This window comes from Copadichromis virginalis, linkage group LG7, assembly GCF_057382275.1.
Source record: "Copadichromis virginalis isolate Kocher_CV1m ecotype Utaka linkage group LG7, C_Virginalis_male_GT1.1, whole genome shotgun sequence".
NCBI lineage: Eukaryota > Metazoa > Chordata > Actinopteri > Cichliformes > Cichlidae > Copadichromis > Copadichromis virginalis.
Window position 1 is genome coordinate 12,633,056 of NC_140624.1, and position 471,084 is coordinate 13,104,139.

At 40.0% G+C, this 471,084-nt stretch overlaps 25 protein-coding genes and 1 non-coding gene across 47 annotated transcripts; 13 read left to right on the forward strand and 13 right to left on the reverse strand.

Moving 5' to 3' along the window:
- The first annotated feature begins 56,223 nt into the window (after positions 1 to 56,223).
- On the forward strand, positions 56,224 to 63,256 carry znf710a (zinc finger protein 710a). 2 transcript variants are annotated; one of them, XM_085461785.1, is made up of 5 exons: positions 56,224 to 56,268; positions 58,324 to 59,850; positions 60,603 to 60,794; positions 60,889 to 61,063; positions 61,466 to 63,256. In XM_085461785.1, the coding sequence occupies exons 1-5, from the start codon at positions 56,224 to 56,226 to the stop codon at positions 61,633 to 61,635; spliced, it is 2,109 nt and encodes a 702-aa protein (XP_085317911.1). In that variant the 3' UTR covers positions 61,636 to 63,256. The 2 variants fall into 2 exon arrangements, with proteins under 2 accessions (XP_085317911.1, XP_085317912.1); XM_085461786.1 differs by having other exon boundaries at positions 58,324 to 59,820.
- A 46-nt stretch (positions 63,257 to 63,302) lies between these two features.
- idh2 (isocitrate dehydrogenase (NADP(+)) 2) lies at positions 63,303 to 82,536 on the reverse strand. Its single transcript, XM_085461788.1, has 11 exons — positions 82,355 to 82,536; positions 76,101 to 76,192; positions 72,060 to 72,225; positions 68,820 to 68,980; positions 68,584 to 68,727; positions 66,245 to 66,381; positions 65,866 to 66,017; positions 65,638 to 65,750; positions 65,329 to 65,426; positions 65,150 to 65,242; positions 63,303 to 63,701 (listed from the first exon to the last, which is right to left on the reverse strand). The coding sequence occupies exons 1-11, from the start codon at positions 82,470 to 82,472 to the stop codon at positions 63,617 to 63,619; spliced, it is 1,359 nt and encodes a 452-aa protein (XP_085317914.1). The 5' UTR covers positions 82,473 to 82,536; the 3' UTR covers positions 63,303 to 63,616.
- Positions 82,537 to 82,658: 122 nt separating this feature from the next.
- On the forward strand, positions 82,659 to 92,440 carry LOC146704562 (retinol dehydrogenase 13-like). 3 transcript variants are annotated; one of them, XM_085461791.1, is made up of 8 exons: positions 82,659 to 82,719; positions 84,726 to 84,787; positions 86,911 to 87,051; positions 87,135 to 87,326; positions 87,673 to 87,834; positions 87,978 to 88,094; positions 88,198 to 88,402; positions 91,691 to 92,439. In XM_085461791.1, the coding sequence occupies exons 3-8, from the start codon at positions 86,940 to 86,942 to the stop codon at positions 91,785 to 91,787; spliced, it is 885 nt and encodes a 294-aa protein (XP_085317917.1). In that variant the 5' UTR covers positions 82,659 to 82,719; positions 84,726 to 84,787; positions 86,911 to 86,939; the 3' UTR covers positions 91,788 to 92,439. The 3 variants fall into 3 exon arrangements, with proteins under 3 accessions (XP_085317917.1, XP_085317916.1, XP_085317915.1); XM_085461790.1 differs by lacking the exon at positions 84,726 to 84,787; XM_085461789.1 differs by lacking the exons at positions 82,659 to 82,719; positions 84,726 to 84,787 and adding an exon at positions 85,428 to 85,667 and having other exon boundaries at positions 91,691 to 92,440.
- Positions 92,041 to 95,992, reverse strand: ankrd34c (ankyrin repeat domain 34C). Its single transcript, XM_085461787.1, has 2 exons — positions 95,553 to 95,992; positions 92,041 to 94,659 (listed from the first exon to the last, which is right to left on the reverse strand). Exon 2 carries the CDS (start codon positions 94,607 to 94,609, stop codon positions 93,020 to 93,022), a length of 1,590 nt encoding a protein of 529 aa, XP_085317913.1. The 5' UTR covers positions 94,610 to 94,659; positions 95,553 to 95,992; the 3' UTR covers positions 92,041 to 93,019.
- Positions 95,993 to 150,666: 54,674 nt separating this feature from the next.
- Positions 150,667 to 175,331, forward strand: LOC146704564 (ras-specific guanine nucleotide-releasing factor 1). Of its 2 annotated transcripts, none has more exons than XM_085461795.1 (27): positions 150,667 to 151,356; positions 155,812 to 155,918; positions 156,147 to 156,294; positions 158,487 to 158,579; positions 158,654 to 158,907; positions 160,545 to 160,624; positions 160,738 to 160,931; positions 162,525 to 162,634; positions 162,916 to 163,034; positions 163,483 to 163,643; positions 164,320 to 164,383; positions 164,654 to 164,796; positions 164,896 to 164,978; positions 165,067 to 165,315; positions 166,765 to 167,135; positions 167,241 to 167,360; positions 168,701 to 168,871; positions 168,954 to 169,060; positions 169,277 to 169,389; positions 169,494 to 169,563; positions 170,245 to 170,348; positions 170,432 to 170,516; positions 170,615 to 170,812; positions 170,899 to 170,978; positions 171,076 to 171,193; positions 171,274 to 171,342; positions 172,737 to 175,331. In XM_085461795.1, the coding sequence occupies exons 1-27, from the start codon at positions 151,081 to 151,083 to the stop codon at positions 172,827 to 172,829; spliced, it is 3,780 nt and encodes a 1,259-aa protein (XP_085317921.1). In that variant the 5' UTR covers positions 150,667 to 151,080; the 3' UTR covers positions 172,830 to 175,331. The 2 variants fall into 2 exon arrangements, with proteins under 2 accessions (XP_085317921.1, XP_085317922.1); XM_085461796.1 differs by having other exon boundaries at positions 169,494 to 169,554.
- Positions 175,332 to 176,239: 908 nt separating this feature from the next.
- On the forward strand, positions 176,240 to 179,214 carry LOC146704565 (pro-cathepsin H-like). Its single transcript, XM_085461800.1, has 12 exons — positions 176,240 to 176,374; positions 176,561 to 176,592; positions 176,752 to 176,857; positions 176,945 to 177,015; positions 177,097 to 177,201; positions 177,464 to 177,550; positions 177,643 to 177,698; positions 177,787 to 177,868; positions 177,978 to 178,046; positions 178,129 to 178,235; positions 178,659 to 178,784; positions 178,872 to 179,214. Exons 1-12 carry the CDS (start codon positions 176,311 to 176,313, stop codon positions 178,939 to 178,941), a joined length of 975 nt encoding a protein of 324 aa, XP_085317926.1. The 5' UTR covers positions 176,240 to 176,310; the 3' UTR covers positions 178,942 to 179,214.
- Positions 179,215 to 181,452: 2,238 nt separating this feature from the next.
- On the forward strand, positions 181,453 to 193,808 carry blm (BLM RecQ like helicase). 2 transcript variants are annotated; one of them, XM_085461794.1, is made up of 22 exons: positions 181,454 to 181,913; positions 182,145 to 182,205; positions 182,296 to 182,869; positions 182,961 to 183,096; positions 183,537 to 183,637; positions 183,743 to 183,857; positions 183,948 to 184,591; positions 184,851 to 185,027; positions 185,109 to 185,227; positions 186,262 to 186,375; positions 186,496 to 186,594; positions 186,692 to 186,840; positions 190,305 to 190,411; positions 190,702 to 190,862; positions 191,012 to 191,207; positions 191,295 to 191,485; positions 191,570 to 191,714; positions 191,834 to 192,033; positions 192,302 to 192,497; positions 192,584 to 192,706; positions 193,083 to 193,281; positions 193,413 to 193,808. In XM_085461794.1, exons 1-22 carry the CDS (start codon positions 181,819 to 181,821, stop codon positions 193,588 to 193,590), a joined length of 4,080 nt encoding a protein of 1,359 aa, XP_085317920.1. In that variant the 5' UTR covers positions 181,454 to 181,818; the 3' UTR covers positions 193,591 to 193,808. The 2 variants fall into 2 exon arrangements, with proteins under 2 accessions (XP_085317918.1, XP_085317920.1); XM_085461792.1 differs by having other exon boundaries at positions 181,453 to 181,913; positions 182,145 to 182,869.
- A 50-nt stretch (positions 193,809 to 193,858) lies between these two features.
- Positions 193,859 to 265,817, reverse strand: frmd5a (FERM domain containing 5a). Of its 3 annotated transcripts, none has more exons than XM_085461798.1 (14): positions 265,110 to 265,817; positions 216,915 to 217,019; positions 213,996 to 214,038; positions 213,114 to 213,192; positions 210,368 to 210,465; positions 209,618 to 209,741; positions 208,635 to 208,722; positions 208,393 to 208,481; positions 207,655 to 207,718; positions 207,451 to 207,533; positions 206,568 to 206,642; positions 204,492 to 204,560; positions 204,207 to 204,313; positions 193,859 to 199,158 (listed from the first exon to the last, which is right to left on the reverse strand). In XM_085461798.1, exons 1-14 carry the CDS (start codon positions 265,209 to 265,211, stop codon positions 198,572 to 198,574), a joined length of 1,713 nt encoding a protein of 570 aa, XP_085317924.1. In that variant the 5' UTR covers positions 265,212 to 265,817; the 3' UTR covers positions 193,859 to 198,571. The 3 variants fall into 3 exon arrangements, with proteins under 3 accessions (XP_085317924.1, XP_085317923.1, XP_085317925.1); XM_085461797.1 differs by having other exon boundaries at positions 207,451 to 207,542; XM_085461799.1 differs by lacking the exon at positions 204,492 to 204,560 and having other exon boundaries at positions 207,451 to 207,542.
- Positions 265,818 to 266,061: 244 nt separating this feature from the next.
- Positions 266,062 to 266,133, reverse strand: trnah-gug (transfer RNA histidin (anticodon GUG)). Its single transcript has one exon. It is a non-coding gene; the product is annotated as a tRNA-His (tRNA).
- An 857-nt stretch (positions 266,134 to 266,990) lies between these two features.
- Positions 266,991 to 275,548, reverse strand: malt3 (MALT paracaspase 3). 3 transcript variants are annotated; one of them, XM_085461804.1, is made up of 15 exons: positions 275,416 to 275,548; positions 275,144 to 275,205; positions 274,893 to 275,020; positions 274,655 to 274,793; positions 274,395 to 274,570; positions 274,168 to 274,264; positions 273,634 to 273,669; positions 273,309 to 273,512; positions 272,584 to 272,761; positions 272,391 to 272,465; positions 272,097 to 272,224; positions 270,667 to 270,816; positions 269,545 to 269,699; positions 268,812 to 268,928; positions 266,991 to 268,724 (listed from the first exon to the last, which is right to left on the reverse strand). In XM_085461804.1, exons 2-15 carry the CDS (start codon positions 275,178 to 275,180, stop codon positions 268,401 to 268,403), a joined length of 1,944 nt encoding a protein of 647 aa, XP_085317930.1. In that variant the 5' UTR covers positions 275,181 to 275,205; positions 275,416 to 275,548; the 3' UTR covers positions 266,991 to 268,400. The 3 variants fall into 3 exon arrangements, with proteins under 3 accessions (XP_085317930.1, XP_085317927.1, XP_085317929.1); XM_085461801.1 differs by having other exon boundaries at positions 273,634 to 273,681; positions 275,416 to 275,547; XM_085461803.1 differs by having other exon boundaries at positions 273,634 to 273,681; positions 275,144 to 275,223; positions 275,416 to 275,547.
- Positions 275,549 to 276,606: 1,058 nt separating this feature from the next.
- alpk3a (alpha-kinase 3a) lies at positions 276,607 to 290,339 on the forward strand. 4 transcript variants are annotated; one of them, XM_085461808.1, is made up of 16 exons: positions 276,607 to 276,968; positions 277,283 to 277,553; positions 277,981 to 278,013; positions 278,378 to 278,499; positions 278,904 to 279,021; positions 279,110 to 280,457; positions 283,790 to 286,145; positions 286,580 to 286,727; positions 287,277 to 287,404; positions 287,509 to 287,544; positions 287,636 to 287,910; positions 288,015 to 288,103; positions 288,213 to 288,430; positions 288,532 to 288,580; positions 288,672 to 289,010; positions 289,267 to 290,339. In XM_085461808.1, exons 2-16 carry the CDS (start codon positions 277,426 to 277,428, stop codon positions 289,298 to 289,300), a joined length of 5,421 nt encoding a protein of 1,806 aa, XP_085317934.1. In that variant the 5' UTR covers positions 276,607 to 276,968; positions 277,283 to 277,425; the 3' UTR covers positions 289,301 to 290,339. The 4 variants fall into 4 exon arrangements, with proteins under 4 accessions (XP_085317934.1, XP_085317931.1, XP_085317932.1 ...); XM_085461805.1 differs by lacking the exon at positions 277,981 to 278,013 and having other exon boundaries at positions 276,608 to 276,968; XM_085461806.1 differs by lacking the exons at positions 276,607 to 276,968; positions 277,981 to 278,013 and adding an exon at positions 277,001 to 277,191.
- Positions 290,340 to 294,684: 4,345 nt separating this feature from the next.
- slc28a1 (solute carrier family 28 member 1) lies at positions 294,685 to 303,505 on the reverse strand. The gene is made up of 18 exons (XM_085461810.1): positions 303,419 to 303,505; positions 303,064 to 303,143; positions 302,908 to 302,990; positions 302,017 to 302,108; positions 299,972 to 300,161; positions 299,734 to 299,875; positions 299,411 to 299,524; positions 298,883 to 298,957; positions 298,717 to 298,797; positions 298,538 to 298,618; positions 298,297 to 298,422; positions 297,212 to 297,342; positions 296,940 to 297,108; positions 296,193 to 296,390; positions 296,020 to 296,101; positions 295,821 to 295,919; positions 295,622 to 295,727; positions 294,685 to 295,479 (listed from the first exon to the last, which is right to left on the reverse strand). Exons 1-18 carry the CDS (start codon positions 303,420 to 303,422, stop codon positions 295,359 to 295,361), a joined length of 1,974 nt encoding a protein of 657 aa, XP_085317936.1. The 5' UTR covers positions 303,423 to 303,505; the 3' UTR covers positions 294,685 to 295,358.
- Positions 303,506 to 305,723: 2,218 nt separating this feature from the next.
- Positions 305,724 to 314,097, forward strand: znf592 (zinc finger protein 592). Its single transcript, XM_085461809.1, has 9 exons — positions 305,724 to 305,893; positions 306,305 to 308,556; positions 309,010 to 309,188; positions 309,283 to 309,456; positions 309,544 to 309,703; positions 310,219 to 310,482; positions 311,652 to 311,764; positions 311,849 to 311,990; positions 312,074 to 314,097. The coding sequence occupies exons 2-9, from the start codon at positions 306,325 to 306,327 to the stop codon at positions 312,572 to 312,574; spliced, it is 3,765 nt and encodes a 1,254-aa protein (XP_085317935.1). The 5' UTR covers positions 305,724 to 305,893; positions 306,305 to 306,324; the 3' UTR covers positions 312,575 to 314,097.
- Positions 314,098 to 315,224: 1,127 nt separating this feature from the next.
- Positions 315,225 to 321,727, forward strand: kti12 (KTI12 chromatin associated homolog). The gene is made up of 9 exons (XM_085461811.1): positions 315,225 to 315,460; positions 317,180 to 317,231; positions 317,341 to 317,393; positions 317,476 to 317,531; positions 317,717 to 317,796; positions 317,918 to 318,077; positions 318,855 to 318,917; positions 320,772 to 320,840; positions 321,491 to 321,727. Exons 1-9 carry the CDS (start codon positions 315,310 to 315,312, stop codon positions 321,632 to 321,634), a joined length of 828 nt encoding a protein of 275 aa, XP_085317937.1. The 5' UTR covers positions 315,225 to 315,309; the 3' UTR covers positions 321,635 to 321,727.
- A 4,468-nt stretch (positions 321,728 to 326,195) lies between these two features.
- Positions 326,196 to 327,062, reverse strand: ch25hl1.1 (cholesterol 25-hydroxylase like 1, tandem duplicate 1). The gene has a single exon (XM_085465129.1). The coding sequence runs from the start codon at positions 327,060 to 327,062 to the stop codon at positions 326,223 to 326,225; it is 840 nt and encodes a 279-aa protein (XP_085321255.1). The 3' UTR covers positions 326,196 to 326,222.
- A 2,475-nt stretch (positions 327,063 to 329,537) lies between these two features.
- Positions 329,538 to 336,333, reverse strand: LOC146704575 (uncharacterized). Of its 3 annotated transcripts, XM_085461813.1 has the most exons (13): positions 336,195 to 336,256; positions 335,155 to 335,198; positions 334,451 to 335,011; positions 333,854 to 333,913; positions 333,688 to 333,740; positions 333,459 to 333,603; positions 333,021 to 333,361; positions 332,696 to 332,924; positions 332,495 to 332,609; positions 332,210 to 332,321; positions 330,245 to 330,356; positions 329,871 to 329,983; positions 329,538 to 329,717 (listed from the first exon to the last, which is right to left on the reverse strand). In XM_085461813.1, the coding sequence occupies exons 3-13, from the start codon at positions 334,997 to 334,999 to the stop codon at positions 329,648 to 329,650; spliced, it is 1,899 nt and encodes a 632-aa protein (XP_085317939.1). In that variant the 5' UTR covers positions 335,000 to 335,011; positions 335,155 to 335,198; positions 336,195 to 336,256; the 3' UTR covers positions 329,538 to 329,647. The 3 variants fall into 3 exon arrangements, with proteins under 3 accessions (XP_085317939.1, XP_085317938.1, XP_085317940.1); XM_085461812.1 differs by lacking the exon at positions 335,155 to 335,198 and having other exon boundaries at positions 336,195 to 336,333; XM_085461814.1 differs by lacking the exons at positions 329,538 to 329,717; positions 329,871 to 329,983; positions 335,155 to 335,198 and having other exon boundaries at positions 330,251 to 330,356; positions 332,164 to 332,321; positions 336,195 to 336,333.
- Positions 336,334 to 336,422: 89 nt separating this feature from the next.
- ch25hl1.2 (cholesterol 25-hydroxylase like 1, tandem duplicate 2) lies at positions 336,423 to 338,702 on the forward strand. The gene is given in 1 exon segment (XM_085461816.1): positions 336,423 to 338,702. A coding segment is annotated over 1 exon segment (834 nt). The 5' UTR covers positions 336,423 to 337,257; the 3' UTR covers positions 338,092 to 338,702.
- Positions 338,703 to 340,755: 2,053 nt separating this feature from the next.
- Positions 340,756 to 344,542, forward strand: tspan3a (tetraspanin 3a). Its single transcript, XM_085461821.1, has 7 exons — positions 340,756 to 340,972; positions 341,882 to 342,073; positions 342,260 to 342,334; positions 342,550 to 342,651; positions 342,774 to 342,926; positions 343,060 to 343,143; positions 343,679 to 344,542. Exons 1-7 carry the CDS (start codon positions 340,910 to 340,912, stop codon positions 343,769 to 343,771), a joined length of 762 nt encoding a protein of 253 aa, XP_085317947.1. The 5' UTR covers positions 340,756 to 340,909; the 3' UTR covers positions 343,772 to 344,542.
- A 263-nt stretch (positions 344,543 to 344,805) lies between these two features.
- pstpip1a (proline-serine-threonine phosphatase interacting protein 1a) lies at positions 344,806 to 354,168 on the reverse strand. Its single transcript, XM_085461822.1, has 15 exons — positions 354,124 to 354,168; positions 353,047 to 353,147; positions 352,885 to 352,959; positions 352,722 to 352,756; positions 352,525 to 352,631; positions 352,342 to 352,404; positions 351,701 to 351,805; positions 350,218 to 350,263; positions 349,910 to 349,989; positions 349,258 to 349,356; positions 349,077 to 349,173; positions 348,813 to 348,897; positions 348,636 to 348,712; positions 347,833 to 347,930; positions 344,806 to 347,665 (listed from the first exon to the last, which is right to left on the reverse strand). Exons 1-15 carry the CDS (start codon positions 354,151 to 354,153, stop codon positions 347,534 to 347,536), a joined length of 1,230 nt encoding a protein of 409 aa, XP_085317948.1. The 5' UTR covers positions 354,154 to 354,168; the 3' UTR covers positions 344,806 to 347,533.
- rcn2 (reticulocalbin 2) lies at positions 353,734 to 358,388 on the reverse strand. Of its 4 annotated transcripts, XM_085461820.1 has the most exons (9): positions 358,310 to 358,339; positions 357,743 to 357,901; positions 357,547 to 357,649; positions 357,268 to 357,464; positions 357,071 to 357,184; positions 356,852 to 356,945; positions 356,612 to 356,751; positions 355,889 to 355,973; positions 354,870 to 354,933 (listed from the first exon to the last, which is right to left on the reverse strand). In XM_085461820.1, exons 1-8 carry the CDS (start codon positions 358,310 to 358,312, stop codon positions 355,926 to 355,928), a joined length of 858 nt encoding a protein of 285 aa, XP_085317946.1. In that variant the 5' UTR covers positions 358,313 to 358,339; the 3' UTR covers positions 354,870 to 354,933; positions 355,889 to 355,925. The 4 variants fall into 4 exon arrangements, with proteins under 4 accessions (XP_085317944.1, XP_085317945.1, XP_085317943.1 ...); XM_085461818.1 differs by lacking the exon at positions 355,889 to 355,973 and having other exon boundaries at positions 353,734 to 354,933; positions 357,743 to 357,883; positions 358,310 to 358,388; XM_085461819.1 differs by lacking the exon at positions 355,889 to 355,973 and having other exon boundaries at positions 353,734 to 354,933; positions 357,743 to 357,844; positions 358,310 to 358,359.
- An 849-nt stretch (positions 358,389 to 359,237) lies between these two features.
- Positions 359,238 to 417,522, forward strand: scaper (S-phase cyclin A-associated protein in the ER). Of its 3 annotated transcripts, none has more exons than XM_085461823.1 (31): positions 359,238 to 359,631; positions 366,412 to 366,529; positions 367,311 to 367,387; positions 368,687 to 368,884; positions 371,359 to 371,459; positions 372,560 to 372,673; positions 373,183 to 373,298; positions 373,397 to 373,683; positions 374,183 to 374,527; positions 375,743 to 375,910; positions 376,059 to 376,125; positions 376,211 to 376,328; positions 376,669 to 376,780; positions 377,204 to 377,344; positions 377,430 to 377,585; positions 377,676 to 377,818; positions 378,365 to 378,446; positions 378,541 to 378,693; positions 379,880 to 379,987; positions 383,691 to 383,827; positions 387,549 to 387,614; positions 388,046 to 388,172; positions 395,548 to 395,663; positions 402,146 to 402,269; positions 404,175 to 404,404; positions 405,961 to 406,116; positions 408,207 to 408,441; positions 409,837 to 409,986; positions 415,484 to 415,675; positions 416,509 to 416,557; positions 416,796 to 417,522. In XM_085461823.1, the coding sequence occupies exons 1-31, from the start codon at positions 359,461 to 359,463 to the stop codon at positions 416,891 to 416,893; spliced, it is 4,455 nt and encodes a 1,484-aa protein (XP_085317949.1). In that variant the 5' UTR covers positions 359,238 to 359,460; the 3' UTR covers positions 416,894 to 417,522. The 3 variants fall into 3 exon arrangements, with proteins under 3 accessions (XP_085317949.1, XP_085317951.1, XP_085317950.1); XM_085461824.1 differs by lacking the exon at positions 359,238 to 359,631 and adding an exon at positions 360,496 to 360,869; XM_085461825.1 differs by lacking the exon at positions 374,183 to 374,527 and having other exon boundaries at positions 359,240 to 359,631.
- A 1,345-nt stretch (positions 417,523 to 418,867) lies between these two features.
- On the reverse strand, positions 418,868 to 423,067 carry isl2a (ISL LIM homeobox 2a). Its single transcript, XM_085465130.1, has 6 exons — positions 422,875 to 423,067; positions 422,243 to 422,432; positions 421,628 to 421,887; positions 420,985 to 421,271; positions 420,035 to 420,202; positions 418,868 to 419,586 (listed from the first exon to the last, which is right to left on the reverse strand). Exons 1-6 carry the CDS (start codon positions 423,065 to 423,067, stop codon positions 419,470 to 419,472), a joined length of 1,215 nt encoding a protein of 404 aa, XP_085321256.1. The 3' UTR covers positions 418,868 to 419,469.
- Positions 423,068 to 425,139: 2,072 nt separating this feature from the next.
- Positions 425,140 to 433,107, forward strand: etfa (electron transfer flavoprotein subunit alpha). Its single transcript, XM_085461827.1, has 12 exons — positions 425,140 to 425,265; positions 427,274 to 427,423; positions 427,946 to 428,027; positions 428,378 to 428,460; positions 428,683 to 428,782; positions 428,934 to 429,044; positions 429,195 to 429,296; positions 429,427 to 429,495; positions 429,587 to 429,669; positions 430,673 to 430,738; positions 431,625 to 431,705; positions 432,842 to 433,107. Exons 1-12 carry the CDS (start codon positions 425,227 to 425,229, stop codon positions 432,875 to 432,877), a joined length of 1,002 nt encoding a protein of 333 aa, XP_085317953.1. The 5' UTR covers positions 425,140 to 425,226; the 3' UTR covers positions 432,878 to 433,107.
- On the reverse strand, positions 433,024 to 461,520 carry tmem266 (transmembrane protein 266). Its single transcript, XM_085461826.1, has 11 exons — positions 460,935 to 461,520; positions 459,405 to 459,504; positions 452,813 to 453,001; positions 440,396 to 440,550; positions 439,261 to 439,334; positions 438,313 to 438,369; positions 437,972 to 438,110; positions 437,292 to 437,407; positions 436,720 to 436,912; positions 434,990 to 435,052; positions 433,024 to 434,910 (listed from the first exon to the last, which is right to left on the reverse strand). Exons 2-11 carry the CDS (start codon positions 459,416 to 459,418, stop codon positions 434,273 to 434,275), a joined length of 1,638 nt encoding a protein of 545 aa, XP_085317952.1. The 5' UTR covers positions 459,419 to 459,504; positions 460,935 to 461,520; the 3' UTR covers positions 433,024 to 434,272.
- A 2,516-nt stretch (positions 461,521 to 464,036) lies between these two features.
- On the forward strand, positions 464,037 to 465,142 carry nrg4 (neuregulin 4). Its single transcript, XM_085461832.1, has 5 exons — positions 464,037 to 464,093; positions 464,281 to 464,320; positions 464,441 to 464,534; positions 464,673 to 464,825; positions 464,943 to 465,142. The coding sequence occupies exons 2-5, from the start codon at positions 464,311 to 464,313 to the stop codon at positions 465,013 to 465,015; spliced, it is 330 nt and encodes a 109-aa protein (XP_085317958.1). The 5' UTR covers positions 464,037 to 464,093; positions 464,281 to 464,310; the 3' UTR covers positions 465,016 to 465,142.
- Positions 465,143 to 466,133: 991 nt separating this feature from the next.
- On the reverse strand, positions 466,134 to 470,256 carry lactb (lactamase, beta). Of its 3 annotated transcripts, XM_085461830.1 has the most exons (7): positions 469,747 to 470,256; positions 469,574 to 469,640; positions 467,756 to 467,946; positions 467,364 to 467,661; positions 467,106 to 467,271; positions 466,436 to 466,975; positions 466,134 to 466,279 (listed from the first exon to the last, which is right to left on the reverse strand). In XM_085461830.1, the coding sequence occupies exons 1-6, from the start codon at positions 470,119 to 470,121 to the stop codon at positions 466,450 to 466,452; spliced, it is 1,623 nt and encodes a 540-aa protein (XP_085317956.1). In that variant the 5' UTR covers positions 470,122 to 470,256; the 3' UTR covers positions 466,134 to 466,279; positions 466,436 to 466,449. The 3 variants fall into 3 exon arrangements, with proteins under 3 accessions (XP_085317956.1, XP_085317955.1, XP_085317957.1); XM_085461829.1 differs by having other exon boundaries at positions 466,134 to 466,975; positions 469,747 to 470,255; XM_085461831.1 differs by having other exon boundaries at positions 466,134 to 466,975; positions 469,759 to 470,254.
- Between the last annotated feature and the right edge of the window lie 828 nt (positions 470,257 to 471,084).

Consider the following 471,084-nt stretch of genomic DNA (forward strand, 5'->3'; position numbering starts at 1 on the left):
ACGAGCCTCATCTTAATGAAAAATAAAGGATAAAACAACAGTTGTTGGTGCACTGTATCACAGTCAAGCAAACTCAGAGCACAGATGCACCATTGCAACTTGCAGATGTGACCTTCACTAGAACAGTAACATTATCTCAGTTACAATGCACCCAAACAGAGGAAGACTATAAAGGAGCAGTGTATGTGAGGCCTCGATAAGTGTGACAGTACACGAGGAAAAATCAATCCAACTGCTCTTTTGTCTGCCTCATTTTAAAATGGAGTGTACAGCATTCCTCGCATACCGAGTATTGTAGGTTGGCTGGAACACAGACTGTACTCGGACGAGGCCGTGTGATTTCCAGTGTGTGTGACACTATTCATGGATGGTGTCTGACAAAGGAGGGTGTCCCAGAATGTAAACAGCACTCCAGATGGGCCTGACCTTTGGTAACACGAATTGGCTGAACCCCTTGTGACCGGAGGGGACAACAGCATTGAAATATTATTGCCACTGCAGCCAATCATCCAGCTTTTCCAATGAAAAGCCTCTTTGGCAAAGCGAAGTCTGTTTCACAGTTACAAACAGATTCAAGCTCTTTTTTTGCAAAAGAGAAAATGAAAAAAAAAAACACAATGACAGCACAGAAAGACAAGGGAGTGACCTTGACATGAGCACATCCTGTTCTTTAGGAATACAAAGACCTTTTTCAGAGGTTCCAAGCATAAATTTTCAAAGATGAGCTCTCTAACAAAATCAAATGTGAAGTTTTTGGACAAACCCATTATAAGCATGGCATTAAAAGCCCAGATGTGAGAAGACTTTAATGTTCCTATTATGGCATCCTCATTGCGTCTGAAAAAAGTCCCTTTTTGAAGAGTAAAAGAACATGCACACTGCCACTTTGGACCATGTATAAATATTACAGTTATTACGAAGCCTATACAGCGATCCATTTTCATAATCCAATTTAAGAGAATATCCCCCGGAGGGTAATGTGTCAATGAATTATTCAAATTTCACACATGCAGGAAGAGATGGTCAACTGTGATACATGGTGTTGATTGATCTCACTTAGCAGCAGGAGCCTTATCCCCACCCCCTGCTCCTCAGGCTCCAGAGACCACTTCAGAATTAAAAAGGTCAAAGGTGACTGGCTGGTCTGCTACTGCTGAAGCAGCAGGAGTAATCAACCATCATGACCCGCACTCTCATATTTCCACTTTGTCACATGCGGAAGAGTACAGCAAGCTGACATGAGCATTAAAGTAATGGTAGTATTTGCACGCGCAAAGCCATCCGAGGTGAAAAAGTGCACGATGACATACCTCACTTTCTTTATGAGATTAGTAAGCGGGACGGTTTTAATACTAGGCGAGACAAGTCTAAGACACCCAAACTAAAAACTTAATGCTCTTATATAACACAGGTATATATTTTGTTCTACTGACAAACCTGTCTGGTATGTTTTACAGGACAAAAACACCAGAGCAAAAGAAAGGCAGCGACAATACCTTCATCTCTTTAAACAAGTGATTTCCGTCGCTATTTAACTCTGGCTTATTTCAAATAAAAACATAAACACATGCCCTACTGTATGTCAAGCTATATAGAGCATCAGCAGATAGTTTGAACATTGGTTTATACAAGTTTCACTCAGTGGCCTCTGTGAATAAACCACCTACTTTAACATAAACCTCATGTAGATCTTGTCATTTCTGACCACCTCCGTGTTCACGTTGCTTCGTGTCCCTGCTTACAACCATCACGCAATGTCCTTGAAAGTTTTACGAAGGGATGCCAAACACAGTGTTTAGGGCAATCAGAAGCAGATGCTGCCATCGGTAAAAAGATGAAGGGCGGCAGTTGCATCTTATTACTGCGTCTTAGAATAGTGACGTTAATCCCCAGCACTAGCTTTTACAGCTGAAAGATAACTGAGTCCCGCCCTTGGCACCTTCCTTCGGGGTCTCGGGGTTTCTTGCACAGCTGCTCAGATAAAGCTCTGGTACAATGTGGGACATGCACAGTACCAGCACTGGTATTTGGGTATGTGTTTGAGTAAAGCTAAGTAAAGGCACTGTGCCATTAACATGAATGTTTTGCTCTTCTAAACCTCCAAGAGAGCTGGATTTATAGTGATGGATGTGCTCACAAGTGTTCTTATTTCCTAATATGGCATGCTTTGGTCTGCGGACCAACTTGGAAGAGATATATTTCTGAAGGGTGAAGGGAGGAACAAAGCTTTTTTTATTATTATTTTCCATAATAATCATTCCCATCCAATCAACAGATGGAAAGCGTCCCTCTCATTTTCACAGTGATATGCTGAACATTTTCTCCACCTCCACATACATGAATTTCCAGCCTTAAATGGATGAAGTGCTATAAAAATAGCAATGACGCTTTTCTGGAAACATTGGCTATTAATGAAATGATACATGGATCTACTCCATTGTCTTGGCTGCTGATCTAAGAGGCTACAGGTGAGTACTCTGAGTTCTTATGTTACAGGGTACAGCAGTGCCTAACCAGTCACCGTGTTTACTGACTCGCACTGCAGTATCATGTTCCACGTTCCCTCGGCAACGCTGCCATTATGTTCACCTTTCCATTCATGCCCTACTCTCGTGCCCCCAAGAAACAAAAAGCAGGCATATCGCATTAGAAGGTTGATCTAAAGACAGGTCAGAGCCCTTCAGCAAGATGGAAAAGAGAATGTCTTTCAGTATCTTATCTGTCTATTCTTTTATCTATCAACAATCAACACCAAGGGGCTCACAGGGGGGTGCCAGATGTGAAAAAAATCCTTCAGAAGTCAAAAATACCACCAATGTAGTATCACTTCAGAGCCAGTTCTGTCTTTTGAGGTCTGAAAACCGAACCTTTCTGCTGGTGCTGGTCCAGGCCTTCTCCTCCAACATCAGACCTTACAAATGTGCGTCTGGAAGAAAGGTGAAAAAATTCCCATAAACACACTCCGTAACCTTCTCAGAAGAGTTGAAGCTGTTATAGCTGCAAATGGTGGGTGGATGTTAAACCCTACGTAATAAGAAAGCTCATATTTGTGTGAAGGCAGACGAAAAAGCTAACATTTGCACAAAAAAAGACATATGTCAATTCCCCCCAATTTATTGTGGTCATGTCAATAAACATGTTCAAACATTTTGGCCTTGTGGTGATCATCAGAGCACGAAAAAAAAAAATGTAATTGACTGCAATTCACTTCTTGGTTTCTTATGCTACTCTTTGAAAATATGGCTGAATGATTAAAAACTAGGTAGTATAAGTGTGACTGAGATTACCAGTTGTGTAATGAATGTTTCTGTGTTTCTACACTTTATTAAAAAGTTGTTCAGAGGGCGCATTTTAAACTAAACCTCATTAGGCCAAGCGTCATTGTGTTGAGCACTTAAAACTAATATTTCAGCAGAATATATTTAGCGGTTAGTCTTAGTGAAGGAACAACAGCATGTTGGTCCATAAACATATTAGAGTTGATCATGATCATCATCAAGAAGGTGGCAGTCACTATAAATACATCTGGATTATATGACAATGTATAACTTATACCTATAAATATTTAAGTACAGACAAATCAGACGCAGATGTTAGAAAGCAATAATGGTAACAACTGAAAAGATTAACTTATTATTTGATAATAATTTGTAAATTTAAAATTGCAACAACTGGAGCTCTATTTTAATTCTGTGTACTGAACAAGATGCCTGATTTGCACAGGACTGTTATTAGAAGAACTCTAGTTATTACAAATAACTGCAGAGGTCAATTGTGCAAAATTGCAATGTCTGAAGCTTGCAAAGTTAAAATTCCAACACATACTATGTACCATATTTCACTAAACAGAGTAGTCCTGTCATAACATTAGTCAGTTGCTAATCTGTGTTTTCTACACCTTTCATCTGCCTCGTTCCTCCACCTGAATTATAAAACTGCAGTAAACAAAATGAGAATAGCATTTTGGTGTCTTTAGGCTTTTTAGCTCATTTATGGCAGTATTTTGATTTGGATGATTTTTTAAAAGTTGTTAATGTTAGTTCTTTAACCGCAAACTACATAAAGATTTCTCGTGTGTGAATGGGCTGGACAAAACACACCGATGTGTATGTGCCCTAAATTACATGAGGTGCCCTGATAATAGTAAACCTGTGCAAACAGGGCTTTTGACATGCTTTAAGTCTGAAGTGTTTTGTCTGTACTTACAAAGTTGAAGGTTAACTGCACCGTGTGTACTGTATTATTATTGAAAAGCATCCTCCCTTTGGTTTTATATATAAATTAGTATATAGATATAATTAGTATTTTGTATTTCACCAACACAACAGTTCTGGCAGTTGAAAGCCGTTATATATCCTTAGTAGCACCCTGTTCTGTCCACTGACTGCCTCTTGCATTGATACAAAAGTACATCTAATCTCCAAGTAAAGCACTGCGTGACACTGTTTCAGTATGTAGCATTATCTTTTCCTTAGACTTCTCAGTGCCTGACACTTTCATGGCAAAACTACAGTTTTTCTGCCTCCATCTAAGATGAGCAAATTGGGCAATGGTAATTTAAAGGCTCTTCTTAAAAAGCAGGTAGGCCAGGAGCTCAGTAATATGCGGGCACGTAGGTAGTCAGTTAAACTGTTGCAAGCGTCTCTCTGTCGCTCTTCTAATGACAGGGTGGGATTCCAATGAAAAATCAGCTGTTTCAGTTTGAAGTTCAAGATCATAAGGAGCACACCTAAGAAGATTTAAGCCTTAAACTGAGCTTAAGTAACGCTGCAGGATTAAAAAAAAAAACTCTTTCATTTCTACTGCTCCTCTAAAACGGCTAGCAATTAACTATACAGTGTTTGCAGTTAGTAAACTCAGAACTATCCAAATATGTTCTGTGGGATCTTAGCTACTGGTGTGTCTACTAGGACAGTGAACAGTATACACTTGTACAACTGCTTGTTAGCACAATTAAGTAAATATTGTTTATTTATAAAAAAAAAAAAAAAAAAAACCTTTTACAGGAAGTGGTCACAAATATTCAGTCAATCACATGACAGCAACTATGTATTAAGGTATACATGAAAGCATGGATCCATCCTGACTGGTTTGGGCGATATTTACTTGGTACACTTTGGGCCCCTTCACTGTACCCAAATGGCCCCACAGTCACCGGATCTCAATCCATTACAGGACCTCTGGGATGTGGTGGAATGGAAGATTCACATCACAGACATGCAGCCAACTAATCTAAATTAACTTTGTGACACTATTATGTCTATATGGAGCAGAATGAAATGTTTCTAGCACCTTGTTGAATCTATGCCACGAAGAATTAAGGCAGATCTGAAACCAAAACAGACTCCAACCTAGTACTAGCAAGGGGTACTTAATAAAGTGGCCAGTGAGTGTATTTAAGGTAGTTTCACCAACACTTACTATGCACTTACACTTAGTACCCAAGTATTGGAACACAACAGATCAGCTATACATTCAACGTTCGTAAAGCAAATAATGAGAAAGTTCTGACTATCATAGAGCTAACAATTTAGCCACATTTATTTGCCCTGTTGTGGACCGAAATGTAGAACTGACCAGTTATTACAAAAATCTATCTACACATATAAGAAGCCCCTGTGATACATTTTAATGAAATTAGTTAAGGCGAGCAAGCGTTTATAGCTAGTCAGCTGACACGATGTTGAGGGCTTCAACAAGGTTTGGAGTGGCCTCAGCAGCAGTTTTTCATGAGTCACTTCATGAAATATTTAGAGCATAATACATGCTAACAGTGGTGCAGGCTGAAGTACATAATACAGTCACATTAGGAAGCTTAGGTGGGAGTTGCATTCAAGGACTCAGATGAAAGATAAAAAGCTGAGGTAAAAGGCTTCTAAATTAGGCAGCTGATTAGTACACAGTGTCTGAACAGATGCATTACATTAATAATTAAAAATCAAAAATTAGTTGCTGATATTATGCATTAGCAATATTTTATATGTGTTAATTTATTTGAAAGAAGTGGCTCAAGACACAACATAATTTGGAGATTTTTATTGTTTGAACAAAGACACGCTGTGGCCCAGTGCCCTCTATAGCCTATTAAGAAATAATAGCAGCAAAGATTTCAGTGACAAAATTCATACAAAATGATAGTTTCCTTAGCTATAATGACAATAGTTGATTTATTCTGTGTGCACTTGGCTTCTAGGTTACTTTTCTGTGTTAGATAATTAGTTTTTGTTGATTTCCTCTATAATTGAAACCATAAGTGTCATGAAGCAGGCAGGATAGGACCCAAATGCAGACTCACAGAGGCAAAAATGAGCTCAAAAACACGGTTTTATTGCTGGATGGCAGAAATACAAAACTAATTAAATTTGGATCACGGATCACATTAACTCGGTGCAGTTGAGACGCATTTTTTCTAAACACTGGGTCTCTGTGGCTTTTAAACCCCAAAACACGCTGCGCCAAAAACTGGTCCACCCCAAGGATTGGGTCCCCCGACACAAATAGAGTAACATAGTGTACGCTGTTAAGTGCCAGGAGGATTGCCAGGATTTATACATCGGGGAAACCAAACAACCTCTGGCGAAGCGGATGGCACAACACAGAAGAGCTACCTCGTCAGGCCAGGACTCTGCAGTCTATTTACACCTACAGGCCAGTGGACACTCTTTCAAGGATGAGGATGTACACATCTTGGACAGGGAGGAACGCTGGTTTGAGCGTGGAGTCAAGGAGGCCATTTATGTGAAAAGGGAAAGACCATCTCTGAATCAAGGAGGGGGCCTAAGGGTACATCTTTCGCCATCTTATAATGCTGTGATTGCAGCCATTCCCCAACTCTCTGTGAATGGTACTCATGGCCATTGATCAGTGGTCTTTGATCAGTGGGTTTTGGTCAGTGGTTGTCGATCAATGGTCATGAGAATTTGCATAATTAAGATTAAGGAACTGACCTCCCAGCCCATTGTTCCTTCAGTGGGCTGGTTTCAGTCATTATGCAAATGTACTCTTTATAAGATTGGGGAAACCTGCAGTCAGCTGAGACTGAAGAAGTCACTTGGATGAGTGACGAAACATTTCTCCCACAAAAACGCTACGTCCAGATGAACAGAATCAACTTTTTGGAGGACTACTAAAAATTGGCTTCTTCTCAGATCTCACATCCAAACCATCCTCCAAGTTGGGCTAGAACATTTGCAAATTTTAGTACCATGCCAGAAAGGAAAAATATAAAGACTGGAAAAGGGTGCAGACGATATAGCAGCAGTTGAGGGCTCCATCTGCCTCACCCAGAAATCCTCTCAGGTCCCTGTCCTCTCTGCAGGCCTCTAAACTTAGCTCAGCCCAGAAACAGACCAGATCAGAGAATGTTTAGCTGCAGCCAGGTCACATGGCAGTCGCTCAAAGGGTGCAAAGATATGTGATAACTGCTCAAATTCTCAGCAACACCATGGACAATACTGAACCAGAACAATACCGTGTGTGTGTGTGTGTGTGTGTGTGTGTGTGTGTGTGTGTGTGTGTGTGTGTGGGTGCGTGCGTGCGTGCGTGCGTGTGATCCTTTTTACTTAACCATGCCATTATTTGGTTTGTAAACATATAAGTAACTGTGTGTTCCACATTATTTTGAAAAATATTCAAAATAAATAAATATTAATCTATAGTGTATACTACTGTACTATAACTATACTATACTATATTATACTACACTATACTATACTATACTATACTGAATACTCTGAATATTCTGATTGTGCGCCATTGCATTGTTGCATCACGTATAAACACAAATAACTCCTGAACAAATTCATGTCAACATTGAATACCAATACCAATCTTCCCTCACCGCTCCCAGGCCAGATTGAACTCCTAAATCAATTATTTTCATGACAGTTTCAACTTTTCATGATACAATTATTGTTCCAAACTAACACGCTACTATAATCACTTGCATTTTTCAGTAACACACTTATGTAACATTACTGTACTAAATTCAGTAATTAAATTAAAAAGGCTCTTCAGTTATCTACACAAATGTGCTTTTTTTCTTCCTGCTCACTTGTACTACAATCAGCTGATTTCAGTTTGGAGTGATCTACAGATTTTGACGATTAGAGATGTGGATAGACACAATTGTTAGCACAACTTAAGTTCTTGTCAAGTGTTTGGACCCGCAGCATGCTATCACAAAGCTAGCTAGTATGTGGACTCCAGCCTAAAGAGCCAGAGCTTGAACTTTAACAGGTAGCAAAGGCACTGATGAGCTTGGTTGAAGTACTGTAGCCTCAATTTCCATCTGTACATGTTTTTACAGTAGAATCACTAAATAATCCCTCTGAAATCTCTTTGGGCTGGTTTTCATTTTTGATTTGTGTCACTTTACGGAGACGTGAAAGCAATGTTACTAGCAGGGTAACTAATTACTTTGTCCGGTAAGTAATTAAGTAACGTACTACGTTACTTTTCAGGAAAGTAAGGAGTAATGTGTAATACATAATAGTTCTTTTTAGCGTAATGACCCCTACTTGTTATGATCTGCATGCTCGTCTAGTTTAGATGTCATTTGGTCTCTAGACTGTTTAAAATGATCTGGTCTGGGCTGATGAACTGGAAACTAATAAACACGTAGCAGGAAGCATGTGCCTTATATCTTATATTGGCCACTGCAGCAGTAGGTTTAATGAAGTGTTGAGACTTGTGATTTTCTTTGTTTTTTGCTTTTTAGTAGCTGTGAGCCACTGTCACCTCAACTCAATTTTTTGCTGCTACCTGACTCTTTTTGCTTATGCTGGCACTCTTTTGTAGAGAGTTGTAACCTACCCAAAATAAATGAAAACTCAAAAAATTCAATATAGCAGTAAGCTACATGTGAGAAACACAGATATTTATTTAATGCTAAACAACAGACTGATAAAATCCTTGGATTTCATTCATTTCTTGAAGAAGGTGCAGCACACAGAAGCTCATATGTGTCGGATAATTCTGTAAAAATGCTCCACAAACACAATGATTTTAATTAGCGGAGGCAAGGCCTAACAGACAGCTTACTGTGTCAAGACACCTCTCAAAGTGGTCACACTTCCAAAATCCAATGTGTGTAATAGAGTAGCCGCCAACAAGGTTTTTTTTTTGCTACCCGCCTGTAAACATGTTATTATTAACTTTAACAGGGGTGTGTCAAGTGGCCATTAGAGGAAATTCAGTTTTTGGCACTCACTTCTTAGCTCTGGAGGTTGCCACTTGACTTTGATAATGGAAGAACTATTCATAATGTAAGTGCAAAGTATTTTTTAATGAGTTTCTGACCAAATGCAATATATAACTTGGATTCCACTAGCTGTTATTTATTAAAAGGCAGTGCTTGAATAACGATGGACTGCAGCCACAGTGTAATAGTGTGCTCTTAAAAACCACTATCACCAATTGTCTGAGGTCAGCTGGGCTTGTCACAGCACTAACCAGCAGATAAATGGGCTTATGCACGCTCACTGACTGGTGTTTGACATTGATCCAACAGTCCCAATTATTAAACAATCACGCAACCAGCTGCAGGGAATTTTAGTGGCTGGCTTCTGTAATGAAAAGAATTGATGGCTCCATGCTAAAGTGGACAAATCTTTTGGCACATGATACCTGGTGGGCAATCACGTGCACTGCAATAAACTAAGCACTAGAAAGAATATCGATGGTGACAATCCAGTGACCTGAATCACGTTGGTGCCCTACTCAACGATCAATCGAAGTGATTTTAAAAGAGAAATGGAACTTGCCTTAGATAGATATTTAGAAAGATCCTCATTTTAGTCAGTGCATTTCTCTATTTTGCATTGCATGAATGGGAGAAAGTGAGGGTAAGCTTTATTATAAGGAAATTCACATTTACCGTCAACACTGCTATGACAACAAGTACTACATACACACATGACTAAGATGGTTAAGTAACCCTAGATTAAAATTTCAGACATTTAACACAAGTGAAGCAATATTCAGTCTGCAGAAATAGAACACACCTGAAGTGTGGATTAAACATCAGATCTGCTCAAATATACTGGCGTGAAAGAAAACAAAGAAAACAGACTGGGTAGCTGCTGTACCTTTCCCTTTGCATTCTTACTGAGACTGAGCTGGAAGAAGTCTGACCGCTCAGGAGTTCTTAAAATAGATGCACTCACTGAAAGAAAAACATTTCCGACAAATGGGGTTGCTTATAGTCCTGGAAAGTTAAGAGGTTACGCAGAGGAAAATCAAGCTCATTAGCATCCGCTTCAACCATATGAGTCACATTATCATTTACAACCTTTCCGCTGAGAGAAAAGAAATTGATGAGCACTGACAGTTTAGGTTCAGGTTTGAGTGTTTGACATCCATAACAGGAAATACATAAAAAATGTATGACAAATAAATCAATAAATAATTTCAAACAATACTCTGCAGTACTTACTTATACACACACACACACACACACACACACACACACACACACACACACACACACATTCTTTAAGAGGTGCTATAACTCTCTTTATCACTAACTAGTAGCCATTACTGCTTACTTTCATTCTTGAATCTATTTTTTTTAATGCCAGCTTATTGAACACCACATCCATGGGTTTTGTCATGCATTATTTGCTTTAGTTCATGCTGTGACTTCTTCAGTTGAAAATCAAATGTTACACCGAGTTATTTATTTGTTATCCAATGCAGTATTTTACTTCTGTTTGATATGTCAGGCAGCTACCAGGATATCAGCAACAAAAAATACTGGTTATTTTTGTTATCTATTGGCCTATTTTTTAATAAACTTATCAAACATTTATAAATCTGTGAATTGAAAATAAAAGAAAAAGAAAAAATTTCCCAATTTCCAAATCCTATCATTGGGAAGTCTTTTCAAGCCAAAAGTCTGAAACCAAGATAAAAGCCTTTAACCTCCTAGGACCTGGCGTCCACATATGTGGACATCACATTTTGGGTTATTTTGCTCTACAAGGGCCTGATATCCACTTACGAGGACAATATACTGCTACTGTTCTATCGAAATTCTAAACGAATATCCTCATATGTGGCTGTCATTTTTCTTAGAAACAAAAATCAGGTAAAAAAAAAAAAAAAAAATCTGGTAATTCTTTGTTTTTACATTCATTGGGTCCCAATCAGTTCAAATATCAAAGAGAAATCAAAAATGCATGTCGTGGAAGAGTTCGGGTCTTAGGAGGTTAAAGTGCAAGATAGAATTGTACACCAACAGCAGATCTGCCATACATCTCTGACCTTACGTAGTATAGAAATTCACAGGAACTGAGTACACAACAAGAAGTTTGAGGGTGTCCTCATCTTCGATTATCAGGATGAGAGGATTCTGTAGGATGGACCTTCTATAGTATAGGCTTGATCCAATCTAACTCCAGGATGCTGACCGTTACTGGGATCTTGGTGTTCAGTGGCTTTATGTTTCTTGTGGTGTTTCTTCAGGCACTGCTGAACCCTTTTCCTGCAGTTGGAAGTTCACCCACTGACCTGAGGGAAAGAGGTCACTGCCACTGGGGAGAAGGTATGTGCTTCATACATTGTTTAGATGGATCAAAATAAAATCCACATGCATTATCCAAGTTGTCCCCACAAGAGAATCTGTTGGCAGATGATCTGTATTATTAAATTGGTTTTATTATTGTGGCTGAACTGTGTGAACTGTTTCACTGCTTTTATTTTCTTCTTAATCAAATATGACTTAATCAATAAATTTTACACCAGATGATAATATTTATTTATATTTTTTTTGCTAATCCACTAGCTGTGGATAAAAAAGAAAAAATTAAGACATAAATTCTTTTTTGCCCAGGTTTAATGTCGTCACATTAAAAGTCCTGTCAAGATTACAAGAACTCTTGGGTGCGAAAATAATTTAATAAGCTAGAAATAGCCCAGTTCTTTGGAGTTTGAAAATGCCTCATCAGATTTATGTTACGGTATTTGAAACAGAGACAAAGGAAGCCCTGAAATGGAGCATGCTGTGATCTCGCCTGGTCAGTCTAGTTTCTGACCATCTGTCACACAGGGCTCTTGTGATACTGGCACCTCCTGTGTGTATATTTCCTCCAGCGTTTACTGAAACCGCTTCATGTTGCTCCCTTTGAAAAAATATATTTTGACAACACAGGACTCAACCCGCAAGTATTACTTCTGATCACCCACAGGAGGAGTCTTCAGATATGATTCACAGGCCTATTTTTATATATATATATATATATATATATATATATATATATATATATATATATAATGCTGCTGCTATAGCTACTGCTTTATAACACATGTACAGATCTGCTTGTACTCTTTAAGCCACAAGCTTATTCTCATTTCTTAAGTATAAATATATATTTAACCCTATATCATGCTCACAGAAAACAAAAATAAATAAATAAACTGTATCTTACAGGTGTGCTAGTTTTAGGCTTGTCTTAGTGTTATTAAGACAATCTGTATATACCATAAACAAATAATGTACAGTTCTACTAATCGCTGAAAATATATTTAAAACACAAACAAAAACATCCAGCATATACGTAGACTCACGGTCATAAAGTTACATGAACTCATCATGGGGATGAATGTCATAGAACTTGTAGGTTTGGGGGTGGCAGTAGCTTAGTTCAGGATCATTCCAGCAGCTTAATGTTAGCCTGCTTTATTCATTCCAAAATCAGCTTGTATGTGTTTTTGGCATCATTGTCTTGCTAGAACACCCAATTGTGTCCTTATTATTCGATCCACTGGACCAGTACCACTGGAAGCAAACTAGCTCCAGAGCATGATGCTACAACTACTATGCTTGACAGCTGGTACAGTGTAGTTAGGTCTGAAGGTCTCACCTGTGTCTGTGGTCATTGTTGCCAAATATTTTAAACTTTCTCTTGTCTGACGAAAATTGTGCAGCTCGTTCACGTGGGCAGCTGCAAATTCATCAAAAAGGTGAAGATTTTGGAGCAGGGGCTTCCTTCTTGCTCAGCACCCTCTCATTCAAACAATATGAAACTGGCTTTACTGTGAACACTGGTGTTCCAGGAGTTTTCAGCTCATTGCAGGCTTGAACTTTGATGAGTTCCTGGGTTGTTCCTGAACATCCTAGCCAATTTCCTACTATCTGAGGGGTAATAGTTTAGGTCTTCTTCCAGACTCTGGCAAATTGGTAACACATCCTAATAACTTGTTTGAACTGATGAGCTGTCGTTGTTTAGAAATGGCTATAAGAGACCTTCCCAACTTGTGTAAACCTACAATTGTCCTTCTTAGAGCTTCACTAAGTTTCTTGAAGTTTCCTATTGTTTTCAGTATGGGTCAGTCCAATCAATGCTCCCAAACAAATCCTTTTGAATGCAGGCAAAGAGAAACTACCAGCTGTAGTCAATCATGATCACTAACTACAAGTTAATTGGCCTTAGACTTGTCAAGTTAAAAGACGCTCTCGAACCACTTGTTAAAAGATTTAACTTGGTGTAGGTATGTATACTTTTTAATTAAAAGTTTTTTAATTAGAGAAAATCGAAAATAAATTCAATTTTTTTCTTCCAGTTCCTGTTTTTAAAACCAATAAAGATGTATGCTCTGCTATTATTCCAACCTGGAAAAAGAACTGTTCAAAAAAATAATTAAAATACCCAAATTACCATGACATTCAATGCCCATGATGAGTCTATGTAAACTTACCTGACATCAATGGTATACATACTCTAAATGCCTGGATTCTGTCAGGCTGTTATTTCCCTAAAATGACTGCAGAGCCACTGCAAAGAGTGAAACTAATTCTATAATATACAGCATTTCAAATATAAACTCATAAAAGAGAAAACTGCATCACCTTCCCCACAGGCTGCTGCATCCGTTCCACCCAATATGTGTTCTTATGCCAGCTACAACTTGACAAATAGTTAGGTGAGAAGAGGGTGAAGTCTGTGTTACAGGCAAAGCTTTGATAGTACCGCATCAATCACTGAAGTAGCAGTCATGCCGACACCCTTCCACAGTGCTTAACTGTGCATTAACCGAACAACAAAGCCTATGGACGGATCCAGCTGCACGATATGATAGGGGTTAAAAATGAGAACTCGTGTTGCCTACAGAAGAAAAGCTGAGACAGTTATTAGACACACTTCACACTGAATACGGGCCCTTCTTTTTAAGTTCAGAAAGAAAAAACAGGTGTCCAAATATTTTCATTCCTGCGTGCAAGAGAGAGCCCAGAGGAATAATACAATTCTGATAAAAATCGAAGTAACTGCCTAAGTAAGCTCTTGACTGTATTTTACACTGTTAAACATATCTACTGTAAGGATCTTATAGGAGTCATTTTCCTAAGCTTAAAAAAAGGTCTATGAAATTTTACCTTTTAAAAAGTCATTTGACAAATGGGAAAATTATGTCTGTTGAATTAAACACTGAATTATATCACTCTAGGGTAACTTGAAGTTACGGCGCAATTAACAGAAAGCACTCTTACTATGAGACTCACAGGTAACAGGATTACTTTTACATCAATACAGGCTGACTCTCCACTTGGAGTCAGTGTGAATCTGTCATCCAATCTTGCTTCTCTTCAATTTGAATGCAGCAGAAATACTCTCCTATAGAATTTCTGTGGAGCTGGTTTTCTGTGTTTATGTCTGTATTTGTAACAGACACAGAAGAATGTACTCATGAACACATTCGTATGCATACAATACACAGTCCTAACAATAGAGCCACTAATCTAGTGGATAATTCTGCATTAAATTTGTGCTGTAGGCATGTAACTGCAAAACCTTCTGAAACTCTACACACAATTTGATGCACCTCCATATTACTGTAACTACATATTAATGCAACTTGACTCAGCCACACAGGTGCAGGCTAATAAGATTTAACATAAAAGTCGAAAATAAAACCTAACCAGCCATCTCACTGGTAAAATAACCAAAATGTTACCTTTGTAACTTAAATTTCTCAACCAAGAGAAACCATATAAATAACCAGATTTAACTTGATCACATTATGGATGAAGTACAAAGGCTATAAGGAGAGAGGGGGATTTTACCGATCATAAACACACACCAAAAACTGAAACTGATATATTCCAACAACGTAACAAAACCCCTTATCAAAGCTGAGAATTAAGCCTGGAGCGCAACATCACCCATTGCACACAGGCCTACTGACTACCACTAGCCTGAAGGGGTCTTGTGATGGAGTTTCTGTCAGAGCCAGAGTACAAAGCACCTCCAAAGAATAAAACACAGGGAGCTATTTGCCTTTAGTTTCTGGTTGTAGATTTTGGATCCAGCACATATCCACTTACAAGGCTGTATTCGGATTAAAACAAAACAGCTTCTGTTTGACCAGACTTCAGGCGCACTCCAGCTCGCCAAAGTAAAGTGACTGAAAATATGTCTTGACACAGGTTAAATACTTAACTTGTGCAACTGTTAAGCCCATAAAAGTTTAACTACATTTTAATGTTCCTAATAGCTGAGACATATTATGTAATATACACTGCCATAAATAAGAACATTTGCAAGCTGAAATGTGGTCCAGCATGGAAGAAATACTCAAAAGTCTCCCGTGTCTCCTTTTTAGTCTTTTCATTACCTGTTTCACAACTGGTAAAATTAAAACGATTAAAATAAGTTATCAAGAAAGTAGAAACTATTTCATGCTCAGTTTGAGCTTAACCAGGTTGTCTGGACTGTACTGTACATGCCTAAAAGCACTGAGGTGCTGCCATGTGATTAGTTGATTAGACATTTGCGTTAACAAGCAGTTGAATAGGTATTACTGCCTAAATGAACAGTAAGTGTAAGACATGAGACATAATAAATGGTATGACCTCCCCTGGATGTGATGCAAGCAGTCACCCATAAGCACATGAACTGCACAAGTGTCCAGATGTGTCATTGAGGAACTGATGACGCCAAACTTTCAGGTCATATGCTTTAAAATGTATTGAGTAACATCTTAATTAAACAAGGCCTTACGAGAAGCTACTAAAACACAAGTACCTTATGACCATGTGAGTCAGGCACTGATCACAGGTTGAAAACGAAGCAACGCTGCAACCAAACCTCCCTTTTATTCCGAGGGATATTAAACAATGCTTGTTAGCTTTAAATATGTGAGGCTCAGTATATTTTATTTACTTTCTTTTCAACAATTTCCTTGTGTTTTTATTCGTCACTAGCATGCAGTGCCTTCTGTAATAGTTTCAGAAAGCATACATCAAAATACTATTTATTATTAGTGTTATTTTCTTAATACTAGTTCTCGATTATTATTTTTAAAACACTGAATCTTCACACTGATTTTCAACACCGATTGAGCTATTAGTCATTATTTATTCACTTCAGGCCATGGACAGATTAACAAACAGGCTAGGCTTGTGTGATCTAGACTGGTGTCAGACAGACTGGTGTGATCTAGGTTGTATTATATGAATATATAGCATCTTAGGAAATAAATGTGGAAAATCCACAACTTGTGGCCACCCTTGGAGCACAGATTAGTGAGTGCATGCAAGAGATAGCATCAGATTTTGCATCCGTGTTAAGACACACACACACAGACACACACGCCTATATCAAAGAGCCTTTCTTGGTGCTTTGCATAGCAAACAGGTGCTAGATTTAATCAGAAGGCTAGAGACAAAAGCTCAGTGTCTTTAACTTGCCTTGTCATACTGAAGTCAAGTTAAAGCCTGAAAGGATAAACCTAGTCAAATGTTAAAAGCGAAGGGAATTAAAAGACAGATAGGACTGCCAAATGCAGACAAATAAATCAAATTAATTGTCTACACATCTGCCAAGAAACTCAGGTACTGTAATAAAGTGATTTAGCGAGCATCACCCAAACAGGAGTAAAAATATTTAGAAACAATTTTCTGCTTTAGATTAATGTGCGTTTAGAGTATTAGTAAGTATTCAAAGCAGAAGGAGAGTCTATGTGAGATTTAATCAAAATTAAACTACAGGGTCTGCCCGGGTTTATGATAATGTCTGTGTCATGGAGTGCAACTCTGTGTCTCAGTCTTGTGATTTTTTTTCTAATAGTCTTAAAAGAAAACAAATGGAAGTACTGGACTAATTTCTTTCTATTTTTTTTTTTAGTTTTTTTGGCAGTAAGATTAAATATCACAAGCTTCATCTTTCAAAAACTCTGAGAACTTATCTTCCCACCGCTGTCTCATGAATTACGAGGTCTTAAATGAACACCTTATTGTCTGCGAAAGTTATAACAGTCTCCTTATTGCAAAAAAGACAGCCCTGTATTTGTGAGTCTTTCTGTAATCTCCTAACAATACTCAAGAGAGAAAGGTTTAGTTGGAAAAATGCCAGGACACTTAAAATACAGCTGACATCAAACACAATAAAGAATCGCACCCTATCGATCAAATCTGATCAAGCTACAGATGCACAGAGTTTTAAAGTTTCAATATAGTGTGGGGTTTTTTTAATCACATACACAACTAAACCGTCTGGATTCAGCCAGAAGGGTTGAAGAAGAAAAGTCTTTATGACTTTGCATTATTTAAGCTTCTAGCTACTGTTGGTGAACATGAATGAGGCCTCCATTCGCCAGTGCTCCTAAATATAAAAGTAAGCAAAGAGCCAGCTGCCAATCAATCAATCAATCATTTCAACTCCATTTATAACACAATTTTCTGTAGAAAACAGACAAACTCACTTGCTTTTTCAGTTTAGCCTATCTACCTTTGTGTGTACCTGGAATAAAGTCCCATGACTACTGTACTGACTCTACTTTAAGGCACTGATGCTGCTTAGGACAAAAACCGTGAATCAACAGAAAGACAGGTCTGCACCTGTTCACCTGGTGATGCAGGTTATGACATCATGAGGAGTAATTCAATCCCCAGACATTACCATTGTGAGTAGTATCAGCCCAAAGGGGCATTGCTCAAGCGAGCAAGATCAAATTATATTGTCCCTTTTCAACAGAAAGAAAGAAAGAAAGAAAGAAAGAAAGAAAGAAAGAAAGAAAGACGTTATGTTTTTCATTTTTTCCTTCTTAGCAACATTTTCAAGCAGCAGCAGAAAATCTTGGCTGTTTCCACTGTGTCCAGTAGTTTGCTGTCAAGGTTATTGTCACACTTTCATGCAGAGCTGCATCTTGAGTGTAGCCAGACCAATGAATTTTCTACTTCTGCCTTCCCTCATCTGTTCAGTGTCAGTCTCAGCAGCATCTCATGTATACCAAAGCCTCCCTAAACACATCCATCACGAAAGCACACAAAATTTATCTGTGACTCCCTGCATTTGTAGAAGCAGCTAAAGAAAATCTGTATTCTTCGCCCTCCGCATCTGGATAAAATGATTAGGAGGTTTCACTTTGTCAGTGTAAGATGTGCTAAATATTTTATCCCCAGCGGGACAAGATTATGGATAAAATTATCAGAGATGAAACAATATTAACATTTGCAAAAATGTCCACAAAGGTCATATTCACTGCAGAGGGCTCACACCTGATTGTTTTGCATTGTACAAAGCTCACTTCTAATATGATCACCTCTGCAAGATATGGTTTTACCATCTTATGCTGCACCCACATCCCACAGCAGACTGCAGTGAATGATGTCATATGATGATGGATTGGGTTCCCCCTAGTGGCATCCTCAACACATCTATGACAACATCCTTGATTTTTTACCAGCTGTGATAGTGTAGCTGGTATTGTTTTTACCCTGTGAGTCTGTCTGCGTGTCCTACTGTATCACAAACAACCACAAAGGCAGTTTTCTTATATTTTGGCAGGTTTCTGTCTGCCTGCCTATTTTTGTCAAGATAATACCATTACATCTGCACTAGAACAAGTCACTAGGCTTTTTGATATCAAAATGAAGGTCACATTTAAAGATGGGTGTGGTCCAACTGGCAGTACTAACCAGTCAGTAAGCCTGACATGAGTCAGAACATCAGGATGACAGGCATACCGGCTGGTGTGATTCCACTGCAACATGATGTAAAGTATATTGTGGAAGGGATTTGATCGGGCATTGATCTGCACTGCAGCTCAGAAATGATAATATATGACATATATTTCTATGTGCCAATGTGACATTTTTAATCCTAAAAACATTTTCTAGCTATTTATAGGAATTGGCCCTTAATGAGACAAGGCTAATGGAAGTTGTGTGAAGTCATTAACAGCACCAGCAATGTATATGTTCTGTTTTGTTTGCTTGTTTCTGTTTTAGTGCAGAAAACCATGACTAACAGACCTAGAGTAAGATTTACTGCTGCAGCGGCCTTGAGGCAGATACTTAATGCTCGACGTGACAATGAAAACAGCTCAATTAACCAAGATGCGCTAGGTTACTCATTTTCCATTAACATTCAAAGTTTCAAGCCTCTCAACATTTCTTTGTATGAAAGTCATGTCCTTAACAAGTAGGACAAAATTCCAGCACAGACCTTAAACAGGACCTGAGAGATGCACCTGAACCATCAGTTGATCCAATTACTGCTCACTCATCAGAAATGGTCTCAGTGGAAGGATGACTGTAAGGATGGCATTCGTAATTAAATGAGCTGAAAATTAGTAGCAAAAGATCTTATGGAATGATTAATCCAAATTTGACTTTTATGGTTCAAATTGTCATCGGTATGCATGGAGGAGGTCAAGAGACAGTGTACAGAGTACAACAGTGAGTGTCTGCAGCTATCTGTAAAACACGGAGGAGTAAAAATCGATGGAATTATAAACACAGAAAAGTACCATCAGATTGTGACCATGTAGTAACATTTGGAAAGTGTCTGACTGGCTTCATTTTTCAGCATGACAATGATCCCAAAAACACTGCCGATGCAGTTAAAGTACACCAGGATAGACAAACACACAATGGAACATTATCAGTCATTGGTAAGCAACCTTAGAACCCAGACATCAACATTACTGGAGCAGTGTGGGATAATCAGGAAATGAACAAAAGAAGAGCTTTCAATGTCCTTCAAGAAGCCTGGAGAACTATTCCTTAAGAAATTACAGGAATGCTTGCCTAAGAGAGTTAAGGCTGTGATAAAAAATATTGACTTTCAAGGTTGTTAGAATGTACAAACTCTATTTTTGCCATATATAGTGTATTTCTATGTATGTTTGCCAATATTTCTATAATAGCTGCATCTATTTGCTGCAAATTATGAAGAAATGATGGATGCTTAAGACTTCTGGATAGTACTGCAGATAAATGAAACAGTACAGATATGGGAAAATAAGTATAAAATAAGTTGCTAATGAAGTTAAATAGTATTAATTGCTTAGGGTTAGACCTGTAATAATAAATATGATTGGTCTTAAATTTTTAGGATCAATCATACTTTCCTGCAACAATTTTGTGTCACTCTAACTGAATATGTTTCAGATGTTTAGACTTATGGGTCACTGATTAGACCATAAAAGTCACGTTTATATGGACTGTATTTCTAAACATTTAGGCAGAATGGTGAATCAACAAAGTATGTTTTTGGATTACCATAAATTTATTGTCAAATTTAAAATAATTAGTATATTGAGAATAATGAACATATGCCCCTTAGTAAATTTCTCTACATTAAATAAATTCTCAGTTGCTGAGTTATTAAAGGGACTATGAAGCCATTAAAGTTAATTACATACAAGATCTGATGTATTAGTTTTGTAGTAATAAGACCAACTGACTGCACCACTTACCATCCTTTAATTAGCCTATTAAGATAAAAGTGGGAGGGCATGCTGCTGAACTAACTATTACACACACAGGTCTGTGTATGTATATATATATATATATATATATATATATATATATATATATATATATATATATATATATATATATATATATATATATATATATATATACACACACATGTGTGTGTATATATCATAGCAATATTAAAAACAGTGTTGAGCCACTGGTGGTTTACTGGTCAGTATCTACATTTATTTACTGGTAATGATGTCAAATCCATGTGTGTGTGTGTGTGTGTGTGTGTGTGTGTGTGTGTGTGTGTGTGTGTAAGTCATAAAAGCCTTCAACACTGTGTTTCAGATAAGAGCAGTACTGCTATATTTCTTTCAATGTTAAAACTATTAGGGTGCTAGTCCTTTGATTAACTGACAAGAATTTAACAGGCATCTTTATTAAAATAGGCCCTAATACATATTCCTCAGTATAACATGTGAACTGAACAAATTTAAGTTTTGAACACAATTTTTTTTCTCCAGGCAATAAGAGAAACAGTTTGCAGCATTAGCTGAAGTCTGACACAACTACTTGATTAGTTTTAGTAGCGCCACATCAACAGATATGTACAAAGCACTTGCTCATCTCTACAAAGACCCTTGAAGCTTTTGGACACACAGTGTTCTTGGCACTGTATTAACTGATTTCAAGAAGCGTGTGCGATCTCCCACCTCTGTATGCACAGCATGCTTGAGTTACATGCCCCATTGCTGACCTCCTCAGTGGTGAGTGAAAAGAGGTCTCAGGTATATGTGAAGGAAGCAGGGTATGGCAGGTGTTTGCGCCTTCACGTTGACATCAATGCTAATTTAATAGACAGCGCAACTGCATGAAAGGCATGAATTGAGACGAAAACAGCGCACTCTTGGACTGAAAAGAGCTTTTTCAGTAAAGGCTTCAGACAAGTTGGAGTACTCAAATCTTGAATGTACCCATATTCGGGTAACAAGTTATTTCAGTGCTGAATGAAAGAAAAGCTGTGGTATGTGAGCAGAAAAGGAAGGCCAGCTCACTGAGAAAATACTAATTTAAAATCATTCAGTTTATCAAAAGTGACAAATAAACTTTTCTAGCAAAATTATATCAGAGAAAAGAGCTACAAGTGAAGAATAACCTCCCTGCCATGCAGTTTTTTGCACAACTCATGTCCTTGCACGGCTCATTCAATTAAAGGTTGCCCATTATTAAATCGACTTTTAAATTTAGCTAAATCATCACATGTAGCTGTTAAAATCAGTAGACTGTGTGGCTGTCTTCAGCCTGCAGTGAAGGGTTGAAAAGACCCATCTGACTGTTCTGGTAGTCTTGTTTGAGCAAACGTGTGATGACATTTTGAACATTGCACTTAAAGCAATTGAAAACAGGAAAAGAGCAATACCACCCCCCATAAATGTCATTTTTTCTATTTATCTATAGCCATTCTGTAGCACTTTGGACATGAGAATGAAAAAAAAAAAACTACACAAGAATCACTTCAGGAAAAAGACTACAGACTCAAATCAATCCAGAGCACTGCAATTGCTGCAAGTTAATACCAGTCTCAGGGTACTTTCAGTCAAACCACATCACATTTACTTTAATGGTTTTCAGCACACACTCACAAATACAGCAAAGACAAATCAGGTTTTTTTTTAAATTTACTGCAACAATTACACAAATGTTTATGATAATGTAATCATGTGAAAATGCAGCATTTGAGAAAGTCGTCCTTAGAATTGTGCAGCAACAGCTACACACTTACTTTTAAGTGCTGTACTGCAGGCTACAGATTGCTTAGGATGCAATAAAACGCACAATGTTATCAGGAAACATTCTGATTGTCACTGAATGTTGTAGCCATAACTACAAGCCCCAACTGTCAGTAGGTATTACAGTAAGTATATCTGCCCTAATATCTAGAGAACTTAAAAGAAAGCTACAAACAAAAGGTGAATAAAGGAAAAGCAACTGTAGGTTTTGTCAAAAGGGGAAATATTCACATGAGCATCAAGGGGGATGCTCTATTTTCCCCAGAGGGAATGAGCAGGCTGGAAAATTATATGGACACATCACCCCCAAGATAATGTCCGTATCTTTGGAGTGAGATTTTCATTACATCAGTGACGTATGGGTGTAATATTAGATGTTTTGGCTATATGTTTTGTTTTTTTCTCTATGCTGATATCTCGTATTACCAAAAAAATGCAATACACATTTTAATATAATGTGTTTGTCCATCATAGCAATATTAAAAACAGTGTTGAGCCACTGGTGGTTTACTGGTCAGTATCTACATTTATTTACTGTTAATGATGTCAAATCCATTCTATTGTCTATCATTAGTAGGAGTAGTAGTAGTAGTAGTAGTAATAGTGGAATTCTTGTAGTTCTTAAGGGTCATAATGAGTGACATTTTGTCCAACCAGACTCTCTAAGTTTTTAAAAAAGATTGAGAGATTCTCATTTTACATGGTTTGCATAAAAATCACAGAGAGAAACTATGCTGCAAACGTGGTTCTAATTCATGTAAGTATTAAACAGGAGAGTGACACTTTTTCAGTGACTAATGAATGTATTAGTATTGGTCAAAACACTTGCTTTTTTTTTTTAATTAACAGCCTAATTTTAAGTTTGGTGCAATGGCAATTAGCTGCGCTCAAGGTGCCAATGTTACACAGCTAAATGTTGCAAATTAGGCTAACAGTTAGCTATGTATTTTAAAACACAGATTTTAACAAATACTTAAATTTTTAAAGAATGCTGACACTTACCGAAGAACTTTGTGTTTAGCGCCATCTGAAAACCCCCTGTGCAGTTAGAAAGAAGCTTTTTCCTCAAATATATATATATATATTTTCATCTTTCTTATTAGCAAAGATGGCAGCCGGAAGTGGCCACTCTCAACCTTCAACAAAACATCAACTAACTTAAGTTTCAGTTTTCTTTTATGTTTCTACATGATCCTCAAATCAATGCCAGATTTTTGTTATTGGATTTATCCTGTTGATTGATTGTGAATTAATTCATTTATCTTCTCTTTATTTGTTGGTTTTCTGATTAACATCTTTGCATATGTGCTGCATATATATTCTTGTTCAGTTTGGCTTGGACAAAAAATGATGTTGACATCTGGAAATTTAGAGGAGCATTTCAAATGTGCTTCATCCACAAATAAACAGAGAGTTGTTGATGTTTTTAGCGGTGCTGCAGTCGCATATCTTACAGCAAACACTTAGTCAGTGGCACCTTTGTTTTGAACGGGGTACCAGTGCCACCTACTGGAATATTTTTGAAAACACAGGTTCACAAAGACATTAAAAGCTATGTCCAGTCATCTTGTCTGCTGCCTTCAGTAGCTTCAGTAAGCAGCACTGAAGAACAATGCTTCTTCCACCATTTTTGTTGATGCTATAACTCAATGGTATTGCAATGAAATGTTAACTGTATACCAGGTCCTAGTGTGAAGCTCCTGTATGATAACAAACCTACGTGACAGATTTATGAATTGTTTTCACAATTAAACATTATTCCAATCATTATAAATGAGAATTGTGTTAGGTAAATTATGAAAGCATTTAAATATTTTTTGGTATTGTTACAAATGTAACCAGTAGGAAAATGTAGCTCTAATTACTGCACACAGAACATACTGAAATAAAGCTTTAGGACAGATATTGTGCAAATTTTTTGAATGGCATGCGTGGATATTTTTTTCATTCTCAAAGCCATTTTGCTTTGATGAAAAACCCGAGAACAAGACCTGAGAAGGTAGTACAGTAATTTAAAAAAAAAAAAAAAAAAAAAGGGGGGGGGGGGGGGATGAACAGAGAGGTGTATTGAATTTCAAGGAGCTACTCTAAGATGTGCACGATTTAAGATCCACAGGATAAGCATTCTTCTAATGTCAAATCATATAGTAGTTATTTTAGCTTCTAAAAATTTCTCTCAGACCAAACATAACCAGGGAGCACAACAACCACACACAACAAATAATCATTCAGTGTGTGTGTGTGTGTGTGTGTGTGTGTGTGTGTTTTATCTTGTGGAAGAAGCATGTCTCCAGCCCTTCAAAGAGCTAATCTACCAGCTCTCTTCATCTTTACTTTACAAGGTATGACAACATCTACCTGGGAAATGGCTAAAGATGCACATTATGGAAACAGGAATAATGCGCACTGTACTAATATGTCGCCTTCAGAATCAAAAGCTTCTTTTTTCCCATTCTGTACTCCATTTTTTTATCACCAGTGAAATGAAATATTCTGAAATATAACACTGATCAATTTATTCATGACAAAATGTTGCTAATAAAAAAAAAGCAAAGTAGTATTAAGTGATTCTTTTATTAACTAAATTCATGTGGCATTATGGCTCATGTGGTAAGAGGGCAAATGTTTCAGCTGTGTTATTTGACGAAGCAAAACTATGTAGAGTACTTTCCTTCTCTGACAACACATACATTATTTATACAACTAAAACAGAGCACTGCATTGCTCCGTAGTTTGTGATCCTTAACGTGATCAAGAGGCATGAGTGAGGGATCGAAGCCATTTTGACGCATCTCATACTTTCATGCTCATCCAGCTGAAGAGTTTGTGTGAATCATATGGAATAAACATAATACATAAAAAAAAACACAATGAACAGCCAGAGCTAAAAGAGAAATTTAAAATAAATCTACAAAAAAGAGGTTTTATGGAAACCTTTACCCAAACATATGCTTTTTGAGAAGAATCTAGCTGTTTAATTTTTTAAAATCTTTTAAATGAAGATGATGAAAAAATTTGCTTTTCTGCTTCATCTTGCTGTCCTCACTACTAACACTGTTAGGAGAAGAACTGTGGAGAATGAGACATGGCTGCTTCAATACCCCTCGACCTCACATAGCCAGGGACTCTTCCTCATACACAAACCCCCGTAATATTAGATATTCAGGGCTCTCTTCAGATTTTATTGATTACCATACCATTAAAAACACATACATAAAAAGTAAATAATAATAATAATCATTAAGACCTACAATTTAAATGGATTATAGAAGAAAAGTTTTTTGTCAACCATGAATAAAACCGCTAAAGGTTTCTTACTGTTTCCGATAAAACCTGAAAGCAAATGCGGTTAATTTAATTTAACTCACATTTGTCCAAATTTGCATTTTATTGTATAATTTAAGAAAATTAGAATCAAATGCTTTCTTTTCTTTTTTCTTAATTTTGAGTCTGATTTAAATTCAGTTATGAACAAGATTAATTAATGAACTGGCAGTTTCCACTACAGTTTCTTTCAAATGGCCTTTAATCTGCTGTCTGTGAGATACTGTCTGTTACTATGTTTCACAATATGCTCAAAGTGGTCCTTAAGCTTTAAGTTAAAGCTCACTAATGCATTTTGTTCCCATAGTGACATACCAACCACATAACCACTAAAGCTTAATATATTATAGATTAATGAATTGTTGAGGATTATTAATGTAATTTTTGCCCATTTTTTTTTCTTTTTTCAAGGAACACACTGAACTAATAAAATGAACACATCAGTTTTTCAAATGCACTGGAAGAATTGCAGTAGCTGATGAAATGAAACAATCTCACTATAGCTTGTTTAATAACAAGCAGTCCTGGATTTATTTTTCTGGATATCTCAATCAAATGTATCACATCATGTCATTACAAAAGCATCATATGAGGAAACAGCATCAATATTAGTTTGTGTATGTTCAGTATTGCTTACTGAAGGACACCGCTTATCCTTAAAGCACAGCAGAGATGTGCTGAAAGCGTTCACAAAGCCTTGATCGCTTTACATTTACATGGCCTCACAGCCTCATCAGTCTCTATTTCTCTTTGCTCTCTTTTTGCTGTCTGAATAAACCATTTTATATAAGATGCTGGAATAAAAATTTTGGGAACACTATGGCCTGTAATGAATGGAAAGACTTTAAAGGGGACACAAATCATTTATGACTAAGCTGAATGTTTTCTACTCCCACTTTAGCAAAGTTATGTGCATTTATCTGTTAGTACAATGCAGTCCCTTAAAACGAAAAACGTGCTGCGACCCTAAATCCTGACACTGGATCTTGTAGGAGATACTCCATTTAACATAGGAAGGAATATAGACCTGAGGGGGGAAAGGTAGAGCTGCAAATTTGTATGAAATAAAGTGCAAGTGATTAACATTTGCCTGGTGCAATAATTGATAACAATGACACAATAATTCTGTGTTGAGAAACCAAATTGTCATGAATGCTAAATTGCCTGAAATGCACACCAGATTGAGGCAGTGATTTGTGCACAAACTTTACTTTTATTGTATTAAAGAATGCTGTACATCTGTCCAAATAATAACAAAAATAATAAACTAAAATTTCTAGACATCAACATAAGGCATGTGTTTTTCTTTGCAATTTAATTACGTTATAACATAGGAGTTCAATTAATTTTTTTAGGCTAACTGTGCACTTATATATTTCTCTTTATTGTGGGAAACCCACAGGGAGTCAGAGTAGAGGACAAACTGCAGAAGACAGCTCTAATAGGATTCAATCCTCTGCCAGCAAGGGGCTGTCATACCAAAAGCTGTCGGATCTTACTCTCTTTCCTCTTCTACTAGCAGTTCATCAGAGTAATTTCTGCTTTGTGCATATAAAACTCTTCCTCATTGCCATAAAGGGATAAAAAAGTGTGCACTAGAGTCCATCATGGAGTCATAACACCACCTGACCTTTACGTTTTTCTCTCCTGCTCCTTATCTCCCCTTTCTCTCTCCCCTCTGTAGGCATCATTGAAATCTATTTATGCTATCAGTTTTTGTACTGTATGCTGATGTCCTGCCACCTCCTTTTGAGTAAAAAGTGAGCAGATGACAGAAAAGGAGAGGGCAGAGAGATATGTAGCCATTAGCTGCTGTCAGCTAACATCAGGGTATGTCCGTGGATTTTACAAGTTGACATCTATTTACAAGTCTGGTTAAAGAGCACAGGACAAAGCCTTTTGTGGCTGTATGAAATCAAGTACCACTTGAGGCAAATCTGAGATTGGTCTTTCTGCATGCAGACATACTGCATGAGCCCTCCTGTTCCTTATGTCTGTTCTGTTTCCTGTTTCTAATACTTACATTCCACTGCTCTCCTCGCTCTCTGAGTATATGAAATTAAAAGAAATATAGGCTCCTCCTGGGCAAATTCCTTCCTCAGCAACCTGTGTACTTGGAGCCTTCAGGTCTCATATCTGTGCAGACAAACAGTTAGGGCTGATTCCAAATGGTCTAGTCTTTGTTCTTACGGGAAGCTTCAGAAGTTTCTTGATTTTGTCACTATAGCACCCTGGCTGGTCCATTTATATGTTGTTGTACCTCTAATTATCTTCCTATCATAAAAGGCTGACCAGTTATTCCAAAATCTCAAGGAGCATTTGATCTCAGTCTCTGTCTATCCACTGTGATCTAGCCAACAAATCTGGGGCAATATGTAAGTGACATCCCGTCTGTCTTGTTAGTGTCCAACCCAGAGCCCTCTGTGTGCTTCGTCTTCTATGAAGCTGGAGAGCCTTCTTACTTTGTTTCTATTAATTGACACTGGCTTCTGGAAACTGACAACAGAGAAAACATATGCTACCACCTATCAAGTCTACAAATGTATTTACACTCACCTGCCACCTCATTAGGTACACCGTGCTAATACCAGGTTGTCCTCCCTTTTGCCTTCAGAGCTGCGTTAATTCTTCATGAAATAGACTCAACAATGTGCTGGAAACATTCCTCGAAGATTTTGGTATCAGCTGTTCCACCACATTCCAAAGGTGCTCTACTATGTTGAGATCTGATGGTTTTGGAGGCCATTTGAGTACAGAGAACTCACGGTCATTTTCAGTCAACCAAATCGAGGTGATTTGAGCTTTGTGATATGTTGCGATCAGCCATCAGAAGATGGGTACACTGTCATCATAAAGGGATGGGCATGGTCAGCAGCAATACTCGCTAGTGTTTAACTGATGCTCAGTTGGTACTAAGGGGCCCAAACTGTTCCCAGCAAGTGTGAGATTACACAACCACCAGCCTGAATAGTTGATATAAGGCAGAATGAACCTGTCCTTTGACGCTGTTTACACCAAATTCTGACCTTACTATTTGAATTTTGCAAGAGAAATCCAGACCAGGCAACAGTTTTCTACTCCTGTGTTGGCCAATTTTGGTAAGCCCACGTGAACTGTAGTTGCAGTTTCCTGTTCTTTTTTATTTTTGGACCCATATGGTCCCCCACTACTGTGGGCAGCACTGTGCATTCAGAGATGCTCTTCTGTATACCTTGGTTTTAGCAAGGGATTATTTAAGCTTCAGCTTCCTTCCTTTTCTCTTACCTCTGGCATCAACTAGACATTTTCAAGCAGTTAAAACACAACTTACCTCCTCACATCATTTCTACATAGGCAGATGGGACTTATGGTTATTTTATGGTTTTATTAATACTTAGTTTGGGATTCATTTCTAATTCTCTGCAATAATTTAACCTAAGAGCTATGTCCATAAGGCATTAGTATCTTTGGGACTTGACCTTAAGAAGATGCTTATGATCTACAGTCCAAATACTGAAAGCAATCTAATTAGAATTTGTGTAAATTGCACTTTAAATGGTAAATGGTAAATGACCTGTATTTATATAGCGCCTTACTAGTTCCTAAGGACCCCAAAGCGCTTTACATATCCAGTCATCCACCCATTCACACACACATTCACACACTGGTGATGGCAAGCTACATTGTAGCCACAGCCACCCTGGGGCGCACTGACAGAGGCGAGGCTGCCGGACACTGGCGCCACCGGGCCCTCTGACCACCACCAGTAGGCAACGGGTGAAGTGTCTTGCCCAAGGACACAACGACCGAGACTGTCCAAGCCAGGGCTCGAACCGGCAACCTTCCGATTACAAGACGAACTCCCAACTCTTGAGCCACGATCACAAAACCTAAGAACCACTAGCACTGTGATTAAAGTACTCATCTGATACTTACTGGACTGCCAAAATGAGCAAAACCATCATCCCAGTCCTATTTCACTTTGTTTGGGTTCAATGGATAAGCAGAAGAGGATGGATGGATGGATGGAATCAGTCATGAAACCTCCGAGTTGGGCTATGCTCAGGGATCCATGTTAGAAGACGGATAGACAAGATGGATATTTTGTCCACTGATGAATTGGAGAACTTAGACTTTCAAATACTTAAATCATCTTAAAAAAGTCGTTTTTATGGACTGAAAGGGACATAAGAGAAAGCAGGAAATATTGTATTGTATCGGCCCCTGAATATGGTAATCTAGTCAAGATGAAACAGATGCTCCAATGGCTTGCCAGTGGCTGGATGGGATATGGCCAAGATGACATAAATTTTCTATTTAGTGTGCCAAGTATTTGGAAGGTGTGACATGACTTCATTAAGGTGGCTTCATCCTTCTGTGACTTTGCTAAAATGTACAAAGATTTAATCATCGTTCTGATTTCAAATGTATTGTCTACTCGTTCAGTTTTCTCAGTGTGAGTCATGTTGAATATAGCTACTGTGCTGTTTAAAAGTCTGGAACCACAATGAAAACTTGTCATAATGTCATATAAAACTGGAAATAATTTCTAAATTGTGAACTTTAAGGACCTGAAGACATTTAAAAGGTGCAAGAAGTGTCACATAAGCTGGATTTGCAGCATTGGTCATGGTAAGCCATTACATTTTCTTACAATTCCCATAGTTAGATTTGTAAGTTCTTGACACTAACATATTTTTGTAATTTTGCCCCAACACATCCCCACAATGGATCAGACAAGATGGGACTGAAGTGCAGACATTTAGCTTTAATTCAGAGAGTGTAAGTAGTGTGATGGCTGTTTAGGAATTCCAGCCATCTTTGTACACAGAACCACATTTTTAGAGAAAGTAATTTTAAAAATTGTAATTTTAATCTTAAAGATTGTTTTTAATGCTTAAATGAAAGTCATTTGTAGTCACTGCCTAAAGTCTAAATCCAAATACATCACCAAATGTTGTTCTCCCTCCCCTCTGCATTCAGCTTTGTATTTAATAACTGAAAAGCTTTCCTGTCGGGCTGAGATCAGGTAACGGACTTAGTCAATGAATTTCTTTGCCTTGAGAAACCCATATTTTGCTTTCGCAGTATGCTTCAGGTCATTATCCATTTGCACTGTGAAGAACCATTTGATCAGCTCTGCAATATTTAACTGAATCTGAGGAGAGAGTTCGGCCCTGCAGAATTCATCCTGGTTCCACTTGCAGTCATGCATGTCCATGCCGTAACACTGCTTCAATCATGTTTGACAGATGAAGTGGTGTGCTTCAGATCATGACCTGCTTCTCCCCTTCTTCATCTGTCTGTGAAAGTTCTCAGTCATTCAGGTCATCGGAGTCTAACGAGCTTTGAAGATGTTTCACCTTCATTCGAGAAGCTTCTTCAGTTCTAAGAGCAACTGGTGTAGCGTCCCAAGATTTCTCTTGGGATGCTACACTTTTGAGGAGATTTCTCCTCAAAGGTTGCCTATAGTGGACCTCATCACAGCCACAGAAACTGCCATAAGGATGAATAAATTACCACAAACAGAAGCAGAGCAAATCAGGATGAAGGTTTCCGCCACCCTCTCCAGTGCAAAACTTCCTCCGTCTAACCTCACAATACAAGAAAAGAAGGCCGTCACATACCTGAGCAAAAAAAATAGCATCACCATATCACCAGCCGACAAGGGGAGGACCACTGTTGTTTTAAACACAATGGATTATCACACAGCAAATTCTGGTCTTTGGAATAAACTCTCAGGGAGTTCAGATTAACTACATTTGAGTGTACATGCGTGACCATCGAATGAACTCTAGTGCAGAGTTAGAGTAACTCTTTTCCGGGAGTTGATTTTTCAACTCTTTATAGGAGTTAAAACTAAACTCTCAGAATCAGAATGGGTTTATTGCCAGATGTTGAGGTTTACAACATTAGGAAATTGCTGCGGTGCTTCAGTGCAGACAATAAGAATTAAAGTGCTATGTAGAAAGAAAGATATGTGCATGAGATATACATGAGATATATACATGAGAATAAGAATTATGAGTGCTACGTAGAAAGATATATACATGAGTGCAGGTGGTGATCAGTGCCAAACATGAAATGATGCAGTGACACAGCGTAGGGTCATGTGTTAGTGGCGGGGACAACCATGTGGTTATTGTTCATGTGTCCAACAGCAGAGGGGAAGAAACTGTTCTTGTGGCGAGAGGTTCTGGTGCGAATGGACCGGAGCCTCCTGCCTGAGGGGAGCAGGTCAAACAGACTGTGTCCAGGGTGAGAAGGGTCAGCTGAGATCCGGGCTGCACGCCGCAGTGTCCTGGAGGTGTACAGGTCCTGCAGAGATGGGAGTCTGCAGCCAATCACCTTCTCAGCAGAGCGCACAACACGCTGCAGTCTCTGTTTGTCCCTGATAGTGGCTCCAGCGTACCACACGGTGATGGAGGAGGTGAGGATGGACTCGATGATTGCAGTGTAGAACTGCATCATCGTCCGTGTTGGCAGGTTGAATTTCTTCAGCTGCCTCAGGAAGTACATCCTCTGCTGGGCTTTCTTGATGACGGAGGTGATGGTGGGCTCCCACTTCAGGTCCTGGGTGATGGTGGTACCCAGGAAGCGGAATGAGTCCACAGAGGTGATGGGGGTGTCAGTCAGGATGATGGGGGGGAGTGGGGCTGTGTGCTTCCTGAAGTCCACAATAATCTCCACTGTCTTCTGGGCATTCAGCACCAGGTTGTTGTGGCTGCACCAAGACACCAGACGTTCAACCTCCCTCCTGTAGGCAGACTCGTCCCCGTCCGAGATGAGCCCAATGACGGTGGTGTCATCTGCGAACTTGATTAGCTTGTCAGACTGGTGGGTGGAGGTGCAGCAGTTGGTGTACAGGGAGAAGAGCAGAGGAGAAAGAACACAGCCCTGAGGGGAGCCGGTGCTGATGGTCCGGGAGTCCGAGACATTCTTTCCCAGCCTCACGTGCTGCTTCCTGTCCGTCAGGAAGTCAGTGATCCACCGGCAGATGGGATCAGGCACATTCATCTGGGAAAGCTTGTCTCGGAGATGGTCTGGAAGGAGTGGTCTCACGGAGTGAAATTTCTACTACCATATAGAGTAAAATTTAACTCATAACTAGAGTTAAGTTTGATATTAACTCTTTTGTAGTGTTACTCATCAATTGAAAAAAGTTTTAGGTTTTTGGTGCAAATTACTACAAAAACACAATAGTGATTATTATGAATGTATGGATTTTATTTATCAAAAATAACATATTCAAATATGAATGCTGCATGGATTAACATACATTCTGTGTAACAGTACTGTAATAGCATAATATCCACCATTATTGGCAGCTAAACAGTTGAGGTCAGAAAGGCCTAACATTGGGCGAAAAGAAAAAAAAAACAGAATTAAAGGAAAAAAATGACTACAGAATAAGCACTTCTTGTAATGCAGTGTTAACGTGAGGAAGACTCTGTAAAGTCTCCATCAAGCCAACAAATTAAGTAATGCAACTCTCTCACAGAACATAAAATTGTGAATCACACCCATATGACATTTGGGCATCAAAACATTTGAAATGTCTTACTTTCTCCCTTTCTAGGACCAGTATCTTCTTAAAAATGGTTTCATTTACCTGAAAAGCAGGACACTGATCATGGAAACACGTTTCATGGTTAACATGCATAACAAAAACAGAGAGAGAGCGAGAGAGAGAGAGCAAGTCTTATTACACACTACAGTTGCAGAGCAAACTACATGAAATACTATATTAAATTATTTTTCTCTAATCTGTTTTATCTTCGTGTTTAAGCTTTTTCAAGTAATGGCAACTAAAGAGTCAAGTATAAGTCAATTAAGTACTGTATCTACATTTCTTTCATGTATGCTGTCCAATAGAGGCTGAACCATTTGAAGTCCGGCATCACTTGTGTCACTGCTCTGACTGCTGGTGGTTGAGACAGACAATGTATCTGTTAGACTTGGAGAGGAGGGCTCTTCCACATGTTGCTTCAGGACAGTCAAATCTGAGGGTGACAAATAAAAATATTAGAATACAAGGTATATACAATCAAAAACACAACACAACAAAGATACCATTTATGCACACAGGGCCAGTAAATTGCACGGTTTGATTAAATTATACTTTCTCCCAGGAGAACAGATGGTTATTTTGTATTTTATTATGGTAATATACAATTTACATACCACAAGGTGTGAGTGTCACATAGTGTGTTAGGTCTGAGCAGTCACGCAGCTTCTTGGATGATTGTGTTTCCAGGATGTCTGAAATGCATGTGATAAATCCAACTTACTGTTGAGCCATGAAAACAGCATTTTGTGATTGTTACCACAGGATATTAGACAAATTAAAAATGTTTATTTAAGAGTAACTGTACAAATCAAATCCTTCAAAATCTATCAGAGCATATATTTACTTACCTTCAGCTGTATAGATGACAAAACACACCTCTTTGACTGCTGCAAGTTCAGGAAAGATATCCTCATCCACCTCTATACCCTGCTCATCCGTGACTTTCAGTGCTGCATTTTCTGGTATGAGAAACTTCTGCTGCACTGAAGTAAAATCATCACTTAGTTAATAACAACATTATCATTTCTTCTTTAATGACTTAGTACAAACCATAACTTACCTGCTCTCACAAAATCTGTGAAGCTGACTTCTTCCAATTTTGCATATTTCTTTGTCTCTCTGTGTTTTACTTTTATCAACATCTTGGCCACCTACGGAAAAAAATACCTTTACTACTATGAAACACAACACAAGAAGAAGAGGTTGTTTATGGTAACTCTATGTAAACTGTGTATAACTTAATCAACGAACACTGTCTTACATTGAGTTAGCCTGTCCACACTAAATATTGCTTAAAATCTATTTAGCTAGGCTGGTTTAGCAGACAATGTGACTGCATGTTTGCTGTGTCCTTGTCTTTACAGTTCTGGAGACAGGGTTGTGTGCATGTCTCAGTGTGCAGCAGGACTAACTAACTGATGTTAATGGTACCTCAACATCTCATCAGTGCAGGCTGCACCTCTCTTTGGTTAAATACGGCCATTACCATGAGTCTAAACAGAATATTACTGTAGTTAGCTAACGTTAAATTAAACGTTGGTGTTAAAATTAAGAAATAGAAATAAACGTTTTCATTGACAACGTGAAATGTGTATCTTAAAATACCAGAGGTGTGGACTCGAGTCACATGACTTGGACTCGAGTCAGACTCGAGTCATTAATTTTATGACTTTACACTTGACTTGAAAAAATGTTGTAAGACTTGTGACTTGACTTGGACTTTTACACCAATGACTTGGGACTTGAATTGGACTTGAACCGGTTTACTTGAAAAGACTTGATATTTTACCCCAAATATAAAATTTAACATGCATATTATATAGAGATTGAAAATGTGACGTCATTCACGGGTAGAACCGCAAAGGATTCTGGGAACTCGTGGCAAGAGGTACTAGCGCACGCAGGCTTTCAATTAAAATCAGTCACACAGCGATAAAAAGAAACACAAAAATGTCAAGAAGCTGTTGTATTATTAACTGCAATAGCCGGTCGCATGACAGCCACGGGAAGCCGACGGGTAAAGAGATCGGTTGTTATCGGATTATGTCGTTGAAGAGAAATTGTTCGAGCCATGTTTCCGAAGTAACAAAGACGCGACGGGTGGCCTGGATTGCAGCCATTCAAAGATCAAATATAACGTCCCAGAACACTCCAGCTCACAGGTTAGTCTGCTCCAAGCATTTACACAAAGGTCAGTCTTCTGTTGTAGTTAATGCGTCATTTTCATAACATAATTGGTGATATAGGTTACAAGCAAGTCTGGCGCTGAACAGAAATTGTCGCGCTATGCTCCTTTATTTATTGTGTTTATTGTGCATAAATAGTGAATTGTCCTGACACAATATTGCGTTTCGCTTCTGTTATTATGGTACATTGACAAAAACATATACTTTTATTCACAGGATAAAACAGGTTTTTTGTATCACTAATTGCCCAGTACGATTACAGCATACAGTATTATTGTCACTGCTACATTTCTGTGATGCTACCAGAAATTATTTCCACTACTAATTAATTACCATTGAGCTCAAAGGTCCTATTAATAAACGGTTAAGGAATGTGTATTTATGACAACAATTTGTGAGACTGGTAAACTTATGATACGTACGATGGTCTTTCGTTCTACACGGTGCATTTCAAGGTCCTGCACCCATCCGTCGGTAAACTGTACCTGGGCTTGTTGCAGTGACCTGAAGTTACTAAACTTCATGAGTGTATGCACTCACTCCAAGAACCGTATGATTATAAATATGCATATAAATATGCTACGATGAGATAGCTGACTTCATCTAACTAGCAAATGTTTTCAAGGCTACGTTGGTGATGCAGTTTTTTTTTTTAAATGATATTTTTAAAAAAAATATCATTTATTTATGTATGATATTTTTGTCATGCGATTTCAAAGCCGGTCCTACAACCGCATCCAAGAATAACATGCAGCTTATCTCAGAACTGTCGGTGAAAATTATTCTTGGAGCTAGGTTTAATTGAGCTGCATTTTAAAGAGGTGCAATTTCACAATTTGTGTATATTTTCTAAGTTCACTATTTTGTCATGTGTTGAGAAAAACACAGATTAAAAAATTACATGGTCTAATATTTACATTTAGCATATAACTGCAACATGCTTTTTTTTTTTTTTTTTTTTTAAAGACTCGAAAGGACTTGAAATTCAAAGTTTCAGACTTGTGACTTGACTCGGACTTTTACACCAGTGACTTGAGACTCGACTCTGACTTGCCTGACATTACTTGAGACTTGACTTGAGACTTGAGGATAAAGACTTGAGACTTACTTGAGACTTGCAAAACAATGACTTGGTCCCACCTCTGTAAAATACAGTAAGATAAGTAAGTTAGCTAACTTTTGACTAGCATTAGCCTAGCTGCTATCTCCAAATCAGCATAACATACAGAAAACACATGTAGTGCTAGTTAGTTAACTTTATATTTTACTTGTGCATCCATGTAACTGAATATATATATATATATATATATATATAAATAACATCACTACACTCACAGAAAATTCCAAAGTAAATAAAGTATTTTTACCTCCTACATGTCGGAGTCCAAGAAAGAAACACAGATAGGCGCTGTAACGGTCGACAGACAAACAACACCAGCAATGTGTTGAATTAGACTCCTTAGCACCCAGTGAATGAACACCTAAATATTACACCGCTTTAGAGTACTCCCCAACACTGACTGTAGTATAAGGTGAAAAATAAACTCCCGGAATGTAACTCTTGCGCACTTTTATGCCTAACTCCAGAATATTTAACTCCAGTGATTTGCTGTGCACCCAAAAATTGCTACATTCGTCAGTGACAATAAGATCTATGAAGCCTTAAAATGAGACCCCACCCAGTAGGGCTTAAAAATCTGGGACTCTCCACCAGTTGCTCTTGGAACTGAAGAAGCTTCTCGAATGAGAGGTGAAATGTCTTCAAATGTAAAGAAGTCCACACCCCTTTCTTTCCAAGCTCCTTAGACCTCCTTCTTCATACTTTTCACTTCCCACCATTCCTGTACAAGCTCTTAAGTCTAATCTGGCCTTCTTGTTCTTGACCACAGCCAGTGGTTTGCACCTTTCCATTTATATTCATGAAATTATCTCTTGATTATAGACTTTGATAATGGCATGCCTACGTCTTTGAGAGTGTTCTTGACTTGGTCAGATGTTATGAAGAGGTTTTCTTAAGCAGGGAAAGAAGTATGCAATCATCTACTTTAGTTATGTTCTGTGGTCTTTCAGGCCTTTTAGTGCTGCGCAGATTGTCAGTCCATTCATCCTTTTTCAGAATGCACCGGATTGTTGATTTCACCATCCCCATAGTTTTTGCGGCTTTGCAAAAACTTTGCAACTCTTATACGTTTATTTTGGTTTTTCCACACATCAAATCCAAATGTTTTATCTGTTAAATTTGTCAGTAAATAGGGAAACAGTGAACTGGCTTCACCTGGCTTCACTCTTTAACAATCACTTGTCCAGTTACTTTTGAACCTCTCAAAATGGGGCACTAAAAGCAAAAACATAGCTGTACTTTCAAAACAGTCTGAAAGTTCATTGCTTGATTTAAAATCATTTGCGGTAAGGCAAAACAACGTGCCATGGACCTAACTGTAACTCCTGTCCAACTGTAACTCCTGTTCAGTGACAGCGATACAACTCAGATTTCCTTGAGCTGTATTCCTGTCACTGAAACAGAATTCAGAGGACACAAAGCTGGAGTATGTCTACTAATTAAAGCTTTTCAAGTTTTCAGGTTGGCCCACATTCTTCGCCTGTTATCCGCATAGCTGTACCTCAAGTTTCCAGAAGAACACGGCTTACTGAGTAGCATTTAGACAGTGGCAAACATGAAGTAATTGAAATTGGCAGGAGTCAAATAGTTATTGTAACAAAGTGGGGTTTTCACTGAATCACATCATGGCTAGATTGAGGGTTTCTAAGTGAGCAGTGAATGGAACTTTAAAACACTTTATGTGAACTGGACTCTCTTCTGCGAAACACATGTTTTGCGTTTCCAAACTACAGTCAGACAGATCAAAAGCGTCCACATCATGATAAGATCAGTATATGCAGCTTTGTTCAATGAGAGAAAAATAGTTTACCACAGACAGAGACATTCCTAAACAAAGAATCCAAGAGTCAAATCAGCAGAAGTATGGTGGAGCTGTGGTCTCAAGTAGCATCTCTAAACTAGTTCTCAGGAAGGGAAAAGTAACCAAAGGCTTCAGGCTTGGGCTAAGACATATCGACATTTCATAGTGAATGATGGGGAAAAGACCTTTTTACTATTCCGATTGATACTGCAGTTCATCAAACCCAGTAACAAAAGGTGATGGAAATATTAAATTCTAGGCCTGCTTTGCTTAACCTTGAGTTGGACACCTGCTCTAAAGTGACTCCACCCTAACAAGGCAGAAGTGGCACTCCAACCATCAGAGACATGCTACACCCTCAGATTTGTCTCTTTGTGGAGGAGGATTCATATTACAGCAGGTTAATGAGCCCAAACGCACCTCAAAGCTTGTTGAGAGCTACTTGAAGACCAAAGAAGACCAAGGACTCCTAATGTCATGGACTTCCCTCCACTTTCAGACACCACTAAACACTGCAGTCACTAGTGGGGGGTGAGAAAACCAAACATTCTCGATATCAATTGACCTTTTTTTTTTTTTAAAACATCAAATTTATGCAAACTAGAAGTCTATTCTCAGGCCTCAGTCTTTCAGACCCCTCTGTACCTGAGACAGCACTGTGGATAATTAAAAGGTGCCTCTAATGTTGAATTAACTGCTTTTAAGTGAAATGTGAAAGGGTCAGTATAATTGAAACAAAGTGCTTGTTAAATTGTTGAACTGTGTGAAAACCTCCTTCGAGCTCACCTTTCTAATCAGGGGAATCAGGAGAAGCTCTGTCCCCCAAATTTGTTTTTGAACAACTACGGTACTAAGTTATTAGACCACCTGTCATAAAAACAAGAGACGTTAGCATTTTAGAAATTTGCCAAGTAAAATCCAAGCAAAAATGTGCTATTTGTAATTATTACAATTAAACTGTAAAACTGTAATTATTAATGCAGTAATTTGGCATCTATATTTAAATATATATATATATATATATATATATATATATATATATATATATATATATATATATATATATATATATATATATATATATATATATATATATATATATATATAATGTGCTTTACTATTTTCTTTAGCTTTTTTGTAAAATAGGACATCTGAGAATTCAAGAGTACTAATGAAAATTATAGCTTGCAAAAATGATTTGGGTAATTACCAATACTGTTCAGAGCTACTGTTGCATAAATCTTACATTAAGTTATAGTCTAATAAGTTTGTTAAGCACACTACCTTTTTTTGTATGGTAACTTTTTCTATATGGTAACTTCATATAGAGAAAGGTCAGGTGTGTCACTGTGAGAAAAATGCAGTATTTATGTATTTTTTTTTGTTCTTCACAACTATTTAAGTCGCTTTTTATACTGAGTGCTACACTAAGAATGCCTCTGAGGAGAGACGCCCTTATTCCCATTTGTATAATTCATTCCATTAGGACTAGAAAGACCCTCTGCTCTTTTGAAGAGAGAGCACTGAGGCAGAGTGACAAAGCCAGGAGGACGCTGAAGTCTTTTGGTCAAAAAGTCACATATAGCTACTCTGAACTGGTGTAGATGCATTTCGCTGCAGAGGTCGTTAGCCGATTAGTTCTACCAAGTAAATTGATACCAGCTTAGAAAACAAGAAAAGAAAATAGATTAAACTTTTCATATGCTATACTTTCAGCTGCTCTCTTATTCACAAAGGGATACCACAGCAGGTAGCTCTGCATGTTTAATTAGGCAGATTTTTACACCCTTCCTGATACAACCCCAAAGGGATTTATATCTCCTCCTGGGATTAAACTAAGAATCGTTCACTTGTTAGGTGAATGTGTATGCAATGGAGACTATACTATGTATGCTATGATCTAGTTGAATTTGATCTAACAAGCTTGACAATGGACAGTTGGACAACCCATGGTCCTATCCAGTCTGGCCTATCCTAAGCTGTCCTATAGTCAGGCTGATTGACAGGCAGGTACAGTAGATTAGTTAGCACTGCTATAGCTACTCATCAACCAAGGGAATGGTATTGACCAGATTTATCCAGATGGGTATGCACACACATAAGTACTTAAGTAGTTCATTGCATTAGAAAATCTTTGAAAATCTCAAAGATTTGATTTGATAAAAGTTCTTAAATCATTCATAGAGAAAATACTATATTTTCAAGTCTTACTTTGGTGCACTGTGTGCCACAGGATACAGGGTACAGTTATATCATGGTCACTTAATTAGACCCTGAAGCAACCGTTTACCCTTGCCCTCATACAAAAGTGGCAGCTAGTACAGTTAGTGAATGTAAAGAAAACACAAAAGAATAATGAATTTTCCCAGGACATCTGGCATAACACCTGCACAGCATTTTATGAGAAGAACATCATACAAACAGTGAAACACAGCAGTGGTAGTGTGATGGTCTGGGCCTGCTTTGTTGCATCAAGATCTGGACGACTTGTTGTAATTTATGGAACAATGAATTCTGCTCTCTACCAGAAAATCCTGAAGGAGACTGTCCAACCATCAATTTATGCCCTGAAGCTCAAGTATACTTGTGTTATACAGCAGGACAATCATCCAGAAAACATCAGCAAGTCAACCTGTATATGGCTAAAAAAATAAATGAATATGAAGGTTTTAGAGGTACCCAGTCAAAGTCCGGACTTAAATATGATTGAGATGCTTTGGCATCACCTTAAACAGGCTATTCATACTCAACAACCCTCCAATGTGGCTTAATTAAAACAATTGTGCAAGGAACAGTGGGTCAGAAAAATTCCTCCACAGTGATGTGAAAAAATCATTGCCAGTTATCACAAATGCTTGATTGCAGTTTTTGCTGCCAAGGGTGGCACAACCAGTTCAACCAATTTTTCCCATACTAAATGAAATCATCATTTATAATTGCATTTTGGATTTACTCAGGTTATCTTTGTCTAACATTAAAACTTGTTTGATAATCTGAAACATGAAACAAAATCAGCAAAAAAATCTCTCTATATAATCTATATATATATTTATAATAAAATTAAATAATAAATAAAACTGTAGCTTTATTGGTCATTGGCTTGGTGACTATTATGAGGTAGATGATGAGTTATGTGTTAAGGAGTCGCATTCATCTATTTTCTTCCAGCTATACAATTTAGGATTGCAGGGGGGGCTGGAGAGTATCCCAGCCGCCACAGAGCGAGAGGCAGTCCACCCTGGACAATGCTAACAACCACGGCAATGAATACAGCCTAGGAATACAACCAGTAGTTCACAATGTTTAACTACTATTCAGGAATGTATGAGGTTTTGTAAAGTGGTGCAGTGTGTTGGGTGACCTACAGTTTTGAAGTTGTTAGTACATGGAACTGAATTCAGTCATTTAAACTGTCAAAAGCAGGGATGTCTAAATCATTGTGTGTCTGTGCTGGCCCGGTGAAACTGCATAAGAAATGTGTAAAATTACAGAAAAGGTTCTGATAGTTGTTAATTCACAGAAAATAACCCATCATATTTCCTAAAGTCTTTGCCTGGCCTATTCTTCGACACCCCTGGACTAACACACATATTTACACTGCAGAGTTACACAAATAGTAAATATATTAATAATTTGTTTCCTGTCATGCTAATCATTTGTTTATCTAAGGACCAGGGACTGTTAAATCTGAGTTTATGTAAGTGCAGGCCATTATAAGAGCTCTCCACATGCACCTTAGCATGTGGAGAGCTAAAATCTGCCCATTATGAAGCTGTTGCTTTCTGTAACACACTTTGTAGTGGATTTTAAAAATGCTCTGCAGAGAATCATTTTTAGCCATATTGAAATGATCAAAGAAAAGTTAATGTTGTATTGTGGCAGTTTGCCTTTGCAGTATTTCCAGCCTATAGGATCACTGGTAATTAGAGCTGGGCGATATGAGATTTTTTCATATCACGATATGTTTTTTTCATTTCAGGCGATAACGATATCTATCACGATATAAGCCAAATAACTATATTTGTAAGATTTAAATGTGCCGTTGCTCACAAGTAAAATGTGAAATAATCAGCAGCTTGTTTTTATTTAAATATTTATTTCCCATAATAAGTTCAACAGGGTAGATGTACTTAAGGAACATGAGACTTTTTCAGATAAATAAAGGCAAATATTGCAAACTACACAAAAGGCAACCGCTAAAGCGTTTAAGTTTCAAAATAGAACACACGAAACAGACTAAATTGTCAATTCCACTTAGAAACAAAATATTAATTCTAAAAATAAATCTTAGTTTGTTTTACAGAAGAACAGACAAAAATGACTAACTGTAACAATATCAAATAAACTGAGAACTAAAAGGAAATTCTCAATCTCTCCTTGTTGTATAGCTGAGCTTTTCAAACAGTTTTAACAGTTACTTTAGTCTGACAAAAGCCGAATGACGAATTAGCGCTTCCAGTCAGAGACTGAGACTACGTCCACACGTACACGGGTATTTTTGAAAACGGAGATTTTCCGTTTTCGTTTTAAAAAATAATCCCGTCCACACATAAAGGGAGAAATGAAGGAAAACGGTGCTATGAACATGCCAAAGCAGCAGGTGGCGCTAGATTCCTAACCGTGCAGAAATGTTGGCCAATCAGAAGTCTAGAAGCCTCGGTGGGAAAAAGTAAACAAAGCTGGGGCATAGAAGCAGAACCGAGTCGTATGTGTGGACGGACAGTAACTGTGTGTATATGTAAGCATTTAAACACTGCAGAGAGTAGAATTAACAGTATTGTAGAAATTCATTTCACCGAAACAATAACGTGGCGCACAGTGTGACGCATGCACCAGTTTATTGTATTTCCAGACTTGCTTTCGGCACAATTTACAGTGCACGCTACTGTTTTTTGTCAGACTTGAAATAGCCGAAATACCTTCACACTACGGAACTTCTGTGGCTCTTCCGTTCGACAATCTCTCCGGCATTGGAACCATCGTCTGTTTTCTCTTCGGTCACGCTCGGTTGATTTTTCTAGTCGGCACACTCATTTCCTCCATTACGCGCTGGCTCCATTACCCCGCTGGCTGCTTCCCAAACAAACACACGTGTGGCTTGGCACTTGTGCTGTACGTAACAAGTCACGCGACGTGACGCTGCGGCTGTGATTGGTTCGGCTCTGCGCTACTTAATTTGGATTGGCTGACCTTTTTTTTTTTTTTTAAGAGGACAAGAGCGGCGAGGTCTATCGCGGTAGCTTAATTTCTCTATCGAGTAAAAGTTATATCGCGATACATATCGTTATCGTTTTATCGCCCAGCTCTACTGGTAATTAATTTGACTTCAGTCACAGGTGATGAAATCCAATAAATGCAAGAGTTAGACAGGATCATCTCACCAGTGAATTCTCCTTCCTTCGACCTCGTGAAATTTTCCATCTAGATCAAGACGTGGTGATCAGAAAAAATAGGCCCTTTCTCCCAAATATTTTTCCAGCTATTCAGCCTCAGCACTGTACCAAACCATGCCCTGAAATTGTATTTATCTTAAATGAATTGTAGCTCATTTTTGTTTACCCTTTGTGTGTAATTTTGCTCTGCTAAACCCCTATATGCCTAATATGCCCCCTTTATTAGCCTACTTATTAAATTTTTTGTTTTTTGTTTTTCTTTGGGGGGGGGGGGGGGGGTGATTTGGGAGACCTTTTTGAGTTTGTAAAAAGACCTTTTTTGACAATGACTGTTTTCTCATTTATCAGTCGTGAGCATTCAGGTTACTGGACACCTCTAAGTGGCAGCTAGCTTGTGTTACTGTCTGTCACTTATTACTACAGATTTCAGCTGCCTCAATCATTAAACGCTAACAAAGAAAACAGAAAGATTCAAACATTAGCTCTTTATTAAAAGTCATACTACTTCCAGACATCCATTTTGCTTGCTTTTGCCTGCACTTCTGAACTTTTTAACACCAACTCAACTATGTCAGAGATTTCAGAAAAATGACACATCCCCAGTCATAATTACAAGTAAGTGGGAAACTGGTAATTATGGCAATTCTGCTATGACACAAACAGTACACCAGGGCAGGACTGGTAATTGTACTCTCGTTTTCAGCATTTACTATTTGCAAGAGTGGATTTTTAATCTTTTACTCGGCAAAACTAAAGGCAACAATTAGGCACAGTGGTGCTCTGTAAATGCAGTCCAAATACTTGGTGATTGTAAAGATAATTGCAGTCTAAATACAATTGTATGCATTTAGCAGGACTGTAGTCAGGGTAAATGTTGTCCCTGTGCCTTTGTGGGTTCTCTCCGGGTACTCCAACTTCCTCCCACTGTCTGAAGACATGCACATTAGGTTAATTGGGGATTCTGAACTGGCTGTAGGTATGAAAGTGTGAATGGTTCCATATGTGTTACCCCAGCAATAGACTGGCAACCTGTCCAGGGTGTACCCAGCCTCCCATTGGCAGATGGAATAGGCTACAGAGCTTGGAAATAACCATCTTCATAGAGGCTCGCAAGATTTTGAATATTTTAGGAGAGCTTTTGAAATACTGCCCACTGTGAACTGTTCATTAAAACCTTTCTGCATGATGTTAACAAATGTAATCAATTTCATGGTTTTGTTTAATAAGTATTTGCTGTTGAAGATATGTGAATATAATTTCTAAGAAGAAAAGCAGGATCGAGGCACCAGCTTCCATGTTTCTACAATTTTCACATGGTTTTTAGACATCACATCAAATCTCCCAAACAATGCCCATGCAGATGTCATCTTAGGACTATAAATATGTAGTTACATCTGAGACTTGACAGACTGATTTAAAATAACAGATAAGTCACTACTATGTAAATAGGTCATTACAAAAGGAGCTTTAGCTGGGAAACACATTCAACAATCACTCTTAGACTAGTGTGCATACACTATCACCAACATGCAGAAGCTCAGCAATGTATGTTATCATTCTCTTCTTTTACATATACTGCATTTAGCATTTTATTTATTTAGAAAAGGATTCTGCTTGTTGTATGACATTTTTTCTTATTAAAGACACAGAGCTTGGTAACTTGAGAATCTTTCAAATGATTCTTGGCATGTACAACTAATCTGGTTTCTTTCTGCATTGTACTTGATGCGCATGTGCCTCAAAGTGTAATTTGAGCAAAAGCAGCATGGCTATCATTGGTAAGGAAGCTAATCAATACACAATACTAAAACACACATCAAACAGCTTCTTGTGGTTTTGTTCTGAGGTTAATATTTGCTGCCTGCAGATGCCTTTTGAAAATTTGCAACATCTGCCTGATGGTCGAAAATAGTCATCGACCAATGTGAAAAATGAAGACTAAAATATCTCAATATTGCTTTGAGGTCTAATTAGGTCCAATAATAGCTATAAATCTAAAAAATAATAATAATAGGAGTACTGTTACTATACCCAGGCTCTACTGATGCTCTGCTAATGTTGCTCTAGAGAGCCACTGAGACATTATACAGTTTGTACTTGTAATTACTCGTGATAATTTGACTTGAAATGCTTGCCCACATAATCTGATAGCATTAGATAGACAACAGATTGTTAATTCAATAATATAAATAGATGGACCATAATGAAGCTGTCCCCGTACTGATTATTTTTACAGAGTCAATGTAAAAAATAAACTCACCAGCTCTGGCATTCTCACCACTCATGCATGTAGGGTGATGCTGAAATGAAATGTAAATCATACCCACACTGCGGTTCACGTAGCCGTCTTCCCTCATTAAATGGCCTTTCATATTGGCCCACACAGTTATTATTGTTTGTCACATGCATCTTTGCTAGAGCTGGAAGGTCAGTGTTTTCAATTACAGATTGTATTACTGATACCCGATATCAGATTCTTGACCAAGACATCAGTGGTGCTGGTGACCAGAGTTAACTCCTGCAGAAGGTAAAGGCTGAGAACTAAGCACTATTCCTATTTTAATCGCCCACTTACTGTTGATACGGGAATAAGTGAGATGTAGAACAATTTGTTAAAAGCACATTTCCCTTTTTCCTATGTAGACATTTTTTTAACTTATTTATTATTGTGAGAAAAGAAAAGAAAATATGACCCAGAGGGGAAAAAAAGTATGCTTTCTTTAAATTGAAAAATTTACATCAGGGCATCAAACAAATCACCTGGTCCTTGAGGACATCTTAAAATTAGGTAAATAACCTCAGATAAAGTACAAAACATGACATATTAAAAAAAATAAAGAGCGTAAGGAGTTACTAATCAAATGTACTTGATTAACTGATTATCATGAAGTATGAGCACCTCTACTAGAGCTGTAGTTTTGCAGGTTTGCTGGTATGGACCATTCATGTGTGTGTTAACACAATGGCAAGGAAGAACAACATCAGCAATGAGCTTTAGGAAGAAATTGTTGCTGCCTATCAGTCTGGGAAGGGTTATAAGGACATCTCCAAACAATTTTAAGTTTACTATTCAGTGAGAAAGATTATTCCTAAGTGGAAAACATTCAAGACAGCTGCCAGTCTGTCTTGAATGGATGTTGCAGCAAGTTCACCCCAAGGTCAGACAGTGCAATGTTCTGAGAAACTGAAAAAAATCTTAAGAACTACATTTCAGACTCTACAGGCCTTGCTTAGCATGTTAAAAATGTTAAAGTTCTTTAGTTACACTTTTTTTAAAGACTGAATGTGTATGGCTCGTTTGGAAGTCTTGCCAGGAAAAAACATTGTAGCATGGCTTATGTTTGCAATATTGTATCTGAATAAACTTGTGGAGCATTGGACAGATGGTACCAAAGTGGAAAGGTTTGGCCATAATGCACAGCAATCCTTTGGGTGAAACACAGCATATCAGCACAAACAATGGTTAAGCACAGTGGTGGAGCAGTGTTGATTTGGGCTTGTTTACAGGCATAGGACAAGGGCACCTAACAGCCACTGAGTACACCTTGAACTTTTTTTCACACACCTATTTTCACTCACTATGTGTTTATACCCTACTCTGCATTTAGTCATTGCTTGTTATTAATCTCTGGCGCTCTTCTGCAGTGTGATTTTTAAATTGTCTCCCTTCTCTCACCCCCAACCAGTCATGGCAGATGGCTGCCCCTCCCTAAGCCTGGTTCTGCCGGAGGTTTCTTCTTGTTAAAAGGGAGTTTTTCCTTCCCACTGTCACCAAGTGCTTGCTTATAGAGGGTCTTTTGATTGCTGTGGTTTTCTCTCTTAATGTAGGGTCCTTATCTTACAATATAAAGCACGCTGATGGTGACTACAGTTGTGATTTTATGCTATTATAAATAATTACATTGAATTGAACTGAACTGAAATTGAATTATAGTTTTGGCGCTCATGTGGTTTATCTACAAGTTGCATGATCTTATTAGATTTTCACTTCCCAGTTATCGTGAACAAAATAATTCAAAGCTATGTTATCATTGTGGTATCAATATAAAATGCAAAATCAATAATAATAATAATAATAATAATAATAATAATAATAATAATAATAATAATAATAATAATAATAATAATAATAATAATAATGATATCAATTAATCATGTTTTTTAACTTTTCTCTTCTGTGTTTTGTGTAATTTATTGAAAATTAATTAAACTCAAGAAAAAAGTGCAGGATGGGCAGAAGCTGAAACCATAACAGTATCTGTCGTAATTATATATGTATCCATAATATGATGTCAATATTTTATTGTGAACAGTTTCTATTGGTTTCAACCTGTTTTTCTTAAACATAAAGAAATGAGCTGTTTATGTCTTCAGCCCTCTTTGTGGCCCCAGTTCACACTGAACAGCCTGTACTACAGTCTGCAAAGCTCTGCATGGGATCTGCATACAACCAGTGCACAAACATGTGGGTTCCTTAGAAATCTGCTCCTAATGACTCAGCTGTTTACTCAAAAGTTGCGATCTTGTGGCATGAACTGGTATTATCCCAAAGTACAGCCTGCCCCCAGTTCAGCTTCAGTTGGTATTTCTTGAACACAATACAGATGTGTTGGACATACAGCCATGGCTACTGTACTTAGTTCTGTTGGAAGGTTTGAAACTGTATTTTATATAAACACAAATTCATATAAAATCAATACACAAGTTTTTCCCACATTTCCATTTTGTAGTATTTGTAAATTGGTGAGCTCACAGGTACAAGAAGATAATGCAAACCTGTATTTCCTATTGAACTCTTAGGAAAGAAAGCACATAAGCAAATCTTTTAAAAAAAAAGGGAAAAAAAAGGGGAAAAAAAGGGAACTATTAATGGAATCATAAAGGAAACCGTCCATTTTTTAATTTATTTCTTGCAGCAAACACATGGAAAACTCGTAAAGGAATTGTTTTGCCTATTTGTCATGCAGACTACACGCTGTGCAATCTAAGCTATACACAACGCAGTCACAACAGTACAAATGGCAGCATCATCGTACCGATCAAACGTTTGTTTGTGTCTCATCTACAGATTTTAAGAATGCAGTTAGAAACAACGCATTTACTGATTTGATGATTTCTGTATCATAAAGAGACGCTAACACATGCATGCCTGATTTCTGATGTAAACATGGCTTGCATTAACAGTGATTGTGATAACAGTGGTCTGACAGAAACACCGACTATGACTAATGCGAAGTAAGAGACGGGGAGGCCAGATTATAAATTCAATTTAAAAGGTTGAATCTTTTTTTTAATTCTCTGTTTCAAGTACTCAAAACATTTGTGAATGTTTCTGTCTGTTCTTTTGTTTTCTCTTATTATGACTGAGTAAAATGAAAAAAAGGGGATTCAGACAATGTAATTTAGCGTGAATGTTAATTTAACACAAATGAAAATAGCCCAGTCTTTAGCATTTGCACAATCTCTATTGTAATCATCAATTTTTCAAACCCATTTTGACCAATTCCAAATAGACCTTTTCCTTTCCAATATGCTGCTCCCCTCATCTTCTTCTTAGAATTTATTTCCACTGAAATGTTCCTGTCTTTCAGAGCTTTGTGTTTTTTTCCCTTTTTTTTTTTTTTTGCTATGCTTTTCTCTCCTTGCTTTATGCTCCTTTCGCTCTGTATCTTTTTCTGTCTCCCCTCCCTCTCCCTGTCTTTCTTCTTTCTCTCCTTCCTTTTTTCTTTGGCTGCTTTTCATTCTGTTTTCTTTCATTGTTTTTCTTTTCTTTCTCGCCTAGGGACCCCATTTTTTTTCTCTTCCTCTATTCAGGTTTTCTTTATTCTCTTTTCTGAATAGTTGTGGTACTTTAAGGGGAAGGGGAAGGCGAGGGAGAGGGGAGGGAGGTTAGTTTCAGTCAAAGCTGCAGAACAAAACTTCCTCCCACACCACATGCAGTGTCTCTTGGAATGAGTTTGTCACTGACTTGAAGACACACTCCCCCTCCTGTGTATACCACCATGTATGACAGCCTTACAGTGAATTGGTGTTAGGCCAGCAGACATAGCCATGTTCTATACTGACTATTGTCCTGTCTTAAATATCACTGGGGCATGTTGTCTCTGTTTGTGGTTAAGCAGTGCAGTATCACATGGTGACACATGATGTGGTGGTGGTGCGTTTAAACCAACCACAGCTGTGTGTGAATACGATTATCTCCCGACTGAGGTGCGTAGAGGGAGGCATTTGTGCTTCACAAGAACATCTTCATCACTGCAGAGAAATGACAGGCTACCTTACAGGAGACAGCCCCATGTCGAGGAGCACTACCTCCTCAACGGCTTCGGTCTCAGTGGGACTCCACACATATAAGCACAGACGCAGTCCAGCAGTAAATAAAAGATGAGAAAATCACATGTGCTGGTTTGTAAATTTATTGACACACAAAGCCGTTGATATGAAAATTAGGAAAATAGCACGGAGGGTGAAAAAAAAATCTATTACTGCACACCTGAAAGACAAAACCACAGCAACCAGTCTATCTCGACATATCATGACAGGAATCATTCCTCTTTCTTTATGGCAGTAAAAGACTACAGCCTCCTGCACCTATGCTTTCAGTCTCACAGCCATACACACACTCACAGTCTGCCCAAGACAATTTAATGCATGACTCAATGGCATTGAAAGTGGGTTGGATAAATTGGAAATGATTAAAAATGCAGAATTGACAGGGAAACCGATAAAACTTTCTCTCTATAAGTAAGAACCAAAAACCAGCATGATGGAATGGCAGGCTTGAAGGGGAGAGAAAGGTGAAAGACAGATGAAAGTGAAGAGAGATAAAAGCCGGAGTGAGGAGGGTGTGGGATAAAGCAGGAGGAAGGGAGGCAGAGATGAAAGCAAAATGAGAAAGATAAGAACAGAGTGAGAGAGACAGAGAGGGAAACGGAGGAAGAGATAGATAGTGTACAGAGCAGAGAGAGAGGTAACCATGGAAACAGGAGGAAGGTACAAAAGAAGAGATAGACAAAGGGTTTGATTTAAAAGAATGAAACTTGGACGAAAGAAAAGTAATTCCGACTGAAATTTGTTACCGGGAGCTGGAAGAATAATACAAAGAAAGTGACGGCCACAGAGGGACAGTGGCTGTGTCCCCACTGCCTGCTACAGCCAGTTTGAATGTGGTCGCCTCTAACCAGCATATAAGGCACTCCAGAGACCTCTAGTGTTAATAGGCTTCTGTGGTTCGTTGTGGGCCTCACCTTGAGTAAATCTGGGGCCATTTCACTATGTAGGACACTTGCAAGATGCCCAAACCCCCCTCAACACACACACACGTTTCCTTTTCTATACATGGAATAGGTAGCACGGTATGTTTTATAGGCATACTTTTCCGTGAATCATATAGGAGAAAGAGACTTCACAGCGACTAAAATAAGATAAAATACCTTGGTAAGATTCCTCTCCCACCTCACTACAATGAAAAACTGCATTCCTGATAAGAAGATATGAGTTCTCCATGGTCCTACATTTTGTTTGCTGACTTATTGAATGAACTTGAGGTGCATGTTGAATTCTGTACTGTTGCCCATCCACTCCCATTGAATAAATGCAATGCGCCCATATATTAGGATTCATATTTGTATATCTATATAGAGTTACAGACAGACAGAGGGTTTTTATTCTGTGGTTTTTGAGTCTCTTGTGGCTATCCCTCCTTTTCCCTTCCCCCTCTCTGTTTTTCTCTCCTCTCTGTCTTTCTCTTTCGTCCTCTGTCTCTGTTTCTCTCACTCGCTCCCCCTCCCTCCCTCCCTCTTTCTCTTGATCTCTCTCTCCTCCTCTCTCTCCTGCTCTCTCATGCCCCCCTCTTTTTCTCGCTCTCTTATGCTCTCTCTCTCTGCCTTCTCTTTCTCTCTTTCCTTCCATAGCTCTCTGTCTCACTCCCTCGCCCCCCTCTCTGTTCCTTTTATATCCTCCTTGCTGAATGCTCTTCTCCTCTCCTCCCTCAACTCTGTCTTTTCTCCTTTATATTCAGCCTTTTTTTTTTTTCAAGCTCTCCCCACACTCCTTTCTCCAATGTTGTCTCCAAGCAGAGCTATTTCATTGCTAATATTCTGTCTTTCCATTTAGTACCCCTGCTACAAAATGGGGAGAGTAATCTTTTATTTAGGGTTTTCTTTCTTTTTCTTTTTCTCTTTCTTTTTTTTTTTTTTGCTCTGGCCATCTCTGCATCCTGTCTTGCAGTTTGCATAAGAACATTTTTTTTTTTTTTGGGGGGGGGGGGGGTTCTCGATTTGTTTAAATTGTATAGTAGGAACGAGCCAAAGTGAGAAATGGATCATAAATGCAGAATATCCTGCAGATATCTTGTTTATTTGCGGTAAGATGCATTCCCCTATACTCTGCCTTGTGTGATCACATATACCACATTTAAAGTTGCTCTCCTTTGCGGCAGTGAGGGAGGCAATACTGATAAAGACTCCTTTTTTTCCCTCCTTTTTTTCAGTTTTTCTTCTCCTGTCTGCGTGTCCACTCCATTCTTACTAACCTTAATGGAAGAAGCTGGAGGCGTGCAACTAGGGTGTGGCTGCTTTTATACACTTTTGATATAGGTCTTCTCCATCTGCATTGCTTAGATTCAAGCTGTGTGATAGTCAGCTCTCTGCTCTTTCTTGTTCTCCTTTTTTTTTTTGTGAAAGCTTAATTACAGCTAATCATGCTTGAGACTTACTATTATATCAGCATGCCGTACAGAGGTGAGACTGATCCAGCGCTGGAAATAACAGAAGGTGTGTGGGCTTGCTGCCTTACACACGGGGGTCTGAGAGGAATGGCCAGCTAAAAAACATCAGTCCAATAACTCAAAGTTCAAAACACAGAGCAAACTGATTTCTCTCCTATCTTTCTGCTGCTTTCTGATCATAAGAAAATCCTCACCTGAACACTGGAGCTGTAACATCCCTACACACAAACCTACACAGCTCCCCGTTTGCCTGACAGTGAGAGGATGTTGAATTATAGCCATCACCCAGCACAGCGTCTCTCCCTCACACACACACACACAGTCAGAGCAAACTCTGGCTGTATGCAGCCTGTCACTGGGCTGGATGAAGAAACAACACTGACAATGTAAGGAGTGGGATATGCTTATATAGAGAGACTCACCTATGGCTGATACACAAATGCCTTCAGTATGCTGCCATTTGGATTCGCCAGACTCTGTTCTCATATTTGTTTTAACCCCACCGCCCCCTCACAAAAGAAAAACAAAAAAAAGAAAGAAGGAAAACAGGGAGTTGTCATCAATGAGTCCTCTGCAGTTGTATGATTCATTGAGATTTTCTCAGGGGTAAAACAGACAGCTGATATCTGAATCTGTTGCTCCCCACCACCAACACCAACACATCTTCCTCCTTTCCTCCAGTACAGAGCTTTCTGTCGCTCTGACTTGTTCTCTTTCTCTTGTTGGGAAAGAAAAAAAAAGTTCTAACTTTGACCCATATCACAGAGGATGTGACACTGCGCCGCATGCTCGTCATCCTATAGATAAACAGCGCCGAGCCAGGCCAGGTCTGGAAATGGACTAGCAGCTGCTGGTAGAAATACAGTAATCATACCCGTGTCAGAAGTGTGTTGTTTTAGGGCTGTGGAGGACTGTAAGCACGCTGGTGTCAGTGGTGTGTGTTTCTGTGTGTGTCGGTGTGCGCGCGTTTGTCCCTGATCTCAGACATCAGACAAATGCGCGCATGCAACCACGCACAAACACACATTTGAAATCCCAGTTGAGGGTTAGTACACTTGAGAGCAGGGCAATGGCTTACTTCCCTTTCTCTCTCCCTCTCTTTCTTTCTCTCTGCCTCGCAAACCTGTAGAAATCTAAGAAGTGAATGAAATTTTATGCTTATTATCACCACAGCCTTTTCCACTACTAGTTTTCCGTGGACTTATGCATGCAATCGTACCCTAAGTAAATGGACAAGCGAGCGAGGTTTTTTTTTTGTTTTTTTTTGCTGTTATGAAGATTTGGGCCTGGAAAGGAGCCAGTGTGTTTCTTCCACAAACTTTTGTTGTCTGTGTCTTTTTCATTTTCCCCATAGGCTAGTTCTGTGTTGTTTTATGTACGTGTCCCTTGTTGTTTCTTCCATGTGGTTTCTTTGTCTTTCAGCCTCTTATCTCTTTGTTTCTTCCCTTGCTCTCCTTCTATTTTCTCTCCCATTCTCTCCCTCGACTTCCTGCTATCTCTCCCCCCCTCACTCACACCCTCACTCAATCTCTTTCTCTCTCTCTTCCCCCCCCTTCCCCTCGCACTCACTCTCATTCCCTATCTTCCCCCCCACACCTCCTCCACTCCCCTTTCTCTCTATCTTTCTCATTCTCGCAGCACTCCCAGCTGCTGATGATTGATCAAGGTTTTCAAGGTTTGCCCTTTCCTGTTATTTAGTAGGAAATGTTTATGCACGGTCCTCAGTCTTACAGTCACAACTGGCATGTGTCCACGCAGTGTTTGTCGCACTCGCCCTCACCTACACACACGCACGCACATCTCAGATCCACTTTTTATTTATTTATTTTTCATTTGTCACACACACACGAACACACACACGCACTCACACACACACACACATGTGTTTACTAGTAACAAAAAGAAAAAAAAAAGGTAAGATAAGCACTGGAATAACAGAATACCTGTCTAATTATCAGGATCATCTTTAGTGAAGACTACTTAAGCACACAACCTGTACTCAGCCCGCAGGTACTCTGCCGCACTGTTTCTCAACACAGCCTGAAAGAAATCTGGAAGTTCAATAGTTAATGTCTTCCCTTGCTGTTTTTCCTTTTCCTCACTCTCTCCGTCTCTCTATCTCCTTTCCTCTCTCCATTCCCTTTGCTCTCACCCTCCCCTCCCCACCCCACCACCCACACCCTCCTCCACCTCCTCCTCTCCTCCTTCATTCTGTTCTGCACCCCCCCCCCAACACCCCCACCCACCCCTTCTCTTTTCTCTTGCTGATGGACTCTTCTTTTTTATTTTCACACTCCACCATCCCCCCTTTTTTTCTTCTCTCTTTTTCTCTCTCCTTTCCTCCAGCACACCCCCCCCCCCCCGCACTCTTTTCTTTCACTGCGTTTTCTTTCAACCCTCCCTCTATCTCTCTTCCCATCCCCACCCCCTCTCCACCACTCCCCCTCCCCTCTTTCTTTTTCTCTCTTTTATTCTTTCTCTTTCTTTTGCCACATCCTTTCTTATGCCCCTGCCTCCAACCCCCCACCACCCCCACCACCCCCAGTTCTCCTTTCCCTTCTTCCTCCTTTTTTTTGCTGCATTCTCTCCTTCCCTCCCCCACCCCAGCTCTCTTTCCTCTCTCCCTTTTTCTTTCTGTCTCTTTCACCCCCCCCCCCCCAACACCAACACCACCACCACCACTCCCTCCCTGTTCTTCCTCTCCCAGCTTCACTCCCCCTCCCTCTGCTTCTTTCTTCCTTATTCTTTCTCCCCCACGTCTGTCTCCCTCCCTCCCTCTCTCCTTAATGTTTTTTTCTCTCCTTTTCTTTCTCCTTCTCTTTTCTTTTGTCACTCTTTTTTTTTGTTTCTGAATTTCTCAGACAGTATACTTCAGGCTGTCTCAATAGTTAATTAGTTTGAATCTAGAAACAACGGCAGCAAACTACACATTCTCTGGAAAGTTGCAAATTTGAACATTTCTCAGACATTATCTGTCTGACTGTTTTGCCACTGACAGACACACCTCCACCCATAGTGTCTCTTGAGTGGTTTGTGTGTTGCTGTGAAAGTGTGCACATGCCTCTATCTGTGCACGCTTACACACGCGCGCATCTATAAACATGTCTCTGTGTGTGTTTTTCCACGTATATCTGTGTGCATGCACAGAGAGGAACTGCTGATTAGATTTTATAATTGTTTGTGCGCTTGAGCACATACTCATAAAAAAAAAAAAGAAAGAAGGAAATGCAAAGTATGAAGTGTGATCAAGAAACGATAGAGCCCGTGTCTCTGGGTGCCTTAAACAGAAATGTGTGTTGAAGGGTCATGCTGAATTGTACGTAGTGAGAAAGGGAGATAAGATGTGTGTGTGTGTTTGTAAGAGAAAAGAGGAGAGAAAGAGAAGTGAGATGGGAAGGAGAGGGTGGGAGGAAGAGAAAGAAATGGGGTGATGCTGTGTGTGTTGTGTGCATGTGTGTGTGGGGGGGGGGGGGGTGGAGGGCTGTTGGAAGTGAGGGGGGGCAGGCACAGTCAGTTCTGATAACAGCAACAGTAGGAGGAGGATGAGCCGTGGGACCGCCCCACTCTCCCACAGATATAAATAGGAGGTGGATTTTTTTACTCCACTCATTTCTCCTGAAGGATGAGATCCCTGAAACACCTTAAACATCACTCAAGGAACAATGTGGTGAGTTTGTAACCAAAAGATAGGGGAAGATTTTAGAGGGGAGAGGGGTGGCGGGGGGGAGGAGGAGGTGGCGATTACTTGTTTTGCAGTTTGTTAGTGAGCTGTTTGCACTCTTGTCTGTCTTTGTGTGTTTTGAGGGGAAGCAAGATTACTTTTCCCCCTCCACATTCACATGAGTGCTGCAGTAGGAACATCCTTCTTTTTTAAAAAAAAATATCATAATAATAGTTGTGTTTCTATCTCTGTGCTGCACGCTTCTGCTTCTGCTCTGTTTGTCCTTAGGTGTCTTTCAGTTGCAACTTTAAATGTGAAAGTACGGACTCTTGCAATTATTACCCTACCTTCTCTGTCTACTTGTCATTTGTCTTTTTCTCTTTCATTTTGTCAGCCTTTCATTTTGCTGTGCTTTTTCTTCTCTCTACAGCTCTCCCCCCCCCCCCCCCCCCCCCGCTCCTCCTCCTCCTTCCCCTCTTTCTCTCTCACTCACTCACTCTGTCTTTCTGTCTTTCTCCGGCTCCCCCCTCGCACACACCCCCTCCCTATCCTTTTCCTTTCTCTCTTCCCTCCTCTCACATGCTCACTCAATCTCTCGTTACCCTTCCCTCCCCTCCCTCCCCTCCCCTCTTTCTTTATCTTTCAGCCCCTCCATCTCATTTCTCTCTCTGTCTCCCTCCCTCCACTCCTCCCCCGCCCACAGCTCTTTCGCCTTCTCTTCAAACCTCCCTCCCTCTTTTCTCTCTCTCTTTCACACACACACACACACACACACACACACACACACACACACACACACACACACACACACACGCGCACGCTTTCAAATACACACCCAGTCTCTTTCCTTTTCTTTCTCACAAACACACAGTCTGTCTCTGTCTGACTACTTTAAAAGCAGTAATTATAAATGACGTGGTTATCAGGGCATCCAGGTCTACTCCCCTCTCCCAACACACACTCACTCACACATACACCTTTATTCCTGCTCTCTATCTCCTCTTCCTTTCTCCATCCACTCTTTTCTTTTCTCTCAGTATTGTGTCAGGAAAGGAAGCAGCTCTTATTTATATGGCAGTGTGAAGGCTAGAGTGCTGTCTGCAAAGAAACCAGGGGTCAGCTTCTCACTATACATTTTCCTACTCGTCGGAGCCATGCTGAGAAATAACCTGAAACTAGTGGCATGCAATACCCGCTTCTCTTTTACCACAGAGGGCCAATTCTGGTCATACCACAATTTCTTCCCCATAGTTTCACTGTTCTGCTTTTACAGGCGGCAGGATAAACATGCGCGTCTGGGTCTGAAACACATCCGAACCATACAATTAAGTTAGCGAATCTTATGCATTGGTCTGGAATACAGAATGAGCTCTAAGCTCAATCGAATGTCTGTTATGGATATGAGACTGCCTGCCGGCATATATCATCTTGTTAAAGAAGCCCAGTGTGGCAGGCATTATAAAGTTGGCTACGGCGGGATCTCTTGGTATAGAGTTGAGATACTTTTCACCTTTATGAATGGCAGAGATAGCTCCAGTGATGAGCTAACTTTGGTCAGCAAGGCTGTCCCAGGACCCCACAGGAAGTGCTGAGGCCAGTCCACGGAAGTCAACATCCTGGCTGGACCTGCATCCCTTGTTGTGTTCTTTGTTATTCTAAAGCCTGTCAAGGAAGGAAGCCGGGTGCTAACACAGATCTGTCTTATCTCCTCAATCTAATGTTCTCTGGATTCAGAGCAAAGACACAAGGCGTAGTCCGAACGCAGCTTTCACGGAGTAGCACTGAATCCTTCTCTTAATACTCTCCCCTAATTCCCAGCTAAGGAAGACTCTATAGCTGCTGGGGTCAGTCTGACATGCTGAACCTTAAAGGCTAAATTGTATGGTTGCGTTACCTTTGACCTGATAGATTGCAAATGAGGAAGCGAGAATATGCGAGGAGAAATTGTGCAACAGGTTTTGAAACAACGGAATAATAGAAAGCACACAGAGACACAGATGCAGTTTTGCCTCTAGTTCATTTTGACTTATGGTGTATGTCTGTGTGTGTGTTTTCTTCCAGGAGGAGGAGAGTGGCCGCTTGGTGCGGACATACCCAAAGATGACTGAGGGCCAAGTAGATGTGGGCACACAGACGGAGCCTGTGGTCGTGCTATCTCTGGCTCAGGCTGCCGTTCTTGGCCTCATCTCCCAGAATGAAATATTTGGGGCGACTATTGCTCCTAATGGCTTTTACACAGGGGAACCCAGAGAATGCCCCCCTCCACCACCAGAGTCAGTGGAGTATGAGTATGCTGACCAGCTGATAGGGGCCAATGGGGACTACCTGGCTGAGCCTGCTGGGGAGCTAGAGCCGCAGCCCCACTGCAGTGAGAGAAGACGGCCCGGGCCCCGTGGGAGAACCAAAAGGCCCAGGATTGATGGGGAATTAGAGGGTCATCCGCACAATGTACCCAGTCCACAGCCTCAGGTTAAAGGTGAAAGACTTGACTCTGATACCCCTCCTTCGTGTATTCACATGAACAGCAGGGGTAGTCCTGGCAAGTCAGATGATCCAGTCATCCAGCAAGGTACTCTGAAAGAGGAGCAAGCCTGTGGAAACTGTCCTTCATGTGTGAGAGACACATCCAGGCCACAAACAGATGGACAGCCAGAGGCTGAACAAGATGAAAGCTCTGGTAGGGAAAGAGTGAGGAAGGAAGAAGAGTTAGTAGTAGAGGAAGAAGAAGAAGAGGAGGAGGCACTGAACCTTAAGACCACCGGAGAAACAAGCAGTCCTGTGCAGAATCGTTATTATGATTCCAGTGAGGTGGCCTATGAGTCTCCAGATATGGCAATGCCAACAGAGTATGAGGAGAACAACCAAGCCATGCTGTGGTCAGACCCAGAGGGTCTCGCAAGACGAATGCAGATTGACCGACTGGACATCAACGTGCAGATCGATGAGTCTTACTGCGTAGACGTAGGCGAGGGCTTGAAGCGCTGGAAGTGCCGCATGTGCGAGAAGTCATACACATCCAAATACAACCTGGTAACACATATCTTGGGCCACAATGGAATTAAGCCTCATGAATGTATACACTGCGGAAAGCTTTTCAAGCAGCCAAGTCACCTCCAGACTCACCTGCTCACGCACCAGGGAACTCGACCGCACAAGTGTACCGTCTGTGAGAAGGCCTTCACGCAGACGAGCCACCTGAAGAGGCACATGCTGCAACATTCAGACGTGAAACCCTACAGCTGTCGTTTCTGTGGCCGTGGCTTTGCCTACCCCAGTGAACTGAGGACCCACGAGAACAAACACGAGAACGGCCAGTGCCATGTCTGCACTCAGTGCGGCCTCGAGTTTCCAACCTATGCGCACCTGAAGCGTCACCTGACCAGCCATCAGGGACCCACGACGTACCAGTGCACAGAGTGCAACAAGTCCTTCGCCTACCGCAGCCAGCTGCAGAACCACTTGATGAAGCACCAGAACGTGCGGCCTTACGTTTGCCCCGAGTGCGGCATGGAGTTCGTCCAGATCCACCACCTCCGACAGCACGCTCTCACTCACAAGGTACTGGCAGCGCACGCCCTCCCACTTAAGGTACTGAAACCCAATGATGTGCCTTTGTCTACCAGTTGATGTGTTCAAAATACACTCAGGAGTATGCTAGCTTCATGCAGCAACACATCACTATTTAAAAGCAGAAAAATGTGATTATCAACATGAGCACAAAAGAGATTTATGGGTTAAAAGGGAAGTATTTTGGACTCTTTCAATAAGAGTCTGCAGTATGAATTCTCATGGAAAAAAACAGGGTATATGGCATCACATCCTTTTCTCCAAAACCAGTTGCTTTGTAAACATAGCCTTCAAAGACCTTGAGTTTTTGTATGCGTCTCAACCCCCCACTAGCATGTGTTTTGTGTCGTGTGTCATTCGCAAAGCTACTTCCCTTTGTGTCAGATGAATCACTCTAGTCTTTCTCTCCATTTCATTGTATAGTCTACTTTAGACTAAATTTTTTTTAAAAAAAAGCCCTTCTATTCATAAAACACGCTTTGTTGAATATTAAAATAAAAGTCAAAAACATGGTAAAAAACTTTTAGTTTATTCTTCCCATTGCCAGGGTTTTTCATCTTTGTCACTCAACAAGTGGGGGTGGGGAGAAATATAATCTACACGAGTAGGATCAAAAAGCCAGAATACAAATGCTCGATTGCAGCAAACAGGCACACATGTGAGCGCCTTGTGATTTTTTTTTCCTCTCTGTGACTCATTATTTATTTTCCACCCGACCATATATTTAAGCCAAATTAATTAAAAGGACGCAAACACTTTTTTTGTGTCCCCAGGGCATGAAAGAATTCAAGTGTGATGTCTGTGCCAGAGAATTCACCCTGTCTGCCAACCTGAAGAGACACATGTTGATCCACGCCAGCGTGAGGCCCTTCCAGTGCCATGTCTGCTTCAAGACCTTTGTCCAGAAGCAGACCCTGAAAACGCATATGATTGTCCACCTGCCGGTGAAGCCTTTCAAATGCAAGGTGGGGGAAGCAAGTGGCACCTTTCGCAAAATCACCTGGATCTCGCTGGGATGAAGCACGGAGCGATACTCACTTTTGTACTCGTGTCTTTCAGGTATGCGGGAAGTCGTTTAACAGAATGTACAACCTCCTCGGCCACATGCATCTCCACGCTGGCAGCAAGCCCTTCAAGTGCCCTTACTGCACCAGCAAGTTCAACCTGAAGGGCAACCTGAGTCGACACATGAAAGTCAAACACGGCATCATGGACACCACGATAGATGGACACGGTGAGTGGCTTGGTGACTTTAATTAAACTCTGAATTAAAACAGATGCTATTTGAATTTGTTGATGGGTGATGTGTGGCAAATTTCCCAGTGGGACTGTTTGGGGTGAGCTTCATGTCGCATTATTGTCACTCAGTCTGTCCCTAATGCACTTTGACTCAGCATGTACTATAATCTATTATTCGAGCATTTTGATGTTTCTGTCACTCTCTCCTCGTGTGCTCAGTAAATATAGCAGTGCCTGGATTAGACATGCCTGTCTCTATCAGTAGAGACTGATACCGAGGAGGGGCAATCTACAGGCTGTCCTAAATGTGGCCATATGTCTTTAGGAAGAGCTCCGCGTGTGTGTGTATGTGGTGAAACTAGAATTATATTTGTATCCTCCTTTGTCCCTTCTTCAGAGCCCCCCCAAGAGACAGAAGGCCAGGAGGACTACGAAGAGGAGAGCTTTGAATTCAGTGAGCGAGAAAACCGGGCCAACAACACCAACACACCTGACATCTCTAAACTCTCTCAAATGGAGTATTACAGCACCTTCGGAAAGGGCGCCGGACGCTTCAACACTGCGTGAATTATTAAAAATGACCCAAATTTGAATATAGGTGTGACCTAATGAAAATAGGATTGCTTTTTGTTTTGTTTTGTTTTGTTTTTTTGCTGTTAAAGGCAAAGTGCTTGGGCTCCTCTTCAAGGACGTGAAGAAGCCTAGCAAAGCTGCACATCAGTATGCACTGGAATCTAAAAAAATATATACTTTTTTAATCTAATTACATATTTTTCATCTCTAAAACATTTAAAAATAATTACAGATAAATATATTTGAAGGAAATGGACAGCCTAAAATAGGAGCAAAGGATTTAAAAAATATATATATATCTACACACATTTGTATATGTTGTGAGTTGTTTAACAACAGTTAAACATCATCTGAGCCCAATTTGAAAAGCACAAGCTTAGCTACAGGCATAGGTGCATATGTTGATGTCTCACTGCACATCCTCATTCAGACAATCCCGGTCCCCCTCTCTGTGGTCAGCTCATGGGTTAAAGAAGGAAACAGGTGTTGCTGTTCATTTCACTTGCCAAAGCTAATAAAGTTGCAGAACTTAATGATTCACTTTGATTTAAACTGTGACAAACTGCAAAACAACTGAAAATGCCACTGGATTTGCAATCTGTGTTTTATTGTATATTATTGTACAGAATGTATCAGCCCTCTAGTACGCTGGCTGGTACTGCAATCAGTGCGTTGCACTGAGGACCACTGTGTCTACTTTTTACATTACTGCATTAACAAGCGTCACCCTGTATTGATCTCTAGTCTATGAATGTAACTGTTTATGTGGAATGTTTTAAGATGCTAATAAAAACGTGAAGAAAAACACTTTTTAAAAAAAATGGTTGGATCCCTTTTACCAAAGAATTAGATCAAAATCTCAGAGCTACTGGTGCCATTGGATTCCTTTCCTTGCTGCTGTGTTGAGCTGGGACATTGAATTTCTAGGGGTCCAATCACAGACCTCCAGAAATTACATTCAGGTTTCCCTCCCACCCATCTGTAGATCTTTTCAAAAGATTACCACAGGGAACAGACTGTGGTGCAGCATCTCTTTCAGCAAAACCTCACCTTTTTCCCTGATCCAAGCCTTCACAGGACTGCAGCATTTTTCAAAAGCAAGCCCCACATTTGTATTGCAGTTGTGTGGTTTTTTTTGTTTTTTGTTTTTTAAATGGATGAATCTCAACAAGAATTGTCCTCCCAAAAAACTCGGACAGAAATATTAAGTGCCCTAGTGTGTCTGCACGAGCATGCCATCCATCATGCTGTACACTGGTCTCGAGTGATGAACGACAACCTCCCAACATGTGACAGGGCCACGGACCTTGTGCAAAATGATTTGGAAATGCTCAATATATTCAGTTTCTCCAGTGTTTAGCTTTTCAAACTTGTAACCTGCGAATAAGGTATCCATTTGCAATGTTGATATAGTGCATTTAAAAGAAGAAGAAAGCTCATTTTTGAGTTTTTCAGCTGCTGTGTTCACTCCATCACTTTTTTTGTGATGACACAAGTAAGACGCTCATCTTAAATGGCTTTCTGTATTAGACATTAGTGTGGAGATAATGTTGATAGAGTTGTATGTACAATGTTGTGTACCAGGCAATACTGTAAGATAATAAATTTATTTACCTTTAAAGTGGCAGAGCTCTCGTTTGTACAGACGCAAAACACAAACAGTGGTTTAAAAGATTTATTGGCAAATGTGTGTGACACAGGCTTCAGTCTTGCCCAAGGCATTACATAGTACTGAATACTTCACATTACAAAAATAAAACCCTGCAAGTAATGGGACAGACAGTAAGGGAGGCATGAGGTTCAAAGGACAATTCTCAACGATTTAAAAACCTAAGAGAACTACGTAATCCTATAGACAGTACTTTCTTCTCCTTCTGATTAAATTGCGAGTGGATTTATTGACCTTTAAGTTAAAAATGAGGTACAAAAACAGAAGAGTGACATTGCCATCTTCGTGCATATTCTTTCAAGTCCTTCACTTTCCAAGGGCCTTATCCAGATTTGTCTTGATGGCGTCGAGGAAGTCTGTAGTATTGACGTAATGCTCGTTCAGCTTGACACTGAAAAGACAGGACGCGGCACATCAGAAAAGTCAACAGAAAAACAAAAGTGTAAAAACATGCAAGCAACACAAACAAGATAATGCTGTTGGTTAGTTACACAGGGATTATTAAAATAATACATTTTACATATCATGATTAAACAGACTACAACTGAGTACTACAAGGTTGTGCCCGTTTCATTTTGCATGTAGCTTTTAGACAACAGCGTATTATATGAAGCATTCATTCAGCGGCAGATGAGAAAACCGCAATGCCTTCAAGCAAACAAATGAGTCAATGCAACAAACAGATAAGTATATACACTAAATGTGCACGAAAGCGTGGAGGAACTAGATGACAAGGCTACAGAAGTCTTGAGTAAACATTTTACAAGCTCGACATAAATCATTCTTAAGCAGATGCATTTGGAAAATCCTGCGTTACATGTGAAGTTTATTTTGTTCATTACAAATCAGAAACGTTCACTTAATTAAAACACACTTAATACTCCCTTGATTGACTTTAAAAGCCATCCTAGAAAAAAGAAATAAATCTTGCTTTTTGTCAACCTTGAAAGTGAAATTTAAATTGTGTTTTTCTTTTTAAATAAGTTGCTGAAAAATATATAGTAATGAAAACCTCGCAAATATTCCGGAAGATGAGGACAAGTTTATATAAAGTGCAGGTCAGAATCAGGGCAAAGATTAAATGCTGTCTTGGGTTTAACTTGAGGTTAAATCCACACGATTATCAATAATTAAAGATTAAAGCCATAGCGTCAAACCTTATTCATTTTCTGGCTGCCATCATAGGCTTAATGTCCCAAAACATAAAGATGCACCAAGGCCTGAATGGCAGCATCCTTCAAAATCAATGCAGCAACTGATGACTTTTTGTATGACTGATGAATCTGCAAATTCTCCTGTGAAAATTTGTGTGTTTTATAAAAATCTCATCCAGCAGTGAAAAATGGATGCCACTAGTTCTCAAAGCTCAAGATGATATCTTCAAATTATTTGATGCAATAATAAAAATAACAAGCAGCAAGTCCTTAGATGCTGAAGATGATACACGTTTGGCATTTTTGATTTAACAAAATTAAAAATGGCTACAGATTACTTTTGTTGATCAACTATTTGTTAGGGTAATCAAGACTTCCTTCAATCCTATTCCGTTGTTACATAATAAATGTAAAGGTTAAGCAGTAAACCCTTAATGTCACATGGTTAAAGTAAAACTAGTTGATTAGATTGGTTGAGTTTAAAATGATTTATCAATTAAATGTGTTCTGCAGTGAACGTGGTAATGTTCATATATATTACTTAATATTTCCAGTGTTCTGAAGCAAAGCAGAACTCCAGCAGCAAAAACTATCTAACAAAATGATTATTGAGTATATATACTGTGATTTCAGTAAGTCTGCAACTACACTGCAAACTAAGGTGTCAGCAGGGAAATAAACTTACTTGGACAGGCCGTGGATGCAACCTGCCAGGTCCTTGGTCATAGTACCACTCTCTACAGTCGCGACACACACCTGCTCCAGTGTCTGGGCGAACCTGCAGAAAAATGCAGACATTTATTAAAAAAGGTCACATTTCACATTAGCATGAGTAAGTTTCCTGAAATATTAAACCTCTCTTACTTTATGAGGTCAGGGTTGCCGTCAAGTTTCCCTCTGTGCTCCAGGCCTCGGGTCCAGGCAAAGATGCTGGCAATGGGGTTAGTGCTGGTTGGCCTACCCTGAAAGCAGAGATGGAGACACTGTGTGCATTAAAAACTACTAAACATATCAACTGCAGCATCAAATATTTAATAGATCTGAGCGTCTGCAGACACTTGTCATTACATTCTTCACCACAAGATGGCAATGTAGCTCTACAGATGACACTGCCTATGCAAGCAGAAACTTAAGATTACTAACACAGACCCCACAGGGTTGGTGGTTACTAACCTTCTGGTGCTCACGATAGTGCCTGGTCACAGTGCCGTGGGCTGCCTCAGCCTCAATAGTCTTGCCATCAGGACAGACAAGAACTGATGTCATGAGTCCCAGAGAGCCAAAGCCTAAAACAGGAAACGCACCATCTTCTTTTAGTGCAACTACCCAAAAACTGGCACGCGCCTCATATGCTTGCAGGTTTCAGTGTTTTATGACAGTGATGTTTTCCGAATATCTCACCCTGCGCAAGGATGTCGGACTGAACGTCTCCGTCATAGTTCTTGCAAGCCCACACAAAGGCTCCGGAAGACTTCAGCACCTGGGCGACCATATCGTCGATAAGCCTGTGCTCATACCAGATCTTCAGTTTGTCAAACTCTGGCTTGTAATTCCTGCAGAAGACAACACAATAAGATAGTTTTTTTCTTTTTCTTAAAAAGAACATTAAAGTGATAAAATGGTTATAAATGTTGGACCAAATACTAATTAGATTAATACTAATTAATTTGAGCTTAAATTAAATGCATTTGTTGATTTAACAATAATTGTGCAAATGACACTGGACAAATGGATCATTGATAAATGTGCACACATAAGCAGAAAGCTAGAAGACACTCACTTTTCAAAGATATCCTGGAAGATGTCTTTAAATCTGCCGTCGTAGGCTTTAAGAATGGTGTTCTTTGTGCTCATGTACAGGGGCCACTTCTTGCCAATAGCGTACTGGAAGCAGCTGTGTGCAAAGCCTGTAATAGACTGATGAAGGGAATAAAGAAACAAACATGACTGCTGAAGGCTTTATCAGTTGAACAGGGGCTAACAACCTTCCCCTTATCAAGTTGAAAGTCATTTGCGATGACCTCTGATGTTGTAAAATCAAACAGACCCGTGCTGATGAAGGCAAACAAAACAGTAGCAAAGAGAGTTGAAACGACGATAGAGGACTGCAGAGACTGCGGTGTGCATTTTACAACTCAATAGCAGCTTATTTGAGAGTTCAGACAATATGAGGACAATAATACACACAACCCAGATGTTAAATAACTATGGCGTAGAATTAAGCAAATCTTTTAACACCATCTGGATGTTGCAATACCAAATTTTATACAAATTCTTCTATTTTTTAAGAAACCAATGAAAAAAAAATATTTGAAGCCTACACCAAAGAGCAAGCAAAGTTTAAAAACCAGACCTGTACTCTCATTTGCTTACACGCCACCCTAAATAGACCCGTGTTTTAAGATATCATCCACAATAATGCTGGTATAAATTTTTACATCCAATAAAAACGTCATGTTGCGATATTATTGTATAACCAGTCAAGCCCAGACAGGTCTAACACGCGAGAGCCACGTGTTAGCCTCCAGTAGCAATTGTGCACCTAAAAGGAGCTACTTTAACAAAGTACAGTACTTTGTTGAAATAGTAGCATTGCTACCTTTAGGGGGAACACTCTCTTGCATATTTTACAAACGTGTTCCACTACTTGAGGGGAAAAAAATCCCCAATATGATCAGTAAGGAGTAACTCGTTTCAACTCGATCAACTTATTGCAGTTGTTGTTTAACCGGTGCGTTAAGCAGGCATCTCACACTACTGCTTACATTTTTCAGGGAAAAACACTACTTCTGCTACTCGTGTGTTTATATTTGACTTGTTTCACTAACATGGTACTATAATGCTGCTTTTTTAAAGAGTCGCACTTCAAATTAGGTAGTGTGTCATCAATGACAATAGCTCATTGAAAATGCTGCTCATTTAAGCCTACAATGCTTAATTTCAAGAACCAATCAAATGTTGTTCTATATTTTTTCTCTGTAACATTAGAAAAATTACTATTGGACACTTTCTTAAAATCTAGTGACATTATTGAGGTTATATTGCCTCCAATTTGAAATACCATCAGCTGTTCTTTTCACTATATGAAAATGTCCATGTATTTACATTGTTTACCTTTTATATTATATTCTTAAAAATAATTAAAGGTTCTCATTTATATGTATATGTTTTATATGTTCCTTTTAGAACTTCTGGGCAAATGTTTAAGAATGTAAAAATATTAAAATGGTAAACATTTCAGTAATATAAAACACTTTACAGGCCAAACATATAATATTGCTTTATAACACCAAATGTAAACATTGTATTTTAAAGTTTATGGTATAGCAGTATTTCTAATATTTTGAACATTTGATGGTTCTACTCTTTCTTTGCATGTCCCCGTGGTTCTCACGTAGGTGTTAGAAGAAGTTTATGGTGTTTAAGCCCATTGTGGAGACCGATGCGCTGTATAATTTACAAAAATACAGTTTCCAGGTCCGTGGAAGAAGGTTCAAAACCACATTCATGTAACAGAGGCCTTTTTCTAGGAACAAGCTCTTTCCTTTGTCCTTCTTCAGTTTGGACCTTCCTAGTTCTGTCACAACTTCACTCGTCCTGCTGGTATTCACATTTCTGCCTGAACCCATGTGTAAGATTGCAATTGGTCGCCCAAAATATTCAAAAAAATGTTGCCATAAGCAGTACATTTTGCTAACTAAAAGAGCATAATATGACATTGTATTTTGCCACATAAATCTAATATTTTATAGCTCCAATTTAAATTTCCTGCTCAGTCAAACTCAGGGCACAACGTTTGGTAGCCCCTGGCCATCAACAGCAATGTTTCATTAACAGGCAGGAATTCATTAACACCAAGATCTTACTCGCATGAAGAAGCTTTTCTCTTTTGTTACTAGCTATGGACACTTGATCTGTTAAAGTTGTTTGTTGTTGTTGTTGATGATTATTTAGCCACACTGGCACGAGTCGGCTGGGTCATTTTTCAAGATAAATGCGGGAACTGTTGTTTATTGTGAATTTTTTAAACACACAACAGGGTACTACTACTGTAAATATTAGCCAGTGGAAAACTGGCTAATATCTGCATGTTTTCTTTAAGTAGAAGTATCTGCTAACCTCATCTGTGTTGTACATGCCCATTCCACAGCCACCTGCAGGGAAGTCAAAGACCTCCCATTCCTTGTTTGAACTGCCATCAGCAGGTGAGAAGATTATCTTGAATTTGCCGGGCTGGTCGACAACAAAGTCTGTTGCTCTGTACTGTAGAAGAAACACAGAAAGTTAGACAGAAAGATATTTAGTACTTCTGGCTCAAAATGTGGGAAAAACAAATAAACAAAATCAAGCCCCACCTGATCACCGAAGGCGTGTCTGCCAATGGTAATGGGCTGTGTCCAGCCAGGAACAAGCCGGGGAATGTTCTTGCAGATGATTGGCTCACGGAAGACTGTGCCGCCCAGGATGTTCCTGATGGTGCCGTTGGGACTCTTCCACATCTTCTTCAGGCTAAACTCTTTATATAAAAAACAAACAAAAATTATAGGCAAGTCAATCATTCACGCATGTGCAGTGTTGGTAAACACCTATTTAGCTTTGCAGTTTACAAGATCATAGCTGCATTCATATGGGGAAAACACCTGTTGCTACCTTTTTACAAAGGGTACTTGTGGAAAACATGCATTAATAAACAATTTAACTGAATTTGTAGCCATCCTGTAGGGGATGATTTTTCTTTTTAATTTTATTAATCCTCTAAAAAGGCATACAGGTATACAAAGTGAAACAAGAGATGCCTGACATCTTAGTCTGTGAAGGCTTTTTTTTTTTCAAAGCAATCTGCCTCCTGTCAAAGGAAGGTTTTATTAATCACTTAACGTGCCTTATTAAACAACGTGTGCCCATTCACACTGCTTTTAATCTATATCTACTAAGCCCAAAATTGCCACTTTAAAAAGTCGTCGATGCGGAATTGTATTGTCAATGCATTATACACTAATACCACGTAAATGTGTTTTTGTACACAGGAAGCTATGGGGGCAGTATCACCTATATCGTCTGCCAAGACTGCATTCACGGGGCGACCGTGGCTCAGGGGGTTGGGAATCGCATCTGTAACCGGAAGGTCGCCGGTTCGATCCCTGGGCTCTCTGTCCTGGTCGTTGTGTCCTTGGGCAAGACACTTTACCCTACTGGTGATGGCCAGAGGGGCCAATGGCACGATATGGCAGCCTCGCTTCTGTCAGTCTGCACCAGGGCAGCTGTGGCTACAACTGTAGCTTGCCTCCACCAGTGTATGAATGTGAGAGTGAATGAATAGTGGTATTGTAAAGCGCTTTGGGTGCCTTGAAAAGCGCTATATAAATCCAATCCATTATTATTATTCAATACTAACGAAGGAGAATGTAGTGGAACGGCAAAAAACAGGGACAAAAGAAAATGAAAATGGAGATTTTTTTATTTTTTTTTGAACGTAAAAGCATTTCACAGAAAACAAACAAAGTGCAAAGTTTAGCTTTCCTTCCACGACAGCACAACTGCAGTGCACGAGCATTTAGAGCACCAGCAACCTAGAGCTGTTACATTAACACTGAATGGATCAGTTTTAGGGTGTTAAGTGCGTTGGGTTGATACCTTATTTTAATGTTTGTTCAGTAATGCTTGTGTTAGCTTACCTGTCGGAAACTCCTCAGGATGATGCTTGCTAAGCAAACACCGTTTCAGTTTTGTTAGCTAATGAGTGAAATGAGTAAACCATTAAATAGGAGTATCTACACCGTCTTCTAGTCCCCCCCACCCGCGTTATATTAGGGTTTATTCCGAGTACTAAACCTCTTCAACTAATGTTAGATTTTTAATCCGTGGGTTGGAGCATATCAATAATTAATTATTTACTTAGTCATTTATTATTTAATTACTTAAACTTTTTGATTGTCATCGAACACGACACCATCTAAGAAACTATGATATAGAACCAAATTTGTGATTAGTAATTTTGCTTTGTTCGGTTTTACTAGTATTAAGGCATACAGATGAGTTTGTGCTGTAAAGACGCTCATGCGCCTCTCAAATGGCTGAAGTCATGACAGAGAGCATTTTTAGCATTGTTATGAACAGCTGATAACATATTCTCAAAGATAAGAGCAAGCTTCACTCCAGAGCATGTCCACTGCAATCATGAATTCATGAACTGAACCATCTGTAAACTTTTTTTTTTTTGACTGGAAAAAAAAAATCTTTTTGATTTCATTTGAAGCTTTATTTGAACTTAGACCTCAGCCAACTTTGCTTTTCTACTATCACATTGTTTTTTGTTTAAAATACTACTAGCACAAATACTACTATTTAATAATATTACTTGATATTTTTTTATTTTTTTCATTTTTATTTGACAGTCTTATTGAGTGATGTCAAAAACATATCTAATTACTAGGGGATTGAACCGTTCGATACAGTGCTTTTGGTTTGGTACGCATATGTATCGAACAATACAAAATTTTTAATTTACTTTATCAACTTTTCTTCTGAAGATGCTGTCTGTGTTGAGAGCTCAGTGGGTCTGCCTTCGACTACTCCGCCTAGGCTGCACTGTCGAGCGCAGATCCACTGAGCGCAGGGCAAGCTAGCGAGACAGAAGCTAAGCTCGTTGCAACACGGCAAATTGAACCTCCCCCACCCTCATTCAGATCTGGCCTTTGGAACTATTTTGGTCTTCATGTGAAGCATGACCCTGAAGGTAAGCGCGTCATGGACTAAAGTAAAACAGAATGTTGGATGAGCCACGCAATGCTCAATTACATCGGTGGGAACTACTGCGTTAGCGCAGTTTGCTCGTTAACGTGTTGACACCGTCCAGCCCCATGCTCGTTAACGGAGATTTGCCATGTTGTGGCGTTAATGTCATTTCAGGTTAACGCTGACAGCACTAGTGGGAACACAATGAATATGACTGCACATTTACACCGACATCATCCTAGTGCAAGTGGAAGCAGACAAAAACAACAAGCACGCATGCTACAAACTTTACCTGAGTCATTTAGACAGCCGTTAGCACATAATTCTCCTTATGGGGACCTGATATGTTTAATATGCTGCTGAGAATATAGCCCAGAAGAAGCGTATAGTATAGCTTTTATTTTGGAAAGAGCCATTTCTCTGTAATAAACTCTCTTTTCCAAAGATGAGTGATTTCTCGATAAGATAGATTTATTATTTTATCCCTTTGTTGTTTCAGCAACATTAAATTTAAAAACTTTTTAATTTGTCATTTTAATAAATGACAAATTAAAAAGAGCATGAACATTTTTTGTATCGAAAAAAATATCGAACCGTGACACCAAAGTATCGAACCAAACCGTGAATTTTGTGTATCGTTGCACCCCTACTAATTACTACAACAAACAATTGTTGACTAATCGAAGAAAAATTGGCAGATTAATCGACTACAAAAATAATCTTGGGTTGCAGCCCTACAGCGCTGTATTCAAAAATATGCAGAATTAATGTAGCAATCACTTTGAGAGAATGAAAACCTTAAGTCTAAAGTGCTCTGAAACTAGAAATTAATAATTGGCGATTAAAGATTTGGCAAAGACCTTCAACTCTGGCTTCGTCAGGTGTGATGGTGGCACACTTAACCGCTACGCTGTACTTCTTGGTAGCCAGGGCGGAGTCGATGGTGACCTGGTCATCAGTCTGGTCACGGTATGGCAGACCCAGGTCGAAGTACTTCAGCTCAACATCAACATTGGTCAGGATGAGCTAAACAATCAAAAATTAAAATTAATTAATTAAAAGGCACTACCCCCCCCCCCCCCCCAAAAAAAAGGCACCAACAATGCAAAACCAGGTACGGACAGAGTAATGTCTGAACAGAAATGCAGCCTTGCAAATGTGTCACAAAAGATCTTACCACCTGCTTGTAAACACTGATGCATAACAGATACTGTTATAACAATACTGCATTAGTGTACTGTACTGTAAAGTGATGCATTAGGTCAGGGGTCGGCAACCTGCGGCTCCGGAGACGCAGTATTTAGCTGAAGTGAGTTTTATTTATGTTAGTTCTTTTTTAAAAAAAAAAAAAAGAAACAAAAAAAAAAAAAACTTGTAGTTCTAAATTGGAAGATTGTGATGTTGAAATATAGAAATAAAATTATATTTTATTATTTTTTCATTGCTCAAAATAAGCGTCACACTCGTGGAAGCCAGTGTACCCGCCGAAACGCCGTGCATTTCAGGTAGGCCAAATATGGATCTTCAGATCCACATTATGTCAGCAGCTATTCTCCTTCGTGAACTATGTTAAAAAAAAAAAAACACCGCTCACGCCTCACAGATGACAGCTTACAGTCCTGCGTAAAGATGAAAGTGACTTCGTACAGCCCCGATTTGCAGACGCTGTGCTCATATGGGATATGTGCAGAGGTTCAGGAGCAGAAGTCCCATTGTAAACATATCACGGCAGACCCGACGAGGTTACCATGAACATGCTTTTCAGCATCTCTTTATTGACCACTTTTCACACACGGTTGCTGTAGCTCACAGCCCGACATATACCAACAGCAGCAGAGATAGCGCAGATGTTAAGGTGTCGAGGCGTGATTGCGGGTGCCGCTCAGGTGCTTCCGCCTCCCCTGCAGCGCCGCTGCAGACCACGCCCCGCTACACACGTTAACCTGGTAAAATACATATTTAGGCAGAATTTTGCAAATATCTACTTTTCATTTTTTAGCAACATAGTGCTTTTTTTCAATTATTTTTTAAAAGTCAGGTCAAGGCTCCAAAAGCCCAAAAGCGATATAAGGGTGGCAGCTCAAAACAGTTTTTGTTTGCTACATGGATCCTTTTAGTTCAGGTTGGTGTCTTTCCTTTTGTTATATTTCTTTAAGAGTTCAAAATGTGTTAATTACATAAATAAAATGTAATTTTCTTTGTAGCACTTCATGGATTTCATAAGCAACACACCTTAGTTGTTCACACAAAGCATAAAGGTAAAAAACAATATATACAGTGTTATCTTCATTTAAGATGTCAAAAAGTATTTGCGGCTCCCAGTTTTTTCTTTTGCGTGGAAACCAGGTCCAAATGGCTCTTTGGGTGTTAAATGTTGCTGACCCCTGGCATTAGGTGTTCAAGACTTCAAAATTTTCAGACCACTAAAAGCATATAGAAGTTAGAGGTGGGAATCACGAGGTACTCCACAATACGATATCACAATACTTCACTCACAATATGATAGTAATGTTTAACATTTTGCAATATGCAAAAATTGTGGAATGTTAAAAATCACAAAGTATTGCAACAACATATCAAAGTTAAACATTGTCAGTATCAGTTTTATCCAATAAGATTATATCAGTTATTTTTTTCCTGCAAAATGAGATCATCAAGCACACCAACACTGTCACTAAAACCTGCAAAATGCAAAATAAGAAAGAGTCAGTCTGCCATCAATCTATAACTGAATGGGGTCAAGTTTCTGATAATACAGCAGCTAATTGTAAATACACAGCTAATACTGTGAAAACTGCAATTAACTGTAAATAACTATTCACCAGTAAAATCACCAGGCAGCCACCAATTTATTTATTTTTTATAGAAGCAAGGAGTTTGCTCATGTGACTGAGCCATTGCACTGATTTAGAAGGTAGCTTTGTCAAGCAAAGCGTGCCCAGTGTTGGATGGGTTTTCAGTTGAGCCAATTTAATGCAAGTTTGGTCAGCTAACATTGTGTCAGGGTGGTGCTGCATGAGATGAGCCCGCTTGTTTTGTAGTCTTGCCAGAGTATTTTAATTTAGTCAATACAATATAAATCTTATCAGGTATGAAATATCAATTTGGTGCCCCTGTAGCAATACAATATTGTCTCAAAAAAAAAGCAATATCACGCTGTATCAATTCCCCAAGCCTAATTGAAATTATTATGTTCCAGGGTGTGTTTGTTTTCTCTAGATAGTGAAAACTGCTGTATAAACATAGCCCTGTTTGCTATATTAATAAAATGATCAGAATGAAATCAGCAAACTATCAGGCAGCCTTAAGAACATATTTAACGTGGAAATCATCCAGGTTACTTAACAGAAAAGATTCTTAGAATCTTAGAAAGAACCCATTAAAATTTTTTTTTAAAAAGATAGGCTTGGGAGCCAGTAAGTGGAAGCATCATCATATAACGGGCTCCTATCACAAAGTTTTACAGCCTCCTCCAGAGTAAATAGACGCAGACACCTGGCATATTGACAACCGACATAAACACCAGACTGCCAGGCTCCACTCCCTATAGTTAAAGTGTAGACAGACTTGTTTGTCCTACCATAGCTAGGATTATGCATTTGAATTGAAGAAGACAGAATTCAGATTTCTAGTGGCGATATTTCACTGAACCAACAACAGTTTTCTGTCATAGGATCGGATCCGGAGGGCAAAACACTGTTACAACACACCAGCCAATCGTGGACATGCCAGAGAACTAAAGCACAATCCTATAAAATTTCCATCAATTTCTAGCCATGGGTATTTAGAGCACCTTCCAAGAAAAAGAAATATATGCGGACAAACTGCAAGTTGTGGGAAACTGTAATCCATATTCAACACTCACTGCAGTGAGTCTTCTCACACTGCGCCTAGGATGACAGTGTACAGAGATGCATACAGTTAAATTCACTTTAAACCTGGACGGGTCGTTTGTGCTGCTGTGTTGGAGGTTAATGATATTGTCAGAGCAAAGGTGAGGGCAAATAAGCCAATGTTTGCTGACAAACATCAATCTGTGACATTCTGGTTAGCTAAGATAAACAATATTTAATGGCATTAATATATATCTCATAACTTGAATCAAATGGCAGGTAAACCTGTCCTGTAGCTAAGATCAACTACAATTAACAACCTGGGGTGCTGTTGATGAAGGTGGGTTTGGTGTGGCTGACTGCATGCATGTATGGCATGGTGAGACAAGGTTTGCTTGCAAGCATTGCCATTCACATGAGCAACTACCCATCAGTTTGGCTACACAAATGCAGTAAAACTGAGTCGCATTAACCCTGGTTTTGCAATCCAGACAGATATTTCTGCAAGTATGTGACATCTTTTAGAAACTATGAATAGAATTGGCTTTGATTGGACCAAACAGCCAATTAACTGTCATATTCAGCACCCCATCAAAATCTTAAAAGACAACTTGACAAGCAAGCGAGCGTTGTGTAAACAGCCAGAAATGTTCTGCCCCGAAGATATTTTTTCACCAGCATTTTAAAGATCCCCTAGCCTGTATCACAAAGACCTGAGTTTTAATTTGCATGACTTTAGGGAATAATTAAATGTACCATTTTCCTTTTGAGAGTACCTAAAAAACCGATAAAATGTACTTTGGGATCACTGATTGTTAACAAGACAAAACTGCTCATCAGCTGTCAAAAACATTCAATGATTGAACCTCATGCTATTCTGCGTTTTCTTCCTGAGCCAACAACATCTGCTCTCTCTGGAGAAAATCAGCCACTGAATTACCAAAGCCCCTCCCCAACACACATACATAATCCTCTACATAACACTTCCCACACAGCCACCTGCCAGCCTGCCAGTCAGGCTGCATGGGCTCAGTTTTCCCCCTTCAACCTTGGATGCCACTTTATCACCTTCTCTTTAATGAACTCCCAGATGATCCTGGTCATCTCGTCTCCGTCCATCTCCACCACTGGGTTCGCCACTTTGATGCGTTTGTCGGCATCTGTCAAAAATAAAACGTGAAGTACAAAAAACATGAGACTGCTGTGTGCCAATCATAGAATAAATGCATTAATCAAGGGTAGAGCTGGGCGATAAAACGATAACGATATGTATCGCGATATAACTTTTACTCGATAGAGAAATTAAGCTACCGCGATAGACCTCGCCGCTCTTGTCCTCTTAAAAAAAAAAAAAAAGGTCAGCCAATCCAAATTAAGTAGCGCAGAGCCGAACCAATCACAGCCGCAGCGTCACGTCGCGTGACTTGTTACGTACAGCACAAGTGCCAAGCCACACGTGTGTTTGTTTGGGAAGCAGCCAGCGGGGTAATGGAGCCAGCGCGTAATGGAGGAAATGAGTGTGCCGACTAGAAAAATCAACCGAGCGTGACCGAAGAGAAAACAGACGATGGTTCCAATGCCGGAGAGATTGTCGAACGGAAGAGCCACAGAAGTTCCGTAGTGTGAAGGTATTTCGGCTATTTCAAGTCTGACAAAAAACAGTAGCGTGCACTGTAAATTGTGCCGAAAGCAAGTCTGGAAATACAATAAACTGGTGCATGCGTCACACTGTGCGCCACGTTATTGTTTCGGTGAAATGAATTTCTACAATACTGTTAATTCTACTCTCTGCAGTGTTTAAATGCTTACATATACACACAGTTACTGTCCGTCCACACATACGACTCGGTTCTGCTTCTATGCCCCAGCTTTGTTTACTTTTTCCCACCGAGGCTTCTAGACTTCTGATTGGCCAACATTTCTGCACGGTTAGGAATCTAGCGCCACCTGCTGCTTTGGCATGTTCATAGCACCGTTTTCCTTCATTTCTCCCTTTATGTGTGGACGGGATTATTTTTTAAAACGAAAACGGAAAATCTCCGTTTTCAAAAATACCCGTGTACGTGTGGACGTAGTCTCAGTCTCTGACTGGAAGCGCTAATTCGTCATTCGGCTTTTGTCAGACTAAAGTAACTGTTAAAACTGTTTGAAAAGCTCAGCTATACAACAAGGAGAGATTGAGAATTTCCTTTTAGTTCTCAGTTTATTTGATATTGTTACAGTTAGTCATTTTTGTCTGTTCTTCTGTAAAACAAACTAAGATTTATTTTTAGAATTAATATTTTGTTTCTAAGTGGAATTGACAATTTAGTCTGTTTCGTGTGTTCTATTTTGAAACTTAAACGCTTTAGCGGTTGCCTTTTGTGTAGTTTGCAATATTTGCCTTTATTTATCTGAAAAAGTCTCATGTTCCTTAAGTACATCTACCCTGTTGAACTTATTATGGGAAATAAATATTTAAATAAAAACAAGCTGCTGATTATTTCACATTTTACTTGTGAGCAACGGCACATTTAAATCTTACAAATATAGTTATTTGGCTTATATCGTGATAGATATCGTTATCGCCTGAAATGAAAAAAACATATCGTGATATGAAAAAATCTCATATCGCCCAGCTCTAATCAAGGGGGAAAAAGAAAAGGAAATGAATTATGCTCAAGAGGATGAAAACCCGTCTGGTCAGACCAACATTTAAAAATTTAATGTTTAATCCTAAATGTGTTTAAAAGCTACGAAAAGCTGAAATCAATTTGGACCCAAGGCTATTTCTATTTTGCATCCACAAGAGCAGACTCCTCGCATCAACCACAGCTCAAATTTCCATCCAAAACATGCATGAAGAGAGTCCCTGGATCTGGAAGCATGACATCTCTCATTTGTGCTTATTTAGATTTGGTATGTTATGTTGAAGGTTATTTCTAAAAATCCATGGCTCCAGATTTATACTGACTCTAAATGCAACTCCCTTCTAAACTGGGCCAAGTGAACCACAAAAAGGAACTTTTTTTTTTTTTAAGTTAAAAATGTAACTGGCAATTTCTGGCAAGAAAACTTATAGAAAATCTTTGCATGTAACAGAGTGTGAATCTAAACTGTTTATTTTAAACTAGAGCATATGGTTCGGTGTATCTTTTGGATCGATGAGATTTTTTAGTTTAATGTTTAGTTTGCTATACAGATAATATATAAAGATTATATAGGAAGTCATCCAGGAGCCTGGTTCTGCTGGAGGTTTCTTCCTGTTAAAAGGGAGGTTTCCCTTCCCACTGTTGTCAAGTGCTTGCTCAAAGGGCGTCATTTGATTCTTGGAGTTTTCTCGCATTATTGTAGCATTGTTACCTTATGATATAAAGCGCCTTAGGGTGACTACTGTGATTTGGGGCTATGTAAATAAAACAAAATTACTGAAAAATTTGGACATTTTATTTTCTATGAGCTAATCACTACAGCTCCATTCAATACTTCTTGACACATCCTTGTTTGTAGTTAGCATGAATAGCCAACTGACCACACGGTAAATAGCCATTTTAGAGAAACACCACTTCAATAAAAGACCAAATATTATTGATTAGAGCAAGTTTTGGTTTACTCTAAAGCCATTCTTTATTTTGAGAAATGCATATGTTCTTACAGGTAAAAATAATAATTTATTTGTAGGTTTTCTTAAAACCATCAAACCTCATTAGAAAACAAAGTGCTTTATTTTTACACTGACTTTTTAAGACTGTCTCTTTACTTCTTTTCTGTCCACTAGGACTGATATGGATTAGTATGTTTAATCATATCTCCTCTCAGCCTACTCAGTGTGCGAGTGCTGCCAGCAGGAACATTTCAGTGAATAGGAAAGTACAGGGGGGAGGTGCAGAGGATCAAGTGACTCAAATTTCCCAAGCCAAGCTTATGCTCCCCCACTGCCCTAAAAGTAATTCAAGTAAACACAAGGTGTCCTATGGAAACAGGGTACAGCCAACATTTTTAAGAGTGGAAGATATTATATCCATTTAAAACTCAAGCATTAGTCTGAGACTGAAGACATCTGATGTAGCTGGGATTTTGAAGCCATGGTAGCACCTGTCAAAACAGCCTCTGCTCTTATCCTCCGCACCCTGCTGACTACAGAAACATGGCGACCGTGCACTGAAAATTACCTCTAAGGAAGAACAGTTGTGGCTTTGTGTTATGTTACAACTATGTTTATAGGATAGCATATTACACAGACAGAAACGAATGCAATGTCTGTAAAAGAATGGTGAAAAAGTGATTATGTTCTGCTAACTTGCTGTTGTTTTGGCTCTGACACACAACTGTATCACACAATCCTTAACCTATTGGAAATTGAAGAAGGAAATATGTTCAGTTTTGGCACATAACAAAGGAAACTAGGATGATGACTTGTCAGCAGTTTTATTTTAAAACAAATCCATCAATATGACTTCGGTTACTTCCCAACAATAAGCTGGCAGCGATGTTAAAACGAACAGAAAAGCTTTTTATGGATTTCCAAGTTCTGTTTGAAAATTGCATGCCTGAAATTACTTTTACGGCAATTTGAGCTGAAACAGTCTGCTGGCAAAATAAACAAGCTATTGCAATAAATCACTTAAGTGATTCTTTCAGAAAAATGGGGAAATCTATAGGCTGTATATGAGAAAGAGCTGCTTTCTTTCCAAGAGACAGAGGGCACAGTCAAGTAATCTGATGTCTTAATGGTTGGTTAGGAAATTGCAAATAATTTAACCATTTTCTCACATTTCATAAGCAAATCAAGATTTGATTTTTTTTAAAAATCAATTCCATAACAGACTTTGCCCTCCTCCATCTGCTTTTGGAAGAGTACAGACTCTTCCAGCATTGTTTCGTTAACACATTAACTACTGTCAGGCATAATTTCTGACTTGTTCAACCTAAAACTGCAATATCAAGACTTTACTCTCACAATGCGGAGGGAGGGGAGCCCAGGAGAGAGCTGAGCAGGTTATGTAACTTATGAGTGTATCAACAAACTGGAGGCTGAAGGGCGAGCTGAAGCACAGTCATGTGGGCCTGCATGCCACATCACTCGCGCATGCATCGGGGACAGATCTGCAGGATTTGTTCGACCACTTGTAGCTAAAGTCAAAGGCAGGTGTTTGGAGAAATATGCAACCAAGATAATCATTTGAAAACGTGCACAATGACTTGGCTCTTCTGTCGACTCAAAATAAGCACATAAGGCTTTTTTAATGCTAAAAATGCACTTGAGAAGGCTCAGAGTTTTTTTTTAATTATTTCTCTTTCTTGAAGGACAAAGAAATCAGTTGGAGAAGAATTTGTTTACAGGTGATAAAAGAAATCTTTAAACTGTGACTTTGAACCAGAAGACGTTCAATAGTGGAAAGGAGGGAAACAATAAGACTAATGACCTCACCTAGCCTGCAGTGTGGGACTGGAGTATTTAGAGCTTTTAAATACCCTTCATTTTTAGCACAGTGTACTAATTTTAAATTGAACTGTGAGGTGCCTTGTGGAAATTACGGTCAAGCAGTCAAGGACAATCCAAAATGATGTGTGTCTTAAGGAGATCAACAGAATAAGCATTGATTAGGTGTCCCGCCTGGTTAACTTTCAACACAGTAGGACAAGCCTTAGCCCACATCAAGTTTTAATCCAATACTTGGAAAAGGCATTTACGAGGCTCGGGTAATGAACTTTTCATTCACTATCACGATAGTAGAGTGGTCAATGCAAAAGCTTTGAAGCTTACAAATAAAGCAGCATTACACGGGATTGTGAAATTCAAATCAAGTTTAACGACATGTTGGGTCAGCTTTATAAGAGCTGTTAAAATTTTAAAAAGTGCATACCAGCAAAGAGGTGCTACTAAACCACAATGCAATTTGTGGCTGGAACAAAAGAAACCAATCAACACTGTCAATCTTCCACTTTTAGTGTGTCACGCAGGTTTTACACCTCGGAAAAACGAAACACGATTCTATCATACTGTGGAAGTGTTATCAAATCATGCGATCACTTTATAAGAATCCTCGTGATAAAGAGCGTTTGGAGGCGTTGCTGTAATAAACAGTCCTGGGGTATGATCCCTAACCACCATCAAAGAGGTACATGCCGGTGATTCAATCGGATCTGAGCCACAGCGTCCTTCAGCTGACCCACTATTTTATGAACGGTAGCTGGTCATGCTAGTGCGTTTTTGTTCTTTTATCTTATATATCTTATAATTTCAGCCGCATTTAATCTGGGATTGCTGCAGAGCGCACGTCATAAAACAGGATTCCTCTCCGAATCGCAAAAACACAAATCCATTCAGCCTGGTCTCCCTTTTTATTTATTTTTAGAGTCTTGTTTGTTAACATTTAGAGGGAACATAAAAGTAACAAGCCGCACAGTGTTTTACAGTCTAAATAGCAGGGTGAGATGTGGTCTTTATGAGCAGCAGCCTGGATGCAACCCAGATGAGAAGCGTAATGTAGGACAGAGAGCGCCATACGGCAGCAGCGGCGGCAGCCATTGCTCTCCATAGCGGAGACTCGTATGCGGTAACTGACCTTGGGAAAAGTTTCACCCAAGTAAATCACGCACTGACGATCTCACGGCTGACGGGCAGCTCATCCTTTTGGACAACAGAATTTAACCGGGTTCCTCTCGTGGTTATTTTATTATCCACCTCAGAGATTAGCAGCTTTGGAAAAAAATAAATAAATCCGCAAACACGGCTAAAAACGGAAGATTCGCTTAATTCATCAACTGCCAGCTTTTGCACTGCACCGCCACTTTTATTATGAATCTTATATTCTAGGTCAGAGTAGAAGGTATGTAAGCCTGCCAGGGTTTATCCGTTTTAATTCATTTGAGTCCGCATATCTTTACATTGTCCTCCACGGTTCCTCAAAGTTTGAATGGAGGAAGACAAAGACGGGTCGTCTCGCTGAGGCTGCACGCATCTTTTTTTCGACGTTTACATTTTTTATCATTAAACAGCCTCCGTTAACTCAAACATGTTAACGGCCATTTAACGGTCGTGGGCATTTAAAGTATCGGTGCCCTGCGCTCAGGAAACCATTAAAGGTATTAACCGCATCCTACTTGGCTAGCGGCACAGTCAGCTAGCACGGCTACGTTAGCTCCGTAAAAATAGCCGGCTAACCTGATATCGGCTTTTTCTATGTACGCTGACGTTGCATTAGCTCACCTAAATGCAACCAGAGCTACATGTTTTGTTTTGTTTTTTTAAGAGGCCACGTTAACACCAGGCCAGGTCAAGCTGCAGTTAACGGTCAACATAATGATGCTCGGGATGAACCGGCTATCTCTCCACTTACAGTTTCTTTGTTGCAAAGTCTGACAATTTGCAGCCGGCGCAAGCACCGCCGGGTTTCTGGAAAAAGCAGCTCCAGCAGATCTCGAAAGGGAGCTGAGGACTTTCAAGTATCCAGCCATGTCTTCCCGCGACCGAAAACACTTTGCGGTGAACGCTCGACGAAACAGAGCTAAAGAGGGGGGCAAACGCTCCGCGGCTCGCTGCAATATAGTCACCAGCAGCAGCACCGCCCTTCTCCCCTCCCCGGCGGGAGACGCTGAGTGCTACGTCAGAGTCACACATACCCAGAGGAGGGACCGCAACAAAACGGCGGTTAAACACCACAGAGGCTCGTTATAGAGACCGGATAACCCCGACTGAATCAAGGTGAACTACGGGGTAATCCACACAAAGGTCACAGCCTGCAAGCAAGATAAATATTGAGTATATGCGGGCTTTCTTTTCTGTACAAACCATAATAACCCAAACAAAGTCATCAGGCTCATTTACTCAAAGCTTAATGCGGAGTTTAAAAGTTTTTTACAGTTGTTACAAAATAGTTCCAATCTAATGGTCATTGTAGAAATATTACCTGTTTGTTTTCTAAATATATTAAATTAATTTCTGAAGCTCTACGCATTTACAGTCACCCAATATTCATTAAGATCTAGCTAATGTAGGCCTGTAATTTATTATGTAGAATACATGCTGGATCATATCTTCATATTAGAGGAAACCCACTGAAATAATCAGCAACAATGTAATGTCCTAATAACTAAATCAGAATAAATCTGCTTGGTTTTAAGGCAAAAGTACTACGTCATTAACACAAATCGCAATGACTGAGATATATAATGCTCTAAACAAACTCAATCATAACAGATTTATCTTTGATATTTTCTATTTGACAATTTTCATGACAAATCATTGGTAATTTAGCAGTCACGACATAAGGTAAAAACACAGTCATTATGAAAATTTATTAAGGTCCTGATTTGTCTCCAGGATGGGTACGGGAAAGATACATTCCACAATGTCTCAGCAGAGGGCCCTCTAATTTTAGCAGGGGAAGGTTACCATACTCGGAGATAGGTCTGCAGAGGAGTCACATGACGGGCTTAGTAGTGAGCCAGTAAAAGAGACAGCCAGGTCACCTCTAAAGTGCTCTTCAGATTATAGCAGGCCTCCGCTGGTTGAAAAAACCTCTAAAGCCTTAACAATAATGTATTTACCCAAGCAGCATGGCTTAAACTGTGTGTAATAACAATGTCGAGAAGGTCAGTGCAATAAGAATGTCATTCAGTTGTCCCTGAAATACAAAACTTTGACCTGCATATTCAATGAGAGGCTGCAATAAAGAGCATGGTCACTGCAGTCAGGTGGCTGTTAGCTAATCCTCTCACTTTATACAGCCACTTCAGAACACCTCTAGGTTTTCACATGTACTTTGTGGCCTGTGCTTCCCCGATTTACAGACACTCCGCAGCTCTCCACAGTGAAAACATTCACTCTCAGGTGTCACAAGAATTACAAGGTCAAATCTCTCTATATTGTCCCTGTCTAGACTCATTGTGTTATGCTTTAAAGTTCAGAGAAAGCACGCCTTATTGATCTGACACAGTAAAATTTTATTCCAGATTCAGTTGCTCCACTGCAGCTCTGATTAGGCTTTAATTGAGATCTGATAGTGTAGGCTGATGCTGTTATTACTGTCATCTCGGTGCTTCTGGTGGGTTTCCTCTTTTGTCTGCTCACTCAACAGCACAGACAGTTCTTAATGTGCTCGTAGGAGTTTGGGATATCATGTGATTCTTAGGTGTTTTATATAGCTTCAAAACACGTCTTGTTGTGCTTGACTGGCAACTGTGACTAAAACAGAAATGAAATATAGGCCTAGTTTAAGGGCTAATGTGATGTATGTGTCTCATCTTCTAGAATCACGTAAAAATACACCAAGACAGCGTTGATGAGCCTACAGCGACATCTGCTGTACAATTTATGAGTATTCCTTGTAGATGATAGATTTGTCTGTTTATTAAGCTTAAATCACGAGTGCTTTATTGCATACCAGCTGTGCTTCACTGCATAATAACTGCACATATTATATCTTGAGCCCAGCATACATTGACCTTGCATATTTTATGAGTTGATGATACCTAAATAAAGCTGAAATGGAAATGCAGCTTTAAGAGATGCAGTTGGCTTTATTTTAGAACAAAAATGTATTTTGTAAAAACAAAACAAAACAAAAAACAGCTGACATTCAGTGTAAAAAAAACATCTTATTTACACCTTATTTATTTTTATTTGATTATTAAATTTTATTACTGCCATAGAAAGATGTGGATCATCATGTCTGATTTACACCCTTTTTGATTTTTACACCCTTTCAGGAAAGAGACTCCATGGACTATGATATTCACAAATGACACTGAGAAAAAGAAATAAAGTTCAAGTAAGACATAATACATGCGTGTGAATGAGAGGGAGACCGGTGGAAAGGTAAAGATGCAAGGAGCAGAAGTAGTGAAAGTAGATGAGTTTAAATACCTGGTGTGGCAGTGGTCAGTGCACAAGAGAGGTGAAGAAGAGAGTGTGGGCAGGGTGGGTGTCGGTGGAGACAAGTGTCTGAGGGGATGTGAGAGAGAAAGATAGCCGCAAGATTGAAGAGGATGTTTAACAGCCTGTTATGATACAGATATGTAGAAGGTTGGTGTCAAAGGAGGATGCTAGCTGGGTGAGATGGAGGCAGATGATCCACTGTGGTGACCTCTAGAGGGAGCAGATGAAACGAGAAGATGGAAAGTTGTGAGATGATAATAGTTTCAGCAAAGATGTTTTTACTAAATCCTAAAGATACCACTACAGTTTGATTTGATTGCATTTTGTTATATTGGGGTTTGTTTGTTTTTAGTTTAATAGCATTGAACTTTTTCAGATTTGTTAAAAATCTAAAAAAAAAAAAAGTTCTAAAATAGCCAAAATGTACTTTACTAGCTGCTTTCTTTGGCAATAGCTTTTAAAAAATTGCTTAAAAATATTATTAACACTATTGACAAAAATGAACCAATAGGATTCCCGTGTAGGGCGGCGATGGGCGGTACTTCCTGGGCAAAGGCTCCGCTTGTTATGTAGCTGTTATTGACGCGGTTTACTTTGTAGCAGGCAGTAAGGTCTCGCTTGCAGGAAAGTTCGCCGGCGTTTCTCCAACCGGACTTTAAGAGAAGCAGATTCATAAACAGTAACAGGGTCAGCAGGGACAATGCGGACCTCCTCGGCTGCACGCTCATTTGTTTCCCAGTATCCTAAAACTACTGCATTGGTCACAGTAGCAGGTATGAAGTGACCCGACGCAGGCTCTTTTTCACAAAAGCAGGTGTTGTGTGTTAAAAGAAAAACAAAGTAACTCATATAATAGCTAATCACTGATTTACATTAATGGTCTGATCATACGTGTAGACTGTAAACAGCACACGGATGGCTGTCTTAGCTCGTGCTCTTTTACAGACTCTGTGACGTTTACTTGACGTTGCATAAGCATGTAGGCCTTTTGCGCACGGACCCACGTGCTCGTTAAAATGACAAGTGCCTTTGATTTTGCATCACGTTTATAAGAATATAGTTAAAGTGAATTTGTTAAGCTACAGCTTATTAACATCTTAACTAAATATTCACTAACACACTGTTCTAGGTGTGCCTGGTGCTTTACAGTGCAGTTTGAATGAGCTTTCACACGTTTGATGTGCCTATATTGTTTATATTTGTTTTTTAGGTGGTTGTGCTAGCTTGTTTTATTTATTACAAAAAAAGGTAGGGAACCTGATATTTTCACGGTCACGGTCTGCCATCATAGCTTTATAGTTACTAATTTGTTTTTATTTTTTATTTCGTTTTGACTTTTGCTTTTGCTTTTAATTCTGTTTAATTTCAGTTCGTTTCCAGTAGGTTTGCTCATTTCAGTTTATTTTGTAAATGCTTCAAATTAATAACATAGGTGCATCTACTAAATACCTCAGATGAGTTTAAATCTCAGTGAACTCAACCTAAAGGTTAGCGGAATAGTTTTCTGAAAATGTTATTAATTTGAGAAGGAAGTCACCTAGGATTCTCAAATTGATGCTATAGGTGTGTCTACTGGTTTGCCGGTATTTTTATTGTTTGAAAGTGTTGACTTTTATTTGAGTTTTTATTAGTTTAGATGTTAAAACACTTTTTTACACAATCACCATCCCAAAACCCAAACTTGTTCAATTTGTAGTTATGTAAAATAGAGAGACAATGTTTTAAAAAAAATATTTATGCACATTTGGACAAAGAAAAAAGCAGTTTTAATTATTTCTCAGATTATTTTAAGGCACTTTAAGGCTTTTTCTGTTAAACTCATTCAAGTGTATTATCTTCAGGGTGTGGAAGAAGGGGTCAGAAATTTATATTTGAGAAAATCTTGGTCCTAAAACATCTGTTGAATCTGTGCAGTTGTGTTTTGTTTTGGGTGGGTGGGGGTTTCCTTTTCTAGAAGGTGAAGATGGCTCTGATCAGTGGAGATTTAGAGCTGTCACTATGCGGACATTTTTACAGGAGTGGGACTTTTTGGTTTGAAGAAGTGGATGGCAGGTGGTGTGTGTCACAGCAAAGCCCGCTTAGATGGAAAGACAGTCCTGATCACTGGAGCCAACACTGGGATTGGCAAAGAAACTGCTGTTGACATGGCTAGAAGAGGTTGGTGATTTGCCAGGATTTATATATCCAATTTTATAATCTAATATCTGTTCAGGTGTAATGACTTTGCTCCCGCATTGCAGGCGCGAGGGTTATTCTGGCTTGTAGGGACATGGAAAGAGCTAATAAAGCTGCAGAAGAAGTGAAAAAGAGAAGCGGAAATGACAGCGTGATTGTCAGAAAGTTGGATTTGGCATCTCTACAGTCAATACGCCAACTTGCCAAAGATGTCCTAGCAAGTGAGGAGCGCCTGGATGTTCTCATCAATAATGCAGGTGGATGTATAAATCACATCAGACCCACTATGGTGTGATGTAGCATATTATGCCAGCTTTGTGACTGTGCATTCGTGTTTAACAGGCAGGGATAGCTCAGTAGGTAGAGTGGTGGCCCCATGATCGGAAGGTCGGGGGTTCGACTCCACTGAACGGCTACCCTGAGGTGCCCCTGAGCAAGGTACCGTCCCTACACACTGCTCCCCGGGCGCTGCACTGGTGGCTGCCCACTGCTTCACTGGGTGAATGGGTTAAATGCAGAGGAACTATTTCCCTATGGGGACTAACACGCACACTTTACTTTAACAGGCGGTAAATACATTTCCTTTGATATTCCTACCTTTAGGCATAATGAGCTGTCCAAAATGGAAGACTGAAGATGGCTTTGAAATGCAATTTGGTGTGAACCACCTGGGCCACTTCCTTTTAACGAACTGTCTGTTAGATCTCCTGAAGAAGTCAGCGCCGAGCCGCATTGTGAATGTCTCCAGCTTAGCGCATGAGAGAGGTGCAGTTTTTCCTCTTTTTTTCTAGTTCATATAAAGAGAATTAGTTGTTTTTTTTAAATCTCTCAGGAATGTCATCCTTTTATATTCATTTAATGTTAAATACCACATCTGTGAATAAGGATGAAGTGCTTTCTCTCAACAGGTCAAATCCATTTTGATGACATAAATCAGGACAAAGATTACCGGCCTTGGAGAAGCTACGCTCAAAGTAAACTAGCTAATGTCCTCTTTACAAAAGAGCTGGCCAACAGGCTGCAAGGTGCTGCGTCTGTTTTATATCTATATTTCTATGTGTCGTTACACATTGAATGGGATTTCATGTCCTTGTAATGACTTGTGTTCTGCATCTTGTCATTTTGCAGGTACTGGCGTAACAGCATATAGCCTCCACCCTGGAGTCATCCGCACCGAGCTTGGCCGACACTTCTGGCCCACAGTGCCCCTGTGGAAGAGGGTTTTGTATGTGCCCTTCGTGTTTTTCATCAAGAATCCGACAGAAGGAGCTCAGACCACCATCTACTGCGCTGTGGAGGAAAGCCTGCAAAATGAGAGTGGACTCTATTACAGGTCAGTCTGTGTAATTCAACAGATGGGCTCTTTATTGATAGACAGCCAAAAGGGATATTGCTCGGCTCGCCCATGTGGGGGAAATGGATCATATTGAGAACAACACTAACATACTCTACTGAGACTGGTATTGTGAATGTGTAATGAAGCATATTAGCAATGAAACAGCTGGACTCTTCTTTCTCAGTGCAGTCTAATGCAATATCTTCCCTCAGTGGATGTGCAGACACAGGAAATGAATCTGATACCAGTTCTTTATTTTCTTCAAAATTATACTCTGAATACGTCATTGCACGGGAGTCATTGGATTCATTTTGATGATAGGGAACGTGAGTTAGGGATTGCTTTTGCACTTTAAAAAACTACAAGTAGCTGATAGTAAAAGCAGAAAAAATTTTCTAATAACACTGATAAAGAAACTACTTAGTGCCAGTCAGTCATGTCTAGTAGGATTCTCCAACCTCTCAATGGGCCTTTTAAAGGTGACAACAGGGAACACAGTTGATCTGCGTACAGTAAAATAAATGTTCTTGTGATTTGTTGAATATAATTAAGTCCAGTTAACACAACTGTTTAAAAACCTAATGTGTTAACATGCTGTGGGTTTTTCCACAGCATGATAATTCCTCTATGCATGAAAAATGTTGTCCAAGTCCAGTAAATGATGTCAGCGTGAACACTGATTCAAATCCAGTGAATTAGACGGACACATCTAAAACATAACGAGCAGACACATTAACGTTCATTTGGGGTCGTGTACTTAACCTTTTCGTGAATGTTAAATAATTATTCACTCTCATTTTAACTCTGGTCTTACTCCTGGGGGACAATTCTGTGTTTTTAGCTGCTGAATCCTAAATTCTGAACACCATCTAATCTGGTCTATTAACTGTCATCTGTTTGTTTCTGGGCTGGTAGAGCAGTGTAGAGCAGGCTCATCGAGGCTTTTATGCAGGAAATAGCTGTGTGCTGCAGGTGAAAGCTTAGCTGATGAGACCAGAATTGTGGGTTGGAAAATCAGAGCAATTATCTAAGGAGACTTAAAGGCTTTGTAGAGGTGAGGGGTGTTTGGTGAGTGACTCATTTGCAACTACAAGCGACCCCTTTTACATTGTAAGCATACTACAGTAGCAATTTAGCACTAATATAAAAATGTGGATTAGCACAATATAAAATGAGATTTTGATACAAGGAATCTTTTTGAGACAGAAAGTCAAGATCATATGATAAATAAAGGAATCATCATGTCAGCAGGGTCTCTGCGTCAGTGTGCATGCCCAGAAAAAAAAATGCCTAGACAAAATCACAGTCAATATAAATGCCACAAACCAGCTGCAATACACTGACAGCTTTCCACCTTTTGCAGATTTCCAGTATTTCATTACTGCTGACATTATCTTATCAGGCATTTCAGCCATTTACCAGTGAATGACTGACATTTAAGTGGTGCTGCATGTGTTCAAGATTTTAAAAATGGCAAGAGCTGATTGCATGCTCACACACACACATATTTATATTTATAGATAGATAGACAGATAGATAGATATACCAGAGGCCTGGCGGCTTGAGGGTCCTGCGCAGTATCTTAGCTGTTCCTAGGACTGTGCTCTTCTGGACAGAGATCTCCGAAGTTGTTCCCGGGATCTGCTGGAGCCACTCGCCTAGCTTGGGAGTCGCTGCACCTAATACTCCGATTACCACTGGGACCACCGTTACCTTCACCCTCCACATCTTCTCGAGCTCTTCTCTCGAGAAGATGTGGAGGATATATATATATATATATATATATATGGAGGGTATATATAAATGCTGGCAGCACATTTTAAAGTATCTGAGGCCTGATGAGGATCATTTTCCATTAACTCTTCACATCACAATGACCAGATCATTCTATTCATTTATTGTATTTATTGTGTACCTAACACTGTACCTAACACACTGTGTAACAAACAGTTTAGCATTTATCTACTAAAGAGCCATGCTCACATCTAGAACTGTTTTGCTAAAATAAGCAGGGCTTTCCCTAAAAATAGATTGTCTTGATGTTTCTCCACAGTCTGTGTATTTATTAATTCTCCCCCTGAAGTGAGCGAGTCTGTAATCTGTTCTGTTTGTTTGTTTGTTTGTTTGTTTGTTTGTTTGTCTGTCTGTCTGTCTGTCTGTCTGTCTGTCTGTCTGTCTGTCTGTCTGTCTGTCTGTCTGTCTGTCTGTCTGTTTGTTAGCAGTCTACAACAGCTCGAGCTGATTTAATTTAGGTGAAAATCTAGTCAATGTCGTACCAAATGTGAAAGTCAGTAAAAACTTTATATTACCCCCAATGTTTTATGGATCAAGTTCAAACAATATACAAAGTCTTGGTGGGCATGAGTACCTGGGTTGGCTAAACATTTGACCTTGACCTTTATTGTTGGTGCCCAAGGTCAAAGTTGACCTTGGAAAAAAATACAATATAATAAGTATTATGTTCCATATGAAAGGGAACATGAAGAGTGCTCTACAACACACCTCTTTTTTTTCTCCCACTATGACACCCTATGATGTCAGAATGAACCCATAACAGGCTGAGATCAGGATGTTGTAATAAAATGATGATAATAATAATAATAATAATAATAATTAAAAAACATCAAAGTTTTAGTATAGCCTTTGCCCTTTAAAGGAAGTCCCGTTTTCTGAGTGTTCTTGTTTGAAATTAGAACATTTTAAGATTTTCCTTAATAGTTTTTTTTAGCAATTACAAAGCATATGATTTAATCTTAATTTAAACTGCTGATACTAGAACCTGACTGATATTGGACTTTTATGACCAATACCCATATTTGGAATGTTGCTTTGTTGTCACCACAAGTCATGGGTTACTCATTTACACTTCTCCTATCGATGCCAACAGGGAAGTTGCGGAGTGCCATCTGGTGGAATATCTGTGTAACATCAACATTTATAACATAATTGGAGGTTTTAGTTGTCAACCATACCGATATATCGCCACATAACAAATATCGGTTTGGCTCTACTTGATGTTATTTTTGTATATAAAGTGAAAACTGACTCTTTTGGTCTTTGTATGAAATTATATGGGTAATAACATAACTAATAAATATCTAAATTCCTATAATTATCTTTAAGAAAACAGTATAAAATATTAAGACATTGTTGCCTTGTAAATTATCCTTTGATTGCATATCTTGCCTTTTTTATCTGACTGATTAACTTGTTCTTGTGACTTAATCAACTCAGCATGAACAGATCAAGTTGTGTGTTTAACACTAAAGTCTGCACTGATTACAGCGACTGCGCCCCTAAAACAGCAGCCCCTCAGGGTCTGGATGATGAAGCTGCCAAGAAGCTGTGGGAGCTGAGTGCCTCTGTGGTCGGTCTGACATAGTCACAGCGACGATGATGATGATTTTGATGATGATTGTCATCATCGCGGTGCCACTGGACTGCCAGGTGGCCTGAGGAAAGAACTGGTACTCTTTCTAGTGAACATCTGCGCTGCTAGTAGCAGCTGAGCTCCTGCTTAAGGACAACAAATGAACAAAAGACAGAAATTCACAAGTGATAGACATTTATTTAGAATATACAACAAACTAATTGGAAAAATACTATGAATTAAATTAAGTTTTTTCTTAAACAGAAGCAATGCTTCACAGGTCAGTTACATGGAAGCTGTATGATCTTTAGCATTGATTGCCTTTAGCTTGAAATGACATTTTAATTGATGGGTTTCACCAATATCTGTGTGGACTAAGGGTTAAAATGTCATTTATTGTTGCTTGGGTTTATCATATAAGAATTATATATGAATGTGCTTTAGCTTTTTGTAACACTGCTAATAGTGGTATTCAGTTTCTTTCTCGTGGGCATTAAAGTGCTCTTATACATAGCCCATTGTTATACCTGTCTTTTAAGGCATACTGTTTATCCACATCCTATGTATTCATCACGAGTCTTCATTTTGATCCATGTGAGACCAGCAGTGCTGAGACAAAACACATGTTGGTTACATCATCATGAATTAAAGTTTTCTTTATACAAAATTTGTATCTGCTCATCACTTTTTTCGGTTTCTTTTTAAAGGCACTTTGTACAGAATTGCTACAAACAGTCCAATTTCATCTTATCCAAAGCTACATCTCAGACAAATGCATCACATTTTTTTTTCTTTTTCTTTTTTTCTTTTTTTTCGTGAGACAGAATGTCCATTATGGTGCTAATTACATATGCACAAAGTGCACCCTATCTGCCACCAGCTACAAATGTACCCTGTGTGTTCCTTTAATGTTACATGATCAGCTAGTTCAGAGGAAAAGTACCATATCTTGGCATTTACATTCAAAACTGTAAAACATATACAGCAGATGTTGTGAAGTCAAAAGATAGTTATCCTTAAGGTTGAGTGTGACACGGGGAGGAAATCTACCTATATTGCTCAGTTTTAATGTATCTATATATTCTATCTATATTTTTTAATTACACATAATTCAACAACTAGATGGCTCTGAGTCTACACAAATGACACAAATGACTTGTGTAGACTATGGATGTACTTCCTCACAATCTATGGTGTTAACATCTCTACTTCCACAATATTTGCTGCATAAACTTCATAACTAACTAATGCTCTTCAAAATCAGAAAGCTGTTTCATCTGTTCCACTTGCATAGAGTGCCTTCTCACAAGTTTCTTCTTCAACTTGAGGCCACCTCTCTTTGGTGTGTTTGGTGCTACTGGAGCTATAGATCTAATACCTGTGGCCAGAGGTGAGGAGGGCTTGTTGCTAGCCCCGATATCGGGAATGGGAGGGTTTGGGTTTATGTTAAGAGGGGGGAGGTGGCCAGGCCTGGTGTGGGAGATGTGATCCAGCAGAAGTGTGCCTGAGCCTCTTCTCTCCAGGAGACCAGGTGCACGCCTGCGTGCTGTGCTGGGAGAGGATGTGCTGGCATTGCTGTCTAGAGATTCTCTGGAGCTGGTTAACATCACAAGTGGAGAGGTGTTTAGTTTCCTGCGCTCCACCGGGACCTTAGGAGAATCTAACATGGCAGAGTCTGAATAGAGCTGTGAGTCTGAGTCATAGTGATCATTCCCCAGGTGTCTCCTATGCATTGTGTCTCTCAGACTGGCTAGTCCACTGCTGCAGCTGCTGCTCTCCTGCTCTGTAGGCACCGTGCTGCGCCGTGCCAGTGGCTGGTGTTGGCCTAGCGTTCTCTCATATGATGGTTTAGATGTTGGAGGAACTGATAATGAGGTGGTCATTTTGCAGGGCTGTTCTCCCACTAGTGGGAATAAGCTGTCCTTCCCGTCTACACTGTTCTGTCGAGATAAAGCCGACCTCTTACTCAGAGAGAGTCCGTTTACCCCTGCAACAACATCCTCATCAGAACTAGCTTTCTTACTCTCATCATGGGCGGCGGCGGCAGCAGCAGCCAGGACAGAGGGTGCAATCAACCCCCAAGGCTCTGATTGCAGCCGCTTCAGCTGAGGCAAACGTGCACGTTTGGGGTTTGCAGGCCGCCGCGTCGGCGACGTGGGCCCATTGGCAAGTTTCGAAGCTGAGCTGGAGGTTTTTAGCTTTGTCTGGAAACTGAAGACTGTGTTTTGTTGCTCTTGCTCAGGTGAGGGCGATGCTGTGGCGTTAATATCAGAGGGAGAAGTGCAGTACGCCGGGGAAGATCTCTCAACCAGCTCTGGTGATGGAGGGACATTTAGATACTGTTTGGTAGTCTTAGTGCCAGATGGTGACTTGTCTGTGGTGATTATGATCACCTCCTTGCCTTTAGCTTTGCATGCATCCAAGAGCAGTTTAAGTGTCTCCTTGTCATCTGCGTTTATGGCATAGACCAGCGCTGAGGCCCCGCTCCTGTCTTCCAGGCTGGGATCAGCACCGTTGCTAAGTAGGTGATCCACCACTTTGTGTCCAGCCTTGTGAATGCAGGCGTGCATTAAAGCTGTCCGACCTCCTTTGTCCTGTATGTTGGGGTCCGCTTGGTTGTCCAGCAGATATTTTACGAGCTTTGCCTTACTTACACTCTGCTGGTCGGTGTGTGTGGACATGCAGGCCACCATGAGAGGTGTTTCCCCACGTTCATTGCTCTCGTTGATGTAGGCACCTCCTTCCAACAAGAGCCTGGTGAGTCTCAAGCGTCTGAGCCACACTGCCTTCAGGAGTGAGTTTCCATCTGTCCGCAGTTCCAGAATATCTGCCATTACCCAGCCAATCACAGATCTTCTCAGTACTGAACTCACAGCTCGCAGCCCTTTGAACAAATTTGTGGAATTAGTTCAGCTTACATAGTAAAATGAGTGATTAATACCCACTTTGTTTGTCTGCTTTTCTATTTGTTATCACTGCCAGCAGGTGGCAGTCTGTTACAACCTAAAGAAAATAAAAATAAAACTTACTCTTATAGATCTGTGAAATATAGTGGATATATTGTTTGTTTAATTATTGAAATTGAATCAGTGTTGTACAAAAAATTGGCAGTTTTCCTAAAATGCTCATGCACGTCCTCAAAGATCACATATATCCATGCAGAAGTCAGCGTGGTAACACACCTGTTAGAGTCATAAACACTACTGATAGATGTGTCATGATGTCATAATCAAAGTTGATTTTTTTTTTCTAAACCTCTATCTAGACAGCAGTGCCCCCCACCCCCCACCCAACATACTGATACTGACACAAAAGCCTCCAGTATTCACTACAAGTAAGCATAAACATCATTTTTCCACCTTTCTGGGACGAATATACGAGAGACTGCGCGTAAATGCGATGTTTGTTATATAAATTTCAAATAGTGATCCAAACATCTGTTCAAGCTCTTTAACTGGCGACATTAAATAACGTCACGCTAAGCTCAAAGAGTCGCTGTCCGCGGTTCTCATTTTGGGTAACTTGGCTCGAAAGACGCGCTCCATTACACGTTGCGGTGTTCGTCGTCTTATTCTGCTTCAAATCCCAAATGTAAACATTTTATCTGCAGTTTGAATATTAATTTGCCAACATTAGACATACATTTGATTTCACATGCAACACAAGCTGTCGATCTAATTTAACAGCCTCCGCCTTCACCGATACAAGATAGCGAGGTAAAGTTGAATTAATTAACCTTCACGTGTAATATTGTTTGTGTGACAGTTGTTTCCTTACCTGGTCAAAGAGGAGATTTTCCATGTTCAAAGTAACCAGTGCTCTGCCATCTGCGAGGGCGAAATTAAAGATTCAAAACAGAAAGTTTGTTGAAGTTCTCCACAATAATCCTATTTTCTTTTTTGTTATGCAGCCGTGACTGTTCCCATCAATACGTCTTGGTTTAGGTTACAGTGTGCCGTGCCTCTCTGGCACCATAACGCATGAGCTGTGTGGCTTTTGTTATGGAGGCACACCACATCAGTCCAATGGGGAGTATTCCTTTCACTGCGCACTCAAGGATCACAACCTGGAGATGCTGCGGGTTATAAATAACTTACTTTCTTGCTGGTTGAATGAAACGTGTATTCTCTTGACGTCAGAGTCGACCAAAATAAATTGCGTCTGATGAAAAACCTCTGTCTCGGTCTTTATATCTGCTGGACACAAACAAAACGAGTGCTGCCTCCTAAAGACATGCAAATGATCTGCGCGCGCGTGTTATTTTAATTATGTCAAAAGAGCAGTATGAAAATGAAAACGGTGGGCACAGTTTGGCCTACACGTGATGAAGATGAGAAGGCTGCTTTTTCTCCTAGAGCCTAGTGCTTAGGCTGCTTTTTGAATTTTCTTCAGATAGTAAGTCTGCGCTATAAATACGATTTAATCTTTCTGCAGGGTGGAACAGGAATAAAGGCAGGTTGTCTGTCTGCCATGTATGAAAGGGCACAGAGAAAACAATTCAGTTGTAAAATGTGCCTGGACCACCATCACGCTGCTTCTTGCAGGGAATTCCAATAGGATATATTCACCAGCTATCTTTCTTTTCTTATTTTCATTTTTTTTAAAAAGCAGAAATCATATTTTTAAGCAGTGACACTTTGATACAAAGCATTAGTTAATATTTAATGTTTATGCATATCTGCAGCGCTTCTTTCTCTCATTGTCATGTACTCAACAAATTATGTGAGAGAGCAAAAATATTTTGCACCTATATATTTACAGTACAATTAAAGAAGCCAAAACTTGTAGCAGCCATCGCAGCTATACAGCCTAATAGGGACATTTCTATTTTTAGGTTGCTATGAGACAGCACAGAAGCAGTTTCTAATGAGAACAGTGATGTTCTCAGCCCTGCAAAGAACAGGTAAATCAGACACATTCCTCCACGGACAGACAGGATTATATGGCATTTTTTATGCAGTTATTTTTGGATCTATTTTCCACTCATGAGTAAGTCACCACCACCACAATCAATCATTAATCCTTTGACCCCTGCTCCTTTTTTTCTTTTCTTTTTTTCTGACTCTAAGACTAATCACTTTATTACCTATCCAAAGGCTTGACGTCTCAGGACTTCAGCTGTCAATGTTGCCAGTGATTTCTCACCTGTGATTGCCTTCTCAGTCCCAGAGGAAGTGTTGTTTACAAGGCACATGGAGAAGGCAGTTTCATAAAGCAGCTCATGCTGTAGTCACCACCTCAAAAGAGTATGCCCCTCCTGTTCAAGAGGCATTAACAGTCTGGCTAAATATTGTCATTTCTTCACCAGAAATGACTAAAAGAGTTGTGTAAAATATTGGTTTATATGTAGATGAGTAAAAACTGTTCTTCTAAGTGTCAAACTTGATTCTAAGAATAGGAAGTTCTAAGAAGTTTTTTTTTTTTTTGTCAAACACAAACTGAAATTGTTATTCAGATGCTATTATGTATATTTCACATTTTATACTGTTGAGTAAAAATTATATGGGTCTGTATTATAGACAGACTTCAGAGAATCATGATGATCCAAGGATCAAAGGCCAAAGCTGACTAGTTTAGACACATTCATTATCACTGGGAGCCAAAAGGACGTCAGTGGCCCTCACAGAGGGTGATCTTTGCCCCGATGATGCTGTCGTCTGCAGTATATAGAGGAAAAATAAATAATTAAAGTGAAGAGAATAAGCGCCATCACCCCTGGGAGCACTTTCCATTTTCAGATATCTTACACCACAGCTGCTGCTCTCCCTCCCCTCCGTTCTAAATATAACCTTTTCTTCTGTCTGAATTGTGACATTTTTTACTCATCAGACTACAGTAGCTCAAAAACTATTTATATATTCTGACAAAGGACACATAAAAGTTATCAGCAGTTTTCAAATTTAGAGTCTGATCACAATTTTTCCAGGAGACGGGAAGAACAGAGCACTTCATGTCTAACCTTAATTTCAAATAATGCCTCAGTTTTGAGAAAACAAGAAAGGAAATTGTTTTTGTAAACTGCAAATAGAAATATGCTCAGTTTTTTTTATCGCACTGAAAAAGAAAGTTGCTGTTGTCAAAGCCAGTAAAATTTGAAAGTAAGATACAGCCAAGTGCTACAGGAAAGTCTAAAAAATATATAGTGCAACATGTCAGCACATATTTATTCTTCGCTGTGATTACTGTTTAATTTTCATCCTCCTCTGAAATGTCAGGTGACAACTCATTGCAGAACACTAATTTAAATAATTGAGCAAATCTTGGTATTGTGGCAAAGATATGTAATTTTAACAAATAAATATTCTTAAGTGTTGTTAAAGTTACATTTATTCTGTTTAAAGTGTCTTTTATAATTTCATCACTTTCATGAGTTCAGCACATAGACTGTAAACAGGTTACAAATGTCTCATAACCATACACTGTATATAAAAGATGGCTGGAACTAGCCAACGCATTTAACCTGCACTTTCTCTGACTTCTAGCAGAGCTACTGAGCTGCCATATCTGTGACCTCGGTAAACAAATTCCTGATCTCAGTCACTGGTTTTCTTCTTGTACATAAATATGGTCACATTACATTAAAATAACAACAAGAACAACAAAGCCAAAACAAGGATAAAGCAGGGCATGCTTTACTGTGTTACTGACAAGCTGCTAGGCAAGAAATATGTGTTATCCTTTGATTTCTTGTAGGCTGAACATGGCTATCTGTTGGCAATCGACTGGCAGACCATAGGGTACAACCGTCAGCCCTTCTACCTGCAGAGAGCATCTGATGCTAGATGTAGGCAGTGTCCAAACCAAGACTTTTTTCTAGTCTTGCTTGTGTGCCAGCCCGAGAGAAGAGAGAAGTTCTAACATGTAAAGTGATGAACTGAAACAGAGTTTTAAAAACAGTGAAAAGTGTCCAGTGCTGCCACTCTCTGTACTTTTAATACTGTATCATTTCATTTCTGATGTTTTTTCCACGCTGCTCCTGTTCTTTTTAAGCTCCACTATCACAGCCAATCAGCATTTAGCATTCAACAGTTACATGCTGTTCGGTTTTTGGAATACTGTGCGTTTTTTGTAGGTTGAAAACCTCTCTCTGAAGGCTCTCCACAGGTGCATACCTATGCAAATGGCCAATCCCGTGGTACCATAAAACAAGCATCAATCAGAGCCTCCCCTGGCTTGTAGTGTAGGTTTATGAAATACCGACCTCTGCCAGTTTGAAGCTTCATAACTACATTAATCACAGTGTTTATATCCATCTTTTATATACAGGCTATGATTATGACAAAAGTGAACCCATATTGTTCAAGAGAATCTGATTGGACTGCTTTCAAGCACATCACGTGAAGAACATTATATCTTTTTATGTATACATAAGTAATCTTGAACACTAGCATTAGCCAACTAATGCCAACTATAACGTGAGTTAAATTTAAGGTTAGCATCAGGGTGTGAATTGTTTTGGATAATTGAGGAAATGGGGAAAGCACTTAAGGAGACCGGGATATTATGGCTGTTATGGGAGTCAAAGAAAATTCCTTGACCCCCGTAACAGCCTGTTAATTATGTAAATAAATAATTAACTGAACACAGTTTACCTGGCGCTCTCCAGTGGCAACAAAAGTCACATCTGAGAAGCTGCTAGTTTCTTTACAAATACCTAATTGTAAAAAAAAAAAAAAAAAAAAAAGCAAACTGCTGTTTTATTGGGAATACTTGGTTGGGAACAATAATCTCCCGGAGTCACCACTGGTTGCTGGGAAACTGCTCAGCCAAGAAATAGTCTGATACATAACACCCTCCAAAACTGTTGATTTGCTGTTTTCGCACTTTGATTTGTGTAGCTGTTTGATCCTGTTTTTAGTCTTTGTGGAAGACTAAGTTAGCCAGCTGCAGATGAACGCATCACATTTTGCATATGGACACATAAACAATAAACGAAATGACATAAAGGATACAGATACGATTGGAGAGCTGCCTCTACAGAAATTTCAATTAAGCCCAAAGTCACAACAATTCTGCCATAACAATTACGTCCACTGTCTGAACACAGGAATTCCGAATAACATTTGCCTTTTCTAAAATAAACCCATAAATCTTTTTTTTTTAAAAAAACATATATATATCTCACTTATCCATTCCTTCCTGATAACTCCATTTGCATTAAGACACCGAAGCCTGCATGTGTGTTTTTTTCTAGCACATATATCGCCTGTTGTTGTGCTGATGTTGTGCTTCTAGCTCTGTGGTGGTTGTCTCTTTAAAGACTGAGTTTGACATTCTCATGGCATTTGGTGTCTCAGCGATTGTATCAAGCGAATGTGTGGGCTGCGACAGCATTAACTCGCACGAACCCTGCTACAGCTTTGGACTGGACTGCTCCTTGTCTCCCTCCTACCGTGGCAGATTTAAGGAAATGCCTCCAGTGCAGCTTAAAAACCTGCCACCCCTCACATATGCTGCGAGTGATTTTTTTTTCTTTCCCCTCGTCCACTCATGATTATAGCCCGTGAAGTATAACACATTTTCAGACACTTTGATCTTTTCATATTGAAAAGTGCTACTTTCTCATAGTTGAAATCTTGAAATGGTTCCACTCCTCCTCTGCCTCCTTCTCCTTCACCAGTCCTTCTGTTCTTTCTCATCTCGCATTGCAAACCAACACCTGCCCTTCTGGCAAGCAGTAATTGAGTTGAGCATTATTCAAGAGCATTATACAGGCAACAATTTTGCTGGGTGATCATTGTGTACGTTGGCTGTATCCTAGGAGATTGGTGCATATCTAATAAGGAGTTTGTTACTCATTTTGCAGAGTGGGCACTTTGATGTCCGCCGTGTTGAATTTTCTATTTTAGCTCAACATCCTCCTAATGAAGCAGAGGGCTTGAAGCCTCAGAATTGGTTGCTTATCAACTCTACACTCCACTTATTAGTAGTTGTTGTGAAGCCTTTAATTGGATACTGGAACAGGAGGCACCTTAATGGTCTGTCAGTAAAAAGTGGTCATGATACATAGCTACGGATGACAGTTTTGTTAACATGGTTAAAAATGTGAAAGGCGAACGCTCGCAAAAAACTCTCACTTTCCCCTCGTGTTTCGTGGCTTTCTTTCCTTTCGCCCTCTAAATCAACAAGTGTTAGGAGAATTTCATTAGGTGCAGTTTCAGGTGGAGTTTCAAATTCTGTGTAGCTGCCTCAATAACTACAAAAGTAATTAGTGGCAAAATTGATGTTTTGGTAGGATCTGTCACACCTCTCTTAACACCACCAAATCAAAAGCTTAACAGTGTGTCTTGCCTCCCACTGGGTAGAGAGCAGAAACTCTTCCTGCCATAAGTTATCTAATGAAAGACAACAGAAAAATACAGCCATCAATAGAAGTCCAGGAATATGGCCTACCTACCATTACACTGAGGTAATCGTGTCTTAAATATCTTTTCTAATTTTTAGTATCATGTACAGTGTTTTACTTTTGTAGGAGTATCTTTATCCTTTTCAGAATAAGGTAAAAGCAAATATTGATATGGGGTTAAATGAATTTCTGTGAAAAACTGAGTTTTCCACTACGAATTCATCACAGACTGTTTCATAGCTGCATCTGTCAGAGGTTTGGGCTCGTCAGAGTATGTGGGTACATCAGTGTGGATGAGTGGATGTTCTGACAGTGAGTTAGAGAACTCTGCTCGCGGTTCACACCCCTGAGACTGTGACGTCTTTGACACCATGAGGCACTCTGACCAAAATACACCTCCTCTGCAGCACAAGGTGAAGAAAGAGCTTTTTCTGTCTATGTTGCTGGTAGTGACGTCAGATCACTCCTTTCTATCCTTGAGGGTGTCTGCAGATGAGCAGAATCAGACATGACAGGACCGAACAGGACCAGCCTGGCCTCAGTTAAAAAAAAAGAAAAGAAAGATAATTGTCAGGTCACAGATCTTAGAGTAGATTAAGAAGCCTTAGAAACATGGCGGAAACGCAGGACGACCGCCTCCTTTATTGAAGAGTCAATCCAGGGGTTCACCCATGACTAATGTGGATGAATTTGAAGACTATAAATCCAGAACAACATAGCAGGATAAAGGTGGTGGAAAGAGATGCACCATTTGTTTGACTGTTTGCTTCTCCGTTTACACAAAAAACTAAAGACCAGCTTCCTGAAACTTTTCCCAGACCTTTGTTGGAGCTGCAGATTCGTTTTTAGAAAAAAATCCAAAATAGTGTGTGAACCTTTCAAAGGATGCACTTTTCACAAAATCCTATACTGTGTAAAGAATTTGTGCTTAGCCTTAATCTTTGTCCAGCAATAAAAGGCTAATTGAGTTTCATTTTTAAATAGCTAACTGTCCTTTTAGTTCTGCTACAAGAATCTGGCAAGTCTAAGATGGCACAAGCTTGTTGCAGCTGGGTTTAATCAGCTGTGCTAGAAGGTGGGATGAGCTGGCAATATATGACCTGGCAGTATATGAGGACAAACACAAGTCAGTAATTATTGCTGGGTGCTGTGAAAAAAAAAGGAGCTGTAAGACAATGAAAACTGTCAGATGTAATACTTTAAAACTCCTTAGAAAGTTTGGCAAACAGATACTCTAATTTGAAAATGTCTGAGAAGGTGATGCCACGATTACAAAAAAATGTACAAATGAGAGAGGAAAGTTCTGCAGGTGATCTACTAACAATACTGTAATTTGGAAGAACAGATGCGACCAGTTGATTTCATTAATGACTAACGCAATCTACCAAGAGGAGCACAAATTAGCCTGTCGCAAACAAGCAGACATGATGAGGGAGCATGTTACCTACTAAAAAAAATAAACACTACATGCACAGGTTTTGCACATGAATGTCAGAATAGCCAGACAAGCATGCTGGCTTGTAAACTGCAAAGTGCTACTGGATGCAATAGGACATCATGGTGTTTTTGTCATACTCTACTTGATATAGCTGTTAATGGTGCACAATAAATCTTTATCTGGCAGGCTAGTCGACCGTTTAACAGACAACAGTGAAGTTTTTTTAAGCTAGGTGTTATTTTTCATGCGGATCATTTTCTATCATGATGCTACCAATCTATAATTCTATATAATATGATATATTCAATATTCTATACTCATTATTATCATTCATCCTATCATTTTACAGTTGTTGTTGTTTTTTAAATCATCTACCTAATGGGAAATCGACTTGTCAAGCTATGTTCTCAAGTTAAATACAAAATGTAGTTTTCTACTATTTTTAAGGGTGATTTTATCTAGATTTTTGTGATTGCTTAATTGGTATTGTTTCTAAAGTGTTGTGTCATTCTCTTGCATGTGTACCAGCTCAAAAGCATAAAGCATATAGATTTAGCTTTACTACGCTCACATTTTTCTGATTTGCCAGATCTCCATCTGATCTGGACCCACCCTGACTAACCAGATTTAGCTGAACACAGTCGTGTGAACTGTAGTTATTACATTCAGCTTAACTCCTTCTGTACCAAGAACAATGTATGGCGGTATCGTAAAGGTAAGTTCACCTTCATGATAGTTATATATATATATATATATAAATGACTACGTAACCCTGCAAACAAGAAGTCTTGTTAAAGTATTAGATCAGCATAACTGTGCTGAAAGCATAGTGCCACCTGTGCATCTCTCACTTTCTGAATCCGACTGATTTAGCTGACACACTTGGCTGAGCTGCCCGTGTTTGTGTCCTGCTGTTTACTCACACAGACTAGGCAGAACTTGTATCAGAGGAGGCACAGTGAGTGAGGCTCTCTCTGCTTGAATCACAACTGTGCAGGTAATAATCAGTTTTCCTGTCTGATTTCAATTCAAAACAGGCATGACTATAATACGCCACCAGGGTGATCTGGCTGCCAGCCTGCTTGTAAGAAAGACTGACGATACTCAATATAAATATAATGCTCGACTCTCTCTTAAAGGTAAGGAAAATTCATCTGCATTCTGGTTCCCACTGTGCTCGTGAGACCCATTGCTAGTGTTCCCCTGGGCCAGGAGCTCTCATACCTGACTGAGCAGATCGAGATAAGAACCAGTTATCTTTGCCTCACAGCACTCCACATCCCAGAGGGAGATCACCTCTCTAAGCAGACGCAGCAGCCTGGGATTCAGTGAAACCAGAATATCACCATTTACTGTGTCTTTCCAAATTCCACCTACAAGGACTTCAAAAGCATAAAATGCAATTAATAGTTAACCATTTTCAATGCTCCCTGCTTAAATCTTAAGTTGGCCTAAATCAATTGAATGTATGATCTGTAATGTTAAACTAAGTGAAGCACACTTGTCAATCGAGGGCTTTGACTCCTTTTTCAGAGGATCAGAAAGTGTACAATTATCGTGCAGCGATGCGATGTAAAGAAAGCATATTCAGATATCTTGAGCTCAGTTAGACCAGTGATTCACTGGTGCACAGGAAGATTTCTCTAGATTCTCTAAATCTTTAAATGATTTTATGTACTGGATGAGGAGATTTTCAAAGTCTTCCCAATTTTATGTTGAGGCTCCTTATTCTGAAATTGTTCCACAATTTGTACTCATCTCTACTCTGCCTCTCCTTTTCTATTCAATCATGCTACCGACCTGTTGCTAATTAACCTAACGAGTTGCAAAATGCTCCTCCAGCTGTTTCTATTTAGTACCACTTACTTTTCCAGCCTTTTGTTGCCCCCTTCCCAACTTTCATTTATTATGTGCACTGCTGCCATCAAATTCAAAATCATCAAAATGAGCTAAATGTTTTTCATGAAATAGTAAAGCTTCACCAATCACTGCTTTTTCCTTGTTCAGTGACAGTTCACCTGTCTGCATGTAAATAATATATGATGATATATAGTCATTTGTCTCACCCATAGCTTCTGTTTCATCCTTGTCACTCTATATTCTCTGTTTTGATGCCTGCCTCTTCATGTGCCTGGTTCTGCCAGAGGTTTCTTCCTGTTTACAAGGAGTTTTTTCTTCCCACTGTCACCACGTGCTGCCCATAGGGGATCAGGGTTTTCTCTAATATTGTAGGGTACGTAACTTACATTATGAATAAGTTGAAGTGACGGTTGTTGTCAGTTTGCACTGTGTTAATAAAACTAAACTGAGTGAACTCTATTTGATTCAATGTCAATAAAAATATTGATCTCTGTAGGTTTATATTTGTTTTAATGACTCAGTCTTTGAGCAGCTGGAGGATGAACCGGTGTAAGCCCTTTTTATTGCTCCAGGCGCTCACAGCCTTTGTGTAAAGTGGATTCAGTTTAGTTTGGCTGCGAACTCAAAGACGGCACTCCAGCTGGCACATTTTGAGAACAATATCTTGTGTGGTAGGATGACGGAATTGTATCTTGGTTTGGAAGGCTTTCAGAGGTGCAACTGTCCAGATAAAGACTTCCTGTGTGCTCAGTGTGGAGTACTGCCTCGGTCTGCAGGGTAAGACAGGGCAAGTGTTGGATCAGCCTCTTCTCTGCTTTGACATCAAAACTAGCGAAAGGAGAGAAGGAGAAATGTAAAATGAAGATATTCTTCTCAAATAAAGGTCTCGTCGATATCATACGCATCTCTGTCTGTTCTGCTTTTTTCACGTTATATCCTTTATGACTCATCAAATTCTAATTTTAAACATAACAAAGACGCACTTATTTTGGGGGATTCCCAATCTCCTTTTTCTTCTAAGCCACACTGCAAATGGCACACATCCCTTGGAGCTGGAGACGCCCAGGATGCTGCTGGGATGTTTTCCATGGCACGATTGTGTCAGTATCACAATGTAGTGAGTCATGTTTATCACCTTCTCGCCTGTTGTGCCTCCTCCTCGTGTGAGTTTTGAAGAACATGGCCAAAATCATGAGTGTACATGTCAATATCTTTGTCAGTGTTTGTGTTTATGTTAGAACTCTGTGTCTTTAATCAGTCCATTTTAATAAAAATTGAATGTCATGATCTTTTCACTGCTGGGAACACATTAGCTGTGTGCTGTCCTCTGACTAAGCCTGCGATGTTGTTCTCTATTCAGTAGGACTCGATGAACGCTAAATGGAGAGGGAACCTGATTTAATTAGTGCTGATCAGAGGTTTCATTTCATCGCATTTCATTGTGCGAGTGTGCCTTGACAAAATGGTCACAGAGCATAATCGGTAGCAGCTGTGATATCACAGCAACAGATCTGATCTGAGTGAGAGGACAATGAACTGTGTTTCCAAGGAAATGATGCAGCAGTTAAGACATTACTGAACACAGAAGATAATCTTAGTCATTTATTTAGCCTTGCATACACTCCTGTACATCCAAAATATCTCCACAAGCATGCATGCACAGGCATTTAAACTAAGCACAGTTCTGAGAGGTGTACATCTGGACAAAGCATCGGGGTTTTAGTAGATATAAGGGAGTACATTTGGGGGCAGTGACAACAAAACAGCTTCCAACCTGTGATTTATCACATCATAGGAGCTCCACTTTGGTGCTACTGCAGAATTAACTGGATTCACATCTGCTGTGATTTTGAGTGCTGCACTATGTACACCAGAAGGTTGGCAAAATTGGCAGAAAACCCCCCCATAAATGTTTTGATGCATCACTGGTTAAAAGCTGTTTTATGTGTCAGCTTAAAATCTGTATCATAAGTGTTGCTCCTTGACGGCAACGAGATACGTCTGTTCCTGTCACCGGTTTACAGTGTCCATGTTAATACAGGCACAGATGAAGGGGATGTGCCCTAAATAAATATGTAAGTAGCCATGCTGGGTTCCTGCTCCTCCTGCTGCTTCTGCTGATGCTATTGATCTAATTGCTCATTTAAGCCCAAATGCCTCAATTGAAATGTTCCTAGTGCAAACTAGTCAGCACAAAGAGGTTTCTGGTGCGAGCTGCGAACAGTTCATGTATTTCAATGCACAACTCTTCTCTCCAGCACGCAACTGTCCTCGCAGGCAAAGGAAGAAGCTGCTGAAACATGAAGTTAGAAAGAAAAGGGGGCTCATATTCATTCTTCACTTAAAATAAAAAATAAATACATAAAAATCAGGTCCGCAGAGTTGGGTGTATTTGTGCTGATTACAAAAATAACTTTTCACACCAGCAGAAGGAACACCAGCAAGAGTAATGTCTTTGTGTATTTTTAGGGATGATTAATGTGATTCCCAATCCAGGACAGCCGACTAGAGAACACAATCCTTAAGGGACTGTGGCTAGAACTGAATGGGGTCATCCAAAAGAAAAAATCGTGTGTTTGGTGTATGCGCCGCGGTGAATATGCGTTTATGTTTTTAGATTTTAAATGAATCAAATATGTTTGTCTTTTATTTTTTTCCTTATGTAAATTTTAAGGGTTACAGTTAAGGTTAGAGACTGTCACCGCTGGTAAGTCGTGAATTAATTATTTATTTTTGCTGTTGTTTTTCCTCTCCACTAGCTCCAAAGGGAAATATAAGGCACTTTAGCTACTCAGTGCTCCAATATGTTAACCCGTAGTGTCTGCGTCTGTCTTCTTTTTGGTGCTGAGCAGGCTGCTTAACAGCGTTAACTCAGAAAACAGCTGCCTGCTGACACCAAAAACTATGCTATAAATAAACTGAACAAGATGTATAAATAAACCAAGCTGAAACTTAGCTTACCTTGTTAGAGTTGCGCGATCACAGGTTTTCTGTGGAACAAACCATCTGGTGCATCAGATGTGAAGCTCTGTAATAAAGTTGCAGAATCAGTGGACAGCTGTGTCTAGGATTATAAGTATGGCCTGTGACTTTCACTTATCTACTGAAACTTCCATAATCCAAATTTTCACAAACAGTATTATGCATCTTGTTTCCATTTGAGCAGTCAGTGGTGTTTAGATGAGTAACTGCCTGTGTTTTGTTGCCTATCCCATCTGTCTCTGATCATTTTGTAGCTCTTTGATGTCACCAAACTTCACCTTTGCTGTTTTTTCTTCCCCCTCTGGCTCGGACAGTCAGACAGAAGCCTGCTGCGTGTTATTGTGCACTTCAGGAAACAATGGATGCAGCTAAAATAAAAGAATCACACCTTCCCCTTGGTTTTGGTTTTTACAACACGTTTTTACCTGGACCCATAATTTAGTGGAAGTTAAAGGAAATCCTGTAGCTTCCTTCCAGACGAGTTCTTCTAGAGCTGCGGGACAGTCTGGCTTTAGCCAAAAATGTGGCCTGGCATCTAACACTCAAGAAATGTGCCACTGACATTTTTAATAAACAGCTATTATTGACGTTTTGTGTGCAGACATATAAAAAAAAGAAATAAGACGCTGGATTTGAAGTGCTCGGTGTATGCTGCCGGTGCTGCTGTTGTTGTTTAGTGCTCGTTCTTATTAGAGGTTTGACTTGATCAATGTGATCAGCCATGCACAGCCAGGTGTGTGGTGAAGCTCAGTGAGGCACAGGGACAGGGTTTATAAATAAACCAAATAAAGAAACGGTTGTGTCAGTGACCCCTGAGATGTGGCTTTGGAAAGGCTGGAAAGGCAGACGTTTATCCTGAAGAAACTAATAAAGCACTGTCTGTCAACTGGGAGGTGAGTCAGCCCAGCATCATTAGAGAGAAGCATCGTTCTGATCATGTCTCTGAGGGGAGATGACCATGCAGCACCACGCATCCAGGCAAGACCACCAAGAAACACACAGAGCCAGCAGCCAAGCAAAACAATCTGTTTCTGCAAACAGAAACCCGGGCGTGTATGCAGGCTTTAAAATAGGAAAAAAAAAAAAAACACGTACTGTATTGTGTTACAGTCAATTGTCATGGTGACAATCTCAGGAAAAAAAGAGAAAAAAAACATCTATCAGCCATCTATTGTTGGTTAATGATGTGTTAGCTTGCCAAAGCTATCATTACCCCTCTCTCGCACAAATAGTCATCTAGAGCCATTTTACACAAGGATATTACAGCATCCACGATAACTGTTGGATCAGAAAACGCAACAAATCATTAGCTATTATTGATTTGGACAATGTGTGTGTTCATACATAATCACAACAGAATTTTCAAAATTGTAAATTGGGAAATTAAAAGAAACCGGTGTTTAATGTTTAATATGAAATACTTTGATATTTCTGTAATTTTGTTTTCATTGAGATTCCTGCCAAGCATCAGATTTGTAGATGCATACCTCTCTTATGTCTATATGGTAAGTTTCAAGCTCCCAGCAGTTAGTGTTCTTCATTTCAGCCTCTCGCAACTGGGAAAAGTCAATTGCGATTGCAAGTAGCTGCAGCATCCATTTGCGAAATCGTAGCCCAACTAGGCCTGTTGATTGGTGAAGGTCTGCAGATGATTTTTATGTAATTTAAAAAAATAGACAGACTGCCAACATGTTGCAATCAGTGTGAGTCAGTCTGCACTGATGTTATACATTGTGCTAGACATTTCGCAGTTAAATCCTGCAGCAACTACGTCGATATTTGTGGAGGAATTTCTGAAGTTCTGTTTCAAATTTATGAGGTTCTGGCTGGACTCTGACTGTAAGTAGTTTATGTGAATTTCTGTGTTTTTAAACAACAGATTTGCAGAAAAGAGCAACAAACTGCATGTCAAATACCAACATGAACTCATTCAGCCACACATTGACTGCAGACTGGTAGCAGACTGACTCTGTGTTGTTGCAGTTTTATCTCCATCTTTGCAGATGGAAGTTTTTTGAAAGGAGAAAATAACTGCACCACGTAGAGGGCATAAATGAGAGCAATTACAACTTAACATAATCATCCATCTATCCATTCTCCTCCACTTACCCAATTCAGGGTTGCAGGAGGCTGGAGTCTATCCCAGGTACCATAGGGTGAGAGGCAAGGTACACATAGCATACATACATAGCTATTTCCAAATGATTTTTTATCAATGATTTTACAAAAGAAAAACCTTCACAGAGGAAAACTGCTGTCTGTTTCTCTGCATATGTCAGCAATCTATCGGCTCCGATAGACAATACTCATTTTTCCAAAATGTAAAAAAAAAAATCCTTAAAAAGACAAGAGATTTTTTTTAGTTTTTTTCAATCATTGCTGTTTTTGCGTGCAAGTCTGCCATTTTTCCAAGTTTTTTTTATCCACAATCATTGAGTGTCGATATATTTTTCAGAGCTGATGATCATTTTTTTGTGCTACCGCAGGTATTGGGTAAGAAAAAAAAGTAAAAACAGGAGCATTAAGAATGCAGGGCTGTAGATCTAAGATCCAGAAAGGATTATTAACAGCAGGAGTTTAAATGCTGCAAAAATTGAACACATGCTACTTTATTGATGAGATGCATTAGTCAGTATTGACTAAAAGAAATGAGAGTCTTTTAGACCTGATGGTAAATTATGGAGAATCTATATTTATAGGCTAGTTAATGTTGAGAAGCGAGAGAGGTGGCAGCCCTGTGTTGTGCTGACACTGATCCCTCAGAGATGCTTCACACCCAGCTGTGACATCAAGCACTTTCGTTACTGGAACTGCCGCTGATTTCCTCCTAATCAGCTCATTTTTGGTTAAATTAAACACAAAGTCGTTGTGCTCTTTTATTGTTGGTGTAAAACAGACTATATAGACAATAACACAGGACACCAAGCTGTAGCAAGCTAAGGATATGAATGGAATTTAATATGAGTTTGGGTGCTTTGGTAATATACTGTAGTCATAAACTGTCATGGTCCTGGGTCGTGCGACCCAGTGTTTTGTGTTTAGTCTATTTTGATGTTTATTGATTGTTTAGGTTCTTTAAGGTAGTCCAGTCCTTTGGTAGTTATGTTACCCTTGTATCAAGCCTCCCTTGCCCTTCGTGTGTTTATGTCTGTGTGTCTTGTATTGTCAAGTTCATGCTGTCGCGTCTGTCACCTCCCCCTGTACTACGTCTCCCCGGTTCATGTCCCATGTTTCCTGTTTTACTTTGAAGGCCTGCATTCACTGTCAGTGTATTCAGTTTCACTCCTCCTGTCCTGTCGTTAAGTTCATGTATATCAGCTGCGTTCCCATGTGTGGCCACTTCCCCTGATCATCCCTCATGTGTATTTAGTCTCTGTGTTTCTTACAGTCTGTGTCGCGTCGTCTGTGTTCCCACCCTCCATGTTTCCATGCCCGGTCTGTTGTATTCTAAGTCATAGCCTTACCTTAGTTCATTCCCAGTTTAGGTTTCTGTTTAGTTATTGCTTTTGTGCTGCCCTTATTCTTGTTTGTTTCTCTTGCGTTACCAGCCACAATAAAAGGCTCGCTTTTGTTTAAAGTTTACTCCCGTGTCACTCGTGTCTGCACCTGAGTCCTCCACGCACTCTCGACACGGTCTGTCACAGCGGACCGTGACAATAAACATCCAGTTGTACACTTCTGATGCAGTTTTAGTGCTTTTCACTATTCTCGTGCTTTTTTTTTTTTTAACGAAACATCTATATTTAATATCTTAGACATGTTTTTGGCTGATAGGAATGCATCCTATAAAAAGCAAAGAACCTGTTTTAAATAAAACAACTGGAGTAGTATTATACCGCTGGCCTCCTCCTGCTGCAATTACTGTGCTTCTTCACTGTGTCATAACAGCAACCTTAAAACTTGAACTCCAACAATCTGACCAGAGGACCCAAGTGACCAAAAAAGAAAAAACAACAACAACAACGATACAAATGTAGTGAAAATTCCCATGAATCCCAACTGAGCGTCTAACAGTGATGCCTTCACTATGAAGACTTGGTCTCTGGGTCATAGCCATAGGTTCAACTCTTATCATCAGTCATAAAGATTTGGTCACCTCAGAGATGTTGACTGACATTCTAACAAACACTTCTGTTCTTTAATGCAAATTACACCAAGTCCTGTATAACGTACACTTAGGTTGGGATGGGACTCAAGAAACCAGTTCATGCAGAGGTCATTAGCCTGGTTGCCTATCAGTCGGTTCCACTTGCGCATGTGCTACAATCAGCTGATGTACAATCAGCTGTGGAGGAAAATGGTGGTGCAGTCTACATTGTAAATATTGACATTACTTTTATTTTTATTGCACAAATGGATAAGAGAATGATGGTAAAGTGCAAACTGCATCCAAGACAGAGACAACTATTCTTATACTGCTAACACAACTTCAGCTTTTTGCAAGCACCTGCGCAGAAAGCATGCTAATGCTAAGCTAGCCAAGAACCCAGGGTGATGCTGATCCCAGGCCAGCAGCCAGACCCTGAACGTCAACAGGTGAGAAACAGATGATTAGTCAGGTGTCTCTGTTTCTACCTGTTCATGTTTCTAAAGCACTGTGCTGATCATTTTGTCTTTTTTTTTTTAATGGTTTTTATTTATGCTTTGTGTTTATACCTAAATACTAAGAGAAAGATTGTAAAGGTGACCTTATTAGGATGAGGGTTTGTGTGGGTGTGTGGCAGAGGTGGGAATAATGAAGTACAAGTACTCTGTTACTGTATTTTTTGGTATCTGTACTTAAGCATTTATTTTTCTGACAACTTTTACTTTTACTCCCTACGTTTTAAAACAAATATCTGTACTTTCTACTCCACAACAGTGTCATCTGTAGCATTTATACCCGGGGGTTAAAATTGGCCAGAATGAGTGCAGAAGAGGAATGAGTATAACAGGAGTAAGAGTTTGTGTACAGTTTGTGGCACAGTGTGTTGCTAGCTAAAGGTCCAGCTGCTGTATTTCACAGGGAGAGAAAAGAAAGAGGGAAAGTAAGATGGAATCTTACTTTCAGTTGCATTCTTTTGAGTGTGAATAGAAGTCGATTGAAAACACTTAGGTGTCGAGAGAGTGCTTGTATGAATGGGTCAATGAGGCAAGTTGAGTAGAAAAATGCTATAGAAGAATTTATTTAACCTGTTTTCATTATTCATTTATTCATTGTTGCCAGTTGTTATCAGTAAATGTCATCAGCAAACTGCCTTTTTAAACAGCTAGTAGGTTCAGTGTGCTGTTATCACCTCATCTAGTCATGATCAGTTCTGCGTTACTAAAAATAATAATTCAGAAGTCTTTCTACATCCAGACCTATCAAAGATCTCTATGAGGACTGAAGCCTCCAACCTTCACCCAGGAGACTTAAGACATCTCAACTCTTACTTTTTTGGTTTTAAGTTTAGGCATATGTAGCCGGGTGGAAGTTCGATATTATGGGACATGCCACTGGATGGCACTGTTTTTCTTTTGGGGTACCTCTGAGAGCGGAAGGGATCATGGGGATCTACGGAGACATGCACGAGTGCTAGCTTGCATTGGTGTTATGTGGGTGTGCATTGCCTTTTTTCGCTGCGTGATCTGTTTTGAACGCAAAGTGTGCAACAGTTAAGGCACCAGGAGTAGCTGCCACCAACTTCGCCGTTCGTCTCAGAGGGATCCATATTCCGTTTTCTGCTGGATTAATGCACTGTATGTATTTGAGTTCACACTTGTATTATACTATCTCTGTGGGTAAGAGGGAAATGTACCGTGTTAACTGTTTAATCTTGGCTCTGTATCTATGCAGGAGAAGCCACTACAGTTATTTTTGCACTGCTAAGTTTTGTTTTATTTATGTTTGGGTTTATATCAGACACGAAATGACGCTAGATGTCCTTGAGTTCCAGATGCTGATAAAGTTGGGGAAATAACCTGCAGTAGCAGTGGGTTACCAGAGCACAAAGCTGTTACTGGATAGGAGCTGTCTGTAACAATTTTATTTCTTTATTTTTACAACCTTGTTATTTTCTTCTGAGCACTTACTTTATCATTCAGATTAAAAGAACCCCAAAGATAATCTGTGTTCTGGGCTGGTTAATTTAGCCAGGCTACACAATTTGGTACCAGGAGTGGGGTATCTGCAAAAGTGGCAGCTCAGCGATTTTGTTTTTTATGGGTTTCCGTTTAAGTAGGTTATTTTACGGTGCAAGAAATAACTGTAGTGGTGGTCACCTGCGACGCGAGGGATTGGAAAGGATCGGACGATTGAGGCCATACCAGAGGTGTGCAGAGGAGCAGTGGCCAGTCTTTCCAGAAGAGGGTGATTTCGATCGAGGGAAGGATTCTTTCCAGAGGAGAAGAGGACATCAGTGGCACCTAGCTGAATAGACTGCTAAGGCAATTTCTGCATCCTGACCAAAGACTAATCTGGACACAGACATTTCATTATGTCAGACACAAACAGTGACGATGACCAGGGTTTGGCGGGGGCCACCGCAAGGGACCCTGTCACTGAGCTTCAGGCAAAATTGTCAGAACTGAGTAACAAACATGACCAGGCTATGGCCAGGATAACTGCTTTGAGTGACGGGGCAAGTAGGTCATATGTATATCTGCCGCGAGAGCGACCTATTCAACCCTTTAGTGGGGATGCAACCGTAGATGGACGTTCTGTAGAGGAGTTTATTGATGAAGTACAGAGGGGTATCAGAACTAGAGGCTTGGGTAATGATGATCAGGTTGACTTCATTTTTTCCCTCCTCAGGGGTTCTGCACTTGAAGAGATCAAGTTATGTACTGGGGGAGAGCAAATTGAACCCGAAGAAATATTTTGTTTTCTCAGAGAAGCTTATGGTGAGAGGCGCAGTGTAGCACAGTTACTGCAAACCTTTTTTAGCCGTTTCCAGCTAGAAGGTGAAGATTTCTTTGAGTACTCACACGCTCTGTCCCAGATCCTCCGCTTAGCCCTTAAACAAAGGCCTGATGCAGTACGAGACACAAAGATGGCAGTTAGAGACCAGTTTGTGGAGGGAGTAAGAGACTCCACTCTGCGAAGGGAGCTTCGCAAGATGGTGAGGGAAAAGCCAGAGTCTACGCTTTTTGATGTACGTCAGGAAGCAATTGCTTGGTCGATGGAAGAAAAACCTAGTGGCACCAGAGTTGCCAAGAGCAGGCCCATATTAAGTGACAGTGCGGTTGCAAGGGATCAGAGTACCCGTGAAGCTCCAGATAGGTCATCTGCAACTCTAGATGAAATCCTTAAGGTGGTTTCTGAGCAGGGCAAGGCTATTGGGGAGTTACTCAGTGTGGTTAGGGAGAGTGTTACATCCGGAGAAAGGGCCCCTAAACGTGGGATTCCCAGATCAAAGTTCCAGTTCACTGATGATGGGAAGCCCATCTGTTTCAAGTGTAAGGGAGTTGGACACATTGCTAGGGAGTGCAAAACCCTTAAGCAAGGAGCTTCTCCAGTTTCTGTTCCTGCACCTGGTCAGGGAAACTAGCCACCTCGGTTGCCAAGAGCCGGGCAATTCGAGGGGAGACTACTGGCTCAAAGACCCTAACTCGTGAGAGATTTTTTGACAGAGCAGTTGGTAAATGTCCTGAAGTTGAAATTGAGGTGGGAGGGATTAAGGCTAGAACCCTTTTGGATACAGGGAGCCAGGTTAGCACCATCTCAGAGGCATTTTTCCGACAACACCTAATGGGTGAAGATGATGATGTAACCCCTACAGCTAAATGGCTTAAATTGACTGCAGCTAACTCATTGCCAATTCCTTATATAGGTTACATTGAGCTGGATGTGCAGGTCATGGGGTTAACAGCGCAGGAGTGTGGGTTTTTGGTAGTCAGGGACCCCGCCCCAGAACCAGGAGGGCCACAGGACCAAGAGCTAATGTCAGCTAAAGTTAAGGTGCAGGAAAATGATGTGGAACAGCAGGTGGGAAAAGGTGCCAGCAGACTAGAGGGATCCCCCCCTGTTCTTGTTGGAATGAACATAATAAAGAGATGTAAGGAGCTAGCCATTGCTAGTTTTGATTCAACTCTCGGAGGAGAGTTAAATGCTGCTTGGGGAGAAGCTTTTCAGAGGGTGCAAGCCTGCGAAGTATTAGAGAGGTCATCCATCGCCCGGTTAGCTGGTAAAAATACTGTACACGTGCCAGCATCATCCGTGGCCACAGTATTTGCTAGAGGGCTTGGGAAAGTTTCAGATGACCAGACCTTAATGTTACTTGAGCCAACCAACACGCTCGTTCCCAGTGGTTTGGTTGTTGTTCCTACTCTTGTTGAAACTGACAGGCACGTGTTTCCAGTTCAAGTTGTGAACTTCTCTCAGGAAGATGTGTGGTTGGCTCCCCGGATCAGACTTGGTATGCTTACTGTAGTGGAGTGTGTTGAAAATGCAGCTGAGGTGCAGTTTAATCGTATCTCTGCTGACCACGAGGAAGTGTCACTGAATAAGGAAGGGGCTAAAGAATCTGATGGTGAACTGAAATTACTGATAGAGCAGCTGAGCATTAGTGGCTCCCAAGAGGAACAGACCAAATTAGCTGCACTTTTGGCTCAGTATGCAGATGTTTTTGCTTTCAAGGATGAAGATCTAGGTTATACAGAGAAGATCAGTCATGAGATACACCTAGTCGATGATGTCCCGGTCACTCAGGCCTACCGACGGATACCTCCAACACAGTACAAAGAGGTGCGAGAACACATAACCCAGCTTCTGAAAAAGGGTGTGATCAAAGAAAGCACTAGTGCCTATGCATCGCCCATTGTGCTGGTGAGGAAGACAGACAACAGCTTGAGGTTATGTGTCGATTACAGGCGGCTAAATGCCAAGACCAGACGTGATGCCTTTCCTTTGCCCCGTATAGATGAATCCTTTGATGCATTACATGGTGCAAGGTTTTTCTCGACTATCGACCTGGCAAGTGGCTATCATCAAGTGGCAGTTCACGAAAGAGACAGGCACAAGACTGCTTTTACAACCCCATTTGGGTTGTTTGAATATACCAGATTGCCCTTTGGTGTGTGTAACGGTCCAGCCACTTTCCAAAGACTCATGCAGGCCACTATGAGTGACTTAATCCTTCAGATCATGCTCGTGTACCTAGATGACATATTAGTCTACTCATCAACTTTTGAAGACCATTTGACACGTCTTCAGACAGTGTTGCAGAGACTCAGGGAAACTGGGCTGAAGGTTAAGGTGGAGAAATGTCATTTTCTCCAATCTAGTGTACGCTTTTTGGGTCACCAGATCTCAGCTGAAGGGATAGGTACGGACCCAGACAAGATAGCTGCAGTGAGGCAGTGGCCAGTACCCACCACAGTTAAAGAGCTGAGATCCTTCCTGGGTTTTTGCAGTTATTACAGGAGATTTCTCCATGGATTTTCGCAGCTGGCAGGTCCTTTGCATGATCTGATTAATGCATGGGGCAAGGAGGACAGTCCAGCTAAATATAAAAACTTGCTGGAAAGTGTGTGGACGCCATCTTGTCAAGAGTCATTTGAACAGCTGAAAGAGAAGCTCACGAGTGCCCCCCTACTTGCTTATGCTGATTTCTCACTGCCATTTGTTGTTGAGACGGATGCCAGCAGTTTAGGACTGGGAGCAGTTCTTTATCAGGTGCAGGGTGGCAGGAAACGTGTTATAGCATACGCCAGCCGAAGGTTGAGAAATGCAGAGAGAAATGACAGAAACTATAGCAGCATGAAATTAGAGCTCCTCGCCCTTAAATGGGCTGTGTCTGAGAAGTTTAGGGGGTATCTCTTAGGCTCCAAATTCACAGTTGTGACAGATAACAACCCCCTCTGCCACCTGAACTCAGCAAAGCTGGGAGCCATTGAACAGCGCTGGGTTGCCCAGTTAGCGCCATTTGACTTTGAGGTGCAGTATCGTCCTGGTCGGTGTAACACAGCAGCCGATACCCTCTCTAGACAGCCATTAGCAGGGGAGCCCCAGCCTGCAGGAGATGAGGAGGAGTTTGATGGATGCATATCCATCTGTAACCTTGTCAGCAGAGGGACAACGCTAGGCCTGGACTTAGTAAGTGCAGGTGTAAAATGTTGTCAGGTGAGGCAGGCCCGGGTCACAGCAGTTGAGCAAGACACCCATTTTACTGATTCCCAAGGGAATACACCCACTCTGCCAGGGTATTCTAAGGAAGAGTTGCGACAGTTTCAGTGCTCTGACCCTACTATCAAGTCCTTTAGGCAGTTTTGGGACAAAAAGAAGAAACCCACACACCAGCAGAGGAGAGGTTTGGCTAAGTCTGTGATTTCTCTGCTCCGGCAGTGGTCACGTATCATGGAGTTGGAGGGATTGTTGTATCGGGTCATTGAGGATGGACATTTGGGGAGGTGTCAGCAGCTCCTTTTGCCAGCTTGTTTAAAGGAAGCTGTACTGGGGAGTGTGCATGATCAGATGGGGCATCAGGGGGTGGAGCGGACCCAGAATCTGTTAAGACAGAGATGTTTTTGGGTTGGTATGTATGAAGAAGTGGACCAGTGGATTAAGAAATGCTACAGATGTGTGCTTACTAAGTTGCCACAGCCCAAGATTCATGCCCCTGTCAAGCCTTTTTTGGCCACTAGACCTCTTGAAGTGGTTGCAGTAGATTTTAGCATGTTGGAGCCAGCCTCAGATGGACGGGAAAATGTGTTGGTGGTTACAGATGTTTTCACCAAGTTCACACAAGCTTTCCCCACACGCGACCAGAAAGCTGATACAACTGCTAAGATTTTGCTTAGAGAGTGGTTCATGAGGTATGGCGTACCAGAGAGGTTACATTCTGATCAGGGCAGAAATTTTGAAAGTGATGTGATTCAGGAACTGTGCAAGTTATATGGGGTTAAAAAAAGCCGTACTACACCACATCATCCCCAAGGTAATGCACAATGTGAACGTTTCAATAGGACACTTCATGACCTATTGCGTACCCTCCCACCTGACAAGAAACGCCGTTGGCCTGAGTATTTGCCAGAATTGGTCTATGCGTACAATGTGACTCCCCATGCCACCACAGGGCACTCGCCGTATTACCTCATGTTTGGAGTGCACCCCCACCTTCCTGTAGATGCTTTACTGGGGCAGGAGCAGGTGCTTGATAAGAGACATGACTGGCTGGTTGTGCATCAGCAGCGCTTAAATGAAGCACATAACAGAGCAAGGCAGTACACGGAGCAGAAAGCAGCGGAAAGGCTTGAGCTGGACAAAACCCGAGTCTATTGCCCCCCTGTTGAAGTAGGTCAGTTAGTTTATCTGCGACACTGGCCCCAAGGCAGGAACAAAATTCAGGACGCCTGGAGCCCTGTGGTTTATAGGGTTGTCGAAGTCCAGGGCAGCACACATGCAGTGGAGCCGGTGGAGGGTGGGCCAGTAAAACGGGTTCACAGAGCTAACCTTAGACCTTGTATTGGCCCAATTCCTGCACCCAGGAAAAAGAAAAATAATGAATCCCCTGTGGTAGTGAGTCCTAGGACAGAAGAGAAAACAGGCTGTTCAGATCCAGATCCTGAGTATGTGTTGTTCGGAGAAACCTCATACCCAAGTGCAGAGCAGGGGTCTGATGAAGCAGTTCAAAGCAGTGACATTTCTGAGTCTGTAAACACTGATGATGCTCGTGTTACTGTACCATCTGACTCTGAGCAGGTGTCCACACCAGAGACAGTTGCTACTGAAACTAACAGGGATATTGGGGTCATTCCACCAACACCAGTGCCCCGTCGGAGTAAAAGAGCTAATCCCTGTATCAGCATGTCATGCCATCACCTTGAGCCCTGAGGTACTGTCTCAGTTGTTGACTAATTTGGGTACTGCTCTCTTTAAGGAAGCAGTGCATGAGTTGAGATATACCAATTGAGTCACCGGGGACGTTGACTCTTAAGCAGGGGAGTATGTAGCCGGGTGGAAGTTCGATATTATGGGACATGCCACTGGATGGCACTGTTTTTCTTTTGGGGTACCTCTGAGAGCGGAAGGGATCATGGGGATCTACGGAGACATGCACGAGTGCTAGCTTGCATTGGTGTTATGTGGGTGTGCATTGCCTTTTTTCGCTGCGTGATCTGTTTTGAACGCAAAGTGTGCAACAGTTAAGGCACCAGGAGTAGCTGCCACCAACTTCGCCGTTCGTCTCAGAGGGATCCATATTCCGTTTTCTGCTGGATTAATGCACTGTATGTATTTGAGTTCACACTTGTATTATACTATCTCTGTGGGTAAGAGGGAAATGTACCGTGTTAACTGTTTAATCTTGGCTCTGTATCTATGCAGGAGAAGCCACTACAGTTATTTTTGCACTGCTAAGTTTTGTTTTATTTATGTTTGGGTTTATATCAGACACGAAATGACGCTAGATGTCCTTGAGTTCCAGATGCTGATAAAGTTGGGGAAATAACCTGCAGTAGCAGTGGGTTACCAGAGCACAAAGCTGTTACTGGATAGGAGCTGTCTGTAACAATTTTATTTCTTTATTTTTACAACCTTGTTATTTTCTTCTGAGCACTTACTTTATCATTCAGATTAAAAGAACCCCAAAGATAATCTGTGTTCTGGGCTGGTTAATTTAGCCAGGCTACACATAAAACTAAAAACTAGTTAGACGAGAAAAAGATCTTAGCCTCGATTCACATAAATACTTTCATATTCACCACATTTTAGAAACGACGTTATATTTTTCTGGCTACCAGAGGTCGTTGCAGATTTTCCATGAACTTATTTACACTACTGTAAGATGTGTGGAGTGAATATCTATGAGAGTGACTTCACTGATAACAGATACTAAAGGGGGGGTAACATTCAAAGCAAGTGCACAGCATGAAGCATGGTCATCATTTTTACACAGCTGGGTTTGAAATGCCATTCATTAAATAACTTTATGGTTTGGAGCGAGTGTGCACGTGACAGCCATGTTCCTACACGTTAAGTGTTTATAACAACTGCGTCCTTTTAGTGACCATGAGGCTGCCTGTTTTTTTGATGTCTGTAAAAGAGGTTGTGACTCATGTCCTCTTATGAATCTCTAATTAACTCTAACGAACAGTAAATGGTCTGCTCTTATGTGGCACCTTTTAACCCTAGCTAGGTTCAGGAAAGTGCTTTGCAAAAAAATTTTCATTCACACGCATGCATTTACACACCAGAGCAGCTTAGGGTTCAGTGTCTTTGTCAATCACGTAGAGGGACCGTGGAGCTTGCACCACCAACCCAGTGGACAGCCTGCCTTAGAGTGCAGTTTGCCAGTTCGAATCATTATAACTAATTAAACTAAGACTATGCGCTGAAACTGTTTCCTCTTCCAGATATAAGGTTAGCAAAGCATGTTCGCTGACATCAGGGGCAGACTGCTTTGTAATGTGTGACAACTTTACTACTCTGCTTCACTCTCAAATGATGTTACAGCATTTCTCATTATCTGTGGCAGGCGTGAAAGGAAAGCCTGAATTCTGTTTACCTAAATTCAGTTTGCTAATTACAGCAAACACACACCTCTGTAGCATTACAGAAATGGTATATTTCACATTTTTTGTGTTGTGTTACACTGTGAGAATTTTGCCAGTTTGCAGACTTACAGAACTTCACCTGTGCCGTGTATGTCATATGGAGCTGTGGTTTTAGAAAGGTCATGAAGATAAATAGCAAATGCCCTGCATCCTGGTTTGTTTCCTTAACTAGTGGGAATCAGAGAGAACTGCCGTTTCAGTAGGGCCTTTGTGCTGGCTCATCATTGGGTGTGAATTTGTTTTCATTGCCTTATCACAGCTCATGGGCTTGTGGCAAACAGCAATATATAATAAGAACATCATTTGGCACCGTTTGTACAGCATCATATGTGGTGATACACTCATGGTATGTCATAAACCACCTTTTTACATCTTGTCAGCAGAGTCACGAGCCAACAGGGGACCACTGCGTGCATCCAGAAGAAACTGGAACAAATCACAGAAATGAATATGGAGCTACACGGGCCTCCAATTGTATTTAAAGTGAATAAAGTCATTCTAGTCTGGTGTTTATTCTACTCTCAGTTTGATTGCTCTGCAGATTCGTCTTCATATTCATAGATCACCATCAGGAGCTCACGGCAATTAGTGTCGCCAGTCGCTTTGCTCCATGTCAAGCCGTAGTAACTGCTGAGCTCCTTATCAAGCACATGGAAACAAACTAGTCCTAACATGCAGTGTGGCACGCCAAGACAAAGCTGCCGGGCTCCTTCACCCAGGTGTCCTGAACCCATTTTGTTTCAAGGAGGCCCGTCAGTCAGCCGGTCCCCCGTGGTTTGCCGGTGTACAGATGGTGCAGGTCTGAGAAGCATCTGAGGTGCTGGATGCCTTGGTAAACAGTTGCCACATGGCAACAGATGGTGGCGTGGAGGTCCAAACAGGTCAGCTGTTAGTTTGGGCTGTGCGTTTCTCACTTCACTCGCTTAAAGGTGTGCTTCATCTCTCTACTGCTCTCTCTCTCTCCTCTTTTTCTCCACATGAAAATTGTGAGCAGGCTATTTTTCAGCTCTTCTATATCCCAGACATAATCATATCTCATTAGCTGTTTTACATCTTCACTAAGGGAGAACAGTCATCTATTCAAACGGACGTCGAGTGTCACGCTGAGCCCACAGACGGTTTCACGTCTAAAATACATTAGCAGCAAATCTAAAAAAATGAAGCCGAGTTTGAAAAGAAAAATATATAGCCTGATGTATGGCAATATGCAGTGCCCTTTCTGCTTCTTAGAGACCAACCCGTCTTCATTCGCCTCTATCTCTTCATTGTGTCGTCATGGTGATGGGTTTTCGTCTTTGTGTCTAATTAAAGAGAGAGCTTTAGATGTATTGACTATTTCAGATCACAGAACACCTCTCTCCCAATAACTTTCCCCATGTCGTCAAACGGTTAATCTTTAATTAGAAGCAAGCATGCAGCTACAACATACTGAGAGCATGCAGATGGAATAGAAGAGCATCAGAAACAGGGGCGATCACATGCTGGCATTTATTCAAACTACTCTTGATTTGTTGCTTTCAGGGAAGATTCTTTGTCTTGTGATAAACTCTTTCATAGAGAAACTCTGCGTGACCCTTGCTGGCACATGCTGGCGTCAGTAAACAGTTTATTTATTTATTTTTAGCAATATAAATCTTTTTGGAAGTGTTAAAAAATTCAAGGTTTTCCCAGATCATGTCAGCATAAGTGTTCACAGCTAGCAGGAAAATTGGAAATTGTATGGGAGTACTTCCCAGCCTTTCATGATTTCAATGAGTTCTATTTCATTTTCATGACATAGCACCTTTTTATTTTTTATTTGAGCCTACGCTTTTATTAGTTTTTAATACAATACAACAATTTGGAGAAACTTCACAATCCAAACTTGAGCTATAATTATGCAACTATAAACACAGTCCAAAAATAAAGTGTATAAAATATAATATTTCATAACGTAAGCAGAGACGTCATCTTTGTTTCTCCCATTAGAAGGGGTCTCACACTTTAATTATCGCTCTGCGGAGCTCACAGAGATTACATGAAAACACCCAAAAGCCGTGTCTTGACCATCGAGAATGACTGTTCCTTTAAAGATTTGTCAAACCAATCGGGTTGAACAGGCAACACAAAAGCAGAAGGGTCCTTTACGCGACAGGTGAGGATGCTTGAAACACAGGTTAATAATCTGTATATCTAAAGTCTGCACAGCTCCACAGATCAGCTTCAGGCAGCATTTGCTGACCTTCACATTTGACGTGCTCGATAGTCATTTTGTTAGGTTTGGCTAATCTCATGCTGATTGCTTTCTCTCTTCTCAGGGATGTCATTAAATGTAGAGGTGTGGGTGTATCATCGGTGTGTCCTGCGTGTAGAAGATTCCCTCCACAGATATGTGACAACTGCAGCTGCTCAGCAAAAGTAGAGCAAGAATACCCTCTTGTGTTGGCTCATGCAGTCGCACTCTTTGTAATCTACACTGCAACACAAGTGCGATCGTGTTGTTTAAAATCAAAAGTTTCACACAGACTCACAACTCACTGAACGTGATGTTAGAGGTGATATTTGTTCTGTCTTATTTGTGTATCCCATCTTATCCCAGTATTTCAGTTCCTGAGAGTAACGTATGCCTGAAATACGTTAATAATAATGATAATATTTACATATGTTACACATTGTTATGACACAGTTGTTTTTGAATTCAAAGAAAAGTTTGGGGAATAAAATCAAAATTTCTTATTTGGCTTCTCTTTTTAGGGATCCTCCTTTCCGTAGCATCTTCCATGAAAACTGAACTCAGTTTTTGAAAACAAAACAAAGAATTTTAAAAAAGTAAAGGCCTCAGAGAGTGATTTTGAACATATGAGGCCACACAGGGGATTTATGTATTGCTTTTCTAGTCTTTTCAGCCCTTCAGAGTGCTTTATGTTGCATTCACACCTTTTTTTTAATCACACAAATACATGAAACACCAGAGGAAAATTTGGGTTTCGGTATCTAGACAAAGAGAAAAACGTTCACTTTTTTTAAAACAAGCAACTATTTCAGCCTTTTTTCCCTTCAATCTGTTAAAATTATTACACTTTCTTATTATTATATCTACAACATTTGTGCTCTGCTTGACAAACCTGCCAAGCCTGATAGACAATATGCCTCCACAAAATTAAACATTTTTTTGTAAATCCTCACAGTTTGGAAAAGAAAACTGCATTTGCACATTTTTCTTGAGAGAAAAAATTAATCCAGTAGAAAAATTTTAAAAAAAGAAGAAAAAGCATAAAATTAATATCATAGCACTGGTTAGAAATAGTGAAATATTAAAGAAATCATAAAAAATAATGCAAGACAGCCATAAAGATGTGGTCAAAATACATTTTTGATTATTAAAGCATATTTTGGCTGAAGGTTAAAATCTGCGAGGAACTTTTTGGCCCCAGTGGCAGCATATTGCTTCCACTTATCAGTGATGGAAAGTGTCAGACTCATACCCTTATCAGTTCTCCGTCCAACAAACATTTAATAGATAGCTGGGCTGGAAAAGTGATAAGGATATGTGCTTGACAATGTTAAAGCCTTTTTTGTAATAAAACAACACGATCGCATGAAAAAGTAAAGCAAAAGCAACTTAAACCTCAAGAAGGACTTACAAATGAAAAGAAGTGTGAAAGCAACAAAAAGGTCTCACATTGTTCCCTTATTGCCACGTAACTGTAATCCAGAGCTGTTATGAATTTTTTTTTGTCCACAGTTTAACGCAGAAAATCACAAACGTCTCCAGGGGGGAAAGCTGAGAGCTGCGTCACTGCATCAGAACCAAACCAGCAGTCCAACTTCAACTACTCCTGTTACCACTCTGTCCGTTTAGCATTCATCTGCATCCAACCGCTGAAGTAACTTTGAGAACATCGCTCATCAGCAGTTTTAAGGCCCGTCTGGCTCCACCTCATCCCTGGTGCTGTCCTGTTAAAAGTGAATACCCAGATTATCTTTGTAATCCCTAATGTTGTGCCTTCTCAGTCATTATCAGCTAGTGTTGTGGAAGGGGACTGGCCTCAGGTTCACGCAAAAAAAGATCACAACTAATGTACAACTGAGTGTAGAGGTGCAGTAGTTATTCATCACTCTGTAATCTGAGGTTCAGGATGTCGGACTTTTGGGTAATTTAATGCCATCTATGTTTAACTGATTTTTTCCTAATACTTACACAGAAATGTGATCAGTTGTCGATATATTTCATACATGAAAGTTTTAACTCCATAACTTTAAGTGTGTTGAGATCATGTATAGCAGTGCACTGCTGGCAGTTCATCTGTGTTTATCAAAACTTTATCCAGTTGCTGTCAGTGTAATCGCTGCATGGCACAAGTAGTCAGAAACAACCCTAAAGCCACATTTGGGGAAAACTAAAGAGGAAATGTGTGTGTTAACAAATGAATTTTGTGAATAAATATCAAAAATGACTTCCACATTTTGTACATAGATTATTTAAAATGAGCTGACAGTAGGTCATCGCGGCTCAGTCTTTTAAATCGGGATCAGTCGGGGTGAGTGAGCCAATATGTGACACGCTTTGACCCTTTTGGCTGTTATCTATAGTCACTCCTGGGGCATGCAGTTGGCAGGGGAAGGGGAGCAGACATCTCTGTATGCTTTGGTGCTGGTTATCTCTGCCTAGTTCCTCTCTTCAGCGTGAAAGTCCCGCGCAAATTAAACACGGCTGACTCACTTTCTGATCCAGTTCCGGATTTCTTCTCCACACCAGCCGCCAACAGCAGTCACACGGATGAGGGGAGATCTGCCAAGCATCTCCTCTGCAGTGCTCTGTTCTCCTCTGGGATTAGCTGCGCTGCATTCCCAGTGTCAGCAGCACCAGGGCCATCATGCGCACGCGCACACACACACACAAAGACACACACATACACATTCATTGCAGGCAGCAGTAGTGTTGTCTGCACAAACAAACACATAAATTCCTTTGTTTTTCCTCTTTGTCTTTCTGTCTCTCGCAGACTCAAGCCAGTCTGGTTTTACCTTTACTGTTTCTCACTAGGTCCCAAGCTTTATCTCTTTTACTCAAAAGCCTGTACACACTTAGGCCCAGAATCAGCTTACAGCAGCATCCACTGGTTCACTGCGATGCATATGGTGTTGCCTCAAAGAGACAGTGCGATTCTGTAGGACAACAAAACTTTTCAAAAGTTGCTACATTGTTGCAATGACAGGACAGAGGTATTGGTGGCACTGAAGTCAGCACACATGATACAAGAACGTAGCTTATGTTGAACAAATAAAGTGCAAAAAAAAAAAATACCATTAATCTTTGTAAAAATGTTCTTAAAGGTCCCACTGTAAGTTTTTAATCCTATTCTAATTGATGAAGTTGATCCTTTTGAAAAGATTTCTATCACGTATGGTGAAATAAATTAGGCTTCCCTCCTTTATTCTACCATGATCAGCCAACTATCACTATTTATCTGAGCAAAGAAGTGGACAAATCCCAGTGGTTGTCTTGTACCTCCTCTCTCATTAAAAACCAAAAACCAAAAAAAAAGAACCCCAGAGGATTAGCTTAAATAAAACAAGCAGGCTTGATTGGGCTTTTTCTTGGAACACCAGGTAATTCCTACAACCTTGAACCCTGAGAGGAAGTAGGGACAAGACAGTAGGACGATAAAGTCATGCAGGAGAGAAAACAGGCTATGGTGAGCAAACTGGCTTTCAGCATTGTCAGAAGACGGCAACAGTAGATCAGTGCTGCAGTAAAATTAGAGTTGCCAGCTCAATCAGCAAAGTCTTGTTTACATGGAAGAGTGAACAGTCACTGCGAAGAGCCCCGCAGCACTGCCTGATGCTCCAAAATAGAGTACAGTTCACATCAGCAGCTTGAATTAATCTCCAGCAGAGGGCACCATGGATGCTTTCTATTTTTAGTAGTTGACTAAGATTTCTAAAGGGGATTAGAGGCTTCCTGAGGATGCCTTGCTCTGTTTTCAGGGAAAATAAGCTATTTTCTATGACTGAGAACTAGCAGGAGATTTTACAATAGGCACGTATTCATTCCATATTATTGATCAGCAGCACTGATTGCAAAATTATCACCATTAAGAGCTTTAATCTGATTTTTCTGTTGGCTGTAGAATAGGTGCTTTTGAGTCTGGTCATTTTAAAACATAGCACGTGTTTGCTTTGTTTACTTGTAGCTCGCTGTAGCATGCAAGGTGCAGTCTGATGCACATATCTCACATCTCTGAGAAGATTTTTTTGCCTAAACCATTTTTGGCAGCACTAAACTTGACTCAGTTGCCATGGACACAGATGATGTTTTCCTTTTCGGGGTTTTTTTTTTTTCAACCTTTTTTTTCCTGTCTGTGTCCATGACAACAAAATGGCTTTTACAGGAAATGGTATGCATTTTCAGATGCCGGGAAAAGAGGAAGGTTAATGACTTCATTAATTACACTATGTCAAGCCACCACTGGGAATGCATTTTGATATTAAAACAATTATTTAGATATCTGAGGGAAACTTCTAATCGTTTTATCCAAAAATGTCATATTATGTAAGATATTTGCTATGTCTCAAGATTCTGACAAGATCCCTTTTTAAGTGCTTTTATTTTGCTGTCAATTCAAATTGTAGAGAAAAAAACATCACAGTTATATTTCCTGTGACAGCTTTCTTTTGAAATCAGAGATTTTCTCCAGTGTTTTTTTTTTTTTTTTACAGATGATGGCTAAATATAGATGCATTTAACACAGGTGTGCATGCACTGACCTGTCACTGACTATCTTGATCTCTAGAAACCTAAGCTCAGGATGAAGGTGGACAGAAGAGTGGAATATCTATTTAAAGTGATTTAAGGTGTTGTGTCAAATGAAATAATCACCTTTTGTAAAACTGAATAAAAATCATTCTCTCTGTTCTCTCTGTGTCCAACTAAGAAAACATAATATAGCTGCAAACACCATTATCACTAAGAACATAAAGAGAGTGTAGCAAATATAATTTTTATTCATGCATTTGTCAAGACTTGTGTTTTTTTCCAAAACATTAAAACGGGTGCGTGCAACATAAAATGCAATCATATTACAGTTTATATTTTCATTGAATGTGAACACAGACAATTTTTAATGTATCCAGCTCTATTTTGTGCAGCTGTTCTAAAGATTAGAAGTAATATAGTACATTTAAAAAAAAAAATCTGCACAGTTGTACACTCAATCAACGCCAACAGTGCAATATGGATAGCCCCATGCTTTTGAGTTAGTGTTTTTGCAGAAAATGTTAATGTCAAAATGAATTTAATCCCTTTAGAGATCATGTTTTCGTTCTGTTTTATTTTATTTATTTTTTACTTACAGGCAAAGCCATGTTTAGCAGGTCACAGAAACCTTTGACCTTTAGGAACCAGATTCTAATCAATGCATTCTTCACTCCATTTGGATGGTGGCACCAGATATAACGTCCTTGTGAGAATGATTCAAACATAAAAACTGAACACTCCTTTTGATCATTTATAGATATAAATATGTAATATATGTAACACATGCAAGAATATGTTTATGGTGCTTGTTTGCATTTATAACGGTACGGAGCCCCGCAGGGGACATGGGAGAAAAAAAAATTAAGACGGACTTTTGCAAGATCTCGCAAAACTATCTCGGGATCTCGCAAAAGTTTTAGCCGCATTCTCCCGTTAGCTTCGAGCTAACGGGAGGTCGAGACCTACTACAGCCGGGAGGAACACCGCTTTCCCGGCACATCGTGCCTCGACCTCCCGGTCGGCTTCGAGCCGGCGTCCGAAGAATGTGGCTAAAGGTTTTGCGAGATCTCGCAAAAGTTTTGCGAGATCCCGAGTTTGTTCTGCAAGATCTCGATCCCGAGTTAGTTTTGCGAGATCTCGCAAAAGTCCGTCTTAATTTTTTTTTCTCCCATGTCCCCTGCGGGGCTCCGTAATAACGTGTTCATAAAGACTGAATATTTAATACCAAATATTTGATTCATTTTGTATTAAATTAATTTTATTGTCTATTAATACACATTTGAAAGTTCTTCACAAAGCCAGTTATAAATGCATTCAACACTCCTAAAAGTACAACATTATAAAATATAATTTAGTGTGAATTCATAACTGTTTGTGGTTGAGTTGTAGCTGCCAACACACACTGAGGAAATCTCTTTTGTCATTTAGATGTAACATGACTGAGTAAAAAAAAAAGGGAATTAAAAAAAAGTTACCAATGATGAATCCTTTAAATGAAAAAGTAATAATTAATTAATTAATTAAAAGCTCCTTTTGCACAACCACTAGATGGCAGTGTCAAGTTAACCATTACCTGATTGGGACTGTGTGGCCACCAGGCTCATTATTAGCACATGATGAGGCTGCACTTCTTCAGGGAAGCAAATGTAGGTTACTACATGAATATTTAAGAGGAATAAAAGAAACAAACTGAGAAGCAACAAATTCAAAAGAAGTGGACATCCAAGGTCACTGTGAAATAAGACAGCCACCCCTGAGGCTCTCAGCTCAGCAGCTTTTGTATTCCTTTCAAATAAATTATAGATGGTTTCAAGGTGTGAATATGGTTTGTGTTTTGAGTGTTGTTCATTTTAACAGTGTCACATTTCTTGTGCAAAGATCTTGTCAGTGTATTTTCAGTTATCTCTTTGGTCTTTGAGCTGATTACACTTGAAATCACACAGGTTTTGCACATGACTACAAAGGAGGAAAGACCAGCTACAGACGTATCCAGCAACTAATCATTAACTACTAAATGAGACTCATGAAATAAACTTTTTTCAATGACATAAAGCATTTTGAAATCTATTTGAAATGATGAGTAGCAAATATATAAAAGAGGGAAAATGAAATAGAAAATATTAATTATACTTGCTCTATTGACTGGTCATCTCAGTACTCAAGGTTGGAATCAGCAAGGTTTAACTTATTGCAAACTATATTACACTATATTAAATCATATCATTTAACCAGCACATCATGCTAATTTAATCTACACATCCCTGTATGTTAAACAGTCAAACAGCTTCATCTGAGGCAATTGTTCCATTTTAATGACCCTTTATCCATGATAGGTTAATGACAGCAGCAAATCAGCATAGGGCTAATTCTTATGCATCAAGAACGAAGGCGGTGGGAACAAAAACACAGGGACAAATGCATTTCTACAACATACTGCATTAACAAAAAAGAAGGGGGGAAAAGGAGATAAAGGGGGTATTAAAGATCACAACCTCAAATATCAACTCTGCACAGTGTTGCCAAGTCTTGTTGCTATGGAGATTGCATCCTACTGCAGGTGTGAGTAACGACAGAGGAAGTCAACTGTGCTTCCTTCTCTGTGTTGCTTTCTGCTCCTCTGTATCTTACATGGTCCCCACCGCTTGTGTCAATGCATGTTAGCGTGTGTCTGCCTTTCACACATGCTAAAAAACAGCCTTAATGATTAACCCTGAGCTGCGTGTAAATACTCTTACACAGTGTGCACTTTTTAAAAAAACTTTCTATGCATATGTGCATCGGCAGCAGCACATCAAAACAAGCCTGATTGTTCTCAGTTCTCACCACATTATTTTCTAATGCCATTGTGTCAGAGGAGTCTTTCAAAGGGCGACAATAGAAGACCTCAGAATTGTGTGAGTGTAATTAGCCCTGGGGCACGGTGTGCATGGTGCAAACCCATTAAATACATGCATGCATCCAAATACTGCAAGGAGATATTCAGTGAACCGAGATGGCATTGCTGTGCATCAGAGCCATTGGACGAAATCCAGTTTGAAAAGCTGAAAAGATCTGACCTGGCAAGATGTGATGTGACTACTTCCAAAAATGCAGGTTTGTTTTTCCAGTATATTCAAGAAGCACTTGGTTTTGGTAGGTGCATCATGCAAAAAGAAAGATCTAATATAATTACTTAATTTATAACCTTAAAAAAAAACAGTGTTTACAGTATGTGGCTGCAGTATTGATTTTTGTGTTTAGATGCTCAGTACCACATTCACTGACCACAGCCTTGGGGGTTTTACAAGCACACATACTCAGTATTTTCAATGCATGTTACAAAGATTATGAAATGAATTTGCCTACAAAAGATTAATTGTTTAATATTTAAAAGCTCTGTTCTGATTTCAGTTGCTAATTCTGCTTTCCAGTTCTAAGCTTTGTGCTATGAAATGCTAAACCTAATTTCTGTGGTTGGGATTGATAGTATAATTAATCACGAGGTGCATTTTCAGCTTTTTTTAATTTCTTTTTTTAAAGCTTTGATTCCATCATTCAGTCATTATTTGTAACTGTGCAAAACTACCCATTTTTTTCTGCCACAGTGCATGAACATGTAAATGGAAGCAGATTTTTTTTACACCCTCACACTGACTTGTCCATTTCTATCAGATTTGGAGCCGTTGTTATGCACTGCAGGCGGCTGCTGCTCAGCTTGCTTGTGGCTTTGTGGCTTTGAGTCTAACTGAGGCAGACCGAGAGAGGCTTATTAATCCCAGGGCTGCAGCTTCAATCTGAAAAAAAAAATGCACTCACTCTGCGAAATAAATAGACATCTAATGTTGGCCATCTAACTATACAATATGAAGTGCAGACATTATGATCTACATGCTTGAACCAGTATTGTTATTAATAGGGCCTGACATTTTCACGGTTCGTGGCTCAATCACTCTTTGCAAGCCTTGGTGAGCTTGCACATTTGCATTAGGATACATAAAAGCTCTGTCAAGTGTCCAAATTTGTTCATAACTGTGTTTCAAAGTCAAGAAGAAGCTAAAGATAACCAGCCATCTGAGGTGAAAGCAAACAGCAAGGTTTCTACTTCCACAATTACCGCTGCTGGGATCAGTCAGAGAGGGAAGATATCAAAACAGAAGAATGAGAAAAAGAAGAAGAATTAATCACATCAAAGTCACTGTGGTAAAAAGCTACACTAACTGGCGACTTTGTTAGTTACACCTGCTCAACTGCTTGTTAAAGCAAATATCTAATCAGCCAATAACATGGTAGTGCATTTAGCCATGTAGGCATGGTCAAGATGACCTGCTGAAGGAAGCATCAAAATGGGGAAGAAAGATGATTTAAGTGACTCTGAACATTACATGGTTATTGGTGCCAGGCAGGCTGGTCTAAATATTTCATATTTAATTTCATTTACTGCAGGGTGACAGGTGAATTTGGCAGTGTGAGCCCAATGAATGACTGTTGAACAGGCAGGAGTTGGTACATAGTGTGATTTGGTGGGCTGTTACTTGGGTCTGGCTGATTCTGAAGGGCCTAGTGGAACCCACAGAACCCACATTGCAGGTGGCTGGTAGGATAGTTGCAGGCAAGAAAAAGACAAAAGGTTGCAGCTTACCTTGGGTCCATGAATGTTGAGAGAGTACGGCCCCCAACTCCAGAATCAGAGGCATCTACTTCTACAGTGAATGGTTTCGTGGTATCATGCAGAAGTCAATAGCTGTTTTAACTCAACGGCTTCTGGGGACCAGATAAATGGAATCTTAGTTGAGTTCAGGTGAGTGAAAGGTGCAACTACCTCGCTGGTGCAGCTATCTGAATAAAACATTGGTAGAAGTTGGCAAAAACAAGGAATCTTTGAAGGTGTTTCCATGACGTGGAGTGGGCCATTCGCTCATGGCTCAGATCTTTGCTGGGTTGGTCTTGACCTGCCCTCCTGCCAGAATATAACCAAGAAAGGTGACTGAAAAAGAATGGAACTCACATTTTTCTGCCTTGACATATGACTGATTCTTATAGAGAGAAGTTGCAATACAGAGTGGACTCGGTGCTGCTCCAGCATCCTGGAGAAAATCAGGATGTCAACTAGGTACGCAAACCTATGTGCAATATCTCAGTCTTTCCATGTTCTGTGCAATATTTTTGGCTCATGTGCAATTATTTTGGTCCCAGTCTTTTTCAATGTTTCCTACACATACACCATGTATATAGTTCCACTCACATATGTATACATATACACTGTTTTTTATTTTATTCTATTTATTTAATTATTTATTTATTTTCCGCCTTCGTTGTATATTGGTTTCTCTTCTTCTTACTTTAGCACCTTTGTGGTTCAGCTACCCAATTTCGCTGTGCAAGAAACTGCACAATGACAATAAAAAGCTTTAAGTCTCTAAGTCTAAACACAAAGATGTTCAGGAAGTCCCTCAGAACATCATTTACAGTGCCAGAAAAGCTGCTGACGTGTTAGTGAGGCCAAATGGCATAACTAAATATTTAAAGTGTCTTAGGGGTGTTTTGAATGTGGTCTTCCATTCATCAGATCAGATGGTAAGCATTGCGTAGATCGAGGTTGGTGAATATTGTGGCCCCGTGAATTGGTTTACAGGTGGAGTTGATCAGGGACAGTCAATAGTCAATACAGGGATTAGGTTCTGAGCATGGTGCGCTATTACTGGGAGGTAGATGGTTTCTGAATTTGGGGCATCACTTACAGGTGGAGAGCGTGAGGCTGTAACGTTCAGCTTAAGGTATAAATTATTTTTAAAAAATAATTTCAGGACTTCCGGTTTGGCGGGTCGTGTGATGGCTGTGTAGGACAGTTGCTCCCGACATTTTTTCTACCCCAATTTACCTAACTCGAAACATAAAAAGTTTGGATTTATTTTTGTGGGGTATTATACCAAGGAATAGAAATGCCCAGAAAATTCAAGAAAAAGGATATAGGAGAACGTACTGAAGCGGAAGAAGATGCTTCGTCGCAAGCTAGCAGCAATATGGAAGAAGACCAGCAACCCGATGCTAACGCCACAGCGAAGGACCACTCAGCTACGATGGACATGATATTAAAAGAATTACGTGCTTTTAGAAAAGACACAAATGATCAGTTTAATGCCATAAGGGAGAAGGTCGTCGGCATTGGTATAAGACTCGACGAAGCAGAGGGACGCATAGACGTAATGGAGACTCGAATCCAGGCCTCGGAGGAGCTGCTAATTGAAATGGCAAATTTTCAGTTGCAATGCGAATCTAAGCTACTGGATTTAGAGGGACGGTCACGTCGCAAGAATCTTAGAATATATGGCGTGAGGGAAGGGGAAGAGGACAAATTTCCATCCGTTGTCAATTTCGTAGAGGTTCTATTTGAAAAGACAATGAGTCTCTCCCGCCCCACGGTGTTGGGAATTGAAAGAGCACATCGAGCCGGTGGCAAAAAACCCCCGGAAGGAGCCCCTCCACGCTCAATTGTAGTTAAACTCGCAAGTTATCGTAACAAAGAAGACATCATTAAGAAGGCCTGGCAGGTTAAGGGCTTCAACTTTAAGGATTCTAGGATATATGTGGACAATGACTACGCCCCGGAGATACAAAGAAGAAGAAAGGAATATGCGACAGCGAAGAAGGTGCTTAAAGAGAACAATATTCGCTTCCAGAGCAGGGATAGCTCAGTAGGTAGAGTGGTGGCCCCATGATCGGAAGGTCGGGGGTTCGATTCCCTTGAACAGCTACCCTGAGGTACCCCTGAGCAAGGTACCGTCCCTACACACTGCTCCCCGGGCGCCCAGTGGCTACCCACTGCTTCACTGAGTGAATGGGTTAAATGCAGAAAGGGATTTTCCCCACGGGGACCAATAAAGTACACTTTCTTTCTTTCCCGGCCAAGCTAAGGGTGTTCTACAGAGAGGGAATTGTGACATACAACACGGCGCACGAAGCGACTACCGATATGGTGAAGAGGGGATTATCGGTAGAAGTTGTGAAAGTCAGAGACTCATTCTTGGATCAAATAAAACAGCAGACTTGGCAAACAAGTACGAAGAAGAAAGGTGGAAACTCGACCCCAAAGTTGGGTTTCAAGGAACGCCTTCAGATATTTAGGCACCAAGATGATAGTGGACAAACAGCAAGTGTGTGACGGAGCACTATACTAGAGGTAAACTCAAGAATATTGAGACCTAAGATCAACTGAGAATATGAATTTTATTTCGATTAACTTGTTTTGTTATATAATTAGTTAACCTTATAAAGAGGGCATATAAAATTACATTAAAGTCGGGTCATCTATTTGCACAATAAGTTGGACCCTACAGACCACTGGGCTTTCGGCCTGTGTGCCGGAGAGGGCACTCTTCCACAAGTGGACAGAAGAGTTTTTCCCTCACCAAATATAGCTAATATAGCGATTATGTTTTTGGAAGTCAACATGATTATATGTTTTCGTTGTACAATGTTTTTTTTTTTTTTTCTTTCTTTTTTCTTTTTTTTTCTGTTTTGGGGGAGTACTTTTCGATCTTTGGCTATGTACAGAGATTGGAATTATATAAGGTCGTACATCAATGCCCTGTAAGGTAACTAAAATAGCGACATTTAATGTAAATGGTCTGGGGAGCCATATTAAAAGAAGTAAAATTATGTCAAAAATAAAAAGAGAACAAATAGAAGTTGCCTTTATACAGGAATCTCACTTATCGAAGCTCGAACATGATAAATTAAAGAAATGGAAATTTAATCAGTATTCCTCGTCCTGCCCTCAGAGCTCTAAAAGGGGTGTGGTAATTCTAATCTCTAGTAGGTTAAATTTTGAATGTATTCAAGAAATCAGTGATAAGGAGGGGAGGTTTGTGTTAGTCAAAGGGTACCTGGAGGGTATACTGATTACTTTTATAAATGTATGCTCCCCCAGGATCAGAGATTAAAAAAAATTTAAAAGGTTTTTGAATTGATTGTTGGAGAGGCACAAGGTACTCTGATTTTGGGAGGAGATTTGAATGTTCGCCTCAACCCGTCCTTGGACTCATCAAACCCACATGCTCCGGGATTGAATAAAACAACCAAAACCATCAAATTAATTCTAAAGGACGTAGGGCTCATAGATGTATGGAGAGAACTAAACCCCAACAAGAAGGACTATACCTTTTTTTTCTCACCCTCATTCATTCTATTCTAGATTGGATTATTTTTTTATGTACCAAAAAGACATTAGCAGGGTGATCAATTGCAGGATAGGAGTGATGGATTTATCGGACCATGCCCCACTGTACCTGGAAGTAGCGCTTGGATATGAAAGAAGAGTTACATCCTGGAGATTAAATACAAGTATTCTAAGCACGATGAAAGAGCAAATTAGTCAAGATATAATAGATTATATAGCGGAAAATAATAATGAAGAAGTTTCCCCGAGTATTCTATGGGACGCCCTAAAAGCAGTGATAAGAGGAAAACTCATAGGTTACAGCGCTAATTTAAAAAAAGAAGAGAAATGAGCACTTAAAACTCCAGACACAACTACAATATCTTGAAGAGGCCCATAAAATAAGCGCAGTTACAAACTTACAATTAGAAATACAAAAGAAGAAAAACGAAATCGATGAAATTTTTTCAAGTGAAATACAAAAAAATGTTTTTTTTAAAACAAAGACACTATGAGGTAGGAGGCAAATCTGCTAAATTATTGACTTATAAATTAAAAAAACAACAATTAGAAAATACAATATATAAAATGAAGATATTCAGTCAGCCTTCCTAAAATTCTATAAAGAACTATATACACAACCTAGAGTGGACACTAAAGGTATGATATCTTTTTTAGATTCATTCGACTTACCAAAGTTGAATGAAAAACAAAATATAACCCTAATCAAGGACATATCTGAATTTGAAATTAAAAAAGCTATTACAAAATTGAAATCGAATAAATGCCCAGGTCCAGATGGATTTCCATCAGACTGGTATAAAGAAATGAAAGAGGTACTGATTCCTTTGATGAGAACATCATTCAATTATATTTTAAAGACGGGAGTAATTCCCCCATCTTGGAATGAGGCTTCTATTTCTATAATAGCTAAAGAAGGAAAGGACAGGCTTGACTGTGGAAATTACCGCCCCATTAGTGTTCTTAACCAGGACTTTAAGATATTTACATACATTCTTGCCAAAAGAATTGAAAATATTCTTGTTCAGATAATTAGTTTGGATCAGACTGGTTTTATTAAGCAGAGACAAACGCAAGATAATGTTCGCCGAACACTACACCTTATTGATTATGTTAAGAAAAATAAAATTCAGATGGCCCGTATGAGCTTAGATGCAGAAAAGGCCTTTGATCGGGTTAATTGGGAATTTTTATACAAAGTCATGGGTAAATTCGGATTCCATCAATCGTTTATCAGGATTATACAAGCATTATATAAATCACCAAGGGCAAGAATTAAAGTTAACGGGGCGCTTTCGAATGTTTTTAACCTACAGAGAGGGACACGTCAGGGTTGTCCTCTAAGCCCCTCACTCTTCGCTCTCTTCATAGAGGCCCTGAGTCAAAGGGTGACACAAAGCAATACTATCACTGGAGTCAAGATTAGGGGTCGAGAGCATAAGATTTCCTTGTTTGCTGACGATATTTTGATTTATTTGACAAATCCAAACACTACTCTTCCCAAGCTATTGTCACTTCTGGAGATCTTTAGTTCAATATCAGGTTATAAACTAAATATATCGAAGACTCAGATATTAACTTTTAATTATGAGCCCAATTATGAAATTAAGGCTAAAGCCAATTTGAAATGGGAGACGGAGCAGATGAAGTATCTTGGAGTAAATATTACTAAAGATCTATCTAAGATATACAATGCAAACTTTAATCCTTTAAGTTATAAAATAAATGAGGATATTAAAAGATGGAATTTATTACCATTTTTAAATTTTGAATCACGTATAGATACAGTTAAAATGAATATCTTGCCTAGGATGCTCTACCTGTTCCAAACACTCCCTGTAGAAATAACTGACAAACAATTTCGGGAATGGGACAAAATAATCTCTAGGTTTATATGGCAGGGGAAAAAAACCACGGATTAAGTACCAAACTATTCAGTTGGCTAAAGACAAAGGAGGGTTGGGGTTTCCATGTTTGAAAGACTATTATATTTCTGCTCAATTGAGGACATTAGTGTGTTGGTGTAATGTAGATTATCAAGCGAGATGGAAAGAACTAGAACTAGAAACAGTGACCCTAAAAGATTCCCCAATTCAGGCAATTCTAGGGGATGTGACACTTATTAAAAAACAAATTCATCAAGGAAGCCAATGGATTAACCTACCTTTAAAACTCTGGTTACAATTTCTTAATAAGAATGATTGGATTGAAGAGGTTAGGATTTTAAGATGGTGCGCTTTTGACAGTGATTTTTTACCTAATGAATTAGACGTAAGATATAAAAAATGGTCTGGACAAGGTTTAACGGCATATTGTATGTTTTACGATAAGGGAATTCTTAGGGACTTCCAATCAATAAAAGATCAATACCAGTTAAGTAAAACTGACTTTTTTAGGTTCTTACAAATTAGGCATCATCTATATAATTTTATACCTAAGAGAACAGATCTTTTTTCTTTACCTGTTCTGAGTATATTTGTCAAGGCTTATCAGGCTGACACAGGCCTTAAGGTGATTTCAAGATTGTACAAGGGTATACAAGAGGTTAAGAAGTGGAATACTACCTACATCAAAAAAAAAATGGGAAAGCGAAACAAATATAGCAATATCAGATAACATTTGGTATGAGCAGTGCGCTTTTCAGTGGAGAATTTCTAGTTCTAATACATGGAGATGTTATGGTTGGAAGAGTATCTGTAGGTTTTTTATTACCCCTGCACAAAGTAAATATTATTTTAATCACTCTAATTGCTGGAGAAATTGTGGGGCCCAAGGAGTAAAACATTTCCATCTGTTCTGGTCTTGCCCAAGGATCAACATTTTTTGGGTATTGATCCACTCTGAGTTGCAGATTATTTTTGGTAAGCAGCTTCCCTTTAATTGGGACGAACCTTTGTTTGGATATTTATACTCAGTAAATGTAGATAAAATGTTTAAGCAGTTGTATGGTATCCTGAGTTTGGCTGCCCGTAAAATTATTACCAAGAAATGGCTTAGTGCGAAAATTCCATCACTGGGTGATTGGCATGAGACTGTACATGGGATATTTAAAATGGAAAGAATTACCTTCATTAAAAGACTCCAGTTTGATATATTTAGTGAAATTTGGGGTAAATGGAAACACTACATCCGGTTAAGGAGACCCGATCTTGTTTGAATCTCTGTAACTATATATGCTACATTTTTGAATCGTTATGTGTTTATATGTATATGTTAGTATGTATGAGACTATAAGTGAACACATATGTAAGTAGGTATGTGTATGTAAGCCTAAGAATATGGGTGTGTGAGTGAATATGTGCGTGTGAGTACATACACACTAGAGGGTACACCCGTCTGGGGTTTTTTTTCCTCTTTTTTTTTTTTTTTTTTTTTTTTTTAATTTTACGTCTGTTTTTGATTATATGTTTATTTTGGATTATTTGTGTTTATATAGGTTGTTTAATAAAAAGAGAGTAACAAAAAAATAATAATAATTTCAGCAGTTCATATCTTTAGCTAACGCTACTCAATGGTGGAGGAAATAGTGCATGTGTAGGGGAACTGTTTCAAAGTGTGAATTAAAACACATTTTGCCGTTTAAATGTGTGATCTGAAAAGTCCCCAGGTTCTTCATAATGAAGCCAGTGCAACAGTGTTCCTCGCTGATGTGTTTTTAATAGTCTTTAGACGACAGCCGCAGTCCACAGTAAGGAAGAGCAAGCTTTTGTCCGGACAGACAGTCCTTTTAAAACCCAATTAATTGTTGGTATTTGGTCTTTTCTCACAATGTGCCAGAAATAACAAGAATAGAAATACTATTCAGTGTGGAAGTGTGGAATTTTACCCAGACAACACTGGGGCCCTACACAGGAAAGATGCTTGAGGGAAGGTTCTTCCTGGGTGGCCCAATTGTGTTGAAGGGGTTGCTGATACACTGCAATAGCTGAGATAATAGTGTTTTTATTGAGAGCACTCGTCAACAGTTGTATAACCTTGCCTGGGCCTGGTGAGCGTTGTGCTGTAGTGTAAGTGATGGCCCTCCACTAGGATCAGACCATTAAGACTCATTAGTCCCCATTGATAGCCCCGATGATAGGCACTGTGAAATGAGGCAGCCAAGGAAAAGGTCAGCAAATGGATCTTAATTTGACCTCACTAACCCGTCACTGATTGGCAGCATCTGTCATCCTTAGATTTAATTTAACAGTGATTGAGTGCTGCGGAGACCATATTGGCAATAACCCCTGCAGGCTATTTCATAGCCTGCGTCCTTCCAGATGATAGCTCTGCCTGCTGCCCCTTTTATGCCACAATTGTTTCCTGTGCCCGGGTCTCATGCTGGGCTGTTCACCCGCTGTGTCAAATTCTGCTTGTTTCCCATAACAGCCCTTTAAAAACAATTTCATTTTTAGTCAATTTGCTCTTCAAAACATGTGTCACCAAGCTCAGGTAAGAGCGGTATTTTATTTTATTATTTGTAAGTGTTTGAAATAGATAAGCACGGTTCCCATTGTTATTCAGTACAACTCAATTTTATTTACATAACACCAAATCATAATAGTTGCATTAAGATGCTTTATATTGTAAAGTAAATATCCTACAATAATAGAGAGAGAACCCCAACAATCAAATGAGCCCCTTTCAACATCCACTTGGTAACCGTGGGAAGGAAAAACTGCCTTTTAACAGGACTTAGTGATATGTATAAAACAAAGTTAAGGGCTTCCTAAATTCACTTTGATTCCAAGATTGTTTGCCAAAAATGTAATGGCAATCCACCTTCTACTTATTAAGAATAGTCATCCTTATCCAAAGTTATAGATCAAGTGTTTGCACTGCTGTAAACAGCGAAGATCTGTGCTCTCCCGTGAGCAATGGATGGTCAGTGTGGCAGCATTACATAGTGAATGCCAGGGGAAGTACAATATTTGGTCTCCGCACTAATCAGTGACTAAGACGGAAAATACGAGGAGGAATGTGAGTGTAAAATAAGAGAAGATGCTTTAAGGAGAAAGGGACTGATTGTGTAATGGAAGGACTTGTTTACATGTCCCCTCTGAGTTCATATTAGCTGAAGGAAGACACCCTGCCTTTGCTTCTTGGGCTCTGCCACATTGCATTAATGTCTGTATTCATAGTGACTGGTAATTGGCCTACTTTGAGGCGAGTGTTGGTCTCTTATGTGGAGTTGTACAGTAAGGAAAAGAGATGGCAACCACTGTCCTAAGGTTCCACTTAGCTGAACAGGCAAACACAAATGTTGAAGTTAAATAACTTATAAACCTGTGCAGACCCACAGCAGCTCCAGCTCATGTTGTAGCTACCATAGCCTGGGTGGAGATCTTTGCTCATCCTTATCATAGTTTAAAGAAAACATATATGATGGCATTTCAAAATAAGCCAATGTTGTTATTGTTTACCTTAATCATAAAAACAATGTTAACAATGAATCTTATGGCTAAGATTCAGTGTCCACACTCACGCACATTTACAGAGCTGGAAGACGTTTTTACTTGTTGTCTTTGTACTTAATTTTGTTGCTGCTCATCAAACTGAGAAAAAAGGCAAAAGACAGGGAAGTCTTACAAAGTCACGCAGCAATGCAACTAAGCACTTCTTGAGTCATTGTTTTACATCCAGCTTGTTTTCATAAGATGACTTTGAGCTAATTCTTCAACCAAAGTTCAGTCTTTTTTTGTTCAGCTGAAAGCACTCATTTATGTTTTGAGTTTCACTTCTTTAAAATGCTTTACAGCGATTAATACTACAAAATATGGAACTTAATGGTGAGCAAGGTGGAGTGTTTAGCTTAGCAGCAGCTGATAAGACCCAAAGGAGATCTAATGTTCATCATAAGAATCCTTTTTACTGTCCTAATTACTTTTTCACCCAGGGTTAGGTAGGCTTGGATGGCCTTTTTTGCCCTTAATAAATCTAATTTTCATTTAATTATGATATCATATTAATTATCATGTATATACTCAGGTTATCTTTTTTAAATATTACAAATATAGAGAAAAAAAGAAAAGAAATCAGTCAGCATAAGTGATCTGTGCTTCATTTCTAAACATTTCCAACTCTGCATTTCATAAACATGGTTAAGATACAAGATATGGTTAAGATAGGCTTTCTTTGTTTTATTTCTTTATTTGGTAATGTAGAAGCTGAAAGTTTAAAAAAAAAATCAGCTAACACCTTAGGAACACAGCTGGAAACGCTCAAGCAAAGGGACATTTTGCACAAAGTTAAGCCTTCGAGGCACACTTCTCTTTCACACTGAGCTCACATCCGGCCTCCACCTGGGGCACGTTCAATCTGAGGGGAAGAAGAACAAAACAAAACAAAACTTGGCAAACATTCAACCTTTTCTTTTTAGGTACACTTTCTTCCAAAATCAGTATTTGAAAAAACAAAAAAGGAGACATAAAAGCATTTTAAAGAACCACTATTTCTATTCAAAGAAATACATTCATTTTGTTGGGGTTGAATGGAACCGAGGTTACCCGAAATAACTGCCAGCAACGGCCAAAAGCCTCACCTTACCCATTTGGTGCAGAGCAGTATGTCCTTCTATCCATGCACTGATTGTTGTATGTTGTGTATGAGATAGAAGGGCTTAGCAAAGGTTGCAAATTATTTATTTATTAACATATCCAAATAAATTACACACTGTACCTTTGGCAGATTAAGGTCAACTCTCCTTTTTTTCATGTTTTAGTACCACAAGCAGTGAATTTATAGCTCCAATGTAGTTCAAAGTGCGCACAGGAGCTAAAATCCACCCTCTGACATCATGATAATTCTCAAGCACCTCAAGATAAAATCTTTGAAGGTGCTGTCCATGTGCCTTGCAGAAAACACAGTTAAGCTGCCCGTGACATGTGTGAAATTCAATTACAGACCTGCTGTGAATGCACTCTGTGTAACCCAGGGAGATTGAAGGAAGCAGCAGCCAGGTGGCGACCCTGTAGGCAGCAGCGAGCACAAATCACAATGGCCTGGGCTGCTGCCAAGAGCTGGGTTTCTGCCATCACACAGCCCACCAACACTCCAAGAGCAGCTCATGGTCACTCATCACAGACACTCTCTGTGCATCTCGCTCTCTCCCTCTCTCTCTGCCTCTCTTTCAATGTACTCAGGTCAGTGGAAAGGGATTGCAGTACACATTGTTGGCCACTTTGCTCTATAATTCATGTCCTGCACCTAAAGTAGAGTACTCAAATTGTATGCACTGTTTTATCGGTGCCTGCAAAAATAGAAGCATGCATGTAGAGCAAAAAGCTGCATATTTTTAGATTCATGAGAGAGCTCACTGGGGTTTCTGGGGTTTTGGGTGTTAGGTACCATGTGATGCATATCTCTGCAATTCTGCCATGTTAGATGTTAGGTAAACAGTGTGGCAGCTGTGTGGTCATCCTTTAATTTATACAACTGGACAGCAGTGTGACACTGGGGTGAGGTGGGTGGGGGTATTTCAGGTTGGTAAAGAATCACCCAGGCAGTCATGAAATCTGCATGTGCACAGACCCAGACTTCCTGCATGTGGCCGCGACTCAGTGGCCATGGGGAGGATCCTGCAACATCTCTCTGCTGTTGTTACACAACAGCTGGAAATGATAGGAGTGTCAGTGAACAACATATGGCTATCTCCAGTGACAAGATGAAAACCAAAGTGTATGTCCTTTAAATGCAAAGCCCTGGATGCGTGTGATTTAAAGATTTAAATGATAGTTTGCAGTACCACTGTACTGTCAGAACATAATGGAGCTGTCGTGGCTTCAGCTTCTCCCATTCCCCCCACTCATGAGCTGTGAGTGGCAGACCAGCTAACCGGGCTTGACACGGCAGAATCAGCCTGAGTTGAGAGGGAGCAGCCGTGGGAGCAATGTCTGCCTGCCACATTGGAGACCATCAGCAAGACGTGTCAGCCTCCATTCCAGCTCAAGTCCAAAGTCGTGTCGTATTGTACGGCAATCCAGCAACAGATAAACCTAAATGGTAAATGGCCTGTATTTGTATAGCGCTTTACTAGTCCCTAAGGACCCCAAAGCACTTTACACATCCAGTCATCCACCCACACATTCACACACTGGTGATGGCAAGCTACAATGTAGCCACAGCCACCCTGGGGCGCACTGACAGAGGCTGCCGGTCACTGGCGCCACCGGGCCTCTGACCACCAGTAGGCAACGGGTGAAGTGTCTTGCCCAAGGACACAACGAGCAAGACTGTCCAAGCCGGGGCTCGAGCTGGCAGCCTTCCGATTACCAGGCGAACTCCCAACTCTTGAGCCACGATCGCCCCTATGCAATCATACCTAACAATCAAACAACAGAAAACATACACACGGACGATGCTTGCACTCTTGTTGCCATTCATGGAAATTAGCATTAAAGTATTTAACCATTTAAGAGGTCACTCAAGAGATATTTAAGTAATCCAAGAACTCCCAAAAGTTTCCTCTTTTTAGTTCAAGTCCCACTTTCATGTAACCTGAAAGTACCCACTAATGCTCTCAAATAAGCTTTTTTGCGATGCTTTATATAATCATCCACTAACTGTCATCATAACCATAAATCAAATAAACTGTGAGGTTTTGGAAGACCATCAGCAATCTCTTTGATCTTTGACCCACTGGTGGGGAATGACACAGCACATCTGGATCAAATTGAATTTAATAGGAATTTAATAAATTAGCAGCTGCCAGCCTGAGAGTGTTGTAAATCTATTGTAAAACTGCAAGCCTGTTTGTATTTCTGTTAATAATTAATCTGAAATATGCTTTATCATTAACGTCTTATAATTTTATTTTGCCAGTTGTGCAAATGACAGTTAGTTTCTTTGACATATAGGGAAGGACTGTTGCACTCTGGGAAGAAAGTGCACTTGCCTTTCTTGAAGAGGGCCTCTGCTTTACGTCCCAGTATCACCGCATTGCAGATTTCCCCACTACATCTTTCTCTTTTTATTTAATTCCTCTGTTCAGCTAATCCAGATTATTTAACAAAACATCATGCTTTAAAGGGATTTAAGATGTCTGTTTGTATGTTTGCTTACTCACTTTCAATCAAATAGGCTATGACTGCCACAACAGCCAACTTGTTTGTTCCTACATGACAATGAGCATGAGGGGGGCTGGATAAAATCCAGAAAGCTGTTTCTAAAAACGGAAGGAGTAATTAGTAAATGTCATTTGAGAGGAGTATGGCGAATTAGAAGCCTGGTGGATCATGTAATTAGGACTGGAGCCTTTTCATAGGCGGCTCAGGGAAGGACGAGGACACCACAGCAGCATCCTCTGCTGACAGCACTGTGAGCTGTTGCAGAAAACACCATTTGACACACACAAATACTCTCTCTCTGTTACACACACACACACACACACACACACACACACACACACACACACACACACACACACACACACACACACGGACACACATTTCTGCATGCAGACACAGATCACAATGTCAAGCAAGGCTGACAGTGATACATGACCGTTGCTCTCTTTACATGTGACAGATGTCACATGTGAAAAATAGTGTGCAGTGTACAAAACATAGAGTTTGATGTTTTAAGAACGACTTAATTTCCTGTAAGCTTCAGATTTTACATGACAATTTAAAATGAATGTGTTTTATTGTTTTAATAGTCCTCCTGCAGTACAGGAAGCCTATAAACATATTAATATATCATTAAAAAAAAAATATATATATATATATATTACTATAATATCTGAAGTAGTAATAATAGTAATAATAATAATAATAATAATAATAATAATAATAATAATATAATTTATAGGTACACGTGGAACATAAATCAATTAATGTTCATATTTTCATGTCTAAAACCAAAAAAAAGGCCGGGTTTTCATTTCAGGTGTCAGTTTGGCCCTTTCCAAAAGCAATTTTGAGAATTCACTTGTCTTTAAAATAATTTGTAAAATAAAGTATAATAATAATTTGATGGTTTTTGATTCTCATATATGAGTATATGATACTTTTGCATGACTTATAGATATCTACCTCGTTTGGTACAACAAGGTACAACAAATCCTTATTATTGCAAATATCTACTCAGCCAATCGCATGGCATGCTTTTAGTAATGTACGCACGGCAAAAGTATTTCGCACACTGGTGATGTTCTCTTCTGGGATTTTCCCCACACAACCATCTGTAGGGTTTACAGAGAATGAAAGAAAATATCTATTGAGCAGCAGTTCTCTGATTGAAAATGTTGAAAGTCCTGACTGCTTCAAGCTCTCAGGAAGGCAACAGTAACTCAGAAAACCAGCCAGGTGTCACTCCTGTCAGCTAAGAACAGGGAAATTGGGTGGTGTGGTTGGTATGGTTCATGCTGGCGGCGGTGTAATAGTGCGAGGAATAGTTCTAACTGAGCATTGTTTAAACACCACAGCATATAATATCATTGGTAACCACATCAATCCCTCTGTGACTACAGTTTCACCCTATTAACAGCAAAGACCTGGAGGACATCTTAGGTCAACTGAACTCCTCCTCTTGCTGTTTAGATGTCCTGCCAACAAGTTTTTTCAAAAAGGTCTCAAAGACTTTAGAGTCAGACCTGTTACAGATCGTCAACTTTTCTTTAATATCAGGTGTGTTTCCAGAATCACTAAAAACTGCTGTAATCAAACCTATACTGAAAAAGGACAATCTTGACAAGACACAAATGAACAACTACAGGCCGATCTCAAATCTCCCATTTTTAAGTAAGATCATTGAAAAAGCAGTTTCTCAACAGCTCAGTTACTTCTTAAAACAGAATAACTGCTACGATGCCTTCCAGTCAGGTTTTAGACAGAACCACAGCACTGAAACTGCTCTGACCAAAGTGTTTAATGACATATGTCTGAATACAGACAGTGGAAAAATGTCAGTCTTAGTTCTACTGGATCTCAGTGCAGCATTTGATACAGTTGACCACAACATATTACTCAAACGACTGGAGAACTGGGCAGGTCTTTCAGGAACTGTACTAAACTGGTTCAAAACATACTTAGAAAACAGGAAATACTTTGTATCAATAGGTAACTTCACATCTGAGCAGACAATCATCACATGTGGAGTTCCCCAAGGTTCCATCTTGGGACCCCCTCTGTTTAACATTTACATGCTCCCACTGGCACAGATTATAAAGAACAACAAAATAAACTATCATAGCTATGCAGATGACACACAAATATATATCACAATGTCACTAGGAGACCGAGGCCCTGTACAGGCTCTTGGTAAATGCATTGAGGAAATTAATGACTGGTTGTGCCACAATTTTCTCCAACTAAACAAAAACAAAACTGAAGTAATAGTCTTTGGTGCCAAAGAAAAACGATTACAGGTCACCAGAGAACTTCAATCTATACATCTAAAAACCACAAACCAGGCGAGAAATTTGGGTGTAGTGATGGATGCAGACCTAAACTTAGAAAAACACATTAAGACAATAACAAAATCAGCTTACTATCACCTCAAGAATATTTCAAGGATAAAAGATCTGATGTCTCAACAGGACCTGGAAAAACTAGTCCATGCATTCATCTTTAGTAGGCTTGATTACTGTAACAGCATCTTTACAGGTCTACCTAAAAAATCAGTCAGACAACTACAGCTCATCCAGAACTCTGCTGCTCGTGTCCTCACTAAGACCAAAAAAGTGGACCACATCAGTCCAGCTCTGAGGTCTTTACACTGGCTGCCTGTCCGTCAGAGGATAGACTTTAAAGTTCTGATGCTGGCCTATAAAGCTCTGAATGGTTTAGGACCAAAATACATCAGTGACCTCCTGACCCAGTATGAACCTTCCAGATCCCTCAGGTCATCTGGATCCGGTCTTTTATCAGTTCCCAGAGTCAGAACCAGACACGGAGAAGCTGCATTCAGCTTTTATGCTCCTTATATCTGGAACAAACTCCCAGAAAGCCTCAGATCAGCTGAAACACTCAGTTTATTTAAATCCAGGCTGAAGACTCACCTGTTCTCAGCTGCATTTGAATAAAGCACCAAATCCACACTTTTAAGCTTAAATTTCAAAACTTACACTAACTACTGATCTTATCTATTTCTGATTTTATCTGTTTTGATTTTATATACTGTTTTGTTTGTTTGTTAAGCTTAAATTTCAAAACTTACATTAACTACTGATTTTATCTACTGTTCTGATTTTAACTGGTTTGTTTGTTTGTTTGTTTGTTTGTTTGTTTGTTTGTTTGTTTGTTTGTTTGTTTGTTTGTTTGTTTGTTAAGTGGGTTTAGAGCTCTGGGTAGCTCCCCAACTGGGTCTAGACTGGGTCTAGAGAGTATTTTAAATTCAGGGAATTTAAAATAGAAAGTAGCTCGTCCACAGAAGGACTGGTAGCTCCCCTTACGATAAGGGTTCAGATCGAGCGAACAGGTGTGGGATTAGAGCTCTGGGTAGCTCCCCGACTGGGTCTAGAGAGTATTTTAAATTCAGGGAATTTAAAATAGAAAGTAGCTCGTCCACAGAAGGACTGGTAGCTCCCCTTACGATAAGGGTTCAGATCGCGCGAACAGGTGTGAAATGTGTGTGTTTAATTAGTTTGTTTGTTTGCTTGTTTTAATCAATTTTAAATCATGCTTTTTATTTGTTTTTGTTTCTAATGTCTCTGTAAAGCACTTTGAATCACCTTGTTGTTGAATTGTGCTATACAAATAAATTTGCCTTGCCTTGCCTTGCCTTACATGTGTCATCTTCATCTGCCTGCTTCAGAATAAGGAATGATGTCACAAAGCTGAAATCATCTCAAACTGGTTTCTTGAACATGACAGTGAGGTCACTGTACTCAAATGGCCTCCACAGTCACCAGATATCAATCCAATAGAGCACCTTTGGGACGTGGAGCTGACAAATCTGCAGCAGCCGTGTGATGTTATCATGTTGATATGGTCCAAAAGCTCTGAAGATTTCCAGCACTTTGTTGAAAAATTAAGCCATTCCTGAAGGCAAAAGACAGTCCAACCCAATACTAACAATCTGCACCTAATAAATTGGCGAATATGTGTACATTTACTATGAAACTGCTTTTTGAACACCACAAGAAATTTAGGGGAATGTTATACAATCATTTGTCATTTTGCAGACCTTAACTTTACCGCTCAGTGTTTAAATCCAACATTGTTTTATTCTGATTATCCAATAAAGGAAATAACCTTCAAGCTTGATCAGCACAAACGGTCATTTCCTATAAACAGACTCTGTCATCACTGACCCTCGTAAACAACACGCTAATTCTCATCTCAGTGAGATGTTTTGTCTCTGAGGCTCCGAGACAAAAAACTGAGCATCATTTTTGATTTAATCTCCTGGAAACTAACACACATATCATTTTAGGAAAGACTTCACTGATCCACGGAGCAGGGTGGACTGAAAATTCCTACAATAAACACAAGGCAGCCCTGGTGTGTTGTAGCTTGACTCAGAACGTCTACACTAACAATTCCTGCAGTGTTATCAGCTGCTTGCGTGTGTGTCAATGCAAATCTATTCAAAAACTGGGCAGCTCTAACTGCTCAGTCACAGCACATATATGCAATGGTGGGTCAGTTATCAGAAAAGCTGTCATCACACACTTTCTACTTTCACATCTAAGCCAAGGATTCACTGATCACTTTTTTACATTCAGTTAAAATTTAAGTGTGAGTGGCTGATTGAAGAAGATTGGGGGGGGTTGTTGAGGAAGATGCTCCAGGACCTAAAGGGATTTATGGCAGGGTAGATCAGAGATAACAATGAAGATGGAGTAATAAATAAATCTCCTCTCTAAGAATTAGCTGAAGGACTGACAGTGGGAGATTACACCATGTGCCTTTTCAATGAATTGGATGCTCAAAGATGTGTATTAGTTTTATTCTTGAGCTTGTTTTACTGTCTGGCTCATTACCACAGAGACACACAAGGGTGGAGTCCAAAGCTAGGAAGATCAAAACAAAAAAGGGGATTGAACCCTTTGTGCAGGTGATGAAACCCCTGCTTTTAATAAAGCTATAAACTAGATGGAAATTTGCACATTTGCACAAAAATTTGCACAATATAACACATCTTTACATGCTATGGAATTATTTTAACTACCATACACAAACACACACAGGGATGTCCTCAGTCCTCAGATCACCATAAATTCTGTTTTTATAGATGCTTTATTTACATTTTCAAATTATTAAACAGTAACATCCTGCATTCTTTTATTTTTACTACTTTTCATATCTTATAGTTTAACCTGTACCCGTAACTGAACATGAAGTGAATCTGTGACTAGAGCATATTTACAAACAGAGCCTATATGACACAGCAGAGGATGCTGGCCAGCAAATTATTTTTGACCTACTTCCTGTCATTGCCTGCATCCTGATTTACAGTACTTCAACTTTAAAATGCAGCAGCTGATCACATTCAGACCACACGTGCTAGGACCATGCTGAGCAGCCATTTAAGTGCAAATAAAAGACACCATATATTGCTTTTTTGTGGGTTTTTGTTGTTATTATTTAAAAGCAATTTGAAAGCAATTTAAAAGCAAAGCAATTTCTCGCCTGCAGGCGCTGAAATGTGCTCATGAGAGTCAAAGAGTAACTTTAAGTGTTGCATAAAACCACCTAAAGCTAGAAAATATGTCACGGAGAATGTAGGTGTAGATTCATCTGCAGCCTAAACGGCTGCTCTCCTCTAAAGTTGTTGTTCTGTTTTGAAAGCTTCGTATTTTCCATTTTCCTCTCCGTTGGGCCTCCTTGATCGTCTTGAGACGAAACCCAACTTATGCGGCATCTCGTCGAGACGTCCCTGTCCAGGGACCTGAAATCTGCTTTCCCAAGCATGCGTCACGTGACTTCACCCAGCACTGCCTGGCTGAGCACCAAGCCTACTGGTTTCTGGATATTTCATGTGAGAAAAGGACAAACCTCGAACCCCTTTTCCTCTTATCGTTCAGTCTGAGACAGTTTTGGGGTTTGTTTGTTTTTTTACCTTTTTACCTCATCTTTCCCCCCCACACCATCGGATAATGTGGACCTTCAAAGCGCTCGGAGTATGACAAAAGATTTTAGGATGCTGGACTTGTGCTCCTCGTTTTGTTTTGTTTAGTTAAATGCCAACACGGTGAATGCGTCGGACAGAGTGGACAAGCCTGCTGCTAGAGGTCCGCATTGAGAAAGTCAACATCTTGCCTTTCTTTATTTGATTTTTTCCCCCTGAGCGACTTCAGAAGGATGTAACGACCGATCCACCTTGCGCATCTGAAGTGTCCTCATCAAAATGCAGAAGGGAATACGACTTAATGATGGTCATGTCACCTACCTGGGGCTTTTGGCAAAGAAGGATGGTACAAGACGAGGGTGCTTGAGCAAAAAGAGCTCAGACAACACGAAATGGCACACAAAGTGGTTCGCTTTGTTACAGAATATGCTCTTTTATTTTGAGAACGAGTCCAGTTCTCGACCCTCGGGATTATACCTGTTGGAGGGATGCACATGCGACAGGGCGCCTTCACCTAAACCTTCGCTGTCAGCCAAGGAGTGTTTGGAAAAGCAGGTACGGAGAGCGTGCGCGTGCGATCACGCACAAACAGATACACACGCACCGTCTTTTTCTGCTTTATTGTTTTGCAGACTTCCAGCTTTAAACACCAATGAGGTGCAGCAATACATGCATTATTGTTTTTCTTTTCTCGGATGCCTCTGAACTCCCCAAGCGCTTCTCTTATACATTCATTCTTCATATATCGCATCGCATGATGACCCCAAATCCAGTGCAGCAGAATAGCATGAGGTTTGCTGTATTGCACGTTATGTAATCCATGCATGACATTAATGATGAGGTAACAATATTAACACCTAATGATGTTACGGCAGCCCTGGCAGTAAGCAATGTGGTGCAGTGTTTTGCTTTGGGTTGCACCAAACCTGCGCTCGACCTAAAAAAAGAAAAGAAAAAAAAAGGGGGGGGCTTGTAGGGTAGTTCAGCGGTGCATGAGTGCATGAAATGCAAATGGATTTCTAGCCTCGTGAAAACGATGCATTTGCATTTTTGGTTGGTCTCATATTTTGCTTTTTGACTTCCAGCCATCATGTTTTTGACGTTTCAGGGCGGAGAGTGCTATATCCTACCTAATGCCCCATCCAATAAAACGTGCAAAAAATAAAAATTAAAAATAAAAGTTGTGGCCTCAAGGTTTCCATCCTGTGGTAATATTTTGAAATTACACTTATGGGTCAGGAAACAGCAGGGTGCCCGTGATCAGTCAGCACTGATCTCTGTGACCTGAATGAAATGGTTCAGTGTGGAGTGTAATGCTGGAGGTTACATTTGCATTAAAGGTGACAGCTGTCATATTTTACCAGAGCCTTTCACTCTAAAGTAGGCCATAAGATTTTTCAAATTTGAGTCCAGATAACTGCAGATGAAATATTTATTTAATCCTGCTTGATTTCCTCTGGCTCCTTGTTCAATTATTTTAGGGTGGAAAGGTTAACAGGCTTGTTAACACCGTTATTGTGATTAAACAGTCGAGGAACACGATGCTCCAATGCTGTCGGCTTTCCTTTGCTCACTCCAGGCTCTGTGCCTGACTCTGTAGGTAGGGCTGCAATCCAATGTGAGTCCAGGCTCTTCCTGTGAACAGCTGCCCTTGTGCTGACAAAGCAGAATGCATGCACACTGGTAAATGTTGTGCTTGCACAATTGCTTTAAAAGCACCCCAAAGAAAGAAAAAACCCTCCTTAAAGATAAAAAAAACAATGTCAGCAGTGCTCTTTTACGACTATTGTGCTGATTTAAATATGACTGCAAGCTGACAGACAGATAACATCTCTGGTTTCTTGTGAAACCTGTTTGCACAGTGCAGCAATATGGGGTGCACTAATATCTGATATCTGAAGCATTGCTTCTCACTGTATACAAATATTTTAATCAGGAGAAATCACCTGCATCTCCTAACCTTACCTATAGATTTGTTGTTTAATGGCAACATTTTAGCAACCTGCCATAATCCCCACATTACATTTATCCTGAAATGCAGTTAGTGTGAAAATGATAATGCGTTTGAGCCCGAGGTTTCTATGGCAACCCTTATTTGCATCCTAAAGAATGATGCAGTTAGAAGAGGCGGGGTAACAGCGAGGAGAGAAGCAGTGTGTCTCATCTCTCCTATTAATGTGAGCGCTATCTGAGCTAAATTTGTTCCTCGCAGTACCTTGGAGGGGTCAGGGTCCAATTATAGAAAACACAGCTTGCTCACACTGGGTAACAGCATCGCATCAACCAGTATCACAGGCAGCCTCTGACGGCAGGATCTAAACTGTAATGTAAATCAGGCGATCTGATTAAGAAAAGACACTCTGGGGTCAGTGGTGTTTGTAATTAAAACTCGTCATGAAGCTGAAAGAAGGTTGAGTTCTAACTCTTCAGTCTAATGGGTATACATTAACAAAAATATTTCTGCAATAAAGCTGCTTGTCAGTCAGAAGTAACTCGAAAGGGTGTAAAAAATATTCTATAATTTATCGCAAAATGCCTAATTAATTATTTACCACTCACTTATGTACACCACACAGCAGGACTGAGAAGTGAGCTGCAAATCCGTATCTAAATTAACTTATCTGTATACAGCTGAAAGTAAATGATAGACAAGCCTTAGTGCTGTATCGCATCTCATACCTGTTTAGATCAGTAACAATATTTAAAGGTGCTTGACTGGGACATGAACATAAATCAGAATAAATACAAAATGCTTAACATGACTTCACACCAGACAGTCTTAGATAGATCATGAGGGAAAACTACAACAACATACATGCCTCTCTGCCAGAAATAGATTTTCTTTGACGGTAGGATGAATACCTAATGAATGTGAAGATGAAAGAGCAGTCAGCCGTGAATAATGATCAGTTGCATGTTGATAGGTGCCTGTTGAACATCTGCAGGCCAAAGATTAGAGTCTGGTCAGACTCAGCGTGGCTGGAACAGTTCAGAAGAATGATGACAGTTCAATTAACTGAATTGTGATGTTGATTTTATATAATAAACTCTCATCTAAACAAGTGTTTACAGGTAGAATATGTAGATATGAGATTAAAATAAAAAAAAGAAGCAGCTGATTCTGAATTTTAGTATTGTGTACGGATTCTCTTGAAGTGTTAAAATAATCTATTATAAGTTCAGTTTTACAATCACATTTAAATAAAAACACAGAAATATTAGCAATTAAACATATCCTGTGATACTACCACAATTCTTTCAGCTGATGAAGAAGATGTTTCCATTGTATCCTAACTGTTCATTTGTGTTTGGATATATTGTATATTTGAATACTGCAAACAAGCTAGTGATATTCAACAATTCAATGCCCACTGTGGATAGTTATGCAGCAGTCAGAGATAGGTGTGGACAAACTGGACAAACTGGAAATTAATTAATTAAGAAGATCTAAGCAGCTTTAAGCAGAAAAGTTAGCTAAAAATTAGACAAACGGATAACCAGTATTAGATAGACTAGATATTAATGATTACGATAGATGACTAATATACAAAAAGATGATACATGGTTGAAATATTGAGGAAAATTGCTAACGTATTAATTGTTAGCCTTAAATTACAGATAAACTGCAAAATAAATTTCCAAAAGTTGATTCTGTTCATCTGGACGTAGCGTTTTGTGGCGTTTTTGTGGGAGAAATGTTTTGTCACTTGGATGAGTGACAAAACATTTCTCCCACAAAAACGCTGGGTCCAGATGAACAGAATCAACTTTTGGAGATTTACTTACCTGGATGATTGAGCATGCATCAAGATGGAAAATAAATTCTTGAGCAATAGACTGATAATTATGCTAGATTTTTTTCTGCCATTAAAATAAAAAAAGAAAGACAGACAGAATGAATGTCAGGCAGAGCTAAGCTGAAATTTAGGTTATCTCAATATTTTAGGTCAGATGCCTTCCCTTTTTTTTTTTTTTTTTTTTTTTTTGTATTAACAGAACAAAAATAGTGGCAGAAACAAGCTTCCATAGTTAGCTGCTAGTGCTAGTAGAAGTTGAAATAGTTTGCTAACAGGACAAACTTAAACATTGGGTAAACATAAATGATAAACAGAAGCTAGTTAGCTAAAATTACATTTAAACTGATATGTAACTGAATTAGCAGTTGAAGTGGCTAGATAAAAGTACAGAGATGTAGCTGAAATACTTTGCTGGGTTAACATAAGAATAGATGCAATTTTATACACAGTAAATTGCTGTTAAATAGAGTAGTAGCTAAAAGTAGTGGCTGAATAGCGGAAATAAGAAGTTAATGGTTATTCTAATTGATAAGTGGTACTCAGAGGTATCTGAGATATTCTAAGTAGTAATATACAATCACCTTTTATTGTAGTTTTTTTGTATAAAGGCTAGGGAAGCTGGCTAACAGAGGAGTCACGTAAAAGCAGCCAGAAGTATTAACTTTTTAACAAGCAGAATTCAGGATCTGTAACAAAACGAAAAGCACAAAAGCTCTTCATTTCACCAGTCACAACCAGTACAGCGTGAAAGGGAGAATGGTGATCTAAAATCAAGTGACAGTGAAAAAAACAGCTGTGAACAACTGTTCACAATGACTGGAGTTGCTAGGAAACAGGTATTGCACAGTTATGTAATTGGCCGTGGCTCCAGCCTCCATGTCTTGTGGCATTTCCTCCTGGGAACCAGAGGCATCCCAGGAACTGAGCTGGGGGAGGCTTCCCTCAGTGTGCTCCATCAACTGCACTGGTGGGCGAGGAAGATGTGGCTTCCCCAGGCTCTGTGTGGTTTTTAAATCACCCACTTGATGTCTGCAGCAGCGAGGCAGTGAAACAAACAAAGCAGAGGAGAAGCTTCAGTCATGCTACTATATATAACAGATTTATCCGAAAGGTATCTGATAACGAGTGCTCCTTCCTGCGCGCAGCATGTGCATTGTTGTTGTGTGTTGGTTCTAACCGGAGCTCCTCACCCTCTCCTCGCTTTTTGTTTCAGTACTATTTCACAGTCAGCTTCAACCACGAAAACCAAAAGGCCCTTGAGTTGCGCACGGAGGATGTAAAGGACTGCGATGAATGGGTGGCTGCCATATCACACGCCAGGTAAAGCCATGCAAAGGCATATCAGCGCATCAGATGGTAAATTAGTAAAAGTTTCAAAAGTTTGGTTAAAATTTGAAAAACTTCACGGAATAACGCTTTATTTATAAGAAAGTCCTCGTTGCTTTCTTGATTTATTTAGTGAGACGAGACAGTGTGCAGTTAGATGACATTCATCACTCCAGCTGATATACAAAACCATGTGGTTTGTGTGTTTTCATGTTTTTACAGTTACAGAAACTTGGCTACAGAGCATGAGGCTCTCATGCAGAAGTATCTTCATCTGCTTCAGATTGTGGAGACGGAGAAAACAGTTGCTAAGCAACTTCGACAACAGATAGAGGATGGGGAAATAGAGATTGAAAGGCTCAAGTCAGAGGTAATATTCACTGTGATTTCATTCTTAGTACTTCTCAAGAGTAGGAATGTAAACAAATACTCGGTCATACATGCTAACCCCCTCCACTTTGCTCATCCTCCTCAGTCAAACCAAAACGCACCATCAGCTAAATTCATTTATTCCAGTAGAGTCCTTAAAGAACATCTCCTGTATTTATTTTCAATTACATTATTTTATTCTTGGACTCTGCTAGGCGTGATTCACAGTTACAGTAATCCCTATTTATGATATACTGGGTCATGCCCCCTAGTTCACCCTAGCAAAAATGGATAAATGTTGGATTTTATTAAAATAAAGGTACACATTTATTTTAATTAATAAATATGTATTCCTATTTATTCATATTATATATTCTGTATTTATAAATGTGTATATGTGTATATATGGTATATTTATGCTTATATCCTTGCTATCATTCCCCTTTATTGTATCTGTAACATGCAACTTCTGTTGGTGCTGTGCTACTGGAAACTGAATTTCCCGGAGAAACCCACCCGAGGGATTAATAAAGTTTCATCTAATCTTCATCTAATCTAATCTAATTTCAGCACAATAGCATCAGCAAATTCTTGACAGTTCCTTAAAATATATTCACATCAGTCACATTAGCTTCACTTTGTATTTGGTGGCCAGTGTGGTCTGCCCTCCACTGTTTGAGACGCCCTGCTCCCCACGGACAGCTTTTTTCTGATTGGCTGTGCCTCATAAACTAAAGATTTAAGCAGCACTTTTGCAGCTGAGAATGACACCGTACAAGCAACAATTATAAAAACTGAACATTTAGAGCAGTCTCAAACCAGGGGGTTTTTGCTCATGTGCTCATACTTGAGACTTCAGTGTCATGCATATTGTGAGTATTCACCACTGTCACAACATATATGACAGAAAATAGGTCAAAGCCATTGTGTTTCATCAACATCTGAAACTGTTAACTGTACAGGGCATGTCATAAGTACTACTTTCAATTATTTACATTACTTCTAGTTTTTAGAGTAATATTCATGCATTAAGACCTAAAGAATACTCAATTATGAGCTAAAACTCATTTCCTTGCTGTTACCTGCTCCTATTATTGTTTCAATATCACGTATGGCATCTAAATATTAAATGTTTAAAAATAATTATTGATTACCTATCTTTAATATGAGAACTACAAATTTATAGTAGATCTAAATAAGCTACACATGTCCCCTCTCAGGAGTAACTGTTTGGACAGTTTGGGGCTTTTTATGACCTTACCAGCACCCTCAATACTAAAGGGAGCATTGTTAAAATATCCAGGATTTTGTAACTCTCTGTCTGGATCACAAATAGCCCAGGATTACAGGCTTTTCCATCGTCAGGCAAATGTGTGGCAGTCACACAAAATATCAGTCAGACCTGCTGTAAATAGACATCCTGGCACAATAGCACTATATTATAACTGATTCTTACTTTGCACTCTCATTCCTTTCCAAAAATTTGTCTGCTTTCTATCCTCGCTCCGACCTGCCAGCTCAACAAATAACAGCTGAGCCAGTGGGAAAACGATGGATTATGCTGATTATTGTTCTGTTTGTCTCATATGCGGAGACTAGTGTGAGAGGACAGAAATGAAAGCACACCCCCCGTCGCAGAGAAGAATCATGTTCAGGCCAACCTCTCTCCACTTTGCATCTCCTTTCAGGAACAATGCCTTCAGTAGGGCCATGTCCCCAGCTGTATTCTTCAGATCCAATAGTCATTTTACTTTAATGTGCAAATGTGATGCTTGAAATTGAATTAGGCCCTGAATATGCATGGACTATGCTTCATGTTGCATCTCTACTATGAAATTCAATGACAATTAACTCTCTCTGTCTACAAAGCCGAGTCTGGGTTTTTTCTGTTTTATTTTTTTGGCACTCTGTCTACCGCCCAGTCAGCATACACACAGGACAGTTTGACTGATACATATTGCATTAAAATGATCAACGTTATGACCGATGTAAATAAATATTAATCAACGCTACAGAGGAGCAGCCAAGTGAGCACAGCTAGTTTAGTCAGGCTAATGTTTTAGTGTTGACAGTGCTGACAGGTCCTGTCCTGTCGATTCAGTCACTTTGTTTACATGCTGTTACAGTAAGTGAGAAGAAGAGGAGTGTGTAAGTGGGAATGACTGGTCTTTTTTGTGGTTGCTTCCGTGACAGATTGCTGGGCTGCTCAAAGACAACGAGAAGATCCATGCCAGCCCTGCAGCCGCTCCAACTGACGATGACTCTGAAATTAAGAAGATCAAAAAGGTAAAGCAAGCAGTCTGAACTTCTGCCTTGATTTCATGCATTTTCATGTTCTGAGAATGCACGGTCTATTGCAGGTCCAGAGCTTTCTGCGAGGCTGGATTTGCAGGAGGAAGTGGAAAACCATCATCCAGGATTATATCCGCTCGCCTCATGCAGAGAGCATGAGGAAGAGGAACCAGGTGGTGTTCAGCATGTTGGACTCGGAGGCAGAGTACGTCCAGCAGCTTCATATTCTGGTGAACAACTTCTTGAGGCCGCTGCGCATGGCCGCCAGCTCTAAGAAGCCTCCCATCACCCACGATGATGTCAGCAGCATATTCCTCAACAGGTTGGCTCATCCAGAGTTCTTCTCTAGATAAAGAACATAATCAATAGGACACATACATATAAGCCTTCACTTCACAGTGAAGAACAGCATACTGGCAACCAGATAATAATGCAAAACCTGATGATTGTTAGCCATAGCTTTTACTTTTTTGTGGTTTTTATGGCAACCAAAGCTTTTTTACTAAACAACAAAAAACAAAATAAAATCAGACAAAAAAGACACACACTGGTCACACTGACCTCAAACGAGCACTCGGGCAAACACAGCTTTCATAGAATTTTCCTTGTGTCTATTTGTTTTTTGTTTCTGCACCTGTTTGGTAATTTCTTGGCATCATCCAGTCAGGTTTGTGCCGAGTTGAGAGGAAAGGCACTGCTGAGACACTGGTTATGCTGATGAGGAAGCACTGTGCAGTTCTGGTCATCATTTTGGCACAAATCTGAATTTGTGTTATAATACACTCAGATTACCTGTTATTGCAAATGCAGACATGGGGCAGTTTATGTGGCTTTAGCTGGTGCACCTTAAAAAAAACTACCGTATCTTTAATTTAAATTTTTTGAAAACTTTGAAGCTATTGTCTCATCTGTTATTGGTCTATAGAATTCAGGCCACAAACAAAAACCAGAAGGATCAGGTACCACAATTCCTGCCCCTTGTCTACATATTCATGCATAGATATCTTTTAATAGATTACATTAGTTGTGAGCGTTTTGCCATGCATAAGTTTTAAATCTACTGCAGAATGATGCATCTGAAGCATTAAGATACTTTTTTTAAATTTTAAAATGGAATATCATCTGCATTAATATACTGGTAACCTCAAGTGCCTGAATTTGTGTTTGATAAGTGAGCAGCTTGCAACAACTTGTAAAGAGCTACATACTCCCTGTGTATTGGTTTGAATCTTCAAAGCAGATCTCCGTACATTTAATGTGCAATAATATTGTAACAGATTATGTAGAAATCTTATTTGTTAGCAGTAATCCTGATAACAAGTCTGTTAAAGTAAATACTGGTTCAGTGTGTTGTTTAAACACTGTATGCAATAAAAGTCAAAGTGCACAGTACAACGCCCAAACTAATAGAATGAGATCAAATAAATGCAGTGTGTATACTGGCTCAGAGCGACATGCTGAGCAGTAAAGAGAGGTTTGGGCCTCTGGATATTATCAGTGGTCTAAAACAAGAATCATAAATGTAAATACAATAATGATAAATGCAGATTACAGAGGCAGAAGCACCATGCCTGGTTTGAGGAAGAGTTATTCCTCATAGAATTTGGATCATTAATGTTTACTTTTGATAAGACACCTTGGATGTCACACCTCTTCAAGCCCTGCACAGCTTACACACACCTGGCACAGCATGGATACCCTAGTTATTAATTATTTATACCTATGAACAATGCAACTTCTCAACAGTACACTGGTATTTAAAGACAACTAAATTTCTGTGATTGTTTTTAGAACTGTTATTTTTTTATGGTCTTTTCAAGACATAAATGGATCTCTTTAAATATGCAGTCAAACGTAATAACTGCTCAGATTAAAATTAGGATTATTACTCTTAAAATCTTTATAGTGTGAGATTAGTTTCCCTAATAAATGTTTTTTTCAATCTCTACTTTATTTCAGTGAAACCATCATGTTTCTGCATCAGATCTTTTACCAGGGCCTGAAAGCCAGAATAGCAAGCTGGCCAACATTAGTCCTTGGTAAGAGTCATGTCTTTGTTGAATTTCATTACTTTATTCATAATGCACTCATTCAGATGTTTGTCAGAGTGCACGTGATGAAATGTGATTAAAAAAGTTTGATGTGTCTGCAGCTGACCTGTTCGACATCTTGCTGCCCATGCTGAACATCTACCAGGAGTTTGTGAGGAACCACCAATACAGCCTGCAGATCCTGGCACATTGCAAGCAGAACCGAGACTTTGATAAATTGCTGAAGCAGTATGAGGCCAAGCCCGACTGTGAGGAAAGGACCCTGGAGACCTTCCTTACCTACCCTATGTTCCAGGTTAGCTCATTTGTCTCACTGATATACACAGGAATAAAGGCAGGCCCATTTGTTTGCTGCATAGGTGCAGCCTGGAGCCAGCTTTTGTTGTTAATTTTGTGCTCTCGCAGCTTGAGCCAAGTTCTTTTCTCCATAAATGTCACCCTTGAGCCATATATTTCACCAACCTAAAACTAGATGCCTTTTGCTATGCCAATGATGCCCAGCTGTGGCGGTTTGCAAAGCAGTCGGCCACTTTGTTTTGCGATTGCACTGCCTGTGAGTCAAATGTAAACAAAAGGGTCATCACTAAAAATCTAAAAGGCAAAATGTTAATCTTTTCTCCTTTTCTTTATGATGTAGACTGTTCCTATGTGTCACCTATAAAACTGGTACAGTATTTATCCCTGTTAATCTCTAAGAAATACTTAATTACAAAGTAAAAGCACGTTCTTAATGGGTGATCTTAAAGAGTAATAACTGAAATCCCCCTTTAGAATAGAAGTTAGACCCTTTTTATGCTGGTACTCCAAACTGTGGTAAAAATGCTTTAATAATTATGTAAATATGTTTAAAACCTGATTAGTCCACCTGCTACAGATTGAAATGATTGGTTTTTTTCGTGATGAGGCGAAAAAAAGGTGATCACCTATCATCTGCAAGTCTCTGATCTGTCTTATTCCATCCTGCAGTGAAGCACAATCTTCACAGTCAAAGATTCAAAAAGACCAGTGAGAACTGGGAATGTTGAGTGCAGTCACATACAGCGAGGTCCTTGAAGAAAAACTGCTAGTACAAGTGATGTGAAACTGGTTCAACAGGTCACCTTTCAGTGTTAGAATGACCTGAAGCAAAGCAGCCAAAACAATACTGGAGTGACATCAGGCCAAGTCTCTGACTGTCTCCCGCTAGAATTCACCCCAGTATAACATCTTTAGAAGGACCTGAAGATGGTAGTTCGTGTGCACTTTTCATCCACTCTGCAGAAACTTGAGAGGGTCACCCACGAAGAATTGGCAAAATTGCTCACATCCAGGAGGGATTTGACTTCTCTAAAGCTGTAATGGCTGCCAAATGTTCAAAATGCTGCACTGAGTGCAACACATGAAACAGGTGACTACATTCTGAAGAGGCAGTGGCATTTATTAAAAGCTGTGTAACCAGATTTGACTGATTTCCACTTGAGCTAAACCAGTGTTTTCATTAATATTCTCTGGCCTGTTTACTGGACATTGTGGCTCAGACAGAATTTGGCTTCAAATATACATATTGTAGCATGGCTCATTAACAAAAGAATTAGCAGGCATTCGTCTGCAGTGTCTCAGGATGTCTTGATTATGTTTTCATGTCTATAAAAATGGTTGGTCTCGGAGCTCACGCTCCTTTCTGGCAAGGCACGCATTTTCCCCAACAGTCCACTCTGCTGGGGCCTGCTGCAGGCTGTGCTGTGTTGATAATAAATTTTGCTGATGAGTGTAGATTGTGCTCTCTACTGATCTTCTTCTCATCGTGCTGGCACATATTTATCCCTGTGTTTGTACGCTTGTGCTGTGCACATGAAAGATCTCGCAAGTGAGCACGACTCTCCTGCTGCTTTCTGTTCTGCCTCTCCAGATTCCTCGCTACATCCTGACTCTCCATGAGCTGCTGGCCCACACACCCCATGAACATGTAGAGAGAAATAGTCTGGACTATGCCAAATCTAAGCTGGAGGAGCTTTCCAGGTATAACCCATAGCCCCAGATGGGCGTGGTATCTTATATGAGAGTAACGTCTTTTTAATTCATATGAACACAAATAATAGATCAGTCTAAAAGCTGTTGAATTTTTTTTTAGAATAACCAAAAAAGCATGAAGAGATATTAACTGTAAAGATAAACAGATACATTTTTTATTTAACCAAACATATAAAGACCCAATTTCAGCTTTTTTCTATTTGATGTATAAGCTCCAAATGAGAATGACAAAAAGGCGCTTTTTTTGTGTTGTTTTTGTGCTTTCTTAGAATAATGCATGATGAAGTGAGCGAGACCGAGAACATCAGGAAAAACTTGGCAATAGAGCGCATGATTGTAGAGGGCTGCGAGATTCTCCTTGACACCAGCCAGACGTTTGTAAGACAAGGTAACTCTCATCTTTAAGTGTTGTACTTTGGATCCCAGCAGACAGCAGGGTCACAACAGAGAGAGGTTTCCTGTCCCTCCACATTTCTGACAGCCAGATTTTACATTTCCGGCACTTTATTGTGCAGCGTGGCACAGGGCTGGCTCTCTCCTCCTCTCGGTCTCTCTCTGGGGAACAACACGTACTCCTCGCTATAAGAGCTTTTAATTTCTAAGTGTAATTAGACGGGTCTGTGGCAAACTGATGATGAATCTGCAACTGCAAATGTCAAATGTCCCCAACAGGCCGTGATGGATAAGAAAAGAGAAAAGAGACGTGGTCGATTATTATTCTTCTGTACATATAGTCATGTACAGAGGAATGTGCATATGCCTTTTCATTTTTGTCTACATGTGTCTCTTCTTTGCTCCTCCTTCATTCTGTTTGGACCCCTTTTTTCTACATAAAGGGTCCCTCATCCAGGTGCCAATGAGCGAGAAGGGCAAGATCACCCGTGGGCGACTGGGTTCTCTGTCTCTAAAGAAAGAAGGGGAGAGGCAGTGCTTTCTCTTCTCCAAGCATTTAATCATCTGCACCAGGGGGTCTGGGGGAAAGCTTCATCTCACCAAGGTGGGCCTGAGCTGCTGAGCTGGCAGCATCACAACCTTTCTGCAAAAGTCTGGGACACCTGACCTAAAATAAATGAATTAACCAACACTCGATGGAATATTCACTACATTTGCTCAGATACTGTAGGCTCATTAACATGTGTGAGATTAGCAAACCCCTCCATCCCAAACGTTTACTGAGAGGTTTTCAAATATTTTACATAATAATATGCCAGATTTTTATGAAACTGAACCCTTCTTTTAATACCGTCTGTGGTTTTTCCACAATAATCATTCAAAGCTGTTGCTTCTTTATGCAGCATGTATGAAGTCTTCATTTTTAGTGATAAGGTTTGCCCATATAAGAGATCCAGATGATATCTAAAACCCTTCTTTGTCCAGCTTAAATATTTGGAATAAAAACAAACTTCCTTTTATGTATTTAAACTTAAACCTAAATATTCTGAAAGGATAAACTAATAGTAAAGATGCCCTAAATAGCATCAGATGTACCTTTTTGAAGGCTTTGTGTGTTTTGCCAAGCTGAAGTTAAGGATACTTTGGAGAATAGGATGAAGATGAGGACATTTATCACCTCTATATATGAATGACACATATTTTTATGCTGATGGAACTGATTTTTTTTATGTATGCACTACATTTACTACATCTACATGTGTATTGTATGCTGTTTGCAGAACGGAGTAGTTTCGCTTATAGACTGCACTCTTGTGGAAGATCCTGAGGGGACAGATGATGAGTGTGAGTGTTTAAATATTTTCTTATAGAAATGTGCTTCATATGTACTCTGTTTCATGGTTTAAATAACTGATGAATACTAGAGGATGCTAGCTTTGTTAGAACAAATGAAAAATAATGCTCCAGTAAAGGCAGGCAGTACTATGAAATGCACTACTTGTTTTGGGTAAAAATCTGGCACTGTACAATCACATATGACATGTTTATGTCTTTACTGGCTATAAATGAAATATATAAGGAAAATGACAAAAAGTCTTTGTGTTTGCCTCAAAGCTAAATCAGACAAGAGTGGTCAGGACATGGAGCACCTGGACTTCAAGATTGTTGTGGAGCCAAAGGACAGCCAGTCATTCACAGTCATCCTGGTAGCCTCCTCAAGGCAGGAGAAGTCTGCATGGACTAGTGACATCAGCCAGGCATGTCAACGCACATCACAGTCTTCCAGCAGTCAGTTACAGAAATCACTAACATTTCCTCTGTCCTATTTCTTTACTTCAACTGCATGTGTCCTGCAGTGCATAGACAACATCCGCTGCAATGGCCTGATGATGAACGCCTTTGAAGACAACTCCAAAGTCACAGTGCCGCAGATGATCAAGTAAGCTGCTTCTTTACATGTAACTTGGTGAAGCTGCTCCCATTTTTCTTTTTCTTTTTTTTTAGATTTGTATTTGTTTTCTTAACAGGTCAGATTCAAGTCTGTACTGTGATGACGTGGACATCCGTTTCAGTAAGATGATGAACTCCTGCAAGGTGCTGCAGATCCGCTACGCCAGCGTGGAGCGTCTGCTCGAGAGACTTACTGATCTCCGTTTCCTTTCAATCGACTTCCTCAACACCTTCCTGCATTCCTATCGTGTGTTCACCACTGCTGATGTGGTGCTGGATAAACTCATCACCATCTACAAGAAACCCATCAGTGCCATTCCGGCCCGGTCAGTCACTTTACATTTGGACAGACTTGAATGTTGCAAGGTTGTTGACAGCGCTTACCACAGACAAAAAAATCTTATTTGAAGTGTGTGGCATCCCTTCAGACCTTGCCAGCCTGCATAAAGATGGAATTGATTTATTAGGATGTGAAGCTTTGTCATCCTCTAATCAATGTGAGGCACATATAGGAACAAAAGTTCTGTGGTTATTATACAGAAATTTTTTTGTTTGTTTTATTCATAGAATTTCATGAAATTACACAAAACATGACAGGAAAACTATAAAAAGATATTGACTAATTTGATGAGATGGGTGCTGCATTTTCTTTTCTTAATTGCTGGGTTTGTGTTGCAAAATGCATAAACTATACTTTTACACAGTTAACAATATATATATATATATATATATATTGCAACTTAGGAGTCACTGACTTTAAAAAGCATTCCAAGCAACATCCAAATATCCATATTTTCCAGTGCTCTCATGTTAAATGAGCATGGAGCTTGGTGGTTTGCTGTGTTTGTTTTGTTGTTTCTCGCAAAACCTCCTAAGTGCAAATTCAGTCAGTAAGGTACCCCATAATTAATTATTTTTCAATAATCTTTTAAACTTGACAGTAGTGGTTATAGTTGCTTTCATTGTATGGTGCAAATTTAAGTTTGATCATGAATTAGTGGCTGGACATGTAGAGGGTGCAGCATGCGTGTAGTGTTCACGGGTATTTGTTTCTCTGTGTTTGTGTACATAGACACTGTATGTGACACTGAAACGATTAAGTCTATTGATCTTTTGAGCTTAGCGTGTGTATATATAGAGCTTGTTTTATTGGTTAAATCCAAACACAGAGACTTAGCAGATGTGGCACTGCTACAAGGCTATGGTGACTCTGTTTCACTGTATGTTATGTACATATCAGTTTGTATTGGTCCAGTCCATCCTGCTTGTGTGGGAGTGTCTCAGCCGGGCTCTGTCACTCTATGGCAATCAGCCTCGGTGCTGCAGGACCCCACCCTCCTGCAAAAGATTGCACTGGTGCTAACTCTCTGCTCTGCATGCCTAGAGTAAGGGCCCTGCTGTGGAGCTCAGATCAGGGCTCTCTATATCCACACCCTGCATTATGCTCTCCCGTGGCGCTTGTCATGTCACTGAGAGACACCTACTCTTGGCTGCTTGTGTCAGCAGCGGCCATGCGCACTATCGCTCACTGTGCTATTTATGGGAACCTGTGAGGTCGCCAGGAGGCTGACAGGGAGTGGGAGAGGGTTTTCTGAAACACTGCAGTCAGCCGAGACATAGTTGAAAAGAGACTTCTGGTTGCAGGGCTGACTTGGTTTGCATAAATTATTTCAGAGGTTCTGTTTGTTTAGCTAAGCTCCTAAAATATAGAGTATACTTAACCAAATAAATAAATACGTGCCCTAACGTCTAATGTTTATCCTCCCCTGATGCAGGTCACTGGAGTTATTCTTTGCCAGCAGTCAAAATAATAAACTTCTTTATGGCGAGCCACCCAGCTCCCCCAGGGCTAGCAGAAAGTTCTCCTCCCCTCCTCCTCTCGCTATTGCCAAGAACTCATCCCCCAACCGCCGTCGCAAGCTCTCTCTCAATATCCCCATCATCACTGGGGGCAAAGCTCTTGACCTGGCTGCCCTTAGCTGCTCCTCAAATGGCTATGCAAGCATGTATTCCTCCATGTCTCCATTCAGCAAGACCACCTTGGACATCAACAAACTGTATGTGTCCAGCCCGATCGCGAGCAAAATCTCTGATGAGGGAGAAGACAAGAAGGAAAAGGTGGACGACCCCTCGGCATGCAAACAAGGTGGGTGACTTGTAGCCATTCAGAGTACAATTTGAACTCTGCTTTGCTACAATAATGTCTTTAAAAGAGCTTAATACTTACTGCTGTTTGCTTGTTACAATACAGATCTCTCTGTACGAGAAGAAAGTGATAATGATCAAAACCAGAGCGATGACGGGGATCCAGAAGCTTCTCCTACCAAATCTCCAACTACACCAAAAAATATCAAATGCAAAAACTCCTCAGGTAGATTGTGTCTTAGTCTTGTACATGATTTAAAATGAAATGTCGAGCTTATAAATCACTTTATATTGTTACACTGGGAAATACTTGTATTTAACCTAGCTACATTTCTAAATAATGAGATCAGGATGTGCACAAATAATACTTGTGTCAAAATACAAAACACACAAAATTCTGTTTCAACGAGAGCACATGTACCACACTCGCCTGCTGTTAAAAATCAGCAGCCAATCAGAAGAAAGTTGAATTAAAGTAAGCAGAGCTAAAGTGGCTTCTTTCAGAAAGAGGGCCAACACCAAGGCCCTTATTTATCCCATATAAAATAAGATTATTTTGAGTTTTGAAAAATGCAAAACTGTTCACATAGAGTCTTAAGAACTAAAGAACTAGAGCAAAAATACATTTGATTACACAGACAGATTAAAAAAACTGCAGAGTTACTCAGAGAAAGAAAATTCTGCCAAAAGTAATGACTTGTTGCTTCTTCTTTTTCTTTTAAGTAATCTAGATCCACAACAGTTTTTATCAGCTTATTCCTCAGCACAGGCTCCATGTCTTGACCAAATTTCATAAAATGTTGATTAACTGTTTTTGTGTAACCTTGCAGATAGACAGATGGCACTTGACAAAAAAAAAACCCTTGCAGCTGACAATACTTGCCGTCAAGCATATTTTACCATCTGTAGGAGAATGATGAATTGTTTTACTCTTTAAATAACCCCGTTTAGCCATATGCTGTCATATTTCTATCTGAAAAAAAATATGCCACTGTGGAACATAAGTAACATGAAATATCAGTCGTTCGATGGTTATGAATATGTGGGGAAAGCCAACGCTTGGCTTCAGTAGGTGTTAGGGAAACTTGTGTCATAGCAACTACACTGAGAGCGTGTTTTCCCTACCGCCCCCAGTAATGAGGCTGTTTCACTGGAGCCAAGATTATCTTTGCCTTTCAAATCTTATGACAGAATTATACAATATAAGTTTTTAAAACGAAGCATTATCTGGAATATGTGAAATAACTGGAATAGTGAGGCAATGTGTGGGATTATTAGCAGCCTATGATCCGTGTTCCCGGGATTTATACATCGAGGAGTGCAGAGAATCTGTTGATTCCTCTGTTATGCTGATATTTAGTGGCTATATTTAGCTGCAACCATCTTGAATATCAAAGCCTCTTGTAAAGGAAAGTCTGGAGGGAAACTTTTGCATTGGCCTGCAGTGCTCCCTAGTGGAGGTTTGTGAAATGAAAAAACAGGCCATCCAGCTTTATGTGTATATTGAGTTATAATAATAAATATACATTTACGGCTTGTATTTTTTTTAACTGTCCTTGTGTGTAGAGTTTTCCCTGTTTTCCTACAACAACGGCATGGTGATGTCATCATGTCGAGAGCTGGACAACAACCGCAGTGCTCTATCTGCTGCCTCCGCCTTTGCTATTGCTACTGCTGGAGCCAATGAGGGTACCCCTACCAAGGAAAAATATAGACGGATGTCCCTTGCCAGTACAGGTATATTCACCAAGAAAGTGTTGGGCAATTCTCTAAACTTTATTCTCCTTCGGTGCCTCTCATTTAATGTATTTTTTTGCAGGTTTTCCAACAGATCAGAGAAATGGAGACAAAGAGTTTGTGATCAGACGAGCGGCAACCAACAGAGTCCTGAATGTGCTTCGGCACTGGGTGTCCAAACACTCTCCGGTAACGCATTTCATAGCAGAGATGTTAACACAGCATCTTGGCATATTTTCTCCTTAACAGAGGAAAGAAATTGTTTTGGAAAATAACTTAATAAAAATTTGAGAATATTATCCACACAGAATACAACTAATTCAAAACTAACCTCATGAGCAGTGATGATCAATGACAAAATCTACAGTTTTCTATCATCCGTGTGTGCTGTGTGTGCCTCTCTAGGACTTTGAGAGCAACAATGAGCTGAAAACGAAGGTTATTGCCTTTTTGGAGGAAGTGATGCATGACCCTGAGCTGTTGACCCAGGAGAGGAAAGCGGCAGCCAACATCATCAGGTACCGCTGAGTGCTGTTTGAGTGAAAGAGGGATTAAAAGGCATTTTACTGGGTCATTAAGCTGTACATCTTTCAGAGGTTGACCTTCTTTTTCATGTCATCAGGACTATAACTCAGGAAGATCACGGTGACAATCAGATCGCGATAGAAGACGTGACACAACTGGTAAGTGAAGTGAGTAGCTGCTGTTCGGGGCTCTATTTGAAATCAATCCTCTGCTCACTTGGCTGCTCCCATGATAATAGATGCTGAATATTTTTGATTAGTTATGAGACATAAATTCAGCAAACAATTAATGCATTATGTGATAGTTAGCAGATGGGATTCATTAGACTGGAATCTTGACGGTGCGTGAATTTGCACATATGTAAATGTTGCTCAAGAGTGACAAGCAGTGATTTCACAAATGCCACAAAGTATTTTTAGATACAGCTGCAGGAAGTGTAATTGAGTATATTTATTATAATACTATCAGCTAGACGGGGGGGGGGGGGGGGGGGAGGGGGTTCTGCCTGAAAAGATGACAAATTCAAAAATAAATATTGAAATACAATAAAACAGTTAAAGATTTCTTTTGTATATATTTTGGTGTCCTTGATCACAGAAACTTTTATGAAAATAAGACAGTCAATAGCACATTTCAGTCTAGTTAAAAGTCATTTTACCAGCACTTGACAAATTGAAGATGTAAAAGTAAAAAAAAAGAAAAATTTAGAGGCGAAGGTGCATCAAAACCTACAGAAATACCTTGTTTGGTAGATTATTTATTGTCATGTTAAAAAAACTAAAGTCAAGTTAGCTAATTTAGATCATTTGGGATCTGTTTTGTTTTTTTGGACTGTTTGTGTCTTTCAGGTGGGAGGAGGGAAAGCTGAGACCTTCGAGAATCACTCAGCAATGGAAATTGCAGAGCAGCTCACTCTGTTGGACCACCTGGTGTTCAAGGTCATTCCATACGAGTGAGTGTCATCACACCACACAGCCAGGAAGCACGAACACACCAATACATGCTTCACTTCTTCTTTCTTGGTTTGCCTCACAGGGAATTCTTTGGCCAAGGCTGGATGAAGAATGACAAAAATGAGAAGACGCCGTATATCATGAGGACAACGAAGCACTTCAATGACGTACGCTCCAGTCAAAAAGAGCTCTTATCACATATTGAACCCTTCTATCCAAACGTAACATGAAGTCTAAACTACTTGTTTCTCGTTTTTTTTGTCAGATGAGCAACCTTATTGCCACGGAGATCCTCCGCTGTGATGATGTTGTAACCCGGGTAGCAGTCATCGAAAAATGGGTAGCTGTGGCCGATATCTGCCGTTGTCTACATAACTACAACGCCGTTCTCGAGATCACCTCATCACTGAACCGCAGCTCTGTTTTCCGTCTCAAGAAAACTTGGCTCAAAGTTTCCAAGCAGGTGCGTGTCTCTATATGCATTGCTGCTAGTCCCTGAAGTGCATGGTATTGTCACTGAACGTGTTCATTATCACCATTTTTTTCTAGACTAAAGCACTGATAGACAAACTGCAGAAGCTGGTCTCATCAGAGGGGAGGTTCAAAAACCTCAGAGAGGCTTTGAAGAAGTGAGTTCAAGGACATAGTTTCAGACTGGATCAACAAAGCAAACAAGCAGCACAAGTGGATGATAAGTGGTTTTTATTCTCTTTTTTTTTATTCTAGTTGCGATCCTCCCTGTGTGCCCTATCTGGGGATGTATCTCACTGATCTGGCTTTCATTGAGGAGGGAACGCCGAACTACACCGAGGACAACTTGGTCAACTTCTCAAAGATGAGGATGGTGAGATGTTAGGCGATTCCTGATATGAAAGACTTGCGCTAAGTTTGTGTCACTGACATCCTTGCTTCCCTTTTTTCCAGATTTCTCACATCATCAGAGAAATCAGACAGTTTCAACAAACAGCATATAAGATTGACTTGCAACCAAAGGTAAATTAATTAATCGCAAAGACCACAGAGCAGTAGTTCCCAACCTCTCTGACAACTGACTACTTGAAGAAGCTATTTCTAATATACGAGCTGCAATCAAAAATTTCAGAGACTGGGCCTGTAGAAAGTAACAGTGGTACCTGAATTAAACCTGGGCAAAGGAAGCACTTGGCAACAGTGGAAACAAAAAACTCCCTTTTAACAGGAAGAAACTTCCAGCAGAACCAGGATCAGGGAGGGGCAGCCATCTGCTGTGATCAGTTGGGGTGAGAGGAGGGAGATAGAGATTAAATGCAGAGTGATGTATATACACACAGAGTGAAAGTAGTGTATTTTTAAGAACATTAAAAATACTGACAGAAAACTTCTTAAAGTGCACAAAGCATAAATGTAGAAAAATTGCTCTTGGTCTCTCCTGACCTAATGTGTCGTTTTTGGGAATGAACTGAACTTATTTCAGAATAAGAATCAGAATACTTTATTAATCTCTGAGGAAATTATGTGGTCACAGTTGCTCCAAGACAGTAAGAACAGGAAATAACTAACTTAAATTTGATAATACAAACTTACAAATTATAACAGAATAAGTCTAGCTCTAAATATAAATATCTCAGTATATTACACAAATTAAATATATAGTTGACATTGAGGTGCCCTTTTTATCGTATTGACTTTGTAATTTTATTTGTAGATGATGTGATATTAAGCGTGTGGAGAATGGAGGAATTGTACAGCGAGTTAGCCACAAGCAGGAATGAATTCCTGTGTTCTAAAATTGACATTTGGTCACAGCACGGATTTGAGTTTAATGATGAAGTCATAAATAAAAGTTGGATAAAGTGGGACAAAAAATAGCAGGAAGCAGTTTATCGCCATGCAAGGAGACACCATTGAATAGAGGTTAAAAAAAAATTAAATAAGGTGCATTTTTTTGCTTTCATATAGGCACTCTCTGAGCTTTTTGATTGCATCTTGTAAATGCAAAGGCTAAGTTCCTCTATATCTTTGCAAAGTATTTTTTAGAAAGAAACAGGTAAAGTCCTCCAATAACAGCAAAAACGTGGGATGTTAGTTTTTAATTTTCAAGGTGGAAATGCTTCAAAAAGATAAGTTATGAATGCTTGGGACCCTTTTAGATATATTGCATAGCACTGTTTTGCCCAAATAATGATTAATGTTTTGTGTTCTTGTTTGTATTATATTATTCAAATAAATCAAAATCAGGCCAAAGTAACTCATTAGTTCACATAATCAAAATTTACAGTATAAACATAATGATACTGAGGGTTGCAACTAGTAACTTGCTTCTGTTTAGTATTGTTTAAACTGTGAAAATAGTAAATATAATCAAATAAAAAAAGTCCTTAAATTTGCTTTCCCCCCCCATATTCTAGGTAGCCCAGTATCTGCTGGACAAAAGCTTTGTTCTGGATGAAGAAAGCATGTATGAAGCCTCACTCAGAATTGAGCCTAAAGTGCCCAACTGATGGGGAAGGTGGCCCTCCATAGTATTTTCTTTGTTAATATTACACATCAGTTAACATGCACATCAACATTTGTATAGCTGTACATGCTTAAGATCTTGCTCCTCTGTACAGTAGATGTTTAAAGTTGTTTGACAACATAAAACATTTTAGTGTATATTTTTCCGTGTATGATTTTTGTTGTTGCCATTTCCACAATGACACCTGCTTGAAGGATTTTTTTTTTAATTTCTATGAGTATTTCAAGAACAATAATAGAGGTCACTTTAGCTGCATGCAACCGTGTCTTCTACTGTGACCAATGACATTATTTTGCATCATGCCATACTGTATCAAATTTGCACTTCGAGCACTCGTGTTGCTGGCTGTTGTTCTCTTGGCTTGAGTTTTATTGATGACTGAAGTTCTCTGCAACCAATGTAGCATTGTAAAAAAAAACTAAAACAAAAAAAATACTCCATAAAATCAGGTAAAAGAGCACAGAGAATATAATTAAAGGTAGACAACAGTGATCAGTGCAACTGACAGCAAGGTATCCAAAGCATATGTGTCTCTGTGCTTCCCGAACCAAAACAAGAAGGATTTGTTTCTTCATTTCTGCTCACTATTCTAAAGACAGGGGTTCCCAACTGTGCTTACCACACTGAATGTTTTCCTACAGTGTAACTGTGGAGCAGTCCAGTATGTCCAACCAGATATGAAAGTGAATACAAGGTAAAGGTTCTTGTTGAAGTTATTGGCTGAATGAGAAAAATGAATACAGTCCACAGGAAGGTCAACTCTGTGAGCTAAATGCTAAAATTTGCATGCTATATTTGCGAAGTTAACTGAACAACAAGCTCACCACTGTAGCTTAACTTGTTAGCATGCTCACATTTTCTAATTAGCACTAAACGTATATTGAAAGCTTACAGAAATGTTATTGGTTTTGCAAAAATCAGTCAAGTATTCACCAAAAATTGTAAATATTGTTCTAAAAGTTGGAAAGTTAATGGACCAGTTTATCCTCTGTTGTTGTTGAGACATTTTATTAACATCCACTGATGTAAATCACTAATGTAAGCTTTACCCTGTCGACATCATTGAAATCAGAAGCAAATGTGCTGAGATGTGCCAAAATATTTCAGGCTGAGCTGCGAAAAATCGCACTCTTGTTGCTAGAACCATCAGCTCAGTCTACATATTTATACTGATACATATAGCTGATACATATAGACCAAATGTGACAAATGGGACATGATGTGCAGACACAATCTGTACACACTTAATTACCTGTAGAGTTTTTTTCTTCTTCTTCTTTCTGTCAAGTAGTAAATGTTCTAAAGCTGGTAATGATAAACAATCCATAGGTTGGGAACCTCTTCTTTAAGTTAAGTTTAGCTATAGGATAATACAGTTTCTCAGTTGGCACACGAGGTGCCTAAAGTCTGCTGAGTTCACTTATAAGCTGTGTAACAACATAGAGTGTTAAAGAAGTGAGGTTTGTGAGGTTTAAGGTGACGGATTTGTCACCTGCATTTTTGTTACACTTGAAGTGCACCAGTACAGTTCAACGAGTTTCCCCCTTTATGCTTGAACTTTTTGGTCTTGACTTGTTAAATTGAAACTCATGGAAAAAAAAAAAAATCACACGCAGTGGTTAAGTGTTGTACCTTCAGGTTCGGGTTCTACTTCTGTAGAGTAAAAGTTTGTTGCTCTTCTGTAATCAAAAGACAATCTGTCCTTTTTGCTGTTCCAGTGATTGTGGAACATGACTGTATATCACTCTGTTATATGCATTGCTGTTAAAAACTATGATAAAATGTATGTGAATGACCTCTGCCTGCAGCATTCAAACACTATTTTTGTAGTAGTATAAGAGAGAGTGACCTGCTCTTTATATGAACATGGGAAAGTATTTTGTACTTTGTTGTTAATTCACTTCACTGAGATGCGCTGTACATTTTGTACATGCAACCTGGCATATTTCTCAATGTGGAACAGTGTAATCCTCTCAAAAACAACTTATATCACAAGCTTAACACAAAACGCTACAACAGTGTGGTCTTGAAACCATAACTTAGAGGTAGGAGAGCAATTCAAAGTGTTTTGCATTTATACTGTAATCCTGTCTATAACCATTTCTGTTAGCAGGAATATAGTAACGTAGTGCTTATTCTGTGAATATTTGTATGTATTTTTACTATGTATGTACAGTACACTTTTGAAGCTAATGTGGTAGGCATGCAACACCTTCACAGACAGAATAATACTATATACTTATACTGTATACACTTATAAATGCACATACTCTTATAAGGTATATAAACAAATAAACATTTTGCTGTAAGCAATACCCAATGGTATGAAAATTATCTTTCAACCCTCATGTTTCCACAGCTTAAGAAATATTCCCAGTTTTGTAAGGAAAAAAAAGATTAAAAGAAGATGAAGAACATAACAACAAATAAACAAAAATATGTTTCCCAGTTACCTCTTGATAATAAATTCATTTTATCTCAGGGGCATTTTGTCTCAAGTGTTTTTGTAGATCTTGTATCAGTTGACATGCTCATCTAATATGATGAAATAAAATACAGTCTGAAAGTTCTTAGCTTTATAAGCAGCTCTCTGTCCTAGGAAGCAACTGTGCTCAGCGGCCTACCGTGATCCGGCAAAATCCGGAATTAATATGAAAAAAAATATTTATGATCATAATTAGAATTTTCACAAATGCACAAACTAAACATGACATAAATTGTTTTCTGATTCAATAAATGTTAAAATCCAAGTTGCAATCACATCATAACTTTCATGAAACCTGGGACCAGCTTAATACCTGGTCTACTTAGATTTTATTGATTTCCTTATTTCATTTACTAACATCACAAAAGACTTGGTAATAACGCAGGTCTGACTCTAGCAGTGAACTTGATGGCATATGTTTATCTTGTTTATTTATTTAAAAATGATTGCTTCAAGTCATACAAACCATATTATTTCACCAAAATATGCCCTTGTAGCGACATTCTTAAATGTAGACACATTAAAAAATATTCAAACACAGATTAAAAAGGAGGACGCTATTAAACATGTTTTATAGCATGCTCATGCTATAAACTGGGGCTAAAATATTACTAACAGATTATATACGTTTATTTTCCTGCTGCTTTATACATTTAGTACATAATTTCCATTTCTTTAATGCCACAATGTCACTTTAGCCACAGTTGAGACGCCGCTTATTTTATGTTTATTTTAACCATTTTGTACGAAGGCAGTTGTTGTGCATTGTGATGATTATTTATTGCAGTGCTCTCCATTTTTTAATAACTATAGCTTAAAGCAAAACGCAGTCCGTGAACCATCAAACATTTACCCGTGGATCGCAGAACAATAGCCACATAGTTGTAACAGCAGCTGTTCACCTCGTGACTCGCCTCATCTGTTTCACTTCACTTTCACACTCCTGCTGCAAATACTGGCACTTGGAACAGTCGACACAATGTTCGTTTTTCTTGTGCTCTTTGCGGCCTCTGTAACGTCAGCTTTTCGCCTGTCTGATCAAGGTAAGTCGCTTCTTTTGTTTGGTAAAGTCCGCTTTACATTCTTATTCCTTTAGTGCTTTTTTGCTTTGACATTTGCGCTACACCAGCTTTCGCTTTCATATTTACGGCCACGGCGTCTGTTCTATTGTTTCATGTTCTTTATCGGACACTTTTTAACATTTTTTTTTTAACATGGATTATTTACAGACGAGTTTCACTTCAAGTCATGGATGGCACAGGTAGGTTATAGCGCCGTGACATAAGCAAAAGATTGCGCTCAGTATGTTGTTATGAGGAAGTTGTCTGGTGAGAAAATCATAGTAACAACGTGGCTCAAGTGGGTACTGCATCAAACTTAAAAATAAATGTCTAAATCAACACCCTTCCTCCATGTACAGTACAACAAAGGGTACAACTTGAAGGAGTACTACCAAAGACTGCAGATATTCACAGAGAACAAGAAGAGGATTGACAAACACAATGAAGGAAACCACTCGTTCACAAGTAAGACCTCTTTGTGTTTGCATTAACGTTTTGTTTCACGTGGCTCATCCTAAAGTGCTTTCACCTGCATTTCCTCTCTTCCTGCAGTGGCACTGAACCAGTTTTCAGACATGACATTCAGTGAATTTCGAAAGTCCTTCCTCATGTCTGAGCCTCAGGTAATGATGCTCATACAAGAAGCATTTTGCAATGATGATTAAGCTGTTGTTGGGGGTTTTTTGACAAGTTGATTTTTGCAGAACTGCTCTGCCACCAAAGGGAACTACTTCAGCAGCAATGGGCCGCTACCAGACTCCATCGACTGGAGAAAGAAAGGGAATTATGTGACCCCAGTGAAGAATCAGGTGAGTCTGAACCTCAGACATCCACATGCATGGTTGCTCAGTCAGACAGTAGATTAAAAAAAAACATTATAGTGTTCCTCCAAACAAAACATGTCAACAGGTCTGCTGTAAGAAAAAGGCCCAGTGTTAAGTTGAGGTTTTTTTAAGTATTTTTTTCAGTGCATAAAATCTTTCCTAAAATCTTTGTGTGTGTGTGTGTGTGTGTGTGTGTGTGTGTGTGTGTGTGTGTGTGTGTGTGTGTGTGTGTTTGTTTACGGCAAAGGGAGGCTGTGGTAGTTGCTGGACGTTTTCCACCACTGGCTGTTTGGAGTCTGTAACTGCCATCAACAAGGGGAAGCTTGTACCGCTGGTGACTTGTTTTTTATTAGCTGATTACGTATCAAAAATTGCACTTCATGACAAAGCATAATGACTAACTTTACTGCCTATTGCGTTAACTAGTCAGAACAACAGCTGGTAGACTGCGCTCAAGATTTCAACAACCATGGATGCAATGGGCGAGTCAAACATTTCCTACCTTCCCCTTTAAAAGAAAATTACGTGTAATTGCTCACTCGTTTAATAACATATTAATTTGTCTTTCAGTGGTCTTCCCAGTCAAGCATTTGAATACATCATGTACAACAAGGGACTGATGACCGAGCAGGACTATCCATACACGGCTTTTGTAACTATCAACTAAAAAAAAGAAACATTAAACAAAAGAGACTTTTCAGTTACAAACAGTTGTGTTTAATGGCTTAATTTATTTTAACTGTGTCTTTTTGTCATTTTAGGAGGGTAAGTGTGTGTACAAACCAGAAAGGGCAGCTGCTTTTGTGAATAGTGTGGTGAACATAACAGCAGTGAGTATCCATCAGGGATTTTCATCAAGGAAAAGTCTTTAGTGAAGCGAGTGAATGATGACATTTTTCTGCCGTCTGTCAGTACAATGAGATGGAGTTGGTGGACGCTGTCGGGACACACAATCCTGTCAGCTTTGCTTTTGAGGTGACCTCTGACTTTATGAGTTACCACCAGGGTGTGTACACCAGGTAAGAAGATGTCATAATTTCAATTTTGTCTTTTTTTCACATTTATTAAAACATACTAAGTGTTTATATGATCACTATATTTGCTATAACCAAATGTAAGCAGATTCCTGCATGTTTGCTCCCATCATTTTTCCCCTGCAGTGTCCATGAAATGAATGGGGCAGACCTTTACTTGAACCTACTGATCAAGTCTATTATTCTTTTGATGCTCACATAAACACACATGGTCAAAACCTGTTTTTCATTTGGACAGCAAGTTTACCACAACCACTGCTGCTAAAATAAGAACTGAGAAAAGAGGGTTTAGAGTATTTCATTCAGTTTAAAATGTCAGTAAAGCTGTTACTTTCAGACATTTGAGAGGTTTAGTTCCTCTTTCTGAATAAAAGATATAGAGTCAGAAGAAACATGTTCTGCTTTCAGCACTGAATGCCACAACACCACTGACAAAGTGAACCATGCAGTTCTGGCTGTCGGCTATGGACAAGAAAATGGTACTCCTCACTGGATAGTAAAGAACTCATGGGGATCGAGTTGGGGCATGAACGGGTAATTTTTCTAATCAGTCACATGTAGAAAAATTTCCCTAAATATTATGAACCAAAGAAACAGAGTAACAGTTTTGTCCTCTCACAGGTATTTCCTCATTGAACGTGGGAAGAACATGTGTGGACTTGCTGCCTGCGCATCATTCCCAGTGGTGTGATTATTACATGTTTGCACATTACAAAAGGGCCGACGATGAAGCCAGTTCCTTTTTATATTGTTTGTATAGAGTTTGTTTTAAAATCAGCTGCCTGTGCATCTACAGATGTGTTGTTTTTCCAAAAAAGGGAAGAAGTCTTAACCCCCATTCAAGCACTATGACAGAAAGATCAAGGTCACTACACTATGAAATAAATGTAACTGAAATTATCACTTCATTGAAAATCATTCAAACTGTTCTGATAAAATTTGCAAATAAACTCTATTAAATATGTCGAGTTGTTATTCACAATGCACTGCAGTAAAAAGAGTAAAAAGAGACACAAATGTTACACCCCTCTGTGACAATTTTATTGTAAATATTTAAAAAAAAATCGGAGATTCTATCCATTGGTTTAATTAGACCACTGTGACAGGAATGTTGCAGGGTATGAAGGGCATTATCAGCAGTGTTGGGTAAGTTACTTTAAAATAGTAACTTAGTTACATTACTAGTTCTCTCAAAAGTAACTCAGTTACTTCAAGTTACTCGTTACTTTCAAAGTAACTAGTTACTAGGGAAAGTAACTTCGGTTTTACTCAGAATTCTCTTGTTAATGTGTTGCTTCCATAACTTTGCCAGTCTTCTAGCTTGCTTACTTGCCACAAGTGCACTGTGCCACCTACCAATAGAAAGGAAAAGATAATGTGCATATTCCCACGAGAGAAATTCCACGCCTGGACCGTCATTGACTGCTGCCATGATTCTAGCCTACGTCACAGAGTCATGTGCGCCTTTTACATCCAACACAAAAACTGCAGTCGTGGTGCTTTCGATTGTACTCAGAACTCAGAAATTCTGCCTTCTGAATAGGAAGATGTAGGTAACACCAGACTGCAGATGAGCTGCATACAGGGCTGGACTGGGACAGAAAATTGGCCCGGAGAATTTGACTAGAGACCGGCCCACCATTATAGGAAAAATCATAAAGCCTTTGAATGAAAATAAACACTGTTGTGACAGTGATGTACACTGTTTCGATGGTATATATGCATCAATCTATCAATCGTTTGTTGAAAGATTCAGATAATTATTTTTTAAAAGCTAGACATTTTAAATGAGAATAAGAAAGTATTTCCTTGTGCCCCCCTTTCCCTGTTAATGCCCTACCTGCCCCCTGGCAACACTTTGCTAGACCCGCCCCTGCACAGTTACCAGCTGTCAGCTACCTAAAAAAGGATCCTGGTGTTATTTGTCTCTCAGAAACAGTTCATAACTTCCCTTCAACTCATTCATGTCACCTAAAAGGTAAACCTGTTTCTCCATCACCTGTTCAGCTCTGATGATCCAGTAAGGACATCTCCTGGTTTCATCTTCATGTTTCCCTCTCACCACATATCCAAACCGTATCATGACCAGCAGGTTTACAGCTGTGGCTCCAGCAAACATCAGCTGATACTAGAAATTAATATTAAATAAATTCTAACAACAGCTGATCAAGCTTAAAAGTGCTGCTGTTGTTTAGCGCGACATCGGCTGGTTTCCTCTTTCGGCACAAAGTGGGCGATAAACAAACAAGAGAGACGATCAGCTGATCATTGATCAGTTTTCATGATTGAAGTAGAAACGGGAGAGGGAGGGGGAGAGGAGAGAGAAGAAGAGGCAGCTGTGCAGCATAAAGAGAGAATAACTCCAGCTTTGTGCCTTTTTCATTGTAGCTGAATTACGGGACAAACTGTTCCTTTTCACCTCAATAAGAAACGCGTAATATTTTCTCTGAATACCAGACAGGACGGTTGGCAACTCTAATAACTTATGAACAAAATAAAGTTCAACATCATTAACTTCATAGCACCCACCCAGCTGTATAGAAACTCCGTCATGCTAGCTAGCACGCAGTACGGAAAAAGTCAGAATAACGAAAATAAACTCCACCTAAACTTGGTTCATATCTGACCCAGAGAGACTGCAGGTCATAACTTCTTACCTGAAGTTCAGTTCACACTTGGACCGGCGGCCGCCTCGGGTCTCTTTTCCTTCTGCGTCCCTTTTCCTTCATCCACCTGCTGGCCTCCACCACTTGCTAATGTTACTGAATCTGTGGAAGCTCCGCGATAGCCACCACACGAAGTAACGAGTAACGACCCTATCTAAATCCCAGTAACGACTAACGCGTTCCTGATTTTGGCATAATAACTAGTTACCGTGCTCGTTACCACAATAATAACGTAGTTACTGTAACGCGTTACTTAATAACGCGTTAGTCCCAACACTGATTATCAGTGCTGCAAACAACGTTTACCCGGTAGCTTGATTTTGTTGGGTTAGGGTTTCTGATTTTTTTTGTTTTTTTAATGCAACTGGGCAGCAGAGGTCGCTATTAGGTAGGTCTTCGGTCTACTATAGCCAGTGGTGGGATGATAATTTGTATTCATAAAATCATTGCGTTTTATGTAACACGATCGTAGACGGTATTAGATCAGCTCAAAGTTACATTTTAGGCTGCTTTTGCATTATAAACAAGTATAAAATGTGCGTGTGAAACCGGCCCAATGTGTTTCGTGCACGCGGAAGACTACATTCCCCATGATACTCACGCCAAATCAGCCTCGGCCAATAAGAAGTCCGTTTGTTGAATGGGCGCAAAAATCTGTTGTCTGGGTTTACAGGTACACATTGAGAGAGTTAATCTCCGGTCAAAACAAAGGGAAAAATATTTAACTGTAATGAACGTTACTGAGCTTTACTCCAACGAGGGGTACGAGTGAAGAGCGACTCTCCGGGAGACAGGTCGCACGTCGTGTCTAGCGTAATGCTAAACAAACTGCTCGCTGCTACTTCATGAATTGAGCTCTTATTGCTAGCCAGCTAACACGTTAGCGCTGCCTCTTACAAACAATGTCCAGTCTACCACAAAATAACTTGAAGGAACAGCTAGCGAGGCACAGCAATGCTGCTCAAAGCAAGCAGTCTGTTGCTAAACCTAAACCGGGGTAAGTATGGCCAAAAAACTGCTAGCTAACTGTAAGCTTTGCTAACAGCAAAAGGATGGATACGTTTTGTTATTTACTGTACACTCTGTTTAGGGTGACAGTGCTGGGCATGCGATATGGTTTCGAATTGCGACACTTTCACCTCAAAGTCTGTAAGACTGTCTGTTAGACTAGCTGTCTTAACAGTCATATTGTTTTTATAATTCAGCTCCTTTTGTGTGTAATTTCCAGGGCTTTTTCTTTCAAAAAGAAGTCCTCATCAGGTACGACCAAGGTGGAAGTCCCTACCAAGGTAATCAGCTCAAATGTTTTGGCAAACAGGAATGTCAATGTCCACAAGAGCGGTTTGGTGACTCCATCTCCTTTGACATTTTCAAACAAGCTTGAGAGACCTCAAAAATCCAAAATCAACAACTACTCTGTAAGTTCAAAATGCAAGTCGGATACCATCAGCCCAGCAGATATTGCCTCTCCTGCATCCCAAACACCTTCAGTGGTCTCTGATATTAAGTCGGCTCCAGCTAAATCTGACAGCCTATCTTGTAGCAGTAATTCATTCAATTTCACAGCTCTGGATGTGTCACGTAGTTTTCCTGTGGACAACTGGGATGATTTAGATGACTTTGAAACACCAGCCAAGGGAAAAAACAACTCATTCAGTTCAGAAGTATCAGAGAAAAGTGGCAAACTAAACTATGATTCCTTATTTAAAACATCCAAATTAACTAGCAAGAGTGGTAAGCAAACCTGCATGGAAACAGATGAGCCAGAGGAAAATGTCAACACCGCTGCAGTTTCACCAGGACCCAGTTTAAACCAGGAACCAGCAGACTGGTCAGATGAGGAGGAACTTGCCATTAAGATGAACAGAAAACATCCTGCACATCTAAAGCATATCTTGAGTGACAGTGAAGAAGATAATAATGCTGAGCTGGAACCTTTTACAGGAAGCACAGGTAACTGGGTGTTTATTTTAGGTATACACTGGTCAACAGATTACATTTAAAAACAAAAAAACGCTATGTGCTACCATGTGTTACTCTATAGGTAACAAGAAAATATGGATTGACCCAAAGACAATAGAGATAGATGACAACTCTGAGCCTGAAGATGACCTTGATTGCATTCCACCTTCACCCATCCCTGATGAGATCATTTACGCAGGCTCAGCACTGGAGACAAGGTCAGAATTTAGACTTGTCTGCATATTTTACCAATCATACTTGTGTTTGTAGCAGCCAAAATGCTCGAATGTTCTCTTTCATCCTGTAAAAAGTTGTTACTGCCAGCAATCGCTTCTCTGTAGTGATAATAGTTAGATTGATGGGGAAAGTTTTAAATATAGACAGTATATAAGACAGCCTTGGCTTCAGAGATGGTGCCAGTGAGCAAAAGGCGTAAACTTGAATTTCTTTAATGGCCAGCAAGTTTGGTTCCTCTGAACTTCCTATCTGTGGGGGAAAAGATCTGTGGGTTTCTCATCTTTGACCTTAATAAATACTTAGCTGATGAACTTAATCACTCTTTCAGGTCATATTTATTATAACAAGAAAGTCATTTTAAAAATTACGGTTGTTCTAAGAGTTAGAAACGTATCACATGACTTTCTTTATTTTCAAACAGAGCTGAATCAGCTGATGCTCAAATTGGAGACAATGCTGTGAAATCAAAGAGCCCCGTCGCACTGCATGAACCATCCGAGCTCTGCTTAAAAGACAAAACAAGTGAGTGTTGTACCTTTAAAAAAAAAAATAAAAATCCTATACTTCATTTTATTCAAAAGTATGTTTTGTTGTTTTTTTTTCTTCCATGTATTGAATTCTTTTCAGATGAAAAACTTTTTGCTATCATGGAGTCCATTTGTGCTCTGGTTGACTCCATCCCTGAACATGAATTAATTGCTTTGTCCTGTGGAGATGAACTTTTACTGAAGAGGGCCCAGAGGTGTGTTAGCTTTGTGTGTAGTTTTGGTATTATTCATGGTGTTTTAATTAAATGTCTTTATGACCATAATCACCTGCTTTTATCCTGCAGGAAGAGAATTCTTGCAACTGGCGGTGACTGTTTGTTTAGGATGCAGCAGCCAGACAGCACAGTGATTTCTGAACCCAGCTTCAAAGAAACATCTTTTTCTAGCAACGGTGTTTCATCCAACTGCTCTGTGCCTGTGGACTCCAAGAAGCCTCCTCAGCATAGAAGATCTTCAGTCATCTCTGTGGACTATGACTCTGATCACTCTGACAGTGTTATTGATATAAAGCCCTTGGATAATAAGGACAGCAGGGCAATAGGTGTTGAAACTGACAGTATCTGTGACTCTCCATCAGCACACAGGTTCACAAAGCCATCTTTTAATATATCTGAGAAATCAAGCATTGATCTTGATGGCTCAGACCTCTTCTTCTCACCCAAGGACTCAGAGAGTGGTGCGCAGAAGAAATCGAACAACACCCCAACGTTTGTAGCTGCTGAAGATGAAGAAATGGATGACTTCTATAATGACGACTTTGATATAGATGACTTTAATGACTCTGATATCCCAGATTACTTTGACGAACCACAAACTTCATCAGCTGTGACTACAGCAGTGAAAGAGGGGGGGCCGAGCAAGTCCTCATGGGAAAAGAAACCAACAACACCTACTTCTGCTCCAAAGCCGTCAACAATTTGTTCTCCAGGCAAGTCATTTTGTACTCACTGAATCTGTTTTTGAGGCATCTGAGAACAGCCTATTGTTTCCCTCTGGTCCACAAATCTCATACAGTTCTAGATTGTTACACATTCCATGTGTACTGATTTCATTCTCCTGAAATGCAAAACTCCATATGAATTATATATTTAACAGAAAACGTATGTTTTTAAAGGTGGTCTGTCATACCTGATAAACACAGGATTTGATTTTTAAGGAACTTGTCTTTTTTGTGTCTCTATTTGCAGAACCCACCTTCAAAAACCCAGCTCATGATCGCTTCAGAGGCTTTAACTTCCCTCATTCACAAGAGATGATGAAGATCTTTCACAAGCGTTTTGGACTTCATCAGTTCAGGTTTAATCAACTAGAAGCGATTAATGCTGCACTGCTGGGTGAAGATGCGTTTGTTTTAATGCCCACAGGTTTGTAAAAGCATGCTTACAGTAGCAGTGCAGCGTTTGCTGTGAAGATGTCCAGGTATCTTAAACTGTTGTATTTTTTAGGTGGAGGGAAAAGTTTGTGCTATCAGCTGCCTGCATGTGTCTCGCTGGGGGTCACTGTGGTGGTTTCTCCACTCAAATCACTCATCGTAGACCAAGTTCAGAAACTCACCACTCTGGATGTAAGTATGCTTGTTTCCACTCGTATATTTGATCAGAGAAAAGTGTGAAGTGCTTATGCGTGTACTTGGAAAATGTATTTAATAAGTTAATTTAATAGGTTTAAAAAGTATTTTCATTTTAACAGTTTTTCAAAACTATGGGTCAGTTCATATCTTAACTTTTGGCAGTCAGATTTGGTTCATTTCACCAGTTGGCCCCTGTCTGCCACTTGATTACTTGATAATGATTGGATTATAACATGCATCTCAATATAAGGCCCAGGGGCCAGAACTTGTCAGGCAAAGACTCCAGTTTGGCCCAAAGTAAGGTCTTGGAAAGTGTGAAGGAGGGCATCATTTTTGTACTGTTAACTGTGTTTTTTGGTTTTGGTTTTTGTTTTTGTTTTTTAAATAAGTTTTGTTTTTCCTGTTGATAAACACCTCCCCTATGGCCATTCAATTAGAAAAAAGTAATTAGGTAACGTATAAACAATTAAATAACAACAGAAAAAATCCTGTCTACAATTGAAACAAATGTTTTTTTCAAAATAAGTAATTATTTTGAAAAAACAGACATCCCGGTGCATACGTTTTCTGCTTTATGGTTAAATCACAGCCTGAGAAATGAAGTGCCACAGCCTTTTCTAAAATTTTACACATTTATTTCTCACAAGTTAAGTCCAAAGAGTTGAGCTGACAAATGTCTTTAATTTACTACAGCAGCATTTCTTTGTCATGTAGAGACTGCATTTGATTTGCTTATATTAAGATATCGGAGGGATTAACTGTGTAGTTAAACTTCCTTAGACTGACCAAAAGTTTTGCTTGTCCAGCCCACTTGCATTAATGTTTTCACTAACAGCTCCTCACTACATGGGAAATGGAACTGTGAGTCAATATTGTGAATAGTAATTTCAGTCTTGGTTTAGGAAGTTTTTTATACTTCTGCTGTTTTGTTTTGTTTTTTTGGGGGGGGGTTTTTGTGTTGTTGTTGTGGTTTGTTTTGTGTTTTTGGTTTTTAATTTTTGTTTTTATTGTATTGCTCTACATTTCAGATTCCAGCAACAAGTCTATCTGGTGATAAAAGTGATAGTGAAGCATCGAGGATTTATATGCAGCTTTCAAGGAAAGATCCCATTATTAAACTGCTCTATGCCACACCTGAAAAGGTGAGCTTTTTGTGACTTGTAAACTAATTTTGAAAGATTTAATTGCATAATTAAACATGTCTGTAACTATAAATTCTGTAATGCTTAAAACTGACTTATTCCTCACCCCCCCCCCAAAAGGTGAGTGCGAGTAACAGGTTAATCTCCGCACTGCAGAACTTGTACGAGCGAGGCCTTCTGGCTCGGTTTGTCATAGATGAAGCCCATTGTGTCAGTCAGGTATGCTCCTTTGCTTTCATGCACACCCAATCCTGCTGTATGCTTTTATTTTTAGCAGCAGCCATTTTGAATCATTCCATCATTTTAAATCTTTCAGTGGGGCCACGATTTCCGCCCAGACTACAAGAAGCTGCATGAACTGCGTCAGAAGTTCCCTAATGTGGCAATGATGGCTCTGACAGCCACAGCTACTCCCCGAGTGCAGAAAGACATCCTCAACCAGCTGAACATGAGTCGACCCCAAGTGTATGTCTTCACTTTCAGCCTCTGGCTTAGATTTAAAACGTGTGTGTGTGTGTGTGTGTGCGTGCGTGTTTTTCTTCTTCTTGCTGGATCAAAAAGCAAAACAGTAACTGAACATTTTTCTTCTAATGTGTGCAGCGTGCAGCCTGTTACAGTCGCTCCTGCTTTTCTCTTAGTTTAGCTCTTTTTTCTTACGTATTCTTTTTTTTCTGACTTGTATTTTCCTCCGTTTTCTATCTCTTACTCAATCATGTGGATTGAGAGAGTTTTTGTTCTTCTGGTGGCCGTGGAACTGTTACTTTTATCAAGGAACGGGACCGCGGCACATCTCCTACACGCACGGACTGTTTACTCCAGAGATCAGCTGATCGCCCTGATGCCGGCCGGTTCGCTGGCCAGGCCCGCAGAAGTACCAGCTGAAATTTGGAGGAAAACACATCGGGGATGCAGAGGTCAAGGACAGAAGAGAAGAAAAAAGGTGACGGTGAGACAGCGGAGGCTCGAAGCGAGGAGGAGGTTTAAACCGTGTCTGCCGTCTATCGTGATGGGTAATGTGCGATCGTTGGCAATTAAAATCGACGAGCTCTCAGCACTGGTACGGAGTCAGAGGGAATACCGAGAGTGTAGCCTGATGTGTTTCACCGAATCATGGATGCACCAGGACATTCCCGATGAGAATGCTTCCGTGGAAGGCTTCCACACTGTTCGGGCGGACAGGGACAGCATCGCTAGCGGTAAGCGTAAAGGAGGTGGGCTTGCTGTTTTAGTTAACAACCGGTGGTGTAACCCTGCCAACATAACAATCAAAGAAAGGATTTGTTGCCCGGACACTGAACTGTGTGCTGTTGGACTCAGGCCGTATTATTTACCCAGGGAATTCTCTCACGTCATCTTGGTGGCTGTTTATGTACCCCCCTCTGCTAACCCCACAGCTGCATGTGACACTATCCACTCTGCCATAGCTCGGCTACAGACTCAGCACCCGAGTGCCTTTATTGTGATCTCGGGTGACTTCAACCATGTATCACTGGACAATACACTACCAACATTCAAACAATATGTGGACTGTCCCACCAGGGGAGAGAAAACTTTGGACTTACTGTATGCTAACGTCAAGGATGCATACAGCTCCTCCTCCCTCCCCCCACTTGGTAGGTCAGATCATAACCTGATTCACCTCACCCCCCGCTATGTGCCAATTGTGAGGAGGGAAACTGTGACCACCAGGACTGTTAGGAGGTGGTCAGAGGAGGCAATAACAGAACTACAGGGCTGTTTCGAGGTGACCGACTGGGAAACACTCTGTGAGCCTCACGCCGAGGACATCAATGGGCTTACTGAGTGTATCACAGACTACATAACTTTCTGCACCGACTCCATTGTTCCAGCTCAGACTGTTCATTGTTACCCAAATAACAAGCCGTGGGTGACTAAGGACATCAAAGCCCTCCTCAACAACAAGAAGAGGGCTTTCAGAGGGGGCAACAAAGAGGAGGTGAGGAAGGTCCAGGTGTTACTAAAGGACAAGATCAGAGAGGCTAAGGACAATTACAGGAGGAAGCTGGAGTGGAAACTCCAGCAGAACAGCATGAGAGAGGTGTGGAGGGGCATGAAGACCATCACTGGATTCAGGCCAACCAACAGCAGGGGAGCTGAGGGAGGTGAGAATAGAGCCGACGAGTTGAATCTGTTTTTCAATAGATTCGACACCACAGTGTCTGCTCCCACCCCCACAACCTCACCTGCAGTCAGCCTGGAATCCAGAGCCACACCACTGTGCCAGCCTCTCTCTTCACATGGCGCTGTTGCCTCCTGTGAGATTCCTGACACCCCTCCCCCACCCATCACCTTCACTCAATACCAGGTTGAGATGCAAATGAGGAGACTTCACTCAGGCAAGTCTGCTGGACCAGACGGAGTGAGTCCCCTTGTCCTCAAGGCCTGTGCCCCCCAGCTGTGTGGAGTCTTTCATAAACTGTTTATGCTGAGTCTGAGTCTGCAGAGGGTCCCGGTGATGTGGAAGACATCATGCCTCGTCCCTGTACCAAAGACGCCACGTCCCAGTGGCCCCCAGGATTACAGGCCCGTGGCATTGACCTCCCACATCATGAAGACCCTGGAAAGGCTCATCCTGGACCAGCTGCGACCCATAGTAAGACCACACCTGGATCCCCTTCAGTTCGCTTATCAGCCTCGTCTCGGAACTGAGGACGCCATCATCTACCTGCTCAATCGTGTCTACACCCATCTGGACCAGCCGGCGAGCACTGTGAGGGTCATGTTTTTTGACTTTTCCAGTGCTTTCAACACCATCAGGCCGACCCTCCTGGGTGATAAGTTAGCAGCGATGCAGGTGGATGCTTCTCTGGTGTCCTGGATTGTTGATTACCTGACAGGAAGACCACAATATGTACGTCTCCCACAGTGTGTGTCTGACAAGGTGATCAGCAACACAGGGGCACCACAGGGGACTGTCCTCTCCCCCTTCCTCTTCACCCTCTACACCACAGACTTCAGCCACTGCACAGAGACCTGCCATCTTCAGAAGTTTTCTGATGACACTGCGGTGGTTGGATGCATCAGCAGGGATGATGAGACAGAGTACCGGGCTGTGGTCGACTCCTTTGTCACGTGGTGTGAGCAGAATCATCTGCAGCTCAACGTGGCAAAGACCAAGGAACTGATCGTGGACTTCAGGAAGACCAGGAAACACTTGACCCCTGTTTCAATCCAGGGGGTCAGTGTTGACATTGTGGAGGACTATAAATACCTTGGAGTACACATTGACAATAAACTGGACTGGGCTAAAAACACCACAGCACTTTACAGGAAGGGCCAGAGTCGTCTCTATTTTTTGAGGCGACTGAGGTCCTTCAACATCTGCCAGAAAATGCTGAGGATTTTCTATGAGTCTGTGGTGGCCAGTGCGATCCTCTATGCTGTTGCATGCTGGGGGAGCAGGCTGAGGGTCGCAGATGCCAACAGACTTAATAAACTAATCCGTAAGGCCAGCAATGTTGTGGGGATGGAGCTGGACTCCCTCAAGGTGGTGTCGGAGAGGCGGATGCTGTCCAAGATAAAGACAATGTTGGATAACACCTCCCACCCACTCCATGACATGCTGGTCAGTCACAGGAGCACGTTCAGTGAGAGACTGAGATTACCCAAAAGCACCACTGAACGACACAGGAAATCATTCCTGCCTGTGGCCATCTCCCTGTACAACGCATCCACTTAACACACTGTTTGCTGCTACAACTACACATGTTTCTTTTCCAACTATTTATTTATGAGTGACTTATGTATGTATGTATGTATGTATGTATGTATGTATATATATGTATATATTGTACTATTCTTAGTTAGTGTATTGTCTGTCTTGTCTTAATGTTGGTTTAAAATGGAGCACTGTAACAAAAAATAATTTCCCCCAGGGATCAATAAAGTATTCTGATTCTGATTTTCAGGTTTACGATGAGCTTCAACAGAACAAACCTGAAGTACTCAGTGCTGCCCAAGAAACCCAAAAAGGTGGATGAGGACTGCACCAGCTGGATCAAGAAGCACTACCCACGTAAATAATTCAGTACTTTCTCTGATCCCGGTGCATGCTATTTTCAGAACACTGTCATAACTGCTGTGTTAAATTTTTAACTGTATATGAACACTTTAAGCCCTCACATGTCTGGAACAGTAGGTGGGAAATCAAAACAGTTTGCAGACAACAAGCCAAGTGGATTACTGTGTAGAATTTTATTATATCAAGTTGTTGGATGTTATTTTGGATAGAAATGAAATCCCTAAGTTCTTTTAAATCTGTGTTTTGTCGGGGGTTATATGCATCTGTCTGTTGTTCTGATGCAGGTGACTCTGGCATCGTGTACTGCCTGTCTCGTAATGACTGTGATGCCATGGCCGAGAGTCTTCAGAGAGCAGGGTTATCAGCCCTGTCGTATCACGCAGGACTCAGTGACAGTGACCGAGAGTATGTGCAGACCAAATGGATCAATCAGGATGGTTGCCAGGTCAGCTCAAAACTCAAATTATAGATATTATGAACATAACCAGCAGTCTGGGTACCGGCCACAAAGACGAGATCACTAGATGGTTGCGTAATTTAAATCATGGTTTCGAGTCATGCTTGAAATCCTCTTTTTTCATTTGCTGCCAACAGGTCATCTGTGCCACCATAGCCTTTGGCATGGGCATTGACAAGCCTGATGTGCGCTATGTGATCCACGCTAGTCTGCCTAAATCAATGGAAGGATACTACCAGGAGTCGGGGAGAGCTGGCAGGGATGGAGAGATCTCTCACTGCATTCTCTTTTACTCCTACACCGACGTCCAGCGCATCAAGAGGATTATCAGCAGTAAGTGATAGAAAATCAAATCGTCCAGGCCAGTTCAGCTCCTAACATGTTTACACAGTGTCTTTTTGGCTTCTTGCATTATCGCAGTGGACAGAGAAGGTGACAGACACACCAAGGCAACTCACTACAACAACCTACACAGCATGGTGCACTTCTGTGAGAACGTGATGGAGTGCAGAAGAATTCAGCTGCTTGCTTACTTCGGAGAGCTGAAGTTCAACAGAAACTTTTGTAAGGACCATCCAGACGTCAGCTGCGACAACTGTACCAAACCCAACGTAGGAATCATTTCTTCTATGTTGATGATATATGTAACCTACCGCCAGCTGTTTGTAATTGGCCATCAATGTTCCTAAAAACAGCAATACAAGATGCGAAACGTGACTGAAGACGTGAAAAAGATCGTGAGGTTTGTCCAGGAGAACTGTGAGAAAGTCGGAGCAAGGTTTGGCAAGACTGCTAACCAAAACAGACTGACCCTCAACATGCTTGTGGATATCTTCATAGGTACAGTACATACACAAGCAAGCAGTAAAAATGCATTTGGCAGCTAGACAAGTTGATATTCCCAGTACAGTTGTTTGAATTATGTGTGGTTAAAAACTGTAAATGTTCTTTTATGTCAGGCTCTAAAGCTGCCAAGGTACAGACAGGAATGTTTGGCATTGGAGCAGCCTACTCCAGACACAATGCTGACCGTCTTTTTAAAAAGCTGGTTCTGGATAACGTCCTGGTTGAAGACCTCTACATCACCAATGGTGGGCAAGCTGTGTCTTATATCTCCGCTGGAACAAAAGCAATGAATGTGCTGTCTGGACACATGCAGGTAAGAGGTCGCACATCAGCGTTTAAGGCCTTTACAGACCTGACAGGCATGATGAAATCAATTATCAATTGTTTTTCTTGGTGCTTTTTAATTTGCTTGCAGTGTGTATTAGAAATTCATATGCTAAAACATCGGAATTTGTGTCATTTTTACTTTAAAGCCCTTTGTACACCAATCGTTTTAAGTGTCATGAAGAGAGGTAGAGTAGGAAAATGCAATGAAGTGCTGCCAGTCAATGAAAACACTACTGGCTCTCATCATTTCCCAGGTGGAGTTTTATGAGACTGAGAGCGCGTCCACCATCAGGAAACATAAAGCTGCCACGGCGAAGAACGTCTCCCGGAGAGAGGCAATGGTGCAGGAGTGTCTTAAGGAGCTGTTGGATCTCTGCAAGCAGCTGGGGAAAGCATTTGGCCTTCATTATTACAACATTTTCTCCACTGCCACATTGAAAAAGATAGCTGGTAATTAAACTTCTCAGACACAGAACTTTTTATTTAATTTCAAAAGCAAACATTTTATAACTTAACACACTTTTTGTCACATTCAGAAAAGCTTTCTTCTGACCCTGAAGTCCTCCTGCAAATTGATGGTGTAACAGAAGATACACTGGACAAGTATGGAGCTGAAGTCATTCAGGTCCTACAGAAATATTCTGAGTGGCAGCTACCTGGTAAGAGATCCTACTGAAGTTTTGCACATTGTAACTTTTTGAATCACATGATGGTGTGCTAACAGGCAGGTGGGCAGCATGTTCACCTGAGTTTGTGAATAAGATAACTTGAAAATGAGGCGGCATAGGAGCTTCCAGTTATATCAAATTGTATCTACTTAAAATCTCAGACCAGTTTAAATTTGTGACCTCAATGTCAGAGGTCAAGGTTTCTTAAAATCTTGTGAATGTGATCAAGACATCTAAGATTTTGGCATGTCTATGAGGAGGCTGACCACTAGCACTAGTGGTTGCCTGTAGTTTTTTTTTTTTTTTTTTAAATTTAACACAATTTGTGTGAATTTAAAAATAAAGTTAAATGTCTTCTGTGTATCAGAGGAGCAGGCTGACAGTGGAGGCGACGGGTGGATAGACACGGCACGAGGTCGCACTCGTGGAAATGATGAGGATGACACTGAATCCTCCACCTACTTCCGTAATAAGTCTGCACAGGGACAGAAGAGAAAGAAGGCTCCGTTCTTCAAGTATTCCAAGAAGAAAAAAGGATGTGGCAACACAAGCTCCAGTTCTAAAGGGTCTGTAGAGTGTTGTCTCACATTTCATCATCCAGTTGGGGATCATATTTGCCAATAGGCGTCCCTTGTAACTGAACTATTTTTCTTTTTTGCTTTCTTTTGTCTTGCTGTGGTGATTTTTGTGGATTTAGCCGTGGCTACAGCAGCAATAAATCCTGGTCGTCCTCCAGCTCCAGGGGTGGAGGTCGAGGGTCCAGGAGCTCAGCAGGTGATGCATCAGCAGCCAGGAGACCAGGATTATTGGCAGCCCCGATGCCTCAAAGCAGCCAGCGTCCGTTCTTAAAGCCAGTATTTTCACACTTGAGCTAGGACTCCTTCATCCCGTATCTGACTTTGTAGACTAGTAAGCTAATTTTCTAATCCACCAAGCTGCTGCTTCATATTGGACCAGCTAAAACTGCATTTTCTGTACAGTTATCGCATGTTTATATTGTTGTACATTTTTGCTTTCTGTGGATGGAATCCTTCCCTGCACTTTTGTGCTTATCTTATTTCATAATAAAAATAAATTAAAATTTTATTCATGAGTATCGATGTAACTTGTTTTGTTTTTACACAAAACCACACGAGCAGCTGCATCCGTTTTTAACATTTATTTCAAGTTTGAAGTGTCTTATTTAATGGCACCAGTTACAAGGGACTATTGGAGAGAAACAATATTTTATACTGACTTGTACAGAAGGTTACCTACAGTACAAACATTGGTTTTGGAATGGATCAGACTGAACAAGAACTGGATTTGGCACATGGAGATATATATATATGTATATATACTTTTATATTTAACATAATTAAACAGCAACCTGCGATCTGAGGATAGAATGAGGCAGACTAGAGAACACGCCACCAGACATGGATATGCATATACACTCATTGACGTGTATGCACAGTTGTGTGAAGGTCTGTACTGGGAGCGAGCAAAGGGCAAAAAGCAGAGCAAGCTGTCTTGGGTTAGTTTCATTAAACCCTTAATGCGAAAAGCACCATTCACATTAATGTGACAGGGGCTCTGGCCAGGGAGGAAATCAAGCCAATTAAGAACAAACCACCTAATTGTGGTCAGGTAAGTTGGTTTAAGTGATTGCAACAGAAATCTTAAATTCTGATTATTTTTTTAAATTTATTTTTTTTAGCTGTTTTAGCTAATAATGACTCAGATATGTAGACAACATAACACGTCACAGTAAAGTGCAGTCCAGTAGAATGAAAAAAAAGCAACCTCAGGCATGAAACTTAAGATCTTTTTGTTACAGCCTTCATAACAATCGATCAAAAGTTTACAGAAATCTGGTGGTTGGCTGTCATATGAAATTGCATTTTAAATCCATGCAGCTTATGTTACTGGGTTAATTCTCATCACGTGTATTTTACTTTTACTAAAATTCATGTTTCATCTTCCACTGCAACCACATATTTTTTCAAAAAGTACAAACAAGCCAATTTTCCTTATGAACCATAAATGACAGATATAGCTTCTGTCATCTCCCATGAAGTAAAGTAACTGCAGAAAATGGAAACGTGGCACCACAACTGCAATGTAATGTCAGGTTAGTCACAGGAAACAAGCTTGCAAAGAGTTTTGCCTGCCTGTTGAACACTAGAGTCTAAGACAGAGCTGAAAAGTGTTTTTCCCCTCTTGGTTTGGGAGATTTAAGGATGGAGAAGTCTGTAGCCGAAAGAGATGTCGCGCCTCTCTGTCTCCATTCCTTCATCTTTGCCACTTTGGTAAACTGCAGAGTGAGGATCCAGGCACAGGGAGCAATGTTTTGCTTAACAGTGAAACAACAGAAAACAGCAGAACAAACATCCACACAAGAGGTCTCTAAGGAAAATGCCATTTTAGAAACTGTGATTACTGATTGCAAAGGTAACTGAGCGTCTAAGCATTCGAGTCCAAGCATCGTTGTTTGAGTGAGCACAACAGCAAATTGGGCGAATAAATTTGGCTCATCAAACATTAGTCATCATTAGATCTTAGTATACATGTTTTTCATACTTTTTGCTCTTACAGCTGTTTATTGCTTCATGAATAATGCTGCCTTTTTCTTTTTCTTTTTTTTTTTAAATTGTTGCATGTTCAGAGAGACCGCTTAAGCTACATAATGCTGAGAGATGTAAAAGGAACACTTTTAAAAAAAGATGTCTACAACAATGCAGCCTGGCTGGACTAAAGGGTCATACTGACCTCAGTGAAAAAGTAATAAATATGAAGTATGAAAGTACACAAAAAAAGTCAACCCACCCGCCCCGCTCCACCCCCTGGTAGGAAAAAATGTGCTTTTTTTTCTTTTCTTCACTTAAATAAGCTCCTACATCAACAGCGTTCTTGCTAGTGTTGCTGTATTGATTCCATGTTTCCTTTTAGCATTGTGCTGAGAAATGTCAGTGCTGTTACCTCCACCAGAGATAACTATGGCCTGTGAAAGACAATTAGCCAAAGGAGTGGATCCAGCCACAATGCCAGTGTGCAAGCTACTCTGTCTGCAGTCAGGCCATAGCCGAGGACTTATATGCTCAGATTACACAGGAGCAAACAAATCAAGTAGCACCATCAAGCCTTTAGTGGAGCAGCTGCAGGAGGGTGTGTGTAAAAAAACCAAAAAAGAAAACAAAGAAGAAAAGAAAACATTAACCCTGTACAGCCGTTGATCAGCCTTCAATTTCGAATTTACATGGTAATTAATCCTTCAGAACTTCTCTACATCTCTTTCTCGTCACCCCTCTCACTTCTCCTCCTTCTCTGCTTTAGTCTGTCCAAGCCTCCACTCCATCACCATGAATCTTGCTTCCACTCCTACATAATGACACACTAACACATACACCTGCATTTGGTGCAGGAGGTACAACCCCCCCGATTTTAACCAGAATCCAGCAGCCGCGACAGTTATTGCTCCCTTGAGCTGTGAGACGGAAGAGCCTCAAGCCTGACCAAGACATCAAGGAGCAGATGTTATCTGATATAAAACTCCAGATAAAGAAAAGATTCCTGTATGCAGTCTGTCTCCACCAAAGTCGAGATTTCTGGTTTCACATTAGTTAATTCTAGATTAATTTATTGTTTCAGTGCGATTTTCCTTAATCTGACCAACAGATACTGTATTTATAAATGCAGAGAAAAGATAATTATTGCATTAATAGTAGCTAATTTTATGCAATATTCATTTTATCAAAACAGCCTCCTAGTTTTTTTTAAATGTTAAATTTTTAAGAATGTCAAATTACTTTGTGTTTGTTTTTTTAAGAGGACCTTTTATATCCTTAAGAGTAGCTTTGCATGAAAAACAGCTTAAAATAATTATTATTTACCTCATTCTGTGCTTTAGTGCAGCCCTTCAGCTTATCTTCTGTCTGAAATGAGCTATTTCAGCTCCCCCACTCCATCAGGTGAGTGGTGGTTATGTGCGCACACAACCAGCACTGTGTGCCTAAACATGACCATATTAGGGACATCCGCTCTTACTGACATCATGCAGGTCCAAGGGTCCAAAAAACCCCCAAAAACAAAACAAAACAAAACAAAAAAAATCAAACTGTCAGCAGCCTGAAGTCTGAGCTTCTGTCTCACATGGATTATTTGCACATTTGTATACTCAACTATCTTAAACATGAGAATCCAGCATATTTAAATATCAAAAAACAGGTCCCCTTTAACGTAGATCCAGTCAGTCAGGCTCCGTCACTTCTCCAAATTCTTCAAGTAAAATAAGATATGATAAAGTTATGAAAGTCGGACATATGTTTTTGAATTATTTAGTATTGGTGGTACAATGACATTCCAGATTTAATTCAATCTAAACGGTCATTAAAGTTGCACACACTCTGCTGGTGGAGTGATGGGAGGCATGATTAGTGTTGAGTGGATCTGGATAAAAGCCCTGTTTGTTTGTTTTTTGTTGTTGTTTTTTTGTTGTTGTTTTTGTTGTTTTTTCTTTTTTCTTTTTCAGACCTCCTTCCATCTTTCCATAAATGCTTCTGACCTTACAGCGCTAAAAAAGGTATAATTTAATCTCAATAACAAAATAACATTTCAGTTCTGTTAAAATATACATGGAAAACGTGTCAATATATATTAGGAAACAAACTAATTTGTACAAAAAGTACAGTATTACTCTTATTCTAACAATAATAATAATATAGTCAGAGCAAGGTTGATATGAAACCAAAATAAATCAAGAATTCTTCATACAAAGAAATCATTGAAATTCATCGAATTTCAACGTGATGAAAAAAAAAAAAAGCAAATCAAATTAAAATGAAGAAATAACAAAAGAACTGAACCAACGAGCACATTCAAAGTTCTTAATTATTAAAACCATGTCAGCATTGCACATCTACCTAGACTATCATCTACTGGTGCCAGTGAATCTTTGCTCATTGTGAGCGTTTTTCTAACCACGTCTGACACTACTGGGAAAATAACACTACAGGTATTGGTACTTATTTCACCGTATCCTTATAAAGTGTTAGAAAATAACCTTGCGAACCTTGTATACAAATGTATACTGAAGTCTAACTGTGTCTTAAGCTATCGATAATTTCTATATTCCCAAAAAAAACTCATTAACCACACTTTCTGTTTTCCATTCCACACGCCTTCACTATTATTCCCGTCAAACTGCTTTGTTTTTCTAATGAGGTTAATCTGCTGCCGACTTCTGATGGGGATGAATCGATATCAAGCGCTATTACACCACTTTGACTCATGTATGGTTCACAGCAGAAGGCCCTTTGACTCTGACGTGACTCACTTTCATCTTTTACTGACAAAATCAACTTCCTTGATCACCATTCACGACCCCTTCTCCTTCTGCTAATCGTGTTTAAAAGCAATAAATAAGAAACGAAGGCAACGTTCATCTGTTGCGACAAAAAAAACATCTTCTGTTCCGGTAAAAGGAACTGTTTAAAATCCTTTAGTTCTTTGCTTTTCTCTTTAATTTTTTTTCCTTTGTTTTATTTGAAAAAATAAAATACCTGAAATGGCTTAAAATTTAAAAAAAAATTGCAGAAAAAAGGTGTCCTGGCTTTTGTAGAAAAAAAAAAAGGAAAAAAGAACAACGTAAGCGAAACGAGGAGGGGGTTGAGTGGGTGAGGGCAACTTAAAGTGGAGGAGGGGGAGAGAGATCCTGGCCCGGTGTTACCAGGAGTGGTCCAAGCTGTATGTCTGTCTGCAGGAGGAGGATGAGAGAAGCAGGGTTCATGGTTGGGACGAGGCTGCCCTCCATCACTCCGGAGTCCTAACCGTCTTGTCAGACCCCCGAACAGGTTTATGGACTCTACGACCTCACTCTCACTTGTTAATGAGCAACCCGCCCACCCAGCGGAGCTTGCAGGCAAACCACCGCCTGAGGGGACAAAAGTATTCGTAATGGAACTGCTCAAATTCGGGGGTCTGGCGGATATCAGTTAAAAATGCAATGTCAAGGTCTGACTCGGTGAGGATGATGAGGAGGAGGAGCAACACAAAGAGGAGTCCAATGGTCACAAGGAGCAAACGGAGGACACTTAAGACAAACTTATTCACCTGTTCCACCTCGCTGAGGGCTGAGTCCCCCCCTGCGCCCTCCTGTGCAGATCTACTGTCCGCACCAAAATCACCCCGTTCCCCATGCATAGGGGTGCTCGCTTCCGACTCCTTTTCCTCCTCAATGCTGCAGGGCGCTCCATTGATTTGGCGTGATACGGCTAGTTCCATGCTGTGCTCAGCCACCGGCGTGGGCAGGACGCTGTCAGAGGGGCTGTAGGCCTCGTCAGAGATGACTGCCATCCCCTCGCTGGTATCTGCGACCTGGCTCCGGGAGCGTGGTATAAAGGATTCCCCGTGGGACACTGAACGCACCGGTGTAGAGTGGGCACTGTCACGCAAGGACTCCAGACCTGCAGAGGAGTTCAAAGAGGAAATAAAACAAGGGAATCACATGAAGTAGGAAATATTACACACATTTTAGACATAAAGAACTTATATAAACTTGGCTATAAAGGGGCTTTATGATAGGGGCACAATCGTGAATAATTTTGAGACTATTTTATACAAATTTCCAAACCTGCCTGTCACTCCAAGTTTTGATTGGTCTTTTTAACTGAAATTAGTGGAAACCACAGCACAGAGACAAGACTCCCCAGAGTGATATCTGTTGGATGCTGCTGATGCTTGTAAATCCTATTTTAGTTTTATTAGGCAAGGCAAGGTAAATTTATTTGTATAGCACAATTCAACAACAAGGTGATTCAAAGTGCTTTACAGAGACATTAGAAACAAAAACAAATAAAAAGCATGATTTAAAATTGATTAAAACAAGCAAACAAACAAACTAACTAAACACACACATTTCACACCTGTTCGCGCGATCTGAACCCTTATCGTAAGGGGAGCTACCAGTCCTTCTGTGGACGAGCTACTTTCTATTTTAAATTCCCTGAATTTAAAATACTCTCTAGACCCAGTCTAGACCCAGTTGGGGAGCTACCCAGAGCTCTAAACCCACTTAACAAACAAACAAACAAACAAAACAGTATATAAAATCAAAACAGATAAAATCAGAAATAGATAAGATCAGTAGTTAGTGTAAGTTTTGAAATTTAAGCTTAAAAGTGTGGATTTGGTGCTTTATTCAAATGCAGCTGAGAACAGGTGAGTCTTCAGCCTGGATTTAAATAAACTGAGTGTTTCAGCTGATCTGAGGCTTTCTGGGAGTTTGTTCCAGATATAAGGAGCATAAAAGCTGAATGCAGCTTCTCCGTGTCTGGTTCTGACTCTGGGAACTGATAAAAGACCGGATCCAGATGACCTGAGGGATCTGGAAGGTTCATACTGGGTCAGGAGGTCACTGATGTATTTTGGTCCTAAACCATTCAGAGCTTTATAGGCCAGCATCAGAACTTTAAAGTCTATGCTCTGACGGACAGGCAGCCAGTGTAAAGACCTCAGAGCTGGACTGATGTGGTCCACTTTTTTGGTCTTAGTGAGGACACGAGCAGCAGAGTTCTGAATGAGCTGTAGTTGTCTGACTGATTTTTTAGGTAGACCTGTAAAGATGCTGTTACAGTAATCAAGCCTACTAAAAATGAATGCATGGACTAGTTTTTCCAGGTCCTGTTGAGACATCAGATCTTTTATCCTTGAAATATTCTTGAGGTGATAGTAAGCTGATTTTGTTATTGTCTTAATGTGTTTTTCTAAGTTTAGGTCTGCATCCATCACTACACCCAAATTTCTCGCCTGGTTTGTGGTTTTTAGATGTATAGATTGAAGTTCTCTGGTGACCTGTAATCGTTTTTCTTTGGCGCCAAAGACTATTACTTCAGTTTTGTTTTTGTTTAGTTGGAGAAAATTGTGGCACAACCAGTCATTAATTTCCTCAATGCATTTACCAAGAGCCTGTACAGGGCCTCGGTCTCCTGGTGACATTGTGATATATATTTGTGTGTCATCTGCATAGCTATGATAGTTTATTTTGTTGTTCTTTATAATCTGTGCCAGTGGGAGCATGTAAATGTTAAACAGAGGGGGTCCCAAGATGGAACCTTGGGGAACTCCACATGTGATGCTTGTCTGCTCAGATGTGAAGTTACCTATTGATACAAAGTATTTTATTAGATCTGAGTGCTACATTTGACAATGTGACTCACTGCATTTTACTGAATGGTCTCCAACATTAGGTTGGCATCTCTGGTACAGTCAGTTTTAAGGTGGTTTTATTCTTATTTATAGGATAACTCTTTTAGTGTTGACATTGGCAAATCACAGTCATCCTTAATGAAAATGACCTGTGGAGTTCCTCAGGGATCTGTCCTCGGCCCTCTCCTGTTTTTTCTTTCTCCACATGTTATCCCTGGAATAGATCATCCATAGTTTTCACATCTAACTTCTTCCTCACATTTGTTTTAATTTAACTGTTTTTTGAATTATAATTTTCTTTATTCCTCACCGTTAACCTCATTGTGCTGTGAGTATTCCTACACCTAATATGTTAACTTTTAACTCCTCTTAAATGTTTTAATTACTTTTTCTTCACTTGTTCTTGTTGTTGTTCTTCTTCTTGCTCTTGTTACTATTAAAGTAAGCGGTCAGTTATACTTTCCATCTAATGAGGCACTCACACACACCCTTTACTGTAGTTCTGGTACTGTTGAAAGGTTTCTGTTTGACCAGCAGAGGTCTGTTACGACATGCAGACACACAGGCTCCACTTTGAGAGCTGAAATTTGATCACGCTTTCTCCACAGTCAAGCAGTTAATGTGAATCATTTTAGAGTGTCTGTATTGTCCCAGGGGGAGATGTGTTTTCAAAGTCTGTCTACACAAACTATAGAAATAACCATGGCCAACATATCATATGGATCCTCCTCTCCACCCAGTGTGCATTAACACAAATGAGCACTAATAAAGTTTGTTTGTTTTGCTCTTTGAAATTCCAATATTACCAACATTACTAACATACTCATTTTGAATCCAATCCAAATGTAATGTATATATCCTTCAACAACAAAGCAAACAACCCACACGGGCTCTTACACAAAGAGGGTTGGAGAGTGAAGGGTATCAACCCAACAGCAGGAGTGGTATCTTCTCATTTCGGTGACAAGGCCCAGGAGGACCACTGGCAGAGCAATACAAAATGAACTCAAAGCAGGCTCCTCATGCATGTTTCCAGACCAGAATCAGACTCTATGAGGGTGGCATGAGGTCCAGACCTTCTTTAGTGGCACCTGGTTGTTGCCTCCCCACTGCACCTGCTGTCTCTTTTATTTGCACCAAAGCAGAATTTAAAATGGTTTTTGTTTCCTAACTGGACAGACTGATATCCCCGAAGTTTAACTGACTTCGTGTTATACTGATCGACTATGGTTTTCTACTAATGATCGACTCCTAGTCCTACTGTGTGTTTACTATTTTCTTTCAACCCACCATTTCTGGGTCAAAATCACTAATCTGCTACACATTTCCCACAGTTGAGTTTTTTCTATTCTTATTTTGATTTCATTTCAATTCTACTCACATTGAGGTTCAACTCTGATTTTGAAATTTGGTTCTTATCTGTGTAAGTTTTTCTGTTATTCTAGTGATATTTTTCTTTTTTTGTGAAATCATTTTATTAGCAGTAGCAGAGCTGCTACTTGACTAAAAACACTATCATCCCATAGTGCTACAAGCAACTATTGAACAGAGGTTCAAAGACGAGCCAGATATACAGTACTGCAGCTGAACTGGTCATAGTACAGTACAAGAGAGGCACAGTATAGATGTCAGTGAAGACGAGCTGCTGAGATCTTTGCTGACGTAATCACATTCCCCACAGTGTCAAAGCAGCAACATTACACCTTTACTATAAAGAGAAGGGATTAAAGATCAGCTTTTGATGAGGAAGCACAACACGAAAAGGACCTTTTAAAAACTGTAAGAAAGTAGGGCAGATTATGCCCGGCACCTAAGCCTCTGCGGACATGAAACTTAAGTCAAGTGAAAAGAAAGCAGCATAAAGGCTGTGTGAATGTCAGCGGCTATCTTTACTCAGAGTAGATCTGCCTCAGCTTATCCTGTGTTCTGCTTACAGCAGCGAGCCAGTGAGTAGAAAATGTGTTTGCCATTTGTATCTGCCATATTTAGAGCTCTAAATTTTGAACACTCTAGCATAATAAAACTTTTACAGAAACCACACACACCACATTATCGTGCTGTACTCTTGAAATATGACAACAGCGACTTAAATTTGCCTGTCCAATAAGCTGGAAGCGCAGAAGACCACAGGACTTGTATCACTTTCACCTCGCTCAGGAGGCAGAGACTAATTTAGAATAGAGAACCGGCCAGTCCATGTAAAGCACACTCCTGGCTGGTTCTGTGGTGAGTTTACCTGGAGGATTGCTGGGCTGAACGGAAGGTAGCGAAGCGCCAGAAAGAGGGGTAATCTTGTCAGACCCCTGCAGCCCAGTCAGGGCAGGGTAGAGGGGCAGGACGCCCAGGGCCTTCCCCAGCAGTCGAGGCCCCAGGCTCAGCACGCGAACTTTCACATCCCGGTAGCAATGATTGATCATACGCAGGTGGACATTCACCCGTGTGGTGATGCGGATCAGACACTTCACCATGGCTGCAGCGTGCGCGTGCTTATCCTGTCCTTATGGTCCCTTTCCAGAGTCCAGGCCACAGGGTGTGTTTGTGTTAGGCCGAAGGGTTCTGCTTTAGTTGCGGAGGTGAAAGAGTGGGTTCCTACACCAGTACTACAATCACTAGCATTGGCCTGGCCTGGTTTGGCCCCACCCAACCCAGTGACATAAATGGAGTAAAAGACCCAGGTTATTTTCAGCTGGCGTATTAATACCGCTGCAAGTCACCCAGTCAGCACACACACTGGTGGGTGGGTGAGGAGGGGTGCGGGGAGCTTTCTTCAACCCACAGCAAAAGACCCTCTAAGACGGTACACCTGCTTCTGACCTCTGAGTCCACTGAGTGGTGGTATGTACTTAAAAGCCAGGCAGGCAGACCAGGTCTAACCCTAACCCACAAAAGGGGTGTACACCTGCTTTGTCCATCTCAGATAACAGAAACACTCAAGCCACCTGTTCAGGGCCAGCAGGCCTGCAGGTGGGCTGAATAAGTGACTTTAGTTGCCACAGTGTTGGCACAACATGCGGTCAAACATACACACATCTCCAAAATGCTGCACTGAAGTGAGGCACGCTGACGGACGCACACACCTGCAGCACGTCCCACCAGCATGGACTGCTCCAAACAGCTCTAGTTACATCATGTGCTTGTGTGTACAAGCATTTTTTATTTTTTTTTTAATTTCTCAAGAAGAGGAGGATCTCACCCATAAGATCGAGATTAGATCTTCATATTGACGATTTCAAATTTTGCGTGTCAGTTATTCAAGTGAACAGCCCCTGGCACTTGGTACGGTAATAGTGAGGAACTCAGTTCTTACCCTCCATGATAGATATGTGCACAGCCCTCCGACGCGTGCGCGGTACGCTGCTGAGCCGCGGCCCGTGGGTGATGGATGGACAACTTCTGCTAGGCACGAGGCCAGCCCTGCAGAGACAAACACAGACAGGAATGCGTAAACATCTGAGCTGTGAGTGAAGGTACTGTGGCCAGTAGGCGCTGCTGATATAAAGACATCTACAGTAGCTTGGTTCCTAAGAAAATGGAGGAAATTAAAGAAAATTGTGATCAAACATTCTGACCTCTCCTGAGTTCATAACTCTACCTGTGTATTTCTGGAGGTTCGCGTTTGATTTTGGCACTCTGCTCCATCACCTCTTTTGCCACTCGCCCACTGTTATAAAGCACAGAGACGATGCTCAGGATGAGTTCCACATACACGCACGCTCACACGCACAAAACCATTCACCCACCACGGTCTCACCCAATGCTATGAAAGCTATAACTGCAGTGGATGAGTATAGTAGATGAGCATCATGATTGATTTTGTCCTGGTGAATTCAGCAGTTTGTAACTGAATTACACCCAGTAAGACAAATGCACACACAGACTTCTTGGCAAAAAATATAAAAACAATGATCATGGTTTGCCCTTTAAAAGTGAACTCCACATTTAACTGACTCGAGTGTTTTCGCCATCTTGTCACTGAGAAACTGAGGTCAATCTAAAAGTAGCCATGCTTTTAAGCATACACACTCCTTTGTTTTCTAAATGGGATTATAATTTACAAAATGAACATGATGTTGTATTAACCAAGACTTAAAACTGGTGATTAAGACAATAAATGCATTATGAAAATTTTTATAAAAAGGTCATAAATTAAGAAGCAGGCTTTTCTGTAAACTCAATACTTTTTGTTGTTTTTTTTTGCAACTAGAGGAGTGTCATGCTTTCTGGTCATGAGAAAAAAATTGAAATGCCATTTTAAAGGCACTTCCTCATTGGCTTTCTTTTGCAGACCCAGAAGTTCTCTATGACTGCTTTGTCACATTCCTTCAGCTGTATTTATGCAGACAGGTTTAAGTTTATTTTCTTAGAGTTTAAGATTTTCTACTATGGCCAAAATGCTTCCTTATCGCTGGTGTAAGGAGCTTTACTAATAACTTTTCAAAAGAAGATTTAAACAGAACAATGTTTGCAAAAAGAGACAAATTTTAAATGTAATTTTTCATTACAAACTAAAGAGTCAGAAATCTTAAAATCGATATCTGAAAACCAGTATAAACAAAAATACAAGAATTATAATTAGATTAATGTAGACAGGAGTAATAAACTAGACTCTTTGGCCACTTAATTAGGTACACCTGTTCACCTGTTCAAACGCAAATATCTAAATTCACTGCATGTAGGCATGGTCAAGACTGAGCATAGGAATGGGAAAGAAAGGGGATTTAAGTGACTTTGAATGCTGTCGGTGCTAGACGGGCTGATCTACTGGGATTTTCCCACGCAACCATCTCTAGGGTTTACAGAGAATGGATTAAAAGAGAGAAAATACCCAGTGAGCATCAGTTCTCCAGTGAAAAAAAGTCCCGTTGATGTCAGAGGACAGTGGCCAGACTGCTTCGAGCCAATAGCAAGGCAACAGTAGCTCAGATAACCACTCGTTACAAGCAAAGTATAAAAAAAAGAGCATCTCTGAATGCACATCACAATGTTGAAGCAGATGGGTACAGCAGCAGAAAAACCACACAGGCCACTCCTGTCAGCTAATAACAGGAAACCGAGGCTACAGTTTGGGCAGGCTCAGAACAGACGACTGGAAAAACATTGCCTGGTCTGATCAGTCTCAATGTCTCATGAGACATTTAGCAGGTAGATTCAAAATTTGGTGTAGACAACATGAAAATATTGATTCATCCTGCTGCGTACCAACGGCGACAGTGGTGTAATGTTGTGGGGGATATTCATTTTAAGCCCCGTGGTACTTATTAAGTATCATTTAAACCTTATTTCCAATGTTTCCAGCACCTTATTGAATCTGCCATGAAGATTTAAAACAGAAGCAAAAGGGAATCAAACCCGCTACTAGCACAGTGTACCTAATAAAGTGGCTGGCAAGTATCTAAATATTCCGTAATTTTTATGTCGTAATATAGATTTAAAACAGATCCAAAGAAAAAAGCGTGTCATGACATCAGTCCCCTTCATTTCCCCCTCTGTGTCCTCTGTCTTGGTAGGTGTCAGTCCTTTCCTCCAGGCAAAGGTACCCTGACTTTAAAGCACAGAAGGCCAGGAGGGCCAAGTCTTCTGGGAACACTTCTCTCCACTCCAGCTGGGGGTTTTCTGCAGTGTCCTCCCCTCCCTGTCATCAGTCATATTGCCTTGTCGTGTACTCTACCTGTAGCGGAAACGGCTGCCCTTGAAGAATAGGTTGCTGCTGGACACAGTGCGAACCTGACTTGACTTCTCAAGCCTGATGGAAAAAGGAAAAGAAGAGAAAAACAAAACAAAAAAGTAAAAGTAAAGCATTCAATCAAAGACAGCAAGAAGGAAAGCAATGACAATATCCCATATATTCTAGGGAGAATATGACCCTAATACGAACACACAGTTAAACCCCGAATGCCTGTGATCTTTTGTTTTCTGAATCTCAGAACAAATGAGAAACTAGGATCAAATATTCTTTTTATTAAATTATGCATCTCATCTCTTTGCACTTTGGGCAGTGCATCCTCAACACGGCTCCATACAGGACTCAATGTTTATATTGTCATACTAAGTGAGACATGAATATTTAATATTTCATGTTGCTTTCTAGGGATATTTTTGCTTCTATCGTGTGTCCTCTTTTGCTCCCACAGACTTCCAAGAACAGTAAGATTTTAATAAATGGAAAGCTGATAAGAGATTAACAGTCTGCCACTTCAGGGAGTCATTGAAAGGGTCACGCTGGGAGCCTCTGAGCTCACACACTGAGCTTTTGGGTTTTTTTTTTCTGTTAACCATGATTCATGGGCTGCAGAGAACAGAGGAGACTCGCACAGTTACTCATGGCTAAGTCAGGGGATCCATATCTCAGAAGGAGCACGAAAGTGCTTGTGGTCTCGTGCCAGTGCACAGTCGTTCACTACAGGTCAGCAGCAGCTCACACCTCATTTTCTCGCTGAAAAACAACCAGGAAGGGAGGTGCTCTGAGGATACTGAGGTACCATAATCCTACCCTGCCTGTCAGAACAACTACATCATGATGAAAGGTTGAAAAGAACAATTAAATGACTTACTTATAGAAAGCTTGATTCTCCACTCCACACTTCCAAAGGTGCTTGCATGCCTCCGGTGTGGGTGCAAAGTATGTCAAGATGATCTTTTTGTCCTGCACGTTGAAAATAAGTGGGCGTGCAGGACAATATAACAAATTCTGATGGAAACTTTCTACAGACACACTGTCATCAAAACATGCTTTTTCCAACAATTCATGCTCTCACCTCCTTCTGATTTGCATATATGTGAAAAGTCTTGCCTTCAAACTTGAGTTTGGTCACCTCGTTCCTGTCCGAAAGACAATGCACACAAAGCCACAGCCTCTTTAAATATTCATTATAGTTCGCATAAACAGTCACAGATATGTTTTGGATGCCAAAATAAAAAAGTGTTAATATTCCCTGCAGACAGGGAATGGAGAGCAAGGGAAATCTGAGTGCTGCTGATGGCAAGCAAACAAAGCCATTAGCCTAAATGCTGCAAACATATTACATAATAAGTCTGGCTGCATAATCATGACGGTAACCTCTTGACTTAAAAGCATGCAGGTAAAAGTTTAACAGAAATGCACCATGCTGTGTAGACTTTCATTTAACCAATGAAGCATTTTCCTGAATTAAATTAAGCTCAAATCAGCTGCAAGTACAAGCTCCTAGTATCTTTTCTTGATCTAGTTTGCAGTTTAGCTGCTGTAATTAGCCATCTGTGTTCATGCGAGCCCCCGGCACGTGTCACAGGTAGAGGCAGATGGAGTCGCTCTGTTGACTGTGACTGTACATCCAGCTGCTGTGCACGCGCTGTTTCATGTAGATTACTCTGCATAAAAAGCATGTATGTCAAATAAGATTAACTAAAGGCCCGCAGTAAAAATGCTTGTCTTCTCACAGATCTGCTGTGAGTTGAGTACTCGAGGAGTGCGCTGCGATTGGCTCACATGAGAAAATGTTTCACATTTGGCTCACCATTTGAGAAAATGAACTCTCTTGTTTCCCTGAAGCACCACAAAACCGAACGGCGTGAAGGCGAGAAAAGCAGGGTTCCCAGATACATCCTGAAGCACACAAAACAATTTCAAAATAAAACTTAATGACATAAAACCGAAGAGGATCCCAAAGGAATATTTAACCATTCAAAATGGATAGAAAAGCATTTACAACATGTCTAAAGAGAGCAAAATAGTAATTTTAAAAAAATGCCACCCAACCTTGCATGGATGTGGATCAACACCATACGTCTCCAGCATCTGAGCTTTCTGTAGGAAATTTCGCTCTGATATTTCAGGTTTCTGTCCACTAAGAGAGATTTTCTGTGTCAGTCCACCACAAACATTAAAAACTAAATATCGAGATGTCTAAATGTGAAAAGGCTTGGAAGAGAGGAACGAACAAATACATTTCCAATAATGAGATCTACTCGTTTAGTGAGACTAAAAGAGGTAAAGATGAATAAGCGCCCAAACAGATCAAATATGAACACAAGATCAATTGAAGCAAATAAACTATAGGATGACAAAAAACAAAAAGAAACACTTATTATTGATGTCAGCTTCTTTCTGGCTGTCACATTAACCTAAGTATTCAGGGCAGCTCTGTGCTTACATGGTATTAAGTAAAAGACACACCACTAGTGGGCAGCAGTGTCTCATATGGTTTGTCCTCCCACAGCATCTAAAGTAGGCTTTTGCAATTCTATCTCTACTGTGACTCAGATTATTTCTTTAAACTGATTTTTATTTTTTAATTTTTGTTTTACTTGCCCCCTATTTGTTCCAGACACCTTTAACTATTAAACAACCTCAAAATAATGCAAGATAACACGGTGGCTCATTCATTCATTTTTAAAAATGATGCAGATGAATGAATGAAATGCTTAATCAGCTCAGCAGCTGTCTCCAAAGTGTTTTTTCCTGTGCCTCTTCATGAACCCGCTCCATCAGATCACTTTCACTGCTACTTATCAGGTTAATGCTGTGGCTAGGACCCGTCGCTAATAATTGTTCAAATAAAGGGCAAGCTACAGTCTAAGTGCTTTTCTCCGCTATCTGCTCAAATAACAGATGATAATCTGTCTATCCAGCCCAGCGCAAACCATTGATACCTCATCAAGCCAGTCAATTACATAAATGTCAAAGCAAGTCTAGTGTTTCTTTTGGCTGAGCGATTGCAGGTCATATATTTTGGCTCTTACATCAGCTCCGTCTTGTGTATGTCCGCAATCCTTCGCTCCAACTTCTCAGAATGTTTAGGAAAGAACTGGAACTTGGAGCTATAACCTTCAGGATGCTTCCCAGGGTCGTAATCACCGATCTCAGCTGGAGGGGGAATAACAAAATAAAAAAGATTTACATTTTAAACATGTCCACAGACATTCATATCAGATAGACGTTAGATTTAAATGCCAGGGGAGTCGGGCTAAACATGGCCAGATTTGTTTGTGGTTCTTGCCGTTTTGTTCTCCCTTAGATGACCCTGACGTTGATTCCTCTCTGCAAAGAGGAGCTGACCAGGCAGCCTATGTTTAATTCATCAGGCCATCCTCCTCAGGAGGACCTGCCTCCCTGTGAAGCCAGCTGAGACTGTGTGTGTGGTTCAAAGATGACAAGATGCCAGATAACAGCTTCAAAGACTTTATAACAGAGTGCGATTTTCTTGTTCATTACCTCGCAACTGACGTAATTATCATACGGTACAGAACAAGCTTTCATTGTTTCTGAGTAGTTTGCTAAATCACATAGAGCGAAAAGTTCATTGCATCACGTTAGGGAACTCTCTGAGGAGTATTTTTCGTTCTTGTGAAAAAATCCTCAGAAAATCTATTTTGCTTGGCTGGTGGTGTTTATCAGGACGGTGCTCTATGAGGCACAGTAAAACAGAGGTTGAGAACACAGTGAGAAGCAGAGAGTGGTACAAGTAATTTCCATTTGTCACTTTTCATTACCTTGAAGGATGTAGGCAGCCAGCATAGCCGCATCCGAGGTTTTGCACAGGAGCCGACCGTGATAGAGGTCTCTCTTGAGTTGCAGGAAGACAAGATATCTACAAAGGACAAAAACCATGTCAGCTGCTCTCACTGATTATAAGAAAACTGGTCATAAATACAGCTGATTTTCTCAGTGAACATTAGCAGGTAAACGATGAAGCAAGCAGGCATGGCAAACCCGAGCAAAGGCTACATGTTGTGTTCGTGTTCCCCATGGGTGGTTTGAATATTTCTTTTTGATTTAGTTGAAATGAGGGTTTTGTTTTGGGTGAAATAATGGCAGAAAGACCCCGAGGGAGAAGCTGCTACTGATGCCGCTGTGCTTTTCTTAAAATCTCCTGCCTAGTTTCAGGCTCATCGAACCAATCAGCTCCTGAATCGCGAACCTTAATGATTTGCAGCAAAGATGATGATGAATAATAGTAGAGATGAATATTATTATTACTACCATTATCATTACTGTTGTTATAGTTAGAGGTGAAAAAACACTAAAAAAAACCCCAAGACCTGCTTTCTTTTTAGTGTCTAGAACATTTCCACAATGTTTTGTTTTGTTTTTAAATGGAGACATCCCATGTTATTCACATGGCAGCAGATTCACAGACCCTTTTAAAAATATGATGAGTAAACTGCACGCACAACAACATCCCCAGCTATTTGGTGCTGATGGCTGCTGATCTTTTGATTACACTTCAAAACATCTGCACACTGATATGAGCACTAATGAGCATAGCCAACTAATTCTTTTATACATAATAGCAGATTTTCACTCGTGATTATAAAGGGCTGAAAGAAGGATGTCAAGGATGTTACTGGGATAAAAAATATTGCCTATATTTAGTAAGTTAGAATCAAAGTAGAAGTGCAGACAGGTGAAGAGAGATGCTATAACCATAACCATACCAAACTGTGCTAAAAGAACAGTTCTGCATAATGGACATTGAAACGCCACTGCATTAGCTTATACATGGAATAGCCACAAGGACTCACATCTGCCATCAATAAACAAACCAAAAAGGAAACAGGAGGCAAATAAAACTGTAGGCTGATGTCAAACCAGTCTGTTATTACAAAATAAATTCAACCGACCATGTTGTTAATCTGGTACTCCCATTTTTGCTCTTTTTGCTGTTGTTTTTTTGTTTTATTGTAGGTGGTGAAAATCAACACCATGCTGCAATAAAGATAACCTGTAACTACAAATAACACTCACTGGACACTTCATAAGGTCCACTGTGGTATAGATTCAACAAAGTGCTGAAAACATTCCTCACACAGAGGTCCATACTGACGGGCTCATAAAGGGATGGCCATGGTCATCAACAATACTTGTGTAAGGTGTGACATTTACACAACGCTCAGTTGGCACTAAGGGGCCCATAATGTCCCAAAGTGTCCTCTTACACCATTACACCACAACCAAAAGCTTGAACCGGTGATGCAAGGCAGTATGGATCCATCCTTTCATGTTGTTTACACCAAGTTCTGATCTGGATGTTACAGCAGAAATCCAGACTAATCAGACCGGGCTGGTCAAGCTCAAAGCAATCTAGTCCAGTTTCACTGTGTGTAAGGCAGCGTTAGTCACTTAAAGCTGAAAACTCTAAAAACAATGAGCATCTGAAAAATGACAAGCTAATGTCAACATAATGTCAAACACTAAATGAGACGATCAATCGGAATGAGCTAAAACAAGATAGTCGATCCTCAAAGTCACTTAAATCACATTTTTTCCCAATTCTGACGCTTAGTTTGAACTTCAGCGGGTCGTCTTAACTGCTGAAATACACTGAGTTATTGAAATAGCTCCTTAACAAGCAGTTGAAAGGATATACCTAATGAAGTGGCAGGTGAGTGTATTTTTATCTCTTATCAAAAAGCTGCCTATTTTGCCTTGAATTTAATTTGGTATTAACATAGTGTCCAAACAGTCCAATTTCAATGAGTGGGCGTACGCAGTGAATGAGCATGCAACTGATTATTTGTCTTGTCTGTGGTCTGCACCATGCTCTGCCCACTGCACTATAATAATAACCATGAACTCACTCCTTTCTCTCTAATTCATTTCCACTTTCAATTAGAAACCTTTGCCCCCATCTCATCTACTCATCTATTCTTTAGGTACAATAGAAAACATGAATGCATCTTATTACACAGCAGAGAGAGAGACGGAGCGGACCTCTCTCCTGTCAGTAATGAATACAAGTGCAAACTGACGCCGTGTGAACTCACAACTATTCGGTCCGAGTGAAAGTGTTACTTTCACCAATTTAAAGTGATACGTTATTAAGACAGGACTACATTTGAAGAGGATTATTACATGGAGAATGTGTGCGTTTGCACAAAAATCTTGCATGATGTTGCTTTTAATCTTCCAACCATTAACTTTCAGCACTGCCAGAGAAGGCTGTTACATTCCTCTGTAATGGTGTTCTGTGTAATATTCATCATAACGTTTTAGACGGTAAAGTGCTCAAGCATTTTAATTATGAAGGCACATGAATAATGTTTCAGAAAGAGGCATGTTTGCTCAGTCTAGAAGTTTCACAGCACAAATCTAATCCGAAGAAACAAAACAACGCCCCAGCACAGCTGCCATCTCTCTTCTTTCCCTCTTTAGCAAACTTTAGCTTTAGAAAAAAAAGAAAACACAAACAGCCTTTATCAACTCATCTGAAGTGAAAGCCACCACAGTGGGTCATACCTAGTGATTTCCTCCTTGAGAGAAGCAGGATCAGGAGGGTAGAACTTAACTCTCAGACACATGGTGAACGGAGGCTGAGCTGGAGGAAACAAACAGGAAATATTTGAGACATGTGCGAGGATAACTTCAATAATTGCCAACAATCAGCAGAAACGTGAAATCTGACAAGTGCTTTTAGAAATGTCTTTGGTCAAATTTATTTATAGGTCTTTGTGTCTCTTGATCGATGCATACACTCTGTAACTCTGCTAAAAATAAAAAAATCAACCAACAATTTAATCAATTTAATGAGGCCAGGTACAATAAAAATATAACCTCTTCAACTATACAAGGCAGAAGACTTTTTGGGAGAAATATTCAGATCTACATGCAATATTGTACAAAAAATACTGTTAGAAAGTCCTCCTTTTAACGGTTTCCACGAGGAAACTTAGATTATAACAATTATAATCTATAATAATCTCTTTTTTTTTTATCCAGATGAAAGTCTTACTGAGATAATAAAAACATTGTATAGAGTAACCTGAACAAGGAAGCAGCAAAGATTTAACTATTAGAAACATAACAATAGAAATGCAACTGATACATCAGACCAAATGACTAAAATGTAAAGCACAGTTCTTCAGACTTGAACAAACTGTTTACATTCCCCCGATCAGACTGACAAATAACTATTGATCTTTTTTCATTGCATTAAATTACTTAAATTTAATAAACTAAGCAACTAGCTTTTTCTGTTGCTACATCAAATGTACATCATATTGCTACATAATGTATGCGATTTTAAAAGATTTCCCAACTTAATTTCTTAATAGCTTAATAGCTTTCTTGCTTAATAGCTTCTTTAATTATAAAGACACAAAAAGTAACTGAAGTACTTACATTTCATTTGCTTTGCAATTGACTTTGTGAACTCCAACCAATGCTGCATTTGACAGAAAAACAGACAGATACAAATGTCACAAACATCCCCTGAGAGTAATCCACACATCAGCTGTTACTGCTGACAGTTTTACGTGGGAAAACCTGCTAACACCATGTATAGTGTCAGAGCGGTACAGATTGATCAGTGCAATAAGCGAATGCTGCATTGAACCTAAAGTTTCTTTAATGACATCATCAAATACTTCAGGTAAATAAAATAATTATGGAAAAGTAATAGATAATGTTTCCCATTCCCTTTAATATTAAATGTTTATTCTTTATTAAAGCATTCAAAGATATATATAACTCTGATTTACTCCATAGAATAATACTTCAATTAGTTTATTCAGTCATCTGACATAATAAATTAATGACCGCAAGTTAAGCAGTTTAAACAAAGTTTACAGTTTGTGCATGAAAATGTGGCTGAGCAGGCAGGAATAGCCAGAAACATTTTAAAGCTACACTCTTGTACTCAAAAGATGAAAAAATAAATTATACCTGTAAAAGAGAATTTTTGAAAAGCAACACAAATGACACAGTTTTATTTTATTATAATTAAAATTGATCCATAATGTGGTTTCAACAATAGAAATATATCTCATTTTAATACTTCATTTAAATACTAATAATCATAATAACATTTTTCAGCAGCTTTGGTAATATTTTATCTATCCAAAAAATCAGACTTTAATTTTGTTTTGTTTATTTGCATTTTTTAAATAATATGCCACATTGATGATCTTTTATTATTATTATTATTATTATTATTATTATTATTATTATTATTATTATTATTATTATTATTATTATTATCACGTTACATTATAAAATTTAATAAAATACACACATGACAATAATACTAATACCGGGCTCTGGTGGCTACACTTGTGTGTTTCTAGAGCGAGATTCAGATCCTGCATTTCACTGGAATCGTATTCTCTCTCCATCTTTCTCCGGTGTTGTCTTCTCGCCAACCCAACCCACCCACAGCAACAACCACCAAAATAGCCCTGAGTGACAGCATAGGAAATGCAGCATCAGCAGAAATTGGTTCTTGTCTGAAGAGCTACAACACGATCTGTGAACATGTTAATACTTCATGAATCCAGCAGTGCAACTATATGCCTCACAGCAGAAGCGCCTGTTGGGACGGCCTTCAGTCTGAAAGGTGGCGTGAGTAAGAGACACCGAAGAACACAACTTTTCACTCTGGACCACAATCTCGCTCTAAATCAAAAACATTCAAATTTTAAACTGCAGGCATGCACGTCGTTTTGACACAACGCAACACAGTAATGTGTGCAAAAAAGTCACTCTTAGTTCACATTCAACAGCTTCTGCTTTTAAAAGTTTGGAAGCCAGAGATAAAACAAGGCAGTTTAAAAACTTAGCACTCTAGTTTCAACTCAAAGACTATATACTCTTTCACCAGAAGTAGGAACTGCCTCTCTACTTTTAAGATTAGGCTTAAAACGTTCTGTGACAATGAAGGACTCGACGACCACAGTGTTGCAGTTTTTCAGCGTCTTTTATTTTCCAGTTTTTAAAGTTCCGTCTTTCCAGCTGCCCCATTTCTGTAGCACACACCGCTCACCCCTCCAGTCCCAGCAACATCCTTAACAGGGTAGACTTGATTAGGTGATGAGGTCAGGTGTGCGAGCCGGCCTCCCCTGACACCACACCCTAAACCCACTGCTCGACCCCTCCCCTGCAGCTGAGCCACAAACCACACCCTGCCACACTGACCTTTTCAATAAAGCATATGGTTAGAGCAGGATCAGGTGGCCCTGAATCCTCCCTTAGTTATGCTGCAATAGGCCTTGATTGCTGGGGGCTTCCCATGATGAACTGAGCGTTTCTTCTCCATTTACCTCTTTTCACCCACTTTGAGTTTATAAGCCACTTTGCATTTAATGATTAGTAATTCTTAATCTCTGGATCTCTTCCACAGACTGTTTTGTCTCCTGTTTCCCTTCTCTCATCTCCGATCACTTGCTGCAGATGCTCTCTCTCTGAACCTAAAGCTACTTCCTGTTAAAAGAGTGTTTTTCCGTCCCACTGTCGCTCACTATCACTAAGTTCTTGCACAGTTGTCTGAGTGTTGGGGTTTTCTGTCAAATTACAATATATATTCCCCTGAGGCTATATAAATAAGATTGAATAAAATTGAAAATTATCTAAAATACCAAAGGAGGAATTGTCTGAGGAGCTGAAAATTTCCTTTCTTATGAACAATTTCAATTTAACAATAACTAACGCAAACACGTTAATGTATATGTCATAACATATAAGAAGTACGGATGGATGTTAATACCATTTCACTGGCACTATTAAGGTCAGATCATCTTCCAATCCCCTTATTGTCCCCTGATCATTTTTTTTATGTGCACAAAAAGTAGGAATGCAAAAGTTTTCAACATCAATACAGCTTTCTTAGCAACAGACTAACGTGTGACTCAGATGAGGCGAGTTTCATGTCACACAAACATACTACCATTTATAGAAAACGTTTTAAATATTTGAGGTTTATGATTCCAGTAAATTAAATAATTTTTAACATCTCAACTTTAACTGGTTCTCTATTTCCCTCTCTAGTAAAACAATGGGCCCATTAGGCATTAGCTGAACTTTCTATCAAGACTCAAAGCTCGTGCAAAGACATGAGACTAATTAAAGATAATCTCATCTGACCTCCAGGAAGAAACAGATGCCTTTCACCTTAATGATATTGTGTATTTCAAGGATGAGCATTTCTTTCTCTCAGACTAGATTTTAATTTTGTGAAAAGTACCTCACTAAGAAAACCATAAATGAAATGCACATTAGTATAAACACAAAAAACCTCTTGCCACACTCACAGATGTAAACACTTACCCGCTGCTTGTCTGGATCCACATATCTGATGCCAAAATAGTCTTTTTCCAGTAAGTTGAGGTTATGGCAGATGAGGTCAAACAGATATTGTCCCTTTGCATCCCGCTGCAATAGAAGAGCAGAAAAACTGAAATTCAAAAGCAGCAAATCACATATTCGAGCACATGGCCCCAAAAAAATTCAGCCAAGAAAAGCTAAGCCTTTAAAATGAGAAATATTTCCTGCTAGAAGAATGCTTTGCTCACTCCAGCAGATATATCTTGGATTCATCTAATATTAATACGAAGCCAGAGCCATCTGAAGTGTCTGGAATAAACCCCATCACACAGCTTAAAAATAGAACGGATTAAAAGTGATGAGGTCTTTCTCGGGTTTGCTTATATTTCTGAGTCTCACAATGAAGCTTCCCTCAGAGCAATGGTTCTCAAACTGTGCAGCAGGGCCCACTGGTGGGGCATAGAGCCACTACAGGTGGGACGCTGAAGACCAGGGGGAAAATGTGGAGTGAACAGTGAATAAATATGATGATTGGGGGACTTTCTTTCTGAACACGCTGTTTGGAAAGAAGCAAAAGAACAAACTGAGAGTTTCTCAGTATAATTGTTTAGCACTGGAAGTGTTTTACACAACTGCAGACACCTGCAGATTTAATTTGCCAATACATTAAAAGTGATTATTACAACTGTGTGCATCGCTACAGAAAGCCAGGCAGGGTAATAATTGAGTGCGTGGGTGACATACGGTACAATATCATGGCATATTTCGTGGGAAATACAGAAGAACTGAGCAGCTAAACTCAAATAACCTCAAATAGCAGAGCTGAAATTTTAAGCAGATTCAAAATCCTTAAATGGCAGGAGGTCAAGTACATTTAAAAAGTTTTAATTAAGCATGTGAAACTGAGCTGTCTACGACACTTCAGTGTCTCGGCTTCTGTGGTATTAACGCGTTACATCAGAGCATACGCCTAGTAAATGTGACGAGGTTAAAAGGTTGGTGATTAATCAATATCGGGAAGACAGCACCATTAATCCTAAGGCTACTCCAGTGCTGTCACTGCTCAACAACTACCACCCTGACTGGGAAACATGAGGCCAGGTACAAGATCACAGGGTTGACTTAATGTGGAACTTTTGCAAGCCTAAACCTCAAGTCCAGAAAGGTATAAAACAAACCAAGTCAGGCTTTCTTTGACTTAGCGATTCCACTACACCTAAACCTCTAGTTGGAGATAACGGGTATAATGATGGTGGTTATTTAATTTCTCTCTCCTTCAGGCTCTGTGCGCACTCATATATAAATGGGCATTTTACACATCATATCACTCTTTGATGTATGACCCCTTTGAGCTCCGCCTACTCCAATCAAAGAGCTTACCAGATGACGATGATAAAATCTAAATTTAAAAAAAAAAAAAAATCTAAAGAACATATAATAATCCTGGAAATTAACGTTTCAGTGAATTATTTTACTGCTCAGTGCGCACACGGTGCTGCTGCTTAATGCTAAGGTGATGGTTGCACACTAGAGTTCTTAACTTTTAAATTGGATACATTTAAACGCTGCTGTACCACAGCCTCATAAAGCAGATGTGGAAGTAGCTTTAGGTTGTCTGCAGATCAAAGCAAAATTTCATTGATTGAACGGGTATTCTTGGTGTGTGTTCTGTGTTCTTGTAGCTGTAGTTCCAGCAGTATAAAACATATTCCAGCACAGAATCTTTAAAACATGCTGTAAACACAGCAATCGTGGCTCAAGAGTTGGGTGTTCGTCTTGTAATCGGAAGCTTGCCGGTTCGAGCCCCGGCTCCGACAGTCTCGGTCGTTGTGTCCTTGGGCAAGACACTTCACCTGTTGTCTACTGGTGGTGGTCGCCTCTGTCAGTGCGCCCCAGGGTGGCTGTGGCTACACTGTAGCTTGCCATCACCAGTGTGTGAATGTGTGTGTGAATGGGTGGATGATTGTGTAATTCCCTCTATGCTGGCCTAGATCGTTCCTGTCTACATCGCCTTCAACTGGTGCAGAACGCTGCCGCTCGCCTGTTGACCGGTTCAAAAAAAAGAGACCACATCACTTCGGTTCTCTGCTCTCTCCACTGGCTCCCAGTTGCTTTTAGGATTGATTTTAAAATCTTACTGCTGGCTTTTAAGGTTTTAAATGGCACTGCACCTTCTTACCTGTCAGAACTCCTTAGTACTTATCGCCCCAGGAGATCTTTGAGGTCAGCCGATCTGATGCTTTTAGATGTTCCCAGGTATAAATTAAAGACAAAGGGAGAGAGGGCGTTTGCTGTGGCTGCACCCAGACTGTGGAACAGTTTACCTCCTCACGTCAGATTCTCCAAAAGCCTAGAAACTTTTAAAACTGCTCTTAAAACTCACCTCTTTTCATTGGCTTTTAGAAAGGTTTAATTTATTTGTTTATTTATTTTTATTTGATCAGCGAGGTGTTTTACGAAATTGTGTTCTATTGTATTTTTATCTGTATTTACTGTACAGCACTTTGGTCAGCCTTGGTTGTTTTTAAATGTGCTCTATAAATAAACTTGACTTGACTTGACTTGACTATAGTGTAAAGCGCTTTGGGGTCCTTAGGACCAAGTAAAGCGCTATGCAAATACAGACCATTTACCATAAATAAAGGAATCGGTGAAACTGTGGAACTTAAAGAGCAAAAAAGAGAAAAAAGAGAGCAACTCTTGTGACACACAAAACTCAGCTTGACATTTCTTATCTTCACCTTATTTTGGTTCTTTAGACCAGCGGTCCCCAACCCACGGGCCTCGGACCAGTACCGGTCCGTGAGTCGTTTGGTACCGGGCCGCAAGAGTTGAGGCTCAGGTGTGAAATATGGTTTTCAGTTATTTTGTTATCGTTTTTATCGTTAACTCTGTTTTCCTGGGTCTTTTCACGTGTTATGAATAAATCTTCTTTTTTTCGGTACCGGTACTAGTTTTATTTTGTTGTGTTTATCCGCGACACCTTAAAGGCCGGTCCGTGAAACTATTGTCGGGCATAAACTGGTCCGTGGCACAAAAAAGGTTGGGGACCGCTGCTTTAGACCATAACTTCACTGCTTTAGTTGCATTACAAATTACACATCATATTGTACAGTGCCTACGTGCAGAGCGTAATGCTTTTCAGCTAATAAATCCTATGGACACTGTTCACAAAACCCAAAATAATAAGAAAAAAATGAGAGACAAGCTGGTGAAAAGCTCTTCTTCTGCAGAGAAAAAAAAAAAAGCTGTTCCCTAGCAAATCTTACATTTCCACTATTTATTTATTTATTTTTACAACAAATGTAGGTCAGATAAAAGAAGCCCACTGGTAGATCACAATGTTTGTCAGCAAGCTTTTAGTATCTTATTGCTAATATTTACTGCCATTCAGTGGAACTACAACACAGTTGTGTGTTGATGAAAGCTTTTAGAAGCAAAAAGGCCAGATATTTTCCCCGAGTGCTGTTTCAAAGCCAAACGGGCCTACTAGGACGGTAAATATTGGTATTTTCATATCCATCGGGGCTGGAAATATCAAGGCAAATTAATTCTAATTCCGCCGCGTTTCTGGTGTTTCAACTTTAGATTGTTAGTCGCAATTACAGATTTGAATTCATTATGAACTAGTTTATAACTAGTTTGATGGATTTGGGGTTTTTTTTTTTTGGGGGGGGGGGGGGGGGGGGCTCTAAAAGAAAGCAATCAAATCTAAAAAAAACAAACAAAAAAAACACCCAGCTCGTGTCTATGCCTGAATCTAATTGACTGAAGTCTTCCTAGTATTCAAGTCTCAGTGCTCACAGTGACTAATGAGGGGGTCAGCTGAGGTGAAGGTTGAGCACCCACAGTCAGCCGTCTGTCTTATTCCTCCTCCTCCTTTGCCCCGTGAAGGCAAGTAGAAGCGTTCCTGGCAGCACACCCCTGCATGTCATTACTCCGGCTGCAGATAACAGGCACTTCATTAGGAAAAAGGCTTGTCAATGCCGAGCTTGTCGCTTACCCACCATGACTGTGTGCCAAATGCCCACTGGAGTTCTGCGACTGAGGGTAGCTGACCTTTATGCAGCGAGACTGGGGGGTTGCATGGGTGCTCGCCACTGTCACTTCAAGATTATTACTTTGTTGTATTATCACTAACCGATCTGACGTGCCTGTTTGAAAAATGGAACAGCAGGAACCCCTCAGTCTGCCTGGACACTATCACACATTGGCTGACAAATTAATGGAAAAACCAATAATAACATGCCTTAGGAAGAAATTTTTAAGTGTGCTGTGAAACTGATTCTCCAAGAGTCTGGATCTCTCCTGGAGGGATTAATACCATTCTCCCAAAATATATTTACTCATTTGACGTTTTAATGGCGCCACAATCTCCCCTATATGTTGACCCAATCAGTGACCACTGTGGCTGTGACCTCTGATCACTTAGAATAACTTTATATTGATTTGCAGTGGCCCTGGAGCCAATCCATGCCACCAAAAATGCGTTTGGGGTTAGGGATAAACACGGTTTCCCAAGAGTTCAAAATTCAGAGTTTCAGTCCTTAAACAGACACACAAGTAAAGCAACAATGATCTAAATGACTAAAGCGTTTAGGCACCATTCCAAATCTTGGTTTTATTACTGGATCCTAGAGCCAAGCTCAAGGAAACCACAGACAGCAAGAACCCAAACACATTAAAAAAAGCTTCTTTAACAGAAGAGTCAGACAGGACATCTGTTCTTTTGTTACATGGAAAGAGCAAGTTTGTTTAGTATTCAGCAGCAATCTCATGCATCTCTCTTGCTCCCTGGTGCCCTCTACACAGCACAGCTGCATTATCCGCCCACCACTCGCTCTAATTACAAGATAGAGGTGATTGCAAGAGAGAAAGAATGTCCTGAAATTTCTAATTAATTCTAATGAACCACTTCCTCGCTTTGACTGCAATTTTAATATAGCATTACAAGAGCCACAGCAGACTTACAAAAGGTTTTATTGATATAAACCTGTGGCAGAAAGAGTTTCAACACAGCCAGGGAAGCAGGTGTGACCCTGAGATCTCTGACGCCTGATCGTGTCGTGCCGCCCAGTTTGAAACTCTGAAAACAAAACAAAAAAAAATCTAGAAATAATCAGAGGAGTAAGAACACGTCATTTTGAAAATTTGTTTAGTAGGAAAAATCGCATGTGGCCAAATGTGTGATACATATATTTAAAAATATTTTAAAAATTCACAATTCATTGCTTCAGCCTTACTGGTGAATTTGCATAAAGATGCTGTTTCTTGAGGGTGAGGCAAAAAGTAGAGCTCAGCTTTAGCTTAACAGCCTCAGTCTTCTTTTGAAAATGCTGAATTTATCGATAATAAGACGTGGTTTAGGGAGCTGCTCGCTCTGGTTGCTTACTTAATGAATTTTTAAGGCCTTTGTCAGGCATTTTTAATATTCTAGCTTTTGGACAACTTTCAAAATGAACGCTGTTAAACAACTTTAAAATTTCAAGGTTGGTACTAGTCTGGATGCATGTCAGGTTAATCTGTGATTCTAAACTGGCCACTGGTGTGAATGTGAGAATTTGAGCTTTGTTAGCTCTCTGGTAGACCGATAACCTGTCGAGGGTACTCTGCTTATTGCCTGATGAGAGGTGGGATAGGCTCCTAAATTTTAAAAGCAGTTAGGAAAGTGAATGGATAAAAGTTACCTCTCTTTGACTGTGTCCTGATCTCTCGCAGGCTTTCTAACCAATCTGATGGTCTGTTCTAATTAATACAATCTTTCTCACGTCTTTAACTGAAAACAGCACAGTGGTTCTCCAAGATCCTAAAGATCTCCCTGTGTACAATGAGCACTTCCTCTTCAGATTAATCATTAAAACGGTCTCCATGTCACCAGATAAGCACTGACCATTAATAAAAGATTATATCACTTTATAGTGAGAGGAGTGGAAACACAAAAAAAGCCATTTAGTGTGTGTGTGTGTGTGTGTGTGTGTGTGTGTGTGTGTGTGTGTGTGTGTGTGTGTGTGTGTGTGTGTGTGCATTTGAGAAGTGTAACCTTAAAGATACTTTTTGGCGTGAGGTGATTTCTTTGGTTTCATAGGCAGATTGCTTTCTTTCGTCCCAGCAGATTGAGGTATTGCACTGGTTAATGTTTCAGACAGATTCAGACTCCTGCTGTAGTTCAAGTCATGACCCCGCCGCTTCAGCTGGGAAAGGAGTGCACAAAGGGCAACCCACAACCGCTAACAGTTAGTAAGAAGCAAATCCTTACAGCACGTTTGAAATCAAGTCTGCTTCTAGCAGGTCTTTGCTTCAAGGAGCAGCAGATTATTTGTTGGGTGTAGGTCATTTCTGATTATTTTACACTGTTTTAAACTTCAGTTGCAGAAAATAAAGAGAAGTATCCAAGGATGATTTTAGAAATAAAGCTTTATCATTCAAAAGAGTTATTAATTAGTAGTTTGAAGCTGAATAGGACAGGAAAAGTGCTCGTTCTCTATAAATCTACTGAGTGCAAAAAAAGAAATGGCAAGAGTTCAATTTGGACCTCACAAAGCCAGTGTGTGACATTGAGTGATAATGGGAATAGATTAGGTCCCAAAATTTGGGAACATGTGGAGATTTGTTCATAGTTCTTCCTATGAGTAAGTGATTAAAAATACAACCAGTGTGAATTGAAACAATCAGACTTCTTCCCCAGCAATAATTTAATATACAATATCAAGAAATCAGTGCTCTATTGTAAAAATCATACAAAAGACTAATTACAAGCCTAGAAAAAGTGAAAATTCACTGACAGCTGAGGTCAAAAAACTAAAAAGACTCTTTGAGATGAACGAGTGTTTAAAGAACATCTCTAAAAACTTGCTCTGTTGACATACAGCAAGTAAACACACAGATTCTTTTCTTACTAGCGGGTCTGCATTAGCTTTGAAGCAGTTTAGCAACACACACTAATATAATGCAACACAGCATTACAGTAATGAGTCTTTGTACAAAACCCAGGAAACAGTTTGCAGTAAAGTCTCACTAGCAGAAAAGTGGGCCATCAAAACATGATGGGAATGTGCAAGGATTTGCCCCAGAAATGGGAGGAATCAGGAGAATAAGCAAAGCAAAAGGGAGCTACGGATAGAGAGATACGGATAATTGCTTTTAAAGCTCTCTCAGCAGCTGAATGGGTGACAGTTGAGTTCGCATTTGAAAGCGGATCTCATAAGAGAGAATGTTGTATTTAGCACAATGCTGAAGACTGCACCCAAATTATTCACAATTGACCCTGAATAGGTGACCCTGGATGAAGCTGTTCTCCTCCTAATGTTCTGACTTACACTGCTGCACTTTCACACAAAAGAAAAGAAAAGATGAAGTGCTTTATACGTCTGCAAAATGCAACCTATCTGGCATTCTGCTTACTATTTAGGTCAACAACAACAGCCTGGGAGACTGTATTTCTTAAGTTACATCATCCAATTTGTGATAAAAGGAACCACTGTAAAGCTTTGGGATATTAAGTATTTATAAAAGGAAAAAAGGAATCACAGTGTAAGTAAAATTATAATGAAGTCAAGTAAGAAAAACTGCAAACGACAAGCTCAACAGGGTAATTTATTAGCCACAGCAGCAGTAAATCAGGTGTTTATTTATTTGTGAAATTTTCTTCTAGTTAATCATTGGTGAGTTACCACTAACACTAACACACAGCCAGATTTTTAAGTATTCCATCATTAACCAAAAGTGTTGACCTGGCCACAAAAACATTTTCTATGAAATATTCCCACTATGAGGTGCACTTTGGTACAAAAACATCTATTACAATGCATTAATACTGGACTTACTGGGTTTGCTAAATATAAGGCAGCTTGATGTACAATATCTATAATGCCTTCTTTTATATGTAAAAATATTACATGATATTTAAATGCACAAATTTTAAAATTTCACAAAAACTAAATTATTAATGTAACAAATGCTCTGCGAAAATCAAAATTTGCATTAGACCATCAGGAGTGTTTATTATAAATTTAAGCGTGCATTTATTTTTTTAAGTCAAGAAATCAACATAATGAAGAATAAAATCATCAAAGCTGTCAATCAAATTACACTTAATGAAGGCTATTCCATGTAGAAACTCACTAACAGAGATTTTCTTGGATTGGAGAAGTGGGAAAAATGTAATTATAGACAAAGTTTGAGACTTGTGAACAATAGGGAAGCCTTAGATAGCCATTAGGGTGTCAAATGCAAATGCATGTAGCGTGAAAATGCTCCTGGCAGAACACCACAGGCTGGTTTGGTTGGCTGCTCACATACATTCATGTATTGCTCATACATTATACTTTAAAATGTAGCAATTTCTAAAGCATTTACTTTTTTACCACTTTAATCGCTTATTTTTATTCATTTACTGTGTTAAGGTGAAAAAAAATATAAAGTATAAGGACATATATTGTAACTTTGTGACACTTCAGCCAGTTCTGGTTTCATTCTTTACCAGAGTTTTTCTTTCTATACCGTACAAACACAAGGGTTTGGATGGAGACTGTTTAAGGAGATCGCAAAGAGTCTTCGGTTATGTCCTTACTTTAAAGTGAACATCATCCATAACAATACTGTATGATTAATGATTAGTTATACAAACATGCTTTCTGGGTGACAAAAACAATGCACCCTAGACCTGAAGTGTCTCTAGAAGTATATTTGATGGAGATTTGTTTGTAGCATGTGCCTAAATGTGCCTGCGGGGACAAGGAAATGAATATGTTTCTGAGTCATTAGTCCTTCAGCCCACCAGTGATGGATTTCATTGCCAGCTCTGCTCTAATGGCCTTTCTGTCACATTTCTCAGCTGTACATACAAGTGAATATTGCAGATACCAGGTTTTACTTCGTACAGCTACTTTAGACCACTGTGCAGGGAAGGTTTTAAAGAATACAATGCAAGAAAACAAAGCAAAAAATGTTGTCTTTATTTGAAACCAAACATTTTATTTTCTTTCGTACATCCCCTGGTTACTACAACATTCGTGTTATCTTGGAGTTGTTCCCCCACTGCGTAACATTTACTAAAAAGTGTGACAAATACCCCCAAAACTGAATGAGCAGCACAATTGGTGTCATGCTTGGGATTAGCATAATGAAAACAATGCCCGTTTTATTTATTTTGATTTTTTTTTTTTGGCATTTGCACAGCTCTGGTGGTGATGTGCCAGTGCAGTCTCCCCCACTGTAGAGAGAGCCTGTCGAGCAATGACTCAGTGTGGCAAATTCAGACTACATCAACCCCGCGGCCCTGACATTTATTCCCATGCAATGTTAACCTCTAAAGGAAACAACTGGGCAGTCTTATAGCATGCAGCGTTATCACAACTACATGTAGGTCTGGCTCACAGGATGACACATTTTACCAGACGTGCCCATTTGGGCCGCTGGCGAAGACTCATTCACACATTGACTGACATCTGTCGTTACACTGGGTGTGTAGCCATAAGTACTGCTCTATAGATTTCTTGAAAAAGGGCAGCTGTTTAGTGCCTGTCAGCCTTTTAATCCATAGATGGCATCTAGGAACACTGGGCTTTAAAAGAACGTACCCCAGAGCGTGTCAGAAGTGTTAAAAGCTGCACTGCACGGTTTACTACCTGTCACTGTTCCCAGGCTTCTTCTACAGTGTGCCTCAGCACCAGACTCAGCCGTGGGCTTTTTCTAAACAATAAGGCAGCTAGATCATTTCTCCATTATCCTTCTCTTTGCCAGCACTAACCCCCTATCAGGCAAAGGCAGCCGGAGCCTTTCAGGCCGTCTTCACCAATGACTCTTTCAAGCCTGCCATCTCTAAAAATATGCGAATGCCCCCTTAAGGCCTGTTATTTCATGACCATGCACCTTCTTTTTGGTGTGATTATCAGCAGCACATGCTAATAATGTTTACCCCTTTTCTTTGGCAGTGCACACATTTTATAGATTTCATGACTCTCTCTCCCTTTTTCTCTATTTCAAGAGCTGTCTTGCAAAACTGCTTCTCTGCTCCTACTAAAACAATCTGCTGACACAAACAAAACAGCTGCTGAAAGCATTTGTATCTACTGTGATAACACCGCTACTGTCAGATCCTTAATGAAAAGCAAGACCACACAAGACAGAGAGCATGAAGAAAATAGGGACTTCTGGGTTCACTCAGATGCCATATCTTTTTACTGTCAAACTGCAATTTCCCTTCTGAATTCTTGGTCTTTTTCTGTTACCACCGCAGAGGGATATTTCCCAGCCGCCTCTTCTATTTTTGTCAAGTGGGCTGATTGAATCTGAAGGCACAGGAGAAAACATCAAAAGGGAACGGCCCGTTTGCACATGTGCATTTGACTGAATGCACCAGAATTACCATCGAATGGTGAAAATATCGGAGATTCTATAAAAGATAAAACAAAGAAGCTCGTGTATCATTTAAGTGGACTGTTTTATGTCAGCAGACTTGTGTTATATCTACCAGGATTTCTGGAGTTTAGCATAATTAGGTGCTAGGAAACAAATTGAAAATAATCTTTTGAACCACAAAGTGACCACATCACTAATAATGACAAATTAGTATCATTTTTATTTTTTTGATCATGGAAGCATGAATTATATTTTCAAAGTCTATGGGAGAAAGATAGGATTTTAATTTGGCAATTTTTTTTTACTTTGAGGTGGAGGTCACTGATATTCAAACTCATCCTAGATTTTTAATAGCAGCACCTATTGTATGAATCCTAATGTATGAAAATCACTGAATTCAACCACCCATCTACCTAGTAGGGTGATGACAACACCCCATCATCCTTTTATGCTTGAGGGGTAAAAATTGGTCTTAACAACTGTGGTCACTTGCTTCTCTAATTTAAAAGGACTTTCTAAAAACAATCCAAGATAATAAGTAAATAGATAAATAACAAGTAATAAGAAAAATAATAAGTAAGAGGGCCAAGGGTATCAGTTAACCCATTTAGACAGGTTTGATTTCCAGACACAATATTCTCAGTCTTGTTTTTACTAAGGGTAAGAAAATTGTGTGTTAACCAATCTTATTTAGTTAAACAGTCAAACACAGGCTGCAGTTTGATTCAAGCATCCAAATAGGAATGTATTTAATGGGAAAGAAAGTAAATTTGAATGTCATCAACATAACATGAACGGGAATATTGTACTTCATGAAAATCAATAAGGAAACATAAATAAAAAAATAAAAATAAAAAAAAAAACACACAATAACCCAAGATGGAGCCTTGAGGTACAGCACACCAAATAGGGGCTAAGGAGCTGTGCCTTTAAGACCAACAACAAGTTGGTTCAAGTTCAAGTCTTGAATGCTGCACCCACCTGTGTCAAAGACTTCATAAAAGAACTAAAAGAACTGAAGAGAACTACAACAGCACAACTGTCAAAAGTATTGTCTCAGTGACATAATGGGATTTAAACTAGAGTGTAATACTTCACAAACACCATGAGTATCTAAAAAAGTGGTTTAGATATAGAAAAAACATTTGGTCAACATACATACAGTTATTATTTGTTTAATATCACATGCGGATTGTGAACTCTTAGACACAGAAGTTTACAAAAAAAAAAAAATCCAGAGCTATCACTTTGTGTTGTTTGGATACCTGTGAAGATTCACCCTAAGATTCACAGTCAGCTGGACTGCAGTAGCACACAAGCCCCAGGGCCCCATCAATAGAGATTTTAGTTCCCAGGATTCACTCCTCTTCCTGTGCCACATCTAGTTAGTCTTATGTGACGCTACCTTGTCCAAAGCATTCATGTTGTCATAAAGCCAACCACCAGAAAGGTGATGACAGGTGGGGTGTTAAGCAGTAAGCATGAAAAAAGAATGGAGTTAGGATGGAGTTGTGTTTCACAGCAGGTGTAGTAAAACAAATAAGAATTAAATTATAATTGAAGAAGTTCTAGATAGGAAGCTTTGCAATATAACATTTTCCTGTCTTCTAATGTAGCTGGTTACCATTGTTTTCTCAGGAGGAAACCAACAAAGGCACACAAATACAGACTCATTGTCTCTGGCATAACTGCTAATCACAAAGACAATGACAACAGTCACTGAGTGACTAATTTATCACATACAAAATAGTCCATGAAACTTAATTAATACAACTCTCTTATATATTTACTTCCACAAACAACTTATCCAGTGTCCTTACATTCCAAAAAGCACACTGATAACACACCAGCTTACTGACAGAGGTCTTTAAAAAAAAACATCTAAAAGTGTTTTTGTGATATCATTCCCCTGCTTCCTCAAATACAAAGAGGCATCCTAATTGCAAGCAAACTGCACATCTTCCACCAAAAAAAACAACAGCACAGTGATAGGATTGTTTCTGTAAAGTCAAAAGGCAAAACATCAAAGTCAGTATAAAGAGGGAGACGCTTGACAGTGAAGTCAAGCTTTTCTCTGGTGAGTAGGCGGAAGCTTCATTTTTCTGGCTCTGCTCATAAAGTCACATCCAGATGGATGATAATACGTGCTCGAGAGTCACACTTGTTTTTTTTAAGAGATGGTGGGAAGTTGCTGTCAATCAACAAAAACAACTTTTCAGACCAAATAAAATTCTCTCTTTTAGTATTTTTAACACTCCACTACATGGGTAATTATATTATATTAATATTGGTAAGATATAAGTCATTTTACATGTCCAAGTAGACATATAAAAGCATACAGTTAAGTTGCTGGAAAGCAAAGAAAGAAAACACAATTTAACAAAACTCATCTAATTAAATAGATTGCATGTGAAGTCAAAGTACTTATGACTTGTCTATCAAGTCAACAATCATACAGTGTCCTTGGTTTTTCAGTCAGATCTACTGGTCACTACCTCACTGGTCATGTACACTTTTAAAACACCAAGACAGTGATGGCAGAAATTTTCACAACAGATCTTATATAACCAATGGGCTACATCACAGTGGACGTCCATTTAATATACTATCTGTTGCACGGCCATCTTAATTCTTCAAGACATGCTGAACTCACTTAGGCAAGCCTGAAGGACATTCAAAGCTCTTCTTTGGATGTTGGCCTCCTTTCATTCTGTTCTCTGTCAAGATGATCCCACACTGCTACAATAATGAGGTCCAGGCTCTAGGGAGGCCAATCTACTCTGTATGCATTTACTGCTTTGGGAATGTGTTGCTAAAAAAAAAAAAAAAAAAAAGCCACTGTCAGTCATACTATTTCAAGATGGTACTGTGTGGTGGATCAAAAGCTGACACCTTAAGCTTCAGTGGACAGTAAACAGATCAACTGAAGGGCCTGATGCATCTCTCAGGTTCTGTGTGGGGTCTTTTCTGGATGTTTTTCCTATTTCTTTAGGATATGACTTTCAGATATTGCTCATCTGCTATAGATTGTTTTTTAGGCCTGGCACCTTTTCTTTTCCCTCCAGCTGTTCAATTTCCTTACATTCTTTTAAGGGCATATTGCAAAAATACTATTGTATGACACTTTCCTCTTGTCCATCACTTGTCTATTTTTTTTTTTTTTTTTAAGGACACTGCACACCATGCCAAAATACACCAAGCATTTTGGGGAAATAACTTGCTGGTGCAAAAACAGTAACAGCTACTTTGCTAGTAACAAAGTAACATATAAAGGCTAAGGACACCATTTAAAATAAGTTCTTTGCTAAGCTGTTTGTTATATATAGACAACACTGGTTCATCCTTTGATTTTGGTGCCTCTTCAAGCTTAAATAAGTCATAGGTCAGTATTAAGTGGCTTACCAAACAAAAATGCCTCCTGTGAAAATGATCAGGACTGGACTGAAAATGAGTGAAAAAGCAGCCAATGTCAAAAGAAAAACTCTCAAGACCACTTGAGAGTTACAAGAAACTCTGGCTCCAGAACAGGAACCGAGAGAAAGACAACACTACAATACAGTAAACGTATGCAAATTTAGATAGCTCTTAACAATATAACACAATCTGGATGAGAAGCAGTGCTTCTTTGTAAAAGGCATTTAACAACACAATTGTAGTAACACCTGGATTTCCCTTAAATCGCCCTTCAATCACAGCCTGTTGAGCTTGGTGAATTAGACTTCCACTGCTAGGCTATATAGCAGCTACTAGAGTTATTTGCCTAATTTGCAGACTTACAGGAACGTGCACAGATCTGAATACCCAGATATCTATGTGTGTAAGAGCAGTCCTCAACCACACTAGCACAGAAGCTGGCTGACTGGAGAAAAGATGCTAAGGAATTACCACCCTTGAGCTATTTAAAATGTCTCGTGCTTAATAGAGTGACCCTCTGTGATACCACTTCACCCTCACCATTGTCTCTAGAGCCCAAGGAAATATCACTTTACAGTGGTGAATCCAGCCATAAAAATGCAGAGAGCTGTTTGGCCCCGGAGACCGGCTGCCTGAGCACAGAGGCGTGAAAGACCCACCGCTGCCTCAGTGTGTCAACGCTCTAATGGAGTCCCAAGGGAGGCGCAATCTTTTCAATAAATGATTCAGAGAAACAGTTTTTGTTGAATGCTGCTCTGTGTAGTTTGACAAGTTTAAATGATGCCAAAGGTGGGTCATCAAACTTCCCGTCGATACCTTGTAGTGAAGACTGATTCAAACAGTTCAGAAAAGAAATTACAGAGACAGCTTTTGTAATTGGGATTTAATGATTTTTTTAATGCGCAGATTTTGCAGAGCACCTGACACGTAAAAACTCACTAGTTGTAGATTCTCAAGTTTAAACCTCCAACAAACTAAATGTTGGAACGTTTGAAGCATTTCTACAAAAAACAAGCACAATAGCTTTCCATTTTCAGACCAAATTATCAATCGATGTAATGAAGAAATAAAGAATAAGCATACATGCTCTCAGAGTAGTTTATAGGCTATCCCTGAAATCTTACACTAAATATCACAGGCTCTCATTAAAGTTAAGTAATGTTAGGCTCCACCATAATATAGAAAATTAGGAAATCATCTTTTGGTCATACACAGCTTGTTCACCCTCTGGGAAACAAAAGGGCCGTTTCAATGCCAATGAACTCTCTGGGGTGTCATAAAACTGACCTGTCATTGAAAATGCCAAAAGGACATGTAGCAAATCTTTCCCCTGTAGGAAACACAGCCACAAGGCTTCATCGATCCCATTGTGATGACAATTTTATGACATTACACAGTTGATATACTTATAAAGTGTCCTGCAAAAACAACAGGTACACTGAAGATAAAGGTGAATGAGACATTTCATAAGATTTACCCGCAATAGTCCCACTATACTACACTATTTGCTTTTATGTCATCTGTTCTTCCCTATCAGCTGTTATGGTTATTTTCATGGTGGACTTTACGAACTTCAAACTCATTAAATTTACTTACTGAGTTTGTATGAGAGCCCAGCACGTCTCTACTTACTTTTACCACAGATTAAGAACAATCTCTTTTAGACTGTGACGTTGGTCGACTATGTAGTGTGACAGCCATGAAGCTTGCAGCCCCACTGTTCTGTACTTGGCAACTAAAGAGCCAACTTAAAGAGGTGCTTTTGAGTGTTAGGCCCAGGATTTATAGTGACAGTCTATTTGAGAGATTTCCTGTGGTGTCATTTATAGAGCTTCAAGGAGGAGTCTCCCAAACTGGACACACTGGACAAATAGGAATCCATTGCGCAAAAAATCTGATTTCTTCTCCCATAACTTCAAGTGTGAAAACAAAAATCCTTCATTCATTGTATCACTGTGTACACGCCAAATGGATCAATATAAATAAAATTGCATTATCAATAATATGGTCCCTCAAAGTAATGTTCTCTAGAGAACCCAGCCAATATGGGACTTTTAAGACCAATAGCAATACTGATATTTGATTATTTAACTGGTCCAATATATTGGCCGATATTTTGGCCAAACAAACAGATTTACCACCAAGTTCTGCTTGAACCAACTGATTGTTTATGGAGGGCCTTGACTGTCAAAATACATGAATGAAATACATAATTCAATAATTAATTAAATATGTAAATACATAATTAAGTGTCAATTGATTAAAATTGTAAATAAATAAATTAATAAAAGTTTTAAACAAAATGAATTGACAATTATTCATATTTAATTAATTAATTGATTTTAATTTAGTAATGTGTGGCGGGACGCAGTCTGCGATGATGTTGCAGGTGAGATGGACGCACCTGCACAGCAATTGCAATCGCGCCTTGCCGGCTTAAAAGTCTGACTGTTTAATGTTGTTGTGTTGTTGATGTGTGTGGCAGCCGACAGAGTGTCTTTGCAACAGCAACGATGTGCAAAAGTGTGTGTGAATAAACAATGCTGAAAAGCATAAGAATGTCATCAGGTCTGCTGTGGGTTCTTTACATAATGGCACATTGAATTATTTAATACATTTAATTCAATATCATTTAATTATGTTTTTATTGAATTTGGCACTCAAGGACTCCACAGTTGTGTTTGTGGCACTTCAAACTCATGTGCTCCTAACAAAGAAGGTGCAGAGTGACTTCTTCTGGTGGAGTCAATGCTCATCACACGGCTGAAGGGTGTTTCTCCCATCTTTTCTTTATTTGTTAAATTTGAACTTTTTAGCTTTACGAATGCCATCTTCAATAAATTGGCCCAACCAACACTCGAAAATTGAAGTAAATGTAGTTTGTAGTGAAAATTCTTAATCTCTCTTAAAAATAAAATAGAACTGAAACAGTTTAATAATCAACATTAACAATTTGCAAACAACCCCCTCCAGGGGCAAGGGTACCTAGACCCGGTTTGTAGAGTACGCTTGGGGAGTGTGATCGTGTGTACAGCGTCTCTTTATGTCTGTCTCCACGTTGGTTGAGTGTGGAGTAAGTGCATATGAGAGCATGAGGGTGGGATGGATGTTTGTATATGTGTGTGTCTGTATTTCTGTGTCTATATGTCAGGTTGGGTGTCAGGCGCCACCTCTCTGGGGACATCTTAGGCCCTCCAAGGTTTGGAGGCCTATCTCCCCCCACCACCACTTCCCCTGCCAGTGGCGGACTCCCTCAGACATCGGTGCGTTGGTGGTTCTTTGTGTCCGGGGATGGGCGTCCAGATACACACCGGCTCACTCCTTGGCGGCCGCATATCGGGGCCTGGAGCCTGGGGCTCGCTCGGGCCACTTCGGAGGTGGGGTGCCCCCGGCCTCTCGGCCTGGGGCTCGGTCACTCAGGCGCAGCTGGCTGCCGGCGGAGCTCACGGACGCGTCATTGCAACTCCCCCTGGCTTCTGCTCCGCGGCTGCTGAGTGAGCCCTCATCTGGGACTCTCCTCAGCTCTTTCTGGGACAGTGGCGCGGCTGCCCCTCTGTTGGTCTTCCTTGGTCTCTTGTGTTCTGGGGGCCTCTGGATGTCTGGAGTTTTACCTGCTTCATGCCCTGGAGGACGGGGCTGTGGCCCCCCCACACCCTCTAGCAGATCATTACATGAAGGAACCTTTTAAAAAAAAAAAAAAACAAGCGCGTCCATGCTCACAGGTGTACACACGGGTAATCACACCCACAAACTACACCCTTTTTGGCTCCTACCTCAAAGCACACTGTGTTCTGTTGATCTTATGTGCTGCACAATAATGTTTAATATTTAGTATTTACTGTCATATTCCCATATATCATTGTGATGTTGTTTATTCTATTATTCTTGTTCTCTTCTGCTTGTTTTCTTTTTTCTTTCTCAGCAGGTGACCCAGGTGATTGATATATGCATTTTTTTTTAAAAAGAAAAGAAAAAAAAAAAAAAAACAATTTGCAAACAAAAATCAAATTCACAATCATGGGAGTGCTGAAGCCTATCCATGCTGCCACAGGGCAAGAGATGGGGTACACTCTGGACAGGCTGCCAGTCTGCGAGGATGAAATAGAGAAACATTCACACCAATGACCAATTTACAACCAATTAACCTAACCAAAGCCCACGTATATCTTTGGATATACATGGAGGAGGAAGCTGACGTATCCAAAGATAACGCCAAACAGGGGGAACATGCAACCTCCACACAGAAAGGCTCCAGTCTGCATTTGAACCCAAGATCATTTCACTGTGAGACAATGGTGCCAACCACTGTTCTACCCTTTGACTCAATCTTTCAACCCTTTCATTTTCCATGGAAAAAAATGGCAATGATTGGTTCAAGCCCATCAAATTCCTTCACAGTCCTTCCTTTTCGTCTTCTCTGAAAGTAAACCTATCATGCTGGGATTAAGAATTTTTCTTAAGCAGCTGACATCTTAAAAAAAAAGTAATCATTACAAATGGGAATAGACATTTTTCACTATTTTCTACAGACAGAAAATGCGAACTATTAAGAGTAAGAACAACAACTACAGCACTGAATGTGCTTTTACACGTGTTTGACAGATGATTTGCAAAAAGCCGTGCTGCTGTCATGTAAGTGTCATAGGAAACACCTAGCTGTGAGGGATCTTTTGATGCACATGTCTGTGTCATCTGTGTGGACAGCTTGAAAGAACTTTTCTGTAAGTTGACTTCAGCTTGTTCAGGTCTCAGAGTCTCAGCCTTTGACAGCACAAGCCTCAGTGGCTAACCTTGCCGGAGGTTAACCGCAAGGAAAATGAAGAACCCCGGAACATAATTAGTTTGCATGCTTAATTAAAAGCTGGTATTTTGAGAGCAATCTGATTGTACAGCTAATATAAATTAAGCCTCTTAGGATGAATCTCCAGGAGGGGAGCAAAAAATAGAAATTTCAAAAGTAGCTGTGAGAACTCTTCTGGCCGTCTTTCACTTCCACGCAGCTTTGCTTGATCTCCTGGGGGAGACACAGTGCTGATTGTCTTAAAAGCCACAGAAGCTAAAGGTTAGAAATGTTTCATACTGGGGTCCAGTACACCATGTGATAAGACAAAGCAGTGTTTAAATGAGTTTGTAAGCAATCAAGACGTTTTTCAATAGAAGACGGGGAACCGCACTGCTAAAACAAGTAACCATGTTTCCACACAGCCATGACAGATAATGTCCAAGAAACCAAAGAAAGACAAAATGAACATCACACTAAACTACATATAGTGCGATGATCCTAACATTTTGTCTCATGCTATGAATCCAGCATAGACCTTTCCTTTAAAATAGTACGCCTTCACTTCTTGCTGAAACTCCAAGGATGTGGCAGCTTAAATTTGGCTTGAGCCAAGATAGCAAAAAAGAAAAAAAAAAAGGCTTTGGTCAGTGAGAGAGGTGATTTTACATTTAAAAATTATCCATTACATTTAAAAATTCATAATGTACAAAAAGCCAACGAGTAATTGTGTTCAGTAATCATGAGTTCAGTATTGACCAAAGCAGTCGTGTTTATGATTTTTACCATAACTAAGCAGCCCTGCCCTCAAGGATCTAATATAAACCTTGATGGATAAATCAATCCTTTTCTCTCCCTGGTATTCCTGTGACATTAGCGTTCCTTAAAGCGGATGATAAAGTAGCTGACAGTGAAGATGAGAGAGGAGAAGAGCCGAGCAGAACCTTTCTGTACTTTTACAGCACCAGTCTCTTATTCTTGCTCCTTTGAATACAAGAGAGTGTGCAGATGAATGGTCACAGAAGAAGGCTTAACATAATTATAGCACATAACAGGCAAAGCATAGGGTGGCAAATATGTTTTAACTTTCATCACAACGGTGCCCTGCTTCAAACACGTCTTTGACAGTCTCATAGCAACAGCCGTATCCATGAGCAGCACTCTTTTAGCCTCTCTTAGTCCGGCCCATGCTCTTTATTTCATGCCCTTTGAATGAAGGTAGGCAACTTGTTGCAGGACACGTACAATGTAAAGATAGCACTCAGTCTTCCTCGGTCTCAAATTCATCTTCAGCTGTCTCCCACACAGCTTACATAAGGTATTGATTTGAGTGTGCCAGACTTCAAATGGAAAAACAAGTGAGTAAGAAGCAACTCTGAATAGCTTTAACAAATAAAATTTTAAAGATTTATCCAAAACAAAGATTAGTAACTCAACATCACAGAGCCAATTGACACCTTGCGGTGAAAAAGAGCAACAAAGTCTAGTAAACATAAAAAACCCAAAAACTGAAGTAAAGCATCATGAGACAAGCAGGTGCTATGATATAAAAAGGACAACATAAAAACATTTTTATGTAAATTATTTTCAAATCATGTAGAGCCATGTCAACAAAGGCACACCCCCTCCAATTCAATTCCTTGATGCTTTTCTTTTTTCCAGCTTTCTGTTGTAGATTTGCTCCCATGCTTGAGTCCAGTTGCCTGACCCAGTTTCAGTTCAATCTTTAGCTGTCAGACAGATGGCCTTCCGTATGACTCTACAACACGTTGGTATGGAGACGACTTCATGGTCGACTCAATGACAGGAAGGTGCCCAGCGGCCATAGATCAATACCAATCATCACCCTTCCACAACCGTGGCCTGACAGTTGGTATGAGGTGTTTGCGCTAATATGCTGTGTTTAGTTTTCGACAAACATGGTGCTGTGCGTTAAGAAGAAACACCTCAACTTTGGACAGTGTTCCAGAAAATGTGTGGTTTGTTCAGATGCAACTTTGCATCTGCTGCCATTTTCCTTTTAGAGAGAGGAAATTTTCTCTTATCAAACCTAATAAATAAGCCATACTTGTTCAGTCTTTTACTAATTGTGTTGTCATGAATTTTAAAATGTAACATACTAATCGAGACCTTTGGAGTCTGAGATGTAGTGCTTGGTTCTCTGAGCATTACACAGTCTGACCTTGGGGCGGATTTGCTTGGATTTCCACTCCTGGGAATACTGGAAGCTGTCCGCAATGTTTACTACTTGTGAATAATGCTAATGGATTTGATTAGCAGCAACTTGTTGCTACTTACCCTCCTGATTCCTATAGAAAAGGTGTATCTAATTTTTCACACACATATTATGCATTTTGGATTAGATACCTTAAATAAATAATGATACAGTGTAATTGTTGTTCATCTGAGATTTCTTTTTCCCAATTAAATGGATGTCAAACTCATTTTAAAATGCAGGCAACATACAGCCCACTCTGAGCTTATGTGGGCTGGACCAATGAAACGCCCCTTTCTGTCACTGCAGAAATTTAACTACACATTTAATCAAAACAGTATGTCTCACTTTTTCTACATGAAAAAAGAAATGCTGCTGTAGTCCAAAGTTTATTTCTTCCCGTACATTTTCCAAAGCCATCCAATGGGCCAGATTGCAGTCTTTGCCTGCCCAATTGTGGCCCCCGGGCCTTATGTTATACACCCCCGCCTTAGAGTATTCATGAGGTATCACTTTCACAAGAATAAAGATTAAGATATACTTCATCACAGCAGCCAAAAGCATAAAAAAAACAAAATTCATTTATATTCCTTCCTCAATACAAATAAATTGAATATCATAAAACAGAATAGCTAAAACAGGTACAAAATAAATAGCACAAAAGGAGTTCAGTAAAATGAAAAATATGATAAGAGGGACAGCCCAAAAATATAATGCCTCCAGCCACAGCTGTTGCTGGCACAGAGACAGCTGTGCTCTACTAACCTCTTAAGCTGCTTTTTGTTCAAAAGTATCCTCGTCTTAAGCTTCCTCACTTTGTTTATTGCAATAATGCTCAGAATTAAAAAAATAATAAATAGTGAAACAATACCTTCAGCATGTTGTTGTTGCTCTGAGGAGCGCATATATCTGTAGTAATCACGCTGGCAGAAAAAGCAGACATTCTCAGTTCAGCTTGTCACCCTCCAAGTGCTGTCATGCTAGTTTGGCTCAGCCCAGTGAGCCTCTAAAGATGCAGCGTGCATGCAGCCAAATGCTTTTTAAGGCGATTTGGAAAACTGAAGAACACAACTTCCAGATACACTGTGCAGCATACAGGACTGCTGCTTGCACTTAAAAACTGACCCACACTGCATTTTCGTGTTGCTTTAATATGCAGAATCATTACTACAGAAAGCAGATTTTTAACAAAATGTTGTTTAAGGGCATTATAATATATCAACCAAATAATATCAACCATCAAATATTTTCCGAGCAACTTAAAATGTACAATAATACATTAAGGAAGTCAAGAAATTCATACTTCGCCAAAATAATCAGTATTAACAAAAATAATCCCAAGGTCCTCTTTTCCACCATAGATCATTTATTTAACCCTGATTTTAAAAGCTCCAAAAGAACCCCCACAGACTCGCTCTGTGAGCAGTTTGCAGACCACTTCAGGGGAAAGATCAGCGCCATCAGATCTGATATTTTATCTAATCGCGATATGATTGTAAACACATCTGAGGGCTCGATTGTACCTGAGGAGACACTGGACAGCTTTGTCCTGGTTAATGCTGAGAACTTTCAGAAGGTTTTCTCCACAGTGAGACCCACCACATGTCTTTTAGATCCAATTCCTTCTTCACTCTTTAAAACACTTTATGGATTTTTTTGAGGCTGAGCTTTTATACATGATGAATTGCTCTCTTCAGTTGGGTGTCTTCCCTGCTGCCTTTAAAACGGCGGTGGTGAGGCCCCTTCTGAAGAAGAGCAATTTGGATTGTAATGATTTTAATAACTACAGACCTGTATCCAACTTACCATTTTTAAGTAAAGTCTTAGAAAAACTTGTTTTTACTCAGATTACTGATTTTCTCAATGATAGACAGATCCTGGAGATATTCCAGTCTGGATTTAGGGTGAACCACAGCACAGAGACTGCTCTCCTAAAGGTTTTAAATGATCTTAGATGTAACTGGGACGCCCAAAAGCTCTCAGTCCTGGTGCTACTGGATCTAAGCGCAGCCTTTGATACAGTAGACCACGCTATTCTTTTAAACAGACTAAAACACATGGTGGGCCTCTCTGGTGCTGTACACAACTGGTTCACTTCCTATCTCTCTGACAGATCTTTTATGGTGAGTATGGATACATGCTCCTCTAAGATCCATAAAATGACATGTGGTGTGCCTCAAGGGTCGGTTCTAGGCCCTGTACTTTTTAATTTGTATATGTTGCCTCTCGGCAGTGTCATCAGGAGGCATGGAGTGAACTTCCACAGTTACGCTGATGACACGCAGCTGTACATCTCCGTGTCTCCTGATGACACCAGACCAATGGATGCCCTTTTTAACTGTATCTTGGATATAAGATCCTGGATGGCAGAAAACTTTTTACAGCTTAACCAGGACAAAACTGAAGTTTTAATTGTCGGTCCTGAGGCTCAGAGAGAGAAACTCTTGTCTAAATTAGAGGCATTTTCACTATGTCCTTCGCTACAAGTGAAAAACCTGGGTGTTATTTTTGACTCTGAGCTTGGTTTTATCCCACATGTTAAACATGTAACCAAAATTGGATTTTATCATCTAAAAAATATAGCCAGAGTCCGCCCTATTCTCTCTCGGGCCAACACGGAGATGCTGATGCATGCTTTTATTACCAGTCGCATTGATTACTGTAATGCCCTGCTCTCTGGTCTTCCTAAGAAGAATATTTCAACTTTACAACTCTTGCAAAACTCGGCAGCTCGTGTGCTGACGAAGACCAGAGGGCGGGCCCACATTACACCGGTTTTAGAATCGCTGCACTGGCTCCCCGTGTGTTTCAGGATCGATTTTAAAGTTCTTTTATTGGTTTTTAAATGTCTTAATGGTCTTGGGCCTTCTGATCTCTCAGATCTGCTTTTACCATACGAACCCTCGCGGACCCTGAGGTCCTCTGGTACTGGCCTTTTGATTGTCCCTAAAGTCAGGACACATACTCACGGAGAGGCAGCTTTTCAGTGGTATGGTCCTCGTCTGTGGAACAGCCTGCCGGAGGAGCTCAGGGCCGCAGAGAACGTACATGTTTTTAAGAACAGGCTCAAGACCCACCTTTTTAATTTAGCTTTTACTTAGCGTTTATTTATTTTTTATGCTTATTTATTCTATCCTGTTATTCTATTATTAATTTAGGATTTACCTAATATTTTTTGATTTTATTCTTATTCATTTTTTAATCTTCTTACTCTATTTATATTTATATTGTATCCTGTTCTTATTTATTTTATCATTTTACCCTGTATATATCGTATTGCGTCATATCTCCAGTGTTTCCTTGGAGGGCGCTCTCTGCACCGGGGCTGTTATTGACCGTGGCTGCTGGGTCTCTGGGGTCCTCTCAGCCTGGTTGGGGGGCTCCTTTGCCTCCCTCCTGCTGTGTGCCCAGCCCGGAGGCTGCGGTCTGTGACCGGCTCCCGGTGCAGACGGCTCTGTTATAATGTTTCCTCACTTGGCTCATGCGAGCCCAGCCCAATTTTTACTCTTTAAGTGTGCGCGTGTGTGTATGTGTGTGTGGGTGGGGGTGGGGGGATATATGTGTATTGAGAGTGTGGGGAGTGAGTTGGAGGGTGGGGTGGGCTGCTTTTAACTATGTAAAGCACTTTGTGCTACATTTTTTCTGTATGAAAAGTGCTTTATAAATAAAGATTGATTGATTGATTGATTGATTGATTGATTGATTAAATAAGGATTAGTTTTGAGGTTTTTTAGATTTGTTTTTAGATCACTGGTCTATGAAACTTTGCATAAGTATTAAGGCATTTTGAAAGCATATACTCTCAGAGAACAGTACATATCTAACAGCGATTTATGGAAGGAGAAACATGAAGCACAAATAACTCTGCTGCCTTCCTTCAATCTTTTCTGAGCACGAAAATCATTAAACATCAATGAAAAGCTGAATTAATGCATTCTACTGGGTATAATGAGACTCTTCCCCACAGTGGAAAAAATGTGATGTCAGTAAGACCAAAAATAGAGAGACTCTTGTATTCCCCTTTTGTATATCCAACTCCTACAAAGATAGTATGAGTAAAACAGCAGATTTCACAGATTGCTGGGTTGGTTGGTTTTTGTTTTGCAATTTTGTTGTCATGCTAACCTGTCTCATGAAAAGTTACCTGGTCCAAAGAAATGATAAAAGATAATGTCATGTACAATTTTCAGTCTGAGACATTAATTTTTTGCAAATTGACAAGGAGAAAGTTTTTCTTATTGATCAATCCATAGAACATACGTTTTATCCAGCTATTCATTTTTTTTTTAACAAAGGCTCAAAACCAATGATATTTAAACATCATCATAACACTATAACTTTTCCTTTGCCTTGCTAATGAAAATGATACTTTTTCATCATGAACCTGCAAACAAAAAGTTTCCTGGCAGCTTTTTTGTTGTGTTTTCGAGGCTCAAAGCCTTTTTTTTTTTTGTTGCAGGTCAAAGCTTTTTGAAAAGCTTGATCGTGACTGAATGAGGTTAGTGGATTGATGCTGCAGGTAGAAAGATGCAGGAGTCTGCTGACTGACACAGTGGAGAGATGACATTGCCCTGGAGGGCTGGTTGGAGTGCAGGTGCATGCTGGTCCTGCCTGCCCACTTTGGATCTTGTCAGTTAAACAAAAAAGCACTCTGGCCCTGGAGCATCCTAAACCATTAAAAGGACCGTGGGTTTAAGAGAGTCACTCAAATATTAGTAAAGTTCCTTCAGCTTCTATTCCACTTTCTCACAAAGAGATTCCATATCACCAAAAAACTTCAGGATTTAGATGTCAGTATCCACTGCTAGAAAATGATATGCGGCTCAGTAAATTCTATATTAAATGCATTTAAAAACTGTAAAAAGAACTTTTACAAAAAGTACTCAATTTACAACAGCTACACGGTATTTCCTTTCTCCAATTATCCTACTATAGTTTTTGTGATTTATGGTTTTCTTTAAAGGTCAAAAACCATGAGTCTCCACACCGCCACAGACAGTTGAGGTGATGGTTCATCGCTGCTTCAGTGCCCTTTTCAAGACAGACAGGTCCAAGAAGAAAAAATAAATAAATGAATCAAAAAAGCAGAACCGGTCTGGCCGCTTGTGCAAAACAAAGGCTGGGCCACTTCACAGTGAGCAGCGAAGAGGAACAGATTGCTTCTGCTCTGCATGATCACAGTAGGGACCGTCCTGAAAAGGGTCTTTGTTTGCTCCGGGGAAGCTAGAATGGCGCGGCTCATCTGCACAGGATGGCATGTGGTCCGGTGTAACTGGAACCAAGGCGGCATGGGAGGCTGCGCTCTTTGCTGTAGGTTTTCCCCCCTCTGTCTTTCCAGCATCTACTCAGTCATGCAACTCTAGGTGCAATGATGTAATGCTGTAGGCAGCGTGCAGCCTCCCCACTGGCTCTCATAAAATAGAAGAAAAAATATTCAAAAAAGCCTTAGAGACAGATGTGTTTCCTACACTTTCCACTTGATAAAAATGCTGCAAACATAATACGAGTTCCCTTCCACAAGTTAAATGAGAGCAATTTGTCTTCTCATCTTCAGTGTGAACCTGCGATGCATTTGTTGTGTTCTTACATGCATAAACATTTCCCTCAAATCCCACAGGAAGACGGTTAGAAAACTAATTAGCAAGTGCCATCAACAGAAAATTGCAACGTGAGCCAGAGAAGCTAAAAATTCCATCTGTCCACAAAATTACTGGGCAGGAATCTCAGCTATATATCTTCCAAAAGGCTAAATATGAATGTATACCACATACTATAACTGGAAAAACCCCTATATGATGTGGTGACCGAGGCGGACAGCGATCATTTCAGAATAAAGCAACAAGAAGCAGGCAGGAAAGGGCACACGCTTTCTCCCACTCTGCTGCTGCTACTCTTCTGCTCTAGATGGATGAGCTATTCTAAAATGAAAACCTCATCAACAATAAGATGAAGATCTCCTTAGTCAGCAAAGTAAAACTACAACTGGAAATGTGCAGGTAGATGTGTCAGCATACCTAAATTTATGACTCTAGCATGATCCAGGCTACATAACAAGCAAATGACAAAGACTAGCAATGGGAGAAAAAGGTTTACTGCATTAAAAAAGATACATGAATGAAAAACAAAGAATATGTACAGGAAAATTGAAACACTTTGGCACATTCAATCCTGTGATGTTTTTTTTAACTAAAGGAATATAAGACAGAATTTTTTAAAAGGGAATATATTGAAATTATTTTAGTTCAGCTGAAACAACAGAGCCACTTAAGCGGTTTTAATCATACCAAACAAGGCTCTTGCCTCTTTTTTTAAGGTTTTCCTAATTAATAAATACTTGTAATCCAACTATAATTCCTTTTCTGGAATAAATGTGGGTGTATGCGATTATTCTTTACCAAGGGTTTTAAATTAAATGTCAAGAAGAAGAGAGAAACGCTGATGTATCGTTCATGAAACACATTTCTGTGCAACAGGAGTCAAAGAAAGAAACAAAACACAAACATGTATGATTACACCGGAGTCGGGGAATGCCAGAGGGACACAGGTCATGCATGTGTAGGTTTGGTTCAGTGGATATTCAGTTAGACGAGCAATCCAAAACATACACGCACACACACACCCAAACATCAGGCAGCCATCATTGTATGGCTGGTTGAATGATGGTGATAAATTAGGGTAACATTTCATGAGGAAAAAATCTGTCCTTCATAAAAAGACATAAGCAGTAGCTATTCCTCAGAGGAAAGAGAAGGTCGTAATTATTTCTAAGTCTGGCCCTTTTGATTCTTTGTACCGTCCCTGAACAAGGAACCAAACCCCAACCAATCTCAGGCTGGTAAATGTAACCCAAGCAATAGGTGACTGGTTAATATCCAGTGATGACATGGATTATGTCCTGTGATCGAGGCAATGTCATAACACAGTGCATGGAGGGTAACAAACTCCCTAAAGAGATACATAACCTTGAATGAGATTCACTTGAAAAAAGCCTTTTATAACAAAATAGTTCCCTAAACCGTACTTTAGGCACCCAGAGAGAACTGGATCTTTTGCAAACCCACCGCCCATGAGTCCAAAACGCTGATCTCATTACTACCATGTAATCAGCCCTTTTAATGATTCGGGCCCCCTTTCAGCCTTCCCTACACATTACGTCATCAATCTGCTCCACTGGGATTCAGTCCTACTCTCCTAGCGCTGAGCCCACTGGAGCATTGGGGCTGGATTAGCAGAATGTGCTAATGCTGCACCCTTCAGGCTCTAATTACTGTACCAGAACAAGCAGATATTCATCTGGCTGATGCATTGTTCGCTTTGCCGCCCTGCCAACTGCTGTCACTCTCCAGTCTTTACTGGTATGCCGATTTTGGACATAAAGGAATGAAAGAGCACAGCTAAACTGAAATTTTGGCTCACAAACCGGGTAATGTGGTGGGAAAATAGCAGGGAAAAGCTAAGCCTTATCTTGACTGTCATAACGCGAAGATCTGTCACGATAAAGAGAGGAGGCGAGTGAGGAAATGCAACAGGAAGTGTGACATATTTGTGTGCAGAGATAGTTTTGGGCAAACACTACACAGCACACCTGGGAAGCAATGACGAAATGAGCAGTTGCCATGGTGATCAAGTTGCACAGCCTCGAAGAACTCGAAGGACGAGAAAATGTAATTCTTTTCCCCTTGGCTGCCACTCCAGAAACACCAAAGATGGAAAAAATAATATTAATAATACAGCAATTACAATACAGCACTGCTCAGTTTCAACTGAACTGTCTGTGCAAATACAAAAGATCAAGGAATCAGGTAAAGATGTGTTTAAGGATATCGCGAATGAGCCTGAAACATTAAATGGACCACATTTTACACCAGAAGAATTATTATTCACATTCGTCATGCGACAGAAAGTAGGGCCACATCTTCACAGCTCATTGGACTGAAATCTAAAAGCAGCGTGTTTTTCTATAATCCTCTCAGGCTAGCAGTTACATAAAACATCTTGATTGAGAGAAATAACCCACTACTGGATATGAGAACAGGGTCACAGAGAAATAAACCTGAAGAGTGGGCCGTGATCTAAACATAAGGGACCATGCGCAGAAGTGCAGATGGAGGCAGAAACAGCTAGAAAACCTGCATTAAAACCTGCACAGCTGCAACTTTAAAGCAGAAATTTACTGAGTGCATGTGATTTAATATTGGATGTGGCCTTATCATCTATCACATATATGGAAGACAGCCGAATAATAGAAACTAGCTTCTAATATCGCTCACATGTGATTCTTTGTGTATTGTATTCCTGGAGCCTGGCTGTGACTCTATTCTCTACGAGAAGTGAGACATCCATCTGGCTTTCTTTGGTGATGACATCCTGAAGGATTTCTGACTGTGCTTAAATAATATTATCTTGTTGGCATGGCAGTTTGCTGTGCCCCCACTCCCTTTCGCTTACTGCCTCCCCACGGTGACTCATCAGGCCATAACCTTGAAAAACGACCTTCAGCGCCCACACTCGGCATAGCAACACTGACAAGATTTACAAAGCACTTTAGCATTGGCCTTCATTTTCCTCCATCTGTCATCTTCCCAATTATGTAGGTCTCCGAGCATTTATATACTAATGATTCACTGGTTGGTGCAATACAGCATATTACTGCCAGATTCAATACAGTATTAGCTGCAAGATCATGGTGTACCGAGCCGGTTAAAGAGCCTGCACAGTCTTCTTGACTGGCTTGTTAACCTTCAACACAGGCCTGTAATAGTTCTTAATAGTCATGTTTAAAATTAAAAAGGATTACCATTGCCCAATCGATTCCACTAATATCTGTCACCACAGTGCAATATGCCAACCACTGTCCTGAGAGACAAATGCAATGTGCAGTATGTTTTACTGCCAAGCATCCGTGGGCCAAAAAAGCCTCAGAGGAAATTATAACCAGCATTGTAGGTAGTAAGGAGTCTTGCAGGGAGTCCTATTTTTGAATTGTAAATGATATGTTGTGAGATAATTAGCAGGCCAGGTTCTTAGAGAAAAGGAGCAGACTATTTAAAAGTGGAAAAAAAAATGTACAGGTGTAAACTGTTGAAACAATACAGAATTCATAAAGAACTCATGGTCTAAGATGAAGCAGTGCTTCTGTTTAAATGTGTGAGCACGTCACTGCAAATCACTGAATCATTCATTTGAGTCAGTATTCTCAATAGTAAGACTAATTATTATATTTTCCCATCACCAAGTAATCTGATTCTCTCACACAGGTCTCTATATGTCAGTGTGAAGTCCAGAAAGCTTGATCCACCTTTATTTATTACAAGACTTAGTGCTGATCACATTAAAAATGTAATGTTATTCTTCTATACGAGTCATGTGGCCCAGCAGGCAACTGAGCCAAGCTGGAGAAGGATATCTAATGCAAATGCATTAAAGAAACTGAAGACACCCTTTCAGCAATGATTTTATGGTTGCTAAACAGTTTTAACCAGAATGGATAGACTACCAAGTTTCCATCTAATGTTTTTATACACACGCGGTGTAAATAAAATGATTAAAGTGTAACACTTTGAGTCACAACGTGAGAGAATTAACAAAGACTTAATTTCTTATTCCGGCGAGGCAGAACCTGCATCTATCAGAGGAGACGTCCTTCCCACAGTCATCGAACTTGCTCAGAGGCAAACTCAAGTTTATCTGTACAATAATGTAATTACCCTGATATGACATTAGTGAAGTTGTGATTTTGTGCCATCTGCATAGAATTGAAGTCGTGCGCTGAATTACGACTTCACACAAATTGAGAAATCGGGAATTTGATTTGCTTAGCAACACATGCACCAGTAAACAGAGATTCTAATATATATCTAAAGATCACCTGCTCATATTTCACCCATCTTCTTTTTATGATACCCTTGATAATGATCCTATAGCATTAGCATTATTAGCATATTAACTTTGTGAAAAATTGTACATGCTTGGCATGCTGGATGATTCAAATGATTAGAAAAACAACAAATGGGCTTTGGCTACCACTGCCACAGAAAAGGCCCTGCTCAGCCTTTATGAAAATATATTGAATCATGCAGCTTTCTTCATATTCAGCATGATCTTCATATTGGCTTGGCTATTACAGGGCAGAGGAGCACTGTAGTTACACAGTCAGTCAGAGCTGAAGAGCGTGTGCACTTGGTCTCATTAGAAGATCCTGCCAGAAGCAGCCAGAGGAAAATCAGCTGGATGCTACAGGGCAACTCCACTGAGTGGCATAACAGCCAATAAAAAGCCTGCCTCCAGTTTCTAAAATGCACGGTGGCAATAGACAAATACTGAGGTAAAAACTGACCCACAAAAACTAAAAACAGGAAAGAAGCAAGCGGCACAAAGAATATGAGCAAGCAACACCGAACATAAAGAAATACTTATTTGTGTAGATAGTGAGCATTTTCCATGACAATGAAAACACTTGCATTAAACCAAGGTGATGTTTGCACTGAATGAAATGGGCAGTGAAATATTGACTGCAGAGTCTGGCCAACATTCACAGAGTCAACAGGGCCTGACAGCTGGGTGGTAATTACTGCACCATTCACAGAAGGACAACGTCTTGGCAAAGACTCAAACACTACCACTGAGTTCACACCACACTAAAAGGTTACAAGTCAGTTCAATGTTACAGATAGGCAATATGCTGATTTCTGCTCAATTAGCAGTAATCAGCCTTAGTTATGACAAAGTGACACTAATTTAGTTTTATTAATGCAGCCAGCACTCTTTCCTACTAAAATGCAGTGATATCTTAATATGCAACATCCTCAGCATTCAGTGCCCAATACATAATTCATATCCTTCATCTATTATTCAGCCACTTGCAACTTTATGGCACAGTCTACTAAGGCAATTACGTAATTAATGCAAAATAACAAGAAAGAAACCACATCGTCTATTACATGCAGTCCCTGGTGGCTGAAATTGTAACTTTTAAACACATTCTACTGTTTTTTAATAATAAAATCTCAAAAAGAGCAAGGACAGAAACTTTTTTATAAAGTTTCACCGATAATACAGATTAGTGATTGAGGGATGGAAACTGTATCATGGAATAAATATCAATAACCAGTATATTAATGAAGAAAAATGTACTTTGAGCATAATCAAAGCTTCATTGTACAGCTGTCTTTCCTACAGGCTACCTCACTCCTTAGCCTTAATTGTGACTACACAACAAACATTACCAAGCCAGAAACAACAGGAAAGGGGTCGTAATAGGATGTCCTGAAGGAGACTTCTACCTAGGGGCTTTCTATAAAGCACTCCTACCACAGTTAGTTACCCTCATTAATTATAGAGGCCAGTTAAAGCCTAGCATAGTATAGAGAAGCCTTTCAGGAAAGCCCAAAGGAGGTGGCAGTCAGCTGGCTCAATGACCACTGCTCTAAACTCAGCAATTCATTCAGGAGGGAAATCTGACTCCCTCCTGTTCAAGAAGAGAAAGAGAGAAGGTGCAAGCAATGAAATAAATAAACCTCAGTACTACTAGTCAGGTGATGCCATAATGCCTGTAAAACAGCTGTGTGATGATAATAAAACAAGATGCATCAGAAGCAGTCTTCTTTACAGAAATACCACTTCATTGCAGTGTTACAAAAGATCTAACTACTGAGTGTGTGTACAACAATTGACTTAACTCTGGTGTCCAAAAGCTCTGACACACACAAGGGCTTTGACTCCTGTTTTCAGCGGCTCTCCGTCTGTTTACAGTACCTACAGAAAAGCGTTAGCTTTGCCAGTTTAAAATAACTTGTATCTATTGTTGTAAATGTCTGAACGACCAAACTCCACTGTAACTCAAGTAAAGTAAACATAAAAGCGCAGCAATTAAACTAAGCAACAAAAGACTCGCGATTAGCAGCAGGTTGAGTGTAGTAAATATTTTTAGCTTGTTTCCAACACCGCCTGGACATTTTCCATTTTGCTGGACTTGTAACTCCACTTGGCGTTTCTTATTTGCAACTTGTTTCTTTAGATCACAATCGTGCTGTTCATATTATGTCACAATCATCCCTGCAGCATGTGCACCCGCTTTGTGTCATTCATCAGAGAAAGAGGCCATAGGCTACGTGTTATGTAACCTGGTAAACATTTTCTTAGATACCTTTATCTTGAAAGAGAATCAAACACCAGCATAGTATGAACAATTCAATCAATCCAAGATATACGAGTGAATTTTCCCAGAGCGCTTGTGCTCAGGGCACCGACAGGTTGGATATTGATAGTTGCAGATGTTTTTCATGATCCATGGCCTTTGCATTGTGCTTGAGGCACCATGTGGGCTGGGGGGTGCCGAGGCCATCTCTTCTGTTGAGTTTACTCTTCAAACCTGCACAGGAATGACTGCTGCTAAAAATAGCTAAGCTCACCACAAACCAGACTGTAGCATCATCAGTCCACAGGATATCTATTGATCACCATATTGATTAAAAAGATTCACACCTAATTGCTTTCCAATGGACTGTTATGATGAGAAATAGGCAAGAGGGAAGCCTCTGGAATAGGAGAAACCATTAAAGACCCTTTAAAGACAAACAAAGCTGCATATTTATTCAAAGTATAGCAACGTGTAAGGTTTTTTAAGCTGTTAGTATCGGAAGCACTACACGTTTTTTTCTCCTCACAATACTGTAGCACAATCTCATCCCTTTATAGGAGGGGAGATGCACAGTCTGTGTAGCTGTGCAAACAGTTCTTTATTTCCCTCAATGGCACATGTCTCCCACCCTTGGGGTAGTGGGGGATTTCTGCAAACCCCACATATTGAGAGGATAGCACCACTGTTTAAATAGTGCCCTCCAGACTGCTATTATGCTACCATATGGCACACCTCTGTCTGTCTTCTAAGTCAGAACAAAGAGAGAGCTGCCCCTAAAAGCTAAAACCATTTCCTCATCTTTTATGCACAAACTCTTGAAGAGGCACCAATGTACCCCCCCCCCCCCCCCCCCCAAAAAAGCATAATCTTTGCATATTCAGACTGCTTTGAGCTTGTAGTAAGGCAACAGCAACTTAAATAATCAGCAAATAAAACCAAAGTATGCAGAAGAGCATGTCTGATAGAACAGGATGAGGAACCTTGGAGCAGATAGGGTATAGTAGTAGAAAACCACACTGGGTGACACAGCCAAAAACAGGAAACTGTGCTTGGTCTGATGAGCCTCAATTTCTGCTGTGAAATTTGGATGGTAGGGTCAGAATTTGGATAAAACAACATAAAAGCATGAATCCATCCTGCTTTGTAGCAGCAGTTCAGTGTGGTGATGGTGGCATAACTCTGTAGGAATATATTCTTGGGACACTTTGGGCCCCTAAGTACCAACTGAACATTGTTAAAACACCACAGCCTCCCTGTGTTTCCAGAACCTTGTCAATTCTGTGTCATTAAGAATAAAGGCAGTTCTGGAGGCAACTTGGTACTATTAAGGTGCACCTAATGAAGTGGCCATGTGTATGTTTCATACCAGTATTAACATTTAACAACTTCTGTAAGTAATTATTATTCAGTGATTGTAGCTTTTTCACGATTGTTCACATTATTCTATTTTATGACGCATGCGTCTTTTCCATTTGTTTCATCTACCCTTTCTTTATTTTTTAATTAATTCACATTTATTATTATTTCATTGTCCTCAGTTTTATTTGATGTACTCGTATTCTGGCCCATTACAAATTCAAACTTACTTCTTTGATGTTTTTTCATTAATTTATTCAATTAAAATGTTTATTATTGCAGGTTATTTATTTTCTTCTATTACTTCTTAGGCTTTATTATCAGACTGATTCATTAACAGAGTGAGGCACGTCATAGTTCATAGCTGGTCTGGACTGAACACATGAACAGCTTCAGTACTGTTTATGTCTCACATCTCAGTTTTATAGTCAGTTCCCAAACAATTTTCTCTGTAAGAACTCCAGATGTCAGGTACAATTATTTCATACCCACTCCTCCAGTGACACATTACACTGACTGTATACAAGCTATCAGAGTTCTCAAGATTTTGTTAGAAAGCAAAGAACAACAACAACAATAAAACAAGGCCCATATCTAGTTTTACCAGGAAATCGCAGAAAACACGAGTTCGGTCAGTAATAATGGAACAAACATCCCCAGAGAAACGCACACACTGAAGATTATATGCACAAGAGCTAAACATGAAACGTGAGACATGAAACCCTTATCACTAGGAGCCTACCACTTGTCCTGAAAACCCATTTTCCTCACGACGGCAGTGCAAGCGTTTAGCACTAACATGTGTAAGCTCTGAGGATGGTTTCTCGTTACATACTTACATACATTACAGAGCACGCCGTGACATTTTCTGAACCTAACAAAAAGGTGCTTTTAACGGACTCTACCATAGTGAGCGACAGACAAAGACAGACAAATGGCATATACTGATCCTGGCTTGTTGTCTATTATAGCAAGACACACAACTAATGAACCAGAAATAATGAGAACGTCTTTTTCCTTAACTGATTTCTACCAGCTGTTAGCAGAGGGAAAAAGAAAACAGTGAAATTCACTGTGACGGGCATCAGTTGTTGCTGCAGTCTCAGAGCTCGTTCCAGCTTTGTCAGCTAATCAAACTCAATATATGACTCGGAAATGCACTGCACTGGAGTAATGTAGAGACATAATGGGACAAAGTTGATGTCAATTATTTGTCTTTGTGATGCTCTCGGTGATAGAAAATCTATTACCAAGTAATACCAAGTAGTTCCTGACATACACTGGATTTTTAAGACCGATACCGATATTTGGTGATTTAGAAATCAGAAATTTTTTCTGTCAGACACAGGAAACAGAAACCGAGTCTTAAGAATGTTTCCAGGTTGAATCAACGCTGTAAAAAAATAAAAGCAGTTCAGAGGGCAAAATAGGATCGAACTATTAGGGAAAAAAAAAAAAAAATTCTTGCAACTAGACAGAGCAGCCTTTTAATGGCAAACACTGCAGTACTGTTGCTGCTTTTAATAAAAACACATTTGCTGAATTGAACCAGGACCTGCACTGGACAGCTGTCTTTGTGTGTTGGGGTTGTTGTGTATTTTCATTGGCCAGCCTCTTTGTCCCCCTGTGTGTGTGTTCATCTATGTCCTCTCCAGAGACGCTCATCTTTTCTGACTGCTGCGCTGACACACACACAAAGGAAAAAAAGAGACCGATTGCATGCATGAATAGCTGTCCATGTAATCTGCAGTCCCTGACACACGTGGAACAACAGGAGCCACCCAGGCTTTTATTTGATCCTAAGATGGACTAAAATATTGACAGATCAGCGATTTGTCGTGTAAATATGATGTACAAATGCTAACACAAACAATGCAAACAATCCAGAAAAATACTGACGCTCATAAAGCAACTCATCGAACTACCCACTGGAAAAGAAAATTCTTTCTCTCGAGGAAAATTATCCAGAGTGGGTGGAAAATAAGACAAAGATGAATTAAACACTGAAAGCGTAAATTTTCAACTCTAAACGCCAAAAACAACCGCTCCGCCTCATCTCAGCATCTTCCTGTACCGCTGGACACAGCTGGCTCAAAGCTCTCCTACTCTAACTTTGTTATTTTCATCAACTGTGTGTCATCGCACATCTGACAGAAAGCGTATATTGTCACAGATAAAAGACACTAAAGGAGAGGATATCAGAATAAACAGACCCTGCACTCCCTAAGTGCAGCTCAAGTAGCCCTCATTACAGGCACCCAGCCACGTCTGCAGGATGATGACAGGATCGTGTATTTCTCGGAGAGCTACACACTGTTGGGCTGGAGTACAGATGGTTTTTCCTTAATGATCACTTTCATTATGACGCACAAGACCAGCCACCTTCTTCCTGGTAAACGAAACAAAACTGTAAAACACACTCTGCCGAACACTGCTAATGTGACTAGGGACAAAGTGCTGCAATTCTTTCACCATTTCATATCGATAAATTAATGTCAATAGTATTGTTTTGTTCATTCAGACTGATGGCAGCATGTTGGTAATTTATCTGCAGAAATGATTACATGAGAAAGCAATTATTTGCAAACATTGGCTGTGTCACAAGCTTCTGATTCTGTTGGATTAAGAAATGAATTTTACTCTGTTTCACTTTTGGTTCCCGTCATACTGGCCTGCAGAGTGGTTGGCGATTCCCAGGCAAGCGCAAGTTGAGAGGGAAAAATGTGTATTTGCCAATCAGTCAGCAAGTGGTTCCTGGAGGTTGCTGGAAGCTGCTACGTGATATGCAATTACTTTGGTCAATAGCAGATTGCCTCAGTCATCCACAGTTCAATAAGAGAATTCACACCCAGAAACAGTCATCACAATATGTTGATTTTAATATAGTAAGGCTTTTTTCCTTTCTTTCAATGAGAGCACTCTCTGTTTTTAGTTTGCATCAGGCTTTTTCAGGTTTTATTACCACTCAGAAAGTATCTGAGTGTGTTTGCAGACAAGTCGGCGTGATCCATGCTATCTATACTCAGCTGCAGCAATCTGCTGGCCACCAAAGCAATAACAAGGATGTTTTTGGTGCAGAACCATTTTTGCAACCCCTCTCCATAACAATAAGTGACAATGAGCAACCACTCACCAAACCAGATAAAAAAAAAATACAAATTTGTCCCTAATGACTCATTTCTACATCTGTGTGACTGGTGTAAAAGATGTAAAACTAACAATTAATAAGAAGAACCTTGGGAAAATGTGTCCTGATGTTATAAATCAAGTGAGAAGTATTTTTTAAATAGACTTCAACACTTTAGTGTTTTTGCAGCCAGAGCGGTCGTCCTCTGCTTTCATTAGACAGAATACACATGTAAGGCATTCCACATTTGCTTCACTTGTAGGCCTATCCATCTTTTTTCTTTTCAACAATCTCTGGTATGGACAGATAAATACTTAGATCATGAATCCCAGGTTACCCATTCAGTTATTCCAGTCTGGCAATAGTTACTCTGCAGGATCAGAAAAATGTTTAATCTTTTCCAGCTGCAGTGGGTAGTAGCTGGGTTGTGCATTCAGAGTCACCTGACACAGTATGCTCCTTGTTAATCACACAGACTCTTGGCAAATGCTGTGCATCGAATCTCAGGATGCCAGTAATGTCTCAGATTTCAGAAGCTCTCACAAAATATTGCTTGAAACATTTGTACTTATGATTTCTTTATACAAAACTCACTATCTGAAAAACTGCGTGAACAGAACCATTTACAAAATGCGCACTGATGCCACACATTTGCGGTGTATGAATACTGTCTGAAAATGCGTTACGAGACCGTAAGATAAACATTCCAGCTCTTGAATACATTACATGTGACAAAGCAAAGTCATCCCTCCTTTTAAATTAATACGTGTTAAGTAATACTTCAGTTTTCTGGAGCTATATTCCAGGGATCAGGATCCTTGAAATGAGCTTTCTGAATCACAAAACATTTACATTAACTTGGAAAAATAGGAAGTCATCCTTGGCCTTCCTACTGAAAACAAAAAAAACAGTAAACGGCATTACAGTGCTGTGCAGAAGTCTTGACCCACTCTTTGCTTCATTACATTTTGCTTCCAAGGAGCCAGACTTTCTTGTAATTTTTTATAGTGGCCTTGAGCAACGCTTCTCCAAGCTTTCTGATGGTCTTTCATAGTTTTTCTTTGGACAGCAGCAAAGAACCAATTTGAAATTGTACCTTTAGGCTTTTAGGCTGTAAAAAAAAACAACAACAAAAAAAAACAATTTGTTCCTGTTTTTTTAGCAGAATATATGAAAGATGTCAAAGATAACACAGTCTGACAGGCATAAAACATTTTTTTCACAGAAAAGGTGATTCCCAAAAAGCTTTTAGCTGAAAACTTGACATATATCTGTCCTAAATGTGAATCTGAGCAAGTGACAGGCCTTAAGAGAACTACAGCAAATGAAAAGTTTCTGAAAGTCTGTCATTAAGAAACAGGACAAAAATTAAGCAAAGGCCTGACACAGGACCTGAGAGATGTACCTGACGCTTCAACTGAGTCATCTAGTATTCACTAAAGTTTAATCAGAAATCGTTACTTATTTCCTCGAACAATATCAAGAAGTGAGTGGTGGCCCAAGATTTTTCCCCAGTACTGTAAATGATACCACTTCTAGTCCGATAATCATATCATGTTTTTTTGTTGATGTTTTCTTGTCTACTTGAATGACAGCACACGTGCAACCACAGAGCTGGACAGAAAAATAAACTAGTCCTTGCTATGCCCTTCAGAACAACAACAGCAAATCATCCATTTCTTTAATGGCAAAGAACAGTCGACACATTACAGAGACGAGGCCTCACAGAGCACAGCGAGAATGTAAATCTGCTGAAGAGACAAATAAGACAACTAAAACACAATGATGGAGGCAAGGTGAGATGAAGAACGGAGGGAAGGAACGGCAATCATTAGCTCATAAAAATCCTGCAGTGAGACGGTGTGAAGCTGAACCACAATCCCGATGACACAGAGAGAAAGAGGTGACCTGTGGAGCAGATGAGGTCAGGATGAAAAAAGAGACATGGGGAAAAATGTGGAAGATGAAAAAAATGACAAATATGCTCCTTTGTAACACATCAATCTTGAGTACGATGAATACTGAACTAAGAGCTGAAGAGTAAACTAATCACTACCATATTGTCCATCAGTTCTGCTCCGGCTGTATTTTTACTGTTTCGTTGGCTCGTCGGCCAACAGAAAACTGTCACGGCTGTCAGATCACATCTGATTTAAGCTCAGCACCTGACCTATATGCTGATGACACCCGCTCTGGTATAAATCTCCATCACAAAGCAACTTTTGTGCTGGAGAAGAGATCACTCACGAGCAGAATAACGGTTGTCCTGACAAAGACCAACTATATTATGTTCTGTTTTAATGTGCAGACAATATGTCAATAATATTAAATGCAAAGAATTTACTGCAGATACTAAACATTTTTACTTGCTGTTGTGCAACCCAAGTCAAAAAGCAACATTGTGCTAATTTCACTTGCATTGTAGTAGTCCGAGTCCTGTCACTGCGCTTCCTCATTAGTCTGCAGAGGCACAGGGCCTTGAAGTACAGAGTGAGACAAAGGCTGATTCTCTCATACAGCAGAGAGCCCTGAGGCCCAAAGACAAACAGGAGCAGGGCAATGGAGAGAAAGCATGAAGGAAGCATGGCAGAGAGGACAACAAATAAAGCCTGAGTATGGGAAGCAGCATTCTGCAACGTGCTTAACTGAACTTTCAGAAGCAATCCGAGTAAGGTCCAGTTCCAATTATAGAGATATTCTGAATTTCAATTTAAAATTTTCAAACTTGTTCTGTACTAAGTGAAAGCCCTGCAAAATTAATAAAATCTTATATTGTATACCCTTTGCAGCTATTTGCAAAGTTGTGGTTGCGCATGTAGTGGCCCCAGAACAAAAACAAGAAGGCAGTTACACAACACAACTCTCACCCCCGCCCCCCCAAAAATCCCTCTCATTACAAAAGATAACCCAATATCCAAATATTAAGGTTGCTGTCCTCCTCCAGTAAATCCCAAGCTTGCCCGCTACAACATTGCAATTAAAATTATGTTTGATTATATATTGCACTTGCACATTTTTTTAAGGTCACTGCTTGAAGGCGGAACTTATCTGATTAGTTCCAAGGCTTGTGGTGGTGGTGGTGCATCATTCCTGTTGAGTCATGACTGCAGGTTACAAACATCCTTCCCTATCTGTAATTGATCAAAGCTTTGTTTCTCCCCTTGTAAATATTCCAAGGCTCTCGAATTCAGTCTCTACCAAGAGTTTCTTGCACCAAACTATTTCATTAATGAGGCCAGTGAAGTATGTAAATCAAAGTAACAAGCTGTGCAATCTGTTTGCATTAATATAGCTGTAGGCCATCTCCCTTTAAAGTGAACCTAATCCTGAGAGAGGAATGGGATCATTAGCTGCTCTACTCGCATCCACTTCTCTCATTAGCAGACCAGTCACCACGAGGATATATTGCTGTAGTAGTGTGTTTTAATATTCATGCTTTCAGGTGGAGCACAACCTCGAGCCCCCTCTGTTTCTCTTTGTCACACAAGGCATCCCAGACAACACAAAGGCAGCACTGCTCCTGACACACTGACAGACTGCCTCCCTGCTCTCCATTCAGACCCCCACCCCACACACACACACACACACACACACACACAAAGAGACACTGGAGAATATAAGAAAGCCATTCGGTTAGACCGACCCAAACAGGCTATGCTATACACCCACATTTAGCGGCCTGTTGACAATTATAAGAAAGCATAAACTGCTCGTGTGTGAGCTCATACTTCAACGAGTGTGTAGCAAAAGCTTCTGGCATCTTGTCTTCTGCTACGCTCTTTCATGTATCCCAGCAAGCCAATGCAGGTCAGGCTAAGTTTAAAATCCAGGTACTGTAACGCTCTGTTGGGGCACCTGAGCCGAGTGTGAAACAGCAATGAAAGACAAAGACCTCATCCAGAGGGTACCAACGGAGCAATGGCCCTTTGCAGTCTTTACACAACGCACCAGCTCTTTCATTATCAGCAAAAACTGACTGATAAAGTGTGACTGAAAAGAAGCTGCTTCCACGTATCAAATCCTCAGCAAGGGGACTGTAGAATGCCACTATAGACAGACAGACAGTATAGCGAGGTAATCTGTTCAGCCAATCATGACACTGGCGTGCACCGATGGTGGTAAACAGAAATGACAGATTACGTCTCATGAAACATTTAGACCTAGCAGAGATTTTAATGATTTATATGAAGTATTGCAACAGCATCAGCCTCTATGAGATCGGAGCACACAGACATATGCATATCTTTCATCTCTAATACACAGGTTCTATGTGTATTAAGCCTGGGCTGGACACTTCTGAGGGTCCTCACAATGTAAAGTCAGTCAAGAGACCGAACTGCAGACATCACAGATCACTGAGTTTTCACACCATCCATCCATTTATTTCTGCTTATCCAGCTCAGGGTTGCTCTGGGGCTGGAGCCCATCCCAGCTGTCACAGGGCGAGAAGCGGGGTACACACTGAAAAGGTCGCCAGTCTGTCAAAGGGCAAGCACACAGAAACAAATAACCGTTCACACTCACATTCACACCCAAGGCCAGTTTGGAATCACCAGTTAACCTAAAAAGCAGGTTTGGGGGATGTGGGAAGAAGCCTTAGTACTCGGAGGGAAACCACACAGGCACAGGAAGAACACAAAAACTCCACACGGTGTTTTCATGCTGGATAACGTAATCTATAATAGCTATGAATAGTTTTATGCCATATCGTATAATCTTTGATAAATTTTTGCATGATATAAAAATGTCATATTGTGATGTCATATCAATAGCAATGCCATGAATCTATGTTCTGTGCAACAGGACAAGCCCAGGCATGTCTGAGAGCAAGAGCAACATCTCATCTTCCAACTACAATTTAGGAGGTTTGGTATGTCAACAACTTCCAACAAAGCACAAAAAATATGCAAGAAACATTTTATATAGTGCCATTTATATTTTATATAGCATATTTTTGCAATTTTATTTTTGCAATTTTATGTAGCTCCAGACATGTTACAAAGTTTAGTTACTTTAGCTATTGTCAAACTGAAGTGCTAACCAGTTATTTTACACTTTTACGTGAAATACCGAGAGAGAACACTCACTAGACCAGCGGTCTTCAACCCCCGGGCCTTGGACTGGTACCGGTCCGTGAGTCGTTTGGTACCGGGCCACGAGAGTTGAGGCTCAGGTGTGAAATGTATGGTTTTTGGGGTTTTTAATCATTTTTCAGCGTTATTTTGTTATCGTTTTTATCGTTAACTCTGTTTTCCTGGGTCTTTTCACGTGTGTTATGAATAAATATTCTTTTTTTCGCTACCGGTACTAGTTTTATTTTGTTGTATTTATCCGCGACACCTTAAAGGCCGGTCCTTGAAAATATTGTCGGGCATAAACCGGTCCGTGGCGCAAAAAAGGTTGGGGACCGCTGCCCTAGACACACCCTTGTGCTTCTACATTTTTCATGCTGGGTCACTGCATATAAAGCTGTGCCACTATTATTGCATAGTGCTGCTGGCACTGTTTCAGTAGACTCACACTTCAAATTAGGAAGTGTGTCATTAGTGACAAAAGCTCATTGGAAAAGAAGGATGGGACATTCCCTCTATTTACTTACACTTGTAAATGAAGCTGGATGGAAGCATTAATAATCCACTGTTTAGTATCTTTTTCTATCAGAAAGCCACATTTTCCATCCCTTGCTGCAAATAAACATTTGTTTTCGAGCTAGCCACATTCCCCAATGAAGATTTTTACTTGAGATGAACTTATCCTGACTATTATTTTTTTTAATCTGAAACACTTTCAAATTAATATAAGAAACCACATGCTAACGGACATTTGTTTATGCACAGCTCTCTTTACATCCCACCATTTCAAAAGAATATATCCATTAAATATATGGTATCAAACACCTGTTCAAACCGGTATAAACAATATATCAGTATGTTTATTTACATTTTATAACTCTGTTCATTATTATTAAATTAAAAGTTGGATTGTATTATTCTAGCTCAGACTTTTTTCCTGCAGCAGAATTCTTGACTTGTCCCACTAAAACACAACAGTGACCAATTCATCAATTAATTTTATTACTGACAAAGATGTTTAAACAAGAAAAAAGGTGCATAAAATCAGCTACTGCATTTGAACACGGGCCAAAAATATTAGCAATAAGGAGATCAATAAAACCATTTCATTCCTTTTAGACTTCATAAAATATCTAAACACCAGATGGGAATAACAAGAGTAAATATGCATCAGTGGAGCAGTCCCATGATAGTCCTGTTGTAGACAAACATGACAACAGTCAAATCACTACTAGGGTCCTCTGGGAGTACTCAGGGAATAAATTACCTTCCTGTAACTGCTAACGGCTACATCTTTGTCTGTGGCCTTTTGGAAGAGAAATCCTGACCACTGAGTGATCTCACATTTTGTTAGAGTAACTGTGGAGTCCCCGTAGCAACAGCTGAGCTGCTGGCACTGTGTTTCAAAGTGAAGCACCCTCAATAAGGCTACCATCCCCCTGCAGCCTCCTCACCAAGAGGTCAGCAAATCTCAGGAAAACTTCCAGAGGATTGATTGTATTCACTTTGTATTCATTTTGGTTAAAGAATATAAAACTTCAGCAAACTCTTTATTTTCTTAGCATATTTTTTTCTCGTAGGTGATAGAATTGAGACTGGACTGTGAGCGACTGGCTGTGTTTTCAAATAACAAAACAGCTGTTAGAAAAAAAAAGGATAAGCATAGGTTTCTAAGAAGATAAGCTATAATTTACTTTATCAGTGGAGGAGTTGTGCAGTTGCTCCACTGTGCCAAAAAAGCAATCACATTTTTCTGCACTCCTTGAACTTTAAATAGAATTCAACTAAAAAGATGGTGGAGATGGTGGGGGGACCTAGCCAACAGTGTGTGTCTGACTGTCAACCCACAGCCTCCACCACAGATAGATCTGCAGATCCAGAAGTGGCCAACAAGACTGCAAAGAGAGAATGTAAATAATGGACTTCTGCAAAACTGTAACTACAAATAAAATTGAATTCATAGTCACGTTGGTAGCACAGTGGTTAGCACTGTGCACGTACAGCATGGAGGACCTGAGTTTGAATGTACTGGATGGCTACGGCACCCTAAGATACTTTGACTTCCTCCGACTGTCTAAAATCAGTCATGTTTGAAAATTCTAAATTGGATCCAATGGCTATTTGTCTCTCTCCTGTCTGTGGACAGGACAGCAGTCTCGACCTTTCATACTATAACAACTTAATGGATATATGCTTGTGTTTTTTTGTTCTTTAACAGCCAAAATAAACGAGATAGCTCCCTGTGACACTAAACTAAAGATGGATCGATTCAGCCCCCCCGGATTGTAGTGAAGTAATGTTGGCCCACTATTTTTTACAACATTGCTTCAGTTCATTGAGGTTTGTGGGCATTTCTTTATGCACAGCTCTCTTAACGTCCCACCATTTCAGGAAATTTCAATGGTGTTTTGAGATGGACTGTCACTGAGCTGTAGATTTAGAGCTTGAGATCACTGTCATGACAAAATTATGGCCAAGCTTTGGCTTTTGGACAGATGACCTCACGCTCTAGAATACTTTGGTATACTGATGAGTTCATTGTTGACTCAATGACAGCAAGGTGCCCAGGTCCTGTGGCTGCAAAACAAGTCCAAATCATCACCCCTCCACCACCATGCTTGTCAGTTGATATGCTGTGTTTGGTTTTTGCCAAACATGGTGCTTTGTATTATGGCCAAACATGTCCACTTTGCTCTTGTCTGCCCAAAGGACATTGTTCCAGAGGTCTTGTGGTTCTTTTAGATGCAAACCTAATCTGTGCTACCATGTTGTAGAGAGAAGAGCCATCTTTTATCAGTCGTTTTATAATTCTTCTGTCATTATCTGAGATGTAGCTTTTTGTAGTTTCTCTGACTTTTGGAGGAATTTCCTGACATCCAGAGAGAATAGCCAACTGTCTTGTCTTGAATGTATACCACTTGTGAATAATCTTTCTCACTGTAGAATAAAGGACTTCAAACATGTGTGGAAATGCTCTTAATACCCTTCCAAACCTGACGGTGAGCAACAATTGCTTCTCTAAGCTCATCGCTGATGTCTTTCCTTTTTGGTATAATGTTAGCACACACCTGAACGCCTCAGACCAGCAAACTGACAAAACGTCTGCTTTTAAAAAGGTGGTCACTCTTGCTGATGATCAGTTAATCAAGTGCATTTGATTAGCAAAACCTGGCTGCTACTTGCTGCCTAAATTTCTATGGAAAACAGTAAGGATGTACTTAATTTTTCACATTCTGCTTCTACATTTTGGATAAAATTTGTTAAATATATAATGACACAGTTTAATATTCCTTGAGGGGTTGTTGACTGGAGGTTGGTTTTATCCACTTCTCAAACTGTTAGGACCAGATGATTTTTTTCATCATGTCCTCATCATAAAACCATAGAACTGAAAGAGGGTGTAAGGTCCTTTTCACATGGTGTATTTTACAGTGATGTCCTTTAGAGGTGACATAATATTACCGGGACCTAAATCTGTTTTCCCAGTGACAAGTGTTATATCCCCACATACACACACACACACACAGAGGTTCATGGTGTGAAAGCAATATCAGCTACACGACTGTAAGCTGATAATAATGCTGGAGTTTTGCTTCAGTAGAAGGTAAAAAAAAAAATGACAGTATATTCTCTTTTCACAGTGGGCACACCCACTGTCCTTGAAAAATAATACAGCTTTTTTTTAAAAATGTGATTCATCTTTTATTCTCAGGAAATGACAAAAATGAGAGACAGCTAATTCTCAGGCTGACTCTGTGTGGCAACATTGCATTGCAACATTAAAATCACAGAGCAGAAAAAGCCTGAGGGCAAAGAGGATTTCAGGCACTTCCATCAACCTGCATGGAGACAAGAACTCATCTTACAGGGCGGTCTAATGAGATGTGCTCACTTTCCCTTCCCAAACATAGTGGAAAGATCCATAATTCATTAAAGCAAAACTTATGTTCGTGCATTACAGCTGCCACCGCTTTAAAAAGACGGACACATTTCCTGCCCTTCTTCTGAAAGCCCTTGGTGCCCTGCTTTGCTCTGGTGCATGCGTACTTTGTGCTTTTAATTTCTGCTGAAGGTGGTTTTATTATGCAGACACCATGGGGGTGGTTACACTCCACTGAATTAATGTCACCTGATTGGATGCCAGGGAATGGAAGAAGGGTAAAAATATGAATATGGAGCCTTTGAAAAGTTTGAAAGGGCATTGAAAAAAAAATCAGGTAAAAGAGAGGCTCAACGAGTATATGACCTGAGCTAGTTTGCATCCCCTGTTTTTGTTTTCCTGGTGGGCCATGAAACCGATGTGGCTAGTCAGGTGGATTTTACTCCTCCCTCCCTGGGCCAGGTTAGGCAGAAAGATAACCAGGATGCCAGACAATCACAGCAGAGCTACAGCATTCTCCTCTTGCACTCCACTCTTCTCTTTTCCACCCTGGTGACGTCAGCCCCCTAGACCACACGACTCTGCTGCAAACAGCACACCTGCTGGCTTCACAGTCCATCTGGCCCCGCTCCATGTCTTGCTCAGCTCTCCGAGCAGAAATGCAGATCTGTTTACAACCTGGGCACACAGTCACGATCCTATAGTAGCTGCGGTTTGCATTTCACGCTTGCTCGCTGGGGGAAAGAGGAGTGGTGGCTCTGTAGCCCGCTGGTGACAGCAGACACTAAAGTGACAACAATCACGCGTCTTATTAGGGTTTCGTTGTTCCCATTAAAGGTTAAACAATTCCTCGGTATGCTGCAAGATGGTTTTGCTGTGTGTTTATCTACATGTCGCTGACTAATCAGGAGAATTCTCCCAGGGTTTCCTTACATCACTTCACCACAACTCCACAGCATCCACAAACAGAGCAGTTGCTGTCTTGTAATTGAAGTGACAGGCCCTCTCACCTACTACTAAAATCAGCATGAACATAAAACTGCACCATCATCAAAGCAACGCTGGGAGTAGAGAGAGACCAAAGGGAGGGAAAGACGGTTATTATGTTTTAAGTTTTTAAAGAAATATGCCTGCGCTGACAATATCAATCGTTTGTTTTGGGTTCTGGAAAATCCCTCTTAAAAGAGGACATGTGCCGTTCGTGAACACCGGGAAGCTGCAGCCATTTAATCATCACATCCAACCCTGCATCAACAGCACATGGCACATCTTTGGTTTTATCAGTGTAGTGGCACATTGTGCAACTGAGGGGGCATGTTTCATGGGATACCCTATGTGCATTGCTGGAAACTGCATGGACAGCGTTACCAACAGCCTCCCTTCTCAAGATTGGAGAGGATATTATTATTATTATTATTATTATTATTATTATTATTATTATTATTATTATTATTATTATTATTATACAGAGGGAGGGGAACTGCTTTCATTCATTACTTTAAGAGGATAGTGAGCTTCTGGCAACCACTCAATCCGAGCTTGAGTTATGTCTGTACTACAAGGCTCCCTGACGTCTCTAATCCCACGACCGAATTCTCTGATGGTTGAGGTAATAGTAGGTCATGAAAGGGGGAGAAAAAAGGTTTGCACAAGCCTATTCGGGATGACAAAATAAATAACTACACGTTTCTATTTTAGGTCTAATTTATCTTGGTTGACACCAGCAGCAGGAGCAGGAGCAGCAGCGGGGCATTCAGGCACTTGCTGCCACCCCCCCTGATAAAACACTTGCTTTTCTGTCTGCCAGGTCAGACACAATCGCAGCGCGCTGTGGACTGAATAAACAGGTGACTAACCTGAATGGTGCACGTATATTCCGTGTCGTCCAGCAGCCTGACCGTGCAGTTGTATTCCCGCTCAAGATTCCTGACGCTGCCACTCATAAATCGGCTCAACATCTTTCTCTCCCAGGTTTCGCCGCTCTGCGTCTACAGGACCAGAACAATAAACTCGAACACCAGCATGCAAGTGAATGTCACATTGACCGCATTTCCCGGTCCCCTGAACGACCAGCAGCCACGGATTCAGCCGCCGAGGCAAGCACCATTGTTGTCCCGTTAAGTTTTCCGTGCTGTGGGCCCGTGCTGAGAGCGAAATCCAAGGATGCCCGCATCCAGATCCAGAGGCTGCTCAGCCCTGCTGCTCTGTTTGTGTGTCTGTGTGGAGCTGAGGATTATCTCTCACCATTCACTGCTGCCACTTGAGCAAGCGGGCGGGTCCAAATGAAAACTGACGTCAAAGAGAGCCAACGGGAGTGTGAAGTTTCAGTATATACTGATTTTCTTTTCTTACGCCTAATTTTCCCATGACCAGCAATTATGCATTAGAAAACTTTTAAAAGGTTAGCTTCTTTTTATGACTCCCTCAGTATGAAGTTAAAATTATTCACCCAAATCATGCTGTGCGAGGAGCAGTGTGAATCCTTTAATGGGTCTTTGGAGGTAGACTTCAGGTTCACGATGAAACGTTGGAGAGAAATCAAGCTGCTCCTGCCTGGCTGACCTAAAACCAGCGGCGTCGGGTGTCACACAACTTCCCAGGTGGTGGATATTAAATGTGTTGGGCTGCCACCTGCAGGCCATTCGTTGTCATTGCGGCAAGCAAATTGAGTGAAAATGTTTCGTCAGCCTAAAACGGAAATGCAAAGCTTGTATTACAACAACAACAAAATCACGTTAAAGTGGCGTAAGAGTGTATTAACAATTTAAATCGATAAAAACAAACCGTCCGGAGGATGACGTACATCTCTGCCGTGACCCGGATTCGAACCGGGGTTGCTGCGGCCACAACGCAGAGTACTAACCACTATACGATCACGGCGAGCTAACGGGGACTGACTGCACCCCGCTTATTTTTGTCTTTAAGTAGAGTACGTCATCACGATGCTTCGAGGTCGAAAATTGATTTATTTTAACCGTCGCCTAATCCACTAATCCACATTTATGTCCAAGACATGAGTTTTTCATAATCAAACACTTGAAGCTAATTGTTGTTGGATCACAAATCTAAATTGTCTGGTGAAAGTGCCTTGCTCAGAGGTTAGAGGAGATCTAGACTATTTTGAGCTGCAATTGTAATTGGTTTTTTGGGGTTGTTTTTTTTTTACATTTTCTTTCATAACTAACAGACTACTTGAGATAAAAAAAAAAAGCATGTACCAATAAACACACACATATATACAATAATTAATAGTGCGGTTGATATTTTTACTAGCAAGGTCAAGACTACAATATCCGTTTCTTATGCAGGAAGTCGGAGAGCTAGAATTGCCCCCCCGTGGGCATTATGTCCACCTGCTATATGGTAAAATGTAATCACATTATTGTAGAAGTACAGTACTATACAACTCAGGAGTCACCCCTTATTTCTATTTTGTTTCCAGTTCGCCAGACTTTTTGTAAGTTTAAAAAAAAGAAGATCTTGAGCAATAATCTCGAGTCAAAGTTTTTTGGACACTCATTTTCACACCATTTTCAGCTTTTTTTTTAGACCATGGTTTTTTGTTTGTTCTATTGTTCCATTTGCTTGTTCTGCCACTTAACACTGACCAGTGAACCATTCAAGCATAAGAAAATGCAACTAGCCAAAGGCACAAACCAGTGTTGGGTCTACAAATGACAGACTCAGCAATCTTAAATTGCATCTTTAAGCACTTTTAAGCTGTTTATAGCAGCCTGTTGTAAAAACACATAATTTATTCCCATTTCTTTACCAGAATCTGCAGAAATTGCCAAAGATAGAACAGTTTGACAGGATCCATAAGATATTTTTTGCACCAACAAGGTGATTCCCAAAAACCTGACAGCTGAAAACTTGGCTTATAGCTGCACTAAAATAACATTTTAAAAAGAGGAAACTGAAAAAGTGGAGGACGAAGGCAGAAGTGGTGAGCTTAAAAAGCAAAACAAAAACATGGCAGATGAGCAGTATCTCAAACTCATGTTCTTAAGAAATATGAAAAAAAAAAAAAAACAGAAAAAAACAAAGTTGATGAAATCATAAACTGAAGACTACCTAAAGAAATTACAAGAAAGCTGCCTAAGACAGTTCAGACTTTTTTCGATGAATAAAGGTGATCATAGCAAATATTGTCTTTCAAGCTCAACAGAATTGAACAAACTCTGTTTTTGTCTTATTTGCTGTATTTCCATGTTCCAATAAATCAGAGCACCCATATCCCAGTTTACTGAAAACAATATAAAGAACTGAGGGGTGGCTTGAGACTTTTGCACAGTAATATATCGAATAATGCAACCCACAGCATTTTTTAGACTGTATACGACAAAATTAATTTATCTGTTAGGTATAGGCTATGCACTAAAGGAAAAAAAATCTACTTTGATTTTTCCAGACTTAGCAGCTACTTGAGATTTTAATTCTTCGTTTTGAGCTAAAAGCAAATTTTACTCAAATATAGTGACAATCTGATAATGTACGTTAGGTTTAAGACTTAAGACAGACAACAGATATTAACTGAATGTTTCCAGCACCTTATTGAATTAATGCCATGAAGAATTTAGACAATCCAAAGGCAAAAGACGGCCCAACCCAGTACTAGCGAAGTTAAAACTGACATATTTTAATTTATTCTACAAACTTGAATTAAGCATCACTGTGAAAATGCTCCTTGAGAAAAACAAACAAACAAAAAAAACAACAACCCCAAAACAATTAAAATGTAGATTTTAAAGTTCAACAGCAAAACATATTGATATAATAAATTGCTTGTTTGTTTTTGTTTTTTTTAAAAAGTGATCAACGTAGTATTCTTCATTAGATAAATTACTGACAGTATTGTCTTCATTTAATAATTTAGGCCAGCCAGCTTGCCACTGATGGAAAAAACAAAAGTGTTATATACAATTAATGTTTTCTAAGCATATAATTTATGATGAAAATCAGCTTACAGTGTTATTGTGCCTACTAATCTAACAGCTGAAGGCTGGTAAGACAAAAACAAACCTCAATCACTTACTCACTTATACATTATCATCATCATTCATAGACAAGTACAAACATGTTTACAGCAACTGTAAACAAAACAAGAGATTTCCAACCAGTATTTACAAAAGTAGTACCAGAAAGTTTTAATGTGGACAGCTGAAGTCGTTCTCATCATTCTCTTCAGGTTCATTGCTCCACGTAACAGGAATTTTAGCAGCACACACCGCCTTTCTAGTGAAAGGGCGGCATGACCCAGTCTGATGCAGCGGGGGATTGCTGCTAGCGATGTTGCCCATGCTTTTAGCAAAAGCGCCTTCTCGTGTCCTGCCTGCTGCTCCATGATTCCTCCTGTACAGCTTGCAGGAAGCCACGAGAGGCTTTCCTATGTCCACCTGCTGGCTTTCTGTCTGACGCAGTTTACTGTCTCTGTGAGTATAGTGTAGATCCACCTTTATGACCATAGACTCCTAAAAAAAACAAAAAAACAAAAACAATTATTGTAAGGAGTAAACACTATTAGAGAAAGGTATTAGTATAGATATATGGAGACATACCTTGAGCTTCTGAAGAGCACAGAGCCTCAGAGTACAGTCTGGGTTAACATTATTCATAAGTAGTAGTGAGTCCATCTCCTCTGACCTGCCAGACCTGGAAAATATGTCTTCCATTGTCTGAGGATTAAAAGCACAAATAATGTTATTATTATTATTATATATGTAAACCATCTTCATCAATATAAATAAACAGCTGTATTTACAGTGGTTTGGCACTGAATCGTTGCTAAAAAAGTGCAGTATCACATTCAAAAATCAGCCACTAGATGTCAGGATTACGCAAGAGTCAAAGTCAGCCAAACTGACGGAATTATTTCACAAGAGCAGAGCTGCTCATAACCATTACTGCTTCCTGAGTCATCTGCGGTTGCAGCATGCTGGAAGCCTATATATGGGCAGAACTTCCTCACACATGTGAAATGTGGGTGTGAATGGTCATCATTGAGAAATTCATTTTGTCTAGTGGAAACTGACAAGCATTTTGCCATGAGCCATGTGGAATTTGTCGTGTAGGGACAAGCTGAGAATTTTATCCAAATCCTGAGTTTACTGATAGGCTTTGCCAAAAATCAAAAGCAGTTATGTAACAGTTACATTTCAGTGTATTGCAATTTAGACATACTGCCATTAACAATGCCCCTGCCTTTGTACTCCAGGGCCTACTTAGGCTTGTTCGGATAGCCGAATTTGGTGAAAAAGTCTGACAGTGAAGTGGAAAATAAGAAATACTTACAGGTATACTGCTTAGTGTGACCACGCAGTCCTGGGTATGGGGGCCTGTGGTCTTTACAGTGGCAAAAGCTACGAGAACATTAGAGTACAAAGCTGAGAAGCTGACTTCCACTTCTACTCTGCAAAGAAACATCAGCCGCTTCTTCCGTGGTAGCTCTGAAAGCAGATGTGAAACGTTTTTGGTTTTTTTAAATAGAAGGGAAAAAAGCATGCATAAAAACATGTTCCAAAACTTATTCGACATTTCTTTTTTTTTTTAAATCATGATGCTATTTACTTAAGGAGGATTTTGCAGAGCCCATGACCAAATTAGGACTTTCAGCAACTCATTTATCTCAAGCCACAGACTTTTATCTTCCATCTAGGAAGAGTTCTTAGATTAATCCACAATATCAAGAAAATACGAGGAAGTCTGAGTTGTCAAAACAGACTTCCTTCCATCAAAGGGGAAAATGCACAGCGTAAAATAAACCATTTCCCTCTTTGCATTAATCAAACGGAATCATGAATTATGCTGAAAAAATCTTAAACCACAGTGTGCAGATTTAGTTTGTCACACATTGTTGAGTAGGAGGTGAGAAAAAGGTTAAACAGTGTCAATCACTCTCTTTGTGGGGATTTATGTTTCAGCGAGAGAAATCTACGTCATGACCGCAAACACCTCCGATGTAACTAACAGCACGTCGGGTCAACGAAGCCCACAGCCACTATTGTTACTGGCCCGTTCGGCACAGTCGCTTCCCTCTTGTACATTTCCAGCTGCTTTTTTGAATTCATCAGCATGAGACTAACAATCATGGCCTCGATATAAGTGCTCTCAAATGTCAGCAAATTCCTGGAGGAGGATTTCTGAAATATCGGAATGGACGTCAGGGAATTTACAAACAAGTGCAAAAACTAGAGGAACAGATATGTTTGACCGTGAAAAACACTGACCGTGACAAAGAGGAGTATTTTTTTTCCTATCATGGCTTGTGCAGTTTATTAAAGACTGCGACATGACCGCATGTTAATTTGTTTTGCTTCAGAGGAAAATAAAGCATATTTGCACATATTCTGTCACCAGCAGTAACATCGATAAAGACAAAAAAAAAAAAAGAAGGAAAATGTTCTCCCATCTCACCATTTGCTTGTCTCCAGCAGGCATCTCGCAGGTGAAGCTCTTTTGTGTGGCCGGTGGTTCGAACTGGATCTGCAAGGGATCGTGGTTCCTTCAGTGTGTGTTTGATCTCCACCGCCTGTTTGCCTGTGATTAGAGGATCTCTGCCCAGATCTGGTGGAGAAAAGGAGGGGTTCAGATGGAGGTAAATACAATGAAATACAGCAGCTACACACGTTTTTAGCGTTTCTTTGGCCCCTTCCTTTAACTCGGTCCTGTTTAAACAACTTTAAGAAAATCAGCACTGCTTGAAAACTTTGGCAACCTTGCAATTGTCCTAGTGGTCTGTTCATCTTAGGACAGCAGTGAGTGAGGAATGTTCCAGAAACAAATATGAGAGATTCATCAGAATCTCATGGTTGTATTTGAGGAACTCTGGGATATTTTAAAAAAAAAAGGCATTTTTAAAATTCACTGTTACTGATGACACGAGTTTTGGGAAAAAACCCTATTCACAAGATGTCAAGCATGCAAAACAAAAGTCATTAATAGGACTAAACGGGGGATATTCAGGGAGAACTAAAACTATGCTCACAGAATAGGACACAAATTTAGAGTTGTCATCTGAATAAAGCAAGTACACTCCTTTAATGAGAGGGTTATTGCTATAACACAAACAACCAAACGAGAGGCTTAAAGAGGCTCACAAATTTAAAATAAATAAATAAATAAATAAGTTAAAAAAAAGAACAATTTTCATATCCAACACCACACTTATTCATTTAAATATTTTCACACACCGAGACAGGGCTGTCAGCAGGATGTCCTGTTCTGGTAAGTCTAATTTGTTAGTGAGCCCATGAGAGCAGTGGCAGGGAGTGCCCAAACTGCAGAGCAGCTGTCTTGCACTCTGCAGCTCTCAGGTTTCTTGCTCTTCTCTATCCAACAGTGTGAATTTCCAAAGAATGAGGTCACATGCTAATGGCATTTTGAAAATTTCTTCTACCGGGGGCCTATCAAACTGACAAACACACTGAACAGCTTCCCTTCATCGGCACAGTCATCGCTTTACTTACAGGACCCGAGTAAACAACATTAAAATGAGATACAAGCGATTCCAAAAGTTGTCTGTGGTCCGTGGTGTATACCAAAGGGCAACCTGTTCCCCTCGGTGCTGTTTACCCTTCATCTCTAACTGTCAGCCTACTGAATTATGTGTTTATATCCCTAATAAACTGAACAGAAACAAAAAGAAGGAAATGTACATTTTTAATTGATATGTATGGTTTTCTTAAAAATGAAACAAATGATTTTGGTGTCAGCCACATTAATGTCTCACTCAGTCAAAGCCATTTCTATTGATATAGCAGCCCTTTATATTAGGCATTTTGGAAATGAATCATCATGTAAACAAAGTAAAAACCCCATTCTTAATTTTCCAATTTAACTCTTACCCTCTGAAACCTTCTCTAAAACATGCGTGACTTTCTCAGCTTGCAGGATGTGCTTGTTCAAGTACTTTGTAAAGATCCCAGTACTCTTGCCCCCGTCCTGGACCTCGAATGCTTCAGCATCTTCGCACCTGTAATAATTAAAGGAGAGGGGTTATTTTTATTTTGCATGACTTTCTACAACAGTGACTTTCTAAAATTTTATGCTATAAACCAAAAACAAGCTGCACATGAAATCAATTAATTGATTTCCCCCCCCCATTTGCAGTTGAATACAAAACAATTAATACTACATACGTGGCATAACCGTAAACTGTGTTCCCGCTGGGTGCCAGTGGCTTGATGGCAGATAGTAAGGAACCCTGGTTGTACCTACAGAGTGAAATGAAGTTAAACAAATAACAAATCTATGTCATGTTAACTGAGCTTTTACAAAGAAATTTACATATCCAGATATCGGCTCCGTGCAGAAATTAATTATTGCACTTACCATTTTCTACAGGTGTCCAGCAGGATTACACTCAGTGCAGTCTGCCTTTCCTGCATGCTGAGCATGATCCTCTGCACACAGACACAGTTTTCGGTTCCGTACGGTTGCGGAGCATCGACGGACACCAAGTAATTCCTTCCCGCATGCTCATAACCATGGCCCGCATAGTAGAAAAGGCCTGTAGAGAGAATACACATCTGATTACTACGACAATAACAAAAGTGCTGCAGTAATTCTGCAGTCCTGGAATACATGACAGTCAATCTGAGGAGGTAACACATCATCATAAAGATGCCTGACTTCTAATCACATTTGTTTCATTATTAACAACAGAAAGAGAGAATAGAAGCAGATAATATCACCTCACAGCTCCAAACTGTGCTATTGACACCAACACTTTTTTATTTATTTATTTTTTAATAACACTAACACACTGTTACAAGTGGAACAGTAAAACATAAAAAGAACGAGTTATTTAACAAGCACGTGGAAATAGCCACACCGTCCCACATACGTATGAAGTCATACAGCCGTTATCTAACATTGATGACAAGATAAGAACCACGGAATATGACGAAGGAAGTTACAGTGCTTTAGGTGCCACATAAACCTCTAAATAATAGCATCAGCATTTTCTAAGAACAGCAGCTGAATACTGAAATTCAGCTAATGACAAAAGCTTTTTCCAAAAGAAATAGGCAGGAAAAAAAAATTATAACGCTCACCGTAAACGCCTTTGTCAAGGAGATGAATGAACTTCTCAATAGCAGTAAGCATCTCCTCTCTGGTCAGATCCAGCAAGGAGACGACTCTGAAGCCAAGCTGCCGCAAGAGGTTGCCGAGCTCATGAACATCCATGACGGGTGCCATCAAGGCCGGGTGGTTGGAGTAATTCAAGTTGCCAATAAGTAAGGCGACCTTATCAGTGGCTGCAAGAAAGTTCAATGTCTGATTCAAAAATCACTCCAACACAAGAAAATTCTCAAACACTCTGACAGTTTTCCTCTCCACACATCAAATGACAAGATGTTTCTTTCCATTAAACTTTACCTGTGAGCGCTGCTGGAGGAGGTTGATCACTCTTCACTAGAGATTGTGCTTAAAAAAAGAAAACAGAAAAAGGAAGCACAAAATCAGTTCATGTTAAACAAAAAACTGACCTAAAGTAGCATTTCTGTCTGGGGAGCATATAGAGAACAATAGAACTCAAAGATTCAATAGTATTCTCTGTGAAAGTCACTTTTATTCCAAGTAAGTTATAAACAGGAGAATCGCTTCAAGAACTAGTTTCACTTTACATCACTTTCCTGTTTTGTGTATAAGGCTTGAGCCCAGCACTATTTGGAGAACAACTTCCTTTTTAGTCTGTAGAAATGGGAAAGTACCTCCAGCATAATGGAAACAACTTAGTGCCTTAGAGCTAAACCAGTGGAATGAAAGGAGTGTGAAGCATTTATTTTTCTCCTTGACACATTTTATTAGTAATAGAGAAAGTAAAGGAATGGGAAAGAATACAGTCCTGAAACTGGGATAAGACAGGTATCACTGTACTGATTTTTGTTTTAGGTTTCACTTTCAGCTTACCAATGTCAACATCGACGGGCTCAGTCCACCTCTCTCCTAGTGTGTTAGATAGCGAGCACAGGTATGTTCCACTGTGTTCAGCTGTCGCGCGCTCAATCTGCAAATATAATAAATCACATTGTTCGTGTCTCTGTCCAAAAGTGAAATATTAACTACATTGTTTAATGAATTACACAGTGGGATCAGAGGTAAGAAAACACTCCATCTTCACCGCCGTTCCTCCTTACCTGCAGTGTACCGCTTTTCATGTCCAGCAGTGGCTGTCCATTTCTGTACCACTGGTAGGAAGGAGCTGGGACACCAAAGGCAGCGCATTGTAGAACAAGTTTTGTACCTGGTTGAATCTTTTGCGGCTTGGGGTTGGTGGCAATGTGAGGCTCACCTTGCCAGTCTATGGGCAAGCCTGACGATTCAAAGAAAAAGACGGGTTGAAATGAAAACTGCATCTATACGACAAAAATGACATGCAACCAGCATGATGATTTACCTGATTTATCAATGTCCAACACCTTGACCTTCACCCAGTTGCTGAACACACATTTATAGTACTGGTCATTCACTCGGCACACATAGAGCTGAGTTTGTTGAGCTCTGATGGTCAGATCAGCTAGAGTGCCATTAGGTACCTTAGGGAGGAAATCATTGACAGCAACAAACGGTCATTTGCACACTAAATCCAACAAGAGTGCTTGAAAACTAACTTCTTGAAAGTTAAATTCACATACTTCTTTTTTTGCACCATCTGTAAACCATTGGTAGTTGAGGATGCCCGTGCCCTGAGCACGGACACTCAGAGTCACCTTATGGTTCACAGGTACACACACAGAGACAGGATGACGCACTATCACAATTTCTAGTGAGGAAAAAAACAAAACAAAAAAGCGACAACTTCAGTTTCATAAAACCAAACTTAGTTCTGTTTCGCTGGAAAAAATAACACTAGTGAAACAGTGCTGGTGCTGAGATTAAAACATACCACTGATCATTGTGTGCTTGGGGAAGGATCCAGTCATCTGTGCATTTTCTTCTTCTGCCGAACTGTAAGAAAATCACTGCCTATAATATCCCCACGTACAGAAAAGAAACTCCAAATGAATGGCATGAAAAGGAAAACGATGTATTTAACCTCTCATTTCTAGTCAGGTCAGCTGTTAACCGTACAAAAACTCCAGGATATATTTAAAAACGTCCTAACTGAGTAATTAGGTGTTTAATATGACCGTAACTATTACGTGTTTTACTGCATACCTGCCGTCAACCTCGGACTAGTTGAGAAGCTGTCACCCCTCGGCCAGAATATGTTTTCCTGTTCTCAGGCTTCATAACTTCAAATTTATAGCCCGAACTCTTCCTCCCTTTCCCGGAACGAGAAGGCGCACGCACACATTACCGTTATGTCTGTAATACTGGAGCACCCTTACAACAAAGCAGTAAAGCCCAATCCATATCATGCTAAAAACAAACCCAAGTCTCCTTTTAGTTATAATACTGAAGCATATCTTACACTTAAGAAACAAAAGAGAGCATTTCTGTGCCTGTTAGAGCGATGTAAATTATTTAAATTAAAAGCCAAACTTCTTTTTCTGGCATTACGGTAATGAGCAATCTGGCCCTTTTCAGCTGATGCATAATCACTGTCTGAGGTCAGAGTCTGGAGAGCAGCAAAGTAAAACGGTGTTTTTCAGTTCTAGTTAGTTAGTTAGTTAGTTAGGCTAACTCAAACTTTACTAGATGTCTGTTCGTGGTGCAACGCGAATAAAAAATGTCACGTTGAAGACAAGCAAGCTTCAAAAACCTTGCGTCATAGCACAAATCTGAAATACGGAGTGTTTAAAATGTCTCTTTATATGTTTCAGTAGATATTATGGTCGACCATGAACGCTTATTGGCTGTTTATAAGCATTTAATTACAACATATTCCAACAATTTGTTTACTAATCTATAATATGTGGTTTTATTTTTGTAAAGTACACAATAAAATGTACGATTGAATGCCTATGTTCTATTTTTTTTAAAGGGGCATTAGGTTTTAATACATATACTGGCTTAATTTTGGGATATTTGCTTGTTAATGCTACATTTTATATAAATGTAATAAAATGTGATAGGGAAAAAACCCCCCACAGAGAACAGAGACAGACATTTGAGAGGAAAGAGTAAAATGTAGCAATCCTGACAGTAATTTTAATGTTTTAAAAATGAGTCATCAATAGCTATTCCTTCCTTCCTAACATTATTAAATCAAAGTGCAGGTTTTGTAAGCCTTTTTTTCCCCTTAGGCCATATGAGCAACAAGGAGGTCAATGTGATTTAACCATGTGTTGCAATACAAAGTGTATATGTGTGTTGGAGGGGTGGGGGGTAGAGGGGCTGTCCTTTAGGAACTCCTGAGCAAAGCATTGGACTTAGACCATTGGCTGTTATCAGCTACATCATGAATCGAGTCTACATATAATCCACAAGGGTGTCTCACCAAGATGGTTAAGTTTTTCCAGCTTGTTGAGCCGGATCCAAACACTGCAGTGAGATTTTTGCATTGTGAATGTTAATGAAAAGATAGATTTGAGGCAAATGTGTTCTAGGTTAAATGGGTAACATTTTGATCTGAATTCAGTTTGTTTGTAGATTTCTTTGCTAAAGTCTAAAGTCTAGTTTCGGAAAATCTGATGTGCTCTTGAACCTATTTGTGGGCCTGCTATAAATAGGGCCACTCTGGCAACACATGCATGTCTATGATAGGAGGTTACAGAGAATTTCTTCACAGACTCTGGCTCCAAAGTAACACTGACAACATCTTAATGGTAAGTTGGAAATTTAGAGAGTTTTGCCGTGAACAAGAAAGACATCTCTTGTATTCCTAAGACATACAAGTAAATTACTTCTCTTAGGTTTGTGTTTGACCACTAACAGCGCTTTCACAACCCGATAGCATGATCCTATTTATAACTTGCTCCAATGCAATTGCTTTGCTTGGTCAGAAAGGACGAGCACTAGGGCTGAAATGTGTGTTTGAGTTTTGTATGGGTAAATAACACAGAGTGTGTCGTTTGCTTTCTTTAATTAACAACCAACAGGTTTTGTTGTAATTCTGAAGTGTTTCTTTTATCTTCTCCAGGAGCTTCTGCATGGACAGCAACATTTAATCTGAGCCTTGATCTTGGAAAGCTGTGGATGTGAAAGCAGAGTGCTTTTTTAGCCTGGGTGATTTATCTCAGCTATCTCGGATTGTAAGTTTTTGGTGCGCTACCATAGTGGACAATGACTTCTAGAAGGCTGATGACTCGATCTTTTTCTGGCAATGGGAGGACAAGCAGCTTCAGTGACGACGAGGCCCCATCTTTCAATGGCCGCAATACTTACCTCTCAAATGTCCGGCCTGAAAACAGGTAGACAGTCTTATCTGTATTCTTTATGTGTTTGTAGATCATGTTGGTGAAGCAGATTGATATTGTATTGATACAGATTGATACAAGAAGAAGATATAAAGTGCACAGTGATCAAGAAAAAGAGTCTTGGTCTGGCAGGTCGAATAAAAAAATCATAAAATATAATAAACATTTCTTTGTATCTTTTATGTCATTTAACTGGTATAACACTTGATCAAACTAGACCCATTAGATGAAGTTTGCCAAATTAAACACAACCACTTAAGTTTTCAGATAAAATCAGATATATCACACAAATAATTGCATGTGCATTATCTATAAACTGTAGGAGGAGGACAGCTGTGAAACAATTTTACTGGGGTAGAGTCCCAATACGCAGACCCTAATTAATCACTGTCGTTGCTTCGTTTGCCTCCTCTCTGAATAGCTATTCAAGGTATTCTCACTACAGGCCGGCGAGGTAATCTCTATTTTAAAACACTTCTACCCACTAACATCTTAACTGCAAAAACTGGTTTACTCCACGAATGAAACCCACACAAGTTTTGACTGACCAACATTGGTTTCAGTGCTGGGTTGGCAAGTTTGTTTTGCTTGACATCTCACAAGTTTGTGTCAACCTTTGACATCCATGTCACTACCAGAAATTCCCATTAACATCCTTTCCTGTTGTTTTAATTTAAAAATTAGAAATAAAGTAATTGGAGCCTACTAGTTAAAGATGAAAGGGTTCACCTGATTAACTGAGATAAATTATAAAAGTATCCACTATTTCTATTTGAAGCAAGAAGCTGACTTTCTAATGGATCAGCAATTCCTTTCAGGAGCACGTTGTGCAGTGTCATGGCTCAGCTGACTGAGGACATACAGCCATCTTTCGAGACCACCTTGAAGTCAAAGGCAGTCTCAGAGAACTGCAATGTGAAATTCACCTGTGTGGTAACAGGTAGGCTTACGTCAAGGTAGCGTCTGTGCCCTGTTGTTTTCCGGAATAACTGAAACCTCTCAGACTGAGCTGGGTGTGAAGTGGCAGGATGTGACTAATATGAAAACAAAGGATTTTGCTTCGAAGGCAGCACTTCTTCCTGTATTACTTTTTCAGCACAGCTTAATTTTGAGCTCGTTTTTCAAGAATTTTTGGGCCTCAGGCAAGCTAGATGGTTGGGCCAACATGATGCAATAACCAAAATACATTCAAGTGAACGCTTCCACACTGTGTTTTATTAAGCATGTCATTATTTTTAATATATGAGAAATTTAGCTGTTGCACATTAACAGCACAGTGTAGCACAGGGAGTGTAATGTTTACAAGCCAGAGGAAAGGTGTTCATTATATCATTTCCATGTCAGGTTACCCAGCTCCAGAACTAAAGTGGTATAAAGACGATATGGAAATGGATCGCTACTGTGGACTCCCGAAATATGAAATTCGTCGAAATGGAAAAACTCATACCCTTCATATTTACAAGTATGTAAGACAGGCTTGCATTAATCATACTGCAGAGAGGTAGCTCTTTGTTTGTTTTAATGACATTAACAAGAGCTTCTGTTTCTAGCTGCACAGTAGACGATGCAGCCATCTACCAAGTCTCAGCCAGCAATAGCAAAGGTATTGTCTCCTGCTCTGGTGTTTTGGAGGTTGGCACCATGAATGAGTACAAAATCCACCAGCGCTTCTTTGCTAAGCTGAAACAAAAAGCAGAAAAGAAGAGAAAAGATGCAGAGGAGCAGATCAAGATGGAGAATAAAGAAAATGTTCAGAAAGTGAAACCACTGATTAGTCCAGAACACCCTCAGAGGAAACGGGCTGTCCCACCACCAGAGGAGAGGGAAGTAGCCAAAGAGTCTGAGGCTATAGAGGAACTGGGAGCTACTGCAGAACCTAATGGAATTAGCTCAGAAAATGAGGAAACAGCTTCTTTGGCATCCCGGGACAGAGGTCTTGAGGACGAGACAGGTCCATCAGACGAGACGTTGGCCACTAAAAGAATAAAGATGTCAAATGGTGTAGATGCTGGAATTAATAGTAGCCGAAGCCATATGATGGGAGTTGGAGGTGAAAACTGTTATGATGGAGGAATCAGTTTGGCACAGTTTTTGGCAGAGACTCTTCAGTCCCAGGCTGTGGAGGAAAAACAGAATTCATCTCAAGCCGAGAAAGATAAAGAAGTGGAAGAAGCTGTTTTGTGTGACAATCAAGAGAAAGAGAAGGAGGAAGAGGAGCTGCAAAAAAAGAGAGAAGAAGAAGAAAAAGCTCTACAGGAGGAATATGAAAAAGAGAAAAGAAGAGAGGAAGAACTGGCCATCAGAAGGGAAAAAGAAAGAGAAAGGCAACCCCAGGTGTCGCACACAGCAGCCCATGGCAAACATGGCCCAGACATCAAACATCACAGCAAGGGCCATAAGGATCACGACCACCACCACATCCAGACCTCCATTTCCTCTATGCTCCACTCAGTCAAAGACTTCTTCTTTGGTAAGAGTAAGAAAAGCACTCATGGTCACACTGAGAATGAAGAGGCTGATTTTGAGCACTCAGTGGAGGCTCCTGAACCAGAAATGCCACCATCATTTCAGCTGCAAGAAGAACACAGTCCAGACATGTCCAAACCTCCTACAGAGGAAGTCGCGCCTGTGGAAATGGATAAACCCAGAGAGCCTTCAGAAACTACCGTGGCTACAGAACACGAGCCACCGTCAGTAGAGCCAGATACATTTAAGTATGAAGACCATGCACAACACTCGGCCCTGCCACCATCACATGAACTGCCACAAGTGGAGTCCACAAGTCCGAGTGTGACAGAAAGTGAGGAAGCCGTGGAAGCCATGGAGGTATCTGTGGGGATGGAGAGCAGCAGCGCAGGTGAAGAAGTGCCACTGCCCAGGCTTCAATTTGTCACAGAGGTATGTACAGGGGTCTTCCACAGCAGCACGTTAGATCCACTCGTGTAATACAAAAGAGCACGAGTTGAGCACAAAATGAACTTCCTCACCACCCCACACAAAAATCGTTAAAAAGAAAATTAGAGGGAAAGAAGTGCCTTTGTGTGAGTGTCTGATCGTGGTTATTTCATCTCCAAATAAAGTATCAGTGAGTTGTACTAAAAATTAACACCTAGATAAAATGATTAAGATTTCACTATAGAACAAAATTTTATCAGTTTTTAAGTTTTTTTAACATCCTTGAAAAAAAAAATCAACTTTCAGTTTTCAATCAGATTTATACACAAAGTTTTTAGAAGTGGTAAAGAAGCAAAAACGATGATTAGATGTTGTAATCATGAGTCTCTAGACAGTTAAAAACACGCATAATATTAGTGATCAGCAACTTTTAGGAGTGAGTCAGCATAAGGGTGTGACACAACTGTTTTGCTGCAAAGATAAACCACACAAAAACAGTGTGGGAGAAACAGGGAAGCTTAAGATGCATTTCACTAGTTACATGCAGGGGCAGGGGATGTTGTGCATCTGCACTGTAAGATAGGCTGCATGTTGGGTTTCGCATGTTGGCTGTGGTGAATGGGGCCAGGAGTGCGTCAGAGATCATGATGAAACCTGAATGTCAGATGCGGGTCTCACATTACAAACAGGGCTTTGCTTTAAAGAGGTTCAGCGGTAGTAGAGTGAGTCCGGCGGCAGGTCTCGGCATGAAAGGAAGGGACACATTCCTCACTGCCCCCCATACCTTAAAATAAACCCTTTCCTCATCGAGACAAGAGAGAGGAAGGCAGCACTTCTGTCATCTCACTGTCCAACTTGTCAAATAGCTACATGTATGTTAGAAATGTGTTTTTTTTTAGAGTTAAACTGATACAGTCTATGTGTCTGACCTTTGGCCTTTACAGCAAGCAGCCTTAAACTGATCACCACACAATTCTTTGATTTTAAGTGAAGTTTTTCATTAGTAGTTTGTCTTATCAGTTACACAGTTAAATATGTAGCACAAGTGTATTGATATTTACCTGAAATTACCCAATAAGCATTACACTGTTACCTTTAAAGGTTTCAGACTAGAAAAAGGTGTTACTGTCATGTTTCAGCTGTGTGCAGGCAGGAATTGGACCCAAACGCAAACTCACTAGAAACAGGATTGAACTCAAAATGGCAGCTTTTATTGCTGAACAAACAACATCTACAAAACCTAAACTGAGAAGACGCTAACAAGAGTCACAGGGCGAAACACACAGCATGAAGGAGATCACGACACTGATACAGAGAAACACAGGGCTTAAATACACTGGGAAATAACGAGGGGAATGAGACACAGAAAGGGAGCACAGCTGGGAGAAATCGAACATAACGAGACCCAAGGGAAGCGAAACGCAATACATTCACGTAGGACACAGTCCTTCAAAGTAAAACAGGAAATGTAACATAGACACAGACTTGACTAGGGAGACAGAGCAACTAAGAAACACAGAGAACAATAACAGGGAGACACAGAGGGCGGCTAACTAAATAATCAGAAAACTAAAGAGAATACAAGAAAGCCAAACTAAGACACGAGACTAAAGAATAAACTGGGGCAACAAAGAGAACTAAGATCGTAATACAAAAACTCAGAGACACAAGAAACTCAAAACACTGGGTCACCGACCCAGAACAGTGACAGTTACATAGTTTTAGTTGCACTTTTTAATCTCTTATTTATTCAGCTTTTGTTTTTCTGTGCATTTTTTAAATGTATTGTTTGCTTGAGAAGAAGGGGAATATTTATGGGATAATATGTGATAACTTAAGAAGCCTTATATGGGTATTATGAGCCGCATTAAAATGCCACTAAGTATTAATAGCTTTGACAAGTAAGTAATTACAACTTCTTCGGTTGCAAACAAATGTTTGTAGTTGTATTCATAAATTTCCTGTGTGTGTTTTTGTTAATTGTAACGTAGCATTAATGTCCAAGCGGTGCACAATGATATGTGGAAAAGGGAACTGAAGTAGCTATGTTTAAACATCCACCTGCTGAGTGATTGCATATCCATAATGTGGAACTACAACTGTACCTTTGCTATGTTGTGGTTAGGTACAAGGCTCTTTAAATGAATAATGAGAGGAAGTTGTAACTATTATCTGAACAATCTTTTCTCACATGATTGTGACCTTTTTTTAACACACAATGTACACAATGGTGACAAATAGCTTCAGCTTTAATTTGAATGCGACTCCAGTTCCCTTCCATCGAAAGCTGCAACTTCTTTTTTTTTTTGGCAGTCACTGCCGGCCACACTTATTGTCACGAGGCATCACATGGTTGCTTTACAGCTATGTATACATTTTAATGATGAGGACAGAGGGGAAACGCGCTCTAAGCGGGAAAAAACAAAAGGAAACTAATGACACTTTTTTATGTAACTCAAAGCTTGACCACTCTGTGATCTATGCTTTCTAATTAGGACTTTTGCTCTTCAAAGTCAAATTCTGTTCTTTTTTTAATTATCGGCTATTGTTGAGGCTTGAGGCTACCCAATATTTACATTAGATTTATATCTGTCATGTGTGACTGCTCTTTGGCTGAGCTACAAGCTATCATTCATTCACCACCTAGCAAATACTTTTGTGTAAACTGCACATCAATGTCAGCTTATGCGGGAAATCCCCTGTTTATCTTTCAACCTCAGAGCAAAACAAGTGCACTTTCAAAGCCAGTGGAATTTCACTTCATAACTTTGAAGTGTTTCATCCAGAAGGTTAGTGAAGGTTGGCGTAAAATGTTAATCAGTTAAAGCTCCAAAGGAAAGAATAAAAAACTTTTTTAGCAATTTTAGTGGACCCTCACAAATGTAAACTGCTGTCTTGCACATTGTAGGCAGTTTAAAAAAAAATGTGGCTAAAAGAAGCTAACCGGTCAAAAAAGTTACAAATATTCAGATTTCCTGTAGTTGTTTTGTAATTCATGGCACAAAAATTTGTCAGAATCTATGACACATAGTCACAAGTTAGAGGTGTAAATTCGCTTTAACAAGATTCTTAAAAACAAGAAGAAAAAAAAACACTTGAGACCGAAACACATACAGTTCCTCTATAACTAGTAAATGAAAGTGGTAAAAATATTTGCATCCATAGCATGCAACATAATGCATCTTTAGAGGGAGTTCTGAAACATAACATAATAATACATGTACAGCATCTTGGTCAACAGGTGTTGTTTTAAATGTGCTATATAAATAAATGTGACTTTGACTGTGACTTATACTTGAAAATGCCATTACGATGATTTTTCTATTTTCAATCAGGCTGACTTTAAAGATAAAGACACTGAGGTGCTCTCGGTTATCAAAGAGGTTCACGTCACTGAGCAAGAGCTAGATTCACCACAGCGTAATCAGCAGGCTGAGAAAGATGAGTCTGTTCCAGAGGATGATAAGTCTGCCTTGCCACAGACCCAAGACTTGGCTGATAAAGAAGGGGGCACCCCAACGCCCACCCTCACCAGCTTGGGAGAATGCTGGACTCCCCCTCACAGCATCGTCTCAGCAGCGGAAAGCCACAGTCCTGGAGAAACGCCCACTGAAACTTTGCAAGAAGAGGGGAAGCAAGGTGAAGTTGACATGGAGGAGGCTAGCTCTTTTAATGAGTTACATGAGGAAGAGAAAGCCGAAGTGAAATCAAAGAAGCAGGGATTTTCAGGTATAAACGGATCTGAGATGACTAAATTGTCAACATCTTCTCTGGAAAGCCAAATAGAGGCGTGCGAATCTAAAAAGCCTGATCAGGTGCTTTCATACTTTCCTGATGTGGAATCATTCAGTGCAGAGACACATTGTCTAAAAGAGGAGACCAAATGTACTTCACTGATTCAGGAAATGAATACAGGATTTCCGCCCACTACACTCCCTGAGAGTTTAGACAAGGTTGACCTAAAAATGCAACATAAACCCACTCGTACTAGGTCACAGGAAATCACAGAAGTCGGCGATGTTAGTGCTACACAAAGTTCAAGCTCTGGTTTTACAAGAAGCGGGGGAAGATATGAGCAAAACAAAGCGGCAAATTCTATTTTAGAGAAAGAAGGACATAATAATCTGTGTGACAGTCTAAAAACACAGGAGCAAGTGTGTTTAGAAGTGGAGAGCGCTGAAGTGAAGAATGAGAGTTTACAGGTTGAAGCGGAGACAGAAAAGCAGACTCCAGTGAACGCAGAAGAGCCGATTCACTCAAAGATAAAGCAAATGGAGGAGCAGAGTAATACTGCACATCAAAACATGAGTGGGAGTGGCTGGAGTGGTGTGCATTCAGAGAATATTCCAGCAATCCAGATATCGACTATTGAAGATATCCCTGATAGTAAACCAAATGTGCCAGATCTGAGCCCAAGTGAGCAATTTCTAATCCCCAAAATTGAAATAATGGAGGCTGAGCTCAAAGAGTCTACTTTGCCACTAACTATTTTGGCCCTAGACAAGCCAGACTCAAGCAATTTGCAAAAACATGATGCAACTCCTGCTTCTGACTTGTTGCCCACGCAGAAAGGTATGCAGAAAGATGATCACATTTCACCTACGGAGAAAGTAGAAGATGTTGCACAATTAGACGGCAAGACAGAAAATACACAGGTGGAAGGGAGGGAAGAGCCCCCTCAGATGAGCTATGCATTAATTCCTGTTATAAATGTTTCATTCACTGATGATAAGGAGGGTGATGCATGTTTAAACAACCATGTGTCAGACACAAAGCAGGCTGTTGAAACTCCAAAGGGGCCTTTGTTTGTGGTACCACCAATTTCTGTCACTTGTCATGAAAGTGATCTACCACAATTCAGCCTGCCCACTTACACTGAGCCGACAGAAATGGAAACTTCAGCTGGCACGCAAAGCGGAACAAAGAATGACAGTGACAAAAATGAGGCTGTGAAGCCTGAAAGTGCTCAAAATAGAAGACCTAACTTTGACGAAAGAAGTGTCAAAGAGAACACTCCCACTGTGCTATATGAAGCTCTGAAACCAAAAGTCGGTGACAGTGTTTCGTTATTCAGCAAAACAACAGTGGACGTCCTTGTCCCTGAAACTTTGAAACCCAAATCCCTCAAAGATGCCAAGACAGAGAATTCAGTGTCAGTTGAAGATCCCCAGAAAAACAGATTTTCTGTTGAGAGACTCAGCTCCAAGCCCCCGACAAGTCCAGCTAGTCTCCGCAAATTAATATCCAAAGCTGCTGCAGACTCAGACAACGAGGCTGCGGCAGCTGAAGATCTAAGCGGAGGGTCTACACCAACGTCATCCCTTTCCTGTGAAAGCAGTCCCCGAATGAAACGCAGAGACAGTCTAACTCTCATACGCTCTGCCACCCCTGAGGAGTTGGCCTCTGGAGCTCGTCGCAAAATCTTCATCCCAAAACCTAAAGAAGACATAGATGGGACACTAGCACTAGATACTCAAGGGATCTTGAGTTACATGTCACCCAGCCAGGCCCGCAGGGCATCGTTACTGCAGGCTCAAAAAACCCCACCTATTGAGAGACGCTCCCCGCTGCTGAATCGCCGAAAGTCCACCTTGGAGGTGCCAAAAGTGGTGGGGGAGACTCCCACAGAAGAGCCGGCCAGCACCAAACGAGAAGAGAAACCTGCTGAAAAAAAGATAGATCCTTTGAAAGGTAAAGTCTTCTTTTGTTTAATTTAGCAAAGGTATAATGAAATGAAGAGGGTTTTTTTTTTATCATATTAACTAAATATATGCGTGGAATATAAATAAATAATGAGGCAACCTGTCCAGTTTTCCCCCATAACCATGGATTGGATAAGTGGAGACAAATGGATGGATGGAGACAAATGGATGGATGGATGGATGGAGACAAATGGATGGATGGATGGATGGATGGATGGATAGATGGATAATTAGCCTCTATGGAGTTACAAGCAATTATCTGTTAAATCACAGTGGACTGTCTAATTTCCTTGTTTTCATACTTTTCTCAAAATATATCATTTATATTAAATATATCATCAGTGCAAAAAATGTGAAATAAACTGCCACTTAAGAAACAAGAAACATCACATGAGCTCGACTCTCCTTTCCATGCATCACCAGCTCCGCAGGTTATCCGTAAGATGCGGGGAGAGCCATTCCCAGATGCCTCTGGACACCTGAAGCTTTGGTGCCAGTTCTTTAACGTGCTCGGCGACTCCACCATTAAGTGGTACAGAGATGAGGAAGAAATTCTAGAGGTGAAAAGAAGGTTAGTTTTCACCTTTACTCATTTTATGGTCATAACCACCCTACCTATCTGTAAAATCACATGTTCAATTTGTTTTAGGTATTAAAAGAGCTACTTTTCACCTTTGCCATTGCTATTATTCTGAGGATTTCCAGCCAAAATGACAAATGGGCGGGTTCCAAATATGAAACAATAATGCTTCAAGGATAAGCAGGATTTATTTGGGCCTGAGTGCATCCCATGGTCTTCTGTCATTCTCATATTCTCACTGCAAAAGATGTCCAGCTCATGTGACTGTGAACCCCACAGCTGTGACACAGAGAGGTGAATCTCTGGCTAGACACAGAAACTGTAACCTGACACAATATTTTTCCCATCTCCAGGGTGCATTAAAAGTCTATATATGTGCGAATGGTTGCTGTGTCAGCAGTCTGCTGCCACACAGCACGAGCATCTGTCTCACAGTGACATCTTGTGGGTTGTTGGGGAATTGGAGTCTCTCGATTGAATGCGTTCATGACTGTGTGTGTGGATTTTTTTTCTTTATTTTTTCTTTATTTTATGCTCAAGTGGAGGAGATGAAAGCCAAGTAGCACTGGCAATTGTTCTCGCGTCCAACCAAGACTGTGGTGTATATGGCTGCACGATCACTAATGAATACGGGACGGACAGTACTGACTTCCTCCTCAGTATAGACAGTAAGAAACAGCATGTATAGAAAAAAATCGAAATCGAAATTTAGAGTGTTTTACTAATATTAAATTCAATTTATTCAAGGTTTTGTCTGTTTTCTCTCTTACAGTTATGTCTGAAATACTGCTAAAAGATGATTTGGAAGGTACTTTTTGGTTAAACACTATATGCATCTGAGCCTTTGTTTATACACTATTTTTAACTGGATTCCCAGAGTAACTCTGTTTTTGCTTCAGTTGGAGAAGAGATAGAGATGACCCCGCTCCTGTTCACCAAAGGCTTGGTCGACTCTGGCACTTGGGGTGACAAGTACTTTGGTCGGATCATGACAGAGAGGTTGCACCTTGGGGAGGGCTGCATGCACAAAGCCAGCCAGGTGAAGGTCATCTATGGCCTGGATCCCGTCTTTGAGTCCGGAAGCACTTGTATTATTAAAGTTCAAAGCCCCATCACTTATGGGACCAAACAGGAGAGCAACCTTGCAGAGAGAAATCTAGAAATTACTAAGCACGTGAGTTTCACTGAGGAACTTTTGTTACATTTTAGTATATATGGTTAAATAGTGCTTCCTTCTGCTTTATTTATTTATTTATTTTTTAAATCTCTGTTTTCTAGGAATGCAAAGTCCAAAACATGATTCGAGAATACTGCAAAATCTTCTCAGCTGAAGCAAGAGTTATTGAAACCTTTGGGCCTTCACTAGAGTAAGCAACAGATATATTTTTGTTCTGATAATTAAATCCATTAAAATTATACTATACACAGTATATTACTGCTTGTGATCATCCCACTGTTACTTCATGTTGCCCACAGAGTGATTCCTCGCTATTTGATGTACCGGCCAGCAAATTCTGTGCCGTATGCCACAGTGGAGGCTGATCTTACTGGTTTATTCCTTAAGTATTGCACAATGGATGCTAAAGGGAAACTGGTTATGCAAAAGATTTCTGAGATAGAGCAGAAATGCTGCAGCTTCCAGCACTGGATCCATCAGTGGACACATGGCAATTTGTTGGTCACTCAGCTCGAGGGTACGCCACACATAAAATAATCACGAAGGCAATCATTTAAAGTGAATATTAGCGGGATCATGACCATTAAAGATTCTCTAAGGCTTGTTTTTTTTTTCTAGGTGTTGAAACAAAGATTACAAACGTGAGAGTTGTCACCAAGTCAAAAGGGTTTGTATCGCAGTCCCTACATGCAAAATTATTGTTTGTTTGCTGCTAAATAGCTGCAATAACCCCTCCCCCACCTCCCTTTGTTCTTCAGATACCAAGGATTAACTGAGTGTGGCTCACCTGAGGTGTTCAACCAGTTCCTGACACTCCATCAATGCAACTACTACTGCGGGCTTCTTGGCCTGCGCCCGCTTAAGACTATGGACAGTCTGCAGCAGCCCGCCAAAGCGAAGGGCTCAAAAAGCCCTCTGCTCAACCGCAAAGCGGGGTCTACCAGCCCACAGCTCCAGCGAAAAGGACACAGCCCTCAAATTGCTAGAAAAGCTAATTCTAGCCCAAAGGTGACTAGAAAGGGTCAGGAGACAGAGGACAATAAATCAAGTGCAAAACCAAAGCCAGCAGAAATTACTGATGCCACTGTTGAAAAAAGGTAGGAAAAAGGGCTTTTGTTCTAGCAATATCTCATTGCTTTTATTGGTTTAGTGTTAAGTGTTACTTTCCAGTTATCAAAGGCGGCAAGAGAAAAAGAGTCATTTGTCAGCTTGACGTGGTAAAAACTTATTATGAATATCTGGCCCCTGTGAGGAGACGTCCATCCTCAGCGTAGTTAAAAGGTTTGTGAGAATGTTTGGCATGACGGGCACAGCGATTTTTAAACCTCATAGTCTGCTTTTCTACTTTTATAGAAGAGGAATCACTGAACTGACACAGCTTTTCTAAGAATCTTTGAACACCTGCCTCAGAGTATTATCAGCTCTATGAGTGGACAAACAACTCTCCAAGCAATATTTGCCAAATAAGCCAACAGGAGATGTCAACATTAAGATGTTTTCATTTAAATGTCGTGTATAAAATGTACATGGCCACAATGTATGTATGTTTCACTCGCTTTCTAGAATGTATTATAAGTATTATACGTAGATGCTGCATGTTCACGTCATGTACAGAATGTGTATCAAGTAAAAGGTGTGCTCATTTCTGGGTTAATATTTATTGCTAGTATTTAAACTTTCTTCACAGCAAAGTTGAGCTCATGCTGTGGATTAACAGCACCATTTTTAGATAAAAAAAAATGTTTGTGTGCACTTTGTTTTGGGCTTTTTTTTTAGTTATTGTGACTGATTGTTGTTTTTCCAGTCCCTTTCCATTATTTTCACATTTTAGATGGCAAAACTATACTTTATCTCAAAGAAAAGAGCTGTTTTGGGAGTGTACCGCTGGTCAGTATTAGGCAGAAACTTCATTAACATAACCTTTTTATTCTTATTTTGCGCGAGGCCAGCAGGGACATTTGGAGACGATAAAGATGAAAACCCGCTCAGTTATCACATTAACTTTGTATTCTTGGTTAAAGTCCAACAGAGGTCAGTTCTCTCCTACAAATAACACCAAACCTGTGTGAAAAGCAAGCTTTGGGAATTTGTGTCTTGATTAATGATTAATAAGGATATTCAGAAGAGTCCAAACTAGCACATGTCAGCTGGTGTCATTTGTGTATTCACTAACTGCATGAAGCCTTATAGATGAAGGAAAAGAAAGCACGGAAATATTTTAAATTGAATATGTGAAAAAAAACAAAATAATAACACATAATGTGTACAAAAATAAATGGAGTAAATATGCAAAGTAACATAAAGAACAATAATAAATGAGTGAGGGTGCGAGTGAATGACTGAGTGAATGAATAAATGTGTCTTTGGTATGTTTGGTATGTCACACTGTGTCTGCTTTTCTAAAGAAATAAATATGTAAAACAAGTCCAGTCATGAGTTTTATTTCCATATGTTTTATAGTAGTTAACATAGTTTTATATATAATTAATGTAAATTTGGTATATAAACACCCAGCACGCCCCTGCGGGCGGTTTATCCTTCAAGCTCGGGTCCTCTACCAGAGGCCTGGGAGCTTGAGGGTCCTGCGCAGTATCTTAGCTGTTCCCAGGACTGCGCTCTTCTGGACAGAGATTTCCGATGTTGTTCCCGGGATCTGCTGGAGCCACTCGCCTAGCTTGGGAGTCACCGCACCTAGTGCTCCGATTACCACAGGGACCACCGTTACCTTCACCCTCCACATCCTCTCGAGCTCTTCTCTGAGCCCTTGGTATTTCTCCAGCTTCTCGTGTTCCTTCTTCCTGATATTGCTGTCATTCGGAACCGCTACATCGATCACTACAGCCGCCTTCTTCTGTTTGTCTACCACCACTATGTCCGGTTGGTTAGCCACCACCATTTTGTCCGTCTGTATCTGGAAGTCCCACAGGATCTTAGCTCGGTCATTCTCCACCACCCTTGGGGGCATCTCCCATTTTGACCTCGGGACTTCCAGGTTGTACTCAGCACAGATGTTCCTGTACACTATGCCGGCCACTTGGTTATGGCGTTCCATGTATGCCTTGCCTGCTAGCATCTTGCACCCTGCTGTTATGTGCTGGATTGTCTCTGGGGCATCTTTACACAGCCTGCACCTGGGGTCTTGCCTGGTGTGATAGACCCCAGCCTCTATGGATCTTGTGCTCAGAGCTTGTTCTTGTGCTGCCATGATTAGTGCCTCTGTGCTGTCTTTCAGTCCAGCTTTGTCCAGCCACTGGTAGGATTTCTGGATATCAGCCACCTCCTCTATCTGCCGGTGGTACATACCGTGCAGGGGCCTGTCCTTCCATGATGGTTCCTCGTCTCCCTCCTCTTTCTTGGGTTTCTGCTGCCTGAGGTATTCACTGAGCACTCGGTCAGTTGGGGCCATCTTCCCAATGTATTCTTGGATGTTTCTTGTCTCATCCTGGACTGTGGTGCTGACACTCACCAGTCCCCGGCCCCCTTCCTTCCGCTTATCGTACAGCCTCAGGGTGCTGGACTTGGGGTGAAACCCTCCATGCATGGTAAGGAGCTTTCTTGTCTTTATGTCAGTGGTTTCTATCTCCTCCTTTGGCCAGCTTATTACCCCAGCAGGGTATCTGATCACGGGCAGGGCGTATGTGTTGATGGCCCGGATCTTGTTCTTACCATTCAGCTGACTCCTCAGGACTTGCCTGACCCTCTGCAGGTACTTGGTGGTTGCAGCCTTTCTAGCGGCCTCTTCATGGTTCCCATTTGCCTGCGGGATCCCCAGGTACTTGTAACTGTCCTCTATGTCTGCAATGTTGCCTTCTGGTAGTTCAATCCCCTCAGTTCTGACTACCTTCCCTCTCTTTGTTACCATCCGACTACACTTCTCCAGTCCGAACGACATTCCAATGTCATTGCTGTATAGCCTGGTAGTGTGGATCAGTGAATCGATGTCTCGTTCACTCTTGGCATACAGCTTGATGTCATCCATGTACAGGAGGTGGCTGACAACTGCTCCGTTCCGTAGTCGGTATCCGTAGCCAGTCTTGTTAATGATCTCACTGAGGGGGTTCAGGCCTATGCAGAACAGCAGTGGGGACAGAGCATCTCCTTGGTAGATCCCGCACTTGATGGTGACTTGTGCTATGGGCTTGGAGTTGGCCTCTAGTGTTGTACGCCACATCCCCATTGAGTTCCTGATGAAGGCTCTTAGGGTCCCATTGATCTTGTACAATTCTAGGCATTCCAGTATCCAGCTGTGGGGCATTGAGTCATAGGCCTTCTTGTAATCAATCCAGGCAGTGCACAGGTTGGTCAGTCTGGTCTTGCAGTCTCAGCTGATTGTTCTGTCTACCAGTAGCTGGTGTTTTGCACCTCTGGTATTCTTGCCAATTCCTTTCTGTGTCCCGCTCATGTATTGACCCATGTGCCTGTTCATCTTAGCCGATATGATACCTGACAGGAGCTTCCATGTAGTACTGAGGCAGGTTATTGGTCGGTAGTTGGAGGGGACCGGTCCCTTCTTGGGGTCCTTGGGGATCAGGACCGTCCGGCCTTCAGTTAGCCATTCCGGGTGTCTTTCGTTAACTAGCAGCTGGTTCATTTGTGCTGCCAGACGCTCGTGGAGTGCAGTCAGCTTCTTCAGCCAGTAGGCATGAACCATGTCGGGCCCTGGTGCTGTCCAACTCTTCATACTGGAGACCCTTTCTTGGATATCTGCCACTGTGATGGTTACTGGACCCTGTTCAGGGAGGTCGCTGTGGTCTGCCCTCAGATCCTCTAGCCACTGAGCATTGCCGTTATGGGTTGCATCCTTCTCCCATATGCTCTTCTGTCTCCAGCCTTGGTGGTGCTGTTCTCTTATTGTTCCCTTGCCACTGAGAGTACACCTTTGCTGGTTCTGTGGAGAACAGCTGGTTTATTCTCCTGCCTTCTATCTCTCTGGTGTACCTCCTCAAGCGGCTGGCCAAGGCTGTGAGTCTTTGCTTGGCAGTTTCCAAGGCCTCAGGTATGGACAGCTTGCTGTATTTCTTAGGCACCTTATTTGTCGCACCTTTCTGCAACTCCGTTAGTTGGCTAACCTCCCTCCGTGCTACTTTGATCTTGCCCTCTAGCCTCCTTCTCCATGGAGGGTACTGCCCCTTGTGGCTGTTCAACTTGTAGCCAAGCATCTCACTGATCACTGCTGCCGTATTGTAGATCAGCTTGTTAGTGTCGGTAACCGTGGTTGTAGGTATTGTCCGTAGTGCTGCATTAACATCATCTAGCAGACCTTCTGAGGGTACTTCACGTAATCTTGGTAACCGGCTACGGGGGATCCAGGTTTCAAGCTTGGCCATGATCCTATTTTTCAGGTCAGTTCCTCTCACACTCAACGATCCTTCTCCTATCGCACTTGGGGCTATGTACCCAATCTCGGGTGGGGGTGATGATATCTCCCCCCTGACCTGGCGTCCTGACTCCTCCTTGCCGTAGCATTTGTGTTGTACCTCGTCAATCTCTAGCTGTGAGAGCAGTCCCTTCTTTCGAATGTTGGAACACTGAGCTACTAGTTGTTTCGCCGTCATTGTGGATGTTGGGTATCGAAGAATCCATAGGTCCCTCATCCTATTCATGTAGCCCCTTCTGCCGGGGTTACTTGCGTAGTAGCATTCCAACAACGCCCTGTTTTCGTCCCTTGCCCACCGATGCCTTCTTGTTCCAGTAGCCCACTTTTCGTCAGGGTGCCCTGGTTCCTCAACACCTGACGTGGACCTTGTTGATCCGGGCGACGTCCGAGCCGGCATGCCTTCATATTTATCTGTCTCGCTCATGTCTGCGGTAGGCTTGCTTAGCATAGGGGGTCTAGCCTTAGGACCCTTACTGGATACAGACGCCCCAGGCAGGAATCGAACTATATATATATATATATATATATATTTTTATATATATATATAAAAATGGTGCTGCAAAAACACCCAGCACGCCCCTGCGGGCGGTTTATCCTTCAAGCTCGGGTCCTCTACCAGAGGCCTGGGAGCTTGAGGGTCCTGCGCAGTATCTTAGCTGTTCCCAGGACTGCGCTCTTCTGGACAGAGATCTCCGATGTTGTTCCCGGGATCTGCTGGAGCCACTCGCCTAGCTTGGGAGTCACCGCACCTAGTGCTCCGATTACCACGGGGACCACCGTTACCTTCACCCTCCACATCCTCTCGAGCTCTTCTCTGAGCCCTTGGTATTTCTCCAGCTTCTCGTGTTCCTTCTTCCTGATATTGCTGTCATTCGGAACCGCTACATCGATCACTACGGCCGCCTTCTTCTGTTTGTCTACCACCACTATGTCCGGTTGGTTAGCCACCACCATTTTGTCCGTCTGTATCTGGAAGTCCCACAGGATCTTAGCTCGGTCATTCTCCACCACCCTTGGGGGCATCTCCCATTTTCACCTCGGGACTTCCAGGTTATACTCGGCACAGATGTTCCTGTACACTATGCCGGCCACTTGGTTATGGCGTTCCATGTATGCCTTGCCTGCTAGCATCTTGCACCCTGCTGTTATGTGCTAGATTGTCTCTGGGGCATCTTTACACAGCCTGCACCTGGGGTCTTGCCTGGTGTGATAGACCCCAGCCTCTATGGATCTTGTGCTCAGAGCTTGTTCTTGTGCTATATATATATATATATATATATATATATATATATATATATATATATATATATACATATATATATATATATATATATATATATATATATATATATATGTACATGTTCTCTCCTATATATGTACAAAATTAATCAAAATCCCAGTTTGGCTTTTATAAGACCGATTTACAATATAATACATAAAAGATAAAATCAGTTCAAAAATGTTATGCATGTACTGCAGGCTTTACATTTTTACAATAAATGTGACACACATACACAAACTAGTATGCAAATGAGCTACAGTGGGGAAAAAAAACTGGCACTGATCATAATGCATGAATTTTAACAAATAAAATAAAGTAATACATTAAGAGGAACTTGTTTACCAGCACATGAATCACCACTGCTATGTGACAGTTTACTAAGAGGTTGTTTGCTTCGCTGTTTTTTTTTTTAAAGTGGCACAGCATAGTTAATAATATACTGTAATCTTTTCGCTTTTGATGTACTAATGGCTGTGACTTCTGGTAACAGCTCATATCTGTTTAAAAAAGACAGTTTTTTAGAAAGGCATTTTATGTCAATCCACTCAGTTAATATTTTATTGTTTTGATACTTTAATATGACTTTTGACAGTGTTAAACTCATCAAAGTGGATCAGGTGGCCCATTGCCAATTTCTGTGGTGATTCACAACAACTTTGTCCAATTAGAGACTGGTGAGTCAAGCAAATTGTACTTACAAACCTCACAGGAAAGCTGAACAGAGGTTGAAAATACTTGTAGAAATGTTTTGCATGTGGTTTGCATACGACTGCTACGGGTTGTTCTTTAAATACAAACATCCACATCGGGAAAGCCACAACACTGACAACATTTGGAGAGAAATATGGTGGCGTTTGCTACATTGCCCCAGAATCCTTCAAATGAGACGGTCCCGTTGTTTATGGTGCTGCAAAATAATTAATTTTACATGTTAAGAAAAATAACGAGATATCACAAAGTCATACTTAATAGCCTGAGTGCATATCTGATTTCTTCCAATTAGTTTAGCCACCCGCAAGCTTCTTTTTAATGAAAATGTAAATGCATACCTTTGAAAGAGCTCTTGACAGCATTCTGCAACGTCTGAAAGTGTGGCATTGAAGGGTGATCCGTTAAAAACCTCCACACAGTCCAATGGAGGAACAAAGAGGATGCCTGAAAAATCAGAGTGAGAGCTGCTCTGTAAAAACTGCACAGAAAGATGCTGTGGAGATACACTGGAAACAAAACAAACTAACAGAACTTTACCTGCAATGCAAGCATTGATGAGAGATACACATGTCCCGGTGATCATGGCTCTAAACACCAGAGATGAGATGTCATTTCTTCTTAATGGGCATATAGATGCTTGGAGAAAAGAAAACACACAGTGTTAGAGAATCCATTACTGAGAGAACACATTCTGGATCAAGGCAAAAATGTGACAATAATATGATTTAATACTCACAAAGACCTCCAATCACAATGCCCAGTGAGCTGAAATTGGCAAACCCACAAAGAGCATAAGTGGTGATGATTTCTGATCGGACCTGAAACAAGAAAAAAAAAAAAAAAGATTTCCAGCTCACATTCATACTGACAAAATTTAAAATATATTCAGAACTAAAAACATATACTCACAGATATCCACTGCCTTTCATCTCCAATAACCTCAGCAAGTCCGTCGAGCCTGTTTTGCTTCAATTTAGATAATTCCTCATACGCCACAAACTCATTGAGGAAGAGCTTTGTCCCAATTAGCTTAGCCACAACGAAACTCTCGTCGTATGTCACTCCCATCATAAAGGCCACAGGCATAAACACGTAAGAGCAAATTAACTACAAAGACCAGATAAGGTTATTTGAAATTTGTTAGACTGATATCTTAAATTCTCAGAAAAAGGAAAGCACAGTAAATCAGAATGTCAAGCAAAGTTTGTGTGCATAACGGACTAATGTTTCCCTAAGATAAAACACACGGAAATAAGCAGACAACTTTAACTTTATGGTTTCTTTCTCATATTCACCCCACCCAGCAAACACAAGCCAGAGATGGTTTATCTTTGTTGGGTGGGGTCAGAAACATTAATCACTATTATAGGAAGTTTATGCTGTAAATTCTTAACTTATCTAAATACATTTGTCAGAATAAGTAGTTGGGTATTTATTTTACACTGTCATAATACAAGTCAAAGTATATTAAAATATTACACGTCATACAGTTATGATATAATTATTTAAATGATCAAACACAAGTATTTATTATTAGATAACTTTACTTAGCTTAATTTTCATTGTAATGTTATAATATAAAAATATAATTCTAAAATCTAAGGAGTTTACAAAATGATCAAGATACCACATTAACTTTCTGTTGCTAAAACATACCTGAAATGTGACATCAGGATATCCCACCATTCCTCCAAGCCATTTCAAAGCTGAATTTATGAATCCGAGGATAGCAAGAAAGGCTATAAGATTTGCTGCAATGTTAGCAACAAGCCCTATTGATGCAGATGCTCCACTGCTGACTGCTTCCAAAATGTTCTGCTCATCACTGAAATGTTAAAAATAAATAAATGTAGACAAGATATTCTGAACCGAACACACACAAAAAAGAAAAGACAACATCATGAGAAGAAATTCAATTGTGTACACACCCAGAAGCCACTTTGATGTTCTGCTTTGATTTAAAGCGACTCTCCTCTGTTTCTGGGTAAGAAAGCTTAGAGATTGCCAGAGCACACGGAGCAGCCATCACAGAGGCTGATATCAAGGAAGATGCATCAATCTGTGAAACACAATTAAATAACATGTAACTGATTAGGGTAATTACAGCAGTGATTAGCAACGCTATCGGTAATATACATTTGCATGCTTTGAATATGTTGTGACTTATTAAAACCACCCATCAACGAGACAGACACATACCACATATCAAGTCATGTAAATTGTTTTTAAGGTTCCCTTTTTCTTATATCACAAATTGCTGACAGCAATAAAGCTGTTGCTATAAGAAAAACCTGGGTAAACACAATCACTGATATTAGTCCTCATTATCCTTTTGTAATGCTCATTCAGCTTTTTACCCAGATAGAAACCTCACGTTAGATAAGATAAGGAGCCACACCTATGTCTCTACCAGCTACCATCTTTTCCTATATAAATCTGGGTCATGATGCTTGTCAGCAGAACTACTGAAAACTTTAAATTACTCTGTACTCTCAGAAACCTCAAAGGCTGTTTTTCTCTCAGCTCTAAGACCAAAGTGGAATGAGTTAAATCTGCATTAGGTATTCAGGTGTATTTCTAAGTATGTGTTCAGTTTTGGGGCCCATTTTTTTCCTTTTTCTTTTTAATACTGCCATGAGGGTTTTTAATGTTTCTTTATATAAAATTGTTTGCAACTAACTTCATAGCCTCAGTCCAGAGTAATCAGGTGCCTTATCACAGTTTGTGTTCCTACAGTAACTGAGAAACAGTGCTGTGCTTGTTCCCTCTCAGGAGTTTAAATAAAACAACAAAGGTCCTTGAGCCAGAAATCAGTACTGGCTATGCCCCTCACTGCAACTTTTTTAAGATGTTGTTTTGCACTCAGAGCTTAAATTGCTTTGGGTTTTCTTTAACTTACAGTTGAATCTTTGTCTTTTTTTGTGCATGTTACGTTTTTATTGTATGCTTCTGTATGGGATAAGATACATTATGCTAGTATGAAAATAGGTTTATCTTAAAAGTTTTATCTCACCCCAAATGAGATGAATGCCCCCATAACACTGCCCGCAATTGTGGCAAATCCACCAGTCATAACAGCATGGATCTCTGATTTGGTCATATCCTTCAAATAGGGGCGGATCAGCAGCGGTGCTTCTGTCTAATGTACAAAAAACATTTAATTTTTTCTGCACTTATTCACAGGTACATGCACAAAAGTTCAAACAATGATGTTCGTAAAATAGTGTTGAATAAAATGTTGAAGCAAGAAGTACCTGCCCAACAAATATATTGCCTGCCACACTCAAGGTCTCTGTGGAAGACGTTCCCATTGTTATCTGCATAACCCACGAGATCTGCATGGACAAAAATCGTGGCCCTTAGTAGCAGATTATTACTACATGAGCAATAGGAGCACAGAAGCATTGAAGATGCTGCAAGCAGTGTATTTTACCTTCAAAATGAACCACTGCATAATCCCCAAGTAGTAAAGGACCGACATCACGCTGCTAAAGAAAATAACAATGGGCAAAGCCTGAGGGAAAATCATAAAACTCGGGTTAGCAATGCTCAAGTTAAATAATTCATAATCATGGTTGAGGGTCCAATCATTTACTTACTTGAAAGGCAAAAATGTTTCCAATCAGATCGCCAAAAACGAACGATGAACCTTCTTTGGTGTAGTCGAGAAATATCTGAAATTACAATTGTAAAAATGGAAACTCAGGATAAGATTTCATATATTATTCATTTGCTTAGTAAATGAATTCATGACATTTCTGATGCACATACCAATACATTTTATTAAGGTAAATAAAGTCGCCAATTATTAGAGATTATAAGATGTCAAACACACTGTATATTAATTAGCAGGCCACGTGCGTGTACACACTCAACCCTCGGAGGACCAAAGAGTAAAGGTGAATACTGTAATAAAGCAGGTCTAAAGATAAGCATGTGTGGTAAATAAAAGAACATGAGTCCACACTGTTGTGTCATAAAAGGAACATCTACAATTTAAATGGAAGGTAAATAAATGATAAAAGAACTGAATGAGTGTTAATGTTACTTGGAAGTGTTATGCTGAATAGTTGTGGTGTCTAAATTATAATTTGATTGACAATGAAATGCTCATCGTCATATAATACCTGCACTTGTTTTCCAAGCCAGTCGAAAGCTATAAATCCAGGCTCCGTTCGTATAATAAAAAGACCAAGGCAGAACTGTATCCCGAGACCCCAAAACACAGGCCTCCATGATACCTAAAACAAAATGTGAAAAAAAGAAATGCTTTGGCCATGAGATACATAAAGCAGTCTCCATATAATTCAGAATTATTCCATGCAAGCAACTCAACTAAATTGTAAGATGATAGGGGCACAAGGACAGAGATAATCTGAGATACGATGCCCAAAAATGTTTCGAAAGAGATGTCATCACAGTAAAGGCTGTGACTCAGTGGAAAACTAACCATTGTCCTGTGTGCTGAGAAAAGGAATATAAGCATGATGAACACGCAAACTCCGCCAAATGAGATAAGCTGGGTAGGACGCTTGCTTGTGTCTAAAGCGAGCCACACCACAAGCAAGACCACAACCACCAAAATGAAAACCCTGGAAAACACATTAAAGCCACACATCATGACTTAATAGTCACAAGGAGTTTCTTCACAAAGAGTCTGTTCTTTCACCAACTTTAAATTCACTCACCATTTTATCCATTTCAAGTTTGATTTAAACCATCTGACGGCGGGCTTGAAAAAGCGACTGATGCTTTTCCCCTTGTACTTGTTCAAAAGTTCCAGTGATACAGCAGCAACAGCCAAACAGGTCAGGACTACAAGGGCAGTAGCCCTCTTGAAATCCAGGACACATGCCGCAATGAAGTACGCCACATAACCTACAGAAGAGAAAAGCAATTCATCATGATCACTGTCTATACTGAAATTAGTTTACTCAAAGAAAAGTCACAAACTTTGCCTGTGTAAAGGATACCATGCAGAACCCTGCTGTATATATCTATATACCATTGTAGATACCTATATACTATTCATAATACTGTCATTTCCCATGCATATCGCATATTGCATGTAGAGCAGTAGTACCTGTTTGCTGTGGTGTCCCCCAGGGATCTGTGTTAGGCCCTACCCTGTTCTTCACTGTATATGCTTCCTTTAAGTGTCATTTTTGAGAAATACCACATTGCCTTTCACTATTATGCCGATGACATCCAGATCTATTTTGAGCTGAATGATGATCTAGCTATGTCCGTGAGTAACTTTCGAGAGTGCATGTGTGAGGTCAAGCAATGGCTTCTGGCAAATTTTCTTATCCTTAACGATAAGAAAACTGAAATTATGATCTTTGGCAGTGACGCTCTTCGTGCCAAACTTCATGATGCTTTTGGTTTTCTCACTAGTTCTTTCCCTGACACTGTTAGGAATTTGGGTGTGCTACTTGACAGCTCATTTAAACTTGATAAACAAGTATCTGCTGTCGTCAGATCTAGTTTCTACCAACTTCGCCTTATTTCCAAGGCCAAACACTACATCCCGCACAATGACTTGGAAAAGCTTATCCATGCCTTTGTAACGTCAAGACTAGATTACTGTAATTCACTTTATTATGGTCTCCACTCTACCCTTTTACATAGATTACAGACAGTCCAGAATGCCGCTGCACGCATTCTAACTAAAACTAAGAAGTTTACTCACATCACTCCCGTCCTTGCTGATCTGCACTGGTTGCCTGTGAAATTTCGTATTCAATTCAAAATTCTGTTGTTTACTTTTAAAATTACTAATAACACAGGGCCAAGTTATCTTAAGGAACTCTTAAATTCATATCTTCCTACGAGGGCCTTAAGATCTTCCTCACAGTTATTGTTGGTTCAGCCCAGATCTCGCTTGAAGTCTAGAGGTGATCGAGCATTTGCTCTAGCTGCACCTGAGCTGTGGAACAATCTCCCGATTGGCATCCGGGCGTCTGATTCTATTCAATCTTTTAAATCACGGCTTAAAACATATTTGTTTGAACTTGCTTTTTCTACTAGTTAAATTCTCGCCTCGCTTCTTGTGAGTTATTCTATTAATGTGTCTGGTTGTTTTGCGTTGTCCTGCACTGTCAATGTTTTCTATCACTGTGTTTGATGGTACAGCTTTACTCTGCTATAGCTGTGTGCTATAGTTTATTCTTATTAGTGGTCTTTACCTGTGAACATAATCTCACACTTATATGACTCTGACGTTATAGTGCTAATTATTTTATTATTTTATTGTTGCGTTGTCTATGTTCTCTATCACTGTGTATGATGGTACAGTTCTACTTTGCTATAGCTGTGTGCTATAGATTATTCCTATTAGTGGTTTTTACCTGTGAACATAATCCCACACTTATATGACTCCGATGTTTTAGTGTAAATCATTTTATTGTTTTATGTAAAGCACTTTGGCATGCCCCTGGCTTTTAATGTGCTCTATAAATAAAGATTGTTGTTGTTGTTGTTGTAATCAATCTTTTATTTATTCCATAATGTATTCCAACATCTTTGCACTCTGCACCACTGTATATATGAATATAAATGTGCTGTACAGGTTGCTATTGTATGTTTGTTTATTTGGGTAAATAGAGTGAGAGCAAAAAAAAAAAAAAAATGAAGCCCCATTCTTTGCACATCTACACATACTTGGTCAATAAAGCTGATTCGGATTCTGATGCATATCTGCTGAATAAACTGATGTTTCATAAATTATTACCTGCTCCGAGTACACCCAGGACAATGTATTTGAAGAGTTTTGAATGAGCCTTGATGTAATTCTCTGTGGCATTGATTGGTCCGGAAACTTTGCTGAAGTAGAGAAATAAAATCAAAAATCAGAAGTAAAGTCAAAAGCAATTGTTCACTGCAATTCTCTTGAGTAAGTAGAATCATATTTCAAATTATTTTCAAGTTGTGTATACAGTATATTGACAAAAGTACTAGGTCAGCTACACGCTACTCCTACACGAGCTGCTCGACCTATGGAAACCCAGGCCATGAAGTTCCCTGCACACAGTTCTTGTGCTGACATTAATGGCAGAGGAGCTGTGCTGTTACTGAGTGGTGCTGGTGATCTTTAGAGCTCTTGGTTACCCCACTCTTTAGCCACTTTGTTGCTGAACTACGTTTCCAATGCAATAAATAGTGCAATAAATACTTTCAGAGGAAATTTCACAAATGGACTTGTCACAACTGTAGCCTTGTGTTCCAGTACTATGGTCAAATTCAGTGAACTCTTTAAAATTGTCTTCAACAGATGTTTTTAAAGGCAGAATGCACGAACAGGTGTTTATTTCAACAACTTTAGCAGCGGCAATTAGACTGAAAACACGTGAATTCAAAGATTAAGCGGTGTGGCACAAATACTTTTGTCCACACAGGTTATTTTATACAACATTAGATAAATCTTAGCCATATACTGGATTAAAAGAATCTTATCCATTACAGATTTTGTTTTGTATGTGTGTAAAGTATACACACAAACTGTCGAGTAAACAAATACAGCACAGAGGCCTATAGAGCACATGCTATAAAAACTTACATTACAGCGCTCACAATAAAACTGTAGGACTAGTTCTATAAACAGAAACAACTTGAACTGACACACCTTAGGTATGATCCCAGTTCCAGTCTTTTTTTAGGCTTTTTGGTCTCACTTTTTATGCTGCTGTAGTGATTAATGTCATTCTCCTAGGAAAATACAGGTAATTTATTAAAAGCATGTTTCATTTGAAAGTAAAATACAGGACAACATAACACATACCTCTATTTCATAAGCATGGTTGTCCACTCCACTTCCATTGTTCTGGCTTATCTTTTCGAGGTGGACATCGTATTGGTCCGCTGAAAAACAGGATCATTATTCACTTCTATCCAGCTGCCTGTGGGAAAGCAGCTGCAACTTGAACAAGCAGGAGCAGGAACAATAAGTGACAAATCAAATCTCGATTTTTTTGGTTTTTTTGGTTTTTGCTCTGTGAGATAAAGAAAGCTTAACATATGTCCACATAATCCTGAAATCTTATGCGAATCTATATGAAAATTGTTCCACAAAAATACAAATTCACAACTGCAGAACAAACAGCTTAATACAAGGAAAAGCAGAGTTAATGGCTTACTCATTGTGCGTCCTCCTAGACCCAGCTGTCAAATGCTGTGCTGTAAAATACACCGCAGGGAATACTCTGCCCTCAATGAAACATCTTATCATTAATTAACAGACACGTAGCGTACTTCTCCAATCTCTCAGGAAGTACACAACGGAGACGTTTGTGTCATTCAGGAGGAATGATTTAATGTGCCTTATGAAGCAATACTTTGAGACGTGAAGCTGACCATGTTTTGCATTTCCTAAGTTGCTGGAACGACAGAAGATGAGTCTTGAATTGACTCTTAAGAGGCATTTCCTAAGAAACACAGTAGGTCAGGCATGACTTTATCTTTGGGAGGTTGTTAGCACCTATAAGTCATAGAAAACTAAAATTGGGTATCTAAAAATACATTTGTCACAAGCTTCTGAATAATCAACATGATTAATAACAGAAAGGAGCCCTTATATCACAAACAGAATAAGTCTATAGTTATATTAGCCTACCTTAAAAATAAAGCTCAATATGTGGCTGATAACCCTTCAAAAATAGCATAACTCTCAAAAAGTGAACACTTTACATTTGACTGCAACTATTTTATCCCTGAAAGGCTTTGATATATAAGACACTTTTTGGTAAGTCAGCGTCAGCAGTGTCAAGTTAACTTGTATTAAATCTTTTTTCTTCCTTTTTTTTATGATTATTTTGAAGAGTAAGCACACTGAGTACTTCAGAATCAGAGAGCCTGGAATTCAGCTGCAGCTGTTATCTGGTCAATTAAGTATATTGCAGCGCAACCCGTACTTTACTTTCATGGTGATGATTCACGATTGGGTGTAGTGGCAGCTGTTTGTTCCGCTTTCACCTGGTTAAATATAATCTTGTCTAACACATAAAAAATTATGATTCCTTTGAAATAGAGTTAGTGCATGCTTGGTGACACTCAGTGGGGACTCAGTCTGTCTGGAGGAAGTGATAAAGAATAATTAATATTTAAAAATGCAGCCCATTTGCCTTCAGTTAGAAAGCTTGGCACCCTGAAATCCATTAACAGATATTAATGATCAGTAACAGATTTTGTGACGCAACATTAAATAGACTGAATCAGCAGCCCGAGGAGTTGTTTTTATGTTAATTTCCCTAGCAAGCTCAGATTGGCAGTGGAGTGGGAATAATGTACCATTAATTCAATAAGAAGCCCTCTACTTCATCCAGCATTAAACTGAGTTTGATAAGTCTGTCAATTTATATTTAAGTATCTTTTTTTTTTTAAACCAGCAAAATAAGTTTGTTTCATCTCTTAAATGCATACAATCAATAGCATGTTACTTCTATTACGTTTACACTAAATAAAGCCTTTATTTATTTATTGTTAGCTGATGACTAAGTGCATGCGCCTATAAATTTAATGCGAACTGCTGTCACTTCTGGAAACCTTGACTTGCGGGAAGGAAGCTGTAGAGCTTTAATGCCCTCAGTTATGTCTTACAGGACGTTTATATAGCTTCTTCACTAAAATACTGGCAGTTTCCCAAATCAGAGGCTGCTGAGGTCATGGATCTTTAGAGAAGATCACCCTCCTCACCAAATTATCATCTTAATTACAGCCAAAAACCCATTATTAGCCCATAAAGTGTTAATACCACAGACATATTGGGATGACTTCCAGTTTACAGCATGATTTGTGACATTTCACAGCATGGATCTGATGAACACTTTAACAAATAACTGGAAGCCAAATGAACTTGATAATTGGTGGTTATAGGGATGTTTATATATTTCTGATAGGATTAGTTTTATGTCTATGAATAGCTGTATACAGATATCACGGTTTACAAAACCGTAATTTAAAGGTATTTTGAGCATACATAGTATTTTGCACATCCCCTGAAGCTGAGAGATCTTTGCCAGGCAGACGTGTCTGATGAAAGGCACTGTTTTTGCATTTTGGGTCGTTTGGGGCTTGAATTTTTCTTTTAAATTCACCCAAATTAGGAGGACAAGGCTATATTTCTGTGTTTACTTTTCATTAACCAAAGACAAGAGCTTTAGGGAATTCGAAACAAGCTTTCCGACACCTATAATAATGTTATTTGTTTGCATTTTCAATATTATTAGTAGGATTTAGTGCCTCATTATACATTCACCCGGACTCAAGGTTTTTATTTGCATTAAATTTTAATATTGTTAGCATTACCCAACCTTACCGAACACCGAAGCTTCGTCGTTTGTGAGTTGCAACTCCGTCCTGAACCTGAATAAATATTTTGGTGGACCTTTAGTACTGTCGTTGAAAGCAGTCACTGCCGCTGCAACCTCAGGTCTGTAAGACAGCGCCGAGGGTTTCAATTTCCCACTGAGGAAAAGGAAAACGAAGTTAACGTTAGTAGCTTGTAGCCTAGCTATGAAACATTAAAACAGCCTAGCCTGCGAATATTTAGTGCAGACAGTTAAATGGCTGAGTAGCTAGTTTACTAGAGCTGTTTAACACACTCGGATCAAATGGTGAGCACCCTGTGTATCATTACGTGACGACTTTACTCGTTTGGCTGAATTATTTACGCTGTAGCATGTTGCTAAGATGGGGGCTAACTCGCTAGCTTAGCTCCATTTTACAGCTAGCTTGTTAGCTGGCTCCTGTGTGCATCTGTCATATAATTTGTCCAGTGAGTGGGTTTAAAGTTTGTGCTATCTGTTAAATCGCTTGTGTTGTGCGTGTTTTATTGCATATTTAGCATTAGCGCTGGAGATGTTGCCCACGTTTAGCTTGCTGGCTAAAGCTAGCGTTGACATATGACGCGTCTCATTTGCTAAATAGTTACTCTTCAGTTTATAAAACAGCTTTTTTTCTCTTTTAGTTTTTTATTGTAACAGTTCTTTATGCTCATGCTAAGTCACAGCTGCGTCTTTCTGTAGGTTTGTGAGACTGTACGGCCATGGGTGACATGAAGACCCCAGATTTTGATGATCTCCTGGCAGCTTTTGACATCCCAGATGCCACTGGATTGGATGCCAAAGAGCCCATCCAGGGGAGTCATGAGGAAACAGAAAGTCAGCTGAAACACACAGAGATGTGTCTGGATGACAGCTTACTGACTAACCAAGCTATACCACCCTCAGATGTCCCAGCTGTAAGTGTTATTGTGAAAAATACAAGTCGGCAGGAGTTACTTGAAGAATTTAGTGATAGACTTCACTCGGGACCAACATTGCAAAATGGATTTAGGGGACAAGACACTTCTGTGACCTCTGCTGAGACAACTAATACCAGCTTCTCCAAATCATTTGTGTCCACATTGAATGGGAAGGCTTCAAGTGAGCTTTCTGGAAAGCCACCTATACCAGATGAGGCACCATTGTTTCCTCAGGCACTTTCAGATTTAAGTCCAGTCTCCAGTCCTGAGCATGAAAACACCCAATCAAGCAGAGAGGAAATACTTCCAAACGAAGACAGACTATGTTTCCCAGAAGCTTCAGTTTTGGACACTTCAGTCTGTCACAATCCCAAAAGAATGGACCTTAGCATGTTTGATAACTCTTCCAAGGACTCTAATAATTACGAAAGCATACAGAGGATTAAAGGAGCAGAAAGTAGTAGAAGCGAGGAGCTTTCTGACATCTGTGGTAGTAGTGAAGCAGAGAAAACACCTGGACTACACAGTGAATTTCCTCCACAATTAGGAAACCAGAACTTCACTGAAACCAACTGGAATTCAGGAGCACCAGTGACTGTTCCCTTATCCCTTATTGCCCCTTATCCACATGTCAAGTCACAGACATGTAAATTATCCTCTTGTCTTGACGCTCTGGTGGCTCTGAATGCTAGAAAAGATCCCAATGAGCAGACAGATCACAGAGAATCCCCAGCTGTTCAAAGTGACTGCATGAAAGCTAGCCCCAAGGTCCCCATATCCCCACGAAGCCCCAGAAGTCCACTTGAAGCAGTAAAACGATTAAGGAAACCACCTGATAGCCCTGTGAGTATCTGCAGTGACAGTAGTGGCAAAGCATCCCCTGCAGTGGTATCTGGTTCACCTCCAGCCATACCTAAGGTCAGGATTAAGACCATTAAAACCACATCTGGGCAGATCAAGCGTACCGTCACCAGTGTGCTCCCAGATTCAGAAAATGAAGACGTGCATTCTGCCTACGAATCCTCTCCATCGCAGAGTATGATTAGTGATGATTCATACTGTAATGCATCTCCACATCAGTCTCAAGCTCCTGATGGTGTTGTTGGGGTGCCAAGTAAAGGTAATGCAGCCAATACAGCTTCGGCAAAAGTTTCAAACAGGAAGTCGGAGGAAAACTCCCGGAGGTCAGGTGTAATGCGCTCTGCACCAGTAGTCCGTAATACTAAAGTCAAAAGATCTGCCGCACATCAAGTGCACAAACCAAAGAGAGTATCAGCCACTACAGGCCATGCAACTACCACAAACTTCCTTCCAAAAGCAATGCACTTAGCTAGTCTAAACCTTGTCCCTCACAGCGTTGCTGCTTCAGTAGCTGCACGAACCACCTCCTATCAACAAAGTCAACGCACACTCTCCTCCACAGTGTACAGTACTGTCCCATTAGTGCATCAGGTCAAAACAGCCAATTCTTATCCCCACCTGTCTAATCCGAACCCATCTGCGGGAACTTTAAACAGACTGTTGAACAGTGCCAACCCTGTGCCTACATATGTGCCAAACTTGAACCCACCTCCGGGAACCAATATCAACCTTCCACCACATGGATACTGCTGCCTCGAGTGTGGGGACTCCTTTGGGGTGGAGAAGAGCCTCGCATTTCATTACAGTAGGAGGAGTGTCCACATTGAAGTAGGATGTACACACTGCGCAAAGACTTTGGTGTTTTTTAACAAGTGTGCCTTGTTGGCTCATGCAAGGGAACACAAGAACGGTGGCACAGTGATGCAGTGCACACAGCTCAATTTGAAGCCCATAGCAGAAGAAAAAATGTTTGTACCCCTGAGTAGTGAACTGGTTAGTGTGGGCACTTACTCCTCGCCATTAGTCTTGCCTAAAAGTGAGCCTGTCCTGCCCTTGTATCCGGAAAGCGTCATCCGCCATCGACTCCGTTGTTTGGAGTGTAACAAGCAGTTGCCTGACTACAAAGCACTCGCAGGCCATTACCAGAAGCTGTCAGAAGATACAGAAGAACTGGTGAGTAGCTAATTGACATTTTCAAGTATAAGGGTGACAACAAATCACTTGAGAAGACCACCTTGCAGAATTTAGCAAGTATCTAAGCCTATTAGTGCTTACTCTTAAATGTTTTTAATCTGTAAAAGTCACTCAAATCAAAGTAGAAAAGTGCGCTTCAGGGCATAGATTTATCATAATGAAGCAACACGATGCCTGGTGCCACTTTGTAGATAATTTATCTGATCTGTTTCTGATTGATTACTGAGGTACAGATGAGTAAGCTTATTCTAGCTAAAGAGAGAATACTGCTTTGTATAATTACTTACTTCATTGTAGCTGTTAATTGGATTGTTTTCTATAAAAACAAATGTATTTTCTCTATCACCAGATTTGTCCTTTTTAATGGCACCACTGTTTGTTTGTTTTCCACTCAAAACTGTCTTTTTGTTCTGTTCTGTTGTGAAATACCAGATCTGTAAAGGTTGCTCAATGCTGCTGCCCAACAAGTGCAGTTTCAGAGCTCACCTACGCATTCATGCACATAAGTCCCCTTACTGCTGCCCTGAGTGTGGTTCCCTGTGTCGTTCTGCAGACATCCAAAAGCACGTCAGGGAAAACTGCCTGCACTATGCTCGCAAGGCTTGGTACAAGTGAGTAACTTGGCAAGAAATGCAGGTTTTTTTTTAAAAAAACCCACAGTGTACAGTGCACTGTTGCAACAATTATGTTTTCCTTTTCTTCCAGATGTCTTCACTGTGATATGGTTTTCCGGACCCTTCAAGGACAAAAGACTCATATCGAAGAAAAACACTGTGAGGTCTTGTACAAGTGCTCCATCTGCCCGGTTGCATTCAAGACCTCCGACAACTGTGAACTGCATTTGAAAAATAAACACAGTACTAGCAAAACAACTCCAGAGTAAGTTAACATCTCATGACCTGACGGTTGAAAACTGTGGGCTTCTCCTCATAGGCTGCTTTAACAGTTTTTGCTTTCTTTTTGCAGGTTAATCTTAAAGTGTTCCTGTGAGAAAATGTTCAAGAAAAAGCAGCTACTGTTTCAGCATTTCTATCAGAATTCCAGCAAGCGTGTTACGTCTGTATTTAAGTGTCCAGAATGCAACTCAGTCTTTCCACAAAAGCTGCTATTAATGCAGCATTTCAAGGTTAGAATTAAATATATGCATTTTATTTAGATGTTTTACATGTTTATCATTTTTACCTCTCAGACATAAAAAGTGGTCAGTAAGCACTGGTGAGGTGTAGCACTGATGGTTGTCAGTATTTTTTAATATATTCCCTGCAAGTGATCCTTTAGGAGTTTAGGATGTCTATAGGAGTTTATATTTGCGGCCACACTTCTTATCTAAAATGATTTGTGCTAAAGTTGTCAGACATCTGGGGAAAAAAAGGTTCCTTAGTCCATAGAAGAGTTATAAAGTGCATCCAGTAAAAGTAAGGTGCTGTGTCCTATCATGTTTACTTTTTTGGTTTGTTTTTTTTTTTTTTTTAAACCTTTAAAACCATACACCTGATACAGATCAATCAACACGGGAAATCATTAACTTATGCTCCAGCAGTAGTGTTCTTTTGTTAAAACACCAGCAAAGAAACAGTTAAATGTTACTGTGTAAATACGTTTGAGCATAATAATGTGAATTTTGTGTTTCCTGTTCTGCAGGGTGTGCATGTAGGAAACACGATTGAAGAGACAGAGAAGAAGAAAGAAACTAAGCATGCTGACTTGCACCAGGAGTCTCAGTCTATCCAAAAACAGAAGAGTCACTACCCTATTAAACAAACAGTTGCTACTAGAGAGAAATCTGAGCAAGACAGCAAAATCCTAAATCGTGTGAAACCCGCTGGATGGACATGTAACGAGTGCCTGCAGCAGTTCACTGAGCGAGATGCCTACGTTTCCCATTTGAAGACCACACACGGAAAGGTAAGGGTGCACTGACCCCGCACTGACGTCTGCTGATGCAAAACATTACTGAGTGTTGCGCTCTTATGTCTTGAGTTGGTGTCTTAAAATCTTGACAGATATACCGACAGTGTGCCACAGAAGACCGCTCAGACAGCAACATCAGTAAATCATGTAAAGCCTTGTCTGGGTTCCTGTATTAAAACTGTGGTACCTGGGTTTAGATGCCTTGAATTGGCATTTTTCCATATAAACACAATTATTTTTATTTTTTTAAGAATGTAAAATTTGTGTTTTGAATTGAAACTGGGTCATGTAGAATATACAGTATTACTCTGGAGCAGCTTGCCAATTACCACCACCCTCCTTTTTTTCCCATGCCCTCTGCTTTCTCCAGGATACACAGTGAGTTTTTAGACTCATTGGGCCTCAGTTCACACTGAGTAGAAATCGTCTTACCCTGCTACCAAATGAGTACAAATGCAAAATTATTCCCCATACACACTGCTCTGTTTTGTTTATTTTCTTTTTACTATACTGCTTTACATATTTTACCATACTGTTATACATATTACTATGCAACACGTTTAGCTCGAGATGGATCATGGAGAAAGCTGTAGAGCTTTCATCACTACACCAAAATAGCACAGAATTTCCAGCTCAAGAAACTGAAACAATAACGTTCTCAAAGCAAACACTTTTTCCTAGTTTGTTCTGTTAGAATGAAATACAGAATAAAATAAAAATATAGTAGATAAAAATAACAGAAGTGATGAGAGTCCCCTGTGCTGTAAACTGTGACTCAAGTTAAATAAAAATAAAAAAATAGAAGGGGTGGGTGAGGTTTATTATGTTTATTATGAACATATTTTGTTTTTGTGCGTAATGGAAATAAAGTAATTGAACCAGTAAAAAAATACTTAGTTGAGTACGTGTTTGGGAAATACTATTAGTTGGACCAGTAGTATTTCACAGCTGTGAGTAGCCAACGAGCAGTAGGGCGGAAATGAGTCCTGTACCTCTAAGTCAGAGTTTTTAGGTCAACCAGTATAAGCAAGATGCATTTTTATTCTGGTTTGAATTCCCAGTTAGATCCAAAATTGTCTGTTTCAAGGCTGATGCTTAAATAATTCACTTAAGCTCATCTTGTCATTCCTACAAATTATTTATTTTTATTTTTTTGTCAACAGTCCGTGAAGAAGTATCCCTGTCGACACTGTGTGTTGTCTTTCAACACTGCAATCAGTCTGAGACGACACATTCGCAATGATCATGATGGGAAAAAGAGGACTTATACCTGTTGGTAAGATTTTGAAAATGTATAAATAATAATAGTAACTTTGGCCACAAAGCAGTTTTTAATTGTTGCTCCATCCCTGTTTGTTAGGTATTGCATGGACAAGAAGACAATATTCACGTCAAGTGTGATGTTGAAGAACCACATCAGCCTTATGCATGGAATAAAAAATCCTGATCTTAGCCAAATGCCAAAAATGCCCATCCAAGTAGACAAAAATGCTTTGGACAAGGTAGCAATTTATTATTTCTCAACACAAACATAAATGCTTCCAATCTGCTCACTGGTCTAAACTGCATAACTTGTGATTTCCAGAGGCTTGTATCAGCAACACCTGATGTGGGCACACAGATGGAGGTTCAGGATCCTGCAGGTAGTCTCGAGGCTCCTTCAGCTAAGCGTCTGAAAACTCAGTTCCGCTGTTCGAAGTGTGGCTTCGTCACAGACAACAGCACAGAGTTCCAGCAGCATATACCTCAGCATAAAACCGACGAGAACACTCCTCAGTGCCTTCACTGTGGCCTGTGTTTCACGTCCGTGCTGTCTCTCAATAGACATCTTTTCATCGTACACAAAGTCAAAGATCCAGAGGAAGAGGAGAAAAAAGTAGAGGGAGATATTAAAGAGAAGGAGCAGGATAATCAGCTGGCTGGATCAGCAGAATCTGATGAGGAAAACGATTTGTTTCACCAGCTAAACAAATCTGATCCCTCACCGGCCGGAGAGCAAGAAAGTCCGCACTGCTCCACGAGCACAGACTTTAACTTAAATCTGAGCACTCACTCTCAGACACAAGCAGTCTCTCTCCAGCAGTGAGAGCCACCTCAGCTCCTGTTTAAAGCTGCTTTAATATCCTCAGTTTTCATGTGAAAGTCATAAGGGATGCTTGATGTTTTTAGGCAGGTGGTACAAAGATGTAATGCCTTTAATTTGGACAACCTATTTAGAGGCGGTGCAGTATATTCCAGCAGATACATATATTTAATACAGAACAAATATTTTCATATTATTTTTTTGTTTTTTAATTTAACCTTGTATGTTGGTAATATATTAATCTTGCCTTTCACATATAACTGCACTCATCACTCATACTACGGTTAAACATTTCCCCCTTCTGTTTTTTTCTTTTTTCGTCAAAATTTTTTGCTTAACATTTTCCATCCACCCTGGCAGGAGACTCAGGAATGTGTGTTTGTTTTACGGTCTGGTATTGATTATTGTAACAGTGTATTGGTGGAGTTTCAGGTATTGTTTCAAATTATTTAATGCCTCACACTAAATCCTGAATGATTCAGGCTGCTTTTTTAATATTAGTAGGTTTTTATTTTTTACGAAACACAGTATAATTGATTGTTCATGTAAAAGCAGTAATTAAAAGTTCATGGTTTGGCCTTTTTTTTAAAAAAAAAAAACAATTTTTATACTGTCTGTTTTGGGGGTGTTCTTTCACGTGTTTGGGAGAAACAAAGAGGTATTACATGTGTTCTGCAGCAGTATTGCTGTATTGAAAATACCTCAAATTGCCAGAAGTGTTTTGGTTTTTTTTGGTTTTGTTTTTTTGGGTTTTTTTTTTTCCAGCAAGTGAACGGTCAATGTTACGTCAAATCAGGGTACATTTGTTGAGGATGATCCAGAGAAGGTGTGAGAGTGAAATTCATCAGCATGTCAGAGTTAATGTTTTATGAATCAGCACCTGGGAACGTGAATGGGAATGCAGTGACTTAAAATAAAAAAATATCTTAGATTAGCACTTGGCAAAAGGGGGATACTTTTCGGTTGCAGGCTCTGATATGTGAAGCGACACCTCGTTTTGTATTGACTACGTGACAGTTCCTACCTCCGTGGTAAATGGCAGTGATTGTTAAACGTCGAAAGGCTTCGAGAAGTTGCAGTTAATCTCAGTGCAATGTAAAAAAATTAGTTTTAAAAATGTATTATCCCACATTAATAAATTTTATAAATTATTTTGGGAATGACATTAAGTCTTTTTATGGTCATATTGACTCAACTGACAAGTGAACTTTTCTATGAAAGTGCTGTGTGAGCTCTTTGATTCTCTGTAAGCCCTCGAATCACCACACTGCAGCTGCTTACCTGCAGGGGCTGAGAGGAATTACTTGTTCACTGTTTGTCTTTTTGTAATGCTTGTCGAAAGATATTTGTACTTTTTGATACTGTGTACAGTGAGGACTTGGTTAAGAATTTGTGTACCTACAGTAGCCAATTAAACTTGGATTTACAGCATTTCTTAAGCCATTTCATCTGTTCAGCATGCAGTGGCCTACGTGCCTTGCTGTTACATTAAAGTACTTACAAATAAATTGGTGCATTTAATTACAGATCTGCTCTGTCTTGTCTTTCATTACAGACCTGCTGGGTTGAAAGAATTTAATGTAATCGGGGTGTGATAATCAGTAGTTTTGCGACGAGGTCACGTGCTTAAAATCGTCACAGCAAGTCAGAAAGGCACAAGGCACTCTAATGTGCATCATGCATCCAATAAGCAACAACCACAGATGGATGACTTCATCCCATTAGAATATTAAGCCGATCCTGTCTCAGTATAACTGCCTGTACCCAAAGTAACAGAAGAGATTTCTTTTAATTGACCAGCTCCAAATTAATTGGAAGCACATCTGAGAAATGAAAGGCACTGTGACAAAGATGTGCAGGGGAGGACTCCTGTCTTCTTTCATCCTTATCTCATACATTGCTTTGACAACTTCAATGACTCTTGATTTGACTGAGCTGAGAAATAAAGTTTCAAAGCTCAAGGTGAATCCCAGGGGGAATCTGTGGGCAACGGGTAAGTTAAAAATTACACTGCTGAATGATTGTTTCTTTGTTCTGTTTGAAAATGCAATATTTACAGAGAGTTTGCATGTTTCATTTAATAAGGACATTTCATGGGCAAGAAGAGCATTGTGGATAGTTCCTTTGTGAATTCTGCCTTTGAGAATATAAAAGATACAGCTGAAGGCAGAGATGTGAGACCTCTGCACGGAGTGGAAGACCTGCAGGCGCTCCTCATCCATATTCTGAAAACTGCCCAACAAACACAAGGAGAGCAGGCACTAGACAGGTGAGTTATGTATTATTACTCAGTCTAATACCGCTGTTAATCCTTCCATTGTACAGCTTTCTGTGTTTTTCTCATGCATTTAGAGAAGAAGGACATCCAGTTCGATCAGTTGTTGCGTGACATCCTGCTGATGAAGAGGGTTTCTGCTCTTGTGAAAATCAGCTAAATTATGTTTTGTTTTTTGTCTAACATAACACGTATATGTTGGCAAGTGAGAAACACTTCTGTTGTTTTACTTTATATTGTCTATGACTTTATTAAAAGCGCAGAGAATGTATTGGAAGTCTGTGTTTTCATCTATGTTCAAGTCACATTCGCACACACACAGTACCTTCAGATAATCAAGTTTCTGGCGCCCCCTGCCGGTCGGTAAGGGGAAAAACCGCTTTTAGTTAACATATCCGGGTGAAAGTGGCAACGTGCTTTTTATCACATCCCAGGGTAGTTTGAGTGGCAACTAGCCCCAGTTATGCCCCTAATAGTGATGTGTGGTTATCCCTGTAGTGGTAAGTCACGAAGGGCAGAAGAGCTGAAGGTGTATTTTGAAGAAAGCACAGAAAGAAAGGTTCATATTGTTGGAGACGGAAGCCTGGGCGTTGAGAAAAACACTGTTTACGCAGGCAAGTAAGCTTAGCACGCCTTCATTAGTGTGCTTCTTAAAGCTTTTCAGCTTCCAGGGCTTTCAGTCTTACTTGGCATATTTTTGTATGTTATTAGCCACATAATACTGAGGTAACATCACCGGCCTTACACGAAGCTTAGCCGGGGGAATAAACAACAGAGGCAGGAGTGCTTATTCAGCGTTTGCGCTTATCGATGCTTGGGGCGGCTTTAAAGTTCATGACAATTACAACTGTGTTCGCCTGCTTTATGAGCGCTACTATTCAATTAATTTTACTTATTTAGCGTTAGCAGCAGTAGTAGTTAGTAGTAGAGACAGTCCAGTAATCTCTTATGAACAGGCACCTGGCGAAGGTGGGGAAGAAGGATTGCTCTTTAACAGTAAGAGACCCTACAAAACCAGTTAAAGAAGGGGCAACCATCGAGGATGATTGGTTGGAGGCTAGAGGAAAGAAAGGAGACTATTAGCAACAAATAGAACAAAAGTTAATTTCATGCTGTAGTAGCATATAAATGCATAGGGAGTGAAAGGGGCATCAAGTCGATGTGCTTACTGCATAGTGGAAAATCCCTCAGCAGCAGCTATATTCCTAAGAGATTGGATCCAAGCCTGACTATAGGATTTGTCATAAGTGGAAGTTTTCAGGCTAATTTGAAAAGTAGAGAGAGTGTCCTGTAAGCCAAACTGGGAGCTGGTTCCACAGCAGAGTTGCCTGATAGCGCCCATTCTACTTTTACAAACCCCTGAAATCACATGTAAGCGGAAACTGCTAGTAATAGAGTAGTATGGTACTAGGAATGGGAAATATATCATGACATTTCAAAAAACACTTGCGATTATGAGATTTATTATGATGTAGGGGGGGGAAGCGACATTTTATCGACGTTTGCAGCAGCAGGATTCCTAAATGAGTAACTGAAGGGCAGTTTCAATTCTCCTTCTCCAATGAGCTGCTGTTATTGATGACACACTTCCTAATTTGAAGAGCAATGGTACAATGGCAGCAGCATTATTGTGCAAAAGTAATAACACAGCAACAGATACAGTGACACAGCATAAGTCATAAGCCTGGGTAGTGTTTTCCCTGCAAATTTTAAGTATAAAGTAGTTGCTTAATACTTTAGTTTAACAATAACGCGTGCAGCCGGCCATGCTCAGTGAAGTCATTTTATTTACTTCTGGGTCTAACATAACCAGCTGATTGTATCTCCTCCTTTATAGACTGGTGGTAAAAAAAAAAAACAAAAAAAAAAAACCTGGGTTTTTTGCTTCAAGCTGCAAGTTTGTGTCCACAGTTAGTGACAACAGTTTTCTTGGATATTTTGAAAAGTACACTGCTTTGCTGAAAGTTGTTGACTCAACTCCCTTTTTAGCTACCAAATGACCATCAGAGGCTCTTGCTCTCACAAATGCCTGGGCTTGTCTCGTTGTGTGCATTAGGGAATTTAAGCAGGATGTTGCTATAGCAACTACATAATAATATGATACTTTGATATTCATATTATTATTGTGGGTGATATGACATGGCACATCACTTGGACCTGATCATTTTAACTGTGTTACTGTTACATTGCTATTATGCTTTTAGAATTAAACATTTTGTTTTTCAAAATTTTAGTTCTTTATTATTTCCGTAATTGTTAACATGACTAAGGAGACTGTTTGCTTCAACTGGGCAGACTTCTGCATTTACTTAATTTTACTGGAAATGTTTCAGATTCCCAAAAGGAGAAAACTGTCAGAGCGTCTCTGAAAGCTGAAGTGGAGAGGTGAGTGTTTAAAAATCTGTTGTAGGAGCTGATGTTGCACAAAACCCACACATATTTTAATGCTAATTCTTTTTTTGGTTTTTCTGGGTTGTTTTTTTTTTTTTTTTAGGAAAGTCAACAAGGATGACATTGTTATTCTAGACTCATTAAATTACATAAAAGGTAAGTCTTACTACTTATTCTGTAATTGTCACAGTTACATTAAATATTGTGATTTGTAGTTTAAAATTTAAATATGTTACAGGCTACCGCTATGAACTGTTCTGCCTCATCAAACATGCACAGACTCCACACTGCTTGGTAAGTAGACAATTAATCAGAATCAGAATCAGAATACTTTATTGATCCCTGGGGGAAATTATTTTTTGTTACAGTGCTCCATTATAAACCAACATTAAGACAAGACAAGACAATTAAACATACATTTTGAAAAAATGTTACCTTCATATGCAATCGTGGTATGTTTGCGGGTTTTCTTTGTTAAGGTCTACAGTTTGACGTCCCATGAAGAGAGCTCATTATGGAACACAAACAGAGATGCTGCTGATGAGTACAATCAGGACATGTGAGTGAGAAGCCTCAGTATGAGAGCACGACTCTTACCTTACCTGCACTGTTGCATGTCTTTTTTGTTTTTATTTTTATTTTTTTTGCAAACTGTCTCACATGCATTTGGTGTTTTGAAGCTTTGACGCATTAGTTCAGCGATTTGAAGCTCCGGATTCCAGAAACCGATGGGACAGCCCTCTCTTCACTATTCTGAAAGATGACACACTTCCAGTTGAAGCCATTTCTGATGCGCTTTTCAAAAGAAAAGCACCCCCACCGAACCAGTCTACTCAGAGTGTAAGTCTAAGGCTACGTCCACACTAGCCCGGATAGATTTGAAAACGGCGTTTTCGTCTGAAAATGCTCCGCATCCACACTTTCGCTTTCAGTCATTTTCACAGAGTTGTCCGTCCACGTTGAAACGGCCCGAAAACGCTTACGTTCCAGTACTGCGCATGCTTGAAACAAAAGACAATTCGACTTGCCTCATTTCTGTCTGCCGTTTATTTACTTTCCGGCTCCTTGAAACGTCGCGGCAAAATGTCGAGGAGAAGCACCGAGTTTTTTAAACGGACTAACAATGAGGTGGAGTTGTTGCTGAGGGTAACACAAAAGTACAAAGTTGCAAAAGCGAGTGAGAATTAAAGAATTTGAAGAAAAGCTGTCTGAAGCATGTGCAAACTGATAGTAATCTTTAATAGGGCTGTCAAAATTGAGAGCAAACAAAGCAACCGCTGTATAATGCCCTCCGCTAACTTAGTTTAATTGGTCACTTGACTGCATCACATGACTAAAATGTGTCATCGTTTTCCAAATGGCTCCGTTTTCGCTGTCCACACTGCGACGCGACAGCACCGTTTTCAAATGTATGCATTTTCGAGACTCAGTGTGGACGGGAGGCCAAAACGGAGAGAAAACGATGCATTTTCAAACGAAAGCACATTAGTGTGGACATAGCCTAAGAGACACTAGTTACAATCAGTCTGGAAATCTACAATATTTACTGCATGCATGTGTTTTGTTTGTTTTTTTGTCTGATTGTGAAGGAAACCTATTTTCTTTTCTTCTCTGTAGCAACCACTGTCATCAGCAAACTTTTTATACGAGTTGGACAAGATCACTCAAGATGTCTTGATGGTATGGTTTTTTTTGTTTGTTTGTTTGTTTTTTCTAGTTTCACATCATTTACTGGTCATTCAGGTAGTTTCCCATGATATTTTTTTCACTGAGCTGGACTGCTTTTTGAGTTATGTCATATTCTAAGTGAAATATGACAGAAGAGTCTTTTTCAGAAAAATGTTTACAAATCCTTTGTTGGGGTATCAACATTCCTCTGCATAATGTAGACTTTGTTCTATGACTCAGAAGGTATTACATGTATTTACAGCTTTATACGTTACATCACCAGCCAAGATGCAATTATGAGTGAAGCGCTGATGAGGTATTTATCTTGGCACACAATAATAGCCCGGTTCAGGTTCAGGTACAGGTTACTGTTCTGCAGTCGTGAGTCATCCATCCTCACATGCAAACACATGCAAATGGACAACAAATGCGCATAGTGCAAAATATGAAATTAAATAACAGCTAATTCTAATTAATTTTGGTTATCACGTAGCCCTTGAAAGTGACATAGCTGTTCCTGTGAAGTAATGACTGCTCGAACAAAGCTGTTAATTAAACCTTGTCGGTCTATTACATTCACCTTGCAAAGGGTGTGAGTCGTCAAGAAAAAGTGAACCAGCCAACCGCTGCAGGCTTCCTAGGTGCAGGGGCTCTAAGTTCAGCTGTGGTTCACCAGTCAGCCTGTTAGATGACTGAACAGTTCGATTCGTTTACAGATAAGTATCCAGACCACAAGCCCAAAGAAAGAGATAAATCGGATTAAACAAAAGAACGATAAAATAAACCCATCGCAGTTTTATCAATGTGGAAACCAGAAAGCCTTCTCAAACGGGAGACTCGCTGGTGCACACAGCTTCAAAGACATTCATAACACTGAACTTCAACAGTCTGACCCTTAATAGATGTGACATTGTGTTTATGAGTGCATCTAAAATCAGTGATCATATTTTTTGCTTGCCTCATTTTATTCACTTTTGTCAATCACGTTGAACTGGTTTTCAGCATGAGTAACATCAGTTTAGCATGAGGTAAAGTGAATGGGGTCAAGCACATGCTCAGTGGGCCTTAAAATCTCTGATTTCACCATTCTTTCCAAATATTTACACTACAACTGATTTGAGGGGAACCGGTCTAAAGTCGTTAAAAGTTTGGGGATAACTACATTTGGCATTAGGCATTTAAACTATATGAATGGGTACTTGCTGTTTATAAAGATTTGTTTAAAACACAATAAAATCACAGGACTCAGATGTTGAGCTCAAGATTTGAGTAAATGCCCACAAATATTATTAGGTCAGTGAGATTTTTTCACAGTCATGGAGTGAAAATCTACATCCTGCGATCAATGTTAAAGTACTGACTGTGGCTGTGTGAAATTCCTGGATCTCAATGCTAAAATCCAAAGTGTTGAAAGGATTATAAAAACAATCGACAGCTTTAGCTGTTAACTGCTGACTGTCCAACGTTTAATAAAAAATGAATGCACCCCTGCACGTTGTAAGTGTGGGAATTTCTGTCTGCCATTCATGACATGAGCATGGCATGATTACCAAAACAAGGCAACAGAGTAAAAACATATAAATCAGCAAAAAAAATCAATAATAAAAAATAACCTCCTCTTTGTTTTTGTTTTGAGCTCATGTATTTGTTAGCATGCCACATGTTGCACTTCCTTCTTTTTGCGATTTCACACAGATCACGACGTTCTGTTGCACAATATCTGCAAAAGTTTCCAGCAAAATAAATTAAGAGGAGTAAATACTTCTCTAATTCTGATTCATTGTTCCTTATACTCTTTGTAGAGATCCCTTTTTTAAAAATTCATTTTTATATGTGTGTTTGATAAATGTAATTAAATGTTTTCAGGCGATTTTTAACGCCCAGAAGACGAGCGTTCCCGGGGATCTTATCGCAGTTCCAGGAGCTTCGGAAAAGATATCCTTTTTTAAACACAACTTGCGTGTGCCCAGTTATTTTGAACACACAATTTTGATTAATATTTTCACATTAAACAGATTTTTGTAGTTCCGTGTGGGACGTCTGTCATATTTAATGACTGTGTGAAATGCTAATTTTCGTTTACCTCCCGGGGTTAATCACCTCCCCTCAATAGCGGGGGGGACAACACTGTTCTATCTGAAAGCATTAGATGAGGAGGTGGAGGAATGTGTGGCCATCACATGACTTAAAAGAAAGGTGGATCTACTAAGCAATGTTAAAGGTCTTGTCTGTAATTGCATGCTGTGGGATGTGTGGTGGGGAGAAACCAAATTATATTTGTGGATTTTCATTGGTTGCAGGACTGTGAAGCACCTTCTCAGAACCAGCCACTTTGATTTTCTTCTTTGAAGATGTTGGTCCAAGCACAGCATAACTTAAAAGCACATCATCTTCTGTTCTGGCCAACCTTTAATAAAATGGGCATAATCTGAATTTGAAATGATGCCAGCAACATTCAGTACAGGTTATTTCGTCCTGTTGTCCTGCTCAAAGGTTTAAATGCAATACTGGGGCTTGGAGATAATTTGGGCTTCTGTTAGGTTCTACCTGTGGTATTTTTCTTGTTCCTTAACTCGCTGTTAAACATTGAGCTCACCAGAAATGTCAACATGGCAGAGCTGCGGAAATTACGGCGCCAGTTCATCAGCTACACCAAGCTGCACCCGACAGAAAACACGGGACAAATTGCTAATATGTTTGTTCAGTATTTAAATAAGAGTCTGCACTGACAGTGTGTAGTGTTTGGGGTTTTTTGTTTTTTTTGGGGGGCGGGGGTTGCAGTTGTTCCGTGACAAATAAATGTATTTAACAAAAACATCCTGTTTTTGCTGTTCTTGGTTATATTTTTAAATTTGTGTACTTTCTAGGACCTTTTTGGCCTTCCTCACCATATGGGATTTGCTCAGTCTTGGCAAAACCCCAAATAGCTTCAATGTTAGTCCAAGCAGATCAAGAATTTATTTTCTTGACCTACCTGGACTTAAAAATGAACCTATTTTGCATTTCACCTACTTGGACTAGGTATCTTGCGCCAGTTTTTAAGAGCAAGGGTCATGTGTAGTAACTACAGAGGAATAAGCCACATTATGAAGCTATGGAAAAGAGTTGAAGCTAGTTTAAGTAATCAGTGAGCAGCAGTATGGCTTCATGCTGAGAAAGAGGACTAGAGATGCCATGTTTTCTTTAGGAGTTTTAACAGAGAAGTATAAAGAAGTTAAGGAGTTGGCACTGTGTCTTTGTGGGCCTAGAGACAGCATATCCTCCAGAGAACTAAGGAAAAGAGAATCTAACTATTGAACTTTTTTGTTTGATTTTCTTCCTCTTTGAAACTCAAAGAGGCCACCCAAGCACATGAGAAAGCACATGATGTCCTCTATTTAGTACATCTGGACTTAGTAGGGTAGCTCAAATAAGTCAGACACTTCACACCTCCTCTATTCACCCTGCTCACTCCCCCCCACCCCCAACAACAGCATCCAATACACACTCAACACAAGGCTCCAGCCTGTCTCTCTCAACCACCCAGGTTAGGAGGGAACTGAGGAGGATTAATGGCAAGAAGGCAGCGGGTCCAGGTGGCATCAGCTCGAGGGTCGTCAGGTCCTGCGCGGACCAACTGTGTGGGGTGATGGAGCACCTCTTCAACCTGAGCCTGAGGTTGGGAAGAGTCCCACAGCTCTGGAAAACCTGTGTTGTACCAGTGCCAAAGACTTCACGCCCCAAGGACCTCAACAGCTACAGGCCGGTGGCTCTGACATCCCACCTGATGAAGACCCTGGAGCGGTTGGTCCTGGCTCAGCTTCGGCGCCTAATAAGCTCATCACTGGACCCACTTCAGTTTGCCTACCAGCCTGGCATTGGAGCGGATGATGCCGTCATTCACCTCCTACATCGTTCCCTCGCTCACCTGGAGACCGCTGGAAGCACTGTGAGAATCATGTTCTTTGATTTCTCCAGTGCCTTCAACACCATTCTTCCCTCGGTTCTAAAGGACAAGCTGGTGAACTCTGGAGTGGACCATCACCTCACTACCTGGATCCTGGACTACCTCACCGACCGACCACAGTATGTGAGGACTCAGGGCTGTGTGTCGGACAGGGTCGTCTGCAGTACGGGGGCCCCACAGGGAACGGTTCTGGCTCCGTTCCTCTTCACCATCTACACTGCAGACTTCTCCCACAATTCCACCCAGTGCTTCCTGCAGAAGTTCTCTGATGACTCTGCAATAGTCGGCCTCATCACTGATGGGGACGACAAGGAGTACAGAGGTCTGACCCAAGACTTTGTGGACTGGTGCCAGCTGAACTACCTCCAGATCAACGCCAGTAAAACCAAGGAACTGGTGGTAGACTTCCGCAGGCACAAGCATTCTCCACTGCAACCACTGAACATCCAGGGTATGGACATTGAGGCTGTGGACAGCTACAGGTACCTTGGTGTTCATCTGAACAATAGACTGGACTGGACTCATAACTCAGACGCCCTCTACAGGAAAGGGCAGAGCAGGCTGTACCTGCTGCGGAGACTCAGGTCGTTTGGAGTGGAGGGCCCACTCCTGAAGAAATTCTATGACTCTGTTGTGGCTTCTGCTATCTTTTATGGCGTGGTCTGCTGGGGCGGCAGCATCTCTGCTGGGGACAGGAAGAGACTGAACAGGGTGATCCGAAGGGCCAGCTCTGTTCTAGGATGCCCTCTGGACCCAGTGGAGGTGGTGAGTGACAGGAGAACGGCGGCTAAGCTGTCATCCCTGATGGACAACATCTCCCACCCCATGCAGCAGACTGTGACAGCACTGAGCAGCTCCTTCAGTGGGAGACTGCGGCACCCACGGTGTGGGACGGAGAGATTTCGCAGGTCTTTCCTCCCCACTGCTGTCAGACTCCATAATAAAGACTTTAACTGATCAAGCACACACATCCATACATATGCAATAATACTAAGTGCAATAATCCTTTCTGTCATCGTTGTATTTTTACTCAGTTGTATATAGTATTTGTATTTGTATTCTATTTTTATCTTATTGTATATTTATTTTATTTTATTCTACTGTATATAGTATTTTATTTTATTTTATTCTATTCTGTACAGTTGTGTACTGTATTTATTCTTATTGTATTCTAATTTTTGCCTCATAACTTTTGCACTGTCCACTTCCTGCTGTGACAAAACAAATTTCCCACGTGTGGGACTAATAAAGGTTATCTTATCTTATCTTATCTTATCTTACAAGATATATCGTGGCTTGCAAAAGTATTCGGCCCCCTTGAACTTTTCTACATTTTGTGACATTACAGCCACAAACATGAATCAATTTTAATTTGAATTCCACGTGAAAGACCAATACAAAGTGGTGTACACGTGAGAAGTGGAACGAAAATCATACGATTCCAAACATTTTTACAAATAACTGCAAATAGGAGTGAAAGATGGGGGTGAGATACATCAGGAATCTGATGCCCTCTTCTTTGCAATATTAATGAACAGGCTGGCAGATGAGGTCACTCAGGAGTCTCAGGACTATCGTGTTTGCAGACAGCATTGTGATTTGTAGTATAAGTAGGGAAAGGGTGGAAGAGACTGTGAAGAGGTGGAGGTATGCTATGGAGAGAGGAGGAATGAAGGTCAGTAGAAGTAAATGGGGGAAACATCCAAAGCAAAAGAGGTGAAGAAGAGAGTGTGGGCAGGGTGGAGCAGGTGGAGATAAGTGTTAGGGGTGATCTCTAACAGAGGGCTAGCAAGAAGGCTGAAAGGGAAGGTTTAGATCACATAACCTGACCAGTATTTCTATACCAGTGAAAGCCTACTTAAAATGCTTTATGTATGAGGGACAGGCAAGAGTTAAACAAGGCATGATGAGAAAGAACTGATCTGCCAGAAAGTCTATTTTATTAATGTGGAAACCGCTTACTATAGAGCAGGCAGGGTAGAGTGGATGGGGGTGACTGTCAAGGATGATTCATGACAGAAGGGTAACAGCAAGAGTGAAAGGCATTGTTTACAAGGTGGTAGTGAGACCTGCTATGATGTAAGGTGTCACTAACAAAAAGGAGGATGAGCTAGAGATGGCAGAGCTGAAAATATTCACTGGGAGTGACTGAGATGGACAAGATTAGAAATGAGTAGTCTGGAGACAAAGAGAGACAAGCCCTTATAGATTGGTATAGTGTATAGATTGGACAAAGGGTGTTGAATATGGAGCAGTAAGGTAAGAGGAAGAGATCAGAGAAGATTTATGAATGATGGGATGGTAAATGGCTCGCATTTGTTTAGCGCTTTACTTAGTCCCTAAGGACCCCAAAGCGCTTTACACTACATTCAGTCATTCACACACGGCAAGCTACATTGTAGCCACAGTTACACTGACAGAGGCGAGGCAGCCAAACACTGGTGCCGCCGGCCCCTCTGACCACCACCAGTAGGCAAACATGGGGTTATTATCTTGCCCAAGGATATCTGGCATGCAGCCAGGAGGCAGCCTGAGATCAAACCACTGACCTTCTGATTAGTGGCTGACCTGCTCTGCCATCTGAGCTACAGCCCCCTCCCTATGGTATGGGGTGTGACACAGGAGGGAGATGGAGGAAGATTATCCAGTTTGGCGATCCCTAGAAGAACACGTCAATGATTTTTTCCACAAAGTTCCACAAAAGGAATGCAGGAGTCCTTTTCCTTTTTTTAATGACTTAAAATTACTGGCATATTCAAATCAATATACCTTTAAGGAGTTAGAGCTCTGCGCTTTCAGGGATGGATTAGCCTGAATTCCCTCAGTCATGTTTTTTTCTTTCTTTCTTTTTTATGTCTTTAACTCAGCGTGACTAGTTTGACAAACAGTACATTTCTTGTTTATGAACTCTGTTTTCCCTTGTGAAGTTTGGAAGGCTGAGTAAGGCTCTTTCAAAGGTTTTAAATTATGTAAGACGATTACCAGAAAACCCAGACCCCTCCCTACAGGAAGTTTCTTGCAATTATAAGTGATTACTGGAGCTTCACCACAGTATTGAATGAGTGATTATATGCCAGCTTTTATTTACTTTTTATTCCATTTAATAATGAATGAAACAAAAGAGTCAGATTCTTTGTAAATAAAATGTTTTTTATTGAATTCAAAAATTCAACAAATTCATTTAACACGGTTCATTGAGAATATACACACACATATATATTTAGATATTTATATATATACACTGCCAAAGAGTGCGGAGACAGCAAGGGCCCCACATAGAGAAAGCAGTAATTAAAGGATTGGGCATTAAAAGAGTGTTGCAGTGCTAACAATGCCACATAAAAAAACAGGCTTTATTGACAGAACAGTTCTTATTTGCTTTTCAGTTCATTTTTTTTCTTCAAAGGGGCAGCAGTGCCAAAAATTCTGTCCCAGTGGCTGAAGAAAGGAGCATAGTTGGTGCTCGGCCTCTGGTGGTGCATGTCATGAGCTGGTGCTCCACCCAGCAGCCCCAAAGGCACCAGGTGGTTCAAGGTCCACGGCAAGTCATAGCCTATGTGGTCTTCAACAGACATCCAGATGCTAAAAACTGTAATGCACCATGTGGTCAGCGGGTGACAGTTTAGAAGAATTGGATCACAATTGCTCCAGAATCCCACCGTCATCAGCTCTGGGATGCTGAGCCGCTCACTTGACCATGAGAAAGGTGCTATGTATTCATGGTGGACTGCATGGATCCAGCGGTAAAGCTGAGGATGCTTATGATGAATGAAATGCCAAATAAAGTACTGAGTGTCAAAGAGGAGCAGTACAGCCAGCATATCAATAAACAGTTCATATACTGTGGGAGCATCTCGTGGCAGTGGTGGTGCAGGCATAATGAAAATACTGATTATTACAGCTGGTAAAACAAAGAAGATGTGGTTATAAAAAGTGACCATGAAGCTGTCACCCATCATTTTCAAAGTTGGCTTCCTGTTTGGTTGGATCTTGTACTGATGGAATAAAGGCACCTTTTCTCCCAAGAGGTCCAGCACAGAAAAAGGTAAGCTGAAGAAAAAATAGCTAGAAAAGGCGAGTAGGACGGGGAAAAATGGGGATGAGATGAGAGGCATATAGTGAAAAAGTAAATAATCCCAGAATGGCTGCAGAAGAGGGTCTGAGCTCCTGCAAGGCAAGAACTGCAGGTAAGGTTCAGCGATGTTCAGCATCTTGGTGTGATACCAATGAAGGCCGCTTGTGATGCAAGTCTTATGATCCAAGACAAGGTTCTGCCTTATATAGAGGTGTTTAACTGGAGGGGCTTTGCTCGCAGTCACACCACCACCTCGCCCCCCCCCCCCCCCCCCCCCCCAAGCAGCTTAATGTACAAAAAATGCCATGTCAATGCCAAAGGGAACACCAACGGTTCAATGAATGCAAGAAAAGAAAGCAAAACAGCTTTTTGTAAATGTTCCAAGCTTTTTGGTGTCCCAGTTTGGAGAATATCTCCTCATCTCACAATAAGCTGATTGTTTTCTTTGTTGACAATACAACATATAGTGGTGTCATCTCATTTAGAGGAAAACAATCAGAATATCGGAGTATTTCTCTGCTTTTTTCTGCCTTTCTGTTGCTGATACATTAAAAAAAAGATGACTAAAGCTGTGTATACCTCTTTATTGGTCACTTTGCATCATCCTATTATGCTGGTCAACGATCACATGTCTGATGAAATATATGCACCATATACTCTACTGTATATGAAATTATTATTATTATTATTATTATTTATGGTGTCGACTTGAACCTTAAACACATAACCGTAGCGTTTACGCGAATAAAGTAATGTAATTTCTTTTTAACAAAATAAATATGTGCGCAATATTCTAAGTCTCCTGTTTTCCTCCTCACACCCAGGTGGTTCATTCAAACAGTACATCCAGTGCCATTTGGCGCTTTTTGGTGATTTAAGCGCTCTTTGACCCACATCTGCAAATTGGACAGGGAAGGAGTCAAGCCTGTAACATTTCCTCAGGTCAGCGTCCGTCTTTCGAGATTGAGAGTTAATTTGAAAATGGTCCGACTCTGTAATGAGTTTTACAGGATCACAAAGCTTGTGAATGATGACGTAGTGACTGCCAGGTTAGGATCGATCTTTTCAAAGATCAGTTTTCTTTTTCTTCAGATGTGCTATTGTTTTTTGTTTGTTTGTTTAACAAAATGAATTCTGAAGACAAAAATCAGGCAAGTGTTTGACTCACAGTAGGAATATTTCAAGGATTTTTTTTTGGCTGTCTTGATGTTCGGAAACGGACTTATTTCTCTTTTGTTTAGTTCGTTGTATATTTCTCTCTTACACTCATTAATGGCTCAGTGAAAAGCTGGAGTGTTATCTGTGCGCAGCGATTGAGAAATGTGTAAACATACATGTAAATATAGCATATAAAGGAAAGCAGAGTTCACTCCTAAGGAGATTAAAAGTTAATCATATTTATTCTAGTTTTCTATCCAGGTATGCTTTTACTGCATTGCCTGAACAATGAAGTTGTTGCCATTCGGACTCTTTTCAGATGGTGTTGCATGCTGGAGCCAAATCCGATTTCATTAATTTCGACAAGATCTTAAACGCCAGTGGCTGAAATACAGCTGCAAACCAGGACACAGCCTCCGCCGTGTTTTACAGACGGCTGTAGACACTCACCGCCACTCTTCTGTCCTCATTTATACATATTAAAGACAATTTGAACCGAAGATTTCAAAGTTTGATTAATCACCATCAGACCTGTTGCCACTGATTTTCAGTCCAGTTCTTGTGTAGTTTTCCCACACCTCAGTCTTTTGCCTCTCCCATGCAGTGGTGATGAGCTTAAAGACACTCCACACCATGGCGATCCTATGTCAAGTTTTCAGCTGATAGCCAATGTTGGTGTAAAAATACAATTTTATGCCTAGCTGTGTCATCTTTGTCTTTTATTGGTAGAGCCAATTTAATAAATTGGAAGAAAAAAATGTTTTTTGCTACAGGCTGCTAGTAACAAAGTGCCTAACACTTTTTCCAAAAGACATCTAATTCCCTTAAAGGTAGTTTTTATATATTTGAATGATTCATATGTCGATATTAATATTGCTTAAAAAATTAAAACTAACAACTCAAAAATGTATTCCTCTGTAAATGGACGGGACTGAAATTAAATGAAAAAGAGGGGAATGTCCAAAGTATGGAGAGCTGTTTCCCCAATATCACCTTAAAATTACAAGAAAGTCTGCCTCCTTGAAAGTACAAATTTAAAAAAAATGTGGGATGACTTGAGACTTTTGCAGTCCTCTGTGCATTTTGGCTGTAGATTGCTGTTACAAGAGGATCAACAGGGTCAGCTAGATTAGACTAACTAGGTTAAGTTTAGTGTTTAATCTGTGTAATGAGACCAACTGACCTCCATACACTTTAAGTCACTGGGTCAATCCTGCTAATGCTGCCCTTTCTTTGCCAGATGACCTCTGAAAATAAGATTCTAATCTTAAGGAACATTTAATACTGCACTAACTAATATAATATTGCAAATACCAGGACACTTCAATGTAATTTAATGTTCTGTAAACTGACCTTATGGCTTAAAGGAGCACAAAGTCCTCTAACTGAAATCATATTTGATCTAAGAGTTTAAATACCACATTGTAATAATATTAACGGTTCTGACACCAAATGATCTCAAACACAGAATTTATTGTGGAAAAGGACAGTTTCATTGAAATAATGATTTGTGTATCGTAATGATTTGTGATAAAAGAATGCAATGAGGCTCTTCTTCACCAACTACTTCTTCTCAGCGGCTGCCTTCCTCGAAACCGTTTTGTTGGAGTTGCCATATTTCTGTCGATCATTTCTGAAGAGAAAGGAGAATAAAACCTTAATTTTTTAAAATCAGAGATTTTTAAAAAAAAAAAAAAAAAGAAAGAAAGAAATAAAAAAGAAAAACTAATCCCATAAAATTTTAATTATTAGTTCCCAGGATATGAACCTTAATGTAATTAAGTACCTGCTCATTTTGACTTTGTTTCTACACCCCTGTCCTCCCTCCCAGTGGCTGGTGTACGTGCCTCTCGTCATCATGCCTCCACAGCTGACGCATGGCTTTCCATTGCCATATGGCTGCAAGAGCAAACACAGTTTGGATGACATTTTGTTATCATTTAGAGCCGTAATCTACCATGCATTTATATTCCCAGATGTAAGCAAATACATTTTTAATGAAAAATAATTAATTTGCAACTCAAACAGAGCCTTTCCTGTTATACATGCACTGATACTTTACCTTGGTTATTAGACTTTATATTAGACTTTCAATGAGCAGACTGTAAGGTTTACACTAATATACAGACTGACAAGTAAGATTTCAAATCTATAGTCCACCTGTTCTTTAGCACAGAAACCACAAATCATGCGCGTGGCGAGTTCCATGGGGTGGTCCTGGTTCTCATCATGGCACACATCGCAGGGGTAGGTCCGACCACAGCAGGGAAACCTGAAAAAATGGGTACAAATCTTTCACCGACTCCCACGTGCATTTATTAAACCTCTTGTACAGACACATAAGAAAGAGAAAGGTCAGAGGGAGGACAATACAGAGGTGTGGACTCGAGTCACATGACTTGGACTCGAGTCAGACTCGAGTCATTAATTTTATGACTTTAGACTTGACTTGAAAAAATGTTCTAAGACTTGTGACTTGACTTGGACTTTTACACCACTGACTTGGGACTTGAATTGGACTTGAACCGGTTTACTTGAAAAGACTTGATATTTTACCCCAAATATAAAATTTAACATGCATATTATATAGAGATTGAAAATGTGACGTCATTCACGGGTAGAACCGCAAAGGATTCTGGGAACTCGTGGCAAGCGGTACTAGCGCACGCAGGCTTTCAATTAAAATCAGTTAAACAGCGATAAAAAGAAACACAAAAATGTCAAGAAGCCGTTGTATTATTAACTGCAATAGCCGGTCGCATGACAGCCACGGGAAGCCGACGGGTAAAGAGATCGGTTGTTATCGGATTACGTCGTTGAAGAGAAATTGTTCGAGCCATGTTTCCGAAGTAACAAAGACGCGACGGATGGCCTGGATTGCAGCCATTCAAAGACCAAATATAACGTCCCAGAACACTCCAGCTCACAGGTTAGTCTGCTCCAAGCATTTACACGAAGGTCAGTGTTTTTTAGTAGTTAATACGTCATTTTCATAACATAATTAGTGATATAGGTTACAAGCAAGTCTGGCGCTGAACAGAAATTGTCGCGCTATGCTCCTTTATTTATTGTGCATAAATAGTGAATTGTCCTGACACAATATTGCGTTTCGCTTCTGTTATTATGGTACATTGACAAAAACATATGCTTTTATTCACAGGATAAAACAGGTTTTTTGTATCACTAATTGCCCAGTGCGATTACAGACTGCGGTAAAGTGAGCCGTCATTTGTGAGCCGCGGTCAAGCCAGCCGCCTCCTATCCGCGCGGTGATTACAGCATACAATATTGTTGTCACTGCTACATTTCTGTAACGCTACCAGAAATTATTTCCACTACTAATTAATTACCGTTGAGCTCAAAGGTCCTATTAATAAACGGTTAAGGAATGTGTATTTATGACGACAATTTGTGAGACTGGTAAACTTATGATACGTACGATGGTCTTTCGTTCTACACGGTGCATTTCAAGGTCCTGCACCCATCCGTCGGTAAACTGTACCTGGGCTTGTTGCAGTGACCTGAAGTTACTAAACTTCATGAGTGTATGCACTCACTCCAAGAACCGTATAATTATAAATATGCATATAAATATGCTACGATGAGATAGCTGACTTCATCTAACTAGCAAATGTTGTCCAGGCTACGTTGGTGATACAGTTTTTTTTAATGTGTATGATATTTTTGTCATGCGATTTTAAAGCTGGTCCTACAACCGCATCCAAGAATAACATGCAGCGTATCTCAGAACTGTCGGTGAAAATTATTCTTGGAGCTAGGTTTAATTGAGCTGCATTTTAAAGAGGTGCAATTTCACAATTTGTGTATATTTTCTAAGTTCACTATTTTGTCATGTGTTGAGAAAAACACAGATTTTAAAATTACATGGTCTAATATTTACATTTAGCATAACTGCAACATTATTTTTTCGTTTTTTTTTTTTTTAAAGACTCGAAAGGACTTGAAATTCAAAGTTTCAGACTTGTGACTTGACTCGGACTTTTACACCAGTGACTTGAGACTCGACTCTGACTTGCCTGACATTACTTGAGACTTGAGGATAAAGACTTGAGACTTACTTGAGACTTGCAAAACAATGACTTGGTCCCACCTCTGGGACAATACCTTAGCCAGCGGTGGCTTTGTTTGAAATGTTTGCATGTTCCTTTGTCTGGCAGTGGCTTCCCTTTTTGCACAGCAGGATCTCTTAATGTCTTGTAACTGACACCACTTGACCCTGCACAAAATGAGAAAGCAAAACAGACACAGTAGTTTAGCCCTTGTGGTCTGATGAGGCGTAAGTTTATTTCAGTATCTATAAATGCTCATGCTTAATCGAGTAGCTTTCGTTTTTTAAACTGTTGACATATCCTTATATTGTAATGATGTCATATGTAGATGAGCTCTGACCTGTTTTATTGGTGCGAGGCTGAATGTAGTGAAATTTAGTGCTCTCAGCCAGGATGCTGAGTTTGGTGTGGCAGTTTTCACAATTGAACTCCTTTGTTTGTCCATAGGCAAGGTTCTGATGGAAAAAAACATTTGTTTTCGGTTGCATGAAATTTCACAGCGCAGCTGTTCTGGTATGTTAAGCATAACATGTTTCGTCACCTGCATTGGGCCCTCTTGGGAACAGCTCAGGCAGCCCACAGTGAGTTCACACTCCTGAAGTACTAGGTCCACAGCTGTAGTGTTTTGGAGATCCAAGTAACCCAGGATATCACTGTAATGGTGAAGCATGCAGGGTCTGAATGCTGCACTTATGCTTGTGGTACAGTTTTCACACTGAGCCGAGCAGGGGGTCCTTCCAGTGAGTGTCAGGTCTGCAGTCACCTTACACCTGTAAACAGAGTTAGAATGTTAGAACTGTGGATGGGCTCTCACTCTGAAAAAACAAAACAAAAAACAGTGTCTGATGCTTTCTTATCTTCATTACCTGTTACACTGAAGAGAAACAGTAATTTGCGGGGCGACTACAGTGGCGGTGTTCTCTCCCAGCATCAATCCCAGCAGCTTTACCTCTGTGCCTCGGCGAGGGTCGCTGATCTTAATGTTCTCCACCAGATGACTCGTCTCCTCTTTCTCTGTCCCTTCATCACCACCTAGATTCTCCTGCTGCACCAACTTCCCTTCCTCCTGTGTCATTTCAATATCCTCATCTCTGTCTGCAGCAGCAGCATCAGACGCAGGCTCAGATGTTTCAGACACAGTTACCTGGAGCTCCTGATAGGGTATAAACTGCAGTCCAGCTTTTTCTAAATCAATGTCTTTTTTCAACTGCAAAAAAAAAAAAGAGCAAGAGAGAAAGAGATCTTGCAGGTCATTTTGATATATATACTGAGCTTGAAACACAATGATTAGACTTCAATCTCACCTGCCGGGCTCCTTCAGTAAACAGCCTCTCCAAGCTGCGATCCAGCCAGCGAAGAAAAGGCCTGAAAAGCAGCTCTACCTTTCCCATGAGCTGATTGGTCGCATGCTTGGCTTGAAGCCACTCCAACGATGCTTGCTGTACATGCCTATTTAGCAAAAGATTTTGTAGAGATGACTGCAACAGCTATCAATGCAATAAACACATAGAAATGAACCACAACTGCGTTTACCTCGCCATTACAGAAGGCAGATCCTGGTCCAGGGGTATATCCAAAGTAAAAATCTAAGAAAAATAAATAAATATCAAAATGATGACAAACTGTTCTTTCCATGACAATCATTCTTAGTGTGGAATATTAGAGGAACTGTGGTTTAAGAAGAAGCAGCGGTCTTTACCTCTTGTGGGTAATTGTCTGGAAAGCTCACCATGATGTCAATTTCTTTCAGATCAAAAGGCTGTAAGTTAAAATGCAACATCAGAATAAATTTCCAGGTAAGACTGCAATGAACTGCTATGTTCATTTTTTCAACCTAATAATATTACCAAAGTATTAAAGTTAGCTCATTAATAATTGTGAATTGTAGCCTAAATTATGATCAGACTGGACTTTTAGGTCTTACAGCAGTTGGTAGCTTACAGACAATTTAAAGTAGTACAACTGTAAATATTTATATACATGCTTAAATAAATAAATCTTTAACTCTTTCGCATTACAACAATTCAAGCTTAGTGTTTCAGTTTAACACTGGGCCTGAATTATCTTGCACCAATTACCAACTGAATTAAAATTTACTGTGTGAGCTTTCATATTGCCTTATGAATAGAAACAAACTTCAGTATTTGTTACTCTGTGACATCACTGGTCTTCTGTGTTGCTCTCAATTAAGGAGAGAACTTGCTTACAAATTAAAACAGAGTTGTACTGTATTAAGAGAAGTGATGTGTATATGGGTTTTCCCACTAAGCTCTTGAAGAACAAATGAAGTGTTTACCCAGTCTGGATCTGTGGCCTCTACAGTTGCACGGTAATAAGTAACTTTCCCATCACTACGTTCCTGAATAATCAGCTGATCTTTGGGAAAACGCTTCTTCAGCTGACCGATCTCTGTGTCTTGTAGCTGTTTGGCGATATCCTCTGTCATGTCACTCAGCTTCACCTCCTGAAGGACGCTGGGGTGAGGCACTGGTTGAATTCTCTGTTCAGCTCTCGTCTGATTGCCTGGAACAGGCTGGTCATCCAGTAGGGCTAACTGTGGTGGATGCCAGAACCGACATCTGTCTTCCATGGTGCAGTGTCCTGCGATGAAGTAGCGGCATGGCCGGCGGACAGGTGATGGCCTGTGGCCCACTGATGCAGCTGGGTAGGATGTGCTGACGGTTTCCTTCCCATGAGCTTTGCCATCATCTCTTACATGCAGAAATTTACACTTTTTCCCAAAGTTGCAATGACGTCCTTGAGAAAAGAAGCGGCACAGCTGCTGTGCTGGAGTTACTCCCTCTAAACCACCTTCTTCCATCCTCTCTTCCTCACTATTCACCATTGCTATTAATACCTGGATGAATAAAAACAAGTTTTAGACAGGCTTGGCCTATTCTACTAATACAAGCCTTCATTAAATTCAAGAAACAGATCATACAGTACTGTGAATTACAGGTGGGTGGATTGATATCAATAGTTTGTGCAAACACCACTCACTCCTTTCAAGCACCCTCGTCCCTGCTATGCTGTGATTTGTTGTCCTGCAGTCATGCGAGTGAGAATAGTCATCATGATTGTTACTTTGACATTCAAATAATATATTAGGCCTATTGTAACGTGTTAATTACTTGAGTTGACCGGAAAGAAATATCTCAGACATGAAATGTGAAAATATCTGACTAAAATAACGCTTTTATGTTAATTTTCAAGGTTTTTTATTTTATTTTATTTAAACAGCACGTTAAAAACAAAACAAGTCGACACAAAGTCCTTTCCGGGCAACTTTGTTTACATTCCGGGTCTCAAAAGAAAAAAAATGTTTCAAAACGCTGTGAAATGTGTTTTGTTGTGTTAACTGACAGTGGAAAGCAAAAATCCCATCTTTATTTGTCATTAAAAAGCATTCAAATTAAGCATATGCATTAACTTCATTAATCCACACACGTTTCTCCCCTTCATAAGCTGGCTTCATGGGTATCAGTATTTGTGATACCGGCCTATTTTTACTTTGTATTGGAACACTGCCAAATTCTACAGTATCAGTGCCCTTTCGTTTAAATAAAATAAACTCTTTCAAGCCATGAAAGACGTGCTCATATACGCTATGGTGAGTTCTGAGCATGCGCAGTCCATTTGTAAATCGCAAACTGCGTCAGGGGATGGACTTTAACCAGTTTTATGTCAACTTGACCTATTTATTTTTTCTGTGAGCGTAAGAATGACAACGAAGTTAAATGCTTTTGCTGAAATTAGTTACACTTGACCTGACCGGTGTCTTTTGACCATCTCCACCACTTACAGCTATAACTAGAAATCACCCACCGTTAATGCGATATCATATCATATCATAAATAGCATATGGGCAGTATTTCTCTGTCATAATTACTAACTTAGCAGTAAAAAGCTAGTCAACATCGAAGATAATACAAAACTCAAACGCTCACGATTTAGCTAGCAAAGTTAGCTAAACTTTACGTACGACTGTACGCATGCTAATGTTTACTTTATAAAGGAGTTAATTAAAAAGACGAAATTACCTCGTTTATGCACGGAGTTTCTCGTAAAAGCTTGTCAAGCGTGATAACGACAAGTACCAGTCTTAAAAAAAAAAACCCTCAAACAACCGTTTAAGGCTGCTACATATCAGGTGACTGCACGGTCAGCGATACGTGCTATAAAACGTCTTAACCGTGGACTGTAAAAACATCAGCGCAAGAGTTATGCGTCATAATATGCGACAAAAAGGCTTTTAATACTATTATTCCTCGAAACGTATTCGAATAATACATATAGGCTCCAAAATAATATGCACATATAAAAACTGGTGCCAGGGACGGTAAATAAAATATTTCTAGGTAGAACGAATTAAATAAAATCAAAGGAAACAAAAATAAACTTGAAAAAAATTGTCAGTAGCTGTTCTGGAGCCTTTGAGCACAGGAGAACAAAGCTAGCATGGATAATCCTGAACTGAGTGGCTAAAAATGAAATCCAAAACAGCTGTACAGTGAAAACATCATCCGCTGGTAACATCCTTTGTTATGAAGGAAAGCATCTGATAAGTAAATGGACTTTGTGGTGAGGCTATCTTCCTCTTCTGCCTTCTACAGTATGAACTGCTTTAAATACGTATGACCTTGTATTTAATTTTAAATATATTTATTTTCCTGTAAAGACCTGATAGTTGTTTCTATGGTTTTTCAGATTTAAAAAAAAAAATTCCCATTCTCTTTTGTCCTATATGTCTCTTCTTTAACTCATCTGTTTTTATGGCTAGACCTGTGCAAGACGTCACAGTATTTATTTTATATAAGTGAAAATGAAAAAATACACCAACCAAACAGGAGATGCAGCATAAACAGAAGACAGAATAATCACCTATATGTCAACAGTTCCTGTGTGGAGAGCTATAAGTTACCTGTTGCACAGGGTGTATAAATAATTTATTGTACCTGGCTGCCACTTGATACCACACAGAAAGAAAAGCCTAAGCCGACACACACATGGAAAAAGTGTTTGCCAAAGCTGCTGTTTCTGGCTGAAGCACCTTCATTCCTCAGACACCTTCACTGTGTTTTTTTTTTTCTTTTTTAATTCATCATGGATCTTGTAGAAACCAGTGTAGATATTTGGATGAGTTGGTCAAGAGAAAAGTCTTTGCTGCAGCCTCTGTGGGACAGCCTGAGGCTCAACTACACAGACTATTTGCGATCTCCGCTCTTCCCCATTGTGCTGACTGTCTCTTCATACTTTGTCTTCTGCATCCCTTTCCTTCTTTGTGACATAATGGGGGATAAATGGCCGTGGGTTCAGCAATTCAAGATACAGCCGAGCCGTCGACCAACGGCCTCTGCATTGCTGCACTGTGCAGGTGTCACCTTGTACAACCATGTGTTTCTTGTGCTTCCAGCATCTGTGGCCCAGTAGGCGTGGAGGCCACCCGCCGACCTGCCAGACCAGGCTCCGTTCCTACTGGAGCTGATCGCCGGGGCGATAGGCAACCTCCTGCTTTTTGACTTGCAGTACTTCATTTGGCACCTGCTCCATCACAGGATCCGCTGGCTGTATGTCACCTTCCACGCCATCCATCACAATTACTCGTCTCCCTTTGCTCTTGCGACTCAGTGTCTTGGTGGCTGGGAGCTGGTTACAGTGGGCTTCTGGACCACCCTGAATCCTGTGATCCTGAGATGTCACCTGTTCACTACATGGGCCTTCATGGTGTTGCATGTGTATGTTTCTATAGAAGATCACTGCGGCTATGATTTCCCCTGGTCCACATCTCGTCTGATACCATTTGGCATCTACGGAGGGCCCAGCAAACATGATGTGCACCATCAGAAACCCAATACAAACTTTGCACCGCACTTCAGTCACTGGGACAAAATATTTGGCACACATGCTGATTTTAGCTTCTCCTCAGCTACGAAGTAAACTATTGCAAGCAGTGAGACGTGTGTTATTGTGCTTCTTTTTCAAATCATGTGCCTGTAAAACATATTTGCACACAAATAGAGCAAAATTACTGCCAGTACTGTGTTGATAGTTTTCTGTGTCTTTAGTGACAGTTGCCAATTCAATGAAAATGTTAACATTTGAACTATGTGCATAATCTAAATGTGTGGTTTCTAAACTTTGAAAGTGATCTTGAGCTTTGGGCATGGCTTATCAGTTTCTCCCTTATATGAAACCTTGTGTTTTCAGTGCATGTTTATTTTCTCTTAGTTTGAAACTACAACAAGAATGTATCTAGCAATGCAGTTGTGTAATCCTGAGTCAAGTAATGTGACCAGTGACATTTTATTACTCTGTGTTTAGTTGGTTCTTTTTGTGGTTATTTATTCTGACTTTATTCCCAGGGAAACAAAGAAGTTTTCATTGTTTTTAACTTTACTTATCTTTATTTATCTTTAAACTTTCATGCAAGCAAAAAAATTGATGTAACAACAGATAAACATCAGCTACTGCAGTATTTGCTCACAACAATGTTCTGCTGATATACTGTATTCCTAATGGTTGTAATTTAATAAATTTCTGTGTAAAAGCCACAACAAAAGGTACATGATATTTTTAATGACCTGATTAGAGATACTTCTATTTTTTATTTTTTTTAGAAAGAAATTATCTTTTTAAATTTTAAACATTGCTCCTTCTCTGTTTTTGAGATCACATAACCTGACTAGTAATTCCACACTTGAAATGTTTTAAGTATGAGAGTCAAGGATGAGAATTAAACCAGGAATGTCAAGCATGGAGCCCTCAGGAAACAGCCAGCCTGATAGAAGGTCAATTTTGGCCCATTGGATGGTTTTGTTAAAGTGGAAAAACTGCTTATTAGAGCACAGGCAGGTGTCAGTGGTGATTTGTGATGGAAGATAGCAGCAAGAGTGAAAGTGAAGGTTGTAAAATCTGCTATGATGTATGGTTTGGAGATGGTGGCATTGACAAAAAAGACAAGAAACCAAGATGGCAGCTCAGGTTGAGCAGTGTGGAGACAAATTTAGAGAGGCAAGGCTGAGATGGTTTGGACATATGCAGAGGAGGGATAGTGGAGGAGAGAGGAAGACCTGAGATAAAATTAATGGATTTAGTGATTGATAAGGTGAGATCAAGGCAGATAAAATTGAATGGGGAACATAAAAGCATTTTAAATGTAGACAAATGATAGGAATCATAAAGATAAAACACTCGACAGTGGATCTATAAAGGTACAAAACTTTCACATGTTAACTGTTTCAGAAATGGTTAGCTTATTAGATGCTACTTATGTATTTGCACTTCTTTACTCATTAATAAAGAAGACTTTTAGAGGATTATATGTTATTGTGCAATAGTTGTACTACAATGTGTAGTTTGTGGCCTGTGAACTAAAATGAGTTTGACAACCCTTAATTAAACAGTCACTGTATTAGATGCACCTTACTAGTACTGTGTTTAGCACCTTTTGCGGCAAGACTTGTAATTCTTTGTGGCCTAGATTTAACAAGATACTGAAAACACTCTTCAAAGAGTTTGGCTCGTGTTTACTTGATAGCATCACACTGTTGTTTCAGATTTGTCAGCTGACAAAGGTGGCACTTATGCGGTCTTCTGTCACTGATGTATTGCATATTCAGGTCCTGTTCTACATACTTTAGTTGTAACAAGTGGTTGTTTAAGTTACTGGTGCATCCCTGTCAGCTCATTCAATCACTGCATATTTTCTCTTTTTCTGGCTGTTTTCTATTAACCCAAGAAAGGTTTGTGTGTGAAAATCCCAATAGATCAGACTAACAGAAATACTCAGACTAATCCAAAACAACAAACAATAAAATTGAACAGAATAAAATACAAATATCCTGTACTGTCCCTCATTGGCAAAATGCAGGTTTTCTAGCAGCAAGGTGGCAGGCAGCTGGAGCATGCAGCCTGTCACTTTAATCACCTTTCTTCGCATGCTGATGCTCAGTTTGAACTTCCGCAGGTGGTGTGTGAGTTGCTGCCATGTGATTGGTTGATTAAGTATTTGCGTGAATAAGTTGTTGAACAGGTGTACCTAATGAATTGGCCAGTGGGCGTATTTTCCATGAGGTGTCTGCAAATGCGGTACAGGGCATGCATTTTAGGATGCACATTGTCCTGTGGAAACATGCAGATAGAAAAATCTGATCCATGTTGATTCAAACAATTATGTCGGCACAGCAAGTTTGAAAAAAAAGACTGCCTATCTGATTACTGACTCAGTTTAAAGGGCAGATAAAACAGTATAGATCCACCTCTACACAACCATGCCACGTTCAGAGTTACTCTATCATGTAATAGAGGCTGATTTCATATTTGCATTAACGAGCAGGTGTAGAAGTGTACCTAACAAAGTGGCGGTGAGTTTATGTCATACCACTAGATGGCAACTAGCAGCTTTATATATAAATAAAATTGATATGTCGGGTTTTTAACATTTGCTACATTTTTATCATTTGTAACACAATAATAGCTTCTTGGCTTGAAAAGAATATTGCTTAAAGGCTGGTCAGATAAACCGGACAGTAAGCTTTAAGGCACCAGTCACCATTTCGGGGGCGTGGTTAACTTGTGTGTTTGTGCAGGGTGTGTTGTCGCAGTTCTGCTGTTGGGGGCGCTGTGTCGCAGGCAGCTGTCCAACGGTGTGTTGTTAAGGTTATGGAGAGTGAATGGTGGGGCCAGCTGGGAGATGTCTGACTAGAAACCTGCATTATTTTTCCGAAACGAACAGCTTTAAAAACTCGTGTTGACGATGGGGCAGTGTGGCATCACATCGTCGAAGACGGTGTTGGTCTTTCTAAACCTGATTTTTTGGGTAAGTTTGGAGGTTTATGTCGGTTTTAAACGTGCGTCACATTTAACCGGCTGTAGCTAGCTGTGTGTTTGTGTGCCGCCAGCTGCTTAGCTTGCTGCGACCTTTGTCTCACTAGTGACGGGCTAGCTTCAAGAGGCAGCCCAAAAACGTGACTATTGCTGATGAGATATTTAGGTTTCCGCTATGAGCTTATATTAAATGAACCATGTGTCATTACGTTTTATATTAAAAGATCTGTTTGCTATGTTGCTTCCTGAAGTGAAGCTACCTTTTTGTTTACTTGTGTGACATAGATATTGCTGTGTTATCATAACTTAAGAACTTTAACAGAAGTTTAAGCAGATGTATTATTTCTTTTTATTTTATTTGTTGGACGTGGCTACAAAGTAAATCTAACTCTCAGCATGTTTCTTTGAAATGTACTGGAGTATAATGTTAAGGTCCACTGTATTGTACATGATAGTCTCTGGGGATGAGGACAGTTAGTGCTGATTAACTGTACAGTAGTTATGTAAAACCGATCCTAGCATGTTGTTTTTAAGAATTAGAGTTCATACCTAGTGCACTAAGACACATGTGAAACGGCCCTATGGCAAAGGTCTGTTGCCACGGTGGCAATACACTTATTGTGCTAATCGCTGCAGCACGGTTGCTTCACAGCGAGAATGCGTTAGGTTCAAATCCAGGCTGGGGCCTTTATATGCAGAATTAGCATGTTCTCGCCTGTCTCTTTCTCATACAGTTTAAAGGGGGTTAGGTTAAGCGTGAATGGTTGTTTGTCTCTCTGTGTTAGCTTTTTACCCAGTGACTGCTGAGATAGGCCCTTGACTCTGAATTGAGTAAATTGAAACATAATACCTGAATGGATACTATTTATTGTAATGGTTTTTTTTTTCTTGTCACCCACAGGCCGCTGCTGGTATCCTTTGCTATGTTGGAGCCTATGTCTTCATTACATATGATGATTATGATCACTTCTTTGAAGATGTGTACACTCTTATCCCAGCGGTGATCATCATTGCAGTTGGAGCCCTTCTATTCATCATTGGGCTAATTGGATGCTGCGCTACAGTGAGGGAGAGCTACTGTGGACTTACATCGGTCAGTAAACCAGTTTAAAGAGTGTGCTAAATATTAAAGGTGTAGTTCACGATTCATTATATAGTGCCCTGAATGCAAAACACCAAGCATGAATTAACAGGTAGGGTGAGTGTAACTTAAACCAGACCAAAGATAACCTTTTTGACAACTGTCCCTTTGTCTTTAATCTTGAAATTCAATCCACAGTTTGTCGTCATTCTCCTGTTGGTTTTCATGACAGAAGTGGCAGTGGTGGTTCTTGGATACATTTACAGAGCAAAGGTGAGGAAGTCAAATACAGCTTGCTACATGTTTGTTTGGTTTTTTTCTGAGCCTTTAGCACAGTAGATCTCTCTGATAACACCCAGCCAGTCAACCGCTGAAAATTCTATTAAGTGACTCTGGTGTAAAGTTGATTTGTTCAAGAAGATGTGTCAACAAATGCTTAGCTCTCACCTTTTTTTTTTTCCCTTTTTTTTTTTTAAAACTCTTCCCAGGTTGAAAATGAAGTTAATAGTTCTATTATGAAAGTTTATGATGAGTACAACGGCACAAATAGCAACGCCCAGAGCCGCGCCATTGACTATGTTCAGAGACAGGTGAGGATAAAAATCATATTCTCTTTATCAGCTGTCTGTCTCTTTTGTGTGTGGTGTGTTTTGTTTTGTTTTTTATGTGTATTTGCAAGAAATTGACATTACTTTTGATTCTTTATCTTTAGCTTCAGTGTTGTGGGATTCACAATTACTCAGACTGGCAGCACACACGCTGGTATGAAAAATCAAAAAACAACAGCGTACCCATCAGCTGCTGCAAATCTAACATTGGAACCTGTACGGGGTCTCTTACTCATCCTGAAGCTCTCTACCAAGAAGTAAACAATCTCTTATCTCCTCACAAGTTGTCATGCTGGATACACATTTATTTATTTATTTATTTATTTATTTTTAACGTGACAGCTTCTTCTTGTATATTCATCTAAATATGTATATTATATGCTTCTATAGGGTTGTGAAGCACTTGTTGTGAAGAAACTACAGGAGATCATGATGTATGTCATCTGGACTGCGCTGACATTTGCTGCCATGCAGGTATTTAACTCAGGAAGAAGATTGCTTATTAGGTATACCATGAATATTTTATTAATATTTTATTAATATATATTAACATTTTGAATATTACAGCTGGTTACTCAGAACTGGGTATCTATATTTCAAATTACTTTTAGTATGGAGTAGCAGGTGACAGGCTTCAGCTTCACACCACCTATTCCCAAGAAACCAGTTCCTCACTGGTAAAAACGTATTTGCACTTACCATGCTGTAAGTCAAAGGTGTCAATTGTAAGGCCCAGGTCAAATCCGGCCCCTAATTTTTAATTAATACATTTTCTGTAATGTGGGCTGCATGTGGCCTATGATGTAAAATGATTTTGGCATACCTTTTCTAAGCGTTAGAAGCAGAAGTGTCAAGCTATTCAAAGGCAACGACCACAGTGCGAGCCAGTGTTCCATGATGAAAACAACACATATTTTAAAGTCTGGTATAATACGTGCTGCTATACGTTGCAGGACTTCCCACCTTATAATGTGTGAGTACTTTTAACTGAGTGTTGCATTTCCTTTAGATGCTGGGGATGCTGTGTGCATGTGTCGTGCTGTGCCGGAGAAGCCGGGATCCTGCCTACGAGCTGCTAGTTACAGGGGGCACCTATGCATAAAGAGAAAGCATTTCTCACCATAACATTAATTAAGGATTTATAGGTGAGAGGATGAAATAATCTATTACCACACTAACCTTAACGCACTAACCAAGTTAACTTGTGTGTTTTACCTGTTTGGTTTTTTTTTTTGGTTTTTTTTTCCAAAAAGCTGTTGTCCAAATTCTTTATAAAGGTCATTGAGATTGAAACGTTGGCATTATTTGCTCTGTGGAAAGCATTGTGGTTGGAAGGCCCCGCTTATACCAACTGAAACCCGGTTTGGTTATGTTCAGAGTTTTTATGTGTGTAGTGCAGTTCCCTCTTATTTTTTGCACTATATATACGGCTAACACATTGTATTTTTTTTTTTTTTTTTTTTAAATCTGTCATGTACTTGAAAGAAAGAATATAATTGACCTTGTACTTCAACTGCTATTACTACTGCTACTACTATTCTACTATGAGAACTACTCCCGCAGCTCACGTACGTTTTAAACTTTATTTTTCATCAGCAGTATTCTGTCAAGAAATACTTAAACTGCAGTAGAAGTAAAGGTCACTGCATGTTTTTGTGTGTAAACTGTGTAACTTCACTGGCTTTTACTTATTTGAGCTTTATCTTTTGAATCAGTCCTTTTAGTATTTGGAGTGTAATGCATTGACTTTGTCCCTTTCTGTTTGCAGTCTACCAATGGTAGTTTTAGAACATGACTTGCTAAAATGTAGCAGCGGCAAGACTCCAGAATGTAATTGCAGCATATTTAAAATTAAATCGAATGTTTTCCGGTTTGTGTTTGTTCTTGTTGCTATCAAAGAGTCAAAAGGTCAGAAGACACTGGTGTCAAAAGAAATTACGATTTTAGACTCATATGATTTCTGGTAAATATCTCTGCTTTATTTACTTGAGAAAAACTTTGCAGCAACGCCCACTCCTGCGTAATCAGAAACCAGAGAGCAAAGAGTTGTTAGCCACATAATCTAAGAATAGACTGTTCTAATAAAACACAGTAATAGTATTTACTGCAATCATAAAGCTAACGGTGTTTTTAAAAAAAACAAACAAACAAAAAAAACAATAGAAGGTTTGTCTTTTCAGTTCAATTTAATAAATATAAATAAATGCGTTACATGCACTTGTGTTCAGACTACAATTATCTGCACATTGAAAATATACAAAGGCCTTTTTTTACATTTTGTATAGTATGCATTACTTCCACAGGCTTTTATATTGCTGCCACTAGGAGCTGTAAAGAGAAATGAGTCTCACAAGTTTCACAAATGTGTATGATGTGACCACCCTCTGCGTCTCCTCCTTCACTACATCCATTACATCTTCTCCTAAGTTTCTCTAAACTGCTCAGAACTGTCCTGCTGATGTTCTCATTTTTAATCTTTCCCTTTTTAGCCTCAAAAGCATAAATTAAAAATTTAAATCTAATGTACAATGATTTGTGTGCAATTTAGAAATTTACAAATTCGTGCTCCAATTCACACCCAAACAGAAAACACTTTACCCACAAATCACAAATCTGATAATGTTTGCACTTCACTCTTTCAGCCCCAAACACATGCTGCATTTGAGTGCGAGTGGGACATCTGGGCTTCCTACATGACTTCAAATAACCTTTTTTTTTTTTTTTTTTCTAAATAAACAAAATACAATCATCACCTCTCATCTAGAACACATACGATTATCTATTACAGATACTACTCAGCAGCCTATGAAGATTAATAAATGGTCACGGTTATTCGTCTAAACTAACATTAATGTAAGCCTAATGAGTGATCGTGAACTGTCAGCATTTTGGCATCTGCAGATGTCAATTAGCTCCTAGCATTAATTTTTTATTCACAAGCCATTTTGATTTTGTTTTCATTAGGCTTAAGTATTTGAAGTGAGAACTTTAATAATAGTATGTCATAGTTTATTATGAATAAACTATTCATAATAAACTTACAAAAACACATGCACTTTAAATATGACACTAATAAGACATATCTATAAGTGTAATTAACAAATAAGCAGTCAAGTATAGACTGTTATTCCTGAACAGCTGAATTTGTTGAAAATAAATTGCACTATTGCTCACATTCAATCAATTTTAGGATTATGTGTTTAGTTTATTAGTCCTAAAATCTTTCATCTTTAGTGTCTTTCGCTTTACTTTTGAGGCTCTTAACTAACCGGTACACTCCCGTTTTAAAATGGAGAGAAATCAGCTAGATGTGTGGGTATTTGACTAAGCTGAGTAAAATATGGCTGTCATTGTTGACCCCATGTGCAAGGTGGTTTAAAATAGTTCATTAACAGTCATGCACGAGTCTAAGATTAATTAAAAAGTTTGATTTCACTGTGGCTTATGCAGAACACTGGGGAATAATGTTTTGTGGAGGCTTGATGCGTTGTACCACTGTCAACTACTAACTGTCTTTCCAGTTAGTTTCCCTTTCATGGTTCTGATTCCTCAAGTCTGTTAAAAACATACACAAACTGTCCTAGAAAGGATTTTTTAAAATCTGCAGGTAAAAAAAAACAAAAAAACCCCACTGTACTCTTTGTTTGTGTTTACTTAAAATATAGGGTGACGTCACTTCTCCCTTCACAGGTTCCACTGAAGTACACTGGGGTGAGACTGCAATACACACTACTGGATATTTGCTATCTTGTTTTGTATGTGGTCAAGAATAGTTTTAGCTGAGGCTCTGTCACAGCATCTTCAGCTTTCACAGGATGTTGAAAGCGGTGCTGTTGAAATTGTTCACACTGGGCCCTTTACCAGCAACCCTCTAAATTATGTGTGTTAAAATGTCGCAGTGTGCTGGCTTCCTGCACGTTTTGCAAACATTTCTTCCAGCTATAACTTTGAACTCTTAGTACCAGTAGCAGATATTGGGTCAGGGACTCTGCACAAAGGATATCTGCACAAAGAAATACAATAATTTTTTACTTCTATTTCCCCCTTTTTTTGCTTTTAAAGCAGATGTCTTTGTGACTTGTCTGTTTTATTTTGCTTCACTTGTGAACTACTTTATAGGTTTAACTATTAGCCTATATTAGCTTGTAGGTTTTACTACTTTAGCATATGCTATGCGTCAGTCTGTATAGCATCTGTAATTGGTTTGTGTTCTAGTCGAGGGCTAACAAGCTATTCTCTTCATTTAGAAAATACACCTGATTTATTTGAATTAGGATAGGAATAAGCAGAAAACCCAAATGTCCCAGTTTTTATTCTAGCATTTAAAAACAACATGCATTTATGGATCTGTGCACTGCTGAAAGAAATGAGAAGTATCTCATACCCCAATTGCACACCTGACATGATCTGTCCTTATTAGATTACGGTCATTTAATTGACACCTGTAAGCAGAGGAAGCTTTTTGAAAGTGTAAATGATCAGATCTGTAAAGTCAAGCTTTAAAATTTGTGCATGCATGATCACCATTTATTCAAGAATAATAAACTAATATAAAATATTTTTAAATGTGTTCAAATGGCTTTGTATTTGGGTGTAGAGCACACATTTGTGCATTCTTAAAATTTATACACACATTTATACATCCTAGTTTGTGCTTGTAGATGCACATCTGTGACACCTTTGAGACTGATTTCTCTCCATAACAGGGTGTCAAAATTCTAAATCCTACAGGTGCTTCAGTGATACTTACAACAGAAAGGTAATGGCGGATAAGATGAAGCTCTGGGGTTATTCTATTCCATAGTCTTTACAATAGGTACACAGAAATGTAGCAGTTACACAGTCCTACATACGGCTGTTAGACTCATTCTTTAGCAAGATACGAGCCTGGAACCAGTCCAGAAATACCATTTCTTTTCACTGTCCACCAGCCATCTTCACCTTGTTCCAAGACAATCACAATATCTCCAACAGATAGAGGGAGTTCATCCTCTCCCTAAACAGGTACAGAAACAATCAAAGGGTGATCTTTCAAATCAGTCAAAATGCTTAGAACTAAAATGCAAAGATTTGCAAATAATGTTACTCTAAAACCTATTTTACTATGTTAGAGCCATGAAAATGTCTTATGTAGAAGTTAAAAATCCGTGCCCAGAACCTGACCTGTGCCACATAGTCGTATATCGCCTTGTATTCATCACTTCCCATTTGGGACGCCTGGAATCCAGGAATGGACGCATATACTCCATCTGATGTTTCTCCTAAAGACACATCACATGTTAAATGGACTCATTCTTATGTATTGCTTTTCTACTCCGCCGGAGTAATCAAACCGCTCTATACAACATGCCTCATTCACCCATTCACTTCTAAACTCAAGTGCAAACTAAACTACATTCATACTCCGATGAACGCATCGGAAGGCAACTTGGGGTTAGTATGCATGCCAAGGATATTTGGCATGCAGACTGGGGAAGCCAAGGATCGAACCACCAACCTTCCGATCAGTAGCTGATCTGCTCTGCCACCCGAGCCACAGCCACCCCGCTACTGTGTATAGCACACACACTCACAATATTTAGCTCAAAGTACACATCTGATCAGGTCATTTAGTTTTTTGGTGCGGTGTGCAGCAGTATTACCATTCCCTTGTTCTGACCCCACAGCCAGATAACATCAGCTGATGTACTCTTTCACCAACTGAACCAGTTAGGCTCTAATTAAGGACTTTTTTTAAAAATTTGGAATCAAAACTTGTACTGTGTCAGATTCGCTGCTCTGCTTCCACATTTCCCACTATAACGTCATAAGCACAACCTTGTGTTCATTCCCGAGCTTGGAAATCATTTGTATAAAGAAGAACTTAGAGCTGTTCTACACCGTTTGTTACCAAGATTAAAAGACTTGCACATTTGTTTACTTCCAGTAAGAAATTGCAGTGTCATCCCAACACGATGGTACTTTACCTGCAGACTGGGGAACTCCTTCGTTGATGTTTACTTTCGAGCCACTGGAACAGTTCCCCTGCAGAAGATTTGAAAACCTAGAAATTGAGGAAAGTATTCAGTAAGGGATACACAAACGATATTGAGCAAGAAGTACAAGCTATGTTTATTATTCTCTTGATGTGGTGACAATCTAACCTCTTCATGACTCCAACAAATCCAACTCCGCCGTTTCTCTCAGCTGTAGGATTCTTATCGTAGTAATTTTGATATTCAACTGGAGCTGTGGAAAGAAAGAAAAATCTGTTTTTACAGATCCAGTAGCCTGGTACACCATTCATCTTTCCTGTTTCCTCTGCTAAGCATTCCGTCGCATGCTTTAGAGTTGAAAGATAATATTAAAATGTTCAGCTTAGAACATATTCAAATCCAAATCAGGAAGGCAGCAGGTTGAATACCTACCTGGGGGGGTTGAGCCAGTGCTTTTCATCTCAACAAAGCCGTTGTTGTCTGTGACGATGTCACACATTTCCAGCGACTTCCTCACATTTTCATAGCACTGAAAGAACAGTTTGTCCAGAAAACATTGTAAGCATGCTACCTCTCTGTCCAATTCAGGTGAATGAAAAGCAGCTGCACTCACCTCATCTTCTTTCACACATTGCATTGATAAGTGGTTACAATGCACCCACAAGGCATTTCTAACAACACTGATGCGGTCTTCTTCTTGCTGCTGAAATATCTACAAAAGAGCAGTTTGAGTGGACACTTATGTTGAGGCTAGAAACTGTATTTATATAGTCTTAAAAATAAAGTGTTGCAACTAGCAGCTTCCTGCACAAGTGGAAACTTAAGCCTTCGGTGAGCTCAAAGTACAGGTTTTAGTACCTTGCCCCTGCCACCCCAAAAACAAACAAACAAACATTTTTTTAGATATATTTGAGCATGGGTTTTCATTTGTATGTAAATGTGTTATGAGTTGACATCTGCAAGTGTTCTTATAGGGTTGTGTGAAGTTGTTGAATGGTTAGTTCAGCTTTGTTGATCTTATCACATAAAGAGAGGTCTTATTGCCCGGAAATGTTCTGGGCACATTAGTGACTCACTATGTGTCACTATCCTCTGTGAATGGGAAGTATTACACTCGCTCAAAGGCAAAGCAGGCCTCAAATACTGCTATTTGTATATTCTATAAATATACAAATAGCAGTATATTCTAGAAAAATATTAAGCCATAGCGTGCCGTTTCAATTTGAGAGAGAAAGAGAGAGAAAATGCACATTTTAAAAGCATACCTCGCATGTGTCAGTGTGAGTCGATTCCCACTCTTGACGGATCTTGTCAAGCTGTTCAATGTTTGTCGTGTACTGTTTCTCTAAAGGAAAAATGAGCAAAATGCAAAAACCAAAGTAAACATTTTGAGTTTTAATGTTCAGTTTATCCTGAATATAAAATAAATAGCTGCACTTTGAGCTATTTATCGTGTCTTCAAGTAAAAGCGAAGTTCATAGGAGCACCAACCTAAAAAAAAATATCATGTCTTGTCAGTTTCCTACCTGCATTTCAAACATCCTACTTAATTTTGCTTATTAGTTGTCCTTACCAGCCTCTTCTGCAGCCTCTCTCCACTGTTTGGATTTGTTGTTCATCTGATAAATAAAAAAGAGCAAAAATATGAGACACAAAAAATTATAATAATGATAATACCACAATTAATATAAACGCACATATAAACCCACAGCTTATAGTTACTCAAACAATAAAATCAAACAAGAGGATTCAGTTTTAATAAAATGGAAAAATGGAATGGGATGGATGGATGGATATCAACATAAAACTAATTAGGTTTTGATTAACACTGACTCAGCCAATAAGTGACACCAAATTATTACCTTATTAATCAAAATCGTGAAGCAATAGGGGAACAGTATTAACATAGTAATAGTAATAACAGTAACTTGTTAGAATAGAATAGAATTCAACTTTATTGTCATTGCACATGCACAGGTACAGGGCAACGAAATGCAGTTTGCATCCATCCAGAAGTGCTTTAGTGATATAGATATATTACAATATATATTAGCAATAATATAGATATGTAAGTATATTACAGAAATGGGTCTCTTATGGTATTTTATAATGTACACGGTATGAAGCATGTTGTGAATATTTTATAACTATAAGTATGTACAGGCTGTAGTGAGTACAAGCTATGTACAGGATATGAACAGGATATAAATATGAAAAACTATACAGAATATGAAATAGTGAGATGTATCAGTTTACTTAAAATACAACTTAAAAGTGTCTATTTCTGTTCTTTTTTTTTTTTCACAAAAAGAGGAACTAATGTGTCAAGTTTTAGACAAATAGGCAGCCAGTTTGGACTTAAGCAACAATAAATTGTTCAGGAAGTCATTCTAACACTTGACATAATCAGCTAATCCTCAGTTAATAAATTATATGTTCTCTAGTAAGTCATTAACACTCAATGATCCCAAGTTTTACAAAAAGTACCCAGTTCCTGATTTCTTAGTAAATCTTCACCGTTTTTTGTATTTCTCTGTGTAAAGTTTTTTCATGCTTTCAATTGGAATATCATAGATATTGTTAGTGACTAAATGCCAGTGCGTAAGACACTCTTATTGTTAGTCAGTCAGATATTTAAACTACTTTGCTCGGAATGATGTAGATTCAGAGTTTAACTCTAGAAAACTTTTTTTTTCTTTTATGTTCCTCTGCTGAAGTTTTTCTAAGCTCGCCCTAAATTTAAAAACGTGTACATACAAGCTTGGCTTGATGCTTGATGCCAATACTAATGCTTGGAATCATTGACAACTCTGACAAGAATAAAACCTGAAACTATTAATCCACATGCACCAGTGAGTCTGAAAAAAATGTTTCCTGCAGTTCTACTGTTGAAATGATTATTCATTAAAAGGTTATAAACAGAGTCAACTCAAGCTTATTTAGCAATGTAAAAATCATATTTACTGATGGGGAAATGACTTTGCTCAGACTGAAACGGGTGAACTGGAACAAAAACAACAGTTTGGTCAAATAATCACACAGTAGAGCAAACCTACCTTTTCAATCTGTTTGGGGGTGGCTGTGGGGGCGGTGCCCAGCTTCTCAGCCGTTAGCTCTGCCTCATCTGCCTCTTTGCAGCGCTGCTCATAGGATCTTTTGGACTGGAAGAGAAATCAAACCGAAACCATGTGAAACTACAAAACCCATGCACTGCTCATTAAAACCTTGCTTTATGAGGCCTTGACAGGAAAGGGAGTGGGAGGTGGAGGGAAGAGACAGTTGGAGGGGGTTTAGTCAAAAAAAAGAAAGAAAAAAAGAGATGTCAAGCATGTGCACCCGGAGAAACAAAATAGTTCACTCACTTCCTTCCTCTCAGCAGAGAACAGGCATCTTTGTTTATCTACAGTGTAACACAAGGGTGCAAAATCTGCCCCCTTTTTTATATGCTGTATTGACTTTTTAAACAATTTGCCTTTTAAAACATGCACAACAATGCTTTAGGGTTACAGTGAGGCCCAAGGCCCGACAGGCCTTACAGAGAAACGTCAATGACATTGTTCATTCTATTTAAAGCCTTTTATGTAATGAATAATAAATGTCCTCACTCAAGCTCAAACCATCATGTGTCTGTGAAAGTAAAAACAATAACTACCACAAACCTGTGGTCTGTCATCATGATAGCAAGAGCTGAGCTCACCTCTAATGTTTTCTTGTAGAGAGAGACTTTTGTCTTCTGGACCTTCTCCATGATGACTTCATACTAAGAATTGAGAACAAAAGTCATTGCTGTTACCAGGAAATCACACAGAGAAGCAACCAAAAAAATAAATAAATAAAAATATCCTGCTTATGCAAACAAGATGAGCATTCAAATGGGCACCTTTTTCCGCTGTTCTTTCTGTCGCTCTCTAAAGGTCTCCATTCTCTTCACCTCCTCCTTTAGGAGCCCAGACAACTGAATGTGCAAATTTCCGATGTTTTCAATTTCTGAAAAGGGACAAGACATGGGGCTAAGAACATGAAGGATGGACCGGGTAACAACGGCTTTGGTAAAATAATGTGATATCTTTTGCTTACGTGTTTTCATTTCATCAAACGATGCTCTCAAAGTGCTGTGAAAATAAAACAAAGATCATTTATTTAAAAAAAAAAAAAAAAAGCGCCGAGTTTTTCTTATTACAGAGAATTATTGCTTAGATGCAGTAAGTATAGTGATAAGCAATTTCTACCTGATACCTACCAGATTTCATACATGCCCCCGGCCTTGCGGGCAATGGTGATAAGCTCTTTTCCATATTTCTCCTCTGCTGTTGCTCTGCATTGACATTTGGGAATAAATGCAGCCATATGTTAATGCAATAACTTTCAAATGTACAAATCTAGCCAAAATCATAGAGCCCACCTCATTTTCAAGAGTTCCTCCAATTCTTTGCACGTCCGCCGACCATCATTAAGCCTCTGAAGAATCGTCTCATAACCAACATTGCTGATGAAGTCTGATCCCTGGGTTGATAAAACACCAGCTATGCTCACTAACAAAGTTCTCAGCCATAATAGAAATCACACACCGATATTCAGTTTTGGAATGAAAGTAAAAACGAATCCAAAACCATGCTCATTTGTAAGAAAACGTTCCTGTTCCTCCACGTTTAAAAAATCAGTGATCACCTTTAGAGAGGAGCCGAGGATTTGAATGACTATCAGTGAGGTTTGCTTAGATATTTTGAGACTGTTTTTTTTTTTGCCATGGAGACACACACTGTGCATCTCACCAGCATTTGAATGGAAACTATTATATACTCTTTCACAGCAGGTTCTGAATGGAAAGCAACCGTGTGGGTAGAGTACCAAACATCTCTATTCATGTAAAAAAAAAAGAAGCTACATTCATATAAAACACTGAGATAAGGTAGATAGGAATAAGGAAGCACATAACTTTGCGGTATAAAGTTAACCTTCTAAGTTATACAAGTTGATTGCTCTTTCTGACAACCCAGTTCTTGTGGTTTTGCTCGTGTATTTAGCACGGTGGCACATAGATGTTCTAAAATGACCTCGTATCCGCCCGATGAAAAAAGAAGCCCTCAACTGTGCTGAGCCACTTTTTTATTTATTTATTATGAAAAGGTTGAGCTGAGAAAGAATCCTTTACATCGTGTGACACTTCAGTCTAGATAAACTGGACATGATGACCACAATCTAGATATAAAAATGCTTCCACTGGTCATCACTTACTGTAACAATTCAGTGTGTTTTCAAATGAGAAAAAAAAAAGCTGAATGATAAAGGAGTGAACTACCTATGGAGAGGCTATGACAAACTAAGTAAATCTCTGGTACATGCTTAGTAGTGTGCAGATACATTATGTAGTTTCAGAAAGTTTGGCTTCACGGTTCAATAAAACCTGTAGCCTACTTTATTCCTGCACATGCAAAGCACCCAGAAGTAAAGAAAAATTAGCAGCATGACAACGACTCACCCAAAAGGCATCTTTAAACTGTAATGTCATCCTGGCCGTATATTAAAAAAATAGTCCCAGCTGTAGAGTGCACTCAACTTTCAGCCACTTCTAACTCCAAGCAGTGTAGCTGGCTGTGGCTTGATACAAGTGAAACAGATCATGACACATTCAGGAAGCGAAGCTTCATGCTGGAGCTCACACTCACTTACTCATTTGATTTAAATGAGGAAGAGCTGCAACATGTCAGCACTTACCAAAAGCTGAAGTGATAGCGGACACTATTTAAAAAAAAAAAAACTGTAGCATGCAACCAAAACAAAATCTGCTTTGTTTAATGTGAATTGGATTCAGTACTTTTTCATGAAAACTGAAAATTCCACTTTGTGATGCTTCTTGCTCTTTAAGGGTAATACAAGGAATTCCCTACAACATTATGCAATCCAGTACTTTGCCCACAAACATGTACTGTTGTGTAAGTCTTCAGCTTTTGTTCACATTTTGTAACATATTGTACACGAGCCGAACAATAGATCAGATATAACACGCAAAGGATCTGTGACTGCTGAGATCATTGGTGGGTGACGTAAATACCACAACCTTTCTATAACAGACAGGGAGGAAAAAAACGACATGAAATCATTTACTGAAACAAATAACAGCTCTACATTAAACCAAAGGAGACTGTTATAATTCATCATGTGTCAGGTGCAGATGTCTGCCGTAGTCTGTTACTTCGCTGTTCATGAATGTTTCTTGATTTTTCAAAACTTCAGCCTCTGAGATCTGTCCATCTCCATCGAGGTCCATTTCCTTGATGAGGTGAAGAGCCTGTTGATGGCAGGAGAGCAAAAATATCAGTGTATATGCTATCAAATCATCTTGGAGAGAAAAGAAGCCTTAACTGCGGATTAATTTAAGAAAATTTTCCAGGACCTCTGGGCAAGGAAGGGTCTAATATACAGGATATTCCATGACCTAATTTTTAGGTATGACGCATGCTTTTAAAAGGTGTGGTTAGACCATCAAAAAAAGAAAGATAAAAAAAAAGCTAAGAAAATTATCGTAAAATAAACATCCCTCTTCCATTCACTGTACGATCCTTTAACCTGCAAAACGCAGGCTTACTTCCACGTGGATGTAGATGATGTTAAACATTTGCACAATATGAGACTGTTATGGTGCTCAGGTTGTTTGCATGGCAACTCTGCTGATGGGAAATTGCCACAGATGCAAGTCACCCTTGCTGCTTGTAGTGTTGCAAACATTTTCATGTCTTAAAAGCCTTACAACATTGAGGAGGAGATGCATGTGCACCTCTTAGGACATGAGGTCACAAATGGTGTGCTGTGAGGCAAGTTTGGGTGTGTCTTAAGGGTTTTCTGATAAACTTCTATTGTTATTATAATATCATACAAATTGGTAATGTTAGTTTACTGTATCAGAAGGTGCACTTTGTTTGGAACACCTGTTCAAACGAACAATGCAAATATATACTGTCACATGACAGCAGTATTTAAGCAGCATGCATGCATTTAGGCATGTAGACATGGTCAGGACGGTCAGCTAAAGTTTCAGTTTGAATATGACCTGTCTGTCTATGCAGAAATGGGACATTTGTTGGGCTGCATCAAAGTTAAATAGAGTTATGTCTTGGCTTTGTGTGGAACTATTTGAGAGACGCATCACCATTATTATTGCAACATGATCTCATCTGCAGCACTAAAATAAGTCACTGCTATTCAGAGAACATTTCTCTCCCTCACAAGTGTTTACTATTTTTCACCTTAAGTGGTCTGCTGGCCTCCTGAGACCCTGCATCCTCACATGGGGACATTAGATATTGGCTTTTCTGCACCTAATCCTTCATTCTGCTCAATAAAGAATGAAGAATTAGTCAAATACACAATTTGATTGATTTTATTCTTTTACACTTTAAAATAAACCCATCCCCATATGACATATCTTAAACTGCACATATATTTCAACGTAGCACTCTTAATTCTTATTCTCATGTATATATCTCATGTATATCTCATGCACATATCTTTCCACGTAGCACTTTTAATTCTTATCCCTACTTTTATTTTTTTCCATGTCTATTTAAGTGCTATTTATGACACTATGTTTGCACTGAAGCACCGCAGCAATTTCCTAATGTTGTAAACCTGCTCAACATTTGGCAATAAACCCCATTCTGATTCTGATTCTGATATTTCTGTTAAAAGATGGCGCTTAACAGATTCACATAATCCCAAATATCCAGGGGAAATTAAAAAAGCAAACACAAGATATCAGATCTCTGGAGGTTAAGGGTTAAATGCTTTGTTAATAATTCATAATCCTTAGTAATTCTTTATTTCGAATTTCAATTGGAAGCTAGAAGCTCAGGAGTTTAAACTTGTTCTTCTTCTAAAATGTCGCGCTTATAATAATTTCACTCTTTATTTTATCCACTATAAACAGAAAAAAAAGAAAAAAAAGCTGAGCACATGATAGAAGACATTACTTCTTCTCTTGCTGATCCGTAGCTGTTCGGTGCAATCCAGCGGAGCTGCTCCTCTCGATTCAGCTTGCCATCCTTATCTTGATCATACAGTTCTTTAAATCGCACTGTTTCTTCGATCTCCCACTTCGAAGGGGCACCATCTGATTAAAAAAATATACATAGAAAAAAGAGAAATGTTAACACTGCACAGACGAGAAAGAGAACGAAAAGGCTGCATGCTTGGTTTAATCTCAGCCTTACCATCGCCGCGAACGTCTCCAATAAATTCACTCAGGCTGATGAATCCATCTTTATCTGTATCATATTCACTCAAGACATCCTCAATGGCAAAATCCTATTAGAAAAATAAAAGAAAACCCCAATAGATTTTTCACATGAAACTCAAAGAGCACACTTAGTGTGGATGGAAACATGCATTATCATATCAGGTTTTGCACGATTAGGAGTTAAATGTCTCACAGCCATGTGATCCACTTCAGAAGGGTGGGTGAAGGCGAGAAACTCTGTCACATTTAGGCCAGGTGTGCCATCCACATCAGCAAAGTCAAAGCGCCTTTTCTCCTTTCGATGGAGCTGCATGGTGTATGAGCCCGTGTTAGAGTTCTGATTGATATATTAATCTGTGATGTGTAAGAAGAGAGTTAAAGTCTGCTCACATGTCTAAGAGACTCTTGCTCTGGATCCTCCAGAACAACATCGTCATCAAAACTAAAGAGCTGGTTATGAGCCACCGTGTTGTATTCCTCCCATGTTATAACACCATCCTTATTGGTGTCAAACTCAGGGAAGCGCTCCTCCGCATCATCCAGAGCATATTTTCTGTAGACGTGCTGAATCCAGAGAGTAATCTCCTCTGTGGATAAAACAGACAGCCTGAGTGTGATTATTAATCCCCTTTGTTTGTCTGTGCTTTACTGGGAGAAGCACAAATATACCTGCACTTAGCAGATTGTCACCATTTGTATCAATCTTCTTTACAATATCCATCATTTTTATCTTCTGATCTGCTGGGCTGAGTTTCTTTATCTCATTAGTCCTCTGCGTAAAAGAAGCAGGGCAAGAAAGTGAGGAGATGCTGGATGAAGGATAGAAATGGAGCTCTAAAGTGCAAAAAATATGAAAAAAAGCCACCTCATCTCCCAGCAGTACATTCATGTCGTGTTCAGGGTTGTGCTGCTGTCCGATGTAATGATCATCATGCAGATGTTTATGGGAGCTTTGTCCAAAGTCGAACTGAAGAAGCAGCAGTACCAAAAATGTAGAGGATGTCATCTGTTGAGTTATAACACGCTAGGATTGAAACAACACTGGAACTGAAAACAAGTGCACACTGCAAACAGACTTGACAAAATGCAACTGTGCTATCTGGTGGCCAACAAGTGAAAGATAAAAACAAAAGCCAGATAAGGCTAATGTGAAACACTGTTTCTGAGACGGTAAAAAGACGGAGTGAAAGGCGAAGGATCACCCAGATAAACTGGAAGTCGTCGAAACGTTATGTATTTATTTTTTCTGTTCAGGTGCTTGAAACACAGAGGGAAAGAGAGAGGATGAATACGACAACCACAGGGAAGTCAAGAAAAATAAAGCAACAACAGCGTTCTTTACAACAAACAAACAGACATATAAAAGAGACGCGAACAAGCCAAAACACCCTTATATTACTCAAATAATATAGGATAACGTAGGTGTTATTACCATGGGAAGTTCTTCGTACAACTCAAGCCTCCACCGTAGTCTCTACCTCGAAGAACGACGAACATCCGATTAAAAACTTCAAAATAAAACAATTATGCAAACTCCAAAAATAATTTGTCAATATGCCGCCTCTCAAATGTGTTATGTGCGCTTTATTCAAGGCTAATAGGCTTCAATGGCTACCTCACTAGTTTACACACAGGCACAACGTGTTTAGGAAACAAGGGGGAAAAGAATAAGATAAGATAAGATAAGATAAGATAACTCTTTATTGTCATTGCACAGTCATACATAGTACAGTAGTACAATGAAATTGGAAATGATAAGAAAATAAGAAAATGATAAAGAATGGAAAAGAGTACATGTAACACAGAATATACATTTAACCCACATACAAAAAAGTTTAGCAAGATGTTCTTTTAAATCTCTTTTCAATCTCTTTTAAATATGCTCGTTTGTACTTGTTCATGAAGTTGTAGTTTGCAGTAGTTTGTAAGGCTTATGCAGTCATTGGTGTTACCCACTGGATAGCAAGCAAGCCAATTTGATTTTAAAAAAAGAGCTTATATGGAACCAGGTTCCAATGCCTTTTGATATACTTAATATGTATACAGCAAACAACAACAACAACAACAACAACAACAACAACAACAACAACAACAAAAAAACACTGCCCCCGCGATTTACTAGTGATTTAATGCTAGTGTAATGTGATGTACTTTCCTCCCCCCCCCCCCCAGAAGACTTTATTTTGAAGTCAGGTTTTCCACCTCGTGGTCTTCCTTCGGTTTGAAGGTGACTTGACGTCCTACCAAATCAACCAAACTTCCTTGAATGTCCCGCCTGATCTTAGTGGTTGCCATGGTAGACAATTCGAAGTCCCGCCTCCTCGAAAATGCATCCCACCCTTTGACCTTACTATAATTTACATGATTGGCTGGCGCCATTGTTGGTTCTACCATACGACGAATTCATTGGACCATCCAAACGCCAGTCAAAAACGCAAGGTGCTCAGACTTCCTGCATCTGTTACGCTATCCACAGTGTCATGTATTTATCTGACATGTTTTCCCATCACCTCTGACAACAGGGCGACTTTACTCGTAGACTTTAATTTGTCACCGACTGAGCGTTGAACACTAGGCGGGTCGATGTCCAAAGACAACCGCTATGATGGACGGCGGCGCGGAGCTGGGCAGCACCGTCTCGGCCCAAGAGTTAGCAACCAAGGCGGGGACGGGAGGGAAAGGTCTGGTAGCAACAGCTCAGGCTCCTCGCATGGAGGTGGCAAAAGCAAGAATGCATCCATAACTGCTTTGAAGGTATGCGCTGCTTTGTGTTTCGCAGCTAACAACTGAAGTAAAACATTTGATTTAACCAAGAACATAAAAATTCCCTGATATTCCTTGCTAGGAATTCAAGTTCTCGCGATAAATAAACATATTTTGGGTGACCTTACTTTCTGATGGTGTGATATTGTCAAATCTCGTTTCTACCTTTTTTTGTCCTCTTGGTTAAGAAAAATGCCTACATCATCATCATCATCACCATTATTATTATTATTATTATTATTAGTAGTAGTAGTAGTAGTAGTAGTAGTAGTAGTAGTAGTAGTGGTGGTAGTAATAGTTTACCCAATAAAATTTACATTTTTGAAGATGCTAATCATTTTTACAAATTGTCTGCATACATGTATTGTCATGTTATTAAAGCAAAACTGTGAAAGTAAAGGGACTGTTTTGTAAATTAAAACAGCAGTAATGTAAACAGGCCTATATCAAAATATGTTGATTCCTTTCTTTGTCCCAAAGTGTTATTACAGACTTTCCAAGTTTGCACCATTTGTATTTGGTCAAACCATGTGGCCTTGTATGTCTTGTCCCACAGCAGCATATGAATCACTGAATGCCGGGTCCATTCAGATCTAAAGCATCACTTTGTGTGGCTAATGCACTGCGTTCGCACACACTGTCTCTGACCCTGCAGCTATACTCTCATCACTGGCAAGTACAGGATGGGGGGGCAGAGAGCCAGGCCTGCTTTGTGCACATGACTGCGCAGTGTTGTGGTAGAAGGAGAGTGAAGAGTGAGAAATGAGAAGCGGAGAGAGAGGGAGAGAGCGGGGGCTCTGATGCAGAGCAGTGAGAGGAGGGGAGCTGTAAATATAGGAAGCTGCATGCAGTGGTAGGCAGATAGGCAGCAGCAGGCAGGGAGTCGGGCCTAAGAGGTGGCTGCTAACTCAGCAGAGTGCTAGGGGCTCAGACTAGATTACAGGCAAGAATTGCAAACAGAATAGTCAAAGTAAAAGGTAGGCATGGTGGGCTACTGAGCACTTGTCTCTCACTTGCCACTGGGAGAGGAGTTAACACAGCTGGGCAAGTTGCTATAACAGTGTGGACTACACATAGGGAGTCTATTTTGGTCCTGCTGTCAGATGACGATGTCACCTTGCACAAGTGGCAATGCTGGTGAGAGGGAACAGGTTGCCTGAAGTGGGCTGTCAAGTATGTCAGGAGTGGATAAAGACGAAGAGCCTGCTTACAGATTGTACTTCTATTCTGTACGTATCCTGTGATGTGTGGATTTTTACTGCTTTTACTAATGAGCTTGTTCTCACCCACTCCACTGTCTTGCTACTTCTGTTTGTAGACCTTGCCAGAAGGGAAACCTTACACTTGCCCCTTACTCAGCACAGTCTAGAAAATAAACATGCTCTCTTGTGCATGTGGAAGGACTGCCTGATCAAAGAAGACAGCAGAAGATAGGCTCCACATTGTATCTTTCTCTTCTATGGTGCAATGGGAGACAGCTTGTTTGTAGCTGATTAAGTGGATAAAGAGAATGTTGCTTTAAGCCTTTTTGGCCTCAGGTTGCTGCACTCCGATAGCCATCAGTTGCGAGTAGGTAAGGTTTTTTCAAAACACTTATTTGTCATCCACTGGCTGCCAAGCACTGGAGATACCGAGTAAACATTTACTGTAAAGAGATAGGACAGGCTGCATCAGTAGCTCTTGCTACTTTGATGGATTTGTGTTGTTGAATGAGATTTATTGTATTTTTTTTTTTTTTTTTAAATATTTGTGTCGTCTTATTCTCCACTTGACAAAATAAAGCTCAGGCCACTTGATATGTAAAGAATTTTGCTCACCAAAGTAGGTCAGCTGGGTATCTCCCTTAGGGACATTAAATGGTATCAGACCGATACACGCATTCTGTTTCTGCATGTGTAATGCCAAATGAGCCATGTTCACATTATTCTGTTATTTTTGAATTTAAGGTGGTGTATGTATATACTGTTTTTATTTTAAGCTATGCCCTAATTTTTACTTTTTTACCTCTGAAAACGTATGCCTCATCTCTTCAGTTGCAAATGTGGTAAAAGGACAGTTTTTGTTTTTTTTATCTGAACAGTAGCGCTCATGAGAGACATCCAGGAAAAGAGAGAATGATTTGTTCCATGACTCATTTCTGTTAAGAGAAGAACTGGCTCTCAGTTTAGATTTTTTTTTTAAATGTTTATTATTTTATATAGTTATTTTCATTAGGTATAAAACTATGATTCATAGTTGTCTAAAATATTCAAGTTTGGTCTGGACTCTAGTCAACAGTAGAGTAAATAATTAATGACAAGTGCAGAAGTGGTACGGTCTATTCTAGGGGAAAAACACACTAAGTGGAAGATGCAGAATGATAAACCTCTGATTGCTGCTGATTGCCAGAAATCAGAATATTTAGTTATGTAAGAACCAAATTAAATCAAGCAGACTGCAGTGGTACACCACTTTTTTGCGCTGTTATTGTTCAGCCACTTTTTCTTTCTGCAGTAATGCATCAGCTGTCTAAGAGATACAAATAGCCATTTATTTTCTCTATGACATATGGATCCAGAAAGATGCCGATGCTACATTTCATCACATGGGTTCTTAATGAATGTGATGTCGCTGTATTTATTTTGGTTCGCAGTGTCGGCTTCACCCAGGGTTAAAGTCAAGTTCACTGATGCATACTCAATGTGTAGGTCAACCATGATGCATCCTTTGCACAGAACGGGTTTAGAGCCTCAGCCTCTAGCTGTTCCTTGTCACAGTATGACCTCGTAGACCGCTTCCATACACTTTTATATCAAAGCAACATAATCAGAGCTTTTATGGCAAAATTTTAAAATTGCTATAAATGTACTTTTTGCTTACTGTTTGACATAAAAATCTGCCGAAAATGCACTGAATGAACATAAAGTACCATTGATTTCCTTGTTTGAGTGTTTTTTGCCCGTTATGTTTTGTTTTTTGGGGCAATGAAAACACATTGTACTGCGGAACACTGTTTTAACGGCTGAACAAAATCAGTGTCTGAGGTATATTAAAACTGAAGTAACCATAGCAACAGTGCTTAGGCTTCAGGCCTGCTCATTGCTCATAAAACTATTATTGTTGAAAGAACTGGGTGAGAATTAGTCAGTATGTATTTTATGTTATCTACAATTCTATTTATGCTGAACATAAAAAGTGGGTCACAAACATATTTTATTTATTTACTTTAAGCTGTGAATGTTTACTTAATTTATTGTATAAGTGAGCGTGGCTCAAGAGTTGGGAGTTCGCCTTGTAATTGGAAGGTTGCCGGTTCGAGCCCCGGCTCAGACAGTCTTGGTCGTTGTGTCCTTGGGCACGACACTTCACCCGTTGCCTACTGGTGGTGGTCAGAGGGCCCGGTGGCGCCAGTGTCCGGCAGCCTCGCCTCTGTCAGTGCGCCCCAGGGTGGCTGTGGCTACAATGTAGCTTGCCATCACCAGTTTGTGAATGTGTGTGTGAATGGGTGGATGACTGGATATGTAAAGCGCTTTGGGGTCCTTAGGGACTAGTAAAGCGCTATATAAATACAGGCCATTTACCATTTATAATAAAATAAGACAGTGCAGGCTCCAATTTGAACTGGGTCTGTAAAATGTACATTAAAAGAGAGTGCATGGATTTGCAAATGTCATAAACCCATGCTTTATTCACACTAGAAGATAGAAAACATAGCAAATGTTTGAACTAAGAAAATTTGCCATTTTAAAGGAACAGTGTGTAAAATCTCACCACTAGATGTCAGTAGATTGCAATAGCAATTCTGTGTTCTTACTGCCCCAATTTTTTTTTTTTTTTTTTTTTTTTTTTTTTTTTTTGCTTTAAATGTCACTCAAGCCTAATATTAGCTGTCACAATGTTAGCTTACAACCAGCTGTTTGTTGTTTTATGTGGCTCGTTGCCTGTCTAATGTGCTGGCAATAAGTAATTGCAATAATATCAGGAATAAACGACCACGTTAATGTCCATTTTCCTGTGTTAGAGCCCTGACTTTAATTCAGGAGATTAGGTTTTAGGTGAGGAGAAAGACGCTGAGGTGGAATCAGGGACGGAGCAGTGGTCGAGGAGGATAAAAGCATACTGAGAAAGAGTTGATAAAAAATGTACATGTACAAATGTTAAATGGTTATGTATAGTTTAAAAGTGCTATTTGTGGTTTTTAAATTAAAAGTAACTTATGAGGCGAACTACATATGTGGTCGATCTCAGGCCACATACATAAAATGTGATTAGCCAGAATGCCGACACTCATCTCAGCTATAGTATTCAAGATGGCGAGACAACATGGTGACTTACACTAACCAGTCACATGTCTGAAGTATTACTAGATTACTTCTAAGTTTATGAGAACATGTTAATTTGTTAGAAGATGTCATTGCACAGTTATCAGTGTATATTTATGAGTACAACATGTTTTGTTTTAGGTTTTATTCGTTTAAATAACATAAAAAAATTACTTAGTGTACTTTATAAAGAAAAAAAATCAGGTAGTTTTGTGATGGCAACAAAAAAAGTGTGAGAAGAACATGTTTGAGCATCTGTGTAGCATCTTTTCTTCTTTAAACAAGAGTCCATAAACTTCTGGGAACTGAGAAGATCAGCTATTGTCTTTTATGAGATGAGTGTCGTCCCATTCTTCTTGATACGGGATTCTAGCTCTTCAGCTATGAAGCCATGGTGTTTTAATGGCTACTGTGTGTGGTTTATCATCATCTTTCTAGCTTTGGCCCATGGACTGTGGTGGAAGAGGTTTAACCTGCTTTTGTGGATGGTATGGTGAGCTGTGTTTAGACAGTGATTTCTAGAAGTGTTCATGAATGCATCCAGTTATCATTATAAAAGAATAAAACATTTTTAATGCAGTGCCAACTGACGGTCCAAAGGTCATGGCGGCCAGTGCTGATTTTCCAGCCTTGTCACACACATGCACTTCTCCAGATTGAACCTTTGCCCATCTTTACTTCTGAAAAACTCCCACAACCCTTTTGTTGCCTCCTTTCCAAGTTTTTTGAGACATTTTGAGACAGGGCTCGCAAAATCACTAGCCCGACGTCTCGAGGCTAGCGATTTTTCCAGTCGGGCTACCAAAATCTATCTTAGCCCTGCCCGTCGGGCTATCATAGGAAAACTATATGTCAATGCTTTTGCATTCTTTCAAAAATGTAGCTGAGTAATTATGTCATTGGCATCGATGAGCCACTGTCAATGTGTGACATATTGAAATCGCGTTTGAATTTGCGCTTGTTTTTTTTGCTTTCACTGTCACTTTGCGATCGCGCGAACGGTGTGTAGAGTGCGGCAGCACTGATTGGTGAGTGACGATTAATTGCGCACCAATTCCTCTGACATCGTCTTATGTGGCTCAAGAGTTGGGAGTTCGCCTTGTAATCGGAAGGTTGCTGGTTCGAGCCCCGGCTTGGACAGTCTCGGTCGTTGTGTCCTTGGGCAAGACACTTCACCCGTTGCCTACTGGTGGTGGTCAGAGGGCCCGGTGGCGCCAGTGTCCGGCAGCCTCGCCTCTGTCAGTGCGCCCCAGGGTGGCTGTGGTTACAATGTAGCTTGCCATCACCAGCGTGTGAATGTGTGTGTGAATGGGTGGATGACTGGATATGTAAAGCGCTTTGGGGTCCTTAGGGACTAGTAAAGCGCTATATAAATACAGGCCATTTACCATTTATCACTCATTAGCTTACTATTCAAACGTGACAAGTGAAATCTCCCGCAGCAAGCTTAAACATGTCATAGAGGTTGATTGCGCAGAGAATCGCTGACCGTTATGTAAGTACATGTGTAAAAGCAGCAGGATTTACACCGGTATTTTAGTTCTGCTCAGCCAAATAAGACAGGTCAGGGTGAAGAAGGTGCAGCCAAAGAAAAGCCTACCACAAAACGGAAAAGTTATGACAAATCAGACTATGAGGCAAAAAGAAAGCGCAGCTTTTTTTGGTTTTCATGGACAAAAGCTAAATAACATAATGTTCTGCCAGGTGTGTTGTGAGTTTAATTCGATTTCTGAGTCGACAAGCGCCTTTGTTACTGGGACCAGTAATTTTAAGAAAGACCCCATCAGAACCCATGAGAAATGCAAAAAATGCATTATTGACCAGTCTGCAATGTCTTTCCCAGAACAAACAGCAATTGCAAAAAACATACTAAAAATAAACCAAGCACAAGAAGAAGTCCTGAAAAATCTGTTTACAACAGCGTACTATGTTGCAAAGAGTGAACTACCATTGGCAAAATTTAGCAGTCTTTGCAAACTTCAAAAAGCAAATGGCCTAGATCTTGGTTCCACTTACGTCTTACCCTTGACTTCAGTGGAAATTTCCGATTCAGGATCTGACACAGACTGATTCATGTTCTACACAGTTCTTGCAAGTTCATAGAAATTTCTGTTCAATTAGAACCAAGTATTTGAGTTGATGATTGTAATTTTTATACAGTTGTTGTGATTTGTATTTTAACAATTTTTGATTAATTTTTTTTTTCCGTTACAATATTATACTTTAATGTATAATATTGTAAAGGAAACAAAACATAAAAAAATTGCTCTCTTTTTTTATTCGGGCTACTTAAATTTATTTTGGGCTACCAAAAACTGAAGAGTGCTGGCCCAAAGTTTTGTGAGCCTTGATGTTGCTGGCACAAATAATGTGACTAACACTCTGATTCATCCTTTGTTAGGTCGAGAATAAAATGAAGGGGGAAAATCCAGTCAGATTTAATGTGTTGAGTCTTATGTCTGTCCCGCAGGCTTCATTTCAGCGCTCCAACAGCCATGACAAAGTGCGAAAGATAGTTGCTGAAGAGGGCCGTGCTGCTCGAAACCTCATTGCCTGGAGCGTCCCTCTAGAGAGCAAAGAGGAGGAAGGTTGGTAGCTTAATGCAAAGTAAAAAAAATTTTTTATGCCGTTAATTTATGATGCTGCAGATGTTGTCGTGGATAATTTATTAAAGGTGATAGCCCGTGACCCCAGGATATGGTTATCTGTCTTTGCCAATATTGTTCAGCATTTTATATGTTATTCATTAAAAATGTTGTTGTACACTGTCAACTGGAACCAGATGGTTATTTTTCTTCTCATGGCTCAACTGATAAAATGAATACTTCAGATTTCTTAAGCAGACTGTTTAAACTTGATGCATGCTCTTGTGTTTTAGAATAAATAAAATATATTTGTGTTTTTAAATGGTGACAATGGGGGGGTTGTCTTTGAAATAGTCTAATCCTAACACTTCTGAGAAACCCACTCAACATGCTCACCCATTTTTCTCATTTTCACTCTGCTTCTCTTTTATTTGTGGGTCAGTTCAGTTTTATTTATTTAAGGCCTTGTTTTTGCTCCAAAGTTTGAGGATGAATTAAGGTCCAGCTTTTGAAATTGTAGTTTAATCTTGTGTTTGTATGTTTGTTTGTTTTTTTACATAAGGCTTACCTAATCCTCTGCAACTCTATAATTAATCATTTACAATCAAGTGTTTATTTTGTATTTCACTTCTCAATGATTCTCTTTTTTTTTTTTTTTACATATGTGACGTATTTATTTGTCACAACAATTATATATTCATTGTTGGCCAGATTTAAGCTCTGATTATTTATCCACTATCTAAATGCAAGCCTCATATTTTTTTCCTCTCTCCTCTTTACTTAGCAAAGTCCAAAGGCAACTCCAGTGGCAGTTCCAGGTCTCAGAGAATCAATTCGGGACAACAAAGGAATAAAAAGCAGGTTGGAATACCGTCCTCCAACACTAGAGGGCACTTTTTACTAACTTATTTCATCTTTGACTTCTGCCTCATGCCCCTGAAACCCTAAAAAACGAACTTGATGCAAGCCTGTCTGTGGTGGTTGCGAAACTTTGTATGAAGTCCTTTAATATTTTTCTCCTGGATGCAACCAAAATCTGCCTCAAGTTAGCGCTCTGATGGGCCTTCACAGTGTGTACTTCTCTCTCATATGCACCTGAAATTTGGCAAACTATTTGTGCCTACCAATACAAGAGATTATTGCATCAACTGGACTGTTAAATGTTTAATAATGTTAGTTTCTTTGTGAGTGGGCTTCCATATAAAAATAATGAGGTAAAGGTAGCATGACTCTGTAACACTGCTGTGCAGTCAGTGTTTGTGCTTTCCCTACAAATCCAGCCACATGATGTTAAAAATTCAGCTCACTGTGATGTCAGTGCTTCAGCAGTCAAAGTTTCTCATTTAACACTTAGTTTTTATCATTATTTTAAACTGATCAGGGTTTAGTTGGAAATCTTCATTATTTAGTGCAAGTAGCTGTTTGAAAAACATTTCAAAACCAAAAATATGCAGTGAGGTAAAATTTATAATATATCTTATTCTTTATTTATTGGACACTGGAGATTTTCAGAATAAAAGATTAATTGAGCTCAGTCAGAAGTCATTTCCTTATCAGATTCCCAGTTATGAGAAGCTATTGGGCTACTGTCCAAACTTCTTTACCTGCAGATCTCAAATTTGATTTTTTTTTTTTTTTAACCATTTGTCAAATTTTAGTTTAATGTTGTTGTTATTTTGTTTTGTTTTTTTAATCACTAAACAGTAAGTGTTTATTAAAGGCTTTGAAGTGATATTTGTTTTAAATTTGTGAGTTAGATATTGAAATAAAACAAATGAATAAACTAAAGCCTAAAAGTAAAGCACACCATACTGTTATAAAGGGACTCATTAATAAACTGGAGTGCTTTGTGTTTTACTTTTGGCCTTAAGTACAGATAATTTGTCAAGAGATTGCGATAATGTGTATGTTTACGTTTTTAAAAAATATTCTTGCCATTTTCCTAAATGTTCTCTCTTATTGTTCGTGGGGCTCTGCTTGTGGTGTTTTCTGTGGTGTTTGCATTCAAAGTGGTAGTTCAACGTAATGTTTCCAGCATATTTGCTATTATCTTGGCTCTATGATACCTATGTTCGGTGCCTTAGTCATCAGAAATCCTTACAGAGCACCTGTAAATGGTAGGGGGAAGACGGAGCTTTTCAGTTTGCTCTTTCTCCACAGAATGCTGCCGTGGAAAATAAAGGCACAGCTGGAGCTTTGCTGGAAAAGGGGCCAGAGAAGAGCCCCACAAAAGTCAGACAGCCCCGAAAGGTGGACCTGCGAGCGCGCTACTGGGCATTCCTCTTTGATAATCTGCGTCGGGCTGTGGATGAGATTTACGTCACTTGTGAATCTGATCAGAGCGTCTTAGAATGCAAGGTTAGTCTGCATCGAGGAGCGAAAAAAAGGGGGGGGGGAAGAGTTCTGCATAGGAATGCTGATCCTAGTTTTGGGATCACTGGGTTTATGTCCTGACCAGTACAAATGTCTTTAGCAAGTTTGAAATGTCGTATGATTTGTGAACACTAGAGGGGGACATTGAAAGCATGACAAACATCTCACATTCATCTCGAGTCTGCTTAATGTCAGAGGGGCTCTCTAAAGGCTTGCTGGTGAGACAATTATCACAGGGCTCTCTCTTCACATTGGCATGAATAATATTGATGACTGACTGTAAACAATACGTATGCATGTTAATAACAGGGTTTGGCGGTTTCCGCTCTTTGACATAAACCACCAACATTTCTGATTCTCTGCTTTGCGGAAGTGTATTTTGGTAGCACTGATATGTCGCTCCAGAGCGTATGGGCGTGATAGTACCGGTCATTGATTCTTCTGCCGTGGTGCATTATGCTGATCATTGTCCTGGTAACGGTCTGCGGTCAGTACCACAGCCCTCTGGTGTGGTCGGCTCGCTGTCATTGCCACAGCGCAGCTCCCTGTGGCGTGATCAGCACGCTGTCATGTGTCCTGTGTCAGACAACAAGCTGCTAGTTGTGTTTTTTCCTTTCTCATACCACTATATCTCTCAACACGCTAATGCTGTCTAATGGCCATGAAGCTGGGCGCTGTTCATAATCCCCCATCCCACCCAGCTTGGGCTTAATGGACACTGATAAATGATGGAGTCATCTGGAGGGGAAGCAGAGTGCTCTGATAGCCCCCAGCCACAATCCCCTGGTGTAGCTGTGGGCAATCAGCATGTGTACTCTCTCACACAAACGGCTCACCATTTTTTCCACCTAAAAACTTATGAACATCAACACAATCATTATCAGGAAGTAATTCTCTGCCGCAGCTCTGTTACTGTAATACTTTATGCAATTTTGAGGGGAATGTAGCCCTGACCTAATGTTTTTCCATTTACAGGGTAATTGTCCATATAGCAGAATGATTCCTGTATGTTTAAGCATAATCCCCACAACCTCAGTTCTAATTACTTCACACAAACTGCTTATTTTACCCACCTAGTACAGGCAAGAAACATACTCTGTATTCTTCTTGCTTTGAGATCAGTTAAGACTTGTATTTTCTAATTTGTGTACATGGACAGAAACGGGCTATTCTGGACTTCTGGCGTTCAAATAAATAAAAATAAAAAAAACACAAGACAATGTGAACTATAAAATATTTCCTTCCCAGAAGTCAATAAGTCTGACCTTGACTGAACATGACATGGCTGATCATTTTTGTTTGGACCACAAGCTTTTACTGGCCCTCTTGCTTTATGACAATGCCTCGTGAAGGTTAAATCCATTTCTCATGAATTATTATTTGGTGGTTATTTTTGGCTAAGCGTGTCTGTTCTCTGTCCTCTGCTTTATGGTGCTTTCACTCAATGTTGGTTTAGCTGTCAAATGCACAGCAAACCTTCATTACCAAATGAAGCGAGCCGCAGCAGTAGACACTGGCTGTTAACCAGCCCTAATCAGCAAACCTGCTCAATGCATCTTTCACTGGACTGACTTGTCTATTAACTAAAAGCACTGTGAAGGTTTACTCTCAATTACCACTCCCTTCATGCTCCCCATCAATCAGTTGTGTCTGTTTCATTAGAGCTCTGGGGAGAAAAAAACCCCTCCACAGCCTACCACTTCTGAGTAACCAACACCGGCTGAGTACAAGTGCAGATAATGGGCATTTGTTAAAAGGAATTTGCCTTCATTGTTCTTGAAGCTTTCAGTCAAGTGTTTTTCTTAACATTCATTGAAACTTTGCGGATCAGCTCCTGCTTTCTAGCAAAACTTTGCAAGTTCTCTTTTGTCAGTTTTTAATTCGTTAAGTACAATTTTTTATTTACTTTTTTTTTTTTTAGGAAAAAAAATCTGTGACGAAGATAATAAAAAGGCTGTTTTTCACTTCTTTTTTTCAGTTTATCCTTTTGATAATAAAGTGTCACAAAAGGGTTAAACATGCCAAACCTTATTTCCCGTGGTCCATGGTACCACACTGAAATATCTTATTTTAGTCAATAATATATGTTCAATATACTCAAATGTACCTAAACGCTGGAACAAGTGAATTAAAAATTTCTGACTACAAACTCAGATCAAAATCAGCTAATGATTATTTTTAAATAACCTTTTGGAAACGTATGACTATGAATTCTGCTTTGTGGTTTGCACAATTTACAGCAGACACTGCAATGGATTTTTCTTGGTGTTTGCAGGGATATGTAAGAATATTTTAAAATGCTTTTAGTGTTGAGCAAATATTGAGTGCACATCCATCAGTTATTTATTTTAAACTTGAGGGGTTTTTGTGTGCTATATTTTTTATTATTTTTTTTATTATTCATATTTTGTGTTTTCTAAATTGTGGTTTCTCTGTACTGTTATACCTGCTGTCTTCAGGAGGTGTTGATGATGCTGGACAACTATGTACGGGACTTCAAAGCTCTCATAGACTGGATCAACCTTCAGGAGAAGTTGGAGAAAACAGATGCTCAGAACAGGTCATTTTAAGATGCTCTTCACTTTTTCAGTGGACCTCATTCACAAGCATTGCTCACGAACAATCTGACTGTAAACTAGGCATACATTTTGTGCACAAATCTGTGTGCAAACACATTTAGTACATTATTTTATGAGGACATTTAGATTTGCCTCAAATCATGCTTACAATTGATGGAAGCCAGACTGTATCAAAAAAAATGTAAAGACACATATTTGAACTGTGATGTAGTGATGGTGTCTTATTAGTTACTATTTACAGTTTTCCAAAGCAAGCTAAGCCAAAAAATGTTCATAAACAATAATAAGGAATTAAACTGCATGTTTAGAACATAGTATATTAACTGACAATGTGTAAGCTAGCCCCCCCCCTCCTCCATTAAACATATGCAACCTTTTCAATACTAGTTTTTACCAACACAAAGACCAGACAAAATAAAGGGCACAAAACGTTCCAGATATTTAATGCACAATATGTCACTCCCAAGGAAATCCACTTAGGGAAACTTGTTTTCTTATATAGAGAAACAGACGCATGGTAGCATGCAGATTGAGATGTGAAACCAAATCAGGTCCAATTTTGATTTACTAACATACCCACAGTTTTGTTCTGTCAGAACAAAATTGGTTTGTGTGCTTTTTTTTTTTTCTTTTTCCTAAATCCGACAGTACTCTTGAACGGTACTATTTTCTGGTCAGAGTAAGGGGCATTTCCAAACTCGTATGAGGCCCATTGTTTTTGTTTTTCTTTCATTCTCATTCTCTTCCCACTTTGAATTGCTCCCTGAGGTGGAACCAAAAATGCGGGTGTCCGGTCCCTGGCTTTGAGTCACAAACAGAATGAATCAATAGCCTTGGCTTTAATTCAAAGAGATCCAGCAGTTTATTGGCTTCTCTTTAACACAGTGACCATTGCAGCTGTAAATTTGAAACGGGCTGTTAATCAATAGAACAACCTGGAACTTTTACATGCTTCATTTATTGCATACATTGCTACAAGTGAATCAACCATCTGACTGATTTCGCAAATGTGTGAGTCAAGTGTTTGTGTTTGGCAACTAGAAAAAGTTTAGTGATGTACGGCACTTTCACTTTTGTTCAGGCCAACTTCTTTAGCCTGGGAGGTGCGTAAGATGTCTCCGGGACGTCATGTGATGCCAAGCCCCACAGACAGAATGGTACCTACGCCAGGTGCACGTCGCGCCCTCAACTTTGGGTAAGCTTTTACCTGTTATTGTTTCCAGTCTAGCATTGTATCATAAGGCATCCTGTGATTCACCAATCAATATTTGTTATGATGCATTATGGTTGTTTTTGTAGAGGTTAGGAAGTGCAGACTATCTAGCAAGACAGCCAATGAAGCATTTGTTTAATGCAATTTGTTGAGTGTCTCACTCTTGGGCAGCAGAATCAGTGGAAGGTGTAGATGAAAGTGTCAGTTAAAGTCTGCTGAAGCATCGGTTCAATATGTGCACCGCTCTGTAATCTGATGCTGCAGGAAATGGATATTGATCATGACGGAGGCCTGTTGTCCAATACGTCCATTGCTATCTCACAGTGGAATGTACTCAGATGCTTTGGCTAGACGCTTTCTTAAGATTGCTGAAGCTTTACAGACAGGCAACACAGTAGGAGCTGCTCAGACATTGAAGGAGGGGATTGTACCTGTTGAGTTTAATGGCCATTTGTTTGTTCTGATGCATGCTCTGTATGTGTCTTCATCAGTGGTCCTCCTGCAACCAGGCACTCTCACACAGGCCCCAGCTGGGCAGACCGAGTAAAGTGCACTCAGTCCGTCCTTGGCTCCTGTCAACCCACAACATCCCAGGCAGAAAAACCTGGTAAGAAACCCCTCATAAAATCGCACTTCACTCTGTACTTAAAAGAGAGTGCAGTTTAATCTTCTCCTTGATTTACGGAGCGCCTTGTGTGTTCACAGGTAAAAAGGACGCAGAAGGCTGGGAAACTGTACAGCGAGGACGCACTGCCAAACCTCGCTCTGCCGCCATGGTTGCCAAGGTCAGTCCTGTCTTGGCTTGCGTCACCCCAAAACAGGACAACAATAAGGGTAACCAGTCGCGTGCGCCACCACAAGCAAATGAGCAACTCCGTCCCGAGTGTCCCCGCCACAAGGACGTGAGTCAGACAGACACCAAGCAGCAAATCCCTTCGGAGCCTGAGCCACAAGAGGAGGTTGAAGGTCCAGAGAATGGACAAATAATGGAGGTACTAATGTTTAGTACCTTGTGACGTCTTTCTGCCCGAACAGTCCCTGGATATCAATTATTCATGATAAGCGTGTATTGTAACACTAGACCATTTTATCAGCCGTATTTGTTTTTGTTTGGGCTTGATGGTATTCATAGACAGACTGTCGAGATGGGGATATCAACTTTGAAACGATTGATTGCGCGCTGACATTTCAGAGGCATAAAGCCCATCTTCACTGTCATGAAATAAATACGCAGACAATGCATCAAGACACACTTGGTAAGGGTGTGTTATAGCTATCTAAATTGTATTTGCATTCTTTGTTTATTTTAATCATAAGTGGATATTTAGGGCATGTCGGTTCCAGCTTCCTTGCATGATTTGTTTTTCAGCTGTGTGTCCAATAGTGACTGTTTTGGTTTTATTTTTGTATTGCTTTCATGAATTGCTTTATATATGCATGTCTTTAATTGAGTTTGCGTGTGTTTGTGTGTGTGTGTGACTGTCGGTGCAGCCCCCAGCAGAGAGTCCACAAGGCTCGGGGCAGTGTGTCGACGCACCCTGTGAAGACGTGCCTCCCACCATAGCAGCCCTTACCCCATTCCAACCCCCAGAGCACACCCCATCCATAACCTCACCCACAGACATTACCTTATCAGTCCCAGTTTCTGTCGTGACCCTCGCCACATCACTAGATCTACCCCAGACGGATGGCCTCAGTACACAGTTGGCCTTTGGGGACAGTGGGGCTGAGGGGGGCACGTCACAGGGCATGGCCACATCTGCTGCAGGACAGGCCGAGACTCCCATGGCAGCGGTGAAACTGGAGAGTGTGCTGGACCCCACAGAGCTTTCTACTGTGAGTGCTGAGAGATGGAGGAGCAGAGGGAGGGGAGGGCTGGGAGGGCAGGGATCCCCAAGGATCTTTCACCGCCTAAACAAAGTCAATCTTAAGAGACCTCCAGACCAAATGTGCAGGCAAGAGTATATAGCTCTGTGTAGTGTTGTTGTAGTACCATTCACTGTTAAGAATAGTTGTGTGTAGATGTAGATTGTATTCAACCTACTCCAACCAAGTTTTACTGAGCACAAAATGCTCCACAAACGGAATTATTTATTTATTTATTTCCGTATAAAGTTTTTAATTACTGTTGTCTTCTGCTTCAGGCTTTGTCTTTTCTTTAAGGCCTCATTTGGAGAATGCAAACACACAGTTCCATTTAATTAAAGGATGAATTTGCATTTAAATATGATTTATATTATGTAGAACCTTCCCTTAGTCTGAATATTAACTAGTCTGATCTTTTGCAGAATACTGGTATACCTACACTGAAAACTACTCGTGTATACTGCTGCAAATGCAGATCCTTTTGAGAAGCCTCTTCCTTGTTAGTTTACGCTTGATTTAGAGTAATTCCGGCCCTGAAATAATCCCTTATTTTCACAATAATACCTCAAGTCCTCATACATAAAACCCTTAAATAAATTGCTAGTTTCATAGAGCAAAACCATGCCTCCTTCTACCATCTCTTCATCCTCACTGTTAATGTGCCATGCATGTATTTTGGATGCTTCCTCACTTGTGAGAATTGTGGTGATTGTGTTGTACAAACTGTGATTGGGTTGGTATGTTATCCCCCCTTATATTTGGTTCCAGTGACAAATCAAATCACCTTTACAGAAGCTAAAATATATACAGATGTTCTCATGAACGCTTTTCTTCAATTACAAACAGTGGCCCTGTTTTGTTTAGTATTTAATAGCTCATTGACCAGCAGTTTCTCTCTTGGTTCAGGAATAGTTCAGGAAAGTAGGGTTTCAGTGGTGCTGGAGAGATATTGGATAATATAGCTTTCATCTAATCTAACTACTTACATTTCTTCAGTGCTATTTTTGATTAAAGAGGAATCAATTCTGCAACTTTTATTTTTCAAATCAACACAAAAAATTAGTATTTGAACCAAATGTTCAGTGTAAACCAATATTGAATAGTGTACTTGGTGTACAGTGGGATAGTTTTAACATTTATGGAATGTGAAATATGTGTGAGGTGGAATCTGTGCTCTCTGTTCAGCCCCAGTCTATGGCAGAGGTCCTGGCCAAGAAAGAGGAGCTGGCAGACCGGCTGGAGAAGGCTAACGAAGAGGCAATCGCTAGTGCCATTGCTGAGGAGGAGCAGTTGACGAGAGAGATTCAGGCTGAGAACAATGACCTGGAGACTGACAATGAAAGTGACTTCTCTGTAAGATCCGTCATGTTTTTTTATTATGCTTTTGAATGTTTGGTACTTTTAATTTGACAGTCATTAAAATGGTATTTAAGATGTTTTTTTGTTATTATGAATCTACTATTTAAAAAAACAAAAAACAACCCTCAATTATTTACCACAGGCCAGCATCGGTAATGGAAGCTGTGGAGCTAATATAGATTGGAATGACATGCTGGCGGATTACGATGGTATGAAAGGCAACATCTGAGATTTAAACACTTTTTGTAAAGGTAAACACTGCACTCAAGTCTATTTTTGTTGTCCTTCCTGTAGCTCGGGAACCATGGCGGCAGACTACATCATGGGGCGACATGGTAGAGGAAGAGCCCGCTCGGCCTCCTGGACACGGCATCCACATGCATGAGAAATTGTCCTCACCGTCACGTAAAAGGTACCACATCATATATTGCATTTTCTTTTTTTCCCGGCTAGTTGGCTTATTTCGTAACTCAAACTAACGAGATCAGCACAGTTCTTTTTCTTTTTGCCTTCCTGAACAGCACCAAGGTTTACTCTTTAGCAGCCCTCTCCCCTCCCCTACTTAGACAAGGATTGATCCCTGCATCCGGAAAATCAAAGGCTCACTTACTGTGTCTGACCTCTTTCTTTTTAGCTTACCACCCAGAATGTCTAAACAGGCCCTAGGTGTCTGTTAGGGTCTGCGTCTGCCTTCCACATTGTTGATAAGGAGAGGGAAAGAGATGAATGATGCATTTCCATATTTTTGACAGGACCATTGCAGAGTCAAAGAAGAAACATGAGGAGAAACAGCTGAAGGCGCAGCAGCTGAGGGACAAACTCAGAGAAGAAAAGACGCTCAAGCTGCAGAAGCTGTTGGAGAGGGTGAGTAAGTCTGCATGAACTTGACGGAAAGCACCGCGAAGAAGTTCCATGCAAGCTAAGCTTAGCCTGGCTCGCAGCGAGAGATTCTGTCAGCACACTGCCCGATAGAATCACCAAATATTGTAACCCATTCCAGTCACATCTAGGCCAGCTGGCCACAGGCAGTCGTAATGGAGACTCCCAGCCAAAATCAACAGTCTTTCATGAAGTTTGTTTTTGTACTCTCAGCCATGGCAAGAGGAGTTAGTCCCAGAATAATTCAGGTTAACCACATAAATCCATGAAGTGGTGTTTAGTCTCATTAATCCCCACATGAACACACTGACAGAGGTTAGAAACCGAGCGGTCAGGAATCTATTGTCTGTTTGGTCTTAAAGAATACACTGTGGATTTTTCTTGCTGCTTGCTTTTCACTTTCTGCAGGAAAAGGATGTGAGGAAATGGAAAGAGGAGTTGTTGGAGCAGCGGCGGAGGATGATGGAGGAAAAACTGTTGCACGCCGAGTTTAAGAGGGAGCTGCAACTGCAGGCTATTGTGAAGAAAGCTCAAGAAGAGGAGGCCAAGGTATTAAGAGCGAATCTCTTGCAGTCATACATTTTATATATATATATATATTTTCATATTGTCATTCAAGGATGTGTTTTTGCAGGTGAATGAAATTGCTTTCATCAACACCCTGGAAGCCCAAAATAAAAGGCACGATGCCCTTGCCAAGTTAAGTGAATATGAACAACGACTTAATGAACTGCAAGAAGAGAGACAAAGGAGGCAGGAGGAGAAGCAGGCCAGAGATGAGGCTGTGCAGGTGATTAAGAAAAACCTTTTTTGCCTTCATTTATGTTCTCTAATAGGATTTTTAAATTACCAATCCCCCATCTATTCCGCTCCTGTGTAGGAGCGTAAGCGGGTCCTGGAAGCAGAGCGACAGGCCAGAGTGGAGGAGCTGCTGATGAAGAGGAAGGAGCAGGAGGCTCGTATTGAACAGCAGAGGCAGGAAAAGGAGAAAGCCCGAGAGGATGCAGCACGGGAAAGAGCGAGGTTTGTACTTCCAAATCACTTCAGCATGAGTGGAAAACTTACTTTTTGTCCCCTTTTGAGGGGGTGGTTTAAGATTGAGAGATTAAGATTTAAATGGGAAGATATCTGATTTTTATTCTTTAGTCACCAATCAATAGCCCAGGACAAGACTTTCATACAGTGTCAGTTGTCTGTGACTTTGTAAACTGTCCTGATATAGTTGTGCAGTTTTTCCTGCTCACAATGAAACATTGGAGGAGGTGCTAAATTATTCCAGTAAGCAGAATACAGCTTACCACAACTTTAAGTGGCCCAGCAAAGTATCTAGCTATTTTTTATGAATGATGTAGTTAAGTGTTTTATTGTAGATGTTTTCTCTGTTATTATGGATTACTGAGGGGTGGATTGATGAGCTGAAATAGCCGTTCTATTCAAATGAAATCTACAAGTCGTAGTGTCAAAAAAAGAAACGCACCCTCTGATTAAACAGGCTACATCACTTTGATTCTTGCTGTCTTTTTAAGACTTTTAGATGCACTTATTTGTCATTTTATGTCCCATCTGCAGAGACCGAGAGGAGCGTCTGGCTGCTCTCAGCGCTGCTCAACAAGAAGCCATGGAGGAGCTGCAGAAGAAAATTCAGATGAAGGTACATTTATACAGCGCCACCTTGCTTCTTTAACAAACATTAGACAAGAGTCCATGTTTCTCGTATGACCTGGGTTTTTTGGTTTCTTCCATAGCATGATGAGAGCAGCCGCAGGCATATGGAGCAAATTGAACAGAGGAAAGAAAAGGCTGCTGAGCTCAGCAGTGGTCGACATGCTAACACAGACTACGCACCTAAACTGACACCATATGAGCGCAAGAAACAGTGTTCACTGTGTGGAGTTGTGGTATGTAAAGTTTCCAATCAGTCTCTGGATCAGTTAGAGTACTTCACTAATATTTAATGCAGTATCCGAACTATTAACTAACTCTACAACTAACTTTACCAATTAACTTAAATATTTTTATTTTAATCTCCTGAACTAATATATTTATGCGTCTTTGCTATATATAAACATGAGGAAAGCAAAAAAAAAAAAAAGACCACATTTGACAGGCTGTATGTACACAGAATTACTAACCTGAAGGTGATTCAGAGGAGTTTTGAAAGAGGCCACATTTAAATGAGGATTTAACAGCACCGATTAAACACAGTCACCTAAACAGATTTATGACTGGCCATGATTATGCCTTCCCCCCCCCTCCTCCTCCTTTCTTTCTTTCTTTGGAGCATCAGGCAACGAGCAGACACATTTATCTCTGATTAACTGGCTGCCACCAAAACAAGGGTGGGACACCTTGAGTTTTCAAACCAGCATCAGAAAAAGGGGTGGGGAGGAATCTTGTTAAAATGTTAGATGACCTTGGCCAGCATCTGACACTAGGGATCATAGATGGGTCAGCAGCAAGCACTTTATTTAATTATATTAAACACAAACCATTCCAAATGGGCCTGTTTCCAGAAATGGCAGGAAAACATTGCCTGTTGTACACCTGTCTCTTCTAGTTCCTGTTTCTCAAACATCCGCTACAGCTAGTCAGCAATCTGCGATGAGTCAACTGTTGTCATCAGCTTGCTTTTCTTTTTTTTTCCCTTGTATGTACATGGTTGCCCTAAGTTCTGTTTATATAATAAAAACCAGAACAATTAAGTGAGATACAAAAGTATATCACTGCAGCATAATGTATGGCAATTGCTCTAACCATTGTCAGCCCCAAGATCTTCATCCATTGGTATTGGCTTATTTTAGTGAATGAACCTAGGGGTTATGCCAAGACCCAAAATATGATAAGATGAGTATTCTGAACAGTCAGTCGTGCAAATCTGCTATAGCAGAGTATATGGAGCTTGACCTAAACATAATAAATCCCTTTCTAAACTAAGCTTTAGAGGAGGCAGTTCTTGTCCCAGTGTATGTGTCTCTGTGGTATATTGTTTCACCACGGCAACATGGGGCCCTGTTGACCTTCTCCTGCCTCTTTCTCCATTGTGTCCACAGCACTGACCTCTGACCACTCTGTTTGTATTTGTAGATAACCTCAGAGGTGCACCTGTTCAGCCACACCAAGGGCAAGAGGCACCAACAGGCCGTGCGAGACAGCAGCAGCATCCAGGGACGGGAGCTCTCCGATGAGGAAGTGGTGCGTATCACTGTCACCCAGCTGGGAACAAACATCCTCTCACTCTGCCAAAGAGTATTGCCCTGTTGCTGCCTGTTTCATGTAAAATAAAAAAATAAAAATAGACAAAGAGCACAGTCTTTTATGACACGGTCATTATTGATGTTTATACGTCCTCTTATATACTGCCACAGGCCTGTAGCTGGCTTTGTGAGATTACAAATGAGCCTTGAAATGTACTCAGTTAAGGTTCAGCGCTTCAGTGGAGGACTGACATCACCCTCTTGTCTCCAGGCTTTTTTATTTTTTGTGTGTCATGGAGCACTTTTCCATGGGAAGGCAGCTCATTAATGCAAGGTAACCTCTCAGGCTGCAATATGAGATTGGCTTTTCAGCAGGGCTCATTGTGAAGGTGACAACTGTTGGTGCTGTACGCAGAACCTTTGGCTTCAGCAGCTCCTTCATTCAAAGCTTTTTTTTCAGTGATGAGTAATTGATAACTTTCCTTTTTTTAATCATTTCCTTTCCAAATGCAGTTTCTTTTTGTTTCCTTTTTGACAGCATCATAACCTTGGGTTTGGGGAGAAAAACAGTTTATATATGAACACTTGTGCCTTGTATTTGCTTGATTCACTACATTTTTAGCAGTAATCCTAATACAACCTTAACTTGTCATTTTTCAGCACTAATCATTCAGAATTTAGGTCGTTGCTGAGGTCATCCTCATAATATCCTGCATCTTAATCTTGATGTCATGCTTGGACAATTTGTATTAGATGTGTTATTACAGGACTGAGGCTTTAGCCATTCCTGTACCTCTAATATATAACATTTAGATGTCCAGAATTATCTTTTCTTATTTAAAGTGAAGAGACTTTGTTTGGATAGATTCATCTGCCCCACATATTATTTATATCAAAGCTCAGTTTCACAATTTCATTCACGCCGCTGCCAACTATTTTTCACTGTGGCTCCATAACTCTTCCTGCAGCGAAGGATTTTTAATTAAAATGAAGATGGTTTGTCCAACTGTGCTGTGAGGTCTGTGAGGTCACTCCATAGTTTTTCAGCAGAAGCCGATGTGCCCTCATATTTTTTCATTCTCTCCCATTCTGAGAGACTTGTGAATTAAATTGAAAATTCACTTGTATTCAACAGGGTGGATCGATATACGGGTAGAGGACTTGAGATTGCTTTCCTTTTTTTTTTTTTTCTGCTTTGATATAATGAAATAACATCCAAAACCCATATAACGCAAGGAATTTATATCTAGGGTAATTAATAAATAGGTTTCTCAGAGGAAAGGCTGTTCTTGTCTTTAGCGACTGGCAAGCATGATGAGTAGAGTGATCGCCACGCTGCATCGGGTATCAGAACTGACTTAGGCGAGGCACTGAGTAGTCCTCAAGGACTTGTTGAAGCTGTACTGATAGATACAAATAGAGACGCCTGTTGAAATGTCCAGAAATTTTCTCCCACCACACACGGTTTTGAGATGTGCGGTCGATTCGGTATAGCAACAAAGCTGCTGTTTAAAAGAGCAGTCTCTCCACCAGAATTTATTTGTGTAGTTCAAGCGATTTAAGATTATTTACCTGATAATGAAGGAATAGTTGATTTGCTTTTTTGTTTGCTTTCTGTATGACTTCTGTCCTTCTTTTATGACTGTGTGATTTGCTCAACTAGCAGCCGAGTCTTATCTCTTTATCAAAGAGACTGCATGAAAAGGCTGTTTGTGTATGCCAAATGGAAGTCTACCACGCTGGCCTTTGTATGGTAGAAAAGATGGACTGGATGAGCATATCTTGTAGAATTTGTATTTCTGTAGGCTGTCTTTTTGATCTGTTAAAGGGCAGTTTGTGTCAAGAGGAAGATGAGATGTTTATAGTACTATCTAGTTTCTCTCACCAGAGGCAACGTGTAGCTGCAATGCCCTTTGACCAGTGTTTGTGTAGTTTTGTTGCAGAGGTTCCTTTGGTAGGTAAATATATGTTGTTAAATCTTCTCATCCTAAATTCACAAAGTACATAACAACCTTCAAAAAAGACAAAACAAAGAAAAACAGAATTTATATCCCAATGGATACGTTTTATGTAACTAGTCTTTCCCAACAGATGTGTTTTATCTGTTGGTGAAGCAATTCCATTAAGTGAGCAGCCAGTTCACAGGATGGCCTCTCTGAGAGATTACTGAGCTGCTGTCTTCTAAGCGAGGGATAGCTACGGTCACGAGATATTAGTGACCTGTGATATCAGTGAAACGAGGGCAGAGGTGTGCAAATGCAAATCAGAGGAAACTACAGTCACATTCATTTCAGTGAATCGGTCCTGAAGCTTTGAAAATCTTGCTTCAACTTTAAATGAGGAATGTAATATTGAGATTTAATTGAATTTAATATTGTGATTGTGTGTGTGGTCAAATTTAAACTGGCGTGTTTTGTGTCGTCTTTGTATAGAAACTAGAACTAGAGTCACACTCTGTTACTTTTGAAAAAAAAAAACCCAAATCATTCAAGAATGCTTCCAAATGAAGTGCCTTGATTTCTTTTATTCTTTTCTTGAACATTAAGACAGTGTCTTAGTTTTTCTCTCGCTCTCTTTCTCTCTCTTTTCAATTTTATATGTATTTGAAGCAAATGTCCCATTCTTAGTCTCCCATGGTTGAAATCCTGTGAATCTTTAGTTATAAACTATGTTTTCCGCAGTAAGTAATCCTTTAGTTTTAGGCATTAGTTTTGTGGCACTTGTTTTGCTTTTGCACACTTGAGCCCAACTAATGACAACTGTTTCATACGACGCCTCTCGGTGAAGAGCCCTATTCAGGGAGCAGGTGCAGGAAAAACTTTGACCAAAGGCTGTGGCATCACACAAGATAACTTGCCTACATAACTGAAACCCTTTGTCTGGGGCCATTGTATCCTTTGGGGTGCTGGATGACAGTGTAATTTAGTAATTGGTTTCTTCCGCATGTGTCATGCTGTTCAAATTGGGTTATATTCTCTTGTCTATGAGTAGAAATATCATACTTGTCTGACAGGAAGCAACACCTCCTGGCCTGCAGCATGTCCGTGGGCAGGCAGGTGGCTTCAAAAGAGCATTCATTACTGAGAGTAATTACAGTATTCAGTGGTGTTACTGAGAGGTATGCAACAATGTGTCACATAACACATTCATAAGACTACAAGTTGCGTCTAATAATATGGAAAAGGATTAGGGTCACAGGAAAAAGTACAAAGTGGGCACGTCTTTTTGTTTTTTGTCAAATTCAGATTAAAGTCAAAATTTTTGAGGGAGGAAAAAAACGTTGGAACTCATCTTCACTACTCAAAGAGGAGAAACGAACACAGACACTACTTTTCCTGCGATATGTCAGTGTAGTCTTTCTTTTGGTCTTTGCCTTCCTTCAGTTTACTGCGTATAAAGTGAAGAGTGTTAAAATTGTACGTAAAAAGTAGCAAGCAAATGCTGTTTAATTGCTGTTTGTACAGGAACAGTATATTTGGTGCAAGCAGCAGTGTTGTGTTGTGGCTGACATGGTGCAACCTATATTTGTTTCCATAAAAGTACAATGTCTGCCTTCCAGGAAATGAGTGCTAAAGTTTCGCACTTGCAGAAAATTACTTATTTTCCTTCCAGTGCGGCTCTCGGAGTTTGTTATAACCAATAACCTGAGAACAATTTGTTAGTAGCTTTTGATATTCTGTTTTTTTTCTTCCCTGTTCTAGGAGCATCTTTCCTTAAAAAAATACATTGTGGATATTTTGACGGACAGCTCTGTTTCTTCGGAAAGCGTGAAGGATGGAGAAGAGCGGCAGAAGGCACGAAAGAAGGCCAAAAAGCTCCGCGCCAGGATGAACTCCAGGTAATTCATCCATTTTCTCTCTGTTACTGTCAGTCTCGATTTTTCTCACCACCCTCTCGCAGGCAGGAGAGGACAAACCTCAGCCAGGACTTTTTTTTTTCCTTTCTTTTTCTTTTTATGAGTGACAACGATATGGAAAACAGATGTTACGTGCATCCAGGCTTTCTACAAGGTAACACTGATGATGTTAATTTATGACCACTTTCCGTGATTGGGGAGCAAAGCTGCAAATCGATCCGTGGCTCTCCAGCTTTCACCTGTAAAGAGCTTTCCTCCAAATTACTGCCATGGCATTGCCAAATCTGAAGCCTTCCTCAGTACCAGCGATGTATGTTCAAGTATGTATGAGCCATGCCTATTTTTCTTGTTCTGAATTATTGATTTTTAAATGAAGTATCAAAGAAAATCAATAGCAATCAACAAATAGGAGGTGACGCTGCTGTGTGTCAGAACCTGGACCTGAACTCAATCAATCCAGCTGGCTGTCAAAAAAGAGATTTGAGGGATGAGACATGCAGTGCGTACTGTGAGATGGTGAGATGGTACCGATGCTTATTATTGGGAAGACTTACCCTCAAAAGACAGCAATCGCACAATAAAAAGAATGAATGAATTATAAATCAGCATATTATATCTATCAAACTTAGTCACGGGCTGAAAAATCATATTAACAAATGTGTATGCAGACATTAAGAAAAAGTGATCTGCTGAACATGTTTTTGTTTTGTGTTTTTTCAACGACACTCTTGATCCAGCTAGCTACCGCTTTGGATGCCTCATCTTCCATGTTTGATCACTGAAAACTGATTCCCTAAACTGAATTTGATGACTCATCGTTACTGGCCAGGAACCATATCAAAACATTACTATTCTTTTCACTTTTAATATTCGCTTTTACAACCGAGCTTGAAGATGTAATTAAATGAAAAAACAGTGGTGATACACGCCAGAGGAAGAGCATAAAGACTTTATGTACACACAAAAATACCAATGTAATGACACGACTGTGGCTCCCGAAGTATAGCAGGTGTTGTAGTGTTGGTACTTTGAACCCCCTCCTCCTCCTGTCCTCAAGGGGTTAAGTGTCCTCGAGCAAACCCTGATGTCCGGTCAGTGCACGTGGACGCACGAGCATTTTACTCACTGCGCTGATAATGTTAATGGCATGACTAAACATTTGTTTCTCCTGCTCTCTAAGAATTCACCACCACTCATGAATTTTAAGGTTGGATAGCTTCGTTTTCGTCATTAATATTTTTATTTTTATTTTTTTGGTAAAGAGAAGGGGGGAGAGAGAGGAAAAAAGACTGGCTGTGATGGTCGAGTACATGTCGTCATTTGTTATCGCAGGGGTTTGTGCTGTTTTGTGAGTGTAGGCTGACCTAATGATCCTCTAAAATCTTATCACAATTAAGCTGAAAATTTGGCAATGAATGAGTTTTCACTGTTTTAATAATTTATAGTTCAGAAGGAAAAATGTATTCCAAAGAGGCAACTACAAGCTGAAACTGCCTTTCTACTGCAATGTTTTATTCTCAGCTCTGCTGTTTTTGGCTTTGTGAGACTCAGCGGTACTGAGAAAGTGACAACATGATCTGCCTCTGTTCACCATCACTCGCGCACCAGCTCTGCTGAGACTAGCTCTCAAAGGCAGCAGGCCTTCAGAGGTCATAAATAACACAGAGCCCCTGTAAACATAAAGGTGAGCTGCTTCACCGCTGGGTGGAAATGAACCGTTTTATTGGAACACCGTATGGTGTCCGTAAAATGTGAGTGTGTCTCACAGGAGTTTAAACTAGGCCTGCATGGAGCCCTGTTGTGTCATAAAGTGGCACACACATACTTTAGCCCACTTATTTGGTGTAACTCCTCTATAATAAATTTTTTGGAAGGGAAAATAAGCTATTAAAATTTAATGTAAGTAGCCTGTCAGTGTCAGGATGAGTTCTGGACTTTCAAAGCAGAGTACACACTGATACTCAGATATGAGCTTTTTGCCTGTTTCTGGTTGCTTGTGGTTTGTTTTGTTGGCTACGTGGACCTAAGAGTGACGTGAATATGTAGACGCGCCTTATAGAGTATGGAGAACTGCATGAGGTGCTAAGCATGGCCTTAGCTTGTGTTACCACCCTGATTCCTTAGATAAAGGGAGAAAAAAGAGGTTCCCTTAAAGGAAAAACATATGTCCTTAATAATACACAGACAAGCTAAATGGACTAGATTGAATTATTGAACCATTGTCACTTTTATAAAGGTTTTACCACTTGTTATGACCTCAAAGTGGGTCTGTTTTGCAGTGTAGCCATGATTTGGATGTAAACGTGGAGAAAATTCTCTGTAAACAAAATGGAATAGTTAAAAGGAATCGAGATCTCGTGTATTATGAAGTGCTTATAGCCCTACACTGTAGAAATGGGCTTTCTCCGTTATTGCCGAACACTAAGATTTATTGCCCATTTTTTACATGACTATAATAAATTGTGTAGCAATTGCTCCCTGTTTAACCTGATTAGATATAAACCTGTCAGATTAATATTGTAATCTCATGAATGGCAAACAGAGTGGATATAGTTCAAGTCCTTATTAAACCATGTCTGTGCTACCTATTTATCCTGCTCACGTGGCACATAAAATCATTACATATTCAGAATGAACGCTGAATCAGGCCACTTAGGGATTTTTTTTCCCCCTTTGCTTATAACTGTTGAAAATCTGTTCTAATGATTATTTTGTAAGTAAGTATTTTTTCTTTTCTGTTAGTAAAACTGATTTTAAGGATTTTTATGATAAATTAATTTTAAATAACATAATCAGTTAAATGGACTAGCGCTTTTCACTATAGGGTACATTCACCCAGTCATTCACATTGGAATGCATTAGAGGCAATTTTGTGTTCACTATCTCACCTAAGGACACTGTATGTGAACTAGAGGAGCTGAGGATTAAACCAATGGCCTCAAATTAATAGATACAAAATTAGCATTGATATTGAATTTCTGACTGCTTAAATTTGTGCACTGGCTATCTGTGATTTTTAGTCATTTTGGTCAAACTGTGAGGGGAAAATGTCAGTGTCTTTTGGATGAACAATCTACTCTTCACAATCTCTCGTGTTCAAGGGCAGACTTTAGTTGGAGCAGGTATGGCCTGTTGGAGGAAATCCACTTGTCGTCTTCCGGGAGGAGTTTGATTCTATCAGTGTAGAGACGATTAACCGGAAGGTGCCCTGTCAACCTCTGATCAATAGTTACTTATCATGTCTGGGAGTGTGTGATTGACAGATAAATGGACCTCTCCATAACCCATTTTCACCCACAAACATGCACAAACACAAAGTTTGCCTTTTTCAGACTGGAGATGTTGACTAACGCCATGGAGATGACAGTTCTCTAATAGCCATGGTTGTATTGCTTCTAACCCCCATTAACTGTTTGACAGCGAGGGCAGCAAAGAACTCTAGTCTCCTTGTTAAAAATGGCAGGAGGGAATTAAGCCTTGGTGACATGAGTAGATGGCAGCAAAACACAGGTCCCTGCAGTGCTGCTGTCTGATTATTTTAAGCCAAGTTACATGGTGATTGGCTGACAGGCCAAATAAACAGACTGGGTTTGAAGTATTTTCTCTCTCTCTCCTCACACTTTGATCCTTCGTGTTCGTTACTGACGGGCCAAACACTTTTTTCCTGGGATTCAAGGACTGTTTCCTACTTCTCTCTCTTTAGAGCAAAGGAATATGAGACATCAATGGAGGCAAAGACTCAGGTCCCTGACTCCCCATACAAGGCCAAGTAAGTGTTTTCTTTTGTTTGGGGTTTTCCCTTTTTTTTTTTTTTTTAAAAATGACATTTTTCTTCTGTATTAATATTTTTCCCCTGATGTTTGTAGTGCTACATCTAAAGCTTTCTTTAAAAAAAAAATCCATTGCTTATTTTTTTTCTTAATCACATCTTTAAATCTGTAAGTAAATAAATCAGAGTGCAGTTATATCTCAAGTGTCAAAAATATAAAAAATGTAAATGTTCTATTGTTCCATTATTATTTGTTTTTGTAAAGTGTTCCTAAAATTGACTCGAAGAGTTCTTTAATCATCTTTTTGTTTTGTTTTTTGTAGACTAATCAGTTAATTGGTTAAACATTTTAGCTTTACCAGTGGTATTAAAAATCCTAAATTAAGGACAGATGTTTTAACAGATTTATAACTTTTGGCTGTTATGTTCAGGTTGCAGCGGTTGGTGAAAGACCTGTTGAAGCAGTTGCAGGGCCAAGATAGCGGGCAGTGGGCCAACAACAAGGTGTCTGGTCTGGACCGAACTCTGGGAGAGATCTCACGCATCTTGGAGAAGCAGGTAACTGTCTGTTATGTTTTTATGCACGTGAAGCCATCCTTTTCTTTAATATAAAGGTCTATCACAAAGGTTTTTGGGTTGCATAATATGCTAGACTGATCTATGGTTTTACACTGAGCAGTCTGCCGCAGTGCAGAGGTCATGCCAGCCGTCTTTTTAGTTATGAGCTATGTTTTCGCTTTCTGCATACCAACTTGCCTTTGGTTGTTGGCTAATGAAGACCAGATTAACAGTGTTTACACTGTGCACATGGTACCAATAGAGAGGCTTCCTAGCACGAGAGCAAGCATTGTCTTGTGTCTGTGTGGTTTGCACGACTCAGATGTCGCTGGTTTAGACTTTGCTAAATTGGATTTCCAGATGAAATTGATGCACAAGACTTTATTCAGCAAAGATCTTTTAATTTGACTATACAAAACAAGGAGGGGTTGGCTTTTATTATAAATACTCCTACCACAACTGTATAAATAAATGTTTTAAAAATGTAATGGCAAACTTTCTTGAATACAGTTCAGGTGAAACAAGGCTCTATAAGCCTTGTTGCCTTTTTTTTTACAGTTTTGTTTTTTTTAAACAGTAAAAGTCGCATCAATTTGAGACTTTGAGGGTTGGAATTAAAACACCTGCCACCATGTTTATGATGAGGAGAATATACGGCCCACTTCCTGTAATGAGGCATAAATTTCCTGCCAAGTTGTGGTTTGAACCATCAAAACATCCCACTGAGCATGCCTCTGGGCGTGAGGATAGAGACATTATGGTGTCCCATCAGTAGTGACGGGGCCGGCTGGAGAGGCTATTACTGAATTTCCCCAGGGAGACGGAGAATAAAGTGGCAGAGGTGGGTGGCATGGTGTTTTGTAAGGAGAGAGGAGGGGACCGGTGTGATGTGACTAGCGCGCAAGCTGTTACTACACGAGGACTCCTCCTCTCAGCTCCACGTGGTCCCAGTGGGAGGTCACAGGTCAGTGGGCCAGAGGAGATGCACTGCATTCAACAGTGGTGTCACTTGCAATAAGCAAATCAAGTGAAAGTCCTTTTGCCTTGTCTTTTTCCTCAGTTTAAAAGCAAGTCTGTGAAGTATTTTGTCAAGCTCTCCTTTACCATCTTTTTGCAGTGGTATCCATTCAAAGTTGTGTCGAATCATGATTAACCAATGAGGCAGTCTGGGGAGTGCTTCTCTCCTTAATCCTTTGACAAAGTCAAATAAATAGAGTCTCCATCAGCATGGCTGTCTGGCCCCTGAGTCACTTCAAGTCGGAGCCGTTTTGATTATTTGACCTAACAAGCATCTCTCATGTCATTGACTCACCTACAGATTTGTTTTTCTCCCCCATATCTGATTCAGTCTCCACTTTCTCTCCTAATCCCTTCAACAACACCCGATGCTCCTCTCCTGCGCTGCTGCTTGGGTCCCAACCCCCCACCACCACCACCACTCACTCCTTCTTTTCTCTCTAGGCTACGTCTAGTCTCTGACCCCACTGTGTTTCTCCCCCTGTGGCCTCTAATGATTTTTCTTGTGTCAAACCTGATTTTTTTTTTTTCGCCCCCTCCCTCCTTACTTAGGGTGATTAAGAGAAGCAATTCTCCCAATGTGCTCCCCCTTTCTTTCTAATGCACACTCGCCTTATTGTTAAGCACTTGTATTTATATATTGCTCAAAGTCTTTACCATTCCCTTCAGCTGAAGCTTGTCTAGAAAAGGGCAGGAGCATGGGTCTGAGAGCCAAATACTGCACCAAGATTGTTTCGTTTTCATTAGGTAGCACTCACAGCTTGATTTGAGTGAGTAGTGGGATTGGTGGGAGTTGTATCTGGGGACATGGGGGAAGGTGAAGGGCAGAGTGGAAGGATTACAGGGTTTCTCACTGGGGCCTCCAGCTGACTGACAGGTTAAAACCCAGATCAGCAGCGTCAGAAGTTTTTCCAAAAAACAAGAGGGAGAACACATTACTTAGTTCATTTAATAAATGTGAAATTATAAACATAGTGTTCTGGCACATTTTAAATGAAGTTGAATTTTAATTTCTGGTTTAAAATAAACAGTTTATTTTGAAGAGAGTTGCAAACTCAGATGTTGAGGTTCTCGGACAAGCACGTGCACAGCGGATCTGAACCTTTCTCGATATAGCTTGGTGTAGGTACATGTGAGAACACAACTATTGCAAACAGTGTGATCACAATCTTTAAACTGCATAGAATAGCATAAAGGCTCAGTGCAGCTAGTGAGTTTTCATTCTGTATCCTGCCTGCTGCACTCTGTGCTCAAACAGTTTCCTAATCTAAACCAATCGGAATATTGGCAGAAGTGATAATGCATCTGAAGTGGACTATCTCTTGATTTGTGCTACATGTAAGAAAGGACATGAATCACATTTATGTGCAAAAACAACTCTATTGCTATATTTCTTGCTTCTTGTGGGTTTTTTTTGCCATTTACTGTCGAAAACAGGTTCTCCCAAAAGCATCAGTCCTTAAATATGTAGTGTGCCAATGAATGATCTGTGTAGACCTGGGGAAATCTAGGCTGACATGATTGTTTCATTTTTCTAAATTATCCCCCTTCAAAAATGAAGTCACTCATAAAGCAGACTTTTCAGATAAGTTTGATATATTTTATTTGAAATCCTTATATCAGACCTGGAGGTTTTTCTTTGGCTTAACCAAATGGGGAAGATAATTCTAAAAATTATTTGGATCGTTGGCGGAAGATGAAAAGTGTCTCTTAGTTTTAGCTCCAGTGTTACAGAAATTTAACTATAGGCTGTCATTTCTGTCTTCCAAACAGCCCTGTTATTTCTCCACCATGAGACCAGTGGGTAGTGGAATAGCTTTAAACCTCTTACTGTATTAGATTTAGCTGAAGACAGTTTGTGGCTTCTGTGGTAGGTTTTGGTTTTTGTGGCCTTTTGATTGATCATGTGTTTTTTTTTTTTCTTGAAATAAATAAAGTTTGTGAATGAAGAGCAAATGTGGAAATGGATGATTCCACACAGCCTCCTAAATCATATGCCATTATGACTTGTATAAACACATGTTTATACTTAGAAATTTTGACTTTAAAGTGTTTACTCCTGCAGCCTTATTGTGGTTTACAGAAGACTTGGCATGCTGTATAATGATGACATATATGTAAGGAGATGATCATCTGGTGTACTTGGTTGTGAGGGAGGATGAACCCTTGACATAAATGAAGACCCAGATGAAAGTTTAAGTCTTGCCTTAATTTACTTTGCCAGTTCTTTTCCATCTGTTCGTGAGGTAGCACAGTTGTGCCTTCCTCTTTGATTTGATTGGATTGTCTGGTTTTAGGTGACTATGAAAAGCAATTTCTCCTGGTCACTGTTGCAAAAAATACCAGCTGCTTTGGTCCTCCCATCAGCCGGCGTAACAATAGTTACCCAGGGCGAAAATTAGATTAAGTCCTCCCGATGTGTTATTCAGGAGCTGCCTCTGACTTTCTGTCTTTGCCCAGTCTTTTTTTTTTTTTTTAAATTCTTAAGTTTTTTGTTTTACCAGGTTGCTACCGCTCAAAGACCAATTAGAACTTCAAGCACTGTTACTCGTCTTTAATCTATGATCATACTTTGGCTATGGTTAACCTGGTTTAATGCAAAGAATTAGAGCAAGGGATAACATTCAGCCTACAGTAAAACTTTATGTGCATGCAGTAATTGTTTTAGATATACTGACAATATTTTACACTGGATTTCACAGCCCATATTGCAACTATAAGATTGTCTTTGATATGTACAGATTGTGTGACCTCATAAGACATGTTTTAGGCCATAACTTAAGCAGGAATACTGAAGTACTTACCAACTGCCACACAATATCTTTTAGGATGAAGCGAAGATGTTTTATAGAGAAAGGTCAGCTTCATTGTGCCACCATACTGTTCTGCAAAAACATGCAAAAGAAAGTGCAATGACTAAGAAGAAGACATAATAATAATAATGGATTGCATTTATATAGCGCTTTTCGGGGCCCTCAAAGCGCTGTACAATTCCACTATTCATTCACTCTCACATTCACACACTGGTGGAGGCAAGCTACAGTTGTAGCCACAGCTGCCCTGGGGCAGACTGACAGAAGCGAGGCTGCCATATCGCGCCATTGGCCCCTCTGGCCATCACCAGTAGGTGGTAGGTGAAGTGTCTTGCCCAAGGACACAACGACCGAGACTGTCCGAGCCGGGGCTCGAACCGGAAACCTTCCGGTTACAAGACGAACTGCCAACTCTTTGAGCCACGATCGCCCTATCGTGGGTTTGTTTAATAGGGTTTGTTTGTTTGTTTTTAATAAAAACCAGCTGGCAATGCTATCACCTCACCTCACTGATATGTGGCTAAGAATATAGTCTCCAACAACTCGCTTGGTCATCAACCCAGTTCTTGCAACATTAGAGTGAATGCGTAAGATTTAGTTTCCCTGTTTGTTTTTGAGCTAAGGTGGCCACAATGAGTAGGGAGGGAACTGCTAACTGATAATCTTATCTACTCTGGGGAAATGTACTTATTTGCAGTCTTACCCAAAGTGTTGGAGTATCCTGTTGGGAGCCCTGGATGGAGGATCTTTATTGTAGCTGTCTCTTAGGAATGCAAGTTGTGAATCCTCTGATCTTAGAGAAACAGAACACTGTTTTCATTCAGTTAAGTGTGCATGCAAATTCAGCTTACTGTGTATATATGCTGTCATTGTAATTACCTTCATATAAACACGAATACTGTTGCTCCGCCTTGGGTTTGGAGAAAGGATATATCATCGCCAGATGCTTGTTCCATTTGCTTAGAAAGGCAACTGCATTACATGGCGGCAAGATCAGCAATTCTAGATCGCAGGCTGCTATCATACAAAACAAGGCTTTATTTAAACCATCACAGTCTGATTTTGTTTTCTGTAGACCTAAAGGTAGCAGTTCAGGTAGCTTCAGCTTAATCTCTTCACCTGTATTGTTCTAGATAAATCTGTCAGCAGGACAGGAAAGGAGCTACTGAGCAACAAAGTCTTTTCTGTGTTATTTTTTTAATTTTTTTGCAGGAGACAACCAGGACTGGGCAGGTCCAAGTTACCCACTCTAATACCATTTGAGAAGCTACTATGAATGAGCTGCCTTTTCTCATTTAGCCCAGAAGCTTTTAGGTTGGTGTGTTGATGAGGGGTTGAGCCAAGTTCGGTAATCGAGACCTAATTGATTAAACACGGAAACCTTTGGCAGTGTAAAGAAAGGAAGTCACAAGTAAGGTCTTTTAAAAATGTTCGCGTTGACTCTTGAGAGCGTCATGGAGACTTTTGCCATTATGTTTAATGTAAAGACTTTTTTTTTTTTTTTTTTTTTTGCGTGTTTAAATATTTTTTTTCCGTCTTAACACTGGAATTAAGAAGCCGTTACCTCAGCAGCCGGCACAGATGACAGATGAAGAGCTTATCTGTAATTTAGTAAAGCGTTTGTCTTTCAGTGTGTTCGGGCTTGTTGGCAACTTCCCATCTGTGGAACAAAAGCACTGTGAAGTGGCTGGATTTTAGTGCTGTCACAGCTTTGAGGAGACCGTAACCTCATTAGGTGGAGGAGTGACCTGTAGGCTCTCTGTAGTTGTGTGAAGAAGGCCCTCCGTCAGCAGCTCACCTCCACTTCCTCTGCTCTTCATCCAGCCAGGCACAAACATGCCTCATAGTCAGTACCCACTCCAGGATTTGTATTTGTTGATGTACGAGAAGCTGTAGCAACAGCATCCCACATACTGCCAATTAATCTATCGTCACAGGAGACGGGGCCTATCTATTTACATGATGTTAGAAATCTAATCCGCTATAATTATAGGTTTCCTTTGCAGAGTCATTTTATTTGTATTTTTATATTGTAAGTGGAGTAAGGAAAAAATAATTCAACAAGAGGAACCAATGGATATCATTTTAAGTAAGAAATATTTCTTAAATATTAATTTGTTCCTGCTGAAATTCTGTAGTTATTAGTTCATTTCCTCACTGATTACATGACAAGTGATGTGTGACAAGCAGATGTATCTAATAATAATGCCGATTAAGGGTTAGGATTCAAAAAGGAAGTTTGGTTTGAACAGAGGAACAAAGTAAAACTTTCTCTATTTTTTTCTATTTAATGTTAGTAAGATTCATGCAAAGGTTATTTCTGCCAATCTTTTTACTAAGTTGGAAATACCCAAAGATATTAAAATTTAAAATATCTAACCTTATTTTTTTTTATTGTTTTAAATAAGTTTTACATACCAATCGAATTCCTATTTGTCTAAAGCCAAAGTGCAGCCCCTGATAATAATTTATGTAGTGCTAGAGTAAAAAAAATATACCACTGTGCATCTCATTTACCCACGGTTCATGTCATTTTGTGATATAGGAACTCAAAATGATGCTAACTTAGCATCTTCTGTTTCAGCCATCAGTGCTGACTACATTTTCCTAAGGCGGCTCACTGAGAGTTTAAAAAACTACAAACCCATCCAAAGTTACTGAATTCCATGAGGAAACTCCAATATCCCCTAAACAAAGATGGCAAAAACACTGACTAAAAGACTTTAATTTGTGCTTTTTCCAGGTTGACTATCATCATATGCCGCATCCCTATATTGGCACTCAGTGATCAAAACTTTGAAAACTCCTAGTCTCAAGGTTTTGCTGTCTACAACAAACTTGGATGGAAATTTAATCTATAAATCTTAACCAATTAATTTTGTTGACGTTTTTATAGCTTTCTGAAATGCATTGCCATATTATTGGTGTGAGAGCCTTCAACTCTCGGTTTGGAAATAATGTATTCTATAATCATGCCAGCTGGTGGCATCAGCCACTGCCCTCTCATTTGTATTTGTAAACTATAATATAGCAGTCGTAAATAAAAGCATGAAAAGAACTGACCAGAGCCACTTTGATATTCAGCCATTTATTAAAGTTCACCTAAAATGGAATGTTTCAAACCCAAAGAAGATGAATAATAGTGATGATCCAGTAGAGCTATAGTGTCTTGCTATTAGAACAGTTCAAATTCTCTGGGTTGTTCTGTTCTTAGATCGCCTGCGTGGCATTTTCTCACTTTTACTTAGCCTGTTGTGATCCATTGAGACCACCCTGATGCTAACCGGAGCCTGCAGAGCATTTTGCCTTTCACTGAAAGTTCACTGTTGTGGGGCGGAGTCAGGTTGTGCACTTTTGAGATTAAACAGGAATACTTTAGGGATCACTTTGTTTCACATTTCAATCCTTTACCCCTGTAGGAGAAAGAAAGGCTCCGTCTCCAGCAAGAGCTATGTAATCCCCTGTCAGGCCGGCTGCTTGCTGTCCCCTGACTACACCTTTGTTTCTTTCTTACCCTCGCTCTTTCTCTGTCCTCTCCTCAACAGAATAATGCAGACCAAGTGGCCTTCCAAGTAGGCGGTGGCCTGTCTGCTCTGGAACAAATTTTACAGGTCATCACTGCTGCTTCCACACCCACCGCAGTTCCCCGCATTCCTCTCAAGTGAGTATCATCACAAAATTAAGAATTTTTGTATTCATGTGAACCAAAACATATAAATGTGTTTTTTGTTTTAATTGTTTGCTTTATTTATTTATTGCTTCTGGCTTGACCAGAGTTGGAGTTTGAATTTTAAAGATACTGATTAGACTACAAAATACATAAATCAATAACCATGGAGGACAACAAAAACACAAAACATAGAATCGGGTTAGGTTATTTATCTGTGGCAGTACACACCTTAAACACTCATTTTTAAAAAGACAAAGTTCTCTTAGTGCAGCTTTGTGTTGCAATAAATAAAAGCCAAAGCGTTGAATATACAGTGGTATTAACATTATCACATGTTGCTTTTTTGTTTGTTTGTTTGTTTTTGTATTTTTTCTAACTAAAAGATAAGAAAGGAAGGAAGGATGGGGATGCTTCTGAATGATCCATATTGTTTGTCTGTCTGTTCTCTGCTGAATTCACAGAGACTCTTAGCTTTTACAGTCCTTCTCTGCAATGACTCCTCTATGACTTTATCCTTTCAATGACAGTTGCTGCTCTGTTTGCTCCATGTGAACGTTTTTGCAATCGCATAAAGCAAGGGAGCTAATGTCAGCTAACCTACTTTATCAGCGTTTACAGTTGCTTCATCTCAATAAATACTCTCAAAATGTATTAATGAATAACAGCGCTGCCCTTCAACAAATGGGAAGCATTTCCATTTCTGTAATCAATTTGTGTTCTTTCTTTTCTCTCGAAACACAAAAAGCACATGTGTCCCATCTATCATTTAGAGTACGAAATATTTTTGAGTTGTGGGTCTGGCGCTTGCATGGCCTGCCAGTAGATAACTTCAGAGAGCCTGCCATAGTCACAAGTGGGACTCTGTAATGGACTTGAATGGCCTTGCTTCCCCCATTCATTAGCATTTACTGGTCTCTGAGTCTCTGCTAATGGACAAATGCTTCTTATATTTATAATGCTTTTAAAGGGCATCACATGTATATTGTTTCTTCTGGTTTTTTTTGTGTTCTCTCTTTCTCAATCATTGCAGTCTTTAAGAATTTCAAGCAGACTTCTGAATTCGAAGCAGTATTTTGTTGAAATGAGACTATCTTTGCAGCACAAAACGTGCTCACAATAATCTCCTTGGCATTGTACATCTCTTTAACATGCTTGAATGAAAAGGTAGATTATTAGGGCCATGTGTTTCTATTGTTGGGTAACAATACAAGCAAAGTCTTGAGTGAGGAAGAAATTATTTTTGCTATTGAAAAGGTCTAAAATGAATGGTTCTTTTCAATAGCTACAAAGGATTTTGTGATTATCTGAAGAAAAGCATGTGTATGATAGTTTATTTACAACATATACAACAGTTTAATAAATGAATGCACTTATTACAGTAACTTTGTACCCCAGAGGGTTGTAAGCAGAGATTTCTTTATGGTTTTTGTAAAATGTAAAACGCAGCAGAGGTCACGCTCTGTTCTTGTGTCAGTCAGGTCAGTGCAGTCGGCGGCTCATGACGAGATGCAACATAAGGACACAGCCCGGCCGTCTGCTTATCACTATCTGTCATCTGGATTGCTGTGTGGCCTAATGGGCTGCTATACAGACGCTAACCCCGGAGTGAGCTACATTATCTGTTTACAGTGATGCTGCCATATTGATCACCTCCTCCCACCAGATAAGCAGAGTGATTTACAAAAAAAGGCAGCTGCCGAGATGCTCCTGCCATATCTCTCCCAAGGGAAGCTGATTCCATCTTGTTACCATTACATTAATGAGCTAATTCCTCGACGAGGCTCCACTAATGTTCTGGTGTAACCCTGTGGTCGCTGGAGTGACTAGATCAGGGTTTATGCAGTCGCTGTCGTTAACGTCAGATGAAGAGATTTCTTACAAGAGGCACAATAACATCCCAAACTTTGGCATGAGCTTTGTTGAATTTACATCAGTTTAGATTTTTAACTTACTTTTGATTTTCATTGTTTTCATTATTTTTCCAGTAATTCATATTTGTCCCCATTTTAAGTCATTGTTATTAGAGACATTGTTTAATGTTAAGTGACACAGCTGAGGGTTGTATCCTCACAGTTTATTGTTGTATCAATACAGTCTTAGATTATAGTGAAAAATCCATTACAAGTCTACATGTATTATCAAATTAACTGTACAAAACCAAATATTATTAACTTTGATGTCTACAGGAATCACTAGACCTTATTTATGGTTGGGTTTCCTTTTTGATATTTGTGGTTAAGACTGCATACATAACTACATCATCTTATAGATGAACATTGAATCTTACCCCTCATCATGTGTGCCAGCTGCACAGAATCTAGCTGTTTTGTCCTACTCAGTTGAAAGTGTTTCTTTAGTGTGGGAGAAATAAATGAAGGGGTTGATCCTCGTTTCTGTAGCCGGTGTCCTTTTACTGTCCTTCCATAATGCAGATTATGAGTTTAGCTTAAATCCAGTGCATTTTTTTGTACACTGATGGAAACTTATACTGAGTTGGTATTTAGATTGCAGATGCCTTGTCCTTGTGACTGGAATAGGGGTCACAGTGGGGAAGGGAACAAAATGCACAAATGTTCACAGTCTCAGTGCAAAGTGTTATCTTCCTGTACACAAACTGAACAATGAGAGGAACAGAGGCGCTGATCTGTGCCATTAGGTAGCAAAGATGAAATTCAAACATTTATTTTCTGAGGGTCTGGTCATATTCTGTGTCGATAGTTTCCAGTAATTTAAAGAAAGACGGCGCTGTGATTGTAACAGGTGAGCTCCAGAGAGAAGTTTACAGTCCCTGGACATGCGTGTTAACCCAATTTGTCTTTCCACTTCTGTCTCACATGACCTGTTGTATCCTGTGAAATCAGACCTGCTACCTGTGGTTTTATTTCAGGATGTTTTCCGCCATTTGGGAGTGTGTGCGTGTGTAGGTGTGTGTGCCTTCACTTGTGTGCATGGTGCGGCGTGACGGCTCATCAGATTTCTCCTCCTTCATAGCAGGCCAGTGTGGCACGACAGCCAGGGTAGATGTCTTGGAAGCACTCAGGGTATCGGAGAGATCAACAGCAGAATCAAATTAAATGTCATTTAGATAGCTCTGAATGAAGGGATTGTTTGACAGCACAAGGAAATGGGTCTGCTCCTCACCTTTTATTTTGGCTTAGGATTCTTTTTCTTCCCCTGTTTAAGAGGCAAGGGCTCAACCTGATCTGGAAGTTAGTCAGATTTCTACAGCGCTGCCCCCGTCAGGCTTGACTGCACACATAGGAAACTCACAGAAAGGGCGAGGAATGTGAGACTGAGGTTGAGGAGCACAGATCTCATTGCTGATAACTCAAGGCAGTGACAAAAAGCATAAAGACCCTTTTTATGTGCTTGTTGTCCTGTTGTCAGCTGAACAGACAGTTGGCCATTTACCTTGATAAATGGACTTGGGTGAAAGATAGCTGCAATCCATAGCCGTATGTCTAAGCGCTAGGGAACCTGTGTTTATGGTTGTTACTTCTGATTTATTCCAGAGAGTTTATTAGCCACACTCTGGGTTTTTTTGCAGACAAATCCTCTGCTTCTGGAATAGTTTTGTGCTGTTATATTATTGAATTATTTGTTTGCCTATCCTTGTTGATTATGATCACTAAAAACCAGCTGGCTCCTGTGGTTTTAAGTGGTTTATGGGGGTGCGAGACAAGATCAAGTGCACTACTTTCATGTCTGTATGAATATGCCTACCTTTCATGTAAAATAATATTCCTTGCTTGTGTGGGATTAAATTTAGTGTAGGGAACGTACATTGTTCTTTTATTTACACATTATGGTCTGTCTTAAACTCCGCTCCCAAGTCCACCAGTGATGATCCATGTTGATACTTAAAAGCTTAAATCCTGGGATAGCCAGCAGTTTTGGAAACCTGGTAAACACAATATTTCCAATGTAATGAGAATCCCATAGTGGTGTAGGGTGAGGAATGTGGAGAGTTTAAATAGACTGGTGCACATCAGTCCCCACAAAGTTTTGGTGTAACACGAGAAAGGGTGGTGTGGCACTTTACCAAATTGTTCCTCAAAATCTTTGACTGGAGCTGTCAATGAGGGCTGTTTAGAGGGGTGAGATTCCCAGAGGGGCTGGACTATCAGGTGTCGTGCTCATCAAGCTCAATTAGGTGGGAGGAAACCAAAGACAGATCACCGCGGTGGTTCATTGTACACTCTGGTGTAAGGGCATATAGCTCAAACACGCCTTTGACAGCTTACTCATTTGTTAAGAGATGGCCATAGACAGCCCTGATTAGCTGTGTTACAAAGCAACTGAATGCTCATTACATGAGAAGTTAATTGAGTTGAAGGCCTCTCTTACTACTTTCCAAGCAATTTAATAAGAATACCCTGATCAGTCTTGCCTTGAATTCATTTTTAAAAGTAGTTTTAACTGTTCTACTACTGTTGGACTATTTTTTTTGTTCTAATAATACACTTTGTAGTATCATTTAGTAAAGTAAATATCCAGTGTGTCCTTATAGTCTCCTTTAAGAGGGTGGAGTGTAGGGTGGTGGTGGCTGAGGAGCTGTTGGAGCAGCCGGAGTGTATCCCAGCTGACGCTTCCTGGACTGGTCACCAGTTAGTCACAGGGATGGGACGCTAAACCGTGGAAACAGCAGTTTTCACAAGGAAAAGTGTTTTGCAGCAGCCAATGTGAATACAGGGGTATACTTAAACTTTGTCACCATGGGAACACTTTAAAAAATGAAGTCACGGATAGACTGCATTTAAAAAGTCTCAGCTGTGGACAGACCGACCAAAATGTGAAACAAAATGAAGTCGGTGCCGTAGCACTAGATTGGACAATAAAAAGGGGATTTGACAGTGCAATAAATAAATTTCTAATGACTTATTTGGAGTTTTCTTTCTTTCTTTTTTTCTGCTTTTATTTGTCCTAAAAACAGTTATATCCATCAAAATTCCACACAAGCATTTGGCAGATTGCAAACCCTCAAAATCTCAGTGTAACCTGAATGCTAACATGACAGTAATCAAGTCAAACCCTTCCTTGCCATTTAATCTGATCGATAATTTGATAACCCTACTATTGTGCACTACTTCACTCAGATGTCACATAATCTCGAATGACACGCCGGTGACCGAAAGTAATTCGTGACCGAAAGTAATTCGTGTCCCTTTGAAGATTGTACACGGCAGCTACCAGTGTTTTCATGGGTGAAAAGTTTTTGAGTTGTCGGTTTGGTGTTTGTGTCGAAGCGAATTTTTGTGCAACGTTGACTCGAGAATCGAGCAGTGAGAATCTGATGCTGCATGACTGCACACAAAGCAAAGTTTGGTTGAGTTCTCATGTTACCTCACCTTGTTGTTCTACAAACGCTCCCCGTATCAGTGCACTTAACCATTAGTTAACTTTTTCCAGTTCATAAAGACATGAACTCCTCAAATATCTGTCAATGTATTTGCCGCACATTTAATGATACAGTTTGTAGTTTTTTGACGTGATTGTTTAGCGCTCTCTCATTGTTTTCAGGTGTATGGACGTAATCCTTGATGTCAAACTTGGTTGCTATCCTCGAAACATAATGTTTCTCATATTGTTACACCGTTCGATGTCTTAGAGCTTTAAACTGTTCTGTCAGTAATGTTAAAAAAAAAAAGTGGGCAGCGTTATTGACAGACGTTAGTGAACCTCCACCTAATCCATTTTTCTTCACAGTCCCAGTGTGGTTTGACCGAAAACGCGCAGCAGATGTGAAGGTTCGGTAGATATCAAAATGTTTACCACTTGAAATAAACATGGCCTACTTTAGGCACTGGAGAGGCGGATTCCTTTCTTCCAGCGAGCAGATAGGACACGCTATTTCTCCAATGGCTAAAATATACAGTTGTCAGAAAATATTAACTGATGAAACGGGGCAAGGGGGGGAGTAGCAGTCACAGCAGAATGATTGGTCAGTTATCTGAAGCATTAATCTTCTCTGGGGCTTGTTGTAGAGTAGACATAATACAGAGGCACGCTGACGGGCTCAGCGCTGACTGCTGCCTGGGGCTGCCTGGCGGCTGTGCTGTGAGGAGCTGCTAAGAGAAATAGTTTTATCTCTCCAGCGGAAATGCTGCACCATCTCTGCCAAGATGAGACCGAGATTGAACTCAGCACCTCTGAAGGTGGCTCTCGTGAAGGGAGTGTGCGCATAAGTAGCTGATATGAGTGTTTTATATCTCAAATCGGTTTCCTTACTCTTGCTGTCAGTGAGATATGCTTTTGACTTGTGAAGACAAACTGCACCCTTAAGGAACCACAAATATAGAAGAGTGTGTTTGGTTTTCTAATGCCTGCAGATAGTCTTGTCAGTGCCCCGGTCACGTTTACATCCCAGTAGTTCATGTTCTTTAACAAATTGGAAGGGGTAAAGCGTTGTGCCCTGAGGTTTGTCTTATGTCAAGCTTTTGATCAATAACAGTTTTGTCATCTTTTTCTGTTAGATCCCTCTGTTCTGCTGTAAATATCTACAACCTGGCATGCTCCTGCTGCGCGCTCAACTGCTCCTATGTGCTGTTTAGCAACAAGATAGTCCTCCTTATGGACCTGCTGCTGCATCAGCTAACAGTAAGTGTGTGCATCCCAATGCAGAAGATGAGAGATGCAATGTAATACAGTGTTTTGTGTGATTAGTTTCTGCCAACAACATTATTTACATTCCTATTAAGTACAGGAAATATAGAGGCAAACATGCTCAAAGGGTGCTTCCAGGTGTGATCAAACAAACACAGCCTCTCTCCTAGCCACACATAAATGTTGCACATGTTAAGAATTCCATGTTTTCTTTACATTTATCTGCTCATATACACTGGCTTGACCATAAAGGAAGCAGCGTTTTTACTGCTGTCTGCTACAACCGCAGTGTTAATGAAAGACAGAGTATGACAAAGAGCTAGCGAGTAACAAACCGTTGCCCGACTTCTCCACAGATGCCTCTCAACTGAGGGAATGTGAGAGCATAGTCACTCGGGGAGGCACGCGGGCATGGGAGGCTGCATTGCGGCGGCATGTCAGCCCCATATCCCTCAGCACTCTGAGAGAAGGACTGTAAACATCAGTCCGCTCCACACATCCAACGGTGGCGGCTCACTGGAGCCGCCTACACTCGCAACCCAGACAGGACAAGGCACAGACACAGGGCTGTGGTGCACGCATGAACTCTACTGGGGCTTCCTTCCCCAGTCGAGTTCCAATCCAAGCAGTCATATTTCCTTAGGGCACAGAGGGAGAGGTTCGCCTGTATGCTTCAGTTTATATAAAACATATCCCCACAGCTGCTCTGCTGACTGACATATCCAACAGCACCGCAGAGGATGAACTAACTTTTCTCCTCACGTTGACTGCAGATTAAGAGTTGAGCTCAACATTCACTCGAACTCCGATTCGATTCATAAGTTGTGATTTTATTTGTTTGATTTTTTTAAGTTTACAACTTATATATATAACTTTGAGTTTTGCCTACGCCTGCACATATTCATGTGCGCGTCCATGTTTTGGAATTTGTGTGAGAGTAAAGCAGTGGGGGTTGCACTGCCATATGAACATGCCCCCTTTTAATTAGATTTGTGGAGAATGTCGGTGGATTTACCTACGCTGTCAGCATTCACCCTAACCATTAGACCAAATGGGAAGGTTCGACCTTTGCGGGGTTTCACATTAAACAGTAGCACTATATTTTAGCGGTGGGCTGCTGTTTTCGTGAAGTTTGCCTGGAAATAAAAATGAGACGAATACTTGTGTTGCTGTGCTGTTTGATTTCTTTCTGCAGCCTTTTTATTTGGGACTATATCTTGTCGTGTGGCTGGTTTATTGTATATCTTTTTCATGTTTCAGGTTTGCATACCTCAAGAAATGCTTTGAAAAGCTTTTTGCATTTCTTTGGAGAAGGGGATATGACTTTAACTACATTCTGATATTTTAAAATGTAATATTGTCAATATAAGACAATTGTAAATGGCTGTTAATTTTTTTTAAGACTGTTCTGGTTGTAACATGGCTTAGGTATAAGAGGCTGTAGCCATATGTTATGGTTACAGCCTCGGCACCTCCATGCATTTTTATCTGAAGTGTTAAATCGTTATTGTGATATCGTAATGGTGTTAATTGTAGCTGTTAGTAAAAACTAATTTTTCATCCACTGATAAAAGGTCTATTATTCTTGCATGAATTAAATGTAATTAACAGTATAACAATACAATTTGTTAGAAATGATTTTATTTAATGCTGCTACTTTTCTGTTTCCAACAGGGAAAATCTGCAAGAATTTAACATTAACATCTTTGCTAATTAAACTGTATTTAAAATTTATGCTGAAAACTAAGTTTTCAAGCTTCTAATATTATATTTCTACTGTAGTCTCTCAACATTAGGGTTCATAAAAAAAATCTAGTGTAGATAAAATAAGTTTATAATTGCTTGTTGTGCTTTCTTATTTCAACATTTCCCCCCACGCCCCCTCTTTTATTCTAACAGCTCTACGTCCCTGATGAGGACAAGTCCATTTTTGGGCGCAGTGTAAACAAACAAGTCTTTGAGGGTTTGACGACAGGCCTTCTTCAGACTATTTCTACCATCCTGGGGTCCCTGTGGCCTCATATCTCTGACTCTGGGCAAGGTGAAAACACGTGCATTTCCTCCCAAGATGCCAAGGTCAAGAGCTCTGCCGCAGAGTCCTTCAACACTCGCACACAAGATCTAATCAGGTATTTTCCCTCCGTTGCTCTATACTACTCTCATGCTGCTTCTCCTCCTCCTGCATGGCTCCCTTTTTTCTCTCCTGCACATCACTTCTGGACTCCTCTTCACTGGGTTTAGAGTTGGTCAACAACATGCCTTATGTAAAGAATATCCTGACAGAATGACAGTTTGCTTGGAAGCGGTCCAAGCAGCGTCTTGTTAGAATGGGAGTAGTGTGAGAATGAGGTATAATCTGGCTTCCTTCCAGCTTGTGCTACATTTTAAGTAAAATCTGCTTCTCAGGGGGGGAGAGTCACAAAGTGGCATGATACGCTCACTTCCAAAGCTTTGAAAGTTACCCTTGAACCTGGTTTTCAAGCTATGTGGGTCTGTGCTATAGCAGTCGAGGCTGTGATGGAGAAATGTGGACTGTGAGGAAAGGCAGGCCCGGCCTCATGACACCTTGTGGACTAGTGCAGTCTTTCCAGTATCCCTCCCACAAACCATGATTCATCTGGACAGAGCAGCTGCACAGACCCACCAATCTCATCCACTGACCCAGTTATAACCCTAGAGGCAAGAGAGGGCCTGAGAAAAATGGTGTCTTCAGGCTGATAGTCTTGAGTACAAATGCAAGATTTACCTCAACTGTCTTAAAATGTGTATGCGAGAAAGAATATAAGATGAAAACATTGTAAGTGTTTGCAAAAGTCTCCCTTTTTAAAACAATCTATTGTATATAGCACTTTAAAGACTCTCCTCACATCGTTTCTGCCCATTGTTGGTTTCTCAGTTTGTTTTGGGCTGCTTTTAGTCCACTGTATGTGTTGTGTTTCCAGTGCATGATCAAATAGTGCAACACGAAGTGGCAAGGGCGACCACCAAACAGGTTTTTAAACAGAGAGCAGGCACAGGACAAAAGTGTGATGAAAGATCCTTTCAGCCCAAGTAAAGACGTGGAAGAGGATCAAGTCAAAACAATGGCACTTGGTTCAAGTGTCCATTTCAGTTCATAATCACCTGTTTGGAGAGGAGATCAGTGAGTGACAGTTCTAACAGAAACGCTATACAAAAGAAGTGAACGTTGAAAATGGTGATAAGACGAGGGAAAACTGACTTCACAGCAGCAACTTGAAAGTCTGGACTGGCAGCTGCAGTTCCCTCTAGATTTCCGTAAGCTCTTTGTACCCAAAGGTTAACGCATGCGGGAGCTTTGAGAAGACTAGCCTCGGGTCAGGAGACTGTTAAGGGCCCAGAGCTGGGCTGGCACAGGGGCCACAACAGCCCTTTAATGATACTATTAGCAGTGATTTGTGGCTGAAAGAGTACAGGGAACATGATCATGAGACCTGTCATTGGCAAAGACAAATTGAAGATATCACAGTAATAGCAGGGGGTGGATGGCTTAGGTGAGGTATTGGCTTTCAGCTGTACCACTGTGAAGGTATGCACAGTAAAGGTCTTTGTTTGCCTGTGCGATTAGCTTTTTACCAAGAATGTTCCCCACTTTTAACTTGTTTTAACATTTAGGGACAAATTGAATAAACCCCGGTATGCATTTTCCTCTCTGTTTGCTTTCCAGCTATGTGGTAAACATGGGGTTGATTGACAAGCTGTACGGCTGCTTCTTGTCAGTCCAAGGTCCTGTAGATGAGCAGCCCAAGATGTCAGCCTTCCTCCAGCAAGCCTCGGCTCTGCTGCACAGCATGTGCAAGCTGTGCTTTGTCGTAACTGGACGGTGAGCCTGTTTCTTACTCGTTACACACCTCGACATCTTTGTGATCTCTTGATCGTCCTCTGACAATCAGTACACACACCTCTCTGTACAAGTAATGACAGAGGCTGAGTCACTGTCTGTGTTTTCTTTTTTTCTTTTTTCTTTTTTTTTTTTTTTTTGGACTGTCAAAAGGATCCATAAAAACGGCTCTCTTTGTTACTCAAACAAATCTGTCGTTCCTCTGCAATCAGCCAGCAGGTCATTCACTCCAGTCAGCAAGCTGGCTAAGCTGTCGTTATTGAAGATGGAGATAGGCATCTACTTGACCCAGTGCTCTGTCACTCACCATAAACCTTAGCCTGCAGTGGAGGGGGAGCCCACCCACATGTGCTACGGTGACCTCTACTCAAAGAGATTCAGTGGCGCCGCTGACGGAGGCTAAGCATACTATCACACCAAGGGACATCAGTGCCACAGTTTTTGACTTTAAAGGGAAAAGGGGGACCGTAATAACAGAAATATCAGAATAATATTCAAAATGACATTTTAAATGCAATTTGACATCCCAAATCTAAGTAGCAGTGTTGTCTAAACAAACTTAACATTTTCAGTGTCAGACACTGTGTTGCTATACCTTGCCAGCTATAATGTGCTGCAGTATTAATAACCAGTTGCTTCACACTGCAGTGCCAAAGAACAGCTAGAACTCTGGATGACACTGAATATTTGTGAGAAAACGGTGTTTAATGACACTAAAAGCAGCAACCGGTGAGCTCTGTCCCGCGACGGCTATCTGTGTGTCATGCAGAAGAGTGCTCATGGGGTAGTGGGATATTTGTGCCATGCCAGTTGCTGTGTCAGGGGATTATAATGGCATTACGAGGCTGTGTTCTTGCCTAGCAGCATATTTCACACAAAGCCTGTTGGCTAACATCAAGTATCAGCATGCACTGTAGGTTCCATCCAAAGGTCACACACCCTCCATTCTGCATGGCTGCAAATCATAGCGGGTGCTGCTGCAGGAGTCTTAAATTGTCTCTGTGCGAGCCTAGGGTTTTCACTGGAGTCATCCGCATTGCAACGGAGAGTCTTGAAAAACATTACTGCAGTAATTACTTTCTTTTCTTTTTTCATTTTAAAGATTGCAGTAATTTTGATGATTATCTCCTGTAGTGGTTTCTCAAGTCAAGTCTCAGATTGGGTTTTATGACGTTTTTACTTTTAAAAACCTAAACCAACAAACTGTTTAATTCTTATGATGCTTTTGTCCTGCTTTGATCTACTTGCCTGTCTGCCAAGATTATCTTGTAATTTTATTTATTGTTTTAATTTATTTTTATATTAAATGCAAGTATAACAAAAACAGTGCGTTGCCAGTCCCCTTAACCAACACGGTAACGTCTTTGTTGAGCCAAACAAACCCGAGACAGACTCTGAGTAAATGTACTAGAGCGCTCAGCACCTTGTCAGCCAACTCACTGCAGTCTACCAGCTTGAAATCACTGCCATGAGCTTCACATCGCGGTATTGCTGTGTTTACTGTAGGAGGAGTGCGAGGGAAAGGGCTAATCTTGAATCTTGAAGGTCTCCCTCCTTAGCTAATCTGGCTGTCAGTTTATGGTACTTATTAAGTCAAAAATGAAGCAGCTTGGAAGCTTCTTGCATGCAACAAAATGAAAAAGTGTTATTCCATGAATAAACCAGAGGCACACAAATGGCAGGAGATGAACTTGAGAGCTGCCGTGTGATCCAGCCGGGTAATATACAGTACATTTCAAACTTGGTGCTCTTCCACTCGCCCCAGTCAGGTAATCCAGCAGCGTTAACAGCGTAGTATCTCTTATCTAAAGGAAAATCTTTTTTAAGCTTGTGTCTGGTGAGTAAATCAAGAAGCTGCCGAGGTCTGAGCTGTGTTTTGTCTCCTTAGTTTGGGGATGTGGCATCAGCTGCAGAAAAGAACAAAATATTTAAAGTATTTCCTAAAGTATTGTGTAATGTGTTCCAGTATGATTGTCGTTCTATTTGTCAGTGTTCTTCCCCATCGATTTATTTTAGTTTTGTGTTTTTGTATTTTTGTTTCTGAGCATACAGTTGCATGTCTTCCTCTTTAGTGCTCCCAGTATATTCGACAATAAACGCCAGGACCCAACTGGACTGACGGCACTCTTGCAGTCGACAGACTTGGTAGGGGTGGTGCACACCCTGTATTGTATCCTGCTTCACAGTTTCTTGCCAGAGTCTGCTTGCCAGAGTCAGGAGCCCTACGGCCCTGGGGTCATCCAGGTGGCTTTACAAGGCATCCGCTTCCTCAACAGTTTTGCCCTTCTTGACCTGTCTGCCTTCCAGGTAAAATGATCAAATGTATTCTGATTCCTTTTTATTTATTAATAAAGATTTTGCACATTGTTGACAGTTACATAATATAAATATAAAGCAGGAGAATATTTAAATTACCTAAAAGTGCCCTGGATTTAATAAATCTGTGTATATCATCAGCTGAGTGTTAGTATATTTCCATTATAAGACTTTATTCTCCCCATGACAAAGATGACCTGTGCACATAAACACAGGTACCCTTTGACACCCCCCATCCCCAGGTCATTTTTTGGGGGGGTTGAATAGAGCAGTAAGGGTCAGCAGTTCGAACAGAAAGCGAGTGATTATCACTGTATGCAGGGCCATACATTACCCAGCGCAAGGAGGGGAGGGCGACAGCTTCACTGTGCTAAGTCACCGCATAGACTGAAAGCCAGAAGAGTGAGCGAGAATGCTGTTAATTATCTTAATGTCTTGTGGTAATTACTTTGAAGCAGCTTCCTCTCACTGACCCGCCATATTCAGGCAACTCAAAACAGCTGGAAATGAAAGCGTTTTACTGTCGTAGTTTTATGAACATTTTAAATAATGTGTGGTTTCTGGTTTTTGGTTGGTTTTTTGGGTTTTTTTAAGAAGAAGGAAAAAAAAGCCATGAGTTGTAATCACCTCGTGTCTTGCATTACCGCTCTGCAACAGCTAGTACATAATATACTTGAAATGGATGGTTGATCTGCATTGAGGCTATTGTTCAGGCTCAGTTTGCAACCACATAAGCTCTCAGTGCTGTGTTTAGAAGGGAATTTCACAAGAATTCAGTCAGTATAAATATAACTGGGTTATACAGTTAGTTGCATTTTGGCAGAAAAATGCAGCAACAAACTTGCAAGTCATTGTTAGGAAAACCTCATCAAAAAGAGTAAAAGAGCCTGTTTTTGTTTGAATGCAGTGCCGTTCGCTATTATTTTCCAGTTTCCCTTTTTGTTTTTGTTTTTTTCTTTTTTTAATCTAAATTTATTTTTTTGCTAAATATATTTTGTTTCATGACACAAAACCTGAATTCACTTTCCTATTTTTTATTTAATTCATTTATTTTTTTATTATGTATAAAGGCTAACACAACCAAGCTTGTAGTGCAACATGTGATGATCTTATAGCGCTTTGTCACGCTGACATGTTTAATAAATACTGTCTGCTGGCAGCTAATAGTATGTCATTTCAGTGTGGGATCGGGGTGTTTTACGGTCAGACCCCCTTTGATTTGCTTATACACGTACACCAAGTTTGTTCCCACCAGCAAAACATATATAACCTTTTATTACTGTGTGTTGTAATTGTTGTAAAAGCTCTTTACAATAACAGTCGTAGTCAGTTTACATCTAAATTACCTGTGATGCACGCTGACGTGCTTTTTCTGTGACCTGTCAGTCCGTTCTAGGGGCAGAGGGCCTGTCTCTAGCTTTCCGACACATCGTCAGCTCCCTGCTCTGGTACTGTACCCAGCAATCATCTGAAGAGCTGCTGCACGAAGTCATCATCTGTGTGGGATACTTCACCGTTAACCATCCCGACAACCAGGTAAACTAGCTTGAACCTAAGATACACTGGCGCACCATATTTAATTGTGTTGTAAACCAAGCTACTCTTAACATAAACACTGCACATATATATATTTTGTTTGTCATAAAGGGAGGAGTAACTTTTTGTCCTTTTTTTTTTTTTTTTTTGACATCTAGTTTTTACTGTTCATAGATGAGGCATTTAAGAAAAGAAAATCTTGTTGGAAAATTTGTTTGGAGTCCTTCAGAAGACGTTAAGAAGTTATTAGTTTTATTTTGGATTATGAGATCATCATATGATTTTCTCGATTTATTTCTTGCCATCTATTTGTTCAGATTGCCTTTTGTATCTGATGAAAACTAAAATCTGTAAAAAAATATTTAAATGATTACCTATTTAGCACTAAAACTGATGAGCATCATTTAACCTCTACTTAATCCTGTTAATCGCTTATAAAACTTGCAACAGATTTTCTGTTATTTGTCAGCTAATTAGATATTTCCGCACTAGTTACATTTATTGCTCACACTTGTTCAGAGTTGTCAGTTGAGTTTAAAAAAGACTGGTGATAATCATCTTACTGTTGTTCTTCTCGTGTATAATTGGTCAGGGGTTTAAAAAGGATGTCGTTTTGTAATTGTAACAAAAAGCACCTCTTTAAAGATTCACGCCTTGGCACTTTCCTGGTTTTGGTCCGCGTGTCGTCTATTGTCCCACAGAGCGACCTATTGTTCGCTCCTTTTAAAAGTGGGGCTGTGTGCTGGTCCTGGTGTTACAACTACTTAGGGGGCACTGTGGAAGTGAGCAGGATGCGATGGTGCAGACCTGGCTGCTGTGTAATTGGCTGTCATGCATGGCCCGTCTACCGGCCCCTTGATTAGTCGTGCTACAGTTGGCTGGCCTTTGATTAAGCTAAGCCTGTCTCACACAGGCAGCAGCCAGCGCTTCAGTCTACACCCACACTGTTACAATCAGCCCCTATCACAACAATTTATGGGCTGGTTACAGATTTTAATGTGCCGTTTTTTCTTTTTCTTTTTTTACTTCTAATTAAAGGTGCCTCCAGTGTATGTGCTACTTTGGATAGTAGCAGAGGGCAAACCCCAATTTAATTATTCTGATGTACATAATTTGCATTTGTTGGACATTGTAGCTCCAGTTTGCATATTATTTTGACTAATTAAGCGTTAAGACTGTTTGTCTTTGCACAGCCACAGCGATGATAACAAAGCACATGTAATCCCATATTTTATTAAAACATTTGCATGATGCTAATTTGATGCAAAAACTTCCTTCACAACCTGGAAGCTGCCTGAACTTACCTTGCATTTGGATCTTTAAAAGAAAAAAAAAACACACACACACATTTGTGTATAGATTGTCAGGAAACAAGATCCCTCACAACCTTCACACAGAGTTGATCTTTGCCAGTGGTCCAGTTCCTGGAATGCGTCCATTCAGTTCTGCACCAAAGATGGATGGCGTTAAGGAGAATATTTAGAGCAGCTTGAGCTTTTCTCAAGCTAATGTAAGCACTGGCAGAACACAAAAGCGGCCCAACCCAAGGCCTGTGCGGTCACAGAGACTGCTGATTCACTGTCAGCACACCAGCTTTTGTTTATATATATGCTCTAGAAATAAAGCTGCTCATAAAAAGCAGAACTTTGAAGCAGCCCCTTTACATAGTGATATATTCCCTCTGCTCTGGGGGGCATGAATAATTCACCTTGTCACACAAAAAGCCATTGGGAGAGTGACATATGTAGGGTTGTGTGTTTTCATAAGTGTGTCCCTGCTTACGGGGGCCACCGAGTCATGTAGCCATGTGTTTCATTGTCTGCTGCTTGTGTCTGTAAAGAATTTTTGACACAAAAAAAGGACAAAAGTGAAATCTTTTTTGTAGCTGACTGACATGAAACTGTATTTCCTTTTTCACCAGAGAGATGCACTGTTAATCTCCGTGTCTTTAATACATTAATCCGTAGTGATGATGTTGGATCTTAAGCTGACGGGCAGTAATTATAAACTGGTGACATGTTAACCCACCTGACTCCTGCTCGCCTTTTAGAAAGACAAAGCAATTTTAGAGTGTGGAAATCTTAAGAATACAGCACATGGAAAATTGCCACACACACGCAAGCAAAGGAAGCCACACACAAGTGCTGTCAACACACACACAGCGGGTCTGATTTCAGGTACTGTATGGATGTTTCACTCTGGAGGCATCTGAGAGCACCTAATTTTTCTGTGCTTATATTTCATAAACGGTTGTTTTTATACCAGTAGCCTTTACATGAGCTATGGATTGTCTCTAGACTGAACATCCCACGCGCGCGCGCGCACACACACACACACACACACACACACACACACACACACACACACACACACACACACACACACACACACACCTCCTGAGCTCATCATTCTCTGTGGGGTCAGTCTTCTTCTTCCCATTCTCTTTGAGGGCGTTTCCTCTGCCCCGCAGGCCCACACCAGGCTTTAGGCCTGTAATTCCTGTTAACCTGATGTTGAAACTCTTCCTTCAGCAGTCCATTACTGCCAAGACAACCAAGCCCTTACTGCCTGCAGGGTAAGTGCAGCTCGTGCAGACCATGGGGAGCCAGCAGCGGGAAATGCACACTCTGTATCACCCAGCAGAGTAAACAGAGGCAGAGAGAGACACAGACATGCATACACACTCCACTAACTGGCAGAAGAGTGCCCGATTGTTAGCTCAGTCCATGATTTACACCCAGCTCCGGGGGTGAAGCACAGGTCCAGCTGATTTTAAGTGAAGCTGAGGATATTTTTATTCCCGCGGGCCTTTCAGTGAGGAGTTTCCATTTGTCTGTAACACTGTTGTCATGCTAGCTTCAGTGCAGAATTATCACTGGGTAAATCTGGGATGGGAAGACAGCGGCAGCTCATAAATAAAGAGTTATTGAGCTTTATTGTGTAAACAGTGAGCTCGTTTTTGAAAAAAGTTACCTTAAACGTCAAGTTGGAGCATTTTTGTCAGTGTCTGCGGCTAACGTCCAATTGTCCAGAGGAAGTTTACACAGCGTCCTGCACACATCCCCATCAGCCATTGTAACTGCTGTAAAAAAGCACTAAACACTTATTTGAGAAACTTTGCTTTATGTGGTCTGTTGTGCTGCTTTTCTTATCAGTAAAGGAGTCCCACTGAATCTGGTTTATATTGTGGCTTTAAGTGTCAGATATATGACCCCACTCTGGCTCTGGTTCCTCCTGAGGTGTTTGGAAATGCATCCACAGTTGTGACATTACAAATTTAATCAGTAAGAAATAAATGCCAACCTCATCCATACAGGCTATTTATGTTATTTGAGAAGTGTACTGTATTGTGAGACTGTATAATTACAATCTTTTTTTTTTTCCTTTTCTCCTTTAAATTGTGGTTTCAGCTTTGACGCTGGCTTTTTTCCAGGAATTTGTTTGTTTCAGAACATTAACTTTACACTCTTGTTGTTGTCATTGTGACCAGTGAGGAAGTTATGTAATGGAGCATCATAAAAACATTTTTTTTAAAGGCCGTGTCTCTGAACTTAAGAAAGACCAGAGCAGCCAGGACACTTGAGGTTTTACAGGGCCTGCGTTATACGTGGACCAGACGCAGAGATTCACATGCTTGTTGTTAGTTTTATGACGTCGAGCTTTTGCGCCGCTGATACTTCAGCTATGCCGGGAGAAGTAATGCTAAAGCATAATCTTTAGCTGGAAGCCATTTCAGACTCCGGTGCCGCTCTTCACCTAGTAGAGGTGCGGAAAGTTGGCAGGCGACTCTGTTCTTTTACCTCCAGGCTGTCGCTGCCACCAGGCTGTGTTTTATGCCTTTTCTGCGTCAGGCACTTGAAGTTGGACAATTTGTTTAGGCAGCTGAAGATGGAATTGTGGGTAGTGGAGGATTATGAGATCCCTGGGTGATTTGTGTGTTGGATCACCTTAGAACTCCTGCTCAAACATGCAGTACTTGCTGCGGTGTTAAATTATGATACCCCAACATGCTCTGCGTTAATATACAAGAACGAAGAGATGCTTTAGCTTTTGCATAATCATAGCTTTGGCTTTCGGATGAATACGAGTGCATAAATTTCCACGCCCTTGTTTCCAGTTTTATCTTCAGGCAGCGTTGCAACACAAAAGATAAAATGTAGGCTTTAATGGAAGAAGTAGCAATAAAATACTAAATCTAGACCCTGTGAAAATAAGCAGCCCTACATGTAGAAACAACCAGAACCTAACTTTTTGCTTTCGTCAATGGATTGATATGTCTGGGTCCCCAAATTCCTTAGGGGAAGAAAAGTGAGTGAAAAGTGTTGCGGATACTGAGAGAAGGTTTTCAGTGATATAGTAATACACACCAGTGCACACATGATTTGCGTGCTCTCTCCCAGTGCTTACATTTCAGGTTGACAAATTCACTGCTTCTGCCCTTTTCAAGGACTTGTGTTACCTTAAAGTTCAGACTGTCCATATGGATTCTTTAAACAAATGATGATGGGGGAATGACACTGTTTTATGTCCCTTTGAACTCCGCTGTAGAGGCCAGCTCTGAGAACCTTCACCTTGAACAGATAAAAAGCAATGAATTATCGCTTTGTTTATCCGGCTACTCGAACTCAAAGTGCATTATCAAAGGAGAAACCAATGGAAGAGTATTACAGAGAGTATTTTTAAAATCTTGTAAATCTTGTGAATTTATGTCACTGGGACTCGTGGACCTCTCCTTGCCCTTCTGGTTTACATTGGCGCGGAGTCTGTACCTGTAAAGCAACGCGGGATGTTTTTCCAGCCAGGCTTTAACAGGTTGACCTTCCCGGCTTTCGACCACGTGCTGATGGTCCTGTCGAGCTTAGGGGCGATGACCAGAGCATTAGCCGGAGACCCCTCTCTTTGCAGCAGCCACCTTTCTAATCAAATGAGGCTGCGAGTGATTTGGTTTTAATACTGGTGGTCCGGATGTAAGAATGACTGGCTGTGATGGAGAGCAGGATGTCAGCCTGGTGAAAATGCCATTAATGGTATTGCTCATTTCTTAAAGTGGGGGTGGCCAAGCTGTCGGTGGAGCCTGCCTTTCACACGCCACCCCACCCTGTTGCCCTGTTAATGCCCTCTCAACCTGAGCTTCACTCCTTCACGGATTCCCTCCTGCTTTCGCGTTGCCTAAAGACCTTAACGCGAAACTCGAAAGTGACGTTTTAGTCACAAACGATAACATCGCTTCACATTTCTCGCTTCCCCTCGTGCATGTTACAGCAGCTCCGCTATAACCGTTTTTGCAACAAAACATCCCATCATTGTTTTATAGCCTGTGATTGTGTCATGGGAGGCTGTGCCCCCCACCGCCCCCAGGTCTCCTCCTAATAGCTGTTGGTGTGTTGTTTTTAGTGGCAGATTTACATGTGGGAGGTGTACAGGGCGTTGATTTACAACCAGCAGTGCCACCGACTGGCTCGGTGACTGACTATCCCCCGCTCCCTGTGTGTTCCAGGTGATAGTGCAATCTGGCCGCCAGCCCAGCGTACTGCAGAAACTGTGTCAGCTGCCCTTCCAGTACTTTAGCCACCCACGCCTCATCAAAGTACTCTTTCCCTCGCTCATCTCGGCCTGCTACAACAACCCTGAGAACAAGGTCATCCTGCAGCAGGAGATGAGCTGCGTGCTGCTGGCCAGATTCATTCAGGTAAATATAGAAACATTGTCACACTTGTACTGTGCTTTGTAAAAACACTTAAATACACAATTGTTGATCACCACTACGTGTTGGGATATATACATTTAGCACTAATTGCTCTTTAGCATCAGTGTTTGTATAAAAACGTAAAGTATATTCCAACATGTAGGGCATAAATTCCTCTTAGAGATGCAGGCTTGATTAAACTGTATGAGTGATTTGTATGTTTCTCAAAATAAGAGTAGTAAACATACACACACATAACATCTGAACCTTATATCAGTGCATTGCAGAAATGCGGAAAGTATTATAAATGAGTCCAGTCTTCTAAATAGAGCATCCACACCCAGTTAATCTCATTCACACCATAAGGTAGCCCCTGTGCATCAGCTGATTGACGACTGCTCATCCAGGCCCCGGTGAATCAGTAACAGGCCGGGCTTTACAAAGACAAACGGTTTCCTTCACACTGGATTTACCTGCCACTGGTTCACCTCCCAGTAAACAGCTTGTCTCCTTCATCTTCCTCCTGACAACAAGCCCCCTCACCTCTCTGCAAGCTCCACTGTTTAGACACAGATTAACTTCCATTCAGAGGGAGACAAGCTATTGTCACGTCTTTCAAACAAAGCAATAACGCATGGCGTCTCGCCCCGCTGCCCTCATCTCTGTGTTAACCTCAGGAACATTCCTCAGAGTGGAACGATTTAATCCGGAGTGGTTTAGCTTACTGAGTAAATTGCAACAAGAACATTTTTTATTTTAATTGATTCAGATATTACTCATATTGCATAATCTGCAGTGCACTGTATGATGATACTAAAGCCTCTGTATTCTCTTAGGATTGTGCATCAGAGGAGAAGGATTCAGACAATAAACCAAGTAAAACGGGTAAGTTCTTTAGTTTAGTTCAGTAAATTTTTAGTTGTGTAGAAATATTTTAATATCATGGGGGTGGTTAAAACCATATCTGCAATTAGTTTTATCTGTTTTGTTATGTGCTTTTTTTCCCTTTTTTTTTTTGTTAAAAGGATTAATAAAAATGTCTTCGGGAAGAATTTCAGCACCCACTTGTTTTTGTGAAATTCTACACTGGGTTTTAAAAGGATTTCTGTTTTTCTGTCTACAGTTTTTCAGCCACTGGATTTCTGTGAACTGTCCAACCGCTTTCCAAGAGATCAGTGGGATTCAGCGCTGCAGTTTTTCCTCAAAAAGCAGGAGGACTGATGGAGCTGCAAACGTGATGACAAAGCACTGTATTAATCGTTAGAAAAGACACTAAGATGTGGAGATGTTTTCAGCTATTTTTTTTGTTTTTGCACATGAGTAAAAGATATGCTCTTCAAACTGTGTCAGATGTACAAGAAAGAAAGAAGCCTTGTATATTTGTGCATCTAGTTTGATTTCTTGAAAGTCATTCTGTTGTTTAAGAGGAATTTGCACAAAATGTCTTATTTGTACATTTCAGTGAGAACATGCACACAACTACTTCATTTATCGTCTAAATAAGCCATTTACTTCTGTTTGTTCCGTTTGTAGACAGTAAAGCTTACAGTAGTGACCATCTAAACATGAAGTACTTACTTATACTGTAATATATAATTTGCCAAACGTTTTCTTCTATACTGTGTGTGTGTGTGTATTATTTGGTTGAATGTGAATTACTAGAATGTTCTGTAGTCTACATAATGCCAGTTTAAAAAAAAATGCCCTGCCTTGATTCCTGATATGTGTTAAAGGTTCTATTTTTTAAATGTCACATTTTTTTTCCTGTTCATTCACTTTTTGTTAGGAGGAACTTACAAATTAATATAATTTATTGAGTTTGTAATCAAAAATAAAACAAATATATGTGATTATGTGGTGTCAGATTTTTTTCTCTGCACAATGAGCAGGGGTATTTAAACTCCATGTCCCCCCTTAATTTGGCTTCCTATGGAGTTGGATAATGATGCCCAATGTGAGCTGTCATTGACGACACATGAGTACCGGTACATATGAACTGGTTGAGACATATTAAGGTTTTTTTTTGGATCTAGCTGCCCAAATCGAACTACAAGAAGAAAAAACTGAAATGCGGCAATCTACAGGTTAGACTCACTTCATTGTGCGGAAATGCAGTCTTGACATTGCAAGTTTAGGTTGTCCTGATCGGTTACAAGATAATCCCTGTTAAAATCCACAGGTTATATCACCCCATAGCCTTTTTTTTAATATTAAATAAATAGTTACCACTGCTGTATCTAATTTGCCACTTTTAAATATTTACCAGCAGGTAACAGGATTGTTCATTTTAATCAGATCTCGTTTCCTTCAGTGATTTTTTTATTTTTTTTATTTTTTTAAAGAAAAGCTCCTCCCCGACAAATTGTAACGGGTGTAGGATGTCAGTGACGGCTTGACCTGTATGCTCTCTTGTCCAGCGGCTATTTGTCGCTCAGGATTCCTACTGGAATGAAAATAAACTCAAGACAAGCCAGAATGCGTCCGCAGGCTGGGAGTCCCCTCAGCGCTGCGCGTTTTGTTGTGGGCCCATTCAGCGTATCCTTTGCAGGTGATGCCAGATGTAGATAAGGGGGCCGCCGAAGCCTGTCCTCTGTCTAGACTTGTAGCCTAACCACGGGGATTCACATGGTTGTAATGGTTCACTTTTTTTTCTTTTTTTTTTTTGCACTTTCCCCCCTAAAAAAGCTCGATTTTTATCATTTTATCGCCATAACTGGAACATAACATTACGCACAATTTGCTATAAATTTCAGCCCCAGGCTGAGGAGCGCATTAATACTCATATAGCCAGTGTAAACATTCAAAGCCATAAAAACATATCAAGTCAGATTAAAAAAGCCGCAGACTATTGTGTCTCACTCAGTGAGCCGTGATACATGTGCCAAATGCCTAATAATAATATATTGTCAACCATCAGTCACTGATCCACTTGGCGCAGAAACGCTAAATATAAGCAGATTCGGTGTTGCAGGCCCCTGCCTCACGATGTGGAGGTTTGCACCTCTAGAAACAAGAACATGTGTAAAACTGAAAGATTGAACTGGCCGAAGGAGTGTGAGTTTTTCTCTCTTTTTTGCACCACTTTTTTTCCCTGAGCTTTTCCAGATCAATCCCCACTTTAAACAAAGTCACGCTTTATAAGCAGCAGATGCGCTGTCATTTCCCATAAAACTGATTTATTTTCACTGACCATAATTAAAATCTTCTGAATGCTTATGGAACAAATGGATTTTGCATGCAATAATCAGTCCCTTTATTGTTAAGTCCAGCCATGTCTGCCTTCAATAATAAATAATAATAACTTATTTTTTTCTGGAGGAACCGCGAACAGCACGCACCTCACTCTTAATCTGTTTCAATAATTTACAATAGTCGATAGTGAACGTGGAAATCATGCACATCTACACAGCTTGTATTTTTTTTCCCCTTTAAAACATACTGTAAGCATTAGCGTTCGGACGTCCAGAGCAGGCTCCCGTGTTTAAATCCCACCATATATTCCCGTTGTGTTCAGTTCAGGTGTGGGCGTTGTGGAGGCAAGGTGTCCCATATATAGCTCGAAAACCAGAATGTCCATGAACAGCTGCGTGTCCTGCCGAAGTGTCATGGGGCAGGAGAGTGGGATCAGATACCTAGATGTACAGGGAACAGTCAGACCTCAAATCCTCCAAAGGGGACTTGAATGAAATGATCCTCCAGCAAAATCCATCCTGGCTGTTATATTCGTTCTTTGAATGTCACTGAGGGTTTTTGCGCAGTCCTGCAGCTCGGTGCCTCCAGCTGATCCCGGTACTTCCTCACGTGTCCACGGGACTCGGCACCATACTGTTCGGAGTGTCCGGCAACTGAGACGACAGAGAGGTCACATCACTGCCCGAGGAGTTCCCCAGAGAGCCCGCTTCAGAGAAAGACACCTGCCAAAAGGGGGAAATATTCAATTCAGCAGAGAAATGTCTTACATTTTTAACAAGACCACATTAGGGAGACTTCAACATGTGTGAATGGAGCATTTAAATATATCTTTATATACACACAGAGAGGGTTTTTTTTCTTTTAAAAACTTAAAAGTATGAAATGAATCCATTTAAAACTATAGGCCCAAATTCCTCGCATAATCTCACGAATCCCCATCTTCGATAAGATGACCGCCAGATCAAGTGACTTGATACACACAAAACATGCATTTTGCGTTTAAATGTCTCCAATCTGATGGATAAAGCCATTTATAACTGTGAATTTTATATAAATGTCTTTCATCACTAAGGTCTCGCTCTTACCCTCCCCCTGTCTGCGCATGTATGTAAGCAGCACCCTTCATGCCAGTTCAACATTTTGAGTATAATTTATGACGTTCAATCCCACCAGTTGTTGGAAAGCAGGCTGGTCGAGATCGGTCTGCAGGGCGAAGTCGCTGAGGGTTTTCCATGGAGGCTGGTAGGACTGCACCTCCACAGGATTCCCCTGCACGGTGTTGTCGTGGCGGATAGGACTGCCTGCCACCAGAGGTGTGCCTGTCAGGCCCTGCAGATTCTATGAGAGAGATTAAAAAAATACAAAATATTCAGTTCAATCAAATATGCGTTAGTCAGCGGATGGATAAAGCTGGGATAAAGGTTAGTGCGCTGTTTGCCGAGTAAAACCTTCCAATCTCAATGTGTTTAAATTATTAGTTTATTTCCTTTGTTACGTTTTGCATTATTATGTTTTGGGGTTTTTTTGTTGGGGTTTTATTTATTTATTTATTTATTTTGGGGGGGGGGGCGCATTGTTTGTTTGTTTGTTTTTAGCTTATAGCTTATCGTATAAACAAATAGCTAAAACGTAATGGAAATAAATAAAATGCAGCTCATACGCTTTAAAAAATAACAAACTAAAATGCAGGAAATATCCACGTATAATAATAATAATAATAATAATAATAATAATAATAATTTTAACTTGCAAAATAGCAGTATATGGAGCGGTTTCCGTGTTTCAAAGCTTTATTATTATTGTTATTATTTTTTTTAGTTTAATTTACATTTCCTTTACAATTCCGTAAAATAAGATACACTTATTTTAAATGATTTTATTTGTGACTTTCCCCCCTTTTTGTCATTTTTTTTAATTATCAGCGTTTCTATGAATTTGTTATTGTTATACATTAGTCATAAGCATCAGCACTGCCTTTTCGTGTTATTACTGGGCTTCAGTTGTCCTGCTTTAAATGAAAGTCGCCACGATAAGCTGCTGCGCAGTAGTTACAAAGTAGACTTGTGTTTGTAGGTGTTGAAACGTCAGATTATTTGCAACTGAAACCCTCGTTTACTCACGGTTTTGTCGTTGTGCTGCTGCTGCTGAAGCTGTTTCATCAGGATGGACTTCTTCTTGTCTTTGCAGCGCTTGTTCTGAAACCAGACGCGGATCACCCTGGGGCTCAGGCCGGTCATCTCCACCAGCTGCTCCTTCATCAGAGCGTCCGGTCTCGGATTGGCATTGTAGCAGGTCCGCAGTGTGTGGAGCTGCTTCTCGTTGAGCACCGTCCGCACTCTGGTGGTCTTCTCGGACGGCTTGTGGACGTGGTTCCGGTGATGTGGAGGGTGCCGGACCGAAACTGGATCTAAGGAGACGGAAAATTTAAAAGTTAAACTAAATAACTGCATGTTTTATTTAAGGGGCAAAAGTAGACAAGCCTTTAAAAAATACAAATACCCCATGTCTTATTACAGGTATCACTGTAAACGGTCAAATATACTCCAATGGTATCAACACAATCAATTTAAATATGGAGGCCTATTAATCGTGAAATAGTGAATGTGTCAAAAATAGATTTGGTGTATATACACATAACCGGTTAATAGATACATACAAATAATAATAATAATAATAATAATAATAATAATAATAATAATAATAATAATAATAATAATAATAATAATAATGTGCCTGGTATGTAAACAATAAGCCAGCTTGTACCTGAGATGTGTAGCGGTCTGTTGTGAATGTTCCCCGGGCTCAGCGGGCTCCCTGCTGAGGCCCTCTCCATCATCAAGCCGTGGTCCGCCCGGCACAGCAGCTCGTCGTCCCGCAGGGAGAACTCGTCCCCCGGCAGGAGGTGTCGGCTGCACACCGAGCACCGAAAGCACTCCATGTGATACACATTGTCCCGGGCTCTCATCACCAGGTCGCTGCTACAGAAGCCCATGTTACACTTTGCACATTTGATGCCAAATAACCTGCAGAGGATCACGGAGATGTGTTGGTCCCATGCATTAATTCCGTATATTTCGTATTATTTATTTGGACTTAAATCTGATGCTGGTCTCACTTCATGATCCTAACAAAACGAGCACTAGTTTAACTGGGCAGGGACAATAATTTTAAGCCCCGAATGTCTATAACTCAAATCAGACTGAGCTCTGGGCTTTAATTAACCTGTGCATTTGCAATTAATATAGCCCATCATGATGGACTTATCATTTTTGCCTCATCCTTTAAAAAATAAATAAAAAATAACCAGTATTTTTAACGGTTTCTTTAAAAAATAGAAAAGGAAAAAAGAAAATCCAGAAAACTCTGCTGACTTACTACCTTGCATAATCTCTTTTACAGTAAGTCTTTCCGTCTCGGACGAAGCAAGTGCAGGTCTCGTCCAGATGCTGGTTGCACTCTGCACACTTGAGGCAGGCTGCGTGCCACTCCAGGTCCGGGGACACTCTCAGGATGTACTGGTCGTGTATCTGACTTCCACAGCCCACACACATTGCGATTCCTGACTTCTCTGTGAAGTGGGAATGCAATAATGCAAGATCGTATGTGCTCTTTTAATCCTCACGACATCCCTTCAAACCCACGCCAAGCTTAAGAAGAGAAACTATTGCGTACATATCACATCAAGCTTGTAGGTTCATTCCAAGAATATTGCTGAATAATTATAATTAGGCCACAGGAGCTAAAAAATATCCCCAAGCATAACGACGTGGGTTTAAAAAAATATGACCACCACACACGTTTTTTATAGCCCAGTTATGTTAAAGGTGAGGTGTGAACAGGCTTTGTGAACGGATCTCTTGCAAATTTTTAGGAATTTTCTGCAAGCCTTGAATATTATTAAGAGATTAATCATCAAACCCAGGCGTCTAAACAGCGTCAATGACATAAAAGTCCAAATAAACCCCCTCGCACGCACAAAATAAAGGGGATTAGAAAGGGAATAATCTTACTTTTTGAATGATCCCCCATATCATCCAAGAAAGAAGTGTTGAGCAGGATATCCACCATACAGGAGGAATAGCCGAGTGCAAGGCGACAGACGGAGGAAGAAGAGGAGCAAAAGGCAGAGGAGACCGTCCCGTCCCGGGCTGGATGATAAACTTGTATTCCTCCTCCGAGAGGTGGAGAGAAAACAAAGATCATCGACCAGTGACGTCTGCAAACCTGGACGTCTGTGGGTCCGGGGAGAGGGTGCCATGCAAATCTCCTCCAAGACCCCCTGCTCTTTCTGTTCTATTGGCTTCTTGGGCTGGTTTTGTGTGCAGGAGGAGCGTGTGTGTGTGTGTGTGTGTGTGTGTGTGTGTGTGTGTGTGTGTGTGTGTGTGTGTGTGTATGCGATTTTTCTTTTTAATTTTCAAGCAAGTGTGGCTTGGATGCATTATGCAGTTGTTGTATTTTTTTGTTAGTATTCCTTGCCTTGAAAATGTACACACGGGCCTTATCTCCTCTACTCTTATGTGATTATAATTTTTGCTTCTGCTGTGAGATTTTTGCTATTAAAGCTAGCAGGATGCGTTTAAAGTGATATTGATCTGAAGGTTTAATGAAAACGCAGCCTTAAAGCTAGTTCTTCTTTTGCTTCTTTTTCTTCCTATTTGGTTAAACTGTAGCTGTTTTATGCAAATATCATATAAGGTGGTTTTTCCAACCCTGTCTTCAAGCTGTCATAGTAAGTAATGCTCACATCAGCAGGGAGCCCTCTACTGGATGAAATATAGATCAGCTGAATATCAATCACCTGGAGAAGTGAAACATAAATCTTGATCGCTGCTTTGGACAGCTCTTGAAGTTTTGCTCTAGTGGAAAAGAAGTCCTATAATAGCAATCTGCAAGGTGTCCTTTATATGTATACTTCAGGTTGAAGGTAGTTCATATCCACCATCCGCCCTAATCAAGCAGCCCTGTGCTTGGTGGGTTTTTTTTAAACTGTTATTTTATTCATATGGTGATTCTAGCATGCAATTGCTTGTAAGGTGTTCTTGGGTATCTTGAGTTGCACCTATAAATTCTTTGCAAGTGGGGGGAAAATGAAAAAAAAAAGAACTGATGATTTTAATGACTTACATATTGCTGGGTTGCAGTTTATCAGTAACACAGTAAGTGATCATTTACTTAATATAAGTAGAATGGAATACAAATATTTGCATGAAAAATAAAGTAGAGAAGAATGAGAAAGCAACATAACTCATGTACATTAGAACTGGACTTTAGGAAAGTACTTAAGTAAATGTGCTAGTCACATTTCTTTGGATCGCATCAGTGGTCGCATCCAGTGGTATTGGCCATTATAAGATTTAAAGTACGATTTAAAATTTAAAGTATTTAAAGTTTAAGGACACTGGTGATCATTTCTCTCATTGGGATATGGGGATTTCTCTGGTCAGTCCCGTGGGCTTTCTTATGCCCCTGGAGGTTTTCTTCTAGAGAAGTATGCTGGAGAAGGCCATCTACTGGCATTGAGCAGTTACATTAAGTCACGTTGTAACTCACCAACAAGTTACACTGAGAGTTCAGGTTGGTGTTACATATAACCTGTAACATTTGTCTTAATGTCAGGACCCAGTATAGCCCAACAGAGGATTACACTGTAAGAAATTATGATTATTCAAAGTAGTTTAAAAAAAATATTACAAAAATTATTTTTTTTTAAAAGGAACAATGTAGTTTGACATAGTTCCATCGCATAGTATGGAACTGATGTACGCTGAGTTTATAGATATTGGTAATTTCATGTTGCAAGTACTTTTTAGTGTTGTAGCTAATTTGTGTTTAAAAAATAAAGTAAGGGGAGAAAAACTTTCTTTCACTTTCTTTCACTTCTCAAACTGCACACAAAAGAAGCTTTTCAAAGAATCAAGTGTGAGTATATCTCGGTAATATTTGATAATATTTATTCAAAATGTATTCTTTCTTTCTGTTTCGAAATTTATTCTATTATTCTTTATTTTTTGTTATTTTGCGTTTTCTCTACGCAGCACTTGCATATATAAGGAAGTAGCGGAGGCTCTCCAATCAGAGTTAAATGTGCTCCTGCTTGATTTGAAGAGGAAAACAAATATTAACTTAATACAAAAGACCCGGAAAACAAAACATAAAAAGAAAGCTTCTTTTTATTTATTTATTTTGGTGTTAAACTTTACAGAGAGAGAGAGAGGGAGAGGGGGAGGAGCAAGAGCGTTGGCCGGAAGTTGCGGTTCTTGATCGAAGCTATCTCGCGAGAATTCCTCGCCGACGTCAGATGACCTTTGGCACAGTTTTGTGTCTGCAGGACTGGAAGGGAGCTGTAGCTTTCGGGGTCCAAGATGAACAGAGCTCTTAACAAATCAAATCTGAAACATTTGGTAAGAATAACGCTAACACTAACTTACAGTGAGGCATTGCATTAATTGGTTAAATCAGTTTTTAACAGTAAACGATGGTTTCTTTGCAGCAGCTACTAGCTTGCTTTATGACTTAGCTACACATTACCCGGGTCATTGTCGTTTCCAGACGCAAGTGTGCTACAAGGAATTTAAACATGTGGCAGTATTAGTTAACATAATGCGACAATAAATCTGCATACTATCTCTACTTTGTGAAATAGCTTAAAAAGGAGTTAATATTGTTGGAACGAAAGCTAGTTAGTGCTAGCCTGGCTAGCCTTATGCTTATGAAACGGTTACGAAACTGCCACTTGCAGGTGTTACCAAAGAGTCAAAATTAAAAATACCTATGTCTGGTGAGATGTGTAGGCAATAAGTGGGAGGAAAAATGTAGTTTCCTTATGTATTTTGTATTTTGGGATTCTCCCTGTTATCCAATCAGTTTTTGTTTAACCCCCCTCCCCCTCCCCTTCCCCTTTACATGCCCTACCATAGTTAATGAGAATTTGGAAGGGTTACTTAGAAATATCTTAATTATTTTACTCATTATGTCAAAAATAACTAGCTTGATCTAGCTTCACAGGCCAGTATCTGTCAGATTAAACCACCTATATCACCTTGAAACTGCACAGGTCCAACCTGCACCGAATAGAATAACATCGAATAGAATTCAACTTTATGGTCAATGCACATGTCACAAGTACAAGGCAACGAAATGCAGTTTGCGTCCATCCAGAAGTGCTTTAGCCGTGATATAGATATATTACAAAATATATATTAGCAATAATATAAGTATATAGATATATTACAGAAATGGGTCTGTTATAGGTATGAGGGTACAAAAATGGTTCTATTATGGGTATGTTACAATGTACACGGTATGAAGGTATGTTATGAATATGCTATAACTATAAGTATGTACAGGCTGTAGTGGGTATACATTGCTGTAAAGTAAAAGAATTGAGGAAGTGTTTTTTTAGCATTTATTGATTGCACGGTATTTATAAAGTTTTGCAAATGTTTTGTGTTATTTTTCATGCGTATGCTATAGATTCATTATTAAAAATTCTTTGGATCTGACACAAATCCTCTAAAATACATCAAACCTGATAAAAACTTGAACTCATAGTAGATTACGCCATGAAGACAGAGAGCACTTATAGGTAGGTTTATGAAACTCAAATCTGTCATTTAATTTAGGTGGAAACTATAATTTTCTGTCCTGTGTAACCTTTGCGAGTGCTCTATTGTGCATTGTGCATATAATGTTTTTCACAGGAAAAAGATATTTACACTGTTCTGTGGGAACCCCTGGTTGAGTTGACATGACCTGTCCTTTTTCTCCATTTGCTGGTCTTTATCTGAATGACCTTTGCGTCACATGGCTGGTTAACTGTGTCAAGTTATGTCCAGATGAGGCTTGCAGCATCCTGTTTTACTTTGACTGAGTGAGATGCAGCCGTTTTAGAGGCTGCACTGAAAATTGTTTGCCCTCTATCCGGACATTATGTGTGCACCTTCCCACAGCATTTATTTCTAAAGATGACCTCAGACTCTGTATCAAAATATTTAATGTACAACCATTTATTCTAAATAATGCATGTATAAACACAGGTAAAGCATTAGGTAAAAATTATTATGTAGGACATTTGCCAGTTATACAATTTTACTGCTCACTCTTGAACACATGACATTGGTCAGTTGATACTTATGACATTGGATTGTGTGGTAGAAATGAAGATAAACTGAATTCAGCTTTTCTGCTCAACACTACTCCAGGATGATTGTGCTGTGATGATTATGGTGTCTGTGGTCAATTTTAGGTAGCAATATCTATCTTTTTTTTTTTTTCTTTCAAATGAAAAACAAATTTGATAAGAATACAGAAATCATATGTTACCAAGCATGTATTTTATTTTTAACCTCTTTAGGCAGCAGAACCAACAAAACAGTGATATATTATCATTTTGACTGATTGTGTTTTCAGACTGGTCTCCTGCAGAGGTTTCAAAGCACCTTGGTCATTGCAGAGCACAACAATGAAAAATTAACTCCTATTACCCTCAATGCCATTACGGCTGCTACTAAAGTGGGAGGAGAGGTATCCTGTCTGGTTGCTGGAACAAACTGTGCAAAGGTAGGTAAAGCTTTTGATGTGCAGAGTATGTGTGTGCGTGCATGTAAATGGAATAACTAAAATGACGACAGATTGTGTTGCCATTACGGAGCAAACGTGACGTAAATATTAGTTAAACCGATGACAAACTTGTTAAGGGTGCAATAAAAGTGGCTGATAGCAGGAAATCTGGTTCTGACCAGAGTGGTGGGGTGCTGATAAAGTTACAGACTCACTCCTGCTGCCACAGGCACAGTAGGACAGGCTTTATTCAGCACTTCTTCCAGCTCTCCAGAGCTAAAATTGATTGGGTTTAATGTAAAAGTACAATCATGGAGCGCTTAGATGGAGACTAAATTCAGCTTCCCTTCCCCCTTTATTAAACAACAAAGTAAAACAAAACGCAACAAAGGCAGGCATGGATCACCTCTGCTATTGTTGGTGTGTTTGTGCTTCGCTATTGGAGTAGGATGTCGTAATGTGTATTTTGCTGCACACGAAGATATGCACAAAGAAAGCTGGATGTCGTTTCTGTGTTTTCAGGTTGCAGAGGAAATCAGCAAAGTGAAAGGTGTGAAGAAGGTCCTGGTGGCCCAACATGATTCTTACAAAGGTGGCCTACCAGGTATTGTTGGCGCTTCTTTTTTAAATATTTGCCAGTCTCTGAGTGATGTGGTAATTAACTTGCACAGAGAGTAATAATGTATTTAATTAACCGCTCATATGGTTAAGAGATTAAGAACAGGTGTCACAGCATTCGTAGTATGCCATCTGCCTAATGTTGTTTCTGCTATCGGACTATTTATTATTGAGTGATTTGTATATATTGTGCTATTTCCTAAATCTGTAACATATTGTATTGTTAAACAGTCTAGTCTGTTTCTGTTAATGTTACTGTATTGGAGCAACTGTAACCCACACAATTTCCTTACGTATTAATAAAGTATGCTGATTCTGATTTGTTTGTTTTATTAGAGGAGTTGACTCCACTTATCCTGCAGACACAAAAGCAGTTCAACTTCACTCACATCTGTGCTGGTGCCTCAGCTTTCGGAAAGGTAAATCACAGTAGACAAATGATGCTCGTATAACTTGTATTTCTGTATTTTATTACTATTTAATTTTTTTGTCTAGTCACTAAATGAACTAATATTCTATTGTGTATATTTAATTGAAATCAGAAGCTCTTACTTGATGTTATTTTGTGAAAATCCTGCTGTGAACAAAATGCCAAGCAACATCTCTGTGAACTATACTGTGGCTGCCTTCCTCTTTTGTAGAACCTGCTTCCCAGAGTGGCTGCCAAGTTGGACGTCGCCCCAGTTTCAGATATTATTGAAGTCAAATCTTCGGATACTTTTGTTAGGACCATCTATGCAGGTAATCTTTTGTAAGCATGTTGTGATATAGAGATCTAGCATTCTCATTGAGTTACAGATTTGTTGAACTGCATCAGTTTGACTTTCGCTTTTATAATGGAAGTCAGCTTTTTTGTAATGTAGTCATCTAATTAAATGTTGGGATTAAACAGGAAATGCCCTCAGCACTGTGAAATGCAACGAGCCGATCAAGGTCTTCAGCATCAGAGGGACTTGCTTTGAAGCCGCTCCAACAGAGGGAGGGGGTGCTGCATCAGAAGAAGGTGTAGTAGCTTACAGATTTATCCTGAACACGCTTAGAAACTAGGTGAAATTTTGGATGATGTTCAACAGCACCTTATTTGTTTTTATGTTTGAAATTTGTTTGTTTGTTTGTTTGTTTTTTTATTGTTACTGGTTTGTCTGATCTGCAGTGTCTGCTTCCTCTCCGGTTGGAATTTCTGAGTGGCTGAAACAGAGTCTGACAAAGAGTGACCGTCCAGAGCTGACAAGTGCTAAAGTTGTGGTGTCAGGAGGTGTGCAAAAACTGTTGAAGTTTGAATTTGGCAAAATATTTGTTTGTAACATAGACTTGCTATTGTATAGTTTAACAATGTGCACAGTAGACTAATGGTTCCTCCTTTCCTTTCTTTTTTCCTCCCTCAGGTAGGGGCTTGAAGAGTGGAGAAAACTTCAAGTTGCTTTATGACCTTGCAGACAAAATGAATGCTGCAGGTATTCTATTCTGGGAAAGTTTGGGTCATTTATCACTTTGCTTGGTTGCTTTTTTTGGCCCCATTTTAATTGCAAAGTGTTCTTTTTCTAGTTGGTGCATCCAGAGCTGCAGTGGATGCTGGCTACGTCCCTAACGACATGCAGGTTGGACAGACTGGCAAAATTGTAGCACCGGTAGGTTAACAAAACAAACTACTTTTGATTGGTTATAGTGAAAATTAAGGTTTAAAAGGGGACAAAGTCTGTGTAAGTTTGCTTTTGACTGATGCCTGTTAGCCTTCATGTAGCAAATCACTATGATTGTGATGGCTGCTATTCCTTTTTTTTTCTTTTTTAATAAAAAGGTTAACTTCCCATTATGTGATTCTGTCAGGTTACCCCAGCTGTGATTACCCACACATTAGGCCTCACAAAATATACATGATAGCACATTTCAGGCGCCTAAATGATTTAGCTGATCCATTAAAATGGAGTGCAGTGGATGTCTGGTCAGAGCCCCAGACCAGTCCAGACTGTCCAAATTAGATTTTTCTTTAATGTTATGACAAGCGTTTTGAATTTGGCTTAGTTAATTAAATACAGTCTAAATCTGGTTAGTTTATTCACCCCACCAATCTAAGAATGTTTAGTGATAAACAGTACAAAACATGTCTGTCTAGAGATTTGTATGTATATCTTAATTTTCTTATCTGACTAATTGGAATCAGTTAGAGCTGTGTGTGAAAAGGGCTCTGGCTGACTGACATAAAAGTCATTATTGTGTTATTAAGATATTAAAAAAAAAAAAAAAACTCCATTTGGAATGACAAACTAATTAAAAAAATATGCTGTTTGCTTTGTGGAAATGGAAACCTGCAGTTTATGTGATATATATATATATTCTTTTTCATCGACTGGTTGAACGTAGTCAGTCACGTTTGTAGAATGATGTTCTTATCATCTGAAATTTCCAAGTGCAACAATAACCCTGAACTAAAATATTCATATGGTATTAAAATGGTTGGGAGCGTTCTTCCAAGGAAGGTTCAGGAGATGTAGTAATGGCCGACCCTTTCCAGGCTCATCTAGACACTATGCAGCCAGAGTCCACGGCCTAGCCTTGAGCTTAAACTTCAGATCCTAAGCATGTAACACATGTAACATTTGCCTGGTTGTATTGTGCTTTTCATGTTCACAGGAGTTGTACATTGCTGTTGGTATCTCAGGAGCCATCCAGCACCTGGCAGGAATGAAGGATAGCAAGGTAAAGTCACTGGAGCGGTGTGTGCTCCATTTTCTATTTTTCTGATTTTCTTCTCTTAACTTTGTTAGTTTGTAATAAACAGAATGGAAAGTTTCACTTCTAATATTAATTTTTTTTTAAAAAAATAATAAAGTTGCACTTGGTGTTCTCTGGTGACTTAACATTATGATCCAAAAACATGTTTACCTGGTATGGTTACGCTCAAAATACCCACTGAGATGATTTTGATCTTTGCTGTGGGTTTTAATTGTTTTTGTCTTGTTTATATCATGAATCTTTTATGTTAGCAGTGGGAGGAAAAATTCAATACATCTCAAATGCATAAATAGAATGATATTTTGCTTGGCGATGTTGGATCGATACAGGGACATCAAATATTGATATTTTAATAAATAAATTAAAATACTACGAACAACAGGCCTCATCTCGCCTGATAGACGGCATCCTTTCTGCAAACATTTGGAGTCTGATTTGGAGTGACTGCAGTCGCTCCCAGAGAGAATGCTGAACGTCTGCAAATAGTTATCATCTAATTTATAAATGCAGACAGATTGATTCTGACTGATGGTAACATGTTGGCAGTCTCTTTCAATGGGCATCGCTCGATGGGACTCACACACGCACAACTGGCTACCAGCTTGTTTGTATTTTGGTTGTATTCTTGTGGAACATGAAGAAAAAAAGAAGGAAAACGAATTGCAAGAATTGCAAAACGTTCAAAATCATAAAATTGTGTCAGGCGTGAAGCATCATATTAAAGTCTGCCTGTTCACAACTTTGTTTTTTAAACAATCCGTTTTCTGTGTCCATTGTGAAAACTAAAGTAAAATCTAAAGAAACATAAATGTAACATTTTGGTTGTTTTTGTCTTTTTTTCCCACTTCAGACTATTGTTGCTATCAACAAGGACCCTGAAGCTCCTATTTTCCAGGTGGCTGACTACGGTTTGGTAGCCGATCTTTTCAAAGTAAGCCTCTGGGATTGATATGGCTATAATGATGTCACTATGATCCCACATTAGGAAGCAACCAAGCAATGCCTGGATTTACTTTGTATGTTTCTCGAGTCGTGAGTGATAGCCAGAATATAACATTTGCTCTCTCCTGGATAAATTTTGCATGATGCCTTATTCCACCTAATGGAAATGTGCAACCATTGAATTATTAAATTCTTGAATTAATCTGAGGAGAGTGCAAGCTATAACTCTCCTGATATCAGAAGATATAAAAACAGATCAATAGCTTACAGAAGTTGGCTTCAGTGTGGTTTTAAAGCCTCTGCTTGCCAGGCCTCTTATATGCTCAGTTGCATTCAGGTGTCTAGCTGATACTTTGGGATGGCGAGCCAGGTGTACTAGCATGACTCAGTGGAGTCCAGTGCTGCCTGCAAAAGTCTGTTTTCATTTGTATCCTGGTGATCATGTTTTATTTAGGTCCTCAGTAGTGCCTGAGCAGCCCAGGTGTCCTGACCAACTCTGTAGCAGTGATTAGTAATAATAGCTTGTGGCAGCAGAGTTGCGACCTACCGGGCAATGAGATCATCTTACATGTGATCGTTCCACAGATAACTGATTAAAATGGATAGGCTTTCTACTACTGCCTCCAAATGGTGAATTGATACCCAGCTGGGTAGTGTAGTGGTAAGACTACACACCTTCGGAGTGGGAGTTTGATTCCCACCCGGTATCCAGTAAGGGTCCTGCCTATGCTAGAAACCAAGCCCTGGAATGTCTGCAGCCTGTCCGCAGTTCGGACACACGATTTTCACTACATGTTGTACTCTGATTCTGATGTGAAAGTTGCTCAGCTCACCAGAACAACAATTTTAATAGCCTCGCACTTATATTTAGCAGTTAAAAGAGGCCTTAGAATCTGTTTTTTCTAAACTGTACAGACTACATTATCAGGGTTGTTATTTATTTTTTAGGCCAGAAGTCTTTCTGAATTCATCATTGAATGTTTCAGTATCTGCAGCCTGGTGTACTATTGATAAATTTCCGAGTACCAACATGCAGCTGAGAAATGTAATGCAATGCATTTGTTGAACAGTGCTAGTGCGAAATAGTGGACCAACACTAAATGTCTTCACTGTTTTTCTTTTAAGGCTGTTCCTGAGATGACTGAAGCTCTCAGCAAGTGAAGAGAGACAAACTCCCACCAGAATCTGAGAACGACCAGTCTCCACCTTAAGAAATATTTAAAGCTGCGAGTCCTGCTTGCAGAGAATTTCATCATCTTCTCTCCGTTACTCTCAGCAAATACATTGTACTTACCTTTTGGCTGGAGGTTTCCTTTTTTTGCTTACGGTAGCACATGTGTTATTTGTATGTAACTTTCTGGAACATTAAAGGAGATCTTTGGAAATTCTCAGCCCTGTGATTCCTTCTAAGATGTAGCTCTTCGTGCTGACTTAGAGGTTATGTGACTAATGACATGCTCTTAGAAAGTTTATTTAATTGACACTAATGACTTGTTTTATTAACTTGCCATGTTTTTGACTTTATTGGGTTCTTTTTGCAATGATGTCTTTCCATGATCAAGATAGAAAGTGCCTGTTGACAGAACAATAAACAGACTTTGCAATATGGTGGCAAATCTGAGAGGTTCATGCTATTCTGTCCTCTTCAGCATTTTATTCTAGCTTTCGAGTCCCTCGCTGTTTTTGAGCTGCGACTAGATGACCAAACCCAATCTGAAATATTTACACAACTTCCAAACATTAAAGTAATACAAAGAAAAAAAGATGGACCTGAATTGTGTGAAATATGTCATGTGTAGGTAGGTTTTCAGTTAGCTTGTCGAGTGATGGTCATGCCATAGTTTGCAAAATCTCAGACATTGACTCAGCTGGGTTTGGTCGGTTTCCAGTCATGGCATCTGGATAAAAACTCAACACGAATCATCCATCAATCAAAAGGATTCTGCACTCTCTTCACTCACAGAATTTAGATTAAAAATGTTAACGCAAATATAGAAACGGATTAGAAAGAAGATCCAATGGTACCCTGCAGCAGTCCATCAAAGAGGACTTTTCTTTATGAGTTTGGAGATTCTAGACTGACAAAACGGCTCATATACATATTACACTCAGAAAGAAACTTTCACTTTATATCTCAAATCAGTCCCTACGCCATTATCTCCACATCTACAAAGTGTATCAGAGGAACTAAGCCCTCAGCACCATCCTCTCACTGGTTTCATTTCCTAGAAATCAGACTTTAATGTATCAAAAGTGATTTTCAGTTTTGGACAAAAGCCCCGTTGCTGGTTTCTTTTAGTAAAAGTGTTTTTATGAGTCTCAATTCCTGATAAGTGTTGCCTGATAACAAGTCTGCTTCCCTCTCTCATCCATGCCCTTTGTTTGTGCTGCTCCCACGGGTTCATCCTCTCAGCTCCAGTAGTACAAAGAGGATGTCAGACATACAGTTTATGTGCCAGTGACTCCCAGCAGCGAAGTTTGGGAATTTAGTAGAGCAATAATTTTTGTGGCTGAAATAAAGAGCGAGTCCTGTGAAGTTATACATTTTACAGGCTCTTATGTCTCTGATAGACGGTTGATTTGAGTATCTACTGGCCCCATCATCCTATACTTCTCCTCTAGGAGAGGCTCGTTACCCTGCAGATGGATGACTGTCTTGGAGTTGAGTCCGACTCGGCTCTCCTGGTTCCTCTTGTTGTAGATGTTGACCCTGTGTTCCAGCTCGGGGCTGGTTTTCGTGGAACCTGTTGGGCTGGGTGGTTTCAGGTTGACGGGGTCGAGGCCCTTTTGTGTGAGACACGAGTCCTCAGACAGAGAAGAGAGCAACTCCTGCACCACAGCGCTGGGGCTCCTTCTCGGCTGAGTGCCCAGAGCCAGAGGGCTGCTGTAGGGCGGAGGGTAGCAACGTTGGTCGCTGTAGTCTGTGGACGTGGAGGCCTCGCGCACCGTGGAGCTGCAGTCCATGGTGGAGCCAAGTGTGTGGCTGCTGATGCTGTGCTGACGGGTGCTGAAGCTGGCACGGGACACTGTGGTTGTGGAGGCTTCGCTGACCGAGCTGCCTGTGCGCTGCAAACGGCTGGACGGCACCGCTTCGGCGCTTACCAAAGAGGGCGGTAGCTGACTCGGGTTGTTAGGCAGGTGCACATCTATGGCTGCTGTTGTAATGACTCGCGCTGGGTCTGGGATCCCTGTGTCTACAAAATAAGACAATGTGTAAGAGCCTGAAATATTGTGGTGCCACTTTGATTGAAGAAAGAGTCTGCTGAAGCTTACCACTGCTTGGCTCACTGTAGTACTGGCTGATATAGTTGTTCATGTCATCTTGACCATGATGATCTAAAAAGACAAAAGAGGAAAAATGGAATTCAGAGTGAACGTGGAAGCTGATCTGTAGTCCAAACTAAAAGCATGGACTACAGATTATTTGTTTGTTCATTCAATGTTAATTTGCAATTGATCACAATGCCTAAAAATTTTACATCATCATAGAATTTTATTATTACAGATCTGTCATTCAATATTTTCTTCATCTTCTTTTCAATTTCCAAAAATCATGAATATAGTTTTCTTGACATTAAGGGACAATTTATTAACATCAAGCTACATCATAAGAATTTCAACTACTTTGAAATTGCATAATTGAAATTGTGTATGACTGGTGACTTGGAATACAATAAAATCTAGACACTCACTAACCAATAATTTATTGAGTCCAACTGTTCAGCTGCTGGTTAACGCAAATATCTAATCAGTGAATCACATGACAGCAACTCACATTATTTAAGCATGTGGAAACAAGACGAACTGCATAGTAGACACAAACTGTTCACACACTAAAAAAAATAGAAATTTCTCTGGCAGATAATGAAAAAGCTGGAACCTTTCTCTGTTTTAATTGGTATTGCTCATCTAGTACTTAATGTAGTGTAGTATGAATGGCAGTGGGGGAGGTCTTTATCAGTAGGAAAAAGTGTAAAACTTAAATACAGTTAAAAGCCCAAAATCTATGCCCTCCTTCACATTTTCAAAACATGTTCACTGGGGCCGGATTGGAGTCTTTGCTGGGCCGATTCTGGCCCCCGGGCCTTATGTTTGACACCAGTGCTTTAATTTAAATGAAAATAAACCCTTTCAAGTACTTGTTTTATGTGACAAAACAGTCCAAATTGAAAAGGTGATCATCTTACAATCACATAAAACATACATCAGGAAAATGATTTTATTACAAAATATGAATTTAGCAAATGTTTTATACTTTTTGGTTGAAATATTATTACCACTGAACAACTAATCAGTAATTACTATTAATATATTAGCTTACAAATTATTTCAGCTCAATGGTAATGAACACTTTTGGTGTGTGGAAATGTTTCACAGATAGTAAATGAGTCAAACAGTTTCTCTTAAGTGCTTTCCAAGGTCCCAAAGGACCATCACCAGATGATCAATACCACATGAGTATATGAGGTTCAGGCCCAGTTAAAAGGTTGTCTGAGTAGAAACACTGTGGCTCAGATGTATGATAGATCGCACTGTGATTTATAGCTTTGATAAAGGAAAAGCCTCAGTGTTTGGAGCCCTGACATCACCTGTACTGACAGTGCTTTGTTGCTTTTACGTCCTGTAAGTTATGACCTGTCACTGTGTGAAAGGTTTATAGTCCATCTATGTGCGGCACCAGAATTTTGATGTGGACTCTGAGCTGAACGTTTTTGAAAACAGGACACTGACACTGTGTCGTGTATGTTGGCCACGATTAATGGCCCAACACTCCACCATGAAGAGCGGAGCAATGTTCAAGGTTTTTGAGTCAGAAGGGATTTCTTTCAAAATTTCTAACCAGCCCAAAGGTTGGCCAGGTTCTTTTAGTCTACAAATTCCCCCTTCTCCATGTGTAAGCATGGACGTGATTTACCACGGAAAGCGCAGCCTGGACTCCTTCCCATGCACACAGGTCATTGATAACTTGTAATACAAAGAGCTTGGGTATTCTGGACAGTTACCTGCAGCACCCCCAGGCTCTCTAACTTTGTTTGGCCTGTGATGCTCAGAGGCTCCAGGGGCCAGACCGTCCACCTCCTGGAAACTGCTGCTCTGTTTACCCCACATATGGTGGATCTGCATGGCTGCTTCACGCTCGGCAACAAGATCCAGGTCCTGCTGAGCCAGGTGGGCCCTGAGCTGCCTGATTTCAAACTAACAAAAGAAAAAGAGATGAGAGAAAAGGACAGAAGAATTTTAAAATAAGACACACAAGTGTTTTGAACACAAACAGTCTTTGTCTTCATTTCTGGATTGAAGTGGAGAACACAGTGATGTTCACTGTTTTATTTTGGTAATGTGACTTAAAACAATGACAGAACCGCAACCCCATATATTGCTCTGAGGTATTGCATAGTGCTGATTATGTGATATCCAGACTGCAGCAAAAAGATTATGCATATCGATTGTCTTATCATCTTTGTCCTTTTGAGTGCAGATTTATTATTTTAGTGCACATCACTTTGCTGCCCTCTGCTGGTCAGACACAGCTATAAAGTTGCACGAGGGATAGAGAAGAGATAAGGACACATACGGCCTGTTCTTGGCAGATCTGGGTGAGTCGATCAAGCTGTTCCTCCCTCACAGCCTTGGCCTTCTCATACTGTTGGATCTCCAGCTCCATTTCCACCTTTACTTGCAGGACGTAGGCTGGAAGAAAAGGACATATTACACTCAGTAAGATATTTTTATCTTGTAAATAAAAGCCATCATATTTTCAAAGTTGGTGACAGATGACATGGACTACTACATGCAAAGCTTGTGTAAAAAGATCTGTATGTTTTAAGAGAAGATTTGAAAATATTTTTGGAGTGCTTTAGATTTCACAGCATCATTTGAGTGGTTGGTGTAGGTGCTGACAGCTGACTTGAAACAGAAGTGTTTTTTTAAAAAAAAAAAGTATCTCTTAGAAAAACTATAAGAAAGGACATGAACATGAAAAAAGGATTTATTTATTCTCTCTAAATGAAAATACTGAAAAAATGATCAAATTATTTGCCTATAGTGGCTTTTCTGTAAGTACTGAATCCATTATCGCATATTATGTCCTTCTACTATCATTACTGGTAAAAATAATAATAAAAAAATGATAAAAGTCTCAAGTGAGCCAACAACCTGCAGATTAAAGAGGCTGATACCACTGGGTGCACTATGCATTATCTAACTGACAGTAAAGGACAGGATGTAGGGGACACCAGCCCCTCCCAGCCTTACCGTCAATGATCCTCTTAACCCTCCAGATCCGCAGCGTAACGATGAGACCGATAGCATCCCAGGGGCTGCTGGGGCCATTGGCCACTGTGGAGGCCACCATGGGGGCCAGAGAGAGTACGATGACAGCTCCATCAAACACCTGAGAAAGTACACACACACACACACACACACACACACACACACACACACACACACACACACACACACACACACACACACAAGGTTACTGCTATACTGCTCTGAGCTTATGTAGTTGCCAGTCTGAGCTATGACATTGAAAGAATGACACTGCAGTGAAAGAGGGCCCCAAGTCAGGACTAATGGGACTCACGGGAGCCTACCTCTACTTTGTTCTCGATGTAATCCCATATCCCCAACACCACGATCCTGAACACGGTCTGAGACAGTAGGAATGGGGGTGGGGGCAGAGATAGGGACAGTGAGCAAGTTACAAAGGAGCAAGATGGACGAATACAATCACAGCTAAATTGAGAGAGAGAGAGACAGAGAGAGATAGAGTGCAGTCTGTGGTCATTGTCAATAATAAACGGGACATTTCATCCCCTCTTTTATTCTTTCAGTGCGAATTCATCAGTTGTATTCACACGCAGCAAGAGCAAAAATTAGAGGCACCGCACTATCTCCTTCTGCTGACACAGCAGCGACTGCGGAGAGCAAACAAACCTCCATCTTCTGCCATTCTGAACAAACTCCACAAACCAGTCAAACTGCTGAATCCACTGCTTCAGAGTAACACTGAGGGGTTCCCTCTGTTGACTCCAGCGAAACAAAAGTTACCATTCAGATGGTCAAGTTTAAGAAACTAAGACAAATGCGGCTGGCTCTGAGGAAAACGGTGATCAATACAATACAATGAACTTACCTGGGGCCTCGAAATTATTTAAAACTGGCAGCACAGAAAAGCCCGAAGGGTTCAGTTTAAAAACAAATGCCGCAGATCAATCGAACAACCTAAGAAGGAACCGGGCGTGCCAGCTTTAACAGCAGTGGTTATACGTGCACATTCAGGGTACGTGTGCACGATTTTAAATCTTTTATATATGAGCGCGATAAATGGAGGTGTGCTCTTGTTCACCTGCACTAATCACAATCTAATCATGCCGTGACAGAGGGCATCGGGCATTTCATGGCGTTATTAGTATTGTAATGAGAATCTGCCAGTGTAACTCACTTGCCCACACATACTGCACAACGTAGCATTAATCAAGAGGCAGCTGCATCAGCTGTAAGTGAGACTGTTGTTTTGCGTCGAGTGGAGGAAGACTCACCTCAGTGAAGAACACAGAAAGAATGGCCAGGCTGATCCAGTGGATGATGCTGGCAAACTGGAATGCATTATTAACTAAAGGGAATAAAAAAAGAGAGGAAAAAACTGATCAGGAGATAGCTGTGGTTAAAGATTGATGCTGGATTTTGTTAGGAATATAACAAACAACCTGCAGTGTACATGCTGCATAACACTGACAGGTTGCAGTAAATCTGTGGAAAACGCAACTGAAGAATGAGGCATCATGACAAGTATGAAACCAGTGCATACTGTGCATGCACGCGCCTTCTTTCTATTCATCAGGCTAATTGTGGACAAGCTCAAACAGCACTACGCTGTCAGCTGAAGCGCTTCTCGTCACGCCCCACGTCTTCCCCATCTGTCTCTGTTTGCTGTGCTCAGTGATCTGTCTATCAGTCAATTCATCTTCCTCCAGTCCTCCCCACAATCACCCGGCAGCCGACTCCGCGTTGCTCGATTCCTTTGTCCGCTATCTCCCTTCATGCATTTGTCTCACTTTCCTTTTGTCTGGTCAGTGAGTCGGTCCCGGGGGAACAGTAAAGACCTGAATGCATTTGGATATTGCTGGTGTAAGACCATGTGTGTTAGCCCTCTGACATCAAAAAGGCCAACGCTCCCGACTCTCTGCTCATGACAGATGAGGATGTCTCCACCGAGCCAGATAATGTAGATAAAAGGTGATACTGGGGTGAGATGGGTCGGACTGGAATTTCAAGCACCTGCCATTCAGTGTTAACTGTGGAATACTAATGGAAGGTTTTTTTCCCCCCAGACCGTGATTGATCAGAGCCTTGGGTCCCAGAACAGATCATAAATGACACTCTCTCATTACACAGTAGATTTACGAGATGAGGTTAGCAGCGATTTAGTTTCTTTGCAAAAACAAAAACTTGCCTGAAATGTATTCTAGTCAAAGTTCTTTACTTATAAAATAATATACTATACGATTTAAAAAATACTAATAAATATATATTATCATTGTAGTTTTGACAAGGATTGCTTAAATTCACATTTACGTCACAATGATTTTCATTGATGATTCATTTTATGCAAATGAGGGTGTATCCAGTTTAAAAAAAAATCCCAGCCACATTTTCCCCTCATTTTTCACTCACACTGTAACAGCTTGGTGTCTATGAGCAGCTCCAGCAGCAGCAGCACCACCACCAGAATGACACAGGCCACTAGGAAGCAGTTGAAGCCTGCCGACAGCAGACAGACCTGCCACAGCGCTGCCCTTCGTCCACAGCATGGCTTCAGCCAGTTTGACCTGAGTGGAGGGGGAGCAAGGCGGTGTGAGACACAGAAAGGCAGAGAAGACACGCCGTGAGTCTCGCTGAACAGAACTCAGATCTGACGGGAACACTCAAGGTCGAATCAATAAAACACACGGAACATCAAAATTGAGCAAATTTGTAGTGTATTCAACCTTCTCAGTTCAGCATTCTCCTAAAATGTTTTTCAGCAGAGGGCACTATTCCTCATGTACGCCATAAAAAATGCAAGAAATGAATGAACGAATTTACAGTCTTAGATTTAAGAATTTTAAAAAGTGAATGTGAATTATAAATACACAGTTCGCTAGGACTGAAATGATATATTAGTATGAAGAAATCGTAAGTATGAATTAAAGGGTGTCCTTTCCCTCAGTTCCTCTTAAAACTTCTCTTTCTGGCTTTTTCTGCAACCTTTCCTTCAGTTTTTAAGGTCTGTTTTTTTCTGCCATCATTAAGCAGTGTAGTTAAATCAATACCAGTCACTAATTGTAGACAGTAAAGATATATTTAGTGCTAAAACATCAGAGCACCAAGAAAGGAGGTGAAAGGTCACTCAAGTTTAAATTGAAATTCTTGTCTCTGCTTTTCACTGCTTGAGAAGGCAAAACTTTCTTTCAGGAAACTGTCTAGCTTGTTGACTTTTTTTGTTAAGAGCCTGGCTGAAAGTTAACTTCTTGGTTCCCTCGTGTTTGAGCTCTGTATGACTGACTGGTTCAATAATGTAGCTCTCCTGGTACAACAGTGGGGCTGCACTTGCACCATTTGGAGGATGCATATACACACACATGACACATATACACGCATGACGCAGATGTTTTCTTAACTAAATGACAATTTCTTCAACTTTGTTTTGTTCTCAGCACAAGAATTGTTTCTCCTCTCATACCTGCCTGCGCGTTTGAGAGTGAAGTAGAGGCAAAGCTTGTATTAGTTGGACTGCCCGATCCCGGCTTTGATGCACTTTACATGCTATTATTCCCACTGGTGCCTTATACAGCCATCTCCACGGTGATATATGAACACTCCATTAGTCTGGAGTGTCCCTAGTGTGCTTCTTCTTTGCACAGGTACATTGTGGCTGAAGATAAGTGTCACACTTGCCTTAAATCCACCCTTGAGCTCCATTTCAAGTTTTTCCAATCAGAAACTGACCTGTTGAGATGCGTAGGGAGTTATGGGCGGTAAATATTGATACATTTGCAGGAGCCACACAGGGCTTTTCCAATGCGTGTACAGTCATGCATCCAACCAGGCACGCTAACCAGAGGTACTCTAAACAGGAAAGTGTGTATGCGCACACACGGGGTTGCCATCTTTTTTCACAAGCATCACTGAGAAAGGCAGTGCTGTCCTTTGAAAATAACCACTATCTGTTGTTACCTGTCCCCCATAGGAGTAAAGCTACGGGCAATGTCTGTCAGAGGAGAAGAGAGGATGCAATTTATTCTACTCTTTCCTTTGCTTGAGCTCAGAATGAAGGAGGCAGACACTGAGAGAGAGAAAGCGGGGTGCAGCCGGTTCAAAGGCATTGGGATTCATCCAAAAGAGAATCAGAGAGAGAGCCAGAAAGGAAGGAGGGGCAGTTGGAACAGGAAGAATGAAAACGAGAACAGAGAAAGATACAAATTTAGTTCAAGGATTTTTCTCATTTTTAGGTCCTTTTTGTAATTTTGGCCATCAGTCCTATAGATAGATTTTTTTGCAGACAAGAACAGCAGCATTGTTCATATCTATTTTTACCTTCAGAATCAATTATATACATAAATTAGCTGTAATGGTGACTTATTTGCAGCCTGTATGACTGACTGCTGTTGTTTCTTAGACCTTTTGTTTTTTCATTTCCCTGATGCTTCCGTTTCAGAAATGGCTTTCGTAGTAGTACACGGTTGTCTTTGAAAGTGGGAAGAAAGAGGCGATCCTGAGCAGTGCTGCAGTTTTGCAGTTACAGCTCTGGTGTAGCACAGCTTCATATCCTTTCTATCCTTCACCAAGGTCAGCAGAGGGGCTGGAGCTTGGCCACACTGTGCCACTGCTCTCCCAGTGGCTCTCGGCCCTCTGCAACAACCCTCTGTACCAGCCAATACTAACAGATTAGTAGCTCAACACCTGAGGTGACAAAGAGGTAGTTCAGCATAACGGTATCATTAGCAAATACCTCGGAGACTTTCCCCAGCACCAATCCGTTCCCAGGGAACAATGTCAAACCCCATCTGCCAGTGGAGAAGAGCCAAGAAAAAAAAAGAGAAAGATTTACCTAATGATGTGCCTCGCACACAGTCACAGGACATTTGTGCACCATTAGTTAGATAGAGTGAGATAGAATGAGCAACACACACGCCAAGAGAGACACCTCACTTATCTTCATGTTTGAAAAGCATGATTTAACTCATACTGTGTGGAATCATAATTCATTCAGACCTTTCCCACAAGCCAGGCAGAAAAGGTATTAATTTAATAAACCTGTAAAGAAAAACCCTGTCTGGAAGCAGAGTAAATGGCAGTGATGGATTAGCCCAAGCTCAGAAACTTAATTTTAGGGAAATCGCTTTAAACCTTGAACACTGAGAACCTGAAGTATTTATGAGGAAGTGAGGCTTCAGTGATGGAGCAAGCCAAGGAAGAAAATCACCTCACTTTCTTGCGGGGTCAAGTCAGGTTCAGACCAAATGAGTAATACCTCAAGGATTTCTCATGCACGCATATAATAAGAAAAAGAATTGGCCACATCCTCTTTTTTTAGTTGTGTGCGTATTTGTCACACTTAAAAGTTTCTGCTCGTTAAGCGAGTTTTAATGCTTCATAACCCAAGTAAATAGAAAATACAGTTTTTAAATGGTAATTTTATATATTAGGGGGAAAAATGCCCCCTAAACCTAATAACTGGTTGTGCCACCCTTAGCAGCAAGAACTGCAATCAAGCATTTGTTATAACTGGCAATAAGTCTTTCAGATCACTGTGGAAGAATTTTGTCCAACTCTTTCTTGCAGAATTGTTTGAATTTAGCCACTTTGGAGCGTTTTTGAGTGTTTTGGGGGCCAATATAGGATGATGGCAAAGCATCTCAATCAGATTTAAGTCTCCAAAAGCTTTATTTTGTTTCATTTCTTTTTTTCCCTTCAGCCCCTGGTGGCCGGACATTCTCTTTCAGGGTTTTATGGTAGAGAGCAGAATTTATGGTTTCAAGTTGTCCAGGTCCTGAAACAGCAAAGCAGCCCCAGACCATCACACTATCACCACCATGCTGGACTGCTGGTATGATGTTCCGTTTATGAAATACTATATTAGTTTTAATCGAGATGTAACAAGTCTCAAACCTGATAAAGTTCAATTTTATCATCAAGATGTTTTTTTTTTTTGGGCAAATGTGAGACGAGTCTCTGTTTTCTTTTTGCTCAGCAGTGGTTTTCTCCTTGGCGCTCTCCCATCAATGCCATTTTTGCCCAGTCTCTTTCTTATTATTGAATCATCAACTCTGACCTTAACAGAGGCGAGGCTTGCAGTTCTTCAGATGTTGTCCTGGGTTTTTTTGTGACCCAAATGAGTCATTATTGAGTTGAGAATTATTAAGTAACTTTGGTAGGCTGGCCACCCCTGGGAAGGTTCACTATCAACCACTGTTCCAGGTTTCCTTGCTGGAGTCCCAAAGCCCTAAAAATGGCTTTGTAACCCTTTCCTCCTCCCCCCCACTCCCACCCTTATTACTAATGGTAGTTAATGATTTAACAAGGGAGAGCATTTACTCTTTTTTTCTTTTTTTAAACAAAGGAGCAGTTAAGTTTTTAAATCATCATTTAAAAACTATTTTGTCTTTACTTGGGTTTTCTTTGTCTAAAATTAAAATCAGTTTGATGATCTGAAACATGCAAGTATGACAAATCTAAAAAAAGAAGTGCCTTGTATGTGCACAGGGAAACATCATGTGTATACTATAAGGGACACTGTGTACAGAGGAAATTAAAGAAATAAAGATGCGGGGTAGCATGAACTGTGGACAGGTTTATAAAGACATCAATGTACCAGTGGCTGCAGCGGCAAAAGATCGAAGGGAGTCCGGCAGCAGCGGCGAAAAAGGGGATTAGATCATAAGATCGATCAATGCTGTACATGATGCTGGCTGCAGAATGGCCACTATAGTAGCAACAAAGTAGACAAAGACGTTAAGCAGAATGACTGGCACTGATGAAAGTGTCTGGTTGCTCTGCTGGGGCCCATTCACACAGATGGGACAGCGTTTTGGCTCCATCCCCAGCTAAGTAACTCTCACTGAGATGAGGATGCTAGGAGCATGTCTTTTATTATACTGTCTCCAGTAATTGAGACAAGATAAAATACAGCGTAAACTCATCAGGTACAAGTTAGATGGTAATTAAATAAGGGAAGTGGTGCTTTATTTGTGTGTATAAGTTTGTAGGGTAGGAGAGAAGGGGGGAGGCTGCAAATGGGAAAATTTATCCAGAAGGAATGAGTGACTATGAGCTCCTCAAAGGTATTGATTAATTGATTACAGCACACACACGCACACACTCATAAAGGGAAGCAATAAACAACTGCAAACATTAAGCACTAATATACAGTTGCTCTTGATGCTGTCTTGTAAATTACCTTCTGAAACTCTTGACTGGCTATTCAGTGAAAATAAAATAAGGACACCAGGGTGCAGAGCGGTGACATTTGCCATAAATTCACCATTAATTATGATTTAGGTCTAAAATACATAAAGTGTCCATTCAATACCAGGCCAAGACCCAGATCACTGCCTAGTGGCCATTCAGAATGAATGAATGTGACCACTGGTTTCAGGTTACGAGCACAGAACATGAGTTTAACCAAACAGATGCAGTATTTGCTCCTTAGATTAATTTTATAAAGCTTCTGGGATGTGTGTCTATGAATTAAATGACTTACAAATCATCAAAATCATCTATATTTCATTGAAAATAGTACACACAGATATTAAATGTTGAATCTGAGACAAAATTATTTTGCCTTCAAGGCTATAAAACATTTAACAGTAGAAAGTCTCATGGCTAATTAGGTTAATTGGTAACAGGTCAGTCACATACCTTCATTGACCTTTCTTTAACCCACTAGGGCCACCATGGTAACAAAGAGACAGACAAATAACTCTTTGTTTTCTTTTTTTTACATCCACACCTCAATTAGTTACAAAAAGAGCAGATAAACTGACAGAGAAAGATGTCACCCTCTCTGCTTTCTCAATAAATAAACACTGGGGAAGGTTAATCTCTGAAGTGTAGTGGTTTACAAATTATCCTAACAAAAGGTGGATCCCCTAATTTGGTCTTGTGAGGAAACCAGAGTACCCAAGGAGAACCTGTGTAGACATGGGGAGAACACACAAACTCCAGATGGTGGATTCAAACCTAGGGCCTTCTTCTTGTGAGACAAAAGTGCTAACCACTGCCCCACCGTGACGTCCAATAATGAGTTTCAACTGTTAAAATGATTTGTAAATTATCAGCCCTGCATCAGACTGTAAACCTGTCCTAGTCGTGCCCTGCCTCTCGCTCAACGATAGCTTGGATAGTTACCAGCCCACCCATGAGCCTGAATTGAATAAGATGGATGGAGGGATGGATTTGTTGATAACTGGATTCTGCATCCTAACATCTTTGTGCTTACACATGTGCATTGCACATACAGCTGTATGGATACTTTCATCTAAGTGGTTATGTTGATATCCTATGTTCTGGTTTAAGTTGCAGACATCGTGTGGATCTATCTGACAGCAAGACATTTTTGAAGTGCTGCTTGACTCAGATTGTCTGTCTCCTCTCAATTTCTCTCGCCCTGCTCAAATAACTATATAGCCCTGTGGTTCCTCCTCTATAAACTTGAACCAATTCGCACCAATCTGCTGAACTCAGCAGGATCGGACAGGGGAAAATGGACCACAACCGTGTGCGCCTGCAGGCTACTCCACAGCAGCACTGAGAAGACTTAATCTCATTCAGGCTCTTCAAGCACTCTGCTTTACACCTATCTCTTAGCTTACTTTTTCACACTTAAAGAGGCATTTCATAATAGATACGATACAGAACACTGATTTTTTTTTTCATACTTGAGAACTTCAGTTTCCTGAGAAAGCACTGCCCAGATTTATTGAATATGAAATCAAATGCCTACTTACAACCTGTAAAATGCCCGATGAGTCATCAAGTCATGTCTTATTAGAACCAAAAGAAGGAAAGAAACCCTGAAAGAAGAAACCAGCTAAGCAGCAAATCACCTTAAGTGCTGCTAGTAATATCTTACAAGGTAAAAACCAAGGTAAAAAGATTTATTCAAGATTTTTAAAAAATATGGGTTTATTATTGAATCATATACTACTAATAGACCAATACAGATAATTATTTTAAGAATGTAAAAATTATCATATGTATACATCATATAATAAATTCTTTGTACTTCATATTTTATAACAAATACCTAGTAGCAAGTTTGACTTTTTATTACTTGTGGCATAGATTCAACCAGATGCTGGAAACATCCCGTGATGATTTTGCTCTATGTTGGCATGATAGCATCACACAGACACTGCAGATATGTTGGTATGAGATATCTCTCATTTCACAATGTCACAAAGGTACTCTATTGGATTGAGATCTGGTGACTGTGGAGGCCGTCCGAACACGGTAATCGCATCATGTTCAAGAAACCAGATTGAGATGATTTGAGCTTTAGGACATGAATCATTGTCCTCCTGGAAGAAGTCATCAGACGATGGGTACACTGTAGTCAGCAACAACACTCGGGTAGGCTGTGGGATTTAAATGATGCTCAGCTGATATTAAGGAGCCCAAGGTGTGCCAAGAAAGTATCCCTCAAAACATTACACCACCATCACAAGGTTAAACAGCTAATACAAGGCAGGATTCTGCATTCAGAGATCCTCTTCTGCATACCTTGGTTGTAACGACTAGTTACTATTGGCTTCCTATTAACCCAGAGCAGTCTGGTCATTTTGCTCTGACTTCTGTCATCAACATGGCACTTTCATCCAGAGAACTGTGGCTCACTGGATATTTTTTCTTTATCATTCTCTGTAAACTCTGTGGTTTTGTGATAACATCCTAGTAGCTCAGCAGTGAAATACTCAGCCCCCATTCGGCCCCAGCAACTATGCCATCATCGAAGTTTTTATCTTTTGTCCTCATTGAGCAGGTCATCCCAAGCATGTCTACATGCCTACATGTATTGAGTTGCTGACATATTATTGACTAATTAGATTTTTGCAACAACAAGCAATTTAATGAGTGTACCTAAAAAGTGGCAAATGGTTATGCATGATGTACTGTAACTAATACATCATGACTGAGTGGTTCGAAACCCTCTGACTTGAGCATGACACTACTTCTGCATCACCTCAAGCATTTTTTTTCCTGCATTATGTTGTGTAAAAATCATTTTATGACTGATGAACTGATACTGTCCGAAAAATATTATTGGTCTGCTTCTTTTTGCATGTGTCAATAAGTACAGTTAAGGACCTAGCATGTGTGTCTGGTGTGCCACCTGCATCCTTCTAACCTTCTTTGGGAAAATCCATGCAGCTTCTCAGTATAACCAGATATTTCCACTGGTTTCGGAAAGCAATCAGCTATCATCACTTCACTCCATGGTACAGCCTAGCAGAAGGGGCTCGGCAATAGTCCCAGCCAGAGAAATGGGCCACAGATACCAAGCAAATGGAGATGGATGGGGCTCCATGTGCAGAGCAGCAGACAAGCTGTCCCTGATAAATGGTTTTTCACCAGGACACTTGATCTCTCTCGCTCTCAGCCTAAAAAGCAATCTCACACTTTGCATGTCTGTGAATATTAACAAACCCTCAAACCCTGCACTCAAATGTCATCTATTGTGTCGCACATGGTGCCAGGCAAGAGAGCCAATTTGATAGAGAGGACTGTTACTGTGTGTGTTTGAAATAGAGTCAGAGGGAAGAGAAAAAAAAAGAGAAATCCTGTTCTCTTTTCAGACATCCATCAACAAAGAACAGGTACAGTATGGCTCTGGTGCCAAAGCCCCATGACATATTGCTGCTGCCAAGCTTCACACTAGACTCTGGCAGTGTACTTCATAGCTATATTCTACAGTCTGGATTTTTTTTTAATTATTACATCTTATTTCAACCTTGAGCACTTCAACCCTGGGCTTTTTTTTAATAATGTGCAGTTTGACATGCTGCTATATTAATGCATTTTCATGGGGAGAAAGAGGGTGGAGAGCTTTAATTCAGGCAGTAAATAAAGATTTTGTTAGCAAGTGCAATTAGTCCAGGTGCCTGGGCACAATTTTTCCTTATCTAATGTCTAACATTTCCATGCAACATGGCACGGGGCTAATTCCACACAACACACAGAGAAATGGCACTCATCAAACAGAATCATCTAGCATGATCTGCAGCTGGCAGCTTGGAGAATTAAAGTGCGGAGGAAAGTCGTGTGCTCCATTTCTCCTCTCCGCCTCTCTTCTCCGCTCAAAATGGCAGGTTAACCCATATGAACCATCTGTCATTGCTGCAGTGCTTCACACCTCCTAGTCTGGCCCCTGGAAATCAGTGGCATATGTTACTACTGCTGTGGACAGCAGGCTGATCTGGGGATGATAAGACAGGACAAGCTTAGGATGTACAGCTCAGGGTTTAAAGGCTGAGGCCAGGCAGACACTCTTTAAGGGAAAGAAGCATAAAACTCTTTGTAGATACACATCTAAAAGTGCGTTTGGACTGACAGAATTGTGCAGATACATTCTTTTCTTTTTGTAAAAAAGCATATCAGTAATCTGGGGCATATATATTGTCCTTTTATAAATCTCAGTGTGCATGTCCACAAGCCTGATTTTTGGTCCAACCTTTACGCATGAACAGATGCAGGCACTCCCTTATTGTTACTTCCACAAAGAATTTCTGTTTGCAAAATAGCTTTTGAATAACAGCCATAACAGCTAAAGAAAACAGCAAAGAAGTCCCAAATGGGACTCTAAAACACTTGTTAGCAAAGCAGAAAAGAGAAAAACAACTGGAAATATGTATTTAGTGATCTCAATAACAAACAGAAGAAAAAAATCTGAAGAAAAAACTAAAGAGGACCCCAGCAGACACAAACATGGGCAGCAGTCGAATAGCAAACAAGAGACAAAGAGGCGCGTCAGTTCACACAAGGAAAGAAAGCCAATATGCAGCCTCACAGCTATTTACACCACCAATTTCCAATGATAATAACACACCCAATAAAACTGAGCATGAACTAAATGATCTGTAATAAACTTTGTGAATGGTAAATTGTACATATTAGTATAAATAGGTGTGTTTAGAAACAACAGGTATTTATTATAACAATACATGCAAGCTCTGAGCTTGATTTTCAACCCCACCTCAGTGTACTTGCTTGATTCTAAAGAACATGTGTTGTGAGGTCCACACAGTCTACATTCTTCCTTTATGTGTGGGAAACAGTGTACAATTGGCTTTTGTGTGTATACACTGTTGTTGCATCAGACTCCACCTAGTATTAAAGGTCATTAAGCTCAAGGAGTAAAGCAAAACTAAATATGCCACCTTGCTACTGTACCATTGCTTAAACCAGTCATAATTTTTTCTTGGCCGACAGAGTTCTGAGAGTTTTTTTTTAGAGGGATAGTGATGGTTTCACAGCTTCAAAACAGATTTTTTGTGTTGAAGAAATAGAGTAACCTGTGACTGAACAGATGCCCACTTCACCGCGCTGCTATTTTTTTTCTGTACAGCTTCCAGGTTTGCAAATAATTCAAGTACTACAATATTTTAACAGTCAGTAGGTATGTGCTTTGGATGCACACAAACAACTGGCTGGTCTGGTCATTTTCATTAGCCCTGTTACACATTAAATGCCACAAGGTTGATTAGGTTGCTACAACTGGGTAGTTAGTGTGTTTATATTAACAACAACAACAACAACAACAACAACAAAAAAACTATTATTATTTAATATAAAAAGATAAGGGGCCATATTTAAGTCACCAAAGGTGGATGGGTAGTTGCACTGCCCTGAATATGGACATTACAGCAAGTTTTGGGGAAAAGTGAGCAGCCAAAAATCTATTAATAATTCCTCCCTGCTCACCACTGCACCGAATCTGCAAGTACTGTGTGTGCCCCTGGTAGTCCACAAGAACATCCACCTCCTACGTAGTCGCCCACATCTCCTGATAAAGAGCCATGAGAAGCTGTTATTGAGGACTAAATGTGCATCTCTGGTATGCTGTTTTTCTGCTCACTTTTCACAGGAATAAAAAAAGAAAGAAACCAAAAAAAGAGAAAAAAACAACAACCAAAGTTAGTGAGTGAAAGTAAGTGATGATAGCTAGAAAAAAGAAAAGGATTTCTAATCACCAACACAGAAGCAAAAAATAACTGCAAACCAAAACACGACCAAAGCAGGTTTACTGTCCCGTAAACTATCACTTACAGAGAGCTAAATTTAGCCAATTACATGCCTAGTAGAAGAGTTTTCACAAGAGCACATTCCAATAAACAAGAGAAAATGTATTTACAGGCCAACGCAATTATAGATAATAATAGCTTGATCAAGTCATCACTCCTGATTGAAGGCTGGCATTGACTGATTTAAAGTCCTGTGGCCACCGCTGTGTCATTCCTTGGATGCTACACACTTGATTCATAAAGGTAGCTATAACCTGTGACGCTGGAGCTGTCACCGAGAGCGACAATGACAAATGCACTCGTGAAAGTAATGACAGGTATGTGGCTGGAATTCCAGTGACCTGAAAATCAGGAATTCCAATCTACAAAAGGTCATCGAACACAGCGTGACGCTCTCATGGGTGAGAGATTGCTTAATAGTTTCATCAGTGTGCTGAGTGCTTCCAAATCTCGCCAAAAACAAAGAGGGGGTTTCTTCAATCAGCTTTAAATACCCACTTACTTTTCATCACAAATCATATTTACACTGGTGATTTCATAAATCCTCCACAGTCACATCTTGACACCGCATGAGTTTTTCATAGCACAATGCTAAATCTCTGGGGCACCAGGGCTTCATATGGTGTCCTTTGAGACTGCCTGCTGTGATGATCATTTTGCTGGGCTGCCAGATCCTGCCCTTTTGCCGTGGCTTTGCTATGCACTTGTTTTCTGTTCATTTTGTGAGCAAGTGAGCGAGAAAAATATGAGGTACGATAACAGAGCGGGTGTTCGGGACAGGACCCATCTGTTCTCGCCCTTCATCCCGCAGAGCCATCATCCTGGACAAGGCCATATCAGGCAAAGTCCAGCGGGATATTTTCATCTGACACACCAGGGCTTGGATGGCACCCCCCCCCCCCCCAAAAAAAATGGATGCTCCAATTAACCTTATGCTCTTCGTCTTCTTTTTCTGCATGGATGCCAGCATTGCAGCATGCCAAAAGGGTTGTGAGTCACGCGTCCTGAGTGGAAAGCCATGGACACTCGCTACAGGGGTGCTCAAGGAGGGGTGTGTCCTATCCTGAGAACACTGGGCCAAACGGCGATATGGTGATAAGCAAACAACACAAACGCAGGACAAGCAGGCTTCATGGAGAGAACCAGGGCTCTGACAGCTCAGGACAGCTATGGTGCTCTTTTTTTTTTTCCTGCCAGAAATCAACATTGTGAACAGAAGCCTGTCTGGTGAGAGAAATCGCTGTGTCATTGAGCTGAAATGAACAGATCAGTGGAGACATTGTCCATTTAACACAGTGACACTAATAAATTCAGTGCCAAATATCCCCCACTCTCGGACTCCAATATAAAATGCGGAATGATTCAATATGCCAGGTGTAATTACAATGTGCAATAACGAGCAATGGAGAGAGTGATGGCAGAGCTTCTCCCCCGCCAGGGTAGATTATAGATTGCAGTAATTGCAATTCTGCCTTACTTATGAATGTGGCACTAACACGCAAAAAGCAGACACAATGACTCAGTCACCATATCTCTAGTATCTTCCTAATTGTGGAGGCAAATATCCAGAACATCAATCAATACATAATTACATTTTGGGACTTTTTAGTACACAAATTAATTATAGAAAATTTCCATGTGCAATCGTGCCACTGGTTTGTTTCCAATTGTCTCAAAATGCACAAAGTTTGAGACACAAATCACAAGCTGACCTCATTGTGCTGCTTTTATTTGTTACAAGTGCTTATTAGTTATATAATCACTCCAAGGGGTACCACAAGCTGCCAAGCAAACAAATGATGGGACTCACCCCTCTCTGCTATCCTCTTCATCTGGGTTAGATATGAGCTGGGATCCAGCGAGGGATATGTCCAGTGCCGCCAAAGGCAAATCTCTGTAGGTGAAGCTGACCAGCTGGACGGGGGCCACACACTGGTTGTCGTCCTCTACCTGCTGGGAGATGACCTCCAGCTCTGAGGCTCCGGTCTGGGGAGGAGCCCTGTCACATGCAATACACACCATAAACAGAGCAGCAGTGAAGTCAGAGAACTGAAGTGGTTGCTGATAGAGTCATCCATGAGTAATTTTGCAAGTTCTAGCTGATTATACGATAGCGACAACTGGTATCTACATGTTGTCTGTGTGCAGCAGCGAGAGTTATAAAGCACAAGTGACAGTGCTTCATGCAGCCTTTAGAGCAAGGTTGCATGAAAATGTGCCGCTTATTTAAATTACCCAATATTCTCACCAGGAAAACGTCTCAGTCAGTGCAACCACGACATCCTGAAATTCTTTGTGTTCTTGCCTCACAACACCTAACTGCACACATGGAAATAGTATGTTCACTAAAACAAAACACACACCAGCTTTAATGAGAAAAGACTCTTGCTTTCTACAGCAAAGTAGAATAAATGTGGGTTGGCCCCATACCTTACAGGAAGCCACCGTTTTGCATTAATCTGTGTAAACCCATGACTTAAATTTGCCTGAACTGAGCACAGTTACAATTTTAACTAGAAGAGTTGCATTTCCTGCGAAAATGCAGTGTGAATCTGCTGAAAACAGCTGAAGAAGCAGGAATTTCTGCTGAAAAGAGGTAAAGAAACTGAAAATTGTGATGAAAAGAGGTGAAAAGCCAAAAATGCTGCTGAAAGGGGGTGAAGAAGCTGAAATATGTACTGAAAAGACGTGAAAAAGTTAAACTGTCTGCTGAAAAGAAATGCTGCCATGAGTAGGGTTTGAACGCAGCCTCCTGGTCCCAAGGTAACCACTCATCTCACTGGTTCTCAGGTAACTGAAAGGAGGTGAAAAAGCTGAAAATTCTGCTGAAAAGAGATGAAGAAACAAAAACTTGTGCTGAACACTGGTGAAGAAACTGAAAATACTGCTGAAAAGAGGTAAAGAAACTGAAATTCGTGGTGAAAACAGGTGAAAAAGCTGAACTTTCTGCTAAAAAGAGGTGAAAAAACTGAAAATTCCACTGAAAACAGGCCAAGAAGCTGAATATTCTGGTGAAAAGAGGTGAAGAAGCAAACCTTTCTACTGAAAAGGGGTAAAGAAGTATAGAAGAATCTGGAATTTTTGCTGAAAAGGGGTGAAAAAACTGAAAATTCTGCTGAAAAGGGGTGAAGAAGCTGAAATTTGTGTTGAAAGGAGTTAAAAAAGTTAACTGAAAAAAATGTTGCCATAAGCGGGATTTGAATCTGGGCCTCCTGCTCTGAAAAAGGCTGCTCATTTCACTGAGCTAAAACACAGCTCACCCCAGCAAGCAAAGTCAGTGACCACACTGATAATGTGGTTCATTCATTTCAATGGGACAAAAAAATTCATAAAAAGCTTAATATTTTAAAAAGTATAATAGTTAAAAGTACAAAAATATATAGCAGGAATGAGCTGAAGTAGCAGAATATTGTGAAATTTGAATGGTGAAAATCGTGTGGACGCCTACAGCATCCACACAATAAAGAGAAACAGGAACAGCATTCACACAATAACTACTAGTTCACAGCATGCTTGTGCTCTATATTTTAGTGACACCTGTCACACAGGGCCTGGTAGCTTTGACTGACAGATGTGATAGGTTAGGTGTGCTGATATGGGATGTCGGTGCCCTTTGGGGCATTTTAATGGAAGTTTATGACATAACAAGACACAGACATGACTCGAACTTGACAAACAAAGAAAACTTGGACATGAAACATGACAGATAAACACACGTAGACTTAACATGACCAGCCGATGCGGGAAACTTAACACAGGGATGAGACAAAAAGGAAGCTTGATAAATCATGAACTAAAACTGTAACCTAGGCATGACAGAATGTAACTAGATAAACTGAAATGAACTTGACTCAAATGAATAACAAAACATCAAGAAACTCAGAACACTGGGTCACACGACCCAGTACCATGACAACTTAGCAATAATTCGAATTAATAATGTCTGTGCAGTGCATCCACACAGTCTGTGAATACATCTAATAAGTAGGGTCAGGTGGCTGGTCATCTACTAAATGGTAAACGATCTGGTTCTTACTTGAGCACCTCATTTAGCCATTCATACAAGCCCCTTTTCTACACTTTCTATCTGCTCACACTCGGGGTTAGTATCTTGCCCATGGATATTTGGCATGCATCAAACCACCAACCTTCCGATTAGTAGAGTATCTGCTCTACATGAGTCACAACCACCCTTTTACTAATGAGAACGTTGGTGAATGCGTGTGTGTGAACATTAACTAGAAAGAACTTAAGCATAGAAAAAAGTTTTTGTATGAAGTGCAGTCTATTTACCATTTACCAGGCTTACAGGTCTTATACGATAACTTAGTAATTCAGCTGCTCTTCAAAAAAGTAACACAGTGGAGACCAAAACACTGATGTTGAGGCTTCAAAATGCACAGTCTAGAAACCCCTAGGTGACATCATGTTGGCTACATCCATCTTTTATATACACTTTGAACAAAACTGTATTTGTCAAATTTTATAAATGGCATTGCAGAGCAAACCATCTTTCCCCCCTTTGGTTTTTTGTGTGCTCCGTGACGCTAGCTATATTTGGCAGGACCAGACAAGGTGTCACTTGATCTAGGAATGAGATCTTAAAACTTAAATGTGCAGGGAGGGCTGTGATATCACAAGCTCAACCAATAGCAGACAAGGAGAAGGCACCATGGAAGAGAAGAGTCACATTCCTTGGCTGCAGTCCCAGTGCAGCCAGCGAGGAGACATCAATAACCGGAGTACTTAACAGTGGGGGAAGTCATTGATTACAAGGCAGAGGGATCAAAAGCCACTGGGCTGGTGAATTCTACAACCTCTGCGCTGGAGGTGAAGCAGAAAGGGTGGAACCAGTTAGTAGAAGATCACTGAGCAGACCCACCTTCATGGTAAATGTTAACGTAGGGAGACCTTTAAAGAAAATAGGTCCTTCTCTTTCCTGATTTATTTCTTGACTAACAGCTGTGTATTGGACTTCCTTGAAAGCTCATGTTGTTCTTCTCACAAGAATTCACTTGAAATATATTCTTAGATTTGCACATAAGGACTACAAACAAACAAACAAACAAAAACAAAACACTCTACCCTGATTTTCGTAGATAAAATGACTGACTGTTATGCGAGTCCAGCTTGAAATTGGTGCTCAGCTTCAGGGTCAAACGCCCATATATAACTTTGTCCTCTACAAAACATGCCTGCGTTGTTATCTGTCGAGTTGGCACTTCTGACCAGCTGCAACAAGGACGCTAATGACTGATGACAGCCACAAACTGTTTAGTGCATCAAAATCACATTTTCAGACAATCACAAAGCAGGCCAGGAGTGATTATGTGCAGGGTGCAGTGGAGTGGCTGGTTGCCATTGTAGGGAGTGAGTGGAATCTTCACATATGAACACCCTGCTGCCCCCCTCAGTGATGCAGGCAAGGACAGCCGGCAGCATGCCAAAGGCGAGTCTCTTTTCGGAAGCATGCAATATTAGTACACGCCACGAGGAAGCAACAAGGTTAAGAGAGAGCATGCATGGCTGCAGGGAAAATCTTGCACCTATACAGAGTAAAACTGAGAGCTTAACACTAACCCAAAATATGCAATTTTCTTCTTCACAAGCTAATGTTTAGAAATGCCACACAGATGCATACACATGGCATTGGTTAATACAGCCAGGTCTTTAAGGTTGTCATGTAAGGAAACTGTAATTTAATATGTATTTTAATTAATCTAAACACCAATGAAGTAAAAACTACCTTATATAGAAGAAGAAGAGGAGGAGGAAGTAGATAGTTATGTGTGCTTGATTTGGCAGAGTTTTACACTTCCTGACCCAACCTCAAAGGGGATTTCTGTTATTTGTTGGAACTGAACCAGCAACCTAATAGTAACCTTAACCGTGAGTGCAAAACTAAACTAAACTAAACTAAACTAAATTCAGTTTGAAAGAAAGACTGAAACTGAATTTAGCTTATTTAAGTGATGTCAAATCTCTGTATTCATTGAGTTATGGATGAACATGATTTACTTCATCTTGTTTACTTCGTCTTGTTTATGTATGAGAATTTTGTAGCTATATTAATAATTACTAATATTGACTTTAAACTGCCAACAACATATGATAACAAGGTAATAAAAAAGAAGATGGCATGCATTATTGGATTCTGTCAGAAAGGTTAAGACTGCTGCCTGTCACTTAATATTTTAAATAACCTGTTCAGAGCAATAAATCTCCAGCTTCTGTCACTGCATTGAAAAGTGCTGCCTCAGCACGAACTGTTGGTTTGCAGAGGGCACTGGTATCATTGTCATTCGGAGCGCTCGCTGCCACAGTATCTCTGGCCGACCATCTATAACCCAGCTGCTTTGTCTTACCCAGTGAGTTAGAATGCGGACAAACTGGCTGCTCCTTGGTGCACAGCACTTCGCTGTCATGATTTCATCACAAGCCTCTGCCACAATGGTGCATTTATAGGGATCAGATATTTTTGGCAACCCCTGTGATGCTGAGTTTCAGTGGGACCTTGTTTTGACTTTGATGCCTGAAACATTCACGTGTAGTATCCAGAGATCCCTGCTAAAAAACAAATACAGACCAGCACCAATATCACCTAGTCTAACAGCGTGGCTCATAGAGGTGTTTTATTATCATTCGCATAAAAGAACAAGGTCATTAATTTACCTCACTGACTATACAGACAGTGAGGAAGACGCAATTACTTCTTGGTTTTGGTGCCACATATATGCTATATAGTTAGACACTTTAAGCTATTTAATGAATCTTAAAGGGGAATCTAATCTATCTGTCCAATCTACGACACTCAGAAAAAAGACTTAATCATATAAAAATATAAACGTCATATTTCTAGAAAAAAATAATACACCACATGTGGGAGGGAGGTGGGAGATTTAATACAGATTCAAGCGGTGAAAATAATTCAGAAGATCTGAACGAGTTTCCCCATCTGCCACATCTGCCACTTCTCAGACAGTCAGCTGCACTTAGCATTACAGTTTTTCTCAAATGCTAAAACACATGTCACAAACGTTACCACCAGGTCCCCCAATGTCCAAACACAACACCCTTCTCTAAAGCTACATAAACACAACCACACCTTCCCACTGCAAAACTCAAACTCCCACACCAAGAGAGCAGCTCGAAGCTGTCAAAACTGTAAACACTATACACAGCATTACACACTACAGCAAAACAATTGAAAACACAATGCTCAATTTGTGAGAAGGTTCTTTGTTTCATAACTGCCAATGCATATTTTAGAAGCTATACAGTAACGGATCGTCGTAGATCTCTGCAGAGGATTAGGCATTTAGATTTGTGAGTTTCATATGAGTAGTATAAATCTATAGAAAATCCTGCATGTACGTACACTACTGTAACACAACTCAATGCAAAAACAGAATCTATTGCACACAACAGTAATCTTGAAAACATGAACAGGGTGTGAAGTTTTTTTATTTACGTTATTCACACCACACACACACCACAATCACTGTGCGGCATCATGTCGCTGAGCTGTTGCTCGCATCTCGTCCGTAATGATGGTGCGAGGTTGTCTTGCTCTCCCTCCTGGACCTTCTCCTCTCCCATGTTGGCCTTCTCCTCTTCCTCATTGGCCTGCTCCTCTTCTTCCAGGGCCAGCTCTTCTCCCTCCTCTGCATCAAATTCCTCTTCCCCTGACTCTGCCTTCATCCATTGTGTTTGTTTGGAATCTTCAGCATACTGTGCACTCTGAACTTGCTTTTACATGTGGGTACAGCATTAGCAACAAGTGTCTTCAATTTTGAGTCATTGTGTGTAGTGAATGGCGCCAGGTGTGTTCCCTGTGTTCAAAGATTGGGGACTGTGGCAAGCATTTTGCATCACATGGGCTTTCATTTGAGAATATGAGCAGAGTTGTTTTGCAACATGTGTTTTAGCAAGGAAAAATGTGTTTAGATTTATGAGTACAGAGGGTTGTGTTTTGTGAATTGTGTCTTCATGTGACATGTGTTTATGGTACTGGAATATGGTGGCTACATTTAGTAAATGTGTTTAGACTACTGGTCATTTGGGTTACAGGATTGGCTTTTGTGTTTTAACATTTGAGAAAAACTGTATTAATAAGAGAAGATGACAAGTGAACATCCCTCCTGAATGTTAAGAGATGGCAGTCCATTCTCTCGCTCCCGGAAATACTTGGACGAGGACAAGCGCTACTTTCTCCCTGATCCCCTGTTTAAAGTCACTCACGGGAGGCACACGAGCATGTGCAGGTCCCATTCTGCTAATCATATCCCACCACACCGAGACTAACTGCGCATAATACAACATGTTCATAAATAGAGATTTAAGATTTCACACTCTCTCGTACACATGGTTTCAAACAAGACTCCGGAGGGTGTTATACTTACTGAGTGTTGCTCATGTCGAGGTCTTGTTGCTGCAAATAGACGTCCACGCTAAATAACCCCAAGTGTGAAATATGATTTCACCGCTGCAGAGACTGGGCTCCTGCCACACATACAGGAAACACAAGATAAAAACAGACAAAGCACATAAAGAGGTAAATAATAGGAAAGCTCCCTCTTCTGAAACTTATTGTGGCTTATGATTGGGAGCTCCAGAGCAGCAACTAATAGGTCTTGTGGGCAGATTGCCCCAAGGTTAACAATAAACAGCAATTCTCAAAATTATGAGGCGTCTACATTGTAGCCGTGCAGCACAAATGCATTCAGAGCTATCAATGAAAAATCGGTGCTTATGTTTTTCCTGAAGGTGCCTTGCTCCAACTCCAGCTTTAGCTATGCTCTGTTCAACTATTTTCCTGGGGAGCAATAAACTGTAATGGATTTTAAATCTCCTCCAATATACGCTCCGCTCTGTGAATCAGGGGCTGAGGAACATCACACCTCTTGCATAGCAAGTGCACCAGGATGCTAGCTCTTTGTGCCACAGGATAGAGAACCATTGATGTCCAAGCCTGTTTAGTGAAAGCCCATTCCGGTTACTGAAACGGACACATCATGACCTGGGAGGAAAGTCAAAAACACAGCCACCCGTTTATTTAAGATTGAATGAAATCTTGACTATTACAAGCAAAATAATGGCAATGATAGCATAGTGTTGGCCATGCCTTCATTATTTAGAAGGCATTTGATGAATTTGCGGTAGTGTTTTAGATACAAAGGCATAGCAAAAGCCTCCGGACATTCAGAGGTGAGGAGTCAGCATTCACAGCAGAGTAATGTAGTGAAGCACAGCAGATTAAATGCTACTCAGGATAAATCAGCCCAGGTCATTCAAGGGCTGAGGGTGATACTGTTTCGTTGCAGCACCCCCCTAAACGTGCAAGAAGAAAGAAAGAACTGGCCAGTGAGAGGTGACTAAAGTCAAAAAGGTTAACACTGTGCCAAAAGTGAGGAGTAACTGTGGAGGTGACTGGAAAGGCAAGTCTACTGAAAGATATGTGCCAGTCCTTTTTGGAGATAATGCACTACATACCAAAAATATTTCTGGACATCTCTCTATCAGAAAGCTCGAATTTCACAATCAGCAAATTGAGTTGACCCTTATTACTATAAGTACAGCCTTCAGTAAGTACTTCATCAGCGAGGGTCGGTGGGTGGGGGGTGGTCCACAAATGCAGCACATTTTCCTGGGCTCTTCTCAGTTCCCTGTGACTCGTTTCTGTCTGAGGCTTTCTGTATTTAGCGCAATCGAGATTCACTTGCAAACGTTTTTCACCAAGTCATTGCTACACGAACAGTTAGCTGTTAACGTGCTTTGTTTTGTTTTTTTTCCGCGCTGTTCTTAGAGGCCATAGAGCCTCATTCATGTTCATGCTCAACCCAACTGAGACACATCAACTCCTCGGTGCGCTTTAGATTAGACACCCCCTCGAAAAAGAGAAACAGGGGGTGGGGGGAATTAAACACACTAACCTCTTGTGTTGTCTTGCTCTACATTGTGTAAAGTGTGGTCGTGACTCCTTTGCCCTCGCAGTGATGATGGTTATATCTCCCTCCTCGCCGTGGATGATGATGATGATGATGATCAGTGTGAGGGAAGCTCGGATCTTGCTGTGTGTAGGTTGCGATTAGCCTTAGATTTGCGTTGGCCAAGCACCCGTATCGCCTCTCAGAAGATAGCGCACGACAAAAACACCTACTCCGGACTGTAAGCACCATCCTTCAGAAGGAGACGACGAGGCTGTCACTGAATCAGGGTGATAACGACATCTTCGCAGGGAGGCATGATGTGCTTGCAGGGCTTCCCCCAGAATCACATCAGGGACTCCATGTGCCCGATAATAATAAGAGGTTCACGAGCGGGAGCTGTCCAGGTGCTGAAAAAAAGGATTCCAGCGGTTACAGATGTGTGACAAGCAGTGCTCCGGGAGGGAAACGGATAGCCTAAGATTTACCCCAAACCCTCGCAATGATGTCATATAAAGCATGTATGCAGTCAGTGTACCCACTAAGCCATCAGAGCCCGCAAAAGTCCTCCTTTCTATGCCACCCTGGAAGCGTCGACGTAAAAAAAAAAAGAAAAAAAAGAAAAAAAAAAAAAGGGAAAAAGCCCACTCTCGCTTCACTTCACCTCTTGAGCTTCAGAGCTCCTCGCGATAACAACCCACCCGCGCGAAAAAAAGAAAAAACATATCACTAATACTCACAGTGAAGTGTTTCTGTGACCCTCGGTGGTGATTTTAATGCAGTTTATCAGTCTGCAGCACACCCAGCAGCAGGCTCTCTGCGACATTTCAATTGCATCCTAAAATGCATTAACAGGACTTAGATCCCCGAACGTCACATAAGGCAGCATTTATAAAGGGTTCATAAGTTGTGACTAATGGCTTTTATAAACGGTATTAAACAATTTGCCAAGGCTTTAGATCCCTTTGCAGAAAATAAAAAACAGTAAGTCATCCCTTAATAGATGCTCATGAGGTTTTTCACTTTTAGTGCACTAAGCTATCAAGCCTGCACTTATAAATGTATGATGACACTGCAACTTTTTTAAGTACCGGTACAGTTAAAAGAAAATTACCACCACTTTCCAATAGATTTCTAAAACTTAAATTAAAATGATACCTAAACACCAACCCATGAAACTAATAAACAATGGCACTGTCCTATCTTTATTAAACACACACACTCAAAGCGCAGGCTGAATAAAAAGTATGTGTGTACCTGTTCTCCATACACTTCTTGGAAGGGTGGGTTATCGAGCTCAGCAATCCTGCAATCCTGAAAGAGGTGAAGAAACACCCAGAACACAGCAAGATCATTACAGCTTGACAAAAATATCACAGTCTACCTAATTTTCTGTTCTGTGAAGAGGTGAGACAAACACTGGACTTTTTGGCAAGAGGAAAAAAAGGTAGACGAGGTTTGAGGAAACAAAGGCATTTGAGCACTGGAGCAGGGACACTTCAATCCAGCTGTGAAGCATGGTGGAGGGAGCACTGGGGCTGCTGTGCTAGATCAGTCCATGGATGCCTCGTAGTCACTGAAGTACAATAAAATCAAAACTATAAGAAGAAATTTTGCAGGTTAATGCAAGTCAGGATGAGCTTAGAAGTGGATCAAGCATCAATTTAAGGATGTAATACAAAGAAAAATATAACATATTACAAAGTTGAAAAAAATCATTAAAAATATATTTAGGTTATCATGAGATAAGTTAATATAATTTTAACTGCATATCTTGCTAAGTCAGCCTTTCTATTCTGAAAACCTTTTATTTCCATACAGTCTTTTCCTCCTTATCTGCAGCAGAAAGAAAAACAAATAAGAAATGTAGTTACAAGAAGACAGTTACTCCCACTGGATATTTACTCCAACTGCCAACTAGATGATCATTATGAAAGGCCTTTTTGTAATGGCCTATATGAATAGAACAAAATAATTACAGCAAGTCAAACCTGTTTCAAAGTAGGTCAATAAATGAGCATCAGCTAATGCTTTAAGACAGCTTTGAAAAATGTGAACGTCTCCTTTTGTATTTTTTCATCAAGGTCTTGATGCATGCTCAATCATCCAGGTAAGGAAATCCCAAAAGGTTTGTCAGTGCTTCTAGTTTCAGTCATTCTGCAAATGTATTGTTTATAAGATTGGGGAAACTTGCAGTCAGCTGAGACGGAAGAAGTCACTCTGATGAGTGATGAAATGTTTCTTTCACTGATGATGATGATCGGAATCAACTTTTTGGGATTTCATAAAGGTCATAAAACAAAGTATTTCTTGATAAATTTAAAGTTTTAAGAGCAGAATAAAGCAAACAAAGCAGCGTATATACAAATCAAACTTATCTATAAAGCCTCATTGAGTGATTGGCTACTGTTAATTAGTTCTTAACTGTACATCCTTTGAAAAACAGTGCCTCGGTATATTAGCTAAATGAAAAGTGTAGGAGGCATTAAATAATCACAAATTGAACAGATAACTAATTAAATCAGTTTACCGTTGCCACACTGGATGATGCTGGGTTACATAAATTTAGAAAAACATGATCATAAAAGATTAAAAATAGCCAGCTTATTGTCACCTAACGGTTCTAAGCAGTGTAGTAATTATCTCTATGCAAGAATTAGTGCAGTACTTCCGTTGACTATAAACTCATCCCACGATTACATTCACACATTCTTTGCATGCCACTCCATTCAGTTTCAGTTGTACCAAACCCAGACATACCAAGCTCGCATTCACAGAAGTCGGTTTCGTCACCTGTTTTCTGACGAAACTTATCCTACAAAAGCAAAACCAATATGTCATGTAATCAGTCTTCATTCGATTCTAACACTCACAGAGGTCATATAAGCCATATAATGACCTCCAGGAAGCTCTGCAGACCTCTAAAAACCATTTTGATTTGCTTATACAACAACAAAAACAACAATACTGTTCATTTCATGTTAAAACATTACCAGCCTGTATCCTGACATTTAACTTGCAATGCGGACAAACTGCAATCTCAACATTTTTTTAGGCCTAGGGAGGAGCTCACTCTCAAGACTACGTTCTCTGAGATCCAGGTGTCATTATGACTTAGACTCAGGAGCTGCGCTAACCACCCAAAAGCTGGGATTTTATGAGCTGGTAAGGGCAGATTGTTGATTTATTCAAACAGATATATTAGAGATCTATTTCTCTAACGTAATAATCAATAACGCTATGACTCCTGTCAGATTCACAGAAATTGTTTACATGTTGCCTAAAAACGTGCTTTCCTCGTGTTGAGTGCTCATGTACTTTTCTTTGTCAAAATTCTTCCTTGTGTTCTTAGTGAGACAGCAGGAAAAACAGAACATTATCAATGATGTCAGGTAATAATACCAACAATCATAAAACTAAAACCCTCTGAGGAGCGAACAAATTCTATATATTAAGAAAAAGCATCTTTCCAGCTCTGTTATAGCTATCCTACCTTCTTTTTATCTCTGTAGATCATGGAAACCCTTGCAGTGCAGAGGATGCCACCTACTGCATGAATGGAGGGACATGTTATAAAATATCTTCCATGGACACACTTTCTTGTGTGTAAGTTTATTGAAATCAATCAGTGTTTTTAATTGTCTTAGAAAAAAAAATCTTAATGTAAAAAAATATGGACACTACCCAACCTGGCAATGTTGTTTGTGAATTTGCAAATATTTGTGCAACGCTATCTGCCTGCAGGTGCAACCCAAACTACAAAGGCAGTAGATGTGAACAGTTCCAGCTCGGAGTCACACAGCCCATTTCAGATGAGGCTGGTTTAATTGCAGCTGTGATTGTCATTACTCTCCTTATCTTGATAGTGCTGGGATTTATTGTCTACTACATACGCAAGTAAGTACATTGTGGTTTTAGGTAAACACTCTCAAAGCATCTGTAAGTAGCACCAGGACGTCTTTGTATTACTGTACATACTTTCTAAGCTTATAACCATTACTTACCACCACACAGGATGCGAAAAGCGAAGGAACAGAGACAACAGAACCACAACCAAGAATACTGGAAGGTACAATCAAGAGCATGATCCTTCCTTCTGATTTGATTTGGTGGTGCATTTGATGGTTTCAGGAACGAATTGTGAGAAGTGTCATTTATCTTGTCATGCTATCTGAGGTTTTGAAAATGACTTTGAAAAAAGCTAAAAAAAATGAGAGTGAAAAACTACTGCACTGACCTTAAAGGGCAAATTGACGAGTGTCACACCACCATTGCTCTGATGTTAAATCACATTTCACCTTGTCAAAACATATTAAAGTGCAGTTTAAGTGTGACTTTTTAAAATTTGTGGCAATTGTGGGATTATAAACTAAGTTTCTGTATGTTATTAGAAAATATTTTGCATTTGTAAATATATTCCATCATTTTTTTTAAATGATTTGAATGTGTGATTTCTGGTGACATGCCATTACACACTCTTATTTACTTGTGAGACGTTAACGCACTAGTAATTCTTCCTCTTCAATGCTTCATTCCAAACCTCTCACATCTAATCACATCTCTTAAAGTATAATTGCTCATTGAGGTGTCCTGGACCAGTCAGTGAGATCTCACTTTACAAAGATGTCAGCACTTTGCAGTTTTTAAAACTTAAAACTGGATCCCACAATTCTGGACACATGCATGAACACACATGCATGTGTGTAGGGGGTCTGTATAATTTGCTTATCCCAAGCTATTCATCGGTGTCCTTAAATCTAACAAAAACAGGGGCACGGGTGATCCCAGGAGTTTTATGAGAATGGTGTCACCAAATTGGCTTCAATTTGCTGCACAGAGGAGGAAATCCAAACTTGTTGGACTGCATTTCCCATAGTTTGTATTTGTTAACAAATTAAAAATAAATAAATAAATAAATAAAAAAAATGTGTGGGCAGAAACAACATTGTAAATGCTGACTGAATGGTTTCACTTTAGAATTCTTGCCAGCATTAGGTCAGGACTGACACTGTGGCTGTTGATATTGGTATTTTAAAAATGCTACAGTGAAACCATTAGAGAGCAAAAAATATGTAGTCAGTGTCCCCCCCCCTCTTTAAGGAAATATCTGTATATAGACAGCCCTAAAAGGAAGAAAATACGCAAAGCTGATTTAAATAAATTGTGAGTGAAATGTTTTTTACTTAAAAGTAGTAATTTATTTAAAAAAAATGTTCTGGATTGACGTGTTACGTTTTAAAGAGAATTGAACTGCCTTCTATATAAATCCAAGAAACTTGTATCAGAGTCTGTTTTGGGGGGAGGCGGGGACTGCTTCCGTCTAGTGGCAGAATGTCTTCCTTACTTTAATGCTGTAATTGAGAAAATGCTTAATGTAAATAAACTCAAAACATTTATATAAATGGATACTTAAGACTAATTTTATTTCCTTAAAGTTCAGACACATTGAAAAGCTCTATCAAAATGACACAAGATCACAAAGTTTTCTTGCAGGTAAACTCACACACCTGTGTAAACAGTTCTACTTCCTTCTGGCATTATCAAACTCCTTCGCAATTTTCAGTGCAGTGTTGTTGAGTCCCACGGACTGCATGTTAGCAATGATGGTGACCACCACCCCCTGTGGGAGGATCGGGGTCTGTCCTTGGCACTGGTCAATCTCTTCGCTGGGTAACACCAGGAGGACACTGCTAGCGCCCACAGCACTTCCTGTGTGTGATACATAGTGTCTGCGCTTCCTGCACTGGCCATATTTTTGCACCTTCTCCACTACCAACCAGCCTTGAGCATACAGTCCGTCCTTATCCCAGCTGGCTTCAGTCCCATCAACTGGTGCCCAAAGCTCTATCGCTGTTTTGGGTTTGAGAAATCCAGGAAGCAAGCCGTTAGTATCCTGCAAGTGAGCCACCTGGTAGCTGTAAAGCAGAGCATTTCCAAAGAGCAGCAGGTTTCCCACAGTGGAAAGAAAACCACCTCCTGCCCACTTGTAGGAGTTGTCTACGTACGGGCAATTCACAACACGTCCGTGCTTGTTGTGATGATAAAACCTGTGGAATCGCATAGACAGGTAGTACAAACTCACTGCTATACCTCATCAAAAAAAACAAACAAACAAGCATGAGCATCATGTTTTTAAGGCAATTTGGACATAACTTGAGACTGGAGATTATACACTACCTAGAGCGGTTGTAAATAATAGGGTCATTCTCATCGGGCACTGTATTGAGCATTCCCAGCTCGCGGAACATATCCATCATGACGTCCAGGAATCGCCGACCAGCAGCCCGCTCCACAACAGCACTAAGCAGCGTGAAGGCATGAGTGGAGTACAGAAAGGTTGTGCCTGCATGCATGGAGTAAAACATACATCTCATCAAGATGTTAGCATTGTAACTGTGAATACAGAGAAACAACGAAATAAAGTTTGAGCTTTACCAGGTTTGAAAATGAGGGGGTCATTCTTAAAAAGGTCCAAAGACTGAATGACACTTTCAAAGTTGTCCTTTAAGTAGTACTCCTCGTGCTCAAACTCTTTTTTCTTCTTGGTGTTCTGATCTGTTGCGGCTTTGTTGTCTTTGCTTTCAGATGAGCTCTTTTCATTCTCTTTTTCTTTAACCGGGGGCTTTAAAAGTCGCTTGGCTTTCTCTTTGTCCTCCTTCACTTTCTTTGCATCTTTCTCATAATGCCGAATGCCACTCAGGTGGGACAGAAGCATACGTGAGGTTATTGTGACCTTAAAAACAATACAAACCAAACAAATAGATAAAATGCTAGAAGAACGAGATACTGCATGTCATTTTTTTTTTGCAGTATTTGAAATTGCTTACGTCTTGCCCATCAAACTGTTTTTGGGGAAACTGTGGGACATATTTCTGGACTGGGGCATCAAGATCTAGTTTCCCCTCCTCGCACAGTCGTGCAGCAGCTGCAGAGGTGAGGGGCTTACTGATGCTGGCGATTCTCATCACCGTTTCTGGCGTGCATGGGACACGATTCTCCAAATCAGCATAACCAATTCCTAAATTAGATAAAGTGTTTTAAAAAGTCATAAGAATGGCAATGCATTTTTAGGGAAATATACCGGTGTTTACAGATGACTCATTAACCTAATAAATTATATATTTTAAAACATTCTGCAGTAAGGAAACTGAACACAGACCCTTTAAATGTATCTTTTTTTAGCACTGCAACAAAGCACAATTTAAATACAATCTATGATAAATATGCAGAAATACTAATACAAGCAGATACCAGTGGGCTACCTCCAGTTGAGTCAAAAGCAGCTACATGCTTTGACCTAAAATGTCTGTTTTGAGCCACTCAGAGCCTGCCAACAGTGACAATAGCAACAATAACAAATTTTAGGACTTGCTGCCATTCTTGTACAACAACTGTTAACCTTTTTAACCTTTAGCCAGTGTTACATTACTGTTAAAACATTTGTAACAGTGTCTATTTTTACATATTTAAAGTGCACTCCATGATTCAGTAGCTTGTAGTATCACCTTTAGTTGGTCTGTCACATTATTCTGGAGGAATTCGGACCCACACTTTATTAAAACTTTGCTTCAGTTCATTGATGTTTGTGGGGATTAATTTATCTACTACTCTCCTAAGGTCCTGCCACAGCATTTTAGTCATACTCAGGTATGGACTTTGACTGATTTGTTCAGCCATTCTGTTGTAGATTTGCCGCTGTGGTTGGGATCATTGTCCTATCACATGACTCAGTTTGCCCCAAGCTTTAGCTGTCAGACAGATGGACTCACATTTGACTTTGGTATATAGAGGAGCTCATGGCTGAATCAGTGCCTGCAAGGTGCCCAAGTCCTGTGCCTTGATAGCTGGTATGGGGCGTTTGTGTTGATATGCTGTTTGTTTTTTGCCAAACATCTCCATGTTGGTCTGATCTGTATAAAGGACATAGTTCCACATGCCATGTTTTTGTTTGTTTGTTTTTTTAGAGAGAAGAGGCTCCTGAAACCCTGTCCAAACAAGATATATTTGCTTATTTTTTTCTAATTATACTGACATGAACTTTAACATTTAACATGCTAACTGAAGCCTATAGGGCTCACACTACTCACACTTGCTGATAATCAGTGAGTGTGCATTTGCATTTGACTAGCACCACCTAGCTGTGAGTTATCCATGTAATTCAAATGGAAGCAGTAAGGCTGTATTTAGTTTTTCAGAACCCTGTAAAAAAAAATCCAGCGCTCAAGGGGTTAATAATAATGGTTTCCACTGACCATTATTACACAATTTTGTTCTCAACAAATTACACAGTGTATGGTAGGATATATTTTAAGACTTACCATTTCATTCATCAACATCCGATGTGTGCGCGCTCCCTTATTTATTTAATTTATATTTTAAAGCAAAAGTGTACACACCGGAGGTACCGAAATGAGCCCTAGTTTGTTCTCAGAATCGTATGGGAGAAGGTTATTTTCTTTTCTATAATAGCAGTCGTTATTTCAGCTGTTTTTCTGTGCGGTCACGTCATGTTTGTGTTGGATTAGCTGTTTTTGAATCACACTTTGAGCAAAACTTTTGTAAACTCCCTACACTAAAAATGTGGGACACTGTGCATGTGGGAATTATGGGATGGGATGAAAATAGTGCGATGCATGGTCACCAACCTTCACACCAGACCTCAGCCCCATCCACAGAGACGCCAACTACCACTCCCGGAGCACCGACCTCATCCTGCCAACACACAAACAACACCGAGTTGCTACAGGTGGGCTTCGGGTTAATAAGACAGCGCAAAGGGACACTAGTCAATCAATTACAAAGCAAGTTATAAGCCTACCTCTGTGCCTACCTTTATCCGCTCCACAAGGTCTCTGCTAACTTTTATAGCATCTTTGTATCGATCCGTCTTCTCTGCTCTCGTAACTTTAACATCGCAGAAACTGCTGGCACCGTCGCTGCTGTATTTCAGCCCGACAGCTAAAGCGATCCCCACTCCAACCCCATACATCCAAATCGTGGACTTTAACCGGTATTTACGAAAGGCTGGTCCTCCCACATATCGCCTTTGTTGCTGAATAAAAATACTATCTGACTTCTGCTGCTGCCTGGCTCGCGCTCCTGCACGCGGGGTCGTCACAGGCGACTCGCGTGCTGCTAACATGCTGCATTTGGTACAAAAAGTACTTTGCCTGGACAAAAACAAACGCAACATCGTGAGAAAGCACTCCTTCTTTGTCGGCGACAAGTGGCTCCAGTCAATGATCTGCTCACCGTTACCAACAGCTCGTTTACTTCCTGTACGCGTCCTCGTTCGGAACGCCTCGAACAAGACCAAATAAATCAAATCATGATTCAAAGAACGTTGATCGAGGGGAATAGGGCAGGGTTTGTAGCTAGAGGTGAGACCAATGACTTTTATACAGTCATTGGGTGAGACCAGGGAACATAAAACCTTGTCCTTGAACAATATCAGCATTTATTGACGTGTGTACTGTGTATGTTGGCCTACTCAGTGCTAACAATACTACAACAAATCACACAAAGACAAGCACACAGCAGCAGGGATATTCATTTAGAGAAATAAATGCTAAAAACACAGTTTATTCTGTAGATTAACTTTACTAATAATGACACAAACAATCAAATAAATAAGTAAAAGTAAAAAACCTGGCTTTCAGACGAGAAAGTGCTGTACATAGGTTGTTGTAACTCTGTGCAGCAACTTGCTGGCAGCTGGACACCATTAATTTACTGGAAACAACTGTTTATAGTAACTTAAAGTTACTTAAAGTTAAAGTTACTTTAAGTTACAGTAAAGTTGCTAACGTTACTGTAAACACTTTTACATCATGCTACAACTGCATTTACAGTAAAGTCGCTGGTAGTAATTTGCTGTATTATCTACAGTAAATATGCTGTAAATTAAATGTATGATAGCTTTCAGTTATTTCATTTATAGTAATTAAATTACGGGATCTCATGTGAATTAAATTTACAGTAACAGACTTGTAGCTGGATGTCAGTAAGTTAACATAGAATTTACAGCAACTTGTTTACACTACTTTTTACAAGGTGTGTTATTATCATGGGTAAATCCTGATCTCCCGGCAGTGAACGTGGGATTGTAGGGTATTCAGTACCCCGTTTTGATTTTGGGGATTGGGCTAACCAGCTA

Bases quoted from the DNA above. Each gene is read 5' to 3' on its own strand.
- LOC146704575 (XM_085461812.1), bottom strand. From the start codon at position 334,999: ATGGTGAATAGTGAGGAAGAGAGGATGGAAGAAGGTGGTTTAGAGGGA. The intron at 333,604-333,687 runs GTAAACGCAGTT...TTTGCTAAATAG, and splicing joins CTGCCTTCTGTAATGGCGAG to GCATGTACAGCAAGCATCGT. The intron at 329,984-330,244 runs GTGGACTATAGA...TTGCTCTTGCAG, and splicing joins GTTTCTGTGCTAAAGAACAG to CCATATGGCAATGGAAAGCC.
- ch25hl1.1 (XM_085465129.1), bottom strand. From the start codon at position 327,062: ATGCTGAACATCGCTGAACCTTACCTGCAGTTCTTGCCTTGCAGGAGC.
- LOC146704564 (XM_085461795.1), top strand. From the start codon at position 151,081: ATGCAGAAGGGAATACGACTTAATGATGGTCATGTCACCTACCTGGGG. The intron at 169,390-169,493 runs GTACCGCTGAGT...TCATGTCATCAG, and splicing joins GCGGCAGCCAACATCATCAG to GACTATAACTCAGGAAGATC. The intron at 170,813-170,898 runs GTGCGTGTCTCT...ATTTTTTTCTAG, and splicing joins GGCTCAAAGTTTCCAAGCAG to ACTAAAGCACTGATAGACAA.
- znf710a (XM_085461785.1), top strand. From the start codon at position 56,224: ATGAGATCCCTGAAACACCTTAAACATCACTCAAGGAACAATGTG. The intron at 59,851-60,602 runs GTACTGAAACCC...TTGTGTCCCCAG, and splicing joins CGCACGCCCTCCCACTTAAG to GGCATGAAAGAATTCAAGTG. The intron at 60,795-60,888 runs GTGGGGGAAGCA...CGTGTCTTTCAG, and splicing joins TGAAGCCTTTCAAATGCAAG to GTATGCGGGAAGTCGTTTAA.
- LOC146704562 (XM_085461789.1), top strand. From the start codon at position 85,595: ATGCGGACCTCCTCGGCTGCACGCTCATTTGTTTCCCAGTATCCTAAA. The intron at 87,052-87,134 runs GTTGGTGATTTG...CCCGCATTGCAG, and splicing joins TGTTGACATGGCTAGAAGAG to GCGCGAGGGTTATTCTGGCT. The intron at 88,403-91,690 runs GTCAGTCTGTGT...CACTGATTACAG, and splicing joins GAGAGTGGACTCTATTACAG to CGACTGCGCCCCTAAAACAG.
- frmd5a (XM_085461797.1), bottom strand. From the start codon at position 265,211: ATGTTGAGCCGATTTATGAGTGGCAGCGTCAGGAATCTTGAGCGGGAA. The intron at 210,466-213,113 runs GTATGACCCACT...TGTCCTTTGTAG, and splicing joins CTCAAGGAGGAAATCACTAG to ATATCTTGTCTTCCTGCAAC. The intron at 207,719-208,392 runs GTGAGCCAAATG...TCTTTCGGACAG, and splicing joins AGAGTTCATTTTCTCAAATG to GAACGAGGTGACCAAACTCA.
- slc28a1 (XM_085461810.1), bottom strand. The intron at 302,109-302,907 runs GTGTGTCAGTTC...TCTCTACTTCAG, and splicing joins GAACTGGGATCATACCTAAG to CAAAGTTTCCGGACCAATCA. The intron at 298,619-298,716 runs GTAAAATACACT...TTGTCCATGCAG, and splicing joins TGCAGTGGTTCATTTTGAAG to ATCTCGTGGGTTATGCAGAT.
- scaper (XM_085461823.1), top strand. From the start codon at position 359,461: ATGTCCAAAGACAACCGCTATGATGGACGGCGGCGCGGAGCTGGGCAG. The intron at 373,684-374,182 runs GTACTAATGTTT...CTGTCGGTGCAG, and splicing joins AGAATGGACAAATAATGGAG to CCCCCAGCAGAGAGTCCACA. The intron at 374,528-375,742 runs GTGAGTGCTGAG...CTCTCTGTTCAG, and splicing joins ACCCCACAGAGCTTTCTACT to CCCCAGTCTATGGCAGAGGT.
- znf592 (XM_085461809.1), top strand. From the start codon at position 306,325: ATGGGTGACATGAAGACCCCAGATTTTGATGATCTCCTGGCAGCTTTT. The intron at 309,189-309,282 runs GTGAGTAACTTG...CTTTTCTTCCAG, and splicing joins GCTCGCAAGGCTTGGTACAA to ATGTCTTCACTGTGATATGG. The intron at 311,991-312,073 runs GTAGCAATTTAT...TGTGATTTCCAG, and splicing joins ACAAAAATGCTTTGGACAAG to AGGCTTGTATCAGCAACACC.
- lactb (XM_085461830.1), bottom strand. From the start codon at position 470,121: ATGTTGCGTTTGTTTTTGTCCAGGCAAAGTACTTTTTGTACCAAATGC. The intron at 467,947-469,573 runs GTTGGTGACCAT...TATCTAATTTAG, and splicing joins GGCTGAGGTCTGGTGTGAAG to GAATTGGTTATGCTGATTTG. The intron at 466,976-467,105 runs GTAGTGTATAAT...GCGATTCCACAG, and splicing joins ATTATTTACAACCGCTCTAG to GTTTTATCATCACAACAAGC.
- LOC146704565 (XM_085461800.1), top strand. From the start codon at position 176,311: ATGTTCGTTTTTCTTGTGCTCTTTGCGGCCTCTGTAACGTCAGCTTTT. The intron at 176,858-176,944 runs GTAAGACCTCTT...CTCTTCCTGCAG, and splicing joins AGGAAACCACTCGTTCACAA to TGGCACTGAACCAGTTTTCA. The intron at 177,202-177,463 runs GTGAGTCTGAAC...TTTACGGCAAAG, and splicing joins TGACCCCAGTGAAGAATCAG to GGAGGCTGTGGTAGTTGCTG.
- idh2 (XM_085461788.1), bottom strand. From the start codon at position 82,472: ATGGCTGGATACTTGAAAGTCCTCAGCTCCCTTTCGAGATCTGCTGGA. The intron at 76,193-82,354 runs GTAAGTGGAGAG...TATTTTTGACAG, and splicing joins GACTTTGCAACAAAGAAACT to ATGCCGACAAACGCATCAAA. The intron at 65,427-65,637 runs GTTAGTAACCAC...CTCTGCTTTCAG, and splicing joins ACTATCGTGAGCACCAGAAG to GGTAGGCCAACCAGCACTAA.
- malt3 (XM_085461801.1), bottom strand. From the start codon at position 275,180: ATGACTGGATCCTTCCCCAAGCACACAATGATCAGTG. The intron at 272,762-273,308 runs GTGAGCGTTATA...TTCTCTCTACAG, and splicing joins CCTTGACAAAGGCGTTTACG to GCCTTTTCTACTATGCGGGC. The intron at 268,725-268,811 runs GTATGTCTCCAT...TGTTTTTTTTAG, and splicing joins GTGCTCTTCAGAAGCTCAAG to GAGTCTATGGTCATAAAGGT.
- tspan3a (XM_085461821.1), top strand. From the start codon at position 340,910: ATGGGGCAGTGTGGCATCACATCGTCGAAGACGGTGTTGGTCTTTCTA. The intron at 340,973-341,881 runs GTAAGTTTGGAG...TGTCACCCACAG, and splicing joins TTCTAAACCTGATTTTTTGG to GCCGCTGCTGGTATCCTTTG. The intron at 342,335-342,549 runs GTGAGGAAGTCA...AACTCTTCCCAG, and splicing joins GATACATTTACAGAGCAAAG to GTTGAAAATGAAGTTAATAG.
- ankrd34c (XM_085461787.1), bottom strand. From the start codon at position 94,609: ATGGCAGATATTCTGGAACTGCGGACAGATGGAAACTCACTCCTGAAG.
- tmem266 (XM_085461826.1), bottom strand. The intron at 438,370-439,260 runs GTGAGTCTTCCT...CTACTGTCTCAG, and splicing joins TTTCTGTGTTCTTCACTGAG to ACCGTGTTCAGGATCGTGGT. The intron at 437,408-437,971 runs GTAAGGCTGGGA...CTTTTCTTCCAG, and splicing joins GGTTAAGAGGATCATTGACG to CCTACGTCCTGCAAGTAAAG.
- nrg4 (XM_085461832.1), top strand. The intron at 464,535-464,672 runs GTAAGTTTATTG...ATCTGCCTGCAG, and splicing joins ATGGACACACTTTCTTGTGT to GTGCAACCCAAACTACAAAG. The intron at 464,826-464,942 runs GTAAGTACATTG...ACCACCACACAG, and splicing joins ATTGTCTACTACATACGCAA to GATGCGAAAAGCGAAGGAAC.
- alpk3a (XM_085461808.1), top strand. From the start codon at position 277,426: ATGACTTCTAGAAGGCTGATGACTCGATCTTTTTCTGGCAATGGGAGG. The intron at 279,022-279,109 runs GTATGTAAGACA...TTCTGTTTCTAG, and splicing joins CATACCCTTCATATTTACAA to CTGCACAGTAGACGATGCAG. The intron at 287,911-288,014 runs GTGAGTTTCACT...TCTGTTTTCTAG, and splicing joins ATCTAGAAATTACTAAGCAC to GAATGCAAAGTCCAAAACAT.
- etfa (XM_085461827.1), top strand. From the start codon at position 425,227: ATGAACAGAGCTCTTAACAAATCAAATCTGAAACATTTG. The intron at 428,461-428,682 runs GTAAATCACAGT...CCTCTTTTGTAG, and splicing joins GTGCCTCAGCTTTCGGAAAG to AACCTGCTTCCCAGAGTGGC. The intron at 428,783-428,933 runs GTAATCTTTTGT...GGGATTAAACAG, and splicing joins TGTTAGGACCATCTATGCAG to GAAATGCCCTCAGCACTGTG.
- blm (XM_085461792.1), top strand. From the start codon at position 181,819: ATGTCCAGTCTACCACAAAATAACTTGAAGGAACAGCTAGCGAGGCAC. The intron at 182,870-182,960 runs GTAACTGGGTGT...GTTACTCTATAG, and splicing joins ACCTTTTACAGGAAGCACAG to GTAACAAGAAAATATGGATT. The intron at 185,228-186,261 runs GTAAGTATGCTT...TCTACATTTCAG, and splicing joins AGAAACTCACCACTCTGGAT to ATTCCAGCAACAAGTCTATC.
- pstpip1a (XM_085461822.1), bottom strand. From the start codon at position 354,153: ATGACATTACAGTTTAAAGATGCCTTTTGG. The intron at 352,405-352,524 runs GTGCCCATTTGA...CTCAATTCTTAG, and splicing joins AGAAAGAACAGCGGAAAAAG to TATGAAGTCATCATGGAGAA. The intron at 349,357-349,909 runs GTATGCTTTTAA...GCTCTTTTGTAG, and splicing joins CTCACACTGACACATGCGAG to ATATTTCAGCAGCAAGAAGA.
- isl2a (XM_085465130.1), bottom strand. From the start codon at position 423,067: ATGATCTTTGTTTTCTCTCCACCTCTCGGAGGAGGAATACAAGTTTAT. The intron at 421,888-422,242 runs GTAGTAAGTCAG...GATCCTCTGCAG, and splicing joins TGTAAAAGAGATTATGCAAG to GTTATTTGGCATCAAATGTG. The intron at 420,203-420,984 runs GTGAGTAAACGA...TCTCTCTCATAG, and splicing joins AGCAGCACAACGACAAAACC to AATCTGCAGGGCCTGACAGG.
- kti12 (XM_085461811.1), top strand. From the start codon at position 315,310: ATGCCCCTAATAGTGATGTGTGGTTATCCCTGTAGTGGTAAGTCACGA. The intron at 317,232-317,340 runs GTGAGTGTTTAA...TTTTTTTTTTAG, and splicing joins CTGAAAGCTGAAGTGGAGAG to GAAAGTCAACAAGGATGACA. The intron at 318,918-320,771 runs GTATGGTTTTTT...AAATGTTTTCAG, and splicing joins TCACTCAAGATGTCTTGATG to GCGATTTTTAACGCCCAGAA.
- rcn2 (XM_085461817.1), bottom strand. The intron at 357,650-357,742 runs GTGGCTTTTTTT...TCTTTTACGCAG, and splicing joins ATGTACTGCTGGGAGATGAG to AGGACTAATGAGATAAAGAA. The intron at 356,946-357,070 runs GTGAGACATTTA...TTTTTCTAATAG, and splicing joins CTGAAGTGGATCACATGGCT to GATTTTGCCATTGAGGATGT.